The sequence below is a fragment of the Manis javanica genome, chromosome 3 (assembly GCF_040802235.1).
Source record: "Manis javanica isolate MJ-LG chromosome 3, MJ_LKY, whole genome shotgun sequence".
NCBI lineage: Eukaryota > Metazoa > Chordata > Mammalia > Pholidota > Manidae > Manis > Manis javanica.
Window position 1 is genome coordinate 87,662,185 of NC_133158.1, and position 576,716 is coordinate 88,238,900.

Sequence of the window (576,716 nt, forward strand, 5' to 3'; positions counted from 1 at the left end):
AGATTTTATTTATCTTATCTAGTTTATGCCTATTTTTGCTAAAATTATAAAACTTTTTCTCCATACTACCTAGACCCTAGGACTGAGCAGTGAACACAGATGAAGCCTTACACTTGAAATAATTGAATTTGATATTAGATTCCAGGAATTAGACTTTGGCGTGCAAGCTGACTTATACCATCCATTTGATTCTGTCAATATCTAACAATTTACATGAGTCCCTACTTCCCTATTAATAATCCCATTGCTTCAAATTCCATTTTATCCTTTCAAGCAACATTGCAAAGCCCCAACTAAGTATAGATGAACTTTATCATAGTAAAAGTTTAATGATAAGTGTCTTCAAATAAGTTTTTAAATATTGCAGAAATGCATTACTAAGTTTTCAGAGAATATTAACACAATATTGAAAAATTATATCTACATTGCTAAAGCATTGCAAAATTGCTGTTTGTATTAAAGGAGAGCGTTGTAGAATTGCCCCATTAGACAGAATCTCTTTGAATACACATATTCACACATACACACCCACTTTTGACTTGAGTTGAAAAAAGGCTGCAAGGATATTTTCTATATAAGTCACTTACTGAAATATATTGTTAACATGATTAACTATTCAAGTTACTCCTCTCCTACTTCCTTTACAGGTATGCTTTTGATTGTTTCCTCCACAGAAAAATAAAACACATACTTTTATATTTCCTGTTAGAAAATAATTCTAGAGTAAGTGCAATTGCAGTGTGCATGGAAATGGATTTAGATTGTTAAAAGATTGTTAAACCGAGGCTTAGTAAAAATATTTTGAGCAAAAAATCTGTTAGAATAAGGCAGCACCCAATTTAGCAGATAGAAGGGAGCTCTGGGGACTTTTATAGGCAAAAGGGAGTAGGAACAAGGAAGTTATACTAGACAGAAGTAGATTGATCGTTTAAGGGATGGCAGGGGTCTGTCAGATTACCTAGTTAGTACTATCAGGCAGTTCCTGACTGGTTTATGATTCTATTTCTGAGACTGCGAAGTTATAATTAAGTCTTAGTTTAGTTGTTATGGGGCTTTTCATTAGCAACCCCATTTTGGGCTTGTTTTTAATAAGATTTAGATCATCTCCAATTATCTTTCTACCTAATCTTACATTTGGGTGTATACACACAGACACACACACACACACACACACACACACACACACACACACACACACACATATATATATATGTATACATGATCCCACATTCCTATTTGAAAATATCAGGCTGTGGTAGATATTAAGTTTTTCTTTCACTAAACATTTTATGTACTCTTTCTTCAATTGCTCCTGGAAAGTAGGCATGACTACCTGAATTGCTTTGGCTAATGAAATGTCAGCAGAAGCATTTAAGGGACAGGATCAGTTTACCTTATTTCTTTCCCAGAAGTGCAGGCTCAGTCCCTGCATAGAGATAACATGGGAAGAGCCCTTTCTCAATTTGTAATGGACATTTGGTATTAACAATAAACAAACAAACCAACCTTTCTTGTTTAAACAAGTAAGATTTGTTCCCTCAGTGGCTTCTGGACTTTCTGTATTTTCTCACTTTATCCCTTTTTCTGTTTTTCTCTTCCTCATTTTTTCTCTTACAGAGCATAAGAAGTGTAGTCAATCTTCATTTCTAAATTAATGGTGTAAGATGGAATAAGAAAATAATGACTAACTAAATTCCAATTAGAAAGACTACAGTGGGCGCTTTTTTTCCCTCTCTATTTCTATACATAAAGTTCCATTTTTTTTCCCCATATTCTATGCTGCATAATTCTCTTCTCTCCCCTGTGATCAGCCCTTGATCAGTGCCTACTTCCTAATACCTTTTAAAGCAGGTCAAGGGGGGTTACAAAGAGAATGAGTAACAGAAAAACTCAGTGTAGAAAAAGACTGTAAAAATCTGAAAGGACTTTAGTCAGTATTGTTAGTCTGGTATCAGTTCTGTTACTAAATAATAAGATGAATTAATAAGTCATTTCTAATTTTTCACCATTTGTCAAAATCCATGGTCCAGTCTGTATTTTAATATTGGTGTTACTAGAGTTGCATTTCCAACTTCTAATGAGGCCCAGGCCACACCTAAAATCGTTGGAATCAGAATCTCTCAGAGGCATCCAAGCCGTTTTTGGGGGGACAGAGAGTAGAAGGGTGTCTGTTCAAATGGTCACCCTAAGAACTAAATACATATATTGACATGATTCCCAATTTATTAGCATCAGTAATGAAAGGGTCAGTGGCAAATATAAAATGTTTAAAGGATTACACATTATCTTAATATTTCTTCCAGGAGTTGTTTGGTTGTTTTTTTTTTTTTTAATTCCAAGTAGTTCTAGAAATGCTTAGTTCCCCCAGATGAGCTTGAGTCAAGGTGGATCATACAGAGGTGTCCATAAATTTCACTGTAGGTATGCTTTTGTCGGGTCCTATAATGATAATTGTGAAAAGTGTTCAAATGGCAGAGATAATTCTGTTTCTGTTCTGTTTTAAGGAAAGATCTTCTCCTCAACCCCTATCCTACTCTTGTCAGGCTTTTATTTTCTTTACTGGTCTTCATTTCTAACCCACTGACTTAAGCAATTTTAATTAGTTGGTTCTGAAAATGTTTTCTGAAGAGAAATTATTATCTTCTGTGTTGTAGCAAATTGCAGTTATTTAGGAACAGCTGCTGCCTGCTTTGAGCTTGCTGAGAGTGTCAAGGTAATACTAGCCCTTTGGATTTGAAGGTCGTGGACCACAGGTCATAGAGTTCCTGCCAGCAGAGTTTTTCTTTTGCTCGGCTCACATTATATCTTTACTCCTTTACTATTTTTCTTTGAAAGAGTGGAGATACATTATAGTTCCAATTTCTATTGGCAAAAATAACTTCCATTTTAGCTGAAATGTTTAACTTTTGTTGTATATTCACTGTGGGATTTTTCCCCCCATTTTATTCATTTCCAGACTTTGTTTTCATGAAGTTATTATCCTAAAATTGCTTTTATGTGTGGGTGAATTTCACAATGTTTGATGACTTTTTTTTACAAGGTATAAGAACATCTCCTTAATTACCTTGAATGATGTGGAGGCCACATAATTGCAACTAAGGGGAATTAAATTTTTAAAAAATAACATTTTAAAAATAATTTAGTCAAGTAATTTTAAATATAAAAGAAGAAAGGTATTAAGAAATTATTTATTGGTCTCTGTGGATAAAATGAAGGTTTCTGTGGCCAGGATTCTCACCTGGCCCTGTTTGGCTAGTTCACTACACATGTGTGGGCAATACGTTGCTATTGACTCTATATAAAGAGCTCCACCCAGTGCTCTGGGCAACACAGTGGCAGGGCTGCAAGACTACAAGAGAGCAGAGGAGAGGCTGAAGTGGTGGCAGCACTGAGGACAGAGGCCTGGAGGACAGCTGTGTGGGCAGAGAGGCCCAGAGGCAGGCACCGGCTTGCTGCATGCAGACTTGCTGAGTGGATGGGATTTTAGTTATTGACCTGCCACTGTGGAAATAAAATTGGGTATAACCCTTTCACCCCAAGAACATTCTACTGTCATTTCTTTGGTCACACTGAATCCATAGTGAACTTGCCAGAGGCTGAAACCCATTGGCAAGACAGTTTCCCAGGAAACAGACACTGAAAAGGTGTTCAGCATGCAGGATAGTTTGCCTCGGAGCAACCCTGGACCCACATGTATGGAAAGAACGGGATGGAGGCAGGATTGGATTGGGCAGAGGAGCAGCCAGGCTGCAGTGCAGACCTAACTCATCTCAGCTGACCCCACAAGTTGACTTGGAGCTTGAACACTGTAGAGAAAATTAAGTTCCCATGGCCAGGATTCTCACTTGACCCTGGTCGGCTTGCTCACTGCTCACTTGTGGACAATATGTTGTTATTGACTCTATAGAAAGAGCTCCACTCAGTGCCCTGGGCTGTGTGGCTGCAGGAGAGCAGAGCCTGGCAGGGTGGCAGTGCCGAGGACATAGGTTGAGACTGGCTTGCTGCGTGCAGACTTGCTCTGAGGCAGACAGGATTCTAGCTCTTGACCTGACACCATGGAAATGAAGTTCGGTATCCATTTTCATTTTTTCAGTCTCACTGAATCCATAGTGAACCTGCCTGGGGCTTAAACCCACTAGCAAGACAAATGTTTTGCAGAGTTGCCCTCATTTGGGTCAGGATGGCCAGATTCACATCTACCAGTCATTGTGTAAGGTAGGCCACTCCGGCATTGGAACATGGCCTTAGGGAAAGATGACTACAGACAGCTGGGCTCTGTCGGAGGTGACCCCTGAAGAGTGCTGTGAAGACTGTGTGACATATACCTCTAGCAGCTGGGTAAGTACGTGTTCATATAGCATGCAAATGTATGTATGAACACGTTTGTATTTCCAAATGAATGTGATTAAAGATTTCCTAATAAATGCTATTTAAACTTTTTCCAAGTTTAAATTATTCCCTTAATATCCAACTGAAACCTCAACATTCTACATTGTTAGGTTACTCTATTAATTTATCATTTTGTCCTTTTATCAGCTTCAGAAGTAACAACCATATGTGTAATGAAAAATATCAGAATAAAAAAATGAGAAAAACATTTTAAGTGAGAAAGACAAACTACAGCCTAAACCATTGGTATGCACAAATTACTTCATATAGGATGTACTTTATTGAATTAAAATGGTCTCATCTAGGCAAAACATTAGCTAACATTGTCATTTTGCTTGTCAATATAAACAGAAAGGCATTATAACTAAACTTTGAAAACAATATGAATTCTGTTTCAGTGGCAAATACAGGTTTTATTGTTCTATATCCAATATTTTTGGCAGGAAAATGTAGAAAATGAGGCAAGAAAGAGCTAAAATGGATTTTGTACTTGTTTTAACCTTTGAAGAAAGAACTTACACAGACGGGTCAAGTGATGGTAGGTGGAAAGATGAACAGAATGTCAAGGTGTATTTTTAAAAGCTTTTTCTGGTTCATCCATCCTTCTCCACTCTAAGCCCTGAGGGTAATTTCCTCTCCCTCCATGGCAGGGGTAGGTGCTGGGGTGGGGGACAGAGTCAACAAAATGAGTAGCCAAGGGAAAGCTTATGCGGAAGAAAAAAAGAAAAGGGAATAAGAGTAAAGGAAAAATGGAAATGTAAGAAGTGAGAAGAGAAAGAGAAGGACTTATTGACAAAAATATAAAGAAAGAAAGGAAAGAAAAGTGAAAGGAGAAAATGGAGAAGACATCTGAGAATGATCGTGTGGCTTTACCCCTTCTTCAAGGCAATCTTAATGCAGATGCAAATCCTTCCACCGAAAGCAGTCTGGCATCTGGCCCAATTCCTTCATTTGTTCTTTGCATGGTTTTTATGACCAGCTTTTCCACTGGGAAAAAAAATGAGATATCTATGGGTAGGGTAAGGTTTAAAAATTTTTGAAATAGGTATCGCTAGTTCTTAAGTTTTTCTGATCATTTAGCATAACACAAATCTCTGCTTCTAATTTCAATTCAGAAGTGAATTACAGGTGCAATAGTGGAAATGTCTATAGCTTAAAAATGTCAAAAAGTAAGTTTAATGATTGACTATAAACTTAAGCTAAGAAAGGACCCCAAGAGATTCATATTTCATGCTTAGCATCTTTCTTAGAAATAGTTAAGTGTACAATTACTGGACACTATTCCTAGGATAGAAACAAGCTTCTTAATGGCTGCATGAATCTTGAATCAGCTATTTCACATTAATTACCTAACCCTCAGTATCCTTATATATTTAATTGGAATAACAGTCTTTATTTATGTGGTTATTTTGAGATAAAATCAGATAATGTTTTTAAAGGGTTTAGCATAATGCCTGGCACATGGTACTTCAACAGTCCATTTTATGAGTTAAAATTACATTTTTAAAGAGAAGTGAAAATATAACATGAAACATTTGAATTTATTGACTCTAGCTACTGTCAGTACAATCTATTCATTCTCAATACTGGCCAATAAAATACTTCTCTCAAGATATATGTAGACTTGATATTGTACTAACAGCTTTAAAGGTGCTCGAAACATCTGAGACTTAGGAATACTGCCTGTAATAGCAAACTTCACAATTTCACACAAAATGGGAAAAGTTTAAGATGATCATATCCCAGTGACTTTGATTTTGTAAGCTAAGACCCCCCGGAAAAATGCATAGAGCACCAGTAGAAAAAAATGTATTGTCAATTTTAGTTCAATGAAAGTACAGCCCCAGTGGGTGGTAGAGAGTTCTTCCAGGGATACTGTAGCCCAGATAGAGAGTGGGCCCCAAGGCCTAGAGGCCAGGCACAGTACACACAAGACTGGTCTTGTCATTGCTTTAATATAATACTGTAGTAACAAGGGTATGTAAGAATTTCAGATTTCACTCAAAATATTACTTTTTCTCTGTAATGGGAAAAAGTGCTTATTTGAATTGCCTTGGCTTAAGGTAACACTTATGTAAAATATGTGTATATCTTAAATTCCCAGATGAACAGAAACTACATTTGCTTTAAAAATTTTCAAGGGTAACTTTTTCAAAATCTTTAATCTTTGTCAATATAACTTTTAAAGGGAAATATACATAGTTATTAAAATTCAACTCTTTCTAAGTTGTGAATCCACCTATCTTCATTATAATGATTAAAAGTTGTAATAAAAAAATGGTTGTGATGGTACTTTTAATTCTGAGTTTCTCTATGAAATCCTACCTTTTCCCTTTTGATTAATTAACTCTTAAGTATCACCTCCTGATGTTTCCATCCTGAGATGCCTGATACATTCTAGGCACTAAGAGGTATTGAATAATTAAATGAATAAAAATGCATGATAAAAATAAAAATCTTATTTTTAAGAAACTTACAGTCTTACATATGAATTTATTTTGCAATGAAGCACCTATTTTTATTATGTAAATTATATGTAACTTTTAAATAAATTTAAACTATTAAACCATTCAAACATTTTAACAATTTTTAGGTGTACAGTTCTGTGACATTAAGCACATTCTCTTTGTTATGTGCCTACCACCATCATCCATCACCAGAACTTAATTTTATCTTCTCCATCTGAAACTCTTTACCTATTAAACCCTAATTCCCTCTTCTCCCCTCCCTTGATGCCTGGCAACCACCATTCTACTTTCTGTCTCAATGGATTTAACTATTCTAGAACATCCTTTTGTGACTGGTTTATTTCACTTAGCATTATATCTTCGGTTTATACATGTTATAGCATGTGTCAAAATTTCCTTGCTGAATATTACAATCTGTGTATGACATTATCTATCTTTTGCATTCTTTATACTGGCTAAAGACTTCCTTTTAGAAAATTTTATCTATATTTTAAGGTCTCTGTCATGAAGTTTTATATTTAAAGAAATAAACCTTTTATTTTAGATTAGTTTCAGATGTACAGAAAAGTTGCAAAGATAGTAGAGTTTTGATACGCCCCCAGGCAATTTTCTCTATGGTTTTAGCATCTTACATTAGTATGGTTCATGTGTTTCGACTAATTAACTAACAGTGGTTTGTTATTAACTGAAGCCTATACTTTATTTAGATTTCCTTAGTGTTTACCTAATTCCCTTTTTCTATTCCCATCTAGGGTACTCAACCTAGGATATCCCAACTAGGACATCACAGTACAATTATTGTCATATCTCCTTAGGCTCTTACAGATTGTGACTCTTAGACTCTCTATGTTTAAAGACTTAGGCAGTTTTTATGAGCTCTGTTCAGGTATTTTGGATCTGTTTGACGTTTTTCTCATGATTAGACTAGGGTTATGGATTTTTTGAGGAAACAACAGAAGTAAAGCGTCAGTCTCATCACATCATCTAAAAGGTACAGACTGTCAACATATCTTATTGTTGATAATGTTAACCTTAATCATAGGTCTTGAAATAATATTTGACAGCTTTATTTTCCACTGTAAACACACTAATGGGTGTTTGTCAGGTTTCTCCAGTGTAAAGCTATTTTCCCCCTCTTTCCTTACTGCATTCTTTGGGAGCAAGTCCTTAAATGTAGTCAACAATTAACAAGTGGAGTGTGATGCTTCTGCTGGGAAGGAAGAAATTTCCTCTACCCCTCGAGGTTCTTCTAACTTGTTCAAGAATCAAATTGACAAGAGACAGATTAACAGGAGAAAAAAAATCCAGTTAATTATGTAATGGGAATCCATAGACATGAAATTCCAAAGATAGGGAGAATGAGATGTATATTTATATACACCAAGATGAAGTGGGTAGGAAAAGGGAAGCAATTCACAGGAATATGAAAGAGTAAATATTTGGTTAACAAATACTTGATGAGCCACACTGAAACAGTGGATACCAGAGAGGCATTTTAACAGGCCTAACTACATCCCTCCCTGCTCACCACACCTAGTTTACATCATGACATAGCTATCTAAGGTGATAGCTCTCCTCCTGCAGCAGCTCCTCCATTCATTTTACACAGTTGTGGGGCAGCGGTGGGGCGAGATGAGGGAGTGGGGATGAAGGGTTGGCAGGAGGGTGGCAAAGTGTCTCTGTAGCTTGGTCCTTGATTGTCTTCAGCTCACATGCCACAATGGCATAGTTTGGGGCAGTCTGCCCTTGGAAGAGTAATTATATAACTTATTTGGAATTCTTATAGACAAGACTTATCTGTTCTTCCACTTTCAGTTTTTGCAATCATTTACTTATATTAGTATGGATAAAGCCATTTTTAGTGAAGTCAATGACATCATTTAGGATTTGCTATGCCCTAGAACCTGTGTTAAGTATAGTACCTATTAATTCATATAACCCTAGTCATAATAATAATTGGGGTCTGTGTATGAGTGTGTGCATCTGTGTGTGTGTATATATATATATATATATATATATATATATATATACACATATATATATATACACAAATATTACTAAATATTTTTTCTTCACATTAATAAACTAAATTTCCACTTTAGTAACTTACAAAAGAAATATATTGTTACTAGGCAGTGGATTGTGGAATTCCTCCTTTCCTGTCTTCTAGAAGAAAACAATTCAGATGATAGACCCACTAATGAGTTAAAGGCACAGAAGGCTTTCATTTAGCACACCTTAATGGTGGGAGTAGCCTTCTCAGTCAGGCACCAGATATGTTACAGGAGGAGTTTGCACTCCTCAGTCCTTGTCTGCATGGAAACAAAAAATTGAAAATCAAAGATACAATAGTGAAGCTGAGCAGAGTTTTATTTGAATTTACTCCAAGGGAGAAATGGGCTAGAGTCAATGTGGATGAAGGCCCTGAATTTTTAGGGGAGGGTCTATTTATCATGTCCTAACTGGGAGATGCCTCTCTGATTGACGGCGTGAGGTCATTTGATTGACAGCTCTAGTTTTATACCCATTCCATTTGGTGCCCATGTCTTTCGACAAAATGTGCACAGGAAAGCCCAAGGGGAGGGGAGAGGGGTAGATAAGTGCTGTTTTATTTTGATAAGATTACAATGAGGTGTGGTTTGGGCAGCACTTAGTTTTGTTGGATTGCACCTGAATTATGATCTGTTTGGGACTGATCTGGCCTAGTCCCAGTAGGCACTCTGGGTCTCCCTGCAAAACCTTTGTGATCTTCCAGCTGGACCCCCTTGCCTGCATTGTTTTTCTCCTTGAACCTTATCTGCCCCTTCCCCAGCTGCTCATGACTATCTTTCTACCTGACAATATTATGCATATAACTATGTTGGCCATGTAACTAAAATTTTAATTTACGCTATGACTGCAAGAAATGGATGGGATTTTGGAATTTTTTTTTTCAGTAATTCCTATGCTGAGTTTTCAATATCAGCCTCATTGAATGCTTGAAAACAATATAACAAGGTAAAGATAATTGCAATTGTGGACATAATTTTCTAATTAGCACAACTAATTGTCGGTCCATGGTAAGAGCACAGGTCTATCTGATCCCAACTTTTGCCTTTTATGCCCAGCGTTTTCACTGATCTGTATGCTGTGAATCTATATAGTTTACAGTTCATTTAAGTACTGGATGTATAGTGAAGTAGTTGAAACTATAGGTTTGGATCTCGTCCCTGGCTGAGAACTTTGGGAAAATTACTTACCCATTCAAAACTTATGATTCTGTATGTATAAACTGGGGAAAGGAAACAGTGATAATAATAGCAACTGTGAGGATTCAATAAGTAATTGATGATTGATTAGAATATTTTGCATGGTACCTGGTGCAGGGTAGGTGCTCACTTTTTTATCTGTCATTATTAATATTATTGTGTTCTTTACTCATTTCAAATTTGTTTACATGAGATAGTTTCATATTTTTTGTTGAGTTTTCTAGAAGGCAAGCATGATACAGATTCATCTGCAAGTGGTTAGCACTTGAGACACTCAGAACAGGAAAGAGAAGAAAGTATGATCAGATGATGTCTATCCCATGGAGAGTTCTGGAGTGTAATTATTCTGCTAAGATTGCTTCACCTAATGTTTATAGAGTCGGGCTTGGTATGTTGCACCAGTCAGTCACTGGCTATGGGCTGTCGAGGGCAGTGTGGTGGGTGGTGGTGATGTGAAATCTCAAGCACAACCAGGAAGTCCATGGACCATCCTCAGGAGAAGCCTGTCCCAGGTGTGAGCATCACCAGTAATGCAATGCAGAATGAGTCAGAAGCATCAAAGGAGATCTGGGCTGGCCACCCAAACTGGCCAATACGTAGTTAGGAAGTCTTTTCTCTCCAACCACATAGTGAACTCCCTATAGACAAGAAATCTAGTAGACTTACAGAAATCTTTTAAACTCTGTGTATTAGAGCAATGAATTTGCAAAAGGAAAATTGGATACCATATGCCTGCTTGAAACCTTTTCCTTTACCAAAATAACCCAGTTTTTTATGGTTATTGTATTTTTTACATGATGGTTTTGTTTACATTCATCTGTGGTAGAGATGGCTTTGTTCTCTTCCTGGAAACTAAAGTATTTATGAAGAACTATTAATAGAAACATGTGGATGGAACTGCTACTTCCAATAAAATATCACAAAGTTTATATAGCTTATGGCTCACTACTGTAGCCCCCACCTTGTTTAGTATCTCTCCTTTGTCCCCACCCACAGATACTCTGATTTGCTTGGTGTGGGGTGAGGACTAGTTTTAATTTGCTTTCAAAGATCCCCAGCCAAGACTGAGAACAACCAGACTGCAGTAAAAATTAGCCAGTTGGAAAATTCCAAATTGCCTAATTCATACAAAATATAAGCAAAGGAATCTGCCTCATCTTGAAATTGTTGCATTAGAAAATGTCAAATAGGTGTACAATAAAAATTTTAAAGATAATGGTAAGAAAAAGATAGATTGTTTCAGTATGCAATAAAGTGTTCATTCAAGATGATCCTTTCCTACTCCCTTCCAAATAAGAGTCCTGTATCTCAAAAAAATATGCCATTTTGAGCCAACTGACAGGTTAACTTAGGCATGAAGATAATATAGTTAAAATAGTAAGCCAGATATACATGTAAATACAACCAAAAGGACTTTTTTGCATACATACATAAAAAATTAAGCAGAACTAAATACAAATGCCTGAGAGAGACTCAAGCTGGGAATATTTAGTTGGTAGAGTTAAACCAGCTCTAACATAATTCTAGTCAGATGGAAAGGCAGTAAAATGCATGTCATAATATTTTCCTTTCTCTGGAATTAGCATTTAAAGTTTCAATAGCACATTTTAAAAAATGAAAGCAAGTGATACAGTTTAGATTACTTTATTGGCTATTAAAGGCATGACAATGTTTTAATTAGTTTCTAAATTATCTGTAATTTTCTTCTAATGTATTCATCTATCAACAATATCTCTTGAGGAATAACTGCACATGTTAGAAATAAAATACATAGAATTATCAAAGAAAAAATACATGTTACATACTCTATAATTATTTTTTAAAAAACATTGAGCTCTAGCTTTTTCAGGGAATAAGAATATTGCTGATTGACAGTACTTGAAAAGAATAAAAATGTGTGAGGTTTAATTCTAAGATCCCTCAAGTATGTATAGTCCTCAGTTTTTAAATATTCTATTCTGTTGATTATCACCATAATTCTATGCAGATCACATTTTAAAAACACCAGTTTTGTTTTTCCTGGCCACAAAAAAAAAAAAAAAGCTACCATTAGTTTTGCTGGCTCTTCTAAGTTTGCCAGGTAAATGTCTCAGTTGAAAGCTGTAATTGTGATTTGTTGGGCTTGAAATATGAAGCATATCTTTCATGTTGGAATTTTAAATAACTTATTAAGCAACAGTAAGGTCTTTTCAGTACTTAATCAAAACAAACCACAAAACAAGTATGTGTGGTACTTAGCCCACTCTTAGGAACCACTGGCTAATGCAGAGGAAGGAAATATTCCTACATTCTCTAATTGCCTAATTTCACTTTACAGCACTGTTTCTAAAGCTATTGTCTCTCAGATTTACACAACTAGAAAACATTAAGATTTATATAAATATATTCATATTTACAATAGCAACTTTTGTGCACAGAATCTATATATAAAATGTCGGACAAAGTAGCCTATGATTGTCCTCATGGAAATCAAGAGAATGTGCCTCAGTTATTTGGGGGAGAATGTCAAAATGTAGGTGTCCTATGTTAACTATATTTTTATTAATGTTTCAAAATACATTTTCATATTTTATAAAAGGGAAAATTTGCACACTTCTGCAAAAATCTTTCATGGACATTTTAGACATTTGGAAAGTATTGCTTCTTCTTGTATTTCTAAAATCTAGTCACTTAAAAATGTATTCCATTCCTGACCATTCCTTTTTTATCTTTTTATTTGTGTGATGACAGTAGTGTTAAATGGTGTAAGGTGAAATGTATTTTGAAATGATGGTATTTGTACTTAATCTATAAGAAGCAAATGAATGACCAAGGAAACATGATAGAAACATCGTTCTAATATTGACGAGTAAAATAAAGTAAGAACTCTTTGCTTTGTAACATACTGAAATATGGACAGGACTGAATTATAATGAATGTTCTGTTCAAAAAAGCCATGAGCAACCCTGGAATGGTAAGTGCAGAATTACACTAACCTTTATGTGAATTAGAGAATTTAACTACAACTGGCTATTTAATTGGCCTGGTTGTAACACCACTGTTACCTCCCTATGAGTGCAGAATTGGGTAAATGGAAATTCAGAGCTTTTATTAAATTTTAATTGTGTTTTATTAAGGTACAGAAAAAAAAGACATTTTTGTGGTTTTATTATTATCATGATAATTTGCCAAGAGAAGGATTTTAATGTTTTAAATACTAATTATTCAAAGATAGATTAAGCTCTGCAAAAAGAAAAATGGTTGCTCAGAGAGTTAGACATGCTGAAGAACAAAAGATAACATTTGATACAGCTCATGCTGATCCTTTAAAAAGGAAAACAGATTAAGAAAAATCTGCATTGCGTGAAAAGCCAAAGGAATAAATGAAGCCATAACAAAGACAAATACATATTCATTCAACAAATGTTTATTAATTGCCTGCTTTGTATATCGTAACTTTTAATTACTGGACAAAGTCAAATTATACATGGTCCTGCCCTTGAGGGCTCAGGGGAGGTAGAGAGGTGTGGATCAACAATAATGCAGGACAGCGCTTTAAAGGATGGGGTTCTAAAGAAGTCAGGAGGACACATGGCAGTGCGGTGGGGGTGGGGAAGGTAGTTACTCCAGAGCTGTTATAGTAACACTGAATTTTGAGGCAATAGGCTGCAGTCCTATGTAAATGGGACAAGGGCATTCCATGTGCAATGTAGAAAAGCAGAGAAATAGCAAGAACTGGAGTAGAGGGTGCCAGATAACAAAAAAGTCCTATTTGTCATAAAAGGAGTTTGAAATTCATCCTAACATTTAGAAGGAGACATTGAAGAGGGATTATATTCACCCTAAATTGAGGTAAAATCTGCCTATAGTGAAATATACTCCCTGGAGCATTCTTAGCAGGCAAACGATATCATATCATGAGATTTACATTTTAGAAAGATGACTTTGCCAGCAGTATGGGGAACAAACCGTCTACCACCTGTCCCTATAGCTATCAGCTTCATATCTGGTGTCTCAGACATCTGTTGCTCGCCAAGTATCTGTATGCTCCCATAATTTTCCTATCCCCTTTTAGTTAGGCAAGGTCACGTAACTAGTTCTGTCCTGTGGACTGTGACAAAGATAGGAACACTGGGCAGGGCTCCTCCACCTTTCTTTCTCTCCTTTGGTGCAAACTTAGGACTCTGTGCTCTGCATGATGCAGCCTCAGCAAGGAGAGCCTCTGGCCTCTTGAGTCCAGGAATGACTGTGTGGCCCAGGGTCTGCTTAACCCCCTCCTCCATCTGCACTCACATACTGTGTCAGTTATGTGAGTTAGAAAAAATATCCTTTGTTCTTGTAACACAATCTAATGTAATGAATAATACATTCTAGTCCCTTAGTTTATTCTTTGAAGACTTTGGTTCCTATCACTTTACAACATTAGAGATATCATAATTTGGGGGAATTTTAATACCTATGCTGATGGCACTTCTGATATTTAGGCTTTCTGTTACTTGATTTTCTCCTCCCAAAATTATCTTGTCCCTCACCTTACCTTAGCCATTCACTCCCATGATTGTACACTAGTTCTTTACGACCACCAAAAATTTCAGTTTTGAGCATCTCCCTCTCTGGTTCTTATTTCCTGTCTTTCTAGCCAACTTCATTTAATATCCCATCTCTTCCTATTCTTCTGCTTCATTGGGATGCACAGTCTATCATCCAGCTTCTCACTCTCCCTGACCCTCATCATGCCCTTACTTTCTAATCTCTCTAGGTACTAAGGCCATCATTATGATGGAGCCCTTGCAAATTCCATTAACTCATTTGTCCTTTTTAAGTTTTTAACATACTGCTAGAAAGACCTCAGATGTAGCTGAATTCAACTCTGCTATCTCTGCTTCTGAATACTTGCATGTGAAAATGGCTAGAAAAAAACAGCCTAGCATACTGATTGCTCTCACTTTAAATTAACGACTTCTAAATATGTTTCCTTTGCCCATGAATTCTCCAACTTTTAATTAGTATTTTAAATCTCTCATCTTAAATTTCCACTACAACATCGCTAAATTCACCCTTAGCTGATTACTTTGCTTCCTATTTCTCTAGGAAAATTGATTTGCAATTAGAAAAGACCTTTATCAAGCTATGACCACATGAAACATTTACATGTGTGTCATATTACACTCTGCCTTCCATCCTCTAGCTGTAAGCCATCTGTGCTCCTTTCCCAGACTCACTTCTCTGTTTTTCACTTATTTCAATTTTCCTTGCCTGTTCATGGCTATGATTCCAGAAATTTTCCCAACTCTTTGGAATGATCAAACTTTCCTTACTGAATAATTCTTTCCAACATACTAAGATATTATATCAACTTTAAGCATTTTTTCTTGCCCCTTTATATCCTTATTGTTACTAGCCCACTTCTACTTCTTTTTTCAGCAAATCTCCTCAAAACTCTATACTATTTCTCTCCAATTCTCCTCTTCCTATTCTTTCTTGCTTCAGTCCAGTTAGCTCTAACTCATCACTCTGCTGAAACCCTCTTGTTAATGATATTCATTTTGCTACACACAAAGCAATTCTCAGGTCTCAGATTTCCCAACCACTTTCAATTCTCATTCAACTCTCATATTTATTTCTACAGCCTGGATTGATTCTCTCAACTCCAGATCTTAAAAATCAAGTTGTTCACACAGGTCATAAAAAAAAAAAATCCTTCTGCCTCTCCTCATCTGTACCATCATCTCCTTCTGAGTCGCCTAACGTTGCTCCCTGATTCAATCCACAGCCCTCTCTGGTTTATTCTCAAAATAGAAGTCAGAATGCTTCTTCTGAAACTTAAGCAGATCAGTCACTACTCTATTCAAAACCTTTCAATGCCTTTCTGTCTCAGTGTAGAGTCTTCAAAATCATCCCCCACTGTGTTTTCTGGGGGAAGCCAGGGTTTCTCTGATTGCCCACTCTCCCCCTCTTCACCCGCACTGCTCTCGCCATGCTGGTCTCCTGGCCCTCACTGTAACATTCCAGGAAAGCACCTGCTTCGGGTCTTTCACACTTGCTGCTGTTTGTGTCTTGAGTATTATTCCCCAGGATATCTCCAGGTCTGGTTCTTTCTCTATTTTTGGATATCTGCTTAAACATCACTGGATTGGTGATGTTTTTCTGGACTACTCTAAGTAAACATTTTTATGTCTTGGTAGTCTTGTGAATTAAATATTATTATTCTCTATTAAAATTGAGGGAAAAATGTTCACAAGATATCATCTCTATTTTGAAGGAGGAAACAAAGGCTCACAGAATAATGACTAATGTTACTTTGTATCAGAAATTCTAGATTCTTTATATTAGCTCATTTGTCATAACTCTATTATATAAGATACAATGTCCAGAATCAGTCAATAAGCCATATGGATAGCCGAGACAGCTTCTTTGACTCAGTACTCTTTCCATTGTAGCCTACAGACTTTTGATAGTCACTCAATCATGCAAAAATCACATTATTGGTTATGAAGAGATGTTCAGGGATAAGTTATACATATTTTCCAGTTTAATCTCTCATTCTATCGTCCTGTATTACTTTGAGTATAAGTTTTTTAAGGTAGTAAATATTACAACATAGAGTAATTAAAAATTTCAAGTTTTCATTTCCACATGCGCTGTTTTGCTGTACTTCAGTCTATGTTGTAAATTTTTAACATACTCCTGGATTCCTCAACAGATAGTCATTTCTTTTCTCAGTATAGTTGTTTGAAAAGTATTAAGACATGCCTTCTAGAAAATACTATTTTAGAATTTCACTCTAACGCCTTTCCATCTTCGGCTGTCTTTTGAAATATTGTTTGTGCATTTGGTTCATCATTGCAGTATAGTGGTGCCTAGCAAACAATATTTGGGGTTTTACAAAATCATAAAAATGTTTCATACTGAAGAAATGCAAAGATCCTGAAAGAGGGACTTGTGAATCTCTCTAATCTGATTGTAGGAATGATTATATAACAAAAAATTTGCATAAACAGGCATAAATATATATATTTTAAGATTTTGTCTCAAATTTGTAATAATGGGAAATATCATTTGATTGCTCAATTTAATTTTGTTTGTAAATTATTGCATGCTACTGCTCTTCCCTTACAAAAACATAATTTTATATCATATGCAGGAAATTAAATTACTTACATTGCTCACTAGTGTGTGTAAACCTCATCTTTTGTTCTATTTTCCCCTTCATTCCTGAGCTCTACTTTTCTTCCCATCTTGCATTTGAAATCCATTCTACTGTGCTTGATATATATCTTTAAATATTTATGTAATCTTGTAAGAGATATAGAACTAATGTATATGTGTGTCTTTAATTTTCACAAAGTATTGGGCTATAAATATCATTTCTGCATTTTTTTAAACTCAATGCTTCAATTTTTCATATGCATACTCATTTGTTTCTAATTGGTGTGTAATATTTCACAAGTTTATATACACCATGTTTTACTCACCACTTTTTCAGTTGCCCATGTCTTCCTGCCCTTACAAAAAAAGCCATAGAACACAGCCGCCCACTTCTCTCATACAGGCCATGTGAGAATTTCTTTGAGATTCGGAACTAGAACTGTGACTACTAGGTCAAAGGGCATATACTCTTACTTAATTTTAATAAGTACTGACAGTTCCTTCCAGAAAGCCTGTGCCAATTTATGTCCTCAACAACTCATATCTCTCTTTTTCAATCGGCTTTTTCCCTTTTTTTTTTTTTGCTTGACCATCCCTCCCTTTCCACATTTATATCTCATATCTTATTTGTGTTGTTCTATTAGCATTTAACAACAGAATGATAGAGATTTGATTTAGCTCAAAATGTCACTCATAATATTAGAGTAATATGGAATAAAAGCAATTTGTGAGATACGCCTGTACTTTAACCTGTGGTTATTAATCATTTTTTTCTTTGCCTTATAATTATTTGTACATTTTTGTTAGGTTCTGTAATTGCAAACTTCTTAAAGACAGGAGCTGTGTCTTCACTTTCCAATATCCATCTATGTGTTGAATTATGTATGGAAAAATATTTATTAAATACTTCTTTAATGCCAGGAGGTTTCTAGGTGCACAGAATAAATGAGTAATCCTATCCTAAGCAGTTCAAGTCACGAATGGAGAAAAACACAGAAATAAATTACAAGAATGAGAAACGGTAACTGCTGTCATAGTACATGCACATACATAAGGCATCTCTTATATTTTGTTTCTGCTTCTCTGGCCTTGGGACATGAGAAAGTAGGGCAAGCTGCAAGTTTTTATTTTCCTTTTCTTCTTTATCTATCTTTGTTGTTTCTGAGCAAGTACTGTGATAAGAAAACAAGCAAAACAACCTCTTAAATGTGAGTCAGAATTGAACTCAGGAATGTTTTCTCTGAACATGTACCTAAATACTGACTCTATATCCAAGCTAAAATAGTTAAATAATAATTAAATGCTTATGGGAGATCCTGAACATTAATAAGTCAATGGAAAAGTAAATTCACACCTTTGATTTAACAAATTTACTGGAAAGGACCTTTGTTAATTACATCTTGCTTCTGTTAGCGTTGGTGAGGAAACAGGACTGCCACAGCACATGACAGTTCATAAACAGAGTGTCTTAAGTCTTAGCTTCTTAGCTTTTGAAATCTCTTGGAATTAATTCTTTTGGCAGAGATCAAGTAGATTCAGGTCATGTTTAATAAAGGTCTCTACATGTGGGCCAACTCTATGCATTCCAAGGTGAAAATCCAGGAGAAGGAAATAAAGGAGGGTAGTGTTAGAGACCACTAACAACTTTTTCCAATGAATCTGATAAAGAGGACTTTCCACCCTTTTTTTCATGATGTCAATTTGATTAGCATATGTAGGTAGGAAAGGTGGCTAGAAATGAACAGTTTAAAATTCTAATAATAAAAAACAATGGATTCAAAGAAGATAGAGGGAAAAATATTGCCAGAATTCTGTTCTGGAATGTTTGTTAGGGGAAGAAATATTTGAGGGGAGTTTTAAAAGGTGACTCACCTGGTGAGCTCACCAGGTAAGTGAGGGAGAGAGAAACATTGCTGATAGAGGCTAATAGCTGCAAAGGTGCAGAGGCACGAAATGCATACTTTGTATAGGAAATTAAAAATGGTTCATTAATGCTGAAACACAGAGAAGGTTTAAGGGCTAGGGAGCAGAGTTGTGTGAAAGGAGTCTGGGCGATAGGTATGAAAAAAATATATAGTTTATTGTAGAGCAATGGGAATTCTCTGAAATTATTCTCATTTTGTTTTTGTTTTTGTTTTTAGATTGAAACACTATTTAAAAGTGTGGAAACACAGGAAAAGTAAACACAATTGAAACAAATTTATTCACTATCCTATCACCCTGAGATAACTTCTATTACTATTCTTTCTGAATCACTAGCTTCACCCATATATCCATCTATCTATATTTTTTGTGTATTACCATTAGCTCACTATTTAGTTTACTATCTTTTTAGTTTATATTTTTTATTTACTAAGTGAGGATTACAGTGTTTTGCAATCAGCATTTTTACTCCATATATTGTATTATCCCAGTTATTATATCCCTATAGCACATTATATTCAGATTAGATTAAATCTTTTTATGTAGAAGTTAAATTTTAGAAATGAAATGATAAAACTATGTCGATTAATCATTTTGACAGGAGAGTCACAATATGCCACACTGTGGTTATTTCTGGGTTGTAATAATATGAATACTTTCTATTTTGTTCTCTTATGCAATTTTCTCCCAATGAATTCATCATAGATTTTGCTGTAAACATTGTCTGTGTATGTGAAGTCTCGCTATCCTAGTTGCTGTGACTTTTTTTGTAGAGAGGTCTGAAATTATATTATTGCCAGTGACATTTTCCCCATTTTCTTTTGAAAGCACTCTAATTGTTACCCTCTCTCCAAAATGCATGTGGAATTGCACTCTTGTCAAGATTTCTAAGCACCTCCCTGTAGGTAAATGCAATATTAAATTATTAGTTGTGTCCGTCTTTGTCCTCTGGGTCCCTTGACCTGGTTAATCAATTTGTCCACCTTCAAACTGTTTTGGCAGAGCTGCCAGGACTATTACTCTTCTGATTTTCCTTCTATTTCATGGCTTATGCCTTTTGAGTCTACTTTGCTGGTTCTTCATCTCTTGGCTCCGGAACTTTGGGAAGAACCTGGGGTCCGTCCTGGATATTTATACATATATATTCTCTAGGTGATTTCACTGAGTCTTCAGATTTTATATATCAACTCTAAAGTGTATATGATATATAAACACCCAAGTTTGTTTTCCTAGCCTGGCCTTGTAGCGACTTGTTTACATGATATCTCTCATCATCTAATAGGCATTTCTAACATAACATGTTCAAAATCAATTTTTTCAACAAACCCATCAAACCTGCTCCTCACACAGTTGTCCAGTCATTATAATGACAGCTGCATCATTTCACCTGCTCAGGTAAAGAATCATGGGAGAAATACTTAGCTCCTCACATTCCATGTATAACCCATTAGCAAACCCTCTTAGCGTATATATATAATATATCTAGAATTAGAGTATTTCTCACTGCTTCCACTGCTATGACCTTCAAGCCACCACCATCTCAGCCTATAATATTGCAAAAGTCGACTAACTTGTCTCCCTGCTTCAGGCTTTGTACTAATCCTTCAGTTTGCTCACCACATATTGATAGGTTAAAAATGCATATTAGATCATTTCATTTCTCTGCTTAAAACTCTCTGATGGCTTTCCATGTCATTCAGAGTAATATTCAAAGCTTATAAATGTTCTACATACCCTGACATACCTGACCTCTTTTGTATCTCTCGCTGTATTCTCTACTCTCCATATCTTTGCTCTTGTTATTTCAGCTATATGCTCACTCTTCTGGAAATAAGCCAGATATACTCTTGTTTCAGGGACTTTTAAATGATCTCCCCTCTGCTGTATACTTCTCCTATCCAAGACCTACATGACTGAGTTTCTTATTTAATTTTTTTAATGCTACCTCCTTAGAGAAGGTAGTAAGCTTCTTAAGCTTTCTGATCACTCTACTTAAAATCATTGCCTGCTTTTATGCTTTGTTTTACCAAATATTATCAACTAATCTTACAACTTATTAATTGGTTAATTAATATTTCCTTGTACTGCAATGTAAGGAGGGTAGGAATGTTTGTCTTTGTTTTTTTCTATATCCCCAGTTATTTGCACAGGCCTGTCATTGTATTTTTGCTGAGAAAACAGATGATTGAATAAAAGATTTTGTAAACTTGACAGTCAATGTGTTGGAAATTACATACATGTGTGTGTGTATATATGCATACATACATTCGTGTATATATATATATATATAAAATATGAAGAATAGTTTCTGACATGTAACTTTAAAATTGCACTCAACTTGTGTTTTCTCTAAAATGACAATGTCAGATTCCATATTTAAGTCATAAATCTACTGCACTTATGGTGATAGATTCATGTAATTTTATAGCTTGTACCACACTAGAGATGATTCTTGTTTTATTATTTTTTTTAAAGCATTAAGGTTCTTACTGATAATGTTCAATAGATTATTATACTTATGTAATAAGATGACACTCCAGTCACATGGTTTTTTTGGAGTATTTTTTTATGTTAGTCACATATTTTGTTCCAAGTCATGTGGGATTGAGAGGTGAAAAGGAAGAAAGGAGAAAAATCAAAGTTGTTTAAAAATTCAAAATACTTCAAATTATTATACTGAAAGTGATGGAGTTTGGAACATGCTACCCTGAAATATGGCAACATGGCATACAGAATACTTTAAGCTGAAGGGATTGGAGAAATGGCAGGTGCAGGAAAACCTCTCTGACCTCCTCTTCTCCCCTGAAGCATGTGAGAGTGCCTCTCTGTACCTGGAGAAAAGGTGCCTCCTTATCTCCAAAGATGAAGGGATGCCAAGGAACAGGCATTACTGTTTACCCAGTTTTCTACCCTTAGCACAAACCCTTTTGTGTTATATTTTTCCATGACTTTCCATTCTTCCTCAAACCTAGTATAAAAATGCTCTAGCTTAATCATTTCTTCAGGTCTTCATTTCCTTATAAAAGCTTCATGCCACATAAAACTTCTCTTAATAAATTTGTAGGGTTTTCTCATTTTAATATGTCTTGTGACAGTCTAATGTGCCCCAGTCAGAAAACCTAGGAGGGCAGTAGAAAAAAAAAATTTTCCTTCCCTACAAAAATATTCAAAGATTTTTTTACCCTAAAGCAGAATAAGACATTTTAGATAATCTTATTGTGAAGTAACATAAAATAAATGTTTTGTTTACATATATCATGTATATAAATATATAGCGTAACATAAAAATGTATATTTAAAAAAATACATAGCTAGTTAGGAAAAATTGCAAATGTACTAAATATGAGATTCTTGATTTTTTTCAGCTGATTTCTATATTTCAAGATTTCATATTCACTCAGTCCATATTTCTGTGTCTGAAGATAGACTGATATTTTCCTGTAGCTCATATGTACATCAGTCTTTTTTTAAGTTAGGAAGTTCAGTTGTGCATTAGTCTTGGCTTTTAGTCTTAACTGTGAAGCACAGACTCTGGATCAAAGGGCTTAAAATCTCATCATCCTAAAGCTAGTAAGTGACAGAACAGCTTTTCAATAGCTCTGTAGAAAACACTTATGTTGAGTAAATTATATGCCACAGTAAAACATTGTTCAGAAAGTTTTAGACAACATAATAATGGGACCAGGAATTCCATCAATTTGGTTTCTTCATCAGGAAAGTTCTCTAATATAATTTCTATGCTGATGTTTTACATAAACCTCAGATTTTATTACACTATCAGATTTGAAGTAAAGCATAGATGATAGCCAAGCCACCATTGTGGAGTTCTAATCAGGGCAATTGTCTAGCAAATAAGTAAAAAAAAAATATTATTTGAAAATGTAAAACTATAGGTGAATCTGCCAGCTTATCACCAGAGAAGTCATAATTCTACACAGTTTATTAGTTATAATCAGAAATAAGACATGGTTGCAGTAATAAATCAAAAAAATTTAAAACAATTGAAACAGTTAAAATTTAACTTGGACCTCATTGTGGCAATATCATAGTGAAAATATACAGTATTTAAGCTTTTGGCTTCACACAAAGAACAATATGAGATAAAGTATCTTAAGAATGTTAGAAATGTTGATATTCTAATAGCCAGACTGTCTCAGCATGCTACTATCTGTGACTCTGATCCACTTCATCTGCAGTGATGGTCACTTCCTAGCTCTTCAGCTGCCTGGCTCTGGGGCATCTGCATTGGAAGGGTGGGAATTCTAGCTCTTCCGCGAATGACAATAGTCAATGTGGGAAGGAATGGGGAACCTTCAAGGCAATAAACATATGTAAAAATCTCCTTGTCCTGCTTCCCAACAGCTGTCAATCACAGGACATCCACAGTGAGACACTCCTGAGAACAGCAGTTAGACCATCTCTTCATGTTTGTCATCCTCACAGAGGACTCACAGCAGGCAGGAAAGCAAGACTGGGTACCTGGGAAATCAAAGCTTGGGGGAGATATAACAAGAAGGAAGCATTAAACAAATTGACAAGGATGGTAGGACACTCTCTCCATTGGGTTCCTGTTTAGCACACATTACCTCAGTGGCTAGGATAACAATGGAGATCCCAAGAGAATTAACAGCCAGCTTGTATCAGCCCTTCATTTGGGCTAAGGCATGTGCTCTTTGCTTTTCATTGTCAAAAACGTCCCAGGGCTGGGTGTTATGCTCCACAGATTAAGACAATGCCTTGTTCTTCTTTCTTTTCACAAATTGGATTATAGTCCTATTTGCTGTCTTGCTTTAAACACTTTTTTTGTTATTCTTGTTTTTACCCTCAAATGCTTGATTGACAATACCCTGGGAGATGTCATAGTTTCTGTAGCAATCATTGTAGTATCCTTGAACAGCAGAGATGCAGTGAAAACTCTTCCCCAGGTGTTTTGTCAATGAACCAGAAGGGTGGCCTCTTGTAGGGCTTACTTGTCCAATGCTTTAGCATCAACTGTTGTCTATTTGGAGAGCAGATAAGAAAGAAAACATTGAATGGTGTAAGGGGTAAAAAGAGAGAGTCTAAGTTCATTAAGGGCCTCCATCTGAAAACAGCATGTGCGGAATGTCAATTTAATAATAGAATTGACAGCTCTTCTCTGGTGTCATTCTGTCACAATGGCTTCTTTGACAACTTATAAAATGGACCCTTTGTAGATGTCAGTGAGTGGTACTGCATACATTTGTGAAAGCACTGCATAACTAGCATTCTCCCTTATGCCGCATTTCCAGGATGTTTCCCAAGAATCTCTCATACTGACCCAGGGAAAGAACTTGTGTATGAAGACCCAGTGAACCTACCCTATCCCCAATGAAGTATGTATGTATACATATAATGTTGGAAATCCATCATCACCAGACTATTAATCAAAATGTTAACTAGTTTGATAAATATTTTTGAACTATGTTACCCTACAAATGCTAATACAAAATACATCTAATCACTTAATAACTTTTTGATGAACTCAGTATAAACTGATTCCATTATTTCAGGCTAAATTTGGCCTTTTTATGTATATATTCTTATTAATTCAGTCAATGATTACTGTGTATACCTAGAGATGAGTTTTTTATGAATCTTGAATGGCACTGACCATAGAAAATAAAGAACAATATAGAAAGCAACAAAATTTAGTCAGCACTCAAGTTGATTATAAATTATATAATATGAATAGATTATATCACTTAGATGATTATTTTGTCATTTAAACATGTTATTTTCTGGCCAATTAGAATTTAATTATTCAGGAAACAAAAGTAAAAAAGAGTACAAAATGGATTTTCCAAATATCCAATGTAAAATTCCTATTTAAACTTCAGTCATTCACTCTACGGGTTGGTAAATTGTTTATTACAAAAATTACTACTTCTAATTGACCAAATACATACATAGTATTTGACTAAAGATGGCAAATATATGAATTTAACTTAGAGTTATCATGAAAAATTTATTTGACCAGATCAAAGACAATTTGTTCCCTGTGCTGAAACTAAAATTATAAATTATATAAACTGTATTTTCATGACAGGAATATCAAGCACTATTTTTCAGCAGCAGATGATAGAAAAACATGTATATTACTTTTTTCCAAAGGAATACTCATTGATTCATTGATCCTTTCAACCATGTTTGATTTCTTTAAAGAATAGTTCTATAGCATCTATATAATAATGGCAAAATATGAGTTTTACCAATAAATAATAGATACAAGTGAGAAAACATTGAAGTTGCTTATTTTATAACAAGTTACTTTTGGTGTGCTGGTATTACCTATTTAATCTGTCTATTCAATTCATTCAGTAATAGTCAATGTTATACTATGTGTATGACTAATTTTAATTTTGAGTGGAAAGCAGAGAGGTATAAAGTAATTCTGTACTAATTTATAAAGTTCTGAAGCTGGAAAGAAATTAAAAATCCATGAATCATCTTTAAGTTTGAGGAAACAATCCACAAGTCTTACAGACTTTCTGAATTTGGGAACAAAATTTTTGTGAGTGAACACAATACAAAACATGTTGATTAAAAACTGTCAAATAATTTTTTAAAAATTGAAATACAACATAGAAAGGCAGTTCAAGTTACTTGGCTGTGAAACGGCTCCATTCCATATTGGTTGTTTGTCCAGTATTGGACTACTGGGCAGCCTGCAACAAAATGGACATATACAAACCTGTCCTTTGGAGATATTCATTGTAAATCAAATGTAATACATTAAACTAACCATATTTAAACTGTTCTCAATGCCAATTCGTCATAGGTAATTAAACTATTTAAAACAAAGTATTACTAAGACATAAAGAGTTAAGAGTATCTTTTAATTTAGCTTAATACTTAAAGCAAGCTATGGCATGGGAAAGGGTATTGGCAAATCTGATAAGGGGTTAAAATCTAAAGCATAACTCATAGAACTGAATAGCAAAGAAAAAAAAAATCTGATTAAAAAATGGGCAGAGGAATTGAACATTCTTCCAGAGGAGACATACAAATGGCCAATGGGCACGTGAAAAGATGTTCAACATCACTAATCATTAAGTAATGGAAAATGAAGCCACAATGAAGTATCATTTCACATCTGTTTGAATGGCTGCCATCAAAAAGACAGAAGATAAAAAGTGTTGGCAAAGATGCAGAGAAAAGGGAACCCTTATTAAACCATTGTATGATATCACTTCTATGTGGAATCTAAAAAAAGCAAAACTCATAGAAACAAAGTAAAATGGCTGTTTCCGGGGACTGGAGGTGAAGGAAATGGGGAAAATTGATCAGAGTCCTAATTTCTGGTTTTAAGATGAATAAATTCTGGGAATCTAATGAACATCATGGTGACTATAGTTAACAGTACTGTGTTATAAACTTGAAAGCTGCTATGAGTATAGATCTTAAATGTTCTCACCACAAAAAAGAAGTGTGTGAGGTGATGAAGGTGTTACTAACACTCATGTGGTAGTCATTTAGCAATATATAGGTGTACCAAATCAACATGTTTTACTCCTTAAACTAACATAATGTTTTTTATGTCAATTATATCTTAATAAAGCTAGTTATCCAAACAAAGTCTTCCATTATCTTCAGGGTTTTAGAGAAAATTGTTGCAATATGCTATTACATTAATAGTTTTTCATACTGATAATGTTCCTGACAATATGTTAACTCAGGATTTTGTATAATGAATTATATGTCTGTGGAATATTCACAAAAATAAAACAATACAAAGCACATAACAGTGGGGATAGATCAAGTTTTTATTTTTGCTTCATAAAAATATTTTTAAGTACAGAATAAAATACTTCTATTATGAGAGTAGATATTGGCTCCACTAAGACACATTCGTTTTACTTAAAATTACTGCTAAACTTTTAAAAACAGTTGAATTCAGTGATACAGCCAATTAATATCTTAATTCTTTAAATCTATTTGACTATGTTTAAGTGCCTAATTTTTTTCAGATTAATTTGTGCATAAAGAACTATGTTAATGTCATTTTTATCATGAAAAAACTGAAACCTACAACTCTTAACTCTGTTAAAACAATTGCCAGATGCCTTTTGAGTCACATAAATATTAAATAAAGATCAAAACTAAGCAATTCTTATGGAATCATAAAGATTTTCCAGAGTGTGAGGTTAATATCTTACTAAACACCATCTCTTGAAAGGTTAATAGAATGAATTCAGTTTCAGTGAAAAAAATTTCAAAATTTATTTTAAAGTTCCTGAATTGGTATTTAGGGTTAACAGTCTTTGATGGAAGTCAACATCTTATTTATGGTACCTTTATAGTAGAGGACTTAATTTTCTCATGAGAAGTACATTTAATATGTTACATATATGTGATATATAATGTCACATATAGGTATGTGACATACATAGTTACCTCATAGGAAACTGCTGGGGTAGTATTTCCACATAGACATTCTCATCCTCAACACACTTTCAACCAAAGGGAGCCGGGGGATATTATGTTGCAATGAAAAGAGGTATGGGCCACAGGGCCATGCAGGATCACAGAGTCTATTAAGAATCATGCTGGACTGATGGACTGTAGTAGTACTTATTAAGAAAATGCGAATTCTCACTAGAAAAGCATTTTTATCATTCTTGAACAAACTTTGAATACACACAATAATAAATGTTTCAGAGGCATTTAACTCACTGAATAAAACCCAATTTCAGTTGTCTTCATTTATATTAGAAAGTGAATTTCTCCTGCCAGTAAAGTGCCATTTATGTGAATAACTCTATAAGATTCGGAAGTTTAATTTATAGTTTCTTGCCTTTGTTCAGAGGCCAATTTTACTTGAGTTTATTCAGGTGAAATTAGATTCCATCTCATTCCTGATGAGGCTGTCTCCATGACATAGAGTCATGGCACAATGTGGGAGAATTATCTGTTTCTGCTTTTGGAAAATAGATTAATATTAAAGTGGAGACTAATGCAGAAAAAAAAATCAAAAAGAATAGTATAGCAGCATCCGCTTTGATACCATTTTTTCCTTCCATTTAGCTACAAACTGAGAAAGGTGTTACAAAAATTTAACATTTAAAGATTAGGACCAAAGATAAACAAATGACAATTTGGAAGAGCTCTTTACAGAACCAAAGTAAATCACACAAAGATCTTACCCTGAAAAATTGCCAAGACAACCTGAATCCCAGCAATAATTTATTTACTACTTCCTACATATTTTTCATAGGCACAGATAGCAATGATACTTTAATGAAAGTGTTAGTGAAAGTAACTTAAATGTGTATAGATAAATAATGTATCTATCCTTATCTTTATGTTTTTACCTGTTCAAAAGGACTTACTCTAGCAATGTGTCAACCTTTGTCCTGAGTACTGACCCTTTTTGCACAAGTAACATTGTCATGGAAGAAATGAATTATTCTCTTCAATCAATTTACTTGATATATTAATTTTTTAAATATGAAACATTACCAAGGCAATGTATAGGTCAATAAACAGATCACCATATGACAGACCCAACAAAGTAGATTAACATATATTATTATTTTACAATACTTGCTCCATAAATTTTCACTTTAAATCAGAAACTCATTTAGCTCTATAAATTAAGACCAACTTGGTGATGGGCATTTCATGGGAAGTGTATAGATTAAGAATTCTAAGACTTTTCCTCAAAAGGACAATGTAGGTTTATGGTAATGAAAATGGTGACAATCAAAACAATATTTCCTGAGTCCCACTTGAATACCTTCTCCATTATTTCAAAGCCTTGATATTTGAAGAAAACAGGAGCTAATTGTCTGCCCTATTAAGAGTGATCACATTTTGAGAAATTAAATTTTCATTACCCAATAGATGTGTGTGCTTTTAAATCTTTGTATGAAAACTGTGCTTGCTCCACAGTTATGTTGGTGGCCACATTAAGACTGATAATCACATAGTGCATCCTTTGTATATTGCTTTGCCCAATTTCTTTGACTAGGTTTATTTACATATTAATTAATGAAGCTGAAACTGATGGCTAGAACATGCTTATAATCTTAGGATGGAAAAATAGCATAAATATAACTTGCAAACATTTTAGTACAAAGAAATATGAATCACTGATAATTGTTAATGGTCATACTTTTAATACATATTTATTAGTCTAGAATACTAAATTTTTAGAAGCAAGAAACAAACTGATTCTAGTTGATTTAAACTAAACAAAATATTTATTAAGAAGGCATGGAGTGGCCCCAGAAATCTCTGGGGAAACCAGAGAACAAGGCTGAAGGTTATCCACCCATCATTCAGAGATTACTGATGACACCAGTCACTGCCACAGGCATTCCCTACCTCATCAGCTCCAGACTCCGGTGCTGCCTGTTATTACTTCCGCCTTTGGAAATAATGTAACTTCTGTGGCTTCCACCTCTGCTTCCCATCTCCAAGCAGAATTCTCTGTGATCCCTGAATTTCCTTGTTACTGTTTAAATTCAAAGTCTAGGGTGGATGATTTGATTGGCAAAATCTAAATCATGTGTCCGTGTCTTCACAGCAGGATAGTCTTGAAATGGCTATTTTTTTTTTTGCATCTTCAAATTCTATTGTGAGAATTAACTACCCCAATACTAAAAATTGTTCAGAAGCTGTTATCATTATGCAAAAATAAATGAAATACTATGTAATAAAAGTAATCCTGAAAAAATTATGAATGAACCCATCTCAGAGAAAATATTTAACAACATTGATATTAACAGTGCCCAGAACTAGAAGCAATTCTTTTGACAGTATAATCACTCAAGTCATTTACTAGCAGCAAGCATTAAATAGGATTTAGAGAAGTATGCCATATTTTTGGTGTTAGTAGATAATATAAATCCTACATGGTGCCAAATAGCCTCACATTCAATCCTACAATTTACATAAAAAATAGTTACTATTTTTAGAAAAATAGGAGCTTTGAGTTTATTTGTAATGTATAAGTACAGTTCATCTTATATTCTCTTTATACAAGTTTTTATAGTTTTTTAATTTTTTACAGAATTCTTTCAACTTTTGGCAGAATTTTTTTGAAGCTGTCAAATACACTTATGTTGGCAACTGACTATGGTTAGGTTTAATCTGTGACTGTGGGATAGTACAGTCAGGTTTGTTTTTCATAATATTGGTGGAATCTATATATTCTTTCTTAATTTCTTTTAAATAAGTCACATTTAACCAAAAGAATAACAAGCAAATGTGGGGTAAATGGAAGTTTGCACCCAGAATTTCTTGCCTTGCCTTAGTCCATGTACATACCAATGGATGTTCACCACAGTAGAGCTTCTGTTTGATCTGGGGCAAGGGGTGAAGAGAAAAAGCCGTTCTCTCTTCCCGCTGTTCCTGGTACCTGATTGGTCTAGCTCTGGTCAGTCAGCAAGGACCCACACGTGGAGTTCCCACCAGAAGGGACAGCAGGGGAGAGGGAGTGTGCATCACAGGGAGGAGACGGGTGGTGCAGGGCATGGCTGCCAAACTTGAACAAACTGTGATAAATAAAACCACTTACCTCAATCTTTCCTTTCCCTTGTCCTTCAGTGTCAGCAGATTCATAAGGAAATTGCCCTGGGCCAGGGATACTCTTACCCCGAGAGCTACAGCAAGATTCACAAGATCTTGGCCCACAAAAAGTTAATGCAGAAACTCTTACTGCCCTTCTTACTTTCATCATGGAAAAGAAAATTAGATGACATCACTATATCTAATGATTCCTGAATGGTAAAATTATAGTAAAAAATGAATCTGTGTGAGGATATCTTTATGACATTGGAACAATGGTATAAATGAATGCTGCATAGTTCCTGACTACATTATGTGAAATCAGAAAGTATATGGAGCAAAGCCTCAGAGAGAATTATTCATTTACTTATTCATTCAACAAACACTTATTGAGTGCCTATTATGTATTTGAGGCATTTATTGTATACAGAAATAAACAAAACAGATTATCCTCAAGAAAAACAAAACAAAAAGCTTCCCTTATGGAGCTTTCTAATAGAGTAAGGTGGACTATAAAATGTAAATTTATATAGTTATAAGTGCTATGAATGAAAAATAGGGAAGGAAGGTACTGAGAGTGCCAAGGGCTGGTGTCCTGAGACCTTTAGGGAAGCCATTTCCCTAATTTAGCTGAGTTGATTGATAATGTACCTCTCTTGTGTTGAAGGAACAGCATGAAAGCCAGCACAGCTGGAGGGTAGTGAATAAAAGAGTGAAGTGTGGCAGGAGGAGAAGTCAGAGTGGTGAAGAGGCCAGATCACAGAGGACTTTGAAGGTAAGTACACATGAACAGGCCATCTCTGAGTGACCTGGGGAGTCATCGGAAGTTTTGGAGCAAAGGACTGATGCAGTCAGATTTGTTTTAAAAGGCTCTCCAGAAGTTGCAATATTGAGATTATATTATAGAAGGGTAGGGATACATTCCTGAGACCTTTTAGGAGGCCATTTCCCTAATTTAGCTGAGTTGATTGATAATGTACCTCTTTGTATCCTTTGCAGGGTCATCTGAGGGTGGTACTAGAGTAAACATTAGAGACCCAAACTGAAATCTGACCCCCTGACATCCAAACTGACTACTATATGTAGCTTGGGCATAATATTAACATCTCTAAAACTTGAAGTCATCATCTTTAAAATAAATAAAAATATGTGATGTTCATAAATAATATGATGCATAGTAGGAGCACTATAAATTTGAATTACCTATCACTAAGAGTGGAAACGTATTGCTAGGAGGACTAGAACACTACAAATTCCACCAGGAATTATAGTGATTCCACTGAGAGGAATGCTCCCTGTGGGTACAGGCAGAGGATGGAATATACATATGTGTGGTTTAATATTGTAATTTTATATTTACAAAAGAGTTATTTTGGAAATTCAATGACAGAAGAATTAAAGCTCAAAAACAGCTTTGTGACCATTGGGAGCCTGTTTTGTGAATAAAAGCATGGGATTAGAGATGGAATTTGGCCTATCAGGGCCTTGAAGACAATAAGAGCATGAGAATTTTATAATCACAAGGGGACATAACCACCGATAGCTTGTAAAAACAGGTTAAGCTTTTCTGGAAATCTCATCTCAGCAATAAAATAAAATTAACATAAGCTACATGAACTAATTGTAATACATTATATTTAAAAGTTAGTGTAGCAATGTAGATACATATTCTTGGAATCCAGGACATGGGAAAATAGAGTTAAGTTTTCACAGTGTAGTTTAAGAAAGTGCTTCAATTTACTTTTAGGATATTTTCTTGGTGGAGATAGACATGCCAAAGTATCAAGTATGCTGCGCTAGATATTAAGATAAAACAGTTTCATCTTATTTTATGTGTAGTTGAGAGAGAAAAAAACAGGATTAAATTAACTGGTTTGTGATCCTGCACAATTCAGCATATAAATGTAAATGTTTCTAATTATTTGTATCATTAACATGATCACAAGTCTGGATTTTAATAACTTTTTTCTCTGAGACAAGATTTTTAAAAAGAATAATAAATCCATGCTTTGCTCAGTGAATTACCCATTTAAAAGTCATTTAAATCAGTTTGATGTCAAGCTCTTACAATAGTTCATTCTCATTCAACTCTTAATTAACTCTGAATGGATTATTCACTTGGTTATTTGTAAAGAGTCAGCAACCACAAATATTTAATGCCATCATTGTTTACTCAGGCCTTCCTAGATACTCTGGGTTCAATATTTTGTGATTTTCTCTAAGTGGGGGGTGAGACCAGAAAAACCTCGAGGCCCTTGTCAGTGAAAAAGACTCAGCTGTGTTCAGTAAAATAGTCTCCTTATATTCACTTGCTTTCCCTTCCAAGCACTTCATCCTTTAGAAATCAGAACCCTCTAACTAGTCAATTTTGTTATTGCAGATCAGAATATAGCACATTTCTCAGTACACGTTAATTCGTTGACATCGTAATTTATATATGAGTATCCTGTTAATTTATTTATCATGAAAGAATTCCCAAAAGTATGGACACTTTAGGTAAACTGAAAAATGTTATGTTTTTGCAACACAAAAGACAAGTGTACCAATGGAATAAGTTAACTGTCTTTAAATCAAGGCTATAGACCCTATCGTGGGATTTCAAGTTTAAAAAAAAACAAAAGAATAATTCGCTAAATGATAATTTTCTGAATCCATATAAATTTGCCAGGAGCAGTTGGTTATTCTGCACATTTTTAAATTTCACCAGTGTAAGGGATAAGTAAAAGGAATATGAGTGGCATTTCAGTGTCCTGGAACAAACACTTCTATGTGTATATATTGCTAAAAATGTGACATAAAATATTTAAGTTCACTTCATTATAGTCTCAAAGCGGGATTGAAATGGATCAAGAACTATATATAACCAGTAAGCCAACCAAGTCAAGCATATGTGAAGATGGGAAATCCTCCATAAACACGATACACAACATTAACTATAAATGTAACTGTGGCCTCCCATTTCATTGATGGTTTTCAATATTCCTCTCAAGTGTTATGCAAGTATAATCCATCAAAAATTCAGACAGAAAAGCAAAATAACAAGTAAATCTTCTTTATTGAAATCTTCACATGAAATGTAGTGCTTTTCTAGAATTTAAAACCAGCAGTCCATTGTGCAGAGAAGGAAGATTGAACTCAAACAGACCAAGTGGCCAGACATACTGCTCCACACATCTTTATAGCATGTGATTGATTGTGAGAGATGATTCATCCTGGCCATAGACAAACCTTTCTATAGAAGCAGCATACATAATGTCAAAATCATTGCTTATTCAAGAAAAATATTCATTCAGTGGAAAGAAAAAATAATAGTCAAACTGATAGTCATGAAATGAATACAACACTCACTCAAATTTTTCAGTTTCCAGAGAAGTCATGATTAAAACTAGCCCATGAAATCACAACTCAACCTAGGATGATATAAAAAATTCAGTCAAAACAAGCATTTAAGAGAGTAAATTCAGTTTGAATCAATAACTGTTTACTACCTTGTAATTTTTTTTCTGCATGTCTACCATATAAATACTTTCTATATCACTTTTTTTTTGGTTCCACTCAAAATGACAAGATGTAACTTTGAACATTATAGTTTCAAAGAAGCGAAATCAGAGGTTTTTAAAAAAAGCATGTATTAGTGGTGTTCCTTTGTTGTTTTTATTGCTGCTGTAAACAATGAACCACAAATGTAACCTGCCATCCTTGGCTTATGGCCCCCTTCCTCTCTCTGAAAAGACTGAACTTCATATCTCTATGAGCCTTTTTTAGTTGTTGCATCTCTATCTCTGATCCAGCCTGGGAAAGTTCTCAGCTTTTAAGTATTCTTCTATTGGGCAACCAGGGTGATCCAGGATAGTGTTCCCATATGAGGATCTTTAAACTTAATAATGTCTGTTATGTAAAGTATATTCATTCACAGGTTCCAGGGCCTGGGGTATGGACATCTTTGAGAGATCATTATTCAGTGTATCACAGATCAGAACACAGCACAAGATTAAAGCAAATTTGACTGTACTTAAAACTGATTGTGATTGACATCCCTGCCCCAATGCTTGCCAGCATAACTTATTGGCTCTTTATTTTCATGTTCATTCCGTTTATTCAGAAAATTTTTAAATGATCTGGGACAAAAACCTGGCATTTGCAATAGGTTGTGGAAATTACCTGCTGTTGTTCAGTTCGGCAAAAAGTCTGCAGAATTCTCGGGTTTATTCGAGCAGTTCAGAGGATGCTCTCTGAAATCCTTGCCAATTCTTGCAGATAAGAATATTCAGAAAACATTTTGCACTTAGACCTTTTACTTTGCACATATACAAGCCTTTTTCCTTTTGAAATAACTTAAAAAATATTATATTGCACTATAAGTATATTGAAAAGAGTGGTGACTATTTAGGAAGAAAATCCAGTTGTGATGCTTTTATATATTTGTGACTAAGGAATTCACTAAATCTCTCTCATGCTGTTGTCTCATTTATCTCCAGTCTTCCCATATCTCATTATGTTGGTTTGAGATCAAGTATACTGATGTTAGATTTGTAAGCAATAAGATGCTATACAAATATTAATTATTAATAATAATTTATTCTCTTAGCACACATTTGGAGAGGGAATTACTATTTTCATTTTAATTAAAACAGTAAATCACATGTGCACAGAAAAAGATAAATGACCTGATTAACTAGGTGGTTTAAGAAATAGTTCTAGAACTTCCATATTTTCTCTTCCCCTCTAGTGTTTTTCTTTATGTGGAACCACTTTAAAAATTCCAAACACTCTCTTGAGATGGGACTTAGGTCTGGGGCAGAACCAGTCGTTAAAATGCCCTAGGGTTGCATAAATTAAATTCCTGAAACCCTCGAGGTTGATAAATTAAGGCCCTTCTTCCACTTTTACTTTGAAACAGCTATTTCAAAATAAAGGACCTCACAGCAAGTTACAGGCTCTCAAGGTGACACGTCTGTAGGCAAGAAAGTGAACTTGTCTTTCCAGTTTGCTTCCAAACAGGGATGTAAGTAGGGAAGTGGGGCCAGCTATCCATAGTGTGTTCTTGGTGTTGCTTATCTGAGGTCACTTTGGTTAGTATTTTAATTGGGTAAATTTGATAAGTATTGTAATATTTTAATCTGCAAGGTTTTGTGTGTAAAGGAAATACAACAGGAATTTGGATGAATTCTAAAAGAAATACCTTGTCATTAGATTCCCGTAGCACCTTTCCTTTGAGGCTCAGGGCACCTGCTCCATGTCAAGTTTATATGATCCACCCTCCAGAAGTGCATAATACTTTCCAAAGATCCCTTTGCCAGGGGGCTCACAATAAATCCCTCCTTAGCCAGACAAGTTGGCCTTTATTTTTTTGTATTGCTCTGGGCATCTCACATGACATTCCCAAATACGGTATTGTACTACAAGCCTGCTATGATTGCTAGGAATGATTTAACTGCAAAGGAATTATAACAGTATGAATAACAGTGGTTTGCACTGTGAATGTCCTAGCTACTCCAAAAATGCCAGAGCAACAAATGTGAAATGCTTCTCATTTGCTCCTTTGAAAGAAGTAAAAGTCAGAAGACTACAACTGCTACTGATCTGTAAACACTGATTGTTCATTCAACAGCAGGAAGCAAAACAAAAGTAAAGTAAAACAAGAGGTGGCATTAGCCATTCTGCTGTGTGCAAACCCAGTTACCTTAGGAGAATGAAAGAAAATAAAAATTATACTCAAATATAACACATTAGGGTAGAGAAAGGGTTTGGTCTCCAAACTTGTTAAACAGGAAATTCATGTGCATTTTGACTTGTTTCTGGAATGGTCACATTGCCATTGTTATGGGATATATGTCTTTTCCCATATATTCATGACATTATAGGTCAGTGATGTAGAAGGACAAAATTAAATTTATGTTCTTAATTCTATTGTTATCCTCTTGTTTTTCCAAGAGGGATACGAGTTAGTTTGCATCACTAACAAGTTAAGTGTAACATCACTTTTTAGGAAGTATAGAAAACTTATTTAAAAGATCACATATTAAAGGACATTACTTACTTACAGCATGGCATGTGAGTATAAACATTAATTAGTTTACCCTCTCAAGCTTCAGTAAATACTTCTGAACATATGGACACTCAAAAAGTCATTCATTTATTGAAATGATTTTTAAACTCTAGAACTGCAGTCTGTAGTTAAAGATTATACATTGGGTGCAAACTTTGTATAGCATTGTAAATTAGGGCAGTGAATTTAGCAGACATTCATTTCATAGGAGATGGAAAACTGAGAATGACTTCACAGTCTAGCAAATGAATTAATTCTTCTTAGCTCTTATAATTTTAAAATTGACAATATCATTAAGTACAGGACATTTCATGCTATAATGAGTAACTTTTACTTTATAACTGAATGAATGCTGCCTTCCCTTAATAAAAGGCAAACATCTCTTGCTCTGGTAGCTTATTTAAAAAAGTTTTTAGGGCGTAAAATAGAACAGATTTGTGTACTTCCTAATTATTTTATAAATCCACCTACTTGGACATTGCTTTTTCCCAGGTACCTCTCTACTATAAATCATCCTAGTCTGATTTAATTATTTCCTTTCCTGACCTCATAGGGGGTGCTCACTAGTCTAAATAGCTGAACTACTTCTCATGATAGCATTTGCTTTAGCCCTGGCATTGTGAGATCTTGGCCACATGCATGAAAGATGAATGAAAGTAGGAAAGTATCTCTAAATGATCTGGATATCTCTCACAATTGCAGTTGCCCTTAGAAATTATTATCAACTCATCTATTAGATGGGCTATTGGGTTCAGACGTTTACTTCAACAGTGAGAGCTGTACTTGACTCACTCTCCTTGCTCTGTAGGTTTGAATGCTCAGTTGTTCCCCATGGGACAAGAAATGGCTTAACTTGGGATTCTTGAAGGATTGCCAGAAAGGAATTGACTGAGAATTGCCATTTTCCAGGTTCCCATAGCATGCAGTAAACCCAATTATCCAAGCTGGGAGTGAGAGACTAGCCTGATATGAGCATAAGAATAAAGATCTAGATGATAGTCATAACTAATTACATAGTTAACTTTTAAGGGGTGGGGGTAGAAGCATCTATCATAGCCTATTTTGACACTTTTATAAAAGAATTAATATTAACATTCATATTAACAGCCCCAGACCACTGAAATTATATAAAGTCTGTGCCACAAAACTTACCACTCAATTTCATTGTTAGTCACAAAGTATTTCCTAAGTGTTCTCTCATTTTTTAACCTAGGTCAGGGCTTGGCAGACTACAGACAGCAGGCCAAAGGAGGCCTGCTATCTGTGTTTTGCAGGCCCACAGGCTACAGAATGATTTTAAGTCATTGAAAATAATTAGAAGAAGAAGAATATATCATGAAAATTATATGAAATTCAAATTTCAGTTTCCATAAATAAATATGCATTGGAACACAGCCCCACTCACTTATTTACATATTGCTCATGATCGCCTTTGCCTACACCTGCAGAGCTGACTTGTTGCAGCAGAGACTGTATGGCCCACAAAGCCTCAAATATTTACTACCTGGCCCTAGATAGAAAAAATGCTTGCCCACCCTTAAACTGGATTATTTCCTCTTTAGTGTCAGAGGTCATATTTTGTACATTTCTAAGATCCCTCAGATGAAGAAAACCCAGAAGGTTCTCAGTGGCAATGCACTCTTGCTTGCTTCAGTGTGACTGCCAATTCAAAACATGCACATGCTCTACTTGTTAACAGAGAAGATTGTGGCCTTGAGGGATTTTGCACCATTGTGAGCAGGATTCCTGGTGATCAGGGCCCAGTGGTTGCACATTGAACAAATGCTCTGTATTATTAATTATACTGCGCATTCTACCTTCATTCTTCACATGGAGAGAATTTAAATATTTTATTAAGGAGATAATGGGGGGAAAAGGAAACACACCACAGTAGAAAAAAAAAAAGAAAAAAAGAAAAAGAAGTGAGAACAGCCCTAATTAATCATATAAAATGATCACCTGTATGGTAAGTGAGTTATGGCCTATTAATGTGTTTCCTGTGTGACAAGCACATGTTATGATCTATTAATATTTTTCCTATAATGCTCATACTAATCCTTTGGGGTAGTTTTATTAGTTGCCATCTTAGTGATGAAGAAACATTTGTTGTAGTTAAGTAATTTCTACAAGGTTTGAAAAGTTGGGGAAGCTAGCATATGTAGATCTGACTTTTCCTTGATAGGTGTCTGGTATGTGCTGAATTGAGTCACCTCACAATTCAGATATTAAAGTTATCCTTCAGTATCTCAGAAGGTGACTATATTTGGAGATAGGATCTTTCAGGAGGTAATCAAGTTAAAATGAGGTCATGAGGATAGACCCTAATCCAATGTGACTGGAGTCCTTGTAAGAAGAGGAAATTTGGGCACAGAGATTTAAGGAGAAGACTATGAGAACATAGGAGAAGATGACTTTCTGCAAGCTGAAATGAGAGGCCTTGGAAGAAACCAGCTTGGCTGATGCTTGGTAATGGATCCCTCAGCTCCAGAACTGTGAGAAGATAAGGTTCTGTTGTTAAAGCCACCCAGTCTAAGGTGCTTTGTTGCGGCAGACCTAGCGAACTAATATACATTATCCTGAAAAGTTTAAGAAAAATGGGATTTCCATGAGACTGAATATCTGCCTTTAAGAATATTCATGAAATTAACTTGATTGCATAATGGGACACTCCTGCTCATAACTTACCTTTCAATTTTTATCTATGTACTTTGAGATCCTATTGGATGGACAGTATTGTTCAAGTTATTCTGCATGTATTGGTGAATAAGGGAGATTAAGTTCTTGTCTTCGTGAAGTGCACATTCCACTGGGGAGAGAGACAATAAATATGAGAAATATATAACTAATATATTTGAAGTAGAAACAGACACCTTATGGGAAGTAATTTAGCTATTGTAGTTATGAAGAAATCTGAAACATTTAAGCTGAACCTATTTGATGAGGAGACATTTCGTTCTGGACAAAGAGTATTGAGACCAGAGTTTCTAAGTAAGGGATGATTTTGGCCAGTGTGACTAAAGCCTAATGATAAAGGGGAGCAGTGTTGGGAATTGAAGTTGGAGAGTTAAGAGGAGGCAGGTCTTGGAGGCCTTTTACTCTCAGTGGGATAATTGGAGGAATTTTGTGCTGGAGAATTGCCTTGCCAATGGGTTTCAGCCCTGGGCAAGTTCACTATGGATTCAATGTGACCAAAGAAAGGACAGTAGAACGTTCTCAGGGTGAAAGGGTTTATACCCAACTTTATTTCCTGGGTGGCAGGTCAAGCAAAAGAATCCTGTCCACTCAGAGTGAGTCTGTACGCAGTAAGCCAGTCTCTGCCTCTGGGCTTCGCTGCCTGCACAGCCATCTCAGTCTGTCCTCAGCGCTGCCACTGCTCTAGCCTCTGCGCTGCTCTCCTGCAGCCTTGCAGCTGTGCCACCGTGTCACCCAGAGCACTGGGCAGAGCTCTTTATATAGAGTCAATAGCAACATATTGCCCACACGTGTGTAGTGAGCTAGCTGATGCCAGCCAGGTGAGAATCCTGGCAACAGGAACCTTCACTTTATCCACAAGACTAAAATGATGTGTTTTAAACTTGGGGAAGGTTGTTTCCCCAGTCTTTAAACCATGACCAGTGATGACTTGAAGTTGTTTTAGCTGAAAAGATGCTGGGGAGTGCAAAGAGTCAAGTTATATTGGAGGTGATGTCAGTGGGAGTGATGATGTGTTGGGTGGAGAATGTGGGGAAAATAGAGGAAACAAACGTGAGTCCTTCCAAGGTCCAAAGAATTATCTTTCATTTGCAGAGGGAAAAATTACTAAAACTTCTGCTTGATGCATTTTTTACAGTTTGTATTTTAACTATATGAGATATAAAGACAATAGGACATACATGTATAGAGATCCAAAGAGCAGATGGACACATAGATAACATGCAAGTGTATTTCTAGCCATAGGTCTGAATCAAATTATCCAAAGAGAATTTGTAGATTGAAGAGAAAAAAAAGATGGCTTAAGTGAAGCCTGGAGAAATCCAGCATTTAAAATCAGCAAAAACAGCTGAGCAATGGCCAGAGAGTTAAAACAACAATCAGAAGAGTGTGGTGTCACAGAAACTTAGAGAAAATGTCTAGCCAGGAGGAGGGAATAGACAACCTAAAAAGCATTTATCGAGATTAGATATGGTAACATGGAGATCCCTAGAGACATTTTAAAGAATAATTTCAGTCAACTGAACAGAGAATGGAAACCCATTTGGAGTAAGTTGAGGAGAGGAGTATGGGTGCAAGAGCAGGTTCAATAAATAGAGAAGAGATCTTTTTAGGTATTTTAACTAGAAAGGGAGCAGAGAAAATGAAAAATAACTGTTGGCTGGTGGAAAACGTGAGGTCATTTTTTTTAAGTTTGACATGGAGTAATATTAAGGCTTTTGACGTTTGTTTTGCTGTTGGAAATAATTTAGGAGTGAGAAAAAACTGGTAATGAAGAGAGAAAGAGGCTAATTGTTTATACAATTATAAAATGCAAATCCAATCAGTGAATGATTCTGAGTGAGGAACTTTAGACCACATATGAAGAAACTGGCCTTAGATAATAGCAAAAACATTTCTTTCTTTATAGCAGGAGGAGAAAGACTAACTGAGGACAAAAACAGGTAAATGAGAGAATTTGGTTAAGGGAAGATAAGATGCACTCTTACGAGCAAATACTGTTTTCAATGATATTTGATGTAATATCCTCAGTGTAGGGTGAAAGAGATTGACATGTTTGGAGAGGAAAGAAAAAGTGTGAATAGTAAACTTAAGAGCTTGGGGAAGTGCAGTGGAATTGTTATGTGTGCTGAGTGCCCATATAAGATTCGTCAACATACATTTAAAGTGATATCTGTCCACACAGTGCAAAGATGTTTTTTTTTTTCTCCAGCCACACACAGCTGCTGAGGGACAGGACCATGAATAGTTGGATTTCACTGTGGTTGGGTGTTTGCCAGCCAGTAGGTCAGAGAGAGAAAAGGACAAGGGTGTTAGCAAGGCCTGGGCCATAGTACTGCACAGTCATCTAAGGAATCTGAGGAATCACAGCTGGGAAGAGAGCAGTGAACATGGGGTGTGGAGGAAGGTAAAGAAAAAGACAGATTTGGAGAGTGAAGAAGTAGAGTCAACACTCAGAGGCTTATGAAAGCTTGAAACTAGCTGGAGTGCAGTGAACAAGAAAGTTAGAATGTGGTAGTGAAATGGTATATTCAAAATGCAAATTTTTTGAGGTGGAAGTGGTAGAGATGAAAACAAGATCCAGGAGGGAATAACCTTAGAAGTTGAAGAGATCAAAGATGTTGGATGGGTCAACATCCAAATTCCCAAGAACGATAACTGGAGTGGTAAAGAAAAAAAAATCAGTGAGCTGCATGGTAAGGATGATAATGAATGAGGAGAGTTGCTGTGCATTTTCACTCAAAATGTTAAAGGGGGAGAGATTCGTTATATTTTAATGAATATTCCCTGTCTTTCCAGAAACTGCAGGCTAATGACTTAGTTTTTAGGAATGAATTAATGCTCTGTTTATCACACCACTGAACAGTGCACATGACCTATTAATGTGGAATGATTTCATATTTGATACCAGAATTCCTGAAAGAACACTTCTGATAAAACCTGGGAATTAGAGGCACATATGTTCATGTGTGGATCATTCTGATCACTATAGTCTATTTAAAAAATTTTAGACTACTTCTCAGAAAAAAATATAGTATTTGCATGTTATTTGGAAGTTTTATTTTCTAAGTTATAACAAAAGTTCAAGTTTCAAAATTAGAATAATTTCAGTCTAGAGTACAATTTCCTAAATGGATATTTTTAAAAAGTGGACTAGAAGTTAAGAAATAGCTGTACAGTACAATCAAGTCAGTTATATCAGGAAAGTGAGAAAGCAGATTAGACTGCATCTTACATTAAGGAGTAAATTCTAATCACTTAAATTTTGTCAGGTTATCCTTTGCTCTAAACTGTATAGCAGAGTAGTATAAAGTAGGCCCAGAAATAAAGGAGGAGTAACATGCTGTATGTCATAGGTATACTATAAAGGATCAAATACGCATAGCTGTATTGTATATAAGCTGTTACATAGCATTCTCTCTCTAAAAGGATACAGAAGCCATGTGCAGAACATATTCAGAAGGAAATTTCACTACCTGAGTGGTATAAATATTGACTTGATTTATATTGCTATAATGATTGACAGGTGATTGGCTTTTTTAAACAACCAGTGAAGAACCTTACATAGTCCTTGTATAAAGCAGAGCTTGTTAAAAAATAAAAGCACGTTCTTAAGTCCTAATAAATGGAGCCTTTCTGTAGGTAGCGGAAGTCATAAAACTATAAGCAGTAAGTGCGCCATCTATTGGCGAAATAAGTACAGTGTAAGAACACCACTTTCATGGTTTAAGGGCAAGTTATGCAGGCATCTTTTTACATGTCATATAAAGTGATATTTTATTAAAATATCCTAATTTACCCACACAGAAAATGAACTCATTGCCACTATGCCATTAGCTAGGTAACAGGGAGGACTTCAGATCAGAAGTCAGGACCTCCTGGCTCTTGCCCCAGGTTTCTGAAGTGCAGTGTGACTTTGCTCATGTTGTTCCACTTCCCTAAGTGCCACTTCCTTCTATAAAAACTAAATTACAAGAGAGAGAGCAATGATACATCAGTTCCTTTAAGTTATAACATTTTGTAAGTGGTATAACTTGAACATATAGGCAGAGGCAGACATTGTCCCATACTTTTAATTTTATACTTAGGGACACAGAGATTCTTTCGATATAACTTGTAGTAGTTATTGCACATAACACCTTACCTTTAGGGGTATGGAAGTTTGTCAATACATTGTAATTGAATGCATAAATGAATAGGTAAACCAAAAAATGAAATATAATTTAAAAAAAGTATGATCCTATACCTCTGTAAGGTGTGTAATCGTTAAGTTTTATGAGCCTGTGGCACAGGGTTGGTGAATCTTTTTCTTTGAGAAAACTTTTCTCTTTGAAGCAGATGCTAAACTGAAAATGAATAATTTTTTTAAATGAAAGAAATTCAAGAAATAATTTATTTAATGTTTATTTAAATCAAAGAAATTCAAGTGGTTAAAAGGGTTTCTGGGTTTTGTTGCCATTTTTGTTTATTTTTAAGTGACATAAAGGTTTAGATTTCTCTTTGAACAACATTGTAAACAAAATGAACTACCATTTCCCCAATCCATCTAAAATTAACATCTTTAAGAAGTGATGATGTCTTGTAATGAGATTATCCTTATTATAGAGTTTTCCCCTAATGTTAGCACTAAAAGTTAATTATTTTAATATTTTAACCTTCAAAATTTTAACTGGTTAACAATGAGCATCAATACGGTACACTTTTCTTGAAGGGCAAGGAGATGGAGTTGATGAGGTGGAGGTGACAGCATTTACAAGATTCTTGAGTCTTCATACATGTTTCAGTCATCAAAATAATCCTGAGGCATAAACAAGTTTAATCTTTGTGTCTGCATTTCCTACTCATTCTTTTATGTTAGAAATCATTTCATTACAAATTTTGGACAGTTTATCATGATATAAAACTAGAATTTCAAGTATGTGTTTGCACTATCAGTTTGAGAGTCTATTTTGTAATGAGAAGGAAATAAGAAGTGAAAGAGAAATACAACCTTAGCAGTTGGGTTTTTCCCAAGACTCTACTTATTCTGTATAAGTATCTAACCTCAAGATCTGAGGTCTGGAAATTCACTTATTTCTTGAGCAAGAGAAATTTATTTGGCACCTGTTTGCAATGTTAAATTGATTGTTTTATTTTTCAGCCAGTTCACTGTGTGTATCATTTCAGCATATGTGAACATTTGAAGGAATAGATAACAAGTTGCAAAACAATATTTTCCACAATCAGTGGAAATATGAATATTTCCATGTATTTGCACAGGATATCAAATAAAGACATATGAATTCTCTGTGAAATTATACTATGCTGATTTTGTAATCTTTTGAAATTTTACATTATTAGCACAACCAGAAACTCTTACTTCTTCCAGAGTGGTAGCCACTCATGCCCATGTCTACTGAGGCAACAAATCTTCCTCAAAGTGGACCAAAATACAAAAAAATAATTATTTTCCAAAACACATCACATGCACTTAAAGTGTTTTCATTCGTGTCACCTGACAAGTACACTAGGAAGATTTTATCAAGGAGGTAATTGGAAAGAACATTTGCACAGATGACATATTTCAAAATGGTGTTTTGGAGGAATGAGAGTCTGAAACAGATACAAAGAGATAAGATAAATTTGTTTCCATATATCTCCTATCTGAACAGAATTATAATTTACTGCATATCTCTGTACTTTCTTATATGTTTCCTTATCAGTTTCACTTTTCTTGCAAGGATACCAGTGAATTTAAGAGGCATTCACTCTAACTTTCCTGATTTCAAGTGCTCTGCAACCTTTGGAATAAATTAACTTTAGATTATTTAGCTTGCTATTCTCAGTCTGATTTTTTTTTTAATGTTTGATTGAAGTAGTTTGGCTACTTTTCAGTTATTCGAGCATGAAAAAGCCTTATTTTTCATACTCTTGGACATATTTGGAAAGATTTTCCATCCTTAGTTAACTCAAGCTTATGTGCAGAATGACAAACTAATATCTGTCTACTGGCTCCGCCAACTGCCAGTCTGTTACTAGGGCCACAGTGATCTCAAGGGACAGGATTGAGGGTGGAAGGAGAGTAGTGTGAATGTGAATTAATCCTAGGAGGAAAAAATTAGCAGCGGGAATAAGAAAACTTGGAATGTAGTAGGGGAGAGTCCCAATCTCTCATTTTCCCTTCCACAGGAAAAATAGAAAAAGAGAGGTCCTATCACAAGTGAGGGACTCTGAGAGCAAGGTTATCTGGCTTATTTCCAAGTATGATTTGGAGGGAAGAAGTAGGACATAGTAGAAAGGGAGTGTGGCTAAAGTGGAAGCTGTAAAAGTTAAGATCCCTAGAGCCAGGATTTTGGTTCATCTCATTCCTGAATAGAAAAAGAAAAATTCACAAAACATAGAAAGTAGCATATGTAGCTTCTCTCTTCAATAAATGATGAAAAAAGAATATATGAGGGGGATCACGGGCAGATGGCAGCATGAGTAGTTCAGAGGAAATCTCCTCCCGAAAACATATATATTTATGAAAATACAATAAATGCAACTATTCCTAAAAGAGACACCAGTGGATGCAGTACAACAGCCAGGATACATCTACATCTGTGAGAACTCAGCATAACATGAAGGGGGTAAGATACAAGCCGTGGTCAGGCGGGACCCGAACACTCCCCACCCCATAACCCGGTGGGAAGAAAGGAGGCAGAACGGGAAGAGAGTGAAAGCCCAGGACTGCTAAACAACCAGCTCTAGAAATCCGCACCTGGAATGCAGACACAAGGAGCACGGGGTGCTGGATGTTAGAGAAATGGAAAAGCAAAACCTCTGGGCAGGTCCCTGCAACCAGTGCCCCTGAGACAAAAGAAAAGCGAGTGTTTTCTGCAAGTCTTAAAGAGACAGGGACCCCACAGCTGGACGAAGTTGTCCTGGCACACTTAGCCAGCAGCTGGGAATCCCAGGGAAACTTAGGCGCCCTAAACCCTGGGGAGGCAGTGCAGCTCTGAAGCCCCTCATGGCACTAAGCAGCCTGCCAGTCATTCCTCCAACTGGCGCAGACCCTGACACACCAGCCCAGTAGTGGGACAGTGGCAGTGCGTGCTGGGGCCGGTGGGGCCGGAAGGGACCGGGAGCAGATCTGTGAGCCAACAGCATCAGACAGGACCAGGAGAGGCTTGTGCGAGCGTGCAGCGGCATGACCAAACAGACTGGGCGTGGCTCGAGTGCAGTGAAGCCAGAGGAGCCTGGTATAGGCCCGTGTGGGAGAGCCCCACGCACACCTGAAGCAGAGCCAGAGGGAGCAGGCGCTTTCCCAGAAGCCAACCGGAATCCCAGCCCAATGCACAGCCGCCTGGGCCAGACCCAAAGGCTGCTGCTGCCACACAGCTGCCCAGCAGGCATGCTGGTAGCATGGAGGAGCACAAGTGGCATGCCTGCCACTCCCTGCAAGGCTCCATGCAGCTCTGATGGAGACCCCACCCACAGCAGCAGAGGGGACTAACCCGGTGGCTGTTCCAGGAGTGCAGGTAACCATCACAGGCAGTGGAGAAGGGCAAAGCATCACAAGCAGGAAAGGACTTTCTTCTCCCAGCTGACATACCCACAACCTGCCTACAGACACTGCTATCACCATGAAAAGGCAAAAAAATTTAGTCCAGTCCAAGATAGTTCAGACAACCCCTGAGAGAGGATCTGCAGAGACAGACCTAACCAGTCTCCCTGAAAAAGAATTCAAAATAAAAATCATAAACATGCTGACAGAGCTGCGGAGAAATATGCAAGAGCTAAGGGATGAAGTCTGGAGGGAGATTACAGATGTCCGGAAGGAGATTACAGAAGTGAAACAAACTCTGGAAGGATTTATAAGCAGAATGAATAAGATGCAAGAGGCCATTGATGGAATAGAAACCAGAGAACAGGAACACATAGAAGCTGACACAGAGAGAGATAAAAGGATCTCCAGGAATGAAACAATATTAAGAGAACTGTGTGACCAATCCAAAAGGAACAATATCTGCATTATAGGGGTACCAGAAGAAGAGAGAGAAAAAGGGATAGAAAGTGTCCTTGAAGAAATAATTGCTAAGAACTTCCCCAAACTGGGGGAGGAAATAGTTGCTCAGACTACAGAGGCAGACAGAACTCCCGAGAGATGGGACCCAAAGAGGACAACACCAAGACACATAATAATTAAAATGACAAAGATCAAGGACAAGGACAGAGTACTAAAGGCTGCCAGAGAGAGTAAAAAGGTCACCTACAAAGGAAAACCCATCAGGCTATCATCAGACTTCTCAACAGAAACCTTACAGGCCAGAAGAGAATGACATGATATATTTAATGCAATGAAACAGAAGGGCCTTGAACCAAGGATACTGTATCCAGCATGATTATCATTTAAATATGAAGGAGGGATTAAACAATTCCCAGACAAGCAAAAGTTGAGGGAATTTGCCTCGCACAAACTACCTCTACAGGCTATCTTAGAAGGAGTGCTCTAGATGGGAGCACTCCTAAAAAGAGCACAGAACAAAACACCGAACATATGAAGAAGGGATGAGGAGGAAAAAGAAGGGAAAGAAATAATCATCAGACTGTGTTTATAACAGCTCAATAAGTGAGTTAAGTCAGACAGTAAGGTAGTAAACAAGCTAAGCTTGAATGTTTCGTAACCACAAATCTAAAGCCTGCAATGGCAATAAGTACATATCTTTCAATAATCACCCTAAATGTAAATGGACTGAATGCACCGATCGAAAGACACAGAGTAATAGAATGGATAAAAAAGTAAGACCCATTTATATGCTGCTTACAAGAGACTCAACTCAAACCCAAAGACATGCACAGATTAAAAGTCAAGGGATGGAAAAAGATATTTCATGCAAACAACAAAGAGAAAAAAGCAGGTGTTGCAATACTAGTATCAGACAAAATAGACTTCAAAATAAAGAAAGTAACAAGAGATAAAGAAGGACATTACAAAATGATAAAGGGCTCAGTCCAACAAGAGGATATAACCATTATAAACATATGTGCACCCAATACAGGAGCACCAATATATGTGAAACAAATACTAACAGAATTAAAGCAGGAAAAAGAATGTAATGCATTCATTTTGGTAGACTTTAACACACCACGCACTCCAAAGGACAGATCTGCCAGACAGAAAATAAGTAAGGACACAGAGGCACTGAACAACACACTAGAACAGATGGACCTAATAGACATCTATAGAACTCTACATCCAAAAGCAACAGGATACACATTCTTCTCAAGTGCACATGGAACATTCCCCAGAATAGACCACATACTAGGCCACAAAAAGAGCCTCAGTAAATTCAAAAAGATTGAAATTCTACCAACCAACTTTTCAGACCACAAAGATATAAAACTAGAAACAAATTGTACAAAGAAAGCAAAAAGGCTCAGAAACACATGGAGGCTTAACAACATCCTCCTAAATAATCAATGGATCAATGATGAAATTAAAATGGAGATCAAGCAATATATGGAAACAAATGACAACACCACCACAAAGCCCCAACTTCTGTGGGATGCAGCAAAAGCAGTCTTAAGAGGAAAGTATACAGCAATCCAGGCATATTTAAAGAAGGAAGAACAATCCCAAATGAATAATCTAATGTCACAATTATTGAAATAGGGAAAAGAAGAACAAATGAGGCCTAAGGTCAGCAGACAGAGGGACATAATAAAGATCAGAGAAGAAATAAATAATATTGAGAAGAATAAAACAATAGAAAAAAACCAATGAAACCAAGAGCTGGTTCTTCAAGAAAATAAACAAAATAGATAAGCCTCTAGCCAGACTTATTAAGAGAAAAAGAGAGTCAACACATATCAACAGAATCAGAAATGAGAAAGGAAAAATCATGACAGACCCCACAGAAATACAAAGAGTTATTAGAGAATACTATGAAAATCTATATACTAACAAACTGGAAAACCTAGAAGAAATGGACCACTTCCTAGAAAAATACAACCTCACAAGACTGAACCAGAAAGAAACAGAAAATCTAAACAGACCAATTACCAGCAACAAAATTGAATTCGTATTCAAAAAACTACCCAAGAACTAAACCCCTGGGCCAGATGGATTTACCTTGGAATTTTATCAGACATACAGAGAAGACATAACACCCATTCTCCTTAAAGTTTTCCAAAAAATAGAAGAGGAGGGAATACTCCCAAACTCATGCTATGAAGCCAACATCACCCTAATACCAAAACCAGGCAAAGACCCCACCAAAAAAGAAAACTACAGACCAATATCCCTGATGAATGTAGATGCAAAAATACTCAACAAAATATTAGCAAACCGAATTCAAAACTACATCAAGAGGATCATACACCATGACCAAGTGGGATTCATCCCAGGGATGCAAGGATGGTACAACATTCAAAAATCCATCAACATCATCCACCACATCAGCAAAAAGAAGGACAAAAACCACATGATCATTCTCCATAGATGCTGAAAAAGCATTCGACAAAATTCAACATCCATTCATGATAAAAACTCTCAACAAAATGGGCATAGAGGGCAAGTACCTCAACATAATAAAGGCCATATATGATAAACCCACAGCTAACATCATACTGAACAGCGAGAGGCTGAAAGCTTTTCCTCTGAGATCGGGAACAAGACAGGGATGCCCACTCTCCCCACTGTTACTCAACGTAGTACTGGAGGTCCTAGCCATGGCAATCAGACAAAACAAAGAAATACAAGGAATCCAGATTGGTAAAGACGAAGTCAAACTGTCACTGTTTGCAAATGACATGATATTGTACATAAAAAACCCTAAAGACTCTACTGCAAAACTAGTAGAACTAATATCAGAATTCAGCAACATTGCAGATACAAAATTAACACACAGAAATCTCTAGCCTTCCTATACACTAACAATGAACTATTAGAAAGAGAAATCAGGAAAATAATTCCATTCACAATAGCATCAAAAAGAATAAAATACCTAGGAATAAACCTAACCAAGGAAGTGAAAGACCTATACCCTGAAAACTACAAGACACTCTTAAGAGAAATTAAAGAGGTAACTAACAAATGGAAACTCATCCCATGCTCCTGGCTAGGAAGAATTAATATCATCAAAATGGCCATCCTACCCAAAGCAATACACAGATTTGATGCAATCCCTATCAAATTACCAACAGCATTCTTCAATGAACTGGAACCAATAGCTCAAAAATTCATATGGAACCTCCAAAGATCCCGAATAGCCAAAGCAATCCTGAGAAGGAAGAATAAAGTAGGGGGATCTCGCCCCCCAACTTCAGGCTCTACTACAAAGCCACAGTAATCAAGACAATTTGGTACTGGCACAAGAACAGAGCCACAGACCAGTGGAACAGAACAGAGTCTCCAGACATTAACCCAAACATATATGGTCAATCAATATATGATAAAGGAGCCATGGACATACAATGGGGAAATGACAGTCTCTTCAACAACTGATGCTGGCAAAACTGGACAGCTACATTGTAAGAGAATGAACCTGGATCACTGTCTAACCCCATACACAAAAGTAAACTCCAAATGGATCAAAGACCTGAATGTAAGTTAAGAAACCATAAAACTCTTAGAAAAAAACATAGGCAAAAATCTCATGGACATAAACATGAGTGACTTCTTCATGAACATATCTCCCCAGGTAAGGGAAACAAAGGCAAAAATGAACAAGTGGGACTATATCAAGCTAAAAAGCTTCTGTACAGCAAAGGACACCATCAAAAGAACAAAAAGGTATCCTTCAGTATGGGAGAACATATTCATAAATGACAGATCTGATAAAGGATTGACATAAAAAATATATGAAGAGCTCACACACCTCAACAACAAAAAACAAATAATCCAATTAAAAAATGGGTAGAGGAGCTGAACAGACAGTTCTCTAAAGAAGAAATCCAGATGGCCAACAGGCATATGAAAAGATGCTCCACATCGCTTGTCATCAGAGAAATGCAAATTAAAACCGCAATGAGGTATCACCTCACACCAGTAAGGATCGCCATCATCGAAAAGACAAACAACAACAAATGTTGGCAAAGTTGTGGAGAAAGTGGAACCCTCCTACACTGCTGGTGGGAATGTAAATTAGTTCAACCATTGTGGAAAGCAGTATGGAGGTTCCTCAGAATGCTCAAAATAGAAATACCATTTGACCCAGGAATTCCACTTCTAGTAATTTACCCTAAGAATGAAGCACTCTAGTTTGAAAAAGACAGATGTACCCCTCTGTTTATCGCTGCACTATTTACAATAGCCAAGAAATGGAAGCAACCTAAGTGTCTATCAGTAGATGAATAGATAAAGAAGATGTGGTACATAAACACAATGGAATATTATTCAGCCATAAGAAGAAAACAAATCCTACCATTCGCAACAACATGGATGGAGGTAGAGGGTATTATGCTCAGTGAAATAATCCAGGCGGAGAAAGACAAGTACCAAATGATTTCACTCATATGTGGAGTATATGAACAAAGGAAAACTGAAGGAACAAAACAGCGGCAGAATCACAGAACCCAAGAATGGACTAATAGTTACCAAAGGTAAAGGGACTGGGGAGGACGTGTGGGAAGGGAGGGATAAGGGCGGGAAAAAAAGAAAGGTAGTATTATGATTAGCATGTAAAGTGCGTGGGGGGCACAGGGAGGGCTGTGCAACACAGAGAAGACAAGTAGTGATTTTACAGCATCTTACTATGCAGATGGACAGTGACTGTGAAGGGGTATGTGGGGGTCTTGGTGAAGGGGGGAGCCTAATAAACATAATGTTCTTTATGTAATTGTAGATTAGTGATACCAAAAAAAATACTGTGACCATTGAATGTATAGTATCAATTATTTACTACTTTTGAATATAGTTGTGAAAATTAATCAGGGATACTCTTGAAAGCTGTAATAAAATATATATGGCTGAATTCATATTGTTGCATTGATAATAGTAGCAGTATATAATCTAATAGCAGTAAATACAGATTTTTTGAAGTCTTTAACAGTAAAGGATAGTAGGTTGCTCATTAGAAGGTTGACAGCTGAATAGTAAACCTGCCTGAACAAAAATGAGACTGTTACAGTAGAATGTGTGATATTTTAGCATTTTCATTGGATATATAAACATTGTCTCATTATTGCTTTTATTGGTACAGCAGTAAGAAGGAATAAACTTATTTTTAAAAAAAAGAGATTATAATATCCTAGCTTGAACAGTTTAACTTTGATTCCTTGGACTCATTCAATAGTCAATTTGACGTTATCTAAAAAAAAAAGAGGAAACACTGAGAGAGTATAAAGAGTGAGGCTCTGTGAAGAATAAATTAGGCCCAACTAATTTTATTCCATGACAGGATGGCAAGTTTCAGGAGAAGAGCTGAAGTAACAGTAGTGATAATTGAATTTCAAAAGAGCTACTTTTCATCCAAGATTGTTTTCTATCACAAGTTAAGTCCTAAAAAGATCTTTTGGCTACATATGTCATGTTCCATGAGCCCAGCCTATTTAACCACAAGCAGTATGACTAAACTGCATGTATCTATTATTTTGTTTGTTTGTTTCTGTTTTTTATGACTGAATAGTATTCCATTATATATCTGTAAATATATGTTTCAATTGTGACACATATATAACATTCAATTATGCCATATATAATATAATATTCACATTTTCTTTACCATTCATTCATTCGTGGACACCTAGGGTTGTTTCCATGTCTTGGCTGTTGTAAGTAATGCTGCTGTGAACATGGAAGTGCATTATCTGATTCATTTCTTTTGAATAGATATCCAGAAGTGGAATTACTGTATCATATGGTAGCTTTATTTTTAATTTTAAAATAAATAAAAAATTAAATTAAATTTAAAAAATGGGCAAAGAACCTGAACAGACTTTTTTCCGAAGGAGATATTCAGGTACAGGAAAAGATGCCCAATATACTAATCAGCAGGGAAGTGTAAATCAAAACCACAGTGATATGTCACCTCATACAGGTTAGAATGGCTACTATCAGAAAGATAAAAGATAACAAGTGCTGGTGAGGATGTGGAGGAAAGAGCACCCTTGTGCATTGTTGATGGGAATGTAAATTGATTCAGCTATTATGGGGAACATATCTATTATTTTATGTTCAAATGTGTTTAAAGGAACTGATTGCCTTATTTAAGATCAGTGGGCCACTAGAAACAAAATTTGTAAAGGAATATTTACAACAGTTCAGAAAAACCACAGTTGGAAGACAGTGTCAGCAGCCAAAGAACTTTTGATTGCATCAATCACTGAAAGTAAGACTTCTGTGTGAAAGTCCTGTTTAGGCTTCATTTATTCTAAGTCTAATGGAAGGGAAGACAAAGGAATTTCTCTTCTCTGTGAAAATGAAGTTTGCCCCAAATGCTGTGCTAGACTGAGATCTGTTTGGAACATTAAAATTGTCCTACATGGAGTGCGATTTGGTTGGCAGCTGACTAAAGAACATTTAAGGCATGCCTACCTTTCACCTCTCACTGCTTAGAAAGGTTCACACCATGTCATGGATGTGAGCACGGGTTTAAGTTCCTCTGCCCTGGAGCTCAGGTTCCAAGTGGAGCCACATCTGAGTCCTGTGACTGTAAGATTTAGGAATTTATATTTGATTGAAACTTTCCTTGGCTTAATTTTGTCTACATGTTTCAAATGTAGGAATTTATAATGTACAGAGTATCATATTTTAATGTTGATGGAAAAAAAATCTCAAGTCTAACAGTCATTTCTTGCTGTCTGTAATGTCTCTTCCATCCCCTAGAGGCTTTAGAAGAATACTTGGCTGCTTTAGTACCAACAGTCCCTAGATGAGGGAGCTACTGGTGTTTGGTGCTTGGAGGACAGGAATGCTAAATAGCCTTGTAATGCATAGGACAGCCTCCCCAAAGGATTGCCCTTCCTCAAACCAATACTTCCCTTGTAAAACACTGAACAGCTGTCCTAATTTTCATACTCAAAAATTTGCAAGCTTCTCCTTTTACCTTATGGCAGATATCAGATGAATTACTACAAGGACCTGAAAGTTTTTAGAAGCTTAGTCTTTCATGGCCAATCCAATTAAGTAACAGCAAATGTCATGATATTCTGATGACCAGACATATTCAGTTCATGCTTAAGAATGATGCTCAGCTTGAGGTTGGCAACCTTTTCCATGTCCTGCCTGAAGAATTCTTCCCTGAAGGCAAAGGCAATCAAGAAACTGTTGCCCAATGCATCCAGGAGCTGTTCTCCTAGGTGTGTATATGGATCCTCTTCAGAAAACACTTTGCTCTGCTTGTGTAGCAAAACCTACTGGAACAGAAGCCATAGGAACTCTCAACAGCTGAGGAAAACTTGGCAAGAAATAAAAGAAAGGAGAAATAACTTTCCTCTGTTGGGATATCATAAGATGGTTGAACTCTAAAATCCTCGTGGATGAGGGCATTGTCCTAAAACTCCTTTATGTTCTCTCCAGCACTGGAAGAATTATAGTCAGATTGTTAATATTTCACAAGAGTTAAGTAAGTGCTAGACTGATGACTCTCAAAATAGAACTGGATAATTTAACCATTATGATACCTGCAGGTGCTCACATGTTTATGTGTGTGTGTTTTAATAAGCAGATGATACCATTTGGTTAGCATTACCCCTATCTTAGCTCTCTATGGAATTTGAGATTTCCTTGAAAGTCAAGATATATGAAATATTAGTAAACATAAAATGTAATAGAGAAATAAAAGACAAAATATTCAGGGACAGTATTTACCATATTTGCTCTATATAATGTGGGAGTAATGTAAGGAGCCACATATTAGACAATAAACTGGGAAAGACATTGAGAATATCCTGGGCCATATCAGTGCATTTCTTAGCAATGGTTTGTGTTGTATGGAAGCAAATATCTTAATAGGAAATGTAGGATGTGAAGGAAAAAAGAGCTTTTTTCCCTAACTATTGATTAGAGTCTTAGTAAATTGCATGCAGTTTCATTCTTATTATAAGCAGATGTGGAAGGTTCAGAGAATATCAAATACAACTTTACAGGTAGATCATAAGTTTAACTGTTGCTAATAATATCTTTTGAATTTGTTAGTCCTATCATAGCAAGAGAGAGTAGGATGTTTCTCAAATAGAAAATCTTTCAAAATGGTAAGCTTGTAGTTGCTGAGTTCCTTCTAACTTCAAGGACAAGAAGAAAGCAGGTCATCTTTGACGTTTAGCAGGACAGTAATATAATTAATGCCTTTAGTTGGTAAATATTCCTTTCTGCTTTCTTTAAGTCTCTCAAAATTCATTTTATCTAGGAAAAATATGAAACATGTCCATAGAGGGTTGTGGTCATTCTTCTCATTAAAGTGACACCACGGATAGATCTTTCAGGAAAAGATTAACTAGATTATATCTATGGTTTTTCCTTACTGAAAGTTCTTCCTTCAAGATTAAAGAATGTAGGGGGAATTTTTCCAGCTGTTGGCAAATCGATATGCAGGAAGGATTAATTTTCCCAGGATGATTATAGAAGTAATCTAAACACATGAATGAGCAAATGCAAAAAACAGTTTATGTATCAGCGGCTATTAAATCATGAAAAATATGTTCCCATTAAAATGTAAAGTTTTTTGTTTTTTTCTCTTCAATGAGACTGAGGTAGGGTCTGATGCTTTAGTGTCCAATATACATGAGAAAGATTTGTGCAGCAGAACTGCAGATGATTTCAGGCTACAGGTAACAGTGAGAAAAACTTCTGTCATTGAGTTTTTTGAGTTTGTTATCTTGGCAAAATCCAGCAAAAGCTATTACATTCCATAAAGATCCTAGGACAGTGTTTGGCATATTATGAAAGATAAATCGATGGTGGTGAAGTATTTGTCATCATCATTTTCATTGTTATTTACAATTGCTGGACTGTTACGTATTCCTGCATTCTAAGAAATGAAATTGTTGGACCCTAGAATTCCACTAACGAATTGAAGGTAGTAGTTACACAGAAACCTGTACTTGTATTGAATACCTCTAGGCAGCAAACAGTCCCCAAGGGGATGAACAAGTAGACTATCTAAAATGTAATCAGATGCAGTTTGTAGAGCATAAATAAATAATCTGGATCTTGCTTTTGGTTTTGGGGACTGGGTAAGGGAATTCCAATTAAGCCAGAAAATCAGAGGCTACTGAAACTACCTATAGGTGACCTTTTCTATTCAGCTGGTTTCTCATAGCCTAAGAATAATTGGTAGAAATTGCTGAAAGTCAAAATAGACACTCCAAGAATCTCTGGAAATCATGGAAAGAATTGAGGGTTCAAGTCAGTTGCCTCCAGTGGCCTTAAGTGTGACTGCGAGTTCACATACATGGTTATGCACTACATAACTTCAAGTCAGAATGTGAACTCTTGATATTTCTCAAATGCCATTTAAGCAAACTATACTTAAAAGGCCAAAATATAGCAATAAGATGCAAAATACTAAGAAAACAGAAGCTTCCAAGGTTAGAGGAAATAGTTGGAAAGTATAAATGGTATGGATCATTATACTTTCCAAAAAATTCTTCAGAAGGATTTGATTTTTGTGTGGTTATACATGAAAGTAATAGTCCATAAATATTTGTTAAATGCCTACTTGATAAGAATGTCTGGAAATTGAAAATGTCTGACACTGTTCCAGGCCACAAAGTGTTTGTATCTCATTGGATGAGAAAATTGCTTCTAAAATACTTATTTTTAATATATTACTAGCAATGTTGAAGGTATAGCAAAGACAAGACTTCAGAGTGTTGTGTATATATTGTGTGCTGTTATGAGTGAAAGAATGTTTCAGTGTTTTGTAAGCATAGGTATAAAAATGGCATATTTACTTGAAGTGAGTATATCATATACAGAATCAAGGAGTTAAAGAGTCCATTTTTTAAATTTATTTACCTTCACATTATAGGTATTTGAGCAAATAATAACCTGTTTTTTAAGAGAATTCTTAGAGATGACTTCCAAATTTCTGCTCAACAATTCAGTCAATAGAATGTTTTCATCTGCTCTGTAATTTATTTATGTTAAATTTTAAGTCTAAGAGCTCAATTTTTCCTAATTCCTAAAGAGTTCAGAGAAATAGAAAATCTTCCCCAACTAATTCTAAAATCATAACTTTCTGATTCCTTGATCTCATCCCTATATTCCAACAATAAAGGAAGAGAGATAAAGAGAGAATGAGGGATGATTAATAATAGGTGATAAGGTTGATAAGAAGTAAGAAAGGCAAGTACCAATCAGGCAAGACAGAAGTAAGAATTCTGTAAAAATTCAGTCTTAAAGTTAATAAACAAGCCAATGATAGTCTAAGAGTGATTCCATAATTTCCTCTAAACTTTTCTAAAAACTAGCAATTAAAAAATATCACTCATATGTTAATGAAGTCATTCTCCATTCTTCCATGAGAACTTCCAGTCACCAAGTTCTCTTCACCAATTTATTGGCATCTGCAGGTCGACCTCCTAAGCATCACAGAGCTGTCAGCTGTTAGACAAAACTGGATCCCATATTTACTAGCTCAGTTTGATGTTTATCCATAATTTCTCTTGAGACAAAAATTTGCCTCTCCTTGGTCAAGTAGAGTTGAAGATTTCAGAGAGAATATTCTATTCTTCTACCAAAATCTTCTAAAATGGAAGTAGAAACATTCCTTCAAATATCAGTAACCTTGGAACTTTTGATGAATCATTAACTCTATAAAAATAATGTAAATGCTGATCAAGAGAATTTGGAAGTCATCTATGAGTAGTAAACCTTATTAGTAATTAAAAATAATAAAATATAGGAGTTTAAATGCATTCATAAATATGTAACAATATGGCATAAAAGTAGTACATATGAATATAATAATAGTTAATACTGAATTATTCCTAGTTAAAAAGATAAAAGTTTAAATATAAGATTTAAGCACAGGAAAAAATGTGAATATGTGTAAGATGTCATAAGGTCTGCTTATAGTTAGCTTTTTTCTCAAGTATTGTCCTACATACACAACTTGCTAATACATGAGTAATACCCATAGTATATATGTATCAGAAATGTACTATATATATCATCTATGATATACATATACCAAATAAATTATAAAATTCTGCATATTAATATACATTTGATAAGACATTTATAAAGCATGTTTTGTTGATAATTAAAAGCATACTTAAATCATCATTTTGCTTACATATGTATTTTACCTAAGACTTTTAAGTACGCTATACACACTTTTTTTAATGTTGAGTGTGCAGTGGAAATTTTCTGATCTTTTTCTGCCATCTAGTGGTATACTCAATGGTTTGTCTTTCTTAAAAGGCCAATATAAAGCTTTTAGTGAATTGGAATTACAGATTTAGGCCATTTAATAAATATGTAGTTGGTACTTTTATATTACTTAGTCAATTGCAAGATTTTCAAGGTTTCTTTTGCTCTTACAAAATGTAAAACTTCAAGGTTAGAATGAACAAGGTATGACTATTGTCCTAAAGTCACAATCTCCCAAGTGAAGCACCAGATGCACTAAATGAAAAATACTGTGACATGAGGTCTTAATATTCTAACTGTCACATATTATTTCAGTATTTATGATTGTCACCATGTGACAGGTTTTTTTAAGCACTTGTGTATATGCTGGTTCTTTTATTTATGGTGCATATCTTGAGTAAAAATGTATATGATATTACTAAATTTTTGTAATCTTAACACTAAATTTAGAAAGTAATTGCCTCGAAAAGGAGAAAAAAATATTTGAAATGATTTAGAAGCCCACAGGTTAGAAGGATAGAATAATTATTGGCTGCACATTTAAATGTGCTCTTCTGTCTGACTGAGATAGAGTCTGTCTTCTACAGTGAAGGGGAAGTAGCAAATGAAAGCAGGTATAAATGTGTCAACATAAATGATATAAATAGAAAATGCCATACATTACTAAAATAAAACACATCAAAATGAAAAGTTCAGTAGTGAGTACTACTTAAAATGCTCCTCATAGGCAAGAATGGTATAAGTCAATATGCTTCCTTTGAAATGCTTGGCCAGTAAAAAGAGCTTGCTATTACTGAGAATCCCCCACGCAATATATACTTTATTTTGTGAACAAAGGGTGATATATATGAAAAATTTGCTGGTTCTACACTGTAATCTGTAGCTAAGAGAAAGAACTTTACTTATATAGTGAGAATTGACTCATACAAATGTTAAAATTTCTTGAAATATGGTGACAATATTCCTTATTATACAAGAGAAAGTAATTGGTTATAAAAAGAACATAAACCCATGGCTTCTTTGTCTTAATATTACTAGAAAAGAGAAGTAAACAAATAGATAATCATGCATTTCCTTGAGAATGTTCAGTTTACTCATTTGTGCCCATTAGTTTTTTTTGGAAAATGACTTTTGATTCGGAGAATGACTATTTTTATACATAATTAGCATTAATAATCTAATTTTTACACTGTCACATGATATCCTAAAAGCAAAGCACAATATTTATGAAACTATGCAAAAAATGGATGAAATACTGATTTTTATAGGAAATAATTTGTTCAACATTTTCTTTGGAAAGCTCTACTGGTACTTATGAGAATCCCAAAGGTGAAACTGCTGATGGGTTCTTAAAAATTGTTAAAATTGTTTCCTAAGAACATGGCAAGAATAGTTGTAATTACTAATTAGTTCAAAATGAGAAATGAAATGTTCCACTTCATACTTAAAGCATAGAATCTTATTCATAGGCTCTATGTCAGACTCATACTGATTTAAAGTAGATCTTGTATCAGCAGATTTTGTTATGTGTTTGAAAGTTTTAATATATATTAATAATTATGCATAGAAGTTAATACCATCTAATATACCATACCTTCATTTGAAATGATAACCATCTAAAATATAATAAGTATTTCCAAAAATATTTTGCAGGGTTGATTTTCAACATTGCATTCCTAATTTGTAATATGTACTTAGTATCTTATTTATTTTTATGGCAAATCATTTGCAAAGTAACAAAGCATTATTCTGCATATAGAATTGTTCTACATATTGCAAAATTCAGTTCCTATGAAATATGAGATTATTAGGTATATTGAAAGGAGAAGACAAGTGAGTTTTTCCCCTAAGAAAATTTATATCTATTTTCAAATCTAATGAAGCAAACCATCTCCTCAGACATCAGACTTAGTGAACATCAGGTTAGTTCACATCCCATCTGATACCATCTACTTCTCAGGAAGCCGCGCTAACGATTCCTGCAATAGCAGTAATTCTTATACATATGTTTTGCCAAGGCTAAGTCACCAATTTTGAATTTTTTGTATAAAGCTGTCAGATTCTTTCATGCAATTCATTTTCTAGAAAGCAAGATTTCTAAATTGAAAATATTTCTACATATCAATACTGCTCTTTTTCCTACAATTATTTAAAAGTACATTTAGCTCTAAAAATAGTGATGACTTGCAAAGCTAAGAAAAATGAAATTCTTACCCAAAGCTGGTGTCAGTGAAATTGTAACAACTTTATGCATTTGTATTTCTCTGATTGATGTCTGTTTTTGACATATAAATACATATACACAAATGCTAAAAATAGCATTAAAAAATATATGCATTCCTATTAGGCCTATGTGTTGTATATGTTTGTGTGTGTGTGTGTATATATATACATATACCAAGTTTTTTAATATAATACTCTATCAAAAACATTTCTTATATTATTTTTGCTTCAAGAATGTTTTATTGGTTATAAAATATATATAGTTTCATTTCTGATATTTAGGTAACTGACCCTTATTGTTAGATTTTTCCTATTAAAATAAATAAATTACTCCAAATATTTTAGACTGTCCATTATTATTTTTCTTACAAATGCCTTAGAGTCAAGTTAAATAACAAGGACATTTTAAAGATTTTGATGTGTATTTTCATATCATCATCCACATAGCCTGTAAAATCTCTGAGAAACAATTTCCAAGTAGATATCAAATGCCTTAATATTTTACTTTCATTGATGATAAATTTATACTTTTATAAATTTTCCCAAAGTAAACAATCCAAAATTTATCCTCTGTTTTAAGCCTAAAATTTATTTCAGTCATTTATTAATTTGAAATATTGGAAACCATGTAAATACTTAAAAATGCTATAATGCTTTAGCAAACTATGGTAAAGAACATTCTTTATGACTTATTATTTAGTCATTATCATTATATTATAATAATAAAGAGTCTAAAAATCTATAGTAATATGGAAAGTATGTATAATATAAAGTAAAAAAATAAATGCTAATAGAATGTTAATACTTTCACATAAAAAATTACAATAATATTAGAAAATGCACCCAAATAGCACTGGTCATTATTGAATGGTAAGGTAGAAATCACCTTTCATTTTTCTATGAAATTTTTTCGTACATATTGATATTATAAATAAGTATGTATTGATACATCAAGGAAAATATGTTATTAATTTTATTTTAAAACATGATCATGAAAGTCTGCCTTTCCCAGAACAGAATCACTTAACTCCAGAATTACATATTTAAGGTGACTTTCAGCAAAATAGAATCCTAAAAATTGGTGTTTACAATGGATAACCAATGATTTTGTTCTCCTGCTAATTTTTCCTAGATTTAGGAGAACTCACAGGTGACACATCCCAGAACATGTTTCTTTCTTTCTGTTATATGAACATTGCATAGTTATAACTGTTATAGATACTAGGAAAGGGTAGATAGTCTTTCATGTGTACATGAACTTCTATTTTTCAATTCCTGAAAATAAACTCTCTCTCCATTTTTAAAAATTAAAGTATAGTTGACATAATATTACAAGTAACTTCAGGTGTATGACAGTGATTTGGCATTTATATATGTTATAAAATTCTAACCATTGTAAGTGTAATTATCATAGACCAAACTGTAAGACCTGGAAACACAAAACTCCTAAATGAAAACATGGGCAGTAAACTCTCAGACATTGGCTTAACAATTTTTTCCTGGATACATCTCCCCAGGCAAGGGAAACAAAAGCAAAAGTAAACAAAAATAGTGGGACTTCATCAAACTAGAATGATTCTGCACAATGAAGGAAACCACAGTTTGAGAAGGCAACTTACTGCAGGGGCAAATATAATCACAAATGATACATCCAATAAGAGACTGATCCAAAATACATAAAGAATACAATGCAGTAAGAACAGTGTGAAAAATCTGATAAAAAATGGGCCAAGGACTTGAATAGAGATATTTTTTCAAAGAAGTCATACAGACAGACAATAGACACATGAAAAGATGTTCAACATCACTGATCATCACTGAAATGCAATCAAAACCACAATGAGATATCACCTCACACCATTCAGAATGGCTAGGATCAAAAAGACAAGAAATAACACGTGTTGTTGAGGATGTGTGGAAAAGGAAACCTTCTGCACTGTCGGTGGGAATGAAAACTGATGCAGCCAGTATGGAAAGCTGTATGGCAGTTCCTCAGAAAGTTAAAAACTTGTGCATAATCTTACTTGGTGAAGAACAGGCAAGGAAACTACATAAAATTTGCAAAAGTAGTTGGTATACTACACCTCGAACTCCAAAGGAGATAAATTATTTTTTTGGAGATTCATGGATTCATAATTGTGTCAAGTATCCATAGGTAAAAATATGTATTTCATACACTTATGCGATGTAATTGTAAACTCAGTAAAGCAACCAGTATCAGCATCATAGTAATATGAATACATAAAAGAATTAAAGTTTTGTGACAAATTAACATTAAAATTTTACTTGAAAGTGTATCACTGTTTTCTTTCATTATGTGCTTTTTTCAATGAATGATAGAATTACAGCTGTTATCACTTAGAGCCCTAATATTTATCTTTAATATTACAATGATTTTTTATAGTAAAAACCATGATTCTCAACCTACAGTGTCAATAGAGAGCACTTGGAGAGTTTACAATAATACTTTCACTGCCCAATCTAAGAAACTATGATATAGTAATTGGGGAAAATGCATTGATATTAAGCATTTCTGGAGGATTCTGATGCATGTGATCTTTGGATCTTGCTTTTGGAAGCACTACTTAAATTCTGGAAACAACTAGACAGGAGATATAATGAGGCTCTTGTCTAAAGAAGGAAAAACACCTTTTTAGCCCAACAATAGTATTTCCAGTCTATTATTAAGATGATGATCAAAACAGGAAAAAGTAACTAAAAATTCTAACAAAAAAAGTCTAATCTAGTTTAGCAATCAGAACTAGAATCCAGAGGGCTAATACCATTTATAGAAATAACTTCTGTGAGTATATTGTGTACATGCATGAATGTGTATGAATTCACATGCATCTGTAAGATATTACCCTCTGGGGCTCTTGAAAATAAATTACTTCAATTGTTTCTGTTTTCTCATGCTGAGTTATCAACAGGAGGGCACTATCCATTGTGTATTGCCCTGGGTGTCCCTATTCTTAATTTTCTGTGAGAGATAAATAAATATTGAAAGCTAAGTGATAAGTGTTTTAGAAAATTCTTGAAATTTGAAAATGCAGCCATTTCTATGAAACTGCTCAAATAAAATCTTAGACAAATAGATCAGGTTGTAATTGAAAGCCAGTAACCTCTCCAGCAAGGTGGAGATTTTTGTACTTTATTGTTTTTGGGATTCTCTTATGATTTATTTTCTCCTCTCATGTCTTCTCGATTTTCTTCTCCTATTGGCTTGCAGCTAGCCCATGGTGCTCTCCAGCAGTGATGTGGTTTGTCCTTGACCCTTGCTGTTACTGTACATTTTGTAATCCAAGTTAATTTCACTCACAACAGGGACCATTGGTAAACTCGATCAGTTCTGAGCAGCAACTTGGCTACACTCTTCAGTTTTGGGGGTCCAAGGGACATCCATGGGCAAATGATTTCCATAAATCCAAAGGACAGGCTTCTAAGTCCCAGTATGATAAATATATACTTTATACACTCAGCTGAGATATGATGATGCTTATAATCTGTAGAATCAAATATATTAACATCTAAGTTATCTGACCATTTTTTAATTATTTGCAATCTAAAAAATGTCTCAGAAGTATAGAAACTTCCTATTCTCAAAGAAGCTATTATAGCTTACCATAAAATAGGGGAAATGATATTTTACAAATTTCAATTTTGTGGCATTGTAAAGACTCAGGTAGGCAAATCAAGTATAATAATTCGGCTTATATCCAAATTAGACTCAGAATTCTAAGTTCTTGGATAAAAAGAACTTCTCAGATGTCATAGAACAATATGTCAACTAAGAGGTAGGATAGTTTATGTAAAGCATGGGCCAGAAACTCAAATACTTAGGCTGCTAGAGAACAAAACTGTATGAACTGGGCTATTTGTAAGATAGAAGGGAATGGTGGGGCCAGTGACAAATTGTTCAATGTATGACTCTCCTACAGGAGTTTTAATTTAACTCAAGAACAATGTACACACATATGCACACATAACCCTGGCCTATCTGTGGGCCTAATTTGGTCTATAAAATAGCTTATGTAATCCTTCATTAGAGTTAGATTCAGAAACTACTTCCCCCACCCCACCTTTCCCCCTTTCTGAGTGCCTTTGTTGACTATTCTGCCTTCCAACTCAAGGATACTGTGTAGCTTTATAACCATTTTCAGCTAAGTAAGTTATTCTAATTAGAAACATAAAATATTAAATTTGAGTGTTAACACGGGTTTCTCTTGGTGAGGACCTGATACTCTGAGTTCAAATGTCTGTGCATCCCAGTCTGTGAGGCTTATGCAGAATATTGCCAACCATGTTTTTGGAGTTCTTAAAAACTCTACACAAGAATATACTGTGTCATGAAACTAAAGTCTTATTGAACAAAATTAGAGACAAGGGTCCTGATGGAACTGAGCTTTAAAAGTGAGTTGCAGTGTATTTAGGTGGAACTTAGTCCATTCTTCAAATATGCCATGAAGTTCAGTAGTCTCCTGGAGTCTACATTTACTTCGTGATTATATAAGACAAGCTTCATACTTGAGAACTTGGGAGAAAAATTACATAACTCTCAAGTTAAAGTAGACTTAATAAGTAGAGTTTTTCAGCAAAGAAAGTATTTTGGCATTTCATTTGAATTTTGGTTAAAGTTCAAGTTCAGTGAAATGAATTGACTACAGAGAGGCAAACAACTTTTTGTTTGTTCAATCTACATCACTTAGTTTGTTATATCTATGGTGAAAAAACATACCTGTTGGTGCATTCAAACCATGTTCATATGTTTCAGAAACAGACATTTCAGTGGCCTTATAGACTGGAAGGGATTATCTGTAACTAGAACTAATAGTTCATTGTGACCAATCTATGAATTTGGAGGGTAAAAGAGCCCAATAGTACAAGCAAAAGTATGAATTTTTCCAAAAGGCTAAAAATATTTTTGGCTATTTACAATATGAGAAAAATTCTAGGCATAGAGGCTTCTTCCTGACTTGTGTATTTGAAACAGATATATTCAAAGAGATCCTTCCATCTCATCTCCTTCCCATCCAATTTCAATTTTCTCCCTTCTGTAGCTTTCAAATTATGAATTCCCAATCCAGGTAGAATAGTTTTGGCATCACGAATGTTATTTTCACCACTATCACTAGCACAGAGTGCCTGTCACATGGTTCTTGCTCAATGAATATGTGTTGAATGAGTAAGTTAGAAGAGAACATTCCCTCCATGCATGTACCCAAAGTAGAGGTAAAATGTTCAACAAGACTGGTCAAATGTGTTGACTTATTTTCCCTGAAGTTTTTGCATAAGATAGAATTAAAAATGTTTAATAATTGATCTAATATGGGTCTGCTTTTATAGCATGATTAGTAGGGACATGATTTATTTATTTATTTTTTACATAGAAACCATTTGCCACTTTGTGTGTAAACAAAAAGTGTTACTTTTGAAAAGTAGATCAGATACAGATTTTGGAATTATTCTCTGGCCTGCTGATAATTTCTCTACTTGAGATACTTAGAATAAATATATGAGTCATGTGTAAGTCTAGGAAAACTTTTATATTACATTTTAAATTCATTTAAAAGCGTACTTGCAAAAATTTTTGTAAGATATTAACTAAGCATTACAATGGCTAAATTAAAAGAATATTTTTAGGATAATTGCAAATTGTCTAGGGAGGGTAGAGAATTATTAGTTAATATATTTTTTTCAGTTTTCTGAGAGTTAAGAAAAGTTTATAATATTTTAGAAGGTTTTATCCATTTTGAATATGTGGTTGATTTCTTATTCACTATAAACCAGGGGAATGTAGAAAATGTGCTGATGGCTGTTCTTTGGATGTTCATGTTACTGAATATTAACTAAATTGTTTGATCTGGAGGTCAAAAATATTTTTTTATTTTCAAAACTTTCTAGAGCTGTCTGCATTTTTCATTTGGAAAAAGAAACAATATATGGAAAATATTTAGCTGTTTGGGAAAAACAATTGCCACATAATACATCAGTCACCACACAGCTGTCATAACATAAACTGAAGTGGTTACCAAAACAACATGGTTTAATGTTTTTGTTTGTTATTTGCACATACATATTTTCCACATGAATAATGTCAAAATATCTTCTGATTTAAGCAGAAATTCAGAAATACCATTTCTTTCTCTCCCATAAAAAATCTTAATATGTAAGATTTGCTTAGAAGTTCTTGCTAAAACATGAAAGTTAAAGGACAGTCTATTTAATCATTTGCTCAGATGAAATACTACAGTTCACAACACTGCATTTACAATATTCCCTTCTAGAATTTTTTTCCAAAAATTTGAATTGGCATATATGAGTATAAACTGAAGAGGGGTTATAGAATTGTAGAGTTCGCAAAAGCAACTGAGGAAGCTGTGGGTTCTCAATATAGGAATCTTAACTAAGAAACAAGATACAGGTATTTAAAAAAGTGTTTCTGCCCTCCTTATTCAAAGATAACTCACTGTCCATATATATGCTGAGATATTTCTTTTTTTATTGAATTATAATTGACATACAATGTTATATTAATTTCAAGTATATAAAGTAGTGATTTGATATTTTTATACATTATGAAATGATCACCATTATAGCTCCTAGTTACTACCTGTCACCATATAAAGTTATTACACTATTTTTGACTCTATTTCCTATGCTGTACATTACATTCCTGGGGCCTATTTGCTTGATAACTCAAGGTTTGTAGCTCTTAATCCACTTCACCTATTTCATCCTTCCTCCTAATACTGCTTTGGCAACCACCAGTTTGTTCTCTATATTTGTATCTGTGAGCCTATTCCTGTTTTGTTTTGTTTGCTCATTTATTTTGTTTTTTATACAGTCCATATATGAATGAAATCAAACTCTTCCTGATATATCTCATTAAGCATAATACCTTCTAGGTGTGTCCATATTGCTGCAAATTGCAAGATTTAATTATTTTTTTTAATGCTGAGTAATATTCCTGTGTGTATGTGCGTGTGTGTGTGTGTGTGTGTGGGGTGCATACTAGTCCTATTGCACTTTTCACTATTGTGCTTTTTACAAATTGATACTTTGTGGAAAACCACTTCTTGTGCATTTTTCAGTGCCATTTTACAACAACATTGCTTACTTCATGTTTCTATGTCACATTCTGGTAATTCTTGCAATGTTTCAAACTTTTTTATTATATTTATTATGGTGATCTGTTATCAGTGATGATGACTTGCTGAAAACTTAGATGGTAGCATTTCTTAGCAAAGTGTATTTTTTAATTATGGTATGTGCACTTTTTAGACAAAATGTTATTGCACATTTAGTACACTGTAGTGTGGACATAATTTTTCTATGTACTGAGAAACCAAAAAATTCATTTGACTCACTTTTTTTAATGATATTTGTTTTATTAATATAGTCTGGAACTAAATCTGTAATAGCTCCAAGGTATGTCTGTATGCCACATCTTCTTTATCTGTTCATCTATGGATGGTCACTTAGGTTGTTTCCATATCTTGGCTATGATTGAGATTGTATTTAATCTACAGACAGATTGAGGGAGAACTGACATATTAACAATATTGGGTCTTCCAAACCCAAGAACACAGAGAACATATCTTTTCTTTTTTTAAATTTTCTTCAATATCTCTATACAATGTTTTGTAGTTCTCAGTGTAGAAATCTTACACATCTTTTGTCAGGTTTATCTTAAAGTATTTCAAGAAAACATACATCTTTTTAAGTTAGTTTATTCTTTGGATAAATACCCGTAAGTGGAATTGCTGTATCATATGGTAGTTCTACTTTTAATTTTTAAGGAACCTCCATACTGTTTTCCATAGTGGCTACACCAATTTGCAATCTCACCAACAGTGCATAAGGATTCCCTTTTATCTGTATTCTTGCCAATTCTTGTTATTTCTTGTCTGTTTAATAATAACCATTCTAACAGATATGAGATGATATCTTTCTGGTTTTGATTTGCATTTCCTTGATGATTAGTGGTGTTGATATGCCTATTGATATTCTTGTTGGCCATCTGTATGTCCTCTTTGGAAAAATGTCTATCTCGTTCCTCTGCCTATTTTTGTTTCATTTAGCCATTTTAAAAATTAATGTATCATTAATATACAATCTTACAAAGGTTTCACATAAGAACATCGTGGTTTCAACATTCACCCATATTATCAAGTCCTCCCCACAACCCATTACAGTCACTGTCCATCAGTGTAGTGAGATGCTACAGTGTCAATACTTGTCTTCTCCGTGCTATACTGCCTTCCTCATGACCTACCTATATTATGTGTGCTAATTATAATGCCCCTAATTCCTTTCTCCATCCCTCCCTACCCATCCTCCCCAATCCCTCCCCTTGGTAAGTGCTAGTCCCTTCTTGGGTTCTGTGAGTCTGCTGCTGTTTTGTTCCTTCAGTTTTGCTTTGTTCTTATGCTCCACAGATGAATGAAATCATTTGGTACTTGTTTTTCTCTTCCTGGCTTATTTCACTGAGCATAATACCCTCCAGCTCCATCCATGTTGTTGCAAATGGTAGGATTTGTTTTCTTCTTATGGCTGAATAATATTCCATTGTGTATATGTACCACATCTTCTTTATCTATTCATCTATTGATGGACATTTAGCTTGCTTCCACGTCTTGGCTATTGTAAATGGTGCTGCGACAAACATAGGGGTGCATATGTCTTTTTAAATCAGGGATCTTGTTTTCTTTGGGTAAATTCCTGGAAGTAGAATGACAGGGTCAAATGGTATTTCTGTTTTTAGTTTTTGGAGAACCTCTAAATTGCTTTCCACAGTGGTTACAATAATTTACACTCCCACCAACAGTGTAGGAGGGTTCCTCTTTCTCTGCATCCTCGCCAGCATTTGTTGTTTCTTGTCTTTTGGATGTTGGCCATCCTAACTGGTGTGAGGTGATATCTCATTGTGGTTTTAATTTGCATTTCCCTGATAATTAGTGATGTGGAGCATCTTTGCATGTGACTGTTGACCATCTGAATTTCTTCTTTGGAGAAGTGTCTGTTCAGATCCTCGGCCCACTTTTTAATCAGGTTATTTGCATTTTGGGAGTTGATGTATGTGAACTCTTTATATATTTTGGATCTTAACTCCTTACAGATGTGTCATTTATAAATTTATTCTCCCATACTGTAGGATGCTATTTCGTTCTGCTGATGGTGTCCTTTGATGTAAAGAAGCTTTTTAGCTTGATGTAGTCCCATTTGTTCATTTTTTATTTTGTTTCCCTTGCCTAAGGAGATGTGTTCAGGAAAAAGTTGCTCATGCTTATATTCAGGAGATTTTTGCCTATGTTTTCTTCTAAGAGTTTTATGGTTTCATGACTTACATTCGGGTCTTTGATCCATTTAAAGTTTACTTTTGTGTATGGAGTTAGACAATAATCCAGTTTCATTCTCTTACATGTAATTGTCCAGTTTTGTTAACACAGCTTTTGAAGAGGCTGTCATTTCCCCATTGTATGTCCATGGCTCCTTTATCGTATATTAATTGGTCATGTATGTGTGGGTTTATATCTGGGCTCTCTGTTTTGTTCCATTGACCTATGGGTCTGTTCTTGTGCCAGTACCAAATTGTTTTCATTACTGTGGCTTTGTAGTAAGAGCTTGAAGGTGGGGACTATAATCCCCGCAGCTTTGTTCTTCCTTCTCAGGATTGCTTTAGCTATTTGGAGTCTTTTGTGGCTCCACTGCATTTTAGAACTATTTGCTCTAGTTCATTGAAGAATGCTGTTGGTATATTGAAAGGGATTGCACTGAATCTATAGATTGTTTAAGGCTGGATGGCCATTTTTGTCAATATTAATTCTTCCTATCCATGACACAGAATGTATTTCCATTTATTGTTGTCATTTTTAATTTCTCTCATTAGTGTCTTGTAGTATTCAGGGTATAGGTGTTTCACCTCCTTTGTTAGGTTTATTCCTAGGTATTTTATTCTTTTTAATGCAATTATAAATGAATTATTTTCCTGATTTCTCTTTCTGCTAGTTCATCGTTAGTATATAGGAATGCAACAGATTTCTGTGTACTGATTTTGTATCCTGCAATTTGCTGAATTCAGATATTAGTTCTAGTATTTTTGGGGTGGATTCTTTAGGGCTTTTATGTAAAATATCATGTCATCTGCAAACAGTGGCAGTTTAACTTCTTCCTTACCAGCCTGATGTCTTTTATTTCTTTGTGTTGTCTGATTGCTGTGGCTAGGCCCTGCAGTACTATGTTGAATAAAAGTGGTGAGTGGGCATCCTTGACTTGTTTCCAATCTTAGAGGAAAAGCTTTCAGCTTTTTGTTGTTGAGTATGATGTTCATTGTGGGTTTTCTGTATATGGACTTTATTATGTTAAGTACTTCCCCTCCACACCCATTTTGTTGAGAGTTTTTATTATGAATGGATGTTGAATTTTCTTAAATGTTTTTGCACCATCTGTGGAGATGATCATGTGATTTTTGTCCTTTTTTTTTGTTGATGTGGCATATGATCTTGATGGATTTTCAAATATTGTACCATGCTTGCATTGGCATAAATCCCACTTGATCATGATGTATAGTCTTTTTATTGTATATTTGAATTTGGTTTGCTAATATTTTGTTGGGCATTTTTGCATCTATGTTCATAGGGGATATTGGTCTGTAATTTTCTTTTGCTGTAGTGTCTTATTTGGTTTTGGTATTAGAGTAATGCTGGCCTAATAGAATGAGTTTGGGAGTATTCTCTCCTCTTTTATGTTTTGGAAAACTTTAAGGAGGATGGGTATTAGGTCTTCTCTACATGTTTTATAAAATTCAGTGGTGAAGCCATCTCGTCTAGTGTTTTTGTTTTTGGGTAGTTTTTTAATTACCAGTTCAATTTTATTGCTGGTAATTAGTCTGTTCAGATTTTCTGTTTCTTCCTGGGTCAGTCTTGGAAGGTTGTATTTTTCTAGAAAGTTGTCCATTTCTTCTAGGTTATATAATTTTTTAGCATATAATTTTTCATAGTATTCTCTAATAATTCTTTGTGTTTTCATGATGTCCATAGTGATTTTTTCTCTCATTTCTGATTCTGTTTATGTGTGTACACTCTCTTTCTTTCTTGATAAGTCTGGTGAGTGGTTTATCTATTTTGTTTATTTTCTTGAAGAACCACCTCCAGAATTCATTGATTCTTTCTATTGTTTTATTCTTCTCAATTTTATTTATTTCCGCTCTGATCTTTATTATGTCCCTCCTTCTACTGACTTTTGGCCTTATTTGTTCTTCTTCTAGCTTCATTAATTGTGACTTTAGACTGTTCATTTGGGATTTTTATTCTTTCTTGAGGTAAGCCTGTATTGCAGTACACTTCCTCTTAGAATTTCCTTCACTGCATCGCACAGGTTTTGGGGGTATTGTGTTATTGTTTTCATTTATCTCTATATATTGCTTGATCTCTGTTTTTATTTGGTCACTGATCCATTGATTATTTAGGAGCATGTAGTTAAGTGTCCATGTGTTTGTGGGCTTTTTAGTGTTCTTTGCATAATTTATTTCAAGTTTCATACCTTTGTGGTCTGAGAAGCTGGTTGGCACAATTTCAATCTTTCTGAATTGAAAGAGGTTTTTTTGTGTCCTAGAATGTGATCTGGAAAACATTCTAGAAAATGTTCCATGTGCACTTGAGAAGAATGTGTATTCTGTTGTTTTTGGGTGTAGAGTTCTGTAGATGTCTGTTAGGTCTGTCTGTTCTAATGTGTTGTTCAGTGCCTCTGTCTCCTTACTTTCTGTCTGTCAATCTGTGTTTTGGAGTGAGTGGCATGTTTAAGTCTCCTGAAATGAATGCATTACATTCTGTTCTCCCATTTAATTCTGTTACTGTTTGTTTCACATATTTAGATGCTCCTAAATTGGATACATAGGTATTTATAGTGATTGTATCCTCTAGGTCAGAATAAAACTGACCCCTTTATCACTGTTTAATTTTCTTCTTTGTCTCGTGTTACTTTCTTTGTTTTGAAATCTATTTTGTCTGATATAAGTACTCCTCCTCCTCCTTTTTTCTCCCTATTAGTTGCATTAAATATCTTTTTCTATCTCTTCACTTTCAGTCTGTGTATATCTTTGGGTTCAAAGTGAATCTCTGGTAGACAGCATATAGATGGGTCTTGTTTTTTCATATATTCTGCAATTCTGTCTTTTGATTAGTGCATTCAGTCCATTGACATTTACAATGATTATTGAAAGATATGTACTTATTGCCATTGCAGGCTTTAGATTCGTGGTTACCAAAAGTTCAAGGGTAGCTTCTTTACTATCTAATAGTCTAACTTAACTTGCCTATTATGTTATTTCAAACACAATCTAAAGTTCTTTTTTTTTGCTTGCTTCTTTATCTTCCTCCTCCACTCTTTATGTATTAGGTGTCATATACAGTACTCTTTGTGTATCCTTTGACTGACTTTGTGGGTAGTTGATTTAATTATGCATTTGCATAGTAATTAATTGGTGTGCTTCCTTTACTATGGTTTTATTTTCTCTGTTGGTAGCTATTTAGCTTTAAGAACACTTCCACCTATAGCAGTTCCTTTAAAATATACTGTAGAGAGAGTTTGTGGGAGTTAAATTCCCTCAACTTTTGCTTATCTTGAAATTGTTTAATCCCTCTTTCAAATTTAAATGATAAGCTTGTTGTGTTGAGTATTCTTGGTTCAAGGCTATTCTGTTTCATTGCATTAAATATATCATGGCACTCCTTTAGGCCTATAAGGTTTCTGCTGAGAAGTCTTCTGATAACCTGATGGGTTTTTCTTTGTATGTGATCTGTTTCTCTCTCTGGCTGCTTTTAATACTCTGTCCTTGTCCTTGATCTTTGCTTTTTAATTTATTATGTCTTGGTGTTGTTTTTCTTGGGTCCCTTGTTTTGGGAGATCTGTGAACTTCCATGGCCTAAGAGACTATCTCCTTCCCCAGATTGGGAAAAATTTCAGCAATTATTTCCTCAAAGAGATTTTCTATCCCCCTTTCTCTCTCTTCTTCTTCTGGTACCCCTATAATACAAATATTGTTCTGTTTGGATTAATGGCATAGTTCTCTTAATACTCTTATTTCTAGAGGTCCTTTTTTCTCTCTGTGCCTCAGTTTCTTTGCATTCCTGTTCTCTAGTTTCTATTTCATTTACTGTCTCCTCTACTTCATCTAATGTGCTTCTAAATCCCTCCATTTTATATTTCATGTCAGATACTGTATTTTTCAAAGGTTCTATCTCTTTCTTGAAGTCCTCCCTAGATCTTGAATATTTTTCTGTAGCTCCATGAGCATGTTTATGATTTTTATTTTGAAATCTTTATCAAGAAGATTGGTGATTTCAGTTTCACTTAGCCCTCATTCTGGTGTCTATTGGATTCTTGTTTGTACAAAATTTTTTTACTTTTCATATTTCTAATGATTACTATGAAATAATAACTTTGTGTAGGCAGTGCCCTTTAGTGCCCAGAAACTGTATTCTCTGGAACTGCTCAGCACCTGGAGCAATGGCAGGGGTTGCAGGTGGATGGCACCAGTGCTTGTTGGGAGGAAATAGCTCTTTCATGCTTCCTGGATGCAGTGCCTGCCTCCATGCAAGGTCCAGTTTGCCAAGCACAAAGAGAGGAGCCTCTGAACTATGCCCCTGTAGCTGCTGTTAGGTGGAGCCACCGTCCAGCTGGCCTATTGTGAAGGCAGTGGCAGCAGGTATGCAGACTGGTGCCTGACAGGAGGAAGGAGCTGCAGGCTGGGTATCACTTTGGGGGGCCTCAGTGCTGCATTGCCAGCCAGGGGGATGGAGCATCTGAAGCTCCTGAAAGTTCCCAATCTGCCTGGCTGAGTGTTCTGACATGATTTTGTCCACCTGTTCTTTCTCCTGACCAGCAAGCTCTGTGTAATCCTTGCCCCTTTAGCACCCCTCTCACTTTGGGGAACTCTTTCAAAGTGCCCATCTTTCTTTCCCAGAGTGGCCGGTTTTGGATACCTGTTCTCCAGGATTCTCAGTCTCTGTGAGTATTCTTCCTGTCTTTGCTTTCCAACTCCACTAATCTCTAGAGCACCATGTAATGTGTGTTTGTGCTCCCAGAAAAGACCTTCAGGGTTCTGTGTTTAGCAGTCCTGGGCTTCTACTCCCTCCCCACTCCATTTATCTTCCTCCTGCCTGTGAGCTGCCATGGGGGAGGGCTTGGGTCCTGCCGGATAGTGGCTTTGCTACTTTACCCTTTTCTGTGAGGCCTTCTCTTTTCCCCAGATATAGGCAGTTTGTTCTGCAATCTTTGGGTTGCTCTTTCAGGATTAATTGTATTTGCTATATTTTCTTGTTATATGTGGTTTGGGAGGAGGTTTCTGTCTCTCTTGGTGCCATCTTTTTTTCCTCTTCTTATCTGGAAAACTTTTTATCTCTCCTTCAAATCTGAATGATAACCTTGCTGAGTAGAGAAGTTTTGGTTGGCAGTTTTTTCCTTTCAGCATTTTGAATATGTCATGTCACTGGCTTCTGGCTTGCAATGTTTTTGATGAATAATCTGCAGAAAGTCTTGTGGGGTTCCCCTTATACAGAATATGTTTCTTTTCTATTGCTGCTTTTAAGATTATTTCTTCATCTTTAACTTTTACCATTTTAACTATAATGTAGCTCAGTGTGTTAGTCTTTGGGTTCATACTTTTTGGAAATCTCTGGGCTTCCTAGACCTTGATACCTGTTTTCTTTTCCCCCAGATTATGGAAATTTTTAGCCATTATATCTTTAAATAATTTTTCTTATCCTTTCTTTCTCTCATTTCCTTCTAGGACTCTTGTAATGTGAATGTTACTCTGCTGGATATTGTCATAGAGGTCCCTTAAGATACTCTTATTTCTCTTAATTATTTTCTTATTTTGCTGTTTAGTCAAGGTGTTTTCCATTGCTTTGTATTCCAGCTTGCTAATTCATGCTTCTATATCATTCATTCTGCTCTTTATCCCCTTTAGTGTATTCTTCAGTTTAGTTATAGTTTCTTTTTAGTATTGTTATTATTTCCTTATAATTTTTATCTCCTTGTTGAAGTTCTTGATGCATTCATCCATTTTTTTTTTTTTTAGGAGCCACGCTAATCTTCTCTGTATTGTTCCAATTTTAGTATATGTGCTGCCAAAGTGAGCACTGCATTTATCCATTTTTATCCTGAGATCAATGAGCATCTTTATGACCATTATTTTGAACTCTTTATCAGACAGGTTGCCTATCTCCATTTCATTAAGGTATCTTTCTAGGGACTCACCTTGTTGTTTCATTTGGATCATGTTCCTCTGTTTCCTCACTTTTCCTGACTGTCTGTGTTTGTATTTATGTATTAGATAACTTTCCATAGGTCTAGAAGGAGTGATCTTGTGTAGGAGCTGTTATGTATGGCCCAGAAGCACAGTCTTCCTTGGCCACCTGAGCCAGGCACTGTATGGTTGTCCCTTCATGTGGCTAAATGTGCCAAGTAGGTATAATAGGGCTGTGGTTGTTGCACAGGGAGAGCAGGACTCAGGGTACTCACCCTTTCCATTGTGGCTCAGCCTCTGGATGGGACAGGCAGGACTTAGGATGCTCACCCTTACAGTTGGGACTCAGCTTCTGCTGGGTGAGTGGAACTGAGGACATTTTTTGGGCTGTTTGCATCTCTGCTACTGAACAAGAATGATGTGGCTCAGAACACTCACCCCTCCTAGTTGGGGGTTACTCTCTGCATGGATTGGGTAGGATTCAGGGTGCTTGCATGGCTCAGGTGCTAGGCAGGGTGGGTGGTGCATGGGACATTAGTTCAGCCTGGTTATAGTGCAAGGTGGGCAGAACATGATGTCAGGTCAAGGGAGGGTACCAAAAGTGGTTCCTGTCAGCTCTGTCGCTAGCAAGTTAAATTCTCTGTAGGTTCCTGCCCTTCTAGTAGCTGCTTTAAAACTAGTAAGTGGATCTTTCTCACTTATGGTGTGAACACATTAAATCTGTTGTGGGGTTTTCTTGCTTGATTTCAGGGTGAGTGAGTTTGTACTTGATCCTTTAAAGAGTGAGATCTCTGTTCCCTATAGTTCTATGATTCTCCTGTTCATAATCCCCATTGATTTTTCAAAAACAGATGTTCTGGGCACTCAATTTTCTAGTATTAGCTCCCAGGGCCAAGGTTCTTAGTGTAGGACACAATCCCTTCACTCCTTTAGAGCATGTTCTGCATTTTGGGGATTCGACCTTCTTGTGGGGTCACTACATCTGGAGTAGCATTCTTGGTGGAGCTGTGTCTCTGCTTCTCCTATCCTTTTCAGTGCATCTCTTTTGCATTTTGTTGTGTGTTTACCTACTTTCCAGGTCCTTTTTAGAGGAAAATTATTCCAAATATATATGTAAATTTGTTGTGTCTTTGGGAGAAAGTGAGTTCAGGGCCCTCCTATATCTTCTTCTTGAATCTCCTCAGAAATTAGATGTTTCTGAGATGATTACCTCCTTGTAGATTTGCAAAGAGCTGATCACAATATGTTCTTTTCTTCAAATATCAACTTCCACCCCAACTTGTATCTGGTGAAAAGTTGTGTTTCACAGTATAATTTTTGAGATCAGTCTCATAGTTAATACTATTAGAATCATATTTTAGTAAATTGGAATGTAGCAAAGTTAAGTATCAATAAATTCTCTCAATGATTTTGAGACTAACTTCTTGTTTTATTTTTGTTAACTTGTGGTTCAATTTTGAAATTAAAGGATTACCCATCTATTGACAAAATAGAAATGAACTCATAAGCATCTCTCATTATATTTTGGCCTCATGTCAATTGTTTTTGTACATCAAGTACTCCTTTGGTTGCAATATCACTGGGATCTGAAGTGTTTATTTAGAATATATTCCCATTCATCCAATAACTTCTGCAAGAAAGCAATGGTTTATATGTTATAGACAATACTAAAGATAATAGAAAAGCTAGAGTAGTTTTTAAAATTCTTAGGAAAAAATGATTTAAGTGATCTTTAAATGGAGCCACTGAATTGTTTCACATTCAAAACTGGTATGGAAGACCCCTTAGCATCAAGAGGAATATAAAAGGTAATATTGGCAACAAAAACAAAAGTAATAATATTTAACCTAAGTTAGATTTGTAGCTCTGAGACTTTTCTAAGTATAGCCTCTATCACTTCATGAAATAACTTTTTGGGTTTGATGTAAACATTTTAAACTCCTATGCTTTTCCATTTGTAACTAAACATCAAAAGAAGATAAAAAAAATCATTTCTTATCAATGATTTTCCTGCTGATTTTTAAAGTATTTAACTTATTAACCTGTATAAATTTATAATATGTAAAATGAGAAACGTAGTGTATGTTCGTCTCTGTTCTGAGGGAGTTTTGTGAATAAATTTCTATTAATCTGATAGTAAATGCACCCTAAGGTTGTATAATTCATGCTCTCTCTGGATAAGCATAATAAGAAATAATCTACTATTTTTTATTCTCTTTCCTCTCCCTGCTCCAACTACAGTTCTGTAGACATCTTAAATGTTTATGCATGTATCTAGTTATGCATACTGGAGACATCTGTCGACTCAGTAAAACTCATTGCCGGGTAGTCATGATTTTGCAGGAAAACCTGAGCTCGTCTCAATGAAACTTAATCAAAAAATTGCTTCAATCCAAAATTAAAGAAATAACAAATCAGAAATTTGGTTTTTACTTCATTGATTTGACCAATATTTCACTAGAGAAAAATACTTTACATTATTTTACTTTTATAATTGTCTTTAAAAAAGAAACATGCTTTGTATATATGTTTCTAAGTATCTATGTATGTGTGTGTAAAAAGAATATCATAGATAAATGTCATACCTGGATTCAGGGGACAACTGGATGAGATGGAGGATATGTTCATGGTATTGAATGCCGAGTGAAGGAGTACTGTTTCCCTTTGAAAGTGAATGCAAATCACAACTGGGAGGCTGTTAAAAGAGGCATTGAACAGAACATGTTAGGCAAATATGATTGCAAAGTGTTTTCCAAAGGCCAGTTGAATGGAATTCATTATTCTAATAATGTGTGGAAATAAAGATGTATAGAATGGACCTATATGACAATTCATAGTCAGATACCATTCATTTTTATCTTCTCTTAGACCAATGGACACTAAAGGAGAAAACCACTGGACTAATTATTATTTCCTTTAGGAGGTTTTATAGCTTGGGTTATACTTTGTTACTTTTATTAGTTGATATTGTTGGGTTACTATGCTGAATATGAAGAGTTCTATTTGGTATGATAAATTCTTAGGGCTGAAAATTTAGTTATAGAAAATTTATTGTACCTTGCTTGAATGTTAGGTATAAAGCAAATTATTCTCCTTTTCCTTTATTATGGAATCTTTCCCAACTTTGAACTTCACCCAAGGATTTTTATTTGGCAGAACCAAAATTGGGTCATTATCACAATTTCTTTTTTTTTTTTTACTGTAGCAATTTTATCTATACTTTTGTAATTCTGTATATTTTAGGGAAATTTTGATTTTAATTTTTTCTTCTTTGGGGAACCCCAGTGTGTATCAAAATATTGTGAAATAAGGGAGGACAGCAACCCCACCATTTTACCTTGTTGGTCCATACCATTGGGATCTGAATGCCACAAAGTAACTACTGATTCCCTAGGGGATCCACTGTCCCTTAATGCACAGTGTTCTGGAAATATAGGAAGCAGTACCTGGTCAGATGCACCACAATGACACTATGCTTATTAAGCAACTCCGCCTCCATAACCTTTTTGCTCTTCCAACCCTACTGAATATTAGCCTCTTTGCCACCTTTACCCAGTCCTAGGGCCCACTTAGGTTGGATAAATTTAAAACCAGTAAAACTTCACCAACCCAGCATAAAGAGGTACAACCCAGAGCACCAGCACACAAGCTCAGCAGTTGACTGAACTCATTGCAGCCCACTGAACTGTGTGTAATGGGTCCAGTTAGTAAGAGGGAGAGGCTCTGAAGATACTTCAAACCTGTCATCATTGCCATGATGTCTGCTCATAGGGCCAGTGGTTTTATTAGGGCACTTAGCACCCTCTGCCCAGGTATTGGCAGCATCCCTTCCCAGAATTAATGGAAGCAGGATGAAAGATATACTGGCATCAAGAGAGAGAAAATAGAAAGAAATACAGTAAACAACCAAAGAATTCTTTAAGGAGAAGGGCTCAGATTTGGCCCAAAGTGAGAACAAAGGGGGCAGAGGGAGTGGATCTGAAGGCAGGTGGCTCTGGTTTTTACTGAGGTTTGAAGGTAGAGCCTAGAAAGCCAGGGTTTGCATGAGTTTGCACTTCCCCTGCATAGTTAAGTGAGGCTTTCTTATTGCCTTGCCCACATGTTGATGGGAAAAAGGAAAAACAGAGTGTGCACGAAAGATGTCAGATGTCAACTACAAAAAACTGATCAAATTCTTACTTACACTGTCTAGTCTTAAATTTGAAACTATATTGAAAAAATTGTGTCTATTAAAATTCATAAATTACCAAGGCAACACTGTAACTTTGAAATACTATAGAAAATTATGAAATAACCATTTATAATTGCTAATAGAATCTAATCTTCAGGAAGGGAATAAAATGATGTTTTTCCACCTATCATAGTGATTGACACACAGAGAGAGTAACTGCTATTTTTGAATAAATGAACAATAGTCTCTGAGAAAGTGATATTTCAACTGATGCTTGTAGTTATTTGAAGAGCAGGGCAGTGTTTAGGTAGAGGAAAGAGAAATATAAAGGCCTTTAGGCACGGAGGACTTGAAATAAAGATGACATTATGGTTGGAACTTCGTGACTAAGGGGTAGAGTCTAGTGAAATCGAATTGGAGAAGTAAACAGGAACCAGATCATGCAGTCATATAGGGCTTGACAAGCTGCTTACATTATATCCTAAGAGAAATGGAAAATCATTTAAAAAGTTTAAGCCAGAGAATAGCATAAGGTACTATAAAAACATATTGTCTTCCTTATGATGTGCAAAATGGAATGCAGGGAGTAAGATAGAAGTGTGAAAATGCTACATTAGTGGAGGAAAGAGGTATGTTCTGTTTGATAGTAGTGAAGATGGAGAGAGTGACAGTGATGGCGGTGGGGAGAAGTGGGAAGATACAATGTACGTTTTGAAGATAAACCATAAAATATTCAGTGATGGGCTGGTTTGGGGAAAAGAAAAAATGGCGTGATCCATAGATCTGTTGGCTTGAACTATTGGATATATGGAGTGCTGTTTACAGAAATGGGGAAAATGGGGCATGGTGGAGGACTACACTCAGTTGGGGTGGGGTAAACAGCTCCATTTATAAATATTTATATTTAAATGGCTATTGTGTGCATGTATTTAAAAGAAGTTGAATATATGAGCCTAGAGCTGTGTTTTGAAACATTAGCAGGTTGATGTTATTTAAAGTCTTATCAAAATTTAGGCAAAAATAAGCTAATAGAGAAGAGAAGCTAACAGAGAAGAGAAGCAAAGACTAAGTTCTGGATATCCAAAATTAAATTAGATGAAAGCCAGCAAAGGAGGATAAAGCAGATATTCTAGAAGAAGAGCCAGTGTGGTAGAATAACAGCTTGAAGAGTGTGGTTTAATAAAGGCCAAGACAGGAGAAGAAGATGGACACTAGAGGATTAAGAAAGGTAGTCAGAATATAATTCATATAATGTTAAAAGTATGAGGACAATCAAGCTGAAGAAACAGAGTGTGATGGAATGGAGGGTGGCTTTTAGATAGAGTTGTTCTGGAAAATCTCTCCAAGGAGATGAATTCAGCAGAGATCTTGATGATGCAAAAAAACATTAGTCATGTGAAGATCTAGAGGAAATTCTCTCTAGGTCAAGATGAAGGTGCCATGAATGCTGATAAAAGCACAGGCTAGAGCAGTTAAAGGAACAGCATATCTACTGTGTATGGAGCTGAAAGAAAGGTGTTCCCATAAGTGAATAGGGCCATGTCAATTGGGGCATTATGTACCATGGCAAAGAGTTAGCATTAAAGAATGGTGCTTTTTCTATGATAAAACAATGAATTAAATGGCATTAGCAAATTTTCCAAAAGTGTATAAAATTAAGAGAAATCCTTTTGATATTTTGAATAGATTTTGCCTTTAAGAGTTTTTAGAATGAAGCTCAATGCCTTAATTTTATTGTGTTTACGTCAAAAATAGAAGATTGAAAATCAGGTAAATGTATAGATATAGATATTTGAATTCATGTAAGTAACTGGAATATCCTAAGAAAAATGGTATTAATGTGATATATTTAAATACAAAAAGAAATTCTTTGCTATGAGGATAAAACAATATAAAGTATAGAAGGTGACTTGGGTAATTCAGACAGGGTATAATGGCAGCTAGCTTCTGGCTGCATTTTGAAAGTAGAACCCACAGGAAATACTGACGGACTGAATATGGAAGTTGAAAGAATTAAGTTAGTGGTTGAGAAGAGAAACCACTTTGGATAATATTCTTTGTATTAGATTTACTTACTAGTATATTTTCAGTTTTTTAATACCAAAACAAGTGCTTTGTTCATGGATGTAGTAAACAATTTATGTTTATTACATGCAGTGAAATACTGCAAAAGGGCTTGAAAATATTACTTTGCTTCTGATGCTAAAATTGTTTTTTTTTTGAGAGGGCATCTCTCATATTTATTGAGCAAATGGTTGTTAACAACAATAAAATTCAGTATAGGGGGGGTCAATGCTCAATGTACAATCATTAATCCATCTCAAGCCTAATTCTCATCAGTCTCCAATCTTCTGAAGCATAACGAACAAGTTCTTACATGGTGAACGAATTCTTACATAGTGAATAAATTCTTAAATGGTGAACAGTACAAGGGCATTCATCACAGAAACTTTCGGTTTTGATCACGCATTATGAACTATAAACAATCAGGTCAAATATGAATATTCATTTGATTATTATACTTGATTTATATGTTGATCCCACATTTCTCCCTTTATTATTATTATTATTTTTATTTTTAATAAAATGCTGAAGTGGTAGGTAGATGCAAGATAAAGGTAGAAAATATAGTTTAGTGCTGTAAGAGGGCAAATGTAGATGATCAGAGATCAGGTGTGTGCCCATGGACTAAGTATTAATCCAAGCTAGACAAGGGCAGGAAAACATCCACGGATGCAGAAGATTTCTCTCAAAACAGGGGGGGTGAGGTTCTGAGCCTCACCTCTGTTGATCCCCAATTTCTCACCTGATGGCCCCCCTGCGACTGTGCCTGTCTTAGCTTCTTCCTCCCTTGAGGAATCTTACCCGTCTCTGGCTAACCAGTCATCTTCCGGGGCCATACAGGGAAATGTAAAGTTGGTAAGTGAGAGAGAAGCCATATTGTTTGCAAAGGTTAGCTTTTTACTTCTTTGCAGATTTATGCCCTGTGGCTTCTATGCCCAGCACTTGTCTCGAGGTATCTTTACCACATGGAGGAATTATGATACTCGGTAAATTCGATATGAGGCACGAATTCTATTTAAGGGTTGTAATTAGGAAGGAAGAAGAAAAGCTATAGAGGTAGCATATGGAAGAAAACATGGGAGGATTGATTATTTCTTTGACATATCTTCTTGTAGACTACCTTAAGCATGTATAGGTTTTAAACTACCAACTAATTTGCGCTCACATATTAACATAATAGGAATACAGTGACATAAACAAAGCAAATCTATAATTACCATCCATCTCCAGTGAAGCCAAGAAAACCATTTAGGCACCCCAGGCATTTGTGAAAATTTGTCTATGATATGATGGATATTGTCCAACTGTACTTGAACAGTCTGAGAGAAATCAGACAAATTAAAGCAGCCCATTTCTGGGATCTGTTCACATCCCATATGTTCTTTTAACCGTAGATAGTCTGTAGTCATAAGATTTTGGAGTGCTACAACTTGCACCTCTCCCAACTCCTGGTTGAGTTCCAACAGTACAGATCCGGTCAAATTCCTTGTCTCACTGTATGCACATGCCAGCCTAGACATCTCCCTCCTTATTCCAATGGCAAGTCCAGGAAACGGTGGGGTGGATGCAGCCACAACCGCAGCATCGCCCAGATCCCTGTGGAGGCTTTTTGATGATCATCCCCCTGGCACAAGTCCTCCAGAGAGTGCTGATGCTGGAAGCTCCTTCTCATATCGTATCTTAATTCATTTTCTGGGTATCCAAGCTTGGCCTTGATCTTCTGCATAGAAACAAACAGACCCTTTGCCCACACTTTGACATGCCCTCTATACCACTGTGCAGAACTCATTGGAGGTCAGCACACAGGAACAGCTTTTTTTTTTTTATTAAGAGAAAGGAATATTATCAGAAAAGAGTACCTCCATAGCTGATCATCTGACACCCTTTAAGTGATCAACATTAAGGATATTTAAAGCATGCATTGATCTTTGATTTACCAATAGTTTTATCCTGTCAAGGAGTAATCCCCCTTTTCTTTCTTTCTTTCTTTTTTTTTTTTAATCTTTAATCTACACTTACATGAAGAATACTATATATACTATGCTCTCCCCTATATCAGGTCCCCCCTAACAACCACATTACGGTTACTGTCCATCAGCTTAGCAAAATGTTGTAGAATCACTACTTGTCCTCTCTGTGTTGTACAGCCCATCCTCCCCTTTCTCCCTCCCCCCCCATGCATGCTAATCTTAATACACCCCTTCTTCTTCCCCCCCCCCGTGATCCGTCCCTGCCCACCCATCCTCCCCAGTTCCTTTCCCTTTGGTACCTGTTAGTCCATTTTTGGGTTCTGTAATTCCGCTGCTGTTTCGTTCCTTCAGTTTTTCCTTTGTTCTTATACTCCTCAGATGAGTGAAATCATTTGGTATTTCTCTTTCTCCGCTTGGCTTATTTCACTGAACATAATACTCTCCAGCTCCATCCATGTTGCTGCAAATGGTTGGATTTTTCCACTTCTTATGGCTGAGTAGTATTCCATTGTGTATATGTACCACATCTTCTTTATCCATTCATCTATCAATGGACATTTAGGTTGCTTCCAATTCTTGGCTATTGTAAATAGTGCTGCAATAAACATAGGGGTGCATCTGTCTTTCTCAAACTTGATTGCTGTGTTCTTAGGGTAAATTCCTAGGAGTGGAATTCCTGGGTCAAATGGTAGGTCTGTTTTGAGCATTTTGATGAACCCCCATACTGCTTTCCACAATGGTTGAACTAATTTACATTTCCACCAGCAGTGTAGGAGGGTTCCCCTTTCTCCACAGCCTCGCCAACATTTGTTGTTGTTTGTCTTTTGGATGGCAGCTATCCTTACTGGTGTGAGGTGATACCTCATTGTAGTTTTAATTTGCATTTCTCTGATAATTAGCGATGTGGAGCATCTTTTCATGTGTCTGTGGCCATCTGTATTTCTTTTTTAGAGAACTGTCTGTTCAGTTCCTCTGCCCATTTTTTAATTGGGTTATTTGTTTTTTGTTTATTGAGGCATGTGAGCTCTTTATATATTCTGGACGTCAAGCCTTTATCGGATCTGTCATTTTCAAATATATTCTCCCATACTGTAGGGTTCCTTTTTGTTCTATTGATGGTGTCTTTCGCTGTACAAAAGCTTTTCAGCTTAATGTAGTCCCACTTGCTCATTTTTGCTGTTGTTTTCCTTGCCCGGGGAGGTATGTTCAAGAAGAGGTCACTCATGTTTATGTCTAAGAGGTTTTTGCCTATGTTTTTTTCCAAGAGTTTAATGGTTTCATGACTTACATTCAGGTCTTTGATCCATTTTGAGTTTACCTTTGTATATGGGGTTAGACAATGGTCCAGTTTCATTCTCCTACATGTAGCTGTCCAGTTTTGCCAGCACCATCTGTTGAAGAGACTGTCATTTTGCCATTGTATGTCCATGGCTCCTTTATCAAATATTAATTGACCATATATGTTTGGGTTAATTTCTGGAGTCTCTTATCTGTTCCATTGGTCTGTGGCTCTGTTCTTGTGCCAGTACCAAATTGTCTTGATTACTATGGCTTTGTAGTAGAGCTTGAAGTTGGGGAATGAGATCCCCCCTACTTACTTTATTCTTCTTTTTCAGGATTGCTTTGGCTATTCGGGGTCTTTGGGGTTTCCATATGAATTTTTGAATTATTTGTTCCAATTCATTGAAGAATGTTGCTGGTAATTTGAGAGGGATTGCATCAAATCTGTGTATTGCTTTGGGCAGGATGGCCATTTTGACGATATTAATTCTTCCTAGCCATGAGCATGGGATGAGTTTCCATTTATTAGTGTCCCCTTTAATTTCTCTTAAGAGTGACTTGTAGTTTTCAGAGTATAAGTCTTTCACTTCTTTGGTAAGGTTTATTCCTAGGTATTTTATTATTTTTGATGAAATGGTGAATGGAATTGTTTTCCTGATTTCTCTTTCTATTGATTCATTGTTAGAGTATAGGAAAGCTACAGTTTTCTGTGTGTTAATTTTGTATCCTGCAACTTTGCTGTATTCCGATATCAGTTCTACTAGTTTTGGAGTGGAGTCTTTAGGGTTTTTTTATGTACAGTATCATATCATCTGCAAATAGTGACAGTTTAACTTTTTCTTTACCAATCTGGATTCCTTGTATTTCTTTGTTTTGTCTGATTGCCGTGGCTAGGACCTCCAGTACTATGTTAAATAACAGTGGGGAGAGTGGGCATCCCTGTCTTGTTCCCGATCTCACAGGAAATGCTTTCAGCTTCTCACTGTTCAGTATAATGCTGGCTGTGGGTTTATCATATATGGCCTTTATTATGTTGCGGTACTTGCCTTCTATTCCCATTTTCCTGAGAGTTTTTATCATGAATGGATGTTGAATTTTGTCAAATGCTTTTTCAGCATCTATGGAGATGATCATGTGGTTTTTGTCTTTCTTTTTGTTGATGTGGTGGGTGATGTTGATGGATTTTCGAATGTTGTACCATCCTTGCATCCCTGGGATGAATCCCACTTGGTCATGGTATATGATCCTTTTGATATACTGTTGAATTCTGTTTGCTAATATTTTATTGAGTATTTTTGCCTCTACATTCATCAGGGATATTGGTGTGTAATTTTATTTTTTGGTGGGGTCTTTGCCTGCTTTTGGTATTAGGGTGATGTTGGCTTCATAGAATGAGTTTGGGAGTATTCCCTCTTCTTCTACTTTTTGGAACACTTTAAGGAGAATGGGTATTATGTCTTCTCTGTGTGTCTGATAAAATTCCGAGGTAAATCCGTCCGGCCCCGGGGTTTTGTTCTTGGGTAGTTTTTTGATTACTGTTTCAATTTCTTTGCTCGTTATTGGTTTGTTTAACTTTTGTGTTTCTTCCTTGGTCAGTCTTGGGAGGTTGTATTTTTCTAGGAAGTTGTCCATTTCTTCTAGGTTTTCCAGCTTGTTGGCATATAGGTTTTCATAGTAGTCTTTAATAATTCTTTGTATTTCTGTGGAGTCTGTCATGTCATGATTTTTCCATTCTCATTTCTGTTTCTGTTGATTTGTGTTGATGCTCTTTTTCTCTTACTAAGCTTGGCTAGAGGCTTATCTATTTTGTTTGTTTTCGCAAAGAACCAGCTCTTGGTTTCGTTGATTTTTGCTATTGTTTTTTTCTTCTCAATTTTGTTTATTTCTTCTCTGAACTTTATTATGTCCCTCCTTCTGCTGACTTTAGGCCTCATTTGTTCTACTTTTTCCAGTTACGATAATTGTGATGTTAGACTATTCATTTGGGATTGTTCTTCCTTCTTCAAGTGTGCCTGGATTGCTATATACTTTCCTCTTAAGACTGCTTTCGCTGCATCCCACAGAAGTTGGGGCTTAGTGTTGTTGTTGTCATTTGTTTCTATATATTCCTTGATCTCTACTTTGATTTGTTCATTGATCTATTGATTATTTAGTAGCATGTTGTTAAGCCTCCATGTGTTTGTGAGCCTTTTTGTTTTCTTTGTAGAATTTATTTCTACTTTTATACCTTTGTGATCTGAAAAATTGGTTGGTATAATTTCAATATTTTGGAATTTACTGAGGCTCTTTATGTGAGCTAGTATGTGGTCTATTCTGGAGAATGTTCCATGTGCACTTGAGAAGAATGTATATCCTGTTGCTTTTGGATGTAAAGTTCTATAGATGTCTATTAGGTCCATCTGTTCTAGTGTGTTGTTCAGTACCTGTGTGTCCTTACTTAATTTCTACCCCGTGGATCTATCCTTTGGGGTGAGTGGTGTGTTGAAGTCTCCTAAAATGAATGCATTGCAGTCTATTTCCCTCTTTAGTTCTGTTAGTATTTGCTTCACGTATGCTGGTGCTCCTGTATTGGGTGCATATATATTTAGAATGGTTATATCCTCTTGTTGGACTGAGCCCTTTATCATTATGTAGTGTCCTTCTTTATCTCTTGTTACTTTCTTTGTTTTGAAGTCTATTTTGTCTGATATTAGTACTACAACCCCTGCTTTCTTCTCTCTGTTGTTTGCCTGAAATATATTTTTCCATCCCTTGACTTTTAGTCTATGCTTGTCTTTGGGTTTAAGGTGAGTTTCTTGTAAGCAGCATATAGATGGGTCTTGCTTTTTTATCCATTCTGTTACTCTGTGTCTTTTGATTGGTGCATTAAGTTCATTTACATTTAGTGTGACTATTGAGAGATATGTACTTATTGTCATTGCAGGCTTTAGTTTCGTGGTTACCAAAGGTTCAAGGTTAGCTTCTTTAGTATCTTACTGCCTAACTTAGCTCACTTTTTGAGCTGTTATATACACTGTCTGGAGATTCTTTTCTTTTCTCCCTTCTTATTCCTCCTCCTCCATTCTTCATATGTTGTGTGTTTTGTTCTGTGCTCTTTTTAGGAGTGCTCCCATCTAGAGCAGTCCCTGTAGGATGCCCTGTAGAGGTGGTTTGTGAGAAGTAAATTCCCTCAGCTTTTTCTTGTCTGGGAATTGTTTAATCCCGCCATCATATTTAAATGATAATCGTGCTGGATACAGTATCCTTGGTTCAAGGCCCTTCTGTTTCATTGCATTAAGTATATCATGCCATTCTCTTCTGGCCTGTAGGGTTTCTGTCGAGAAGTCTGATGTTAGCCTGATGGGTTTTCCTTTATAGGTGACCTTTTTCTCTCTAGCTGCCTTTAAAACTCTTTCTTTGTCCTTGATCCTTGCCATTTTAATTACTATGTGTCTTGGTGTTGTCCTCCTTGGATCCTTTCTGTTGGGGGTTCTGTGTAATTCCATGGTCTGTTTGATTATTTCCTCCCCCAGTTTGGTGAAGTTTTCAGCAATTATTTCTTCAAGGGGACTTTCTATCCCTTTTCCTCTCTCTTCTTCTTCTGGTACCCCTATAATACAGATATTGTTCCTTTTGGATTGGTCACATAGTTCTCTTAGTATTGTTTCGTTCCTGGAGATCCTTTTATCTCTCTCTATGTCAGCTTCTATACGTTCCTGTTCTCTGGCTTCTATTCCTTCAATGGCCTCTTGCATCTTATCCATTCTGCTTATAAATCCTTCCAGGGATTGTTTCACTTCTGTGATCTCCTTCCTGACACCTGTGATCTCCCTCCGGACTTCATCCCATTGCTCTTGCATTTTTCTCTGCATCTCATCCCATTGCTCTTGCATTTTTCTCTGCATCTCTGTCAGCATGTTCATGATTTTTATTTTGAATTCTTTTTCAGAAGGACTGGTTAGGTCTGTCTCCTTCTCAGGTGTTGTCTCTGTGAACTTTGTCTGCCTGTAGTTTTGCCTTTTCATGGTGATAGAGATAGTTTGCAGAGCTGGTACGAGTGACCGCTGGAAGAGCTTTCCTTCTTGTTGTTTTGTGGCCTTCCTCTCCTGGGAGTATAGCGACCTCTAGTGGCTTATGCTTGTCAGCTGTGCGCAGACAGGGCTTCTGCTACATGCCCGTTTGCTATGGAGTTTATCTCCACTGTATCTGTGAGCGTGGCCTGGCTGGGGCTGCTCCTCCAAAATGGTGGAGCCCCGTTGGAGGGGGAGTGGCTGGGAGGCTATTTATCTCCATAAGGGGCCTCTGTCCTCCCTGTTGCCTATGGGGTTAGAGTGGCCAGAGATCCCCAGATTCCCTGCCTCTGGTCTAAGTGTCCTGTCCTGCCCCTTTAAGACTTCCAAAAAGTACTCTCCAAACAAAACAACAACAGCAACAATGAGAGAGGAATCAGAAAAAAAAAAAAAAAAAAGGAAAGAACACGTGATTTTTTTGTCCTCAGGCGCCTTTCCCAGGCACCCGCTCACTGGTCCTGTTGCCCTGCCTCCCTAGCACTGAGGTCCCCATCCCTCCAAGGCCTCCAAAAAACACTCTCCAAAAAAAAGGGGGAAGCGCGCAACCCTCTCCGTCCCCAGGCCCTGGTCCCAGGCACCTGCTCACCGGCCCTGCTGCCCTGCCACCCTGCCTCCCTGGCACTGGGCTCCCTGTCCCCCTAAAGCCTCCAAAAAGCACTTGCCAAAAAGAAATAAAATGGGAGAATTGCGCGATTTTCTTTGTCCTCAGGCACCGGTCCCAGGTACCCGCCCACCAGTCTTGCTGCTCTGCCTCCCTGGTATTGGGGTCCCCATCCCTCCAAGGCTTCCAAAAAGCACTCACCAAAAAAAAAAAAAAAAGGGAAAAATGCACGATTTTCTTTGTCCTCAGGTGCTGGCCCCAGGCCCCCGCCCACCGGTCCCGCTGCCCTGCCTCCCTAATATTGGGAAAAACATGCGATATTCTTTGTCCTCAGGCGCCGGTCCCAGGCACCTGCTCACCGGTCCTGCTGCTCTGCCTTCCTGGCACTGGGGTCCCTGTCCCTTTAAGGCTTCCAAAAAGCACTTGCCAAAAAGAGAAAAAAAAAGGGGGAAAAATGTGCGATTTCCTCCACCCTCAAGCGCCAGTCTCAGGCACCCACTCACCGGTCCTGCTGCCCTGCCTCCCTAGCACCGGGTCCCTGTCCCTTTAAGGCTTCCAAAAAGCACTCTCCAAAAAAAAAAACTGCTCCAGTTTCTTTCCACCCGCCGGGAGCCGGGGGGAGGGGCGCTTGGGTCCTGCCGGGCCGGGGCTTGTATCTTACCCCCTTCGCAAGGCACTGGTTTCTTGCAGGTGTGGATGTGGTCTGGATGTTTTCCTGTGTCCTCTGGTCTCTATTTTAGGAAGAGTTTTCTTTGTTATATTTTCATAGATCTATGTGTTTTTGGGAGGAGATTTCCACTGCTCTGCTCACGCCGCCATCCTGGCTCTGCCTAAAATATTTTTTTTAAAAAGCAGTAAATTTAAAACATGAAAGATCTTTAAGACAATTTCTTAGCTTCCATTCTTTTTTATTCTTTTTATAATAAATAAAAAACTAACAAAAATTGAAGCATTTATAGGTCCTAAACATAAATACATGCGGTCATATGCTAATGGTGGTTACAAAATAAAATTAGTATGCTATTTCTACCCTAAGGGTAAAGAGTAGAGCAAACTAATCATATAAAATATGTATGTAAGAAAATATAAAGTTAGGTGATATTTCCTGTGAACTACCATGTAAAAATGTTTCACATATCTGTATGGATGGATTTAAATCTCCTTGCTCTCTTTGAGGTAAACATGGTGAAATTAAGACATTGTGTTTTCTTCTAAAAAACTTTCAAGGGTCAAATGAAATACCAACAGGGTTTCTATTAACTTTATACACTTTTGGAAAATAACTCAAAGCTATTTAACTCATTGTTTTATCCAGTCTTAACAAAAATCACCATTTATTAATATGTCTTATTCATTGATCTAAAAACAAATGGTTTTCTTTGATCTTGGGTTACATAATTGGAATATCCTCTAAATCTTGTCCTGGCCAGAAAATGTAGAATTATGTGAAAGCGTAAACGTTTAAAAGGTCTGACCTATTAACAGTATGAAGGCTGACAATCTAGGAGAAGAGGTAGTGTCTCCTTGATGTTTATCACTGTACTCATGTCCAGTTATATAGCTGTTAGTAAACATTTATGAAACACACATTTCATGTTTTATGAAAACACATGGTTTCATGATAACAATACTTTTTTTCAAGATAAATAAGCACAAGTTTGTGTTAGAAATCCTTTCCTCCGTTTTTACTCTGGTTCTCTCTTTTCCAAATCTTTAAACCAATGAATGGACTCTGATACAATTTAAAGACTGCTCCAAGAGGCATTTTGATTGTCTCTTTCCAGGTACAAATGTAAGGTTTGGAATTGTCATGCTTCCTGATATGACCACTAGAGTCTCTTGTTTCACCTCCAGATTGTCTCAGCTGCCAATTACATCTGCAAATGATTAACTCAGGAGAAAATGCTATGCATTTAAGGAACCAATAATCATAAAAACTCTGTATTTCCTTCTCTGGTGTTGACCTAGACTATTTTATTTGTGTTTCTTTGTATTTTCTCATTTTTAATTCCTGCAGTGATTTTTAATTACTAAATGCAGTGAAATACTGCAAAAGATCTTGAAAATACTTTTTTGTTTGTTATGCTGAAACACTTTTTTTAAAAAGCAGTAAATTTAAAACGTGAAAGGTCTCTAAGACAAATTCTTAGCTTGATTTTACTATACGAGCAGTCTCTTCCTACCATCTCCAAAGAGAATCTCCCTGACTTGCTTTTGTTAGTCCCATTTGCTGTGTTTGTATATTGGAAGGGTCTGTTCACTTAATCTGAGCCATACATAATGGTGTGTAAACACTCACATACAAAATACTAATTTTATACATAAGTATATTAGTATGCACACAGTAGATATTGGTAAGAGAAAATGTGTAGGTAAGAGTACTCGAGAAAATTTTGATTAAGGTTTTAAGTCATGGAAGGAAAAATATTAAGAAATTAAAAATATTAAGTTATCTATAAATGGAATAGCTTCCTAGCATAGACTAACTCCCCTCACTCTATCATCAATCCTCAAAGGGATTCATTTTAATGTTTTCAATTTTGGTCAACAGCACCAGAAAATATTAGATTAAAGCAACTGGAGTTATATTTGCTTCTTTCTGTACCTTCATCCTTTATCCCTATCAGCCTCTACACAAGGACAATTTTTCACTTGGAATGGTTGTTTGACCCATTATTTCCCTACTATTGTGAGATAAAAAAAATCATTTGTTTTTGATCGATGTACAAGACATGTTAATAAATGGTGATTTTTTTAAAGACTGGATAAAATAAGGAGTTAAATAGCTTTGAGTTACTTTCCAAAAGTATATAAAGTTACCACCTTAACTATCACTGCCCTCTTCTTTTTGAAGAATATACACTCTGTCTCCTACGTTAAAACATATTCTGAGAGTAGATGTCACCGAACTTACTACCAACTAATTCTAAGCACATTAATTCTAAGATAAAATTGTAGGAAATATTGTTACTTTTTAAAAAATAACAACCTTATTATGGTGCAATTCACATACCATACTGAATTCTATGTACAATTCAATGGTTTTTAACATTACTAGAGCTGTGAAACCTCATCTCTACAATCAATATTAGAATATTTTTGTCATTCCAAAAAGAAACCCCATATCCACTGGGAGTCAACTGATTCCTCCAAACTTGCTCAGTCTTAGGCAACCACCTTATGCCTCTATAAATTTGCCTATTCTGAACGTTTCATATAATGGAATCATATAATATGTTCTTTTGTGTCTTCTTCTCACGTAGTGTATATTTTTATGGCTTTTCCATATTGTAACATGTATCACTACCTCATTTTTTATTACCAAAGAAGAGTCCATTGCATAGATACAGCACATTAATTTTCCATTCTTCAGTTGATGGATATTTGGGTTTTTCACTTTTTGGCAATTATGAATAATAATGAAATTTTGTGTTTGAGCTTTTATGTGGACATATATTTTCATTTTTCTGGGACATATATTCTAGGAGTGGAATCACTGGATCATGTGATAACTTCTTTAAGCTTTTGTGGAACTGCTATACTGTTTTCCAAAGCTCTGTATTATTTTTCTTTATGGGTAGAAAAGTGTTTTTGTTTATTTTTACATTCTTTGGTAGCACTTCCATGTTTATTAAACACTGTTGTATATATATTTTTATTGAAGTATTGTTAATATACAATCTTATGTTGGATTCAAATATACAGCACAGTGATTCCACATTCACCCAAATCCTCACTCCCTCTAGTGCAGTTACTATCTATCAATGTAGAAAGATGTTACAGGATCATTGACTGTGTTCTCTAAGCTATACTACCATCCCCATGACAAACTTATAATGTGATTGTGAATTATTGTGCCTCTTTATACCCTTCACCCTCCCCCAACCTGCACCTCAACCCCTTCCCCTTGGTAACCACTAGTTACTTCTCAGTGTCTATGAGTCTACTGCTATTTTGTTCTGTTTTGCTTTGTTTTTATATTCCACAAATAGGTGAAATTATTTGGTATGTGTCTTTCTCTGCCTGGCTTATTTCACTGAGCATAATACCCTCTAGATCAATCCATGTTGCTTTTCTTTTTATGGCTGAATAATATTCCATCGTGCATATGTACCACATCTTTATGCATTGACCTGCTGAGGGACACTTAGGTTGCTTCCATATCTTGGCTATAGCTCTGTACCGTTACGCATCTCCAATAGCATTGTGTGAGGGTTCCAAATTCTCCACACCCTCCTCAATGTTTGTTATTATTATCTGTCTTTTTTATTGTACCCATCTTATAATAAAACTCCTCTTTTATTTTACTCATCATGGGTGTGAAGCAGTTTTGATTTGCATTTCTGTGATGGCTATCTAATGTTTTTAAAGTTATATTACATACCTGGAAAAACTTACCAAGTGTCTTTTAAATGGGTGTTGAATTTATCTCAAACATCATTTAATATACTAAGCTTGAAGAATAATGGATGATACAAAAATGTAGATAAAAAAGTATCTATACATACAGGACACATTAGATGGCTTGTTACTACTTATTTCTCTGTAAGCCCTGTGCCTGCCAGTGTCTCCCAGTTGTAGTAGAATCGGATGTAACTGGAGGGGGCACTAAGTGTCATGTCATTTTATTCTAGTAAGGGGGTCCTTGTAATAACAGTGCAAGTGGTATTTCTAAATATTTATAATAGACCTTATCGTTCCTCCTGGATCATTTCAATGAAGTATTATAGATTTGTACAAAAGATCAACTTGAAATTACCAAAGTCAGAAACTTCTGTCATATCACTATATCCTATTCTCTCAGATGTTACTAAAACATCTTAAATAAATATATGTAACAGATGGTTGGCCCTCAAAGAAATATATAGCTGTTTTTGGGGAAGAATGCTTTTGATGTATTAATAACAATGGCAATTGATATAAGAAACAGGTGTTATCAAGGAAAAAAACACATGTATTTCATCACTTAAAGGAAATTCAAAAAGATTAATTTGGTTTTAGCTTTGTTTTGTTTTGCTTTTTTTGTTAGCACACTATTTTCTTTAAATGAGTCATTTTGCTTTTTATTTACCAAGTATGACATGATTCTTGAATAAGTAATATATACAAGGATATTATAAAAAGTCCAACATTCTGGTTTACAAATTTATAACTTTTTGCATTTTTATAAGCACAGATTTTTGGAAGTTAGTTATTCATTGAATAAGTAGATTTTTAAGTGTGCAATTCTATCAGAATTGCATTTCCATATGGCCACAACAATAATTCATAACTATGTAAATTTCAGAATTGTCCTACAATGCTAGAGGTTCTAAGTACAAGTAAGAATGATGGACTATAATTAAGCGTATTTGTCTATGCCATCTGGAAGCCTTTTACAGTCGATTAATTAAGTAGTAGGATTATTACAATGTTCTCAGCTAATGGATTCTGTCAGATTCGGGCTCTAGATTTGTTTATGGTTGAAGGGCTGTTTGTGTGTTTAAATTAAGTGCTTTTTTTTCCAGTGATGTATGTAACTATATTAAATACTACTTATCTATTCTTTATATCTAATTTTTTAAATAGCAGATGTTTTTGTGATTTTGGATCAGAAATAATGAAAAAGTACTTATTGTGCACATAATTGTGCATGGTCCGCAGAACAGTACTCACCTTTTCTTTAGGGCTACTATGGGCCAAATAGTTTATCTTAACACCATGGTAAGTTTTGGGGACAAGAAAAAACATACCCCCTTAATTCAATATGTACACCTTTGTAGAATAAAAGATTTGTCTGCTTTCTGTCCACCATTCCTGGGAGGGAACTTCTAAAACACTTGGAATTTCCTGAGAAATAGACGTGTTTTTGTTATTGATGGTAGGACACTAGGAGCACAACTGAACTTATATTAAGATGATTCAGGATGGAGACCTGCTGTGTCAGAAAGACTAATCACATGGCTAGAGGTTTGGGGCTTTGAGCCATGTATATCAGTCTAACTTCCTGACATCTGGAGAAGAGAAGAACAGGAGACTGAACTAAATTACATGGTCATTGACCCAATCAGTCATGCCTACATAATGAAACCTAAGTAAAAACCCTCAACTGAAGATCAGGTGTTTTTCTTATTAATGAAAACATTGATGTTTCAGGAAGGGGACATATCTGAATTCCACAGGGAAGGGACATGAAAGCTCTGTGCTCAGGACCCTTCCAGACCTCACCATATGTGTCTATTTGACTGTTTCAAATTTGTCTTTTACAATAAAATTATAATCACAAATATATACATATTTAAATCTGTGTGCCATTCTAGTGAATTATTAAACCTAAAGGGACCATGGGATTTATCAAATTTGTAGCCAATTATTCAGAAATGCAGGTGAACAGGAGATCCCCAACCTTGCTGCTGACATTGAAAGTAAGGGCAGTCTTGTTGGGGACTGTGCCCTTAACTTACGGAGTCTGTGCTGACTTTGGGTAATGTCAGAGTCACATCGCAGTAATATTGAAGCCTTTCCATTTCTTTCTACTTGGAGTTAGCCATTTCATTCTGGAAGTGTTGTCTATGAGCCTCTAGCTCACCATAGTTTTAACTTTGCTAAATGGTGTTGCTTGTTAGCCGAATGACCTGGTTCTATGGATTCTGATCATCTGTATTATTCTCTTCATTATTTAACCAACCACAGAGAGTGCTTTGTAGAAATTACAAGACTCTGTCCAGGTCAAATGGCTCCGTGAACAGGATGAAACTAGGTGCTGAGCTAGGCATTCTCATAATGACTCTTATCACTGATAAGAATTGTGACCTTGAAAATAATTGGTTAATCACTCTGGACCTGTTTCTTCATCCGAAAATAAGGTGGTCAACTAAGTAACCATTAGAGTCCCTTGGGGGCTATTAGGTAGTAAGATTAGAATTTCAGTGCTTCAGTTTTCTTTTTAGCAAATGGGAGTCATTCTGACTGGTTCTGATTCAACTACAATGAGAAACAGTTGAACATTTCCATGTGTAAGAAAGAAAAGGACTTTATTTTTTCTAAATATGTTATGATTCCGTTAAAATTTCCATGGGAAAATTAAAAAGCAAAAAGATAAGGGCCTAGTTTAATAGAAAGAAGTATCCATCAGAGAAGTAAGATGTAGAGGTTTATATGATGAAAAACACAGTTGGAAATGTCACTGTATTTGATTTGTACATGAATATGATGTTAAAATTAATACACAATGGTAATTTTGGTTAAAATATGTTTGCCATAAGTGACATGACAAGGTATCTGCTTACTGCCTCAATGTGTTCAATTTTTCCTTCTTCCTTCTTTCCTCTTTCCTGTTTCTTCTTTCTTCTTCTCCTGTTGGTTTGTTTGTTTACTATCTGCCACCTTAATCTGGCTTTTGAGGGAGATAACCATATTAGTGCAGAAACCGAAGTGTGAGTCAGAAGGCTCAGTCATACATTAACCCACGCGTGTCATTGAGCAATATGACAAAGGAGCTATGTGACTATAAGGCAACAGAAGTTCACATTATAACAAAATTATAAAAAAAGCATGGAATCTGGAGGCAAGCAGGGCCAGATTTGAGTCCTGACTTCATCATATGCCAGCTATGTGCCCTTGGACAGCTTGCATTGACTTTAATGAACCTCAGTTTTCTCTTCTGTAAAATATCCATTTAACAGGGCTGTGTTTAGTGTTTAGCACAGTGGCTAGTACATAAGAAATGATCAATAAAATTATAACTGTTCTTGAAGGGGTGATGAGATCCCATTTTCCTTTGTTGGCTTCAGATTCTGCATCTTTCAAATGAGGAGGTAGAACTAGATACTTGCTAAAAACACTCCCATCTTTAAATTTTGATTCTTAATTAATTTTTTTTCTTTTTTATTGACATTCTGTCACCATATCATCCCATCAGTGTACTTCAAAAGGTTGCATTGTGCAATATGTACTTCCATTATTTCATGAAGGCTAATATGTTCATTCAAACTATTTATACTGTTGCTGGTATGTACAATAACTCTCACAGAGTGTAGAATAGGTGCTTTGAGTTTAATCTTCTTATCCCTACTCTCTTCCACCATGGGTGTTTTAAGTCAGCACATTCTATGACTTTTCCTCTTTGAGAGTTGTTATCACATCTTGTGGCACTAGTTAAAGCCACAGGTACATTATATGATGGTGGAACAATGTTAATTTTGAGTGAAATATTCCAACCATTTCAGTGTGCACAAACTTCATTCAAGAATCCCTGTAGGAAGAGAAAAGTGCTTTATAGATCTCTTTGACACATCAATTAAATAGGCATTCCAAATTAAGGATCCACATTCAGCTGGCATGTAGCATTGCATTAAGTAAGTTTTCTATGTGAAAATTCATTACACCCCATAGACTAACAGGGACATAGTTACGAGTTTTACAAATGACAAATATGAAATTTATTTAAATCGGATTTGTCTTTTCTTGTGTTTTCAAAATTAGCAATTTTATCCTTTTGGATTCACCTTCAACAGCTTTTAGGGTCTATGTATTTTACAAATAGAACTTTAGCCTGTTTTGCAAATGTTGAACTTTGGATATTTTCACTCATAATGCACAGACAGTCACAAAATTGAAGGGCTGAAGAATAAGAGGGATTTTCTAATTAGCAGTTAATTTTATTACATACTGAGAAACTTGAGCTCTCACTAGAGTTGTTTTTTCAGGGAGAACTAGTATTTTTCCTTCCTTTAAATTCTGTGCTTCATAGCATGATCATTATGCAAGCAAAAATAAATATCGTTGTCTTTAAAATGGTTAAGGAGGGGAACAGTGTGGGGTAAAAATTGTTTATTTCAGAGGCGGAGCCAAGATGGCGGCGTGAGTAGAGCAGTGGAAATCTCCTCCCAAAAACACATAGAGCTATGAAAATATAACAAAGAAAAATCTTCCTAAAATAGAGACCACAGGACACAGGACAACATCCAGACTACATCCACACCTGCAAGAACCCAGCGCCTTGTGAAGGGGGTAAGATACAAGCCCCAGCCCGGCGGGACCCGAGCGCCCCTCCCCCCGGCTCCCGGCGGGTGGAGAGAAACCGGAGCGGTTTTTTTTTTTTTTTTTGGCGAGCGCTTTTTGGAAGCCTTAGAGGGACGGGCCCCCGTTGCTGGGGAGGCAGGGTGGCGGGACCGGTGAGGAGGTGCCTGGGAACGGCGCCGGAGGACAAAGAATATCCTGCGTTTCTCCCTGCGAGACCTGGGGGCGGGTGCCTGAGACCGGTGCCTGAGGACGGAGGAGGTCGCGCGTTTTTCCCCTTTTTTTTTTTTCTCTTTTTGGCGAGCGCTTTTTGGAAGCCTTGAAGGGACGGGGACCCCAGTGCTAGGGAGGCACGGTGGCGGGACTGGTGAGCGGGTGGCTGGGACCGGCGCCTGAGGACAAAGAATATCCCCCGTTTTTCCCTGCGGGACCGGTGGGCGGGTGCCTGAGACCGGCACTTGAGAACAGAGGAAATCGCGCGTTTTTCCCCTTTTTTTTTTCTCTTTTCTGTGAGTGCTTTTTGGAAGCCTAAAAGGGACAGGGACCCCGGTGCTAGGGAGGCAGGGTGGCGGGACTGGTGAGCGGGTGCCTGGGACCGGCACCTGAGGACAAAGAATATCCCGCATTTTTCCCTGTGGGACCGGTGGGTGGGTGCCTGAGACCAGCACCTGAGGACGGAAGAAATCGCGCGTTTTTCCCCTTTTTTTTCTCTCTTTTTGCCGAGTGCTTTTTGGAAGCCTTGAAGGGACAGGGACCCCGGTGCTAGGGAGGCAGGGCGGCGGGACTGGTGAGCGGGTGCGTGGGACCAGTGCCTGAGGACAAAGAATATTGAGCGTTCCTTCCCTGCGGGACCGGTGGGTGGGTGCTTTTTGGAAGCCTTGAAAGGACAGGGACCCTGGTGCTAGGGAGACAGGGCAGCAGGACCAGTGAGCGGGTGCCTGGGACCGGCACCTGAGGACAAAAAAAAAAAAAAAAAAAAAAAAAAAAAATCGCTTGTTTTTCCCCTTTTTTTCCTTTTTTTTTTCTCTTTCTTTCTGTTCCCTCTCTCATTGTTGCTGCTGTTGTTTTGGTTTGGAGAGTGCTTTTTGGAAATCTTAAAGGGGCAGGACAGGTCACTTAGACCAGAAGCAGGGAATCTGGGGATCTCTGGGCACTCTAACCCCCTGGGCAGCAGGGAGCACAGAGGCCCCTTACGGAGATAAATAGCCTCCTGGCCGCTCCCCCTCCAACGGGGCTCCACCATTTTGGAGGAACAGCCCCAGCCAGGCCAAGCCCACAGCAACAGCGGAGATAAACCCCAAAGCAACTGGGCAGGAAGCAGAAGCCCTGTCTGCGCACAGCTGCCCAGCACAAGCAACTAGAGGTCGCTATTCTCCCAGGAAAAGGCTACAAACCAACAAGAAGGGAAGCTCTTCCAGCGGTCACTTGTACCAGCTCTGCAAACTATCTCTATCACCATGAAAAGGCAAAACTACAGGCAGACAAAGATCACAGAGACAACACCTGAGAAGGAGACAGACCTAACTAGTCTTCCTGAAAAAGAATTCAAAATAAAAATCATGAACATGCTGACAGAGATGCAGAGAAAAATGCAAGAGCAATGGGATGAGATGCAGAGAAAAATGCAAGAGCAGTGGGATGAGATGCAGAGAAAAATGCAAGAGCAGTGGGATGAAGTCCGGAAGGAGATCACAGATGTCAGGAAAGAGATCACAGAAGTGAAACAATCCCTGGAAGGATTTATAAGCAGAATGGATAAGATGCAAGAGGCCATTGAAGGAATAGAAGCCAGAGAACAGGAACGTATAGAAGCTGACATAGAGAGAGATAAAAGGATCTCCAGGAATGAAACAACACTAAGAGAAATATGTGACCAATACAAAAGGAAAAACATTCGTATTATAGGGATACCAGAAGAGGAAGAAAGAGGAAAAGGGATAGAAAGTGTCTTTGAAGAAATAATTGCTGAAAACTTCCCCAAACTGGGGGAGGAAATAATCGAACAGACCATGGAATTATACAGAACCCCCAACAGAAAGGATCCAAGGAGGACAACACCAAGACACATAATAATTAAAATGGCAAGGATCAAGGACAAGGAAAGAGTTTTAAAGGCAGCTAGAGAGAAAAAGGTCACCTATAAAGGAAAACCAATCAGGCTAACATCAGACTTCTCAACAGAAACCCTACAGGCCAGAAGAGAATGGCATGATATACTTAATGCAATGAAACAGAAGGGCCTTGAACCAAGGATACTGTATCCAGCACGACTATCATTTAAATATGATGGTGGGATCAAACAATTCCCAGACAAGCAAAAGCTGAGGGAATTTGCTTCCCACAAACCACCTCTACAGGGCATCCTACAGGGACTGCTCTAGATGGGAGCACCCCTAAAAAGAGCACAGAACAAAACACACAACATATGAAGAATGGAGGAGGAGGAATAAGAAGGGAGAGAAGAAAAGACTCTCCAGACAGTGTATATAACAGCTCAATAAGCGAGCTAAGTTAGGCAGTAAGATACTAAAGAAGCTAACCTTGAACCTTTGGTAACCACGAATCTAAAGCCTGCAATGGCAATAAGTACATATCTTTCAATAGTCACCCTAAATGTAAATGGACTTAATGCACCAATCAAAAGACATAGAGTAATAGAATGGATAAAAAAGCAAGACCCATCTATATGCTGCTTACAAGAAACTCACCTTAAACCCAAAGATAAGCATAGACTAAAAGTCAAGGGATGGAAAAACATATTTCAGGCAAACAACAGTGAGAAGAAAGCAGGGGTTGCAGTACTAATATCAGACAAAATAGACTTCAAAACAAAGAAAGTAACAAGAGATAAAGAAGGCCACTACATAATGATAAAGGGCTTAGTCCAACAAGAGGATATAACCATTCTAAATATATATGCACCCAATACAGGAGCACCAGCATATGTGAAGCAAATACTAACAGAACTAAAGAGGGAAATAGACTGCAATGCATTCATTGTAGGAGACTTCAACACACCACTCACCCCAAAGGATAGATCCACCGGGCAGAAAATAAGTAAAGACACACAGGCACTGAACAACACACTAGAACAGATGGACCTAATAGACATCTATAGAACTTTACATCCAAAAGCAACAGGATATACATTCTTCTCAAGTGCACATGGAACATTCTCCAGAATAGACCACATACTAGCTCACAAAAAGAGCCTCAGTAAATTCCACAATATTGAAATTCTACCAACCAATTTTTCAGACCACAAAGGTATGAAAGTAGAAATAAATTCTACAAAGAAAACAAAAAGGCTCACAAACACATGGAGGCTTAACAACATGCTACTAAATAATCAATGGATCAATGAACAAATCAAAATAGAGATCAAGGAATATATAGAAACAAATGACAACAACAACACTAAGCCCCAACTTCTGTGGGATGCAGCGAAAGCAGTCTTAAGAGGAAAGTATATAGCAATCCAGGCACACTTGAAGAAGGAAGAACAATCCCAAATGAATAGTCTAACATCACAATTATTAAAACTGGAAAAAGAAGAACAAATGAGGCCTAAAGTCAGCAGAAGGAGGGACATAATAAAGATCAGAGAAGAAATAAACAAAATTGAGAAGAATAAAACAATAGCAAAAATCAACGAAACCAAGAGCTGGTTCTTTGAGAAAATAAACAAAATAGATAAGCCTCTAGCCCAACTTATTAAGAGAAAAAGAGAGTCAACACAAATCAACATAATCAGAAATGAGAATGGAAAAATCACGACAGACTCCACAGAAATACAAAGAATTATTAAAGACTACTATGAAAACCTATATGCCAACAAGCTGGAAAACCTAGAAGAAATGGACAACTTCCTAGAAAAATACAACCTTCCAAGACTGACCAAGGAAGAAACACAAAAGTTAAACAAACCAATTACAAGCAAAGAAATTGAAACAGTAATCAAAAAACTACCCAAGAACAAAACCCCGGGGCCGGACGGATTTACCTCGGAATTTTATCAGACACACAGAGAAGACATAATACCCATTCTCCTTAAAGTGTTCCACAAAATAGAAGAAGAGGGAATACTCCCAAACTCATTCTATGAAGCCAACATCACCCTAATACCAAAACCAGGAAAAGACCCCACCAAAAAAGAAAATTACAGACCAATATCCCTGATGAATGTAGATGCAAAAATACTCAATAAAATATTAGCAAACAGAATTCAACAGTATATCAAAAGGATCATACACCATGACCAAGTGGGGTTCATCCCAGGGATGCAAGGATGGTACAACATTCGAAAATCCATCAACATCATCCACCACATCAACAAAAAGAAAGACAAAAACCACATGATCATCTCCATAGATGCTGAAAAAGCATTTGACAAAATTCAACATCCATTCATGATAAAAACTCTCAGCAAAATGGGAATAGAGGGCAAGTACCTCAACATAATAAAGGCCATATATGATAAACCCACAGCCAGCATTATACTGAACAGCGAGAAGCTGAAAGCATTTCCACTGAGATCGGGAACCAGACAGGGATGCCCACTCTCCCCACTGTTATTTAACATAGTACTGGAGGTCCTAGCCACGGCAATCAGACAAAACAAAGAAATACAAGGAATCCAGATTGGTAAAGAAGAAGTTAAACTGTCACTATTTGCAGATGATATGATACTGTACATAAAAAACCCTAAAGACTCCACTCCAAAACTACTAGAACTGATATCGGAATACAGCAAAGTTGCAGGATACAAAATCAACACACAGAAATCTGTAGCTTTCCTATACACTAACAACGAATCAATAGAAAGAGAAATCAGGAAAACAATTCCATTCACCATTGCATCAAAAAGAATAAAATACCTAGGAATAAACCTAACCAAGGAAGTGAAAGACTTATACTCTGAAAACTACAAGTCACTCTTAAGAGAAATTAAAGGGGACACTAATAAATGGAAACTCATCCCATGCTCATGGCTAGGAAGAATTAATATCGTCAAAATGGCCATCCTGCCGAAAGCAATATACAAATTTGATGCAATCCCTCTCAAATTACCAGCAACATTCTTCAATGAATTGGAACAAATAATTCAAAAATTCATATGGAAACACCAAAGACCCCGAATAGCCAAAGCAATCCTGAAAAAGAAGAATAAAGTAGGGGGGATCTCACTCCCCAACTTCAAGCTCTACTACAAAGCCATAGTAATCAAGACAATTTGGTACTGGCACAAGAACAGAGCCACAGACCAGTGGAACAGATTAGAGACCCCAGAAATTAACCCAAACATATATGGTCAATTAATATTTGATAAAGGAGCCATGGACATACAATGGCAAAATGACAGTCTCTTCAACAGATGGTGCTGGCAAAACTGGACAGCTACATGTAGGAGAATGAAACTGGACCATTGTCTAACCCCATATACAAAGGTAAACTCAAAATGGATCAAAGACCTGAATGTAAGTCACGAAACCATTAAACTCTTGGAAAAAAACATAGGCAAAAACCTCTTAGACATAAACATGAGTGATCTCTTCTTGAACATATCTCCCCGGGCAAGGAAAACAACAGCAAAAATGAGCAAGTGGGACTACATTAAGCTGAAAAGCTTCTGTACAGCGAAAGACACCATCAATAGAACAAAAAGGAACCCTACAGTATGGGAGAATATATTTGAAAATGACAGATCTGATAAAGGCTTGACGTCCAGAATATATAAAGAGCTCACACGCCTCAACAAACAAAAAACAAATAACCCAATTAAAAAATGGGCAGAGGAACTGAACAGACAGTTCTCCAAAAAAGAAATACAGATGGCCAAGAGACACATGAAAAGATGCTCCACATCGCTAATTATCAGAGAAATGCAAATTAAAACTACAATGAGGTATCACCTCACACCAGTAAGGATAGCTGCCATCCAAAAGACAAACAACAACAAATGTTGGCGAGGCTGTGGAGAAAGGGGAACCCTCCTACACTGCTGGTGGGAATGTAAATTAGTTCAACCATTGTGGAAAGCAGTATGGAGGTGCATCAAAATGCTCAAAACAGACCTACCATTTGACCCAGGAATTCCACTCCTAGGAATTTACCCTAAGAACGCAGCAATCAAGTTTGAGAAAGACAGATGCACTCCTATGTTTATCGCAGCATTATTTACAATAGCCAAGAATTGGAAGCAACCTAAATGTCCATCGGTAGATGAATGGATAAAGAAGATGTGGTACATATACACAATGGAATACTACTCAGCCATAAGAAGTGGAAAAATCCAACCATTTGCAGCAACATGGATGGAGCTGGAGAGTATTATGCTCAGTGAAATAAGCCAAGCGGAGAAAGAGAAATACCAAATGATTTCACTCATCTGAGGAGTATAGGAACAAAGGAAAAACTGAAGGAACAAAACAGCAGCAGAATTACAGAACCCAAAAATGGACTAACAGGTACCAAAGGGAAAGGAACTGGGGAGGATGGGTGGGCAGGGAGGGATAAGGGGGGGGAAGAAGAAGGGGGGTATTAAGATTAGCATGCATGGGGGGGAGGGAGAAAGGGGAGGGTGGGCTGCACAACACAGAGAGGACAAGTAGTGACTCTACCACATTTTGCTAAGCTGATGGACAGTAACCGTAATGTGGTTGTTAGGGGGGACCTGATATAGGGGAGAGCATAGTAAACATAGTATTCTTCAGGTAAGTGTAGATTAAAAATTAAAAAAAAAAAAAAGAAAGAAAGAAAGAAAAGGGGGATTACTCCTTAACAGGATAAAACTATTGGTAAATCAAAGATCAACGCATGCTTTAAATATCCTTAATGTTGATCACTTAAAGGGTGTCAGATGATCAGCTATGGAGGTACTCTTTTCTGATAATATTCCTTTCTCTTAATTAAAAAAAAAAGCAGTTACTGTGTGCTGACCTCCAATGAGTCCTGCACAGTCGTATAGAAGGCATGTCAAAGTGTGGGCAAAGGGTCTGTTTGTTTCTACGCAGAAGATCAAGGCCTAGCTTGGATACCCAGAAAATGAACTAAGATACGATATGAGGAGGAGCTTCCGGCATCAGCACTCTCTGGAGGACTCGTGCCGGGGGATGATCATCAAAAAGCCTCCACAGGGATCCGGACGATGCTGCGGTTGTGGCTGCATCCAGCCCACCGTCTCCTGGACTTGCCATAAGAAGGAGGAGGGAGATGTCTAGGCTGGCATGTGCATACAGTGAGACAACGAATTTGACTGGATCTGTACTGTTGGAACTCTACCAGGAGTTGGGAGGGGTGCAAGTTGTAGCACCCCGAAATCTCATGACTATAGACTATCTATGGTTAAAAGAACATATGGGATGTGAACAGATCCCAGAAATGGGCTGCTTTAATTTGTCTGATGGTTCAAGTACAGTTCGAAAATATCCATCATATCATAGATAAATTTTCACAAATGCCTAGGGTGCCTAAATGGTTTTCTTGGCTTCACTGGAGATGGCTGGTAATTATAGATTTGCTTTGTTTATGTCACCGTATTCCTATTATGTTAATATGTGTGTGCAAATTAGTTAGTAGTTTAAAACCTATACATACTTAAGGTACTATACAAGAAGATATGTCAAAGAAATAATCAATCCTCCCAAGTTTCCTTCATATGCTACATCTATAGCTTTTCTTCTTCCTTCCTAATTACAAACCTTAAATAGAATTCGTGCCTCATATCGAATTTACCGAGTATCATAATTCCTCCAGGTGGTAAAGATACCTCGAGACAAGTGCTGGGCATAGAAGCCACAGGGCATAAATCTGCAAAGAAGTTAAAAGCTAACCTTTGCAAACAATATGGCTTCTCTCTCACTTACCAACTTTACATTTCCCTGTATGGCCCCGGAAGATGACTGGTTAGCCAGAGATGGGTAAGATTCCTCAAGGGAGGAACAACCTAAGACAGGCACAGTCGCAGGGGGGCCATCAGGTGAGAATTTGGGGATCAACAGAGGTGAGGCTCAGAACCTCACCCCCCCTGCTTTGAGAGAAATCTTCTGCATCCGTGGATGTCTTGCTGCCCTTGTCTAGCCTGGATTAATACTTAGTCCATAGGCACACACCTGATCATCTGATCATCTACATTTGCCTTCTTACAGCACTAAACTATGTTTTCTACCTTTATCTTGCATCTACCTACCACTTCAGCATTTTATTAAAAATAAAAACCTCACCCCCCCTGCTTTGAGAGAAATCTTCTGCATCCGTGGATGTCTTGCTGCCCTTGTCTAGCCTGGATTAATACTTAGTCCATAGGCACACACCTGATCATCTGATCATCTACATTTGCCTTCTTACAGCACTAAACTATGTTTTCTACCTTTATCTTGCATCTACCTACCACTTCAGCATTTTATTAAAAATAAAAATAATAATAATAATAGGAGAAATGTGGGATCAACATATAAATCAAGTACAAAAATCAAATGAATATTCATATTTGACCTGATGGTTTATAGGTCATATTGCATGATCAAAACCGAAAGTTTCTGTGATGAATGCCCTTGTACTGTTCACCATGTAAGAATTTATTCACTCTGTAAGAATTCGTTCACCATGTAAGAACTTGTTCGTTATGCTTCAGAAGATTGGAGACTGACGAGAATTAGGCTTGAGATGGATTAATGATTGTACATTGAGCATTGACCCCCCTATACTGAATTTTATTGTTGTTAACAACCATTTGATCAATAAATATGAGAGATGCCCTCTCAAAAAAAAAAAAAAAAAAAAAAAAAAAATTGTTTATTTCAACAGTCGCTTTTATATAGTGGAAAATAAAAACCCGTCCTTACCATAGCATTTCCTTTTTGCGGATGGAACTGTTAGGCAAGAATGTTACTTTTTAAAAAGTAAGTCAAAAGGCTGTCCAAGTGTTCCAACTCTACATTTTTTTGTGTACAGCCATTTACAAGGCCATCTTCATCTCTTCACTACAGATCTGATTTTTATGAGCCTCAAATTTTCTTTGTATTGAATTTCTGTCACATTATAATCACAAAATAAGATTTATTATAGTACAACTCTTTTGATGAGTAGAGGGCTGAGCCTGCAAAATGACTTCCAAGAGCACACATGAGGAATGGCAACATTTTAGACAGATAATTTTTTTTTTACATTAGTTTCTAAAAATCCTCATAGGGAAATTTCCTTTACAAATAAGTATCCAATAGCCAATAAGAACTGTATGGGGAAAGGATGAATTAATATAAAAAATGAGAAATTTGAGGAAAATGCTCTATATTTTGGTCTATTCCCAAAATATTATTATTTCAAATAAAAAATGTAAAATACATGTAACATCAGATTTATTTTTTATGTTATAATAAAAATCTTAAAAATGGGCTATATTTAATGTCATTTATAATGTACTGGGTATGTGTTACAAAGTCACAATTCAAAGGTGTAATGAATTCTAATTGATCAATATGCATGCCTTTTCCCAGATGGATTGTTGAACGATTTATCAACTGATACAGTATAGAGTTTTATTTTCCTGTTCTTATTCATTTCTTTTGCATGAATTATCCCTGATAACTGATTAGGTCTCCACTGCATATTCTTTGGGTGTAGAAACAGGCTATGAATCTTCCTAGAAGGCAGGTGATCTCATTTCTGGTCAATTTAAATCATATTTTTCTTACTGGCTTTCTCATAATCTCTGTTTCCTTAGGCGCTAACAAATCATACCAAATGTCTAGGTCTGACCCTCACTTATCTTTCTGGCCCTGGTGTTATTACTGAGGAGCCTTTCCAACTGTATGACAGTGTGAAGGGGTGAATCCAGGAGAAAAAAAATCTAACATTCTCTGGTCAAAGATGTAGGAGGAATTAATCCTGATTCTACAACTCTTACTCTAATAATTCTTACAAGTTCTATGCAGGCAGAGTCTTTGTTTTAAATGTTTTTTAATCATAGTAGATATTTAGTAAAATGGGGCTGCTATGTTAACCATGGGGGCTCAGACACAATGAATCAAATGTCCTAAGTTCTCAATTATAAAACACAGGGAGCAGGTGAGATAGCATTCAGGGGCATACAATTTCATATGAAATCACTCATTTTATGTGGAAGTATGTGGGAATAGATGAAAAATAAACAGCATATAATTTAATATCCATCATCCAGGAGATCTACCAAAAGCAGGCCACCAAAATGCAAAGGGATACGTCTTGGGTGCCATTATCCAAAGTATAACACCTTTATTTTATAGGAATTAGTAAATGGCCAGAGTACTCTCTTTAATCTAGCTCATAATATTCATCATTCATTGAAGTATTCTTTTTCCTTCATGTTTATTATCTGTATTTCTAGACCTTTTCCCATGAGGGTAAACTTCTTGATGGAAGGCTCTGCCTACCTTGGGCATCACTGTGTTCCCACTGCTTAGAAGGGCCTGGGCCACTCTAAGACGGCTTAATACTGGTGACTGACTGAGGGTGACTTCCTATTATAACCTATTTATAATCAAACACTGATGATGTGAATTTTATTTGTGTAGGACTTCACAAAAACTTTCCATACATTGTATTTTTAAAACTTCCAACAACAATAGAGGGCCTAAGATATGCATTATTTTTTTTCATTCCACAGTTAAAAAGACAGAGGTATAAAGATGCAAAATTAGATTGAATCTTAGTTGTCTGATTAAAATGCTGTGTTCTTTCACATATGATATGATTTTAGGAGGCTCCTAAAAGGTTTTATTTCTATTTTACGATGGACGAAGACTCAATGCAATAAACAGGATCAACTATTTCTGACAATAAAACCATCTAGTGATTAAATCATTGGTTTGCTAATTAATGTAGTATGTATTGTATCCCCAAACAAATAAAATGTGAAATTCTTCAGTGGAGTTATTAAAAACAGTATTTTGAAAGTACAACTTTGAACCAACACCAAGATATAGTCAAATAAAAATTCTCATTTATTACTAAATACTTTTTTATTCAAGACTAAGTCATTGTTTAGAACTCAAATAATTCAATCTGACATATTTTTTTCTCTTTTGGCAAAAACAAGTAACCTGAGGCTAGTAATAAACCAAATGTTCATTTGAACCTATAGGGAACTATTTTTAATTCCAATATTAAATAGAAATTCAAAGCAAATGATGATTCCAAATTGCAAATTTCCTTTTCTACATGTTAATTCAAGTGTGTTTTGCGTGGCAGGGCACTATGGGAAGATTTATAAATACAAAAACAAAGAAATTCAACTGTGGATTTCATGTGAGATACAATGATCTTGTTACAAAATTTATAAGTAATGTCAAGTGTTTGTTATTTCATATGTAATGAATTTTGTATCACTGGTCTGTGGAAGATTTACTAGTACAAAATTTTACTATTCCCTTGTACATATAATGTCACAACAGCTATAAAGTTAAATAGTAAGCTTATGAACAGCAATATTAGTGTTTTCTCCATGAATTTATCTATGACGGTTCCTGAGTATGAAAATCTTTCACTAATAAGAGTAAGCTATTAATCTTAGGTTAAACTAAAGACTCTCTAATCCTTGAACATAGTGTAAAACAATATGATAAATATGCTCTATTCACACTTTTGAGGAGCACTTATATATTTTGAGCAGAAATCATGTATTTGGAATCCAAATTTAGAGTCTAGATAAAATAAAGCTTTAGTAATTCAAGAATGGAATATCTTGTTTTTTTATGAGTACTATCTGTGAATGAAGTTTTACTAAGTTTTATTACTCACTTTCATTTTTGCAGTTCAGAATCTGACCACTTTCTTTTTTATATTTTATTGTTTATCCTCAAACACCAGGCAAGGATGGTTTCATGAGAAGACAGCTCAGTAGTTGTGTGAGTGTTGTAATGATGCTTGTTAAACTTTATCTGAATTTCTATCCAGATTATGTTCACAAACTCTAATAGCTCCTTTTAGGAGGAAAGGACATTACAAAGTAATTTAATTCAACTCTGTCAAAATAATTGTTACCCATACTGATGAGATATAAGTTGTGCAAAGAAAATATGTCCTGCATTTTTTAGAATCAAACACTTCAAGAAATTATTTATTCACTTTTTTTAATCCAATTACTTTTCTCCTGACTCACTGAAAAATATTTTGAGAACATAGACATTTCAACTGGAGTCATAAATAGCAAAAGGAAGGAGCAGTCCTCTTGGAAAATGGAGCACATCCTGGGAAATTAGACCTGGGTTTAGAGAAGCTAAGGGACTCTTCAAGGAAATGTATGACTAATTACTGAGGATAGAAGAAGATGAGAAAGGAGAGCAAGAGAAAAGCTTTAATGTATCAAACATTTTGTTGAAGGCCAGTCTGAGGTGATTTCCTTATTACAGGACTTAACCCAGTTCAAAGCTATTTTCAGATGTAGTTAGGAAAATCATATTTTTCTTTGAATTGATAAAATAGATGCTTTTTCATATTTTTGGACCAACCTTCCCATTTTGCATAATTTTTTGAAAGTGGATTTCTGCAGTTTAAATGGGAGTGGCAAAATGCTGTCATGTTCATTTTCTTGTTTCAATGTTGTTCTCTAAAACAGATGCTGCCAAGTAGGTTTTAATACAGTGTACCTGTTTTTCAATTAGTCATGTATCCTGTACCTTTCATAAGTGTTATTACTGTTACTATTAAAAAAGAAAGAAAGGAATGATGACAGAAATTATCATAAGGCACTCTGTTTGAAAGACCTGAGTATGTGTTTAGAGCTACCATCCATAGCTCCAAGCCCAAGCTTAGCTACACAACCATGATCAACTCTTTGCAAGTATGTTACAGATGTAGTGATTCAATCACACTGATTTTCATTTAAACTACTGAAGCCTCCTATGGTTCAAGTAGAAACTTCTGTGACATTAAAATAATATCCATTCAAAGACTGGATATTGTAGCTGCATGCTCTGGCTAGATTAATTGTAGCTAGTAATATCCTAGAGTAGAAATACCAAATTTGTGTTCCATAAATTTCCACTTCACAAGTCATACCTGTTCTGGAATATTTAAAGGATGAAGAGACTTTAAGTAAGACAGTACGCAGTAGTTACACAAATATTAAAAGGAGTATAGAGGCATGCAGAGCTTTCTTAATGTTTGTTGATGGGCTCTAAACCACTCGTAAAACATTGTCTGTTACAAATATGCAAAGCAGAAAGAATCAAGTAGAGTTCTATGAATTTTCTCTCTTTTTTTGATGTTTATAGAAACATCTGATAAAATATGACCTTATATTTGTTTTCTTAATTAACTCAACATGATGTTTGTAACATCTAGTAAAATATCCGCAATTTTGTTTCTAGACAGAAATCACCTCAAGTAAACTCTATACGTATTGATCAAATTCAGTAATTCTGAGGAAGGTACACTGGGCCTTGTAAAATGCTCATGCATTTATTAAACACTTAAGTCACACACTTCTATACCTATTAGTTTGGCCAGCTGTGTAGCTGTTTATCCTCTTGTACAGAATTCCTGAGAGAACAAGAGTATTCTTGTTGACATCTTTTAAACTGCTGCTGCCCCATAGGGGTTCAAAGCAATGAAGCGAGAAATTGAGTTGAGGGAGTGGAGAGGACTCTTGACAATATCAATGACAAACTGCTCTGTGCTAATCATCAGCGATGGCCTTGGAGGATTCTGGGTCCTAAGTATGCCTCTTTTGGTGGCTCTGTTAACTTGATAGGGTTGGTCAGATTGTGTCCACACAAATCCACACTTGTCAATTAAAAAGTAGTTGGGAAAATATTAAACATTTATTTCTGTTTTATGCACAACATAACAAACAAGTATTTTGATTCTTTTTCTGTAAACCAATTGACTGGAAATCAAGTAAACAGATATGTTCAGAATGGAAGTATCGCATTCAAAAACTAACATCCTAGAATGTAAAACCAAATAAATGAATAGTAGGGAGCCTCAGATATAAGCATATAAGTAAAAACATATGTACATCATTATAATGTGAAAGGACTTACTTATATTTATTTTGCTTTTCTGCTTATTTATGTCTTCTACTTAAAAAATGATGTAATAAATTCTTTGGTAAATTCTATAAGATACAATGGAGGGTAAATCAAGATTCCTGACTTCATGGAGCTTATAATTGAATGAAGTAATAAGGCACTGAATGCAATAAATGATGAAGGTACAGTGAAAATAATGAAGGCAAAGGGCTGATTTGTGGAGTTATCACAGAAGATAATCTCCTTGATTTAAATTGACAGGGTCTATACCTTTAAATTAAATCTGTCCCCACTGAAAGATACATAAAGAGGTATTTGTATTTTACTTAATAGCTTAAATTTAAAAAAAAATTAGTGTGTTAGTATCTGAATAGAAAGGTTGGCTCTTTTCCCAAGAAGGACCACCACTAAAAACAAACTGGGAAGCCTGTTTCAATGCTATCATCTCTCCTGATGTCATATCTTAAAATGGCCTGAAATTCATTGTTAAAAGAGTAGTAACTGATGACTTTATAAGAAATAATTTATAGGGTGTAGAAAGATGTCTTTTCAATGGTTATCTTTCTGAATGCATCTGTTCAGCATGTTTCTTACATTTCCCCCAGTAAAGGTGGCATTTTGGGTTGTAATTCTGTCATCTAATCCCATGGAAACCTACCAGTTCTTATTAGCATCTTTACATTTTATTGCCATAAATTTATCATAAGTTCTTGTAATGTAAGATGGATTTAAATTCATGGAGTTGAGCTTTTTGTTCTGTATCCATTAAATGCCTGATCCCTTGCTCCTTACATCAACAAAACTTTCAGTCAAGTAAATCAGCTGTTGGACAGAATACAAATTATAGATTAGGCCCTGAAAGGTTAACAGTTTGCTATTTAGGATACAATTGAAAAGCTAGAGAGAACCAAAAGAATAAATATGTGTTAAACTCTTTCATATTAACTTCTACCCCAGGTAACTGACATGTCACGCTCCTTATATTTAGACATTACCCACTGGAGGTGCAAAGGATTCTTATTACCACAATATAGTTCTCCTGTTGTTTAACAGAAGGTGTTAACCTTTCAATTGCTACAAAATTAAAGGTTTAGCCTGGAAACCTATCTCTAGACAAAAAGAAAAGCCATTATCTGAGGTTGTAACAAGGCTCATCAAAAGTCTGAAAATGCTCCAGAGCTACTCTCAGGTGCATCACGATATAGCTCAAGGAAAATGTCACCATGTTATTTTTGTCTGTGTTGCAAATGACTAGAGATCTATGAATTTAGTCCTAATCTAATATGTAGTAGACACATTGAATGCACATCAGTGAATGTGTTCACAAGATGCTCCCTACCTAAAGTTTTGTCAAAATCTTCTCTAGAAAGAATGATAACTTTTCAATAAGTTCTATTGATGTTAATTTGGATGATATGAGATAATCCATTAAAAACGCAATACAGCACACTTAGTTTTTCTTATTAGGTATTTGTATTGAAGACAAAAGTAAGTTTGGCACAAAATTAACAATTGCTGATTATTCAAATTTTATCAAGGGAAACTACTGGTGAAGGGGTTCAGAGATATGAGCGAGGAAAATAATTTATAAAGTAAAAAGATTGTAGCAATTGTATTAAGGCAGAATTTTGGAAGTGGGGAGGTTGGAAGGATTTCTCACTGGTCTTCAAGTGTATTCGACAGTCTTTGGTTCTGCGTAAGGGAGCAGTTTGGGAATATTTCAAAAGAGAAAGAATCAGAGGTGGACCCCAGATGGCAGCGTGAGTAGAGCAGCAGAAATCTCCTCCCTAAACCATATATATTTTTGAAAATACAACAAATACAACTATCCCTAAAAGAGAGACCAGAAGACAAAGGAAGACATCCAGGCTACATCCACACCTGTGAGAACCCAGTGGCTCGCAAAGGGGGTAAGATACAAGCCATGGCCCGGCGGGACCCGAGCGACCCTTACCCCAGCTCCTGGTGGGAGGAGAGGAGCCGGAGCGGGGAGGGAGAGGAAGCCCAGGTCTGCTAAATAGCCAGCCCTAGCCATCTGCACCAGAGTGCAGACACACAGTGCATGGTGCACTGAATCCTAGGGAAACGGGACAGTAAGACCTGTGAGTGGGTCCCCACAGCCAGAGCCCCTGGGACAAAGAAAAGCGAGTGCCCTTTGAAAATATTAAAGGGACAGGGGCCTCACAGCTGGACGGAAACATCCTGGTGCAATCAGCCAAGTAACTGGGAATCCCGGGGAACTCTGGGCACCCTAAATCCCTGGGCGGTAGCACAGCTTGGAGGCCCCTCACGGAGATAAACAGCCTCCCACCCATTTCCCCTCCTACGCCTGTCCACCATAGTGAAACAGCAGCCTGAAGCAGCAGGGCGAAGCTTCTTTCACAGCGGCCAGGCAATATTTAGAAACCCTGTCTGTGTGCAGCTGCCCAGCACAAGCCGCTAGGAGTCGCTATTCTCCCAGGAGAGGAAGGCCACAAACCAGCAAGAAGGGATGTTCTCCCAGCTGACACACGCACCAGCTTCCCACAATTACCTCTATTGCCATGAAAAGGCAGAAAAATTTGATACAGACCAGATTAACCCAGACAGTCTCCCCTGAGAAGTAATCCAGGGAGATAGAACTAAACAATCTCCCTAAAAACAAATTCAAAATAAAGGTCAGAATCATGCTTATGGAGCTGCAGAGAAATATGTAAGAGCTAAGGGATGATGTCCAGAGGGAGATTACGGAAATGAAACAATCTCTGGAAGGATTTATAAGCAGAATGGATAAGATGCAAGAGGCCACTGATGGAATAGAAACCAGAGAACAGGAACGTGTAGAAGCTGACACAGAGAGAGATAAAAGGATCTCCAGGAATGAATCAATATTAAGAGAATTGTGTGACCAATTCAAAAGGAACAATATTTGCATTATAGGGGTACCAGAAGAAGAAGAGAGAAAAAGAGGGATAGAAAGTGTATTTGAAGAAATAATTGCTGAAAACCTCCTCAAACTGGGGGAGGAAATAATCGTTCAGGCCATGGAAGTACACAGAACTCCCAACAGAAGGAACCCAAGGAGGACAACACCAAACACATAATAATTAAAATGGCAAAGATCAAGGACAAAGACAGAGTTATAAAGGCAGCCAGAGAGAGGAAAAAGGTCACCTACAAAGGAAAAGCCATCAGGTTATCATTAGATTTCTCAACAGAAACCTTACAGGCCAGAAGAGAATGGCATGATATATTTAATGCAATGAAACAGAAGTTAAAAGAACCAAGAATACTGTATTCAGCATGATTATCATTTAAATATGAAGGAGGGATTAAACAATTCCCAGAAAAGCAAAAGTTGAGGGAATTTGCCTCCCACAAACCAACTCTACCAAATATTTTAGAGGGACTGCTCTAGATGGAAACACTCCTAAGGCTAAACAGATGTCACCAGAGAAAATAAAATCAGAGCAAAGAAAGCAGACTAACCAAATACTAACTAAAGGCAAAAAATAAAAGCAACTAGCCACAAAGGCACTTAAAAGAAATACAAAAGAGCACAGAATAAAACACCCAACATATAAAGAATGGAGGAGGAGGAATAAGAAGGGAGAGAAATAAAGAATCACTAGACAGTGCCTATAATAGTTCAATAAGTGAGCTAAGTTAGGCAGTAATATACTAAAGAAGCTAACCTTGAACCTGTGGTAACCACGAATCTAAAGCCTGCAATGGCAATAAGTACATATCTTTCAATAATCAACCTAAATGTAATTGGACTGAATGCACCAATTGAAAGACACAGAGTAATAGAATGGATAAAAAAGCAAGACCCATCTATATGCTGTTTACAAGAGACCCACCTCAAACCCAAAGACATGTATAGACGAAAAGTCAAGAGATGGAAAAGATATTCCATGCAAACAACAGGGAGAAAAAAGCAGGTGTTACAGTACGAGTATCAGACAAAAAAGACTTCAAAACAAAGAAAGTAACAAGAGATAAAGACAGACATAATGACAAAGGGGTCAGTCCAACAAGAGGATATAACCATTATAAATATATATGCACCCAACACAGGAGCACCAGCATATGTGAAACAAATACTAACAGAACTAAAGGAGGAAATAGAATGCAATACATTCATTTTAGGAGACTTCAACACACTACTGACTCCTAAGGATAGATCCACCGGACAGAAAATAAGTAAGGACACAGAGGCACTGAACAACACACTAGAACAGATGGACCTAATAGACATCTACAGAACTCTACATCCAAAAACAACAGGATACACATTATTCTCAAGTGCACATGGAACATTTCCCAGAATAGACCACATAATAGGCCACAAAAAGAGCCTCAGTAAATTCCAAATGATTAAAATACTACCAACCAACTTTTCAGACCACAAAGGTATAAAACTAGAAATAAATTGTACAAAGAAAGCAAAAAGGCTCACAAACATATGGAGGCTTAACAATATGCTCCTAAATAATCAATGGATCAACAACCAAATTAAAATAGAGATCGAGGAATATATGGAAACAAATGACAACAAGAACACAAAGCCCCAACATCTGTGGGACGCAGCGAAAGCAGTCTTAAGAGGAAAGTATATAGCAATCCTGGCAAATTTAAAGAAGGAAGAACAATCTCAAATGAATAGTCTAATGTCACAGTTATTGAAATTGGAAAAGAAGAAAAATGAGGCCTAAAGTCAGCAGAAGGAGGGACATAATAAAGATCAGAGAAGAAATAAACAAAATTGAGAAGAATAAAACAATATAAAAAATCAATGAAACCAAGAGCTGGTTCTTCTAGGAAAAAAACAAAATAGATAAGCCTCTAGCCAAACTTATTAAGAGAAAAACAGAATCAACACACATCAACAGAATCAGAAACTAGAAAGGAAAAATCACGACAGACCCAACAGAAACACAAAGAATAATTAGAGAATACTATGAAAGTCTGTATGCTAACAAGCTGGAAAACCTAGAAGAAATGGACAACTTCTTAGAAAAATACAACCTTCCAAGACTGAGCAAGAAAGAAACACAAAATCTAGACAAGCCAATTACCAGCAAAGAAATTGAAGCAGTAATCAAAAAACTACCCAAAAACAAAACCCCTGAGCCAGATGGATTTAATTCGGAATTTTATCAGACATACAGAGAAGACATAATACCCATTCTCCTGAAAGTTTTCCAAAAAATAGAAGAGAAGGGAATACTCCCAAACTCATTCTATGAAGCCAACATTACCCTAATACCAAAACCAGGCAAAGACCCCAACAAAAAAGAAAATTACAGACCAATATACCTGATGAATGTAGATGCAAAAATACTCAACAAAATATAAGCAAACAGAATTCAACAGTATATCAAAAGGATCATACGCCATGACCAAGTGGGATTAATCCCAGGGATGCAAGGATGTTACAACATTTGGAAATCCATCAGCATCATCCACTACATAAATGAAAAGAAAGACAAAAACCACATGATCATCTCCATAGATGCTGAAAAAGCATTTGACAATATTCAACATCCATTCATGATAAAAACTCTCAGCAAAATGGGTATAGAGGGCAAGTACCTCAACATAATAAAGGACATATATGATAAGCCCACAGCCAACATCATACTGAGCAGTGAGAAGCTGTAAGCTTTTCCTCTGAGATCAGGAACAAGACAGGGATGCCCACTCTCCCCTATGTAATACAACATAGTACTGGTCCTAGTCATGGCAATTAGACAAAACAAAGAAATACAACCAATCTAAATTGGTAAAGAAGAAGTTAAACTGCCACTATTTGCAGATGACATGATATTATACATAAAAAACCCTAAAGACTCCACTCCAAAACTACTAGAACTGATATCGGAATGCAGCATAGTTGCAGATACAAAATTAACACACAGAAATCTGTGGCTTTCCTGTACACTAACAATGAACCAATAGAAAGAGAAATCAGGAAAACAATTCCATCCACAATTGCATCAAAAAGAATAAAATACCTAGGAATAAACCTATCCACAGAAGTGAAAGACCTATACCCTGAAAACTATAAGACACTCAAGAGAAATTAAAGAGGACACTAGCAAATGGAAACTCATCCCATGCTCTTGATTAGGAAGAATTAACATCATCAAATGGCCATCCTACCCAAAGCAATATACAGATTTGATGCAATCCCTATTAAATTACCAACAACATTCTTCAACAAACTTGAACAAATAGTTCAAAAATTTATATGGAAACACCAAAGACCCCGAATAGCCAAAGCAATCCTGAGAAGGAAGAATAAAGTGGGGGGGATATCGCTCCCCAACTTCAAGCTCTACTACAAAGCCACAGTAATGAAGACAATTTGGTACTGGCACAAGAACAGAACCACAGACCAGTGGAACAGAATAGATACTCCAGACATTAACCCAAACATATAGTCAATGAAAATATGATACAGAAGCCATGGGGAAATGACAGTCTCTTCAGCAGATGGTGCTGGCAAAACTGGACAGCTACATTGTAAGAGAATGAAACTGGATCACTGTCTAACCCCATACACAAAAGTAAACTCCAAATGGATCAAAGGCCTGAATGTAAGTCATGAAACCATAAAACTCCTAGAAAAAAACATAGGCAAAAATCTCTTGGACATAAACATGAGCGACTTCTTCATGAACATATCTCCCTGGGCAAGGGAATCAAAAGAAAAAATTAACAAGTGGTACTATATCAACTGAAAAGCTTCTGTACAGCAAAGGACACCATCAATAGAACAAAAAGGTACCCTACAGTATGGGAGAATATATTCATAAATGACAGATCGATAAAGGGTTTACATCCAAAATATATAAAGAGCTCATGCACCTCAACAAACAAAAAGCAAATAATCCAATTAAAAAATGGGCAGAGGAACTGAACGACAGTTCTCCAAAGAAGAAATTCAGATGGCCAACAGACACATGAAAAGATGCTCCACATTGCTGGTCATCAGACAAATGCAAATTAAAACCACAATGAGGTATCACGTCACACCAGTAAGGATAGCTGCCATCCAAAAGACAAACAACAACAAATGTTGGGGAGGCTGTGGAGAAAGGGGAACCCTCCTACACTGCTGGTGGGAATGTAAATTAGTTCATCCATTGTGGAAAGCAATATGGAGGTTCATCAAAATGCTCAAAACAGACCTACCATTTGACCCAGGAGTTCCACTCCTAGGAATTTACCCTAGGAACACAGCAATCAAGTATGAGAAAGACAGATGCACCCCTATGTTTATCGCAGCACTATTTACAATAGCCAAGAATTGGAAGCAACCTAAATGTCCATCGGTAGATGAATGGATAAAGAAGATGTGGTACATATACACAATGGAATACTACTCAGCCATAAGAAGTGGAAAAATCCAACCATTTGCAGCAACATGGATGGAGCTGGAGAGTATTATGCTCAGTGAAATAAGCCAAGCGAAGAAAGAGAAATACCAAAATATTTTCACTCATCTGAGGAGTATAAGAACAAAGGAAAAACTGAAGGAACAAAACAGCAGCGGAATTACAGAACCCAAAAATGGACTAACAGGTAACAAAGGGAAAGGAACTGGGGAGGACGGGTGGGCAGGGAGGGATAAGGTGGGGGAAGAAGAAGGGGGTATTAAGATTAGCATGCATGGGGGGGAGGTAGAAAGGGTACGGTGGGCTGCACAACACAGAGAGGACAAGTAGTGATTCTACATTTTGCTAAGCTGATGGACAGTAACCGTAATGTGGTTGTTAATGGGGACCTGATATAGGGGAGAGCATAGTAAACATGGTGTTCTTCATTTAAGTGTAGATTAAAGATTAAAAAAAAATAATGAAAGAAAAGGGGGATTACTCCTTGATAGGATAAAACTATTGGTAAATCAAAGATCAACGCATGCTTTAAATATCCTTAATGTTGATCACTTAAAGGGTGTCAGATGATCAGCTATGGAGGTACTCTTTTCTGATAATATTCCTTTCTCTTAATAAAAAAAAAAAAAAAAGCAGTTCCTTTGTGCTGACCTCCAATGAGTTCTGCACAGTGGTATAGAGGGCATGTCAAAGTGTGGGCAAAGGGTCTGTTTGTTTCTCTGCAGAAGATCAAGGCCTAGCTTGGATACCCAGAAAATGAACTAAGATTCGATTTGAGGAGGAGCTTCCGGCATCAGCACTCTCTGGAGGACTTGTGCCAGGGGGATGATCATCAAAAAGCCTCCACAGGGATCTGGGCGATGCTGCGGTTGTGGCTGCATCCACCCCACCATTTCCTGGACTTGCCATTGGAATGAGGAGGGAGATGTCTAGGCTGGCATGTGCATACAGTGAGACAACGAATTTGACCGGATCTGCACTGTTGGAGCTCAACCAGGAGTTGGGAGGGGTGCAAGTTGTAGCACTCCAAAATCTTATGACTATAGACTATCTACAGTTAAAAGAACATATGGGATGTGAACAGATCCCAGAAATGGGCTGCTTTAATTTGTCTGATTTCTCTCAGACTGTTCAAGTACAGTTGGACAATATCCATCATATCATAGACAAATTTTCACAAATGCTTAGGGTGCCTAAATGGTTTTCTTGGCTTCACTGGAGATGGATGGTAATTATAGATTTGCTTTGTTTATGTCACCGTATTCCTATTATGTTAATATGTGAGCGCAAATTAGTTGGTAGTTTAAAACCTATACATGCTACAAGAAGATATGTCAAAGAAATAATCAATCCTCCCATGTTTTCTTCCATATGCTACCTCTATAGCTTTTCTTCTTCCTTCCTAATTACAACCCTTAAATAGAATTCGTGCCTCATATCGAATTTACCAAGTATCATAATTCCTCCATGTGGTAAAGATACCTCGAGACAAGTGCTGGGCATAGAAGCTACAGGGCATAAATCTGCAAAGAAGTAAAAAGCTAACCTTTTCAAACAATATGGCTTCTCTCTCACTTACCAACTTTACATTTCCCTGTATGGCCCTGGAAGATGACTGGTTAGCCAGAGACGGGTAAGATTCCTCAAGGGAGGAACAACCTAAGACAGGCACAGTCGCAGGGGGGCCATCAGGTGAGAAATTGGGGATCAACAGAGGTGAGGCTCAGAACCTCACCCCCCCTGTTTTGAGAGAAATCTTCTGCATCCGTGGATGTTTTGCTGCCCTTGTCTAGCTTGGATTAATACTTAGTCCATGGGCACACACCTGATCATCTACATTTGCCCTCTTACAGCACTAAACTATGTTTTCTACCTTTATCTTGCATCTACCTACCACTTCAGCATTTTATTAAAAATAAAAATAATAATAATAAAAAGGGAGAAATGTGGGATCAACATATAAATCAAGTACAAAAATCAAACGAATATTCATATTTGACCTGATCAAAGATCAACGCATGCTTTAAATATCCTTAATGTTGATCACTTAAAGGGTGTCAGATGATCAGCTATGGAGGTACTCTTTTCTGATAATATTCCTTTCTCTTAATAAAAAAAAAAAAAAAAAAGCAGTTCCTTTGTGCTGACCTCCAATGAGTTCTGCACAGTGGTATAGAGGGCATGTCAAAGTGTGGGCAAAGGGTCTGTTGTATTATATAGGTCATAATGCGTGATCAAAACCGAAAGTTTCTATGATGAATGCCCTTGTACTGTTCACCATGTAAGAATTTATTCACTAAGTAAGAATTCGTTCACCATGTAAGAACTTCGTTCTTATGCTTCAGAAGATTGGAGACTGACGAGAATTAGGCTTGAGATGGATTAATGATTGTACATTGAGCATTGACCCCCTATATTGAATTTTATTGTTGTTAACAACCATTTGCTCAATAAATATGAGAGATGCCCTCTCAAAAAAAAAAAAAATAAAATAATAATAATAATAAAGGGAGAAATGTGGGATCAACATATAAATCAAGTATAAAAATCAAATGAATATTCATATTTTACCTGATTGTTTATAGTTCATAATGCGTGATCAAAACCGAAAGTTTCTGTGATGACTGCCCTTGCACTGTTCACCATGTAAGAATTTATTCACTATGTAAGAATTCGTTTACCATGTAAGAACTTGTTCATTATGCTTCAGAAGATTGGAGACTTACGAGAATTAGGCTTGAGGTGGATTAATGATTGTACATTGAGCATTGACCCCCCTATACTGAATTTTATTGTTGTTAACAACCATTTGATCAATAAATATGAGAGATGCCCTCTCAAAAAAAATAAAATGTGGGCAGAAGTAAAAAAAAAAACACAAATACTATTTTTATTAATCTTTAACATGTCTACTCAAGAATCACCATCTTGAATTACTATAGACAGACTGAAACACAGTAAACTTGTTTCTTTCAAATAGCTCTTTCTAACTAGTACATGCTGCTCCCTTTCCTCAGCAAATAAAAATTGTTGTTCTTAGGAAATTAATCCGTGAATCAACAAATATTTTGTGGCAAGACACTTAGCTAGGTGATGTGAAAAATGGGAGTGGTCCCAGGTACTTACAGTCCTTATTTTTGTTTGAGACAGATTAGTCTGGCTTATACTGCGTCTTTATATGAAAACTAGTGAGGTTGAAAAAGGTGACTGGGACAATACTGTGGATGCTAATTAGATAAGATTTTAACTAGAAATTAGGGCTTATCTATGGAATGAGCACCTCCCTCAGAGCCTGGCCTCTCATCTCTCACTCCTGCTGTCTCTTGATGCTCTTTCCCATTGCCCAAGGTTCAATCCGTTATTCAATATACTGGCTTCTGTGTGTACATCCCTGGCTGTTAACATTCTCATATTACTTAGATCTGTATGTAAAAGTACATATTCGATAGTTCCATCTGTATATCCTAACAACATTTAAAAACCAACGTATCTAAAGAATTCCTTTGTATTTCCTTGTATATTTGCTTCTCCTTTGTTTCTTACTTCAGTAAATGATACTACCTAGTAATTCTTCTGGGCTTTGCCTTTGTCCTTACTCTCCAATGCAGTGGATTACCAAGTCCTGTCAGTTCTGTCTCCAATACACATTTCAGATCCATTTATTTCTCCCCAATCTCTGCCACGAATTTCTGCAAGGCTACATTCCCTGCTTGTGTTGATGACACATTATAACAAAAGTACGTATTATCAATAACATTCTCATTCTACCTCTTTTGTGTATCAGTAAATCTCTGCCTTTGAATGTTGGATTGTTTTATATGTTTTTTTATTCCTCATAAACATTCTGGGTATACAGTAAGTATTGGATCACCTGTGAACATTTATTATTGTATGAAGAGATATAATTGGTGACACTGAGAAGAAATGAGACCCTTTGTGAACTTTTCTGCAATGAACTGAGTTAGGGATCCTATCAATTCATTCCTCAACAGTAAAGAGTAAACCAGTGGTTCTCAAACTTTAGAATGTGTTAGAACTATCTGAAAAGCTTAATAAAATAAAAATTGCTAGACCCTGCCTTCAGAGCATCTGGTTCAATAGGTTTTTGTGGGCCCTAAAATTTGTACTTCTAACAAGCCCCCAGGTGTACTGGTCTGCTAGGGCTGCCATAACAAAACACCATAGACTGTGTGTCTTCAGCACCACATTTATTTTCCCACATTTCTGGAGGCTGAAAGTCCATGGTCAAGGTGTTCGCAAGGTTATTTTCTTCTGAATCCTCTCTCTTTGGTTTAGATATCACCTTTTCACTGGTTCCCCTATAGTCTTCTGTATACACACTCGTCTGATATCTCTCATCTCCATTTCTCGTTGGGACATTGCTTAGATTGGAGTAGGGCCCACTCCAATGGTCTCATTTTAACTTAATCACCTCGTCAAAGGCCCTACCTCCAAATACAGTCACATTCTGAGGTATAAGGGGTTAGGGCTTCAATATATGAATTTGTGGGGGGACACAATCAGCACATGACACCAGATTATGCTGGTGCTCATATTGAGAATTATTGGCTTAAAGCATCAAGTAAAACCAAGGTTTTGCTTAAGAAAAGCTGGTGATGACCTGGATAAGTTGTGGTCACACCACCAGTAATCAGAAGACAGAAGATGGCCTCTGGATAGGAAGGCTCCTCTTTCCTGACTGAGAATGGCAATCACACAGCAGGAGGATTGGGAAAAAGAAGCTGGGTTGGTGTCAGAAGAACGCTTTTCCATCACCTACCATAGATTCCAAATCAATAGGAGAAACATATCCACGTGAGATGGTCAAAGGCACTGGAAACTCTTAGGCTCAGAAATAATTTGCCGATTCCCTGCTTAAAGTATTGTTTTCTGCTTTCTGCTTATTTTAGGATTTCTGTAGATTGCAGATAGATAATCTTAAAAGTGTTTATAAGCAGGGGACACTGGACTTTCCAGGCTTAATTCCTGTGGCATTTGAGTTGGCATGATCATAGGTATATGCCAAATAAGAGCACTTTATCCCAGAGTGTTTTCAGCATAACTGTGGCAGTTTCTCCAGAGAGGTGTGCAAGTATCTCCAACAATTCCTTGTGGTAAGGATTTTATTTCAGTTCACCCTCTGAAGTTATTGGCTCTTGAGAAGACACGCCAACTGCAGGGGTCTCCAGTTTAGTCTTCTTCCCTACTAAGGGTCCAAGTTTTGTAAACTTCAAATGAGCGAGGCCAGGTCCATTAAAAGGCAGGCTCTAGGTCATTCAGAATCAACATGTGCCACTGCTGCAAATTGTTTTTTGTTTTGACGCCTAAGGATTTCTCTTAATTTTTCAGATACTTCATTATATAATAAATAATATGTGAATATACTTCTTTGTTGGCTTTTCTATTTGAATTTGCTATTGATTTTATCCAGCAAACAGATACTCTTACTGGAAGCTTCTCTAGAGTTCTATTTTCCCAGATTACTGGAAATGTTATTTTCTTTATAGTACTTTTAGCATAGCCAAGTTTCTTGAAAGTAGTGTCTATGCTTGCTGCCTCATCTTTGTTTTCTTTAATTTGATTCAGTCTTAAGTAAGTGTGGACAGGACCTTGGTGGTGATATGTTTCAAACTATACCTATGGCAAAAGTCAGAGAATGACAGAAAACCAGTCTCACTGAAGCTAAGGCAGAAGAGAAGTATTCCAGAAAAATCAGTTGATAAACTTTTACAAATGTTGGAGAGAAATCAGAGAAAACTAATATTATTACCTCCTCAAATCTTCTATTTCAAACGTATGTACATGTACGTGTGTGAAAGTACATGCATGCCCATGGCAGGGAAAGGAGAAGAATGATGTATCACCTAAACAGGAAACCACAGGGACACTGCCAACTCTTCTTTCTTGCCCAAGTTCCATATCCAGGCAATCATAAAATGTTAAAATTCAAAGTTCAAATAGGTTCCAAATCCAATACTGATTTGCCACAATTATACCTACCTTACCAGCAACTATTGCCTTATTTCAGGCTTTTAGCCTTACCCCTTAGATCAAGGGTCAGTATAACATTTGGCATCTTTTCAACAAAGCTTAAAACATTTACTACCTGGCCCTGTCAAAAATGTTTGCAGACACTTGCCCTAGATTAATAAAGTGGTTCTTAAACTTTTGGCCTCTTGTCCTCTGAACTCCAGTCTACTACCTAAACATTGAGTTCTTAGCTCTTTATTAGCCCAAGACACCATCATTGCTAGCTACCCTCATTTTCTGTCACATTTTGTACTTCTGTTTTATGGGTATTTATCGCCTGGTAATCCTAAACAATATGGAGGTATGAGAATCTACCATGCTGTCCCATATACATGTTAATTCCTTAGCCTAGAATGTGCTTCATCTTTTGTTCAACCTAAAACATTCTTAACTGTCTTTCAACAATAGTCTCGAACATTGCGTCTTCTCTAAAGTCTTCAAATTTTTCTAGAAAGAATAAGGTGAAGTGGTCAATAGCATGGATTCAGGACCCACAGTGTCCAAGCTTGACTCCTGGCTTCACTATTCACTAGCTATGTTGTCATGGGCAAGTGATTTAAAACCTCTATTCTAAAGTCTGCTTTTCCATAAAATAAAGGTGCTCAATAATAGGCAAACCAGGAAGAAAGGCATTTGGTTTTAATTTGTCCTTCTCTGCTGTCAAATTAAACTCCAACAGATAAAATTAAATCATTTCATTGAGAAAACTACATGGAAAAATGAATGTATGTATTTTTGCAAAAATACAATCAAGATACAGATAAGGGAAAAAAACATAAAAACATATGAAAAAAGTGTTGAAATGTGACAACCTATCAGGTAGATTCAGGTCACATAGGGAGGTCTTCAATTATGTCAAGTGAAATATTTGTCTGAAGCCTTACTTCCTCCCACAGATACATTCTCAGTTTTCTGTTTGAATGGTTGACCTTTCATTAACTTTTAAGTCTCTGCTATTCATACAACTATGTTCTGATATCATTTCTGACTGCTTTTAGACTCTAAATATTCAGTCATATGATGGATTTAGGAGACAGTTGAATTGCTTTTATTCTGGTATCTTAACCATCATAAATCACTAAGTATATCTTTAATTATATTTACTCAAATAATTAAAAGGTTGTTCAAGAGTTGGGTCCAGGTGTGCAGATACCTCTGTCTTCTCTGTCTTCTCTTCACCTATCATCTGTCTATTATCATCATCATCATCATCATCATCATCATCTGTGTGTGTGCGTATTTTCTGTGTATTCTGCTATTAAGAACTTAGATTGTTGGTTTTGTTTATATTTTTTTGTCGGTTAATATTGATTACCTGGCTGTTTTTTGCATCCCACCTTTGCTCCAAAGAGATATTTTTTCCCCGAGTGTTAAAAAGACTGACATATACTTACAGATATACATAAAATAGCACCTCTTCACCTACACATGCATACAAATGTTGACATCCATCAGAAGGCATTACGTTTCTGCCTTTTTCATGCCAACTTAGTAATTCTGTTATTTAATATACTTGATCATGGGCAATCTGGCTGCTATGCATTCCTTTCCTTTAAAGGGGATAAAGAATTCTTTGTTCCTATTTAAACTTTATTTATGAACCGATGTGGCGTTATTAGTATTATAAAAATGATTTTTTCTGATGTATGTCTAAATCCTATTTTCTTTTCTATCGTCCTGTTTATGGGCTAGCACTAAAATCCATTAAAATTTATTGAAATACTTCTTTGATCCCAGAGCTTCAAATTCCTTCTTTTCAACTGTTGACAACCAAAGTTGGAACTTGGTTTCTTTCCCCTTAAACTGGTGGACAAGGATAAAAACAAAGCTTCAATTCAGAAACATGAAAATCAGAGAGAAAAAAATAGAGGATCTATTTTGGATATGGTGTTACAACCACATTCAGCAGAATCTTAAAGAATTATTTTGGTTTGTGGCTTAAAAACAGATTCCATTAATTTCTGTGGAAAACTAAAGGAATGAATCTATAAAGAAACAGACTGTATTCAAAGCTTTTCTTATTTTAAATAAAAATACAGTAAAATATGTCATACTAGGTAATGTAACTCATTATGTTCTTTCTTGCTGGTACAAAGAACTCTAGTGAAAATTGTCAATACTGCAATATAACATGGCAGCTTGTCACTGGGTGGGTACAAAGTGATCAGTTGTTTTCTTTTCACCACTGCTAGCTCTTTGTACTTCATTATGGATGGTCTATGAGAATGTGTAGCTAAATGAAACTTCTTGAGAGATTTGTACTCAGAACTTGAAATTACATGATGGTTTTTTGCTTCAGAGTGGGTTTAATAGGTCCATGTATGGACAAAGTTCTTTTTGACGAAACAGGCCCAAATTTGCATATTGTCAGCCAGAGAATAAACCTAGATTCTCCAGAAAACAAAACAAAATTTAGATAAAAAGAGGAGGGAAACTATTTTTACATACATATTATACATGTCTGAATCATATTAGCTCTTTGTAACTCCAGGGGGAATACGTGCTCCCAGCCCAGAGCAAATAACCTTTGAAGCCAAAATCAAAGGGAGAAATAAAGTGGGACAAACCAATTTATTGCCTACAAGCAGTTGTCTACTTTTGCTCGCCGGTGAGTCTTACAACCTGGCTGCAAAAAGACCCCCAAAATACCTCTCCAGCCTAGGAGTGCACTCGTTCCCCCTTATAATCACCTACTGATATGACTTTCCACACCTTGGAAACACCTGTTGATATGGAGATATACTAAGGCCAGGCAAGAGTTTCTGGAAATACTGTAATTTTATCCACAGTCCTTCTTATGTATTTGTCTGTTTTTAATAAACATTCTAGTAGAGTGAGAGCTTTGAGGCCACACTTGGTTCAAAATAGACTTTCTCCAACTGCATATTCTTGAAAAAACTTAACATTTTGAGCTTTAGTCTCCTCATCTGCCAATTTGGTTAATAATTAAAACATTACCATGATGTTTAGTAAAATGCCAAATACTCAGTGAATAGTCCATAGTTTGCCTTCCAAATGGTGGTTGTAATTAGGAAGACTACTGCAGATAATTAGAGGTAGTTGATAATGTAAACACATGATTTTGAAAATGTTAAAATAAGGAAAACATTTAGCAGAATTAGCTAAATTATCAACATTGTTCTTCCCCTAACTTCAGATGACCTTGACATCTCTTATGCATTATTCTAGCAGAGTCTGGCCTTTCTAAGTTCTTCCTGAGAAGCTTCACTCCCAATAAAGCTTATCTGGATAGTTGATCCCTGGGAAAAACTGGAAAAGCCTTCAATATCAGCTTTGCAAGCAGGTATATTAGCCTGTTCAGGTTGTCATAACAAAATACCACAGATGAAGTAGCTTAAACAACAGAATTTATTTTTCCACAGTTTGGAGGCTAAAAGTCCACAATCAAGTTCTTTTCAGGGTTGATTTCTGGTGAGGCATCTCTCACTGGATTGTAGGTGGCTGCCTTTTCCCTCTGTCCTCACATGCCTTGTTTCTGTGTCTGTTCTCTTGATGTGTACAAAGAGGAATCTTTGGTGTCTCTTCTTATTATTAGGAAATCAATCCTATCAAATAGGGTGCCACCGTGCTGTTCTTATTTAATCTTAATTACCTCCCTAAAGGTCCGATCTCCTAATACAGTCACATTGGGAGTTAGGGCTTCAACATATGAATTTGGTGAGGAAAATGCAATTCAGCCCATAACAGAAGGTACCTAAGAATATTTTAAGTTTGCAAGTCATCTACAACATTTCACAAAATGAAGAGATTATAAATACATACACATTTTAACATTTTTACATCATTTTTAACATTAAACTGCAATGATTTTACCAGTTTTTCTCTGTTCCTACAGAGCACATGCAAAAATTGCTGTGTATTTTATAAAATAAAATATTCTAGGACAATTATGAGACTTTCACAAAGTCTCTTAAAATAACTAGAGAAAAAAATTATTCTACAGTGTTTTGTATTTTTTTATGCTATGTTATGTTTGGTCCTGGGAACTAAATAGGAAGGTGTGCAGGGATAAAAAGCCCAGATTGATATTAGAGCTAAGATTTTATGCTAAGAATCAAGATACTTTCTTTTCCATAAAAGTGAAGAACTATTAAATAAACTTGAATTTTCTTTTTGAAGAAACAGTTTTGCTTATTTTTCCAAGTAATTTATCCAATCTGTATATCTATATCAAAGCATTCTAATCACTTACAGAAAAAGTGGAAAAATACCATTTTTACAAACATTTTCAATTTTTAATGTCAACTTCTAACAAAAATCATACTTGAAACTTCTGCAGCATTTGACATGCCAATATATGTGTGCTACAGCATTCAACACTTCTCAGAGATTTGAAAATAAGAAAGCCCTGGTAAAGAACTTGGAATTGATTTTCTTCTAAAGGTTGTGAAAAATAATGCTAAGGGCCAGAATTAGAATTTGGCAATTTTCATTCATAAATTCACTCAGCCATGTTTTCAAAGCCTGCCAGAAATATTAAACTCACCAAGTCAAGAAATGAAATGAATTGAATGAATACAACTGAAATGAACTTCTAACTAGAACACTGGGGAGTGGAAAGAAAATGTATTATTTATTGAATTCTTCTCATGTTAAAAAAATAAAAAATTTAACCTGGATGAATATCAGACACTAGTTTGGATAAAAATCATGTACATTCCTAAAATCCGTGCCAGCTCTGAATCTGGATTGTGATTCACAGAACAAGGGCCTGGATTGCCTCTTTGTTTATTCTGCCTCAGTCTACATCCTTTAAGAGAACAAATACAGTATTCAGATAACATGACCTATTTTTGCAGTTTTTCCCCTTTTAAAAATATTGTTTTCTTTAATTCTTGAAAAAGAACTAGTCCATGTTTAGTAGCACTTTATGTTAGATGGATCACTAGAACCTATAAAATGTATTCTGTAAAAAGCTGACACTCTTGTTAAAAAATAAATCACAGTCTTTTTGCTTCATTTCCATGAGAATACAGGTTTTATAATATTCTACAGGAAAATCCCAGTGAGCCAATAAAGGGAGGGGCATTATGCAAAGTATTATTTCAATATGGTTTCAAACTATTCTTATATATTGATAAGCACAGTGGTTCAAACTAATTCTTTTGGGGGATTATTTAAATTTCATGATAAATACATATTTTGTAACTGAAATGGAAAATATGACAGTGGATAGATGAATAATTTATTGTTACTATAGAATCAAATTCTTCATTTCTCAAACCAAAGATAATATGACCCAAGAAATACAAGTCCAAGAGTTTAGTCTTTCAAATTAGGGAAATACAGGAGAATAAAAACAATTAATAAAAGAGTTTGAAGACTGCAGCATGAATCTTGAGTTAGAAATTTCTAACCCAATTTCCTTCTGGAAGACAGAAAGATAACTGTAGTAAGAATGTGAGTTCCATTTCCATGTTAAACTCTATAATAAGTGGTAAATATAGCATCTGGATTGCCTAACTAGGTGGCTCAGAATTTAGAGGTCTTTAGCAAAACTTAATGACTAAATTCACAATTGGAATTAAAAAATTTTTTAATTTAGCTAGTTTTTGAGATTCATCCATTCATATAACCATCCACAAACGTTTATTCCCTGTTACTTTTTGAGATAGTGTACTTGATGTTTCATCAAATATTTAGCATAAGAGTTGCAAATCCCCCCTATCTACTCTGGTTGGACCATAATGTGAATGTGTGAAGTGGGCCTGTGTGGAATGAGCTTCCGGAAGTGCAAGTACACACCAAAAAGCACAGCCTCTCTTCAGCTCCACTATGGTTATATAGGCATAGCTTTTCTATATTTGCTATTTTTTTATGAAACTGGAAATGTGAAATTTTATTTTTAATTTTCCAATTTTAATTTTCACAATAATTCAGTTAAAATAAAGTCATTTACAAGCCAAACAAAATTTGTTATGTACCTGATGTAGTCTGTCTGCTTCTAGGTTTGCCCACTGATATAGAGATTTATAAATAGCACTGTGAACTTTGACTTTTTTCAGGTTTTTGGCAATCCATAAAGAGTTCTCAAGCTTTTCATTGGTTCTGTGGACAGTTGCACAATTTTCAGTTGTCTATTCTGATTCAATGACACTCAGTCTTTGTAACAATCCCTTGGACAATGTGATGTACATCAGATCATCTGTAAGGTTGCCTGATGACAGACATTTAGAAACGAAGAATAGTAAACTACCGAATATAGATCAGGCTGGAGAAAGAAAGTCTTCTGAGAAAAAAAGGGCTTATATTATTTGGATAAAACATTACTTTATGTAAAATTGCAGAAAAGTTCATGAGGATTAGACCACTGATGATCGAACTTTATGTTTACATCAATCATCTTGAATACTTACATAAACTTTGATATGTGGCTGTACTCTACAAGATGCAGATTCTGTCGTTTAGAGACAGAGCCCAGAGCCATACCTTTTAAACAAACCTTCATATGATTAGAGGCTCATTTTATAAGGTTGGCATTTTAAACTCTAAGGAGGACTGTAAAGCCGGTAAAGAATGAAACAATAATTTGTTACAAGGTTAGAAATATTTCGGATGACATAGTCAAGGTACTGTCCTTTATTGTTTTCTCTTCCAAAGGAATGGCTGTTGACTACTGCATTATCCCTTTGGAGGGAGTATTCTATACAGTGGAAGATTAAGTAAACAATTATTTCACATTTGTGAAGCAAGACTGTGCTCATTGGCTTTACAGGTTTAAATAATGATTAAAAAAACAGGAAAACTGGTATAGTTGACACTGGGAACAGCAACTCAAACATATAATTACTATTGCACTGATTTTACAGATAGAGAATGAGAGGGACTTGCCAGATATCTTACAGTGAGACAACCTGCCTAATATCATCCATCTATTAAGAGACTGACCCATAGAAAGAGACCATCGAAAAGGGAAAGGGGATGCTGCAGTCATTGCCCTAAGCACCCGTCTCGCAGGCCACATTTTGTTGGCATTTCAATCACAGGGCACCAGCATACACTAAGTGGAGTCCTCATCTGACAACTTCACCACATAGGATTGTTGTACATGCTCAATAATTATTTATTACTATATATTATCAACTATTAAATATTGTTGTGTTATGTATTATACACATCATATGTCATAACAATTATCAATAACATAGAAACAAAACCTGGGAGAATGTTTACTAATGCACACACAGGACTACAGAATGTAAAATTGTGAGATTCCTCACCCACTGCTATCACTTTATTCTTCTTATAGTCTCCTGGTTACAGTTGTGCGGGTGTAACATTTCCGTAAGCCACAAATAAGAATAAAGGAGGAGTTATAATTAAAGAAGATCTAGGAGAAGCCCTTAAGATGAATTTGGATGGGGATACTATGTTTTGAGATTTAAAAAGTAGGGGGAAAAAGAGAGGAGGAGGGAAATACGGTAGTAGATTTCATATACTGATGAATATTATAATTATTGAACAATCAATGTACAATATCAAGGTCCCATACCCAAGTATTCTGATTCAGATTTCTTCAGTTAAGCCCAGAAACATGCTTATAAGATTTTTCTTCTATATTCACATCATAAACAATTCATAAACAATTTTTCACAGAATAGGATCATCATTTTTCTCAATGTCTGTTGTAACTAAAGAAGAAGAAATAAAATTAAGTTACTTAAAATGTATTTGGTTTTAGCTAATAGGAGGAAAAAATACTGGACAGGAAAGGATTATAAATACTAAAATCGGATATTAGATACCTATGGCTATGGGTATCTTTCTTTAGCAGTCTTTTAAAACATTGAATAAATTTTATAATTTTACAGATTAGGAGTCAAAGTGTCAAGATCATTTTTTAGGAAAGAGAAATAATATTTAACAACTATCCTGCCATTCACACATTGATTTTTCCTCAGAAAATCCTCACAACAACCTTTTAGGTAGGTCCCATTCATTACCATTTCAAACATGCAGATGTAAGGTTCAGAAGCACTAAGGACTAGCCCAAGGTTACATTGCTAGTCAGCTATTAAACCAACTTGCAAACTGAGATTCCCACCTATGAACCCTGTCATTTTTTCTACACTGCCTCCCTCCAACCTGAAATATTGCACAATAAACATGCCTCTCTTCATCCAATTTCTTCCCATGGCATCACAATTATTTATCTAGAACTACAGATACAGGTGATTCACCAGCTCTAAAATCTCCAGTAACTTTCCACTTCTTACAGGATTAACTCAAAATCTCTTGGCAGAGCACAGAAGGTCTTATGCAACTTGTTGCCAATCTATTTCCTCAGCTTCGCCTTGATCCTTCCCCAGCCTCCTGTCATACAGATTTACCTTTCCTCCTAGAGTAACAAGATGCTTTCATCACAGAGTTCTCTCTGCCTGGCATACCTTTAACAGTCTTATCTCCCTAGCTCATTCTGATGCATTCTTTTTCGAGGCCTGCCATAAATACCCTCTTTCTGACACCAACAGCAGAACTAATTTTCCTTTCTTTGTGATCTCACACTATATTCTGCACATTCTCTCCCTTGTAAGGTAACCATTTGTCACAAGTCAGTGTCCATGTTTCAAAGATAAGGATCTTCAAGCAAGATCGTAGTTTTATTCATCTTTGTGTCCTCAGTTGAATCCCCAAAAGTTTCTTAGATAAACTGAAGTGTGATCATAGGATAATTAATACTTTTTTTTGCCTTCCTTGATAATAAATTTCAATCCACCATGAATGTGTCCTACAAGTAAAATATGAACTTTTAAATTAACTATATATTTATAAGGATGAAATTGTATTTCATTTTCATATTTCCCTTAGCATGTGAAGGTATTGATTAATGAATTAATTTTAAAGATTTAAAAAAATAAATCCTTCTCATCAAGGACCAAGAGATTATTTACTATCCGCCAGGTATGTCTTTAGCTGCTGTTTAAAATTAACAGTAGATCTACTGGCATAATTAATATGCAGGTATTTAAAAACCAAGAAATAGATGATATCACACATCTGTAAATTTAAGCCATAAAAATATATCTTCATAAATATAAAATATACTTATCATCTATTATTAGCAGAACATAGAGGACAGAAGAAAGTGTAACAGCTGAAAGAGGCCCAAGCACTAGTAGAATGTTCCCATGTGGCTCTGTGGAATCAATAGAAAGGTACTCTAAATAAATTTATATTTCTCTTTTATAATTGGATCTGGAGGCCCATTTAAAAATGCATGCTCCAAGCTATGTTATGCACATCTTCTGTGCTTGTGCATTTTTCTAGAGACAGAACAGGGACTAAAAAATCTTCAAAACTCCTAAGTCTACACTATTGTATGATATTTTGATGACTAAAGCTTGTTTAGACATGCTGGGAGACTTTGTACTATTCTATTTCCATTAACAGTAGACATGCCATTCATGAGCAGGCACTTTGGAACTTTAACACACTCTTAGTTACATTGATCTTTTTTTTTTTTTGGATTCTAAGTATGCCTATAACAAGATCATTCCTCTTTAACATACGTATTTTTAAAACTTTACTCCCAATTCTCTCCTCTGTTTTCTAGTCTTAACATAGTCCAACTGATATCATGCTAGTTAAACATTATTTTCCCATCCTAGTCTTTTTGGGTTTTACTTGTCTGTGTTATATTGGGAAATTGCCTTATAGAGGACTGTATCATTAATAAAACCAGATAGAGTGGTTTACTGCGGTGATGCATTATTTCTAATCTCTTACCATTATATGCCAAGACAAAATCTTGACTGATGTTGCTGAAATTGCTTCTACTAAGGCCATTTACAGCTGCAGCTTGGAAGGTAACTATTCCTTGAAGATCCTGATAATGCCAAGAGCAGAGGCTGGGTTTGCTTGGCTCTGATGAATGTTACCCAAACTTTGAGTTATTGAACTTCAGCAATACATCATTCTACAAAATCTTAGGAAACAAAATAATTTTAGAAGATAGCTATATGTATATTTAGGAAACATCAGACTTTCATAGGCCTTTTCAAATAGCAACTCAAAATAATTTAAAAATCTTAGCCCAAACACCACAAACACTGTACTGCTTTAAGTGCTGAATCATAGGAAAAGTCTAAAAATGCAGACTTAACTCTACAATGGTAGAAAGTAAATCTTTTAAATTGAAAATAAGAGAGTAAGAAATCTCAGATGGCTCTTTAATTTCATTTACAAATATAATAGTATGCTTCGATACTCAGGATTTTAGCACTTTAAAAAAGTAAATATATTTAATCTATTTCTTTCTATACTCTTTCAGTAAAAGTGGAAAAGTAAAAGCCTTTCTAACTCTTCCTTTGCGTATGTAGATTACAGAGCTGTCATCTATGGGCTAAAGATCCTAGTGTTCTGTGCTGTCTCTATCCATCTCATTGAATCTGGCACTGAGGCCATAGATACTGGTTCTTCTTTCTTCCTTATTGCTGGGCTTGCATGTATGCCTTGTCCTTGAGTGAAAATACCTCTGCATTTTCAGAGTTAGAAACACATCGACCCTCAACATAAAGTAGAGCCCATATTGCTTTGCCTTTATTTTGCCATAGCTCTGAGTTATCCCAAAGCTAAATTGTAATCTCCATTCTTTTCTGCTCCTGAATTTTTAAAACAATTTTCTTTTCTTCTTTATGCTTATTATATTTTAATCCAAATTTTAATACTGCTAAGCTTTAAGCCGTTTTGTGCAAACCATCTTAAATCATTTTTTAAAGTATGCTTGCCATAAATTATTTAATATCTTTGAATGAAATAGATTTAGGACAGCCTATATTGAAGATCTGGAGAGCTTTCAAATTCTCATTTGCTCCCAAATATTTTCCCTGGTAACAACCAAAATTCCACCATTGTGAAACAAACGGTCACCCAAAAAAAAATAAATAACACATTCTTTCCTCAGCTATTCTATGTACATGAGTTCATCAGATTAATCTCCCTAAGTGACTAAAGGGATCAGGCAGCTAAGGAGGTAAATGTTTTTGTGGAGTAGGATAAAGTACGGAACCAAACCAATCGAAACCAAATGAAATAAGAAAACATGGAATAGTATCTTCCAGAAAATACAGAAACAATGACTTACCAATGTAAGAAAAACTCATGCTCTATAGGACAAGTAGAAGGAAGACCACAATGTAGCATTATATTGAAACCTCTTCTTTTATATAATCATCATTTATTATCATGGAGGCAGACTCATTAACATTTGACCTCCACATTGCATTATGTGAAACTCTATTTCAGACCAGTAAATTAAGGTGCTAATAATTTTTACTGGTTGAACCAGCTTTTAATTTTTTAAAGAGACTTATATGCATATTTATTTTCCTATTCAGAAGTACTAGGTATGACAAAAGTTTTAAAATTTGGATGAATTAATCTACCATGAGCCTGAGATCATTTTTCCTAAATTTAAGAATTTTTTATACTTCATCTTTTATTCACTAGTCTCTATTATATTTTTACTAATGGCATTGGAGAATTTAATTTATTTAACAAAATTATTATCTCATGTGTATCAAGATGTTTTTCCAAGCCTGGCAGTTGACTATAGTCTGCTCTTTGTTTTGGAGCTGCTTTATCGCTACAATTATGTACACCAAGTTTATAGGTAAAACCTGAATACTTGTCCAATTTCCATTTCCCTCATAAAACTTGACAGTTACATGAATAGTGCACCAGGCTTTTCTTTGGGCTAGGCAGTCCTTGGAGCACTATTTCATGCAATGAAACACTCACTTTGTTTGATGCCTGAAAGAATTCATTAATTTCTTAAGTGACTGGAAGAATTAATGCATTTCTTAGGTGCCAAATTTAATCCCAGATGTTAAATCATGTTTTGGGAAATTGTACTTCAGTAAAAGTCTTAGTTTGGGACATAACAGGGAAATGCTAGGTTTATGAAAAGCAGAAAGAAATGTTTTTCTCTAAGCAAAGCATTTATTTTTTTGAAGGGGTATTTGTGAAATAATGACAACTTTATCAATTACGGTGTGCTTTAGGGCTAGTTCCATACTTACCATTAAAAATACCTTTTGTAAGCTGCAGTTGCAAAAAAGTAATATGCCATTATAGTTCTAAAGAGCATAGATAAAATAAGCGAGGTTTCCTATTACTTAAACCCTCCCTGCTGAACACCAACAGGTAGCTTGTAAGCATGTCTCCCTTTTCTTGGGGAACAAGCACAACATTCTACTGGGAAATCAGATAGTGAAGACCTTGAGCAATGTGAAGATGATCTTCAAACAAATTTTAGAAGAAAGGACTATAAATCTACACCAATTAAACAATTTCTCCTTAATATAAAATATCTGTCAAGGTTATCTATATTTAAAAACAATCTAAAACATGAAATATTGAAGCATGCAACAATAAAATGTGTCCATTAATACAAAATAATTGATAAAAATTTTTTTAAAACTGATTTCTATTAAGTACATAAACCTAGCTGGAAATTGAAAACTATACTCCAGATAATTCCATAGTCCATCGAACCTGCACCCTAATAATGACCTCCACCTATTTTTTTCTGTAGTATTCCATGTATTTAAAGGCAATCAAGATCATTGTTAATCCTGGAGTTTTTTATGCTATATGCAAAAAATTCCATCTGAATCTGCACGGTGGGAAATAATGAAATTTAAATGAATACAAACATGTACATATTTGCCAAATAAAAATAATGAACCTAAAGTTAATTAAGTCTACTTTTGTTTTTGAAAGCTGAAAGGAGTTGTGGGTATTAAAGGGGAAAACCTTATCTTGAGTGACACCTAGTGGACTACTACAGAATGCTATTTTTTTAAAAACAGCTATACAGATTAGGCAACATATCTTAGCTCTTATATGTTACATTTGCTTTACGAATCTACTGAAAAATAACTTTACATAAGCAGTAAAATTATTTGTTTTAAATAAAGTGGGAATTACAGAGAACGTAGAAAATTCTGTAAATGGTAAAACTATCTTAAAGTTTATAAATGTTGATGTAATAATATGTCATTATGGGAAAAGTGTTTTCAATACTCTTAAGAGCCGCTAATCATTGAGGTCCTCCTATTTTATGTAAATATAAAACGTATTTACTCTGTTTTTTAAATTAAATACCTCAGTGTTGGATCATCTAAACTTTTTTTTTTCACTAAAGTCAAATCATTTGTCAGAAACATTGATTCTCATTGTATATTTTAATTTTTTTGTGATTATTTGATGCACATGACATGTTGGTTTTTTGTTAATAGTAACTCAAGGAACACTGAAATATTTTCCAGTTTCTTGACTATCATTTTAAAATTATATGTAACTACATGTCTATTGTTTATGATTTTCCCATTGCTTTATTTCTTATTAGCTCCTTTGCTTTTGAGCGTGCAGTCATCTTGCAGTGTACTGTTGTTCCATCTCCTTTCAAATCATAGTCTATCATTTGTAAAACATTACTTGATGCTTCACCTTCAAATTGTCCTAGCCTCTTTGTATGAGTGTGTCCCAGTTCTGCTCTTTATAGGCCATCTGTAAGCATGTTCATCTCATCAGAATTTTCCTTTTTGGTGTCATCTATTTCATGTTCCTTTTCTGTATTGTAAATTGCCTTGCATTGTTCCTACCTCCTTAATGCTCTCTTTGTCTTTTTTAATATTTGCCACTAATCCCAAGCTTTCTTATGAGAGAGCAATTTTCTGATCTCTAATTATTTTCCTTAATAAATCCTTTGTCTTTCTATTCAAATACTGTTTACTCATTTTCCATATTCATTTTCCTGCTGTTCCTAAGGTTATACTTGAGTAATCCAAAAATGTAATTTTAATACCTTTTAGAATATTAATATTCACTTTTAAGGGAATTTACCTAATTAGCTTTTCAATAATTTTTGGAAATCAGCAAGCATCTACTGAACTCCTACTATTTGCTTGGTTTAGCTCAAGTTCTTTGGGGTTACTAAAGAAAAACAACTTATTTTCTCTGTCCTGAAATAGTAGTGAGATTATCACACACAAAATAACAAATAAGACAAAACATAATTAAGCACTAAATATAGTGGTATTGGCATAAGTGTGACAAATTCAGAGATTGAAGAGAAATGAATGTCATGAAGTGGGTAGCACTTATTTTAATCATTTAAAAATAAACTCAAAATGTGTTTGATAATTTTATTATCTATCATTACCTATATTTTCTTATATATAAATGTTTTCTCCAATAAATTGCCTCAGTGGCACTGATTTTTATGTTTTTGTATCAGTTAAATAAATAATAAACTTGTATCTAGAATTACTGTAAGTAAAATTGATTAAGGAATGATTAGGAAATGTCTATAGTTATTTTTCAGCATCTTTTAACATTTGGCATGATACTTTTAAGATTCCTTGCTTTAGAGCATATAAACCAATAATATACATTTTAGATTTGTTGATGATTAGGCTTCCACTTAAAAAAGTTGAATACATTTGAATGGTGAATGACTTGAATGGAGGAAATTAGTAAGCTCAGAACCCAAGGCAAGCATGAGACCAAGGGGAAAGAAAGTCAAACATGCCTTGAGGAATGGCACAGCAATAACTGGGTTTTTATTATTATTATTAAAATATCATTGATACATAATCTTATGTTGGTTAAAATTATACAACAGTGGTTCAACAGTTATCCATATTATTAAATCCTCACCCCTTCTAGTATGGTCACTATCAATGTAGTAAGATGTTACAGAATCATTAACTGTATTCTCTGTGCTAAACTTCTGTCCCTGTGACCAACTTATATTGTGATTGTGAATTATGGTGCCCCTTTATGCCCTTCCCCCTCCCCCCCACCCAAACACTTCCCCCTTGGTAATCACTAGTCCTTTCTCAGTGTCTGAGTCTAGTGCTATTTTGTTCCTACTGTTTGACCTTGTTTTTATATCACAAATAAGTGAGATTATTTGGTATTTGTTTTTCTCTACCCGGCTTATTTACTGAGCATAATACCCTCTAGATCCATCCATGTTGTTGCAAATAGGGGGATTTCTTTTCTTTTTATGGCTGAATTGTATTTCATTGTGTATATGTACCACCTCTTCTTTATCCATTCATCTACTGATAGTCATTAAGGTTGCTTTCATATCTTGGCTATTGCAAATACTGCAGCAATAAACATAGGGGTGCCCATGTCTTTTCAAACAGGGACTTTTTTTTTTTTTTTCAGGTAAATTCCTAGGAGTGGGATTAGTGGATCAAATGGTATTTCTATTTTTAGTTTTCTGAGAAACCTCCATATTGCTTTCCACAACAGTTGCACCAATTTACATTCCCACCAACAATGTAGGAAGGTTCCCCTTTCTCCACATCCTCACCAGTATTTGTTAATTTTTTGTCTTTTGGATAGTGGCCTTCCTAACTTGTGTGAAGTGATATCTCATTGTAGTTTTAATTTGCATTTCCCAGATGATTAGTGATGTGGAACATCTTTTCCTGTGCCTTTTGGCCATTCAAATTTCTTCTTTGTAGAAGTGTCTTTTCAGGTTTTTGCCATTTCTTAATGGGTTATTTATTTTTTGGGTGTCGACGAGGCTCATATGTCTTTTTATATTTTGGATACAATCCCTTATCAGATGAGTCATTTATGAATATATTCTCCCATACTATAGGTTGTCTTTTGTTCTGCTGATGGTGTCCTTTGCTGTACAGAAGCTTTTTAGTTCGATATAATCCATTTGTTGATTTTATATTTTGTTTCTCTTGCCTGAGGAGATAGGTCCAGGAAAAAGTTATTCATGCTTAAATTCAAGAGATTTTTGCCTACGTTTTCTTCTAAGAGTTTTATTGTTTCATGACTTACATTCAGGTCTTTTATCCATTTAAGTTTACTTTTGTATATGGAGTTAGACAATAATCCAGTTTCATTCTCTTACATGTAGTTGTCCAGTTCTCCAACATCAATTGTTGAAGAGGCTTTCTTTTCTCCATTGTATATTCACGGCTCCTTATTGTATATTAATTGACCATATATGCATTGGTTTATATCTATGCTTTCTATTCTGTTGCATTGACCTGTGGGTCTGTTCTTGTACCAGTACCAAATTGTCTTGATTACTGTGGCTTTGGAGTAGAGTTTGAAGTCAGGGAGCATAATCACCCCAGCTTTGTTCTTCTTTCTCAGGATTGATTTGACTATTTGGAGTCTTTTGTGGTTCCATATGAGTTTTAGAACTATTTGTTCATGTTCGTTGAAGAATACTGTTGGTATTTTGATAGGGGTTGCATTGAATACATAAATTGCTTTGGGCAGGATGGTCATTCTGACAATATTAATTCTTCCTATCCATTACCACAGGATAGATTTCCATTTATTGGTGTCTTCTTTCATTTCTCTCATGAATGTCTTGTACTTTTCAGAGTAAAGGTCTTTCACCTCCATTGTTAGGTTTATTCCTAGGTATTTTATTTTTTTGATACAATTGTAAATACAGTTGTTTTCCTGATTTCTTTTTCTGCTAGTTCACTGTTAGTATATAGGAATGTAACAAATTTCTGTGTATTAATTTTGTATCCTGCAACTTTGATGAATTCAGTTATTCTAATAGTTTTTTGGTGGAGTCTTTAGGGTTTTCTATGTATAATATCATGTCATCTGCAAAGAACGACAGTTTAACTTCTTCCTTACCAATTTGGATTCCTTTTATTTCTTTGTGTTGTCTGATTGCCGTGTCTCGTACCTCCAGTACTATGTTGAATAAAAGTGATGAATGGGCATCCTTATCTTGTTCCCAGTCTTAGAGGAAAAGCTTTCAACTTTTTGCTCTTAAGTATGATGTTGGTTGTGGGTTTGTCAGATATGGCTTTTATTATGTTGAGGTACATACCCTCTATGCCCATTTTGTTGAGAGGTTTTATCATGAATGGATGTTGAATTTTGTCAAATGTTTTCTCAGCATTTATTGAGACGATCATGTGATTTTTGTCCTTTTTGTTAATGTGATGTATGATGGATTGATTTAGGAATATTGTACCATCCTTGCATCCCTAGAATAAATCCTACTTGATCATGATGGGATGATCTTCTTGATGTATTTTTGAATTCAGTTTGCTAATATTTTGTTGAGGACTTTTGCTTCTATGTTCATCAGGGATACTGGTTCATAATTCTTTTTTGTTATGTCTTTGTCTAGTTTTGGTATTAGTATGAGTCTGGCCTCATAGAATGAGTTTAGGAGTTTTCCCTCCTCTTCTACTTTTTGGAATACTTTAAGAAGGGTGAGTATTAGCTCTTTAAATATTTGGTAAAATTCAGGTATGACGCCATCTGTACCTGAAGTTTTATTTTTAAGTAGCTTTTTGATTACCAGTTCAATGTCATTGCTGGTAATTGGTCTGTTCATATTTTGTTTCTTCCTAGGTTGGTCTTAGAAGGTTGTATTTTTCTAGGAAGTTGTCCATTTCTTCTAGGTTGTCCAGTTTATTGGCATATAATTTTTCATAGCACTCACTAATAATTCTTTGTATTTCTGTGGTGTTCATTGTGATTATTCCTTCTTCATTTCTGATTTGGCTTATGTTATACACTCTCTTTTTTTCTTGATGAGTCTTGCTAGGCATTTATCTTTTACTCAAAGAACCAACTCCTGGTGTCACTGATTTTTTCTATTGTTTTATTCTTCTCAATTTTATTTATTTCTGCTCTGATCTTTATTATGTCTCTCCAGGAAGAGCTTGTTTTAAATAAACTGAGTTTACTGTGATATCCTAGCATCCAAAAAGAAATGTTCTTTAGGCCAGTGGATCTTAATACTAAAATAATAATTGAAGCCTGCTTTCTGCATCAAGCAATGTAAAATACATAAATGAAAGTTAAGAAATTATTCTTTAGAGTCTGTCTTAGTCCATTTTGGCCACTATCATAGAATACCATAGATGGGATGACTTATAAAAAGAGAAATGTATTTCTCACAGTTCTGGAGGCTGGGAAGTCCAAGAATATGGTGATGGCAGATTTCAATATCTGGGGGAGGGCCCACTTCCTAGCTCATAGTCTTTGTACTCACATGGCAGAATAGCAAGGGAGCTCTCCGAGGTATTTTTAAAAAGGGCATTAATCTCATTCATGAGGGCTCCACCCTCATGAACTACTCACTTTCCAAAGACCTCACTTCTAAATGCCATCAACTTGGAGGATGCATAAAAGATTTTGCAAATGAAGTGGTGCCAAATCTTATATCAGGGACAGTAAGTGGTACAGTCTTACTAGTGAACACAGCTCATATTGAGAGCAGTGGGAAATTAAGTTTGCAAAGATTGTTGAAAACAGAAACTGGAGCATGCATTTTTTAGCAATTCTTTTTTACCTGTCTTATTTATTATTTTATTCAAAATCTCAACTACTCATTAAATGGTGGGCATGATGGAACCTAACTTTGCAAAAAGCTTTGTTTGTTTAATGTAAAGCAGAGATGTTATTTCATTTCATCACTTTCCCTTCTTATATCATGCCAGATACTATCTGTCTTCTCTCTAGACTCTCAGAGATCTTGTCTATCATCAGGGTACATTGGGGTGAATGGAATGGAAGAAACTAAGGGAAATAACAACCTTTCTTAATAAGTTTCATGCTGCCTGGACTAAAATCTCCTCTCTGTGGAAAGTCTGCTTTCATGAAGGGGATTAGAGTGAAACTTTCATCTTCCAGAGCTTCATGGGCTGCATCCTCTGCTTTCTGAGTCTTAATATTATTGGTATCTATTGTGTTCTGGTCACTTGTAATATTTGACCCAATCTTCACCAAGAGTCAGTAGTTTTTCAAGTGATTTTTCATTTTTTCTCAGCTGTACCCCCCTACCAATTTTTAAAAATCACTTATCAATATTATTTTTAAATACAGTCCTCCTTTTCTATTATCCCCGGACTTCAAGCTGAAAGATTACAGTACAAAATGGTCTTCATGCTTGTCTACACATTTTTCCCCAACTTTTCTCTGGAAACCCCTCCCACCTATGTGTGAAGATGATTGTCTAAAACCGTTTCAACAGATGGATCCTAAAAACCTTTGTAAGTTTAAAACAACAACAAATGTTGGTGAGGCTGTGGAGAAAGGGGAACCCTCCTACACTGCTGGTGGGAATGTAAATTAACTCAACCATTGTGGAAAGCAGTATGGAGGTACATTAAAATGCTCAAAATAGACTTACCATTTGACCCAGGAATTGCACTCCTAGGAATTTACCCTAAGAATGCAGCAATCAAGTATGAGAAAGACCAATGCACCCCTATGTTTATCGCAGCACTATTTACAATAGCCAAGAATTGGAAGCAACCTAAATGTTCATTGATAGATGAATGGATAAAGAAGATGTGGTACATATACACTGTGAGGGCCCGGCCTACAGCTGAGGCTGAGCCCCACTCTAGCTGGACAACGCCCTAAAGATGGCACCTGCTTCCTAGACACCATAGATGAATGGATAAAGAAGATGTGGTACATATACGCAATGGAATACTACTCGGCCGTAAGAAAAGGGCAAATCCTACCATTTGCAGCAACATGGATGGAGCTGGAGGGTATTATGCTCAGTGAAACAAGCCAAGTGGAGAAAGAGAAATACCAAATGATTTCACTTATCTGTGGAGTATAAGAACAAAGGAAAAACTGAAGGAACAAAATAGCAGCAGAATCACAGAACTCAAGAATGGACTAACAGGTACCAAAGGGAAAGGGACTGGGGAGGATGGGTGGGTAGGGAGGGATAAGGGAAGGGGAGAAAAAGGGCGGTATTAAGATTAGCATGCATGGGGAGGTGGGAGAAAGGGGAGGGCTGTACAACACAGAGAAGACAAGTAGTGATTCTACAACATTTTGCTACACTGATGGACAGTGACTGTAAATGGGTATAGGGGGGACCTGGTATAGGGAAAGCCTAGTAAACAAAATATTCCTCATGTAAGTGTAGATTAATGATAAAAAAAAAAAGCAGTTCCTGTGCGGTGACCTCCAGTGAGTTCTACACAATGATATGAAGGGCATATTAAAGTGTAGGCAAAGGGTCTGTTTGTGTTTATACAGAGGATCAAAGCCTAATTTGGCTACCCCGAAAATGAACTAAGATATGATATGAAAAAGAACTTCCAACATCAGCACCCTGGGGAAGACTCATGCCAGAAGATGACCATCAAAAAACCTCAACAAAGATCAATGCACTGCTACAGGTGTAGATGCACTCATCCCACTCATCCCACCAGTTCCTGGACTTGCCATGGGAATGAAGGAGATATCTAAGCTGGCCTGTGCATACAGCAAAACAACAAATTTGACTGGATCTAAACTGTTGGAACTCAACCAAGAATTAGGAGAAGTGCAAATTGTAGCGCTCCAAAATCTTACAACTACAGACTATTTACTGTTAAAAGAACATATGGGATGTTAACAGTCCCCAGGAATGGGTTGTTTTAACTTGTCTGATTTCTCTCAGACTGTTCAAGTTCAGTTGGACAATATTCACCATATTATAGATAAGTGTTCACAAATGCCTAAGGTGCCTAACTGGTTTTCTTGGTTTCACTGGAGATGGCTGGTAATTACAGGTATGCTTTGGTTATGTAACTGTACTCCTATTATGTTAATGTGTGTGTGCAATTTAATTAGTAGTTTAAAACCTATACATGCTGAAGTTACTCTACAAGAAGGTATGTCAAAGAAATAATCAATCTTCCCAGGTTTTCTTCCACCTGCTACTTCTATAGCTTTTCTTCTTCCTTCCTAATTATAACCCTTAAGTAGAATTCGTGCCTCATATCGAATTTACGGAGTATCGTAATTCTTCCAAGTGATAAAGACACCTCAAGACAAATGCTGGGCATAGAAGCCACAGGGCATAAAATATGCAAAGAAGTAAAAAGCTAACCTTTTCAAACAATAAGGCTTCTCTCTCACTTACCAACTTAACATTTCCCTGTATGGCCCCGGAAGATGACTGGTTAGCCAGAGACGGGTAAGATTTCTCAAGGGAGGAACAACCTAAGACAGGCACAGTCGCAGGGGGGCCATCAGGTGAGAAAATGGGGATCAATGGAGGTGAGGCTTAGAACCTCCGCCCCCCCCCCCTGTTCTGAGAGAAATCTTCTGCATACGTGGATGTTTTATTGCCCTTGTCTAGCTTGGATTAACACATAGTCTACAGGCACACACCTGATCATCTACATTTGCTCTCTTACAACACTAAACTATGTTTTCTACCTTTATCTTGTATCTACCTACCACTTCAGCATTTTATTTAAAGTAATAATAATAGAGAAATGTGGTATCCACATATAAATCAAGTATAAAAATCAAATGAATATTCATATTTGAACTGTTTATAGTTCATAATGCATGATCAAAACCAAAAGCCTCTGTGATGACTGCCCTTGTAATGTTCACCATGTAACTTATTCACTATGTAAGAATTTGTTCTCCATCTAAGAAACTGTTTGTTATGCTTCAGAAGATTGGAGACCAATGAAAATTAGGCTTGGTGTGGATTAATGATTGTGCATTGAGCATTGACTCCCCTATACAGAATTTTATTGTGGTTACCAACCATTTGAACAATAAATATGAGAGATGCCCTCACAAAAAAAAAAGTACACACTTCCAGTTATAAAATAAATAAGTAACCAGGATGTAATGTATAGCATAAGGAATATAGTCAAAATATTGTAACAATTTGGTATGGTGATAGGTGGTACCTAGAATTATCATGTATATAAATGTTAAATCAATGTGTTGTACACCTGAAACTAATGTAATACTGTGTGTCAACTACCCTTCAATAAAAAAAACCTTTGTAAGTTTAGATTTATTTGGTAATTTTATTTGCCATATAATAGAAGAAAGAAGAAAAGAATATCCTTCTGATTCTAACACCCACAATGGCCATTTTATTTCTAAAATGTGAAGGTCCACTTAATAAAACACATTCTATGGTATGACTGTAGAACCTTGCTAACATTGCAAAAATTGTTTGATATACAGCACACTTAATTCAATTCCAGAGCTGAGATCAAATAATAATTTAAGCTGCAACTTTCTTCATATGTATGTTGAACTGATCCAAATTGCAATAACATCCCTTATCCACACACAAGCCTGAATGCAGACATCAAACATGAGTCTGTTGCATCTATGAGCTCATCTTCATTGTTTAATACAGTCAACAGTGGTTCAGAAGAGGAGAAACATAACATTAAATTTTCAGATGATGCCATGTGTGGACAGGGAGAATGCAATAGAAGTTTCAACATCAGCAGCAACGATAAAATGTTATAATCAAAATTAAATTCAATGAAACGGAGATATACTTCAAAAATGTAAATGATATTTAATACATTCAGATCAGTGTACTTGAAAAGGAGAAGGAAACTGAAGATGAGACCCGGTAGATACCACAAGGAATGCTGCATGGCAGGTTCAGTATGGGTACTTGTTTTATCTTTTTTTCATTTCCTCAATTGTGTGTGTTGGATGGGGGTGGGGGTGGAGATCACACAAATAAGACCAAAGCTTGCTTCTTAAGAGTCAAACATTCAAGGTTCAACTGTATCATTTTCTAGCTTTTAACCTTTGGCCAGTTGCTTAGTAGTTCTCTGCTTAAGGTACTTCATCTATAAAATGGTACTAAAGGTTTTATATCATATGGTTATTGTAAAGATTAAATTAGGTATTGCATACAAATGTGCAGTAATCTCCAATTCCCAGTATTAGCTTTGTCTCCATTACCATGCTGGTATCAATGACTGTAAGGTCATCAATAGCATGCCCAAGGAAAAAAACCACAGGATGTTATTTTTAGTTGTTTGTTTCTGGAAATGCTGCTTATTGCATCCAACTTTTAGGTATTATAACATTGCAGATGACTGATTTTTCTCTTACAACTCTGTCTATTCCTTTATTTTGTCTCCTTCATAGGCTCTTGCCCCTTTGCTAAAACTGCATATACTTATTGTGTATTTATTCTGAGCTGGGTTCTCTGAAGAATACCTTGATCCCAGTCTCCACCCTAAAGAAGGTGCTTCTCTAGTGAAATAGATGGAGAAATGGACCAAGATGAGAAAGAGCACCTTGCAAGAACCAGGGAGAGACAAAGGAGAGAGGAAGGAATGGGTCCATGAGAAAGAGACAGAGACACCAAGATTAAAAATATCAGTGATTAACTAAGATGAGGAGGATGGCAAAGAGTTGTCCTGGTATTAAAAACAAAAAGAATGTGTAAAAACTTAGAGATGAAAAAATTATTGTGAGTTTGAGGGACTGAAAGTGATTCAACAGGACTAAATTTTTTAGTATCATACTATTATTAAATGGGCATGGTGGTAGCAAAAAGTGAGACAAATTGTACAAGTTAGGTACCCAGCCACTCAGAATTACTTTTCACTATTTTAAAGCATTTATATTTTATGCTGAAAACAATATGGAAAAACTTAAGGGTTTTCAGCATCATCACTGCCTCCTACTTGGATTTTTGAAATCATATTCTGACTCACTTCCCTGCTTCCTGTCAACCCAGAGTGATAAATTTAAAAATTCAATCTTGACCATGTTATTCTGCTGATAGGTCTTCAGTGTCTAAATCATCTGTGTATTCTATGAATACACTGCATAGTAATCTTAGCACATGTTTATCCCACTCAAGACCATGAACCTCTTAAAGGGGATTATTAACCGGTACATCACTAGCATCCAGCTCAATGTCTGACACATGGTGATTTGTTCCTATTTAACAATGAATTCACCATCAGAGATGCTTAAAATGTGAATTGGAGAAAGAGATTAAATACTTTTAAGATTGTCTCAAAGTCGCGACTGTACAACTCAAATTATTTATATCCAGACTATGGCTCCTGGAACAGCAGCATAAATATCATCTAAGAACTTGCTAGAAAGGCACATATAGGGTCCTTTTCCGACCGACTGAATTGGAAACTCTAGTGGCATGCACAGCAATCTGTTTTAATAAGCCCTCCAAGTGATTCTGTGCCCTGGAAGATTCAAGAACCACTGTGTGTATCATTGATGTATCCGTGGGAAGTGGGTTTGTTTTGTGGGATAAATGGTCCACAGCCATAACACTGCTGCACATTACTGATAGGATACTAACTTGATTTTCATTCTACTTCAAGGTATAGGGTATGATGCTTTCCTGTTGTGCTAACTGGGGTGTTTTCTGTGGGTTTAATAAAAAAAGTTCTTTTTTATATTTAAATTTGTAAGCTGAGTTAATTCATTTCCTTTCTTCCATTATTATTCTTACCAAATTTCAGGCTGAGTTCAACAGCTGATAAAGATTCAGAACCTGTCACCTTAACTCAGTAATTTATTGATGTATTTGTGCAAATGAATGAAGAAATTTTTTATAGAGCAGTTTAAAAACTATTAATTAGCAACAAAACTCAGATAAAGAGTCAGAAATGACAATTTGGGACCCTAAAAGTAGGAGAAAACAGTCTGTCTTACTGACTCATGCATTCCTTTGACATTTGGATCAGTGAGTCAGACATAACATAAGCCATAGCAATGATTTTTATATTTCCATAACTAGTTTGCAGTGTTTCTGGGTTTCATTTGCTGCCTTTGTTTGTTTTCTTCACTCATGAGCACACTATGACTTTTATCCTCTTGACTTCTTTATGAACATTGTTTGGAAGTTAAATACATCAAGATCAAATTGAAAGATCAATGTGATATTGAATATTATGGTCAATATCTGGTTACAAATTACTATTCCATAATAATCATTGCAATTGCATTGAAAATTCTTTTCAAAACACAACTAACAAAGTCCTTAAAGTTTGCATTCACAATGGTGAATATAGATCAAACCAAACAACCACAATAAAAATAGATTACTTTAGTCTGCATAATAGTATCTACTTGCCTAAAATATACTAAACTGTGGTGTTTTAGATTTTATTTTCTTGATCAAACATAAGGAATTATAAAATGCAGTCATTCATAAATCAACCAGATAGATTCATAGCATTTTGAACTGGAAGATAGCATAAATCAATCCTCTGTTTCTTCCATATTTTTTACATGAATCAGTAGAAACCCAGAGAGGTTAAGTCACTTGGTTGAGGATAGGTAACATGCAAAGTCATGAATAGAAAATAAATGTACTGACTCAAAGTTTAGTAGTTATAAATTTGAATATTCAAAAATACATATAATAAATATGTAAATATAACACTCTTGTAGTACCCTTAAAGTATATTACCAACTTGGGTTTATAAAAAGTATACATATAAACTTTTAGGTAACATTTAAGACATTGTAAGATAGCAGAAGTAAATTGGAAAGTCATTTTAGAAAGGCTGGATAATTTGATAATTTGTTGTAAACATTCCTAGGATTTTAATTGTCCATGAAATCTTCCATTTTAAAAATATCTGTATTTGAGGTACAAGTTAAGGAGAGCAAGAAGAAATAACTCAGTATGTTAACGTTTCACTTCTGTATGTAGCCAAGAGAGCCAGTTCATTAAATACGGTATCAACTTTTAGAAAAGAAAATAATGATCCATTCAAATTCTCTTCTCTATGATTAGAAAGGTAGTATCATTCACTCAATCTCTCAATAAATATTATTACAGTTTAAGAAGTTCCATAGGGTGATAAGGATAACTCAGGGAATAAAAATACTGCCCTAATGGAGTTTGCATTCTAGTGGAGGAAGTCAGATAATAAACAAATACATTAGGAAAATGTATGATGTATAACATAGGTATAGCTGGAAAATTAAGGCAGAAGAGAAAGAATAGGAAGCAGGGAATAATGTGGTTATATTTGAAATTGAATTGTCAAGGTGATATCTGAAAAATACATAAGAGATATGAGAGCCATATGTATTTCCGGGGTAAGTACACTTTAGAAAGCAAAGCCAGTACAAAGGCCCTAAGACAGGCATAGCCCCGTGTTCAAGGGGCAGAAAGTCTAGTATGGCTACAGGAGAGGAAGGTAAGGTAAAGTGTAAGACGAGGTCAAAGAGCTTTCAATCAGTTCCTGCCTTTCACGTGTTTCTCTTTTGGACTGTTCTTTTCTCTGAATTAAATTAATTGTTGGCTACAACTATTGCACCAACCAGCCACCTTCAGTGGCCATATTCCCCATTGATAAGGTAGGCATGGAAACCTGAGAAGGCAGCAAATAGGAGTGGGTATAGCTTCAGTAAATTCCCTGTTTTCCAGATTTTCAGAGTTGGCCTGCAAGAACCCCTAGGGTTATTTGCTTTCTGGACTAGATTATTTTATTCTTATCTAGTTTTATTCCAGTGTGTATTCTTTGGATCAATTTTTAGGATTCTATGGATTCCATGCATGAACCAAAAACTAAGATACAGATGGCACATTAAGTGAGAATAGCCTCCCAGGATAGACTGACTGGTTGCTAATTACATGGAAAAGAAAAGGGTTGGCAGCAAATTCGGTCTGGTTTTACATGTGCATATGGAATGAAGTTCCAGAAGACTTAGACTGTATAAAATTAGGGAATTGGAATTTTATTTGAGATGTAATAAATACATTGGAATCCCACTTTTATATTATTTCAGGCCTTTTCTTGCATGGTTATAAACATTGCTGAGAAGTTGAGTATAATAAAATTAGTCAGTATGAAAGTATCTTGAGAGAGTTGACCAACCAAATTTTAGATTTCTCTCTCATACGATACATGCTACATAATTACTTTCACGAAGGCAGATTTTTTTAAATTTGATTTTTTTTAGAACAGTTTAACTTTCTCAGCAAAATAGGGGAAACATATAGAAATTTCTCATATACTCTTTGCCCGCACATGTGTGTAGACTTCCCCATTACCAACTGTACATTTGCTACAGTTGATGAACCTACACTGTCATATCATAATCACCTAAAGTCAATAGTTTACATTGGGGTTCATGCTTGAATTGTGCATTTTACAGGTTTGAAAAAATGAATAATGACATGTATCCATCATACATAGTATTTTTACTGCCCTAAGAAATATTCTGTGCTCTGCCTATTCATTCGTTGGCACCTCTGACCCCCAACAACTGCTGATCTTTTTACTGTCTCCATAGTTTTGCCATTTCCAGAGTGTCGTCTGGTTGGAATCATATGATATGTAGTCTTTTCAGATTGGCTTCTTTCATTTAATATATGCATTTAAGTCTCTTTCATTCTCTTTCATGTCTTTTCATGATGTTATCATTCATTTCTTTCTACTGCTATATAATATCCCATTGTCTGGAGGTACCATGGTTTAGTTATCCATTTGCCTACTGATGAACATCTTGGTTGCTTCCAAATTTTGGAAAGTATGAATAAAGCTGCTAAAATATCCATGCTCAGATTTTTGTGTAGACATAAAAATTCAGCTTCTCTAGGTAAACACAGAGGAACATGATTGCTGGATCATATGGGAAGAGTAGATTTCATTTTACAAGAAATCACCAATCTGTCATCAAGAGCGGCTGCACCATTTTCCATTCCTACAAGCAATACCTGAGAGTTCCTATTGCTCCACATCCTCCCTAGCATTTGGTATTGTCATTGTTCCAGATTTTGGCCACTCTAATAGGTGTGTAGTGGTTGTTGCTTTAACTTGCATGTCCCTGATGATGTATGATATAGAGCATCTTTTCACGAGCTTACTTGCTATCTGTATATCTTTGATGAGGTGACTGTTATGGTATTTTGTCCATTTTTCAATCACGTTGCTTGTTTTCTTATTGGCGAGTTTTAAGAGTTTTTTGTGTGTTTTGGATAACAGTCCTTTATCAGATGTTGTTTTTGCAAATATTTCTCCCATTCTGTGACTTGTCTTCTCATTCTATTGATAGTGTCTTTCACAGAACAAAAGTTTTTAATTTTAATGAAGTCCAGCTTATCAATTATTTCTTTAATGAATCATGACTTCGGTGTTGCATTTCAAAAGTCATCACCATACCCAAAATCATATGGTTTTCTCCTGAGTTACCTTCTAAGAGTTTTATAAACTTACATTTTAGTTTTAGGTCTGTGTTCCATTTTGACTTAATTTTTATGATGCGAGGAAGTGTCTAGATTCATTTGTTTGTATATGGATATGCAGTTTCCCCAGCACCATTTGTGGAAAAGACTATTTCTGCTCCACTGTATTTCCTTTCTTCCTTTATCAAAATTATGTAGGCCTATTTTTGCTCATTCTATTCTGTTCTGTTAATCTGTCTACTCTTTTTCCATAACACAGTGTCTTGATTACACTAAAGCACTAAAAAAATATCTTTCAACATATTTAATGTTATTCCTATGTCATATGTCTCATTACTATTTTAGAATACTACAATTCTAGAAGGTTAAAAAAGAATATATTTTATCCTACCTCTTCCTATATACATTCTTAGGTTATTAAAGTCAACTGACACCCACCACATGGAGGTCTCAGAAAATAAAGTGAATTTTTTAAAATCCATGTAGGTTCTGTCCCAGGTTTTTCCTAACTTAAATCCAAACAATTTTTTTAAGACAAGTGTTCATGGCCTTAGTTCTGGAGATGATTTTAGATTTTTGTATCACATACCAACACTCAAAATGAACTTTTGCCTTATAACTTTGGGAAAGTTACTTACCTTCTTTAAATCATAGTCTCATGATCATTAAATTGGGACAATAATACCATCAAATTCTTAGAATTAATACAAATATTAAATGAGGTAACATAATGATATTGTAAATTTCCATGGGATATGATGAAGCTTAAATGAAAGAATGTACATAAAGTGAGTGTTGTATGTGTCCATTATTCAGTAAATGTAAGCTGTAATAATTCATAAATATCTTGTTAAACATTGAGTTTCTTTTAACACACTAGATATCATTCTTTTAATTATTGGATATATCCAAGCACTTCTTAGAAATACGATCTTCATTTTATATTTTTCTCCATTTAAACTTGGTAAATTTCTCAATTTTAACCAGGTATAGCGTAGTCACAGTTTAGTGGCACCAGGACTACACCTTAAGTTTGAAGAAAAGAACATGAGGCCAAGGCAGGGACAGTGTCTCAACCACAGACATATTGGAAGTCATGTCACTGTTTTAATCACATGTTCTATCTCAGAAATATCAAGATTTTTACTTTTCCCTATAAGTTATTACTAATATTGGTAACAGCAAACTAACATCATTTAATATGAATTTACATATTTTAAAGGTACTTTCACATATGATTTTGATCTTCATCAGAACTCTGAGATTCTCAGTATTCAGGTCCCTTTTTGGATAAGTGGCCCAGAGATGAATAGGTAATAACCAGAGCAGTTAACATGAGAATCCTTATCTTCTGATTCCCTGCCTGAATTTCTTTCTACTGTGTCACATTAATTTCACATTCCATGTAAAAAGAGAATATCGGCATCATTATAAGGACAGGTGGAATGGACTTTGTTATTTGGGTGGAAAAGAAATTTGAGGTGGATAATCTTACTGAAATCACAAACTTTATTAGTCTTCTTCAAAGGATATCTGCAGGACACACTGATATTCTCAGATTACCTTTGAATTAATACAAGGATAGTAGGAACATACAAATAGACTAAACTGTTGCAGTCATTTAAATCCTTAAAAAATGGTTAAGATGATTATATCTCTAATATTTAATTGGAAAAATATGTACATATATATGTGAATACATATTTTCTCTTAAATGAAAGCACATTGAAAGAGTAAATTATACATGTCTTTGGGTCTTCCTAAGAGATTTTTTAAAACTTCATTAATTTTACTATATTTATAACTAGAGAAATTTGGAACTTTGAATTTTTAGTATGTATTTGCTTCACAGAAATATGTTTAGAAATATTTATTGAGGGTAAAAGATCGTTTTAAGTGAAGCAATGTGTGCATTAATGTGTGTACGTGTGTGTGTGTGTATATGTGTCAGAAAGATTGGGACATATGTAAATAATTTAAGGTAACAACAAAGTAGTGTTTAAATAAATTAGGCATTATTAGTTCAAGGAAGGAGGGACCCAACCATATGTGCACTACTTGCTTAACAGTCAAGGACATGAGAATTCTTGGAAATAGACTAAGAAGAGAATTCTTCTGCTAGTGCAGGGAAGGTAGGAAGGAGAACCAAATAAGCAAACAAATTTAAAAAAAGAAAAAAGGAAAGGGAAGGATAAGGGGTTAGTTAGAAGCAGTGAGTTCTAACTGACTCGTCCCCTTCCATGCTGTAATTAGTGCGAGCACCTGGCTGCTCCTATAATTTATCCTCTTGCTGCTCTGATACAGAAGCTTTTTGCCCCTCCACAGATTCCTTTGCTAAAATAACAGTTGTTTCAAAACAGAAAGACAACGTCTGGGTGTGTGCGCATGTGAATTATTAAAGATAACACTTTTTATAATTCATTTTAAAGAACTGACAGTGAAAATGCAAACAGGAAAGGTACACCCAAATGTAGTTCGGGTTGAATATTACATGACACATAAGCAGTTCATTGAGTGATTCAATCACGAGTTAGCCTACTGAAATTCTTAATTACAATCACTTTTAATGAAACATGATCATTGGACCTTGCATGTATTCCATCAATTAGAAAGGAATGGAAGGAATATAAACACTATGTAGGTTATGTAAATTGTTCATTTTTCTGCGCTTATATTTTTGCACAAATCACATTGCAGACATCTGTAAATTGATCTGAAATAGGGCAAAGCCATTCAATAAACCAATTATTTAAGCAGCAAAGCTTTGGAGATACTCATCAACAAGAATTCCATCAAATAACCCTTGAGAGAACAAACTGCATAATGAGAATTAAAAGTTCCAACAATACCCATTAGGGTGTTCTACTGCATCATTGATTTCACTAGTATCAATTGCTTTCAGTTAGCTGAACTCTTGAGTGTTTATTGGAAAGGACTAATAAACCACAATCAATTTTCTTTTTAACCTCACAAGGGTTGCTTGAATAAATTAAATGTTTTCTCTCTCTTCACCTCTCTCTCCCTCTGCTTCCCATTTTGTACATATAACGAATAGGAATATCTCCAACATTTACTTGTATATTTCTTTTCTCCCAAAAATAAAAACTAGGAAAAGCATATAAATATATTATGTCTGTGGTGGAAATACTGACTTTCCCCATACTTTAGATCATTTTTTCACCGATAAAACTCGAAGATATTCATTCCTTTTTTTCAAAAGAAGGGACAAAAAAACCCAATAGGATTAGATTGTCAAATGCATTTGGTGTTTTCCATTAATGTATTTAATTGCCTTAATTTTATTTAGGTGCCATTTTGTACAGCTTTTTAAAATAGATATGGATAAATAGATAGATAAATGGCATAGGTACCCAAGATCAATTCTTTTAAGAGTCTGGTAAAGCAGAACTATATTGTTTTAAACCAATAGTCTTAATCCTTCTATCTTTTGTCCAAGGCTATTCTGTCATCATGTCTAAATATGAATTAATTTTCTCTGTATTTAAAGATAAAATTAAAATATGTTTAGTAAATGCAATAAAATAGCAGACTAAAAATTATGAAGAGAGGTATGTACCAAAAGAGCTATGTAGATATGATCAGAATTTGTTGATTATATTTTGAATTTCAATCCTAATTTATTCTAAAATAATAATGTAGCTTTTATGTATTAAACATAATGCTAAAACATACTTTTAGAAAACACTGAAGAGGTTTAGAACAAAATTAGATGGACATTTTTATTATGTCTTGAATGATTTACCTCGTTGAATAATGTAGCTGGTATTAGGACTTCAGTTGGTCTTTGCTGAAGTCTAAGTGATGCCATTTTGTTGAATTTGAGGTAGAGGTTTTCCAGATGTACATGGAAATCTTCCTATAAAAGACAATTAAAAAATATGTTAACATACTATTTCCGTATTGTATGTGTAATTTCTATTATTAATTAACAAATAGGAAATACTGACTTATAGACATCCAACAGTTTCAGGCTTTAGTCAAAATCCCAGCTACTAGCACATAACCCTTTCTCAAAAGGGCACCATCAGATTTACACATCATTGTTGGGATTTGGGTGGATTGATTTTCACTATGTGAAACTAACTCCTGAGCAACAACCTGAGTAACAACAAACTCCAAAGATGTCTTTGAGTTTAAAGATCTCACCCTTCCCCAAATATGCACCCACTTAATTTATTAGAATCCTGAAATAATTGGAGTTGATCAGTAAACTGTCAAGTCCTTACAAACAAGTACAAAATGATATATCCCTGAGGCCTAGATTGTGTGTAGTACAAAGTAAATTCTTGTTGGTTATTGTTGGCTCAAACAAATGAACAGTAATTATCAATAGCAAGTAAGATTTCTATGGGAGTAGACGTTTTGAAATGGTACATTTCAAATAATATGTGCCAAAACATGATAAAATATAATATGGAATGATTCTCAACTTGGGAAATCTTCTCAGTAGGACACATTCATTGGTATACTAGCTAATGTGTAACAACTGGTTCCCTGCTTACGTCTTTCATCTTCCCTCAGACCACATGCATTTGCGCTCAGAGTCCTGACCTGCTGATGATTTATATAAAAAATTTATATATATATATATATATATATATATACACACACACACACACACACACACACACACACACACACACACACAGAGAGAGAAAAAGAGAGAGCTATTGAAAAGTATAATATCAAATATAGGTATCAACATGAATCTAAATTTAACATGCCACACACACAAAAATTATTTTAGAGAATATGAATTTTTAAAATAATCTCTGAAGTACAATTACATGGAATTAATTTATCAAATATGTTAACATCTAACTCCAAAGACAATGTTCAAGGACTTCAAACACACAGGACAAGGTTTATCACTGAGAATTTACTCATTGAAATTGAGAAACTTCATCCACTTTCCATAAATAAATATCACTGTGGTGACAGACAGAAAAGTAAATTTCTACCCATACTGAATAATAAGTCTTTAGGAAAACTGTCCTTTCGTAAAATGTCAAGCAGTTCATTTAAGCCGAGCAGTCTAGGAGATGGTAATTTTAGAGAAGTCATCAACAATCTTTTCAAAGATGAATTCACCAGTCTTGGATCCTCCCTAAAGCTTCCTTGTCGTCCTCGGCTGCACGAGCTGCTTCTGCCCATAGGGAGGAATGTTAAGATGGCTGCACGTCTTGATCTTTTCCAGGAAGGGCCATTGTAACAAACCAATGCCTGTGGCTCACTCACCCCTCTCACACTGTCTGGACGGGAGGACTGAATCATAGCTGTTATAAGGTAATGATTTTACCTCGCTCAGTTTCAGGCCATGCCCTGTATATGCTCCCCTTTAATCTGTGGAAGTGAATGACCCATGAACCACTGTGGCATCAGATAATTTTGCTGAGTCTGTGTTGAGAAGGAGCAGATAGTAATAGTAACTAATGGTGCATTTGCTATCTCTAAAGGAAAGGATAGTAGAGCTGAATATTTAACCTACTCCCAAATCTATTTGACTGAAACTTGTATTCAGATAAACTATTTAACTCTTCTGTGTGTGTGTGTATGTGGGCATGTGCTATGTGCACGTATTTGTAGGCATCTTTTAAAACTTCAAATGTCTCAGAACAAGTATCTCACATCAAATACCTCTGCTTCCCTACTCGTTTACCTTTTTTCCCCACCCTACACACAATAGACCCATGAACATTTTACTTGCCTATTACTTGGAGTGGAAAATTAAAATCATAGATTTTCTCCCCTATTGCTTTCAAGACAGTAATACCTTTGGTCTTAAAAATTGTCTCAGAGGGCGTGCTGGAAATATTAGATTGGTAAGTTAAAGCAATCCTCAGCATGTAAACTTTTTGAAGCAAGGGACCTAGAATAATGCAATTTGCCTCATCAATCAGGAAGCAGGTGACTTTTCTTAGTCTCTTCTTTGTGCCTGGATTTAAACAAATTAACAAACTGTCACTACTATACCACTCAAGATGGCCTCATAAACACATCTATATTACATATAAATAATTCATTGTGTACTATAAATTCATTGTGTATATGTATGCAAACATAATATTCCCATGTATGTGCTATGTTTATTAATATACATCACAAAATATATGCATAGTTTCGCTTATTCCACAAATACGTGATATCTATAAGCTATAAGACCTGGTAAAAGACCATAAGGCTGCCCAGATGCCCCATCACACAGTCCGCTGCACAGAGGCATGGGTAAGTGAATGACACAGGGGACTGTGAGTTGTGCTAGCAGAGTATCTACAAGTATTTGAGAGTGTCAGAGGGAGTGACGGTCGGAGAAGACCTCACAGATGAGGTGGCATTAGAGCTGCGATGTTAAAGGGCGTCTAGTAGACCTTCATGTAGTCAACCAAAGAAAGATGAGGAATGTGCATGATACATTCAGAAGTTGTAATTGGTTATCTGTCATTAAAGCCTGGGTTGACAAAGGCAGGAGGGCAGTCTGGAAAGGGAGATTTCAATGTGATCTGCATGTCGAATCTACTATTGTGGTTATCAGAGAACCACAAACTATTTCTAATGAGCAAATTTGTATAATTAGACCTTTTATTTTAGAAAAATAAATTTTGACACGCAGAAGTAAGATTCTAAAGGCAGAAAGAGTCTTTAGGAAGCTAGTTTGATAGCTCTAAAGGGAGATGATGTAGACAGAATTCATGGAGGTAAACAAGTCTAGTGCAGGAAGTAAAAATACCAAAGATTTGGAAAGATGTGAGATTATAGCAAATGTCAGCTTGCTTTCACTAGTAAGTAGAAATTGAAAACCCTCCCTCCAAACACATGTGCACATACACTCACACACACATGTTCACACACATACACACACTCCACATGCCAAAGAGAGAATGAAGACATTTGAAATTTTGAACAACAAATTGATTGTTGTTTCATTATTCCCTTTATATAATACAGCTTTTTTTCTAAAGGTTTATTCAACTGTATAACAAGTATTTATTCTAAGTTATCTATGTGCACAGGTCTGTGCTTGGGGTTGGGATTTAGAAACTTAGAAATACAATTTTTGACCAGTGTAGAGTGTGTATTCTAGTAGGTGGTCACTGACATTGATTCATGTTAACCCCTAATGTGATAAATCAATGGAAGAAATTCAATTTAAGCTTTGCTCTGTAATAGCAAATAAAATCTATTTGAGACTTTTCCCCAAGAAAGTAGTGATTTCCTGGTAATCATAGAATAAAGAACCCCTAAATGTACTGCTTCACAGAAAAGACTTGGGGAAGCAAAATATTTAAAAGTTAGGCAAAATAAAGGCAGAAATAATATGCCATGGTATTATTTTATAACTCAAATTGTCTTTGAAAATTTCATTTGGTAGAAAGATAAAATTGTAAAGGAAACTATATTAAATTTATTTTTTCCTCACAACCTAGGTGGAAAGTCATCTAAAAAATAAATCAGCTGAATTCAATGATTCTGATGTAAATATTCTAATTAGGAGCACGTGCATTAAAAACATGTCAGCAAAATTCTAATTTCCCTATCCTATATGAATTAAATATATATAAAGCTACATTCATTTATATATATGTACTTTTATTAGCAATGTGTATATATTCACATTTAGATATATATGCTTTCTGTTTTCCTAGAAGCTTTCTGTCAGATTTTTTTTCAATTACATCAAATACAAAGAGAAGAAAATAATTTTTACAGACCTCAGGCCAGTGCTCCAGGTGAAAAGAGAAAGGAAACAAAGCTTCCTTGATGGAAGAATAAAAGCTTTCTCATCATTTTGGCCAAGCTTGAGCCATTTATCAAAAGTGATATATTTTCTGAGAAAAAAATACAAACTGCTCAGAGGAGAAAATATGATTGGGAAACTGGAATTTGGAGAGACAGACACCCAGAGGTCTTTTGAATCATTATGTATGATATGTCTAGATACTAAGAAATTGTAAGGAAATTTTAAAAGATATATAGAATTCCCAATGGTGGCCCTTATTTCTCAGTTATTTCACTGGTGAACTGTATCTTTTCAAACCATATTGTGGAGGCTTTTATATACCCTTGAAGATATATTTTTTTCTTACAAATAAACTGTCAATGAGTACTTTTGTAGACACACCAAATGCCTTATATATCTCAACCTGTTTATTTAACCTCTGAATTATTGAATCTTGAATAAGTAATGGGTTTGTTCATAGCTCTCTACTCATTCTCTTGTCTTCTGTACATGTTCAAAATTTGTACATTGTACTGAAGATTATCTAGTTGTCTGCCAATTCTGTTTCCATGTTTTCAGATGAGTCAGCTGCCAATACCTAATCTAAGAGGATTTACTCATGTCGAAATTGGGTAAACCCTGAACTGACCTCCTGGGGACCGGATGGTGCAGACTAATAAAACGTCACGATAGCAGAGTTTTAGAAATACTTGGGTTAAAAGAAAATCTTGAAATGGTGCTCTGTATATATTTTACACCTATTCGCTAAACAAAACAAAACAAAATTAAATTGAAAATTAAAGCATCATGTAACTGGTATATAGGGAAATGTTTTCAGAGTGCAGATACAGTGGAGAATGGAAGTCATGCTTCAAAATGAAAGATCCAATTTATGCTTACCCAGCTTTCTCCCCAGTTTTTCCTGATTCTAATACAGCTTAAATAAGTTTCCCCTAAGTGAGTTTCAAAGTAAAACAAGAAGAATGAGCAGAGACATTTTGTGAGCCATCGAATAGATTTTCATATTAGTTTTGGATGGATGCTTTTTAACATGAATACTATATTTAGGTGCTTAGTACAAAGGTCACTCTAAAGCACTGCCTGATACAGTGATTTGTGTCACTTTTAGAGAGTTCAGAATTATCTTGCTATCTCAAAAGACTTAATTCTGCCTGGCAAATTCTACTATAAAACAAAAGGAAATTATACCCTTCTCATTATATCTTTAAGAGGCTAAATTCATCACAGTCCCATTTTGTTCTATTTTATTTAAGGCCTGTGTAGAATAAATGTAACCATTGATTATAATTTTAGTCAGCATTTATGTAGAATCTCATGAATATTTTTATAATTCATGCAATAATAACCAATAAGAAACCTAAATGGGGATCAAAGTGTTCTCATTTTTTAAAAAAATTTGTTTTTAAGAAAAATAAAGAGAACAGTGACAACATAAGCTTTGAAATAAATTTTATATGGATCAGTCAAAGTAGAATAAAGTTAGCAAGAGTGTTTGAATGAATAAAAGATAGCACTTGAGTTTCTTTCATAAAAAGAGTTATGAGACCAGTATGTCACCATGTCATCTAAATCTTTTGTTTGAGCTTTTCCTGTGATTTTGAAGAGGCTGTAACAAACAGAAAGGGAAAAAGTTGAAATGCCTTTTAAGTCAAAGGAGGAGAAAAAGCAAGTTTCTTGAGTCTACAAGAAAAGAACTATAGAATTTGTAGCCAATATTGAATTAGCTTCTTGGAACTAGACTGCAATAGATCTACAATTCACACATATCAATGTCTCTGTCAAGTTTTACTGGATAATCTTCTCAACTGAGTAAATGAAATCAGTATAAGCTGGTTTGAATAGATAGTAATTGTTGTTCAGGTATGTGTTCTCCTTAGGTTTTCACAAAGCCCTACAGTTAGTTAATAGCCAATGAACTGCTGTTAATCAAATTATGAATCGATGCTTCTCTCCTATTATTAAATGCTGATCAAATCATGCACAGATTTTTATTTTGTTTGATAAATTCTCAGTTGTGGTAATGACCAGTGAACTCTTAGCTCTATAAGTAAGGTCTTTTACACTGTAGCTGTGTGTGCACATGTATATACAAAAACATATAACTACACAATTTTACTTATTATTGGTTAAATTATAGAAAAATCAAATATCTAAAATGATATCCTCATAACACATTATTTCATGAAATTATTTTAAGGAACCAAGTATAATACTTTAAAAAATAACATTTAGTGATCCTCATTATGTTAAAAAAATTAAGATTGAAAATTAAGGTACAACCAACTAGTCAATGGCAGTGACAGATATTCTGATTTACAGTATTGCTGATTACACCAAAATGTAAACCTATATAGTTATTTTAAATAATCAAGGATTTAATGCTTTACTTCCTCTTTCTAGCAATCTTCTTATCTACTTCTCCCAGGAGTCTGAGTAATTCTAACTGATTCTTTTCCCCATGATATATACTATGAATATTCATGCTAAAATGAGAACTATTAAAATAAAGCATGAATTATTTACTGCTGCCCAGAGCTGCATTAACTTCATGGAATATTTCTAATTCACAAAGGCGTTAAACATCTACCCGAGGTCAGTTAAGCATTCATAATACATGATTATAAAATAATGTTCTCCAAAGTGTGTGATTTTCACTTGAAAATATCAATATAAATCTGATTATAATGAACAGTATGATTGTATCCAGGTCAGAAAAATATATTTCTTTTCTCTCCACAGATTAGGAATAGAATGGTGACTTTGGACAACTCCTGTGGAAGGGAAACGAGGTATTGTTCCTGGGACACCATCTTAACATCTATGAGGTTGCATAGTAATTGTGATGCAGGGGTTATGTTTCATGCTGATAAAACAAGTAACATATTACAACACATGGGGAAACATCAGTGGGGCAGGGTTTGGCTTTGCAAATTAAAAATTTTGTTCTCCATTGCTGTCCAGCCAGGACACAAAGTTCCTGTGCCCACATTAGAAACCTTCTCTTTCTTTTAGAGTTAGTGTAGTGCAGTGGAAAGATCACAGATCTAAAGCAGACTCATTTATGTAATTTTGTACAAATTAATGAATGTCTCCAAGTTCTCTGTTTCATCTGTAATACACCTCCATCCTACAGGTGCTAGGTATATTAGATGAATTAATATGTTATTAATAACTTAATACAGTTCCTTATGAGCTAATATAAATTCAAGAAATAAGATATTTGGGTTAAAAGAATCAGTGTGCTTCCTGTGTATTTTGGTAATTTAGGGGAAATTACTTAATTTCTCTCAACTCCAGTTTCTTCAACTGTGAAATGGGGATAATAGCATCACCTAATGTGGGGTGTGTGTGTGTAATATTTAATAATATATATATATACTAAGTATGTATAAAGTATGTATATAAAATATATTTATGACTATATATTTAAATATATATGTATAAAACATATAAATATGTATATATAAAGTGTTCAGTGCAGTAAAGAGCATCCCATAACACTCAGTTCAGGTTAACTTTTATTCCATCATCATTAGTTGGTTATTTTCACTTCTGTAATTTATCTGATGATAATGAGATTGAATGACTGGATGGGCAGCTAATATTTCAGTTTTAGGAGGAAAAGAAAGCAATTGTTTTCTCTGATAATTTAATATATGAGTATTTGGGGGGAGGAACAGACAATGAATATGTAGGATGAATACTTGAAATTTAACACTAACATACTTTAAAGTACTAGTTTTTCTGGTTATTGAATAATCACCCAAATATGAGCTGTAGTCTTTAAGGAAAGAACAAAATATAGAAAATGTTTTAGAACTTTTATAGGATTAATGGTATAAGGAGAGCCTATGGAAGAAGGCATTCATTCCTAATTCTTTAGCTAATCTCAATTATACTAAAAAAAAGAGGGGGATATTTATACATCAGTTTTATGGCAATATTACCAAAGCTACTCCAGGTATGCATACAGAGGAGTAAGGCAGGAAATCCAGTTTATTCATTCATTCATTCATTCATTTCAAAACTATTTGTCAAGTGGCTACTATGTATATGGTACTTTTCTAAACTCTGAGCACATAGCACTGAGCAAAGTGGACAAAAATCTTTGTTCTTAGAGATTTCTCTTGAAGAAAGCAATAAACTAGACAAATAATTATATACAGTGTAGGACAGACAGCTTTAAGTGATTCGGAGACAGATACAGCAGAGGGGCGCTGAAATTTTAGATAGGTGTGCTGGGTAACGTCCTGAGAAGGTGACACCTGGAAACCTGGAGGTGAGGGAATGAATGATGTGAATCTCAGAAAAGTGTCCTCCAGGAAGAGACAGAAAATGCAAACGCTCAGGGAGACTGGGCCTGATGGGTTGGGACTGATGACCATTCCTGAGAATACACTTAAGTCTGCAGCCTTGGCAGGAGGAGCCCCTGCTGTCAACCTTTCCTGTCTGCCCAGCTTGATCAGTGGCTGGTCGCTGGTACAGGAAGCTTCAGGATGGACATTACAGTAAGCCACGAGGAGGTCCCGTGCCCAGACCTGAGCTCACAGAGGGGCCCGTGCCCTCAGAGGCTCCCAGGGGTGTCTGTTTCTATGTTCTTCCTTGTTGCTGTTCAGTTTCCACATAAACACACAGAGGTCCTATTACCCAAAACAGATGAGACATTTTGCTCGTGAGATTCTCATCTTGTTTATCGGATCCTCCGTTTCACACACAGAGAATATTGCCTTTTTATGGAAAAGAAGCAGAGAAAAGAAATAGAAATAGCTGGCAGGTATCAAGGGAGTGAGATTGTTTGAAGGCTATTGCAAATTGTTATTAATGTAGTGATATAAGGATTATTCAATATAGTCTTACATGGCCTTATCATAAAGAAGGAAAAAAGAGATGAACATTTTATCTTATATGCCATAAAATAACTCACGAAACTGCAAAGCAACAGAGAATTGTTATCAGTGCAAGGGGACTGCCTTATGGGTAAAATGCCTTATTAAGAAATTCTTCTGATATTATTATAATTAGCATCCCATTTAATATATTGCAAAATTCCCACTCTTTAGCAAATACACCAAGTGATCTGCATAATACAGAAGTTTCAAATATATTTTTTTAAATAAAGAAAAAAGTTCAAGTTATAAAGTAATATTTGTTTAAAAGATTAAAAAGAATAGATACAAAATATGAAGAGTTGTGGCTGTCTGTGGGTGGTGGGATTAGGAATGGTTTTCTTCCTCTGGGCTTTTCTGCTTGCCAAATTTCTCCATAATAAATGCTTTTTAAAAGCATAAAAACAAATAGTTCAAAAAGCTCATGTCTGAATGTGAATGCTTAGGCAAGGTTTAAATGTGATGGAAAAATTAAAGACTTCTGCATTATTTTAGTCCAGATGGCATTCAGCTTATGGTTTTTTTGTTCATAGCCTTTGAAAGATATGACTTTAACATAAAATAATGATAATGATAACTGTGATAACAATTGCAATCTCACAAGTTCCACCTGACTCCATCTGGGTTGCTTGAAAGCGAACGAAAGCAGTGCCAGGCTTGTGCAATTTAATTGATCAGTTCAGAAACCATTGTTACCACTATAGCAAGCAGATGTCACTGCGGACTGTGTGAAAATGTCAGAGAAAATGAAGCAAATACAAGTAGTAGTAGAAATGAAATCTCACCCTTTAAGTGTGTCCTTTCCCACCCTGAAGATTGTCAGTTTGAAGACTCTTTGTTCATTTGCAGTATTTATGCTGCCTGGAACTCATGGTCTGAAAACATTGCCGTTTACCTCCATCTGGTATGGCAGCTTCGCCTCCCAGGCTCATACGGCTCTGAGGGTCTCACCAAAGCACGGTAGCTGCAGGGTCCGATAAAAGGGAGCTCAAAACCTGCTCAGGTGCTGAGGGGGCCACAGAGGAGGGGAGTGGGAGTGTGGCAAAAGGAGGGGATGTTATTAAGTTGCAGAACTGAGTATGACATGCCATTTTCTGGATAGATGGGTAGAGTAATACATGTGCTGATCTCAACTCTGAAGGAATAAAGTACTTCGAGCCCAATCTGTCTCTCACTGCCACTATAAACAAGACTTCTAAGGGCTCTTTCATTAAAAGTAAAAGCCGACAATCTCTGAACTTACGCTTGGAATTTGAGAGTGCAATCCTCTAAAATCAGGACACTTTATAATAGAAGAATCCTCTTTCTGGGACTAATTTTCTATCCACTCAGGCTGGAGAGTATTTAAGTTTCTAGAGTGAAATGCTACTATCCAGAAACACAATCCTATTTCCTTCTTCAAGTAAAAAGAGCTTAATAAGAGATCCTTATGTTACACAGTCTTTAAATTATAATTTTGGAACAAAAACCAATGGATAATATATGCATGTACCATCTATGTTAATATATTTTATCAATAACTAGCTCTATCTCATAATATATAATTCAAGCATGATCATAATCAGAATACCTGCCTCACCATATCTGTGGATTTATCTTATTGTGAGAACTCTGATCAAATTTTGATGGTGCTATAAAATGTCATACACCATAACTCTGGAGTGGGAGTGAAATAAAACCTGAGGATAGGTGAGATATAAAACTACAGTAAATTGAGGCAATTACAGAGTTCATGGAAGGTGGAGATTTAGAAACCTGAAAGAAAATGATTCATCTCCTCCCCATGGAACCCCTCTTCATAATTGCATAAGAAATTGTAAACTATAGATATAGTTTTTGTAAAAGCATTTCTTTCACAGAATATTTCAGAGCAGTAAAAGTAGAGAGAAAAAAAACAGTGAAAAGCATTGGACTTGGACTGTCAGTTCAGTTCTCACTTGCACATTCTGGGGTCTTAGGCCCACCATCAGCCTCTCAGCATCCTCATTGGCCAACTGTACCATAGGACCACATGGGACGTCACCTCTGATCACAGGTGCACACAGTCTGGAAACTGTTGACTCTTTAAAAAATGTAAGATATGAGTTACCATATGTCAAGGCTTTCCTTCACTGAAAAAGAAAATGAATCTGTGTCTTAACAGTTGTGGGCTGGGTCAGAGAGCGTACAGCTTGGCCTACCTGCAGATCTCGGAGAGCCGACTGGGATTTCGTGGCTTTAAAGCTTTGGAGAAGCTGTGTACCCCCAGTATCATCTCCATAAGCTGGAGCAGCCTTCTTTTACCAGAGTTTGAACTCCCTGACTATAGAGTGAAAAATAAAGAAGAAAAAAATAAAGAAAGAAAAGACAAGGATTTTCTGTAGCAACGAAGAAAGATAGGTCTGGTTTTATAATTAAGGGCTTTGACTGGCTTAAGTTCACTAAAACAAAAAACTCGAGTTGGGAGGCAGGAATGATTTCTCTCTTTTAATTAGGAAACCTATTCCCCAGAAAGGAGGACAGGATGAGAATGAATATTTCTGATTCCTCAGTTTTTCCATTCTCCTTACCTCCTTTATGTTATAAATTAATCAGATTTGCATACATAAAATATACCTCAAAAAACTCAGTAAAAGTATGGTTTAAAAATATGCAGCTAATTATATGAGAATGTTCATTTCTTTTCCCTATAAGGCAAATGAATATTTATCAAGTTAAATTCCAAGATACTTATTATCTTGCTTGCATTTTGAATATAATTACATTGGAAGGCAATTGTTCTGATGGGTGTAGGCACAGATTAAAAGATTTGTATGCACTTTTTAAAAATGCGAAATAATCATTTTTTTATCATTAACAAAGTAGTGCAACCCTTCCCTTCAGCTGAAAAATAAATTAGCATTAAAGCAAGCAGTTCTAAAGATATTATGCAATAAATGAAAATGGCCAAATAAAAAGTAGGTTGTAATTATTTTTCGGAGCCTAAGTTTATAAACACTAGGAAAGATGGTTGAAATATTTAAAGGAACTATTTAATCTATTATTTTAAAGCTCAGATTTAAAAATAACTTCCCTCAAGTTATTCTACTACTGTATGAACTAAATAATATCAAATTGAAGAAAATGTATAAAATAGCAAATAAGCCATGATTATCTTTAAATTAATTACATTTAATAATGTTAAGGCAAATAAAACCAAGATTTCATGAATCTACAATGCATGTAACTTCTAAAACTATAGAAGGTTTTTACTCACACTGTACTTAATAAGAAAAAACAGCATCAGAATTAAGTTATCTACATACACGTCTTATTTTCCCATCTATATCTAAGCTTCCTGAAAACATGGATTTTGCATCATATTTCTTTTATTGATCCCAGTTATCAAAAGTGTCTTACAACTAATTGGCCACCAATAAATATGTTAAATGCTAGCAACAGAAAAACATAGGAGAGGACATTTGAAAAATTATAACACAAATTATGTAAATTAAATTTAATCACCCTAAAAAGCAAAAAGTTGATCTATTATGTATGCCTGGTTACACATAAAACCTATCTTGTCTGATTATATTTTTGTTCTCCCAAATACGTGCCTGCTATAACAAATATTGTTAGTGTCTTTACAGATTAAACATGGAACCTAAACAATAATGAAAACTGTTAAACTCCAAGCATCCTGATCGTACTTGCATGTTTGACCAAAACGCTTTAAGAATTCTAAGGAGCAAAGCAAAAATGTTAGGTGGTGAGACAGGACAAAAACTCATGCAGCAACTGCCACTGAAGTAGTGGAACATTCAAAGCCTGAAAGACTGAACAAATTTCAATGGAGATTAGCTCTGGAGAACATTCTGGCCAAATAGGAATAGAAGTATATTGCTGCTTAGAAAATGAGTTATGCATTTTTATAAAAAATAATATATGTACATGTAGTTTGGTTTGAACTAGGGGAAAAGAAATAATCTCTTAGACTCTGGAGCCCTTTTATAAAATTTCTAATTAATTTTGATAAATCCCTTTTAATATGGCAAGGAGTTCCACTTGGGCTTATCAGTTTAAGACCTATACTCGCACTCAGTAGACTACAATCTGCCCTAAGCTAGTTATGCATAACACCTGCTAAAGTTAATAGATGTTCCACATGAGTAGCTTATTTTTCCAGAGTCATATGGAATTAACTAATAATGAAATTTGACTGACAATATCTTTAATTTTTCCATTTAGAGACTATTTATTACCTTGCATGGCCTCCCTATATAATTAACTACTTTTGATGTGTACTCACCATATTTCAGATGTGTCATCATTGTTTTTCTCCGATGCTATATAATCAGGCAAAGAAAATATTTTTAAAGTTTATCTCCTAACATTCATTACAAATGATGCAGTGGCATATGAATACACACACACACACACACACACAGAAGTTATGTATAAGAAAACTTGTAAATGGATGATATATTACTTTTGAAAATCCCTATAGAACCTCATAAACCTGGTGATATACTCTTTAAAGGAAACAACATTATTGATTTAATGATGAAAGTACTAAAATCTTAGAACTACTATTCTTGGTTTAAAAAAAATGGTGCACAGAAGGGCAGGCATGAGTTTGCTCCATTAATTAATCACATTCCCCAGACTAGTTTCCTTTTGCATGGTTACATTCTCATTCACGTTGCTTTTCTCTATTGGAACTCTTTCCCTCATCCTTGTTACTTGGAATCTTTAGAATTTAGGTCCTGCGTCTCACATTTCCTGTACAGTTTCCTAACACACAGAAATATCTCTTACCATCAAACTGCTACCTTACTTATTATGTCCTTCTCTCATCACAAGATTACATTCCATGTCCATGTTTTCTTATTCAGACCGAAAACTCCTGAAGTAGTAGAGTTTTTATATGTCTGGTTTCTTCCTAGACCTTATGCAATGACTTACACATGTTCAGTACGTGGTTAGACATGGGATGATGAAAAGTGTTTTTTTTTTCATATTGATGCAAGATGAAACAGTATGAATGTGAATCCCTGATAAGGTCTTAGTGTGATGGACTTTCTGACCAACAATACCAGACACTATTTTACTAAATAAGTATAATTCCTATAAGATGCAGAATGCTACCGAGGATTTCCATAATGTGTCATAGATTTATTGAAACCCCAAACTAGTCACTGAGAGATATAGTTTATGTATTTTACCACCTAACGTCTAATGATTTCAAATTCAAATTTTTCAAATATTACTTTTTTGTACCACTTCTTAAGATCCCTGTTTGTGTCATTTTATTTTTAGTCATCAGCATTTATTTTGCATAGTATGCTATATATTCAGCACATTAAAAGCTAGAAAGAAATCAAAGATATAATTCTTTCCACAGGGGTTTTCAACTTGTTCGGTAAGAAGAAAAATGAGCATCTAAGAAAGCACAAAGATAGTGAAGATTGTTTGTGCGTCTACAAATAATTTAGGGAAATGATGTTATTATATGATGAGGTAGAAATGAAGAAAAATTTTAAAAAGGCATGTTAGATTACAAATACTGATGAGGGATCTGAATAGCAATATCCGAGGCAGATGTTACATAGTCTGTGAAGAGAGGGTTATAGCAGCAGGGATAGAAATCGGAGAGTCACGCATATTGGTAGTAGTTAAATCCACTTGCGTGTACACATTACCAGGATGAATGTAACTGAAGACGATTAGAGAGTCAAGCTCTGAAAGTTCCAGGACAGCCACTCTCCGTAAGCAAGACAGGATTTAAGAAAAAAAACTCTAAGCTTAGAGAACCAGCAGAGAACAGAGAGCTAGAAATGGATAGAAAATTTCAAATAAATTGGTCGATAGCCTGATTTTATCAGCAGCCTTTCCCACTTTTTCTTTGTGATCTCTTTAACTCCAATCCCTTCAACCACCATACACACACACATATGTATATCTGATATCTATGCTTTGCAGCTAAAGTGACTCTTTTATATGTTAAATGTCTTATCTTGCCACTCCTTTGTTTAAATTATTTTGTGGGTAATATATAAATCTCCATGTATTATTTATCAGCTTCTTCTTTCTCTGTCTCTTGCCTGCCTCTCGAGGCTCATTGTTCAGATTTCCAACCTGTTCCCTGTATTCCAACCATGTAGAATCTCTTATAGAAATTAATTTGGCTTTTCATACTTTCCTTGGAACTGTTTCCTGTGTATGAAACTCCCTTTCGGTTATTTAACAAACTTTTACTTGCCTTCAAGTTTGTGTTTAACAATCTCTTCCTCTTGGAGGTTTTGATGAAGATTGGCCCCTTGTGCCTCCCTGGTGCCCCAACAGTCTGGGTGAAGTTCTAGTTCACCATTATCTCATTCCTTTGTATATCTGCCATGGTAGGTACCATCATAGTGTGATTGATTGTTTGCTTTTCCACCTCCCCCATTCATTTTTAAATTTTTTTAGAGCAGGAACTTATCTTTCATTTTTGATGACCAGTATCTAACAGCACCTAACATGCATTCATTCACTTATTCAGCAAATATATATTAAACAAATCCATGAATATGTGAGAGATCATGGTAAGAATTTGGCAATTACTACCCAGTTTGAATATTAGAGCTACCATTGAATCTTAGAGAGCAAACATATTCATCATAAATGAAGTAGAAGCCAAACAGTAAGTTATCTAATTCTGCATGTAAAAGAAAAGTAACTGGATATAACTTTGTAAAAAAGAGAAGGCAGAGAATAGGAGATGGCATATAAGGGGAAAAACTAGATACAATAGTATGAAATGCAAGGTATTTTTTAATCCTTTGTTTATATGTGTGTCTTAGAAAACAGGAGATGAGTACAGTTGAAGAAAGATATATACTTAAGAGCATACCAAGTAAGCGTTAAAGAAGGTAAAACTGAACTTTGTCCATATACAGGCATTTTTAAGACCTAGTCCTTTTACGGATTTTGGAGTTAACAAAATATTACTCCATATTCTACCTCATTTCTATTTTCATACTAACCGTTTCATGCAGGTATTGCCATTTTTATTTTATAAATACAAAAAATAAGATTCAAAGAGGTCATGACCTGTTGAAGTTTATTAAATAGTAAGTTCATATGCACACATGAGATGCTGTAATATATACTTTTCAAGTTTCAGAATCCTGAAGACTAATAGATGTGAGTGAAAATTATCCGGGGTAACATGCAAATAATTATCCAATTAACCTTGCTAAAAGGCCACAGCATTCTTTTCATGACAGTTTTCTATATAAATAAAACTTAAATAGCATATCTCAGTGATAGTCTAATAACTATGTGTGAAACCATACATGATTAAACTGTGAATTCAAGAAATCCAAATAACTGTGAATTTAAGAAATCCAAATATTTAGGTTTATGCAAAAAGTGTGTCATGTGATATAGAAGGTTTTCTTGTGTGACAAGAAAATATTTTTGTTTTGGTCGTACATTCATATCTCCCACACATGGATGCCTTGGTCCTTGGGACTTGAGGGCATCCTGGTGTTAAGAGCCCTTCAAGATCCTTCTACTTAGCCTTTAATCTTTCCTATAGATGGAGGGATTTGACTACTTCTAACTTAATAAGAATGTTGGATTTGGTTTACTTTATAGTTCTTCCAATTAGCTTCTGAGTGCTTTTTTGGAAACTTTAATCTTGTCTATACTTGTGGGAAAGTAGAGAGAGGAAGAAAAAGAACACTCTTTCTTAAAAAAAATTACAATTAACTGTCAGTACACTTGACTTGGATCATCTCATACTCTATGTGGAACACAGTTTAATTACATGACAGTTTTCATTGCTTCTAAATGAGCACCATTTTATTAAAGATTGGATAGACTTTGAAATTGAAGGAATGTTCTATAATGAGACCAAAGGGAAGAAGATTCTAGTAGTCTCAATATCAAATACAATATTTCTTTAATATTTCTAAAGTCCCCCAAATTAATGTAGATTTAAGGCAATTTCTTTGTATAGGTATCCTCACATTCTGCCACTTTGCTTTTACGAAAGACCTACAATAGTAAGTCAATGGCTTTTAATGTAAAAGTAAAATTCTTTTTGGGTTTCTTTTGGTTAGTGAAAACAGGTACTGATGTAGTTACTTTATAAAAGGGAAATGGCATATCAAGAACTTTCAGAAAGCAGGTGATACTCTGCTTTATGCCAATTGGCTTACGAAAGTTCTCATAAGAATGTTTTACTTTCATATAGTGGGGAAACCTGTATTTCTTTTTAGCCTACATGTATATGTGTATACACACATTTATATACTCCTTTCTAAGGAATATGAGTTATAGTTGCAGTTCACATTTCTCTTTGTTAGTTAATCTCTGATGCTAGGGAGGCCTAATAGATTTTTGTACTTGAGTCTAGGCCCTGTTGGAACTAGCCCAAGATAGGGCATGCATCCTCAGCTTGCTAAGTGGTTGCCAGGTCTTATCAGTACGCTCTAAGGAGATGTCCCACCAATGAAAAGTGACTTGCAAAGCTCTGCCTGTAGGTTAGGTGAACAAGAACACTTAACATCTGTCACAGCCATGTATGCGGGAAATAAATCACGGGTAAGAAATTGTAGTCTAGTCTTGTGGTATGCAGAGTTGTTATTTCCAAATTAATACTACAGTATGGTACAGGAAACCAAGCCAAGAAATTAACATAAAACAGAACCATTTACATCTGTAGGGCTCCTGAGAAAGTAAACAAAATCATTTGTCCAAAACCTTTTACAACTCCTGTATTAACAGCCCTCCCCCAGGAATCACTGATGATGAGCTAACAATATCACGTAGGAAAAAAATGACAAAAACAAACAAATTAAAAAAACAAAACATGGAAGGAGAGGTGGTTAATAAAAATAGGAAAATCAATATTTGCCTCCACAGGAAATGTTGAAACCATTTGGAAAACACTATGTTTTAGATGGTTCAAAAGATAAAAGAAGATTAATGAGTCAAAAAGTAGAGAATAACATGAAATAAGAACAGGTAGCTTTGAAAAATAACTAAACAGAAGCTAAATTATAGTTTAGAAACAATGTTGTCATTGTAATTAAATACACAGTTATTTAATTACAGTGAAAAGATGAACCACTGTCCTCAATGGACATATCACGAGAATAAAATACAGGGAGCTATAGATGTGGAAAATGTTAAAGCATGATTAAGAACACAATGAGCAAAGAAGAAAAAAGGTCTAGTACTGGTTTATTAAAACTTTCAGGCAGAGGGAATGGGAGAAGAGAGAGAATGTATAAAGAGGTAATTAATGATGATTTTAAATGCTTGAAGAAAAAACATGGCTTCCAAAGTAGAACAGCCTGCCCCAAAAAGTTTAATTAAAAATCATTATACCTCTAATAACATACAGAAGAACTTCAAATATAAAAGAGCGCTCTGAAAAGTAACACTAGGAAAAAGATGGATTTTCTAAGAAGGGTTTGAGAATTTAACTTAAGTTAGATATCAAAAACAAATGGCAAAAGAAAATAGAATATTGTGCAAAGGAACATATGTGTCAGTCTACACTTGGAAATTCTATCAATCATTCAAGAATGAAGATAAAATAAAGGAATTTCAAAAAACACAGAGGTGATATAATTTGAATGTTAGGAGATCCCAAAGTGAGCAAATTGATTTTATAATCCAGTACAGTGTAAACTTTCTCTACCTGATTATGAAATATTTGAGTTTAGAGATTATTTCTTATTAATCTAAATACCTCCAGAGTACAAAAAAATATCCTGAGTGAAAGATATCCTGAGTGCTTAAAAAGTGAATGGAGAGATATTATGGTAAAATTATATGCCTAAAGGCTAACAGTATGATACTTATGATGGATTTTTGATGGACTTATCTTTAATCCATTTCATCACCAGTATTAACCTCTGGTTTATTTCTTGACGTTTCAAATTGGATTGACTTTTTAATTCACATGGAATTCTTAATTTCACTCATTAAATATTGCCCTTGGCTGTATTTCTGAGTTTATAGTTTAGCTTTTGACCCAGGCACCAATTTTATCCCATGACATGATTTTAAAATTATTTTTAAAATTTAAATCCATTCTTTAAAAGTATTAATAACTCTCAGTAAACAGATGTAGCGTGGTTCACCCACAGCAAATAGATGATCAAAACATTCAATTCTACTTTGCTGGGTACAATTTCCAGGTAAAATCATCATGTTTGTTCTCTTAAAACCCTCTAAAGTTAAAAAAGTTGAATCATAGCCAGGCCAAACATGTCACACTACCTTAACTCTCTAGGAGGCATGCCTATTCGCCAGAGATCCAGGGTCAGAAATTAAAAACTCTGTAAGAGACAAACAGGTGGTCTAAATGAGTGAAGCAGGTTGTAATCTGTAAATACGCTTTATTTGCTTATTATTCACTTTCATTATTAGAGAAACACACTCTACCATTTTTCTTGAGATGCATGGCCTTCTTGGTTTACCCTTTATTTCTTGGCTCTTGAAGATATATTTCACAGTATAAAATGTAAATAAATGTGAGAAGAGTGATCACAAATAGCAATTGACACAAAACCACTGTTTCAGGAAACAATGGGAGTAACAGGAACTTGGAGGAAGTACAAGCCCCATCTAAAGGAGGCAACTACTACTCAGCTCTAACAAGAACTGGAGGAATGCCGCACAGATCTGCCAATTACACCGAGAAGCCAGAAACCTGAATGTAGAAGGGTTGATAGGATCCAACTAAACATGTTTGTTGGCTTTTGGTTTGCATATCTTTCTTTAGGTCCTCAAACCACACTACAGTAACCCTAGCTCAGTAATTTACTCCAGCTGAAAGCTGAGGCACCCTTGGGATATCCTCTACTGGCTTGTGTGACATGGTTCACATGGCGAAATTCCAACCAACCTCAGTTTCCTTGTAGCTGCACCCTGACGACTCCTGTCCAGGGTGTTTTGTCTCTTCTTCGGTGTGGTAGTCAGATTAATGGCCTCCCAAAGGTGTCCACATCTGAATCCCTGGAATCTGTGAATATGTTTTACTACATGGAAAGGAAGATTAATGTAGCAGATGGAATCAAAATTGCTAGCCAGATGATGTCAAAATAGAGAGATTATCCTGGATTATCAAGATCAAATGTAATCTTAGTCTTTAAATGTAAGAGAAAGAAGAGAAAGAAGAGTTAGTGTGAGAGGATGAGACATGAGGCTCAGCTGGCCATCGGGGTCTGATGATGGAAGAGCACCATGATCCAGAGAATGCAGGCAACCTCTAGAAGCTGGAAATGCTGAGAAAACGAATTCTGTCTGAGAGCCTCTGGATCTTTGTTTTAAGACTGGTGAGACCCATTTTGGACTTCAGACATCTAGAATCGTAAGGCAATGAATGTGTACTGGTTTAAGTGACACAGTCATAGTAATTTTTTGCAGCAGCAATAGGAAACAGATATAGTCACTGACATAAATGTGGTTTTCCAGTTACTTATCATGATGATTGACCTTCCTTCCCATGTGTTCATCTGTTAGTCTGCATTATTGAAAACTGGCTTGTCCAATCAGACCTTCCTTTTACCTATGACTGTGATCTTGAATTATGTAAGATAGTATGGTGTTCAGTTTAAACTGGATTTTGATCTCACTTTTACCATTTATCCTCTCTGAAATTTGAGTTTTACCATCTATAAAAAGGTTATCTCATAGGCTTCCTGGAAAGATAAATGTAGATATTGCACAGCAAGCACTTAGCACAGTGACTAACTCATAGAGAGATACTGAAAATCAGGGTGATATTACTGTTTTTGTTATCTTATGCTTAAATTTCCACACTATTTAAGCTACAACTTTCCTGCCTCATTCTGTAAAAACCGCTGTGAATCCTTGACACAGGCTTCACTTTATTTAATGACATTCACATTCTCCCTTTTCCTTCATACTCACCTGTGCATATCGGCATACCTTCTGCATTTGCATGTCAGGTTTTTCCTCAGGTACTGGCATAGCTCTGTCTGCTCTATTCAGGAGTCCCACATCTGGCACGTTGAGACTTCCTGATATTAAAGATCAGAGCATTAAAAGTGGTCTCAGCAGGATGTAGAAATTCATGTTCTCAGAATGATACATAACAAAGTGTACATAATGTGAATTCAGAGAAACCTGGATATTTTACTGGATATTCAGAGGAACCAAAATACCCAGTTCACAACTTGTCCAGTTCATCACTGTGGACCAAAGTTTTTGACCACCATTGGTAACATTTTGGACAGAATCTTTAAGAAAATATCTAGTATTAGCACTAAGGCCAATTGCTTCCATATTTTTCTCCCTGGTTTTCCTTCAAGTGACTTTCAAGAAACTTACTCCAGTAGAAGTAATAACTAAGTAATAATAATAACAAGCATTTATTGTGTGCTTTTATTTTTCAAAATTACTGCTTTAAGAGTTTAATTTATAGTAGCTCACTTAATAATCATTTACTACTTCTTTCTTTTGCACAGGAGAAACTAAATCATAGAGAAGTTAAGATAGTAAAGACCATGAGAGTAAATCATAAATCCAACATTTGAACCCAGGTGAAAATTCCTGAGCTTGAACTTTTAAAGGCCACATGATTCTAATAATAACCTCAAAATGATATTTAGTACAAGTTGTTATAGACTGAATGTTTGTGTCCCCTGAAAAATCCCTATATTGAAATATTAGATCCCCATGTGATGGTTGGTATTAGATTTGGTAGGTAATTAGGTCAGGAAGGTGGAGCACTCATGAATGGGATTGATGACCTTATAAAAAGAGATCTGAGACAGCTTGCCTCTCTCTGCACTCTGCCAAGTGAGGACACGATGAACAGATGGCCATTTGCACCCCAGGAAGAAGGAGGTTCTCATCTTGGACTCCCCAGTGCCCAGAAACATGAAAGCTAAACATTTGTTGTTGAAGCCACACAGGCTCTGGTAATTTGTTAGAGCAGCCCAACCTGACTAAGACACAAGCATTGAAATGTTTTCATCGTACTATTTACTAAGTGGTTTGATTTTCATTTTGGGGATTTTTACAACAAATCGTCATTTCTTCAGGAAAGATAAGAGGATCTATATTACAGTTAAAGAACAACAGAAAATAAACTTGTGAATTTACTGAAATAGTATTATCATTATAAATAAGAAAAAAGATAAGCCTACAAAGCAGCACAACCATATGATACAGCAGAATCCTGACCTTTCATTAGTTTTATGGAAATATGTTTTAAATGTCAGCCTAGCAGCTATTAAAGAGGCTTAACACTACAGATGAACATAATAAAAAAAAACGGGAATCAAGGAGACATCATTGACTGACACCTTCTAATGTTTTTACTGACTACATAGAAAAGTTTTAAAAATCACTTTCTTTTTCTCTTTGAATAAGTCACTAACACAATTTGACTACAGATATTGTGATCAATAGGATTTATTCATCAATGACTCATTTCAGCACAGGATTTTCTAAATGTTCCATTATTCATGTTTTTCTATTAATTTCAATAAAGAAAAATGTTTAAAATCCAAGTTGAGCAGATCCTAGGCAGATTTCCTAGTCTAATCATATATAAGGTAAAATGTGTTTCCAATCTCTTTTATGTATGTTTAGTTATCAAGTAGTTGTCTGGCGAATTACCAAGGGCAGCTATGTATATGTATACAGACACACATACACATGTATTTATTTAAAGATGACAGTCATCAAGTTGAGTTATATAATCTTCCTAAACACCACTTTCCAGAGAACTAAGATTTACCTGTGATGCAATATTAACACCAATGACATATAATTTAGATAGCTATTTCCATGAAAAGAGACTTCTGATACGTGTATTTTGCTAACTATGAAATGTGTCATTCTTTGCCATATAAAATGGGTAATTGCGCAGTGGATGATTATAAACATGCAATAAAAGCTACAAAGTGATTTTATATTTTGCTAACTTCTATTTGAAAGTAGGCCATTTACAATGGATTTATTTAATATGCTATTTTAAACGTTTCCTACATATTAGCAGGCAATAGTGTAAAGGAGGCTTTAAAAAAATCAAGTAATATGTAATGCCTTAGATAACAGAATAAACAGAATATGTTTAGTTAGCATGGGAGATGTTTAGTTAATTTATGGGACACTTGCATTTCAAAAGTCCTTTGTTAATCAACACAAGACAGCACTGCATTTTGAAGAGCTGTGACAGCTCTTCCTTTAAGGAACGAAGACCAAGAAATGAAAGTTGGGTCCTAAAATACAAAACATTACTGCTCAACCCCAAATATTGACAACATTAAATCAACTACCTTTTACAAACAGGCTTTATATGTTAACATAGCACATTGAAAAGAGCAGACTTTGAAGTTAGGTCCGTTTAATCATGCATGGACTTGACAAGTGGACAGGCAAGCATATGATCTACTTCACCTCTTAGAAACTGATTTTCTTTTCATGAAGTGAGTATAATATCTACAACATCAGAAAATATGAGTATTAAGGTCTCCCATGCAAACTAATGCCTGGGATCTCATATGCAGTGAAGAAAAATGACCCTTTTTTTTTTAAAACAACAAAAATATATTTTCTCACAGTTCTGGAGGCCGGAAGTCCAAGATCAAGGTGGTAGCAGGGTTGATTTCATTTATTTTAAAAATTGAAATAAAGTCGATATACAGTATTATATCTGTTTCAAATGTACAACATAGTAACAAGATAATTATGTACATTATTAAATGTTTACCATAGTAAGTGTAATTATCCCCTGGTAACTATACCAAAATATTGCAATATTATTTGTTATTTTCGCTATGGTTGCAGTTCTATTTATGTGACTAATTTATTTTATAATTTGAAGTTTGTACCTCTTTATCCCCTTCACCTATTTGACCTGTCTCCCATCCCCTCCCTATGGTAACCAGCAGTATGCTGTTTTATGGGTCTGTTTCTTTTTTGTTTGTTTCATTTTTCTGGATTCAACATAAGTGAAATCATATGGTATTTGTCATTCTTTATCTGACTTATTTAATTACCATGATACCCTGTAGGTCCATCCACATTGTTGCAAATGGTAAGGTTTCCTTCTTTCCTATGGCTGAGTAATAATCCATTATGTACATGTACCACATCTTTATGCATCTATTGATGTGCACTTGGGTTGCTTCCATATCTTCGCTATTGTGAATAGTGCTGCAATGAACATAGGTGTGCATATATCTTTTCAAGTTAGTGACTTTGTTTTCTTTGGGTAAATTATCAGAATTGGAATTGCTGAGTTGTATAATATCTCTATTTTTAGTTTTTTGAGGAACCTCCATATTGTTTTCCACAGTGACTGGACCAATTTACATTAACACCTTTTCTTCACATCTTTGCCAACACTTGTTATTTCTTGTCTTTTGGATAATAGCTATTCTGACTGTGGTTGATTAGTGATGTGGAACATCTTTTCATATGTCTGTGGGCCATCTGTATGTCTTCTTTGGAAAAAGTCTATTCAGGTCCTCTGTCCATTTTTTAATTGTTGAGTTGTATAAGTTCTTTATATGTTTTGGGTATTAGCCAATTATTTGATATATTGTTTGCAAATATATTCTCCCATACAGTAGGTTGCCTTTTTGTTTTGTTGATGGACCTCTTTACCGACAATAAAGAAATAGTGTATAATATGTTCTTAAAGATATTCACTTAATCACAAAATGAGTCACAGGTAATACAAAATGTATTTTTATGGGAAATTTTATGTGTTAGTATTTAAAATGTTTTAAAAATTATTTGAAAATGTCATTTGTGCTTATCAGTATAGTTTATAGGAAGTATAATGTGCATACTTTATTTCACTGTGTCATATAAACCACTATAAGTGGACAAATGACAGTGAATGGCTACCTTGCAGTTCTCCAGAATTCACTATGTATGTGAGAGCTGGTCAATTTTTGAAAGATAGTCTGTCATGAACTCTACTAGAAGCATATTAGAACCAGGTTAATTCTCTTGCTGATTATCTTAAATCTTCTTTATATATGGTATAGAATCAAACATCATAAGCTAGACAGAAAGAAAATGTATTTGGTTTGATTTTAAATCCTTCCTTTATGAATAAAAAATAAAAGACACATTTTCTTCTGAGCAATGCCAGAGGCATTCTTAAGTTGCCTTTTCTTTGGGTAAATTATCAGAATTGGATATGATCAAAATTATCAGAATTGGTGGATATGATCATAATATGTAGAGTGGATAGCAAAGAAGCAAATTTCACTAAAACAAAAGAATAATATTGAAAATGTATTAGGACTAAGGTTAAAGACCAGGCAATAGGTCATGTTATGGAGAGCTTTGTGGGCTAAAGAGATGAGTTTATTTTGACAGTGCTGTAACTAGAGAAATACTGAAAAGCCATACTTCAAAGAACTTCATGGTGAAAAGAATATTTGAAGAACACTGATCCAGTTGTGAAGGACAGTATGGATTCTGAAAAACTATTTTCTCCATTCATCCTATTATTTAATTATAAGAGTCCTACAAATAATTGCAACTCTCTAAAAACAGACTTGCATTCTATCTTGAGTCAAGGCAAAATTTATTCTTCTACTGAAAGACACTTCCAGTGCAAACTGATGCATGTAAACAGACATTGAAAAAAAAAAGTCTTAGTATTTTAAAAAATAAACAGAAAGTGTGCCAGGTATAAATAAATTTTATGTTACTTAGGTATGGCTGCAAATTAGCTTGTAAACAATCATTCTAACCACCTCAGATAATTCAGTCTCAAATAAAATACGTAGATAAGGTATCTACTCCGAATAAATTTGCATTTCTTTTGCTTGGTTATCCACTCTTAGAGATTCAATTCTGATATCTGAAATGGATAATAATCATGCTGATTATCTCATTGCCAATTCATATTTGCATGAATGGTAGCCTATAAAAATGGACAATAGTTTGATTCAGGGGGACAAAGGGACCTGGCAAGTGAAGTCTCATGCTGGGATTACAGGAAGTCCTCTGTCTTTACAGGAAGGCTTGTAAGGGATTCTGTGCATCAAAAATCTATGAGTATCTATTTCCTACATAAAATGCTTCAAGCAGCTGCTTACTTTTCATCTGTAACTTTCCTTTCCCATGTTCTTTCATTTTTCTGATTACATTAAGGGAAATCCTTGATTAGGAGCCAGTGGTCTTTAACACCTGCTAATCTCCTTTTGAACAAGGAAAGTGTTTGCCAGGCCGGGCCATCTGCAGGCAACAGAGGGCTAGAGTGGTACCAGGGGGGCAGGATGCAGTGGGTATTCAAATCCGCGTATCCTGAATCTTTGAATCAAGAGGGTTTCCTTCATTGAACACTTGAGTGGGGTCGCCTAGCAGCTAAGGAAGCCCTGGCGATAAGTAATTAAAGGAGTCCATTATGCCTGAAACACAGCAAGACTGTAGCTACTCCTAATTCCCATAGAATGGAGCCAGCTCCGTGTGCCCACTGCATAGCTTGTGCTGATTCTTCAGGAAGTGCCTGGCCGCCCCTCCACTGTGGGAAGGCAACTGTGAAGGACTGTAGTATGTTTCCTTGCAGTAGAAAGTGGCTTATATATCATTGAAAAGGATATGGTGTTGAAGCCAGCACCTGGGCTCTCCTAGCATCCATGCCAGTCAAGTCTGGCTTAAAATTTAATGAGGTCTTTCGGGAGAGGACATTCTACATATTTTTAGTCCATTCCAATTCCGTACACCATGCACCGTGTCACCCAGAGCACTGGGTGGAGCTCTTTACATAGAGTCAATAACAATGTATTGCCCACGTGAGTGTAGTGAGCTACCCGACCAGGGCCAGGTGAGAATCCTGGCCATAGGACCCTTCACTTTCTCCACATTATAATAAGAGAAAAATGTAACTATGGAAACAATTCAAATAAAGAAGTGTGAGTAATATAGATTGGTATCAAAGTTAGGTTTTTATTATTGAAACAGTACATTTTAAAATTAAAAATATGGAGTTACTTTAAAATTTATTTATGAGGACATGCTGAGGATTTTGATTACTGAGGCATTGTGTATCTTCTTGAGAGAAGATTATAAAACTACAAAATATTTTCCCACCGCAGATTTTTCTGATTAAGGGGATATAGGTTTATTAAAAATGTATAAACGAATGCATTAATTCAAACAGGTTTTCCTAGGGCAATTAAAATACTTTCACACATTATAGAAACAAGTATTCTTGTTTTATTTGCTTTTAAAAAATTTATTCGATCTGGTGTTTCTTTTTTGTGAAGTATTTTCATATTAAGTATGGAATTTGCTTTCTGTGGTTAGTAAATGTAGTACTAAAATTATGCCTTAAAGGAAAGTTGTATTATACAAGATGATTGACATTTTGTTCAAGTACAGAGCCAATGTATTTTGACCTTATTGATTTATTTTTTGAATAATTGTTCTTAAATAGGTGAGGGGTGGAGTCTCAAGTGTCCATCTGAATATTCAATTGAAGCTCCAAATAACCTCCTTAAAAACACGAATGCACTGTTGTTCTTTCAGATTCCACACCCTTATCCAGAGAGATCTATAATTGTATAATTATATAGGGTCATTGTCACTGACCTTCCCTTACTTTTGTCAATATACTGGAATGAAATACAAAAAACTAATTACTCAAATTATAGGTAACACCTTCTGGACAGATTAAAGTATGATGTCTGGTCTTCTGAAATAATAGACTCCAAATAGTAGTATTGATATAGTAAAGGGGAAAAACATGTATTTAAGGTAAAATAATCAAAGTAATAAATAATTCCACTCATTTTTCACCACAGCATACTTAACTTGACTTCTAATATTAATTACTAGTTTCTGTATTTATGAAACAGGGGTGTCAAACCAGAAACATTAAGGGAGTGCAATAAGCATGATGGGATCTTGAAATAGTTGATTGAGCAACAGTTTAGAGGCCCACAGATTTATAGCTTTGAAGAGAGAAACTAAGGGGCACATATCTCTTCACTAAGGGGCACACATCTGTGTAGAGGTCAGAATTAGCAGCAGTTGGTACATTTTACCACTTGATTACAGGTTCTTAAGTGTAAGCTCTGTAATTATTTACCCCTGAAAGAGTGCTCTATAAATACTTGAGTAAATTAATATATTCTACATGGAAGAAAACTACACAATAAAGAGGTTCAAATTATTAGCTGATAGAGATTAGTGGACTGGTATCTCTGAAAAGGTTCCTAGAGACATGACATTGTCATTTATTAGGAATTTAAAGAAGAAATTACTTACTGAATTGAGAATGAGATGATGATAGATAATTTCTAAGTTCCTACTCTGTTTCAGTAGTTCATGATTCCTTTATAAAGGGGACATTCCCTTTTCTTCAGAGAATATGATGTGTTAACATACAAAAGGAATTTATTTTTCATCTAAAAATGGTGGTACTTTTAGTTTTTATAAATTTATCAACTCACTAACACAACAGTAATTTAAATTGCATCTTACCTTTTGATACAAAGTGGTAAAATACGATATTCTGTCCTTTGGAATTGTAATAGTAATCACTACAAATCCCTCCAACTGAGGGCTACAAAAAAACATACAATTTCACCTTCAGGTGAAGCCTCTCCAATCTTGACTCTGAAATTGTACAGAATCAACTCTGTAGAATCTGGAAGTGACTGAGCCCAAAAGAAGAGATTAAAAAAATTAAACAAATGAAACCAACACAAACATTGTATAATTGGTTCCTTCACTAGTGTGAATTAATGAAACAAGTGGTATTTCAAATACATCAGGTTGTTTCTGTCTGCATTTTCTACATTCAATAAGAATACAGTGCAAGTACATTCTTATACTGGAAATCAATAAAACATTACTATTTTATGCCTGATGATATAAAACATCAGGTTATTTGCAAACATATCAGCTTTCAATTCATGCAAATGTATTATTTCATTAGAAAGCATGATTTGGTCCCATAGCTTATCATAATTTGTATATGTCATTATGAGATGCTACTGAAAGCCTTCCAAGGAATGGTATTGATAAATTACAATGACAAAAAGACTTCATGGGGATCAGTTCTAAAGATATTAGAAGAGAGAAATAAAAAAATACATTAGAAATTAGAAGAGTCATCTTCATATAAAAACAACATATTACAAAGCAGAAAGTTAACCCAAATGATGATACATAACTTGTCTGTTTTTGAATATCAGCTATAAGCCTGTGTAAAAAATAATTTGTTTTTTTATAACTAATTTGTTAATTGATTATAATTAACATATTTATATTTAATATATACTATTAATTTATAATAATATAAATATAAATACATATTTGACATGTAAATATAAATACACATTTGACATAAAATGATAGGTAATAACATTAATTAATATGTTGATTATAATTAACACTAATTTTAATAATAAATTAATAATTTATTATGTTTTGTTATGGTTACTTTACTACTACCCAAAGAAGATGGAAAGTCCATATATCATCTTTAAGAATATTAATGGATGGAATGAGGGAAGATCACTAATGATGCCACCATATGCCTCTTAGTTTCCCACTTTTAACTACTGGACTTACTCATTATAGACTCTATAAGGAGCAACTGTATTATCTGTGCAAATTATATAGCACAAAAGTTCATTAGAAACTTACTAAGATTTACTAATGATTGTCAAAAAAGTTTTGACTACCATTTCATTTCAAGATGGCAGGTTGTAACTTGTGATACACAAATACCCTTTCAAAACTCTTAGTATTTTGTGTTTGTTGTTAAGTCAGCTGATTGCTTAGACAATCATTAGAGAACTTTTATGTAAACTATGAAAACTAAATAAATGTGGTTGGAAGTAAAAACAATGAAAGATATTTCCTAAACATCTGTTATATGCTTGCAGTTAACCATATAAATAAAACAAAAGAAATAAAAACCTCAATTTTATATGATAAATATTTACTGGCTTAACAGTTTTCTTAATTTGGGATTCCCATCAGATAGAAGTGTGTTAGCTAATGAGTTGATACAAATTTCTGGTCTACTTTGAAATTATAGTTTTCAAAATGAATGAATATATGATTCTTTTGGATAATTACCCAATCATTTATTTTTTGATTTGCATGAAACTATTCATCAAAATCTACTCTTAGTTGATAAACTGCAAATGTGAATTACAAATTTCTAAAACTGATTTATCATTAAAAAATAGATAAATAAAAATCCAAAGATAAGAAATATAAAATATAGTACAATGATATATTCTGGAATTCTTTTTCTTAATATCCATATGCTATTTAAAAATAGATTGATATACAAAGGATAATATGTCATAAGAAGAAATGATAATTTAAACAATGAATTCTGAAATGAAAGGAATATCATATAGTTTCCTTGGGAGATTATTTTCAGAAGAATGTATAAATTAAAAGAGGAACTATATAGAAAGAAGAAAACTTTGTGGACATTTGTGACCTTTGGTAATATTCACTTTTTATTTTCTTTCTAGTCATCTCTACTTCACTCTTAAGGAAGTATACACTTTTCATGTTAAGCTAATATTACGAATTCACAAAGAAATACCAAAACCCCTACTTAAATTTAGAGCAATGATGGATGAAATATATGTCAAAATACATTCAAAAGACATAACTATGATCCAAAACAAGATAAAATATATTTGTTTAGCTAACACAGAATGGTGAGTAGAAATAGAAGCCACAGACCTGCTGAACTTAAGACTAGAAAAAATGGTGCAAAAGTGTCTCCTAAATGATAAGGAAGAAAGCCAGGCTCACTGGGAAAATCTGGAGCTAGGGTAGGTTCTCTGTCTATGAAAGGAGGTTAAATACCTACAATTATTGCTTAGGCCTACATCTAGTTTTCAGCAGCTGGTCAGTCACGTAACAGGAAGACTGGGGAAAGCCACAGGATCAGGACCATGGTCAAGCCACACATGGGCTAAAAGGATAGAACTGGATCAGTAATATCTTCACAGAATGAGAGCCTTGCAGTACCAATATAGCTCATATTTTAAAATTGAAAACTTCATTTTTCAGGTGGAGGGATGCATATGCTTCTAGATATTCAAGGAATGGCATGATGTTGTGAGGTTGGAGGAAAAGGAAGTTGAGAAAAAGGGGGAGGAAGAAAGAAGTATGAAAAGAAACTCTTTCAAGATGAGCATGCAACCTAAATTTCACAACAGATCAGGAAAACAAACTTTGTGAACAATAGCCAACAATTAAATAAATGGGTTGTGTCATTCCAATAAGTTAACTTTCAATGAGTTAATTTATTTTAAATTCCAATAAACAATCTGAAAAGGACATAAGTGTATTAAAGAACCCAAAGATATAAAAGTAGAAATACACAAAAAGAACAGTTTATAAAATGATAAAAAGCAGACATAAATCAAGACCAGAAGGAACTGAAAAAAAAGAGAAGATATGGTATATACATATATTTAGAAGAAACAAAGATCAGGTTGGTCACAACTGAAAATAAATTCATTGCAAAGGTAAAGGAGAAAATTAACATATAAAAATGAATTTGGGAAATGTGTAGGAGATAAAGTACTCCAACAGATTTCTAGTAAAAGTTCCAGAGTGGTGGTGAAAAAAAACACAGAATGCAGAGATGCTTTTCAAAAGGACAATGCCTGAAATTTTGTAAGAATCGAAGGAAAATAGAAATCCTAAAAGAGAAAAATATCTAGTGTTGAAGAAGATAAATAAAATACAGCCAAAACCAGATATTTTGAATTGAAAGTAAAGTATGCCAGCAATAAAAAGAAATTAAAAGTTATTCAGGAGGTAAAATAAGTGATCTACAGATAGAAATCATTTATGCAATGGAATTTTTAGTAAAAACTGGTTATAGAAATAACTAGTATTTCCAAATTGATGGAAAAAATAACTGTCAATTTAGAATCCTAAATCTAGCTAAACTCTCATTACAAATTAAGAAAATAATAGCGATATTTTCAGGTATAGAGATAATTTACCACTTACAGATTCTAGGCAAAGAACTAGTAAGGTAACCTGAATCTGAAAATTTAATTCAGATATGATGCTAGCTAAAAATGTATCAAAATGTGCTGGAAAATATTAATCAAATGATGATAAAATAATTTAATAGATAATGTGTGAGAGTGAGTTCATAGAAAAGTTCAAGAGTAATGAGATTCACATCTTTTATGGGAGGGTGATTAATATACTAAGTAACATTAGACCCAGGAAATTATGAAGGTAAATTTGTTTGATAAAATATTGAATGTAATTGATAACATAATAGAAATAAAATCTATAATTTCCAAATCAGTAAGAAATAATCCAAGATAAGTCCAGAAATTACCTAAAATAAAAAAGAATAATAAAGTTAAAACATAGTAGGAGACAGCAGAAATTTGTTATAAAAATATTTATAAATATTTGTTATAAAAAATTATAAATGAATTTTAAGTTACTTCTTAAAGTAACAAATTACTGGCTTCACAGTTTTCTTAATTTGGATTTTCCATCAGAAAGAAGTGTGTTAGCTAATGAGTTGATACAAATTTCTGGTCTACTTTGCAATTATAGTTTTCAAAATAAATGAATATATGATTCTTTTGGATAATTACCCAATCATTTATTTTTTGATTTGCATGAAACTATTCATCAAAATCTACTCTTAGTTGATAAACTGCAAATGTGAATTTCAAATTTCTAAAACTGATTTATCATTAAAAAATAGGCAGATAAATAAAAATACAAATTATCAGAAACTATTTTTTAAAATCTCAACAATGTAATGCTTACTAAAGATATACATTAAATAAATATGCAATTAAATGACACAAAGTACAAAAGTGTAAAAATGAAAAATACTTCCATCAGTGAATGGTAGCCAATAAAAGCTCTCATAGCAATATTACTGTCTATGAAAATTGAATTTAATGTGAGAATCATAAAGTATACAGCCAAGAACATCATCATAAATTTATAAAGACTGATAGAAATAGCAGGAAAATTTGATAACTTTATTGAATATAGACAATTAAAGAAGTGTTATAGGCCACATATCCTAGAGGCATAAAATGGTAGCAAAGGAATATTTTAAATTACTGTATAACAAAAATGTAAATTTAGGTTAAATGTGCAAATTCATTGAAAATCAATATTTTAAAATCTGACTCAAGAAGAAATATAACATCCTAATAATGCTATGTCCATTAAAGTTATGAAATTCAGAATTAAATTTTTCTAATAAAGCTGTGGTCATCAGTGTCTAATCAGGAGGCAGAAACCTAGCAATTTGAACACAAAAAATAAAGTACGATTAACTGGTAAAAGAGGTTAATAACTATTAAAAGGGATAGATGAGGATTCTAAATTCTAAGGAGTGATAAACATAGGGAGCAGCTACTATCTCTGGGCAGAGGAAGTACCAAGGAAGGAATACCACTGGAAATGGAACTCCCGCAGATGAAATTCAGATGTATTTGGAGAAGGAATGGTTTCAGCTCACAGGATGATGAGTTTGCTGAGGTGCTTCAAGCAAAAGCTTGTCTAATATTAGCCATCACATGGGGTACAAGCAGAGTTCACTAGGTAGTCACGGGCCAAAGATAGTACACAGGAATTCAACCACTGTGGTGCCAGAAGGCTGAACTTGGTCCATAAGAAGCTATTCATTGCCATTCAGTAAAAGCTTACTAGAGAGTGAGTTCTCCTGGGTCTCCATCACACTGCTGACAACTAAGGCATTAGAGAAAGAAACGCACCCAAAACCAATATATGCCCCTCCCTGCTATGCCTATAGTGTCTCTCCAGAACCCTCTATAGGCAAAACATAATACTGGTCCACCAAACAAAGGATACATGTCCCCATGGTCCAGCTTCAGGATCACAAAGCAGTGTGAAGAAGGGTGGAGTTATGATGCAATATAGTGATAACTGGCCCTAAACTGTTGGCCTAGTAGCATCAATAGTGAATTCTATCAAGACCATTTAAAATAGCATCTGAAAAACAAATATACCTAGGAATAAATGTAACAAATAGTAAAAAAGACCTATACACTAAAAAAGTACAAAATCAACATACAGTGTAATAAGGTGTGGGGAAAATGGAAGTTCTATGTCCAGGATCCTCACCTGACCCTTGATGATGTAATTGGGCTACTGCTAGGCTAGTGCTTCCACATTAGGCAATAAGCTATTATCGATTGAGTCACCATATAAAGTGCTCTGCGCAGCCGAGGCAGAAATGGAGGTGGATTACAGACCTGCAGACTGTTGGATTGTAATTCTAGTGTGCAACCTACCTCTGTGAGAATAAAGCTGGGTATAAATGCTTTTACCCCAAGAATGTTCTGTTGTCATTTCTCAGTCTCACTGAATACATAGTGAACTTGCCCAGGGCTGAAACTCTCAGGCAAGACACCCTTATCAAATAAAAATGAAATTCAAAAACTGAGAGAAATTTTCACATTTATCTGACAAAGTCCTCCTTTCAGAATATATAAATAATTCTTATAATTAATTATAAAGACAAATGAGGCAACTAAAAAGAGGCCATGGACTAAGACCCAAAAGAGCAAATATAAATAGTTAATATGTACATAAATGTTGCTAGACACCATTAATCATCAAGAAAATGCAAATTAATTTCCTGAAACCACATAATGCAAAATAGATCAAATTATGAAGAACTAACTATGAAATATTGGAAATGATAAAGAACAATTTTTAAATTTCATTCATAACTGCTAAAAGTACAAAATGCAAACAACTCTTTTGGAAACTGCCAGCTTCTAATAAAATTAAACCTGTATATGATTCAGCAATTCCACATAAAAACATTTATTCTAAAGAAGTAAAAATAAATATCCACACTAAAAAATTTTTATAGGTATGCCCATCACTGCTTTATTCATAATGCTAAAAATTTTGGCACATTCATTTAATTGCATACTACTCAAGAGAAAAAAAGTTAAATACTGATATAAACAGCAACATCAAAGAAACTCAAAATACAAATGTGATTCCAAAAAGGATCCAGGCACAAAATATAAATATTTTGGATAATATGAGGCTCAAAATCAGATAAAGTCAATTTATAGTGATAGAAATAAGAACAGTGGATGCCTGTGTGGTAGTGGTGGGGAGATTGACTGGAAAGTGGTTTGGGAGAACTTCCTAAGATGATAACAATGTTCTACATGGATATGCATGTGTCACAATTCATCTAACTATACACTTAAAATCCATCTGTCTTACCATATTATAGGAAATATTATGAAAGAGGTAAAATAACATTTACAAAATTAATAAGATATTCCATCTTCATAAAGAAACTCATTATCCTAAAATATTAATTACTCCACTTTATATAACCATTTCATGTAATTTCAACAAGGACATTCCTGATTTATCCTGAAATTAACATCTTATTCTCCATTTCATATAGAGACCTGGCCGGTCCAGATGGCAACTTCCTTCTAAAAAACCTTCCATTATTAGGCAGATTAGAAAGATAAGACCTCTTTCCCCCCAAATTCCTAAAAGCTTAAGACCCATATATGGCCAAGCAGATAACGCAGCACAAAATATGAGAGATAACAATGTGTGATATCAACTCTTCACACAGAGTTCGTTCATGTGGAAAGCACAGTGGTAGAAGCATCAGTATTTCTGATAGTTCCCTTCCAGTTTTGGAGGAGCCTATTGTGTTTTTAGGTCAGAGCTTCTTTCCTCAGCTGTATCCAGCCTGCCAGTATGCTCATTACAGACTTTTGTCGTGCCTGTTTGTGGGGAAGTTGGGGTTCCTATGGTCAGGATCCTCACTGAACTTAAACAACCTGATGATGTAACTGGCCTGTTGCTAGGCTACCACTTCCACACCTTCAGGCAATAAGCTATTATTGCGCTATATAGAGAGCCTGGCCCAGTGCTCTGGATAGAGGCAAAGACGCTAGTGCTCAACCTACTGCCGGGAGAACAAGCTGGGTAATAAACCCTTTCACCCCAAAGAATGTTTTGCTGTTCGTTTCTTTGGTTACATTGAATCCATAGTGAACTTAGCCAGGGATGAAACCCATTGGCAAGACAATTGGTAAAGTCGGCAAGGTTCATTGTTCCAAGGAAAGAGGCTGCCCTTATGGGAGAGGTGCTTCAGTGGGTTGCCCTGTGAATAGGGAGACAGTGGATTGTCCCCCAGTGGGCATGTGCTCTGAGGTGGCTTCCCTTGTAAAGTACTGTGCCTCACCCCAGGACTGGAGGCAAGTGGAGGTGACACCTGAGGCTGTAGGGACAGCCCTTGGTATAGTAAGTAGGTCTTTTGAGAGACAGAGTGCCCATGAGGCAGCAGGGACTGTGCTTTGCCTGCTTCTCACAGAATTAAAAAAGTCTACAGGAGAAAAGGACATTCTCCTGAAAAATACCCAAGAAATGGCATCCTAAGAACATGAGCTTCAAACTTCTGTGGATTCCCTGAAGAAGGAAATAGCATTGACGTGAGAGGAGGCAGCACAAGAACGCTGGCAGCAAGGTGCCATTGAAGAAGTAAAATATTATTTACAGAATGAGATGGCAGCACTGCCAAGTGCTCTGAAATAGAAAAAGGCCATCAAGGAAAAAGATAAACTCCTGAGGGAGGCACAGGTGGAGGTGGCACTAGAACAACAGCTGAAAAGCATTGAGGTGAAGGTAAGAGAGCTTCTGAAGAGTGAGCTAGCATTGTTGCCAGGCACTGCAGAAAAGGTAAAGGTTGTAGCAGAGGAGGCACTTAGGGGAGAGGAGAGAAAGGTGCCATCAGCCCCAGAAATGGAGGAGCTGGGAAGTCTGAAGAGGTGGTGCCAGAGGCACTGGCCCCTCCTGTACTGAAAGTACGCCCAGTGGTTGTAAAGAAAATAAAGACCCAGCAGCTGAAAGATTCCCCAGGAGAGGAGCAGTCCCCTACTCAGGTCATGGAGCACTCTATGCTCTGCTCCTATACTCAGGCTGAGGTGGTGGATTTGGGCTCCCAGTTCAGGCAGAAGCCCTTGGAGTTAATATCAGCTTGGCTTCTGTGTCTGTGGGACTTAGGGGTGGAAGGAATTGTTCTGTCGGGATCAGAGAAGGGAAAGCTGGCTTTGCTGACAGTGCAGCTCACCTTGAGGCAGTGATTACAAATTGCATATCAGATTCCAGGGAGTCACTCCCTCCTCAATTGGCTTATGGCTGCACTTCATGCTGTGTGGCCCAATCCGGGTGATCTACCATCCTCTCCTGTTAGATGGCACATGTATGTTGAGCTCCAACAGGTGTTATGAGAGCTAGGCATAAGAAATGCCATCTATAGTCCAGAGAATTATGGCCCAGATGAAGAGATTTTCCATCACTACGGGGATGATAAATATTGGGCTTCAAATGACTCCCACATCCCTCTTTGGGTTTCTAGTGGCCATTCTTTTCCCTCACTTAGGGCATCCCATAAGTGAGGTGACACATACAGTAGCAGACATAGGAGAGGCTGAAGCAATGAGAGCCCAAAAAGAAATAAGATCTGCTACTCATATGAAGAATTTAAAGGGCCCCATGAAGGTTATGAGAACTGAAATGTGGGTTGATTTAACATGGTCAGGAGCAGATGGAAGGAAATTAGATTGGAAGTCAAATAGGATCTTACTAGAGCATGGCAACAACTGAAACTAGAGCAGCAGTTCCAGCCATTAAGACCAAAGAGGCAGAGGTCAGAGACAGAATCACGAGTCTGGCCTGTGTGTTTGCAAGACGTCTTGCTGGAGAGTTAGCCAATCTCGAACCCACACAGAAAGATGATTGGGAACATGGTTTGACTGAGAGGAAGGTCTAGGTATCTGCCCTGAGGGACCAGTTGGTGACCAGAGGCCACATGTTGAAATAGCTATCCATTGATCCCCAGTGAACATACAACATGTCCTGGCTATAGTTGACACTGGGACTGAATGTTCACTGATTCATGGTAACCCTGAGCAGTTCCCCAGGCCCCCCTCTATCATAGATGGATATAGGATAAGGCTATCAAAGTGAAAAAAGCCCAAATCCCTTTGGGAATAGGCATCTACTCCCAAAAGAGTATACTGTGTATATATCTCCAATCCCTGAGTATATTTTGGGGATTGATATCCTGCAGGGTCTATGGTTGCAGACCACTGCAGGTGAGTTCAATCTGAGAGTACGTGTGGTGAAGGCAGTTCTGAGGGGACATGCTAGGCACCTGCCAATAGCTTTGCCTGTGCCTCAGCAGGTGACTAATACCAAACAATACAAACTGCCTGGAGGGCATAAAGAGATTGGAGAAACTCTCCAGGAGCTGGAAAAGGTGGGTACTATAAAGCCCACCTATAGTCCTTTCAATTCCCCAGTGTGACCAGTAAAAAAGTCAGGTGGCTCCTAGCATATGATTGTGGATTACAGAGAACTGAATAAAGTCATACCTTCTATGCATGCTGCTATCCTCTCTATTGCAGGCTAGATGGATACACTCAGCCATGAACTAGGAACATACTATTATGGGGTAGATCTTGCTAATGCCTTCTTTTCCATTGACATTGAGCAGGAAGTTAGGAACAGTTTGCCTTTATGTGTGAAGGATGGCAATGGACTTTTACCATCCTTCTATAGGGATACCTCTACAGCTCCACCATTTGTCATGGACTTGTAGCCCAGAACTTGGCTACATGGGAGAAACCACCAATGGTGTGGCTATACCATTATATTGATGGACATGCTCATGTCTGATTCTCTTTCAGATCTAGAAGGTGCAGCACCTAGACTACTGCAACATTTACAGGAGAAAGGATGGGCTGTGAACACTATCAAGGTTCAGGGACATGGTTTATGTGTCAAACTCTTGGGGGTTGTCTGGTCGGTTAAGACCAAAGTTATACCAGAAGCAGTTATAGACAAAGTCCAGACCTTTCCTACCCCTACAACTGTAGTATTGCTACAGGAGTTTCTCGGTCTTCTAGAACACTGGAGAGTGTTTATCCTGCACTTGGCACAAATTCTGAAGCCATTATACTGGTTAGTACAAAAGGGCATGAGGTGAGACTGAGATGAGACATGTGCTTCTGCCTTTACTACAGCAAAACGGGCTGTGATAGACCCATCAAGGCCCTGTGAGCTGGATGTTCATGTGTCTGAAGACGGTTATGGCTGGGGTCTCTGGCAGCGGCTTGAATGAACTCACCAACCCATTGGATTCTGGTCACAACTCTGGAAAGTGGCAGAGGTATGATACACTTTGATAGAAAACAACTGGCTGCCATGTATCATGCCTTACTGGCTACCGAATCCATCACTGGAATGGCCCCGATAAAGGTAAGAACCACCTTTCCCATCTTGGGGTGGGTATGAGACTGGACCCAAAAGCCAAGGAGTCATGTGGCACAAATGCCCACACTAGCAAAGTTGGGTGCTTACCTACAGCAGCATAGTGCCCTCTCTAGTAGCTCCTTGAGTGAAGAACTCTAACACTTATTGGAGCCAGTGACATATACTAGTGAAAAGCAGGAAGAACTTGCTTTTGAACCATTAGTAGCAGAGAGTCCCCATTGTGAGGGAAGAACCCCTATACCCAAAGATGCATGGTACACAGATGGCTCCAGCCGTGGACAGCCCCCAAAATGGAGGGCCACAGCTTTCCATCCTAAGACTGAGACAATATGAATAGAAGATGGTGAGGGGAAGAGCAACCAATGGGCAGAGTTGAGGGCTGTGTGGCTTTTGATCAGCCAGGATCCCTGTCCTATATTTGTCTACAATGACAGCTGGGCTGTCTATCGGGGCTTGACCCTGTGGCTACCAACCTGGTACCATGCCAACTGGCTGGTTGGCCACTGACCCCTTTGGGGGCAAGAATTGTGGCAAGACTTATGGACCTCTGGTCAGACTAAAATAATTACAGCATACCATGTGACAGGTCATTTGCCACTGGCATCCCCAGGATGATGAGGCAATAAATTGGCCCAGATATGTTGGTTAGAAGGAAAGCCTGCCTCTGATGTAGACCAATGGTTATATCAGTGTTTGTTGCATGTGGGGCAAATGACAATGTGGGCTGTAGCCCATCAGTGGGGCTTGTCTTTAGCCTTTAAAGAAGTTATTAGAGCCTGGTAGGAGTGTGTCATGTTCTCCAAAGGGGACTTACACTGAGTTCCACAGCAACATGGGACAATAGCTAAGGGGTCTATACCCCTCTTCAGGTGGTAGATAGACTATATTGGCCTCTACCTGTGTCAGAAGGATATCAGTATGCTATGACTTGTGTGGACACAGCTACTGGAATTCTGGTTGCTTTTCCTACCCACTGTGCAAACAGTAGATGACCAAAAGAGGCCTGGAGCATCTCTTTGCTGCCTATGGCCAACCACAGGTGATTGAGAGTGATCAGGGCACCCATTTTACTGGACATATACTGCAAGAATGGGTGACAGCTGGGAATCAAATGAAAGTTTCATGTGCCAATACAATCCTACCACAGCAGGCATGATAGAGAGGCACAATGGATTGTTAAAATCTGGACTAAAATCAAATACCAATAGTCTGCGGAGATAGTCAGTCCACTTACAACCATGCTACAGCATTGGAACAAGAGACCTGAAAGGGAGCCCTGAGCCCTGTAGACATGTTAACACATGTGGCTGCCTCCCCTATATAACTGCAAGTACAAACCAAGGAAGAATCACTGAAGCTGAGGTTGGCCACCAGAATAACACCTTGCTGCCAGCACCAACTGCATTGAATCCCAGAGACTCCATTGAGTGGATGTGGCCTTGGACCTTTTGACACATGGACCAATGATGGCTGGCTCTCCTGGCACCTTGGGAACAAGGCCTGGAAGCTGGCCTCCTGTGTATTCCTGGAATAACAGCAGAGTGGCTCCCAAAGGTCACAGTAGTATATCCTAAACAGCTAGAAGGTAGGAGCATCTTACTGGGAAGTTTTGTTTTATCATTGTGGCCAGTGCATACATCTCCAGTAGCACTATACATAGACCCTTCAGTAACCCCCATGGGGAAAGGAATAAGAGTATGGTGTAATAGACCTGGAAGGGACCCCCTTCCTGCTATCACAGGACCACTCTCTTGCATGCATCTTACCTGAAGGACAAGATTTGCCTATGTTTGTGTCATTGAAACATGTGTCTCATCACCCCTAAAGTCTTTGATATTAGGAACCTCCTCTGGCTTGACAATTATTATGATTTTTGATACCTGTATCAAAATCTTATTGTATCTTAATTTTTGTTACTATCTCTAAGTTGTTATCCTCTGTTGCTATTGTGGAATCTGGTTACAGTGCTCCAGCTTTCTCGCGCAGGGACCATTGCGGAAGATTGAAAGCGTGTAGATTGTAAGGCGAGAATCCTGGAGTGTGGGGAAGTTGGGGTTCCTATGTCCAGGATCCTCACTGAACTTAAACCACCTGATGATGTAACTGGCCTGTTGCGAGGCTACCATTTCCACACCTTTAGGCTATAAACTATTATTGCACTATCGGGAGCTCAGCCCAGTGCTCTGGGAGGCAGGGACGCTAGTGCTCGACCTACTGCCGGAAGAACAAGCTGGATAATAAATGCTTTCACCCCAAAGAACGTTTTGCTGTCAATTTCTTTGGTCACATTGAATCCATAGTGAACTTGCCCCCAGCTGAAACCCATTAGCAAGACACTGTGGATAAAATGAAGGTTCCTTTGGCCAGAATTCTCACCTGACCCTAGTTGGCTAGCTCACTACACATGTGTGGGCAATCTGTTGCTACTGACTCTATTTAAAGGCCTCTGGCCTGTGCTCTGGGTGATACAGTGGCATGGCTCTAAGGCTGCAGGAGAGCAGAGCAGAGCAGAGGCTGGAGTGGTGGCAGCACTGAGGATAGAGGCCCAGAGGCAGAGAGGCTTGCTGCATGCACACTCACTTGCTCTGAGTGAATGGGATTTTAGTGACTGACCTGCCACCATGGAAATAAAGCTGAGTAAAACCCTTTCACCCCAAGAACATTCTACTGTCATTTCTTTCATCACATTGAATCCATAGTGAACTTGCGTGGGGCTGAAACCCATTGGCAAGACACTGTTCCAGTGGATTTGAGCTCTAGCATTTCTTTCTGGTTCTTTGCTTAGGATTTCCATCTCTGCTTACACTCTCCATCTGTTCTTGCTCACTGTCCACTTTACCTGTTAGAACCCTTAGCATATTCATCACAGTTGTTTTAAATTCCTGGTCTGATAACTCCAACATCCCTTCCATGTCTGGCTGATGCTGGCTTCATCTCTTCAGATTGTGTTTCTTGCCTTGGTCAGTCTTGTGATTTTTTCTTGGTGGCTGGCCACAATGAATCAGGTAAAGGAACTGCTATAAATAGGCCTTTAGTGACATGGTAATTCTACAGTCCTATGATTAGGTCTCAAATGTCAACTGAGCTTGTGCTTCTAGACTATACACGTCCCAAGCATTTCTCTTTTTTTCTCTCCACTAAGATGGGCAAAGAAAGCTACAGTGGGCTGGAGGTAGGTTTTTCCCTCTTCCACCTGAGAAGCTAGTGCCAGCTGGAGTTGGTCTATCCTTTCCCTAGGTCATTAGCCTCTGATCATGCCCAGCAGGTGAAACTCTAGCTAACTACTTTCCCTTGAGGGCAGGCCAAGTCAAGAAATAGATTGCTCTGGCATTATTCAAATGGTTCCTTTTCTCTAGCTCCTGCCAGAAACCCAAGGTGATTTTTTTATGAGATTTACTGTGGGAACCTGGTCAAACTCCTGGAGGTAAATCTCACTACATTGAGGTGGAGGAGGCCTGCATTACTTGGTCCCCCTGCAGTTTTTAAACCTCAGGCTAGTCCACACAAGTCTCTGGCAATTTGTCAAAGAAGTTCAGGTCTTCCTCTCCAGTATGGGTTGCCCCAGAGTGATTTCTGCTCATGGGTTCTGCTCCAGGTAAGCCGTGACTCCCTGTAGTTGTCTGTCTCTCTGATACTAGGGACAGTTGGCCTGTGGTTTGTCCTTTCTGTTATTGGTCCAAGAATTGTTCGCTCTTTAGTCTGCTCAGCTTTTTATTACTGTTAAGATGGATCGGTGACTTTCAAGCTCCTTACGTGTGCAACTGGAAAGCTAGGAATGAGCAGTATCTAGTTAAATTGAACAACAGAAAAACACTGTGTGTCTCTGATGACTCTTCAATTTAACTTATAGATTTACATCCTAGAGAAACCTGTCCTAATGTATACAAACATACATGCACAAAGCCATTCACTGTAGTATTGTTTGAAGTTCAAAAATGTGAAAATAAATGGTCATCAACAGGAAAATGGATATAATTTGTGCACACTTTGAATACTTAGCACATGAGTTAAACATAAATAAACTGGCTGTTCATGTATCAACCTGTCTGTACCTCAAGAAAATAAGTGAATAAGTCAACCTGCAGAAGTATTTCATGTAGCTTTTCAACAAAATATAAACAATTCTTTGTGTTTATAGAAATAATTGTATTTAGACAAAATATAAATGCAGGGATTTTAAAGTGTTATTTTAAATGATGACAGTCTACCTACCCCTTATCCGTGGAGAGATGGAATTAAAATCTTACTGGGGAAAACATACTTAAAGTTTATTTATAAGATTTTATTTTTAAGGAAAATTACATAAAGTCAAAATTGAAAGAACTAATCACTTTTAGTTATGAAGGATAGATATCCAAGATTTTAAAAATGGTTTCTACTGTACTTTTTAAAATAAAAATTGAAACATTTTATAAGTTAATATGACCTCATTATAGAAAATTTAAAGTTTGATAAGCCACAATGTTTGACTTTTGTCAGGTCTTCATAAATACTGGTTGAAATAAATTATATAGATATCATCCCAAACATATAATATTGTGTTCTGCATTTTTTACCACTTAATTCTATATTATGAAATGTATGAAGAGTGGATTTATGGAGTTAGATTACTGTCATTTAAACACATGGATGGGTAATTTATTTAACTGCTTTTTTGCCTCAGTTTCCTAAAAAGTATGAACAAGCTAGTGAAGTTGTGTAAAGATTAAATGAAATGATGCACGTAAAGTACTTGGAAAAGTATCCCGAACACAGGAAGTTTTTCATATCTGTTAGACTGTGTTATTATTTCTCAGGTCATTTAAAAGTCTTTCAGCATATCATACAAATGGCTGTATAATATTCTGATTTAATATTATCATAGACGATACTTCATATGTTACCACAGATTTTCCGATCCTAAGTTAATAGCTTTAAAATATGTTACAATTAAGTATATGTTTGTGTCATTTTACTTCCAAGGTGGGTTATAGGTAGTAGTAATTTTTGAATGATTAATATTTGAGAATATTTTTCTATTGCTCATAAAGAAAGCTATTGGATCAAAACATTTTTCTCAAATCTCAAAAAATATTGTGCCATTTTCCTTTGGTAATTACTGAGAAATTAAATGAAAATTAAAATGAGTCTCATTTTTGTTCTATTACATATGATTTGTCTAATTGAATATAAGACTTGGTTATGTATTACTAATTCAAATTTTTTGCCTTGTTTTGTGTCTGAGTGTGATGAATTTTTATTGATATTTTACTGACATTTATTAATATTTATTGACATTTATCTTCATTATTGATGAAGACTTTATACCAGTCTTTTTCTTTCCCTTTCTTCTTATTTTTTAAAATTTTAATTCAGTTATTTTGTTCTTTTTTTCCCTTAGGGATTTTTTTCCCCCACTGTGGGATTCCTAATACATTGTATACTCATAATTACTTCTTTTATAGTAATTTTCCTTGTGGACTAGAAGCTCCATGAGATCAGAACCCTTTCCCATTATTAATTCCAATGCTGAATACTGTTTGGAACAAACATATATATATATATATAGAGAGAGAGAGAGAGAGAGAGTACTGTCTAGAAGCCTGCCTGCCTTTCCTCTAAATCTTCCTTATATTCTTCCTTTCCTTTATTCCATTGAATGCTTATTTGACAGTCTCTGCCACGGAATGAATGACTGTGTCCTTCCTCCCACTGAGTTTGAAAATTGAGGTCCTAACTCCCAGTGTGATGGCATTAGGAAGTGTCATGAGGGTGGAGACTTCACACATGCGATTAGTGCCCTTATAGGAAGAGACACTGTGGAGGTGATCCCCCTTCTCCAGTATGTGAAGCTGTAACAGGAAGGTGTCTGTCTGCAAACCAGGAGGCAAGTTCTTATCAGGAAGTGAATCTTGATCTTAAATTTCTTGGAAGTTCTTTATATTGGGATCTCAGGGTAAATCCAGGGGGAAAATCCTGGGGCAAAATACCGTTGAAACCAAAATCAGTCAGAGGGAGAAATAAAGTGGGAGATACCTGTTTATTTCTTACAAGCAGTCCATTTATGCTCTCCAGTGTCTCTTGCAACCCAGCTGCAGAAGAAGAGACCCCACCCAACCTCTCTGGTCAAGATATGACCTCCTTGCCCTTATAATTAACTATTGATAAGGAGATGGAATACTTCTCTCCACCCCATGGAAATACCTACCGATATGGAGATGTGCCAAGAGTAGGAGAGATATTCTGGAAATATTGCAATTTTGCCCACACTCAGCCTGCAAAATTATGAGAAAAAAATTCTGTTCTTAAAGCCACCTGGTATGGCACTTTTGTTATGGCACCCTGAATATACTAAAACAGACTTCATTTCAACATTTTATTTGTACTATATTAATGTGCTTGGCCATGTATTCTTACACCATTCTGAATTCACTTTATTTCAGTGGACTTAATGAAAAAATACCATTCACGTACGGTATATAATTAGCTCATCTATTGTATGCAGTGAATCTATGTCAATCAACAGTTTTTCAATGACCTGTTTCAAAAAGTAAAGCACTCCTTGTTCTTACTAAACAAAATTAAAGCTATTTCCAGGCATGTATTCATCTTCAGTCCAACTACAAACCTGTATTAATGGATGTTGTCATCATACCTTCTTTTGATTGTTCATTCACAATTTCCTTTAGTTTTTTAAACATACTTAACAGTAGTGGTGGCCTAGAAGTCTTTGTCTTTGAAATGTAGCATCTGTGTGCTTTCACAGACAGTTTCTATGCCTGCTTTTCCCCTATATATTTACTTCCCTATTTCTTTGTATGTCTTGTGATTTTTTGTTGGAAACTGGACCTTTTAGATAATATGGTTGATCCTCATTATTCACAGATTTCTCATTTGTGGATTTATCTTATCACTAAAATTTATTGTAATCCCCAAGTTAATACTCACTGTGCTTTTGTGGACTTTCGTAGATTTGCATAGAGTTGTGAAAAATCTGAGTCACACGATGTGCATGTTTCCACTTGAGGTCAAACAAGGTGATGCTCTCCCTTTGCTATTTCCACTCTCATTAACAAGTGTCCTCTTCAGGATCTGCATAGAGCCACACTATTATGACTTATGATGGTCATTTTGCTGTTTAAAATGGACCTAACCACAGTGTTGAAGTGCAAAGAGGCTGTGATGTGCCTTAAGGAGAAAATATGTGATAGGTAGCTTTATTCAGGACTGAGTTTTAGTGCTCTTGGCTATGAGTTCAGTGTTCATGAATCAACAATGTATATTAAATAAGTGTCTTCAATAAAAACACAAATGCAATAAGGTTTGAATCAATCCATTGATAAAAATGTTGTGACCAGAGGTGGAAATTGCAGGAATTTACCCTTGTTTCCCCCTAGGAGAAAATTCTTCAGTATTCACTAATTTTGTGTTTGCAGTGAGTTTACAAGACATAACTATTATGAGCCCTGATAATCAACTGAATAACATAGCAACCCTGTGTTCTGATCCCCCCCTTCTCCATCTGCGGAACTTGGGTCACATCTCTTTTCCTGACTGCCTCTCCCCTGACCTACCTGCTATAAAACCCCACTAATTGTTCACTGATGGTTCTATTGTTTTCAAGAGCACCTTTAGGCATAAACTGATTCACAGACAGATCAGGCTTTGAAAGGATAGTTCCTGAGTTGGTGGTTCAGCTTTGTTAGGACCCAAAGAAGGTTCTTAACTGTATCTTGCCTTGTTTTTTTTCTCCCTGCAGGCTAGTAGACCTACAGTTTATTTCTAATGAGTTTATCAATCTCCTTCCAACTGCCTTTCACCACCACTTTCACTATTTTTGAAAGTGCCTTTAGGCTTGATATTCTCCATCTACTGTTGTAGATTAAGTCCACTTTCTTTGGAGAGGGATTGAAATTCTCTTCCAGTCTGCTTTTCTCTTGGGAAAAATCTTATGAGCCATTGACTTGGTGCTGGGAGTGAGGACCACTGCTCACTCTAACATTCACCCCTCCTCTAAGGAGCTGAGCGCTTGGTGGGTGGGTGGGCAGCAGCCTCAGGGCTGCTCAGCTGGCCTCTTTTGGTGTGTTGCCCCAACCCCACAAGCCAGGGCAAAGGCAGTTAGGATCCCACTATTCTCAGCAGTATTTTTTTCCCAAGTTAGAGATTCCATCCTACAAGGGAGCTGAGAAGATGAAGGAGCCGCGTCCCTCAGCCACATTGGCATTCAGTAACAGAGAGCTGGGACTATTTGAGAAATGCTGATACCCTGCACATCTCAGAAAGATTCCTCTCTGATGGGAGCTGGGAGGAGAGCCTCTGGGCCCTGTGACCTTTGCTGTATGAGCTGGAGGGCAGTTTCTGTCTCACTGCACTGAGAGGCTGGAGGGAGGGTATGGGACTTGCTTGAAATAACACAGACTTTTGTAGATCTTACCAAGTTTCATTTCTTGAATAAATGTTTTCATTTGTTGTATACCATTAGGGCTATTTACAGAGAGTTTAAATTGTAAGTTTCTTAAAAATAATTTCCACTAGTTTACCTGGAGTGGGTGTCCTCAGAGTGCCTCACACCGTCTTGCTAGAAGTAGAACAAATGCGTCATTTAGGTTCTGTAATATATTTAACAGTAATATACAATTGTATGCAATAAATCAAAGTCTATTTTCAATTTTTCTGTTTGTGCTATTTGAGAAATGATAGTGTGGTCACATGTCACATGACGTCTTGATGCTAGGGTTCTTGTTCCCGAAGCCAAAGAATGAGCTTCACAAACACTCAAGGTAGGAAAGCAAGGTACAGGCTTTTATTTCAAGATACAGTGAGAGGAAAGAGCTCCTGGCTCATGCCAGGAGGGGACAAGAGAGCCCGGGGTGGTGCGTTGTCTAGGGGATTTATAGGCAGTTGAGGATTTGGGGGAATTGAAGGCTTAGGGTGTGGACTTGTACCACCTGCCCTGCCCTCAAGGTGGGCTGGGTTGTTGTCTGTTTGCTAGGGCTGTTTACAGTGAAGTCATGGATTATGCTGAGATACCCTTGCGGAACACTCAACCATTCCAGGCCAAGTTGCTCCTGCCTTTTGACCTTTAACTGATCTCACTGAAGATGTCTATATTCTTAGTCTAGTACCTTTACCCTAGAGAATTAGTGTGACCTTGACTTTGCATAATACTCAATACAGAGTTTCAATAGGGACTTTACATTATTACATTGCTTTGACTGTAAATACCTTGCCTTGCTTTTTCTGGAGGCCCTCACCCAACTCTGTCTAAGCCCATGGTCCCTGTGTCAATCTTAATAAGCAACTTTATGGTAAAGATTAATTTCTTAATAAACTATTTAAACTAATGTATGCAAGTTACTAATGACTGCTGCCTGTAATTATTATCAGTGCTGTAAATTCTAAGTGTATTAATTTTGCTGGGTACCATGGACCAGGTTGCCTCAACATCAGACATTTATTTTCTCGCAGTTCTGGAGGCTCCAAGTCCAAAGTCAAGGTGTTGTCAGGCTTGGTTCCTCCTGAGGGCTATAAGAAAAGGACTTGCCACCAGCTTCTCTCCTTGGTTCACAGATGTTGTCTTCTCTCTGTGTCTTTGCATCATTCCCTTTGTTCATGTTTCTGTTCAAATTTCCTCTTCTTATAAGGACACCAATTATATTGGATTATGGCCCACCTTTACAATCCCATTTCAATGCAATTATCTCTTTAAAGACCTTATCTCTAAACAAGGTTACTTTTTGAGGTATGAAGTGTTAGGACTTCATATGAATTTTCAGGGGATATAATTCAGCACATAACACTAGGTAGCATAGGTTATGTTCAGCTGCTACTTAGCTTACTTTAAAATATTTTTTAAAAGCACATTGGAAATGAATCTTAGGAAAATATAAAAATATCAGGTAGCTCAATGTATTAGAACCAAACTAGCAATAAAACTATGTTAAGATTGCTAATAAAGCTTAAAAATCTCATTGTCTCCTTGCATTAAAAAGCACTAATTGACTTACAGTTTAGCGAAACACTTGAAAAAACATAATATTAAAATGTATTAACTATTTATTAAATCTACAAATTTTGCAACACAGATCAAAAGGAAAGTCCTAAAACAATCAGAAATTATGTTATTTAGTTTTTAAATAACAGGTTAAATTTTTGATACATAAGTAAATAAATATCTTCCAAATTGGAATTTCAGTATGTAATAAGCAGCTGTAATATGATAACATATGGTCTAAGACCTCTTAGGTAATAAGACAGTAAATGTGTGTCATAAATTTAAATATTGATAGTCTTCAAGATAGGTATTAATGATGATTTCCCCTTTGTTTGCCTTGTGTTATTCAGTATTTCAATGAAGATTAAAACTTCACTTGTCTCTATTACTTGAATGTATTTACAAATATCCAGAAAGTATATATATTTCTTTACTAAAAATCTAATCAATATTATTTTTGAATGATAAACTGTGTAACTGTATATTTGGTATGTTTTTTTCCAACATATCAAGTAATACTTGCAAAAATTGTCTAAAACTATTACAAAAAATACTACAGTGATCATGCAAGCCAATTATAACACACTTTGTGATTGAACTTATAAATTATACTTTATTAAAGAAATGAAATGAGCAACTGAACCCCATTATCAACTGCTACATTATTGATTTTCTGTCATCCTTTATTAGGATGGACTTTTAGCCTTCCTTTTCATTTATTTGTACCTCTTCCAAATTCTTTAGACCAAAAATAAGTCTACCAACTTTAGTTGACTCAGTCACTATAATGAAATTTGTATTATAGCAGGATCCTCATATGTTATCACTATGGTAGGAAGCCAAGGAGACAAAGTTTCTGTTGAGGCTTCAGGAATGTAGAGGAATCACAAGATGCTTGGGTGCTTGAGACTGAAACAATGTAACAATGTATCACCCCCACCGTGATGGTGGTATGGAACATCTTGTTGATTATAGTCAAGGAAGCCCATTAGTTTATAATATGGTATCCCTGTAACCTTTACAGTGATAGATTAAAATATAACTAGCATATTGAATACACCTATAGTGACCTAATAACGCCCACTGCAACGGTTCCTGGGTGCTGACTCCCCCACAACCTTGTAGCGAATGTATAAAAGGCACGGCCCTGCTGTGCTCGGGGCTCAGCCTGTGGATAGGAATCCGCTGAGCCAGGGCCGGCACTAATGAACACGGCTTCTCGTGAAACGTCTCAGCGACCAGACTTCTTGTTTGTAGTTCCTGCGGTTCCTGCAATATCACCAACATAGCTAACTTAAAATTAGCCAGCAATTGACTTGTATTGATTGTGGTCACCATTTTTATAGGACACAATTAGGGGTGAAAGCTGAGTATGAAGAGGGTCTTTGTCGTCCCTTTCCCAAATCATATTCAAAAGAATTATTTCTTTGCTCTTCTCCTCTTTCTCCTTTGTGGGTCCTCAAGAAACTACTGTCTACTTAGTGAGCTGATTCCCAGTTCGTTAATGGTTTAGACACAATTGGAAAACCCATATAGCTTCCCCTAGCCTATAAAGAGTCCACTTAATCTACAACTTTCAGGATTTCTCTAAGATTAAAATTATAATTTAGTGATCTAAAGCCACTCCAAAGATATCCTAAAGTTGTATTTTTTTGTTTATTTCTAACTTTGACAGATTACTTAATATTTTTTTAAGTGTTTTAATTCCCTTTTGGCCTTTGTCAGTAGTGATAAGGATCCTTTGGTTATAGAGTTAGGTATTTCTTTCATGATGATGTCTTCATTAACCAGCGTAGCAGTTTCCTGTATCCTAGCTTCTTTAAATTAAGCATAGATTACATGGTTTTTATATGGTAGGCAGGATGTGTTAGTCCTCAAAAGCCTCATTTGCTTTATTATTTTAGGTGATGCGGTGGCTATGCTGTCTCAGGAGAGACCACTGATCTCAAGCAAGCACCAGGAAGTGAATGACTGCACTGATGCAAACCCCTCTCAGTGCCTGCAAGACCCACTAACTTGAATGTTCTGCTAAAGATTTGATCATATCATCTGTAAGTACTTTTCAATTCATTAAAATGTAACCAATGGAAAAATTATTTAAATTATCATTTGATATTATTTGAAACTTTAAGAAATCTTGGCTGATGTGTCTACTGTAGTTTATAGTAACAAGGATTTATACAGACTGGACTTCAATTTATACAGACTGTCTATGGCACTTATCGTGTGACCGTGGAAAACTATTTAACCTCTCTAGCTTCAGGTTCCCAGTGATAAAATGGTAATAATTACATCCACTAGATTGAAGAACGTATCAAGAGATGCTGAGTGGGTGGGAGGCAGAAAGAGAGGACTTCCTGTATTTCTGACAATGCCCTGATTCTGCTTTCCTTCTTGAGGACCTGCTGCTTATGTTCCCTTTGATTTTTAGAAATGCCTTAACAACAATGATAGTAACTGATTATAAACAGTCACATGGTCCTAAACATATAAGCTATGTCCTAAATATGTTATTTAATAGTCACAATAACCTCATGGAATAGGTGATAAGATGATCACCATCCTACAGATGAAGAACTTGGAGCACAGAGTTGTTAAATAACTTGTCTGAAGTCATGTGGAAAGTAAACGGCAGAGTTGAGACTATTAACAACCATGTAAAGTTTTCTCAGTAATAATGTCCTTTCAGTATAATTCACCTGTGTTTAATCTTGCTTGAATTTGGTTTGTAACACTTGAAACCAAAATTCTCTTGACATATACCTCACTCCCAATACTTAAAATGCCTTCAGAAAGTAACAGGAATAATCATAGTAGTGGCAATTATTCTAGCACTGGTGATTATTATTATTTTTTATTAAAATTGAGCCATTTACTGTATGTCACGTGACTGTATGTCAACATGTAAGATACTCGGAATTTCTTATAAGCAAATTATGTAAGTTTAAAATAGGATTGGGTGATAAACCCAATACTACCATACAACAAAAAAGTTAACAGAAGAGACATAAACGAATTCAATAACTGGAGTTCAGTAATAAGCATATGGTGTAAACTAACATAAACCAAATAGTTTATGAAAAGCTGTCAACATGTAGTTAGTGTAAGAATTGAATCAACTACATTTAAAATTTAAAACTGTTTCAACCAGCAGTTTTGCTGTTTTTATTTTTCTTCATGTTTTCCTTAAATTGATGCAGAAGTTCTTATACTTAGGGAGAAATGTGCTATAAATTATTGCCCTAAATGTGACAACCCATTTGCAAGTTATTAATGTGCTTATTAGAGAAACATTCTGTAATTTCTTTGAAAATTTCATAGTGATATTTTCTTGTTAAGAAAATCTTCAACGTTTTGCCTTAAGCATTGTGTTTTCTGGGTGATATAATCCCAAAGAGCATTGGTGATGAACAATTTTAATAGAGTATAAAAATAGCTTTTTTAAGGATATACTTTCATAGAAATCATTTCTTCTCTAACAGACAATATTTTTTCTCAGCCCCCTTGGTTTTTGCTTCAAGATCAAGCCTGTAAGTCTCACTTTGCCTTTGATCCTCTGCATTTATAGTTACATAGAATTTTTGGTCAGTCCAGTCAGATTTCCAGATAGATTACTAGTTAAAAGCTGCAAAAAGATTGACACACACATGCACTTACACACACTAAAACACTGTAAAGTTAAAGATGTCTAGAAGATAAGGATTTTGAATCACTTTTTTTCTGTTTTATTCTCATTCCTCTTTCAAATATTAGATTATTAAAATTTCTGGGTATGTGAAGGTGGCTTATATATAGGGATATCAAAATATGAAACACTAATCAATATATGATATATTTCCCAGCATTATATAATCAGGCCAAGGTACATATTCTTCAGGAAGCTGAGAAAGAATGAAACAGTGTAATATATTTGTGAGCTGAAGTGTTTTGCACTAATGGACAATATTACAGCAATTCCTTATCAAAATCATGAGAATTTCCTATCCCTACCTTTACAATTTCATTTTCCCCTTGCCATCTGGATTCAATTTTCACTGTAATTCCTATCTATCATCTAATATTTTCCCTTTAATAGTACCCTATCTTTCTGACAGAATATGCAGAATTTTAAAGTCTTTAATGAATTCTTATAAAATTAAAATAGACTAAACAAATTGAAAAATTTCAGTCTATCTTAAACAAAGATCTAAACAAGCATTTTTTTTAACTTGACATTCTTTCCAGAGAAGTATTATTCAACCATTATTTCATTATTTACAACTTTATCCAGATTTTATCATACCCTTGGGACTTTTGCAAACACCAGAGTTTTAAGGGTGTGGGAGTCAAACCATTAAATAGTTGTAAAAATAAAAACATGACTGGTTTATATTTTCAAACCATCTCAGTACTTCAAGCATTATCAGTTAAAGTGGCAGAAGACACCAGTAAGATAATAATTACATTGATGTTTTCCAGTACACTAGAGACCTACATTTGGATAGAGATATTTATCTGATAAAGTGATAATATCAAATTTCATAATAGCTGGGGAGTGTGGAGGTTGAGCTAGATTCTGTGGTTTATGTAATTTAGTCACACAAACCTGGTGCAAAATACGTGCCACAGAGTGCCCATGTAGTTAAATTGTTCTCTAAGTCTTCTCCTTATTGCAAAACATAAAGACATTATGAATGCTCAGTATTCATTTGGTCTCGCCAAGTGTGTAATAATGAAATTTTAACTCCTTTTTATATACTATTCCTTTGAACAAGAGAAGGAAATAGGTCAAATTATGGAACTAACTCTGTTGTACCCCCTTGAAAGGATGTTAATAATGAATTCTATGTTTAAGGAAGAAAAAAAGCCTAGGGCAGAAAAATTCTGTGAATGGACTCCAGTCGAGTCACTATTTGAAAAATCTCACAGAGAGCAGTTGCAGTTCATGTGGAGGCCTGCAGATATAATTTATAGAATCCTTAGTGACTCAGAGCTACACAGGGAGCTTCATTAAGGATAGGGTTCAAAGTAAAGGTGATAAAGACAATCTAAATATGAGTGAACTTTATACATGTAAGAATCTAAAGCCAGTGGAACTAAGTAATGGGGACTGATTACTTGTGTATTTGTTTTGAGTCACACTACAGTGGAATTACTCTCATGTGTACATTTGATGATCTTGTAACAGGTGACTGATTTGCCTGTGCTGGCAAAGACACCATACACAGGGGATAAGAGTATTAAAAGTGATGTCAAGTGAAAGAAGGATGACCCCTGAGTAATGATAATGGAAAATTATTCAAGCAACAATTAAGCATTCAGGGATCCTCCTGTTTGCAAAACTGCCTTAGGCCACATTTAGTTCTATAGTCTGCAGTGGCAAATCAGTAGAGAACAAAGCCCCATTTATTCTACATTGCTGTGTGATGATGTGTTCCAGCAAAGGGAGTTTCCTAGTGAAGTTTACCCCTTCAGAAAAAAGGAAAATAAATGTTTTTATGAAAGTCATGTCACAACTTGTGGACCTCTTAAAGTTTGAAAAGTTCATTTCTAACTCCAAAGAAAATGGTTCTTTGAAATTTTATTTACATTTACCTTTCTCCTTAGACAGTTTCCATAGAGAGAATTCAAAAGTATTAATGTTATAGCTGTTCATGATTCTCTATTTTTAAAAAAATCTACATAACACTCAGACCCAAAGAAAAAAGTGCCTATATTTTCTCTTACTGAAATTTATTTATTTTTTTTTAAAGAAGGCACTGGAGAATTAGCTGCCTGACCCTAGAGCTATGCTTGGAAAGCGAGCTCTTGAAAGAGCTCCAAGAGATAGACAACTCTCTACACGAACTTAGAAACGCAAAGCTGGAGGGAGCTTTGGCTTCCTTAGCTTAACATCCTCCTTTTAGAATGAGGATGCTGAGCACCAGAAGGATGAAAGTCTTCCCACAGCGGTGTGAGTACCATTACCACATCCTACATCAAGGGTTGGAAAAGCACGGATCTCTGGCCAAATTCAGTCTTTCTTCCATTTTTGCAAATAAAGTTTCATTGGGGCATATAGCCATGCCCATTAATTTACATAGTATCAATGGCTGTTTTTGTGCTATAGCTGCAGAGTTAATTCATTGTGACGGAGACCACAGACCAAGACATCTGGTTCACAAAGCCTAAAATACTATTTGTCACTGTTCAGAGAACATGTGCTGACTCTGCCTTTTCTCCATTACCGTCCAACCCTTTCCCACTTTGGCCCAGTGCATAGCATTGGTTTGCTGGATTCACCTGATGCATGCATACAAATAACACTCAGGGACCTAAAGAACTCCATGAGGGGAATTTTGTATTAGTGTTTGGTCCAGCCAACATCTGTTGTTACAGGGCAAAAATCTGAGGGCCATACTGCTTTAAACCACACTACTTTTAGACCATGCTACTTCAAAAATGCACTGTGTCATATTGCTCTGCTGTGAATTAATGAAGTAGGAAGGATGCAGAAAAAATACATCTCCTTTTAATCTTTTCCCACAGTGCATGATTAGATCGTTTAGTCTTCTGAAGGAAAAAAATATATGGGTTACTTACTCATAAACCTTGTTACATTGCTATAACAATAAATTAGGTAATAATTTTGTTGTGTGGTATATATTTATGAGAGTAAATATAACTGTTACCTTCTTTAGAATTGAAAACTCAAAGAAATTAACTGATAACTAGGAGTTAAGAGGTTTCTTAACTCAATAAGTAAGTTTTCCTCTCTTCCACCTGTGGCACAAGCCATCTATATAGAAGCTTGGGTAAAAAGGAAACTCCTGCTGAAAAACACTTCAGACAAGCTTTCTCATGCACAAAATATTGCTTTTAATTGGTTCTTAACTAAATTAATTAAGCTACTATGATTCATTCTCCAGTCACAACTCAACTTGAAACACACAAAGGAATATGGCTGGGAAAACAAAAGTTAAGGGTCCTGAATTGCTCCTGATTTTCATATTAACAAGGGAGTTGAGCCTACAGAGAAAAGGTTAATTTGTTTTTTAATAGGCTTTTGAAAGATGTGATCAGGTCTAGTGTGATAATTTATGGTTAATCATATGTTTGGAAGCAAAAGGGATTAATCTTTAATATTAGAGCTATTTTTATGCAATGTAAAACAAAGTTCTCTTCATAGTAACTTTAAAAGTCAGGTCAGACTTCTTTTTTGAGCAAATATAGCAAACAGTCAACAAGGAAAGAGCAATTCTGTCTTAGTAGAAACATGGCAAGAACAGAATGACAGAAACACTCACTGAGAAAACCTCATTCTCCTTCATTTTGCTGTATCTTGTGACTGAAACATTTCTGCTACCAATTTATGAATCATGGCACTACACACTGAACAATTGTATTCTGGACCTTCATAACCAAATGAGAGACAAAATAATCCCTTAAATCCCTTTGGTCAGTCATTGACCCCCAAAAATGTAATTCCTGGAGCTGATGTTTGCTAGTTCAACCACAGTTATTTTACCACATTGGAATCTTGCCAAAAATCACCCACAAAGAGAGGCACCAATGCAGAAAGACAACATACAACAATATAAGTTTACAACCTGTGTTATGGGCTTTTATGGGTTGCCTTGTGTCCCCCAGAAAAGAAATACTTTAAAATATTCTAATTCTCAGTACCTCAGAATGTGAGGGTCTTTATAGAGGTAAAGTCAAAGTTAAAATGAGGACAGTAGGGTAAGCCCCAATCCAATATGGCTGATATTCTCAAGAAAGGGAAAATTTGGACACAGAGACATATACGCATGCAGAAGAGATGATACGTAGACACCCAAAGAGAAGACACCACATTACTGGAGTGATGCATGGATAAGCCAAAGAATGTCGCACACTGCTGGCAGACCACAGGATCTTTAAAAGGCAAGGAAGGATTCTCCCCTAGACAAGTAGAAAGAATATGGTCTTACTAACAATTTGGTTTCCGGCTTCTATCCTCCAGAGCTCTGAGGTCATACATTTCTGCTGTTTCTAAGCCACTCAGTTCTGATGTTTGTTCTAGCAGCCCTAGGACATTGGGCATAATAGTTTTCTTCCATGGTCTAGTGAAGAACTTCAGGAAAAAAGTAAGAAAGATAGAAGGAAATAAATAATGTTACGTTATGTTAGATACTTACATTTTTAGAATTTAAAAACCAATCTCATGGCTAGAGCAGAAATACAATTTCAGAAATGGGGGAATATCCTATTTTGTGCATCCCTTCACATCGATGAGACTTGATGAAACCTGACATTTCTGCCATAGAAATATGCATTCCTTGTGGGTAAATGGGATACAGGAAAGCTTAGACATAATGCTGTACTTTTTTCCATGTTGAATGACAATGCTTAACTGGGCTGGTACATGCACAGAAATAATATGAGAGTCTGATCAAAAAAGATCAAATTTAAAGATCTTCCAGATGTAAGTTATATCTTAGAGAAATGATATTAGGAGAAATTATTTATTGTTGATGAATAGATGGAAAAGGATCTTTAAACTTATCCTGTTCAACCCCTTGCTCAACACTACAAGGTTTTTATGCTGGGATCACAGTACTATACCTGTAGACTCAGCTCGATCCCAGGGTCTGAAGTTGTCTGATATTTTAGGTCTCACCCTTTCACACATCTGGACTCAGCTTCATGCATTGACCTAGTTTAGATTGCATCTTCTTGGCTCCATAAAATTTATTTTATTTTCTATTAATTTAATTGAGTCTGAGTCTTCAACCAAACCAAATAAGTTAAATAACAAATAGCAATCAGTGCCTTTTTATTTAGATGTTGTGTCATCTTATAACATCCTAATTATCCTGATCACTTACCAGCTTCAAGTTACCTCCACCTCCAAAAAGTGAAACACGAATTGTTCATCCTCATTGTTAAATCTATCCAATATCTGCTACAAATTTACTTCCTACATCTTGCTTCTTCTAAGAAAATTTACTAGATACCCCAGTTTTCTTATTTGCAATCTTATCATGTCTTTTTTCTGAAAACTTCCTGCCTCCTCTCTTTCAGTCCATACACTCCCTAATTAAATGAAAATTTAGGCTATCATGATAATAAAGGGAAGAGCACAAATTTCATCCCAGGGAGGCAAACTGCTAACTCTATCGCTTCCAAGGGCAGAGACTACACACATCAATTGCATTTGTACACAGGACGCAGCCAAACATCCACTATTGCTTTTATAATTCTAGTACCTAACCTAGAAAAAAGAATCTATCAGGGACATCTTTGGGAGAAAATTTGGTGCTCATTTCAAACACGGGAGAAGCTTTGGAGAGAAATACATGAAATTGAGAGGAAGGAGATATTAACTAAGGTATTACAATCTTGGAAACTGATGCTGGATGTCAACAAGATAACAAATAAGACTGCCAGGAACTTTGTATCTACTTTTTGAGACAAGGCAGTTATATTTAGGTACATTTAAAAATGTATGCAAGTGTCTGAAAGATACCATTATGAAAATAATTCAAATACAGATATACATAAGTTCATAGTTTTCAAAATAATGTGATAAATTTATTTATTCCTTCCATCTAATCTGAAGACTATCAAGTAGAAAAACTACTTTTTCTAATACATTCACAAAGTCACATAGACCCAGACTGATCAAATCAAGATTCAAAGGCAGAACATCTATTGACTGTATGAACATTAATTCAATACCTACTCTATGCTAGACTTATGTTCTGGGTAAGACTAAGAATGTTCTTGTATCACTATGGCTTTGAAACACATGCTCTAGACAGACTAGAAAGATGATAATTTAAAAAAGTTGTTGAATTATTTCTTTCAAAAAAGTCTCAAATTCTGGTTAAAGGAATAAAATTGCTTGAATCTTGAAATACATAATCCAATAACATTAAATGACCATTTCTGAACACCTCTGCACTGTCAGTATATCTATTTGAGGTTTGGAACTGTAGTATCTTCTCTAGACATAAACTCTAATTTATGTGTAAGTATCAGTAAACAATATGTTTAGAATCCTTTCTCATTGTCTATTTGGTATCTAATATAGATTTTTGCTTTGTGGTTACCATGAGATTCATATATAATATCCTATATATATAAAACAATCTGTTTAAGTTGTTAGTATCTTAAGTTTGAGTGCATTCTAAAACATCTGTGTTTCTACTCCCCTGCCAATGTGGCTTTTTTGATATCATATTTTACGTCTTTTTATTTTGTATATTCCTTATTTAATTTTTGAAGATACAGTCGATTTTTCTACTTTTTATTCTTCATACTAGCTTTATAAGTGATTAATATACTACTTTTCAAAATTATTTTTCTTTTCGTTGCTCTGATTAGGTGATTTCCACTATGCTGTCTTCCAGGTCATTGATCTATTCCTCTACTTCAGTCATCAGTTGAATCCCTCTAGCATATTTTTCAGTTCAGCTACTGTATTCTTCAGATCTGTGGCTTCTGTTTGGTTCTTTCTTGTATTTCTCTCTCTGTTGAAGTGTTCACTGTGTATTTCCACTCTTCTTCTAAGTTCAGTGAGCATCTTTATGACCATTACTTTATCTTGGTCATTAAGATCTTTCTCTGAGGTTTTATGTTGTTTTTGATTTCGAGCATATTCTTCTGTCTCTTATTTTGCTTGACTCTTTGTGTTTTTATGTATTAGTCAAAACATCTATCTTTCCAGGTCTTGAAGAAGTGGCCTTATGTAGGAGATGAAACTTACCATTCAACCTTGCCCTTGATTTTGGTCATTTCTCAGACTTTTGTGATTGTCTAAGTAGCTTGATTTGTTCTTGGTAGGTGCCAGTTGTTGAGGGTGTTGAAGACCTGTCAGTGTTCCAAGGGAGGCGTCTCAGAGGGTGCCTAGTTTCAAACTATTTATAAGCCAGATCCTCAGGTAGCAGCTTTTTGTTTATGGAAGTATATACAGCGTTGTGGGTCCACATTTGTAAACCCTGCTGACTTCCAAACCAGAAGATCTGAAGGTGTCACTAGGCAATTATTGAAAAAATCATGGCTTTATATATGTGTAAGCTCCTTTCTTGGATATCAGTGAACTGTGGTGAGGCAAGGGGTGGAAGCTGATATGGTGCCTCCCTGCCCATGCTCCCTAGGCGTACTTCTGCATCCTCTGATTGTACAGCAAATATGAAGCCTGCCCCTCAAGCTGAAGATCCAGGACAAGCAAATAGGAGTTTTTCACATGAAGGTGGGGGTATATTTTAGTCTTATATTTGTGCAGTGCCGTTTAGATGGTACCCTGCCAATGACTCTCCCTGTTTCAGACTGTGGAATCCAGACACTCAATAGCCTCTGGCCACCAGAGCCAGGTGCCCTGTGTGGTCTGTGCATGCATGTGACTGGGGCAGGATGGGTGACCCTTGGGCATCCCATTGGTAACAGAGTGGGCTGTGGCTGTGGCACAGAGCAGGGCTTCCTCCCAGAACCAGCTGGCTAGAGGATGGACAGCTACCACCAGTGTTGGCACAAACAAAGCAGAAGTTGAATGCCAAAATGGTGCCTGCCAGTGCTTGGGGCCCCAGAGATCCTGGAAGGCTCCTGCCTCTTTGGCAGACATTCTAAGGTTAACAAATGAGTCTCATTTGCATGGTTGAGGTGCCTTTCAACTGTTGTTTTTTTGTTGGCTTCTGGGACATGCGATTCCATGTGTGATCCCTTTTGGAGAGGATTTTCCATTCCCTATATCCCTGTGTTTCTCCTGGAAGTAAGCACTGTTGGATTTCAAGGCCAGATGCTTTGGGGACTCATCTCTACAGTACTGTTCCTCTAGGCCGGGGTGCCTGATGTGGGAAGCAAACTTCTCACTCTGGAGGGACAAGCTTAACTGTGTGTTGCCACATGTTGTGGTGGGATTTCTTGCAGGACCTTGTAACTGCCTCTCCTACTTGTCCTGAAGTAGCCCGTTCTTCCTTTGTTTTAGAGGTGCTGCTCAGCTTAGCTTTCAGGTTCTTTTCAGAGGGAATGTTCCCGTAGGTAACTATAGATTTGTTGTTTGTGGGACGAGGTAAGTTTAAGATAATTCTACATCACCATCTTCACTAAATCTCTCCAAAAACTTTTAATAATCTGTCAGTTGAAATCACCCATGGATATGTTTTTATTCATCCATCCATTCACTCCAATCTCCAGTTTGCTTACTAAATTGTTGGCCTTTTAATTCTAGAGTATACTGGCTCCATAATCTTCAGAGCATGTGAGAGCATTCAGTACTATTCTGCTATCCACGAGGGTTTGAAATTGAAGCCTCCCTGGACCTCTGGATATAACGATGTGTAGATCCAGCTGACTGTTTAGGCCAGGCCTTGAGGGGAATTACACCCTCATGCATTCACTGTGACCCAACTCTGCTGAATCAGATGCTCACTTTTGTTATAATATCCAAGGGTGATCCATCTCTGATTTTCAGTGATTATATTTAAAAGGGACTTATTTATAAGCTGTAATGCCAATAATTTACAACTGAGTAGGAGAATTTGGCACTTGCTCACCATAGTCCTTTCCAAATAAGTAGGTCTATTTAGATAAATAAGTAAAGTTTAGGAGGTTGCCTGGTGAATACTGTGTTATAGAAAAGAATATATATACACTACTTTAAAAAGATTTCTGTATTCTAACTAAAAACAACTTGCCTCCACTGCAAAAAAAATTTAAAGGCAAGGATCAGTCATTAGGGGTACCACCTTCCTCTAAAGATTCCAAAGAAACTAACAAAACTTAACTTATTGGAGTTCAATACCTCACCTTTTGGTTGCGTTTAAAACTATATCCTTCCATTTTCTTTCAAAGCATATGTAAAATTATTTTGTCATTGTCTTGCCAATGGGTTTCAGGCCCAGGAAGTTCACTATGGATTCAATGAGACCAAAAAATGACAGTAGAACATTCTTGGGGGGAAAGGAGTATACCCAACTTTATTCTCACGGTAGCAGGTCAGTCGCTAAATCCCATCCTCTCAGAGCGAGTCTGCATGCAGCAATCCAGTCTCTGCCTCTGGGCCTCTCTAGCCCCACAGCCATCTCAGTCTCTGTCTTCTGCACGGCCACCACTCCAGCCTCTGCTCTCCTGCAGCCTTACAGCTCTGCCACAATGTTGCCCAGACTACTGGGTGGAGCTCTTTATATAGAGTCAATAGCAATGTATTGAACACACATGCGTAGTGAGGTAGCCAACCAGGGCCAGGTGAGAATCCTGGCCACAGGCATTTTATCCACAGTCATCTTAGATTTTCAAAGTCACAATAGGAAAACTCAATAATTTTTTTAAGTTTTGTCCAAATTACAGCATGAATTTCTTCTGTTGTTTCTCCAACACCTGATTGTAAATATAGCTTCATTTGTTTATTCACCCTTTTATATTTATTCATTCAAAAATAGCATAAAAGGTCTGGTTAGCTTGAATCAAGGGGAATATATCTTCATTTCTCTTTGAACTTTCATTCAATTACTTTCTTCAGTAATTTCCTTAAATGATTATTAGACCTACTTTTGTAATTTAAGGTTGGATTTTCATTCTTTACAGCCTGTCTGGCCTGGGTCAATTTTAATATTTCAAAGAATACCTTAGTTGATTCTATCTCTGTCCTAGACTATTATATAATAGAGGATGTTTCTGGAAATCTGAGTGATCAGTTAACTGTCATTAACTACAGGAAAAATATAAATGCTTCAGTAAACTCTCAGATTACTGTTCTAATGTGGAATATGGAATTTTCTACTTGTTCTATTTCTACAGTTAGGCCAAAGGAGCCAAAAATATTATGGGGTTAATCAGTTTTGAAGCATGAACTAAATATTCCAAAACATGGAAGCTCACATCATATAAAAATCACAGAAAATTTAAATTTTCTCAAAGATACAAAATCTGGTTATTTTCCTAATCTGCCTAGTCTTTTATCATAATTGTGACTAGTTTTCAGTATTAGAAAAAGTAGGACAAATAAAACCTGAATTTTTCCCCCAGAGTCATATTGATTCTTCACAAATGTAGATAGATCCCCAAAGTCATATTTGGTCAGTTTTATACCACTGTTTCATACAAGATTGTCAAAAAATCACATAGCAATGCTCTCGACCTTGACTGGGGTGCAAGCAGATCATCTCTCTCTTCGGAAGTGTTGGAGTATGATTGCTTCATCTCCTCAGTCTGCAAGTTGAGTCACTGTATTTTCAAAGCCAGGAGAAAGAACAAGTCATGTTGCTGAACAGAAAATTAAAGTTGGCTTAAATATCAGATATGCATCTTCAAAGTATAGTATGTCACTCTGCACAATATGAGATCGAGACTTATGATGGTCCATCAACTTTAGAGATTGACATGGGGGTCAACTTTGAACTATGGGTTCCTAAGGAGGTTATTAATATAATGAGATTATGAGGAATATAACAACAAATAATTAATCTGATTATATTGAGATCATATTTTCTAAAAATAATTAATACAGGAAACAATTATGTTACATGGTAGGTACAAAACATAATAGGTGTTTTTGTCTTTTTAAATGAAACCTAGTACACAAATGCTTCACTTATTAATGAAGATAAATTAAGTAATAATCAGCCCTATAAAATATTCCTGGATAATGTTAGATAAGAACCTCAATCACATTAAAATGTGATTCAATTTAGAAAATTTTTATTCATGTATTTGTTTTTTTAGAAATACATCTATTTCACAAGTGTATTTACAAATAAATAGAAACCTGCTTACCTGTGACATTCCTGGTCTAGTTCTTCTTTGCACACCTCTGGTTCATACAGAGCAACTAATAATTTGTTTTGTTTGTTTGATATCTTTTGGGGGAAAACATTGCATTTGTAAATACAACTATCAAGATTATAAATAATAAATATTGCAAAATAAGAAACACCAGGTAGGCTTGTAAAATTATTGTGAAATATTTTTGTCCCAATTTTTCCTGGTCTAAAAGTTCATGTGTCTGGTAGAGAAAACCTGCTTACTGAACCCCCCTCAAAAGAGATAACAATTACAATTGTATTTCACTAGTGTCCATTACATATGCCCCAGAAAAATTAGCTGAAAAGATAAAGGTACTCCTTTTAAGCTGTCTCCAACCTGTGTTAGCAATGACTGGCAGACATCCCTCTGTGTGCGCCCACCAGAAGAAATAATGGTAGACTCCTTGGATGTTTACAGAAAGATGGACTTAGCAATAAGAAGGAAAAATTCAGTGAGTATATTGTCTTGTTTAGCATTGCCTGTAGACAGGTAATAGAGAGGATAACAGTTTCTATCTCTTGGTGTTTGAAACTTCTAATTGGTTTCAAAGGCTAATCCAAACCTTCAAAACCAAAGCATTCATTCATTCACTCTCTAGAAAGCATTCATGGAATGCCTACTGTGTCCCCAACACTGGCCTATGCAATGAGGATAAAATAGTGGGTAAAAACATCTATGCTTAAAATAAAATAATCAAAGCTTCTCAACATGCATTTCTCAATCAATTTTAGTATTTTTAGGGAATTACTTAGTTACTGAGCTTTCTAACTTCAAATTTTAGAAAGGCCCTTGTTCAGGATTTGTATTCTGAAATCTATGTGTAAAAATAAATACTAAATGTTCTACGTCCTTAGATAAAAAAAAATATACAAACATAAGGTTACCTGTATATATATATTGTATTTTTTTAATACAGTGCTGGGAAAAATGGACAGCATTTAATGAAACTTTAAAATGCATTTTTTGAGTGTTCACAAAATATAAGAAAACATGATAATGTGTCTAATTGTGACATTATTTTATAGTAAAGATTCCAAGGTCAAATTTAGCCATTTAGTTTACTAGATCACAGGTTTATTTCATTAACATAGAATTCAGGTAGAGGTTATGTGAAGGGGTATGCAATTACTCATTTACTAAATATTTATTGCACCTAGTAGACTCAACAGAGGCATTATTGTTGTTTATTTGTTTTTTAAAGAATGTGTGGTAGGAATCTTATAAAAGTGTATGAAAGTGAAGCTGACATAATTTGTGAGTATAAACTCATTAAACAGCCAAGTAGCCTATGTAATGGGGACACACAGGAAGCATGAGTCCGAGTTTCTGTTCAATGAAGGCAGCTTCACTCCAGAATCAGTCTGAAAAAAAGCACGTTGTATAAAAAGCTGGCCAGAGAGAACACCTCCCTTTCCAGTAGCGAAAGGAGACTTGAGGTAGTAAAAGGGACATACAGAGCAGAGCAGTAGGAAGATGAAAGTGGAAATACAAGCTCTTCTTCCATAAAGTAACTTGTATGTCTTTGCTGGCATATTAAAGTGAGACAAAATGCCAGCATAGAGCTAATAACGACCTGTGCCCAATATGAACATTGAACAATTATATAAACACAGCTGATGATTTTGAGCAAGGAATAAAGGAAAACATTGATGCAGATTATCCTGGAAGAATGGCAAAGGGATGCCACAAAAGCCTGCCAGCAGAATTTAGGTTACTTAGTACTCAGAGAGAAAGGTTTCTATACCCACAAAGCAAATGCATGGTTTTGTCTAGGTCTTTAGTGGGGAGAGTTAAAATTATTTCAGTATTTTCATGTTTGTTATTTATTTTCTAAACAGAGTGATGTTTATGTTACTCATATCCATTAAGCTGTATAGCATTCTCATTACATAGGACCATTTAATCACTTTCATAAATACTTGTATTCACAAATACTTTGCTTAAATAACTCTGGGTTAGTTTTCAGTGTCATCCTGGGATTCTGTGTTGTAGAAAACAAAACAACATCAAGTAAATGCAAGTATATGCATATGCGTTTGTAGGTAGTAACAAACAAACAAACCTGGAAACAGACTGAATAAGCATCCTCAAGAAAAGGTGAAATAATTCTGATATATTTACTGCATGACTATTATACATCCATTAAAAAGATAGGATTAAAGTAACAATACTCTAGAAGAGCTAACTAGGAATTACTCACAGGTGTAAAAGCAGGGTGCAGTAGAGTACAATAGGTACATTTTTGTTGGTCAGTGGAAACAAAATCCTTTGTATATACATGTGTGTGTATGTGCACATTTATAAAACACCTGTATAAAATGATATAAGCATAAAGAAAAAAGAGAGAAGGGTCCATACTAGCTGGTTAACAAGTTCCTGAGAGAGGCAGGGGTGAAGAATGATGCTGTTTTGAGGATGAAAGTAAACAGTATGAGAAAGCAAAGCCAAAAAGAGGGGAAAGTGTAGAAAAGTGTCTCTTTAGAAAAAAGTATTAATGTTATATTATATCTTTATGCATCATTATTTAGGTGTCCATGTGTATAAAGAACTTTCATTAAAATTTCAAAATGAAAGAAAAGATTCTGGTTCACAGAGTGATAAAAATAATAAGTTATAAAAAAAACACAGATCCTTTTCTGGTTCTTGAAATGAGCCTCATTACAAAATGAATATCCCTACAGTGTTCACAGTCAAATCCAAAACTATAAATTTAATTTGGGATTATTTCCAAAAACACATTTTACAGGTAGTATTATGATACTCCAAAGAAAAACAATAATAGTTTCAGGCAAATAAATAAAATCTCTTGATATTTTCTAAATTTAATTGTGATAGTTTCTGAGGTATAATTTAAAATTAATATATACTAATTTCAATGTCCAAATATTAAATGCTTATAAGGATGTTATCAGTATTACTATTAAGCACTGGCTATATTTGGTAACTTTTAAAATAATTTTGTTTAGCCACATAGTAATAAAGAATGTGGTAAGTATATATTTTTTTAAGTTGCTTATTTTCTGGTTAAAATTTTGTTTAAGTGAAGCAAAGATTCAATTTCATATACAATACAGAAAAATGCCTTCTTAATTATGAAAAAATGGGAAAGAAGTTATATTTTTTCTGGAAGTCCTTTGATATTTTGCTTTATAGAATAAAATAGATAAAGTATTTGTAATTGGCATAGTATTTTAAATAAAGACATTTTTTAAGAGCTTGAATCATGTTCTTCACTCCTGAAAAACTAAGTATTCTCCTGTGATATCTTGAATGATTAGCCTTTTTTTTCAGATTGTGAAAAATACATTTTGACTAAGCCTTAAAGACTCAAAATTTTCAGTGTTCGACTTAATTAGGTTCAAGTGTATTTGCAAATTTAAGCTACTATAAGAATAAAAATTGCAGCTTTCTCTATACCCAGTATATTCTAAGAAAAAAATAGGACTAAAAACAAAATGTAAACTTCAAATACAAGCAAATGCACTGGCCAGAACTCTGAAAAGAAAATAAAAAGCTGAATTGTCAATGGTACTACTTTACTTTTCATTCACCCTTCACCCAGTTTTGAAGATAGTCTCCTTCCCCAATTCGTAAAGAACATAATATCAGCTAATTTTTACAGAGCTCTTTATATACCTGTCACTGCTCTTGGTGACTTTTATGTGAACATTTTGAACCCTTAAAACAATTCTGTGAAACAAGATTTATTAATATAATTATTTCACAGATGAAGAAACTAGTATTACGGTAAAATATATTGTTAAGAAATTCAATGGGCATAAAATTTCAGTCATACTAGGTAAAAAGGTTGTAGACATCTGATGAATAACACAGTGCCTATTGTTAACAAGACAATATTATGTACTTACAGATTTGTTCAGAGGGAAGACTTCATGTGTTCTTACCACAAAAACAAAAACAAAAAAGAAGACAGAGAGACACAAGAAAACTCTGGGCAGTGTCAGATATGTTTACAACCTTGACGGGGTGATAGCGCCACTGGTGCTGCATAGGCTTGAACTCATCAAATTGGGCACATTAAGTATGTGCAGTTCTTTGCATATCAGTTACATTTTCATAAGGCAGTTTAAAAAAAAGAAAAGAAAAGGAACCTTAGCCAGGATATGTAGAGCGTAGTTCCAAACCAGACAGATCATGCTCTTAATAAATACGCCAGGCTTTCTCATCCTCAGCACCATGGACATATGGAGCAAATGATTCTTTGCTGCAGGGGAAGTTCCCACACATTGCAGGATATTCAGCAGCGTCTACACCTCACTCTCACTAGATGCCATCCATAAACTGTGACAACCAACAATGTCTCTAGAAATTGCCAGATGTCTTCTGGAGACAATCTACCTCAGCTGAGACTTGCTGAGTTAGAATGTTGAATGGATGAAAATTAGAATGGAATCATTTCTGACAATCACCGAGGGCCAATTATTGAATGATTTACTCCTCCAAGAAAATTTTTAAAATATAAGTTTAGGTTAGCAACTATCACATGACTTTTTAGGGCTACATTATTGTTGAGTCACTAGATGACTACACAACAACTGAGAACTCTGAAAACAGAGTTGACACACCCAGAAATGCTATGTAGCATAAGAGGAGGTTGAATGTCAAATCTCAACGCTGACATTTGTAGTTGCTGTGTGACCATTATTTACACCATTTAAAAATCTTTGAATATTATTCTCTTCCTATAACAACCATGGGGTTGCATTAGGAATTAAGTGATAGAATGTACACAAATAGCAAATGCAGTTCCTGGTCTATGGGCAAGGAGAACACATGGCAAATCAGGGTATATTTGAGAGTGAATGAGGCTGGGACAAAAAGAGAAATCTTCCACTGTCTGGGATATACCCAAGGCACACAATGCTCAATAAAAGGAGGTAATATTTGTGGCCCCAAAGAGATGCTGTTCATAGGGTTGTGAGTGCACTGCTTTGTGGTTATAGCTGGTAACAATATCCATTAACAGGAGTGTATTTTATGGCTCCTTATACCACACTTTGCCCATCTCATAATTTTTAAAGTTTTTTAACACAAATTTATCTGAAATAAAAATGAATTCTCAGCTATATCTTCTGTCATTTTGAAGATTATTACATTTGTTGATAATATAACTTTGTTTTCTTGAACATCTAGAAACATGTATAGATGAGCTCCACAGGTGTGTAAATACTTTGTATCCATGGAGATTCAGTAAGGAAAAACAGATAGCTGCCAGCCTACTGAGGCCGGGGTTCTCATTTGTGGAGTCAAAGAATGAACTTCACAAACACTCAAGGTAGAAGAGCAAGAGAGAGGCTTTTATTTAGAGATAAGGTGAGAGGACAGAGCTCCTGGTTCACGCCAGGAGGGAACAAAAGAGTCCATGTTTGGGCATTGTCTAGGAGCTTATATCTTTAGGTTTAACTGAGGGGTTTAATTATTATTGGTCCCAGCCTGAATGCTGCCTTTTTGTTTTAACCAATCCCACTGAGAATTGTCCATATTCCTAATTTGATATTTCTATCCTAAAGAATTTGTGTGACTCTGATTTTACTTAATGTTTAACACTAAGTTTAGGTAGGAGTTTCTCTGTAAATTGTTACGTTGTTCTGACAGTAATTACCCTGTTTTGCTTCTTCCAGAGACCCTCACCCTACTCTGTCTAAACCCAGGGTCCCTGTCGCACTACCTCTGCTTGAGTATGTGTTACATTGAGAAGGATGCCATACAACAATGCAACAATGCTCACAAAAACTCAGATTTTATGGGCAGATCTCTCTGTGAATAAAACATCTATATTAAAAGTGGAGATAATTACTTGATTATATACTGTATTAAGTGGACACCTTGGTTTGTACTCTACTAATAAATCAGTAACTACTCTTTAGAGAACTTACAGATATGGTTAAAAATGCCATCAACCAGGAGCTGAGAGCTCAACCTGGATTATCGCAACCTTACATTTAAAATAAAAAAAATTTTCCCATAGAAGAATATAACCAAATTTTCTAGCATTTCTTTTCAAAAGCACACTATCATACTTCTAATGTTTATGACTTTATGTAACCATCGATAGACACTTTCATCTGTGTGTAAGGTATGAATCTGTGGATCCATCTATGTATGTGTTAGGCATTACTGACTATGGTGGGCCAGACTCTAACTCTGATAGACCCACTGTGCATCTTTGTTATCTGCACTTCATGTAAATTCTTCTTAATAAGTCAAGTCTGTAGACACAGAGCTAGTCCATATGAATCACAGTCATAGAGCTTATATTAAGAACGTTTCTCTTTGATTCATTTATATGTATATGAATAATGTATTTGTGAATGTACAATAAATATATTCGCTATCATTTTCTAAATTATTTTAGTGATTTTGATTTTAAAAGAAAATTTAAAAATTTACTGCCTCCAAGAAAAGACATAGCCTCTACTAAAGGATATCAAACAGCTTTTGATTGGTTCAGTCTCCTTACAAACATAAGATTTCCTTCATAACTCTATTATCTGGGGACTATGTATAACAGCTGAGAGAAGATTCCTGATACCAGACTGTTTAAGGTATTAGATGGCGTTATTGTAGATGGACTCTAATCCTGTGCACTTAAGGGTGGGGACACAGATAGCTTCCATTTTACCTCTGCTTGAATATGTGTTATGTTGAGAAGGATGCTCAGAAAATCTTTGTTCAGAGAGGTATACTGACCACTAAACCTCCACTCGTTGGCCTGGCCAACCTGTGAAGACAGTGGTGCTTGTTCCTTTCTCTCATGTATCAGGCAAAACTTAAATGAAATTATTCTGTATATGGACATTTTCTTCTAAGAGAGCAGGTTGAAGACGGGAGAAAGAGGAGTGAATAGAAAAAATTATATACACAATTTGGAGATATTTCATGCATTCAAAGCTAATTTCATGGCAAACAGTACAAAAAGGACCCTGCTAATAGTTCAGTTTCAGTGTGAGCCTTTAACTCGGCAACAGAACTCAGATCCCACTTCTGCCCTTAGGTTACCATGTCCTAAATCTCTTTTATTTACCATATGTGAAACTGCCAAGTAGAGTGGCTCAAAAAAGTCACCTCTAACTTATTCATATCGTAAATAAAATGAAGATACACTCTATTACTTGAATCGGAGGTGGGTCTATGTTGACATGTAACTCTAAAATATAATTCTAGTTTCATAGACTTCTTTACTTATGAAGGAAATTTCTTAATTTCTACATATGGTAAGGGGAAGGATCTCAATAGTTGGTAAATGGATACCATGTTGTTAAAAATCACTTATGACGGAAGAGCCATAAGCAAAGGATGCCATTATATGGATAGCAATAAAAATAAACTAAATCACTTAGGGAAAATATCACATTAGTGATCAAATGAACAGAGGCAAATATAATTTGACATTATTTGTATTTTCACTAAATGATATCAAGACTTCATTGTTTTCCTGTCATTTAAAAATAGCAAACTTAATTCATTCAGTAGTTCCTCCTTATCCATGAGGGATATATTTCAAGACTGCTTGTGGATACTGGACCAGGGTTAGTACCAGACCCTAATACACTCTTTTTTTCCTATACACACATACCTATGATAAAGTTTAACTAATAAATTAGGCACAGTAAGAGATTAACAATAACTAATAAAACTGTAATAATTGTTAGATTGCGCATACAAGACACAAGAAGTGGACTGAAGTCATTGGATGGGGGCAGGTAAAGACCAGGGAGAAGTAGGAGATGGAGGATGGAGCTTCAGAGCTCACGTAAGGCAGGGAGCGGTGGACTGAGTCCCTTGTCTTCCATTTACAGTCTTCTGGGCTCCCTAATTCATCTATAGTGCCTTTTAAGAGTCACAGGGAGAGAATTCTGCTAAGTCAGTACTCATTTCACCAATGAAAGGGCTAGTGATTAAAATAAGTAATATGTATTTCCATAGTCAACATTCTCAGGTATGTCCCAGTTACTGCAAAATACTGATGAGTTTCCAATCATGAGGTATTAATTTTTGGAGAGAGGCTGGGGAATGACATCAGATTTCATGAGGAAATGAGCTAAAAAATTAAAGATCAGTACATGAAAACTTTCTCTCAATTTAGCACTGCGATGGCCTTTGATGATCATTGGAGTTGTGCTCATACAAAGTAATATCCAGAAACCAAGTTATCAGTATTGTGAGTGAGATGAGATAAGTCATTCAAAGATAAGCAATCTATAGGGTTATTACACTCTCCTGGTCCTAGCCTGGGTATCTAACCATGGATAATAACAATGATCATTTAATTAATAACATTGATAATTACCAGATATTGAAAAATCCCAACGAAAAAAGGTATTTTTCCTATTGTGTGGATATTCTTTATTGTCCTAAAAATTATCATTAGTTTTACAAAAGGGATAAGATGCTCATATGTGTCCCTAAAGGAACATAGAAGTAGATAATTCAGGAATTAGAGTTACAGTGTTTCATCATTTCAGAAATTTAATATAGTGTAGTTTCTGAGTTTTATAAGAAACCATTTGTTGTTACAAAACATTAGTCAAAGTATATCAGTTTTCTTATAATGTCTTGATTTGTCAATATTTAATCTTTACTACTATCTATAAAGAGAATAAAAGGAACTTTTGAGTCTTAGGGAAAATGGTAAATAGGAAAAATAAATTTTCAAAATAATGTAGATACTTATATTTAATCGAGTTTTAGACAAAACCCTTACCTTTCTTGTATAGTTTTCTTATTTTGAAATTTAAATGTGCTAAAGTTTTGTAACTAAATAACAGTTAGATTTTAGTGTCATACAGTATGTAGCCTTTTCACATTAGTTTATTTACTTATTAATATGCATTTAAGTTCCTCCACATCTTTTCATGACTTGATAGCTCACTTCTTTTTAACACTGAATAATATTCCATTGTCTGCATGTACCTGCTTATCGATTCATCTACTGACAGCCATCTTGATTGCTTCCAAGTTTTGGCAATTATTAACAAAGTTGCTACAAACATCTGTGTATAGGTTTTTGTATGAAGGTAAAATTTCAACTTCCAAGAGGCACAACTGCCAAATTGCACAATAAGAATATATTTCATTTTTCTAAGAAACCACCAAACTCTTTTCCAAAGTGACTGTGTATCATTTTCCATTTCCGTAGCAATGTATGAGAGTTACTGTTGCTCCACATGTTCTCCAGCATTTGGTATTGTCGTGTTTCATATTTTGAACATTCTAATAGATGTGTAGTCATATCTCATTGTTTTAATTTGCATTTCTCTAATGTGATGTGAAGGATCTTTTCATATACTTATTTGCCATCTGTGTATCTTCTTTGGCAAGGTGTCTGTTAGGGACTTTAACCCATTTTTTAATCAGATTGTTTTCTTATTGTTGAGTTCCAAGAGTTCCTTTTATGTATTGAATAGCAGTCCTTTATCGGATGTGTCTTTTGCAAATATTTACTCCCAATCTGTGGCTTTGTCTTCTCATTTTATGGACAGCATTTTTCACAAAGCAGAAGTTTTTAATTTTAATCAAGTCTAGCTTATCAGTTATTTCTTTCATGAGTCATGCCTTTTTGGTTTTATATCTAAAAAGTCATTATCATACTCAAAATTATCTAGGTTTTATTCTATATTATCTCAGAGTTTTGTAAGCTTGCATTTTACACTTAGGTCTATGATCCATTTTGAGAAACATTTTCTTTTCAAACATGTGTAAACCAAAATCAATGACAAGTCTTAAAAGTAATTGAAAGAAATGGAAAACATTAACTTACAAATCCCAAGAAAATAATCACCAATATGATATGAATATGTATTTATGTATTTCCAAAAGAGAACTCTAACAAGGTTTATATATATCACAGAGAAAGAAATATCTGGTAAGATAGTGTGACTTAATAGAAAATAAATCTTGACTACTAATGTCCAAAAAATCAGGAAAATGTTTTCATTTAGTGGCACATGTAAAGTTATACTCTGACATTTTACATCATAGCAATTACCTTTAGCTTCTTTTTAGATATAAAATAAGTAAAGACAAAAGAAAAAAACTAAGGATTAGATTTTGGCATTTGTTTACTCAAGAAGTTGTGTTCATCAGCAATTACTTAAGGATAAAATCAATTCAGCAAAGTACATTCCACAGTACATATAATCTTCTGCAGGCTCTAGTTTTAAGTCCATCCTCTCATTGTGAAGCTATTATCACTCTTTCTGAAATTTCTGCATCTCAGGGCATTTGTAATATCTATAAACAATCAGAGTAATAAGTAAAGTCAGTATAGCATTGACAATTTAGGTCTAAAAACCCATTTTTATAGAAAAAAGTGTAATCTCTAGCACATGATTAGTTTGTAAACCATCTCATACTATTTGAGAAAGAAATCTTCAGATTTGTTGACTATAACCATTTTGAAAACATTATAACTTCTTTGAAATTTTCCCAGCAGGAAATAGATTTATCCTTACCATCTTTGAAACTAAAAAGGCTGAAGGGTAAACATCCTATTTCATATGTACATGAAATTATTAAATGTCAAAGTGAAAGTAATTCCAATACCAACGGTAATTCTATTTCTTCCTTCCTCAACATGATACACCTGCCCATTATTTATTTACATGCAGAATTATATAAAACTTTTTCTTACAAGAGAAAACACTTTTATGGAGCAACAGTAACTACAATATTTATGTTTGGTGTACATAGACTGGTAAAAGTGACCGCTTCCAGGAGGGAGACTGCATGTGTGGAGCCTCGTTTTTAATTAAAGGAACCTATGAATCACTTTAATAATCCCACGCAATATTTTCATAATTAATTATCAATTTCTGCAGCTTTGTCCCAGCAGCCTACATTTCACATAATTTTTGTGAAATGTTATGAGCATGACCAGTAAGCTGTTCTAAGTATTGGTATTATTTATTTTTTCATTTATAAGAATGCTCTATTTGAGTACCTGGACATTATGCAAAATATACATATTAAAGATATTTATTTGTAATGATGAAGAATCCATTTCTCCTTTATTCTCTATTTTTATGGACTATATGTGAAAAACTGCCTAGTTCTTCTCTGTAGACTTTCAGGGAAACATTCAGAGAAAAACAACAAGAATAAAATATCTTGTGATTATGCCATATGCCAAATTGTTGAATGATTATGAAATAAAACCACCAGTTCTTTCCAAGGGGTAGAAATAGGACTGATAGGTAGAAGTTAAGATTTTTTTCATGTAACATAGATAAATTTTAAAAACATAAACTTTCTTAAAAATATTTCTCTTCACTTACATCTTAAAAAGTTGTACCCATTACTAAAAATGTTTGAGCACAAGCTAGATAACCACTTTTTTGTAATGGTATAGTTTAGTTCATTACAAAAGTATGTATTAGGTGACCTCTAGGATTCCTTGAAATACTAAGATTGAATCAATTAAATTATATATACTCTAAAGATATTTTTTGCAGTTCCATGAATATGTCCTAAACTGAAACACAAGATTCAGACAAGTATTAATGGGCTATTAAATTATGCCCTATGGTGTCTTTAAATCACATGTCTTTCAGGCTTACATTTAATTAAAAATTAAAGGCTATTTTTGGCTATTGCCTGCTCTTCTATCAGAAAAAGGTTAGGAAAAAGGAAGATTATTCTCTTCTCTTGTTAAATGTTCACCATTAACTGAAACTTTTTCATACTACTGTCCACTTGCTCCCAAAGTTCTAATTCTAGAGACCCATTTCATCTGCATACTTTCTTGCTTTGATAAGCTTAAAAGCCATTACACTTGAAATAGATTTATAATATATACACAGAAACAGGTTTGTTTCACATCCTCTTGTTAAACTGATATTCAAAAGAGCAAATCTTTATTATAAATGGAGGAGTTTGCAATTTTTATACATTTTTTAACAAGTTTGTCTTGTGTTCACACCAATGGTATATACTTGTGGTTAATGTAATGTGATCACCTGAACAGTTACCAATGTTTTATTTGCCAGAGAAGATGATGAACATTTCTGTAACAATATTTTTAAGAGATTAGAGGCAGAAGAAAACACTCTGAATCTACAAGATTCTAAGAAAAATGTATTGAAAATGCAATTTGACTGTAAATTACATGTATTAACCTTCTGGGATTTCAACTGTTGATGGATTGAGAAATAGCCAGAGTAAGAAGAATAAAAAATTAATGTAATTCAAAAAGAGAATTATTAGTTCCACAAAGATAGGCAGAATTCAAAATCTGAATTTGAGTGCAGAAATATCTTTTGTGGAGGGATGTTGAAGGATGCCAGGTGTAGGAAAAATGTGGTCCTATAAACCTTAAAAGGCATCACTGAGATGGTTCTATTTGAATGAGCTCTGATTTGACTTTCAAGAGGCAATCTACCAAGTAATCACTATGTGAATTTTGCTGGGACAATAACTTCACATGCTTGTGGTTGTGTTTTTTCTTTCTCTAACATAAAAGAATTTGATAACTGTTACAAGTAGAACAAAAGCTTGAAATTTCTCTCAAGTTGTAATATTGAAAAATAATTTTAAAAAATCCTTATTTTATGGCTAACCAGATTTAAAAAGGGAAAAATATATATAAATAGAAGAATATTAAACAAGAAAAAGATGATGTACTATGAGAGTAATTTAAAATAATTCCCTTTTGTATGCTTTATATAGGACCTAAAAGTAGTTACACATTGGCATTATAAGAAGAAGCTACTTTTTTCACTGGTTTAAAATTAATTTGTAGACAATTTGGAAATGTAAGAAAAAACTACAGTCAGTAGTACATTTTTAAGAAGTGTGAAAAATCATTTGGGTTTATTAAAATTTTGAGTATTAGGAATATAGAAGATATTCCTTTCAGGAAATGTGTAATATTACTGGAAAGATAAACTATGGGTCCATAAATATTACTCAGTTGCAGGCAATCTGGACAACAGCTGGAATTTCAGAAAAAAGAAAGCAGATATTCCATAGCTTTGAAAGGGGATACGATTGCTTAAAAATGCAGTACCTTTTTCTAATTAAATCAATGTTTTTGGATATCACCATATCTTTACTGTATTTATAAACATCTTTACTTTTCTAGTTAATTTACAATAGGAGATAATATAATAGATAAGAGAATTTGATCTTCATATAAATCAAGGAATCAAGGTATCATTATACACCTAATTCTTTTGTTTTCAGACCATTACAGTGTAGTTCTAATTAAGTCAACAGCTATTCTCATGAGTGCCAAATGTTTTTCATCTGCAGTGTTTTGGAATTGGGTCATTCACATACTTTACATGTACAGCACTAACAGAGTTTGACCAGTAGAGGGAGCCATTATCTATGTAGTATAAAATTTGAAATCTATTGCATTCTCGTAAAAGAAACTGTCATAGAATCGTAAAGTCTGTCAGTCCCTTTTTGTATTAAAAAGCAAACAAACACCTAAGTGGGTTTAAAGTACTTGTTTCAAAACAAATTAAAAATCAAGTTTATTGTAATTCCTTTTGGTGTAGTAAAGAAATGAATACCTTCGGAATGTGTATACTTTTTAAATCTTGCCTCAAATTTATCAAATGTTGATAATACCAAAAGAAGTAGCTGTATATACAGCTATTATACCCATATTTTCTTCTCTTGATATTACTGGTGTATCTATTTAGCTTCATTGTTTCCTGAAAAGTTCAAATACACTAACATGAGGGGCAGATTTATCTACATAGGTCTTTTATCTATTTAAATAAGAAGCCATGTCCTACCTTCGAAAGAGTTACGGATTTTCTTATTGGTAAATATGAGAATATAATGGAAATTCTCACTTGATAGGATATAATGTAGTTAATAAATGATTCCTTGTGTCTAAAAAAATAAAGAAATAGAATTAGGAAATCTGTGTTTGCCCATATACTGGCACACTAATAACACTAGTGTGGTATTTAAAGTTTATTTATTTATTTAAAATACATTTAAATATAATTATACATGAAGACACCTAAAGTGATTCACATAATTTTGTATAGCACAGCTTGACACAAACTTAAACTAAGTTTATGATTAAAATCTCCACACTCATACTCCAAAGTGCAATTTGCTTTTCATAATGATATATGAATTAACACCTGTATTAATCAAAGCAAAACATCTTGGGACTCTTTTAAATAGTACGTAATTAGAGATTGTAAATGATTCCTCACTTTTTTCATAATTCTTCCTATCCCTACTATGACATAGTTCTTTACTATCATTGTGATGAGATATACAAACATGGCCTTTGTTTGTGTCAGATTTTACAGTCTAGACTAGTAGTTCAGCAAATATATTAACAGCACAGACATATGCCAGGCACTGTGCTAGTAGATATAATCTCTTGATATAGCACCTGCTAAAGCAAGCCCCCACAACTCCATCTTTAATGTGGTTTATATAGTAAGAACTCAGTCCAGTTAGCACTCCCTGGAATGAAAATCAATATCCTGGCCACTCAGTGTACATTCTACTGTCCAGGAGAGGCTGGTGCTACTCTCCTGGGAGCCTGTTAGAAGTCTGGCCTCTCAGGCCCAACCTACAACTGCTGAGCTAGAATCTGCATCTTATTAAGATTTGCAAGTACTTGGAAAACATTCAATTTTGAGAAGCACAGGTACACACCATCTCTTTGCAGATTTCTCCAGGACCCAGGGGACCCCTAAACTTCTCGAGTCGCTCGTATTAATGAATATTGTGACTTTGAAACTGCTGGGCAGTTTGGGAAAATGGCAAGAAAGTTTTCTAGGTCTTAGTTGTCTCTTGCCTTCCTGGAATTCTATAAATCATAACTTGATGGTGTGACAGAGTCCTTGGGCAGTTTTACATGATGAGTTTAATTCTGAAATCACCGAACAGTTTTTCTCTAATTCTACTACTTTTTTCAGTAGAAAAATAATTTGTTAGAAATTAGACTACCACTTCCATATTTTTCATGCTTTTTTCTTATATATCTATAAAACCTTTGACCTAAAATAATCACTTTTCATAATTGAGATATAATACAAAGTGAAAAAAATAATGGTAAGGTTAAAAAACTCCATTGTATCCTTGAAAATATCTAGTGCATAAACTTTGACATAACAAATCTAGCAACGATTTAAATGTCTCTAGTTGCTCCTTAAGAATGGAGGAGGAGAGTCAGTCTGCAGGATACTGTGATGATTTCTTGTTCTCCCAAAACCTGCACTAATATCTCAGCTGACAAGGTAATCATCCTCATGTTCAGCAACTGTCTATACTTGGCCAAATTATATATTCAATGTCCCAAACAACCTTACCTTTATTATGATATAAAATGAACAGACAGAAGAGTAAAAATCATGATGCAGAACTAGCAAAGACAATGGAAGCTTACGTCTCTGGATAGAGCTGACCTGGTGGCACTTGCAGTGTGAGTGATAACCTCAGCCAAAGCACATGCCTCCTAAAGAAGCATGTCTTGTGTGGCAGAGCGAGGGGAGAAGCAGGAGAAAGAGGGATTCCATTGCCAAAGTGTCCTTGTTATATACACCTCTGTGTCATGGGTCTGCCCGCGTGTGTACACACAGAAAAATACTGTCCCCTGTTCTCCCATCCTTTGTCCATGATCACAAGTCTCAGGACATCAGTGTCATGTCAGTGAAAAGATGGGAGAAGCAGTCACTTTAGTTACAGATATGGACGCTGAGCTCAGCTAGGCTAAGGAACTTGCTTACGGCTTGCAGTTAGCTTACACAGCAGGGCAGATCATCAAATCAAGTTCACCAAGGCCCAGCTTGTATCCACACTCACCTCCAAGATGGCATTTAAAAAATATATGGATTTTATTTTCCCTTCTAGATATCCCCCTTAACATAACTTTGAGATTGGGAAGATAGAGAAAATGCACCATACATTAGCAGTCTGGGCATTTAGAGTAATTTGATTCAGTAAATAGTTATTACGTGTCTACCATATTCAAGATTGTGAAGTGGTAAGATAGATAATAAGAAGGCTTTTCCCTCTTTTCTCCCTGAGCTGATATATATGTGAAGGCTAAGGGTTGTCACCAGGCTTCACAAAGCAACCAATTCTCTCTAGTAGGAGGCTACAGCAACCTGTCATAAGCCTCAGTGGGAGAGTGCACCTCTCTCTCCCATATCCTTCACACCTGTACCTAGAGGGCTGTACACACCCCTAGGAATTACACGATTTCTGAGCACATAAACAAGCCTACCTGACTTAAACATGGTTCCCTGAAAAATAGCTTCTCATGTCCCTTGCTGACATGAGAATCTATTTGAATTTGAAAAGAACAGGCCAGAGAACTATTGAAATTCTGAGCATAGTATTGTGTTCTTGAAATTCCATCATAAAACAGACTGTCTCATCAAACATGACCATCACTTTATACCCTTTATTTTGCCAAGCATTGAATTTTGCAATGTTTTGTTTAAAGTGACCTCAGCAATCTAAGATGTACATATGCTTTTAAAAAAACTTGTCATAAAGCTGCAAATTTAAAAAAATCTAATGTTTGGTACTTTGATCTCATCTCTTTCCCTTTGATAAAATGATCAGTAGCAAGCATCAGCTCTCCCCTCAAATATACACATGCATCCTACTGTTTTTGCAAGAGCATAAAATTATAATTCTTACTGAGAAAAATCATAAGCCTCTTATTATGTTTTCTCTTCCTTCACCAAAATCAAACAGAAAGAGAAAATGAGGAAGATAGGCATTATTAATGATTTGTATCTCTAAAAAGTGCTTTAGCACATGCTGAAGAAATTCCAGTATCTCCAGCTAAAATTCTGTTGCTTTAAACTGTTCAGATGCATGCATAGATAGAGAATTAAGCATAGATCATTTTAACACGCTTACAGAATAAAGGATGAGTGTTAAACTGTACAGGGGAAGAAAAGAGAGGAATTAATAAAGACAAACAGTATAGAAGGATTGTAGGTATTATAAACATTTTTATGCAGTGCACCTAGTGAGATATGTTTTAAAAATCAACAGCACCTACACACATTGTGGTAATACAGAATTTCACTTGAGATGCCACTATTACCTGTGTGTAAGTCTAAGGGCTCATTTCTCACTTGAAATACTGCTTCAGCTTCCAGACTGGCCCCGCTCCTACCAGTCTTGCTAGTCAAATACATCTGATCAATTACCACAAAAGTGTCTCTAAAAACAATTCGTCATAACTTCCTAGTTTAAAAATAGCTCTTCCATGTGTCTTGTCTAGGGGATAAAATCCCACTTTGACCAAGGCTTTAAGGTCATTTGCAACCTTGCTGAAGCTTCTGTTCTTCATTTCTCCTTTGCATTTCCCCCAGCTCATCTACCTGCTTTCTACAAGGCATAACCTGAGCTCCAATACTCTGAGCTTTTCAACATTTCCCAAGCAAGTGAGGCATCACTTAATAATTTTTTTCTCTGCCTGAAATGCTTTTCCTCCCCTTCGCACATAGCAAGGTCATATCATAGTTTTCTGTACAAACTGGACTTGTGAGCAAGCTAGTGAGAAAGGATCTTTGGTAACTCTGGTTCTCTCTTTAAGTCATGTCTTAACTCAGTGTTATATAACCTGAAACATTTATTCATATATCTGCAACAGTGACGGCATGGTGGTATTAGAGCAATTTACCAATTGCCTCTTCTATTTCTTACATTGAATCATAGAGTCTGTGTCTTATCTGCTTTTTCTATTTCCAGTTTCCACGACCAAACACAGTACCAGGCATATGGTTATTTTTCAATAACTAATGGCTCAGGGGAAAATGAATGAATGGCCCCAATCAGATTGGGAAAACATACTCATAAAATTAAACAGTTCACTCTTTTTCCAATTGATTAGCACAATATTTTGTAGCTCAAATTATACTTCAAATTTTATTTACACGCATGACAATTAGTATTTATAGGCCATTTTTGCATATGATCTTTAGCCCTCCTTTTATCTTAGAAACAATGCTGTTAAAATGCCTTTTTTATTTAGATCACTACTAAAGTAGCAGTAGGAACTTTTGGTGCTATTATAAAATAAGTAAATGTCACATTGGTTCTTAGATTTCTATATATCTTCCTATAATATTTTGCAAATTTATGATTAATCGAATTCCATTAGTAGTATAAACTATCCTGTTATATATCCCCAAATTACTGTACTCTAAGCTCATGTTTTGAATTATCAACTCATACCAAATAGAAATTTCAAATCAAATTAATTGAGATTTTAAAGTTTCAGCTTACTTCCTTCGTGTGCTGTTATAGTTAATAAATAATCTCAAGGTGCTTTGTAAAGGCTTATTGATCTAGCCATGTAATAATAGGAAGTTTTAAACTTGTGGTTCATTTAACATCAATATGGATTTCAGAAAACCAGGGAACCTGAACTTTTTCATCAACAGATACCATGTTTCACTTGTATAAAATAAATCCAGGTTAAATTTTCTTGAAACTCTTTGAAAAAAATCATTCTCTTTCCTATAGATTTTGCAGCTACCAGTAATCACTCTGTGGCTGTCTGGTGAACACCACACCTTCAGTGAGGTTTGTACAGAGGTGATCCCACTTGTACTGGTGTATTACAAAGCTGAATAGAAATGTTAAAGGAAGACATTCTTTTCTTATTTCCAGTATTGAGGTGGAGGGAGTGTTCAATATTTCCCCGTTAGATGAAATGTTGTAGCTGCCCACTTTTAGACTGGGATGTCCTCAGTTTGCTGAAAGCTTTGATCATGAATCAGTGTTGAATTTTGTGATATGATGCTTTCTATATCATTTGATATCATTCCATGTTTTTTTAAAAATAAGTACTAGGTTATATTAATTAATTTTTGTATGTTAAACCATTTTACAATTCTGGGTTAAGGCCTGCTTTCTCATGACGTATTATCTTTTTTATGTATTCTTGGATGTTATTTATGTTCTGGATGGTTATGTGGATGAGGAAAATCAGTCTGCATTTTTCTTTGTTTTTAATTAAGTTTTATAATTAAAGGTTATATGGCTTTTAAAAGCAAGTTGGCATATGTTCCTTACTCCTCTAGTTTTTCAAAAACTTTGCATGAGATGGTATTATATCTTCCTTAAATGTGTTATAGAATTCATGAGTGAAGCTATCTGTGTCTGGATTATCTAGGTATTTTTTTAATTAAAAAATTCAATAACAGATATAAGGCTACTCAGATTTTTTATTTCTTAATTCAGATTTGGTAAATTATAATTTTCAAAGAATATGTCCATTTCTGTTAAGCTATCAATTTTATTGGCACAATGTTGATATAATCTTTTTAAATATCAGTATCATTTGTAATGATCTTACCTCTCTTACTATGATACTGACACTTGGCATGTTTTCCTCTCTCTTTTTTATTTATCATCATCAGTCTTCCTAGGGATTTAACAATTTTATTAACCTAATCAAAGAATCAACTTTTGGCTATTGATTTTAGCTGTTATTTATCTGTTGTGTATTTCACTGGTTTCCACTATTATTTTTACTTCTCTTATTCATGTCATTTATAGTTTGCTTTTTTATTTTAGAGCTTGTTAAAGTGGTAGCATAGATGACTGATTTTATATCTTTCCCTTTTTCTAATAGAAGCATTTGAAGATATATTATTTCCCTCTAAACATTGCCTAATTAGGATCTCATAAATTCTGAAACACTGTTTTTATTATCATTCTTTTGGATATATCATTTAAATATTCATTGGGATTTATTCTATAAACTTATTCTTTACTTGGAAGTAGATTTTTTAATTTCTGATATTTGGAAGTTTGTAGAATTTTTGGTAAGTGATTTCTAATTACATAGCATTATATCTAGAGAACATATTCTGTATGATTCTGCTTCTTTTAAACTCACTGACACCTCCTATAAAGCCCATTCATGGTTCATGTTCCATGTGCAATTGAGAAGAATGTTTTCAGCTGTTTGGGGATGTATAAGTATCAATTAGTTGGCTCAAACTTCTGTAACCTCCCTTTTTGTCCTACTGCAACATCAGTGGAGCTTTGAATTGTCTCAGAAATCTTGGTCCTGATTTGGATACTTTCCCAAGTGGAAAATCCATCAAGCCAGTCATACTTGGTCAGCCTAAGGAGAGGTCAGTGCCATCACTTGTACTGTTTCTGCAATAAAGGAACAAGGCCTATTGAGCCCCTTCAAGAAAAGGCATCTCTCTAGAAAGTTAGAACAGAGGGTTGTGGAAAGATGTGAGAAATCTACACCATTTCCTATTCTAATTGCTTCACATCAAATATGCTCTTCTGGTTTAAAAGCCTATATATCATGAGTGCTAAATTTAATCAGTCTCACAAAAGATAGGAAGGAAATCGGAAGTTACTTCAACTCTAAGAGCTGTGTGGTTTGATTAGTAATTCAGAACCAGCTGGGGAAAATGATAGAATAGTACTTCTAAGAAATATTTTGTATAAGTTACATTAGTCTATTACCCTCAACACACACATAGACACACACACACACACTCATTTCACTCACACTTCATATCTTCTTAACCTCCACATTTATAGCCCAGAAATCATTGTATTCTGAATATAGAATCATCACACATTTACAAAGATATTATTTATCCCTTTTAAAATTAGTCTTGCATCAAACGTTTTTTAAAAAATAATTTCAATCAAAATTTTTGATTCACTGGTTCCATGAAGACACATCTTATATTTTTTCCTTTAATTAAAATAAAGGATAAAAAAACACAAAGAAAACACTTAAGTTCCTATCAACCTGTTTTTTTTTTCTGTGCTGCTTGAAGGATCAACAAATGAAAAAGTGTTGAAATATTTCAATCTGTAACTAAATCAGAAGTTTTTCCACTTCTTTACAGAATAGATCTGTTGCTTCCTAAGCAGATAATTTGTCAAATTCTTTCTCTTATGAACTACTGCAGTGACCTTGAAACTGCGTTAGAACCCTGTAAGCAGAAGTGCTTTATTTTCTGCTGCAATATTTATACATTAAGATGCTTTGGAAATTGGGGTGTGGGTATCTTCATTAATTGCATATTCTTTGTGTAAATGAGTGTTTTTAAAAGGCCATTTTTTATGACAGAATAGCCATTAAAGTGAGGTGTTCCAAGTAGGACAAATTTAGCAGAAAACACTTATTGGATATACTTAGAATAACATGTACACACATGTTTTTGCTTTACCATTTTTCAATGATTTGTGAGATTTTACTGTCTCCTATACTCATATAATTAGGTAGATGGAAATCAAATCAGAGAAGCTGGGGAAATTCTGTACAAAGTCATTTAAATGTTCCAGTGCTGAGACTATAAAGGTGTATTCCTTTTTTCTTTTTAAATTGCTATTACATAATATCTTGATTAGTAAAGTGTTTTTTTTACAGTTTTGCGCTATAAAACTTGATGTAACATTGCGTAAGTTTAAGGTGTACAATGTAACAATCTGAGACATGACTATATTACCAAACATTTACCACAGTAAGGCTTGTGAATGAATCCTTTACCTCACATAATTACCATTTTGCTATTGTAGCATTATGGTGAGAATATTAAAGCTTTGTTCTCATAGCAGCTTTCAAGTATGCAGTACAGTGTTGCTTGCTATAGTCACAGCCCTGTTCACTAGCTCCCCAAACATATTTATCTTATAACCAGAAGTACGTATGCTTTGACCAACATCTCCCATTTCCCTGAACCTTCAGTCCCTGGCAAGCACCGTTCTATTGAGGTGCAAAGGTTTAAAGATACTTAGCTTTAGGTGCGTGTTTCTCCTGGTGCAAGCTTGCTGCTATCTTATGGGAAGGTTAGTGGTATTTTCCAAAGGTAGGTGGTCTCAAGAGCATTTGGAGACTGAGAGGCTAAAGTAGCCAAATTTCTGGAGTTAGCCTTGTAACTAAATGTTACAAAACATTTAGTAAATATTCCTGTTCAAAATATCTTCATTAGTGGAAAGCAAATTGCTTCTAATAATCATATAATGAGCGGGTTTGACCCTTTTATTTAAACTCTCCCAGAATATAACAATGTTAGACTAAGACTTGAGTGTTGGCTTACTGAATGTCACTGGCTTACTGAATTTAGGTGGTACTATCTTACCCACCTGAAATAGTTTGTTACTTAGGGTATCACTCCATGCATTTGAAATTAGATGATTAAAGGGAAGCAGATTGTATAAATGTGGTAATAATTGTTTACAAACATAGTATATGTATCAAGAGAAGACTTTTGTGCCTAGAAAAATACAAAGCCATTCTCATTTTTTTACCAAATAATCTTGAAAGTTATCATTTCCCTGAGAATATTGTCTGTAATGGAGTTAGCATACAGATACTCATTTGAAATGTTAATTATTTGTTCAGGTATGTGTACTTTTTGGCAACTGAAACCCAAATGAATAGTCACTATAATCATGCCCATTTTACATATAATGAAACTGAAGACTAATTTATTAAAAAACCTCAAATAAAACAAGTTAAAAATTAATACTTTTATCAGACATATACTTACATCAGTTTATATTATTTAGCACCTAGATTAATACTATCAGACATATACGCAAATATACATGTGTATGGGTGCAACATAGCCAGTTTGATTTGTCCAGGATAACTTAGATGAATCCAAATACAGAAATATGTATTACTTTATGACTATATCAGATGAACAGATCATATACAGTTTGGAAAAATGGAGTTTGATTTATAACCACAATGAAGTAAACCTTAAAGCCTACAACAAAATAGATCACTTAAATGATCAGATAATGGAGAGATGTCTAACACAAGTGTTATTCTGGTGTAAAAGTCATGGATGATAGTAAGGCTCCCTGAAGACTATCCCAAAGATACTTTTTTCTTCTGCAAGGAAAAGTTCATATTTGTGTAATTCAGCATTTATTCCTGTGGAAAGAGCAATGCACAGATGCATAAAGATAGTGCAAATTTAACTGGAAGGAATTTTTGTAATTAGGGTTAGTAGGGATAGGAAAACATAAGAAGTAGAAGCCATGCAATTTTCAAGCCTAGATTTGGAAGCACTAAGAAAGGACCACTACTCAAAAGCAACAATTTTGTTGCCATTTAGGTCCAAACACATTAACATTACAGTCAAATGTGATCTACTCTCATAGTTTTGAATTTTGCCTGAATGGAAGGGACAGCTTAGATTCATGGCGATAGGCTCCTGGCTGATTTGGGCCTGGAGACTTTCTAGTTCATTACCTTCCTTAGTCCAGGGAAAACCAATTTCCACTATATTAAAAGAATTCTTGCTGTATGCTTTTGTCTCTCATTTTTTAATTTAAGATTTTTTCTGCTGTCTTTTCCAAATATATTTCAAAAGACAACATTCCTTTTGCTTTATACTCTGCTGTTTTGAAATAGGTTGTGTTTATACTATTACACAATAAATTACTGCGAATTGTCCAAAATATATGGTGTTATTTACAATAAAACATTTACAACCAAAGCATTTCGATGAGTTGTTCCCATCCATATTTCATTGAAATATAAAGATGGTTGCAAAACAGTTTTTAGAATGTCAAAATCAATTACCTTGTATTTCTACTTCCCTCTTAAGTTATAGAAAATCAAAGTCAGACCATTTGCCCAGTAGTGTCAGCCACCAGTACTTTCTACATATCCTGAATCCTTGTCAGTTAATAATTCAGTGTGCTTCGTTTTCCCAGGGTAGCCTTATGCTACTGCAAAAGTGATGTGAACAGTTGAACCAACTGTTTGAATATTGCCAGAATTTCTCAAATAATCCAAGCAGAAATGGAAAGTTTGCTCGAAGCACTATTGTTATCCTTCTCTTCACAAGGAGAGTCAACCCCAAGCCTGTCCATCAAATGTCCTTTCTGTTAGATGGTTCCACTCTCTTAACCACTATTGCTCAAAATGTCTAGACCTCATACATTTTCTTGTTTTATTCTTGGAAACATTCTTTAAAAACACTGGCCTCACTTTAGATAGAGAATTTATATATACATAAGAAATGAGCTCTAACAGCATATTTTTGTAAATAAAATATTTTATTATGCATATCTATAAAAATTTTCCAGCCCATTAGACCCACATGATTACATTTTCTCCCTTACATAAGTCATATGAATATAAACACATCATCATGTGGCTATAAGGCATTGTAAATTTGTAAATAAACATTAGAATGAATACATCTAAAAGTTAATACCTTCAAAGTGATTGTTAATATTTTTAAAAGTTCTGTGTTTATTCAGAAGTAATGATTACTTTGCAAGAAAAGTATTTAGAAATTTTCTTGGAGAATTACTCTGAATATCTGTGATAGATTCATTGAATTTCTATAATCCTTTACCCACACAAAATATATTCATGTCATCACTATCCCACAATCTCATCACTTTTCCTTGTCAAAAATAGAACTTTAAGCCTGGCACCCCAGAAGGTCCTTATATTCTCCAGCCTGAGCACAATCTCTCACCTTCCAAAATAACCACTATCTAGATTTTTATCGTTCAAGGGTGCATTCTTAGTCATTATTATTTAGTCTTGCCCATTTTTTAAAAACTTGATATGTATTCTAAATATCTGTTAAGCTATAGGGTCACTTTCTATCCCTTAATTTTCCTTATATTTTAAAATGGTAATTATTAGGCGATTTGCCCTGTCGGGTTTCCCAGAGCTTAGATGTAGATTGTATGCCTCTTGTGTAGTCAAGAGCACTGCTTTGTCTCTGTTTTCCTGCAAATTGACTGCTGGACCCAGAGACTCAATCAGACAAGTCTGATCCCCTGGGAAAACCACAGGCGGTGGTGGTGTATGTATGTTTCTTTTCTTCAAGATACATGTCTTATCTGGTTTTGATTTTTTTGATGTTAATTATCAGTTGCTGACCAATAACTAGATCCTTTATTGGATTGAAGGTTGCAAGATGGTAGAAGTCTATCATTTTATTTTTAATTATTAGGAGGAATAATTTCATAAAAAAACACTTTCCCTCATCTGTTATTTGGTTGTATAATAGCAGGAGAGGCAGGACAAATATTGATTCTTTACTCCTATTTACCCAGAGACCTTGTGAATGCTTCTAACAGCCTCTTGCTGCCTAAAATTCCAGGGGAAAGAAGCTGGACTGGCCTCTCAGAGGTGAGAAACCCCATGGATAAAGGGGCCAGGTGAAGGCAGAATCAACTCCCAAACGTGAGTGAGGCCATCTTGGATCACAAGCCACTCACCCTCAGCTGTCACCTGACTTCCATTGTAAGAATGATTCCCCAAAAGACCATTAGTAAGAAACCACCTAGCTGAGCCCAAATTGCTAACCCAAAGAATAAAGAGCAAATAAAATGGTTCTTTTAAGCCATTAAGTGTTCAGGTGGCACTATGGACTTGATGCAATGATTTTAAATATAAAATGTCTTGGGAGCTCATACTGATATTTCCAATTCAAATCACACCATAGACTTCTTATATAACCTCTTTCCTAATATATCTGAATCTTCCTTCTACACTAAGAAGCCAGATTCTGAAGGACACAGGGAGTAATTACTCATTTGCTTTATTCCACATTATCCATACAATGGTCACAGAAAAACAATACTATTGTTATCAGTCATAATGACTAAAAAACATTAAAATGTTTCCGAATATGCTTCTCCTATTCTCCTTGCATATTTTAATGTTTTGTTACATCTGTGTATTTACTACAAGTCCTTATATCAATGTTTCTCTCATTTTTGCTGTTTTAAGATCTTTCTCTATAAGCCTTATCCTGTATATTAGGATAAAAACAAGGGAACTGTATTCTCTCAGTTTTGTGTGTTGATAACAGTTTGTGAGTTTCATAACTGAAGGTCAGTTTTAGTGGATAAATTGCTTATCACACTTTCTTTGAGAATCTTACATATTTACTCTAATTTCTTCTGAAGTAAAGCATTGCTATCTGAAAGTCTAATGCTAATCTAACTTCCTTTCCCAAAAAGGTCACATTTTTTCTCCATACTTATCCCAAAGACTTCTTTTTCCTTTTGTTTAAATTCCAGAATATGTGCTTGATTGTATGATGATGTCCCAGATATATATCATTGCATATGAAACCACCCCAAAACTTAATAGCCCAAACAACCCTGTTATTAGGCTGACAGATTTTGTAGAAAAGAAATGGAAAGGACACAGAGAAGACAGCTCTTCTGTACATCAGAATGTCTGGAGTTAGAAAATTGATCACTATGATAGCTTCCTCACTTACATCTATGGCTAGTCTTGGGTGACTGAGGGCCAGTATTGGCTAGGACAGGTGGCTGGAGCACCTACATGTCATCTCTGCAGGTGGAGGGCTTTATTGATATCTTACATGAGCATAGAGGGTTCTCTCATTCCCAGTAAATTAATGGGAAGCTGTAAGGTCTTTTATACTCTATGTCAAAGCAGCCACAGGCCTGTCCAAATTGAAGAAGGAGAGACATAGCTCCCCCACTTGATAGGAGTTGTCTTGTTCTGTTCAGGCTGCTAGAACAAGTCACCCCAGGTTGGATGGCTTTCAAACAATAGAAGTTTATTTCTCACAGTTCTTCAACCCAGAATGTCCAAGCTCAAGGCCAGACAGATTCTTTCTTGACTGCTAGCTCATTTCTTGTTCCACATTTGAAAAATGTAGTTCTTCCATGTATTGGGTCATTTTTCTTATGTATTTGAGCTCATTTGGAAATAGTACAATGCAGCTTTAATCTGTTCTTTTGTACTGAGCCTGACTTTCTGGTGGGCTTTCATTCCCTGTAGTGATGTTCTCCTCTTCCTTATTACTCTTCACCTTACAGTAACTTTGTATTTGATGAATTGACATTGATATTTTTTCTGTTGCTCATACTCATGTGATTTTGGTTTTTCTGAACTCTAAGAAGGGGGTTTGGACCAGATAGCTTTTCTAACTTCACAGAAGTTTTCGTAGTGTTAAAAAGATGATGGCTTACTTTATGAAATTTCCTGGCTCTGTTCCCAAGTCCAATTTCAATTAAATCGTATTTCTTCACATCTGTTCCTATTCTGATCAATTTATTTCTACCCTAAGCTGTTTCTGCTTAGCATGTAGCCCCCTCAGGGAAGAGAGTCTTCATTGGTCCATTTCAAGAGTTCAGAGAATATAGAATGCTCAGCTGGCTTCAAAACTTTCCATAGACTGCGTGCATGTAGTCGTTATCAGAGTGAACAAAACCCATCCCAATTTCAGCTGCCATTTTCCAGTTGGACTTCCATGCTTTCCAATGCACACCTGTTGCCTCTCTGGGGTTCCATGTTTTCACTTCCATCAGCCACCCTAGTGCTTCCCTCTGCTTTCTTCTGCATAGGTGGATACAACACACAGTTGCTGTGTATTACCAGTTTAATCCTACCTACTTATAATTTGTGGTTCTCAGGAATATCTTCTCATCTGGTTTTGTTATACATTTTAATACATGTGTTTAGTTGTATACTGTTACTTTGTTTATATTTGGAAATCAGGGAAGATGAAAAAATTTGCCCATCACTGTTGCCCTTTTCAAAAAAAAACCCTGAAGACAATTCAAAAGGAGTTTTCCAAACTATTTGAGAAATGGCAACATAATAGTGGCCATCTTTGAAAGATCCTATATCTATGATCTTATGTATCTAATATGTATCTAGTATGGTGAAGTTAAGCTTAATATTTTAGAGCCACAGATCACATTACATATATTTCTAATGGCAACAAGTAATATAGAGCTCAATGTCTTTTTAAATTGTAGCTTTTGAGAAAAAAACTACTTTCCTTATATACAATCTTACTGCTATCAGAAAGAGTCAGTATGATGAGTACCTTAATTTGCTCTATCTCCTTTTAATACCAGCTTTATATTAAATGCAATGCAAAAAAACATGTATCTTTAGATTAAACAAATATATAACAGCTTCTTATGCATAGGAAATAATGTACTTTGAGAGGGACTAAGACTAATAGAGTATAAAATTGAAAGAACTTTCATGTTATCTTAAGGAATAATGTAAGTCTTTTTCTCACAGCATAATTTTCTAACAAAACTAGAAAATTGCTTTGTAATCATGACATGTTCTTTGATCCATGAGGCCATACTCAGCATTTCCTCCATATTTCCAGATTCACTTCAGTGAAGATAAAGTTCCAATACCTCATGATTATTCTGGGGAGGCAGTATAATTATACTATTGATTGTCAATTCATTAATAGCCAACTCCCCCATAGCAAACATACTTTTCTTTTTGTATGTTAAGACAATGGCTACTTCTCAGAGTTCCTTTGCATTTCTGCAATTTACTAAAAATCTACACATGGATATTTGCTTTGCATGATAACAATGAGTAATGACAAAAACTAGTGTTTTCTAGGAAGGCAACTTAATGTGTCTTTAGAGAAGATATTATTTCTTAGAGTGAAGCATAATTTACCACAGATTTACAGATATAAGATGCATGTAAATATCCTATATACATGTATCATTGAAAAAAGCAATCAGAGGAGAAATTCTATATGCTCTCCCACCAAACTACAAACGTATGCACTCTGCCTTCCCTCTTTGTATAGGGGCTGTGTGCCCATCTAAGATGATCATCTACTGGCAGTGGATCACATCCACTTTTCATTCAAGGAAACCAGTTCTGAAATTGTTTCTTCCCCATTATCACCAATTTTCCCTTCTATTTTCTCAATCTTATCAGCATACAAATGTGGTATAATCATTCAAGCTTTCAAAAAAAGGTTTTGCTCTCCACATTCCCATAAGCAATTATCCCCATATCATTTCTCAGCTCTGTCTATAGCAAAACTCCACAAATTTCTTTATTCTCATTGTTCCTGATTCCTGACTTCCCATTTTCTCATGAAGCCATTTAGTTCCCATTACTCCACTGAAATAGTTCTTGCATTCATATCCATGTTGTCATATTTGATGCCACTTTCTCAGGACCCATATTAATCCATATATCAGTACCATTTTATAGTTTCTTTTTCTTTCTTCTTGAAATACTTTCTTCACTTGCTCTTTGAGATACTCTGCCTCTTGGGTGTCTTCCAAATTCCACAATCCACTTTACTGTGAAGTTCTAATTTTTCTAACCTCTAAATATTGAAGCAACCCAGGAATCAATTCATAGATACTTACCTTCTCTATTAATATGTGCTTTTAAAGGTTATCAAAACTAGTTTTGAGCTTGACATATTTTCTCTATGCAAAGACACCTAAGTTTATATCTCCAACACATTATTGCTGTTTCCTAACTATGAGACTCATATACACAACTGCCTACTGAACAATTGAGATTTTAGTGGACTCAAAATTTTTAATTCTTTGCATAACATACTCCCCAAATTTACCCATCTCTGGATCTTTCTTGACTTTGTATGTAGTGTTTTCTGTATCCTAACGTGAACTCAGGACAAAAACCTGTTCATCATTCTTGATCTTTCTACCTGTAAATCCAGAATCTAACCATATTTCTTCATCACCACTCATATCATCCTAGTCTAAATAATCATTATATTTTGCACCTGTTATTGTAATAGTGTCCTGCTTCCATTTTCACTCCCCCACCCTCTGTTCTCCCAAGGGAAAATAAAGTAAGCATCTTGTATTTATTCATTCTTTATTTAGCATATGTGTTGAATAAATAATTAATAAAGAAGGAAATGAAAAACAGGAACATAGATGGGAATAAAAAAATTAGGAAAAAGAGGAAAAAAATGTGTACACAAATAATTTCCATGAGTAGATGAAGAAGAGCAGCAGATGAAAGGGAGAGCCTACTGCAGTGAGGTTGCATTAGTAAAATTATATAGAATTGAACCCTGTCCTGGTTTTTAACTAATATGTGACCTTTAGTGCATCATTTTTCTCTGAGCCTGTTTTGTAACTGTGGAGGGTAGAATTCTAAGTTGCGCCCCATGAATCCCACACCTTGAGAGGCATGCACATTTTCCCTCTTCAATCAAACACTAATCTGGGTGCCGCTGTGAAAGGATTTTGCAGCTGTAATTAGGATCCCAAAACAGGGAACTTTAAATATAAGATCAGTTGGTAGGCCTAACCAAATTTTGTGAGCCCTTAACAATGGATAAGGCTCTTCCTGGCACTGAAGATTTGAATCCTAATGAAAATTTTCTATTGCTGGATTTGAAAATGGAGATACCATGTGCCAAGGAATGCAGGTGGCTTTTATAGAACTGAGAGTGACCCACAGTTGACAGTGAGCAAGGAAATGGGGACTTCAGGCCTACAATCACCTGTTTTCAAGAGTACTCTGAACTCCGGGTGAGAACGCAACCTGACCTAAACATTGGTTTTAGCCTTGCAAAGCCCAGAGGAGAAATATAGTTACGTTCGTTGTGCCGGAGTTTCTGACCTACAGATCTGTAGCCTGATAAGTATTGTTTTGAGTCATTAAGTCTGTAGTAATTTGCTATGCAGCAAGGGTAAATGATTACATTAATCTTTAAAATTAGGATTTTTAAGAGCATCTTTTTTTTATGAGAAAGGAGGTAGCAAATATTTTTTGAAGGAACATAAATAGTATTTCTAAATTTGAAGAAAGAAAATTGTTGAGAAAGATGTTGGTAAAACACTTAGCTGCTACAAGAAGCTTAAAATAGGAAAGAGGCACCAATAGCTATGTATTTTTACCATGTATTTTTAATTGACATCTATTAATATGTACCATGAATATGTAGCCATAATATAGTACATGAGTATGCAGAATTCCTGGACTATGAATATGGAACCACTATTTAAATCTTATTGTAGGATACATTTTATCTTATTGAATATGTCCTTGTATACTTAGTCTACTTCTTTGCAATATGTTTTGGATTTTGTTTACAAAATAAAACGAGCTGATGTATTACTGAATTCGGACTATGGGGGAGGCACTATACTAGATACTTTATTTAGAATGTCAAATTTAGTCCTCCAAACAAAAGCAAAGAATTAGTAATAACATCAAGGCAAAAATTTGTTGTTATAAACACCACCAAAAAGATGCTATATATTCTGGTGTTCAAAGGAAAAGTGTCCTCTAAAATCTAGAATTTTCACAGAAGGATATTTGAGCTTTCCTATATTATGTTATACTATAGGGGGAAATCTTGAGTTATTAGAAGTCATGTTTTAGGAGGACTACAGAGTTCAGTAAATTTGCCACTATTTGTTATTTTGGTTGACGTTTTATAACCAGAAAACTTCTTTTAAACTGTGACTGTTACGCTCAATTATACTCCTAATGTCATTTTGAGCTTTATACCTGGTAGACATTATATGCTCATTTAAGTCTATCTTCCGGTCTTAAGTCTCTCTTTATGTTATGCCTAATTTATTTATTGTTTCACTTTTATTATTACTCACATTTATTACTAGAAATTCTATTCAAAAAATTTATTTGTGATATTCCACATAATAGTCCTTTTTTATATGTAAACAGTTTTTTATATGTAAACAATCAAATAGTCTAATTTTTTATTTCTTATAGGTTGTTCTACTATCTTAACTTCTTAGAGTTTTAAATTCTATTCTTTGTTATGTCAGCTGACTCTTTAAGAGCATCATATTCCTTGTGAATTTTGAAATTTTTTATTGCTACCTCATCTTAAGAGTTTTAAATTTTTCCTGTGGAATCATATGTATACTAGGCCGAGAAATTGTTTTATAGAATTGTTTTTTGTCTGCTTTTGTCCGATATCCTTCTGTTATTACAGGTCCATAGTGAAATGATTAATTTATTAGTAGATCAGCAACATGCATATAAAAATATAAACTGGATTCAATGTTAGAGTGTATCTTTTCCTTTACCTAAAGATCTAGGCAGACATGTTTTTTGTTTTTGATTTTTTTTTCATGTTGCTTGGATAAGTGGATTACAAATTTACCTTCTGTGTTTGGACTGGTTAAAGCATATTTTTTCTTCTATGGGCTTTGAAAGTTGATTCTGTCATCCCTAGGACAATATCCAGCCCAAAATCATCATATGTCTTCTTCCATATCTATCAGGCTAAAGAATTGCTTATCAGTACTGTGCTGGAACTTGCACTAGTAGCTCACCCACTGTTAAATATTCTGGAATTTTGTAAGCCAGTTATTACTGTATTGGTAGCAGAAATGGACCATTGAAGAAATATTTATACCACAGAAATTGGCAAACACTACAAACAAGGACCTTAATTAATCAAGAACTGATTTACCAGCCAGCACAGCATATAATTAAAATGATAGTCATATAATTCCATTTGTTTTAAGTTTGTTCAATTTGACTTTTACTCTGATAAGGTTTTCTCATTTTAGTAATTTAAACTGTGTTTACAATTGCGGAGAAGAGATTTACACATCAAACTGGAACTACTATAGGAGAGCCCTCAAAGCCTAGGGTATGCTGAAAGCATTAGAATTAATTGCTCTAGTTCTCATCTCACCAGGCTAAACAGCAGTACTGTCTGACTGAATTTTGACTTCCCCTGTGTATAAGAGGGTTTTATTGTCCAAGCATGGTGTCCCTAAAGAGCTGTAACATCTCACATGGGCTTTGATGGTTTCAAAAAACATTTGTTGAGCATGCATATGAAAATGAATCCCATTATTAGATAAAACAAAATTGAGGTATGTGGCAAATACAATTTCCTGAAACATTTCTTCAGAGGAAACTACTTACACCATTATAAACACTCTTTCCCTATCATTTATTTTCTATCAATATTTTGGTTTCCAGTTATAAATGTAGTTAAAATATCCAGTGCATCCTGCTATCTGATTTCTGCCAGACTAAGGTTATGTTTGACTAATGACTACTTGTATAACTTCTTGTTTTACAATATCCTTCCTAATCCGAAATCATTCTCAAAGCCAGTAATAGGTTCTGATGTGTCATGTCACTCAGAATAAAACTCCTCATGTATTTTTGATATCACTCAGACTATGGCAAGATAACTCTCAACATAAAATTGTTCCTGTGAACTTTTCAAAGAAAGAACTTTTTCAACAATGTTTTCAAAAATCTTTTTTAACACATGCTGACTTTTGAGGAATAACAGCTCTTCTACCACCTGACAGCATGGCCATTCTATAAAGGTTGCCTAATACAATCCCACCTGAACAGCTTCTTAGTCTTTTGGATTTGCAGCATGCATGAGTTTTCACCTCCTTTAATTTGAGCACACATTTACATTTAACCGTTATATCTAACTCTGTATTTTCCATGTAAATTGAAGTTGTCCGATGGACCAATATGCATTTATGCTGTGACTTATCACTAAGTTTAAATACTTTTGAAGAGGCCATATGTATTTTACTATTTTATTTTTTGTTATTTGCACAAAATGTCTTATATGATCAATACTCAGTAGGAATGTGATATAAGTTGAAAGATCCATGTTTGTCAAAAACACATAATGGGTATAATAAATCTAGAATATATCATATGTAACTAGAAGAATCATCAATTTATAGTTATACAAATAGAATATTATAATATGGCTTTGTTTATTTAAAGAACCATATACTTTCAAAGGAGTCCATAATTTTATGTTAAGACATTTTAAATATTTTCAATAAATATGGCATGTCCAGACCTACCAGGCTGGTCAGGTTGTTCAAATTCTCTTATTCTGGTCTTATAATTACAGCTTTGTTTGGTATTAAGAATTATTGTGTCATGTAGAGGTTGAAGAAATTATGTGAGACTCAATAACAGATCATATGAAGATTTCCAGAAAATCTGAATATTGGAATTAAGGAACTGAGTTAATCACTAAGTGAGGCTAAGGTTGAGACATAGAAAGGTGAAATTAGGGAATCTGGCAGTGGATGTTAGCGTTTGGGAAATGGCCTCCAATTTCTGGAATGACAATGTTAAAGAACAAACAAGGATATTCATCCAGAAAAAATCATACTCAAAGAGAGAATCAGATCAGGTTTTATTTACTTCTTTATTAGAGAGAATATCAGGTTTAGGCACTGAGAACAAGGGTACGTGACCAATGTGTCTTTCTACCTCTCCCTTACCCATCACCAGTTCCCCCAGTTTGTTCAGAAGGCAGAGACAGAAATCCTGAAAAAAACAATATCAAGAGGCTGGTCATAAATGCGTTTTAGTTTTGAAACCATTTGAAGTTTAGCCTTGAAACCATATGAATTCTCTGCTAAATAAACTATCGTTTGATTCTTGTTTTTTGAGTATGATGTTTTTGAGTATGATAGATAGCTCTGTTTGGTACCTAACCTTGTCTTTCCAGAAATTAGAAGCCATTACCAAAATTTGAGACATTCTGAGTAAATAACTATTAAAATAGTGTTTCTGATCAAAAGCATTCACTTTCAGATATGCACAAACTCAATACACTTGCTTGAAGTTTCCTGAGAAAGTACAAATTTTATAGGTAAGCCTAAATATTAAGCTCTAAGTATTAAGTGCACTAAGAAGTTATTTGCACTGATCTACTCAAGTAAAAGTGGTTCTGCTAAACATTCATAAGTGTTGATAAAACCTCAACTGACTTACCTGTATATATTTTCTTAAAACTTACACTTTATTTGCTTAACTTAAATTTAACTATAAAGTTTTAAATAGAGGTAAAAAAATAAGACTTATTCAGAAATTGTAAAGAGCCAGTGCTTATAATTTTGATTTTCTTGTGTAGGAGTAACTGGTATGCAACGAGTAACCTAAAAATGTTCCCTTTTAATTCATCCAGGTTAGAAAACATTTGTACTGGAAGGGTGTAACTTAAACTATCCATTGATTATAATATTATTTCAATGTATTAACATAGGAGTTTTATTTTGATAAGAGATTTTTAAAAAATAGTCACATGATTCACTAATCAAAACAACATTTCAGTATACTTTTCTTTTTTATTTCACAAAAGATATTCAATCTCCAGGACAGGAAAAAATATTTAATATTATTTACATATAAAGTCTCTTATTAATAGTCCATAATATATAAGTACATATTTATACATATAAATATCCATTAATTTTAGTCAATTTAAATTTCAAAACAGATATAAGATTTAATCAAATAAAGTATAAAATTAGACTAATTATCTAAATAATACCTTTCCATTCCCAACTCATTCTCCTTCAAGTATCTTATTATTTCCTGAAATAGTGTGGTGTATTAATTTCATTGAATCATTCTCTTTAGATTTTTTTTAGTATAGATATTGTCTGCATTAAAAAAACAATTTGTGAGTGATTATATTTCTATTATTTTACTCAACTAATTAAAAAAGGGAAGACTTTTGAAAAATTTTGAACAAATAATTTCACTTGTTTAACTGAAAAAAGTAAAAACATTTACAAACAGAATGATTATAATTGTTCATCCAACAATCTTACAAATACCTTTATTTAAAAAGATAATGGACAAATGCAATAATGTTAGGAAAATTCAGTACTAAGGTATTCAATGACAAGATGTTTAAAATAATAACTGCCAACCTGATTACTGTAAATTGTTATGAAAATAATTAAAAAATCATATCAAGTTAACATATTAAAAATGTATTTAAAATTGTAGATTAGTTATTAAATACAAAGATAATCGTCAATAATAACAACTAATTTATGTTAATAAGTAGTTAAAAATAAACAAATCAGAAACAATACAGAGAGGTGACCTATAGAGATTTGTACATATAATCAGTAATTAAAATATTTTTATATTGAAGATATTAATGTGCAATAGCTGCTGCACTTTAATATGTTTTAAACTAAATAATTGGAATCTAGGATTTATCAACAAGACTTTTCCCTAAATCTGAGATTGTGTACATCTTAATCCTTTTGAAATCAGGGCAATGCTTAGGGGAACTTATTAAAGAGAATACAATTGCAAAAATAATTAGCCCACATTCACTTTATAAACCCAAATGCAAGGAAGTGGCCTTTAGCTAGAGGCTCCAACACTTTAAATGCAAAGTGAAGTATTTCTAAGTGGAGAGAAAGAATTTCTTAGTAAGTCTGGACTGAAGAAAGAACAAAACTGATAGCTGTTGAAAAGGAATAGGAGGCATTCAATGAAACATTCTCTGCAGAAATGAGATGAGCTGCTCGTGAGTCGTGATTACTCTTGACTTTGATACCCTTCTTGTCCTGGCTTAGCATGGTTGGAAAGGCAGAGAAACTTAAGTACATGTCAGAACTTTCCTCAACTATTCTACAGCATACTCCTGAGCCTTGTATCTCCTGCAGGTCCCCAAATATTCCTCTGTTTTAGTGAACACAGCCAATCCTGACCACGCCAATTAGCAGGTGAGAAGATGTGATGCATCATTACTGTAGTTATGGGGGATTTAGCACCATTACTACCACTCACAACGGCTGAGCAGTTAGTCCTTCTACCCTATCAACACCAAGGAGTAGCCCAGGCTAACGAAAATGAATTCACTATAAATTGAGAAGTACTCACAAATGCTACTTAAACCTTTTAAATGTCATTCATGTTGCAAATAATTCGACAACATGTTTCTTTTCTCTCCATCCTTTCTCTCTCCCTAATGCTTGTTTTATTTTCATTATGTGTATAAATCCCCCTCTGTTTTCTCTTCTTCCAGATCACCTCTGTCTGTGAGGTGGAAGTTATATAACTTCCTTCTACACACTCTCTGCGTGTGATATTTTCTTCTACATAAGAAAAAAGTAGTATCAAACATGGTCTATTGAACATCAATTTAAATTTCAGCCTTTACTTAATAGTTTAGTTTGGGCAGTTAACCTGCTGTACTTTCCAACAATGTGTTATGATTAAGTTTCATTTAGTTATTTAAGAAAAATGATATTAAGAGCAAGAGATATGTCAATTAAATTTTCTTTCAAGAAAAGGAAAGCAAAGAGGGAAATGCTACTATTGTCATGGAAATAAGTAAAATATAATTAATTCAAATTCTGTGAAGCCAAGTCTCAAAAACACCATCATTACAGGAAATAATCAAACTATTTTTAGGAATAGAGCACAAAAACTTTTGATAGAAAAAAATTAAGGTACAAAATATGTGATAAACACACTGTTGAATATGACTTAATAAGATGAAACAAATTGTTAACATAATTTTAAGCTACAGAAAAGTCTGATTTATAATGAAAAAAGGAAAGATGTATAGGTTGCCAGGAATAAAATATTTTGAGAAGTAAATGATTCTAGATCTTTGAATATTAAATATTTTAATACTTTCACCATCTGAGGATACAATTAACCTCTATGACATCAGTGGCAAAGCTTTTTAAGGGATCTGAGGCATGAAGATAGAAATTACAATTTAAATAAATTACACAGTTTATAATGACATTTTAAAAAATGTTACTTTCCTAGATATTTTCACTTATTTTAAAAAATATTCAAGTGTGTGGACTAGTTATCCAAATTACCATCTAAAGTATAGTCTAGAAGGTAATAAAGTGTTCTTTTTGTTTTTTTGTTTATTTGATTTCCTTCTTGATTCAAGCTAATGTTAGCAGTACACTTTAAAACTTATTAATTTAGATCTTTGAAGCCATCTTCTTACCTTGCTTTACATATTTAATATTCCATTCTTTTACTTTGCAATGATTTATTACAGTTATATAGTTAGATAATGTGGATTTAAGATATATCCTTTAGTCTATAGGGAAACCTATAGAGTTGAAATAAGTTGAATTTACTACTTACTATGTTGTCCCAAAAAATTCAAAACCAGATGTTTGAATAAGCCCTTAACTGTCTACACTAAAGCCACAAGAATAATCCTGAAGAAAAGCAATAGCCACAAAACAAAGATAAACTGAAAACAAGAACCTGAAGTATTCAATTCTCTCATCCATTTTCCACTCATTTCATTGTGGAAAATGTAAATTTGATTTGTATGGTCTAAACTGTGATTAATTAAGGAAAGTTTTTTCAACCAAATTATTTAATAAATACTTATGTAGACAGTATCTAAAAATGATCTCTTGGCTTGTTGGCAATCCTCTGTTTAATACATATTTTCTAAACTAGGACAGCTAAGAAAATCTCTCTTTTTCTAATCAGAAAGACATGATAAAGGTTATATATCCCACCTAATTTAGGGTTTATTTAGAGAAACTAAAGATCCAGGACGCTAAATAACATGCCCAAAAGGTGATACAAACTTGCTCTTTGATGTGTCATGTCTGAAACTCAAGGTTCTAGATCCCTAAGTGCCAAGTTGTCTCTTAATTCTTAAGATACAGTAACTTCTCAGTAATTTAAAAATTATTAGCAATGAACTATAAAAGCTGTATAAATGAAGTGTAGAGTGATAATCGAATAAAATGACAAAATACATTTAGTACATGCTTAATGGTATACATAATCCATATCCTACCACAATCTAATTGCATATAAATAGTAAGCAAAGATTAAAAGAGCACAATTAGTCATTTAAGTGGTTGATTGTATTGTTTTATCTCCATAATTCTTTAAGTCCTGGGTCATTGGTTCGCCCTGATTTTAGTTTATCTTTAGCTGTGTTCAAGCAAGCTATGCTTAGAAAGATTTCATGAGTTTTAAATACACATACCTTCACAGTAACATTTTGACGCTCCCATTTAGATAACTGGGTAAAGCAATCTGTGCGAAGCACCTTGTGGGTGGGAAAGGCCTCTGAAAAACCAAGACTAGAGACTATGTCTTAGGGATGTTAGAGCAGTTTCCAGCAGTGAACTATTTTCATCAGAAAAGTGGTATAAAAAGTTCTAACTTGAAAGAAAAAGTTACTCATTGCTTCAAGTTAACAGAGCTGTACCAACTGGGGCTGCTGAGCTCAAGGTTAATGTAAAAGTACAACAATAAGCAAGGTAGGAACAAGGAATTGAAATTGAAAAATGCTGGGGCACAAAGAGGTGGGAGAGGGAGAGGGAGGTTGAACCAGAGTGAATCACACTTGCCTTGACTGATGGGTCTTCAGGGGTTGGAGATCAGCAACGAAATGCATGCTTTCCTATCTTACACTTTGACCCCGCTTACGGTTAGAAATTCGGGAATTTGACAGATGACACGTTGTAGGAAGACCACTGCCTCACCCTTGCTCCCCATTAGTCTTGCCAGTTTTTAACATGAGCCAAGATGATGCTGCTTCATTAGAAGAAACATGATTTCCTGCAGTTTGTTTGCTGAAACTTATTTGCCTGCTTTTTTGCAAATATCCCCAGTTGAAAAGTTGATCTTACATAAACAAGGAGCAGAAACCTAAACCATAATAGTACGACTGAAGCATAGCAACTTTGATGTTCAATGAAAGGAAAAGGTTCTTTTAGGAATTTTTGACTGGTAATCAGAAATGCCTAAAAAGGGGAGGTAAGATACTGAAGATTAAGGATGAACATTTCAGCAAAATCATTTTAAACTTACCAGATTCTCTATGGCAATGCTTTTGTATTTGTAACTTATTAATGAGTCATAAAATCAATTGAATGGATCACAGCCAGCCTTTAAACAGTAACTAGAGTGGAATAAAAATATAACAGAAACTACCAGATTGCATGATTTATAGTAAGAGCAAGTATCATTTGATGTAACTCTTGTCCCTGTCTCTTTTGTGTGTGTGTGTGTATGTGTGTGTGTTCTGGCCCTTTATGCTACTAAAGCAGTTGTTTTTTGAGTCAAAGGAAAACCAACAAAAATCCAGCGCTCTCCAAAACAAAAACAAACTTTGAAAATCACCATCCCTCCCCCAAGGTGCAAACTGGGAAGGACTAATGGCTTTGAATGCACAAGTAATCCTTTATGTGGTAAAGTCATAGGAACCCACTAAATCTGTATTCCCCAAACCACTTCATTCTCCCTGTATAATACCTATTTTATTTTCCTGACCTAATTTCTATTTTATTTTCTCTCATAAACAATCACCATACACAAAGGCAGAGCTCTCACAAAGAGTACCCCATAGAACCTTGCACTGACAAATGCTAATTAGCTCAACATTTTTAACAGTTTGCTTTCTTTTTCCTAATAATTTAAAATTGATGCATCTTTTCTCATAGTTTTACAGAAGGAATCTGTAAAGATAATGACAAATTGCCTTCCATTAATTTTTCCTATTTTAACTTAATGTAGTTACATTGAAGACATACACACTTATACACACACTGACCACAGAAACCTCAGGAAATCTTTGGAAAATCATTATTATTAACAGGCTTCAAGACCATCCCCCTACCTATTTTCTATTCATAGATAAATGGAAAAAATAGCATTCCATCTGGTTTATCCCACTGGGTTTTATATATGCCATCTGGCCCATTTTCCATAATTCTATTCAATTCTTCCAACTACCTAAAATTGTGCACAAGAAATCATGAATCTACCTGATTCCATAAGCAATATTTATTGAGGACTTACTTATTAAGGTCATGCTTCTATGCAATCTTTTTCTTACTGAGGGTTATTTTACGATGTACTCACCTCTTAGTCAATTTATTTCATAGAATGTGAGTCACCACTGTCCAACACACACCACATGGAAGAGTAGCTGGCTCCCATCTCTGCGTAATGAAAGAATACCCAGAACTGCTGCCACCGGAGACTGGAAACTCTTATGTGAGTTTTAGGAGAAATAAATGGTACACACGTCCACCATATTATTTATGCAGCTGGCTGTATTTTACAATATAAAATTACTCTCAAACAGTAGTCAAAACCAGAACTTTTCTAAGATTTTCAATACAAAATTTCCAGTGTACAATGAATAATGGCTTTACAACATATAAACTATTCAGTTTTGTTATTGTTATTGGGTGTTTTTATTTTTCTACTGTCACAGCTTAATGAATAAAAGCAGTAGTGAAACTTAATAGGCTTTTTGCTAGAAGAGTTTTCTACCCAAATTACTTATAAAGAATCAAATATGCTATGTAAGGGAAGTATACAATGTTAAAAGTCAGAGAGTGTAGCTCAGAGAGGCTTATGTGATTCTGTGTGACTCAAGATTGATGCAAGTAATAATATGGATTAAGGGACAAGTGGAGGTAGCAGAGAGGGCAATGCATTCATTTAACAGAGTGTCTTTCTCTTACATTACTGATGGAAGAGAAGGCTCTTATCTGTTGTACACACTTAAACTTTATATTCTTTCTGTTTCTTTATTCACAGTATTATATAGTTTCTTAGAAAATCACTGAACCCTAATATCAATGTATTAGTCCAGTTTTTTCTAGGTGTTTAAGTACATTTTTTTTGAATGACCAGTATCATAACAATGCACTAAATATACATATCAGATTCCTGAACCATTGCATGTCATGAGTTAAGGATTTATTTAATAATTTGTTTTATGATGTAAAAATATACAAAACATGAAATTCACCATTTTAACCATTTTAAAATATACAGTTCAGTGGCATTAAGTGAACAAACATTGTTGTGCAACCATCAGCACCATCTGTCTTTAAAAAGTTTTCATCTTCTCACACTGAAACTCCATAGTCATTAAAAAATACCCACACCATCCTTTTCCTAGGTCCTGACAACCATTTTCTGTCACTATGAATTTGACTACTCTTGGTAACTTGTGTAAGTGGATCATACAGTATTTGTCCTTTAGTGACTGGCTTATTTCATATAGCATATTGTCTTCAAGGTCCAGCCCTATTGTAGCACGTGTCACAATTTTCTTCCATCTTAAGATCTAATAATATTCCATGGTATATATATATACCACATTTTGTTTATCCAGTGGACACTAGGATTGCTTCCAACTTTTGATTATTGTGAAAATAAAGTTATGAACATTGCTGTACAAACACCTGTTTGATCCTTGTTTTCAATTCTTTTCAGTATATATCCAGAAGTGGAATTGCTGGATCATATGATAATTATATTTCTCTAATTGAATTGAGCAACAGTAAGACTGACTCCAAACATATATATCATTGTTTGTTCAATTCTAGTGTACATACATAGTAGTTCCAGAATTGCTGACCAGTACCTTCATAGGAAACAAATTTATTCAACTAGAGTATAATACTTAGGTACAGTTCCTTTTGCTTTTATAGACTCCATCAATTTCCAAAGATACATAGGTAAGCATCTTTATCCCCCATCTCCTTCAGGAAGTAGTATATATCTGTAATAGAGTTAGAATCTTATATTATCTTCTGCATTCCATCGTGGGATCCTCAACCTTCTGAATGTTTTGTTTTAATTTGTGTACCTTAAGGTTTACTCTTTGTGAAGTTCTAAAAGTCTTGACAAATGCATAATTATATATATCCAACATTATAGTATTGCACAGAATGGTTTCACTGTCCTAAAATATCCCCTGTATTTCTACTTGGCTCTCCCCTCTCTCCATGAACAACTGACAACCAATGACCTGTTGACTATTTCTATAATTTTACATTTTTCAGAATGTCGTATGAGTGATATATACTGGATGTAGCCTTTTCAGATTGGTAGACTAGTTCCTTTTATTTAGCAATATGTATTTAAGATGAACCTATGTTTTTGTGTAGTTTGATAGCTTATTCCTTTTTATTGTTAAATAGTTTAATTGTTTAAATAGTTAAATTGTTTGTGTATCCACTTAGTCAAGGACATCTTGGTCACTTCCAGTTTGGGGAATTACAAAGAAAACTTCCATAATATCTGCACGCAGTTTGTGTGTGAACCCAAGTTTTCACATCTTTTAGGTAACTATCTATGAGCACAACAGGAGAATCATATGGTAAGACTACGTTTATCTTTGTAAAAAACTGCCAAACTGTCTTCCAAAATGGCTGCACTGCTTACATTCCCACAGCAGTGAATGAAAATTCCTGTCAAAGTTTGTTTTTAATAAGCAATTTGGCAGTTACAGAAATATAACTGGATAAAGTAATACAAATCTATTTTGCATTTAAACAATATATTGAACATCCTCAGTGATTTCTGGTATGACAAAGATTAGTAATGCTGCAGTAGCAACTCGGAGTGTTTCACAATCTTGGAAACGTCTCCCAATTCACAACACTGCCATTTACACGCTGTGTCACCTCAGGCAGAGGACTGTCCTCTCTGTGCATTTTGGCCTCATCCGTGAAAGGAAGATTGCAGCATCTGTCTTCCAAGTATTTTGGAACTTAAATGAAACAGTGGTAGCTGAAGACAGCAATGAAAGCATGGTTTTACATTAAAACTTAGGGCTAATCTCTCTTGATTTTTTTCTATTGCTCTGCGTTTCACTGACTTCCTAGTAGCACCATCCATAGTTGTTTTTCTCAAATAACTTTCATACTATTTTAGTTACAAACTGAACTCTACACTGCTAATTCTTGGAAAATTCTCTGTCTTCTTACTTAGCAAAGTAGACTGAAGAAATACAACAGCGGTTATACAGCGATTTAATATATCTATCACATATATTATTATATATTACATTGTATATTATTTATTAATATATTGCATGTTAATATAAATTAGTATATTATACAAAATATGTATTACATTTCATTATATAAACACATATATTGATGTTATTAATATGACATATTAATAATTAATATATATTATGTTTTATCTATATAATGTATATATATAAAACATTTTATATATATATATATATATATATATATATATATATATATATATATATATAAATGTAGTGAGACCAGTCTAAGCTGAATCTAGTAGAAACACTTGGGTTTCTCCTTATGCATATTCTCTCTTCACAACCGGAGAGAAGCTGGCCACCTTATGTGTACACAAACTGAGGGACCCTTACCCCTTCTCTGTTCCAACACTGTCCCTACCATTCTTGCACACACATTCATACACATAGTCTCTTTCCAAAGATTTCCTGAGGTTTCTGTGGTCAGTGTGTGTATAAGTGTGTATGTCTTCAATGTAACTACATTAAGTTAAAATAGGAAAAATTAATGGAAGGCAATTTGTCATTATCTTTACAGACACATTGCATACACACAATCCATACACACACATTGCATACACATAGTCTCTTTCATTGTGTTCTTAAAATCATTCTGGGTGTTTTTGAGTGTTCTGGGACTGGCACAAAGGAATTGAGAAGTGTTCTGGTCCTGCTGTTCCTCTTCCATACCCAAGGGAGTCTTGAGACAGCAGGAGTGGTGTGAAACAGGGGCCAGACCTCCTGATCTCTGACTTCCTGGCCCTCCCAGCCCGCTGGGAGACTCACGCCTTTGCAGGACTAGCAACTACTTTTTTCTCCCCTGTATACCTGTGCCTCAAAGCTATCTCCAGTATTCAGTCTCCTTGAGTAAAACCTTGAGCTAGCTATTACTTACTTATAATTAATGTATCTCTAAAAATTACTTTTATGTCTTATCCAGTGAAGTTTACTGAGCACTTAAGATATGCCAGAAAAACTGGTAGGTGTATTTTACCTCAATAAACTTCAATAGCATCAGCATCACATCGGCATCTTGTTATCCATCCACAAACATTTATTAAATCACACTATTGTAGGAATTGGAATACAGTGGTGAAAAAAACTAATATGGTCCCACATTAGGGTCTGGTGGAATTAATTATAAAGAAAAAAGAACAGGTACACTACAATTTGAAAATATGTTCAATTATGCCATGTATTTTGTTTCATGACAAAATTTTAAACTCTAAATTATGAAATAATTTAGTTTTCTCCTGTCTTCCTGTCTCATTAGAATAACAGTATAACAGTAATAAAACTGCTTTTGTGGTCCAGCTGTTTGTACAGTGATAGCTATCATTTAAAGGTATTACTCTAGCAATAATATTTTCAAGGAGGGAATGTGTAAGAAGGTCATTTCAGTTTTAAGCATGTTGCATTTGCAATGACACATTAAGTTATAAATATTCAGTGGATAGCCCGTTGGCCATAGTGGCCTGGAACTCAGGAGTGAGAAATGGGCTGGAGATTAGGGATCCACAAAATGTATTGTTGGTAGATAATGCCATGGTTGACAACACCCAAAGAGAAGGGTAAATGAGATGAGAACAGGCAAGAGAATTCTAAAGACATTCCTCTAAGAATGATGGGGTTAGTCAAAGGAGAAGTTGCCTAGGAGACTTATAAAGCCAGTCAAAGGTAAATGAGAAACTAGGAGATTAGGCATAAGAAGGACACTTCCAAGAAAAGGGAGTGGTCAAACATGATTGAGACACAGAACTGAAAATTGCAAAGCAGGTTCTGTAATTAGGATATTAACAAGCGGGTTTAGAGAGCAGGAATTGAGTTTTACATTTCAGTAGTGAGTGTGGAGAAGAACTAAAGACAGGATAGTTGGAGACTATGATTAAGAGTTTAAGAGTGTTTCGGGGTTTTTTTGTTTTTGTATCCACATGTCTAAAAACCAGATCTTCTCTTATGTTTTCTTATCTTATCCTCTCTCCACTCTTTATTTTTTTATTTTGGCATCATTAATCTACAATTACATGAAGGACATTATGTTTACTAGGCTCCCCCCTTTACCAAGTCCCCCCCACATCCCCATTCATAGTCACTGTCCATCAACATAGTAAGATGCTGTAAAATCACTACTTGTCTTCTCTGTGTTGCACAGCCCTCCCCGTGCCCCCCAACACTATACATGCTAATCGTAATGCTCCCTTTCTTTTCTTCCCGCCCTTATCTCTCCCTTCCCACCCATCCTCCCCAGTCCCTTTACCTTTGGTAACTATTAGTCCATTCTTGGGTTCTGTGCTTCTGCTGCTGTTTTGTTCCTTCAGTTTTCTTTTGTTCTATACTCCATATATGAGTGAGATCATTTGGTACTTGTCTTTCTCTGCCTGGCTTATTTCACTGAGCATAATACCCTCTAGCTCCATCCATGTTGTTGTGAATGGTAGGATTTGTTTTTTTCTTAGGGCTGCGTAATATTCCATTGTGTATATGTACCACATCTTCTGTATCCATTCATCTACCGATGGACATTTAGGTTGCTTCCATATCTTGGCTATTGTAAATAGTGCAGCGATAAACATAGGTGTGCATCTGTCTTTTTGAATCTGGAGTGCTGCATTCTTAGGGTAAATTCCTAGAAGTGGAATTCCTGGGTCAAATGGTATGTCTATTTTGAGCATTTTGAGGAACCTCCATACTGTTTTCCATAATGGTTGAACTAATTTACATTCCCACCAGCAGTGTAGGAGGGTTCCCCTTTCTCCACAGCCTTGCCAACATTTGTTGTTGTTTGTCTTTTGGATGGTAGCCATCCTTACTGGTGTGAGATGATATCTCATTGTGGTTTTAATTTGCATTTCTCTGATGACAAGCGATGTGGAGCATCTTTTCATGTGTCTGTTGGCCATCTGAATTTCTTCTTTAGAGAACTGTCTATTCAGCTCCTCTGCCCATTTTTTAATTGGATTATTTGCTTTTTGTTTGTTGAGGTGTGTGAGCTCTTTATATAGTTTGGATGTCAACCCTGTATCGGATCTGTCATTTTCAAATATATTCTCCCATACTGTAGGATACCTTCTTGTTCTATTGATGGTGTCCTTTGCTGTACAGAAGCTTTTCAGCTTGATATATTCCCATTTGTTCATTTTTGCATTTGTTTCCATTGCCCAGGGAGATATGTTCAAGAAGAGGTCACTCATGTTTATGTCTAAGAGATTTTTGCCTACGTTTTTTTCTAAGAGTTTAATGGTTTTATGACTTACATTCAAGTTTTTGATCCATTTCGAATTTACTTTTGTGTATGGTGTTAGACAGTGATCCAGTTTCATTCTCTTACATGTAGCTGTCCAGTTTTGCCAGCACCATCTGTTGAAGAGACTGTCATTTCCCCATTGTATGTCCATGGCCCCTTTATCGAATATTAGTCGACCATATATGTTTGGGTTAATGTTTGTAGTCTCTAGTCTGTTCCACTGGTCTGTGGCTCTGTTCTTGTGCCAGTACCAAATTGTCTTGATTACTCTGGCTTTGTAGTAGAGCTTGAAGTTGGGGAGTGAGATCCCCCCCCCACTTTATTCTTCCTTCTCAGGATTGTTTTAGCTATTCGGGGTCTTTGGTGTTTCCATATGAATTTTTGAACTATTTGTTCCACTTGATTGAAGAAAGCTGTTGGTAATTTGATAGGGATTGCATCAAATCTGTATATTGCTTTGGGCAGGATGGCCATTTTGATGATGTTAATTCTTCCTAGCCAGGAGCATGGGATGAGTTTCCATTTGTTAGTGTCCTCTTTAATTTCTCTTAAGAGTGTCTTATAGTTTTCAGGGTATAGGTTTTTCACTTCCTTGGTTAGGTTTATTCCTAGGTATTTTATTCTTTTTGATGCTATTGTGAATGGAATTGTCTTCCTGATTTCTCTTCCTATTAGTTTATTGTTAGTGTATAGGAAAGCCACAGATTTCTGTGTGTTTATTTTGTATCCTGCAACTTTGCTGAATTCCGGTATTAGCTCTAGTAGTTTCGGAAAGGAGTCTTTAGGGTTTTTTATTTACAATATCATGTCATCTGCAAATAGTGACAGTTTGACCTCTTCTTTACCAATCTGGATTCCTTGTATTTCTTTGTTTTGTCTGATTGCCGTGGCTAGGACCTCCAGTACTCTGTTAAATAACAGTGGGGAGAGTGGGCATCCCTGTCTTGTTCCCAATCTCAGAGGAAAAGCTTTCAGCTTCTCGCTGTTCAGTATGATGTTAGTTGTGGGTTTATCATATATGGCCTTTATTATGTTGAGGTGCTTGCCCTCTATACCCATTTTGCTGAGAGTTTTTATCATGAATGGATGTTGAATTTTGTCGAATGCTTTTTCAGCATCTATGGAAATGATCATGTGATTTTTGTCTTTCTTTTTGTTGATGTGGTGGACGATGTTGATGGATTTTTGAATGTTGTACCATCCTTGCATCCCTGGGATGAATCCCACTTGGTCATGGTGTACGATCCTTTTGATATATTTTTGAATACGGTTTGCTAATATTTTGTTGTGTAATTTTGCATCTATGTTCATCAGGGATATTGGTCTGTAGTTTTCTTTTTTTGGTGGGGTCTTTGCCTGGTTTTGGTATTAGGGTGATGTTGGCTTCATAGTATGAGTGTGGGAGTATTCACTTCTCTTCTATTTTTTGGAAAACTTTAAGGAGAATGGGTATTATGTCTTCTCTGTATGTCTGATAAAATTCCGAGGTAAATCCAACTGGACTGGGGGTTTTGTTCTTTGGTAGTTTTTTGATTACCGATTCAATTTCGTTGCTGGTAATTGGTCTGTTTAGATTTTCTGTTTCTTTCTGGGTCAGTCGTAGAAAGTTGTATTTTTCTAGGAAGTTGTCCATTTCTCCTAGGTTTCCCAGCTTGTTAGCATATAGGTTTTCATAGTACTCTGTAATAATTCTTTGTATTTCTGTGGGGTCCGTCGTGATTTTTCCTTTCTCAGTACTGATTCTGTAGATTTGTGTTGACTCTCTTTTCCTCTTAAGTCTGGCTAGAGGCTTATCTATTTTGTTTATTTTCTCGAAGAACCAGCTCTTGGTTTCATTGATTCTTGCTATTGTTTTATTCTTCTCAATTTTATTTATTTCTTCTCTGATCTTTATTATGTCCGTCCTTCTGCTGACCTTAGGCCTCATTTGTTCTTCTTTTTCCAGTTTTAATAATTGTGACATTAGACCATTCATTTGGGATTGTTCTTCCTTATTTAAATATGCCTGGTTTGCTATATACTTTCCTCTTAAGACTGATTTTGCTGTATCCCACAGTAGTTGGGGCTTAGTGTTGTTGTTGTCATTTGTTTACATATATTGCTGGATCTCCATTTTGATTTGGTCATTGATCCATTGATTATTTAGGAGCATGTTGTTAAGCCTCCATGTGTTTGTGAGCCTTTTTGCTTTCTTTGTACAGTTTATTTCTAGTTTTATGCCTTTGTGGTCTGAAAAGTTGGTTGGAAGGATTTCAATCTTTTGGAATTTACTGAGGCTCTTTTTGTGGCCTAGTATGTGGTCTATTCTGGAGAATGTTCCATGTGCACTTGAGAAGAATGTGTATCCAGTTGCTTTTGGATGTAGAGTTCTGTAGATGTCTATTAGGTCCATCTGTTCTAGTGTCTTGTTCAGTGCCTCTGTGTCCTTACTTATTTTCTGTCTGGTGGATCTGTCCTTTGGAGTGAGTGGTGTGTTGAAGTCTCACAGAATGAATGCATTGCATTCTATTTCCCCCTTTAGTTCTGTTAGTATTTGTTTCAGATATGTTGGTGCTCCTGTATTGGGTGCATATATATTTATAATGGTTATATCCTCTTGTTGGACTGAGCCCTTTATCATTATGTAATGTCCTTCTTTATCTTTTGTTACTTTCTTTATTTTGAGGTCTGTTTTGTCTGATAATAGTATTGCAACACCTGCTTTTTTCTCTCTGTTGTTTGCATGAAATATCTTTTTCCATCCCTTGACTTCAAGTCTGTGCATATCTTTGGGTTTGAGGTAAGTCTCTTGTAAGCAGCATATGGATGGATCTTGCTTTTTTATCCATTCTATTACTCTGTGTCTTTTGATTGGTGCATTCAGCCCATTTACATTTAGGGCGATTATTGAAAAGTATGTACTTATTGCCATTGCAGGCTTGAAGTTTGTGGTTACCAAAGGTTCAGGGTTAGCTTCTTTACTATCTTACTGTCTAACTTAACTCACTTATTGACCTATTATAAAGATGGTCTGATGATTCTTTATTTCTCTCCCTACTTATTCCTCCTCCTCCCTTCTTCATATGTTGTGTGTTTTGTTCTGTGCTTTTTTTAGCAGTGCTCCCATCTAGAACAGTCCCTGTAAGATGCCCTGTAGAGGTGGTTTGTGGGAGGCAAATTCCCTCAACTTTTGCTTGTCTTGGAATTGTTTAATCCCTCCTTCATATTTAAATGATAATCGTGCTGGATACAGTAGTCTTGGTTCAAGGCCCTTCTGTTTCATTGCATTAAGTATATCATGCCATTCTCTTCTGGCCTGTAGGGTTTCTGTTGAGAAGTCTGATGATAGCCTGATGGTTTTTCCTTTGTAGGTGACCTTTTTTTTCTCTCTGGCTATCTTTAATACTTTGTCCTTGTCTTTGATCTTTGCCATTTTAATTATTATGTGTCTTGGTGTTTCCCTCCTTGGATCCCTTGTCATGGGAGTTCTGTGTACCTCTGTGGTCTGAGAGGCCATTTCCTCCCCTAGTTTGGGGAAGTTTTCAGCAATTATTTCTTCAAAGACACTTTCTATCCCTTTTTCTCTCTCTTCTTCTTCTGGTACCCCTATAATGCGGATATTGTTCTGTTTCAATTGGTCACTCAGCTCTCTTAGATTTCTTTCATTCCTGGAGATCCTTTTATCTCTCTCTGCGTCAGCTTCTCTGCATTCCTGTTCTGTTTTCTAGTCCATTAATGGTCTCTTGCATCTCGTCCATTCTGTTTTGATGTCCTTCCAGAGCTTGTTTTATTTCTGTATTCTCCTTCCTTAGTTCTTGCATATTTCTCTGCAAGTCCATCAGCATGGTTATGACTTTTGTTTTGAATTCTTTTTCAGGAAGACTTGTTAAATCTATCTCCCCAGGTTCCTTCTCAGGGAAAGATGTAGCAGATGCCGAAGCTGTCTGGGTTAGTCTTGTCTGGATCAAATTTTTTTGCCTTTTCATGTTGATAGATGCAGTGGAGTGCTATTGACGTGTCTATCATCTTTCCACTTGGCTCCTGGCCTTTCTTTACTGGGACAACTGCGACCCCTAGTGGCTTGTGTTGGGCAATTGCATGTTGACTGGGTCTTTGTATTTTGCCTGGCTGGTATGGAGGATGCTCCCATGTTGAGGGTGTGGCTAGCCTCCAGCTGCTTCTCTGCTACGGCAGGGCCCCAGAGGGGTAATGGATGGGGGGCTGTTTGGCTGTTTACCTCCGTGAGGGGTCTCAAAGCTGTTGCCCAGGGTGTTAGTGCACCCAGAGTTCCCTGGAATTTCCAGCTGTTGGACTGTGACCTGGGATGTTTCCATCCAGCTGTGGCATCCCTGTCCCTTTAAGACTTGCAAAAAGCACTCGCTTTACTTTGTCATAGGGGCATCGGCTTCAGGACCCACTCAGAGGTCTTGCTCTCCTGTTTCCCTAATTTCCAGCCCTCCATGCATGCACTGTGTCTGCGCTCTGGTGCGGATGGCTGGGGCTGGGTGTTTAGCAGTCCTGTGCTCCCTCTCCCTCCCTGCTCTCCTGCTATGACTCCTCTCCTCCCACTGGGAGCTGGGGTGAGGGGTGATCGGGTCCTGCTGGGCCGGGGCTTGTATCTTACCCCTTTCACCAGGTGCTGTGCTCTCGCAGGTGTGGATGTAGTCTGGCTGTTCTCCTGTGTCTTCTGTTCTCTCTTTTAGGATTAGTTGTATTTGTTGTATTTTCAAAAATATATATGTTTTTGGGAAGAGATTCCCACTGTCCTACTCACGCTGCTATCTTGGCTCCGCCCCCCTGTCTCCACTCTTTCTTCCTCTCTCCTGCCCATTCCATCCACTCAAACTTTCTCAATATCCCTCTCAAAATCTTCGGTGTTCTAAGACTTCTTACCTATATTTTTCAAGAACTGAAATGTGAATTTGACTGAGACATAAAACTGGCAATATAAAATTCCCTATAAAAGTTAGATTGCACTTCTATAGCACTGGCTTCCTCATGCGGAGTGCATTGATGTGTGTGTGCTCTGCCTTGCTGATTCTCTCATAGTCAGCAGAGACTGTAGCTTTGTAAATGTCACTGCTTTCTGGGTTTGGAATGCCAGGATGCATTAGACTCTCTCTGAAATGACTGAGGAAAGAAAAATTTGACTCTCCATGAGATATTCTTCTGAAGATATCAACAAAATAGAAAATTCTGCACCAAAATATTATAGAACAAACCTCCCTGGAGCTTAATTTCGATATATTTGGACCAAGTTAGGGAGAATTTTATTTGTATTTTTACTCTAGGGAAACAGTTTCATAAACTTTTCCAAAACAACTTCCCCTATATTTACAACACTATTTAGAATGTGTTCTGGAATATGAGGTAAGTGGCTGCTTCATCCTTCTCCACATTATTTGATGTAGCTGCCTGAATCTCTCCTAGTTGAACAAATTCTCCACATTAAGAGACTAAACTCACAAATAGTGCCTAACAAAGAAGATGCAACCATTAACTATTAGATATTTTTGGTGAGACACAGAGCCTATCTCTCACTTGACGGTAAATACGATCTGTGATTGTTTTTCAATCTTCCTTCACATCTGGGATGTGGACACAATAACCTTGATTCATACATCAGAAACAATCTCTACAGTTTCTGAATTGCAGTATACTGACAGAAGGATATTAAAGAAACAGGGAGAGCACAGAATGAGTTCTGATACCAACGGTGGCTGTGGAGCAGACACATGCTGATCTTAGTAGCCATATTCCAGAAGCAGTCCATGCCTACTGTCCACAGATGCCTCCTCTTCTAGTGTGCAGAGCTAGAGGCTTGTTCCTCTTCAGGGACATGATTTCTGCTAAGTCCTGACTGTAGCTTAGCGTCCTTGTCCCTATTCTCCATATACCTGGTCCTTGAGGTTTCTAGTAGTCTGTGATCTGTTCATACTGTTATAAAAAATTTATTTTCTGCCTAAACAATAATCAAAATCAGATTCTGTTGCCTACAGCTAAGAACCTGATAGATACAATTGCCAAATACATCAAAACTTAGAAGCAACAACCAAGGATTTTATCAAATCTGATTGTACATTATTAATGCCTCAAAAAACTCAAATATGGGTTATCTATGTGAAAATACTCTGTTTATTCTCCAGATCTATTCATGAAATGACATACTAAGGTTTTGTTACTTAAGGCATGAATTTGGTGAGTGAGGTCCTGGGAGGTCATATCTGATGGTTGCCTTTAGAGATTGTTTTCCCAGTTTGACATAAAAGCCCAAGCTCCACAGGCCATTTTCTGAATGATAATTAGTAATGTGCCCTCAAGAAATAGTTGATGTTTAAAAGTCTACTCAATAATGTCCCTAATAATAACTTCTGTCTCCGAAGTCTTCAAGGGTTTTTTTGAGTGTTGAGCAACTAACTCCACTAATTTATTTACTTTTGTAACTCCAAGAATATGCTCCTTCTTGATGGAACATGGCTCCACTTCAATCCCTTGCCCTCAAAATAAAAATTTTCTAGCTAATTAGGCACTCCCTTGAAAATGTGTGTGAGTTTCTCCTTGTTTGAATCATAAGTCTGAGATTCTTCATACTTCTTTAGGAAGAAGGGCATTTTCAGTGTTTGATTCAAATTAAAACTTTGTGTTGGGATGATTATATAGATCATATGTCTTAATATATCAATATACATTCAGAACCAGAAGAATTATCTCTTGATGGATTTATCATGTGGACAAAACACAAAAATGTTCTGGGATCCTGTGATTTAAAAGTCTGTAATTGACACTTTGATTAATATCTTTGAATACGTGAAATGCATATTCCTCTTCAGGGAGGAAAAAAAGAAAAAGTTCCTCCTACTTCTATATGCAAATAAAATGGTCTTATTTTCTTGAACTAGAAGTAATCTTAGCACAGAAATGACCCTGATAACAGACTTGCTACCATGGAGAGTAATTATTTGAGTTAGAGAATTCCTAACAGGTTTGTAGGTAAACATATTCTTCGGAGGGTTGACTTATTCAAGAACCTATGGATGCTTTTGAAAACATCTTCTAATATCCGGCTGAATTTACAAAAGATACCATATTTTACCAATATTATTTAGTTGGCAATATGGATATTGACCAAAACCCAATATTATTCAGATAAAATCAGAACAAGCAAGACAAATGGCCTAGAATTTTGACCCTCAGAGTTGGCCTGAAATCAAACTTTATTTCTTTCTAAGAAAATTCTGTCCCTATTCATGGATGGTCTTTTCATTTTGAGTCTTATCCACTTTCATAAGGGAAAGTAAAGTTAACAGATGTGAAGATGGAAGGGTCTTGCTTGGAGTGCATGTGGAAAGCTCTGATGAGACCAGCCACTTGAGACCCTAGACTTAGAGAGCAGGTGTTGGAAAATATCACTCTGAATAATTTCATCTGGTTTGATATATTAAGGCATTCCACAAAAGAATGTATGCCAGGGCCATGCTGTTCCAAATCCCCGCCAGCTAGGATTTACCTTATTGAATTGCATGTGTTGCATGGCGCCAGCCATCAGAGGGCTTTATGAAAGATATGACCCTTTGAAACTCATCATTGCATTTATCATAATTATGATGTTAAAAATATTTGTCACTATTCATACAACTCCTCTTTTCTCACAGGAAAACTTTATTTCGTATGTCACAGCTAGGAATAATTGTACCCATGTGAAATCTGTTTGTTTTCATCTTTGGAACACTGAGACACATGTAATAGGTTCTTTGTATTTATTGGCTGGTAACAGCTCAAGGACAGGTTTGTGGCTTAAACCTAGTGTTCAGTGACTCCAGGCTGTTTGATTTCATGTGTTCTGGTTGTGTCTTTGCTTCTTTGTTATTTTTGCATTTGCTTTTTAGACTTAAATTTTCTCTTTAATCTGTTTCATTTCTCATCTGAAAGAATTAATTAATCTGATTATATTATTTGTACTTCTGAATGCTACCTGAAATCCACTTTTTGGAACAAGATAAGATATAAGTTTAATAGAATGATTTGAAACATACCATCTCTTTTTCCTCATCCATGTGAAGTCTTGAGTGTGTATATTTAGTATGAAACCTTCTAAAGCTTTCTTTTTCTTTTCTCACTATTTATGTTCAACAAATCTACTATGCCTAACTTGCCCTTTCACACACTCGTTATAAATAAAGTACTAAAAGTTTTCGAATATTTGATGTGCTCATGAACAATTAGTTGTGAACAGTCATTTTTCCTCAAAAACAATTTAGGCAGAAACATTTATCTCCTACTTTTAATTCAAATACCAGTACTTCCAAGGTTTCCAGTTTGGTAAGCTCAAAATGCTTCCAAAACCTTAACAACTAGACAAAGTAAATGGGTAATAAAGGCAGCCACGAGTGTCCTGTACTTCATTAGCAGAAAAGTAAATGGCAGAGCTTTTTGAAAATATTTTTAGAAGCTAGAGCTCTAATGTGCATACAGATATCAGATATGTAAATTGGGTTGAACTTTGTTTGCATTTGTCAATCTGTCCTCCATGAGGTTAATGAGGAATTTGTAAAGATTTGCTATAGGAATTGATACATTTAATATAACAACTAGTCTCTTAAATATGGTTTATTGGAAGTCACAGACTCAATATGGAGGAGAACAGATATTTAACTTTATCATTTCCAACCGTATTTCAGTGCAAAAGGGTACTTTCTGTGCCATCAATTGATAAACCAAATTAACAGATAGTGCTCAGGTGCCCTTAAACAGTTAAATAATTTTATTAGGAAATACTCTCCTTACAGTGCCAGGCTCAATATAACTACCCAGTTTAAAATAAATGTTTCCGAATGTTAAAAAATTATCTGCTTAATAGTCAGAGAGCCTAGCAGATCCCCAGGGATAATTAGACAGAATCACACTATGGAAACTGGGAGGCACATCAAGCAGATAATTTCTAATACATTTTAAGCAGTGGCTCTCCACTTTTGCCCTGTAATTATTTCTCACACAATATGATCCATCCCAGGGCAGAATTTTTGAATATAAACATAACTTTCAGTGGGAACTACTAATGAAGGAGCAATGCTTAGTGCCATCTAGCACAAGGACATGCATAAATCATACTCTCAAACTGCAAAAACAGAATGAACTGCTGTATTATTCAAGAGTTATAGTCCTCAATACATTACTATCCCCCAAACTAATGACATCAAGTAGACTTTTATTCCAAATAAAACTTTCTATCCCATGAAAGCAATATGAATACATTTATTATTTCCAAATTTCCTTGAGATATTTTCTAATTAACTGTATAATTTTGGGAAACATATTAATAACATTTCTTTCAAACCAAAGCCAGCATTTTAATCAAACCAAATTTTCCCCCAAAATGATTCTACATAGAATAGTTTTTATAAATTAGTCTAATATTTATATATAATGATTGTGTTCATCTCTAATTTACTTACAATTCTGCCAAAAGACAAAATCTGTAGACAGATTTCACAGACCAGCCTCAACCTAATGTTTGTAAATCAACTATTGATGAAAAAGAAAATTAATATTTTTTTTCTGTTCCATCTAGAGCCATGACCAAGACAGGAAATTAAGCGCCTTATTGCTTGCTAGTTTTTTCAAGGTTTACTCACTGAGGAGTAAACTCCCACACACAGGGAATGTGGGTGTGGGTGTGGGTGTGCGTGGGTGTGTTGATGGTAGGAGGATGTTTCTGATCTGCTATTCCCTCTCCCTGGGACCCATGATTTTGCCTTAGTTCCCACGTGCGTGTACATCCTGCTGGGTAATAAGCCACTCGGGTTTGGCAGATGCTAGCTGGGTAAATGCTGCTCAGGATCCTTCAATGTACAGGACTCTGCTCTGAACTTCAATAGTTTTCCTTACTTCTGTCCCTCCAGTTCATCCCTTTAAAACAAAAGCATGTTTTACCTTCATGTTTCATTTAATATTTTTGGTTGAACTGGGGGGACTTGCTCTCTACATCTTGCTAACGTAATTCCAAAAACTTCCTTTCAGTTATGTTTTCTGAACTGCAGTGAATTTTAATGTACCTTAGCCCTTACTCTCCATGGAAGCCTTGATCAGGTGCAATATAGATTATATCTATTTGCCCTTGCTAGTTAGACATGTCCAGAGTTGCAGTTACTCTATTTCTCAAAGAAGAGTTTGAACTAAATAATACTGAGAATTTTTAAAAATGTCTTTTATTTATTGCTGGATCCAGCTCTTTCAGTCAGAATGGAGAATAAACTGTAAGGCTATTCAATTATGGCCTTTGAATTGTGGAGCTCTATTCCAGTTTTTGTTGGCAGATACTTAACCCACCAGATCTCCTGCTTATATCTTTGTGAAGAGAAACAAAGCAATAGAAAACAAACTTAAAATGATGAGACTTTCTGTGAAGTTTATCCATAAGAATGGGATTACTTTGACAAAACAAATAGTGTTTGGTGCATAGTTCAATTTGGCACAGTAAAGGACAGCATTCACATATACATATACATATGGTCAATCAGTGAGGAAAATCTCACTTTGGAAATATAGACTATAGGAACACACTTCAGTAATATTTTGCAAACTCATCCAAAAAAAACTACTCTCTGCCCAGCACGATAACGGACCTATTGAGGAATAGATGTGTGAAAACAAATTCTCGCTCTTCATTCCTTTCTGAAACTAATCTTATCACACAAAGCATGTGTCTTCATATGTTTTGCTATGCTTCTCTATTCGATTTAAGAATGATATACAGAATACTAAGCTATCCACTTTCATTTTGTAAAATGATGAAACATTCGCACAACTGCTGTTGGTTCTGGTTGCTCTGAAGAATTGCTCTCCTAGGCACTTGGCCTTTCCTCAGCCCTGTTACCCTCCCTGCCCCTGGATATAGATTGAATGGTTTATCTGTAAAGAATAATCTGGGCAGGAATGGCATGGACAGCTTTCTTCTGTTTGGGGGAGGGTTTCTAAGCATCACAGACTTAAGTTTACAGTTCTGCTCTAGTGCTTCCTCTCTTTAATCTTTCCTTGGCACTTCTTGTTACCTTTCTTTAATCTGATGGGTTTAATGTCAGTCACCATTACCATAAAGCAAATCTAGTGTTGATTGATGATATCTTCTAATTAAAGCTCTTTCTAAAACAGTATATACAAGTATGGACAAGCAGAATGTGTTAGGCTGTCTTGTGTTATCTCTTGTATGTGGATAAGTCTGTAGATACCCTTTCAAGCTATGAATTTCAGTCTAGGTTTTTTAATAATACTATTATATTATAATAATTTTCTGTATTTAGATGTAAAAATATATATGCAGTACATTATTAAAACAATTATCTAATTTTACCCTTGTTTGAGCAAGGAGTTTAAATTTTTAATTTTTCTGACATATGTATATATATATAATTTTAATAAATTTAAATTTAAATAAAATAGTCCTATGTGGTTAGTAGCTGTCATATATATACATATACATATATATATATATATATAAATTAAGCTTATTATTAGATATGTAGGAAATCTAATCAATCTAATCTAAAGGTGGAGAACTGAAAGTCAAACCAACTATACACTTTTCAAAATCAGTGTTAATGCTTTATTTTCTTTTTCCCTTCTGAATTGTTTTTTAGCTTATCAAAACACTATTTCTTCTGTTTATTTATCTTCTCAACTTGACTGAAAAGTTGTCTGTATTTCCAAAGACTTAATCTTGAATTGTGTTCCAGATGCTTTGCCTGGCCCTGCATTCCAATTTCTAAGCAGTTTGTAGGAAGTTTTTATAAATTTATTTTACAGCCATCAATATTAGAGAAGATTAGCAAATTTACGTCAACTGTGTACAGGATGTTATTCCAGGTAAATATAGATGAAAATGGCTCATCCTCTATTAAGCTACTCATATTTTTTTTCATGAAAATGCTGTATTTTCAAAAATATTTATTAGGATTTTTTTCTGATTAAAATTTACTACAGGCTTATATTAGCCAGTACAGAGAGAATGTAGAATAAAAAGAGGACTTGATGGATTTAGGTCTCCCTGTGCATTTTCTCCATGTTTGCAAATTTAGTATATGTGCTGTGAAGTAAGCATCACATAGTTGTTTACAAGGTTTATAATTTCACACTTTCAAAACCAAATACCTTTAAGGTTAATTTTCTGTGGAGTCACGTGTTTGTAACAAACACAGCAAAGGTTATGTTTTGTTATTTACTGATTTTTTCACTGTTCATTCATTTTTTTGAATGATTTTCTTTAAGGGGAGGAGAAGGTATAGAACAGTGATACTTGATCGGGTGGTTTGTTCCTTCACCAAATCTATTTTGATTTCACTTATTGTGTATATTTTATGAAAATTTAGTGGTATAGAATAATATATATGTGTATATATGTATATATATGTTCAGGCATATATATATCCTAAAAATCGTACATGTGTGTGTGTATAATATATATGCATACACACACATAGCTCCTTAATATTGAAGTAGGATGCTTAGAAATTAAATTTTTCCAGAAAATAAATATTTGATTCTTTTTCCATTCTGTAGAAACCTTAACTAAACTTCCCAAAGACTAGAAGCATTTCAAGGAGTAGGAATATTAGAATATCACAAGGCAGGCCATTCAATTTTTGATAGGTTATAATTATTAAAAAGTAATTTCTCATATTGAGCCAAACTCTGTTCTACTATAATTTCCACAAGGTAATACTAATTATACTTCTAATACTATGATGAAAAAGAGTAAGTGGTCTTCAAAGTAACACATTTTGAACCATCACTTCCCAGAATTGAATGAACTTTACTGATTTTCATAATATATTGAATAAATTATATAAATTATATTATAAAGTATCTATAATTAATAAGTAACAGTGATGCAGAGGAAAAAAATGTTAATTTTTTAAATAATGTGTTAGCATTTTAATTCATATATATATCCATATCTTAAAATTAAAATTTTATTCTACATATCATTTTATACTTGCTTTTAGTTATTCAGCAATGCCTATATATGTCTATATATGTATATATTACATTACATTACATATATATGGACAAAGTTTTATTTGATTCATAATATTCTATTATTGAACGATTCAATGAGTTAATCAATTCTTTATTAATGAATCTATACATCATTTCTGCATTTTACTCCTCTAAATAATGTGGAATGAAACTCACTCTATTTACAAATTTATGTCTTTGTGAATATCATCCTATTTACAACATCTAAAAACTATTCATTCTGTAGACTTTACTTCAATAAGTGACTGCTGGGTTAAATCACTTTACATATTTTTAAGAATTTTTATACATATTGCTCTGGTTCCTGGATACATATAATGTCTGATTCTTGATAACAGAAGAATGGATATTTGGAACAAACTTCCCACTGAGATCAACCAGAAAACCTTGAACAAAGGGTCTTCTATCTCATATCACTGGAGAGCTAACAAAAAAGTGGATTTATACATTTTAAATGAAGAAATAATACCAAATTTATAATAAATTTTCTTTAAATCTAGCCCCTAGCTCATATTATTAAGTCAGAATTTGCCTAATACTAAAACTTGAAAAGGAATCACAAGAAAGGAAAATATGCAGGCCTATCTCACTTATGAGCATAAAAACAAAATTATAAATTATCACTAAATATTATAATTACATTAAAAGTTAATACACCTAGAAATGTAGTTGTTTTTAATGTTTGAAAATTGTGATTATCTCCATATCTGAAAAAATTATTTCTTAAAAAATTCAATCTATTTATTATCAAAACTAAGCATACTACAACTATGAGAATTTCTTAACCATATAAAGGATATTTATAAGACAGCAATAGCAAATATCAAATTTTTTTTTCTTTTTTTTCATTTTATTATCATTAAACTACAATTACATGAAGAACATTATGGTTACTAGATTCAACCCAGGGACATGGTTTTTTGAAAATTTAGTATCTGTGATCACAATCGCTTCATAATAGAGATTTTGAAGAAGAGCCATTTATTTTTTTTAAAGAGAAAGGAATATTATCAGAAAAGTGTACCTCCATAGCCAATCATCTGACATCCTTTAAGTGATCCAAATTGAGGATATTTAAAGCATACGTTAATCTTTGATTTACTATTAGTTTTATCCTATCAAGGACTGATCACCCTTTTCTTTCTTTCTTTTTTTAATTTTTAATCTACACTTACCTGAAGAATACTATGTTTACTGGGCTCTCCCCTATACCAGGCCCACCCTATAAACCACATTACAGTCACTGTCCATCAGCATAGCAAAATGTTGTAGAATCATCACTTGTCCTCTCTGTGTCGTACAGCCCTCCCTCCCCTTTCTTCCTCCCCACCCATGCATGCTAATCTTAATACCCCCTTTCTTCTTCCCCCACCCCTTAGCCCTCCCTGCCCACCCATGCTCCCCAGTTCCTTTCCCTTTGGTACCTGTTAGACCATTTATGGATTCTGTAATTCCGCTGCTGTTTTGTTCCTTCAGTTTTTCCTTTGTTCTTATACTCCTCAGATGAGTGAAATCATTTGGTATTTCCCTTTCTCCGCTTGGCTTATTTCACTGAGCATAATACTCTCCAGCTCCATCCATGTTGCTGCAAATGGTTGGATTTTCCCTCTTCTTATGGCTGAGTAGTATTCCATTGTGTATATGTACCACATCTTCTTTATCCACTCATCTACCGATGGACATTTAGGTTGCTTCCAATTCTTGGCTACTGTAAATAGTGCTGCGATAAACATAGGGATGCATCTGTCTTTCTCAAACTTGATTGCTGCATTCTTAGAGGAAATTCCTAGGAGTGGAATTCCTGGGTCAAATGGTAGGTATGTTTTGAGTGTTTTGATGAACCTCCATACTGCTTTCCACAATGGTTGAACTAATTTACATTCCCACCAGCAGTGTAGGAGGGTTCCCCTTTCTCCACAGCCTCACCGACATTTGTTGTTGTTTGTCTTTTGGATGACAGCTATCCTTACTGGTGTGAGGTGATACCTCATTGTAGTTTTAATTTGCATTTCTCTGATAATTAGTGATGTGGAGCATCTTTCATGTGTCTGTTGCCCATCTGTATTTCTTTCTTAGAGAACAGTCTGTTCAGTTCATTTGCACACTTTTTAATTGGGTTATTTGTTTTTTGTTGAGGTGTGTGAGCTCTTTATATATTCTGGACGTCAAGCCTTTATCGGATCTGTCATTTTCAAATATATTCTCCCATACTGTAGGGTTCCTTTTTGTTCTATTGATGGCGTCTTTTGCTGTACAGAAGCTTTTCAGCTTAATGTAGTCCCACTTGCTCATTTTTGCTGTTGTTTTCCTTGCCTGGGGAGATGTGTTCAAGAAGAGGTCATTCATGTTTATGTCTAAGAGGTTTTTGCCTATGTTTTTTTACAAGAGTTTAATGATTTCATGACTTACATTCAGGTCTTTGGTGCATTTTGAGTTTACGTTTGTATATGGGGTTAGACAATCGTCCAGTTTCATTCTCCTACATGTAGCAATCCAGTTTTGCCAGCACCATCTGTTGAAGAGACTGTCATTTCGCCATTGTATATCCATGGCTCCTTTATCAAATATTAATTGACCATATATATTTGGGTTAATTTCTGGAGTCTCTAATCTGTTCCACTGGTCTGTGGCTCTGCTCTTGTGACAGTACCAAATTGTCTTGAATACTATGACTTTTTAGTAGAGCTTGAAGTTGGGGAGTGAGATCCCCCCTACTTTATTCTTCTTTCTCAGGATTGCTTTGGCTATTCGGGGCCTTTGGTGTTTCCATACGTATTTTTGAATTATTTTCTCTAGTTCATTGAAGAATGTTGCTGATAATTAGAGAGGGATTGCATCAAATCTGTATATTGCTTTGGGCAGGATGGCCATTTTGATGACATTAATTCTTCCTAGCCATGAGCATGGGATGAGTTTCCATTTGTTAGTGTCCCCTTTAATTTCTCTTAAGAGTGACTTGTAGTTTTCAGGGTAAAGGTCTTTCACTTCTTTGGTTAGGTTTATTCCTAGGTATTTAATTCTTTTTGATGCAATTCCGAATGGAATTGTTTTCCTGATTTCTCTTTCTATTGGTTCATTGTTAGAGTATAGGAAAGCTACAGATTTCTGTGTGTTAATTTTGTATCCTGCAACTTTGCTGTATTCCGATATAAGTTCTAGTAGTTTTGGAGTGGAGTCTTTAGGGTTTTTTATGTATAGTATCATATCATCTGCAAATAGTGACAGTTTAACTCCTTCTTTAACAATCTGGATTCCTTGTATTTCTTTGTTTTGTCTGATTGCCATGGCTAGGACCTCCAGTACTATGTTAAATAACAGTGGGGAGAGTGGTAATCCCTGTCTGGTTCCTGATCTCAGGGGAAATGCTTTCAGCTTCTCGCTGTTCAGTATAATATTGGCTGTGGGTTTATCATATATGGCCATCCTATGTTGAGGTACTTGCCCTCCCTTCCCATTTTGCTGAGAGTTTTTATCATGAATGGATGTTGAATTTTGTCAAATGGTTTTTCAGCATCTATGGAGATGATCATGTGGTTTTTGTCTTTCTTTTTGTTGATGTGGTGGATGATGTTGATGGATTTTCGAATGTTGTACCATCCTTGCATCCCTGGGATGAATCCCACTTGGTCATGGTGTATGATCCTTTTGATATACTGATGAATTGTTTGCTAATATTTTATTGAGTATTTTTGCATCTACATTCATCAGGATATTGGTCTGTAATTTTCTTTTTTGGTGGGGTCTTTGCCTGGTTTTGGTATTAGGGTGATGTTGGCTTCATAGAATGAATGTGGGAGTATTCCCTCCTCTTCTATTTTTTGGAACACTTTAAGGAGAATGGGTATTATGTCTTCTCTGTGTGTCTGATAAAATTCTGAGGTAAATCCAGCCGGCCGCGGGGTTTTGTTCTTGGGTAGTTTTTTGATTACCATTTCAATTTCTTTGCTCATAATTGGTTTGTTTAACTATTGTCTTTCTTCCTTGGTCGGTCTTGGGAGGTTGTATTTTTCTAGGAAGTTGTCCATTTCTTCTAGGTTTTCCAGCTTGTTGGCATATAGGTTTTCATAGTAGGCTTTAATAATTCTTTGTATTTCTGTGGAGTCTGTCATGATTATTCCATTCTCATTTCTGATACTGTTGATTTGTGTTGATTCTCTTTTTCTCTTAATAAGTTGGGCTAGAGGCTTATCTGTTTTATTTATTTTCTCAAAGAACCAGCTCTTGGTTTCGTTGATTTTTGCTATTGTTTTATTCTTCTCAATTTTGTTTATTTCTTCTCTGATCTTTATTATGTCCCTCCTTCTGCTGACTTTAGGCCTCATTTGTTCTTCTTTTTCCAGTTTTGATAATTGTGATGTTAGACTATTCATTTGGGATTGTTCTTCCTTCACGTGTGCCTGGATCGCTATATTCTTTCCCCTTAAGACCGCTTTCGCTGCGTCCCACAGAAGTTGGGGCTTTGTGTTGTTGTCATTTGTTTCTATATATTCCTTGATCTCTATTTTGTTTTGTTCAGTGATCCATTGATTATTTAGTAGCATGTTGTTAAGCCTCCATGTGTTTGTGAGCCTTTTTGTTTTCTTTGTAGAATTTAGTTCTAGTTTTATACCTTTGTGGTCTGAAAAATTGGTTGGTACAATTTTGATATTTTGGAATTTACTGAGGCTCCTTTTGTGGACTAGTATGTGGTCTATTCTGGAGAATGTTCCATGTGCACTTGAGAAGAATGTATATCCTGTTGCTTTTGGATATAGATTTCTATAGATGTCTATTAGGTCCGTCTGTTCTAGTGTGTTGTTCAGTGCCTGTGTGTCCTTACTTATTTTCTGCCCGGTGGATCTATCCCTTGGGGTGAGTGGTGTGTTGAAGTCTCCTAAAATGAATGCATTGCAGTCTATTTCCCTCTTTAGTTCTGTTAGTATTTGTTTTACATATGCTGGTGCTCCTGTATTGGGTGCATATATATTTAGAATGGTTATATCCTCTTGTTGGACTGAGCCCCTTATCATTATGTAGTGTCCTTCTATATCTCTTGTTACTTTCTTTGTTTTGAAGTCTATTTTGTCTGATATTAGTACTGCAACCTCTGCTTTCTTCTCACTGTTGTTTGCCTGAAATATGTTTTAGTCTGTGCATGTCTTTGGGTTTGAGGTGAGTTTCTTGTAAGCAGGATATAGATTTGTCTTGCTTTTTTATCCATTCTATTACTCTGTGTCTTTCGATTGGTGCATTAAGTCCATTTACATTTAGGGTGACTATGGAGAGATACGTACTTATTGCCATTGCAGGCTTTGGATTCCTGGTTACCAAAGGTTCAAGGTTAGCCTCTTTAGTATCTTACTGCCTAACTTAGCTTGCTTATTAAGCTGTTATATACACTGTCTGGAGATTCTTTTCTTCTGTCCCTTCTTATTCCTCCTCCTCCATTATTCATATGTTGTGTGTTTTGTTCTGTGCTCTTTTTAGGAGTGCTCCCATCTAGAGCAGTCCCTGTAAGATGCCCTGTTGAGGTGGTTTGTGGGAAGCAAATTCCCTCAGCTTTTGCTTGTCTGGAAATTGTTTAATCCTGCCATCATATTTAAATGATAGTCGTGCTGGATACAGTATCCTTGGTTCAAGGCCCTTCTGTTTCATTGCATTAAATATATCATGCCATTCTCTTCTGGCCTGTAGGGTTTCTGTCAAGAAGTCTGATGTTAGCCTGATGGGTTTTCCTTTATAGGTGACCTTTTTCTCTCTAGCTGCCTTTAAAACTCTTTCCTTTCCTTGATCCTTGCCATTTTAATTATTATGTGTCTTGGTGTTGTCCTCCTTGGATCCTTTCTGTTGGGGGTTCTGTGTATTTCAGTGGTCTGTTCGATTATTTCCTCTCCCAGTTTGGGGAATTTTTCAGCAATTATTTCTTCAAGGAGACTTTCTATCCCTTTTCCTCTCTCTTCTTCTTCTGGTACCCCTATTATACAGATATTGTTCCTTTTGGATTGGTCACATAGTTCTCTTAGTATTGTTTTGTTCCTGGAGATCCTTTTATCTCTCGCTATGTCAGCTTCTATACGTTCCTGTTCTCTGGTTTCTATTCCTTCAATGGCCTCTTGCATCTTATCCATTCTGCTTATAAAGCCTTCCAGGGTTTGTTTACTTCTGTGATCTCCTTCCTGACATCTGTGATCTCCCTCCAGACTTCATCCCATTGCTCTTGCATTTTTCTCTGCATCTCTGTCAGCGTGTTCATGAATTTATTTTGAATTCTTTTCCAGGAAGACTCGTTAGGTCTGTCTCCTTCTCAGGTGTTGTCTCTGTGATCTTTGTCTGCCTGTAGTTTTGCCTTTTCATGGTGATAGAGATAGTTTGCAGAGCTGGTATGAGTGACAGCTGGAGGAGCTTTCCTTCTTGTTGGCTTGTGGCCTTCCTCTCCTGGGAGAAAAGCGACCTCTAGTGGCTTGTGCTTGGCAGCTGTGCTCAGACAGGGCTTCAGCTACCTGCCCGGTTGGTTTGGAGTTTATCTCTGCTGTTGCGGTGGCGTGGCCTGGCTCGGGCTGCTCCTCCAAAATGGTGGAGCTCCATTGGAGGGGGAGTGCCTGGGGGACTATTTATCTCCATAAGGGGCCTCTGTGCTCCCTGCTGCCCAAGGGTTAGAGTGCCCAGAGATCCCCAGATTACCTGCCTCTGGGTTAAGTGTCCTTCCCTTTAAGACTTCCAGAAAGCACTCTCCAAACCAAAACAACAACAGCAAGAACAAAAGAGGAAAAAAAAATTAAATAAACAATTAAAAAAAACCGGAAAATCGCGTGATTTTCTTTGTCCTCAGGCGGTGATCTCAGGCACCCAGTCACCGGTCTTGCTGCCCTGTTTCCCTAGTATTGGGGTCCCTGTCCCTTTATGGCGTCCAAAAAGCAGTCTCCAAAAAAAAAGAGAAAAACGTGCGATTTTCTTTGTCCTCAGGCACCGTTCTCAGGCACCCACTCTCCTGTCTTGCTGCCCTGTTTCCCTAGTATTGGGGTCCCTGTTCCTTTAAGGCTTCCAAAAAGCACTCACCAAAAAAAAAGGGAAAAATGCACGATTTTCTTTGTCCTCATGTACCGGTCTCAGGCACCCGCTGCCCAGTCTTGCTGCCCTGTTTCCCTAGTATTGGGGTCCCTGTCCCTTTAAGTCTTCCAAAAAGCACTCGCCGAAAAAAAAAACCACTCTCGTTTCTTTGTTCTCCAACGTCAGCCTCATGCACCGGCTCACAGCGGTCCTGCCGCCCTATTTCCCTAGTATCCAGGACCCCACGCATGCACTGTGTCTGCGCTCTGGTCCAGAATCCTGGGGCTGGGTGTTCTGTAGTCCTGGGCTCTCTCTCCCTCCCTGTTCACTCCTCTCCACCCACCAGGGGCCGGGGGGAGGGGTCCTCGGGTCCCACCGGGCCGGAGCTTGTATCTTACCCCCTTCACGAGGCGCTGGGTTCTTGCAGGTGTGGATGTGGTCTGGATGTTGTCCTGTGTCCTCTGGCCTCTATTTTAGGAAAAGTTGTCTTTGTTATATTTTCATAGATATATGTGGTTTTGGGAGGAGATTTCTGCTGCTCTACTCACACCGCCATCCTGGCTCCGCCCCCCCACTTGTAAATAATTTTAATTGTTAATTTTGGGGAGATTATGGGAGAATCTGTAAGATCTAAAATTATTTTAGGCAAGAATGAATAGACAACAATTTCAGTTTGAGGTTGAATAATGATTAAAAAACAAAGCTTACTGAGTTTATCTAGCTTGGAAATCAATTATGCAAACACAATGACAATTTATAGTCTGGGGTGTTTGTACAACTAACAACCAAGACAAAAGACTATTTTTCAACTTGTAATGAAATTTTGGATTAAAAAGTATTACTTTAAATGGTTGACAAGTACAAGATGGGAAGAGGGAATATAATCCAAAACTAATAAATTTTAAAATGCCAAAACCTGTGAAAAACAAGCCTGGGAGTTCTCCAGCCTGAAATGAAGCTGACAAAATCCTGAAATAAAGACAATGAATCCTGAGCTCTTATGGCTAGTTGGACAGGTTGCAGAATTTTCTTTTGACACCTCCAAGTGCTCAGAGCAATAAGACAAAAAGAAGGATGAGATCTGTAAATTAGAATCATCACCATGGAAAAGTTCTCAATAGTGAGATCTTGTTTCTGAAAAGAAGTAATTCATATTTATACTTTATGAATACCAATAAAATCCAAGATAATGACATAAATTTCCTGTGGTATTAGGGTAGAGGCAGCAGAGTGCAACCTGGCTTAGCATTTGGGATTTTAAAGTCTGAGTTTCAGTTATCTTATTATAAACATCAGGCTAATATAATTTTCATTGACATTTCATCATTGTTTGTAAAACATGAACAAATATCTGAAAACAATTTTAAAAATAATAATGTTTCATACTAATATCAACTAATACATTGTTTCACAGTTTTAGGTAGACCATTGCAAATGGGGATTCTGTTTTCAAGAGGCTAATTTTTATTTTAAGCTGTGGAACCACAGACTTAATGATTAAGTGACCGTAAAAACTATTGTCCAAGCCAGGACACTTTTGAGAAGAAAAAAAGAGTCACTAAAATCTTTAAATTATATAAATTTCAATTGAACACTGACTGGAAAATTCATTTTTTTAGGTTGAATGGACTACAAAATAGCTCCAATATAATCTAATTTAAAAATACTTTACATTTTTACTCTTCTCTGTCTATAGTACCAGTTCACTGATGATTTTTCTGAAGAATGAATTTTCTAAAGTTTCATTGAGATATAATTTAAATACTATAAAAGTCATCTGTTTTTAATGTACAGTTCAATGAGTTTTAGTATATTTACGAAGTTATGCTATAATCATCACAATGTAATTTTAGAATATTTTCATCACCTTAGGCTCTAGTTGATCTGTTTCTATTATTGGATAGTATTCCTTTGTAAAAACATGTCACACTTTATAAATGCATTCTGTTGCTGATGACCATTTAGATTATTTCTGGAGTTTGCATCTATGAATATAGCTGCCATGGATATTCTTGTACATATCTTCTGGTGAACCTGGGCACACATTTCTGTTTGATACATTCAAAGGAGTGGAATTTCTGGGTCATAGTACAAACATTCATTTTACTTAAGTAGATGATTCCAAATTACTCAGCAGAATGGTTGGCTAATTTACATTTCCTCCTGTAGTATATGAGAGACCCTGATACACTATATACATGTTAAAATGTTTAACTTATGGACACCCTGATATGTATGTAGTGATATTTCACTGAGTTTTAAATTATATTCCCTGATTCTTAATAATGTTAAACAAGTTTTCGTGTATATTTGCCCTTGAATATATTCTTTAGTGAAGTTTATTTCACATTTTTCTATAGGGTTATCTATCTACTTTTATTGACATATTAGAACTTTCATATATTTGAATAGAATATCTTTGTTGGATATATATATATATATCATCAGATCTACTCTGTGCCTTTTCATTGTATTTATAGCATCTTTTGAGAAATAAAAGTTCAAAACTCTAACATAGTCCAATTTACATATTTTCCTTTCCAGTTTAAATATTTTGTTTTCTGTTTAAGGAATACCTTCTTAACCCAAGGTCATTGGGATATTTTTAATATTATTTAAACATAGTAAAAATGAAAATAATAATATTCTTTGAACTTGAACATTTAGATCAATAGTCCACCAGTAATTTATTTATATATATTGTGAGTTAGTGGCTAGTTTCATTCTTTTATTTCTTCCAAATTATACAGACAGTCCAAGTCAATGTAATGACAAGATTCCCTTTCTCCCACTGCTCTACACTGACACCTTTGTAATATTGATTGGACTGTATACACACACACACACACACACACACACACACAGGTCTGATTTGAGCCTTCCTATTTTGTTCCACCAATCCATCTTTCTTAGAGTCAATACTTCGCAAATTTAATTACTGTGTTTTATAATAACTCATGGTATCTGGTAAAGTAACTTCTGATGCTTTGTTCTTCTTAAACATTTTCTTGCATATATTTTATCCTTTTTATATCCAGGTATCTTTTTACATCAGTCTCTCATTTTCAAAAGAAAAAAAGGGACATTTAGGTTGAGATCATATTAAATTATCATCTTTATAATATTATATCTTCTGATGCATGAACATTTTGTACTCCACCTTTATATAAATTTTCTTTAATTTATTTTAAAAACATTTAAATTTTTTCTATGTAGAGATCTAGGCATATTTGTTATATGTGTTCTTATATATTTAAAAAATTTCTGTTGCTGTTTTACATGGTAACTTTTATGTTTCATTTTCCAACATTTTTGCTGATATATAAGAATACAATTGCATTGTACTCAGAATTTTTGTTTAAATCTTGAATCTAATAATTTTTCTCATTTAAAATTGTTAATATTCTAGAATGAAGTCTATGCATCATAATTATAGTTCTTCCTTTCCAATCCTGTGAAAGTATAGTACCAAATAGAAGTTATAGTAATATAAATATATCTTGTTAAATGAAAGAGAAGTCTTTCAAAAGTTCTCCCTTAAATTTGATATTTGTGGAAGTTGGAGCCAAGATGGTGGCGTGAGTAGAGCAGCAGAAATCTCCCAAAACCACATTAATCTATGAAAATATAACCAAGACAACTCTTCCTAAAATAGAGACCAGAGGACACAGGACAACATCCAGACCACATCCACACCTGTGAGAACCCAGCACCTCACGAAGGGGGTAAGATACAAGCCCCGGTCTGGCGGGACCCGAGCGCCCCTCCTTCCAGCCCCCAGCAGGAGGAGAGGAGTCAGGAGGGAGGGAGCCCAGGACTGCTGAACACCCAGCCCCATGATTCCGGACAAGGCCGCAGACACAGTGCATGCGTGGGGTCCTGGATACTAGAGAAACAGGGCTGCAGGACCGGTGAGCGGGTACCTGAGGCTGACGCCAGAGAACAAAGAAACGGGAACAGCTTTTTTTTTTTTTTTTTTTTTGGCAAGTGCTTTTTGGAAGTCTTAAAAGGACAGGGACACCAATACTAGGGAAAGAGGGTAGCAAGACTGGTGAATGGGTGCCTGAGACCGGCGCCTGAGGACAAAGAAAATCGCTCAATTATCCCTTTTTAAAAAAAAATTATTTATTTAATTTTTTTTTCTCTTTTGTTGTTGCTGTTGTTGTTTTGGTTTGCAGACTGCTTTCTGGAAGTCTTAAAGGGCAGGACACAGCCTAGAGGCAGGTAATCTGGGGATCTCTGGGCACTCTAACCCTTGGGCAGCAGGGAGCACAGAGGCCCCTTATGGAGATAAATAGTCCCCCAGGCACTCCCCCTCCAATGGAGCTCCACCATTTTGGAGGAGCAGCCCGAGCCAGGCCACGCCACCGCAACAGCAGAGATAAACTCCAAACCAACCGGGCAGGTAGCTGAAGCCCTGTCTGAGCACAGCTGCCAAGCACAAGCCACTAGAGGTCGCTTTTCTCCCAGGAGAGGAAGGCCACAAGCCAACAAGAAGGAAAGCTCCTCCAGCTGTCACTCATACCAGCTCTGCAAACTATCTCTATCACCATGAAAAGGCAAAACTACAGGCAGACAAAGATCACAGAGACAACACCTGAGAAGGAGACAGACCTAACGAGTCTTCCTGGAAAAGAATTCAAAATAAATTCATGAACACGCTGACAGAGATGCAGAGAAAAATGCAAGAGCAATGGGATGAAGTCTGGAGGGAGATCACAGATGTCAGGAAGGAGATCACAGAAGTAAACAAACCCTGGAAGGCTTTATAAGCAGAATGGATAAGATGCAAGAGGCCATTGAAGGAATAGAAACCAGAGAACAGGAACGTATAGAAGCTGACATAGCGAGAGATAAAAGGATCTCCAGGAACAAAACAATACTAAGAGAACTATGTGACCAATCCAAAAGGAACAATATCTGTATAATAGGGGTACCAGAAGAAGAAGAGAGAGGAAAAGGGATAGAAAGTCTCCTTGAAGAAATAATTGCTGAAAAATTCCCCAAACTGGGGGAGGAAATAATCGAACAGACCACTGAAATACACAGAACCCCCAACAGAAAGGATCCAAGGAGGACAACACCAAGACACATAATAATTAAAATGGCAAGGATCAAGGACAAGGAAAGAGATTTAAAGGCAGCTAGAGAGAAAAAGGTCACCTATAAAGGAAAACCCATCAGGCTAACATCAGACTTCTTGACAGAAACCCTACAGGCCAGAAGAGAATGGCATGATATATTTAATGCAATGAAACAGAAGGGCCTTGAACAAAGGATACTGTATCCAGCACGACTATCATTTAAATATGATGGCGGGATTAAACAATTCCCAGACAAGCAAAAGCTGAGGGAATTTGCTTCCCACAAACCACCTCAACAGGGCATCTTACAGGGACTGCTCTAGATGGGAGCACTCCTAAAAAGAGCACAGAACAAAACACACAACATATGAATAATGGAGGAGGAGGAATAAGAAGGGAGAGAAGAAAAGAATCTCCAGACAGTGTATATAACAGCTCAATAAGCGAGTTAAGTTAGGCGGTAAGATACTAAAGAAGCTAACCTTGAACCTTTGGTAACCACGAATCTAAAGCCTGCAATGGCAGTAAGTACGTATCTCTCTATAGTCACCCTAAATGTAAATGGACTTAATGCACCAATCAAAAGACACAGAGTAATAGAGAGGATAGAAAAGCAAGACCCATCTATATGCTGCTTATAAGAAACTCACCTCAAGCCCAAAGACAGGCACAGACTAAAAGTCAAGGGATGGAAAAACATATTTCAGGTGAACAACAGTGAAAGGAAAGCAGAGGTTAAAGTACTAATATCTGACAAAATAGACTTCAAAACAAAGAAAGTAACAAGAGATATAGAAGGATACTACATAATGATAAAGGGCTCAGTCCAACAAGAGGATATAACCATTCTAAATGTATATGCACCCAATACAGGAGCACCAGCATATGTAAAACAAATACTAAGAGAACTAAAGAGGGAAATAGACTGCAATGCATTCATTTTAGGAGACTTCAACACACCACTCACCCCAAAGGATAGATCCACCGGGCAGAAAATAAGTAACGACACACAGGCAGTGAACAACACACTAGAACAGATGGACCTAATAGACATCTATAGAACTCTACATCCAAAAGCAACAGGATATACATTCTTCTCAAGTGCACATGGAACATTCTCCAGAATAGACCACATACTAGCCCACAAAAAGAGCCTCAGTAAATTCCAAAATATCGAAATTGTACCAACCAATTTTTCAGACCACAAAGGTATAAAACTTGAACTAAATTCTAAAAAGAAAACAAAGGCTCACAAACACATGGAGGCTTAACAACATGCTTCAATGAACAAATAAAAATAGAGATCAAGGAAAATATAGAAACAAATGACAACAACAATACTAAGCCCCAACTTCTGTGGGACGCAGCGAAAGCAGTCTTATGAGGAACGTATATAGTGATCCAGGCACACTTGAAGAAGGAAGAACAATCCCAAATGAATAGTCTAACATCACAATTATTGAAACTGGAAAAAGAAGAACAAATGAGGCCTAAAGTCAGCAGAAGGAGGTACATAATAAAGATCAGAGAAGAAATAAACAAAATTGAGAAGAATAAAACAATAGAAAAAATCAATGAAACAAAGAGCTGGTTCTTTGAGAAAATCAACAAAATAGATCAGCCTCTAGCCAGACTTATGAAGAGAAAAAAGAGAATCAACAAACATCAACAGAATCAGAAACGAGAAAGGAAAAATCACGATGGACGTCATAGAAATACAAAGAATTATTAAAGCCTTCTATGAAAATGTACATGCCAACAAGCAGGAAAACCTAGAAGAAATGGAAAACTTCCTAGAAAAATACAACCTCCCAAGACCGACCAAGGAAGAAAGACAAAAGTTAAACAAACCAATTATGAGTAAAGAAATTGAAATGGTAATCAAAAAACTACCCAAGAACAAAACCCTGGAGCCGGACGGATTTACCTCGGAATTTTATCAGACACACAGAGAAGACATAATACCCATTCTCCTTAAAGTGTTCCAAAAAATAGAAGAGGAGGGAATACTCCCACGCTCATTCTATGAAACCAACATCACCCTAATACCAAAACCAGGCAAAGACCCCACCAAAAAAGAAAATTACAGACCAATATCCTGATGAATGTAGATGCAAAAATACTCAATAAAATATTAGCAAACAGAATTCAACAGTATATCAAAAGGATCATACACCATGACCAAGTGGGATTCATCCCAGGGATGCAAGGATGGTACAACATTCGAAAATCCATCAACATCATCCACCACATCAACAAAAAGAAAGACAAAAACCACATGGTCATCTCCATAGATGCAGAAAAACCATCTGACAAAATTCAACATTCATTCATGATAAAAACTCTCACCAAAATGGGAAGGGAGGGCAAGAACCTCAACATAGGATGGCCATATATGATAAAACCACAGCCAATATTATACTGAACAGCGAGAAGCTGAAAGCATTTCTGCTGAGATCGGGAACCCGACAGGGATTACCACTCTCCCCACTGTTATTTAACATAGTACTGGAGGTCCTAGCCACGGTAATCAGACAAAACAAAGAAATACAAGGAATCCAGATTGGTAAAGAAGAAGTTAAACTGTCACTATTTGCAGATGATATGATACTATACATAAAAAACCCTAAAGACTCCACTCCAAAACTACTAGAACTTATATCGGAATACAGCAAAGTTGCAGGATACAAAATTAACACACAGAAATCTGTAGCTTTCCTATACTCTAAAAATGAACCAATAGAAAGAGAAATCAGGAAAACAATTCCATTCAGAATTGCATCAAAAAGAATTAAATACCTAGGAATAAACCTAACCAAAGAAGTGAAAGACCTATACCCTGAAAACTACAAGTCACTCTTAATAGAAATTAAAGGGATCACTAACAAATGGAAACTCATCTCATGCTCATGGCTAGGAAGAATTAATATTGTCAAAATGGCCATCCTGCCCAAAGCAATATACAGATTTGATGCAATCCCTCTCAAATTATCAGCAACATTCTTCAATGAACTGGAGCAAATAATTCAAAAATTCATATGGGAACACCAAAGATCCCGAATAGCCAAAGCAATCCTGAGAAAGAAGAATAAAGTAGGGAGGATCTCACTCCCCAACTTCAAGCTCTACTACAAAGCCATATTAATCAAGACAATTTGGTACTGGCACAAGAACAGAGCCACAGACCAGTGGAACAGATTAGAGACTCCAGAAATTAACCCAAACATATATGGTCAATTAATATTTGATAAAGGAGCCATGAACATACAATGGCAAAATGACAGTCTCCTCAACAGATGGTGCTGGCAAAACTGGACAGCTACATGTAGGAGAAGGAAACTGGACCATTGTCTAACCCCATATACAAAGGTAAACTCAAAATGGATCAATGACCTGGATGTAAGTCATGAAACCATTAAACTCTTGGAAAAAAACATAGGCAAATACCTCTTAGACATAAACATGAGTGACCTCTTCTTGAACATTTCTCCCCGGGCAAGGAAAACAACAACAAAAATGAGCAAGTGGGACTACATTAAGCTGAAAAGCTTCTGTACAGCGAAAGACACCTTCAATAGAACAAAAAGGAACCCTACAGTATGGGAGAATATATTTGAAAATGACAGATCCGATAAAGGCTTGACGTCCAGAATATATAAAGAGCTCACACACCTCAACAAAAAACAAATAACCCAATTAAAAAGTGTGCAAATGAACTGAACAGACTGTTCTCTAAGAAAGAAATACAGATGGGCAACAGACACATGAAAGATGCTCCACATCACTAATTATCAGAGAAATGCAAATTAAAACTACAATGAGGTATCACCTCACACCAGTAAGGATAGCTGTCATCCAAAAGACAAACAACAACAAATGTCGGTGAGGCTGTGGAGAAAGGGGAACCCTCCTACACTGCTGGTGGGAATGTAAATTAGTTCAACCATTGTGGAAAGCAGTATGGAGGTTCATCAAAACACTCAAAACATACCTACCATTTGACCCAGGAATTCCACTCCTAGGAATTTCCTCTAAGAATGCAGCAATCAAGTTTGAGAAAGACAGATGCATCCCTATGTTTATCGCAGCACTATTTACAGTAGCCAAGAATTGGAAGCAACCTAAATGTCCATCGGTAGATGAGTGGATAAAGAAGATGTGGTACATATACACAATGGAATACTACTCAGCCATAAGAAGAGGGAAAATCCTACCATTTGCAGCAACATGGATGAAGCTGGAGAGTATTATGCTCAGGGAAATAAGCCAAGCAGAGAAAGAGAAATACCAAATGATTTCACTCATCTGAGGAGTATAAGAACAAAGGAAAAACTGAAGGAACAAAACAGCAGCGGAATTACAGAATCCAAAAATGGACTAACAGGTACCAAAGGGAAAGAAACTGGGGAGGATGGGTGGTCAGGGAGGGATAAGGGGTGCGGGGAGAAGAAACGGGGTATTAAGATTAGCATGCATGGGTGGGGAGGAAGAAAGGGGAGGGAGGGCTGTACAACACAGAGAGAACAAGTAGTGATTCTACAACATTTTGCTATGCTAATGGACAGTGACAGTAATGTGGTTTTTAGGGGAGAGCATAGTAAACATAGTATTCTTCATGTAAGTGTAGATTAAAGATTAAAAAAAAAAGTACGAAAGAAAGAAAAGGGGGATTACTCCTTGATAGGATAAAACTATAGGTAAATCAAAGATCAACGCATGCTTTAAATATCCTTAATTTTGATCACTTAAAGGGCGTCAGATGATCGGCTATGCAGGTACTCTTTTCTGATAATATTCCTTTCTCTTAATAAAAATAATATAAAATAAAATAAAAAATAAAAAAAGCAGTTCCTGTGTGCTGACCTCCAATGAGTTCTACACAGTGGTATAGAGGGCATATCAAAGTGTGGGCAAAGGGTCTGTTTGTTTTTATGCAGAAGATTAAGGCCTAGCTTGGCTACCCAGAAAATGAACTAAGATACGATATGCGGAGGAGCTTCTGGCATCAGCACTCTCTGGAGTACTCGTGCCGGGGGATGATCATCAAAAAGCCTCCACAGGGATCCGGGCGATGCTGCGGTTGTGGCTGCATTTATCCCACTGTTTCCTGGACTTGCCACTGGAATGAGGAAGGAGATGTCTAGGCTGGCATGTGCATACAGTGAGACAATGAATTTCTGTGGATCTGTACTGTTGTAACTCAACCAGGAGTTGGGAGTGGTCCAAGTTGTAGCACTCCAAAATCTTACGACTATAGACTATCCATGGTTTAAAGAACATATGGGATGTGAACAGATCCCAGAAATGGGTTGCTTTAATTTGTCTGATTTCTCTCAGGCTGTTCAAGTACAGTTGGACAATATCCATCATATCATAGACTAATTTTCACAAATGCCTAGGGTGCCTAACTGGTTTTCTTGGCTTCACTGGAGATGGCTGGTAATTATAGATTTGCTTTATATATGTCACCGTATTCCTATTATGTTAATATGTGTGTGCAAGTTAGTTAGTAGTTTAAAACTTATACATGCTTAAGGTACTCTACAAGAAGATATGTCAAAGAAACCATCAATCCTCCCATGTTTTCTTCCATATGCTACCTCTATAGCTTTTCTTCTTCCTTCCTAATTACAACCCTTAAATAGAATTCGTGCCTCATATCGATTTTATCAAGCATCATAATTCCTCCAGGTGGTAAAGATACCTCGAGACAAGTGCTGGACATAGAAGCCACAGGGCATAAATCTGCAAAGAAGTAAAAAGCTAACCTTTTCAAACAATATTGCTTCTCTCTCACTTACCAACTTTACATTTCCCTGTATGGCCCCGGAAGATGACTGGTTAGCCAGAGACGGGTAAGATTCCTCAAGGGAGGAACAACCTAAGACAGGCACAGTCGCAGGGAGGCCATCAGGTGAGAAATCAGGGAACAACAGTGGTGAAGCTTAGAACTCACCACCCCCCCTGTTTTGAGAGAAAGCTTCTGCATCCATAGATGTTTTATTGCCCTTGTCTAGCTCGGATTAGCACATAGTCTGCAGGCACACACCTGATCATCTACAATTGCTCTCTTACAACACTAAACTATGTTTTCTACCTTTATTTTGCATCTACCTACCACTTCAGCATTTTATTAAAAATAAAAATAATAATAATAACAAAGGGAGAAATGTATGATCCACATATAAATCAAGTATAAAAATAAAACGAATATTCATATTTGACCTGATTGTTTATAGTTCATAATGCGTGATCAAAACCGAAAGTTTCTGTGATGACTGCCGTTGTACTGTTCACCATGTAAGAACTTATTCACTATGTAAGAATTTGTTCACCATGTAAGAACTTGTTCTTTATGCTTCAGAAGATTGGAGACTGACGAGAATTAGGCTTGAGATGGATTAATGATTGTGCATTGAGCATTGACCCCCCCTATACAGAATTTTATTGTTGTTAACAAACATTTGATCAATAAATATGAGAGATGCCCTCTCAAAAAAAATTATTTACAAGTAAACAGTTATTATTTATTGAAATGCCCTATGTAATCTGTAATTTCCATGTGTGAATATGACTAAAAATGTAAATGCAGCAATCCTTAATCAATTCTGCTTTGAATAAAATGCCTCAATGTCAATTTTTTACAAACGTGAGCATAATATAATGAAGGATTTGTTTTAATCTACATATAAGAGAGTCTACATTTTTTCACTATTGTTACAAGAGAAAAATCAAGACACTTCAAAACTCATTTATTATTTGACTTTAAGTTTACCATTAGCTTTTCTTTTTCTCCCAAGTGATTATAATGCCCCTCCTTCCTGTTAGTTAAATAATACTTTTTTTGCTAATATATGAAAACATAAACAATTAAAACTTAAGCTGTTTTGTGTATATTCTCACTTTTATTTTGCTTTTTAGCGTATTACAAAATATGAGCAAACCATCATTCACTTATCTATTATGAAAGTGAAAAAGTCTTCTATTATTAAGTGACAAAGCCAAAATTTCTTTAGATGGCTATTGTCCTTTGCTCCTTAAATTCTTATAAAGAATGTGAAATATATACTAACCTGCATCAGAAAACCAACTGCTACTTAAAAGATTATATAAAAGGCTCTCTTTCTACTGTATAAATATCAATTTATTTATTTTTGTTTCTAATGAGTTTGACCTTGATATAAATATGAACCCCCAAATCTATTTCCTTCCTGATTCTGCATCCTGGCAGAACTTATTCAAGCATAAGTCTTCATAAAGCAACTCTATGCTTGGGTCACCTCTGTGGAAATATAAAATAAAATGAGATAGTTTACCAATTTAAGGTACTCTATGACTTGTGCAGTGTGTTCAATATTTAGAGAGATGAGGAGAGTTAAAGAGAAGCTATTGGTTTCAAATGGTCTTCAGGGAGAAGAAATAGCTGTGGTACCCTTTGGCCTTGAGTCTGATTCTGAAAGTTTTATGATAATGTGCTGTCTGCCAAGTTGCCACATGTGACAGTTAATCAACTAGAAGAATTAAGGTGCCAGAGTAGACAGTTCCCATCAGGATGAATTCCTATGTGCAGTGACCCACTAGCATCGTATTTCATATTTTGAAGCTACCCTTATTATCATTTCATCTTTAATATTTCTACTCCATGGTTTCTGCCATGCCCTTGTTTTTACCACACATATTAATAAAAATTCTTGTAACCTCACATTTTAAAAAGTACCTCTGTCATAAAGAAAATCAAGTAAATATTATGACTTCTCTGAACTCTGGGCAAGAAGGGCATTTTAAGCATAAGTGTAAAAAGAAAAAAAGGATAAATAAGGGAAGCCAATTTTAGACAAAAGGTTAATTCCTTATCATATAAAAAGTTATAATCAAAGCTTGAAAATCCAATAGAAAAAATGGTACCATATATAAACACACAATTTGCTACAGAATACAAATGGCAAAGAAATTTTTAAAAATCACCTCACTAATTATTAATAAAATGCAAAGAAGAATAATTCAAGACTGTTATTTGACTTATCAAATTGTCAGGGATTCAAATACAGTTAGGGATAGGAAGGAGGGGAGAGAGAGAGAAAAGAGAGGGAGAGAAAGAGGGACAGAGAGAGGGAGACGGAGAGAGATGGGGACGGAGAGCCCTGTGGGTTGGAGAGGTGCAGGAAAAAAATTAAGACTACTAGTCTACTTATAGAAGTTCATCATGAAGTATTCAGTTTCAGAAAGTATTTGATAATGTACATAGATATTTAGCTTTATAATAGCTTTGCTTTTAAAAGCAAAAGAAACATTTAAAAAGAAGGCAGGTCCAAGAAAAGATTAAGCTAATTTGCATACATGAAGAAAAATTTCATTTAATACATTTTTCTGTGCCTACCGTATTCTAGGAATTGTGCATTAAAAACCATGATTCAAAACCATGAAAGGGGAATATGCTCATTATGTAGTATTAATGAAATAAAAAGTAATTTCAACTTTCTTTATATACATTATATGGTCCCATGGTTAATTAGTGAATTTCTGCATAACAGAACTATTAATGCTTTTCATGTTCTTAACATATTTCTACGTGCTTGAATATCTGCAATTTATATATTACTTTCCTAATTAGAAAACTCATTTAACATAACGTAACTTTGTTGACATATCATTCACTGATTAATTTGTTTAGCACTATGTACATTTTTCCTTTCTTTAACTACTTGCACTTATTTAGAAATGAATTCTTTGGAAAGGTAGGTTGTGATGCAAACTCATAAAGATTTACTTAATTAAGTAATGTGGAAATACCTCCCTTTAATTTATGAGTTAGTTTTCAGGTAATTTGTTGAAACTTAATTAGATTATATTAGCTTTATAAAACTTGTAAATCATCTATAAAAGTGGAGGCTAATTAAAATTTTGGAAATATTTTTCTTAATTCAATCAAATAAGTACTTTTATGCATCCTACCAAGTAGTTAATAAATGATCTGGATATTTAGTTCATTTAAATATGATTGAATCAGAATTGAGGATAATTGACTTCTCTAGTCCAAGCTTCCAAGCATAACATCCTAAGACCTTTTATCTTCCATTACACAATTTTCCTATGTGCACAAAATGGAAATAATGATTGACTTTTTAAAATTATTATTTGGTTGTCTTATATGAAGCATATTTCCCCATATTCCTACACATGCCTTATTCACTGCTTTTTCTAAATTAAGGGGAGTAATATGATTTTTCTTGAAAGACAACTTGCAACTATAAAGAAGCTGTTTTCAGATTCATCCCTAATAAGCTGGAAGAAAACCTTAGGAAAGACCATTCTAGAGAGCCAGACCCTAGTTACCCTGCCAGCTAACTGACCACGGTGCTTGAACAGACCTAGCTGGAATCCACAGATGAGGTCCCACCCCAGAGGAGCTGCCCGGGCACCTTGTAGACTCATGAGAAATAATAAATGTTTCTTTGTTTAAGCCATTACAGTTGTAGAGTGCATTGTTATAGAGCAGTAGCTAATTGATACAGCTATATTAAATAAAGCACGTGTTTCTAAATTCTTTAAATTATATTTAATTCTCTAATTTTAATCCAATACAGTTGTGAGCCAGTCTATAAACTCATGAGAATCTCTTCCCAGATTCTGCCTATAATAAACTATTTAAAATTTCCAAGTGACAGACCCTAACAATGTATTTGGGGCTAAATTTTACAATCATTTTTAGTTATAATAGCTACACAATCACAAATATAAAGTTAAAACAGAACACATTTGCTTTATGAGAAATATAATAAACTATAGGGAATTCTTCATTATCCAGAAACAAACCAAACAGTTTAACATTGAGTGTGTCCATCTCCCCACTAACATCAACTAGGACTTTGGGTAGGTGAGGGTGGAAAAAGCACCGACATTATCTTTCATATCCTCTTTTTTCCCCAACTCTTCCCAGATCAAGAGGATCTCTAAATAAGCACCGAGTCCCACATTATTGATTTCCATCTAGGAGATGAAGATGTCTCATGTCATTGCTGGGATTGTCCTGGTTTTTCTGACCCTGAAAAGCTTGACATTATAAATATAACAAATAGACTATTTGGAAAATGAAAGTTTTCTTTTGTTTAGAATAACAACAAAAAAGCATAGTTATGTATCTTCAATATTTTATCCACTGATATTTTAAAGCATCCTAATAAATACCTTAGCTACTTAAGTATTAGGTAAAATCCTATTAACTTTATTCACTGAGTGGAAGCATATGGCCCCCAATTAACTAGTGAGCAAGTTCACAAATCTTTTAATAATTATGTCAAGAAATGCTCTTAATGAGCATATGTGGAAATGTTTTAATCCCCAAGACTGCCTTCTGGAATTGTGAAGGTGGAGGCAGTAATCTATAGAAAGAGATGAGGCAGACCACTGCGCTAGACAACAAGGAGGCCCATGTTTGGGTGGAGACATGGCTTGTCCATACATTTCAGTATAATCAGTGCCTATCATAGCATTCAACTCTCATCGTGTATCATGTGGCTGGTATGGTGAGTATTAGAGCAATTTATCTGGGTCAAAATGTTTAGTAAAAACTCATTAAAATGCAAATATATTACTTGAGAGAGGTAACACTTCAAGTCACAGAACATATTAATAATGTAACATGTATTACACTATCCTAAGGTTCTCATAACTGAACTGTTGACACAGTACTCCGAAGATGTATTCATTTGTACTTTTAATAATAGGCTTCTCAAAATCAGGATTATTCTCACTCAATTCTTGATCTCCACCCTTTGCATAGTTTTCCCCTGTTAAGGACCAAATGTTTGTGTCCCCCAAATTCTAAGTTGAAATTTTTATCCCACTTTTGTAGTATTAGGAGGTGGGGCTTTGGGAGGTAATTTGGTTTATGAGGTTGTGAGGGTAGAGGGCCCATGATGGAATTAGGGCTCTTAGAAGAAGAGATACCAGCATATCCTCTTTCTACTGTGAGAGAACACAGCCATCAAGACTGTGAGGATCCTGAAGAAAGCCATTGCAAGCCCGGAAATGGGCATTCATCAGAACCCACCCATGCTGGCATTCTGATCTTAAATTTCCAACCTCAAGAACTGGGAAAAAAATAATTTCTGTTATTGAAGCCACCCAGCCTATGGTATTTGCTTATAGCAGTCTGACCTAAGACAACACCCACTTACCCAGCTTCTTAAACCAAGAACCTGGGAGTCATCTTTCATCCTTTATAGTTTTCCATATCTCACATCTAAACCAACAGCCAATTCTTTGGAGTCTTGCTATTTTCCTGATGAAAACTTTCCAGTGGCTTTTCCTGCAATAATAATGCAATCTAAACTATTCCTGTTAACCCTACCTCTCCAACCCTTCCCTTATCGCTCACCTTCTTATTCATGCACTCCAGTCAGACTAACCTTTGTGTTCCACACATCACAAAGCCCATTCATGACTAGTGCTGCTGTACTTGCTCTTTCTGTGCCTGGCAAGCTCTGTAACTGGCTATCTCATTTTACCATTCATGCCCCAAAGCTGTCTCACTGCCCAGAGAGGGCTTCTCTGACTATCCTCACTGAGAAAACTCCCAGTAACACACCTGTCATATTTTATGCCCTGTTTCCTACTGAAATTTTATCACTGTCCAAGTGCCTATTACTTTTTGTTTGCATGTATTTTTTCCATTTTACTTAACAAATATATTCAAAGGGGTGTGAATATTATTTACTTTATGTGTCGCTATAACCACAAAGTATAAACAACACCTTAATATATCATAAGTGACTAAGAAGGTACTTTAAGCAGCAAGCTAAATTAACATATTTTATATGGTTTTTTTTGAGAGGGCATCTCTCATATTTATTGATCAAATGGTTGTTAACAACAATAAAATTCAGTATAGGGGGGTCAATGCTCAATATACAATCATTAATCCATCTCAAGCCTAATTCTCGTCAGTCTCCAATCTTCTGAAGCATAACGAACAAGTTCTTACATGGTGAACGAATTCTTACATAGTGAATAAATTCTTACATGGTGAACAGTACAAGGGCATTCATAACAGAAACTTTCGGTTTTGATCACGCATTATGACCTATAAACACTCAGGTCAAATATGAATATTCGTTTGATTTTTGTACTAGATTTATATGTTGATCCCACATTTCTCCCTCTATTATTATTACTTTTTTATTTTTAATAAAATGCTGAAGTGGTAGGTAGATGCAAGATAAAGGTAGAAAACATAGTTTAGTGCTGTAAGAGGGCAAATGTAGATGATCAGATGATCAGGTGTGTGCCTATGGACTAAGTATTAATCCAGGCTAGACAAGGGCAGCAAGACATCCACGGATGCAGATGATTTCTCTCAAAGCAGGGGGGGTGAGGTTCTGAGCCTCACCTCTGTTGATCCCCAAATTCTCAACTGATGGCCCCCCTGCGACTGTACCTGTCTTAGGTTGTTCCTCCCTTGAGGAATCTTACCCGTCTCTGGCTAACCAGTCATCTTCCGGGGCCATACAGGGAAATGTAAAGGTGGTAAGTGAGAGAGAAGCCATATTGTTTGAAAAGGTTAGCTTTTTACTTTTTTTCAGATTTATGCCCTGTGGCTTCTATGCCCAGCACTTGTCTCGAGGTATCTTTACCACCTGGAGGAATTATGATACTCGGTAAATTCGATATGAGGCACGAATTCTATTTAAGGGTTGTAATTAGGAAGGAAGAAGAAAAGCTATAGATGTAGCATATGGAAGGAAACATGGGAGGATTGATTATTTCTTTGACATATCTTCTTGTAGAGTACCTTAAATATGTATAGGTCTTAAACTACTAATTAATTTGCACACACAAACTAACATAATAGGAATACGGTGACATAAACAAAGCAAATCTACAATTACCATCCATCTCCAGTGAAGCCAAGAAAACCATTTAGGCACCCTAGGCATTTGTGAAAATTTATCTATGATATGATGGATATTTTCCAACTGTACTTGAACAATCAGACAAATTAAAGCAGCCCATTTCTGGGATCTGTTCACATCCCATATGTTCTTTTAACCGTAGATAGTCTATAGTCATGAGATTTTGGAGTGCTACAACTTGCACCTCTCCCAACTCCTGGTTGAGCTCCAAAAGTACAGATCCAGTCAAATTCGTTGTCTCACTGTATGCACATGCCAGCCTAGACATCTCCCTCCTCATTCCTATGGCAAGTCCAGGAGACGGTGGGCTGGATGCAGCCACAACCGCAGCATCATCCGGATCCCTGTGGAGGCTTTTTGATGATCATCCCCCGACACAAGTCCTCCAGAGAGTGCTGATGCCGGAAGCTCCTCCTCATATCATATCTTACTTCATTTTCTGGGTATCCAAGCTAGGCCTTGATCTTCTGCATAGAAACAAACAGACCCTTTGCCCACACTTTGACATGTCCTCTATACCACTGTGCAGAACTCATTGGAGGTCAGCACACAGTAACTGCTTTTTTTTTTTTTTTTATTAAGAGAAAGGAATATTATCAGAAAAGAGTACCTCCATAGCTGATCATCTGACACCCTTTAAGTGATCAACATTAAGGATATTTAAAGCATGCGTTGATCTTTGATTTACCAATAGTTTTATCCTATCAAGGAGTAATCCCCCTTTTCTTTCTTTCTTTCTTTCTTTTTTTTTTTTTAATTTTTAATCTACACTTACATGAAGAATACTATGTTTACTATGCTCTCCCCTATATCAGGTCCCCCTAGCAACCACATTACGGTTACTGTCCATCAGCTTAGCAAAATGTTGTAGAGTCACTACTTGTCTTCTGTGTGTTGTGCAGCCCACCATCCCCTTTCTCCCTCCCCCCATGCATGCTAATCTTAATACCCCCTTCTTCTCCCCCCCCCCTTATCCCTCCCTGCCCACCCATCTTCCCCAGTTCCTTTCCCTTTGGTACCTGTTAGTCCATTTTTGGGTTCTGTAATTCCGCTGCTGTTTTGTTCCTTCAGTTTTTCCTTTGTTCCTATAATCCTCAGATGAGTGAAATCATTTGGTATTTCTCTTTCTCCCTGTTTGGCTTATTTCACAGAGCATAATACTCTCCAGCTCCATCCATGTTGCTGCAAATGGTTGGATTTTTCCATTTCTTATGGCTGAGTAGTATTCCATTGTGTACATGTACCACTTCTTCTTTATCCATTCATCTACCGATGGACACTTAGGTTGCTTCCAATTCTTGGCTATTGTAAATAGTGCTGCAATAAACATAGGCATGCATCTGTCTTTCTCAAACTGGATTGCTGCATTCTTAGGGTAAATTCCTAGAAGTGGAATTCCTGGATCAAATGGTAGGTCTGTTTTGAGCATTTTGATGAACCTCCATACGGCTTTCCACAATGGTTGAACTAATTTACATTCCCACCAGCAGTGTAGGAGGGTTCCCCTTTCTCCACAGCCTCACCAACATTTGTTGTTGTTTGTCTTTTGGATGGCAGCTATCCTTACTGGTGTGAGGTGATACCTCATTGTAGTTTTAATTTGCATTTCTCTGATAATTAGCGATGTGGAGCATCTTTTCATGTGTCTGTTGGCCATCTGTATTTCTTTTTTAGAGAACTGTCTGTTCAGTTCCTCTGCCCATTTTTTAATTGGGTTATTTGTTTTTTGTTGAAGCGTGTGAGCTCTTTATATATTCTGGACGTCAAGCCTTTATCAGATCTGTCATTTTCAAATATATTCTCCCATACTGTAGGGTTCCTTTTTGTTCTATTGATGGTGTCTTTTGCTATACAGAAGCTTTTCAGCTTAATGTAGTCCCACTTGCTCATTTTTGCTGTTGTTTTCCTTGCCTGGGGAAATATGTTCAAGAAGAGGTCACTCATGTTTATGTCTAAGAGGTTTTTGCCTATGTTTTTTCCAAGAGTTTAATGGTTTCATGACTTACATTCAGGACTTTGATCCATTTTGAGTTTACCTTTGTATATGGGGTTAGACAATGGTCCAGTTTCATTCTCCTACATGTAGCTGTCCAGTTTTGCCAGCACCATCTGTTGAAGAGACTGTCATTTTGCCATTGTATGTCCATCGCTCCTTTATCAAATATTAATTGACCATATATGTTTGGGTTAATTTCTGGAGTCTCTAATCTGTTCCACTGGTCTGTGGCTCTGTTCTTGTGCCAGTACCAAATTGTCTTGATTAATATGTCTTTGTAGTAGAGCTTGAAGTCGGGAAGTGAGATCCCCCCTACTTTATTCTTCTTTTTCAGGATTGCTTTGGCTATTTGGGGTCTTTGGTGTTTCCATATGAATTTTTGAATTATTTGCTCCAATTCATTGAAGAATGTTGCTGGTAATTTGAGAGGGATTGCATCAAATCTGTATATTGCTTTGGGCAGGATGGCCATTTTGACAATATTAATTCTTCCTAGCCATGAGCATGGGATGAGTTTCCATTTATTAGTGTCCCCTTTAATTTCTCTTAAGAGTGACTTGTAGTTTTCAGAGTATAAGTCTTTCACTTCTATGGTTAGGTTTATTCCTAGGTATTTTATTCTTTTTGATGCAATGGTGAATGGAATTATTTTCCTGATTTCTCTTTCTATTTATTCATTGTTAGTGTATAGGAAAGCTACAGATTTCTGTGTGTTAATTTTGTATCCTGCAACTTTGCTGTATTCCGATATCAGTTCTAGCAGTTTTGGAGTGGAGTCTTTAGGGTTTTTTATGTACAGTATCATATCATCTGCAAATAGTGACAGTTTAACTTCTTCTTTACCAATCTGGATTCCTTGTATTTCTTTGTTTTGTCTGATTGCCATGGCTAGGACCTCCAGTACTATGTTAAATAACAGTGGGGAGAGTGGTAATCCCTGTCGGGTTCCCGATCTCAGCAGAAATGCTTTCAGCTTCTCGCTGTTCAGTATAATATTGGCTGTGGTTTTATCATATATGGCCATCCTATGTTGAGGTTCTTGCCCTCCCTTCCCATTTTGGTGAGAGTTTTTATCATGAATGAATGTTGAATTTTGTCAGATGGTTTTTCAGCATCTATGGAGATGACCATGTGGTTTTTGTCTTTCTTTTTGTTGATGTGGTGGATGATGTTGATGGATTTTCGAATGTTGTACCATCCTTGCATCCCTGGGATGAACCCCACTTGGTCATGGTGTATGATCCTTTTGATATACTGTTGAATTCTGTTTGCTAATATTTTATTGAGTATTTTTGCATCTACATTCATCAGGGATATTGGTCTGTAATTTTCTTTATTGGTGTTGTCTTTGCCTGGTTTTGGTATTAGGGTGATGTTGGCTTCATAGAAAGAGTTTGGGAGTATTCCCTCTTCTTCTATTTTTTGGAACACTTTAAGGAGAATGGGTATTATGTCTTCTCTGTGTGTCTGATAAAATTTTGAGGTAAATCCGTCCGGCCCCGGGGTTTTGTTCTTGGGTAGTTTTTTGATTACTGTTTCAATTTCTTTGCTCGTAATTGGTTTCTTTAACTTTTGTCTTTCTTCCTTGGTCGGTCTTGGGAGGTTGTATTTTTCTAGGAAGTTGTCCATTTCTTCTAGGTTTTCCAGCTTGTTGGCATATAGGTTTTCATAGTAGTCTTTAATAATTCTTTGTATTTCTGTGGAGTCTGTCATGATTTTTCCATTCTCATTTCTGATTATGTTGATTTGTGTTGATTCTCTTTTTCTCTTAATAAGTTGGGCTAGAGGCTTATCTGTTTTATTTATTTTCTCGAATAACCAGCTCTTGGTTTCGTTGATTTTTGCTATTTTATTCTTCTCAATTTTGTTTATTTCTTCTCTGATCTTTATTATGTCCCTCCTTCTGCTGACTTTAGGCCTCATTTGTTCTTCTTTTTCCAATTTTGATAATTGTGATGTTAGACTATTCATTAGGGATTGTTCTTCCTTCTTCAAGTGTGCCTGGATTGCTATATACTTTCCTCTTAGGACTGCTTTCGCTGCATCCCACAGAAGTTGGGGCTTAGTGTTGTTGTTGTCATTTGTTTCTATATATTCCTTGATCTCTATTTTGATTTGTTCATTGATTCATTGATTATTTAGTAGCATGTTGTTAAGCCTCCATGTGTTTGTGAGCCTTTTTGTTTTCTTTGTAGAATTTATTTCTACTTTTATACCTTTGTGGTCTGAAAAATTGGTTGGTAGAATTTCAATATTTTGGAATTTACTGAGGCTCTTTTTGTGAGCTAGTATATGGTCTATTCTGGAGAATGTTCCATGTGCACTTGAGAAGAATGTATATCCTGTTGCTTTTGGATGTAGAGTTCTATAGATGTCTATTAGGTCCATCTGTTCTAGTGTGTTTTTCAGTGCCTGTGTGTCCTTACTTATTTTCTGCCCGGTGGATCTATCCTTTGGGGTGAGTGGTGTGTTGAAGTCTCCTACAATGAATGCATTGCAGTCTATTTCCCTCTTGAGTTCTGTTAGTATTTGCTTCACATATGCTGGTGCTCCTGTATTGGGTGCATATATATTTAGAATGGTTATATCCTCTTGTTGGACTGAGCCCTTTATCATTATGTAGTGTCCTTCTTTATCTCTTGTTACTTTCTTTGTTTTGAAGTCTATTTTGTCTGATATTAGTACTACAACCCCTGCTTTCTTCTCACTGTTGTTTACCTGAAATATGTTTTTCCATCCCTTGACTTTTAGTCTATGCTTATCTTTGGGTTTAAGGTGAGTTTCTTGTAAGCAGCATATAGATGGGTCTTGCTTTTTTATCCACTCTATTACTCTATGTCTTTTGATTGGTGCATTAAGTCCATTTACATTTAGGGTGACTATTGAGAGATATGTACTTATTGCCATTGCAGGCTTCAGATTCGTGGTTACCAAAGGTTCACGGTTAGCTTCCTTAGTATCTTACTGCCTAACTTAGCTCACTTATTGAGCTGTTATATACACTGTCTGGAGATTGTTTTCTTCTCTCCCTTCTTATTCCTCCTCCTCCATTCTTCATGTATTGTGTGTTTTGTTCTGTGCTCTTTTTAGGGGTGCTCCCATCTAGAGCTGTCCCTGTAGGATGCCCTGTAGAGGTGGTTTGTGGGAAGCAAATTCCCTCAGCTTTTGCTTGTCTGGGAATTGTTTAATCCCGCCATCATATTTAAATGATAGTCGTGCTGGATACAGTATCCTTGGTTCAAGGCCCTTCTGTTTCATTGCATTAAGTATATCATGCCATTCTCTTCTGGCCTGTAGGGTTTCTGTCGAGAATTCTGATGTTAGCCTGATGAGTTTTCCTTTATAGGTGACCTTTTTCTCTCTGGCTGCCTTTAAAACTCTTTCTTTGTCCTTGATCCTTGCCATTTTAATTACTATGTGTCTTGGTGTTGTCCTCCTTGGATCCTTTCTGTTGGGGGTTCTGTGTAATTCCATGGTCTGTTCGATTATTTCCTTCCCCAGTTTGCGGAAGTTTTCAGCCATTATTTCTTCAAAGAGACTTTCTATCCCTTTTCCTCTTTCTTCTTCTTCTGGTATCCCTATAATACGAATATTATTCCTTTTGGCTTGGTCACATAGTTCTCGTATTGTTGTTTCATTCCTGGAGATCCTTTTATCTCTCTCTATGTCAGCCTCTATACGTTCCTTTTCTCTGGCTTCTATTCCTTCAATGGCCTCTTGCATCTTATCCATTCTGCTTATAAATCCTTCCAGGGATTGTTTCACTTCTGTGATCTCCTTCCTGACATCTGTGATCTCCTTCCAGACTTCATCCCAGTGCTCTTGCATTTTTCTCTGCATCTTATCCCATTGCTCTTGCATTTTTATCTGCATCTCTGTGAGCATGTTCATGATTTTTATTTTGAATTCTTTTTCAGGAGGACTGGTTAGGTCTGTCACCTTCTCAGGTGTTGTCTCTGTGATCTTTGTCTGCCTGTAGTTTTGCCTTTTCATGGTGATAGAGATAGTTTGCAGAGCTGGTACAATTGACCGCTGGAAGAGCTTCCCTTCTTGTTGGTTTGTGGCCTTTCTCTCCTGGGAGAATTGCGACCTCTAGTGGCTTGTGCTGGGCAGCTGTGTGCAGACAGGGCCTCTGCTTCCTGCCCGGTTGGTATGGGGTTTATCTCCACTGTTGCCGTGGGCGTGGCCTGGCTGGGGCTGCTCCTCCAAAATGGTGGAGCCCCGCTGGAGGGGTAGCAGCCGGGAGGCTATTTATCTCCATAAGGGGACTCTGTGCTCCCTGCTGCCCAGGGGGTTAGAGTGCCCAGAGATCTCTAGATTCCCTGCCTCTGGTCTAAGTGACCTGTCCTGCCCGTTTAAGACTTCCAAAAAGCACTCTCCAAACCAAAACAACAACAGCAACAATGAGAGAGGGAACAGAAAATTTAAAAAAAAGGAAAAAACATGCAATTTTTTTTTTTGTCCTCAGGTGCCGGTCCCAGGCACCTGCTCACTGGTCCTGCTGCACTGTCTCCCTAGCACCAGGGTCCCTGTCCCTTCAAAGCTTCCAAAAAGCACCCGCCCACCGGTCCTGCAGGGAAAAACGCGCGATATTCTTTGTCCTCAGGCACCGGTGCCAGGCATCCCTTCACCAGTCCCGCTGCCCTGCCTCCCTAGCACCGGGGTCCCTGACCCTTTAAGGCTTCCAAAAAGCACTCACCAAAAAGAGAAAAAAAAAGGGGAAAAACGCTCGATTTCCTCCTTCCTCAGGTGCCCGTCTCAGGCACCCGCCCACCAGTCCCACAGGGAAAAACGCGCAATATTCTTTGTCCTCAGGCGCCGGTCCTAGGCACCCGCATATTTTATATGTTAACATACACATTTCATTCTATAACACAATCTAAATAAATTTAATAAAATATGTATGATATTCAATATAAAAATCATAATTTCAAACATATGAACCAGAAAATAAACTTGCAAATAAAGCATAACAAGATTATGTCAATATTTTTCCTTAAAGCATATTTGAAAATTGTCAACCTCTTTGGTATTTCCTGAACAGAAGCAATGGTAATATTTATAAAATATACCATAAATAAAAATTTCCAGTCAAATATATTTATATGTTTCAGTAAAATGCATTTATAAATATAATTGCAAAATACTTTAAAAGGGCGAAATTATATTTCTTGGTAACTCCCCCTCCTAAACACACATACAGATTTGGAAAATACAGTCACTATTCCATATTAGTTTACCAATCATGCATTCATTCCATAAGCATATTTTAGATAATATATGTGAGGGAAAAGAGTGGATTTCATATTAGGAAGCAAAGATATTTATATGCGATACAGACTTATCCTCAAGGAAATAGGTCTAGGTAAGGAGACAGACATGAGAATACATGAAATGGAGCTAAAATTCAATGAAACTATACACACAAAGACAGACTTACACATAGGCTAATATGAAATCCTATGGGAGGAGGTTCCCAGTAGTTGAAATGCTGTGGGGAGAGGGAGGAGGTGATTGCTGAGCTGAATTATAAAAGATGATTAGATGTTAGCAAGGCAAAGAAGAAAGGGGTGATTTCATGTAGTGGGCCAATGTCAGAGACAAAAATAGGCAACCAAAAGATAAGAGATAAGGAAGGAAAAGCAGAAAGGAATCTCACTTGGTAGTGCCTTGTCTTCACTTTATTCATTAATCTCTGATTTATTCCTTAAACAAATATTTGAGTGGCTCATATGTGCCGTGCAGGATGCTTCATAGTAAAGAGCTTGAACTCTGTATTGTAAGTGAAAATAACAGGTTTCATCATGGCTTGTGTTTTCAGACACGTTACTCTGACATTTCTGTGGAAGAATAAAGAGTTTAGGATTGCAGGTAGGGCTGTTGTAATAATCAACAAAAATGTTGATAATGTTCTGCATTAGGGTAGTGGTAGTAGAGTAGAGAGAATGAGACAAATTTAAGAAATATTTAAGAGAAAGTGTTAGCAGATTTTACAAGTGAGAGAGAAGAGTAATTGTCAGTCATATGCAGTGAGTAAGGAGTTTATTAACCTTTGTCTTATATCTGTTCCTTAATAGCTTGAGAGGCAAAGGTTCTGTAAAATGGCATGATCTGTCATGTTTAGATGCTTCAGCTGAACTCCCAAATGAGGAGGAAAGAAATCTGTTTCTCTTTTCCTTCTTTCCATGTGGTGTTCATACTGGTCTCAGAGCCCTACAGACTTCTCTCCTTGGAGGAGAGCTCCTCTGACCCTCTAGAGAACTTTTGGAGACGTATCTGTTAGGTACTGCAGATCAAAAGAGGAGAGACAAGAATTCCCACGCCAATCCTGTTACTGTCCTTTAGTTTGTTCTTCACTCAGTAGATAATGTTATGAGACAAAACAAAGAGAAATATGAATATTTTGCATCTGTACAGCTTGAATTTCTAGGCACTGCCTCTGATAAATATGGACCAAGCAGGGGCTAAATAATCTATCCTCTACTTTTGGGCTGAATTGCAACTAAAGATTCCAAGATAGCCTAGGCTTTTTGTCCATAATCACCAAGACAGAAAACTGTGTAATCAGTGTGTTACAATTTGAGTTTTATTTACAAGCATATTTTTAACATTTATATAGACAAACATTCTTTAGGAAGTAGGCTTGAAGTTTCAATGCATGACTTGGAATTTTAAAAACTAATTCGCTTTGCTTTTAAACAGAAAATTATAATGAAATTTTTCTATGGGTAAGATTTCACCAAACTGTTCTAACAGTTAGATTAATTTCTGATTAAAGAGTTATTTGAATTCAATTCTTCATGAGTCCAAGTAAGATTGTACCTAGAAGTTCAAAAATATCTTGCCTATTTTATCTATAAATATACTACTAGTCTTACACATATAAGTGCATTTGAATTCCTAATCAATATTCATTATTCATTTCTAATTATAATTTGAAGAAATCAAGTTAGAAAAATTCAAATTTGTGTAATGGGTATATTATATATTTATTTCTTTTATTCTGATAACATTGAGTGTAACTCATCATTTTGTTTTCATTTAAGAATATTCTGGAAAACAATCTTATTTAAATCTAATTTAACTCTATCCTTTCTGAAGGACATTAGGTTATGCAACTAGATAATTATGCAACCAGACAATCTGGAGTGTCTAATATAAATCTGTAGAGATCTCTAATAGTGAAATGTTATACCTCTCACAAAAAAGAGACCATTTTCAACTATTTAAATAAATATATTGTCAATGAATATTGGTACACACTTTTGTTAGCTTTCCAATTGCATTGCAATATATCATAATGTACTGAATTTCAGGAAATTGGGGATTTTATAGGTACTAAACTATATTCTTATTTTCCTCTGTTTTAAATGTAAATTAATACTAATAAGCTGAAATCTATGTGACATAGGTATATTCTTAATAATTAAAGGCATTCAACAACCATAAAATTTCAGTATGTAGCAGATTACTTTGCAACAAAGAACACCATGATCTTTTAGGCAGTCTTCCTGTATGGAGTTTCATTGATAATACATTTCAGAACACTGTAATACAGAAATGAACAAAGGAAATAATATCTTTTTCATCTCTTGGGTATTGTACAATGCAAATTTTATCAGTTCTTTTCTAAGGCAAAACACAAAACTCACCTATTAAGCATGATAAATTAACATAAAAGATACACTGGAGTCCAAAGACAAAATGGAAGAGATAGTATTACTCACTGCGAAGTCCAAACACAATGGAAGAACTTGAATTATTTTTACTCTGTTATTCTTGTTTTACAAAAGAGCATGAAAGACACTGCAAATTCATCAGGCATATTCCCTGTATTTGTACTTTCTTTATATTGGAGAAAATGTATTCTTTGATACATTGAGTAAGTGTATTCCCCCCAAAAAGGTAAAATTCTATATATTAAGTATATTTTTATATTAATATTTAATATGAATTTGAAAGTTATTTTGTTCAGGAAATTTCATTGCAGGATTTCCTATTTCTAATATCAATGGTCTAAATAATCAGAACAAACCTCAAACTGTAACAACTAGATATAATACTAACAATATATTTCCTTAAAATAATTGAAGAGTTGACAAGATCACAAAGAATTAGTGGGTCAAGTTGAAATCAAGTTCAAAATCCAGAGAGAGATACAAGAAAGAAAATTTCTCTCAGAATAATTGCTGAGACTGGAAAATTTGAAAAGGTGTTGAGGGAATAAAATGAAAGTCCACAGCCCACAGAATATGGGAATTCTTTGAAGAGAACCATCTAATTCTGTGTTATGGTCAACTGGAAGTTGACCATCCAAGAGGAACTGAGAGCAAAAATATAACTCAACTGAATCTTCTGAGAAATCTCAAGGCTCAAATTTAATTTAATTTAGTCTTATACTGTAGCGAGCACAGTCAACTGGAAGACAAGGACATCTTTTTCTTTAGCATTCAAATTATGCTTTCAATTTTTTTTTTTCACATACACTGACATGAACACAAAGCAATGTAGACACTCAAAGAAGTCAGAGTAAGTTTAACTAGAGAAACATGCAAAGAATAGACATGGAAAGATTTTGGATATTAAATTATCAGAAACAATATAAAGTGATCTTTAACATATATAAACATGTATAAAGTTCATATAAAGAATATATTAACATATATGAATATATCTGCAATGGATAAGAAACTATAGAAAAGATAATGAATTTAAAAGTCATATCAATAGGTCATCTAGAAGTGAAAACTACAATGAAAATACTAGAAGATTTTACAACAATTTAGCCAAAACCAAAAACATTATTAGTAACCTGGAAGAGAGGATCCAGTTTGAAACCTTATGAAAATTGTGAAAATGACAATTATCTATTCTTGAGAACACAGATTTGTACATATGAAAAATATAGTGGGGATAAAAGTTGAACTTCTGAGGTAAAATATTTATTTAAACAGAATCTGAGAATAGAATAAAGAATGAGAAAGAGACAATAGAATGTTAATGGCTAAGAGTTTCCAGAACTGATGAACACCATCATGCTATAGAATAAAAAATCTTTATTATAAAGAGGATAAATAAAAAGAAGTCCACATACAGACAGATGATAACAATACTGCAGAAAGCACAATACAATGGCAAATTCTTAAAAGAGCAGAGATAGGGTAGAAGACAGGTCATCCTAAAAGGAATCTTAAAAGGACTGAGACTGAGTGCTGAAGCCAGAAAATAGTCCAATGCTAAAAGAAAATAACTGCCATCCAAGAGGTACAAACTTCAGAAATTGAACTTGAGAAATTGCAATCAATTATGAACACTGAGATAAATCCTAGAAACCCTTTTAGACAATAAACATACGTAATCATCTCTGGAATATCCAGGCCAAAATAATGAGTCACTCAAAAGGAACAGAGAATTTGATTGGAATTATGCTTCTTAAAGCAATAGAGAACTTGAAAAAAATGACTTCAGAAGGAGAAGGTGTATAAAAGACAGGCTCTCGAGCCAGCCAAACTCTGCTTCAGGTGTATGGTCATGAAAAATTAGTTATGTAAATACAGAGCTCAAGGATTATAGTTCCTATGAGAACTCTTGAGAAACTACTAGAAAATGATTTTCAGACAACCAAAAAATGACTTGAGAAGCTTCAACATAAGGCCTGTGGTCAATCAAGTATATTTAATTGTTAGACTTGGATTAAAAAATGGGATAAAGTGCCAGAAGAGTATATAAATGTCACATTGAGCAATGTAGAAAAACCTGTAAAGGGAGAATAGACAATGCTTGTGATTGCCTCAAAATTTAAGTTGAACATAAAGGTATTATTTAAAAGTAGGTAGCAGGGAAAGAAGGGAAAGAAGAGGTGACTCACTCTATTATAGGCTGTAGTACAGCTGCAATATCTGATACTTATAAAAAGAGGAGATAAAGGTTTGCATAAAATAGTATAAACATAGTATAAAAATAAAAAAGAAAACATATTGTAAGTATTTAGTAAATACATTATAATATGGCAAAACTGAGGACAAGCTATTGGTCAAATCAATAAATAATTTTTGGGTATTTTTAACAAGTACTTTATATTGAGGAACATGCAATAAAAAGCACAAACCTTAGTGTACAGCTTAATGAATTTTGACATGTGTATAAAATCATGTAACCATTGCATAGATCAAAATATCAAACATTCTTAATAATTATTTTCCCTTTCACCCATTTCTCCCCTATTGTAACCACCTGTCTGTTCTCTGTATTTATGAATCTCTTTCAGTTTTTTTTGTTCATTTTTGTTTTTCAGATTCTTCCTATGGAGGAAAACATATGGTATTAATTTTTCTTCATTTCATTTATTTCACTTAGTATAATATCCTCTAGGTCATTCTATGTTGTTCCACATGGCAATATTTCATCTTTTTTATGATTGAATAATATTCCTGTATGTGTGTGTGTGTGTGTGTGTGTGTGTGTGTGTGTGTGTGTGTTTCTGTGTCTGTGTGTCTCTGTTTGTATACCACATCTTTTTTTCCATTGACCTATTGATGGGCATTTAGGTAGTTTCCATATTTTGGCTATTGTAAATAATGCTGTGATAACACAAGAGTGCATATATCTTTTCAGATTAGTGATTTTGTTTTCTTCAGGTAAATTACCACAAGTAGAATTGTTGGGTCCTATGGTATCACTATTTTTAGTTTTTTGAGAAACCTCCATACCATTTTCCACAGTACCTGCACCAATTTGCAATTCCACCAGTAGCGTGCGGGACTCCCTTTTCCCCACATCCTCACCAACATTTGTTATTTCTTGTATTGTTGCTATTAGCCATTCTGACTGGTGTGAGGTATATCTCATTGTTTTTGATTGGCATTTCCCTGATGATTAGTAATGTTGAGCACCTTTTAATGTGCCCCTTGGCCATCTGTATGATTTCTTTGGAAAAATGTCTATTCAAGGTATTCTGCACATTTTTTTATTTTTTTATTTTTTTTTTATTTTTGAGAGGGCACCTCTCATATTTATTGATCAAATGGTGGTTTACAACAATAAAATTCTGTATAGGAGACTCAATGCACAATCATTAATCAACCTCAAGCCTAATTTTCAACAGTCTCCAATCTTCTGAAGCATAATGAACAAGTTTTTACATGGTGAATAAGTTCTTACGTACTGAGTAAGTTCTTACATGGTGAACAGTGCAAGGGCAGTCATCACAGAAACTTTCGGTTTTGATCATGCAACTATTTGGGGATATTTTTTGGTCTTGAGTTGTATGACTTCTTTATATTTTGGACATTAATTCTCTGTCAGATTTATCATTTGCAAATATCTTCTCCCATGTAGTATGTTGCCTTTGCATTTTATTGATAGTTTCCTTTGCTGTGCAGAAGTTTTTGAGTTTCTTTATTTTATTTCTCTATTTTGTTTTTGTTTTCTTTGTGGAGAAATATCTAGAAAAAATTACTAATGCTGATATTCAAGAGTGTACTGCTTATGTTTCTTCTGGGAGTTTTACGGTTTAAGTCTTATATTTAGGACTTTAGTCCATTTTGAGTTTATTTCTGTGTATGAGATGAGACAATGATTCAGCTTTATTCTTTACATGTAGCTGTCCAGTTTTCCCAACACCATTTGTTGAAGAGACTATATCTTCCCCATTGGATAGTTTTCCCTCCCTTGTCATGTATTAATTACCATGTAAGGATGGGTTTGTTTCTGGGCTCTCTGTTCTCTTCCATTGGTCAGTGTATCTTTTCTTGTGTCATTTCTATACTAGTTTGATTACTGTCATTTTGCAGTATAGTTTGAAATCAGGGAGCATGATATCCCCCTTTGTTCTTTCTCAAGAATGCTTGGGCTTTTCAGGGCTTTCCATGATTCATAAATTTTTAGGATTCTTTGCTTTAATTCAGTGAAAATTGCCATTGATATTGTGACAGGGACTGCACTGAGTCTGTAGATTGCTTTGAGAAGTTGGCCATTTGACAATATTAGTTCTTATTCATGAGCAAAGAATAGCTTTCCATTTATTTGTGTCTTCTTACACTTCCTTTATCAACATCTTACAGTTTTCAGAGTATAGATCTTTTACCTCCTTGATTAATTTATTTACAGGTATTTTATTCTTTTTGATGCTATTGTAATAAATAATTTTAACTCACCTATTAAGCAAAAACGATGTTCACATTCAGTAACAAAGAAAAACAACACTACACTATAGACAAGTGACATACTTAAGATGAATGACTCAGAAAGGTTAAAAATAAAGTATGGGAAGTCTGTATACCAAACAGAGTTCTCCTTCCACTTAGAAGGTAGAAAGCTAAAAAGTATATTATTCCCATCCTAAGAAAAAAGCTACATTAACTATAAAGTCTTAACTTTTTCAAAAACCCCTTATGAGAGCTGACATCACAGAATAACAGTGAAGCCTGAAATCCAAGGAGGGACAGGTCTCCCCAAATAGAGACAGATGTGAGGAAGATGTGACCAGCATCAAATGGATAAAAATAAATCAACCAATATCTTAATGAATTGTTAGTAGAGGCTGAGTACAGGTTAGTGTGGCAATATAGAATCCCAAAGTGGGAAACTGGAGATAGCTTCCCTCTGTGGTACAGATAAGGAGAAGGGGATCAGAGAAAAGATATGAAAGGAAAGACATGAAAAAGTGAAAATAGAGAAGGATGAAAGAAAAGCAGGCTACCTTTTTCAGCAGATGAGATTATGGTCAATATAATTGCTTCTCAAATTATTTCTGGTAAAGAATCAGAATTTTTCCCAAAAAATATTTATGACCGTATTTTTTACAAAATGTAATAATCATGCACCCAGATACTATGACAACCCTAAATTACTATGAAAGTTTTAATATGCTTACTGTGAATTTCTGCACATACCTCTGCAGATCAGTAATGAATAGTGGGTGGACCGTCTGCGTACACTTTGAGTAGCACTGGAGTTCTAAATTAAAAATAATAAAACAACAACTGCATAATTTATTTATTTTTGCTTAATAAGATATTTAGCAACGTTTCTAGTTATAAAGTCAAAGAGCACAGCAAATTGTATTTATTTTTACCAATGAAAAATGAAAATCGAATTTAAAGTAAAACATTCTTTATAACACTTTAAAACATAAACAATGTTTAGAAATAAATTCAACAAAAGATATGTAAGAGATGTATTGTAAGGAATTAAAATTTATAGAAATGTATCCATCATTGGAAAACTTAGTGTTATAGAGGTATCTGTATTCCACAAATAATTAGTAGATTCAGTTCAATTTCAATCAAACCATGACCAGATACTTTGTGGAACAGCCAGATACTGTGTGTTCTAAATTTTAATATTAGGACAATGAGCCAAGTATAAACACAATTTTCATGTAGAAAAAGTGCAAGGAGGGAAAGAATGTATTATGAAATTTTATTAAATAAAACATTATGATATTGGTGCTTGAGGACAAATAAATGGACCAATTTATTTATGAAACTAAGTCAGAAATGACATTACAGATCGTAAAGAAGATGGACTAATCTAATATCTCTGCTTCTATCAAAGAGTCAGCTGTGGGTCTTACTTTTGCATTGTTATTCTTTGGCTGTTTTTAAGATTTTTTCACATTTTCTTTTTCAATAGACTTACTATGCCTCATCTAGGATTGGTTTGCTTTGCATTTAACAAGACTTGGGTTTGTAGGTTTGTAGTGCTGTTGCTTGGTATCTCTTGGAAAAGTCTGACAATTCTCAGCCATTATGTCTTCAAATAGTGCAACTGTTCCATTTTCTCTTTATCTCCTCTGAGACTCCAGTTATAGGTATGACAAACTTTTCACTGTATCTTCCATGTCTTTTGTACATTTTTTAGATTTTCTTTCTTTTTATCTCTCTGGGCTTCATTCTAAACAGCTTTTTTTATATTCCCATTTTCTAATTTTTCCAGTTGTGACTAATCTACTAATCCTATCCTTTGGATTCTTAATTTCTGTTAATTAAAATTTTCAGCTCTAAAATTTCTAACAGATTCTTTTTAAAAAGTCAAGACCTCTGACAGAATTTTCACTCACCTTGTATTTTCTTTAACATACTAAAAATGGTTTTATTTTCGAAATCTACATCTGATGCCTTCCTCATCTAGATTCCCTGAGTCTGTCTCCAATATCACATTGTCTTGCTCTGTATGCATGATTATTTTTGATTGCGTGCTGGACATTGTAGATAAAATGAGTAGAGATAAATTGAGCTCTGAAAGAATTTGAGCTCTTCACAGAGCCTTTATATTTACTTCTGCTTGCTAGCTAAATAAGGCCAATAACAACCTGAATCAACTTAGTCCAATCTGGTGTTGAAATGATTTGAAATCGCGCATGTTTCCCATGAACCTATGTACCTAAAAGGCCGCCCTCTGTTTCTTCTCCGGAGTGCTTGCTGGTTCATCAGTGCTCCTACAGTTTGGTAGATCCAGAGCTCCAGTTTTTGGACTCTCACCTTTCTCAATCTATCTAAAGTTTCTCTCAAATTCTAAGTGTGATAGGGCAAACAAGGCCCCAATTTAAGATAACTTTTTTTCTTTATTTTCTCTCTGATCCTCACTCTGCAATTCCTTATTACCTTGGGTCACTGTTTAAATTACAACATATATTTTCAATATATATTTTCCAGGTTTTCTATTTGTTCTCATTATGTGTGTTTGTTTGAGTTACCTAATTCATTGTTGTAGGAAAGAAAACCCCGGTAACTTATTTTTGGACCTGAAAATTACACACTACTAACATTTTATCACAGTTGAAGTCTGTTTTACCCAATTATATTTTAAGGCTATAGATGTCTATAGGCTGAAAAGTTATCCATATTTTTACTAGACGTTTATTTTGTTGCTACATGGTCATCCAACAATATTGTGACTAATGTAAATTGATGATTCAGTTGAAATGTGGACAAGTTCTGCTAACTTTAACCATTGACATTGTTGCTCAGGTCTGCTGATTGGTTTCAACAGAAAAATGTGTGCTCCAACATCTTCTGCTGACCTCTTCATTTTCTTAAAAACCAATTTACTTGCAGATAGGGACAGAAAGGCAGGGTGTACATACTGGTGAGAATTATGAAACAAAGATTAATGAATGGTGCTTGTCAAAGATTTGCTGAAGTCAAATATTTTGCACAGGCTGCCTGAGACAGCAGTCATGCATCCATTCAGTCTATAGAGTTTAGGGCGTAAAAATGGAATCATGCCAGACGAGTGAGCTAAGGAAATGTGAATGCTTCAGTGGTACCATTGTATCCCACAGACTTCACCTTAACAAAGCCTGGCAAGTCACCTTTCTTAGACCTCATTTTTCCCCTCTGTCAGGTGAATTTGGGTAACATTTCTAAGAGATAAAGGATAGGAATGTTATGCAAAATACTTCAGCCTTTAATTTACTTTTAACTCTCTGACTTCCCAAGCATGCTTGCCATGGACCAACAGAGAATTTAAGATAAATTAATTTGTGTTTAAAAGACTAACTATAGATACATTTAAAATGGTAACATAAGCTGTAGTTGAAATTCACAGCACCAGTAATAAATTTCTAGTGTTTGCTGACATCAGGTGAATCATTTTGAGAACTTTGGAAAGCAAAATTTTAAGTTTTCATTGTACCAGTCTGTTCTCTTTTACATATGTGAAGAGAACTATATCCTAATTTACTTCTAATTAAAATATTAGTGGATTAGTTTGAGTGTCAATCCACCCATACGTTGACAATTATTTCTCCAACATTCAAGCCCTAAAAGATTCATAATGCATCTTGCAATGCCATTTTTTTAACTGATCAAAAGGAATAGCAAGAATGTTGTGCAACAAAAATCTTTAGAGCAAGACACAGTTTATCTAGAGTAGAAAACAATTTCAAGATAAATCCAATTCTCCACCAAAGAATTATCTCTGCTTTAGGGTTATTCCATTTCAAAATATTTGCCATGTGTAGAGAAACATTCGATTCTGTTTTGATATTTTACTTAAATAAAAAAAACATATCATGTTCTGATGATAAATTGACATTTTGTTTGTTCAGTATTGGTTAGACTTTTAAAGATTCAAGTTAAATTTAAATCAAATTAGAAGTATTTGTGATGAGAGTAAAATTTTAACTGCCTCTGAGACAATTTTAAAACCACTATTTACATATTTTCAGAACAATTTTTAAATTTTATAATAGAGTTTGATGAGGTGATGACAAATTCAGTGAAGTTAGAAAACAAACCATAAAATTAAAAAATAAAAAATAGTAGCTATTTAAACAATAATGCTACTGAGCTATTGTGAGTTAGAGATGCTGAGAGACTGATAATGATAGTTGATAATGGTGAACAGGAAGTTTTCTGGCAATTACTTTTCTGCATGATGAGAAGAACCTTTCACCTTGGATTTTAAGAAATAACTAATTCAGTAATAGTGATAATGTAAAAATAATTAATTTAATTACTTCCCTTTTTCTCCAAACATGCTTACACCTTACTTCAGCAAGTAGGAAGATGACCTGGGGAAGGGAATGTAGCCTCCACTACCCAGAGGGTGATAGGAACATGTTACTAGGTAAATAGACAAAGGGGATGAAGGTCACAAAGAAATTTTAAGTAATTTATTTACTATGGTGCTTCTTGAAGTATGTATTGAACACGTGAGTGTAGATATGAATCTCAGAGAGGGTCTAGATCATGAACAACATTTAATAAGTTTTTACTACCACAATGTGGTGGGAGAGTTCTAAAATGGCCCCCAAAGATTCCATTGTACACATTGGTGGACACACATGTTCTCCCTGCTATTAAATCAAACACTAATTCAGGTTCTTCTGCAAGAGCCTTTTGCCATTGCAGTTAAAGTTCCAAGTCAGATGTCTGAAAAGTTAGGGAGATAATCCAACAGATCTGCACTAGTCAGGTTAGGCCTTTAAAAACAGTAATTTTTTCTCTAGCTCATTGCAGAAGAGGAAATCAGAGATTTGAAGCGCAAGAAGGATAGAATGTGCCATTGTCGGCTTGAAGACAGAGGTGGCCACATGGCAGGGAATGCATGTGGTCCCTCATTTCTGAGAGCGCCCTCAACGAATAAACAGCCAGCAAATAAACAGGGACCTCAGTTCTTCAAACACAGGGAACTGAATTCTGGCAACAAGAGTGATCTTGGAAGCAAATTTTTACTGAGTCTCCAGATGAGAATTCAGACTGACTATTCCTTTTATTCCAGTTTTATACTACCCTGAGCAGAGAACCCAGCCACACCTACTAGACTGCTGACGTACAGAACTGTGAATTCAGTCACATGACCACACCAAGGAAGCCAGGGAATGTAACCAAAAAGATGATTTGGAAGAGTACACAGTTTTGGGGATAAGATAGAAGTTTGTCTCTCAGTGTAAATTTCCATTTTTTGAATCCTTTATTAGGTTGTTAAATCTCTTAAGTTATTACTTTTCTTAATTCTGTTTATTTCATTAAGAATTACAGATGTATGTCACCTAAAACATTTTTAAAGAGTCTACATGTAATCTGATTTTTTTCTAAATGATTCCCAAGAGGTGTATGGAAAATACATAGAGAATTTAATTACTGGATTGATGATATAAAAAATTTTTAAATCTTCTTAGCAGTACATAGGAATGAATATCTCCACAATGATTTCTTCAGTTTACTAACTTTATCTATTATCAAAATTCTATTTTATAAACTGTACCATAGATTCCAGAATATTTGAAGGAATATGAATGATATCCTATTCTAACCATATATTTAAAATGAATAAAGTTATATCCAAAGATACAATATAAAGATCTTTTAGATAAACAGTTTTTAACATTTTTTAAAAATTAAAAAGTATATACAAATGTAGAAGGAATAGTACTGTGAACCATCACTTATTTGTCATCCATTTTCAATAATTATCAACCCATGGCCAATTAAAGAATTGTATATTGAGAAAATGATAACACTAGAAGATATTACAATTTGTAAATAGTATTTTATTTTGTCAAGGGACCTTACTCAAAAGTCACAAAGTGCTGTCATTAGCTGAAACTTTCAAAATTTTATGCTGTAGCATTTCAGTGTGGCAAATCATGAAATAGCATCATCATATATTACCTACTGATACTGTTGGTAATATATGAGGCATGTTGACTTCAGAATTCTGCTTTTTTGTAAACTTGTTATAATACTTTGAACTATATTATGATTTTCAATGCTCTTTGGCTTGCCTGGGACTTCTAATTATTATTATTTTTTGTTATCATTAATCTACAATTACATGAAGAACATCATGTTCACTAGGCTTCCCCCTTCACCAAGTCTCACCCCCAAACCCATTACAGTCACTGTCCATCAGTGTAGTAAGATGCTGCAGAATCACTACTTGTCTTCACTGTGTTGCACAGCCCTCCACATGCCCCCACCCTATATTATACATGCTAATCATAATGCCCCCTTTCTTTTTCCCCACCCTTATCCCTCCCTTCCCACCCATCCTCCCTAGTTCCTTACCCTTTGGTAGCTGTTAGTCCATTCTTGGGTTCTGTGATTCTGCTGCTGTTTTGTTCCTTCAGTTTTTCTTTGTTCTTATACTCCACATATGAGTGAAATCACTTGATACTTGTCTTTCTCTGCCTGGCTTATTTCACTGAGCATAACACCCTCTAGCTCCATCCATGTTGTCACAAAAGGTAGGATTTGTTTTCTTCTTATGAATATATTCTCTCATACTGTAGGGTACCTTTTGTTCTATTGATGGTGTCCTTTGCTGTACAGAAGCTTTTCAGCTTGATATAGTCCCACTTGTTCATTTCTGCTTTTGTTTCCCTTGCCCAGGGAGATATGTTTATGAAGAAGTCGCTCATGTTTATGTCCAATAGATTTTTGCCTATGTTTTTTTCTAGGAGTTTTATGGTTTCATGACTTACATTCAGGTCTTTGATCCACTTCGAATTTACATTTGTGTATGGGGTTAGACAGTGATCCAGTTTCATTCTCTTACATGTAGCTGTCCAGTTTTGCCAGCACCATCTGCTGAAGAGACTGTCATTTCCCCATTGTATGTCCATGGCTCCTTTATCATATATTGATTGACCATATATGTTTGGGTTAATGTTTGGAGTCTCTATTCTGTTTCACTGGTTTGTGGCTCTGTTCTTGTGCCAGTACCCAATTGTCTTGATTACTGTGGCTTTGTAGTAGAGCTTGAAGTTGGGGAGTGAGATCCCTCCCATTTTACTCTTCCTTCTCAGGACTGCTTTGGCTATTCGGGGTCTTTGGTGTTTCCATATGAATTTTTAAACTATTTGTTCCAGTTCGTTGAAGAATGTTATTGGTAATTTGAAAGGGATTGCATCAAATCTGTATATTGTTTTAGGCAGGATGACCATTTTGACTATATTAATTCTTCCTAGCCAAGAGCATGGGATAAGTTTCCATTTGTTAGTGTCCTCTTTAATTTCTCTTAAGAGTGTCTTATAGTTTTCAGGGTATAGGTCTTTCACTTCCTTGTTTAGGTTTATTCCTAGGTATTTTACTCTTTTTGATGCAATTGTGAATGGAATTGTTTTCCTGATTTCTCTTACTGCTAGTTCATTGTTAGTGTATAGGAATGCACCAGATTTCTGTGTACTAATTTTGTATCCTGCAACTTTGCTGAATTCAGATATTAGTTCTAGTAGTTTTGGAATGGAGTCTTTAGGGTTTTTTTTATGTACAATATCATGTCATCTGCAAATAGTGACAGTTTAACTTCTTCTTTACCAATTTGGATTGGTTGAATTTTTTTGTTTTGTCTAATTGCTGTGGCTAGAACCTCCAGTACTATGTTGAATAACAGTGGGAGAGTGAGCATCCCAGTCTTATTCCCAATCTCCAAGAAAAAGCTTTCAGCTTCTCGCTGTTCAGTATGATGTTGGCTGTGGGCTTATCATATATGGCCTTTATTATGTTGAGGTACTTGCCCTGTACATCCATTTTGCTGAGAGTTTTTATCATGAATGGTTGTTGAATTTTGTTGAATGCTTTTTCAGGATCTATGGAGATGATCATGTGGTTTATGTGGTGGATGATGTTGATGGATTTTTGAATGTTGTACCATCCTTGCATCCCTGGGATGAATCCCACTTGGTCATGGTGTATGATCCTTTTGATGTATTTTTGAATTCAGTTTGCTAATATTTTGTTGAGTATTTTTGCATCTACATTCATCAGGGATATTGGTCTGTAATTTTCTCTTTTGATGGGGTCTTTGCCTGGTTTTGGTATTAGGGAAATGTTGGCTTCATAGGATGAGTTTGGGAGTATTCCCTCCTCTTCTATTTTTTGGAAATCTTTAAGGAGAATGGGTATTATATCTTCCCTGTATGTCTGATAAAATTCCGCAGTAAATCCATCTGGCTGGGGGTTTTGTTCCTGGGTAGATTTTTGAATACCGCTTCAATTTCTTTGCTGGTAATTGGTTTGTTTAGATTTTTTCTTTCTTCCTTGGTCAGTCTTGGAAGGTTGTATTTTTCTAAGAAGTTGTCCATTTCTTCTAGGTTTTCCAGCTTGTTAGCATATAGGTTTTCATAGTATTCTCTAATAATTCTTTGTATTTCTATGACGTCCATCGAGATTTTTCCTTTCTCGTTTCTAATTCTGTTGATGTGTGTTGACTCTCTTTTTTCTCTTAAAAAGTCTGGCTAGAGGCTGATCTATTTTGTTGATTTTCTCAAAGAACCAGCTCTTTGTTTCATTGATTTTTTCTATTGTTTTATTCTTCTCAATTTTATTTATTTCTTCTCTGATCTTTATTATGTCCCTCCTTCTGCTGACTTTAGGCCTCATTTGTTCTTCTTTTTCCAATTTTGATAATTGTCACATTATACTACTCATTTGGGATTGTTCTTTCTTCTTTTAATATGCCTGGATTGCTATATACTTTCCTCTTAAGATGGCATTTGTTGCGTCCCACAGAAGTTGGGGCTTTGTGTTGTTGTTATCATTTGTTCCATATATTGCTTGATCTCTATTTTAATTTGGTCATTGATCCATTGATTATTTAGGAGCATGTTGTCAAGCCTCCATGTGTTTGTGGGCCTTTTTGCTTTCTTTGTACAATTTAGTTCTAGTTTTATTCCTTTATGGTCTGAAAAGTTTTTTGGTAGAATTTCAATCTTTTTGAATTTACTGAGACTCTTCTTGTGGCCTAGTATGTGGTCTATTCTGGAGAATGTTCCATGTGCACTGGAGAAGAATGTGTATCCTGTTGCTTTTGGATGTAGAGTTCTATAGATGTCTATTATGTCCACCTGTTCTAGTGTGTTACTCTGTGCCACTGTGTCCTTTCTCATTTTCTGTCAGGTGCATCTACCCTTTGGAGTGAGTAGTGTGTTGAAGTCTCCTGAAATGAATGCACTGCGTTTATTTACTCATTTAGTTCTGTTAGTATTTATTTCACATATACTGGTGCTCCTTTGTTGGGTGCATATATATTTATAATAGTTATATCCTCTTGTTGGACTGAGCCGTTTATCATTATGTAATGGCCTTCTTTATGTTTTGTTACTTTCTTTGTTTTGAAGTCTATTTTGTCTGATACTAGTACTGCAACACCTGGTTTTTTCTCCGTGTTGTTTGCATGGAATATCTTTATCCATCCCTTTACTTTTAATCTGTGCATGTCTTTGGGTTTGCGGTGGGTCTCTTGTAAGCAGCATATAAATGGGTTTTGCTTTTTTATCCATTCTATTACTCTGTGTCTTTTGATTGGTGCATTCAGTCCATTTACATTTAGGGTGATTATTGAAAGATACATACTTATTGCCTTTGCAGGCTTTAGATTCATGATTACCAAAGGTTCAAGGTTATCTTCTTTAGTATCTTACTGTCTAACTTAACTCGCTTATTGAGCTATTATAGACACTGTCTGGTGATTCTATATCTCTCCCTTCTTATTCCTCCTCCTCCATTCTTTATATGTTGACTGTTTTATTCTGTGCTCTTTTGTGTTTCCCTTAACTGTTTTTGTGTGTAGTTGATTTTATTTTTTGCCTTTAGTTAGTATTTGGTTTGTCTGCTTTCCTTACTGTGATTTTATTTTCTCTGGTGACATCTGTTTAGCCTTTGCAGTGCCACCATCTAGAGCAGTCCCTCTAAAATACCCTGTAGAGGTGGTTTGTGGGAGGCAAATTCCCTCAACTTTTGCCTATCTGGGAATTGTTTAATCCCCCTTTCAAATTTAAATGATAATTTTTCTGGATACAGTATTGTTGGTTCAAGACCCTTCTGTTTCATTGCATTAAATATATTATGACGTTCTCTTCTGGCCTGTAAGGTTTCTGTTAAGAAGTCTGATGATAGCCTGATGGGTTTTCCTTTGTAGATGACCATTTTTCTCTCTCTGGCTGCTTTTAAAACTCTGTCCTTGTCCTTGATCTTTGCCATTTTAATTTTTGTGTGTCTTGGTGTTTTCCTCCTTGGGTTCCTTCTGTTGGGAGTTCTGTGTACTTCTGTGGTCTGATCGATTATTTCCTCCCCCAATTTGGGAAGTTTTCAGCAGTTACTTCTTCAAAGACACTGTCTTTCCCTTTTTCTCGCTCTTCTTCTTCTGGTCCCCCTATAATGAGGATATTGTTCCTTTTGGATTGATCATACAGTTCTCTTAATATTGTTTCACTCCTGGAGATCCTTTTATCTCTCTCTTTGTCAACTTCTATGCATTCCTGTTCTCTGATTCCTGTTCCATCAATGGTCTCTTGCATCTCATCCATTCTGCTTATAAATCCTTCCCGAGATTGTTTCATTTCTGTAATCTCCTTCCGAACTTCATCCCTTAGCTGTTGCATATTTCTGTGCAGGTCCATCAGCATGGTTATGACCTTTATTTTGAATTATTTTTCAGGTAGATTGGTTAGGTCTGTCTCCCCAGATTCCCTCTCAGGGGAGGATGTCTGGGTTAGTCTGGTCTGTATCAAATTCTTCTGCTTTTTCATGGTGATAGAGGTAGTTGTGGGGAGCTGGCTGACATGTGTGTCAGCTGGGAGAATGTCCCTTCCTGCTGGTTTGTGGCCTTCCTCTCCTTGGAGAAGAGTGACCCCTAGCGGCTTGTGCTGGGTAGCTGCGTGCAGATGGGGTCTCTGATTCTTGCCCAGCCACTGTGGAGTTAAGCTCTGGAGTTGCTCTGGGCATGGCCAGCCTCAGGCTGCTGTTCCACTATAGTGGAGCTGCATTGGAGGTGAAACAAGCAGGAGGCTGTTTATCACCATGAGGGTCCTCTGAGCTGTGCTGCCGCCCAGGTGGTTAGTGCACCCAGAGTTCCCTGGGATTCCCAGCTGCTTGGCTAAGTGTCCCGGGACGTTTCCGTCCAGCTGTGGGGTCGCTGTCCCTTTAAGTCTTTCAAAAAGCACTCACTTTTCTTTGTCCCAGGGGTGCCTGCTGCAGGTACCCACTCGCAGGTTTTACTGTCCCATTTCCCTAGTATCCAGCACCCCACGCATTGTGTGTCTGTGCTCTGGTGCGGATGGCTAGGGTTGGGTATTTAGCAGTCCTGGGCTCCCTCTCCCTCCCCGCTCCGACTCCTCTCCTCCCTTCCAGGAGCTGGGGTGAGGGGCGCTTGGGTCCCACCGGGCTGCAGCTTGTATCTTACCCCCTTCATGAGGCACTGGGTTCTCCCAAGTATAGATATAACCTGGCTGTTGTCCTGTATCTTCTGGTCTCTCTTTTAGGGATAGTTGTATTTGTTGTATTTTCAAAAATATATATGGTTTTGGGAGGAGATTTCCCCTACTCTACTCATGCTTCCATCTTGGCTCCGCCGACTTCTAATTATTTTGAAAGCCAAAGTCCTCACCTTATTATCTCAAAGGAAAATGTATTTCTAGTATCTATACAAAAAAAAGTTGAATGTGATGTTGTCTTCATTCTCAAGGAGCTTGCTAGTGAGGCAGTGTAGTTAAATAAAACAGTAGAGATTATTGTAAATTAAATAGGAAAGGTACAAAGATTATGGAAATTCAGAGGAGTAACAGAGTATGTACATTTTCTTAAGTGAAGAAAAACTCTATAAAAAGGATCATTTGATATGGACTTGGAATAACCAGTAAGTATCCAACCACATGAAATGAGAAAATGTGCTAATCAGAAATATGCACAAATACACACACACACATACATATATATAATAAGGGAGCAGTTGGATGAACAACTCTAAAAGGATTTTCTGATGACCAATATTAGATTAACAATTTTTTTTTGACTTCATGAATATTTTGGAATATAAGAAGCATAAATTTACCAAATCCATTAATGATGCAGCATTTGCCATTTAGGAACATAACACAGAGGTGAAGAAACCTGAAGAAGACCTCAGAAAGATAGTAAAAAGCTATATCACGGTGATGAGACAAAAAATACTGGAGCTCAATATAGACAACCCAGCTAATGATAAAAGAGCCTCTATTCTAATCTGACAGGAAGCCAAGATATGTTGCCAAATGTTTTAACTAAAAACCTAGTTACCGAAATTTTAAATACAAAGTGCAAACATGCAAATATGTTCATATTGATTTATTCATTGATTCCATAATCAATCACTAATACTTACCATCTGGAAAAGGGTCTCACATAGCTTAGAAGGAAGAAGCAGCTAAATACTGTGTTTTAAATCCAAAGAATGGAGTTAAAAGTGATTTATTTGATCTTAAAAGATCTGAAAACAGGGAAGGGAATTGCTTTCATTCTTTATTTAACTTGATGGTAATACTGTTCATTGTCTTTCAACTATAACCCTGTCTAATGTTCTCTCAGATATATCTCTAACTCTGTTCCTCCTTTTTTCTCTCATTCTTGCTGTCTTACTTCAGTCCTTCATATTTGGCAGTTGAAATATTGTAAAACAACCTTCTAGCTGGTTTCCATACAACCAGTTTATCTAGGTCCATTTGACTTGTCATGCTGCCACTCCAGTTATCCCACTTAAAATGCAAATGAATCCTTATCAGTATTAAAGCTGCACTAGCACCCTGAGCACATAGAATAAAATGCAAACCCTTGGCAGCATAACCCTAATGTACATTTATCAACATCATTTGCTACCACATTCTCCAAACTTCCCGCCCCGTTCTCCTACCCTGTGGTCTGTGAAACTTTTAACCATACTCTAGGCACCTTAGTCTCTTTCACAAACAGCTTGATACAGTTCCCAGCCTCTTCCACTACCTATAATTGTCTCCCCTCAATTTTTTTGTATTAAAGTCCTACCATCATTGATGACCCAGCTCAGATATTCCCTCCCCATTATGACATTCTCTGTAATGCCCAGGAAGCACTGTTTTGTGCTCTGTGTCTCCCTTAGAACCATATATATCCAAATAAAAACTTTTTTTTTCATTATATTATAATTTGGTGACTTCTGGGTCTTGTCTTACTCCAACAGGTAAAATAAATTTAAGGGGCATTTCGATCTATCTTTTTCACCTTAACGCCTAGAATAGTGCCTGGCCTAATGAAAGTAATAAGAAATGTTTTTTACATAAATGAATACTCTGCTGAAAACGATGGTGTAGTGAAACTTAATATTCATCTGTAAATTGTAGATTTTATATTTGTTACTTTTTTAATTAATCGAGCTTACTTCGATATTCTAGTGTTAAGTAGAGCAGCAAGGAGAAAAAGACCAAATTCTGTGACTAAAATTCATTCAGTCATATATTTTATTAAGTATGGATGGAGTTTTGCCTGTTGAAGTAAAATACTCCCTCCTCTCCCACCAATTGTGATTTGTGCCTTCTTAGTATGCCAATATAAGGGAAAGGTTTAAATGTATGTTCTATATTTTTACTCTTGGAGACAGTAATTGAAAAAATCTATGGTATTCTTGTGGAAAAATCTCCACAAAGGTCAAAGTAAACTCAGAAATTGTTGAAATATGGGAATTTTAATGTATTTTATTTTCTGTAAAGTTGTTCAGACTTTAGAAACTTTTGTAATTATAAACTTTTTATAGTTTTTGCTATTTATTTTACATAATACATTTGAAGGCTTAGATTTCTCTGTCCTTAGGACAGCAAGAGAGCCTTATGATTGTTGCAAAAGTGAAGTATTTCTGAAGCATATTCTTATCAATACCTTTATTCCTTAACAAAGTTCCATAATAATTGGTGCCTCCCAGCCTCCCCCAGACCCATATAGTTTATTTACTTTTCAGTTCTTATAATTCATATAAGAAGGCTAAGAGTTCATAGTATGGATATAAAGTAACAATTGATAAAGTGGAGAAGAGAGGGGTAAATATCTTTGCCTGTCAAATTCTTACTTCTAAACCAAATCCTCTTAATTACAGAGTTAGGAAATAAAAGTTAGGAAAGACAAAACAGTGGTGAGGTGAGATAAATGGTATGAGAACTGGTATAATCTATTCTAGAGGGACTGTGTAATCTCAGATTTGGAATAAAAAGAAATCCTTCTAAAACTATCCCAAGCCCTCTTGAATGTCATTCCACTATAACTCAAGCATCTTTTTAGTTGTCTTTCTTTATTAATTTCAAAGTTTGTGATATTCATTATAGTTTCTTCAGTGAATATGGCATTAGGTATATTATTAGTCACTGTAAATATCAGTTTGAAATGTTTTTTTCTTATCTTTCTAAATGACAGTACATTTTTTCTTTTGAGTACTGACATAATGTGCAGAGTACAAAAGTATAACTATAAGACTAAACAGATTTTACATTATATAAATTCTCTCTGAAGTCAGATAGCTAAGTTGATAAAACTAATAACCTTTATGTGTTAATATATTTTTAGAAAAATTTACTGAAAAATAATAAAATAACATTAAAATTTTAAGAGAAAGCTGTAATTCAAAACTTTTAATGAAACAATGATTTTCAGCTATTGTTTTTTTAACAAAACAATGATTTTCAGCTTCTTTTCAGTTCTTACCCATATGTTCCTATACATTGTCATAAGTGTAATCATATAGCAGATTTGGGTTGCTTAATTTAGCTCTGTATTATATACATTTTCCATGTTGTCATACATATGAATCATTTAGTTGATATATCATAATTTACTGTAAGGATTCTTCTCAATTAAGGTTTTTTTTGTTTTAGTTTTCAAATATTATAGATAAAGATTCATAAATGAAGAATTGTTTTCTCTGAAATTATTTTAAAGTGAAGTTGGAAAGAAGTCAGAATTCCATTGGAGAAAGTAAATTTCAAATATGTGTGTCTGATTTCAAAAGGTTTCTTTTATATATGAACTGAAGGAAATCTATGAATAATAGGTATAGCTCTTGGCATATTAAATCAATACTAATTATATTAGTTTATTATGTGAACTAATACAGCTTATATTACATTATAATTATCCTATTATATTAGGCAATCAATTATGTTCATTTTAGAAGTAACAGATGAAAATATTTTTGTGGCTTTGTATTACTTTCTTTATGCTATTTTGGATAAGTGATTTTAACTCTGAAATACTGTGTTTTCCTTATACATGAGAATGACAATGTGTACTTTGCAGAGTTTTTGTTTGTTTTGAAAAAATATAAATAGAAACCGCTATACTGCCTAGAATGTAATAGTATCAAGACACATAAAAAATTAGGCACAATTGAAAGATGTATACATAAATCAATTGAGCCCTACTTTTTTCCAGATTTCAGTTAACTGGTAAACAATTATTCTGTCTCTTTATTCCTAGAACTTATTTTTTGTTTGTTTGCTTGCCTTTTAGAAATAAGATCGATGTTTCAGTTCAGAAATGGGTAGTTTGTACTTTTGCTTAAGCATGTACTTTAGATATTCATCAAGGCAGGAACAGTCCTATGTTCTTATCTCTAAAATAATGAGTAATTATTAATCCATAGTATTTTACCTTTTTATTTTGAAATAATTATAAATTAACAAAGATAGTACAGAGATGCAAAGATAGAAAAATCCCATGTATCCTTCACACAGTTTTCCTTCATTGGTTACATTGTATAAACCGTAGCACAAAATTAAAACTAGGAAATTGACTTTGCCATTACATGTCATTTTCTTATATATGTAGACTGGTGAAAGCACCCCTAGTCAAGGTACAGATCTTACATCACCTCAAAGATTTCCTTGGAGCTATATAGTCACATTTACCATCTTCCCACACACTATCCATAATTCCTGGTAACCAGTAATCTGCACTACATACTCATACTCTGTCATTCTGAAATGTTTTATAAATGGAATCATACAAGTTTTAGCTTTTGAGGTTGTGGCTTTTGACTCAGCATAATGCCTTTGAGATCTATCTATGCGGTTGCATGTTTTAATATTCTTTTTTATTCCGAAATTGTTTTCAGTTTTATGTATGTACCACAGTTTGTTTAAATGTTTACCTGTTAAAGGACATCTGTTATTTCCAGTTTGGGACTGTTACAAATATGAACAGTTGTGTACATTTTTGTGTGTACATAAGTTTTCATGTCTCTGGGATAAATATCCAGAAATATAATTGCTGAGTCATATGGTAAATGTATGCTTAGTTTTTCCAGAGTGGCTGTATAATTTTACATTCCCACCAGCAATGTGTGAAGGATGCAGTTCCTCCATATCCTCTGAAGTATTTGGCATAGTCACTACTTTTATTCCAGCTGTTCTAAATGGGTATGTAGTTGTGCAGTCTATCATAGTGACCTATGATTGCAGTCTCAGTTTGATCTTGGCTGTCATCTTGGGACTTGGATTTAGAGGGGCTTCCCATCATTCTCTGGTAAGAATGCCTCACTGTACCTAAATTCTTTATACAAACAATTTGGTTTATGTTCATCACATGCTTTCCTTCTGGGAGTTGAATTTGACCCATAGTGTGCAGAGGATGCTTCCCTGACCAGCTGCCAATTAACAACCCTGGACAATGAGTCTCAAATGAGCTTCCCTGATACACAACACTTGGCATGCGTTGTCACAACTCATTGCTGGAGGAAGTGTGTCCTGCATGGAGAGAGGAATGAGAGGGAGTTGGAGGCTTGTGCCTGATTTCCACAGGAATTCTTCCCACGCATTCACTGATGGAGATTCCCTTCACTGGTGTTGCTGTAATTTCATTGTAATCATAGCTGTAAGACTATGTGCTGAGCCCTTAAGTCCTCCTAGAGAATCAGCAACTGTGGGTGGTCTTTTGAACCCCAACACAGTAAATATCTCATGTTAGTCTTAATTTGCATTTCCCTACTGGCTAGTGATGTTGAACATCTTTTCATGAGCTTATTTGCCATTTATGTATCATCTTTGGTGAAATGTATTTCCTGTCTCTTCATTTATAAATGAGCTATTTGTTTTTACAGTTGAGTTTTGGGAGTTCTTAATATATCTTACTTATGGATCTCTTATCATATTTATGGTTTACAACTATTTTCTCCCAGGCTGAAGTTTTCATCCTTTTAATGTGGCAGAAGATTTAATTTTGATGAAATCGAGTTTACTGATTTTTATTATGGATCATGCCTTTGATGTTATGTCTAAGAATACTTCACCAAATCCTATGCACCAAGGATGCTCTGGTTTTCTTCTAAAAGTTTTGTAGTTTTACATTTTGTATTTAAATCTATGATCCATTTTAAGTTAATTTTTGTATAATGTATGAGGCTTAGGTCAAGGTTTTGGGTGAATGGATGTCTGATTGCTACATATCCCTTGTTGAAAATACTGCCTCTCATCTATTTAATTGTTTTTGCACCTTTTTCAAAAATCAGTTGCTATACCTGTATGGGGCTACTTCTGGATTTTCTATCCTGCTTCATTGATCTATGTATCTTTCCCTCCACTAATACCATGCAAATTTGATTACTATAACTATGTAAGTCTTGATATAAGACAGAGTGATTTCTCCCATTTTATTCTCCTTTTTCAAAACTATTTTAGTTTTTCTAGTCCCTTTGCCCTGAAACATAGTTTTTAGAATAACACTGCCAAATTTACAAAAATCTTGCTGAAGATTTTGATAAAAATTGTGTTAAACCTACATAACAATTTAAGAAGAATGGGCATCTTTCTACATCTAGTCTTCTAATAAATGGAGTCTGTCTCTCCATTTGTTCAGACCTTCTTCAATTTTCTTTTATCAGATGTTTTGAATCAACATACAAGTTATGTGTATACTTTGTTAGCTCTACATCTAAGTGTTTCACCTTTTTTGACTGACTGTAAATTGTGTTATATTTTTAGCTTTGATATCTAGTCATTGAGAGTATAGAGAAATATAATTGGCTTGTATGTATTTATCTTGTATCCTGTATACTTGCTGTACTCATTAATTGTAGGAATTCTTTTTGTAGTTTCCTTGGGATTTTCCACAAAGATCATCATGTCATCTATGAATACGGACAGCTTTATTTCTTCATTTCTGATCTGGATTCCTTTTATTTCCTTCACTTGAAGCTTTCAGCTTGCTTTCTTTGTCATTAGTTTACAGAAGTTTGAGCATGATATGACTTAGCATGGATTTTTGGGGTTTGCTCAGCTTCTTGAATCTGTTGATTTGTATCTTTTGTCAAATTTGGAAAATTGTCAGCCACTATTACCTTGAAAATATTTTCAGCTCTACCTTCTTTCCCTTCCTACAGGCCGTGATCACATTTCTCGTCCCACAGGTTCCTGAGGCTCTTTCATTTTAATTCCAGCCCATTTTCTGTCTGCAATTTCTGTTGTTCTAACCTTTAAGTTCACTGATTCTTTTCTCTGCCTTCTCTATCTAGTCTGCTGTTAAGCCCACCATTATTTTTTGTTGTTGTTATACTTTTAGTTTAAAAAATCTATATTTGATTATTACTTGTATATTCTATTTCCTTGAAGATATAATCTATTTAAGGACACATTCTATTTTTTATTAGCTTTAAACTTGTTCCTAATTACATGTTGAAATATTTTTATGATGGCTGTTTTACGATCCTTGCCAGATAATTCTACCCTCTCTGTCAAGCATGTCAGTGCTGTTATCTATTGACTGACATTTTACATCCAAGTTAACATTTTTCTGATTCTTTATATGACAAATGATTTTCAGTTGAAAGCTGAATATTTTGAGTATTATGGTATGAGTCTCTGGATCTTATTTACATTTTCTGTTTGTTTGTGTTAACTGCTATTTCCGTCATTGCTCCAGAAGGGGACAGGGATAGGGATTTCCCCCTTGCTTCCTGGTAGTTGTCGAAGTCTAGATTCCCCTCCTGGCCTCCAAGACCCCCTGTGGTTAGAGAGAGGGTTCCTCAGTATTGCAGAGCAGGGGTGGAATTTTCAGCTTCCAGATCTCCTCCAGGGAGACCAACCTGGCCAGGAAAGGGTGCGAGTGCCCTGTTACTCCTTCTCCCTCGACTCCACTGTCACTGCTCGAAGAGGGAGAGCTCATTAATGTTGGGTGGTGGCGCAACCTGTCTCTCCACTTGGCTCCTCTGATGCCAAAAAGGAAAGGGGCCTTATCTTCCCCAGTAAAAATAAGTGCAGACTCTACATCTGGTCTTCATTCACATTCAAAAGGGACCATAAAAGTTCTGGCTCCCTTCAGGGCTGTTGAGTGTCTCAGCAGGGACTGGCTCCCCTCTTTGCCTTTGCTGCTGAGGTAAGGAGGGGCCACAGACTTTTCCATGGTGTTTGGTAGAGAATTTTTGGTCTGAAATATCCCTGTTTCAGCAGGCTGCCCTCTTTCCTGGCCCTTTGTTTAAAGAGAGTAAGTTTTGTTCTTTGTTTTATTTGTGACTATTGGCATTTCTTGGGCTTCTGTAGCACCAAGTTGGGAAAGGTGGGGCATAAAAGAAAACCCAGTGATCTCACTACCATGTCTTTCCTTGGGTCTCCAGGCTCCTAGGTGGTCTGTCTTCTCTCCACATTTCAGAGTATGTTTGTAAGTTTTATACTATCCAGGGATTTCAGTTGTATCTAGTGGCAGGAGTAGGAATAGTATTTCTACATCTTTTTAGAAGTGGAAGCACCACATTGATATAGGATTTTAGTAAAGAATAATGAGATAAATTTTATCAAGAGTCTAGAAGAGTAACTATTATTTAAGAATATTTAATAATTATTAGTATCCTACTCTGACATCTGCATAAATATTCTGAAAATTAATTAAAAGAATAATTACATTAAGTGAAGAATTAAGTTTCCTCATTGATGGTATGATGTATATTAAATTCACACAGTTAATCATTTTCTATCAGGAACATGTATAGAGTTTGTTAGAAAGTGAAGATTTTTAGAATGCAATCTACTAAATGAAAGTCATATTTCTTCTGTATGGCACTTGCATGGATTTAATTATTTTGAAATCTTTGGTACAAGTTCCCAATTTATATTTCTTAAACATAATTACAAAAAAGGAATTGCATCAACTGGTCTCACTGCCCTATTGCTTTCCCATCTGTCCTTGACATTTAAATGGATTTTCTGAGGATGAAAGAACATAATAAAAAGAGAGAAAGTGATAAGAGCATAACTCGAAAGAGGTCAAATTACTGAATTCTCTCTTCCATTTAGCATCTTGGAACCTTAGAGAGTCTACTATTTGTAGATATACTTGCTAGTTATGCAGTCCCACATCAAGTTTTATTCATAATGGTGCAACATAAAAAAACAGATAGTGGATAAAGTATGATCAATTTAACAGATCAATTTCCCCTTTTTCTTTTTATGTGGAGGCTCACAGATTATTCTACTGTCTTTTAGGGACTTGGTACAGACCCTCTTGACTGAGAATTTGCAAATTTGTGTTACCTAGTTCTTCCACTGTTTCATTTCAACCCTCCTGCCTACACAGTGCCTTCTCATTATTTTTATGTGTGTCTTTTCACTTTTGTTATATTAAATGTTACTATTTCCAAAGCCTTTGCAGAGAGCTCTGTGTTCTTAGGAGGAAAAGCACTATATAAATCTAACAAGCAAAGCCAAGACTGAAATTCAATAAAGGAGGACCTCTAGAAATTATTAAAGACTTCACTGACAGAGAAATTAAACCTTGATATCCTATTTCCTTATCTTTTCACTGCAGTAGAATCAGTGAAATCAATATATCTGAAATGAACCGCACACAGTCCATTCATAAGAATGACTGGCACAAAAGTGAGCAGCTTCTAAAACTTGTCAAGACTGCCTCATCTTTGAAACAGTGTACAGAGTTTTAGCAAGGTTTTTAAAGAGTTATCTAAATTTGTAAACAGGAATGCCAGTGCTTTTGAAGAATGCACAGATAGATGCTAATGGGCCTCAATATTAATAATGAAATCTCATAGCATAGTCATAATCCTATAAAAATGTCGACTGTTTCACATTCAGAATACAGAAGCATAAGGATTAAACAAGTGTTTATGAATATGACAGATAATCAAATGTTTTCTTTGGAATTTAGCTAAAAGACAAGAGGTAGCCAGTCTCTCAGAAAGAGTAAAATCAACATCTATATCAACTTGGCACAGGACCTATAACCATCTAAGAGATAAGAGACAACAGTACACGCAGAAGGTTTGGAGTTTTTTTCATATTTCTTCTGTCCACAATGATCTAGGTATGTTTTTTTTTAAGTTTAAGGGATAACTACATGTAAATATGTATATATTCCTATTTATGAATGACAAACTGAAAGCTAGACAAAATAATTAAAGAGTGATACACTAAACACATGCCAGGCACTGTGTAAAGAATGTTTTATACATTTTCTCATTAAATACCACCAATTCCCCAGCAAGTTGTATGTAAGCTTATTGTTTTTCTTTTTTTTTTTTTGATTTTTTTTTTTGAGAGGGCATCTCTCATATTTATTGATCAAATGGTTGTTAACAACAATAAAATTCAGTACAGGGGGGTCAATGCTCAATGTACAATCATTAATCCATCTCAAGCCTAACTCTCGCCAGTCTCCAATCTTCTGAAGCATAACGAACAAGTTCTTACATGGTGAACGAATTCTTACATAGTGAATAAATTCTTACATGGTGAGCAGTACAAGGGCATTCATCACAGAAACTTTTGGTTTTGATCACGCATTATGAACTATAAACAATCAGGTCAAATATGAATATTCGTTTGATTTTTATACTTGATTTATATGTTGATCCCACATTTCTCCCTTTATTATTATTATTATTATTTTTATTTTTAATAAAATGCTGAAGTGGTAGGTAGATGCAAGAAAAGGTAGAAAACATAGTTTAGTGTTGTAAGAGAGCAAATATAGATGATCAGGTGTGTGCCTGTAGACTATGTGTTAATCCAACCTAGACAAGGCAATAAAACATCCACGGATGCAGAAGATTTCTCTCAAAGCACGGGGGATGAGGTTCTGAGCCTCACCTCTGTTGAAGCCATATTGTTTGAAAAGGTTAGCTTTTTACTTCTTTGCAGATTTATGCCCTGTGGCTTCTATGCCCAGCACTTGTCTTGAGGTATCTTTACCACCTGGAGGAATTATGATGCTTGGTAAATTCGATATGAGGCACGAATTCTATTTAAGGGTTGTAATTAGGAAGGAAGAAGAAAAGCTGTAGATGTAGCATATGGAAGGAAACATGGGAGGATTGATTATTTCTTTGACCTATCTTCTTGTAGAGTACCTTAAATATGTATAGGTTTAAACTACTAACTAATTTGCACACACATATTAACATAATAGGAATATGGTGACATAAACAAAGCAAATCTATAATTACCATCCATCTCCAGTGAAGCCAAGAAAACCATTTAGGCACCCTAGGCATTTGTGAAAATTTGTCTATGATATGATGGATATTGTCCAACTGTACTTGAACAGTCTGAGAGAAATCAGACAAATTAAAGCAGCCCATTTCTGGGATCTGTTCACATCCCATATGTTCTTTTAACCGTAGATAGTCTATAGTCATAAGATTTTGGAGTGCTACACCTTGCACCCCTCCCAACTCCTGGTTGAGTTCCAACAGTACAGATCTGGTCAAATTCATTGTCTCACTGTATGCACATGCCAGCCTAGACATCTCCCTCCTCATTCCAATGGCAAGTCCAGGAAATGGTGGGGTGGACGCAGCCACAACCACATCATCGCCCAGATCCCTGTGGAGGCTTTTTGATGATCATCCCCCGGCACGAGTCCTCCAAAGAGTGCTGATGCCGGAAGCTCCTCCTCATATTGTATCTTAGTTCATTTTCTGGGTATCCAAGCTAGGCCTTGATCTTCTGCCTAGAAACAGACCCTTTGCCCCCACTTTGACATGCCCTCTATACCACTGTGCAGAACTCATTGGAGGTCAGCACACAGGGACTGCTTTTTTTTTTTTTTTTTTATTAAGAGAAAGGAATATTATCAGAAAAGAGTACCTCCATAGCTGATCATCTGACACCCTTTAAGTGATCAACATTAAGGATATTTAAAGCATGCGTTGATCTTTGATTTACCAATAGTTTTATCCTATCAAAGAGTAATCCCCCTTTTCTTTCTTTCTTTCTTTTTTTTTTTTATTCTTTAATCTAGACTTACATGAAGAGTACTATGTTTACTATGCTCTCCCCTATATCAGGTCCCCCCTAACAACCACATTACAGTTACTGTCCATCAGCTTAGCAAAATGTTGTAGAATCCCTACTTTTCCTCTCTGTGTTGTGCAGCCCATCCTCCCCTTTCTCCCTCCCCCCCCATGCATGCTAATCTTAATACCCCCCTTCTTCTTCCCCCCCTTATCCCTCCCTGCCCACCCATCCTGTAAGCTTATTTTTATAAGTGACAATTCCTGATATGCTTCTGGCCTCATAAGAGATGTTCTATCTATAGGCCTCATTAAAAATATGGCCTTAGGTAGTCATGAGTTTTATTGGATTTTTTTACTGCATTACCCTCATTTATACATGATTTGTTCAGGAGTAGGCCTCTCATGCAAAATCAGTCAAAATCTGGGCTGCCAGAATAAAAAGATATTCCAGGCCAAACAAACTACATCTTACAGGAATTTCATCTTGACAAATGGAGATCAGCCACCAGTGTGTGGCTGTGCTAGTCAAGGTACAGTCAGAAGACAGAAATCACACCAGACATTTAATATAGAGAATTTTTATAAATGTTACTTGAAAGATGAGAAGAAACATTAAGTTTATCACCCTAAAGTGAAACATGTACCACCCCTAAAACTGAGGATTAAAGGAATAGGTGAAACTGGAGGAGATATTGGCCAATGGTGCTGATGCTTCTGACTTCAGAGGAGGATGCCAGGCCAGGTATTTAAGGAGGTGGCGCTAGCCTCCGGTATTGGTGTCTTGGAGCAGGTATGATCAGGCTGGGTCTGTGCATGTGGAAAAACCTACAAACTTGGTTCACCATCTCCTGTAGGAAGGACCTATTTCTCTTAGGTTAAGCATTGCTAAGGTGATGCTCATAGAAACAAGAAATACAAAGTTACTAAGAAGGAACAAGTCCCTTCTTTCTCCACTAGCCTCCCACTCTTCTTATAATGCTCCTTAATAGAGGCCAACAGGGAGGCAGCAAAACAGATACATGGTTTGCAGAATCCCAGTTCCAGTGTCACAAAGTAGATTATAGACAAATGGGTTTGCATCTGAGAAAGAAAACCTTAATAGCTATTATATTCTGCTCCTTTGGCTAATCATCTTTCATGTGTGTTCTTTTATGCATATTATAATTTTCATACAGCATTAAAACAACTTATGTTTCCACTCAATAAGATGCAACTATCTTTCATTCAAGGGAAGATGTTCTTATACTCCACTGAAATAAAAAGGTATAAAATTCCAATAGTTATTATATCTGAGAGTGGGAGACTGTCACATTATCCATCTCTGATCCATGTTAGTTTGTTCTCTAATTCAGTTACAGTTACATCTGAATATTTTGTTTCCTGAATTATAAATCCTGTTATCTGAGTGGTAAATTCCATTTCTGATTTATGAAGTTAAACCTCTACAAACTTTAGATAAAATAATAAGGGGGAGAAAGAGAGAGAAAAAGAAAATTATAAAGAAACAAAGGCCTCTATACATGTGCATAAACACATAAAAGGAAGAAAATTTATAAATATAAATATATAAATAAAGGAATTCCTCATTTCTGTAACTGATCTTGAGGGTATAGGTGATATTTACAACTTTAATATTACATCAATTATTCTATATTTCTTTTCCCCTCAAGTCATAGGTTTGAGGCCACAGTTGATATTTAAAACTTCCTTTTTCCAGAACTCTTTCCAAGCCTTCTTTGCCTTCAGTTGCTCAGGTGGTGCTTCTCTTCTTACTGTGGTGTCCTCCAACTTCATTCTTGAAAGGTCCTTATTTTTTGATTGCTGTTATTTTCCCATTAGCTTATATTATCAGACAAAGAAGTACTATGAGACATCTCAAAAAATTCTGTGGGTCCCTACTTAATCTTTTCTGCCTCCAATTATTTTTTAATTGTTTATTAAGGTATGATTGATATACACTTTTATGAAGGTTTCACATGAAAAAACAATGTGGTTACTACATTTACCCATATTATCAAGTCCCCACCCATACCCCAGTGCAGTCACTGTCCATCAGTGCAGCAAGATGCCAGAGATCCACTATGTGCCTTCTCTGTGATACACTGTTCTCCCTGTGATCCCCCACACCATGTGTACTAAACATAATACCCCTCAATTCCCTCCTCCCTCCCTTCCCACCCTCCCTCCCACACCTCTCCCCTTTGGTAACCACTAGTTCATTCTTGGAGTCTCTGATTCTGCTGCTGTTTTGTTCCTTCAGTTTTGCTTCATTGTTATACTCCACAAATGAGAGAAATCATTTTCTCATTTCTTTCTCCACCTGGCTTATTTCACTGAGCATAATGTCCTCCAGCTCCATCCATGTTGTTGCACATGGTAGGATTTGTTTCTTTCTTATGGCTGAATAGTATTCAATTGTATATATGTACCACATCTTCTTTATCCGTTCATTTACTGATGGACACTTAGGTTGCTTCCATATCTTGGCTATTGTAAAAAGTGCTGTGATAAACATAGGAGTGCATATGTCTTTTTGAATCTGAGAAGTTGTATTCTTTGGGTATATTCCAAGGAGTGGGACTGCGGGGTCAAACGGTATTTCTATTTTCAGTTTTTTGAGGAACCTCCATATTGCTTTCCACAATGGTTGACCTAGCTTACATTCCCACCAGCAGTTTAGGAGGGTTCCCCTTTCTCCACATCCTTGCCAGCATTTGTTGTTCTTAGTCTGTTCGATACTGGCCATCCTTAGTGGTGTGAGGTGATATCACTGTGGTTTTAACTTGCATTTCCTTGGTGGTTAGTGATGTGGAGCATCTTTTCATGTGTCTGTTGTCCTGCCTCCATTTTTATACCAGCCATATTTATATGGCTCCAAAATTTATACCATATTTAATTCCCTTTTGGTAATCTGTATAAATCTCCCCAATGAGCAGAGTAACCACCTTTTTAAACCTGTTGGTTCAGGGGCATGGAGAGCAGAAAAGGGCCAGATGATAGTCTCAAGTTGCAGTTGAATGAAACCATGGCTGTATCTCTGGTGGAAATCTTTCTCCCTTGCAAGCAGCACCTCCAACACAGGAGAGGTCATAGTTGAAGGGATGGAAAGCAAAAACTCTGTGATTCAACCTGTTTAATTAGTGAGAGAAGCCATTCCTACTTCCAATTTGATTCTCATGTATTCTAGATATAAGAGAGACAGCAAGTATGTTAGTCCATTATTAAAACATGTGTTATATCCTGAAAAATGAAACTCTACCCTTTCTAATGTTTGTGATTATTTCCCCCAAACTGGCACTCTGACAGTCTTCAGTAGGCCTTTCCATCAGTAGATTAGGACAGCTGCTAAGACCAATTAATTCTGTGAGCAAGAGCCCTTCGCTGCTCTTCTTTAGCTATAAGTTTCTTGACCAGAATCAATGTTGTTTAAAATGTAATGGTGATGAATAAGCCATACCATAAATCCATGAACGGTGGCATTGGCAGGAGCATTAAAGGCAGAGAAGGCAAATCCATATCCAGGATACATGTTTATTCCAGTGAAGACAAAACTCTGCCCTCACCTTCATGGAAGTGGCCTTATGTAATAAACCTGCCATAAGGTGGCCACCTCAGAGAATGGTTTTATACCAAGGTTCACATTGGTCTCTGCTGTTGACAGATTAAGACTCTCCAGGATAGCTCACCAGTTTAGCATTAGTGAAGGATATCCACGTGTATGATTCCTAAGGTGAGGATCCAGACTTTCCATTATGAGTACCATGGACATGTTGAGCAAAAATTTGGTGGCTGGATAAAGAGGTTGATTGAAATCCATAGGATGAGTCATTTTTGTCAGCCTAAGAACATCTCCTGCAGTGGATAACCTTTGGGAAACATTCAAATGGAACACAATTATTTCAGACTCTCAACCCATTCTTGACACATCTATCCACACACCTCTTACCCAGACCTCATGTCAACAGTTTTCCAATCCTGTTCTTTACAGCTTCCTAACTGTCCAGGAAAACCATTGGCAATTACCCCTGAATCAATGTAGATGTGTTCTTTTGGCTATCAGTTAATCTAGATAAAATGAAGAGTCAAATATAATGCATGAAGTTCTAAACACTGGAATATTTCCCTTCAAACTTTCCTTTAATAAATAAATAAACTTCCTAATTAAAGCTGAATGTCTTACTCCCTAGCCAATTAGTATAGGGAACTCCCTAAAGGGCCATAGGTATAGATAGAGAGATAGTAGAGAGAATCAATGTAACAGAAATTATTGTCAAAGAAGTGTGAGCCATATACTCATTTAGTTAACATGTGCCTTCCAGATCTCCTCAAGCCTGAAACATTACATTTCCTTTTTGCTGATTGATTGTTGCTGCAAATGTCCAAACTTAAGAATTGGTTAGAAAGATGACAGTATTTCATTATAAGCAGTGCAGGTCACCCAGTCATTTGTACTGAGTTAGGTGATGAGTGTCTTCCAGGCCTCATCAGCAAGCAGGGGACTATGTCTCAAAGAGGAGAAGAGTTATTTGCAGAAAAGAGCAAGGATGACTCAAAACTTCACTGGGTTTCACTGTGATTCTTCTGTTTAAGTCCTTACTAGAGACTCCGTATATCATCCCTATTTGCCACAGACACTGTGAACAATATTGGATCTTCTATTCATAAGGCAGCATGAGTGGAAAAATAGCTGAAACTTCAGTCTGAAATTGCTGCTAAACCATCTCTTGCTCTGGTCCCACTAAAGACTGGAAGACTTACAGGCTACTTGTTAAATGTTTTAAAGTATCACACCTAAATAAGGTGTATGACATTCCCTAATCCAGAAAAGGCCCATCAAGCATTGTGTTTCTTTTCTGCTGGTAGCAGTGCAAAGGATAGCAACTTGTCTTTCAGTGTGAAGGGAGTAAGTATGCCATACTCCAGATCTCTGTACTATCAGAAAATTCTGAGCCCCTAAATATTCTTGGGATGTATATCCACCCTCTGATTCACATAAGCTCTTACTAAGGAATCCAAAGTTTTGATAATTTCTATTCATAAAGTCCCATAAACCATAATGTTAGTGGAGCAATATGATATTGTATGAAATAATTAAAACTATTAAGATCTCTATGGACTATATTATTACAGAGGGCAGAAGGGCTGTTCTAGTCTTGAGGTAAGATTTCTGAAAGTGTCCTCTTTGTCTTGCTAGGTAAAAGCAACAGCTTTTGATAGCCTTTTCAAACTGATATGTAGAAAACTGTATTATTTAGGTCAATATTCAGCTACATATCAAGTACCCTGATGTATCAGTTTGGACCATAAAAGCTACAGGAGTCTCTACCTGATTCAGTTACAATAATTCATATTCTCTTAGATTCAACCACCCACACAAGTCTTTCAGGATGCAAACCTAAAAGAGGCATGTTACACAGTATTCTCATGGGAATAATGATCACATATCTTTCCAGATTTTGATGATTTTAATATCTACAATACCCTCAGAATATGATACTGCTTCCAGTCTACTATCATGGAAGAGAAAGAAATTTTAGGAGCTTCAACTTCACCTTTCCTATTGATGGCTCTATGCCATTGGTCAGATAGCAAATATGGGGCTTTTTTGCCAATTATAATTATATTATTTCTATTATATTTTCATATATATATATATATGTAAGACCTCAAACATTGGGTTTCATGTGATGTGAACTTAAGCCAAAATTCCATTTATCACCAGAATCAAATACAATCTCCTTTTGACTGGTGGACCATGAACAATTATGGCATTTTGAATTCTCATGACTTACCATCAATCCAGAGAAAATATCCCATAATTTCCAAAAGGTTTGGGAATTAAATTTTCCGCAGTGTGCAGTCATTCTAGTAATTGGCTGTAATTCCCTTTGGGGAATGCTTAACAGAAGTTTACAGTTGGAGTATATACATATGGTAGTGTTGCTGGGTCTTTCCTCAAGGTTATCTCCTTCAATCTATACTCTTTAGGTCTGTGAAATGGCTTAGTCCTAGAAACTGAATGAACAATAAGGATTTATTAATGTGGTGAATCAAAGTTAGGCTTTTGGCCACTAGATCTGGAGTTTATTTCTGTAATGAAGATCAAGTAAGCTTTTAGTAACTGGACCATAAATTCCTTCATAAAGATACCATGAACAATTAACTACCAACACAGATCCCTGTGGATCAAAATTTTCTAATTACAACTTTATTCCTGCTACTTCTTCCAATAAAAAAAGAAAAAAAAGTTAAGTATCCCCACCCAGCGTCTCTATTTCTCCCATCCAATTATCCCCATTAAAATTGAAGAGCTCATTTCTACTGCATCATCTCTACCATCATACCTGTTCTACAAAAGACAGCAACACAGAGCATTCCAAAGATGCTGATGCTCCACTCACTAATATATTTGTCTTAAACGGTGGAGAGTTCTCTGGGTTTTATGTACCAATTATTTTGGTACATGAGCTTTTTTCTCCAGGGACATTTTTTTGTACTAACCTGGCTGTAATATGCTGTAGTATGTCCATATTTATGGACCTCGTGATAATAAGGTATTTGGGGGGCTAGTTTTAAATAAAAATAGCATCTCTTCGCAACAAAACTGCTACAAATAATATTCTTGTAGAATATTCAAGCAGAGAAAAGACTCCTAACACTCGCAAAGAGACTGCTACCATCAGCAAGAGAAACTAAGAGTCACTTCAAAATCCTCAGTTTCGGATGGGTCCTATTAAGTTTTCTTGTTCCCAGTTTTAGGTGTTCAGTCCTTCACAGTCATTATCATAATATTTATACCATGAGAGGATGCAAGGCATGAATTTAACTCACATTCAATTCTGCACCCCAAACAATGACATTTTTGTGTTTAGTTTTTGCCATATTGGTTCTGATTGTATCACAGTAGTCATCATAGAAGTTCTCTGAGTTTTGTAATGACACAGACCTGAAAAATACTGTTTAGCATTTTAGAAAACTCAGAGAATTTGCATCACGGATGCTTTAGTTATCATTACCTCCACAATTGAAAAGTGCTGCAGCTATTTAGTCTACTAAGGCAAGACCTGCTGAGGTCTTGCTTCAGTAGGCATTTCAAGATAAGGTATGCGATAATTGGCTTGACTATGATGATAATGAATGTCAGGGATTACAGGTATTCTGCAAGCACACCTTGGAGATATCTTGGGTTCCCTTTCCAACCACTGCAATAAAGCAAATATCACAATAAAGTGAGTCAAATGAAAGTTTTGGTTTCCCAGTGCATATAAAAGTCTTGTTCATACTCTACCATAGCCTATTAAATGTGCAATTACACTGCATCTGAAAAAAGTTACATATTTTACTTTGAAAATACTTAATTGTTAAAAAATGATAACCATAATCTGAGCTTTCAGTAGGTTGTAATCTTTTGCTGGTAGAGGGTCTTGACTTAATGTAGATGACAGCTGACTGATCAGGGTGTTGTTCCTGAAGGCTGTGGCGATTTCTTAAAATAAAACAACAGTGAAATTTGCCACATGGATGGACTCTCCCTTTCACAAATGACTTCTCTGTAACATGCAATACTGTTCAATAGGATTTTACCCACAGTAGAACTTCTTTTTAAAATTGGAGAATATCCTCTGAAACCCTACTACTGCTTTATTAGCTAAGTTTATGTAATAGTCTAAATCCTTTGTTGTCATGTCAACTATCTTCATAACAGCTTCACCAGGAGCAGATTCCATCTCAAGAAACCACTATCTTTGCTCATCCATAAGAAGCAACTCCTCATTCATTCAAGTTTTATCGTGAGATTGCAACAATTCAGTCTCATATTCAGCCTCCACTTCTTAATCTGGTTCTCTTTCTAATTTTACACCTTCAGTTATTTACTCCACTGAAGTCTTCAGTGTCTCAAAGGTATCTATGAGGGTTGGAATCAACTTCTTCCATACTCCTGTTAATGGTGAGATTTCAATGCCTTCCCATGGGTCGCAAATGTTCTTAATGGGATCTGAAATAGAGAATTCTTTCCAGAACATTTACAATTTCCTCTGCTCAGATCCAGCAGAGAAATCACTGTCTATGGCAACTATAGCCTTGTGAAATGTATTTAAGAAGACTTAAAAATCAAAGTCATTCCTCATTCCATGGGCTCCAGGATAATTGTTGTGTTAACAGGCATGAAAACAACATTCATCTTATTGTACATCTCCATCAGAGCTCTTGGGTGACCAGATGCATTGTCACTAGCAGTAATATTTTGAAAGGAATCTTATTTTTTCTGAGCAATAGATCTTAACAATAGGCTGCATATATCCAGTAAACCATGTTGTAAACAGATGTGCTGTCATTCAGGCTTTGTTGTTCCATTTAGAGAACACAGGCAGAGTATATTTAGCATAATTTTTAAGGGCCTTAGGACTTTTCAACTGGTAAATGAGCTTTGGTTTCAACTTAAAGTCGCCAGCATCATCAGCCTCTATCAAGAGAGTCAGCCTATCCTTTGAAGCTTTGAAGCCAGGCATTGACTTCTCCTCTCTATGAAAGTCCTAGATGGCATCTTTTTCCAATAGAAAGCTGTTTCATCTACATTGAAAAATGTGTTGTTTCATGAAGAAATCCTCATTCATTATCTTAACTAGATCTTCTGGATAACTTACTGCAGCTTCTTCACCAGCATTTGCTGCTTCACCTTGCACTTTTATATTCTGGAGACAGCTTCTTTACTTAAACCTCATGAACCAACCTCTGCTAGCTTCCAACTTTTCTTCTGTAGCTTCCTCGCCTCTCTCAGGCTTCATAGAATTGAAGGAATTTAGGACCTTGCTCTGGATTAAGTTTTGGCATTAGGGAATGTTGTGGCTCATTTGGTCTTCTATCCAGACCACTAAAACTTTCTCCATACTAACAATAAAGCTATTTTACTTTCTTATCATTTGTGTGTCCACTGGAATAGCACTTTTCACTTCGTTCAAGAACTTTTCGTTTGCATTAACGACTTGGCTACTTCTTTGGTGCCAGAGGCCTGTTTTCAGCCCTTTGTAAGCTTTCAACATCTTTCCTCACTAAGCTTAATCATTTCTAGTTTTGATTTAAAGTGAGAGATATGTGACTATTCCTTTCACTTGAACACTTAGAGGCCCTTGTAGGCTAATTAATTCACTTAATTTCAATGTTATTGTGTCTCAGGAAATACGGAGGCCAGAGGAGAAACAGGGGAATAGCCAGTTTGTGGATCAGTCAGAACACACACAGCATTTATCAATTAAGATTGCCACCTATATGGGTACAATGTGTGACACCCCAAAATAAATACAATGGTAACATCACATATCATTAATAGATATAATAACAACAGAAAGGTTGAAATACTGTGAAAATTATCAAAATGTGAGACATGAAGTGAGCAAATGCTGTTGAAAAAATGGTACCAATAGACTTGCTCGACTAGGGGTTGCTACAAACCTTCAATGTGTAAAGAATGCAGTATCTGAAGTGCAATAAAGCAAAGAGCAATAAAATTGCCTGTATTTCCCATTGCCAAAAATAAACATGACACTGTATTAAAGACTAATAACATGACTAACATAATTGCCAAATAATATCCAATGGTTTCTTCATTGAAACAAATTTCTTATCAACCAGGGTCCAGTCAGGAGACAGAAACCATACCAGTTATTTGGATAGAGAGAATTTAGTATGAGGAATTTTTAACTAGGCATACATTTTTAATTGCTTAACTAAAAAGTAATAAAGAACATTAAGTTTTCACCATGATTACAATTGTAGGGAGTAACTACTACTTCTAGGACTATAAGAACAAGAGGAGGAGGTTGTAATTATTAATGTTAAAGGCTGCGGGGAGAGGCCTCATGGATTGGAGACACATATCTCAGGGAAGATAATGCCAGTCACTTGGGTACTATTGTTTTGATGGGGGATCACTTAAACCGTTATGCAAGTGTTGGAAAATCTGCATGCTGAATGCAGTAGGTGCTAAAGAAAAGAACTGCTGAGCTGGTGAACTAGGAGCGAGTCTCTTCCTCACCAGACCTTGTTATCTCTTTCTGTCTTCTACTGAAAGGGCCTCTGAGGGGCTAACTGGCAAAGAATAAATATGGTTTATAGGGTTTAAGCCTGAGGGTCACACAACAGAGAAAGAATTTGGGTATTTGGAGTTAATAATAAATTGAAAAGTGGCATAGTAGCTGAAGGAGGAGGAATCAGTTGGGAAAGCATTCAAATTATTGGTTGTACATTACAGAGATGTTAAGCTTTCTGTGCAATTGATCATTTCCCTGGGTCAACTCTCCATATTTTGCTAATTTAGTCAGCTTGTATGTCCTTATAATGATATCTGCTTCCATACTTAAGGGTATGTGAGCAAATCCATTCCTTCTAACTAAATAAAATATGCCCAAACAAGCCTTCAATTTAAGGGTGACAAGATAAGAAAGACTCAGTGAATTGCTTTCAACTAATTTGGCAAAATTCATAGTTTAATCCAGGTCTAGATATGTAATTCTAGAAACTGGACATTTACTTATTATCTTAAAATTTTTTTCAACCACTAAAATGGATTTTTTTTGGTAGTGCTGAAATTTTTGATGCAATAAATTTAACTGTGCACACATTTTATTTTCTGATAAAATTATTCATACATAGCAATTTCAAAACTTTTTAAAAAAATTTATTTCTAATATAAGGAATGGAGATTGTGAGACCAAAGCCTCCTAACTGATCCAGCAAAATTGTACTGGATTATTTCTTTGGGAAATATGGAAATATGGATGCCCAATCCACTTAGACTTAAATTTTACCTCAGGCAGGTACAACCCTCACTAGAAATTAATTGACTTTAGCTACAAAACTTTTTCTTGTAAATTTGGTTTCTTTAAGTGTGTTTTCCAGAAACTTATTATTTAAGGGTTTGTTGGTAAATACACTTTCTCAATCCTAGGGTGAGGAAACAAATCCTTAAAGAAGTGATCATCCTGAGGCAGGAGGTTATTCTCAACAACCCATCACTGTTCCTGACAAGCAACTATAACTTTACTCTATTTGCAACACAGTATTAATGTGGTGATAAGGCAGAATCCCAGATGCTTTAATTTTTAATGTTTAGCTATATTTTTTGTTTACTACAGTGAAATAATTATAGACTGTATACACCATTGTGTATTTAAATTTTTAACAGCCAGAATGCATTTAATTGCATACTGGCATTATATAATATAGTTGATCTTAATTTTGCTAAATAAATGTTTCTAGAGAAAAATTATGAAATAATTGTATAGTTTCTTTAGTATGCTTCTATAACATGTTTTGCTAGCGTGTCATTCTATTTTATTCCAAAATGCGACTTTACCATTATAAAGTTATAATAAAAGCACATCTAAGCAATGTATTTATTTTACTCTCCTGTCACACATTCTTGTTTTATCTAAATAGTACCATGAAATTTTCTGTAAGTTAGTACTTTATTAACTCTATTACTGCATAGACAGTTCAAATCTTCTTAAAGGATATGTGAATATTATAATGCAGCTATGTCTTCACAATTCCTTAATTTTTAGATTGACCTACTTAAAAGTAGCATCCTTTGTGACTGCAATATTATATATATGACATATATACACATATATGTGAAGTTACAAGCAATATATATATAGATAAGTGCTTAAAATTATAAAATAAAATAATCACAGGATGATATCCTCTAAACAGGATTAAGTAAAAAATTAAGTAGTATAAAGGAAAGAATATTTGTAATGTAGGTCTAAGGCCACTCTATGTTTTACATAGATAGAGCTAATTTGGCTGCTATTAGTTAATGTAACTAACTAGTTAGATTCTTGTGATGAGTTAAATACCATAATCTTAAATTTGTCATTCTAATACACATATATTTATAGTGATAATCCTATATCTGAGTATTTCAGAGAGGAAATAATTCCATTTTTCTAGAAGATTATTCCTTACCTTTATTAAAATCATTAAGAATTTCCATAAACATGACCAGCTCAATCATAGAGCAGCTAGAATTTTAACATGAGAACCAGGAAAGAGAAGCTAAGAGTCCTCCTGGGGTTGGAATAAGTCTCAATAGTCTGGCCTCAAAGACTACTTCTGCAAAGGGGCTAGGATTTAATTGGATCAAACTGTGGAACAATGTATGCCCAGAGTATAATGAAACATAATAGATAAACTAGCAGAGGCTAACAGCTGTGTGTGATGCAAATAGATACAGGTAATTTAAGAGAGACCAAATAAGAGATGGTCAAAGAAAGCTCTGCTAAAAACATTGTCATCCCAGGGTGACTGTGAGAATGGCCAAGACTGTGCCTTATGAGGAATGACATCACAAGCTGTGCACTACTTGGGAAATAAACTTCACTGAGATAGTCCAGCCAATTCACAAAACAAATAAGCAAACAGTAACAACAAATCCTGGTGAGAGAGGCTGTCTTGGCATCCAGATTACCACAATATATTATCTAAAAACTCCAACTTTCAACAATGACAAAAAAATATGATATGTGCCAAGAAATAGAAAAAGTATGACCCATACACTGGGGAATAAAAGAAACAATAGAAATTGCTTTCTGAGAGGCCCTGAATGTCGGACTTTGTAGAGTAAAACTTCAGTGCAACTATTACAAATATGCTTAGAAAACTAAAGTAAGTAATACTCCAAGAAATAAAGAGTTGGATGACAAGTTCTCATCAAAAAGATAATATAAAAAAGATAGAAGTATTAATATTACATCAAACAGAAAATCTGGGATTAAAAAAATACAATAACTGAAGTGAAAATTTTACTAAAGGATCTCAATGGTAGATTTAAGCTGGCAGAAGAAAAAACAAGCTACCTGAAGATAGGTTGATATATATTATGCAATGTGGAAAGCAGAAAATAAAAATTATAAAGAAAAATAAACAGGCTTAGAGAACTGTGGGATACCATTAAGAGTAGCAACATGTATATGAGAGCAAAAGATCTGAATAAACATTTCCCTAAAAATATGCAAATAATTTATAGGAACATGAAAAGTGCTATAAATCATTTTTCATTAGAAAAATACAATCAATACCATCATTAGATACACCACAGCAAATAGGGTGGCTATAAAATGGAAAAAAAACAGATAATGCCAAGTGTTGACAAGGATATAGAAAAATGAAATCCTTATACATTGCTGGTTGAAATGGAAAATGTATAGGTACTTTGGAAAAAGCATTCAAAATATGAAACACATGAGTTACTATATGACCTAGTAATTCCACTCCTAGGTATATACCCAAGAGAAATTAAAACATAAATCCACACAAAAATATGTATACAAATGTTCATAACAGCATAATTTATAATAACCAAAGAATGGAAATAATCCAAATGTTAATCAACTGATGAATGGATAAACAAAATGTGGTATATGATACAATAGGATATTATTTGGCAATAAAAAATAATAAAGTACAGATACATTCTACAACATTAGTGAATCTTGAAATTATGCTAAGTTAAAGAAGCCAGAGATAAAAGACCACATATTAAATAATTTCATGTATGTGAAATTTCCAGAATAGGCAGATCTATAGAGACTAAAGGTAATTACATGGTTAGGGCTGGAGAAATGGAGAAAATAGGGGGAGACTGCTAAAATATTCAAACTTACTTTTCTTGGTGTTGGTTGTCCGACTCTGTGAATTTCCAAAAAGCCATTAAGTTATACAGATTAAATAGGTGAAGTGTTTGACATATGAATTATATCTCAATTAAGCTGTTAGGAAAGCACATCCATTCAACCACATGGATGGACTTGAGGGTGTTATGCTAAATGAAGTCAGGCAGAGAAAGACAAATACTAAAAATGAAAAAACAAAAATAAAAACCAAACGTAGGAAAAGGGATCAGATTTGTGGTTACTAGGGGCAGAGAGAGGGGGAGGGGAAATAGAAAGGTGTCAAGAGGTACAAATTTGCAGTTAAAGATAAAGTGATAGGATGCAAAGAGCAGCATAGTGACTACAGTTAACACTGCTGTCTGTATGATATATATGAAAATCATTAGGAGAGTAAATCCTTAGAGTTCTCATCACAAGGAAAAAAATCATTTTTCCTTTTCTTTCTCTTTTCATTGCATCTCTATGAGATGAATGGTAACTAAACTTACAGTGTAATCATCTCACAATATATTTAAGTCAGACCATCATGCTGTATACCTTAAACATACAGTGATGTATGTCAATTATATGTCAATAAAACTCAGGTGAAAAGTACATTTACCCTAATTCTAGAATGACAAAAATATCACTGAATAAAAAAGTTCTCAGAATAACATAGATGTACAAAGTTTCTAGACGTTAATTAGAAAAATAATAATTGGTATTGTATGTATTTGGTTTTAGGTATTAGGTTTCTAAGAGAGCAGAACTATCTGCCTAAAACCAGAAAAAGAGATTCTCTCATGATCCTTTCTAGTCATTAATTTGCTTGTTCTTACATATATTTACATAATATAATGAAGGTGTTGATACTTTGATTCAATAGTCTTGAATCCCCAATATTTTGAAGTGTATTAGAATTAAAATTTAAATTTTTGCAGCATTTCAAAATTTATATTACTGTATGTACAAATATTAGAAATATTAATATTAGAAACAGATTATTAGTAGTAATGTTTTAAATCTGTAAAAATTAAAACTGTGACTACATTGAATCTATTTCAGAAGCTAATATATTAGGTATTTAAAATTGTATAATTTTATTCTGCTTTGAGAGGCATACTTGTAATCCTAGATGTTTCAATTGTTTTGTAACATCTGGAAGACAAAATAAATGTTGATAATTCTTGCTTAAAGGTTCAGAAACTATTAAATTAAGGAACTTTATTTTGTCATAAAAAGAAAAGAGTACTTTTGACTCTTTCATTAAGCTTGAAAACATCATATTCATATCTTTCACAAACAGCTAAAATTGGTTCACCTGGGAAATGCTAGATGATAAGATTATATTTCAGAAGTATTACTTTGTTTCTCATTAAAAGAAAAGTATGCAATAAACTGGTTAACAAATGATTATAAGGATCAATAAGAACAATTATCTTCTTCCACTGAATATGAAATTTGAAACTAAATATGTATTTGAGATACAGTCATTAAAGGAACTACAGAGGAAAAATCATTTTATTCTGCAAAAAAGGCAATATTCAGAAATAGAACTCCAATCATCATCTTACCAGAATTAACTTCTTTGAGTTATTTCGGTTATCCTAAAGGAGGATTAGAATAAGATTTAAATAAAAACTGATATGTTCTATTTTCTACAACCAGCAAAACAATTATCTACTGACAGTGACAGTTTTTAGAATTCAATGTAAATCAGTATAAAATTTTAAAAAGAGAGGATCTTTCAAATCTGTTTAATTAATCAAACTTTAGTGAATGATTAGTCCATTGTTAAAAGTAATGTTTCTTGAAAATTTTAAGATGCAGAATATGAAATTTATATGAATTGTCCAAACAGAAAACTACCTTTAAAATGTTCTACTAAAGTCAAAACTGTTCAAGGTCTAAATATGTGAGTAACTGGAAAACAATATCTATCACTGAGTAATTAATAGAAATGATCATGAAATTAAATATATAAACAAAATATTTTAAGTATGTATATTTGAAATGCAAAATGTACATATTAAAATGAAATAATGTCTGTCAAGATTGTTTAAAAAATAAAAATAAAGATGAACTTTGACTTTCAAAATCTTACTTTAGAATAACATGTATTTTATATGTTATAGATCCACATTCTAAATAACCTACTTAAAATGAAATGTGTCTTTCCTCAATGGGAAAATAAGTTAAACGATGTCAGGTTAATATTGCATATCAGTAACAGTTTCAAATATTGTTGCCTTTGTCTATAATAGTATTTATGCAATTGTATTCATATGTTGGTTTTTACCATAATTATTCTAGGATATTGATAATATTGATGCTGTGATAAAAAATATAGATCTGAATATATTAGCACACTGTAGATTACAACAATGTTAGTTTGAATAAAGTTGAATACTTAATATCATCAGTGAGCATTGATTTCCATGACTGCAATATCTAATATGTATATATATTTCTATTTCTATTAAGGTATCACTGATATACACTCTTATGAAGGTTTCACATGAAAAACAATGTTGTTACTACATTCACACATATTATCAAGTCCCTCACCCATACCCCAATGCAGTCACTCTCCATCAGTGTAGTAAGATGCCATAGAGTCACTACATGTCTTCCCCATGATCCCCACACACACCATGTATACTAATCATAATACCCCTCAATTCCCTTCTCCCTCCCTCTCCGCCCACCCCACCCCACCCCTTCCCCTTGGTAAACACTAGTCACTTCTTGGAGTTTGTAAGTCTGCTGCTGTTTTATTCCTTCAGATTTGCTTCTTTGTTATACTCCACAAATGAGGGAAATAGTTTGGTACTTATCTTTCCCTGACTGACTTATTTCACTAAGTATAATACCCTCTTAGCTCCATCCATATTGTTGCAAATAGTAGGACTGTTTCTTTCATATGGCTGAATAGTATTCTGTTGTGTATATGTACCACCTCTTCTTTATCCATTCATCTACTGATGGACACTTAGGTTGCTTTCCTATCTTGGCTATTGTAAAAAGTGCTGCGATAAACATAGGGGTGCATATGTCTTTTTGAATCTCAGAACTTGTTTTCTTTGGGTAAATTCCTATATGTGGAATTCCTGGGTCAAATGGTATTTCTATTTTCAGTTTTTTGAGGAACCTCCATATTGCTTTCCACAATGGTTGAACTAGTTTGCATTCCCACCAGCCATGTATGAGGGCTCCCCTTTCTCCACATCCTCGCCAACATTTGTTGTTCCTAGACTTTTCGATGTTGGCCATCCTAACTGGTATGAGGGGATATCTCATCGTGGTTTTAATTTGCATTTCCTTGATAATTAGTGATGTAGAGCATCTTTTCATGTGCCTGTTGGTGTTCTGAAATTCTTCTTTGGAAAATTGTCTGTTCATATCCTCTGGTTATTTTTTAATCAGGTTATTTGCTTTTTGGGTGTTGAGGCACTTGAGTTCTTTATATATTTTGGATGTTAACCCCTTGTCGGATATGTCATTTACAAATAAATTCTCCCATACTATAGGATGCCTTTTTGTTCTGCTGATGGTGTCCTTTGTTGTACAGAAGCTTTTTAGCTTGATGTAGTCCCATTTGTTCACTTTTTGCTTCTGTTTCCCTTGCCAGAGGAGATATGTTAGAGAAAAAGTTGCTCGTGTTTATATTCAAAAGATTTTTACCTATGTTTTCTTCTAATAGTTTTATGGTTTCATGACTGACATTCAGGTCTTTGATCCATTTTAAGTTTACTTTCGTGTATGGGGTTAGACAAAAATACAGTTTCATTCTTTTCCATGTGACTGTCCAGTTTTGCCAACATCAGTTCTTAAAGAGGCTGTCATTTCCCCATTGTATGTCCATGGCTCCTTTACAATATATTAATTGACCATAGGTGCATGGGTTTATATCTGGGCTCTCTAGTCAGTTCCATTGGTCTATGGGTCAGTTCTTGTGCCAGTACCAAATTATCTTGATTACTGTGGCTTTGTAGTAGAGCTTGAAGACGGGGAGTGAAATTCCCCCATTCTTCCTTCTCAGAATTGCTTTGGCTATACGGGGTCTTTGTGGTTCCATATGAATTTTAGAACTATTTGTTCCAGTTCATTGAAGAATGCTGTTGGTATTTTGATAGGGATTGCATTGAATCTCTAGGTTGTTTTAGGCAGGATGGCCATTTTGAGAATATTAATTCTTCCTTTCATTGGAAGAAAGGAAGGAAAAGCTTCTGTTGTGGTAATTGGTCTGTTCAAATTTTCTGTTTCTTTCTGGTTCAGCCTTGTAAGGTTGTATTTTTCTAGAAAGTTGTCCATTTCTTCTAGGTTATCCAGTTTGTTAGCATATGATTTTTCATAGTATTCTCTCATAATTTTTTGTATTTATGTGATATCCATAGTGATTTTTCCTATCTCATTTCTAATTCCATTTATGTGTATAGACTCTCTCTTTTTCTTGATAAATCTGGCTATGTATTTATCCATGACCCCAGGATGTATTTCCATTTATTGGTACCTTCTTTAATTTCACTCATGAGTGTCTTGTAGTTTTCAGAGTATAAGTCTTTCACTTCCTTCGTTGGGTTTATTCCTAGGTATTTTATTCTTTTTGATGCAATTGTGAAAGGAATTGATTTCCTCATTTCTCTTTGAGCTAGTTCATTGTTAATATATAGGAATGCAACAGATTTCTGTGTATTAATTTTGTATCCTCAGGTTTGCTGAATTCAGATATTAGCTCTAATAGTTTTGGAGTGGATTCTTTAGGGGATTTTTTGTGCACAATATCATGTCTTCTGCAAACAGTGACAGTTGCACTTCTTCCTTACCAATCTGGATGCCTTATATTTCTTTGTGTTGTCTGATTGCCATGACTAGGACCTCCAGAACTATGTTGAATAACAGTGGGAGAGTGGGCATCCTTGTCTTGTTCCTAATTTTAAAGGAAAAGCTTTCAGCTTCTCGCTGTTAAGTATGATGTTGTCTGTGGGTTTATCATATATGGCCTTTATTATGTTGAGGTACTTGCCCTCTACCCATTTTGTTGAGAGTTTTTATCATGAATGGATGCTGAATTTAGTCAAATGCTTTTTCACTATCTATAGAGATGATTATGTGGTTTTTTCCTTTTTGTTGATGTGGTGGATGATGTTGGTGGATTTTTGAATATTGAGCCATCCTTGTATCCCTGGAATAAATCCTACTTGATCATTATGGATGATATTTTTGATGTATTTTCTAATTCCGTTTGCTAATATTTTGTTGAGTATTTTTGCATCTATGTTCATCAGGGATATTGGTCTGCAATTTCCATTTTTTGTTGTGTCTCTTTGCCTGTTTTTGGTATTAGAGTGATGATGGCCTTATAGAATGAGTTTGGAAGTACTTCCTCCTCCTCTTCTACTTTTTGGAAATCTTTAAGGAGAATGGGTAATAGGTCTTCACTAAATGTTTGATAAAATTTAGTGGTGAAGGCATCAGGTCCAGTGGTTTTGTTCCTAGGTAGTTTTTTGATTATCAATTCAATTTCATTGTGGTAATTGGTCTGTTCATATTTTCTGTTTTTTTCTGGTTCAGCCTTGTAAGGTTGTATTTTTCTAGAAAGTTGTCCATTTCTTCTAGGTTATCCAGTTTGTTAGCATATAATTTTTCATAGTATTCTCTCATAATTCTTTGTATTTCTGTGGTGTCTGTAGTAATTTTTCCTATCTCATTTCTGATTCTGTTTACGTGTGTAGACTCTCTTTTTTTCTTGATAAATCTGGCTAGATGCTTATCTATTTTGTTTATTTTCTCAAAGACCAGCTCCTGCTTTTATTGATTCTTTTTACTGTTTTATTTTTCTCAAATATATTTATTTCTGCTCTAATCTTTATTATGTCCCTATTTCTACTGACTTTGGGACTCATTTGTTCTTCTTTTTCTAGTTACTTTCATTGTGAGTTTAGAATATTCATATAGGATTGTTCTTCTTTCCTGAGGTAGGCCTGTATCACAATATACTTTTCTCTTAGCATGGCCTTTGGTGCATCCCAAAGATTTTGCAGTGTTGAATTATTGTCATTTGTGTCCATATATTGCTTGATCTCTGTTTTTATTTGATCATTGATCCATTGATTATTTAGGAGCATGTTGTTAAGCTTCCATGTGTCCGTGGGGTTTTTCATTTTTTTTATGTAATTTATTTCTAGTTTCATATATTTGTGGTCTGAGAAGCTGGTTGGTAAATTTCAATCCTTTTGACTTTCCTGAGGCTCTTTTAGTCACCTAGTGTATGATCTATTCTTGAAAATGTTCTATGTGCACTTGAAAAGAATGTGTATCCTGATGCTTTTCAATGGAGTGTTCTATAGATGTCTTTTAGGTCCATCTCATCAAATGTGTTGTTCAGTGCCTCTCTCTCCTTACTTATTTTCTTTCTGATTGATCTGTCCTTTGGAGTGAGTGGTGTGTTGAAGTCTCCTAAAATGGATGCATTGCATTCTATTTCTGTGTTTAATTCTGTTAGTATTTCTTTCACATATGTAGGCTCTTGTTGGAGTGACCCCTTTATCATTATGTAATGTCTTTTTTTATCTTGTTACTTTCTTTGCTTTGAAGTCTATTTTGTCTGATATAGGTACTGCAACACCTGCTATTTTCTCCCTATTGTTTGCATGAAATATCTTTTTTCATCCCTTCACTTTTAGTCTGTGTGTGTCTTTGGGTTTGAAGTGAGTCTCCTGTAGGCAGCAGCACATAGACAGATCTTGTTTTTTTTGTCCATTCTGTGTCTCTATGTCTTTTGATTGGTGCATTCAGACCATTTACATTTAGGAGGATTATCAATAGGTATGTACTTATTGCCATTGCAGGCTTTAGATTCATGATTACCAAAGGTTCAACAGTAATTCCCTTACTATCTAACAGTCTATTATAACTCAGTTAGTATGCTATTACAAATACAATGTAAAGTTTCTCTTTTTATTCCTCCTTTTTCTTTGTCCTCCATTCATTGTATATTAGGTATCATATTCTATACTCTTTGTCTATCCCTTGACTGATGTTAGGGGTAGTTGATTTGATTTTGCATCTGCTTAGTAATTAATTGTTCTTCTTTCTTTACTATGGTTTTATTACCTCTGTTGACAGCTATTTAGCCTTAGGAGCATTTCCGTCCAGAGCAGTTCCTCCAAAATACACTGTAGAGATGGTTTATATTAGGCAAATTCTCTCAGCTTTTGCTTATCTATAAATTGTTTAATTCTTCAAATTTAAATGATAATCTTGCCAGCAGAGTATTCTTGGTTCAGGCCCTGATGCTTCATTGCATTAAATATATCATGCCACTTCCTTCTGGCCTGTAAGGTTTTTGTTGAGAAGTCTAATGTTAGCCTGGTCAGTTTTTCTTTGTATGAGATCTTTTTTCTCTCTTTAGATGCTTTTAGTAGTCTGTCCTTATCCTTTATCTTTGCCATTTTAATTAATATATATTTTGGTGTTGTCTTCCTTGGGTCTCTTGTGTTGGGAGATCTGTGCTCCTCCATGGCCTGAGAGACTATCTCCTTCCCTAGATTGGGGAAGTTCTCAGCAGTTACCTCCTCAAAGGCACTTTCTATCCCTTTTTCTCTCTCTTCTTCTGATTACCCTATAATGCCAATATTGTCCCATTTGGATTGGTCACACAGTTTTCTCAATAGTCTTTCATTCATAGAGATCTTTTTTTCTCTATGTGCCTCAGATTCTTTGTATTCCTCTTCTCTAATTTTTATTCCATTTACTGTCTCCTCTACTTCATCAAATATGCTTTTAAATCCCTCCTTTGTGTGTTTTATTTCGATATTGTATTCCTTAATGGTTCAATCTCAGTCCTGAATTCATCCCTGAGTTCTTGAATACTTTTCTGTACTTCCAAGAACATTATTTTTATTTTGAAATGTTTTTCAGGAAGATTGATGAGTTCAGTTTCAGTTGGCTCTCTTTCTGGTGTTTGTGGGATATTGTTTTGAACCAGGTTCCTTTGATGTTCCATATTTGTATGTGATGCCCTCTAGTTGTTGGCAGCTGCGCTCAGAAAATAGCGCCCAATGCAGAGCAGCCAGAAAGCCCCGAACTTCCTAATAACAAATCATCCCACACCACTAAACTACATGCTAATTGCACCTTAGCATAAAGACCAATGAGACCCACCAAATAGTTATGCTAATAAAGCATATAAAGCCGCACCAACCAAGTCAGAGCATGAGAACTATATAAGCAAGCCTCTCCTTCCCCTCTAAGTCCTGCCCAACTCATTTGTTTCACAAAGAGCTGAAGAATAAAGCTTTCTGCAGAAGAATCCTGCTGTTGTTGCATGCTGTTCTTGCCAGTGAAAACAAAGCACGCGACATCTAGTGCCCAGAAGCTCTACTCCCTGGAGCTGCTCAGCCCCTGGAGTGATGTCAGGGGTTGCAGGGGAGCACTCTGGTACATAGGGGGAGGAAAGAGCTGTTTCCTGTTCCTGGATGCTCTGCCTGTCCCCACTGCCAGAACCAGTGGGCTGAGCACACTGGTGTAAGCCTCTATGCTTTGCATTTGTAGCTGCTACAGGTGAGACCTCCCTCTGACTGGCCTGAAACAAGGGCAGGGACTGCCAGTTTGCGAGCTTGTGCCTACCTGCCAGGAGGAAGGTGCAGCAGGCTGCGTATCATGATGGTGAGCCTCAGAGCTGTGTAGCCAGCCAAGAGGATGGAGTGCCTGAAGTTCCTGAAAGTTCTTAACCTGCTGGGCATAGTGTGCCTGGACAATTTTGTCCGCCTGTCCTTTCTCCTGAGCAACAAGCTGTGTGCAATCCTTGCTTCTTTAGCATCCCTCTCACTGTTAGCAAATCTCTCAGACTGCCCGCCTTTCTTTTTTCCCAGAGCAATCGGATGTGGATACCTGTTCTCTACAAGCAGCTGGAATCTCTGTCTCTCCAAGTATTCTACCAGTCTTAACTTTCCATCTGCACTAATCTCCAGAGCACCATGCAATGTAGGTTTGTGCTCCCAGAGCAGATCTCCAGGACTGGGACTGTTATACAGCTAATCTTGAAAGTAAGGGTAACATGTGGATTGAGTTACAAATCACCCTGGCCTTATTCCAAGAGTCATTTTTTTAAATTAGTAAAACAATTTTTATTTTCCACTGCTCCCAGAGATCTCCAGGACTGTTCATCAGTCCCAGGCCTCCACCACCTCTCTGCTCCATTTTTCTTCCGTGGTGAGCAGGGGTGAGGGAAGCGTTGTTTGGGTCCCACTGGTTCACGGCTTTGGTACATCACCATGTTCCATGAGGTCTGCTCTTTTCTCCAGGTGTATGCAGTCTGGTGCAGCCCTCTTTCCTGTTCCTTTTTCAGGATTAGCTGTATAACTATATTTTCATATTATATGTGGTTTTGTCTCAACTCTCATACCACCATCTTTAATCCTCTCCAGTATCTAATATCTTTAAAAGAAAATATACAAAATCAACATATCAATTGGGGATAAGTCTAATATTTCCCCATTTTTAGATCTTTCTTTGCTACTACAACAATATCAATATCAAATGAAAAACACTACTTAGAAAATTAAAGTGTGTTATTAATTATTGTTATGGAAATACCATCCTTTTTAAAAGATCAATACATTTTAAAAAGTTTGGAGTTATCCCTAAAATAAGAATATATTTAGGACAGGTCACTTTCAAACCTGTAAAATGAAAAGAAGTACAACTGAAAAATAGAGGTGATTCCTTTAAAAACACTACGTATGTCTTCTCCCACTTTCATCTCTGCCAGAGTAACTAATACTAGAGTAATTTTCTCATTTGTAAACAGCTATAAGCTGAATAAGATATGCAGAGTATTTCTTTTATGATGTTGGATGACATGAAGTTCTGGACTATGATCCTTGAGGGAAGGGTAACATGTGGATTGAGTTTTAAATCACCCTGGCCTTATTCCAGAAGTCATTTTTTTAAATTAGTAAAACAATTTTTATTTTCCACTAAAGATCATTTTATAACATCTAAACACATCTTTGATAATATTCAGCAGATGGTGTTACCATTTGACTTTTAAAACTTTTCAAGCTTTATGAGGAATGATTGACAAATATAATTGTATTCAAAGTATACAATATGATGAGTTGACATACATATACATCATGAAATGATTACCAAAATCAAGATAACTAACATATCCATCAGCTCACATAGTTAATTTTTTCCCTGTGGTGAGAATGCATGACATCTACTTTCAGCAAATTTCAAGTATACAATATGGTATTATTAACTACAGTCACCATGCTGTATATTAGGTTCTCTGAATTTAGTCATCATACAACTAAAAGTTTGTATTTTTTGACCTACATCTTCCCATTTCTGACTCCACTCTACCTCTGGCAATCACCATTCTATTCTGTTTCTATGAAATCAGCTTTTTTTTGATGCCACGTATAAGTGGTACCATATAGTATTTGTCTTTCTCTCTCTGACTTATTTCACTAGTATAATGTCCTCCAGTTTCATCCATGTTATAGCAAATGGGCTGCAGAATAAGATGGTATCGGCTAAAGAGATAATAGTTGTTTCATTAAACAAAGAGGTGGCAAAAAGGATTGGAGCTACAGAGAAAAGGAACCCTGAAATTCTGACTTTATGAAACATTAAACTGCTTGTGGAAAGTGAGAAGATCTGAAGGAACAGCTATGAGAGAGCCCTGAGCTGAACCATAATTCTGGATGTCACACATCACTGGGTCATGCAGGAGTTCCAAACAGCAGAGCAGAGGGATTGTATTGAGTGCCGTAGACATTCAATTAAGACAACAGAAAAAAATATATTGAAGTGGTACCCTGAAGTCAGGGCTACCAGAGACATACTCTGAAAAAAACATTTAAAAATGTTAAAAACAAACCAAATTCACAAAAGGATCAAGATTTTCCACCTGCTTGATAAAACAAAAGTCAACATTTTTTAAAGGAAGACATCATTACAGAGACTATCAGCAGTCTAACATCCACAATACAATTATTAGAGTGTGAAAAAGCAAAATAACACAACCTGGGGTAAAGAAAGGCAGTTAGTAACAGTGCTAGTGATGACAGAGATATTGAAATGACTAAACAAGGAGTTTATATATTTAAGGCAGAAAAATAATTGTGGTTGATTTTCTTTTTCAAAATGAAAACATAACCCTCCATTCCAAACTTTAAGCATGATAAACACAAAGAAGAATCTTCACATAAAAAACATCCCAGTTAAATTTCCAAGAAGAGAAAAAAAAAGGCAGTGAGGGAAAGAGCTCCAAGGGATAGAGATAACAATTCAGGTTTAACCATGTTAATTGCTGACTGAGACAAAGATATTGACAACATTTAGAAGAATATAGCAGAATCTATAAATTAGCATCCGTAACGTTTAGGATAAAATATGAAATTATTCAATATACAAAGAATTAAGATATTTTGATTAATTCTCAAGGAAAAAAAAACGTCAACAGAATGCACAGGAAAAAAAATCTGTCAATTCTGAGATGGCCCAGATGTTATCCATAGCATGAGGTCATTAAAGCAGTGCACTATGTTCAAGGAACATTAGAAACATGCTCAGACTGAATGAAAACCAAGAAAAGTCAGCAGATAAATAGAAATAATAATGATGGAGGGCAGAGATGGGGAACAAGCATCAGGATTAGTTTTCCAAAAAATGCTGAGATATAAACAATATAGTAAGAACAAGAAGGATTCCATCTTTAGGCTAGGATTCCATTTTAAAAACCAGGAAGTTAGGATGTTAAAATATTCTTCAGCACGCACACAATAAATCAATCTACTTTGGGGGCAGGGAAGGCAGTCTTGATTGATATGTTCCCAGGGGGAAGCTGCTATCCTGGAGAGGAACTGACCAATTTCTTGTGTTAAATTAATTCTGCAGAATTACCTGGAGGACTGATAATAGAAGAGACTTAATGTCTCTCACTAGAGATAAGCATTTGAGACCACTTTACAAGTTAATACCCCCTGGCCCTTTGAAAAATGATTAAAAGACAGAAACCCCAGTCTTTCAGTGCCTCCTCTGTCAGAACATCTACATTTTTTCTCTCCTTAAGTATGTAACTTTAAAGAGAGCTTTCTCACTGCTCCACTTAATTGTGTTTTCTCTCTCTGCACTTTTCCAGTGGTAAGCATCTTTGTTTCTTTGCTATTTCATTTTAAGTCTTCACTTAGTCTCTACTTTACTCCTGATATGTCGGGGAGGGTCTACAGAGAGCTCAGATTTGGGCCTGCAAATTCCCGTTGCCTGGGTGACGTGTATGGAGCAGCAGCTGCAGGAGACTGATGAAAATCTCCCTTCTTTGGGAAGTTCTCAGAACACAATCTCACTCCATCCCATGACCTGTAGCTCCCCCAAATCCTGGGGTGGTAGAGGCTAACTAACCCCCATACAGTGCAGATTCAAGTGGTCACAGGATGCCAGGTGACCCTGGCTTTCAGAGATGGCAAGGGAATCTGCCCTATACCAAGAAAATGTTCAGTGAAATTTCCCTCTGCTCTTCTGTATTTTCCTGCTTTCAGCTGCTTATAAAGCTGCTGCCATTCATTTTTACCCTCACTCTAATGAATTCCTTCCTTATCTACACTCCTCCGACCTGCTGGAAAATTCTTTTGCACTCAGAGCCAAGAACAATCCCCTATCCAGGTTGAGGTTTCACCTTGTGCCCAGGGAGAGACCTCCCAGATGCAGCTGCCCAGCAACACTAAGAACAACCAAGGAAATTATAGAACTGAAGAAATATAATATGATATTAAACACTGTATAGAATTCATAGCAAAATGGAGCTGGCAGAGGACAGAGTCAGCAACTATCAAGATAGAGCAACAGAAATTATTCAGGAGAGAAAAAAATGGAAGATAAAAAATAGAATGAAAATAAACAGAATTTCTGGGACTTGGCAGTATCAAAAGGTCTATAAAACACTTAATTTACTTAAAAAGAAACAAAAGAACAGGGCTTAGAAAAATTTGAAAACAAATTTCAAACCAGAAGATTTCTCAATTTTGGTAAAAACAAATTTACAAATTCAAATCTTAGGCATTTATACAAAATAAATGGACACCTGTGCTCTCAAAAAGACTTTGGTACAAATGTTCACAGCAGCTTTATTCTTAATAGCCCCAAACTGGAAATACTCAGATGTATGCTATTAGGAAAAGAGATAAAAAAAAATGTGATATGTCCATACAGTGTAATATACTCAGCAACATGAACAAACTCCTATAAATGCAATATGTCTACATCTCACAGCCACTCTGATAAGCCAAAAAGGCAGACACAAATAATATGTTCTGTGTGTTTTCATTTATGTGACATTCTAGTCAGACAGAAATACTTTATCATTATGATAATAGAAATTAAAAGTGTTTGCTGCTGAGGAGAGGTGAGCATGAGAATGTTCTTCATCTTGGCATGGGTGTTCACTACATGGGTATATGTGTTTGTCAGAAGTCATCAGACTATAACAAATGTCACACTGATAATGTCTATGACTTCATAATCCACTAATTCCATTGTTTAAAAATATACCAATAGGCTGTAACATTTATAGTTGCTAAAATGACTCAGAAGTAGAGAAATTTCTTTGATAATCACTTGTGGCACTGATGATGCCATTTTTCATCTGCTTAGAGATGGCTGCAGAAACATGTTCAAACTGTCTGTGACATATAACAGGTACAAAACACTTCATTAATTTATTAAATAGGTATTATTAAGCAGCCATTAAATGCTTGACCAAAAACCAAGAATAAGAATACAAAGATCCATGAAGCATCTGGCCTCTAAGAATCTCCATCAATAATAAATGAAATAGAGCATGCAAACACTCATCAGTGCACTTAACACCCTGTAGGTCCTCAATAAATGCTAACTGCATGTAAAACAGAGGGTTTTTATTTTTCTTGTCATTTCAAGAATTTATTGAAAGATATAGATATAGATTAAGGACAAAATATATAAGTATAGAATATATTCCTTATAAGAAATTTTCCTTTAGGGAATTCATGGTCTCCTGAAGTTCTAAGAAATCTAAATTCACGGCTTAGAAACCCATGTATATGGAAGGCATGTAAACACATAATATATGTGCATAAACATTCTAAGCAAAGGGATGTGTTGATTGCCAAGTTAAGACTTTTTATGGAAGCACCTGATTAAAAGAAATACCTCCAAAAAGAGAAAAGTCACTCTTACGTGGATTAGAGGGTCAAAATCAGCTTCAACTTCCTTATTGCCAACCTGGATTGACTGATATGGATAGCATTTTCTTTGGCTTAAATATGTTAAGTGTGACTCTCGGGGGGGGGGAAGTCCCAGGGAAAAATACCTTTGAAACCAAAATCAGTCAAAGGGAGAAATAGAGTGGGAGAAATCTGTTTATTACTTACAAGCAGTCATCCACTTCTCACCTGTGTCTCTCATGACCCGGCTGCAAAAAAAAGGGGTCCCACCCAACCTCTCCAATCCAGATATACTCTCGCTCCCTCATGTAATTACCTATTGATATAGAGATGGACTACCTCTCTCCTACCCTTGAAAAACCCATTGATATGCAGATGCACTAAGGGCAATCTAGAGATTCTGGGAATATTGCAATTTTACCCACAGCCTATCCCCCCAGAATTCTTACCTGATAACCTATGTGTTCTCCATCTTCTGCAATGGCCCCTGTGCAAGAAAACTGGAGCATTGCAACCAGATAAATAACTTATAATAACAACAGCAATAAAATCTTTATAATCCTCAAGCCAGAAGATTCAGCTAAATTCAAAGTCCTATGCAGATTTAATCCATGTCTCACCCATTCCACAGGCAGACAGTAGCTGAAGGGGTAGGGAACTCAGATCAATCATCACATGGCAGCTGCAGCCAGGGGGTGCATCCAGGCCACAGGGACTATAGAAGAAAACAACCTTAAAGGTGATAAGATACATGTTTTGATGGCACCAGCATAGGCAAATCTTGTCCATCAGATAGGATGCATGCAAGACAGTGATCCTGTGATAGGACAGTGGCAGAAATGGGATCTTGTCCTGTTCTAGTATACTGGACTTTCACCCCCATCCCTGTGGAAATTAGAGATGGATCAATATAAAGGGCTATGGAATGTATATGCACTGGCCATAAAGATAAAACAAAACTTCTCTGTAAGATGCTCTTACCTCCTGGATGTTTGGGGTACACTACCATGATCTTTGGGGGCCACTCTGCTGTTACTCCAGGAAAACAAAGGAAGCCAGCTTCCAGGCTTTTTCCCCTGTAGAATGAAGAGGGGCCATTCGGAATAAATAGCATTTTCTTTGGCTTAAATATGTAAGTGTGACTCCAGGGGGGAAATCCTGGAGAAAAGTACCTTTGAAACCAAAATCAGGATGTTGCTTTGCTGGCCTGGAGCCTAGCTTTAATAACTCCTCTTTGGTTTGCACATACAATTGTATAGGAGAGGCAGCAATGTGTGTTAGCATATCCACAGGGATCAAGGTTCCTTTATGGGACTTCTCATTCAAATGTTGTAGCATTGTGAGTAAATGAACTGACCAGCCCTATAGACTATTAATGTCTGACTTCAGTTTAAATTTCAACAAACCATTGTACTTCTCTATCATTCCTTCCCCGGTAATGTTATACGGTACATGAAACTTCCACTTTATTCCTAATTGCTGTACCCATCCTTGTAATGCATGTCCAGTAAAGTGGGTGCCTTGATCACTCTCAATCACCTGCAGCTGGCCATAGGCTGCAAAGAAATGCTCTAGGCCCCTCTTAGTGGTTTGCTGATCTGCACAACATGCAGAAAAAGCAACCAATAGTTCAATACCTGTGTCAATGCAAGTCATGGCATACCAATACCCTTCTGATATGGGCAGATACCCAGTATAGTCTATCTGCCACCTGACAAGGGTTATCAGCCCCTTTCCTATTGTCCCATGTTGCTGTGGGACTCGGTGTAAATGTCTCTGAGAGCACACAGGGCACTCCTTCCAGGCTCTGCTGACTTCTTCAAAGTCAACAGCAGGCCCCACTGAAGGGCTACAGCCCACAATGTTTTTTGCCACAGGTGCAACAAACGCTGATATAACCATTGGGCTACATCAGAGACAGGCTTTCCTTCTAGCCAACGCACCTGGACCAGTGTGTCTGCTTCATCATTCCCTGGGGATGCCAAAGGCAAAGGGCCAGTCACATGATATATGGTAACAGTCTTAGTCTGACCAGAGGCCCATAGGTCTTGCCACAAAGGGGCTGGTGACCAACCATCCAGTAGGCATGGTACTATGTCAGTAGCTACAGGGTGAGGGCTTCTACGTGATCACAAGCCCACTGCCCACAACTCAGCCCATCGGCTGCTCTTCCGTTCTCCATCCTTCATCCATATTGTCTATCTTAGGATGGAAAGCCACAGCTCTTCTCTTCAGGGACTGCCCATGACTGGAGCCATCTGTATACCAAGCATCTTCAAGTATAGGGGCTTTTCCCTCCTGATAAGGACTCTCAGCTAACAATGGTTCAAAAGCAAGTTCTTCTTGCTTTCTACTGGCATAGGTCACTGGCCCCAATAAACACTGGAGTTCTCCACTTAAGGGGCTAGTAGACAGGTACTGTAAATATGCACCCCATTTGGCCAGCATAGTTGTCTGTGCCATGCCACTCTGTGGCCTTTGGGTCCAGTCTCATGCCTACCCTATGATAGGATAAGTGGTTATTACCTTGGTAGGAGCTGTTCCAGTGATAGGCTCCATAGCCAACAAGGCATGGAATACAGCAGCCAGTTGCTTCTCTCTCAACATGTACCAGACCTCTGCTTCTTTCCACAGTTGTGAACAGAATCCAATAGGTTGGCATCTCCATTCAAGCCACTGCCAAAGGCTCCATCCATAACTATGTTCAGTTACATGAACATCTGGCTCACAGGGCCTTGATGAGTCCATTATACTCAAGGCCTGTATGGCCTTGACTATTCACTTAGCAGCAGTAAAAGCAGCTGCATACATTTCATCCTAGTCCCACCAGATGCCCTTTCATACCAATCGGTTCAAGGGCCTCCAAATTTATGCCAGATTCTGTGTGGAATAAATACTCTCCAGGAGCCCAAAAGACCCCAAAGCATGTAATACTGCCACAGTGGTAGGGTGATAGGGAAAACCTAGACCTTGTCTGTGACTGCTTCTGGGATAACTTTAGTTTTATCTGATCAGACAACTCCAAGAACTTTACAGACAAACAAGGTCCCTGAAATGGTGCTGTTCACAACCCATTCTTTATCATGTAGATGTTGCAGCAGTCTAGAAATTGCCCCTTCTAAAACTTCAAGAGAATCAGACATGAGCGTGATATCATCAATGTTATGATACAGCCACACTGTTTGTGGTTTCTTCCATGTGGCCAAGTCCTGGGCTACAAGTCCGTGACAAATGGTGGAACTGTGGATATTTCCCTGTGGAAGGACAGGGAATGTCCACTGCCAGCCTCCCCACATGAATCAAACTATTCCTAACTATCCTGTGCTGTGTCAATAGAGAAGAAAGAATTAGCAAGTTCCACATATGCTACGTCCCTAGTTCAAGACTGAGGGTATCCTTAAGGGCTGCTATAGAGGGGACAGCAGCATGCTAAGAGGCTGTGACTTATTCAATTCCCAGTAATCCATGGTCACACCAGGAGCCATCTGGCTTTTTCACTGGCCACACCGATTTTGGGTTCAGAGGTCCTGCCAACTACAGCCAGATGTAACTCCAGGGGAAAAATCCAGGGCAAAATACCTTTGAAACTGAAATCAGTCAATAGGGAGAAACAGAGTGGGAGAAACCTATTTATTGCCTATAGGCAGTTGTCCACTTCAGCTCACCTGTGTCTCTCACAACTTGACTGCTGAAAAAAGGGGCCTCACCCAATCTCTCTGTTCCAGATATGCTTTTGCTTCCCCATATAATTACCTATTGATATGGAGATGAACTACATCTCTCCGCCTCTTGGAAACACCTACTAATATGGAGATGCACTAAGACCAGGTGAGAGATTCTGGAAATACTGCAATTTTACCCACAATAAGTTTTATTTCTGTGTTTTAACTTTAAATTTGCAGTTTACTTGAGAAACAGTATACCATATTGGATCTTAGAATCAAACTTCTTTGGCCTTATATCCTGGTTTTTAAAAATTACTAGTACTAAGTCCTGAATTATTATTTTTTCTCTGTAAAATGAAGCTAATAATAACACCTACTTCATTGTGATTTTTGAGGTTTAATTAGCTAAATTTGTAAAGAACTAAGGACACATGGAAATACTAAAGGGTATATAAATGAATGTTATACAGCATTTTACTGACCTTGAAACAAGGAAAGGAAATCCTGAGATGTAAAAATATCATTTGAGAGAGACTGAAAAGAGTTGGGTAAAATTATTGAGAAAGGCAAGAGAGTACATGACAAATTTATTTCCAGATACTATATTTACAGCCACAAAAAACTGTTCTAACAAGCTCTTGAAAGTAAAAGGAGGATTTTAGAAAATCTCTTTGTATTTAAATTCCTACACTTTTAGTTCCACAACTAATATCTGAACTACTAAAACACACATATTTTTAGACCAGCTTGCTTGATGCTTTTGTAAATGTGTAAGTTATGAAAAATACAAAGGGTACAGAGAACTTATATGTACCACTGCTAGGCTATGGTGAGGCTACACAGAAACAACAGAATGGGGGCTGAAAAAAAGTAAAGCAAAAGCAAACAAAAAATGAGAAAGAAACTAAAAGGAGCCAGTTGAGATTCTCTGTTGCTCAATACAAAGCTAAGTGAAGGAAGCACTAGGCCTGGGTAAGGCCAAATCAGAGTGCAAAAGATTTACTATTCACCAAAAGGTGAAGTTGTCAACTAGTCCCACTGCAATTAAATGTCTCTTCAATGTAGTCATTTTCTATCTCCTAGTAATTTGTTTTATCTATTTCTTTAATTTGTTCAGCCAGTATTTAATGAGTACATACTATCTACTAGACACTGTAGAAGAAATAAGTATATAAGGATGCCTTGTACTCTTCCCTTGAATTCAGGTTACCTGTAAGGTAAGATCAGAGAAGCTTTAAGTGTTAAGTTGCAAAGCTAGAAGTGCATTAGCAAGGACATGAACAAATGGCCAAGAAAGCAGAGAAGAAGGAATGATTAAGAGACAATCAAAAGCAGAATCAGATATAGGTTACTGCCATTTATCATTCTTTGTTGCATTCTTTTCTAGCTAGGCAGAGTCTACACTTCTCATTTTTACTTCAATGCTTTTATCCCTTTTATAGGAGTATTTCTTATATTTTTAAATCATTTTTGAGATTCTATTCCAGAAACTTTTTCACTATCCTCCTTTTAAAATTACTTAGTTATTAAATTTTCCTTTTATTTTAAAAGTGACTAAATATTTTTCCTAATTTCTACATGAAATTATTTTCAGCATTTGAAAGAATTGATTTGAGCAACATAAGTCACTGATCTACCTCCAATTAAAACATGAACAGGAATACTACAAATCTTAAAGTCACCTAAAGTAAAACATAATTATGTAAGATGAGCCTCTAAATAAACCAGATGTTTCAAATTGGCTTTCTTAAATTAACACATTTGGATGTATCCCTGTATGCATGACAAAAATTATAGCTGCAGTCTTCACTATTGCAGCATCACTGAATATGAGAAAAGGTAAATTCAGGTACTTACTAGTCCATAACGAAAGAGAAGATAATAATCTTTTTATATCTGAATTCTGCTGAAGCTATAAATCATTCTATGTACACATGCACAAACGTAAGAAAAAATTTAAAAATCTAAATAAAATAAAACACAATCAACCTGTCTCTGCTCAACCATGTTTTCTCTGTGAAGACATTCATTTGACAGAAAAGACTACTTTCTACAATAAGGACTACTTATCCATGTTAGTTGTTTCTTACTTTGCCCATTTCAGAGTATGGATAAGAATTCTTAACTACTTCATACATATCATGAGGATTAATGACTCTAAGAAGCTTTCAAGATGGAATTTCTTTCCAGTATGAAGCATCATTAATAATAAAGAAAAAGGAAATTAAACCTTCGCATAAATATCCTTATACATGATGACAAATTAATGTCCTGATGAACATAATTGACATTTCATATTCCTGGCTGTAAGGTATATTTTGTAGTGTACTAGTATACTATTCTAATTCTATTCAGGTACACAAAGGACATTCATAATAAAACATACGTCCCACACCTAAACATATGTGCATAGAACACAGACACACACACATCAAATCTCATGTGTTCTCCACAAATTTACCAAAGACAGAATTTAATCTCCTGAGTGGATTATAATTAATGAAATATGCATCCAGATCTTCAAAATCCAAAAGCAACTTGTTTACCACAAATAATATGCATGTATTTTTTTATTCTATCTCATACCTCAATGTCTCTTAGAAAACTTTGAGAGTTAACCTACCATAAAAAACTTTCTGTAAAACCATAAAATGTCACATTCTGATTTTATGGGGTATTAATTAAAATATGCATTAAAAATCAATATCCTCAGAAAATATGCAATAATAGTTTTGCAAATAAGAGTAATAGCTATAGTTTTCAAGTCAGGTCCAATTCCATGATTGTTATGGGTTGAGTTTTCTCCCCTCAGTTCCTGTCCCCTGCCACAACAAAGAATTGAAAGGCAGGGACACAATAACAGAGAAGAATGAAAGTTTCATTTGAATACACTCCAAGTGAGGTGAGGGCCAGAGTCAAGGCAGGCAAAGGCCCTGAACTTTTTGAGGAGGGTCTATTTATTATGGCTTAGTTGGGAATGCCCTTCCTTTGATTGACAGGTTGAGATCATTTGATTGGCAGCTCTAGTTATACACCCATCCCTCTCAATGCGCATGTCTTTTCTCAAAATGCACACAGAAGATCCGTGGAGAGCAAAGTCGCAATTTTATTTTAATGAGATTATGAGGTGGTGTGATTTGGGCAGTTCTTAGTTTTGTTGGATTGCGCCTGAGCTGGAACCTGGCTGGGACCGGTTTGGCCTGACCCCAATAGGCAAGAAGTTATCTCTCTGCAAAGCCTTTGTTGTCCTCATGTGGACCCCTACTTGGGCAGACTGGGCTGTTTTTCCTTGAACCTTATCTTCTCTTTCCCTGTCTGCTCATGTCTGTCTTTCTACCTAACATGATAGCTTAAATAACAAGTTTTAATTCTTGTCAATATATGAGAGGCAATCTCATGCAAAGGTACACACAAACAGCTGTATGAGAAGTGCAGTTACTTTTGATAGGTTTAAATAAGATGGTACTTCAATCGAAGCATATACTCCAAAACAATTCTCTGTGATGATTTTGATTCAGAAGTTTTGCAATGGTAACATTGAGGAGAATGTGGATAGTAAAATATCAAAACTGGCAGCACACAACTCCAATTTAGAAAAGAAATTAGATTTCCCTGCAAATAGATTAGGAGAGGAAGTGGAGACAACATGTGGTGGAACACAAAAACAATTCATTCAACCCTTTTGAAACTGGTCGAAAGAGTTGCCATTTCTGCTTAATAAAGTGGATGATTCAGAGACTAAATTCTCAGGTTTTAAAGGAGGGGAGGTGGGTGTAAAGCACTTACTGAGCAACCAGCTTTAAGATTTAAAGTATTCATGCTCAGCATCACACACTATACTCTTGCATTTCTGTAATTCTAGAGCTCTAAACATTTACTTGCCCTAAAATAAGGAGAATATTTTAATTTAAACATGCTTAAAGATACATAGTTAACAGATAACTATTCCAGTGCTAAAAATAAACAACATAGCATGGTAACTTAAGCTGAATAACAGATGCAAAGGCTAACTCATATTTGTAATCACCTAAAATATTCATAGAATTCCTATAGTTGCCAAACCTCTTTCTAGGCTGTGACAGTAACCTTCACAAGTGAGTGTGGCATTAATGGAAGATGATAGATGACAGAGAAAAAAGAAACAGTATGAAAAATAGGTAGAATATGAGTACACTGGAGAGAACAAAATAGGGGAGATACCTAGAAAGTGCCCAGGGGATCAGGGAAAGACTGAGAATGTGGCATGAGTTGCCAGGAGCCATGCTACTCAAGCTGTGTAGCAAAGCTCAGGCTGGAGGAAGACCCCCACAAAGCAGGGGCCTTCGCAGCTGGCTCCCTCTATTACCCACTTTGATTTTGTTATTCTCCGTTATATTATTGGCTTTGTTTTGCTTGCATTGTTGCCAAAGACTAAGCTAACCTTTGCTAAGCAGCACGGAAAAGATGAGAACTTAAACTTCCCAGAAGCTTTTCAGGACAGTGCTCTCGAAGAATGGAACACACAGGGGCCAAATGGTGATCTTGGCATAAAGTACTGAAACCTGCTGTTAGTCAAACATTGACCACCCCGTTTCCACTGAGAATGGCCCCCTTGTTTACAATGCTAGTGAAACTAGTGATGGAAAGTTTTCTAGAAATAGAGTTATGAGAGAATATTAAATAGAATAACCCTGTTGACAATTAATCATCTCATGTTTTCTTCCCTCTACTACTTCTATAGTTTGTTTTTCTTCTTTTCTAATCACAGACCTTTACTAGAATTTGTGCCTCATACATGAAATTACCAAGTACCATATTCCAGGAAGTAAAGATACCTCAGAAGCAAGTGCTGGGCATAGAAGCCACAGAGCATAAATCTGCAAAGAAGTAAAAAACGAACCTTTTCAAAGAATATTACTTCTCTCTCACTTACCAGCTTTACATGTCCCTGTATGGCCCCATAAGATGGCTGGTTAGCCAGAGACGGGTAAGATTCCTCAAGGGAGGAACAACCTAAGACAGGCACAATCGCAGGGGAACCATCAGGTGAGAAAAAGGGGGCCAACAGAGGTGAGGCTTAGAACCCCCCCCCCAAGTTTTGAGAGAAATCTTCTACACCTGTGGATGTTTTGTTGCCCTTGCTCAGCTTAGATTAAGACCTGGTCTGTAGGCACAAACCTGATCATCTACACCTGCCTTCTTACAGTTCTAAATCATGCTTTCTATCTATATCTTGCATTTACCTATTATATTAACATTTTATTAGATTCACATATAAAGTATAAAAATCAAATGAATAATCATACATTATATTTGACGTGATTGTTTATAGTTTAAGGTTTGTAGTTGAAACACAAACAGTTTCTATGATATGAATGCCCTTGCATTGTTCACCATGTAAGAACTTGTTTAGTCCCTGCAGTAGTGGAGTCATGGAGACCTGTGTAGCGTATGTCAGGGAGATTTTGGTATCCACACAGAAGAAAGAGAAATGTAGATAAAAAGGAGAAATTTAGTTTGCTGCCTACTGTGCCCTATAAAGGGGTATAAGGTGAAGATATGAGTTTATGATTTTAGATTGCTTATAAATTTATTAAAGCCTCTAAGAATATTTTTGTGGGAAAGAATCCTAGCTAACTGTGGCACTAGGTGATCTGTATTTCACCCTGAGCTGATAAGACTCCATAGTCGCTGCTACATACTGCACGCTCCTACGGTCACATGCACTACTTAAAAACTACGTTGCATAGAAACGTAAAACACAATAGAATACATGTTGATAGGAAAAGTTTCGGTCAAGGAACAGAAAGACAATCACCTGTCTAATGCTTGACCAACCATGAATAGATTAGAAAGGAGAAGAAAGAAAAAAGCTTGCGTATACTTATTAACCAACTGCCTATACTAATGAATCATCAGAATAATAAAAAATAATCATATCCTTGTGCAAAATGGTATAAATAAAGCTGTCATCGACACTTTGTCGAGAGACCACCTCCATCTGACTCCGTGTCCTATCTCTCCATACGCCCACTACGTCCTGCACCTTCGGGCATCCCACCCCTAGGCTGGAGCTGGACTCCCGCAATGAGTGAAGGAGGCTTGCAGGGGATGAGGGAGGAAGCAAGCCTCAGGGGTATCTGGGGAAATAGTTTCTGGCTGGAGCTTGCTAGCACAGATGTCCGGAGGCCAGAGTGTCTTAACTACTCTAGGAATGATAAAGAATGGTTGGATGGCACTGAGTGAGAGAGCAGTAGGTGATGAAGACAGAAAGGGAAAAAAATCAGATCTAGTAGAGCCTTGTAGCCCATGGGGAACCTTTTGCTTTCATTCTGAATGAAATAGGGAGCATCAGGTGCTTTCAAGCAGGAGACATATTTGGACTGGAACGGATCATGTAAGAATATGTGTATGTGTCAAAATTTCTCAATCAAAACATAAGTTGGTCACGGGAATGATAGTATATCAAGGAGAATATAGCCAATGATTCTGTAACATCTTCCTGTGTTGACAGATAGTAACTCCATTAGTGGGGGTGAGGATTTAATGATAAGGGTAACTGTTTCATAATGCTTGCATCACTCTTCAAGCTTGTTTATTTACTTTGTCTTTCTGGACACTTAAAAGTGTGATGATAGTATTGTGGTTAAGAATGTAGGCTCTAAGGCAAGAAAGCCCTAGTTCTAATCCCAGTTTTGCCATTGGCTTAGCTGTGTGAGCTTCAGCAAGCTAATTAACTTCTCTGTGCTTACACTTTATCATCTGTAAAATGGGGTGGTTCTGAGAATTAAATGACTTACTTCATGTAAAATGTGTAAGAGTACCTAACAATTGTGTTTCTCCAAGTGCCATTTTGTCTACTTTTATCATGTTTTAGCCACAAATCAACACTTTTATCCTGATATTATAAACTAGGCCCAAAATGTAAACACTTTGAAAAAACACAGTCATATTAGTTCATAATTTCCATTCTTAAGAAGAAAGGAGTTTTACCTAAAATAGTCTTTTTACTTGTTTTCAAATCCTGAATACCCAGACACAGCTGTTTTTCTATCATATTGAACCCAATTTCTACTTTACATCCAAGTTCCCAAACAGCTATAGTTTGCCCTTGCTGCCCAGCACATCAGTGCCAAGCATATAATAGTTGCTCAGTAAGTATTCATTGAGGAAATTGAATTATAGAGAAGTTAAAATCCTTGAGACCTCAAGAATTTAGTCTTTATCTCCAGTCTTTGTTTGCAGACCACTACCTAGAGCCTGTCCAAAGTCAAGCCTAGTAACATCTAGGGCAGCTACATCTGGGAGGTGTTGGTGTCAGTGTAGAGAGCCTTTTTCTGAAATAAACCTAACAAATAAATAAATCTGTACAAACAGAAAAACATGAAAGTTATTATATCTTTATCCCCAAAAAGCTCTTTACTACTGTTAGAATCCAAATTTCAGTTAAGGTGCCAAGACAATGTTACTGACGGGGAATGGCCAGCCTGGTGGAATAGAAACTAGAGGACTCGGTTTGAATGTGCACTTATCCTTTGAGCAAAATTAGAGGAAGAAAGTTTTAGTGCATAGGAGAATATGGTATCTGTTTATACACTGACCTTTTTAGACCAAGTGTGCATTCTTTGGAGGAAAAATTAAAGGAAACTTTGTTATAAAGAGCATAGAAACCTAAAATATAGACAATGCTGCATCTGGGTGTAAAGGTGTTATGCAGTCCTTTTTGTCTGTTATATCTTACAGTGAAATTAAGGGCAACTTTTCCTCTTTCCTTTTTTCAATTTCTCTGTACCTTTCAAGTTTTCTACACTTTTGTTTTACCAATCAAAAACAAATACCAAATGATAAAACATGCCAGAAGAAACTTAAAATATTCATTCCAGTAAATAAATTATTCAAAATTGGTATGAATGAGATGATAATTTTTTTAATATTTTAAGAACTAGTAATGATTTGTTAGAGAAATAAATGGATTAAGTGAACTAGTGAAAGACTGTGCTGATATTGTGAATATTACAAAAGTAAAAAAACCTAGAAGATACATGGGACAGAGCCAAGAACTAATAATGAAGGCACATCTTCATGGCAAAAAAAGTCAGGAAGAAACAGTGGAACCTGTGAAATAGGGTATGGAGGTATAAATCACTGGCTTTAAAATTGCACACAGAAGAGATACGGAAGGGCCAAAAGTGACAAGGCATGAACAAGCATTTTGGCCTTGGGCCAAGCACCCAATATCAGTTATCTCTTCTTTAAAGAAGAATGAAGTCCACCTGTGAGAGTGTTTACGATGCTTTATTTAGGTAACATTTAGGCCAAAAATCCTCATCAAATTTCTCCTGAAACTGGTGGTTCAGGAAGGGAAGGAGTACAACACAAACAAAAAGTTTTCAAATCTCTTCAAAAAAGGAATTCCAGAATTATTTGGTTAGCCCCAGAAAAAAAAAAATAGAGCAACTAAAAAAGTTAGATTTTAAAAGCTGCTTGATTTATTTCCAAAGATAGTCATAATATTTATCTTCTAACTTTAATGACTAACTTCTAATGAACTACATAGCTACAAAAAGTTAAAGAAATAAGGAATAACAAAAAAGTACAAAGGCTGACTGGGAGATTAAGCAGAAGAGTTTATTAAAAGAATATTGGGTAGCTCAAGAACTTAGAAAGTTATGTAACTGTTAATAGGTTCCCAATTGAGCTTTCAGTAACAATATGCTACACACCTGGCTACCAAATACACCCAAAGAGAAAACATTGCTCTTCCACGGAAGCCACTGATGGTAATGATATGCAGAAAACATTACTGTCATAAACTAGAGATCAATGCCACTGTTACTTCTTTTCCAGGATCTTGACCTTACAATCATTGCTAGGTACTGCAGGCATCATCCCTTACCAACACAGTGAATTCTATACAGAACTTCCTTCCTAAATTTGCTTACTTTTAAAATTTAGGATGCTGTACATATATACAATGGAATAGTATTATTCAGCCATAAAAATAAAAGAAATCCTGCATTTGCAGTAACATGGATGGATCTTGAGGGTATTATGCTCAATGAAATAAGCCAGGTGGAGAAAGACAAATACAATATGATTTTACTTATTTGTGGAATATAAAAATGGAAGGAGCAAAAAAGCATTAGACTCATAGACACTAAGAAATGACTAGTGGTTACCAAGGAGGAGGAGAGTAGGCTGGGAACGGGGTAAGAGGGATGGGGACTGTTGAATCATTGTGATGAACATTTGATAAAATAAAATTTAAAAATTTAAGCTGTTTTTTATACTGTGTTAACTATTTAGCAAAATAAAATATTGTTTAATTAAATAGGACACTGTCATAAAAGCAACATGAATTAACATTATCTGAAATCAATTAATGGTCCTGTAAGTACTATATGGCATGTAAAGGTTTTGTAGGTGAAAACTAGATACTTAAGCATTTTTTTACCTCAAGAAGTCAACATAGGCATTTGAGAAATTTTAGGTCAGAGTATTACACCAGTGTTTGTAATATATGCTGTTGACTATGGTTGGAAGTCTAGTAGTAGCCCAAGTGAGGGTGAAGATTTCTCACTGACTCTTCCTTTCCTGGGATGTGAAAGTATGCTTGGGGTCAACTGCATGTGCAAATGCATGATTGCTCTCAGTTTCTATGTACAGCTCCTTGAGAATGAAACCAATTAACCCTTCATTATAAATATTTCTAGAGGATTCACCATATACCAGGATTTGTGCAAGGAACAAAGGATACACACAAAAATAAAACAAGACCTCTGTCCTAGTGGAGCTTATAAGGTGGTGAATGTTATGAGAACAGTAAACATTGGTACTTTGAAAGCAAATAAAAATTTATCTAATACAAAATAGACTGTGAAAAACGAGCTCTCTGGGAAAAGTAATTCCTGAAGGACACTTCAAGAGAAGGGCATAAACTGAAGAACTTGAGAGAAGAGCCACCATTGGGGCCATACTTGCAGTTCCTACTGAATTTTTTCTTAATTAGCATTACCTCTTTTGAACATGGGGTTTTCTCCTAAAATAGGGAAAATAGTAATAGGTTTATAATGCATTTTTTAAAAATTTTTTATTAAAGTATGATTGATATATATTCTTATTAAGGATTCACATGAAAAAACAATGTGGTTATTACATTTACCCATATTATCAAGTCCCCACCCATACCCCAATGCAGTCACTGTCCATCAGTGCAGCAAGATGCCACAGATCCACTATGTCCCTTCTCTGTGATACACTGTTCTCCCCGTAATCCCCCACACCACGTGTACTAAACATAATACCCCTCAGTCCCCTTCTCCCTTCCTCCCCTCCCACCCTCCCACACCCCTCTCCTTTGGTAACCACTAGTTGATTCTTGGAGTCTGTGAGTCTGCTGCCATGTTGTTCCTTCAGTTTTGCTTCATTGTTATACTCCACAAATGAGGGAAATCATTTGGCATTTTTCTTTCTCCGCCTGGCTTATTTCACTGAGCATAATGTCCTCCAGCTATCCATGTTCTTTCAAATGGTAGGATTTGTTTCTTTCTTATGGCTGAACAGTATTCCATTGTATATATGTGCCACATCTTCTTTATCCATTCATCTACAGATGGACACTTTGGTTGCTTCCAAATCATGGCTATTGTAAAAGGTGGTTCGATAAATATAGGGGAGCATATGTCTTTTTGAATCTGAGAAGTTGTATTCTTTGGGTATATTCCAAGGAGTGGTATTCCAGAATCAAATGGTATTTCTATTTTTAGTTTTTTGAGGAACCTCCATATTGCTTTCCACAATGGTTGGACTAGTTTACATTCCCACCAGCAGTGTAGGAGGGTTCCCCTTTCTCCATATCCTCACCAGCATTTGTTGTTCTTAGTTTTTTGATGTTGGCCATCCTTACTGGTGTGAGGTGATATCTCATTGTGGTTTTAATTTGCATTTCCCTGATGATTAATGATGTGGAGCATGTTCTCATGTGTCTGTTGGCCATCTGAATTTCTTTTTTGGAGAACTGTCTCTTCATATCCTCTGGCCACTTGTTAATCAGGTTATTTGCTTTTGGATGTTGAGGTGTGTAAGTTCTTTATAATTTTGGATGCTAACCCCTTGTCAGATATGTCATTTAGAAATATATTCTGCCATACTGTAGGATACCTTTTTGTATTGTTAATGATGTTCTTTGCCGTAGATAAGCTTTTTAGTTTGATGTAGTCCCATGAGTTCATTTTTGTTTTTGTTTCCCTTTCTTGAGGAGATGGGTTCAGGAAGAAGTTGCTCATGCTTATATTCAGGAGATGTTTGCCTATGCTGTCTTTTAAGAGTTTTATGGTTTCATGACTTACGTTCAAGTCTTTAATCCATTTCGAGGTTACTTTTGTGTCTGGGGTTAAACAATAATCCAGTTTCATTCTCTTGAATGTAGCTGTCCAGTTTTGCCAACAACAGCTGTTGAAGAAACTGTCATTTCCCCATTGTATGTCCATGCCTCCTTTATCATATATATTAATTGACCATATATGGTTAGGTTTATATCAGGGCTCTCTAGTCTGTTCCATTGGTCTATGGGTCTGTTCTTGTGCCACTACCAAATTGTCTTGATTACTATGATTTTGTAGTAGAGCTTGAAGTTGGAGATCGTAATTCCCCCTGCTTTATTCTTCCTTCTCAGGATTGCTTTGGCTATTCGAGATCTTTTTTGGTTCCATATGAATTTTAGGATGATTTTCTCTAGTTTGTTGAAGAATGCTGTTGCTTTTGATAGGAATTGCATTGAATATATAGATTGCTTTAGGCAGGATGGCCATTTTGACAGTATTAATTCTTCCTATCCATGAGCATGGGATGTGTTTCCATTTATTGGTATATTCCTTAATATCTCTTATGAGGTGTCTTGTAGTTTTCAGAGTATAGGTCTTTCACTTCCTTGGTTAGGTTTATTCCTAGGTATATTATTCTTTTTGATGCAATTGTGAATGGAATTGTTTTCCTGATTTCTCTCTCTGCTAGTTCATTTTTAGTGTATAGGAATGCCACAGATTTATGTGTATTAATTTTGCATCCTGCAACTTTGTTGAATTCAGATATAGATCTAGTAGTTTTGGAGTGGATTCTTTATGGTTTTTTATGTACAATATCATGTCATCTGCAAACAGGGACAGTTTAACTTCTTCCTTGCCAATCTGGATGCTTTTTATTTCTTTGTGTTGTCTGATTGCCGTGGCTAGGACCTCCACTACTATGCTGAATAGAAGTGGGGAGAGTGGGCATCCATGTCTTGTTCCCAATCTTAAGGAAAAGCTTTCAGGTTCTCACTGTTAAATATAATGTTGGCTGTGGGTTTGTCATATATGGCCTTTATTATGTTGAGGTACTTGCCCTCTATACCCATTTTATTGAGATTTTTTATCATGAATAGATGTTGAATTTTGTTAAATGCTTGTTCAGCATCAATGGAGTTGACCATGTGGTTTTTGTTCTCCTTTTTGTTGCTTTTGATGGGAATGCTGTTGGATGATGTTGATGGATTTTTGAATGTTGTACCATCCTTGCATCACTGGAATAAATTCTACTTGATCATGATGGATTATCTTTTTGATGTATTTTTGAATTTGGTTTGCTAATATTTTGTTAAGTATTTTTGCATCTACGTTCATCAGGGATATTGGTCTGTAATTTTCTTTCTTTTTGGTGTCTTTGTGTGGTTTTGGTATTAGAGTGATGCTAGCCTCATAGAATGAGTTTGGATGTATTCCCTCCTCTTCTATTTTTTGAATAACTTTAAGGAGAATGGGTATTAGGTCTTCACTAAATGTTTGATAAAATTCAGTGGTGAAGCCATCTGGTAAAGGTATTTTGTTCTTAGGTAGGTTTTTGATTACCAGTTCAATTTCCTTGCTAGTAGTTGGTCTGTTCAGATTTTCTGTTTCTTTCTTGGTCAGCCTTGGAAGGTTGTATTTTTCTAGAAAGTTGTCCATTTCTCTAGGTTATCCAGTTTGTTAGCATATAATTTTTCATAGTATTCTCTAATAATTTTTTGTATTTCTGTGGTGTCTGTAGTGATTTTTCCTTTCTCATTTCTGATTCTGTTTATGTGTGTAGACTCTCTTTTTTTCTTGATAAGTCTGGCTAGGGGTTTATCTATATTGTTTATTTTCTCAAAGAACCAGCTCTTGCTTTCATTGATTTTTTTCTATTTTATTCTTCTCAGTTTTATTTATTTCTGCTCTAATCTTTACTATGTCCCTCTGTTTACTGACTTTGGGCCTCATTTGTTCTTCTTTATCTAGTTTCATTAATTGTCAGTTTAGACTGCTTATATGGGATTGTTCTTCTTTCTTGAGGTAGGTCTGTATTGCAATATACTTTCCTCTTAGCACAGCTTTGGCTGTGTCTCACAGATTTTGCGGTGTTGAATTATTTTTGTCATTTGTCTCCATATATTGCTTGATATCTGTTTTTATTTGGTCATTAATCCATTGGTTATTTAGGAGCATGTTGTGAAGCCTCCATGCGTTTGGGGGATTTTTCATTTTCTTTGCATAATTTATTTCTTGTTTCATACCTTTGTGATCTGAGAAACTGGTTGGTACAATTTCAATCTTCTTGAATTTACTGAGGCTCTTTTTGTGGCCTAGTATATGATCAATTCTTGAAAATGTTCCATGTATACTTGAGAAGAATGTGTATTCTGTTGCTTTTGAGTGTAGAGTTCTGTAGATGTCAGGTCCATCTGTTCTATTGTGTTTTCCAGTGCCTCTGTCTCCTTACTTATTTTCTGTCTGGTTGATCTGTCCTTCAGAGTGAGTTGAGCGTTGAAGTCTCCTAGAATGAGTGCATTGCATTCTATTTACCCTTTTAATTCTCTTAGTATTTATTTCACATATGTTTGTGCTCCTGTATTGGGTGCATATATATTTATAATGATTATATCTTCTTGTTGGATTGACCCCTTTATCATTATGTAATGTCCTTCTTTGTCTCTTGTTACTTTCTGTGTTTTGAAGTCTATTTTGTCTGACACAAGTACTGAAACTTCTGCTTTTTTCTCTCTGTTACTTGCATGAAATATCTTTTTCCATCCCTTGACTTTTAGTCTGTGTATGTCTTTTGGTTTAAAGTGAGTCCGTTGTAGGCAGCATATAGATGGGTCTTGCTTTTTTTTATCAATTCAGTGACTCTATGTCTTTTGATTGGTGCATTCAGTCCATTTACATTTAGGGTGATTATCAATAGGTATGTACTTATTGCCATTGCAGGCTTTAGATTCCTGGTTACCAAAGGTTCAAGGTTAATTTCCTTACTTTCTAAGAGTCTAACAACTCACTTAATATGCTGTTCCAAACACAATCTAAAGGTTCTTTTCTTTTTCTCCTCCTTTTCCTTCCTCCTCCATTCTTTATATATTAGTTATCATATTCTATATCCTTTGTCTATCCCTTGATTGACTTTGGGGATAGTTAATTTAATTTTGCATTTGCTTAGTAATTAGCTGCTCTACTTTCTTCACTGTGGTTTTATTTCCTGTGGTGACAGTTATTAAACCTTAGGAACACTTCCATCTATAGCAGTCCCTCCAAAATAGACTGTAGAGTTGGTTTGTGGGAGATAAATTCTCTCAGCTTTTGCTTATCTGGAAATTGTTTAATTCCTCCTTCAAATTTAAATGATAATCTTGCCGGATAAAGTAATCTTGGTTCCAGGCCCTTCTGCTTCATTGCATTAAAGACATCATGCCACTCTCTTCGGGCCTGTAAGGTTTCTGCTGAGTAATCTGATGTTAGCCTAATGGGCTTTCCTTTGTATATGATCTTATTTCTCTCTCTGGCTTCTTTTAATAGTCTGTCCTTATCCTTGATCTTTGCCAATTTTATTATTATATATCTTGTTGTCTTCCTTGGGTCCCTTGTGTTGGGAAATCTGCGCACCTCCATGACCTGAGAGATTATCTCCTCAGGTGAAGTTTTCAGCAATTATCTTCTCAAATACACTTTCTATTCCTTTCTCTCTCTCTTTTTTTTCCAGTATCCCTATAATGCGAATATTGTTCTGTTTGGATTGGTCACACAGTTCTCCCAATATTCTTTCATCCTTAGAGATCATTTTTCCTCTCTGTGCCTCAGCTTCTTTGTATTCCTCTTCTCTAGTTTCTATTTCATTTATCATCTCCTCCACCATATCCAACCTGCTTTTAATATCCTCCATTGTGTTCTTCAATGATTGGATCTCTGACCTGAATTCATTCCTGAGTTCTTGGATGTCTTTCTGTACCTCCATTAGCATGTTGATGATATTCATTTTGAACTCCCTTTCAGGAAGAGTCATGAGGTCCATGTCATTTAAATCTTTCTAGGGAGTTGTATTAATAATTTTACTCTGGACCAGGTTCCTTTGGTGTTTCATGTTTGTATATGGTGCCATCTAGTGTTCAGAAGCTCTATTCTGGAGATGCTCAGCCCCTGAAGCAATGTCGGGGGTCACAGGAGAACAGCCTTGGTGCCTGCAGGAAGGAAAGAGCTGTTTCCTGCTTCCCGGCTGCCATGCCTGCCTCCACTGCCTGAACCAGTGGTCCGGGCACACAGGTATAAACTTTTGTCCTAGAGCAGCCAGATATGGATCCCTGCTTTGCACAGCAGCTGGGATCTCAGTCTCTCCAGGAATTCTGCCTGTATTAACTTTCCAACCCCGTAATCATATGAGTTTCATGGAAGTACCATGAAATGCAGGTTTGTGCTCCCAGCGCAGGTCTCCGGAGCTAGGTATTCAGCAGTCCCAGGCCTTCCACTCCCTTCCTGTTCCGTTTCTTTTTCTCCTACCTGTGAGCTGGGGTGGGGGAAGGGCTTGGGTCCTGCCAGTCTCCAGCTCTGGTAGATTACCCTGTTCCATGAGGTCTGCTCTTTTCTGCATGTGTGTGCAGTCTGGTGCAGTCCTCTTTCCTGTTGTTCTCTCAGGATTAGTTGCACCAACTATATTTTCTAATTGTGTACAGTTTTAGGAGGAAGCCTCTGTCTCTCCTCTCCTGATGCCATCTTTAATCCTCTCTCCATAATGTATTTTTATCATAGCAACTACAAACATAGCTTTCTACCTGTAAACTTGTACAGAAAAGACAAAAATGAATAAATATTATAACCCAGTGCCCATAAAATCTTACATAATTAAGTCTATATGGAAACAAATTTAAATGCTGGGTGATGATTGAATAATGTTGATCACATCCAGGAATGTCTTCTCTTAAACAAAACAAGGAAAACATTGATGTAATCTTAGCCAGCAACATCCATTTATTAAAGTACAATTGTCCCCTGCTTTTTGAAAGTTTGAGTTACACTACTTCACTTATTCAAAAGACTTACATTCATACCTGTTTTTACTCACTGAAAATCTTAAAAGGATTTTCACTTTCATGAAAAAGCCAAGAAGGAAAATGGCATTCAGCATTTCCTTCACTCCTTACATCTGGACCCTTAATCATGATGATAACATGAGTCTTCCCTGTCTCCTAGTTGTCCTCATAGCCCTTCAAACTCTTCATAAACCAAGGTCTCTGCTGTCTGCCCAAAATTCCCCATAATCCTCAGAAATACTTATGTAAATCAATCCAGATTGGGACTTCAGATCACAAATGAATAAATTTTTAAGAATATCACTCTACCATGTGAACTACTGGTAACATAAGGTAATTGAAATGTAAGAACTCGTCCCTGAAAATCTTGGAATTTCAATGCTTAAGAATCACTTCTCTCAGTTCTACAGGTCAAAAATGGGCCACCAGCCCTTCAGTGCAGGGACCACAGTGCCCTAAGATGGTGGTGATTGTCTGGGAGTTAGAGACTGAAAGAAGTGGTTTTCAGTACAAGGCAATTCCAGGAGGAAGCCACGTGACTGATAGAGTTGATATCTTAAAAAAGATATATTGAAAAATTCTTCCATCTTAAAATTAAAAGAGAAATTTCCCATGCTATTAATGGCAGATGGAATATATGAAGTATTTTTAATTTAACTTAAAATGATTAAATAATCAAATGGTCTCATGAACTATTTTGCAACCGGGATGTTTGCAGCAGCTGCTGGAAAGCAGTGAGACCATTTTTAAAGTTCAGCTTAAAAGAAACAAAGAGAAAAAAAATTAAAAATACAAAACAGGTGTAGACATATTCAAATGCACTAGGCTAGACATAAACAGAAATAGAATGATCAAAAACCCAAATGCTATCTTCTCCACTAGAAGTGAAATCTAGTTTCTTAGATTTATTTTTTTAGGGTTTCTTATTATTTAACATTCAAAATTTCATACACTTAGAATTGCAAACTCAATATTATAAAGATAACTCCAGGGTTTCCTTCTGAGAGTGGACTGAATTTAACTGCTGAGTTCACTGCACAATTTTCAAAATAGAGTGCTTTTTCTTCCCACATTACTCTTCTAGGTTCCTTGTTCACTTCAAAATAGTTCACTCAAAAGAACTGCCTTGTGTTAACCTGCAAATGTGAGTGACAGCTTCAAGGTGCAACTCAAGAATTAGTACAATTAATTAATCACTGAAATAACGGGGGTCTCCATTGAACACCGATTAACCATTTTCGTTAAGAAATGTTCCATCTCCTCTAAAAAATGTCAATTTTAATGGGTGTATTTGTCACCTGTAATACACAATTCAAGTGATCATTAACTCAAAGAATAATATATATGAGTTCTTTCAGAGTGAGGAGGGGAAAGTAAGTTGATTTATCAAATGAAGTGCTGCAATTTCTGCCATAGTTTTGCTCCAGGAAACAAACCCTTTCTCCTGATTTAACTATTCTTATCTAGGTATTTTTAGAAGCATGGCAATCAGATTGAATGACTCTGAGAAGTAAATGGGTGAGATCTCCACATACTGCTCTCAGGGTTTTTTACATTTTTCAATGGAAAAATTTTTAAATAGTGATTCTTTAGGGAATATGACATAGAAAAATACAAAAAAAAATAGTCAAATCATGATAAGGAGACATTTTTTAATAGACTGTTAAATCTTACTTAATCATCTCAAAGTCTATATTAATCCACCTGGACTGCAGTAACAGAACACGATAGACTGGGTAGCTTATAAAACAGAAATTCATTTCTTACAGGCCTGGAGGCTGGGAAGTCCAAAATCAAGGCACCTGCAGATTATCTGGTGAAAACCTGCTTCCCAGTTCATTTTAAGGCAGTCTGCATCCTACAACCTCACATGGCAGATGGAGCAAGGTTGTTCCCTGGGATCTCTTTTATATGGATACTAGTGTCATTTATAAAGTTTCAGCCCTTATTTCCTAATGAGCTTTCAAAGGCTCCACCTCCTCATGCCATCTCATTGAGGAATAGGTTTCAACATACGAATTTTGAATAGTCACAAATATCTAGTCTATAATGTACTCTTTTCTCTGATTACTCCAGCCCTTGGTAGGGCTTCCTTTCTCACATGTTTGTAATAAATGTGTGGTGTGCTTATGGAAAAACTTGGTTTTAGAAAACTTTCTGAAACCACAGAGAATTTGGGAAAAGAAATGTCCTTCTACCATAAAAAAAGTCATAGACTATTATTTGGGACAATTTCTGCTATTAAAATGTAAAAAAATGAGAAAAGAAAATAATTAAATTTATTGAAGATTTGCATTTTAAATTGTTCATTTGAAAAAAGTTGTTCACATCTTATTGAACTTGACACTGTGATGACTAGGTAAATGGGAATGTTTCTTCTCTTTATCCCACACTCTCTCATTTCATTATGTGATACTGATGACAAGCTTTTCACCTAGATTACAGCTAGCAGGCTTGAGCATCTCCTGCCAGAAGTGATTAATACCAATCAAACAGAGTTTGTTCAGTTGGAAAGACTGGCAGAAAACATTTATCATCTTCTCAAGGAATTAGAGCTCCAGATTGGCTCTGTGCTTGAGATAAACAGGATACAAATGCATTTGCTCCAGTATTCACCTTGTTATCACATTTACTGAGCCTATTTTCCCAAGCAATGAAAGTAACTATGCCTACCCTTGTCAATGGCCTTCATGCTTAAATTGCAAATATTTAAAATCTTTCAGTAATAATTCTAATGCTCCAAATCAGGGAATATCCAAGTAACACCCAAAAGGACAAAATGTATCCCTCAAACTGTTTCTGAGATCTCTTCTTAGATGATGAAATATAAATCAGATGTCACCAGCTCACATATGAGGCATTCATTCATGTTTCCTTACTGTTGCACTTCAGCATTTAAAAAAAATGCACTTAACCATTTTTTCTCTCTTCCACTGTCAATACTACCACTGCTGTCCATTTCAGGGGGTGAAACTGGGTAGCTGAGACAGACCCAGGGAGGACAGAACAAAAGCAATAAGCAGGGCAGGAATGCATTTGCTAATCTCTTAGGGCTGCCTCCTGTCTCTCCAGGACTCTCTCCACTTAACCTGTTCCGAGCCGGATGCTTCAGTCCTAGCTCCAAGTTCCCCCAAGTTCATACACCATCTCCCTCGCTGTGCCCCTTCCAGCCCAAACCTTGGTTATCTGTATGTGGTCATCACAGGGCCGAGGGATGCTGTAGTTTATCTCCTCCCTAAATTTCTTTCCCATCTATGTTTTGCTGTAAATTCTGTCAGATTTTCCTCAAAACATTTCTCTTTTATTTTTAAGAGTCCATTGTTGTGGTTAAAAATGAACGTTAAAATAAGCATTTCTGGTAGAATAATTTTGAACCTCCTCAAGGTGATGTGGTGGCTTCCCACTGACTAGGCAAAGATCATAGAAAAGAAAAGAAAAGAAAAATATACACAGAGGGTACACAACCGTCACCTCGTGGTTTGTCCTTTCCTTCACCTAGCAAACATTTATCCAGCATTTGCTGTGCATGGCCAGGACCTCAGAAGGCTCACACACTTATGGGCTTGAAAGAACAAAAAAATTGGTCCTCACAAGACCTTACCTCAAAATAAGTGTGTGCACCCCGTGTATAGCTAAGATGCCCAGAGAGAGTATTTGGAAAGACACTTGATCTATTAGAGAAGAATAAGAGTTAGGAGAGTTGCATCTAGACCAATGGATCATGGGAGCAGACAGAGGCTATTTTGAACAGTAATCTTGGGGAGTGAAAAGTGGTCCAGTTTGCCCACTGATGATAGTTGGTGAGAGAGGAACAGGGAGCAGAGTTCAAATCAGGAGGTGTTTATCTGTTATGAAAAGCACTTCGAACATTAACAAAAGCAAGTGAAGCCATTATCAAATCTCAGAAAGATTTTAAATAGAGAGTAATACAATTAGATTTATAAATGATGAGGTTAATCATTGTAAGTTTAAAGAATAGTTTTGGGGAAAACAAACAGAAAATAGATTACTACAATTATCTGAAGAAGAAATTATGAGATCCTGAAGGCAACGGAAGCAGACATTTTTAAGTTTTCAATACAGACACCCAGTCAACCAATACTTATACATAATGCTGTTTCTTTTCTAATTAGATACTGCATAGATTTATGCCATGTAGTCATTATCAAGTAATGTTGCTCTTGGAATTCCTACTCTGAAATGCATAGTGGTTGTAATTTGGAGGGAATACCCTTTTCCCCATGGCAGAGGGGTGGTCATGTGCCACAGGAGTAAACCTGGCCATTAATTAATATATTTAAGCCAAATCTTGCTTTATCCTTGGATGACATTAGAATATAAAAATGCCTAAAAATTACTTTTACCTAAAATTTATCCTCTTGGTGTTGTAGAGGTAGCTTAAAAACAACAATGGACTAAAAAGTAGCAAGAAAGTGCTATGTAACATATTTTTTCAGCCTAGACACATAAGATAATCTTAAATTCCAGTTTATGCCCTTCCAATGAGTTTGAGATTCCTGCTTGTGACAGTAGCCATAAATAGTTTCTTGCTAATAAGATTTTAGTAAAAGCCGCAACCAGAACACTGTGAAGGTGGAAGGTCACAGTTAGTACTTCAAGTACTTAACTGAAAAGCATGTGTTTCCTGAAACTGTTTACTCAAGTCAGAACCTTTATTAACTGCATCCTTTTCTTCTGGAAGATAGGATTCAACTATAAATTATTTGGATAGGCTACAATTTCCACATTAATTTACCAAGGCTTTCATCCTCCTACACTGAAGTGTATTTCTTAATACAACTCAAAAGGCATCAAGTACCTCATCCACCCTATTCACCAGCTGTAAATGGGATTTGACATTACGAGGTCAGCATTGCTTTTCCTCATAGATGACTAACAAATTTACGGAGACATAAGTTCACTGTGCTCACATGGATCACCGCGCAACAGACCAGTGGCTTTTGATGGTAACATTTAGGTTTCAGTTATTAAATGAAAGAGGAAACTCAGGCTGTGACAAATTGCTTGGCACCTAAACAATGATCCGGAGAGATACCCAGAAGGAAAGCCTACGTGTCTTCAGATTTCAAGAAGGAAACTTGGCCAATAATGAAATTACATCTATTTGTGAAACTTTATGAAATTTGAAAATTAGAATAAATTAAACTATGATGCACAGTTTTAACATTTCATTGGTTTATGTGAAATGATTCTTTGAATTTATAATGCATCTCAATTTTTCTGAAAATTTCCACAAAGCTAGTATTCATAGCATAAAAGTAAAAAGTAAATATTTATACAATTAAAGTTTATTTGGTCCAGTACTAACCTTTAATTAAGTTCAATAATTTGAGAGCATAGGAAATTAATTGTCTTATTACTAGAGAAATCAAGCAAGTGAAGAGAAACATCCATGTGAATCTCCAGTGGAAAGTTGATTCATAGTTTAATGGCTATGTCTACATTAAGTCACATACTCAAATGAAGAACTACTCATACATTGCAACATGCCCAATGCAGGCAAGCTTTGACTAAGGACAAGTGATTTAAGAATGGCTCATTCATAGGAAAAATCAGTAGTGGCATATTATGTCACAAGCTACAATTTCAGCTTTTGCTTCATAATTCAGAGTAACTAGCTAGTGACTGGTCTAGACAGGTGCCCTCTCTTATTTATGCATCTATCGTGGTAATTACACTTCCTTTCTTCTCTTAGACAACAAGACTTCCATGCTTAAAATAGTAGCTTCACCTCTCCTTCACCCCTCACTTCTACTTCATTGCTCTATTTCATCTCCACAGTTGCAAAATGTTTTCAACATCTTTGGTTATAAACCTGAAAGCATTTTCACCATTGAAAGCATAGATAGTCATAGAATCAGGGTTATAATACTTGTTGAGTAGAGGTGAAAAAGCATTAAAGAAATCCTTTCCCCAATGTATAATTCATATATCAATTTAAGAAAAATGAATTAAGAATACAGTATATGCCAAGTACTAGGGATAAGAAAAGCAAGAAACAAAGCAAAACTTTCAGAAATGTCCTTTCTACTAGGGGACAAAGACAACTAAATAATTGAAATACAGATGGTGTATACTATACAATACTTAATCAGTATCCATTCTTCCCTTCCCCTTCTAAACAGAAATGTAATTTACTTGAATTATCTATAAATCCTCCATGAAGACAGAGATCCAGAGAATGCCTTTAGTCTAAGCTAGTGGTCCTCAATTGGGGGTGGTCTTGCCTTTCATGAGACATTTAGCAATGTCTGGAGATATTGTTCATTTTTACAACTTGAGGGTTAATCTAGTGTATACACTTAAAGGATATTTCTACTACCTTATAATGCACAAAGCAAAGAATTATCTAGTCCAAATGTCAATACTGTTTCATTGAGAAATGCTAGTCTAAACTGAGGTTACTAATCCTACCACTTCCTGATTTAGAAATTTAGGAATGAGATAAGAGTTTTCTTCTAACAACTACTATTGGGCTAGTTGGTCTAATCAGAATAATGGAAGAAAAGCTTCATCTTTCATTCTTCAGACTTGATTAAGAAGACATTTGCTCTATTATTTCCTGCAATTACTTGGATTCTTGAACAGTTAAATAGAAATAAAGCCAACACAAGGAAGCATACAAAAACCCAAGAAAGGACCAGATATTTAATAATAGTACATTTTGGGGGGGTTTTAATGTGAAGTAGCATATTTCCTCATTATTCAAGTTAGTTTGTGTCAAGTTTTCTGTTATCTGAAAGAGAAGTCTCCTAAGCAAAAATAATATTAAGATGTTCTTATGTATTGAGACCTAGAGGAGTACAAAGAAAAGATAATTACTGAAGCCTAGAAAAGTCTGGAATGACTTCTCCAAGAAGGAGGTGTCTGAGTTATGTCCCAGTCAGCCATATCTAGGAGGATATTACAGATTAAGTGAGCAGCATGTACCAAACCTAAATAAGAAAGGACATTGCATATTGGAAGAACTATAAGCAGTTCTTCCAATGTGGATGGAATGCATGGGTTATGGGCGAGAGAGAGTGACAAGAAAATAACCCTCAAGAGTTGGCTAGAAATTGATTCTGAAGGATGCTGTGTGCCAAGTCAAAGAGCTCAACCATTTTACTGAAGCCATCCTAGGAAACCACTGAAAGATTATAAGCCCTAGAATGACAGGATCATAGCTGCATGGTTGACGGATCGTTATAACTATGCTGTGAAGACTAGAATGGAGAGAGAAAATATTCAAAAGGAACCAATGCTACTGGGGGCCATTACCTAATAATAAGTAACCTAATAAAAGTGTAGCCTGGACCTAAGATGATGACAGGAGGAGAATCAAGGGGATGGATAACACTAAGCAATATGAAAGAGGTTAGATTTGACAGGATTCACTAGCTCACTGGAATTAAGGATGAGGGGAAGATAAAGATGATGAGAATCATGATCCAAGAAACTTAATAGAAGTGGTATAGTCACTCACTGGAGTACCAAAATGCCAAAAAGTGAGGGGAGGCAATGATTAAGTTGCTGATCTATTGAGGTCGAAGCAAAGGGAAACAGGTGTCTGTGGCAGGACCTTAGAGAAGTGTAGATTTGCAGAAAAAGTCCCACAGAAGCTGGAGGCTGAGAAATAACGACTGTATGTCCTAAAATCAGAAAAGTGTTGTAGCAGAGAAAGCAGTGGCCCTTTAGAGATGTCCATATCCTAATCCCTGGGATCTGTGAGTGCTACTTTATTAGTCAAATTTCTCTGGAGAAATAGAAATAATTGTATGGATATAGATGTAGGTGTAGATGTAGATGTAGACAGACAGATTGACTGACTATAAGGAGTATAAGGAATAGGTTCATGTAATTACAGAAGCTGCCAAGTCCCAAGACCCCCCAGAGTGAGTTGGCAAGCTGGAAATCCAGCAGAACCAGTGGTTTAGTTCCAGTCTGAGCTGAAGGTCTGAGAACCAGAAGAATTAATGATGTAGCCCCAGTTCAAAGGTTGGCTGGCTCGAGAACAAGGAAAAGCTGATGTTTCAGTTCAAGTATGAAGGCAGGAAAAAAGCTGACATTCCAATTTGAAAGCAATCAAACAAGAGAAATTTGTCCTTACTTAGGGCAGGGTCAGATTTTTTGTTCTATGCAAGCCTTCAACAGATTGGATTAGGCCCACCACAATTGGTGGGGGCTAATCTGCTATACTTAGTCTATAGATAATCTCATCTAAAAACACCTTCACAGAAATACCCAGAATAATTTTTGACCAAATATTTGAGCACCCATATCAACCCAGTCAAACTGACACATGAAATTAACCATCACAGGAACCTTACATGGCAAAAGGGGCTTTTCAGGTACAATTAAGTTAGGGTCTTAGGAGAGCAAGATTACCCTGGATCATATCGGTGGCCCAATATAATCACAAGGGTTCTTGTAAGAGGGAGGTGAAGGGGGCAAAGTCAGAGAGGAGCTGTGACCACAGAAGCAGAGTTTGGGGTGATGTACTTTGAAGGCACAGGAAGGGGTCATGAGCCATGGAAAGCAGGCAGACCATAGAGGCTGGAAAAGGCAAGGAAATGGATTCTTCCATATATACACAGGAGGATATGGGAGAAAGAAACCTATTGAACCTTGATTTTAGAGCTTCTGATCTTCAAAACTGTAAGAAACTTGTGTTGTTTTAAGCCACTAAATTTGTTACATTGGCAATAAGAAACTAATATATGTATTGAACATTTAGATGGAGTATAGTCAACAGGAAAAATGTCTATCAAATATTCCTGTCTCCATAACTACAACTAATTTGATCACACTTGCAGGTACCTTTGTTGAACTTAAGGGAAGGAGAGTTTATAAACACCTTGCCTGTATTCTCTCACTTCCAATAACAGCCTCCAGTTAGGACTGTACTTTGCTTTATTTCATGGGTGTTACATTGACACAGGGAGTTAAGGAGTTGACACAATGTGGCAGAAATGGAATTTTCAAGAAGAAAATGAAAAACTATTTGTCTTACAGTTTTTAGACTGTTGAGGTGAGGATAAGTTCAAGTGTTCCTCTGAGTTTCTGCCCTTGGCCTTTGCTAACCTACTATATTACAGCTGTGATGAAAGGGAAAGCAGCACCTGAGGGGTCCCCAGTGCACAGTCTAGGGTCAGCAAGGCTTAGGGGCAAGTCATATGGTATTAGGCAAGTTGCATTCATCCAAAGTTGCCTGACTGTTTTGCTATTGTAAGATTGATTCAAATGTCCTATTTTTTCAAAAAAATTTCTTCTTATTCATACATGTTTTGCTATGAACATCATGTTAATATATGACTTCAATTTATAAATTATAGATATTAAATTTTAATAATTTCATGTTTTTTAAGTAAATGTCAGCTACTACTGTGTTTATTTACTATATTTAGTTACTGAGTTCCAAAATAAATAATTTTGTGTGAGATTTTAGTGTAATCAGATTACTGTTGCACTCAGATTATTTATATTTACTTGTGTTATAATGCATTCAAACACCAGTCACTGATGTGTAGCCATAATTTTTCTGATTATGGAAGACCTCTAACCATAAAATATCATTCACATATCTTGCTTTACATAGTATACAGAATGCTTACATTTTCTGTCTTGTTCATTAAATTCTACAGATGAAATATCTCCCCAGTATCTCTGCCAGGGATTTTTGTACGTTGTGCTACATGTCTTTTAAGCCAAATGATTTTAAATAATTTAAATTGCGTGCATTATGTTCAAACGTAATAATCAATGACCTAGCAGGGTCTTAAAACCCTTTTGTGTAAAAGGCTAGATTAGTAAATTTTTTCTGGCTTTGCAGGCCTTAGGATCATAACACGACTACTCAGCTTTGCTATTTTTGCATGAAAGCAGCCATTGGCAGACAATACCTAAACCAGTGGGCCTGGTTACAATCCAATAAAACTTTATTTATAAAAATGGGCTGCAGGAAGTATTTGTTCTTGTCTTGCTAATGGGTTTCAGCCCAGGCAAGTTTGCTATGGATTCACTGTGACCAAAGAAATTGACCGCAAAATGCTTTTTGGGGTGAAAGTGTCTTACCAAACTGCCATACGGCCCATCTCTCTCTCCTGCTCCAGCAGCAACCACATGGCCCTCCGCCTCACCTCTCAGGTACAGATAAGCCCTCTGTTGCCCAGGTAATTACCCATTGCTTTGGAGATGAAAGATGCAAATGCACTAAAGCCTACTTCTTTTCACCTCTGAACACCTGTTGATATGCAGATGTACCAAAGCCAGGTGAGATATTCTGGAAATATTACAATTTTACCTACAGTCCTGCTGGCCATAGTCATCCGACATCAGTCTCTGTGTCTCAGAACCTCAGTAAAGTTGAGAGGGCAAATATTGTGTGTGTGTGTGTGTGTGTAGGGAGATGTAGGTTAGGTAGAGTAGTGGGAATTTTTTGCCCTGAGAGTTCCCTTGTTGTCTCCTTAAAGCCATTTTTGTTTCTGAGTGTTCCAGGTTGTTTCTCTCCCTAATCAGTAGAGGGCAATGAACATGAGTGAATGAAACATAGAAATCAAAAGTAAATTAATATATTTAAGAACTCTCAATAATCAGTGGTCTACTAAGAGTTTAAAAACTCCAAATTTGGACTAAGGAGACCTCTCTGCCCCCTCCAATCTTTCCTGAATGGTTCTGCTCTACATGCCAGATTGCAAATTAGAGTTCTTATTGCAGTAACTAGAACTTCGGAACGAATTTATGTTTGCCTTTCCTGCTAGGGAAAATGACTGACTACAACTATGTGGGCATTGGACTCTGACTTTTCAGGGAGAAAGAACAAGAGATCCACATTCCACTTCATTCATTAGCAGTAAAGCTCTGACTGTCCTGTTACACAGTCACTCTACAATTGAGTTCTCAGCTGAACAGAATAGAGAAAATGCTGTAAACAACAGAAAGAAAGGGCAGAAAGTAAAGTAATAACAAGATGATCACTGGAGTATATCATTCCTCCAGTTCTCCCAGACTGTCATCTTAAATTTGAAACATGCATGATTGTTGAAGACCATAGAAACAATCGCTAAAGGAGATGCAGTGTTCAGTCTCAGCACCATCACCTGAAAATGGTTTCAGAAAATAATTTTGTTCTCTATCTGTACATTTATTTGACTCAAAATTTGCAGCATTAGGCATCTTTCTAACTCTGATAAAAAAATATCATATCAAGTATGTTATAAATATAATTGAGGCTTATAAATTATAAAAAAATAGCAACTTTAAAGCTTCTGAAAGAAAATCCAATGTAGAATGGACCTGCTGTTCAAAAAGCAAAAAGAAGAAAAAAAGGAAAGATTAATAGATATGGGTTCTCATGGAATGAGGGCTCTCATGCATTTAGCGTGAAATTGGTATTCTGCCATTAAAAAAGGGAGACATTTTAGAGACCTTTTCAGTTAAAGGAGGTACTGAAAAAATTTTTAAGGGGAGTGAAGGAGAGGATAACTATAACAAACAGTTATTGTATATCTTGTTATCCTCATCTAATTTAAAAAACGTAATATCTGTCAATGAGTGTGTTATAGAAATTTTAATAGAGGCACCTTTCATATGTCTACTATTTTCACTTAAGAGGACCATCTCCCTTCTTGTAATACAACCTTGTTAAAAACCTTCCAGTAAATAATATTTTGGAAGAAAGCTTTTCATTAAATGGCATTTTTATAGAGTTAAAATGCTGCAAAAATGTGTGCCTTTATCTAATAGAAAATGTTTAATGTGGTGCCTAGTTCATGGGAGATACTCAACAAACCTAAACTTCAGTAAATAAGCAGTCCGCTTAAGTGAACACGTATTGGAGCTGTGAGTCAGGACATATTCCATCCCTGCTTTGGCAAGGATTTATTAAAATCTCTGTATCTGAGAGCTTTAGTTCTCTTCAAAAAAGAAAGTTTTCATTAGATTATCTTGGTACTAGACATTGTTGCATTCCTTTCTACTTCTCCTATTGTACTGGAACTTCTCTACATTTGGGGGATGCTATGAACTGAACTGTGGTCCCCCCCAAATTCATATATTGAATCCCTACCCACAGTGTGATGGTATTTTGAGATGGGGTCTTTGCTAGGTAACTAGGGCATGGATCTTAGATGATGTTTCATAAGACCTTATAAGAAGAGACCACAGAACTTGCTCTCTCCTCTCCTTGCCTTCTGAGGATGCAGCAAGAAGATGGCCATCTGCTAGCCAGGAAGAGGACCCTCACCAGAACTAATCAGCTGTCACCTTGATCTTGGACTTCTCAAGAACTGTGAGAAATAGATGTTGTTAAAATGTCCCATTCGTAGTATTTCATCACAGCAGGGTAAGCTCACTAAGATGGGGAAAACCATCCCACCCTGACCTTCAAGACAAATTGTAAATGTGCGTTTTGGCTCCAGCCTTTGGCATGAGCACAAGATTCAGTCCTAAGCCTGTCAGTAAATATATTGCTCCAGTGTAATCAGAGTTTGTTCTCTTGAGAAGTCAGTGACATTTCTCATGTTTTTTAACTTAAAAGAATGTGGCACCAAGGGTTATAAGACACCTTGATACCATAATGGGAAAGCTTGTTTAAAAATAGAATCAACACTGCAGAAGAATTTGCGGGGATGGGAGGAAACATCTTGACATCATTTGAACCTGTTTTTTAAACTGAAGTTAGAAATATGCTTGGGTCATTTTGTTTTATTCAGTTTTTCAGCTAAAGTCAGTTCAAAATGTAATATGTCATGTGTACCTAAAGGACTCTTAAATGTTTCAACTTCTAAAGATTAAATTCCAAACGTCCAAAATTGTGGGTAGAACTTCATATTAAAAGTATTACTTTCTTACCACTAGTTAGCTGAATAGGATAAAATCCCTTCCACATTAATTGAGCCCCAGTTTCCTCAGTGTAAAATGGTATACTCATATCTGTCTTTAATGAAGACATACTCTCTACCAATGTGACTCAGTCTACTTTTGAAGTTTAATCTCTTGAAAATCCATTCTCTGATAGAGAATAATCCATTATCTCCTAACATATTATATGCATTTACTCCTCATTTCATTCAATATGATACTTTTTTCCTTTGTCAAGTATGACAAACGTGTCCAAATTTCTTTTTTTTTATAAGGAGAGCAGATAAACTGGATGACGGCCCACCCATATGACTTCATTTAGCCTTAATTAGCCTTATCTCTAAGGACAGTCACAATCTGGGGGACTGTAAGTTAGGACTTCACCATGTGTATTGGGAGTAAGGGGTAGGGTACAGAGGGACACTTTTCTATACGTGACAAAGAACATTAAATTCTCTTAGACTTTGCTTAATTGTCAGTTGTCTGTAAAACCTTCTCACTCCTCCTGGAAAATTATTATATTTACTCATACTAATTTATGCATGCCTCTAGTATGTCTCTCATTATTTTGAACTGTAATGACTTGATGGTTTTCTTTTTATGAATGTAAGTGTTAGAAGTGTTGGGAGAATTTAGCATTTTCTTGGTATCCTTGGCAGGTACACAGACACACAAATGCTTGTTGAGGATGGAGTTTAGGGTAATTCACCCATTGAAAAAGTATTAATAGGTAGTATATGAAATAGCAAAAATTAGAGAGATAAGTTAGAAAATTATTCAGACCCTGTTGATTAAGATTTCAATCATGTAGCTTTGGCTTTGTGACTTCAGTGTGTGGCCTATAGTTAGAATTCAATGAATATTTGTGCTCTGCAAAAAATAATTATTGAACAGGAGGTTCAGTTCAGAGATCCAAGAATGATGCTGCATTTCCCTAATGAAATATCTCATTTATCAATATTGCTTAACAAACCACCCCAATATTTAAAACACCATCATTTTACTGGCTTATTATTCTGTATGTCAGCAATTTGTCCTGTATTCAGGTGGATAATTTTTCTGCAATCATCTGAAGTCTGGCTTGGAGTCCAGCTGTCTAAGGGGAACCAGCTGGAATAGTTTGTCTGCTATTTTCTCACATGATAGAGGCTAGACATCCAAGATCAAGGTGTTGGCAGGTTTGGTTTCTTTTGAGGATATTTCTTTCCTTGTCTAGCAGATAGCCATCTTTTTGCTGTGTTCTCACATAAACTTGCCCCTGTGCTTGTGCAACCTTTCTATCTGTTTTTAGGTGTCCAAATTTCTTTTTTTTATAAGGAGAGCAGATAAACTGGATGACGGCCCACCCATATGACTTCATTTAGCCTTAATTAGCCTTATCTCTAAGGACAGTCACAATCTGGGGGACTGTAAGTTAGGACTTCACCATGTGTATTGGGAGTAAAGGTGGGGTACAGAGGGACACAGTTCAACACATAACACTAGACAAAGCTTCCTCATGACGATACCATTTTCTAAGTGTTCAAGCTCTGCTACTTCTTTAGGCTTTGGTTTAAATTCAATGAACTTCTGCCACACTCTATGGTTCAAAGCAAAACACAAAACAAGTGTAGGTTCAAGGACAGGGAAATGGAAGTAATGACAAAAGGATGTGCTTTGGGGATACTCGTTCTGACCATCTTTGCAAATGATTAGTAATGAAAATAGTTATTGTTAAAGAGTCCTGGAGGAACTTCCATGTAACAGCCATGAAGAAAAATAAACTCTAGCAAATATAATAGTTAAAACTGAGCAAAAACAAGGAAAATACTTTTCTTAGGTGATTCAAACTTCTTATTCTACCTCATTAACTAATCTAAGTCCTTAACTTGCACCACTAGGCAGAATTCTCAAAACCATGCCTGGAAGTACATACCATTATTAAATTCATTTTATAAATAAAGAAACTAAGCCTTGCTATGATTAAGTAACTTGTTATTCATGTTTTTAGGATTATTAATTTATAAACTGGACTATTAGAAAATTGATCAACATCATTATATTTGGGAGCTATGTAGCATCAATTTCCAGGGTTCCAATAATAGATGAGTTAATTTATTTTTGGAATCTGTAAGGTTCATATAAAATATGTCAAAAAAGATTATACTATGATTAATAACACCTTATTTATTCTACCTTACATTGATCATCTATCTTATTTTAAGGAGAGAATTTATCTTCACGTACTAGGTTTTTGTTTTTTAAGAAGATAGTCAATTTTTAAGATCAATCTCCACTGAGCTTGCAATACCATATATCGTTGTTATTTCTTTTAGTACATAAGTGAACTTGAAATGTAACTTATTCTGAGCCACACAGTAATTATGTATGTTTAAAAGAAAACCTTCCTAAAGCATACTTTCAAATTTTTAACATAAAACTCTTTCTAAATAACTGGCATTGAAGAAATAATACTGCTGTAAAATTTTATTAGATACTAATATAAGTTCAAAGTAGAAAATTAAGTTACTTAAGGAAATGTGCATAAAAGCCATAAAACCATAGGATGATAAAGCTTAGAACAATCTTAAAAGAAAATCACGATTAAACAGTGAGCTAGCATTTCTCATGTATCAAACCGGCAAAATATTTGCAAAGGATATCACTAAATGCTGATGCATATAATATGATATTATAAATGCAAATCAATAAGTTGTTTTAGAAAAGTTTGCCAGTATGTATCAGAAAGTATGTGACCCAGTAATGACACAACTGGAAATAAGGAGATAAAAATATTACCAAAATAAAGAGCCACCCCCCCCCCCCCACACACACACACCTTTTTCACAAAGATGTTTATCAATTTATGATTTTTAATAGTAAAAAAATCTCTTATGTTTTCAATAATAAAATGTTTAAGTGAATTACATTAGAGCCAGTATTTTTCAATGGAGAGTTTAAATAACTGGTCCTGATGTTAAGAGAAAAAAATAGGAAGTCAGAGCAGACTGTTATGATCCTATAACAAACTATCTCCAAATCTTGCATTTTTAACACAACAAATATTAAATTTTCACTTACACTATAGGTACAATTGCAGGTCATCAAAGGGGCTCTAATTTTTTTCATAAGAGGCTCAGGCTAAGGGGCTTCATACAGATTCATTCCTCCACCAGGTCCACACCCTTAAGAAGGAAACTTGGTGATTGCACTATGGCTTTGAAAACCTGCAACAGAAAGTGACAGGCATTTCTCCTTGTACACCATTGGCTAATCACATGGCTCCCCCACTGCAAAGCAGGTAGGACGCTGTAAACATACCACGCGCCTCCAGAGTGCAGCAGAGAGATAGAAACACTATGTCTAGTGAACATACTGTCTACTAGTATGTTCTAGTAGTTTTTACTAGAACTACTATCTACTAAATACACTCATGTACATACAATGATCATGGCTAAGGAAAGAAAAAGAAAACAGTATCCACAGAAAACAAAGCTAGAAGTTATGCTGGTGAATGGAATTTAGATAATGTACTTAGAATCTATCTACCTTTCTGTATTTTCTATAATATATATTTCTTTCATAATTGGGAAAAATATATAATCAACAGTGTGGATTAATGGATTAAAAAAAGAACACTTACCCTCCTTTTTTTCTTATTACTTCTTCTCCAGTTTGAGTTATCAATTCTCTATTAAATGTGCTGTGTTCATTAAGAAAAAACATTATACATTTTTCCAAAGCATAGAAGTCTAGAAGAATGCCAGAGATTATAAATATTTTTATTATTATCAATATATTAAAACCTGGAAGTCTTATCAATTTTTCTCTGTATTTTACCAGGACAAATGTCAAATTGATAAATGTACTGAACATCTATTATAATTTATTGCAAAGCTCTGAAGAGGAGAGCTGAGTAAACTGACAGCTTAGGAATAAAGTTTCACAAGAAAACCAGTGGTATAAATTATACTGTTACCAGTCACTAGGCATCAATGCTTTAAGAAAAAAAAATAGTTATACTTTTTTGGGTAAAGTCTAAATAACTGTTTTATATAGTGATGGGTTGAAGACTATTCCTTCTTTGAAACAGAAAGAACATATAATAGCTTATAGATGTCATTAGTCAAAGGATTTACTTCCAAACTAAACTGGATATTTTACATATATATCCAGCTAAGATTTGCACCTAATTTCTAAACATGTATCCAGGAACATGTACATACTGGTACTTCAGAATCATGCTAACCTTATCAGTTTGCCTAAGATATAAAATCTTATATGTGAATACAGAAATAATAAAAATAACATGGTTCACCCCAAGAAACAATTCAGATTATTTTAGAGATTTATAGAATGATAGGAAGTTCATTTGGGAAGGAAGTTTGGAGGTAATGCAATTCAGTGTATTATTAGGCTTTTTCTCTGTAATTTCTTTGCTCAAAGGAAACTGTAACAAGAAGCCTAAACTATAAGAGATTGAATTACGGTAGAAGTGGAGTGGGAAATCTGTGCTTCTCCTTTTATCTCTCTGTTTCTGTCTCTGTCTCTCTCTTTCAGCATGGTTTTTAAAATACAGAAGTTTTAGTTCAACAGAAGAGTGACTTGACAGTGGAGGAAACTTTGCCCTTTTTCAATAACTTAAGATTTTCAAATAATTTTGTGATATTCAAAACAACTCCAAGTTTCTCTCTCTCCCTCTTTAAATATCATATGCCCATCTTTCAAGAAAGAAAATTTTGGTTTCCAAATAGGATGCCCTCATTATGTCAAATGACATCTGCCTTTAGCACTGTGTTGGATCTTATCAGAATTTTATGACTTTGTTGTTAGAGATCCTATATCCCAAGTCAATGCGGAAAATATTGCTATTTGCTTGCCCATATATATTCTCTTTTCCTGCTTGCACAAGCCCATTTATTACTATTGTGTCTATCCTCTGCAAGGCATAAGCTTGAGAATGGTGACCTTATTTCCAGCCCCAGGAATGACACATGATTGATTCAGTACAATCATCCTTAGTCTTGTCCCTTTTGGCAGTGGATATTTTATGTATTGTCAGATGACCAAGTACTGGTCAATGCAACTTGAAACTCTACTGGTAAACTTTCATGAGAAGTTTTCTTACTATAAGAGAGATGTGCAAGCACATATTCTGTCTTCTTTCCTGAATACTGTTATGTCTGATTCTGGAACTGCAGCAGCCATTTTGTCACCATGAGAAAAGACATATTATAAAATAGAGAAACTTTGCCTTTATTTCATATCATTGTAAGTAACAGAAACAGAGACTTAAACAAATGTTAAGTTTTACTTTTTTCACTCAGCAAAAAGTCTGAAAGGTAGTGTTTGCTGACTTTGTAACAGCACTTCTGAGTTATCAAGAGCAAGATTTCTTTTAGTTCCCATAGCCTTTCCCTATTAGTAGAGAATGGCTGTGAGTCACAAACAACAGGCCTACATCAAAACAGTCAGAGAGGAACAAGGAATGAAGAGGAGGTTCAGTGACTGCAGGAGAAGACAAAACACTTTTCCGTAGGGAAAAGAAAAATCTTCACGGAAAAAAAGTCTAGGAAAGTTACTCTATTCTTCTCAGCCTCTATAGTAAAGGATAGCAAGGAAATGTGCTTGAGATGGCTACTGAGTGAACCATCTTCTCCACCTGCCACAATCCCCTGTGGAAGACATAGGGAAAGAGAGAAAAACCTGAGTTCTTAGTGATGTTGTTGATCGACTGAATAAAAACACATAGGATTGCCATGCTCACACTTCATGTTATATGAAAAAAATCAAGGTCTTTACTCTTTAAAAATCCGTAGTTTGGAATTGTGTTTCTCTCACTTGGGAATATCTTAATTAATAGAACCACATCATATAAAAGGAATTTTAAAGTCACATATCAACAAAGGTCAACCTGACAAAATTTTTATAAGTCAGAAGACATAAATTAAATATACCTAAAAGTTTTATGTTGCAGTTTATAAACATTCTTATTCTTAATTTATAAGAAACAGATTAGTCATTACTTCATAGACATCCCTTACGGACTTTATTTAATGTCTGTCTTCCACAATTAGAAGGCAGTCTTTCTGAGAGCAGACTCATTTCTGCATTGTGTTTTTTTGCTGCGTACACAATGTCCTTCATAAAGGACATGCTAAATAAATGTCTCAAAAAAGAATACTCTTTTGCTACAGTTGTATTTTGTTGTATTTTTGGCAAATGCACTTAACAAATAACTCAAGTTTTCTTAAATTTAGTACAGCCTTTAATAACATGATTTCTGCTATTTCTGAACTCAGTGGTGTGGGAAAAAAAAGAAAAAAATATGTTTGCAGATGTTGAGTGGTTGAGATATTTGGTGAAATTTATTTTATTTAAATGAATATGCTCTGAATAGTTATGTAATCTTTATATGAAGGAGAATGAGTCATTCTCTTTCTTTTATATTTATCATTGATCTATGAGTTAATGAGAGCTTCAGATCAATGTTCTCTGTATTTATAAAAGAGGTCATAGAATCTTAGTACTGTAGTTTATTTAATCCAATATTTTTCTCTTAAGCAAGCTCTTATTAACATGAAGGGATTGAATATACCATCAGACAATGGACAAATCATATATAGAAAATATAACTTTGCCTAAGAAACAAATACCATTACCTACAATAAACGAAGACGTCAGCCTGCTGAGAATGCTATCTCTAATGACAATCCAGGAAGCTAAGCAGCAACTTCTGTAACAATTGTCCCAGAATAGGCATGACTTAATAATGGACAGCTTTCCCAATTTTTATCCATGCTTCCAATTTAAGACCAACCAGAGAATATGCCAAATATGCAACCCACACAAGGCACATAGGATGCTGCTTCTAACTGTTCCACTTACAGCTTCCCTAGGAAAACAGCTTCCAATCAGGGCATACCTGAAGGCTTTCTTTTTCTCACTGTAAAGCTTTCCTACTCCTCTCTTTGATTTCCTGCCAAATCCAAGTAATAGTGGTTGACTGCTTTGCTGCTGCAAGCTCAGAAAAATATGCTTTCCTTTTCTCATTCGTTTGTTTTGTTTGTTTATTTCTATAACATACATTGTCAAATATACTTCGACAATCATACTGTAGAGTCAAATGTGAAATTAAAGTACATAAAAATCTTTGTTGGGCTTTCTTAAAAGAAATTTATTAAAAGAAGCAATAAAGATAATCATTTGAAAATGATACATTGAGGAAATGGACCCCAGGAGTGTTAGTTTAATTAAAAAATGGAAGTAATCTTTACAAGATCTCCTGACATATTTTAAGCATATTTAGCAGTTAGAAAATAGATCATTTTAATTTTTTCCCAAAATAATTGATTAAATATAGATGTAGCCAAAATGGATTCAGGGTCAATATTAGTTAACCAATTTGAAGCATTCTGAATCACCCTTCAAAAACTATTTGTCTAAAATTTCAACATATGAAGGAACTTAAGAAATATTTGCTGTTGAACTTTTTTTCCAAACACAATGAAAGAAATGTAGCTGTTGTTCTAGATTTTTAAACCGCTTGTTGGAATTAAAATTTTCTAAGAAGAAAAAATGGACACCCATGTATCAAATTTTAAAACTCTCAGATATAATCTTCAGTTGTTCTCATGTTTGACTGTAAATACACAGAAAATCACAAAATTAAAGTATCATGAATGATTAAACATGACTAAACACACTTTAAAGAAGATTCCTAGGTGAACTAAATTGTTTACACTTGCTAATCTCTCAGTTGATCTTACCTTTAAGATCTAAATTCCACATAAAAATATGACATTTAGTAAGGAAATACAGATTTCATTTTTAATCTTATTTGGAGCCATAGTCATAAAATGATAATAATACATCAATTTATCTTGATAATTTTTGAAGAAAAAATATCATTTTCAAAAACAGAATTCAATAATAGAGACGTTGTTTCTCCAAAAATATTCCGATGGATTTTTCCTTCTCCTTAGCATTTGTCTTAGACCACAGACATTTCTTACTGCCACCAGAAAAGCTTGGAGACAAAGATGTCACTAATCCTTGATCCATGAAATAAAGACTCCCAGATGTAAAAATCAAAGTAGGGCCTTTTGAGTGAGGATAATAAATCCAACCAGCCCCAAGGGGAGAATGCTCAGACAAGTGCCTCACCCCTGCTGGGACTGCCTATAATTTCACTATTTGAGATACTCTCTTTGGACCGTGAGTATCCCTTAGAGGGTTACATATTCCTGCATTAATGTGATAGCATTTTAACAGCCTTAGAAAAAATTGAGGAGTTGCTGTTCAGTGTGTACAAAGTTTCAATTATGCAAGATGAATAAATTCTAGAAATCTGCTGTACAGCATTATGCTTACAGTTGACAATACTGCAGTATACATTTCAAACTTTGTTAAGAAGGGAGATCTCATGTAATCTTACCACAATCAAAATAACTGGAACGCTAATAAGAATATGTAAGCTAGAGCAGTCTTCCTGAATCTCTGACTTTCACCATCCCAACACACATGATATCTAATGCCACATAATATTTAGCAGCACGATAACATAGACACTTGCAAGGTACTGATTCTCAAACGGGAACTTTGTTTCCCCTTTGTTTTCCTATATCGTTCTTAAAGTATACTCTCAACACCTTTGAAAATAACTAGAATGCACTGTCTGGCACTGGGCAAAGGGAGACTGAGTGAAATTGGAAAAGGAGGGGAGCTATTTGACTACTACACAATTTGGCTCGAGTTAGCCCTCACTTTGCCTGTGACCCTTTACATCCCCAATTGGATGTAACATGTAACTGGGCATTATCAGTTTCAGTGCGTTAGAAACACAACGTTTTTCTATAGGAAAAATAACACTGCAGTGAATAATAAATATCCAGCTTCCTCTTAAAATTACACAAAATTTCAGTGGAAAAGTTCAGATCAATGAAATAAAAATACACTTAAATACAACAGCAGATAGCATTTAGAATATCAATTTTACCCAGATCCTAGATATTCTGATATCTCCAAAGAAAATTCGAATATTAGAAAGTATACTGCTGCTATTTTTAAAGTTCAAATTTATGAGACTGTCCACATATGAAATTTAGATTATAAATATATATATTTGAAAGTACTAAAAATAAGACTTTGTTAAATATATTGTCAGACATGGGTATTTTATCATATCACTACACTTCAGCTATTTGTCCTTTTGAGAAATGCTCACATTCAAATCATCTTACTTAAATGTTTCCTTCATTCTTCTCTAAAAGCTCATGTATTACTTATATAAATGGTCTTTTTTAAATTTTAAATGATAACAATGTTACATAGAGAATTGTAATCCTTTGATTTTATTTCAATAAATAAGTATAATCAGTTGATACCTTTGCAAAAATAAATAATTTCTTCTTTGCTATTTATATTGTTCCTTTTCCACCTAATTTATTAACAAGATGTTACCATACAGGTATTAAAAAATAGGCATTTAGGTGAAAAATTTCCAAAGAGTTTATGTCTTCATTCAGTAATCTAGTATACATTAGTAAAATTGAGAGAGAGAAAGGAAAAGAAAGGAAGGAAGAAAGAAGGAAGGAGCCAGCTGAGGTATTTCTCCAGAGGTGCTAGAGGAGAAAGAAGCCTAAGGAATTGGAAATGATGTTGGTAATGTAATGGTCTGTGTAACCTCATGAGCTGTCAAAGCCTAGACTGCACAAGACTAATAGCTCTTTTATAAAGAGTTTCTTTTTAGCACTGCTCCCCAAACCCAAAGGCACAGAACACTAGCTATTTAAGGGCAAAGTGATAAAAACTCACTTACTTAGGTTGATAAGCTTTCTCAGGAGCAGCATTTTGATTCTGAAACAAGTCACAGACCTCATTAGCAGAACCCGTGGCAATGATAATAGACTATGAGTATCTTTAATTGTCCTTCTGTTGTGTTACACAGGCTACATTTGAAATGAAAACTTTGTCCGTGATTCAATGGCAGGATTTGGGTTTTAAAGTAAGATAATCTCACAACTATAACAAGATCAGTTCTGCATTAGACACATGCCCTGGATCACCTTCAGAAATCTTTCTGGGCCACATAAAATGCAAACATTTTAAGGTACTGATTTTGCAAAATAATAGTTAAAAGTCTACCTATCATTTACTATTCAAAGATATGAACTTTATGTTTCATGAAATATGAAATAAATACACTAGCCACAAACATGGCACATACTTCAAATGGCGTTCCAGAGTTTAAAGCATGAAAAGGTCTTAAACAGGCAGTACCATTGTAAATCACAGAGATATTTAGGACTATGCACATAATGGAGATAAATATTTCAGCTTCCTTGGAAGGGTGTACAAAGTTTAAATAAGCATATTCAACATGACTATATAATTTTATATTTAGAAATGAAAAAATTACTATTTTGATACAAATTCCAGAAAGTAAACTCATAAAGAAAGCTTTGCTACTTTGCACATTATTGACTCTCAAAGCAGGAAGCGTTAACCTAGATATAGAATATGTTAATGAGATATTTGTTTTAATGGTGCAGAGTTTAGATTTCAAAAGCATGCACTTCCAGTAGAACAATAATATGCAATAGAGACTAACATGGGGTCTGGAGATCTGGATTCTATCCAGGGTTCTGTAAATGGCCACAGGGGTTTTAGACCATCCAACCTGGACTTGCACAAGCTTTGTGGGTCTATCTGAACCTGGCAAGCTGTGTGGTTCAATCCTTTACTTACAGAGTTCTATTGCTCATACCATAGATCCCATTTTGGTTTTAGTGTCCTCTGTTAACAAGTAACGGGTTTGGATTAATTATCAAATTATGTCAGATATGCACATATTTAAATTATTTTTTGAGAATATAGCGGATTAAATATCCTTACATTTTATCCATGTGGTTATTCTTAGCATTATAAATTATGTATATTAGAACACTAAAACAACAACAAAATCAGTGAAAAGGTGTCTACAGTTCATGTCCATGTAAAACAATGTGATTAGAAATAAAAGGCTTACAAAGATGCAGAAACCCTTACAAAGGTTTTATGTGTATTATTTCCCCTGTGTTGTCATATATCAAAAGGAGAAATCAAATAAACCAAAACAAAACTTGGTCGTAGTTAATTGTATGGAGTTCAGGCACTAGGACATTTGTTGCTTTTATTTTCTGTCATTTGTTTTTTATTTTCTTCTTTTCTTAAACTACCTTATTTAAGTATGATTGGCATACAAAAAGCTGTACATATTTAATGTACACAATATATTAAATACAAGTATAGATTCATGAAACCATTACCACAATCTATGTCATAAACATATCTATCACCTCCAAATACTAAATGATACCACTTATAGGAGGAATCTAAAATTGTCCTTTTTTCTTTTAACATCTTGTCCATACTTTTCATTTGGGGGAGTATGTTTTGGGAATGGAGAAGAACCACTGCTAATTGGTAGTGATAACAAAACCTCTCAATCATTTCTACCTACCCATACTATAGGTTATAAAAATAGTGAGAAAAATGTAAGCTGATTATAGGAACTTATGTAATCAGGATACTTGAATGTATCATAACATTTGGAGAGTTAAAGGAGCCACATGCATATAAAACATGTTGGCTTAAAAACTTATTATTGAGTAAACATTTACTGAGGCCTTAATAAGCATGAAGCATATTAAGAATGCAAAAATGAAAACACATGATCCTCAATCTGAAATATTTATCTCCTGCAAGTAGATAGATAGTGAAGTGATAATTAAAATGAGGTGTAATAAATGCTATGAGAAAAATGGACACAGTGAACTCAAGATTTTGTGGGAGCAAATATCATGGGGGATCAAACACAGAACTCAGATTAGGAAGGACACTTTGGAAGAGGTGATGCTGATTCCTAAAGTATCAGTAGGAGTTAAAAGAGTCACTAAAGTATGATCCAGGCAAAGAGCAAACACATGTGAAGATGTGCAAGCAAGCCTTATTTTTCTGCAGAATCCAAATTACAATGAGGATCAGGTATAGAGTGAAGATTTAAGTTGAGTTCTTATCATGAAGGGCTGTTACAGCTTGCTAAGAATTTGCACAGTAGCCTGAAAACTATTGGAAGCATTGAAGAATTTTAATAGAATGGTTTTTCAATTGCATTTTTAATTTGGAAAGACCTCTCTGGTGTTAAACAGGATGCTAACTTGGGCTGTCACAGTAGCCTTGGAGAGGAATGATGAAGGCCTGAACCAAGGTAAAGGCATCACTAGTGATGGTAAAAATATTTGAGCGGGTTCAAAAGATATTAATCAGTTAAATACGGGGGACTAAGTGATTGATTACAAGTAGGGTGCAAGGGAGAAGGAAAAGTTAATAACATCCAGATTTTTGGAGGCAGCTAGATAAATGATGGATCTATGAAGACAGTACTTTGTGTTCAGCTCATCATGTTCTTCACAGATACATAAATACATTTCCCAGCCTCCCTTGCAGTTAGTGTGTCATATGACTGACTTCTAGCCAGTTACATGAATGGTAGTGATAAAAGTCACTTCCAGACCTAGCTTTTTCCACTCAACCCACAAGTCATTCTTTTTCTCCCATGGCAGCATTGGAAGCCATCTATTCTAAATGGTTAAGCTACAGTCTGGTTCCCTGAGTCCCTGTGAGGAAACTTCTGAGGAGACATGCTTGATCCTCTCACAACATGGTGAGAAGAGTGAAAAATAAAACTCATTATATTAATTCACTGGAATATCAAGTATTACTTCTTCCGACAGCGTATCTAATCCTATTCTGATTAAAAGATAAATCATTTAATCAATAAAAACCTTTTCAGAAGAGCAGGTTTGGTAAAGAGGGTATGTTGGGGAAAACCCTAATCAGTTTGGTTTCAAACCACTAAATTTGTGGTCCTGTGTATAGTCAAGTGAAGATGATAAGAAGCTTTGGATATAGAAATCTGGACTCAATACCAGAGAGCTGGGCTAAAAATTCAGATTTAGAAGTCTTTAAGTTACAAATTGTAGTTAATGCCATGAAAATGGATAATATGACTCCATTCCATTATATCCTCTGCAACAACTTTCCTATAAGGGATTTTTTTCATGGCCATCTATTATCTCTAAATATTTAAAAGACTGTATCAAGTTAAACAAATTTAGTATGATTTTGCAATGTGTGTTATTCTTTGACTCATTAGGATGAAACAGCATAGTTGACAACCTGTATTTTAGTAAAGTAAGAAATATATTAAGAGCAAACATTTTTTTTTTAATGTTAACTTCTGTTGTAGGCTGTTTTTTCTTTTTAACATCCAGAATTAATTCATTCAACTTCTGGCACCAATTGTTCTTACTTTTCTTTGACTGCAAATAGTTTTTGCAGTTGGTAAATGAATGTTTCTTGTTCTTCCTTAACCAAAGTGTGGCTCATGATCTATGATAAGCCAATCCTAAAAACTTTTCTAATCAAGATACATGCATGGAATACTGCAATGATAGAGGAATGTTTAGAGCTCATTCATTTAGCAGTAGTTTCTGATGCAAAGCTCCAATAGCTAATGATGTCCGGACACCCAGAGTTTCCTTGGTTTCTCTTTGTTTTTGTCACAGTTTTTTAGTCTTCCTGTTGAGTATCTGAGCTAATCATTAGCATTTCAATAAATCCCCATGGTGTGCAAAAGAGTGCCTGCAGCCAAGCAACACTTAACTGCTGAACATACCTATGCAAATAAACAGAGGGAGTTAAAAGTAAAAATAATTCTCATAAATTGGTAGATAGTCATTTGTGAAAACAAAACCCCTGGCTTGAAAACACTACATGAATATATTATGCATTTAATAAAGTGTTTTATAATAAGTGAAAATAATTTCTTAACTTTTTCTAAGTTTAGAAATAACAGAAAATTCAAAACTAAATGAGCTCTTCTAAAAGAAACCCATCAAAGCAAGATTTCCAATACAGAGCCTACTTGGTAAAATCCGTTGACATTTTCTTTTCTGTTTCAAACATCTACTACATAATTTAAACATAAAATTGTCATAGTTAATCATCAAATATGGAGAAACTAGAAAAAATGAATAACTTAGGACAGAACAGGGAAGTGGTCCTAAAATGAAGTTTAAACCCAAAATAAAAATTGATAGTTCCAAATATTAAATATTTGATATTTGTCTTTGAGAGGTTAAAGAAGTAAAATCTGAACAAATCAACCATGTGAAATGGAATATTTTACATGGGAGAGATGGATACAAAACATCTTCTCTGAAGGAACCACTATCAACAGAGTAACAAAATTCAGTTAGATACTGTAATTAAAGTGTAAATAAGGTACATCTAAAAAGAAAAATGTTGGGCTCTGTAGAAAAAATGGAAATTTTATGGCCAGGATTCTCTCCTGATCTTAATATTGTCCATTGTACACATGTGATGAGGTAATACTTAGCCTGCTTGCATGTCCATTGGCAGTAAACTGTTTACAGCCCATATTGCTTCAAGAAGAGAATCTGGAGAGCCCTGTGCTAGGAAGAGAGAAGGGAGCCTAGAGAGAGGGAAGCAGGAGAGAGGGGAGAACAGAGCCTGATGCTAAGAGCAGGAGGGAGCAGAAATGCAGCCATGAGTGGAGGCAGCACTTGGGAAGCAGAGCCTGGAGTCCAGGCCAGAGACTGAGATGGGTGGACTACAGTGTAGCACTTGACCTATTGCTGTCATGAGAGTAAACCTTGGTAGGAGCCCCTTTTTATCTGCAACATTCTGTTGTCATTATTTGGTCCCACTGACTTCATAGTGAACTTGCCTGGACTAGGGAACCCCCTCCTGGTGAAACAACAGGATCTTCTATGAAAAAAAAAAAAGTCATCAATTAAGAATAAACTAGCCTACTAGATTTGAAGCTTTTTGAGAGCCAGAGCTGTACTCTCATTCAGTCAGTTAACAAACCATTAGTACACACTGGATAGCACTGTGTTGAACATTTTGAGGCTTTGAAGAAATAAGTGGCACATATGTGAAGTAAACATGACATGGCTCCTGTCCAGAAAGAAGAACAAGTCACAGAACGACCCATTACACCATGATCCATGCCATTACAGAGCTAGGGCCACTTGTAGTCACTAGTGTATAGGAGGTAATCAAGTTATTGAAGATTTGTGCTCTAGGAGATTGCATTTAGAATGAGAAGAGACGTGTAGTAAGGACAGAATACATGATCTAAGTGTCAGGGAACAGAAGAAGGGCACTGAGAAAGAATAAGCAAATGACCCAGATGAGGAACAAGAAAGAACAGATTCCCAAATCCGAGGGAGAAAAAAACACCAAGAGCGAAGAGGTGGCTGGCAGGAATAAATATTATGTTTTATTTTTTCTTCTTATTCCATTCTATACATTTAAATTATACCTGGTTTACTTATAATTCATATTCCCACATGATTGTTGTATTTTCTTCTCCTGGATACAGTTACTTCTAACAGGAATATAAGAATTACCTTCTTTGGTTTACCATTTTGGGAAGCAGAATCTTTTGTATTATATGTTTATCCTGCTTTTAATTCTGAATGTCAAAGGTAAAGCAGATATCACTGAAAGGAAAGGAGCGACACATAGCAGCAATTCACCGGAGAGTTCCGCTTTATTAGGGAAAGGTGCTGGGTTATATAGGAAGGGGCATGAATTGATTGAGGTGTCACTTCTATGGGGCTGGTGGCTGTTGGCTAGGTGCTGGGATTGGGAGGGGAGCGAGAGGTGATTGGGCTTCAGGTGGCGCCGGCGGGAACTGAGGACCCCAAAGAGAAGCCGGAAGTTTGCCATCTTACTGGTGGGGGCCCTTCATTCCCCCCTTTCTCCTCTATGGGGTTGTGGACGTTGCTATCTCTCTGGCTGCTTCCTGCTGAACAGGGGTGGAGAAGGGAGTAAGGGCTTGAGGATTGGGAGGAAAGGGTTGATAAAACTCCCCACAGTAAGGATGAGTAGATGTGGACTTATTCAGGTTGGAAATCAATGAAGGTTCACTGTAACCATAGGTTGGCCAACAGGATATGGGTGTTAGGAGCCAAGCGTCTGCAGCTATTGTTTCCAGGAACAGTTTCCAGTGGAGAGAGGGGGTCCATCTCAGCATGTGGTGAGGAGGTCACGTGAGGGTGAGGGATCTTCTGTGGCCAGAAGCTGGTAGTTCCTGAGTAAAAGCTGGTTGAAAGCTTGATTAGAGATTTTTCCGACTTGGGATTTGATGAACTTTATTATACAGGGTAAGAAGAGACAGGTGAGAAGAATGATTATTATGGGGCCTGCAATGGACCAGAGCTAGGTGAGGAGGGGGTTTGTTAGTATTGAAGAGAATGGGTTGGAATTGGAAGCAGAGTGGAGGCTGGAGGCAAGGTCGGTGAGTTTGGTAATGTCAGTTTCTACAATGCTGGATTCGTTGATGTAATAGCAGCACTATTCCCAGAGGAAGACGCAGGTGCCGCCCTTCTCGGCTATAAGCAGATCTAGGGCCCACCGGTTTTGAAGGGTGACTTTAGCTAGCGAAGTGACCTGTCTTTGGAGAGAGGCTAGGGAATCGGCAGTGGATGTCAGGGCTCCCTCAAGTTTGGCGTTGAGATCTCTAACTGCCTATAGAGAGTGACCCAAGGCTTCTCTCGAAAACCCTGCCCCAGTGGCTGAGGTGATCAAAGAGCTACTGACCATGATGGGAAGGAAAGCGGCTCTTTTTGTGCACGAGGGCAAGGGACGTTGGAGCTCAAGAAATTCTGCCATGCTGTAAAGTGTTAACTGTGGGATTAGGGTGACGAGAATGCAGGGTGTATCGGAGTTGAGAGGCAGTGAGTTGAAAAGACTGCCATTACACTAAAAGAAGTGTCCCGGTTGCGTAAAAGTCTTAGAGCCGGAGGTAGGGGTGTAGATAGAGAGGCAGTGAAGTGCGCTGGAGGGGGGTGGAGTTGGGCCTACACAGTGGTGGATGGTGAGATTATCTGCGTATTCTGGTTCCCATAGGGGTATGCCTGCCAGAGGGCAGAGGGGTTGTCTTTCTGCATGGAAGGAGTAGTTAGAAATATTAAGGGGCACGGCGGCCAGCAGTGGGCACTGTAGTGATGCACACAAGAAACAATTGGTGGTGTTAAGGGTGTGGTTGAGAAAGATGGTGGTGTCCTGAATGAGCTGTAACGAAGAGTAGGAGAAATGAGAAGAGGGGCGGGGATAAGAAGATGAAGAGGCACGGTCAAGAGTTTGGATAATGACTTTTTCAGAATGTCCGCTATCTGATGCAACTTGAGAGATCTGGGAATGAGAGGGAACATACTTTTGAGAGATATGAAGGGTACCGTGGGGGGTTGAGGAACCTCCTATAGTAAACTGAGGCTGTGACTCTGGCAGCCCATCGAGAGTCCCAGGGATCTGGGATTGATAAGGAGAATGAGCCTTTGGGATATTTCATGAAACGGTTGGAGGAGTAATACTGTAGGTACTGGAAGTTACCCATGTAGTGAATGGCATAAGACCAGTAGGGACATCCCCCATAGGTGTCTGGCCATCTCCTGCAATAGGCTTGTTTTTGGTCATAGAGGAAGCAGAGGTAGGGAGAATAAGGGTAGCTGCTAGTGAACACTTCAGTGGAGGGAGGAAAGTGCAGGTATAAAGGCTCAGAGCAGCTTTTCAGAGGGCAGTCTGGTGTGGCAATGAGGGCAGTAACTTTTGTTTGATGCTGTGTGTAAGTCTGTCTGACTTTGAATCGCCATACAAAGGAGGCTGGGGTGGCGGGGAAGACAATAAGAATGAGGAAAAAGGCAAGAGAGCAGTAAAGGAGGAAAAAGTCATGATTCGGGTATGGATGACAAAGGGGGTGAATGGGATTTTGGAGGAAAGAGGACAGTAAGGTCAGGAGTCTGGAGGGAGGGAGAGTCTATAAATTTTTGTAGGTTAAGAGATCTTTTAGGTGATGTGGGGACAGAATGGTAAGGGGCGCCCTGAATGTCAGTTTATGAGCTGCCTTCTGCAAGAGCTGTCTAGCGGCTAATGCTCGTAGGCAGGGGGCCCATCTCTGAACTGTGGGGTCTAATTGCTTGGAGAGATAAGCTACTGGGGCAAAGGATGGGCCATAATATTGGCCTAGGACTCTTAGAGCTTGACTGGACCTCTCATGAATGTATAATGAGAAGGGCTTCGACAAATCAGGAAGATGGAGAGCTGGGGCTTCTACAAGGGCTTGACGGAGCTTAATGAAGGAGTGTCAGGGTGAGGAGGATAATGGTTTTTTAGGGGGGGGGGGCTCTTGCTGAGGTCGTATAGGGGTCTTGCCAACAGGGAGCAGGGAGAAGTTAGGGATCTACGTTCTAAAATATCTAGCCAGGCTTAGAAAGGGCCTAGAAAAGAAAGGATTTCTGTCTTGGCTTTGAGAATGGGCAGGTCAGAGAGGAGCCATTTTCTGTCTAAGGTAATGGACTTTCTTTGTTGAGATAGAAGGAATCTGAGGTAAGTGACAGGAAGGGAAGAGATTTGAGCTTTGACGGGGGATACTCGGTAACTTCTGGAAGCTAGAAGGTTAAGTAGGGAGGCAGTGTCAAGTTGAGACTGTTCCCATGAGAGACTGCAGAGTAGAAGATTGTCTATGTATTATAATAAGGTGGACTTGGAGTGATCATGATGAAACTGTTTGAGGTCCTGAGCTAGGACCTGTCTAAAAATATGGGGACTATCTCGGAAGCTTTGTGACAAAACTGTCCAAGTGAGTTGTTCAGAATGTCTTGTGTATGGGTCCGTCCAGGTGAAGATGAAAAAATCTTGGGAGCAGGGGTCTAGAGGGATAGAAAAATGGGTCTTTGAGATCTAGGACTGAGAAGTGGGATGCTGAGGCAGGGATCTGCGATAAAAGGCTGTATGGATTTGGAACTAAGGGATGGATAGGGACAACGGCAATGTTGATGAGGCGAAGGTCTTGGACAAGGCGGAAAGATCCGTTGATTTTTTTAACAGCTAATATGGGGGTATTAAATGGGAGTGAGTGGGTCTGAGGTAATTTTTGTTTAAGAGATCTTGAATGATGGGTTGGAGGCCTATGAGGGCTGAAGTGGTTAGGGGGTATTGGGCCTGACAAATATACTGAGAGGGGTCACGTAATTTGATAGAGGCAGGGGGACATAGGGCCACGGAGGGGCTTGTAATGTCCCAAACTTTGGGATTTACAGGGTGTATAAGGGCGGAACCGGAGCTTTCATTGGGTAGAGGGGGGTTGTCGGCTATGAGGGCCATCAGAAAGGGAGTACTGGGGGCTGTGGGAGTGGATATAGTTATGGAAACGTGGAGGAGGGAAAGGATGTCCCGTCCTAGTAAAGGAATGGGACACTGGGGCATAACTAGGAAGGAGTGGGAGAAAGGTATGGGACTGTCTAGGATTGTGCATAAAAGGGGGGGGGTTTAATGGGAAAATCTGTTTACCTCTTACCCCGACTATAGGAGTAATGGCTGGCATGGTAGGGCCCCGATATTCTTGCAAGACCGAGAAGGTGGCTCCTGTATCTAGGAGGAAGGAGATGGGGCGACTGTCTACTGTTAAAGTAACCCTGGGCTCCTGTTTGGTGATGGAAATGGTCGGGCGAGAAGCCCCCAAGCCCTGTCAATCTTCTTCTGCCAGCCCCACTACGGCGGGCTTAGGATGGGGGTTGTTCATCCAGCCTCCCCTTCGGGTGGTTGGGCAATCAGACCGCCAGTGGCCCTTTTTGTGGCATCTGGGGCATGGGGTGGTAGGAGATCTGGGGGAGGGGCACGCCCTTGACCAATGTCCCTCTTTTCCGCACTTGAAACAAGCTCCTGGGGGGGGGGGGCTTGTCTGTAGAGGGGCGCCCAGGTTGTGGTTTTATCAGCTGGGCCAACATCTGGAAATTGGCCTGATCAGCTTTTTGTTTACGGTGTTCTTTCTCCTCCTCCCGGTTATGGAAGACTTTAAAGGCCACTGTTAGGATCTCAGTCTCTGGGGTAGCGGGGCCCTGTTCTAACTTTTTGAGTTTAGCTTTAATGTCGGGGTAGCTTTGAGCTAAGAAGTATGTCATAAGGACCTGTCTTCCTTCAGGTGTTTCTGGGTCCAGGCTGGTATACTGTAATAGGGCTTCAGTGAGTCTAAGAACTCGGAGGGGGTTTCGTCTCTCTTTTGAATTATGTCTTGGAGCTTTTGAAAATTGACTACTTTATGAGCTGCCTTTTTTAGACCTGCTATTAAGCAGGAGGCAAAAATATCTTGAGAGTGGATACTCACGGCGGTGTTATAATCCCAGTGTGGGTCTTGTTCGGGGACAGCGGTGGGACCAGGGGGACAGGTGGGGTCAGTCCTGTGGGTTTCAGTAGCATGCGTTTGGACGAAGTCCCAAGCTCGTCTATGCTCTTCAGGGAGGAGAATATTGGCCAGGAGCATGAAAATGTCATGATGCGTGAGGCTGTAAGACTGGAGGGTCCATTGAAACTCCCTGATGTATGTCATGGGATCAGTGGAAAAGGAACTTAGGCATTTCTCTAGTTGGGCTAAATCTCCTAAGGAGAAAGGGACGTGAATGTGCACGATGCCTTCGGATCCTGCTACTTCCCGGAGGGGGGAGATAATTTTGGGAGGCCCTTGGGACCGAGTCTGAGGGGGACTGAAGGGTTCTGGCTCAGTCTGTGCGGGGAGTGACGTGGTCTAGCTGCGCCTATTCAAGCAGGTCCTGAAGTGCGGAAGTGGGGCAAAGAAAATAAAGATAGAATCAGACCCACATGTTGCCAGCCTGCAGCCCAGCTGCTTGCCTCTGCTGCTTTAGTTAGGCTTGAACTCATGACTCTGAGGTTAAGAGTCCCATGCTCTACTAACTGAGCTACAGCAGGGCTCCAGTTAATTGCTTATGAAATGCATAAACAGAATGTTCTTTGTTCTCCATTCCTGCCACATCGGCAAGTGGGGGAAGGGCATAGCTAGAAGCAGGGGCGGTGTTTCTACACATCTTCAAGGTCTCCCTATTTTCAGAGTGAAGAGTCTTGGCTCATCTTCTACGACAAGATATGTTTTTGTGGACAGATAACTTCCAAGGACTGCACCGGTTGTTCTCTAGCTTGTGCTTTCCCATGCTGTGTTCAGACATGGGGGAAGGTGCTTTCCCATTCTCCCTACAAACATGTGAGAAGACAAAGGCCGTCCCTAACAGGGGAGAAATAGGTGATGAGGGCAAAGATGGAGGAGGCCCCCGGGACCTAGTTAAAGGGGGGGGCTGAAAGGCTCAGGCTTAATCTGCGGGGGACAAAGGCAGAGGAGGTGAGATGGGGGAGGAGATGGTGGGGAAGGAAGGGAGAAGGGCTGTTGTAGGAGAAGAAGGGGAAGGGAGTGAACGGGAGGCTTCTGTGGGGGCAGCGGCTTGCAGGCTAGGAGAACTTGGGAGGGGGCGGGGGGAGGAGGAGGCGGAAAGCTTTGATATAGGGAATCTCCTTCCATTTTTTCAGACGCTGGCAGTAGTTAAAAAGATCACGAGTGATGTTAGGATCAAGAGTTCCCCCTGCGGGCCATTGGTTGTTATTGTCTAGGGGGTATGTCGGCCAATCTTGGGAGCAATATTTATGGAGAAGTTTTGGTTTTATATCAGGCGTCAGGGAGAGGGTAGCCAGATGCTTAAGCAGGCATTCAAGAGGTGAACTTTCAGGGAGGGATGAGGAGGCTCCCATGGCTAAAGGACAGAGAAGGAGACAAACAGGGGAAGACGAATGGAGATCCTCGGACTGGAAGCAGACTGCAAGGAGACAAAGGGCGTCCCCGATGATCCTTGGTGGTCTGCGGAAACTCGTATATGAGTCGGAATTTCTTAGGAAGTGTGGGTCATCACACAGACTTCCCTAAGAAGGCAGAGTGCCGGAGTCTCAAGGTACCTAGCGCTAGGAGTTTTCGGCGGATGGAGCAGAAGGAGGAGGGGGGGGAAAGGGAGCGTTCTCATCTGCAAAGGAGTCACCTCGTTTATGGCTGTTGGAGGGGGGTGCCTGAGAGTCTGCTGCAGCCGTAAAGGCTTGAGGCAGGGATTTATGGCTGTAGGAGGAGGGGCCTGAGGGTCCACTGCAGCCATGAAGGCCTGAGGTGGGGAGAGTTCCCTCCTCGTCCCCGAGTATCAGGGCCTTGCTGGATGATCACGGTCAATGGCACTGCGATAGCTCGGAGAAGAGTGGCCCACCCCGGGGAAATTTTGCTTAAAAAGTTTCAGCACTGATGGAAGGGACAGTGAATGCGTTTATGACTGTCGGAGGAGGGGCCTGAGGGTCCACTGCAGCCGTGAAGGCCTGAGGCGGGGAGCGTTCCCTCCTCGTCCCTGAGCGTCAGGGCCTTGCCGGACGATCACGGTCAATGGCACTGTGATAGCTCGGGGAAGAGTGGCCCACTCCGGGGGGAAAACTTACCTAAAGGCCAGAGAGGAGTGGTGAGTGTGATGAGCCAGCGCCGGAAAAAGAGGACGAGGGCAAGCTGCTGCTGGTGTCGGGGGGAAGATGGGGCCCAGTTGGGGTGTCCCGTCTCCCAGGTTTCAGCACCAATGAAAGGAAAGGAGCGACACATAGCAGCAATTCACCGGAGAGTTCCGCTTTATTAGGGAAAGGTGCTGGGTTATATAGGAAGGGGCATGAATTGATTGAGGTGTCACTTCTACGGGGCTGGTGGCTGTTGGCTAGATGCTGGGATTGGGAGGGGAGCGAGAGGTGATTGGGCTTCAGGTGGCGCCGGCGGGAACTGAGGACCCCGAAGAGAAGCTGGAAGTTTGCCATCTTACTGGTGGGGGCCCTTCAATCACTATAACTGACAAATTATCTAATTTGTTAAGAATGAAATTCCATTTTCTATACATTTTTATAAGAACGCCCCAAAAATAATTTAATAAATAGATTGTCAACACTCTCAAAATTTTATTATAAAGTTAAATACTGCCCAAGATGGCCTTAGCACTTCTCTCAGCTTGACCAAACTTTGGACAGGGTTCTTCTTTCCTTGCAACAGCTGATCTCCCTTTCCATAGAACACTTTCAAATACTTGTAACTGCAAATTATTTCTCTGCCCTGTGGAGATGTAAATATTTTTAAAAGTCTTTTGCCAGTTTTACAACTCAGGACAGTCCCATTGAAATGTAATCATCAAGAATGGTAGGAGTTCAATACTGGTAGAGATTTTCCCCAAGTTGTAAAACAACCTCCTGTCCAAAAGACTGGAGAAATCTTACTTTTCCTTTGACTAAGTCCAATTAGCAAACACAAATGACCTACAATCCCCCTACCTCCATTTGAGCTCTTAAAACTCTCCAGCCATTTATTACAAAGGAGTTGAGCTCAGATTGAGTTCTGGCTTCTATCTCCTATTAAAATAGACTTGAATAAAGTCTTCTTTATCTGTTTAACTTTGGAGCAATTTTTACTTTAACAATAATTACTATGTAAAATCTACAACAATGAATAGTCCAATACATAGGATTACAATTTCAATGGGTTTATCTTTATATTTTCCCTTTGCTCAGTGGTGAAGTGTATTTTTTGAAGAACAAAATTAGAGATATGTCTTTGGCATTTCCAGTATGTGAGAAAAATCAGGTTGTTATGCATTGCTACTTGTTCTTCAGGCTGCTACAAATACATGTTATATGGGAACAATCTTCTTGATCTGCTCTTCCATCTGCAAAGTGAAAATTAAATGGAAATATCAGTAATTTATTTGCTATTATTCATTAAAAGCACTCATTGATTGTATTAGTGATGCATACTGAAGCACAATGAAATATACCCCCTACAGGTTTAATCATTCACTATATGAATCAGACAAAATAAAACTATAATAGGTAGATTTAAGTATGAGCTACACAAAATTTCTGTCATTTCAGTGACTAGCTTCACTTAGAAAGGGAAACTCAATATCACAGGTCAAAATCCTTGAACCTAACAGATTTGACTTCAAACATTTGAGAGACAAATATACCCAAACATGGCAAGTATACATATAATTAAGTATCATATAGCAAGAGATTCTTTCCTAGAGTGGTAAGAAAAGTAATTCTTAAAACTAGCAAGAGTCTAGAAGTTTAAGTTAGTGTGAAATATACTAGTTTTCTGTGCTGATATAAATAACATTTGGTTTCTCTCTTGCCAGAGAGTTTCAGCCCTGGCCAAGTTCACTCTGGATTCGGTGAGACTGAATAATGACAACAGAACATTGGAGGTAAAAGGGTTTTTGCCAAGCTTTATTCTCATGGTGGCAGGTTGAATGTTAGAATCATGCCTGCATCTGACAAGTTTGCAATCCTTCTCAGCCTCCACCAGCCAGGAGCCTGGTGAGAGCACTGGGCAGAGCTCTTTATATAGCAACACAGACAATAATGGCTCATAGTCAACAGGTGTATAAGCATTAGCCTATGCAGTAGGCCAATTAGATCACTGCACATGTGCAGCAGGCAAGTAGATTAGGGTCAGATGAGGGTGCTGGCTATAGGAACTTTCATTTTCCCTACAGCAGTACATATTCTTGGTATGTTATTTAATAAAACACTTTTTCTAGAAATGACTCTTAGGGCTAAGCCATCTCAGAAAATTAGTGCCCATGACTGTGAATAAAATGAGAGTTCCTGTGGCCAGGATTCTCACCTGGCTGTGGCTGACTAGCTCACTGCACACCTGTGGGCAATACATTGCCATTGGCTCTATATAAAGAGCTCCACTCAGTGCTCTGGGTACACCATGGTGGCAGGGCTTCAAGGCTGAAGGAGAACAGAGGACAGAGACCCAGAGGACGGCTGTGCAGGATGACTGTGCAAAGAGGCCCAGAGGAAGGCTGTGTGGGATGGGATGGCTGTGCAGACAGAGGGGCCCAGGGGACGGCTGTGTGGACAGAGAGGCCCAGAGGCAGAGACCAGCTTGCTGCATCAGACTCACTCTGAGTGAATGGGATTTTAGTGACTGACCTGCCACCTGGAAATGAGGCTGGGTATAACCCTTTCACCCCAAGAAGGCTTTGTTGTCAATTTCTTTGGTCACATTGAATCCATAGCAAACTTGCCTGGGGCTGAAACCCATTGGCAAGACAATGATGTGTCTGAATGTCTCCAAAGAATGGCACGTAATAAGCTATATATTAAAATGAAGACAAAGTTTTAAAATCTTTCCAATCAAAACATCCTGAATACATGTACCTCAAACATAGAAGGGGTCCTTCCATTGTCTGTGGTTTCACCCCAGGTGCACTTTGAAGTCCAGGTCAGAACAGTTGACCATCTCCCAAAAGATTGCCCCCGCAATTCATTAATAGCATTTTCATAATGTGACTAGCTTTATCTGCCTCCTATTCAACATCAACCTTCAACCCCTTCTTTCTAAGCTTAAGAAAAATACAGTTTTGACTGGAAGGGCAATCCCATACCCTCTTGGCACTCTACACTGCTTATACATGCTGCTTACTGCAGACACCTCAGACTCTGCCTATGGACTTTAGCCTATCCCTGCAAGCATGTTAGGCTCCCAAATGCAGAGAAATGCTTCCCATAGGCAGTTCTCAACCAGTGCAATATATCCCCCAGTGTCCTTATCATTCTGATATGTATTCTACACTGTCTCTCCTGGATCCCTGGCAGGAGTGAGCTTTAGTTGCTCACAGTGATAACTTGCCTGATAACTCCCCCTCAGCGATTTCTTTCTCTTCCCTGTCTCACCTCCTTTAGTTCCTATCAGTCTTTCTATGAATCAGCTCAGAAATATGCTATTTGCACTCAGATACTTTTCTGAAGACTTGTTGACTTTACCCAACCTTCTTTGTAGCTAGGCATGGCCAGGAGATCCTAATTATAACCACTGAGGCTTGAGCAAAAGCCTGATAGGTAAAAAAGGGAGGAGAGTGCTGAGAAAGGGTCTGTTCTCTTAATTAAGGGGAGATACAGGAGCATCTCCATTTACTCCCCTCCCTTCTCCACCTCCATCAAGTACCTCATGCTTTAAATACATGCTTAGAGCTGCAGCTGTCATCTTTAATCAAGCATGAAGATAACATGAAATGTACTCAGAATGGTGAAGGGGACAGAGGGAATAATCTGGGACTTTGAGCAGATGATTAATGTTAGTAGAACTTCCTGTTTTGTGAGAGAAATTAATATACTATACTTATTTAAGATCAAATATGTTGAATATAAATATATATTTTATAGAATATGTTATAATAAAAAGGGGAAGGTTCACATTGTAAAATATGTAGAAAATCCTCACAGAAATGTTCATTAAATCCTTTTTTGGTCTCTAGTACTATACTCTTTAGTTGTTTCACAGCATTCTCTCCCTCCTGTAATATTTAAAAAATTTTCTATTACAATGAGGAATTCAGTTTCTACCCTCAGCTTACATAATTGACACACACATAAAAAACCCCAACCAAATCTTCTCTATTTAAAATTACAATCAGCCTAACATATCTACATTCTTTGAATTTTTTTTTCCATTACATGTGTCACCCTTGTGAGGAAAATTGAAGTTTCTATTGTCAGGATCCTTATGTGAATCTAAACTACTTGATGATGTAACTGGCCTACTGCTAGGCTACTGCTTTCACACTCGTAGACAATAAGCTATTACTGACTGAGTCAGTATATAAAGAACTCTGCCTAGTACTCTGGGCAGAGGCAGAGATGAAGGAGGTTTGCAGACCTGCAGACTGTTGGGTGCAGATGTAATCTAGTGCTTTATCTACTGCGGGAGAACAAAGCCGGGTAATAAACCCTTTTACCCCAAGAACATTTCATTGTCATTCCTTGGTCTCACTGAATCCACAGTGAATTTGCCTAGGGCTGAAACCCATTGGCAAGACAAGCTTCTAATTGATTATATAATCTACTTTTTTTATATTACATCAGATGTTTTTTAAACATTGGTTTCCACAGTATAGGAACCTCAAGCAGGCAAGGATCTATATCTTTTGGGTACAGTGATACAGTCCAAATGCCTAGAATGGTGCTTGACATAGAATAAACATTAAATAAGTTGCTGTGCCTGGAAAAGAGTAGTGCTATTATTATTGCCTATCCAATCCACAGTATATCAACAATTACTGGATATTGCCCAGAGGTCAACATATTCTTATCCATTATATTTAATTTAATAGGTAATGAAATTGCACACAGATGATCCTTAAATAAAATGGTGCATAAAAATTTAATGCTATTCAAACAGAAACTCGGAAGTGTTATTGGGAAAGGAATTTTAGGACTAGGTACTGATGAGTAAAGAAGCTAGAGACATCTATGAGGAGAAGAAAAAAATAATAGTACAGGGGGCTGTGGTGAGTTAACCAGATCCTCTCTTCAGACCTGGCATTCATTTCCTTAGCTGCAAGGAATGTTGACTGCTGACAGCTCACAGGTGGGTTCTTCAGGCATCGTCTTCAGCTAGAGAGTGATGATTTGCCCAAAGAAATGGCTCCTGCTGTGGGCAGCTTATATCCATTGACTTAGTCAAGCAGGGTATAAAAACCCAGCCCCTGGCTTGATTTGGAGCTGTTCTTGAGAGACATCTTAACTCTGGAGTTGCCCACGGACTTGCCAGAGGCCAACTTTTAACTTAGTACTAACTTAAAAGGTACTAACTTTTAAACAGGCTAATCCTGTTTCTCTCATTCCCTTTGAATTTTTGCAACGAGACATGTTCCCCAGTAAATCTCCTGCACATAATCTTTATCTCAAAGGCTGCTTCTTAGGGAAATTCACCTAAGACAGTTTGTACCAGAAATGACCCAGAAAGTGCATGCTAAAAATGGGATTTTGGATTCACTTTCCACCTGTCTGGCTGACAATGAGGACCACATCACTGGAAGTAAGTAGACTCCTAACACCTGGAATGCCATCTCAGGGAAATTTTAAAATTTCTGTTAATGGTGGCAGGGGATGCACTGGCTGTGCAACATCCCAGGCATCTGAGAGTTCAGAGAAATAGTGTTAGAAGGTCCCTGAAATTAGTCAGTTTTGTTGGATACTACAGATGCACTGGGGAGAGAAAATAAAGTCTGGAGATGATTAATCACCACTTTAGGTGAAGTGTGAAAGCCGGATAACCTCCTAAGCAGCATAAAGTTATTTTCCTCTCTGTAAGGCAAAAGCAGCTATGCATAGGCCCAAAATTTAATTACAAGAATGGCGGCACTTCAGAAAACCTCAGATTCTCAGCTCTGCAAGTGCATTTATCCTGAGGTTAGAGCCCTAACTGGAAAAGACATGGGACCCTGTGGAGGTAACAAATGGATTGATGTACTTAAAATTCTTGAATTTTCAGATCCTGTAAATATAGTGAGGCCAGAAGTGGTGTTCCCTCTTAAAAGCTGGTGTTGCACTCTTACATGAAGTTGATGCAGCTGCTCTCTGCATGTGTTCCTACTTCTACCCTCAGTCACTGTACCAATAACCTGGGTTAGGTCACATCATAACCTGACTGAGGCAGTGTTGGGCCTACAAGGGAAAGAAAGGGAATACACACCAAAAAAAGCTGTAGGAGGTAGCCAGAAATTACTGGTAGGAGCCAGGAGGTGATACAGAGAGAGAGAGAGATCCTGAAAGGGCTGGATGAAGAAAGGTTAAAGGGAGAGGTTTTATGTGTGTGTTTTAATATGTTAGCAGTTGTGGTAGAAAGAACAAAGCCCCCACCTTACCCCCAAAGACGTCCACTGCCTAATCTCTAGTACCAGTGAATATTTTTTAACCTTATATGGTAAATGATAATTAAAGTAGAAAATAGAATTAATGTTGCTAATATGGGTGGAGAAAAATGGAAGTTCCTATGGCCAGGATCCTCACCAGACCCTAAACTATTTGATGATGTAACTGGCCTGCTGCTGGGCTACTGCTTCCACACCCATAGGCAATGAGCTATTATTGACTGAGTCACTAAATAAAGAGCTCTGCCCAGTGCTCTGGGCAGAGGCAGAGATGTGGTGGACTATGGACCTGAAGACTGCTGGATACAGATGTTATTCTAAGTGTTCAAACCTACCACCAGGAGAATAAAGCCAGGTATAAATCTTTTCATCCCAAGAACAGTCCACTATCATTTCTTGGTCTCACTGAATCCATACTGAACTTGCCCAGGGCTGAAATCCTCAGGCAAGACAATATGCTAACCTTAAAATAGGGAAGTTATTCTGAGTTATGTAGGTTGTTTCAATATAATTATAAGGGTTCTTAACACTGGATTAAGGAGAGAGAAAACGAGTCAGAAAAACTATGACTGTGAACCTGCAGTGATGCCATGTGGGTGTAACTACCGTTGCTCACCTTGAAAATAGACCAGAAGCCAAGGAATTTGGGCAGCCTCTAGAAGGTGGAAAAGGCAAGAAAGTGTGTTCTAAACCTCCAGAGGTAACTCATTCTGGTAACACCTTGATTTTTAGCCCAATGAGACACATTCTGACTTCTGCCCTCCATCACTATAAGATATAAATTTTCATTAAGGCACATAGGTTTTGGAGATTTGTTATTACAGCAATTTGAAAAGTAATGAAGCACTCCTTCATGACATGGGATTTATCACCTTGGCAAGGACTCCATGAGATTGTGCTGACTTGGTATGAGAAGCATGAATAAAACAATGACCTGCACTAAGTGAAATATTTATGCCTGAATTGCCATGACTTAGAGCACCTGGAAAAATGACTGCCTCAACCTGAAAGGAAGTGGGCAGCTACCTGAGTATCTAATAGTTTCCCCACCCCTCCCCGATAAACTTGTTTTGTATAGTATGTTTCCTGTATCTGGACAATCTTCCAGCATGATGCATGAGAGCATTAGCTGCTGATGCCACACTGTTAATTTCTCTTCCAGAATTACCCTTAGCAGAAGAGTGCTGCCTTTCCAGAAGTTACCATCTTACTCAGAGAAAGTCCCAAAACATGGAGCTATAAAACCTAGAGACTTTTCTTCCACTTGAGACCATTAGGAAGGATCAGCTCCAGAGCTTCCTGTGGAGATTAGCTGAGAAACCTGATAACACACCACATTTCAGCCTCTGCCCAGCACTGCTTCTCTCTCTTTTCCCAGTGGCAGTCTTTCAGCACTGCATGCAACTAACTTGCACATGCAACCTTCCATCTCAGATGTTTATCTAAAATAAATTCCTAAGGAAAGAAAACAACTATTCTCTCCCTATTGAAATAAGCAGTGACTTAGTGACGGGCTAAGAGAGATTATGTTCTGCAGTATGCCCTTAGGTTTCTAGAAAGTCCGATGTTGAGCTGATCTCAGTATTAGCTCAACCAATATTAGGTGTAAAGCTTTTAATAGTGACATAAGGCAAGCTCCTTTGCTGATGGATTGGAGAAGAATTTGTGTACTTTTTGACATGATTCAGGTGTAATGACTTATCCCAGGAATGAAATAAATAATATACCTCGTTAAACACTCAGAAGTATGAATTTGGGGCTAGACAGATGGGAATGTAATAAATGACATTCTAAGAATGTTGAGAGAGTCTAGGGAGGCAGTTACTTCATTAATTCAGTCACATATTGATATAATCCAGTGTTAAGAACTTTTTAAATGTTTAGCACTGTGCAAGATAGAGTGCTAGCATACCTGTGAAGAAAAGATTTTGCCCTGGTCTTCTCAGATGGGGTTCAGGCTTATAAATTTTTAATATTGGATGACGAGTGCTGTAATATAGAAATAGAACATAACTAGGCAAGGCTAGAAATAGAATAATACAGGGAAAGCAAACAGCAGATGCCAAGGGCCAAACTTCAGTAAAAGGATGACATGGTGTTGCTCAGTGATCTGAACGCTTTGAAGCACATCTGTAGGCTAGAATGGAAAGAAGGAGGAAGACGAGAGAAGAGGTGAGCAGCAGCCAAATGGTGAAATGTCATGCAGGCAGGTCATGTTAGAGGTTTAGACTTTCTCCTGAGCTATCGGGAGAATTGGAAAATTTTAAACAGGGTGTGATATGATCAGATTGCCTTTCAGAAATATCGGTGTGAAATTTACAGAGCAACGCTCAGAGGGCACATTCAGAGTGCTCTTGTTGCTAGCAAACTTGGTAACATCAAGTCTCCACAAACCTTGATCTCTCAGTGCCCCGAAGAGATTTAATTTACAGTCCTGGCTTGGCAACTTTTATTTATAGGATGCAAATAGATAAAGAGCCTAAAGAAACTCTTAACAAGAAGACGCATAGAACACCATAGAAATTACTGGGGTAGTCACTATAGTTTCTAAAATATACCAATCAAAAAGCAATTCTGCTCAGGGCATAGGCTATAAATTACTGAGCAATGAATCTTATCCTCATTTCCATCAGTATTTTCAAATAATTGTGTTCAAAGTCTTCAAAGATGAATAACTATGGATAATACTAACAGAATATAGTTGGGGTTTTTTTTTTGTGTTCTAGAGAATCCCATTTCCTTTAGATACCAGAGGGAAAAGCTACAAAGTTATAGACCTTAATTTCTATAAGCTTCAGTAAAAGTCTTAGAATCTTATGTGTTTTGGAGAAAAGGCGTTATTGACACTGGTGAAGGTTTGTTTAACCTTAGGCAGTAGGAAATCTTACAGCTTCTGATATCAGAAATAATCAGAAATGTTGTCTTATGTACAATTGAATGTTGTAGGACTCAAGAATTGAATTAACCTTATTAAGATCAGGTGGCAATAGTCTTTTCCCAAACTTTTAGTTTTTCAGACCTGCTCTCCTAGAGTCTTATTTTCCTGATTAGTTGCTTTTAATAAGAAGTCTTTCTCTATAGGCTCTATGTGCCCTGATAATGCCAAGGAGCAGGTGAAGCCTGGGTAAGAGAAAATGAGAAAGCATTTGCTCTATAAATCTAGAATATAAATCAAATGATGCAAACTTCCAAGAAGCAGAATCCTACAGAACACAGATTGATCAAAAAATTGTTAAGGAGCTAGAGAAATAAAACCTGGTGGAAATCCTAGAAAAATAGTTTTTTTTGGTATGGATATTAAAACATCTATTTTTCTATATATAAATACATATAATAATTTATATATATATATTCATTATTAGGCACTCATGGAAAATAAATGGATTTATAAAATCACTCATGCAAAATAATATAATAAAATCATCTGTACTGGAAAACTACAGGTATTTCCTAGGTTGGCCAGATTTTGAGCCATTTAGTTTAATGTTGTATGACCACCTAAGTTTTGTTGAATTTCCCATTGTTGAAACTAACTACTAATATGGATATAAATTGCCATTTCATATCCCATGAGCTTATTATTCTTGATTAAATATTCATTAAATAATTGGAACTTACTAAAATTGGAATCTCTTTATAATATCACCCTGATAGAACATCAGTTCTATGAAATCATTATTTCCATGTTTGATTAGCAAAGCATTTAGGTTTTATTATAGGCCTTTTTTATTAATTACACTCACCCTCTTTGGGTAATACCCTTCAGTTTGGGTTTGCCTTTTCTTCTGTGGTATCTTTGACATTTATTTGACATGTCATTCTTTCTAAATCCATCCTCTGACCTAATTTATAATCCTGCATTTTAAACATGCACATTGAACTGCTGCCCAGATATTTGCATTCTAATATTGCCCAGGAATACCAAAATGAATACTCAAAATTAAATTTCCCCTGAATCTGCATCTACTTTTGTAATCTTCCTTAACTCAGGTAAACATCCTCTGATATATATGATAATAAAAGGAATACTTTGCCAAGGGAGTATCTATACTGCTTATTACCAAGTCATGTGTGTAACAGATATTATCTGTGCTTCATTCCATCTTTAAAACACCTGGATTCTTAGAAACTTTCATATTTTACTTTTTTATACATTTGAATTTTTACTAGAATGTATTACATATATCATAAAAAACGTTGGTAAGAAAATTTAACGTGTTATATACCAGTGATGTCTTATGCATAGTACTGATATCACTACCATCACTGTTATGGATGTAATTCATAATTTCCTGTGCAGTCTGGGATGGGATGAAGTAATCCCATGGGACTCAAATACAGTCCCCTTTATCTCTCTCTTGGCCCTGTCAAACTAATTCATGACATAATTGAATGAGCAGGCACTTAACAAGCTTATTGGCCCCTTCTGAAAGAAGGAAAAATGATAAACAGAACAAAACCAACAGTAAAACCATCTTCAGAATGAACAAATGACACTTAGTTCAAGCATACTCTGTGTTAAGCACTGATCTAAGCCCTTTACCTATATTTAACCCTCTAACAACTAAGGTGGTAGTTACACTGATTATTCTCATTTTTTAGGTGTGAAAATGGAAACATGGGAAAGAGAAACTTACTAAAGATAAAAACAAAGTAGGTGGATACATGGAGCTTTGTTTACCTGTAGGGTCAAGAATCTTAACACCAAACTATTTCTCCTAGGTGTCATTTTTTCTTGCACATGGTATCCACTCTAATCTCTCATGACACTGCTAATCATACCCTGGGTTTCTGCCTTAAAAATAGGACTTAGCTTTGAGAAAGAGAGGGCTATCTGAGATGGAGTAAACATTTTGTCTCTAGATGGAAAGGGGATATGTGATTTAGTTTTGTTAAATTTTTTAAGAGTTGCTCCTTAAAGAATTGTTTTCAGCTCATATCAAAATACCTCATGCTTCTCGGGGGTATTACTCTCCCTAACTTCAAGTTTTACTACAAACTAGAGTAATCAAAACAGTATGGTACTGGCCTAAGAACAGACCAATAGATAAATGGAACAGAATAGAGAGCCCAGATATAAACCCATCCATATATGGCAAATTAATGTATGATAAAGGAGCCATAAAATACAATGGGGAAAAGACATCCTCTTCAATAACTGGTGTTTGGAAAACTGGACAGCTACATGCAAGAGAATTAAACTGGATTAGTCTAACTCCATATAAAAAGTAAACTCAGATGGATCAAAGACATGAATGTAAGACATGAAACCACACAACTCTTAGAAGAAAACATAGGCAAAATTCTTGAACATAAGCATGCACAGTTTTCTCCTGGACACATTTCAGAAAAAAGAAACAAAATGAAAACTAAACATGTGGGACTATATTAAACCAAAAAGCTCTGTACACCAAAGGACACTATCAACAGAACAAAAAAGCATCCCACAGGATGGGAGAATATCTTCATAAATGACTCATCTGATAAAGGGTCAACATCCAAAATACATAAAGCACTCACATGCCTCAACACCCAAAAAGCAAATATCCTATTTAAGAAATGGGCAGAAGACCTGTACAGACATTTCTCCAAAGAAGACATGCAGATGGCCAGCAAGCATATAAAAAAATGCTCCACATTACTAATCATCAAGGAAATGCAAATCAAAACCACAATGAGATATCACCTCATCACCTCACACCAGTTAGAATGGCCATTATCCAAAAGACAAGAAATAAGAGGAGTTGGCAAGGATGTCGAGCAATGGGAACCATCCTATACTGTTGTTGAGAATGTGAATTGGTGCAGCCACTGTAGAAAGTGGTATGGAGGTTCCTATTAAACTAAAAATTGAAATACCATTCAACCTAGTAATTCCACTTCTAGAAATTCACCTGAAGAAAACAAAATCCCTTATTCAAAATGATATATGTACCCCTATGTTTATTGCTACATTATATGCAATAGTCACGATATGGAAGCAACCCAATTGTTCATCAGTATATGAATAGATAAAGAAGATGTGGTACATATATACAATGGAATATTATTCAGCCATTAAGAAAAGAAATCCTTCCATTTACAACAACATAGATGGACCTAGAGTGTATTATGCTAATCGAAATAAGCCAGGTGGAGAAAGACAAATACCATATAATTTCACTTATTTGTGGAATATAAAAACAAAAGGAAAACAAAATGAGAAAAAGAGTACTAGATTCATACACACTGAGAAGTGACTGATGGTTACCATGGGGGAGGGAGAGAGGGATAAAGGGGCATAAAAATTCTCAATCATGATGTATGTTGGTCACAAGGATAGTAGTACAGCATGATTCTGTAATATCTTCCTTTGTTGACAGATAGTCACTGCACCAGTGGGGCTGAGACGATAATGCTGTGAGTAACTGTTGAACCACTGGGTTTATATTTGAAACCAATACAAGATTGTATATCAATGATACTTCAATAAAAAAAATACCTCATGCTTCTAAAGCAAAAACATTGGGTGTAATTTCAGACTTCATGAGTTCTCTTTTCCTTTCTCTCGACCACCAAATGGTTGGCTTTTTAAAAAATTTTACCTCCAAAATTGCCCTAAAATCCATCCTCTTCTCACCATCCAGACAATATCATCCCCTTCTCCCATGTAACCTTTCTTCCTATCTGGTTCTGTATCATCATGTTTGATTCTGTCTACATTATTGTCTAAATCTCAGTACATATACACTTTCCAAAATGCAAATATTATCATATTCCTTGCAAAAACTCCCTGAATATATCCTCATCTGTGAGGGCATCAAATATTTTTGTATAATCTTGTCTGCTTGACTCTTCAACTTCATCTCTTTCTACGTGCCAGCTCACTTCATAGTCCAACTATGTTAAACTTTACAGGTCTTTCACTGCACCTCATGCTCTCTTGCTTTTGGGCTTTTGATTATTTATGTTGAAATCATTTTAGAATTACAGAATATTTGCAAAAATAGTACAGAGTTTTTGTATACTGTTCACTCAGCTATCTCTAATGCTAACAACTTGCATAACTGTTATACCATCATTAAATCAATAAAACTGACTTTGATACAGTACTATTAAGGGAAATACAGTTTTTAATGTTGTTTTCACTGGTTTTCACACTAATGCCCTTTTTCTGTTCCAAGATCTGATCCAGGTTCCCACATTACATTTAGCTGTCATGTTTCCTTGGTTGTCTACTGTCTGTAACAGTTCCTCAGTCGTCTCATATCTTTCAACATTTTAATACCTTAAAGAGTATTGGTCAAATATTTTGTGGGCTTTCTTTCAATTTGAATTTCTTTGGTATGTCCTCATGGTAAGGTCAAGATTATATATTTCTGGCAAGGACACCAGAGAAGTGTGATGTGTCCATCTCATGTGGGGGAGTACATGATGTTGGTATGTACTTACTGGTGTCATTAACCTTGATTATGTTTAAGGATTTTTCCATGATAAAGTTTCTGTTTCCATTTGAATTCAACAAATGTCTGAGAGAGATGTTGTGAGACTGCAAATATATTGTTGCCCCTTTTGTCATCCATTGGTGGAAATAGCCTGAAAAAACAAATTCAGTTGTTCATATGGTGATTTTTCAATCTCCCTAAGCCTATGTTTTTCTTCTATAAGACTGGTCTCTTCCATTTATTCATTTATTTAATTATATGACTATAAATTCATGGATACTAATTTTATTCTAGGGGTTATATTCAGTATTGTTTTATTATGTGTTGCTCAAATTGTTGAACAATTGTTGAACATTAGTCACTAGGAACACTTAGAGATTGGCTTCTTTGTTTACTCCACATCCTCATCCTTTTTTTAACTCTTCCTTTTTTTCAAACAACAACACGATGTTGATCATTTTGTTTTTTCTCTACCCTAAAATCAATCACTTCTCCAAGCTGGCCTTGTAAATTTATTGAGAATAGCACTTAGAAACCAATATCTGACTTTTAGGTGTACTGATGGTTACAATGACACCTTCTATTATCTCTGATTAGACAGAGATAGGAAATATATATATATATATTGAAGCCTACTATATACATAAAGTAATTCCAGAATTGCTAACTCATGCCCTGTGAGCAAAAATGTTTACTAACTAGAGTACAATGTTTATGTACAGTTCTTTTATCTTTAGTCTTACAGCATCATATCAAATTACTGGTTTCCAAAGATAGGATAGTGATTTACATCCTCATTTACTTTATTGTTATTCAGTTAATACAAGTACGTTCATCTGTTATAGTTTGCTTTTCATTTATATCTCCACGTTGTTTTTGGTTTTTGTAAAACATAAATATTTGTGGTATACATTTCTATGGATTTTGACAAATGCGTAGAGTTGTGTATATAACAACACTAGTGTGAGTCCAAGCAGTTTCATCACTCCCAAAATTGTCCTGAACTACCTTTAAGTCAATTTCTCCTCCATCCTCAATGCTAGAAAGAACTGGTCTATTTTCAGTCTTATAGGTTTCTTTTTCAGAATATTATATTCAAGGAATCATGCAGTATATCACTCAATAATAATTCTTCCTATGTATTCTAGAATACTTATAGTTTTACATTTTATATTTAACTCCATCTTTTATTTTGAGCTAATTTTTGGTATAAGATGTAAGATATAGGCTAAGGGTTATTATTATTATTATTGCAATTATATAAATATTCCAGCATCACTTGTTAAAAATATGTAAATGTTCTAATGTTCTTTGTTAAAAAGATTTTTTTTTTGCATTGAATTACATTTACATCTTTCTCAGAAGTAGAACAGCATCTGTGTGGGTCTGATTCTTGATTCTCTATTCTGTTCTGTTGTTCTGTATATTATCCACTCACTCAGATTAGTGCAGAATTATAGTAAGCTTCGGCATCATAGCGTGACTCCTCCAACTTTGTTCTTTTTTTTTTCCCCAAATTGTTTTGGCTCTTCTGGTTCCTTTGCCTTTCTGTGAAAATTTTAGATCAGTTTGTCAAATCTGCAAATAGACTCCTGGAATCTTAGCTAGGATTATGCTGGATCTACAGATTAGTTTGGGGAAAATTTTTTTCTGTCTCTAGTTTGCTGAAAATTTTGATAATAAATAGATATTGAATTGTTAATGCTTTTTTCTTCATCTATTGAGATGAGAATCAATTTTTTAATTTTCAAAAATTCCGTTTATGTGATTAATTAAGATTGGAAAAGGGGTATTTGATGATGTCCTGGCAAGCCTAAGCTTTAAGTAGATACACTGTCCCTGTGTATGGAGCATGTGAGCTTCTCACTGTTCCTGACTCCTTCAGCTTTTAGTTTTGAGTCCAGTATCTACTCCTATCCTTCCTCCAAGTTAGAGGAATTGTTTGTTTTGTCTGTTCCTTACCCAGTTACATTGGATTTTCACCAGTGTCCAAGGATGACTGTTTGTGATGTGCTTCCTGCCAGAGAATAAGGCACTTTTCCACAGGAGAGATAGAGAGGATTCATACAGATTTTCACATTCCTCATATAACATTTCCTCTTTTCTCTCACCCAGGTGTATACTAATTCAGAAGCTTTCTCAGGATCCCCAGTCTTTTTTTGTGAATATTTTATGGGACTGATAGGAAAAAGAAATCTGCAAAAGTATGCCAAGTCCTCTTATATACCTGTGCTTCAGCAGCTCCACACTGTTTCCCCACACTGGGCCTCTACCAATTTGCTTACTCTTCTAGCTGAATTCTTCTGCTTGTGTCCACCAGCACCTGCTCTAGGTAAGCAAGTGCTTAAGTCCTGCCTTTCCTTGCTGATCCCGTTCCTTCATGGTAGCCGTAAATTACCTTGTGATCTCTGTTCCCTGACAGATATAAGAAATGTCATGAGTTTTCCATTTGTCCAAATTCTTGTTGTAAGAAGAGGCATGAGGCTCTTTCTTGCACTCTATATTCTTGAGTGAGAACTGGAAGTCCTATTGGGTTTTGAAAATGCTCCTCCCTCTTGTGGAACACTCTCTTATGTTCCCACCTTATACCCTTCAATCAACCACTTCATGGACTTCCCAAGTTATACACACTGTCTTATGTATACCTTCTTCCAAAAGGCCATCTCTCACTCCAAAAGGAGAAGTGAGTCCCTCCTGCATGATTCCTTATGTACTTCTCTCATTAATACACTCATTTAATTCTACTGTAATTTCATATTCTCCAGTCCATATCTTTATCCATTTTGTAGATTCCTGAAGGCAGGAGCCTGTTGCACACATGGTAGGCATTCAATAATCACTTGTGTATTGATACTTTCTATTATGGGTATTATGGACTGTTTGGACAAGAAGTACGGAATGAGGTAAAATTCTTCAGCATCAACCTACAACCCAATAAATCACAATGTTAAGTGCATCTTATTGCCAAATAAGACATCCATGCTCTTGAAAAATGAAAAAACTCATTCATATTACACAAAAGAATATAAAATTAATGGAGGCAGGATTGTAACCTTTTATAAATACACCCTCCCCAGTAGCACTTATTATACAGTTAATTGAAAATATTTAGAGATATGAAACAGCAAAGGAAAGAAAGGGAAGAATAATCCAGACATATATTCTTGTTTGGGGGGAGAAATTAACACTATTAGAAAATTTAAGTGTTTTTTTTATTATTGTCACTGATATCAGTGGGAAGCTCCTTCCTAAATCCTAATATGAATCCTAAGTAAACTTTATATTTTTGTTTCCCTGACTTTTTCTAAAGATCATAACATTTTAAGTAACCAAAAAGATTTTTAAAGTAACAGAAAAGATGTTAAGAAGAAATATAGGTGAACTTTAAAGAGAAAAGGAAAACACAGATTCTCATCTGTAGGTAACAATGCTAGTGATAGTGAGTGATTCCAGGGCTAATAACCAGGAAACAGCCATCTGGCCCAAGACACGCAGACAATAGGCAGCTTCTCAACACACTGAAGTATATGCCCTTAGGGAATATATTTAATTACTGTACTAGTAAAATCAATGGATGTTCAAGTTATTTCCCCCAAAGAATTCAACATTTATTCAACATTTACACAAGAAGTGAGAAATCCTTCACTGCCTTATGCCTGAGCCACAGTTAATTGCAGTTGAAACTTTATTTTTTAATATATATTTTTAATTATAATCACAAAAATGGACCTAAATAGTTTAACCTAACAATGCTAGACTCATAAAGCTGAAGCTTCTTATCTGTATTTAATTGTAGCTAAATTCTCATTTGGCTATGGAGAGGAATGTCAATAAATCTACAAATATTTCATAAATGCAAAACTTAACCTTGTCCTTTTCTTTGCAGTATATCACATTCCAAAGAAACTGGACAGGATCATTACCTTGTAAAATATAGGAAAAAATGAAAAGAGAAGAGATATGTAGTTTACTTCTAAGTTCTTGGCCATTTCTAATAGTATACAAATACCTCTGATTATTTTCACACTACACATTTGTAATCTTTGGTTACCTGGCTAACTGAAACTGGATTTCTGGAAGAAGAATTATTAAAGAGTAAAACATTTCAACACAGCACCATAAACCTTACATGGCTTTGTAAATATAAATAGTTGAATAACTGCTAGTACTGTTATCCCTGTATCTCTTTGCAGAGTCTTTCTCTTTGCATCTAACTGCACAGCTGCAAAAGGTGATACTGTGCATCATAGGGTTTCAGAGCAAAGGATTTGGAGTCTGACTACCTGTGATTAGAGGCCCTGCTATGCTTCTCAATAGATTTTTGGCTTTGAGTAGTTTCTAAGACCTCTTAAGACTCAGTTTACTCATTTTTAGATGGAAGTAATACTGGCATATATTATCAGGTGGTGTTTTCAAAATTAAATAATGCATCTACAGTTATAGACATGATGACTGATAACATAATACTCAATGAATGTTTGCTGCAACAATAATGATATGTATCATTGAAAGGCAGATTGTACCATTTGAAACATCCTGCTAAGCAGGTAACAAGTCATCCCTTTCTTCCTGTAAGAAAAGACAAACCAATTGTACTAGTATGTAAAGCTGTTCCTTCTTTTATAATGGGCTCATTGTTTCTTGAAAATCTAAAAGACTGTTCTATTACTTTTGTTTTCCACTCCAAATGCTTATGATTCACCATAGGGATCAATGGCCCTTGGTGCCCAATGGCAACCCATAGGGAAAAGCTTTTGGTTACTTAATTCTTGGTCTCATTGGTATTTTACCACTGGTGGGATGCTTAATTTATGAGGGAAGAGCAAAAATTTTGGAACCTAACAGACCTTTATTTGAATACTGGATCTATCAGTTATTACTTGTATAAACTTGAAAAATAAATCATTATCTACATAAGTCTTTTTCCTTTTGCAAAGCTAGGTTAATAACATCTAATTCACAGGGTTATTATAAGGATAAATGATTAATAAGAACTAGGCCTGGTTCATAATAAGATCTTAATAAATGGCAGCTATTATCATTTTCATTTAGTGTAGTTCATTCTCTTTACTAAGAAATAAAACATAAACTGAGAAAAAGCAAGGATTAAGTTTCACTCTTATTTATAATGTAAATTACTGTCCTTATGAAAAAGGAGCATTAGCGTTTCCTTTAAAACTACAGACAGAGAGGTTATATAATTTTTTCAAGTTGTTTATTAAGGGAAAAAGAAAAAACAAGGTTTTTAGACTCTCTTCAGTTATAACTGTTAAAGTTGCTTCTGTTTAGTCATTTTTAATAACCTCAATTCCAAACCTAAAGAAGCTTTATATTTGACAGAGTAGGACAGTTTAAAATGTTTTTCTTAAATTATGAAATATTTCAAATATACAAAGGAAAGTATGCTTGAACCCAGCAACCCAACTTTAAAAAAATAATCTCACTTAAGTAAATGAGGCCCCAGGATACTTCTGACTGGTGCGTTTGCCTTTGTTTTTCTGATACATGCCCTCAAAATTACCACTATCCTGAATTTGAGGAATCATTCATAGAATTTAACCCAAAACCACGGTGACATTAATGATTCATAAGAAACATTCATTCTTGTTTCTGCAGGTAAGTTTCAGGACAAAGATATGATTTGAAATTAGAGAGAATTTTCTACACTGCTTTGCATGTTTCTATTTCTCATTTTATAGTAATTAATAGCATGAATTCCTACCATTGCTAACAGTACCATGGCACCAGAAAGTATCAAGGTCATCTCTGAATCATTATGATAAACTGATATGCCTTTCCTTTTATTTAAAGAAAATATGGAAGGGTACGATTTAAAAAAACAATTCAAATACAAAGAAACATTATATGCAAGCCACCATACTAAGAATAAAAAAACAAAAATAATATTTAATTCTTGTGTTATATTATTTCAAGGTAGACTGCAAAATACCTGTTCTTCTCCTTCCCTTTTGTTAAATATTTTACATAAAGGTCTTGGTTTATATTCATCTATAGCTGTTTTAAAAGTTTGCCACTCTGAGCAAATTAGTAGTGACCTTGCATAGATCTATACCGAGTCTTGAAAGCTTAATGTCTTTTTTGACCTTCAAAGAATATTCTCAGGGTATTTAAAAAATAATTGTTTTAAAATATGCTTTTAAAAGTGGAAAGATTTTTAAATAGCCTCTAGGGAAAATAGTGTTACAATGGACTTTGTTACAAAATGATTTTTTTTTCTATTTATAAGACAGAATACACTGCCATAATCAAATAGACAAAACTAATATAGTTTGGCCTGTATCGTTTGTTTTAATGCTTTGATTTTATTCAGATGATGTCATGTTAAGAGAATGTGGGTATAAAGGAAAATGGGAAGACATACACATAATGGAGTTGGTCCCCTCTGAATGGCTGGCTGGAAATCTGTAATTCCATGAAAATTTAGAACATGAACACTTCTAAGACAGAACTGGTCACTGCTATTTTAAAATTCCTCATGGATCAGACCATTTTCATTTTATACATGTACACATGGGTGCACACACACACACACACACAAACACAGTATACTGACAAAGAAAATGAACACAGTGTCAAGTAAATACTTATTGGAGATCTCCATACTTCAGTGGCAAAAAGAAGAGTATTTTTTAAAATTAACTCCTAACATATTATTTTATGGGTAGTATTACAGCACCTTATCCTTTCATCCTCATTCTATCTCACCACTGGTCCAAAAACAGGCACAAGTGTCAGATTCATATAAGCTAAATAATCATCTCAGAATCAAAGGTGTTATTGCCAGTGTGTGCCTGACAGATGTGATCTATTTCACATGTGACATCCAGGGTGCTTGAGATAAGAAGCAGAATTAGTACCCTATTTTACTAACTTACAATTATATTTAATTAATGATTTTTCATAAAGGGTAGAAGTGTCCATCATAATCACATGGAAAAGTTCTTCAAAATTCCTATTCTGGAACTATATACTAGAGATTCTGGCCTAATGTCTACACTGGGGCATGGATATGAATATTTTAGGGAGATCTATACCTTGGTATAGTTGATACCTATGTGGAGTGTCTTCCAGGACTCTGATAAACTACTAACAGGCCATTCTTTAACCGCAGTTATAGCTCTCAGTCTGCAAACACTGTTGACCTAACCCTGTGGCCATAGTTTATTGGACTAGACTCAAGAGGCTCAGTTTGAGTTTCCTCCCCAGGGAAGTGTTTGGGGCATTGTAGAAAAGAAGGTAAATAAAGCACTGGAAATGGTGTAGCAGCTTCTTTGCTCCCTATGTGGACTAGACAAGTAGAGCAAGTCTGTGCATAGACATAGAGTAAAACAAGCACACAGGAGGAACTAAAGATAAAACAAACAGCAATTTTCAACTTTTGGTTCCAGTAATGTAGTAAGGTCCAGCTGATTTCCTGTCATTGGCTTTTATGACCTCTTTTTCATTATAATATATTTCTCCTTTCTACCTAAGATATTTCAAGTTAGTACTTTCCAAACACAAATCCTACATCAAATGTGTAAATTATCCTAATCTTTCGAATAAGAGGAACATAACAAAATGATACCCAATTTACAGTTAGGACTATTCTTTGGAGATTTAAAAATTGTCATTCCTTGGAGCATCTGAGAAGGAACCACTTGGCCACTCCTTCTCATTTGTGTTTGACTTAATACCCTTAAGCTATTAATTCACTTTGATAATTGAATGAAGATCACTTTCTTCCATACAATTGACAGAACACACATTAAGCTAAGTTTCCTGGCCAATACAAGAATTTGTGACATTCTCTGCAGGTGGCCAGCTTCTGAACACTTCTAGCAATTAGGATCTCTTTAATCTGTGAAGCAGTCAGTTGTATTATTGTTAGACAGTTGTGATGTTAGAAATTTCCTCTCAAAATAAAATTTTTTCCAAAAGTGAGAGACTGGAATTTCAAGGGAATTTTGCCAATGCCTTTTCAAAATGAAAAGTTGGCACTGCTATTATTATCAAGGTACTGCTTTCAGGATGCAGCCAAAAAATCTCAAGGGATTAGACGATAGTTATTATGTGCAATGTGACATGAATGATCTGGTGGTGCGTGAGACAGAAAACTAAGCTGTGAAATGCTGGAAATTCAAATGAAAATGAAAACAACGAGGATACCATGACATTGAGAACTGTACTTTAAGTGTTCTGCTCATCATCTTGACCCTAACTTGCTATTAATATTGGATAAGAAATCTAATTTTCTTTATATGTTTCTTCATCTTTAAGCAAATTATCTGAAAAAATAAATCTCTAATAACCCCTTCTAACTCTGACATCTTATGGGTAAATAAAAGAATGCATCACAGATAGCTAATGTAGATACTATACTAATCAACGAGGCATGCAGTGCTCATGGAACAATGAGCAGAGCCCAGCACTTCAGCACAGGACTTCATCAAATGCTGAGCTTTGACCTCTCTGTACGTTCAATGACCCCGGACACGTGGCTAACAGAGAGTTTCAGCATGCCATCTGTCACAGTTTGAGGACTGGACTATAGCCAAAGATCCATCAATTGATGTATCAGTCTTTCCATTCTTTAAGTCATACAGTTTTAAAAGTGATATCTTTGCCTTTATCTACATTTTACTTTTGATAAGTCATAACGCAGTGGTTGGTGATGAACTAGAAAAGTAAGTGAATAGGAAATCACTGGGACTGACTGTGACTTTTATCATCCAAGTGAAGATGGCCACTCAGTTGGGTCTGAGAGATTGTGAAGTAGAAAAGGCACATTGAGTGCTTCATTAGCTCCACTCCATCCTTCTCTGTGTGATTCTCTTCCTGTTCTTCTGTATCTTCTCTCTCCCTTATTCCTGTCTCCTGAGCTCTGACTACCAGAACCCTTCACTGCTGTGCTTTTCTTCATTCTGGCCTACACTTCCACATTCAGTAGCCTTTCTTCTTCATTCAAACTGTCCTGCACTGTGTCTCATACCCTTTCATCCTTGCTAAATAGCTGGCTGGTTACTGAAACAGCTATTTGGGGCTAAGCTGCTTATAGCTAACAAAGATTGTAGTATTTTACCCCTTAAATTTAAAACTAGAAAATATTTATTTTGTTCCTTCCGTGTGCTGGAAACAGTACCTTAATGGAAGATTCAGAAATTTAAACCTATGTTATACTTGGTCCCTTGTAGATCTCAGCCTAGAGAGATAAAACCTAAGTAAATAGCTAAAATATGTGGTCAATACTATAATAAATATATAAAATATATACATTGAACACACATAGAAAGAACTTAATGTGGAAGGAATGGATGGAAGGAAATAATTGGGGAAAGCTTTTACTCTCCCTTTGAGTAAAAGTAGGAACAACTCAAGAGACAAGGTAGAGTTTCTTTCAAGAAGAAAGAATGTAAGCAAAACGCCATGGTGAAGAGAAGGCTGGGTTACCTAGGGCATGTGAATGGAGGAGTGAAGAGAGGGATAGTCAGGAGTGACTCTCTTTAGAAATTATCTTTCATAACATAGTAAGGTATTTAGAGACACTATAATAATGAAGTTCAACAACAGAAATAGGAATAGAAAGAGACAGATCCCCTAGATGCTTACTACAGGAGTTGACAGGGTCTTATGATCCACTGAATATTTGTGTGGGAGAGAGTGGAAGGGAGCCAGGTGGTTTTGAGAGACGGGGGGCTGAGGATGACACCAAAGCATTAGGATCACATGCTTGGATAGTTGGTGGAACCATATGTGGAGATCAGAAGTGTACAAGTAAGTACTGAGGGAGGTAAGCAGTAAGAGAGTAGAAACAAAGTACAGCATTGGTTATAATAAATAAAGTATTTGTAGAATATTCAGAGAGCAAAATCTGTAAATATGTCTGGAAATCAGGAAATAGGGCTGTCCTGGATTTGTACAATCGAATTTATTAGCTAAAATGAAATAGTGGAATTATTCATGAAGGGTATATAGCAGGAGGGAGAAAGATGTAGGTGGAATTACCCCCTGGCAATTAAGGCTAAGAACAAAAGGCCAGAGAAGAGAAAGGAAAGAAAACATAAGTATTGTAGTAATGCACTAGAATAATCCAAGGAGAGGATTAGCAGAAAACATAATCTTGAAGGACATGTGGGATCATAATCCAGAGGAAAAGACAAAGAAAAAAAACATAAGATTTAAATAAAAGACTGGTTCCAATAGATTTTAGGAGTTCAAATGTGGCAAGAGACATTTGAGTGGAATAATGAATTTTATTGCATTGAAAACTAAGTAAGAGGTAAGGACATGTATATACAGTATACACAAGTATTTTGAGAGATGTATCCATTCATAATGTACAAAAAAAGAACTCAAATACTTTTAGTAAGTGAACAACATAAACCATTAAGATAATTTGGTAACAACTTGGCCAAAAAAAAAATCACTGGCCTGCTGTATAGAGAATATATGGAGAATCAACCATGAAAAGGAGATGAGGTGTCTTAATAATTGCTGCATAAATTATTAATACAAACTTGGTGGATTAAAACAATATTATTTCATAATTTGTGTGGGTCAAGAGCCAGGGCATAGTTAGCTGGGTCCTCTGCTTCAGGGTCTTATAAGGCTGCTATCAATGTTTTACCCCAGGTGGTTGTCTCACTAGAGATTTGACTAGGAAAGGATCTGCTTTCAAGCCTGGGTAGTTATTACCTATACTTAATGCCTTGTGCAATTTTGGACTGAGGCCTTCAGTTTCTTGCTAGCTGTTTACAGGAGTCTATCCTCAGTACCTTTCCATATGGGTTTTCACCAAGTAGCTGGTTCCTTCCTCAGAGCCAAGAAAGAGAGTCTCTTTGAGAGGCACACATTACAGTCTTTGTATGATAATTATAGAAGTGATATCCCATTACTACTTGAAATATGAGCTTGAGGGTTTTATTGATAGATTGTACCTAGTACATGAGAAAAAGAAAAAAATCAGTATAAATCCTTAATTTTTAGACTGAGCAGCTAGGTTAGTACTAGTGCCATTTCCTTACAGGTCAGACTGGAGGAGACCTAGAACTGGACCATGCTGCAGCTGTTTGCTATTAGATATGCTAAGTTAGAGAGTCCTATTACGTGTCAAAGTAGAGATGCCTATTAGGCAGACGTTAATAAATGAGTTCAATATACAAGGAAGAGAATAAGGTGAAGATAGAAATTCAGGTTACCTGGATATATGTAAAAAAGGACCACACAGTGAGTAAGGTTAGATGAAGAATGGAAGTGAGCCAAGATCCAGCTGTGGTAGAGGAGAAAGAGGAATGGCCACCTATAGCAGGAGAAGAATCAGAACAGTGAGGTATGCCAAAAGAAAAGGAAAGAAAATTGTTCAAGAAATTGGACGTGACCAACCGCACCAAATGTTAGAAGGTCAAGGAGGATAATGAATGAAAATTGACTATAGGATTTAGTAAAGTTGATTTTTCTAGTAATTCTGATAAGAACAATTTCATTTGGTTTGTGGGACAAAAATTTAATGAAGGAGGGTAAAAGAAGAGAAAGAAATCCTCAATGCGAGGAGGAGAAGTGTAGGTGCACAGAAGGCATGACAGAGGGGGAAGCTCAGGGAATTCTCACTTGACTTGAATTTTCTTTGCAAAATGATACTGATCAGGTATAGAGACTTCATGAAGTAGATAATGTTTGAATAGTTGCTGTGGGGAAAGGAAGCATAAACTCATTAGGGACACACACAATTGCTTTCAACTGGAAAACTCCTCCAGAAACTTAAATATCTCTTATTGACATGTCATCATCACCACCTTCCACGTGTTAACTCATGATGGTGAGCCATGACAACAGGGCCGACAGAGAAAGTTTGGGGGAAGAAGTTTTGCCCAAAGTACCTTAACTCACATCTGATACATGGTTGCCAAGTTTATTTACACTTTAAGATCAAACTGGATAACAAAATCCTGGTAAAACCACTAAAATAGAATGATAAATACCAAAAATATAGAAAGGAAGCAAACATCCTACTAATAGAGATATTAAGGCTGAATATTGTAGTAATGCAAAGTGGGAAAAAGACTAGGGTAAAGTTCTTAAATCCGTACTGTGCATTTGAGTTTGTCATTGTTACATTTATTTTGAAGTAAATGTATCAAAATCAAAAGACAAAATAGCTTATAAGCATAAATTCCAGGCTGTATTGTTTTATTCTGTATATATGTAAGCTTCTCCAAGGGTATGTTTACTGTAAAGATCTATGAGAATGTGCGCATTTTTGGAGACTGGTCTTAAAAGTATTTGTGGTAGTTCAAAAGTTAAAATGGTACTCTAAGGGATAAAGTATGATGTTCATCACAAACTCCAATTTCAAAGTGTCAGTGTTTATAATTCCTATTTGCTATGTACACTTGACATCGATTCAGTTGCTTTCATCTCTCCAGCTCCTTATATCTCTATAAGCAGCTTTTTTTCCAGCTTTAAGGTATAGTTTAACAAAATTTAAGGCATTTAAAGTATACAGTACAATGACTTCATATTCATATACATTGTGGAAGGATTACCCCCATCATTTTAATTAACATATCCATTACCTCACATATTTAATTTTTTCTTTTGTGGTGAGGACACTTAAATTCTGCTCTCTTAACACAGTATTGTATTATTAAAATTTGTTTTCAACTATAGCCACCATATTATACATTTAATCCTTAGACCCTTCTCATCTTAGAACTGACAATACTTTTACCAACCTCTCCCTATTTCTCCCAACCTCCAACCCCTGGCACCTGTTTCCTTTTTTTCTGTGAGCATTTTTCTTTTCTTTAGATTCCACATATAAGTGATACCATTCAGTATCTGTCTTTCTCCACCTGACTTTTAAAAGACATGGTAGATGGACTGGGCAGCAACTAGATGAGCCTTACCTTCAGGACCATTAGAGAAAGAATGGGAAATAGAGACTCAGTCAGGAGAGAAAGTGAGGTATTGTGGGAGGTATTTTGTGTTAAAGAAATACTGGAGGACTTGGATAGCATATTCCTTGTGTATAGAGAGCTGTCTGCATGTTTACATGAGAAATCAAAGGGAAATAATCTGTTATTACATGTTCCTCTGCCTCTTAAAGTAATGGAAAGGGCTTAAGGAGACTTAAGGAAAAGATGCAAGTAACTTAGTAAGGAGAGGAATAGTTCTTTATGGGGACATCAAAGATCATTAAACTTCTTTAATGACTAAAATAGAATCAAGTCACTGAAGACTTCCTCCTACTGTGAAAAATTTCAGTACTCAACATATATCCAGAAACTTTTAAGCCTGAAATAAATGAGAAGGAAGAAAATTAACATGAAACCTGGAAATATTTCAGTGATGCATGAATTTTCTGGGACTTAATTTTCTTATAACAAGAAACACTAACTTCTAAGTGCCCTAGTATTTGGCCAGACACTTGAAAATTTCCTTTTATCACCTCTGAACATACTGAAATGAGCATATTGTCTTACCAGAAAATCAGGTGTCAAAGCAACACAGCCTATACTATTCACAACAGATTATCTGAGACTAAGTATGTGTAGCCCAGGAGGTTGCCATCATGTTGTTCAGTTCATAAGACCACTCTCCAAAGCCATAGGAACCTCATGGGAATAAAAGTGAAAAATAACAAAACACTTAAACACTGATGACAAATTAATCCACTGCACTTGTCTATCATATAAACACATACCTATGCCCTTACGTGTTTATGAAGATGTATACATGTACATGTAAATTTTCCTACAGAAATAACTATTTTACTCAAACCAAAATAACCTGCAAATATATATCTGTACACCCAACCTACACATACACCCACATATGTTTGAGGCATTGGTCTCAGCTGCCCATCTGTGTCTTTATATTTAGCTATAACTATATAAACAGTCTGGGGTAAATATAATATCAAACTTGAATCAGAAAAAGAGAAGTTTTGTGAAATATGTAATTTTATTCTTAATATCCTTATTAGAACAAAAAGCTGCTGATTCAGTTCTTGTCATATCAAAAGAGAAAATATAAGAATCTGATTAGTCACATAGTTCATTTACAGTTCTTCAAAATTAAATAATATAAAGAATTGTGTTGGACTCAGAAATCAAAGCACTCCTATAGTTTCCTAAGTAGTGTGGAAAGAATCATGCCCCTGCAAGAATTTCACTGTATTTGAATCTTTAATTGCATACAAATTAATAAAGTGCTTAGTTGCATCTGGAAAGTCCACATGACTAATTTCAGGCACTAAGTAAACTTGTGGTGAATAAAAAAACAACTAAACTTATTACAGGTATTTATTAAAAGGGAAATGGACTTGTTAAACCATCAGATTGACAGTTACTCTGCAAATGATTCACAAACTGATAAACCTAATGTGATATATCAGAGAAAAGAAATACTTTTTTTATATCAACTGTATCAACCTACCTACTTGTCCTGAGACCTTGAGAAAAGATTAATTTAAGAACTACATTTTTGTTCTACATTTCATCTGAAAAAACGGGTTTAAGAGGAAATAACCATAGACGGTAATAAAAGGTAAATATGACTAAATACCATTATTACTGCCATTAGGCATAATCCCTAAAAATGTGATCATAACAAAATTTTGAGCTTGGTAAAAGTGATTTCTAGTGATTCTAAAAACAAAACATACACTAAATGAGTATCACTCATGAGAAATAAAAATCCTTTATTAACGATGTTCTTCTGGCCACCTCTAACCTGTTGATTGCAGTTTCAACATACATCAATGAACATCTTTGAAGGAAGAAGTCTTTCTAATGCAATAGGCATTTGATCCACAAATGTTTGATCTTTGCAGAAATAGTAGATTGAATGAAATCAAAACAATTATTAACAGAATAGAAACACAGGTTTCTAAACAGATTACCTGAGAGTTGTGTACCACTAGAAAACAGAAAAAGAGAAATTGCTCTTTTCAAAAAATTTTTAATAGAACTCATTTCTTGGATGGCACAACCACCTATTTCTAGGAAGCATTTTTTGTGTGCAAATAGAGATGTTTATAGAAGAGAAAAGCTCTGAAAAAATCTAAAACTCTAAGTGCCTATGTGAATAGGTTCAATGAATTCCTTTCCTGTTCATTCATCAAGCACTTCAAAATAAAGGCACATGGTCATCAATTTGTGCATCAGATATTGTCACCGTGCAATTGACTCTCAGTGTTCAGGTGGCAGAGAAAACAGCAACCAAGCTGTGCCAAACACATCCGTGGAAGGAGATGTGAAAGGAGAGAAGGCATTTTCCCAGTTGCCTGAGACTTCCACTCCACTATAGCCACTTGGTAATGTGTTCCTTGCTCAAGGAGTAAAAGAGTTCTACCACAAGACAGGTGACTTCTTACTGCTCTTTCCTTCCTATAAGAAAAGGAAGTGAGCACAATTAAGAATATGGCAACACAATCAATCTGTCTCTACATGTTGATGAATCTGGCATTGATGTCTTATCATCCGGCTAACGCTTAAAAGCAAACAATAGAAAGATGAAGAATATTAAAGTTACAGTGTGTTACCTCTCTAAATTATTTGTGAACTCTATTGTAACCATAATACTTAAGCATATTTAGGGCTTGATCATGAACTTTTGGTATTACTAGTGCATTTCCAATTTCTCAGAACCGTAGCAATTACCAAGAAAAAGACGGTCTGGGTGGTGGTAACACTACTCCAGGTCTAAAGAAAGTCAAGTCTTGTGAAGACAAGTCAAGATGTAAGGAACTCTTAAGTATAAAGTTATTTACTTCTTGCACTAAATTAGTTATCTTCATCTTGCAGTCTTTAAGAGTACAAGTTGAACTGTGTCCCCAGAAAGTCAGTTGAATTTTTTCATGAATAACCCCTAAATATCATTTTTTTCAAATATTTTATGAAAGTTTTATTTCTAATAAATTCCACTACTTTGCTCTAGTCACACTTTAAATAAATGTATAATCAAATTAAAGAGAATCAACTGTAGAAAGAAAAAACTCAAGTATTTCTTAAGAATTTTACATTAAATTTTTTTTCAGTTTTCCTGAAATAAGAACCTCTATCTTAATTGGAAATATTTTAACACTGAAAAAAAAAGATGGGAAATAGTACCACTACAAAAATACAGATTTATATATTTTCTTTTCAATTAGAGTTTTTATTCCAAAAAATAAATATAAGTAAGATAATTGAATGCTTTCTACCCCATTCCAGAAGTATATATTGGGGTCAATACTAGCAACTGCATATGGGTAAATCCTAAATAAATTGGAAAATAGCCGCTAAGTTTTTGTTCATCCCTACCATTATCACATTTTGTCCATTGTCTTATAGCATTCAGGGTCTTCAATGTCTTCTACCGAACCAAAATATATTCTTAAATATTTTTAACATTCATACTACAAAAGATGTAAAGAATCAACAGAATTTTCTGTATTTCCATCAAAGTGATTATCTTAAGCAAAAGGAATATTACTTACTTGTGAGATTAAGACTTTTAAAATATTTTTAGAGCTTAGGGTAGCTGTTGGGGGAACACCTGAAACTGGTATTTCCCCGCTTGCAGTGGACTCGAACTCCGCCCTTAAGGGAGGTACATTGGCACTGAAGAGAAAAGCCTAGATTTGAAACAATTAAGATTAAAACAATTAAAACAAAAACAAATAGTCATATTACATATGCTGATATTAAAATGAGATGTGCTTACTCTAGGGAATCCAGAGAAGAAAGTTTCAGAGTAAGAAAAGTTGATCTTAGAGCTAAAGATTGACTAGGGCCTGGGGAAGCATGACAGAGGAGGGGTGAGTGTGAAGGCAGGGGTGACATAAAGTAAAGTGACTATATACTAAAACACAGCATATTGTCACTTAAGAATAATAGTTTCATTATTTCCTTTTAATGAATTAGAAAACAATTCAGAGCCAAGAAGATTGAAATTCTTCCTCTTTTATGCTTCCTCAGCAAGAATATGTGTTTATTATCAGAAAGTTGCAAGGAATATTAAAAAACTAAACTTTCAACTATCTTAATATTAATTGAATCATTTTCTTATTGAGTTATCTTTTGCCCCAATGTCACATTTTACTCTTAGGAATCCAGCAGCTGGAACAGTGCAAATATAAAGAATGATATTCACAAGCAGAAGCTACCTGATGAGGGGAAAAAGGTAGGCCTTCTACTTTCTTGGATATAATACCTTTCTTCATCAAATGACTTCTGAAATACCAGTGTTCTTCTTGAACTCAAAAATATAAAACAGGATATAATGAAATTTATATAAGTAAATTTACAATAGCATTTACTATAATGGAATAATTTTGTAGACCCCAAGACACAGAAATTTTTATAGGAAACAACAATGAAAGCAAAAACCAAAAATATACAAAACAGTGTCTCTTCTCCTTGCCCTATCCTTTTCCACTTAACAGTTTATTCTTCACAACACAAATGGATTTCCACGTGCCTTCTTCCCTAATTAACCGTAGCATTAAAATTATTTAACAAAAATACTTTTTAACAAAGCTAGAGGTAAGAGCATTCACAGTATTCCTCTTAAAATTTAACTCCAAAAACATTTCACAAAACATGAAGAGTAAAATCCATAAAGCCATTTATCTTTTAGCAGTGGCATTTTCTCACTGAGACTTCTGAATTCTCAGACCTTTCTTTCATTTTGGTTTTCTGCTTCTTCAAGCAGGTCACAACTACAGACCTGACAGGAAAAGAAATGGTGCGCCTCAAATTTGTTGTGAGTACTTTCATTTCACCTTCTTCACATTCTGCCTTTTGTCAGACTCCATCTAAAATCAAATCACTACTGGCCAAGGCCATGTCCATAGAAAAATGGCAAAGTTAGATGTGTCCAAATAAGATCATAATTCTGCTTTGCTATAGCAGTTTACATTGCTATGTGAAATATCAACCCCATGGCTAGAAGAAATGTCTGCAATGAGTATACAGAAATTAGTCCTGCCAAATCTATTCCCTTCATTATACCATTAGTATCTGAAACCAGATCAATTCCTGTCCATAAAGAAATGAAAGAAAATGATAACCATTTAAAATACTTCTAGAACTTTCTAATTATGAAACAGTTGTACAGGAAAACACTTATAGGACTAACAGTATGTTTTATTACATCATTTAGATTAATTTGGATACTCATGTAAATAATTCTAACCATCAAGTAATTCTAGAGTAGATGCTATATGTATTTAATTGTTCATTATAATTTCTACAAAAGAATTGGTTAATATGTGAGTTTTCCAAAATATAGCCAAATAACTCTTCAGAGGTTTGTATATATAATAACTTCAAAGTTCTCCTTAGTCTACCAAGACAAACTGTATATCGGCATATAAGTAAACCATTCCACAGGGAGCACTATAAATCTTCCCTGCCTTTAGTCAGACTTACAAATTGTTACCGACACTCTCTCTGTAGCCAGAAACAAAGATGTGTATTGTAACAGAAACCTATAAATGTTAACCCAATATGTACAGATGACTAATACTACAAATGTGACCCAAACATGAAGTTACAGGAAGTAAAAATAGAGATTTCATAGAAAATATTCAGAATGATGTATATCTACTAGTTTTTGCCTTTGACTCTTCCCTCTTGCCTCCTTTGTTCTACTGCCAGAGAGAATATGTACTTTTGTATTTTCTGTATAGCATACACATTGATTTTTTTCAATAAGGCTGTGTGCTAAAATGTCAGTTCAGCTGTGTATGAATCCTTCTCTATGGTCCAAATAATACATCTGTACTACTTTTAGTATAAAGATAAATCCAGCTACTGGGTAGATCTGCTATTTCTGGGTGACTTTGGGGATAGTTGGTGCAGAGCTGGATTACCCAGATTTCCCATACTACTGCTTTGCACCAGCTGTGTATTCCTCCCAACAGCCTGGACTTAAACATTATCCTTTCTGCCTGGGCTGGTTCTTTCTGCAGTTGGCCCTGACCCTAATCGAGTGTCAATCCCAGCGGTTAGCTACCCTGCTTCTGTATTTATATGCTCTGTGGGTTAGGTAATAATAAACCTCTCTCTCTCTCTTAAGCAAACAAGAAAACTGCTACAATAAAGTTACTATTAATAAGTCAGTAAAAGACAGAGATATGTTCAAATGACAGCCTGGTACTTCTAAAATACTTGTTTTGGCAGCAGCTTCCACTGGAGTCCCTGAGCTAATAATTTTAGTTTTGGCTTGTAACATATACTGTTATCAAAGACACCATTTACTTAACCAGAAACAGGTTCAGGTCCTAAGAGTAATTAGGTGGTAATTTATTTGATCATTTATGCATTAAAGGAACCTTAAACTGGAGCCATAACTGTAACTCAGTTCAAAAAATTAAAACAACTAGAACCTGATTTCTGCTAGTCAGACTATCCTTTGATACACTCTTGCATCCTGTTGATGAAAAATTAAGCTGGTTTCTCCAAACTCATCTGGTTTGGAGCAAGGAAATAATCCAGCTAAGAGTAGAATTTAGTCTCCAGGTAACCATGATCCACAGGAGAGACAGTTAACTCTGCTAGCCTGTAGACCTTTCTTAAAAAGAGCAAAAATCAGTTAACCCTTCTAAAGCCAAAACAAGTCTTCCACATTGATATTTGAGAAGATTATCTAAAATAGGATAAACATAGATCAAAGACTTCCTTACTTTCTAAGAATTTGTTTTAGGTTTAAGTAATTTATAATATTATATTCATTTTAGGTATACAACATAATTCTTTGTATATATTGCAAAATATCCACCACAGTAAGTCTAGTTTACTCCATAATTGTACATAGTTACAATTCTTTTTTCTTATAAGAAATTTTAAGAGCTACTTTCTTTAGCAACTTTCAGATACACAATACAGTATTATCACCTGTGCATTACATTCCCAGGACTTATTCATTTTATAAGTGGAAATTTACACCTTTTGACCAACTCTGCCCATTTTGTTTACCCCCTACCTTCCACCTCTGGCAATCACCAATCTGTTTTCTTATCTGAATTCAGTTTCATTGTTTTTAGATCCCACACATAAATGAGATTATACAGTATTTGTCTTTCTCTGTCTGACTTCTATTCCTTAGCATAATGACCTCGAGGTCCACCCATGTTGTCACAAATGGAAAGATTTGCTTCATTTTTATGATAAACAATATTTCAGTGTGTGCATCACATGTTCTTTATCCATTCATTGACTCATGGATACTTAGGTTGCTTTTCATGTATTGGCTCTTGTAAATAATACTGCAATGAATAAAGGGGTGTATATATATTTTTTAAGTTAGTGTGTTTTTATTTCCTTCAGATAAATATCCAGAAATGGAATTGCCGGGTCATATGGTATTTCTACTTTGAATTTTTTGAGGAACATTCATAGTGTTTACTAGTGGCTGGACCAATTTACATTCCCATCAACAGTGCACAAGGGTTCCCTTTTCTCCACATCCTTGCAAACACTTGCTATCTCTTGTCTTTTTTATAATAACCAAGCTAACAGATGTGATGTAATAATATTTCACTATGATTTTGATTTAAAGTTTAATTATGATTAGTGATGTTGAACACCTTTTCATGGGTCTGTTGGTCATCTCTATGTCTTCTTTGGAAAAATGTCTTTTCAGATGCTCTTTCCATTTTTTTTAACTGAATTATTTTTATGCTATTGAGTTGTATGAGTTCTTTATATATTTTGGATATTAGCCCTTTATCAGATATATAATTTGCAAATATTTTCTCCCATTTAGCAGGCTGCTTTTTCATTTCATTGACTGAATTCCTTTACTGGGCAGAAGCATTTTAGTTTAATGTAGTTCCACTTGTTTATTTTTCTTTTGTTCTCTTTGCTTTTGGTATCAAAGTAAAAAAAAATCATCATGTAGACCATGTCAAGGAGCTTATTGCCTAGTTTTCTTCTAGTTTTATGATTTTGGGTCCTTCATTCAACTCTGTAATTGATTTTGAGTTAGTTTTTGTGTATAGTGTAAGGTAGTTGTTCAGTTTCATTCTTTTGCATGAAACTGTCCAGCTGTCCCAGTACCATTTGTTAAAGAGATTGCCTTTTACCCATTGGATATTCTGGGCTCCCTTGTCATAAGTTAATCAACCATATATACCTGGGTTTATTTCTGTCCTTTCTGTTCTGTTCCATTGAGCTCTCTCTTCCATGCATCTGTTCCGTTCCATGTATCTGTTTTTTCATGCCAATACTATTCTGTTTTGATTACTATAGCTTTATAATATAGTTTGAAGTCAGGACACATGATGCCTCCAGCTTTGTTCTTCTTTAGAATGATTGCTTGGGCTATTCAGGGTGTATGAAACCTTCTCTATGGCCTAAAGAATACATCTGTACTACTTTTAGTACAAAGATCAACAATATATACCTGGGTTTATTTCTGTGGTTCCATATACATTTGGGGATTGTTTTTTCTATTTATCTAACTTTTTAATGCATGCATTTGTTGTGTTCAAACTGTGTATAACCCTGTCTCATGTTCTGGGGCCACAATAACCTGTTGATTATAATCAGTGAGAAATCCTCCCATGACTTCTTTATGGGAATGTATTGAGCATCACAACACGTAGGTTAATCATTTCACAACATGGTACCAGGTAACCACTTCCTGTTTCTCCCAGTCCCTCAATCCTCACTTTACAGTCTTTGTTGTGCCACATCAAGGATAAGTTGTTAGTTGATACTCTTTCAGTATTATTACATTCAGTAAAGTACTTGTAGGGTCTGAAAATGGTTCCAAGGTTGAGTAAAAAAAAAAACCTTAAGATACTGAAAAGTGTAGGGACTACCATTTATTACCATTATAGACTTTCTTAGTGGTTATTTCATTCTCCACTAGGAGTTTCTTCGAGTTATATCTCAACTAATTCTCCTGGTCAGAGGGCCTTTGAAGGAGAAGATGCGAGGATAGTCAAGAAATTTCAAAGATAATTTAAATTTTATATATTGTAGTGTATACAGAAGGAAATAATAACTTTCTTATTATAGGCATGTGTGATATGAATTTTATAAAACATTTATATCTTCAATATTTTCATTGACTACTGTTGCTTTTTTTGTAACACAAAGGACATACTTTTTATTTACCATGATTATCAATATTATACACTATTAATTTAAAAATTACATACTGTACAATTAAAATAAGAGTTTCTAATCAATTTTATAGGTTGTATTGCTGAATTATTGCTGAATTTTACCTTAAATCGTTTTTTGCAAAATTTTCTTCCCTTTTTTGTTAAAGAGTATGATGACAATAAAAAGAATGTTCAAATGTCAATATGTAGTTCTAATACTTTAATCAGGAACTAAAAATCCTCTCAAGAATCCTTGACTTTCCTTTACATGGTCTGCAAGATAGTAAAAAAACCAAAGGTTATCTATAAACTTAGCTAAGGTAAGTAAGTCTTACTATTAATGAGGAAACCATTTGTTATAATTCCATAAAAATGTCAAAATTAAGTTAAAATGTTATAATTTTATAGATTTAAAATAAAGAGAAACTAAACTTTGGTATTGTTCAGGACTTTTGAATGCAAGTAATATGTGACTAGCTTTAGGGGAGGAAGGATTTGGAAATTTTGGGTCTAAAAAAATCAAAGAAATGAGATCTCAGAAATGCATTTGATTTCTTGCTTCTTGCTTATTTTCTCTCTCCTTCCTTCTGTGCTTAACTCTTCTGTTTCTTTCTACATGAAAATTCCATTTGTTCTTACTGCCTCCTCTTTGTTCTCCACAGAAAGCATGGTCACCAACATTTCCTGAATATCGTAACTGCCTCTACTGAAGACTTTCTTATGTCTAATTAAAAGAAAAAAAATCATGGGGAATTACTGTGATTGGTTCAGCTTAGTTTAGGTGCCCACCGCAGACAAAGCAATAGTAGCCAGAAGAAAATGACAGCTTCAAATGGAACCAGAAACGGTGGTGGTGGAGCAGGATAAGGTCTCAAACCCATAATGAGGTGCTATATTAATGAAGGGGAGAGATATACTTGTTTAAAAAATAACGTGCTTATAACAAATTAAGAAATTATAAATAAATTTTAAAATGCAAGCAGATTATGACAATGTATAAGACTTGACCTATACTTGAATACCATGTACAATACCTATGGAAAGTCTTTATTTCAGTCAAGTAATTTAGTTTTCAGTGTTTGGGAAAATGGTTCATAAATATGTAAATTTGTAGATTTTAGCATAAGCGTTTGCTATTTGCTCTCAAAAAGAATTTGTGATTAAGATCATATTTTTTTCACAATTGTATGAATAACTAACTCAAATTATAAGCAGGAGAAAAATGCTTCCGAAGGAAAAAAGTCTTACTCTCCAGAATGTAAAGGGAAATTTATTGTTCAAAACGTTCCATTACTTAGGCTGTTTACTACAGGGAGTATTAAATAACATGAGATGAAAGTGACAAAACAGATTTCTTGATAAGCACACTATTTTTAAGGACCTCCTCATAAAATGGTGTGAAATCTAAAACATCTTGAAAATGAAGTACACTATTTCAAGTAGCTAAGAGCAAAAATGAGACATCTTCCAAGAGAGTAGGCAAAAGAGAGAATGATAAGATCAACAGAAGTTGAGTGCCTGCAAGTTGTAAAACATTTTATAACATGATCTGGATGTTATTTCATTTTATTTTATTTTAGTGAAAGATTGAAGGTGATTCTAGCATAGAAAGATATTTCTGGCAAGAAAGAAATTTCTTGAGATAGTCCCAACATTAAAAGCCTTCAGAATGAGAGACTGCATATCTGTCATGGTATCTTCAAAAAGGGAATGGGCCATTTTTTTTTTAATTAAAGGCTACCTTATTTGAGAATGTAGAATAACAGATATGGAATAGAGAAAGGAGTCTTGCAGATAATACCCAATGTGAAGATGCAAAGGATGTAACATTCATAATCCTTTGAACTGTTCTATTTAATATGAATTGTATGTTTCAAAAGTTCTTGAATAGCTCACTGTGGTCAACAGTCAACTGCTGGATCCCAAAGAAGTAACTACAGTCAAGTTACTCTGAACAAATGAGGTGCAGGTATTATAAACTTCTTAGATTCCTCAGACACTAAGAGTATTCTAGAATACTCAAAGAGAAAATGCAACTGCAGAACTGTCTTCCAGATTTGTTCCTCTGCAAAATGACACCATCACTTATGATATCATGACTGCTATTTATAATAAAAAATATGTATATCACAGAAATTGAACTTTGGCTACCATTGGACTCATAATATGTTTCTTCTAAACCTTTGTCTTCAGATTTGATTTATAAAGATTTGGGATATTATCTTGCCACCATAAACCCACCATAAACCCCATATGTCTATGTTTAGACATAGAGGGGCTTGAAATCTCCAATGATGATATTGAGGTTTCTTGATTAGTCTTGTCTCAATATTCTGGGCTTGAAGCTTCTAAAACCTTTCCTTCCATAAGCATTAGCTGAGATGGATACTTTAGCTTTGTGCTTGCCCTCTTTCTAAAAGCCCAGCTCTTATTCTTAGCCCTCACTGTGGTTCTAACCCAGTGGATAGCAAATTGGATTATGTTTGTCCTGAATCCTTAACATATCTTTGTAATAGAAGGGTGTCCATTTATGGAAGTGATTATGTCTCTGGTTCCTAAGACTTTCTCAAGCAGTTTATGCATACTTTCCTAGCCATTATTGCAGTGTTTAAATCAAGGACCAGGAATCATGACTTCTCCATCCTTAGTCTTGTGTCTTAAGAGGTAGGAGGGTTCAGTATTCCTCACAGTGCCCTACCGTAATTCCATTTGTGGTGAATGACTATAAATTATTATACATCTTAAGAATAGAAAGGAAATGATAAATATTTTGTGCTCATAAGATACACAGCAAGATTCCAAAGAAAACTATACTTAATTCTAAAGATGGGCACCCAAAGGTGCAAAAAGATAAGGAGAGTTAAAAATATACATAGCTCAGATATCTCACAATCTTACCAGTATTTTATAGCCTGATACAGGATATTTTCAGTGAAAAATGAATAAACATTGGATAAAATCTTATAATACAACAACTTGCTAAGTTAATTTAACAGTTGAACAGATAACAAGATAACACTGAATAGAAAATATTGAATAAAAAATAGTTTGAGTTCCTCATGATTACATTCTTGGGATTAAAGATGGTGGCATGAGAGGAGAGACAGAGGCTTCCGCCTAAACCTGAATACAATTAGAAAATTTAATTGGCGCAACTAATCCTGAGAGAGCAACAGGAAAAAGGATGGTGTCAGACTGCACACACCTGGAGAACAGAGCAGACCTCAGCGAACGGGGTAACATACCAGAGCTGTAGCTCCACAGGACCCAAGCCCCTCCCCCACCCCAGCTCACAGGTGGGAGGAAGACAAATGGAGCAGGGAGGGAGTGGAAGGCTAGGGACTGCCGAATACCTAGCTCCGGAGATCTGCGCTGGGAACAGAAACCTACATTTCATGGTGCTTTCAGGAGACTCGAAGGACTATCGGGTTTGAAAGCTAATACAGACAGACTTCCTGGGGAGACCGGGATTCCGGCTGTTTGTGGAAAGCAGGAATCCATATCCGGCTGCTCTGGGACAAAAACTTATACATGTGTTACCGGCCCACTGGCTCAGGCAGTGGAGACAGGCACAGCAGCCAGGAGGTGGGGAACAACTCTTTCATTCCCCCAGGCACCAATACTGCTCCCCTGCAACCCCCGACATTGCTTCAGGGGCTGAGCAGCTCCAGAGACTACAGCTTCTGGACAAGAGAGGGTGCCATATACAAACATGAAAAGCCAAAGGAACCTTGTCCAGAGTAAAATTATTAATACAACTCCAGAGAAAGATTTAAATGATATGGACCTCGTGACTCTTCCTGAAAGGGAGTTCAAAATAAAAATCATCAACATTCTAATGGAGGTACAGAAAGACATCCAAGAACTCAGAAATGAATTCAGGTTGGAGGTCCAATCATTGAAGAGCATGATGGAGGGTATTAAAAGCAGGTTGGATACAGTGGAGGAGACAATAAATGAAATAGAAACTAGAGAAGAGGAATACAAAGAAGCTGAGGCACAGAGAGAAAAAAGGATCTCTAAAAATGAAAGAATATTGAGAGAACTGTGTGACCAATCCAAGCGAAACAATATTCACATTATAGGGATAACAGAAGAAGAAGAGAGAGAGAAAGGGACAGAAAGTGTCTTTGAAGATGTAGTTGCTGAAAACTTCCCCAATCTGGGGAAGGACATAGTCTCTAAGGCCATGAAGATCCACAGATCTCCCAACACAAGGAACCCAAGGAAGACAACAGCCAGACACATAGTAATTAAAACAGGAAAGATCAAGGATAAGGACAGACTGTTAAAAGCAGCGAGAGGCAGAAGTGAGATCACATACAAAGGAAGGCCCATCAGACTAACATAAGACTTCTCAGCAGAAACCTTATAGGCTAGAAGGGAGTGGCATGATGTATTAAATGCCATGAAGAAGAAGGGCCTGGAACCAAGATTACTTTATCCAGCAAGATTATCATTTAAATTTGAAGGAAGGATTAAACAATTTCCATATAAGCAAAAGCTGAGAGAGTTTACCTCCCAAAAACCATCACTGCAGTCTATTTTGGAGGGACTGCTATAGATGGAAGTGTTCCTAGGGTTGGATAGCCATAACCAGAGGTAGTTAAACCATGGTAGGGAGGATGAAGCAGCTGATTGCGAGGCAAATGCAAAATTAAATTGACTCTCCACAATGTCAATCAAGGGATAGATAAAAAGTACAGAATTTGATACCTTATATATAAAGAATGAAGGAGGAGAAATAGAAAAGAACTATCAGATTGTATTTGTAACAGCATACTAAGTGAGTTAAGTTAGACTCTTAGAGAGTAAGGAAAGTAACCTCAAACCTTTGGTAACCATGAATCTAAAGCCTGAAATGGCAATAAGTACATACCTATCGATAATCACCCTAAATGTAAATGGACTGAATACACCAATCAAAAGACATAGAGTCACTGAATGGATAAAAAAACAAGACCCATCTATATGCTGCTAATAAGAGACTCATCTCAAACCCAAAGACATGCACAGACTAAAAGTCAAGGGATGGAAAAAGATATTTCATGCAAACAATAGGGAGAAAAAAGCAGGTGATGCAGTACTAGTAATAGAGAAAATAGACTTCAAAACAAAGAAAGTAACAAGAGATAAAGAAGGACATTACATAATGATAAAGGGCTCAGTCCAACAAGAGGATATAACCATTATAAATACATATGCACCCAACACAGGAGCACCAACATATCTGAAACAAATACTAACAGAACTAAAGGAGGAAATAGAATGCAATGCATTCGTTCTGGGAGACTTCAACACACCACTCACTCCAAAGGACAGATCCACCAGACAGAAAATAAGTAAGGACACAGAGGCACTGAACAACACACTAGAACAGATGGACCTAATAGACATCTACAGAACTCTACATCCAAAAGCAACAGGATACACATTCTTCTCAAGTGCACATGGAACATTCTCCAGAATAGAACACATACTAGGCCACAAAAAGAGCCTCAGTAAATTCAAAAAGATTGAAATCCTACCAACCAACTTTTCAGACCAGAAAGGCATAAAATGAGAAATAAATTGTACAAAGAAAGCAAAAAGGCTCACAAAGACATGGAGGCTTAACAGCACGCTCCTAACTAATCAATGGATCAATGACCAAATCAAAATGGAGATCCAGCAATTTATGGAAACAAACGACAACAACAACACAAAGCCCCAAGTACTGTGGGATACAGCAAAAGCAGTCTTAAGAGGAAAGTATATAGCAATCCAGGCTTATTTAAAGAAGGAAGAACAATCCAAAATGAATGGTCTAATGTCACAATTATTAAAACTGGAAAAAGAAGAACAAATGAGGCCTAAGGTCAGCAGAAGGATGGACATAATAAAGATCAGAGAAGAAATAAATAAAATTGAGAAGAAAAAAACAATAGCAAAAATCAATGAAACCAAGAGCTTGTTCTTCCAGAAAGTAAACAAAATAGATAAGCCTCTAGCCAGACTTATTAAGAGGAAAAGAGAGTCAACACACATCAACAGAATCAGAAACGAGAAAGGAGAAATCACAGCGGACCCAAGAGAAATACAAAGAATTATTAGAAAGTACTATGAAAACCTGTATGCTAACAAGCTGGAAACCTAGGAGAAATGGATAACTTACTAGAAAAATACAACCTTCCAAGACTGACCCAGAAAGAAACAGAAAATCTAAACAGACCAATTTCCAGCAATGAAATTGAAGCTGTAATCAAAGAACTACCAAAGAACAAAACCCCCTGGCCAGATGGATTTACCTCAGAATTTTATCAGACATACAGGGAAGACATAAAACCCAGTCTCCTTAAAGTTTTCCAAAAAATAGAAGAGGAGGGAAAACTCCTAAACTCATTCTATGAAGCCAACATCACCCTAATTCCAAAACCAGGCAAAGACCCCACCAAAAAAGAAAATTACAGACCAATATTCCTGATGAACGTAGATGCAAAAATACTCAATAATATATTAGAAAACCGAATTCAATAATATATCAAAAGGATAATACACCATGACCAAGTGGGATTCATCCCAGGGATGCAAGGATGGTACAGCATTCAAAAATCCATCAACATCATCCACCACATCAACAAAAAGAAAGACAAAAATCACATGATCATTTCCATAGATGCTGAAAAAGCATTCGACAAAATTCAACATCCATTCATGATAAAAACTCTCAGCAAAATGGGTATAGAGGGCAATTACCTCAACATAATAAAGGCCATCTATGATAAACCCACAACTAACATCATACTGAACAGCGAGAAGCTGAAAGCTTTTGCTTTGAGATTGGGAACAAGACAGGGATGCCCACTATCACCACTGTTATTCAACATAGTACTGGAGGTCCTAGCCATGACAATTAGGCAAAACAAAGAAATACAAGGAATCCAGATTGGTAAAGAGGAAGTTAAACTGTCACTATTTGCAGATGACATGACATTGTACATAAAAATCCCTAAAGAGTCCATTCCAAAACTACTAGGACTAATATCGGAATTCAGCAAAGTTGCAGGATACAAAATTAACAGACAGAAATATGTGGCTTTCCTATACACTAACAATGAACCAATAGAAAGAGAAATCAGGAAAACAATTCTATTCACAATTGCATAAAAAAGAATAAAATACGTAGGAATAAACCTAACCAAAGAAGTGAAAGACCTATACCCTGAAAACTATAAGACACTCTTAAGAGAAATTAAAGAGGACACTAACTAATGCTCCTGGCTAGGAAGAATTAATATCATCAAAATGGCCATCCTGCTCAAAGCAATATACAGATTCGATGCAATCCCTATCATACTACCAACAGCATTCTTCAATGAACTGGAACAAATAGTTCAAAAATTCATATGGAATCATCAAAGACCCCGCATAGCCAAAGCAATCCTGAGAAGGAAGAGTAAAGTTGGGGGGATCTCGCTCCCCAACTTCAAGCTCTACTACAAAACCACAGTAATCAAGACAATCTGGTATTGGCACAAGAACAGATGCAAAGACCAGTGGAACAGAATAGAGACATCAAACATTAACCCAAACATATATGGCCAATTAATATATGATAAAGGAGCCATAACATATGATGGGGAAATGACAGTCTCTTCAACAGATGGTGCTGGCAAAACTGGACAGCTACATGTAAGAAAATGAAACTGGATCACTGTCTAATCCCATATATGAAAGTAAATTCAAAATGGATCAAAGACCTGAATGTCAGTCATGAAACCATAAAACTCTTAGGAAAAAGCATAGGCAAATATCTCATGGACATAAACATGAGTGACTTCTTCATCAACATATCTCCCCGGGGCAAGGGAAACAACAGCAAAAATGAACAAGTGAGACTATATCAAGCTAAAAAGCTTCTGTACAGCAAGGGACACCATCAATAGAACAAAAAGGTATCCTACAGTATGGGAGAATATATTCGTAAATGACAGATCTGATAAAGGCTTGACGTCCAAAATATATAAAGAGCTTACACACCTCAACAAACAAAAAGCAAATAATCCATTTAAAAAATGGACAGAGGAGCTGAACAGACAGTGTTCCAAAGAAGAAATTCAGATGGCCAAGAGACACATGAAAAGATGCTCCACATCACTAGTTATCAGAGAAATGCAAATTAAGACCACAATGAGATATCACCTCACACCAGTTAGGATGGCTACCATCCAAAAGACAAACAACAACAAATGTTGGCAAGGCTGTGAAGAAAGGAGAACCCTCCTAAACTGCTGGTGGGAATGTAAATTAGTTCAACCATTGTGGAAAGCAGTATGGAGGTTCATCAAAATGCTCAAAATAGACTTACCATTTGACCCAGGACTTACAATTCTAGGAATTTACCCTAAGAATGCAGCACTCCAGTTTGAAAAAGACAGATGCACCCCTATGTTTATCGCAGAACTATTTACAATAGCCAAGAAATGGAAGCAACCTAAGTGTCCATCAGTAGATGAATGTATAAAGAAGATGTGGTACATATACACAATGGAATATTATTCAGCCATAAGAAGAATACAAATCCTACAATTTGCAACAACATGGATGGAGCTAGAGGGTATTATGCTCAGTGAAATAAGCCAAGTGGAGAAAGACAAATAGAAACTGATTTCACTCATCTGTGGAGTATAAGAACAAAGGAAAAACTGAAGGAACAAAACAGCAGCAGAATCACAGAGCTCAAGAATGGACTAACAGTTACCAAAGGGAAAGAGACTGGGGAGAATGGGAAGGGAAGGAGGGATAAGGGCAGGGAAGAAGAAAGAGGGCATTACAATTAGCATGTATAGTGTGGGGAGTGGGGAAAAGGGGAGGGCTGTGCAACACAGAGAAGACAAGTAGTGATTCTACAACATCTTACTATGCTGATGGACAGTGACTGTAATGGGGTTTGTGGGGGGCACTTGGGGTAGGGGAGAGGCTAGTAAACATAATGTTCTTCATGTAGTTGTAGATTAATGATAACAAAATTTAAAAAAAGATGTGGTACATATACACAATTGAATATTATTCAGCCGTAAGAAGAAACAAATCCTACCTTTTGCAACAACATGGATGGAGCTAGAGGGTATTATGCTCGGTGAAATAAGCCAGGTGGAGAAAGACAAGTATCAAATGATTTCCCTCATCTGTGGAGTATAACAACAAAGCAAAAACTGAAGGAAAAAAAATGCCAGCAGACTCAATAGAACCCAAGAATGGACTAATGGTTACCAAAGGGTAAGGGACTAGGGAGGGTGGGAGGGAAGGTACGGATAAGGGAATTAAGGTGCATTATGATTTGCCCTCATAATGTAGGGGGTCCATGGGGAAGGCAGTATAGTACAGAGAAGACAAGTAGTGACTCTATAGCATCTTACTAAGCTGATGGACAGTTACTCTAATGGGGTATGTGGTGGGGAGCTGATAATGGGGAAAATCTAGTATCTACAGTTTTGCTCATGTGAGAGTATTTCAATGACACCTTAATAAAAAAAATAAAATAAGGAATAAAAAGAAAAAAAATTACATTCTGGGATTGAGGTTTGGGTAAAAGCAGTTTTCTGGGAGGTGATCCCAGGAAGCTTGATAAGGATGTGTGAGCATGAAACAGGAGAAAGGGGAAAACCAATTAAGAGTGTTATTGAACTAGAAACCTCCATTGGCAGTGGGGGCTAAATATGTGTGTGGAACACACCTTAAAATTTCCCCCATGTGCTGAGACAATGGATATTCCATAACCATTTTCATTCAATTAAGATTAGCTTCTAGCTCATTGGTCAAGAAACTTTCTCGGTAAAGGGCCAGACAGTAAATATCGTAGGCTATACAGGCTCTGTGATCTCTGTCACACTATGCAACTCTGCCACTGTAACATGAAAGCAGATGTAGAAAATCTGTTAGAAAATGGCTGTGGCTCTGTTCCTTTTATTTACAAAAACAGGTCGTGAGCTGATTTTGTCCTCAAAACTGATTTTGCCAGCTCCTGTTCTAACACAATCAATTTCCTTGCCCAGTACAGCTCAAAATGATCTTGGAGCCTGAGACTGCTCTTAGGCAAAAAGATGCAGAAAGCCATGGGCTGCTATAGAAATGTTTGAAGTGACCTCTTGGGAAGGTAAAGGTGTACAAGTGGTAAACAGATAAAATGACAAAATCAGAAGTCTGGAAAAGTTATTTAAAAGAAAAATAGCTATAGAGAAATGTTGGATTAAAGAATAACAAGACAGATGACATCTAAAATGTTACATCAGAAGTATCTCAAGGTAAGATAAGTCTCCTGGATTATACTGTAAGGAAGGATAGTCTTTAGGTCTTTTTTATCCTTAATGACGTAGTTATTCAAACCCCAAATTGAATCAGTTACTTGACTTGTATATTTATATAAATAGTACATAGGAAAAGGAAGTTTCCCAAGCCAAAACAAAGCACACAGTATTGCCTGCTTATCTATTCGGTATCTGTACCACATGTAACTGGAAAGACTGTATACTGTGGAGTTAGTATCTACTAATGTCTGCAGTACAATACATTCTTCCTTGTAAGTAACAAATCTTCAATAAATGTGTTGGCTTTTTAAAAAGTGTAAGTCAGATACATCGAAATTAGAGGAAAGAAGCTTGAGATCAGTCTATATTGACTTACTCTCAAATTTAAGCATCTGTAACAATATAGAAAGTTGAAGACAGAAAACTATGATTTGAAAAACAAAATAATGACTTTTTTAAAAAGTGGCTAAATAAATTAAGGATGATTTACTATTTTAAACCTAGCATTCACATTACAGATGTTTCACAAAATAATACTTAAAGACTAGGAAGCACACATATATTTCCAGTCAGCCAAATAAAGGCAAGTTTTAAAGACATCATTTAGGGAAATTTCAAGACACATAGATCAGAAAGAAGGTATTTTCATTTGTGACTTTTCTAATTTGATTTTCAGTTAGACTGTACCTGAAGAACTCTGACTTCTAACAATCTTTATTGGGCATAACTTAAAGATAGATAAACAGTCAACCAAAAATGTCCGTAAGGTAATAACATTTCTACTGTAGTTTTATAAGACTGTAATCGAGTTCACTCATAAGCAACAAGATTATTGTCTCATAAAATAGCCCCATATAGCTACAACATTATCCCAATTGTGATGCTGTAACAAGACTTGCTAAAAAATGTGTGCAATAACTATGAACATAAACATATAAATGTATTGGATTTTTCCTTTTGCCATCTCAAGGGATAGGAGTAGCCACACAAGAGAAAGGTTAAAACTTGCAGAAAGAATAAAAGAATCAGGCCAACCATAAAGATGTAGCCTAATGTCATAAATTAGGTTGTTAGTAAATATCTTAATAAGTAAAAATACCTGTGCTCATAATATACTCATGAATCAATGGTTCAAAAGCTCAAGTTGTTGAGTTTGGGGGATAGAGATGTTAGCATAACCATATGCTATACAAGTCAGATATGAAAATATGAGAATTGCATTAGGTTTTGAAGACCTTGTCCTTGTACATACCTAATTTTCATTGGCTGGTAACTGGAAAAGTTAATAGAGATATTGTGAAGGAGATGGTATGTGTATATAAGGCCTTCTAAAATAAACTCAGAGAAAAAGGAACGGAGGGGCAGGTATAGAGAATGAATATGCTGAATTTTGGGGTTAGACACATCAAAAGAATTCATTTGGTTTTCTTTGATTATTGTCTTTAGATTTATTTGTTTGCAGGTTTGCTTTCCCAGGGAAAAATGACATTTTAGACAAAAATGGGTCTCTGTGTCTGTAATGTGCCATGTATTTTTATATATATCATACCAGAAGCAGGGCAAAGAAAAACTAATGTGGAAGATTAGGAAGACCAGCTTTGCAGCTATTCCTTATTTTCCTAAGATATCTTATTGTTACAGGCACAATTCTGAAGTGACCCCTTGAGTGTGAGTACAACTATTGAATAAGATATGGTATCACTCCCATGATAGTTTTCTAATCACCTGACTTTGAGGTAGGAGAGGTTATCCTGACCTAATGCAGTTGGTCCTTAAAGGAAGGCAAAGCATCAGAGAAATTATCCCCCTGGCCTGAAAGGAAAAGTGAATTACCATGTTTGAGTGGGCCTATGAGGGAGGGGCTTCTAGGAGTTGAGACTGACCCCCAGCTGACAGCCAGTCAGAAAGACAGGGACTTCAGTAGCTGTAATCTCAGAGAACTGAATTCTGCTAGCCACCTGAAAGATCTTGAAAGAGAATGTCAGACTCTAGATGATCACAGTATGGCCAACTTGTGAGATCCACATCAGAACACCCAGATAACCCTTTTATTTCCAGAATCCTGTTCCAAAAAACCTGAGATAATAGGTCGGTATTGCTTTAAACCACAAATTCATAATAATGTTATGTAACAACAGAAAAGGATACTGTTAACCAAGAGAAGAACCATTAGAAGTCACTTCTCTAGACCACCTTGTTTGGTGTAATTTTTAACTATAATTATACATTTTTCACATATATTTATGATTACCACAGTGACATGTTCATTGAAAGATAAGTTAAATGAAACAGAAAACACATTATTAAAAAGAAAATGTACTTTGAAATGCAGGCATACATCCTCTTATTGCACTTTGCTTTCCTGCACTTTGCAGATACTGCATTTCTTACAAATTAAAGATTTGAGGCAAACCTACTTGAAACAAGTCTATCTGCACCATTTTTCCAACATTTGCTCATTCTGTATCTCTGTGTCACATTTTGGTGATTCTTGTGGTATTTCAAACATTTTCTTACTTTATTTGTTCTGGTGATCTGTGATCAGTGATCCTTGATGTTACTATTGTGATTGTTTTGGGACACCATGAACCAGACCCACATGAGATGGTGAAATTAATGAATAAATGTTGTGTGTACTGACTGCTCCACTGGTGGGCCATCCCCCTGCCTCTCTTCCTCTCCTCAGCCTCCCTATTCCCTGGGAATATTGGGAGTATTTTAATATTCCAATATTTCAATAGTCCACAGCAATATTGAAATTAGGTGAACTAATAAGCCTACAGTGACCTCTAAGTATTCAAGTGCAAGGAAGAGTTGTATGTCTCTCACTTTAAATCAAAGCTAGAAATAATTAAACTTAGTGATGAAGGTGTGTTGCAAGCTGAGTTAGGCCAAAAGCTAGGTCTGCAAACAGCCATAATGTGAATGCAAAGGAAAGCTGGAGAAAATTAAAAGTGCTACTCTAGTGAACACACATGGTAAGAAAGCAAAACAGCCTTACTGAAAATGTGGAGAAGGCTTCAGTGGTCTGGAGAGAAGATCAAACCAGCCAGAATATTCCCTTAAGCCAAAGCCTAATTCAGAGCAACGCCCAAAATTTCTTAAGTTATATGATGACTGAGAGAGATGAAGAAACTAAAGAAAAGTTGGAAGTTAGCAAAGTTGGTTCATGAAGTTGAAGGAGAGAAGCCATCTCCATAACATAAAAGTGCAGGTGAAGCAGCAAGTGCTGATGCAGAATCTGCATCAGGTTATCCAGAAAATGCAGCTAAGATAATGAATGAAGGTGGCTACACTGAACAGTGGATTTTTAATGTATATGAAACAGCCATCTATTGGAAGGATATGCCTTCTAGGGCTTTCATAACTGGAGAGGAGAAGTCAATGCTTGGCTTTGTGCTTCAAAGGACAGGCTGACTCTAGTTAGGGGCTAATGAAGCTGGGAATTTTAAGTTAACACCAATGCTCATTTAACAGTCTGAAAATCCTAGGACACTTAAGAATTAAGCTAAATCTCCACTACCTGTGTTCTCTAAATGGGACAACAAAGCCTACATGAGAGCTGTTTACAACATGGTTTGCTTAATATTTGGAGTCCACTGTTGAGAACTACTGCTAGAAAAAAGATTCCCTTCAAAATATGACTGTTGGTTGACAATACATCTGGTCATCTAAGAGCTCTGATGGAGATATCCCACAAGATTAATGTTGTGTTTGTGCCTGCCAACACAACATCCATTCTGCAACCCATTGGTCAAGAAGTAATTTTGACTTTCAGGTCTTATTAAGAAATACATCTCATCAGGCTATAGCTGCCACAGTGATTCCTCTGATAGATCTGGGCAAAGTAAATTGAAAATTGCTGGAAAGGATTCACCATTCTGAATGCCATTAAGAATACCTGTGATTCATGGGAAAAGGTCAAAATATCATTAACAGGAGTTTGAAAGAAGTTGATTCCAACCTTCATTGATGATTTTGAGGGGTGAAGATGTGAAGATGAAGATGTGAAATTGTTGAAATGAAAGGCTTTAGAATATTATATAAACTTAGTTGATAAAGAAGCAACAGGCGAGATTAACTCCAATTTTGAAAGATGTTCTATGGCTAAAATGGTATGCAACAGCATCACATGCTACAGAGAAATTGTGAAAGGAATAGGAAATTGGTGCCGCAAAATTCATTGTTGTTTTATTTTAAGAAATTACCACAATCATCCCAACATGAAGCAACTATCGCCTGATCGGTCAGTAGCCAGTGACATAAAGGTAAGACCCTGCACCCGCAAAAAGATTAAAACTCACTCATAGCTCAGATGGTGGTGAGTATTTTTTAGCAATAAGTATTTTTTTAATTAAGATATGTACCTGGTTTTTTCAGACACAATGCTATTGCTCACTTAATAGAATACAATACAGTGTAATAGAACTTTATATGCACTGATAAAAAAAATTCCATTTGATTCACGCATTTGGGGTATTGGCTTTATTGCTGTGGTCAGAAACAAGCCACAATGCCTGCAAAGTAGGCCTCCTCCTCCCTTCCCCCAGTACTTCCCAGAAAATAATTGTTAGCCAATGCTTACTGTTTTCTTAGGCTAACATTCTTTTTAAAAAATGTAAGTGGCACCAGAGTGTATATTCTGTTAATTCATTTTGTTTAAACAGTTACAGGCATTACTTAATTTTTGTTCATCTAGAGCATGTTATTTTTTTTTTGAGAGGGCATCTCTCATATTTATTGATCAAATGGTTGTTAACAAAAATAAAATTCTGTATAGGGGAGTCAATGCTCAATGCAAAATCATTAATCCACCCCAAGACTATTTCTCATCAGTCCCCAATCTTCTGAAGCATAACGAACAAGTTCTTAAATGGTGAACAAATTCTTACATAGTGAATAAGTTCTTACATGGTGAACAGTGCGAGGGCAGTCGTCACAGAAACTTTCGGTTTTGATCACGCATTATGAACTATAAACAATCAGGTCAAATATGAATATCCGTTTGATTTTTATACTTGATTAATATGTGAATCCCACATTTCTCCCTTTATTATTATTATTATTATTATTTTTAATAAAATGCGGAAGTGTAGGTAGATGCAAGATAAAGGTAGAAAACATAGTTTAGTGTTTGTAAGAGAGCAAAAGACGATCAGGTGTGTGCCTGTAGACTATGTGTTAATCCAAACTAGACAAGGGCAATAAAACATCCACGGATGCAGAATATTTCTCTCAAAACAGGGGGGGTGAGGTTCTAAGCCTCACCACTGTTGATCCCCAATTTCTCACCTGATGGCCCCCCTGTGACTGTGCCTGTCTTAGCTTGTTCCTCCCTTGAGGAATCTTACCCGTCTCTGGCTAACCAGTCATCTTCCGGGGTCATACAGGGAAATGTAAAGTTGGTAAGTGAAAGAGAAGCAATATTGTTTGAAAAGGTTAGCTTTCTACTTCTTTGCAGATTTATGCCCTGTGGCTTCTATGCCCAGCACTTGTCTTGAGGTATCTTTACCACCTGGAGGAATTATGATACTCGGTAAATTCGATATGAGGCACGAATTCTATTTAAGGGTTGTAATTAGGAAGGAAGAAGAAAAGCTATAGATGTAGCAGATGGAAGAAAACATGGGAAGATTGATTATTTCTTTGACATATCTTCTTGTAGAGTAACTTAAGCATGTATAAGTTTTAAGCTACTAATTAAATTGTGCACACACATTAACATAATAGGAATACAGTTACATAACCAAAGCAGACCTATAATTGCCAGCCATCTCCAGTGAAACCAAGAAAACCAGTTAGGCATCCTAGGCATTTGTGAAAATTTATCTATGATAAGATGGATATTGTCCAACTGAACTTGAAAAGTCTGAGAGAAATCAGACAAACTAAAACAACCCATTCCTGGGAACTGTTCACATCCCATATGTTCTTTTAACAGTAGATAGTCTGTAGTTGTAAGATTTTTGGAGCACTACAACTTGTACTTCTCCTAATTCTTGGTTGAGTTCCAACAATATAGATACAGTCAAATTTGTTGTTTTATTGTATGCACAGGCCAGTTTAGATATCTCCTTGTTCATTCCCATGGCAAGTCCAGGAACTGGTGGGATGAATGCAGCTACAACTGTAGCAGCGCCTAGATCTTTGTTGAGGTTTTTTGATGATCATCCTCTGGTATGACTCTTCCAGAGAGTGCTGATGTTGGAAGTTCTTCTTCATATCGTATCTTAGTTCATTTTCTGGGTAGCCAAATTAGGCTTTGATCCTCTGTATAAACACAAACAGACCCTTTGCCCACACTTTGATATGCCCTTTATACCATTGTGTAGAACTCATTGGAGGTCACCACAGAGGAACTGCTTTTTTTTTTTAAGAGAAAGGAATATTATCAGAAAAATGTACCTCCATAGCTGATCTTCTGACACCCTTTAAGTGATCAAAATTAAGGATATTTAAAGCATGCATTAATCGTTGATTTACAGTTAGTTTTATCCTATCAGGGAGTAATCCCCCTTTTCTTTCTTTCTTTCTTTTTTGTTATCATTAATCTCCACTTACATGAAGAACATTATGTCTACTAGGCTCTCCTCTATACCAGGTCACCCCCACAAACCCCCCTACAGTCACCATCCATCAGCATGGCAAAATGCCGCAGAATCACCACTTGTCCTCTCTGTGCTGAACAGCCCTCCCCTTTCTCCCATCCCCCATTATGCATGCTAATCTTAATACCTCCCTTCTTCTTCCCCCCGCTTATCCCTCCCTTCCTACCCATCCTCCCCAGTCCCTTTCCCTTTGGTACCTGTTAGTCGATTCTTGGGTTCTGTGATTCCGCTGCTGTTTTGTCCCTACAGTTTTTCCTTTGTTCTTATACTCCACAGATGAGTGAAATCATTTGGTATTTCTCTTTATCTGCTTGGCTTATTTCACTAAGCATAATACCCTCCAGCTCCATCCATGTTACTGCAAATGGTAGGATTTGCCCTCTTCTATGGCTGAGTAATATTCCATTTTGTACATGTACCACTTCTTCTTTATCCATTCATCTACTGATGGACACTTAGGTTGCTTCCATTTCTTGGCTATTGTAAATAGTGTTGTGATAAACATAGGGGTGCATCTATCTTTCTCAAACTTGATTGCTGCGTTCTTAGGGTAAATTCCTAGGAGTGGAATTCCTGTGTCAAATGGTAAGTCTGTTTTGAGCATTTTGAGGAACCTCCATACTGCTTTCCACAATGGTTGAACTAATTTACATTCCCACCAGCAGTGTAGGAGGGTTCCCCTTTCTCCACAGCCTCGCTAACATTTGTTGTTGTTTGTCTTTTGGATGGCAGCCATCCTTACTGGTGTGAGGTGATACCTCATTGTAGTTTTAATTTGCATTTCTCTGATAATTACTGATGTGGAGCATCTTTTCATGTGTCTGTTGGCCATCTGTATTTCTTTTTTGGAGAACTGTCTGTTAAGTTCCTCTGCCCGTTTTTTAATTGGATTATTTGTTTTTTGTTTGTTGAGGCATGTGAGCTCTTTATATATTTTGGACATCAAGCCTTTATCGGATCTGTCATTTACAAATATATTCTCCCATACTGTAGGGTTCCTTTTTGTTCTATTGATGGTATCTTTTGCTGTACAGAGCTTTTCAGCTTAATATAGTTCCACTTCATTTTTGCTGTTGTTTTCCTTGCTCGGGGAGATATGTTCAAGAAGAGGTCACTCGTGTTTATGTCTAAGAGGTTTTTGCCTATGTTTTTTTCCAAGAGTTTATGGTTTCATGACTTACATTCAGGTCTTTGATCCATTTTGAATTTACTTTTGTACATGCGGTTAGACAATGGTCCAGTTTCATTCTCCTACATGTAGCTGTCCAATTTTGCCAGCACCATCTGTTGAAGAGACTGTCATTTCACCATTGTATATCCATGGCTCCTTTATCAAATAGTAATTGACCATATATGTCTGGGTTAATGTCTGGATTCTCTAGTCTGTTCCATTGGTCTGTGGCTCTGTTCTTGTGCCAGTACCAAATTGTCTTGATTACTATGGCTTTATAGTAGAGCTTGAAGGTGGGGAGTGAGATCCCCCCCACTTTATTATTCTTTTTCAGGATTGCTTTGGCTATTCGGGGTCTTTGGTGTTTCCATATGAATTTTTGAATTATTTATTCCAGTTCATTGAAGAATGTTGCTGGTAATTTGATAGGGATTGCATCAAATCTGTATACTGCTTTGTGCAGGATGGCCATTTTGATGATATTCATTCTTCCTAGCCATGAGCATGGGATGAGTTTCCATTTGTTAGTGTACCCTTTAATTTCTCTTAAGAGTGACTTGTAGTTTTCAGGGTATAGGTCTTTCACTTCTTTGGTTAGGTTTATTCCTACGTATTTTATTCTTTTTTATGCAATTGTGAGTGGAATTGTTTTCCTGATTTCTCTTTCTATTGGTTCATTGTTAGTGTATAGGAAAGCTACTGATTTCTATGTGTTAATTTTGTATCCTGCAACTTTGCTGTATTCCGATATCAGTTCTAGTAGTTTTGGAGTGGAGTGTTTAGGGTTTTTTATGTATAATATCATATCATCTGCAAATAGTGACAGTTTAACTTCTTTACCAATCTGGATTCCTTGTATTTCTTTGTTTTGTCTGATTGCTGTGGCTAGGACATCCAGTACTATGTCAAATAACAGTGGGGAGAGTGGGCATCCCTGTCTGGTTCCTGATCTCAGAGGAAATGTTTTCAGCTTCTCGCTGTTCAGTATAATGTTGGCTGTGGGTTTATCATAGATGGCCTTTATTATGTTGAGGTACATGCCCTCTATACCCATTTTGCTGAGAGTTTTTATCATGAATGGATGTTGAATTTTGTCAAATACTTTTTCAGCATCTATGGATATGATCATGTGGTTTTTGTCTTTCTTTTTGTTGATGTGGTGGATGATGTTGATAGATTTTCGAATGTTGTACCATCCTTGCATCGCTGGGATTAATCCCACTTGGTCATGGTGTATGATCCTTTTCATATGCTGTTGAATTCTGTTTGCTAATATTTTTCTGAGTATTTTTGCATCTACATTCATCAGGGATATTGGTCTGTAATTTTCTTTTTTGGTGGGGTCTTTGCCTGGTTTTGGTATTGGGGTGATGTTGGCTTCATACAATGAGTTTGGGAGTATTCCCTCCTCTTCTAGTTTTTGGAAAACTTTAAGGAGACTGGGTATTATGTCTTCCCTGTATGTCTGATAAAATTCCGGGGTAAATCTGTCTGGCCAGGGGGTTTTGTTCTTTGGTAGGTCTTTGATTACAGCTTCAATTTCGTTGCTGGAAATTGGTCTGTTTAGATTTTTTGTTTCTTTCTGGGTCAGTCTTGGAAGGTTGTATTTTTCTAGTAAGTTGTCCATTTCTCCTAGGTTCCCCAGCTTGTTAGCATATAGGTTTTCATAGTACTCTCTAATAATTCTTTGCATTTCTCTTGGGTCCGTCGTGATTTCTCCTTTCTCGTTTCTGATTCTGTTGATTTGTGTTGACTCTCTTTTCCTCTTAATAAGTCAGGCTAGAGGCTTATCTATTTTGTTTATTTTCTTGAAGAACCAGCTCTTGGTTTCATTGATTTTTGCTATTGTTATTTTCTTCTCAATTTTATTTATTTCTTCTCTGATCTTTGTTATGTCCATCCTTCTGCTGACCTTAGGCCTCATTTGTTCTTCTTTTTCCAGTTTTGATAATTGTGACATTAGACCATTCATTTGGGATTGTTCTTCCTTCTTTAAATAAGCCTGGATTGCTATATACTTTCCTCTTAAGACTGCTTTTGCTGTGTCCCACAGTAGTTGGGGCTTTGTGTTGTTGTTGTCATTTGTTTCCATAAATTGCTGGATCTCCATTTTGATTTGGTCATTGATCCATTGATTAGTTAGGAGCGTGCTGTTAAGCCTCCATGTCTTTGTGAGCCTTTTTGCTTTCTTTGTACAATTTATTTCTCGTGTTATGCCTTTCTGGTCTGAAAAGTTGGTTAGTAGGATTTCAATCTCTTTGAATTTACTGAGGTTTTTTTTGTGGCCTAATATGTGGTCTATTCTGGAGAATGTTCCATGTGCACTTGAGAAGAATGTGTATCCTGTTGCTTTTGGATGTAGAGTTCTGTAGATGTCTAATAGGTCCATCTGTTCTAGTGTGTTGTTCAGTGCCTCTGTGTCCTTACTTATTTTCTGTCTGGTGGATCTGTCCTTTGGAGTGAGTGGTGTGTTGAAGTCTCCCAGAATGAATGCATTGCATTCTATTTCCTCCTTTAGTTCTGTTAGTATTTGTTTCAGATATGTTGGTGCTCCTGTGTTGGGTGCATATATATTTATAATGGTTATATCCTCTTGTTGGACTGAGCCCTTTATCATTATGTAATGCCCTTCTTTATCTTTTGTTACTTCCTTATTTTGAAGTCTGTTTTGTCTGATACTAGTATTGCAACACCTGCTTTTTTCTCTCTGTTGTTTGCATGAAATATCTTTTTCCATCCCTTGACTTTTACTCTGTGCATGTCTTTAGATTTGAGGTGAGTCTCTTGAAAGCAGCATGTGGATGAATCTTGCTTTTTTATCCATTCTATTACTCTGTGTCTTTTGATTGGTACATTCAGTCCATTTACATTTAGGGTGTTTATTGAAAGTTATATACTTATTTCCATTGCAGGCTTTAAGTTTGTGGTTACCAAAGGTCCAGTGTTAGCTTCTCTACTATCTTACTGTCTAACTTAACTTGCTTGTTTAGCTATTATAAACATGGTCTGATGATTCTTTATTTCTCTCCCTTCTTATTCCTCCTCCTCCCTTCTTCATATGTTGGGTGTTTTGTTCTGTGCTCTTTTTAGGAGTGCTCCCATCTAGAGCAGTCCCTGTAAAATGTCCTGTAGAGGTGGTTTGTGGAAGGCAAATTCCCTCAACTGTTGCTTGTCCAGGAATTGTTTAATCCCTCCTTCATATTTAAATGTTAATCGTGCTGGATACAGTAGTCTTGGTTCGAGGCCCTTCTGTTTCATTGCATTAAGTATATCATGCCATTTTCTTCTGGCCTGTAGGGTTTCTGTTGAGAAGTCTGATGATAGCCTGATGGGTTTTCCTTTATGGTGACCTTTTTTTTTTCTTTCTGGCTGCCTTTAATACTCTGTCCTTGTCTTTGATCTTTGCCATTTTAATTATTATGTGTCTTGGTGTTGCCCTCTTTGGATCCCTTTTCATGGGAGTTCTGTGTACCTCTGTGGTCTGAGAGGCCATTTCCTCCCCGAGTTTGGGGAAATTTTCAGCAATTATTTCTTCAAAGACACTTTCTATCTCTTTTTCTCTCTCTTCTTCTGGTACCCCTATAATGTGGATATTCTTCCATTTCAATTGGTCATTCAGATCTCTTAGAATTCTTTCATTCCTGGAGATCCTTTTATCTCTCTCTGCATCAGCTTCTCTGCATTCCTGTTCTCTGTTTTCTAGTCCATTAATGGTCTCTTGCATCTCATGCATTCTGTTTTGAAGTCCTTCCAGAGCTTGTTTTATTTCTGTATTCTCCTTCCTTAGTTCTTGCATATTTCTCTGCAAGTCCATCAGCATGGTTATGACTTTTGTTTTGAATTCTTTTTCAGAAAGACTGGTTAAATCTATCTCCCCAGGTTCCTTCTCAGGGGAAGATGTAGCAGATGCCGAAGCTGTCTGGGTTAGTCTTGTCTGGATCAAATTTTTTTGCCTTTTCATGTTGATATGTGCTATTGACTGTCAGCTGGGGGGGCCAAACTTTCCACTTGCTACTGGCCTTTCTTTACTGGGACAACTGCAACCCCTAGTGGATTGTGTTGGGCACTTGCATGTAGACTGGGTCTTTTGTGTCTTGCCTGGCTGGTATGGAGGAAGCTCCCTTGCTGAGGGCATGGCCAGCCTTAGGCTGCTTCTCTGCTATGGCGGGGCCCTGGAGGGGTAATGGATGGGGGGCTTTTTGGCTGTTTACCTCTGTGAGGAGTCTCAGAGCTGTTGCCCAGGGGGTTAGGGTGCCTGGGTTTTCTTGGAATTTCCAGCTGCTGGACTGTGACCTGGGTTGTTTCCATCCAGCTGTTGCTTCCCTGTCCCTTTAAGACTTTCAAAAAGCACTCGCTTTTCTTTGTCACAGGGCATCAGATTCAGGACCTGCTCAGAGGTCTTGTTGCCCTTTTTCCCTAGTTTCCAGCCCTCCACGCATGCACTGTGTCTGCGCTCTGGTACGGATGTCTACGACTGGGTGTTTAGCAGTCCTGGGATCCCTCTCCCTTCCCGCCCCAACTCCTCTCCTCTGCCAGGAGCTGGGGTGAGGGGCGCTCGGGTCCCATCAGGCTGGTGCTTATATCTTACCCCTTTCACCAGGCGCTGGGCTCTCGCATGTGTGGATGTAGTCTGGCTGTTTTCCTGTGTCTCCTGGTCTCTCTTTTAGGATTAGTTGTATTTGTTGTATTTTCAAAAATATATATGTTTTTGGGAGGAGATTCCCACTGTCCTACTCATGCCACCATCTTGGCTCCGCCCTCCTAGAGCATGTTATTTTTAATAGCTCATTATTGTATAAAAATGCTGCTTCTCTCACTATTTGCTCAATATACATGAGGTCCCAACTGAGCTACCCTAAAAAAGTATTGTTTGGATAATTTTAAGCATGCAGTTTCTTTGTTTCTGTTTTTGTTTTTTCACTTAAAAAAATTAAGGTATCATTGATATACACTCTTTTAAAGGTTTCACATGAGCAACATTGTGGTTACTACATTCACCCATATTATCAAGTCCTCCCCCACAACCCATTGTAGTCACTGTCCATCAGCGTAGTAAGAAGCATGCAGCTTTTTTTTTAAAGTAAAATTTCCAGCATTCCATGAACTCTCATATTCATTAGTTATTGCAGATTACTATTTCTTTATTCCACATTCTATGCTCTTAAAAAGGCACAATGGTGGCAAATTAGTCTTCAGATATGCAATAACTCCTTACCACAAGTGGAAATAATGGTTTCACAATTACAAAGTTGCTTCCAAAGTTGCTTAATTGTTGATAAAGTTGTCAGAAGTTGCAGAGGAAAGCACCCTGCACTATGAACTGGTTTACAAGCTAGGAAAACATTATATTTATTTTGGAAAATTCTATGAGACTGGTCTGTATATAGATTCAATTATGAAGGATTCAGGTAGGAAGCAGGGACAAAATTCTTTATAAAGAGGAGAGACTAGTAAATTGATACCCATTTTTCATTCTTTTAATTTGCCAAAATTAATGACAATGCAGGAATGGTGGCTTTGAAATGAATACTGATAAGCCCACCATGCCACACACAAAGCTGATTCATAACTGGCAATCAAATGAGAAAATAATTTTTAAAATATCCATCTTGATATTAAATCAGTTTAGGTCAACTATGCATTTTTGAAATATGAAAAGGTATAAGTCACACCTTCCAAACATATGAGGGCTTCAAATTGTGGACTATAGAAGTTAACTATCAGATCCTGTGCTACTCCTCCCAGGAAATCTTTTATGTGAAACAAAGTGAGGTCCTACTAAATATTCTACTTCACTGAAGACAATAAGGAAGAGTCTGATTCCCTTGGTTCGAATCCCAGAACAGACAATCACCAATGGTGTAATGTAAATTGGGGCAAGTTACATATACCATCTCTTAGAGCCCCAATTTTTCATCTATAAATTGAGGATAATAACAGTATGTATTTAGCCAAGCTTTTGTGAGAACTAAATGAAGTACTAGAGTCAAGCAGTTGGTGAGAAGTGTTAAGTACTCTTGTCTTTCTAGGGATTTGGGTATGAAGTGGATACTTCTATCTTTCCAAAATACACTTCAGTGTATACCTTCTATATGGAAAAGCTTCCCTAAACAATAGTAACTTTTTTAGTCATTCAAATCACTTTTCTCTCTCCCTTCTGCATGTATATGAGTGCTTTCTAGATGTGAAAAAAAAAGTGAATAAGAAATTTCATTGAACTACAGCTCTCCAAGTTAATTTCCCCTTTTTTGCTTTCAGCTGGTCATTAAAAGTTTTATTTACTCCTTCTGTTTAAGGTTTGAAACCAGCTGTTTCTTTAGGGACACTTCAGTGTACTCAGTGTTGGATCTGGAAACAAAATCAACTTAGATGGAGTTAAATAAGTGGTATCAAAAATATCTTCACAATCATATGGTGCAATAATCTCTTATAGTTTTAACAAAATTGGGATAGAGGATTGGAGTAATAGTGTTATAACTCTTAGTCCAAAGATAATACATTTGAATCCTAAATTCAAGTACTCAACTTGATGATTTACCTTCACAGACGTTTTCATTTCTGAAAGGTCCAGGTTCAGCTACTACATCATGCTTTCTAAAAGAAAAAAAATTGATATAATTTAGCTTACCTCTAAGAATAAATAGAAGAATAGATTCTATTCAGTAGTTGCAAGTAGGAATCATATTTACTCTTGCTAACAGAGAAAGGCTGTTAGTGATCATGTAGTACTGTATATAGCGTTGTCTTCACACAGGTGATGTATCACTGAAAAGTGACCTGCCCAGAAAGTGACAAGGGCCTAAATATGTAGCAATCTACACTCAATTGTCTAATCTAAATTTAAATTTAATATTAGTATATAATAAAACCTAGTGTTAGATAATAAGTGGTGTATATTTCCGGGTAAAATAAACTAAGTTTTGTTAGATGCTAGTAAGGTAGTCCTCAGTTTGCATGGTTCCATTATATACAAATTTTATTTCAGAGTTTAGTTAAACAATACCAATCCCACAACAATAGGGTTGAAATTTCAGTTATGAAGGTATTTTAACTATGAATATTTGCATGAAGTACAACCTTAGCTCTTTAGTTCACATACCACCAGATAAGAGATCATCACATAATCAGTGACCAACCAGGTCGCTCTATCAGTCTACCAGAGACTGGTCACTGCACATCAGGTAATTCGTGCAGTGATGGCAAAGTGTTTAGATGTGTTGCTTTGCTTCTTAGTGATAAACTAAAATTTTCCAGAAAGGAGAAATCAATAGAGGACATTAGTCAACAATGATGAAAGAGCTCAGAAAAAGTGATAGTACTGAAAGTGAAATTTACATCAAATGTAAATGGTGTTACAGAAGAAAAAGCTGATAGTGGGAATGCTGAATGGTTTCCAACAAGATATTCTAGATTTGTAACCAGAGGCACCTAGTGGAGGGAAATTTATTGACATAAATAAATTAACGTTTTATGGGGAAAATGGTTGTAACTGCCCTCCCTTCTCCAAAAAATGTGAAGATACCCACAGAAAGTAACATTAACAAAAAAACTTCACATTAAAGAGTATTTCACAAAATTTGGGCTAACAAAGGATAAAATGTTGGAATCTCATTAAAACATAGAAAGGAGTAAGACAATCTGCAGAAGTGTAGAGAAGTCACATGCCATATCATAAATTACACAATAAGCAAGCACTGTCCAACTAGTTTTGCTAAACTTTTTTACAAATAAAACACATTAATTCTCAGCATTCTTAGTGTTTTAAATTACAGTGTAATAAATAAATGTTAATATTATTATTTTCTTTTCCTTACACTTTTATACCTTATAGTAACAGACTTTTTAATATTTTGACAGATTTTTAAAAATCATAGAACAACCATAATTTTTCCGTTGATTATTAAAATCACCCTGCACAGTTTCACTGGTTTTCAGCTATTTGGTTATGATCTGGTTTCCAAGTGTGAGTGTGTCTGTGTGCCAGAGAAATTATCTTTTCTGGATTTTGTTGAGTCTCTGAATCTGGAAATTTAAACTTTTCATTAATTTAGAAAAGTTCTATTATAATTTCTTCAGATATTTTCATCTGCCTGAATATCTTTTTCTTCTTGTTATGGCATTCCAGTTGCTCATATCTTATATTATTTGTGTCCAGTGGATCCCTGGATTCGCTTTTTTTTTTTCAGCTTTTTCTTCCCCTTTGTGCTTCAATTTGAACAACTTTTATTGTAATATCTTAGAAACTGAATTGGTAATTTTGGAGATCTGAATATGCTATTATGCTATTCATTGAGATATTTGTTTTTTATAATGTTTCTTATGTTTCTGGAATTTCTACTTGGTTCTTGTTGGTTCTAATAGGAGATTTTCATTTCCTATTTACTCACTCATTGTATTAAGATTTTCTTTTATGTCCTTAAGTATATATCTAAGAGCTTTTAAATGAATATTTTGCTAAGTCTGCTATTTTTGTTACTTGTAATCTATTTTTATTGGCTTATTTTTATTCCTGGTAATGGGTCATATTTTCCTGCTTCTCTTTATGCTTAACAAGATGTTTTTATCATTATATGCTGGATTTATAAATGCTATATTGTTGAAAATACAGATTTTGTTTTCTTTAATACTTTTTATTTTAGAAAAATGCTTTTTCTAATACTGTATGAGGTTTAGCATCTCTTCAGCTCACTGAAACCTACTATTTATTTTTTCTACCAATAGTAGTACTTTACTAGGCCTTGTAGAGTTTCAACCTTTGGATATACAGCTTAGTTTTTGGCAGAAAGCTCAAGAGTGTCGCCATGAAGTCTCTGGAGTTCATTCTTCGTATAGCTCCCATTAGTGAGGTCCCTGCCCTCCTTCCCAGCACCTCAGGAACCCTAAATTCCAATTTGTATCTCCTCAGCTTAGTGAGACCTCCATGCCCTGCTGGGCCTCTACTTCCTTGACTGCAGTCAAGAAAATGCATCCAGACAGTTATCTTGTACATTTCTGGAACTTAAATCTCTTTACTCTGGTCTTTCAGGAGTCACAGTCTGATATATGACATCTAAAGAATTATTTCATACCTTTAATTCATTTTAAACTTACTTTCAGTGGGAGAGTTAGTCCAGTACTCTTTGGTGGGGGAGATAGTCCAAGTTATTCTATCATGACCAGAGATGGTTTTTACTTTTGAAATTTCTAATATCCATGTGAAACATTTCATCATACTTCACCCTCATCCTTTGAAATATTAGTCAGTTCTGCCACCATCCTCCTTATCCATTGACCAACTGTATAAGCCACCATCTGCTCAACCCAACACTCATTAATTGAAGTGAGGTTTTTGTTTTTGTTTTTCAAAAAAATGCTTTCCAAACTGGTTTCCTGCAACTGGGTGTTATGTTCACTTTGTTCAGAAGTTAAATTACTGCTATGTACCTTTTAGAAATTTTTCTTTATCAAAACTTACTTCTAAAACACTTTGGAGATATGCACACAGAAAGCATGTAAATCTTTTTTAGATACTTCATAATCTACAAAGAATTACCTTTTGACATTAAAATTTAGTATTGTAATGCACTGGGAGATTTTTAAGGATTTCTATTCAACTCAAGATTGACTGATACTCTATTTGCTTTAAAATACTGAATTGGAAAACAAATTATACTAAATTCTTTTTTAGAGGAAGAAACAATTAAAAGAATAGGAATGTGTTTTCCTTTTTGCTCAAGCTAGATAAAAACAATGAGACTGCTTTGAATTATGCTTTAAGTTTGCAGAGCATAAAAGACCAAATGATAGGTATGGGAATAAGATAATATATCAAGAAAAACTGAAGATATATATTAGACAGTCCTGAATTTGAAAAACACATAACTTTGGTGGTACTTTTCCTAAAATAATAAACTCCTACCAAAAATTGCAATATAATATCAGAATCTGATCTGTCACATGTTAAAACATTTTTAAAAGATATTATTGGACAATCTAGCACAGCTGATAGATCTCCACTGCTTTTGGCAACAGAAACTTTCTAGTACTTGCATCAATTATTTCTTTATGGGTATCTGGGAAGTTGATCAACATGAGCGACTCTAAGTGATGCAATAAAACCTTTGTGGTAGACCAGGGAGATAGGTGTATCCCAAGGACAGAGGGCAGTACTGGTGAAGACTTTCACATCAAATGTAGGAATACTACCTAGCCACCATAAATAAAAAGTAAAGATCACCCTCAAAGTCTCCATTTTCAATGGAAATCCTGGAAAATAAAAATCATAACATACTGTGGTAAAGCATCACTAGTCCGACAGTTGTTTGTAGCACTATGTTCAAGTTTCTTAAGGGACTTGGTGGTCAACATGTGACTATTTTTAAGAAATTGCTTCTGTAAAAATATCTTTTTCACAGAAAACAGTTGTGTGGCTTGGGGGCTAGGATCTCACTGAGTTGTTACTGTTTCAAACAGAAGAGATGTTGAAATAGTAACAGTTACTTGGATTTATTTTGTTTGTTCTATTGGTAATATATTTGGACCTATAATTCATTTTTTATTTACAAATGCCCATTAAAATAAAAGGCCCAAATATAATTTCTGGAAACACTTGATCAACCTAATAATAGAGGGACATTTTATAAGTTAAAACTTCCTAAAAAACTAAGTTAGACTACAAAGAACATGTCATGCTTTAAAGTTATTAAAAAAGAATTTTATGTTTCTGAATTATCAGTAAAAAGGTTTGTGAATAAAAGCCATCATATTCATCATAATATTATATAGAAAAGGCAATGATTTTTCAAAATTAAGCAACATTTCCTAACTTTCCAATTTATCAACAGTAGACATTACAAAGATAAAAGAAAAAAATGAAAAATTGTAGACTTTTCATGATGTACATGTATACGTATATGCACATAGATATATACACAAACACAAAGTCATGATATCTGAACTTTCGGAGATGTACAGAGTTAGTGCTCATAATTATATTGTCTATGTTGACTCAACACTGTGGGAGCTGAATATTTCATACTTATGAAAATGCCTAATGCAACTGCACTATTCTGTGTTATTAATGGGTGTATAAAAGAAGGGATGGTAAACAGAATTCGTGCCTCATATCGAATTCACCGAGTATCATAATTCCTCCAAGTGATAAAGATACCTCAAGACAAATGCTGGGCATAGAAGCCACAGAGCATAAATCTGCAAAGAAGTAAAAAGCTAACCTTTTCAAACAGTATTGCTTCTCTCACACTTACCAACTTTACATTTCCCTGTATGGCCCCGGAAGGTGACTGGTTAGCCAGAGACGGGTAAGATTCCTCAAGGGAGGAACAACCTCAGACAGGCACAGTCTCAGGGGGGCATCAGGTGAGAAATTGGGGATTAACAGAGGTGAGGCTTAGAACCTCACCCCCCCCTGTTTTGAGAGAAATCTTCTGCATCCGTGGATGTTTTATTGCCCTTGTCTAGCTCGGATTAACACTTAGTCTACAGGCACACACCTGATCGTCTTTTGCTCTCTTACAACACTAAACTATGTTTTCTACCTTTATCTTGCATCTACCTACCACTTCAGCATTTTATTAAAAATAATAATAATAATAATAACAAAGGGAGAAATGTGGGATTCACATATAAATCAAGTATAAAAATCAAACGAATATTCATATTTGACCTGATTGTTCATAGTTCATAATGCATGATCAAAACTGAAAGTTTTTGTGACGACTGCCCTCGTACTGTTCACCATGTAAGAATTTATTCACTATTGTAAGAATTTGTTCACCATTTAAGAACTTGTTCGTTATCCTTCAGAAGATTGGAGACTGATGAGAAATAGACTTGGGGTGTGCATTGAGCATTGACTCCCCTATACAGAATTTTATTGTTGTTAACAACCATTTGATCAATAAATAATGAGAGATGCCCTCTCAAAAAAAAAAGAAGGGATAGGAAAATATGAAACATCTCCATAAAGAATGCAGGGGCAGGTGGTTTATTTGTCTATAAAGTAAATCTTTAATTAGTGTTCTGGAATATGATTTTGCAAAACAGTATTTTTCTATCTTTCCTACCATTTTCTAAAAGAAAACATAGTAAAGATATCTGCCTTTTTCCTCTTAAAAAATAATTTCTTTATATGCTGATGAAACTATACATTAAGAAAATATTAGGTATGTTTCATCTGCAAATTGGACACACATGTTAAGCTCACAATAATAATCTTCTTGCTATTAAACATGTACTTTAGGTTGTTTTTTCCTATAATTTGAGAAACAGGCTAAGATAAGGATAAAAAATCCATCAGGTCTTATATACCACATTGCAACCGAGAACGTCAAGGAAAGAAAGATGTGGAAGAGACACAAAGTTACAGGTTAAGAAATTCAAACAAGTTAGATGCAGATTCTAGAAAATGAAATGATTTGACATTCTTGAAATGCAACAGCCAGTATAGGTGAAGTCCAAAAATCGAAGCGTATTTCAGAAGGTTAGAAAGACCTTTGTGTAATCTAAGAACAGACCAGGCAAAATACTGACCAGGCAGGTGCAGTAAGCAGCCAATATAATCAGTTGTAGAAAAAGTAGCAGGGACCCATTTGTGGCTTAGATATAGAAACAAGATTTTCAAGATTGGTTACAAATTTGCAGTAGGGTTTACAAGAAGATTGTCAAGTAGCTCCAGTTATGAGGTGGTAGAGATGTGGAATTGTCAGACAGTAATAGAAGTTAACTCTTTCCCACTGAGACTGAACTCAAACTCATATTAATAGAGTTAAACCACTGGTTTTGATTGTAGGATCTCTAAAAGAATCACAAGTTATTTGTTACAAATTGTTAGTAATTTGATAGAAAATTTTAAAAATTTAGAAACTGTTGATGAAAGTATTTCTGAACTTAGTGATATAAAAGTCTCAGTTTTTCTTACCCTCATTTTAACATGTTTTCTGCAATGGGAGAAATAGGATTGGAGTTGGTTAGAACTACCAGAAATGCTCGTGGCAAGTGACACACAGGTGAATCATTTGAGATGTAAGATGGAGCAGAAGAGATGCCATAGATCTCTGCTTTAAAGAACAGAAGAAGCCAAAGAAGTTATATTAATATCTAGTAAAAAATTGTGGTTTCAAACACTGAACAATCAATAGATTTTTTAAACATTTACTATGAACCAGAGGCTATTTTGTGTAACTAAGTGAATAACAACATTCTCTGCTCCAGGAGTTTATAATATATTAGAAAGTTAGGAGTCCAAGGAGATGTGACCAAATTTGCCTTGCTTCTTACTGCATTCCCATGTTCTTACAGCACCCTAAGGATATTGCAGACCTAGAAAGGCTTACTATTTATTGGTGCTGAGATAGAGAAGAAAAGCAAGTGGCTTAGATTCTGAAAATAAAAAGTACAGTCAGAATGTTCTGCTAATTCACTACTTTGAAGGTTTACCTAGAAAGGCAGGCAGAAGCATGAGGATAATCTGAGTGTTGTCCCTAATAGGCAATTAGATAAGAGTGTAACATTCATTTGAGTAGATAGCAATAATGTCATTAAGTAAAATATTGCAGAAATTTCAATAATAGAAAATTATAGTTAAGAAAAGGAGAACTATTTGACATATCTGGCAGGATATGTGTTAGGCATTTATTACTAAACTCACTGGTTTTTTTTCATGGTTTCTAGTAGGAAAGCCATAGCATTGAGATAATAAATTATTTCTATATAATTTGAAAGAAAATGTTTTGCTGTGTTTTGATAGTTACTTTCAAAGAGCATAGATCCTTCAATACTAGCTATTATTGAAGTTTATAAACTAAGGTGATATTAATCAGGTGAGTCCCCTAAGAGTATGATTTTATAAATAGCTACTATGTAATGGATTATTCGGCAGCAGAAGGCAACTAAAGTATAGTGGGATAATAGATTCTGAATTTGAGTTGCTTTCTACATTTCTCATTATTTTTGAGTCTTAATTTTCATTTCTTTAACAGAAGTGCAAGAACAGATAAAAATACATAATGAATTCCTTTCAATAGAAAAGCAGTTCCCCTAATTTACTAGAAAGAGTTTTAGAACTAGAAAGAACAACTTACTTATTGTACTGTTAGATGAATTGTAGCTCAGAGACATAAAGTGACATTTTCCAGATTACATATATTTTAATTGTTCTAGAAAGATTAAAAACCAGTTTTCCTTTTCAATCTTGTAGTCTTTTCAATGCTTACAAGATGACACTTAAGCTACGAAAGTGTTTTATAGGATAGTAGTACAGATTCCCTCATTACTCATATGTTTTGCAAAACAGTATTTTTCTATCTTTCCTACCATTTCCTAAAAGAAAACATAGTAAAGATATCTGCCTTTATTTCTCTTAAAAAAATAATTTCTTTATATACTGATGAAACTATACATTAAGAAAATATTAGGTATGTTTCATCTGCAAATTGGACACACATGCTAAGCTCACAATAATAATCTTCTTGCTATTAAACATGTACTTTTGGTACTTTCAAAATTTGAAAATGAATGATTCTATAGGAATTGTTTATACAAATTCAAATTCTGTTGGCAAAAAGATTACATGAACAAGCTACTTTTTTCGAATTTGATAGAATTAAAGTTCTTGTTTTGTTTATGATGGATTACATTAATTTTTTTAAAAATTTTCATATCTAAATCTAAAAGAAATTTAGACTGTCAATCTAACCACATGGGTAAACAGTAAAATATTAGGTTATGTTTTTCTATCATATCATCTCTCTATTCACCCATCCATCTACCCCAGTAATTTATAACTCTTTAGTTTGAGAGAAATTGATTTGTATCCATCATTAATTCATCACTAATACACAATTCACATAGGATAGTGTGTATTTGCTAGAGGTGACTGCTTAGGCCTCTTATAGCTTTCAAATGCCTTTCTTCTCACAAGATGGGAGTACTTTATTGATATTAGCTCATTAATCTTCACGGCAGCCTTGTGAAGAAGATAGCAGGTATATCATTGCTCTACACATGGAGCAACAAATAATGACAAGGTCAACTGCCTTGTGCCGGGTTTATGGTGAGGCAGGGGTGAAGCCTAGCCCATCTACAGATGCAGAGAGCACACGCACACCCCCTGAGCTCAATTCCCTGCTCCGAGCGTCCCCGGCTTCTTTGGTCAGAATCACAGGGCGCTCTCCTTAAAACACAGAATCATCTTCAACAAGCACATTGTAAGGGAAAAAGGGAGGCTGTAAGGAAATCCATAGATTAGAAGACTTAAAAGATCTATTGGGGAGGCTGACTGGGGAGGGAGAAGGGGATTAAGGGGCACTATCATTAGCACTCACAGTAAGGTAGGTCATGGGGAAGGCAGTAGAGCATGGAAAAGACAAGTGATGACTCTGTGACATCTTACTATGCTGATGGACAGTGACTGCAATGGTGGGGGGGACTTTATTTGAAACCACAGTGTTGTTCATATGAAACTTTCACTAAGATTGTATATCAATGATACTTTAAAAAAAACTTAAAAGATATATAAACCAAGTGAATTATATGATCTTTGGATTGTGATTAACCAAACTGGGAAAAAATGCTTTTATGAAATGATGGGAAATTTGAACAATGACTTAATATTTAATGATATTTGGTAATTACTGGTGGAGCTTTCGGTGTGGTAATGTTATGCTTATGTCACAAGAAGAGTCTTGTTTATGAGATACATTCTGAATTATGTATGAATGAACTGACATGATATTTGGGATTTGCTTCAAAATCGTGCAGGATAGGGGAAAACATGGTGTATTAAACACTGTCTTTGTTTAATCATGAGTTGATAATTAAATATAATTACCATTTTATGTTGGGGGGGGTTAAAGTTTTTCTCTCATAAACACTTGTTTGTTGTTTTGTTTTCTTTTTGTCTTTTACATTTTTTATAAGGGGAAAAACATCTTTCCCTGATGAAATTCTGGTTTAATAGGATTGTTGTGGGGCCCAAAAATCTTTATTTTTCACAAGCCCCCAAGTGATTCTTATGATGAGGAAACTCTTGGGAATACTGACCCTAGTGACCCATTCTCAAACTCCAAAGACATTGACATGAAAACCAAATATGTTAGCATTTGTTATTTATTTACATGTAATTTTACTGTGTGGAATTTTGGGTAATACCCAATTGTTGGGACAAAACAATTTAAGTTTCCTTTCAAAAGCAAAAGACTGATTCATTATTTAAAAATATATATTTTAGTACAAACCTATTCAATTGGGCTATACAGATCTATCAGCAAATTTACTGAAAATTAAAGGAGCATAGTTCATTCTTCACTAAAAAATTTTCTACATCAGATCAATTAGTTCTGCTCTGACATCAAATAGTGTCAAAGTGTAGCTATTAGACAAGCTATTACTGGATTTTGAATAAAGTTTTAATAGTTAAGAATAGAAAAATAATTTGAAGGTAAAGGTCTATATTTGCCTTTTCAAAGAATCATCTAACTTTTTATTCATATCTGATATCAGTAATTAGACATAAATTTTTTTTTTGTAAAATAACCAGCCGCTTATGTTTGTAAAACAGAAGCACCATCACATTGTAGGTTGCATGCAATTTAACTTAGATTTTTATGAGCCTTTAAGCATTAAACTGACATTAACAGATTGAATTATTATTTAACTGATGCTAACATGGTGGCAAAATTATGCCATGGGTGGAACAAATGGAAGAAACTTAGAGATAATACTGCATTTTTTTCCTATTAAAGTAACTTTTCAAAGAAATATTGTCAAATTTCTTTAGTTTTATGACATAACATTTTTACTTTAAATTTTTCATAGTATGTTTTTAACTTGGATACAAATTTAAAATCTGTAGGAATACCATATTTGATTATCAAAATTGACTTAAAATTTATTAAAATTCTTTTATTAATAAGAGGCTAGTAAAGGGCAGCAATCAACATCTATTTCCACTAGTCATTTCAATTTAATTAGGACCAATTATATGACCTACACTTAAAAAATATTAAGCACAGACTTTCTGGGCACTAATAGATACTAACTATAAGATTATTGTAGACATACTTCATATAAAAATTGTTTCTATTTTTATTTTAAATAACATTAATTTTTATTATTAAAAATAACACATTGCTATTTCAATGATCTTTTCATCTCCAGAACAGCCTGATTCTATTCACATGCAGTGATGTTCATTTCCAAGATTTCCTACCCATTGCCTTAACTCTTAATTGCCAGTTTACATTTTTAAATCAGTGAGAACTCAGCATAGTGGGTAAACTACTCAGCAGATGGTGGGGAGAGCTAAGAAAGTGCTTTCTGTATTTCTGAAGCCATCAACATGAAAAACTGTTATAGTGTAACTCAAATATGTTTTCAAAAACTAAATTTGCACTATTAAGTAAGTCTTTAAAAAACTTGTTTTTACCTACTTAGGGTTATTTAAAGCTCTGCAAGTCTGTTATTCATGTTCTCTGAGAGGGAAATTTTCTGAACGCATATGGATTCTCTTACTTAAAACTACAAAGCATATTCACCTCTCACAAGTCATCTGAGGTGACTCAATGAGGGGAGAGTTAACAGAGCTGGAAGATCCATAAATCTGGTAAGGAAATAATGTCTGCAAGGGAAGTTTTGGCTACAGTGATTGTCGACGTTTTTCTTTCTTTTTCAGATATAGTAAAACAAATTGCAGCATTTGACTTTATCTTTATCTGCCTAGGCTGCCATAACAAAATACCATAGACCTGGTGACTTCAACAACAGAAATCTATTTTCTCACAGTTGGGAAAGCTGTAAGTCTGAGATCTGCATGCCAGCCTGGTGGGGTTCTAGTGACAAGTGTCTTCTGGCTTGCAGACTGCTGCCTTCTTGCTGTCTTCTCATGGCAGAAAAAAGGGAAAATATTTTTCTGTCTTCCTCTTCTAACAGGGCTATCAATCCTATCAGACTAGAAGCCCATCCTTCTGACCTTATTTAGCCTTAATTACCTCCTAAAAGCCTTCCCTCCAAATACATTTGAGAGGGAGATTACTGCAACATATGAATCTTGGAAGAACACAATTTAGCCTATAGCAACTTCTTACTCTTTACCTTATGGAATTTTCAATCAAGTATCTGTCTTCCCTTGTGGTGATATGGTATAACTGTATATAGTTGGTGGAGTAAGATTTCCAAATTAGAAGTCAGAAAGAACTGGTTGCAAATTCCAGCTTCACTACATAATAGCTGTGTGACTTTATGCAAGTTAAATTCTAGGCTGTTTCCTCTTCTCTAAATTGGGAAGATTAATGTATAGATGTAAATTCATAGAAATAATTTTATAGATGTAGATGTTATAATAATATGTAGATGTAGGTTTAGTTACTTCAGGTAATGTGCTTAGTACAGTTCCTAGTACTTTCTAAGTACTTTAATTTTTATTTAAATTGCAGTATAATTGGTATTATGTCAACTTCAGATGTACCATGTAATGAATTGATATTTGTAGACATTGTGAAATGATCACCTCAATAAGTCTGGTTAACATCCATGACCATAGTTGAAAATATTTTTGTGATAAGAACTCTTAAGATCCACTGTCTTAGCAATTTTCAAATATGCAATACAATATTATTAGGTGTAGTCACTGTGCTGTACATTTTATCTCCAAGACTTATTTATTTTATAACTGTAAGTTTGAACCTTTTGACCCCCTTCACTCTTTCACCCCTCCTTTACCCCTGCCTCTAGCAACCACCAAACTTTTCTCTGTGAGTTTGTTTGCCTTTTAAAATGCCACATTGAGATCATATATTTTGTCTTTCTCAGTCTGACTTATTTCACTTAACATAATGCCTTCAAATGGATCCCTGTTGCAAATGAAAATATTTCCTTTTTTTAAATGGCTGAATAATATTCCATTGTGTGTGTGTGTGTGTGTGTGTGTGTGTGTGTGTGTGTGTGTACTACATTTACTTTATCCATTCATCCATCAATGGACACTTAGTGACTGGCTTCCATGATTCATAATATGTATTGTAAACAATGCTACAATGAACCTATATCTTTCCAAATCATTTCACTTTCTTTGGATAAAGGTTTCATTTTCTTTAGATAAATACCAAAAAGTGAAATTCCTGTTGATGTGATAGATCTATTTTTAATTTTTTGAGGAGCCTCCACAATGCTTTCCATAATGGCTGCACAAATTTATAATTTACATTCTCATCAACAGGGTGCAAGGGTTCTCTTTTCTCCACATCCTCACCATCACTTACTTCTTCTCTTTTTGATAAAAGCCATTATAACAGGTTTGAGCTTATCTCTTTATGGTTCGGTTTGCATTTCCCTGATGATCGGTAATGTGGAGCACCTTTTCACTTACCTGTTGGCCATCTGTATGTCTTTTTTTGGGAAAATGTTATTTAGATCTTCTGCCCATTTTTTAATTGTATTGGAGTGTTTCTGGCCTTGAGTCATAAGAGTTCTTTTATGTATTTTGGATATTAACTACTCATAGATTTATAATTTGCAAATATTTCCTCCCATTCAGCAGGTTGCTTTTTCATTTTGTTGATGGTTTCCTTTCTTTCACTTTTCATTTTGTTAATGGTTTCCTTTGGCTTCGATATAGTCTCACTTGTTCATTTTTGCTTTTGCTGCCTTTACTTTTGGTGTCAAGTGTGAAAAATGATCACCAGTACTGATGTATGGAGCTTACTGCCTCTGTTTTCTTCTGGGAGTTCTATGGTTTCAGGTCTTACATTCAAGTCTTTTAGCCATTTTGAGTCAGTTTTCAGTATGGTGTAAGTTAGTGAATGGTAAGTTTCATTCTCTTACATGGTGCTGTCTAGCTTTTCCAGCACCACTTATTGAAGAGACTGTCTTTTCCTCATTTTGTATCCTTGCTCCTTTGTTAGTAACTAACTGACCATATATGCCTGGTTTTTTTCTGGGCCCTATTCTTTTCCATTGATCTATTTATCTCTTTCTATTCCAGTATCTACTGTTTTATTATAACTTTATAATGTAGTTTGAAATCAGGCAGTGTGATGCCTACAGCTTTGTTCTGCTTTTTTCAGATTGCTTTCACGATTTGGGATTTTTGTGGTTCCATACAAGTTTTAGGATTATTCTATTTCTATGATGAACACCATTGGAATTTGAGTAGGGTTTGCACTGAATCTCTAGATTGCTTTAGGTAGAATGGACATTTTGACAATATTCTTCTAATCCACAAGCACAAAGACAGGTCTTTTATCTCCTTGGTTAAATACTCCTAGGTATTTTTTTTAATGCAATTGTGAATGGGATTGTTTTCTTAATTTCTCTTTCTGAGAGTTCATCATTAATGTATTGAAATGCAGCAGATATCTGTATATTGATATTGTATCCTATAACTTTACTTAATTTTTATATTACTTTTAATAGTTTTTGATGAAGTTTTTAGTGCTTTTTACTATACATCTTTTGCACATAGTGACACTTTTATTTCTTCCTTTCCAATTTGGATGACTTTCTTCCTTTTTCTTGCTTAACTGTTCAGCCTAGAACTTCCAATAATATGCTGAGTAAAAGTAGCAAGAGTGGACATCACTGTCATGTTTCTGGTCTTAGAGAAAAGCTTTTAGCTTTTCACCATTGAGTATGATGACACCTGTGGGTTTGTCAGATATGGCCTTTATTACACTGAAGTTCATTCCCTCTATAACCACTTTATTGAGTATTAGAAAAGGATGTTGAATTTTGTTATATCTTTTTCTGCATCTCTTGAGATTAAATGATTTTTATTCTTCATTTCCTCAAGGTGGTTTATCACAATAATTGATTAGCAGATGTTGAGCCATTTTAGCATTCTTGGAATAAACCCGCTTGATCTTGGTATATGATTCTTTTAATGTATTGTTGAATTTGAATTGTTAATATTTTGCTGTGGATTTTTACATCTTTGTTCATTTAAGATATTGGCCTGCAATTTCTGGTGTCCTTGTCTGGTTTGATATGAGGGTAATGTTGGCCTCACAAAATGCGTTTAGAAGTGTTTCCTCCTCTTCTGTTTGTTGGGAGAGCTGGAGTAAGATTGATATTCTTTTAAATGTTTGGTGGGAATTCACCACAAAGCTGTCTGATCATGGAGTTTTGTTTGTGGGAAGGGTTTTGATTACTGATTCGATGTTATTACTAGTAATCAGTCTGTTCAGATATTCTAGCTCTTCATGATTCAGTCTTAGTAGATTGTATATTTCTAGAATTTCATTCATTTCTTCTAGGGTGTCCAGTTTGTTGGTGTGTAACTATTCATAGTAGGCACTTTTGATCCTGTATTTCTGTGGCATCAGTTGTAATAGTTCCTCTTATTTTTTATTTTATTTATTTGAGTTCCTTCTTTCTTTCTTGGTGAGTCTTGCTAAAGGCTTGTCAATTTTATTTTTCTCAAAAAAAAAACAGTTCTTAGTTTCATTGATCTTCTTTAGCTTCTATTTCCACTCTAATCTTTATTTCCTTCCTTCTACTAATTTTCTGATTAATTTATTCTTTTATTACTTCACTGAGGTATAAAGGTAGGTTATTTGAGATAATTCATTGCACCTATAGGTAGGCATATATTGTTGTGAACTTCCTCTTAGAATTGCTTTGCTGCAGGCCATAGGTTTTGTTATGTTATATTTCTATTTTCATTTATTTCAAAATGTTTTTTAATTTCTCTTTTTATTTCTTCTTTGACCCATTGGCTATTTAGGAATGTGTTGTTTAATCTCCACATATTTGTGAACTTTCCAGTTTTCTTCTTGTAATTGATTTCTATTTTCATATCATGGTGGTCTGCAAAGATGCTGATATGACCTGTTTTCTTAAATTTAAGACTTGTTTTGTGATTTAATATATAATCTATCCTGGAGAATGTCAGTCATGTGCACTGTAGAACAGTAAGTATTGGATGGAATTTTCTGTAGTTGTCTATGAAGTCCATCTGGTGTAATGTGTCATTTAAGGCTTTTCTGTGTGGATGATCAGTCCATTGGTGAAAATGGGGTGTTACAGTCCCCAGTTGTACTGCTATCTATTTCTTCCTTTAGGTCAGTTAATATTTCCTTTATATATTAGGTACTCCTATGTTGGCTACATAAATATTTATAAATGTTACATCCTCTTGTTGGATTGACCCTTTATCAATCAATAATATAATGACTTTCTTTGTCTCTTATTTCAGCTTTTCTTTTAGTCTATTTTGTCAGATAGAAGTATAACTACTCCAGCTTTCTTTTGGTTTTCATTTGCAAGGAATATCTTTTTCTACCCCTTCACTTTCAGTCTGTGTGTGTCCTGACATCAGAAATGAGTCTCTTGTAGGCAGCATATAGATGGATCATATATTTGAATCCATTCAGCCACCCTATGCCTTTTCATTGGAGAATGTTTTCCATTTACATTTAAGGTAATTATTGATAGGTATATATTGTCATTTTGTTGATTGTTTTCTAGCTGTTGAGTAGTTCTCTGTTCTGTTCTTCTTCTCTTGCTTTCTTCCTTTGTGGTTTGATGACTTTATTTAGTGGTTTACTTAGACTCAATTCTCTTTACGTTTTGTGTATCTACTGTAGGTTTTGCTTTAAAATTTCCATGAGGCTTACAGAAAGCAATTTATATTTAGTATCAGTTCATTTTAAGTTGATAATCACTTAAGTCTGAATGCATTCTATAGTTCTACATATTTACTTAACCCCATCTTCTGTTTTTGATGGCATAATTTACATGTTTTTATCTTCTTTATCCACTAATAAATAATTATAGTTACAGTATTTTTTTGCTACATTTGTCTCTCACCCTTCATACTAGCTCTCTACATGATTAACCTACCACCTTTACATTATTCTGAATTTTGCTATATATTACCTTTACTGGTACTATTTATGCCCTCATACATGTTCCTGCTGTTTCTTAGTGCTCTTTTGTCATTAAAGAAGTCCCTTTAACATTTCTTGTAAAGCCAGTCTAGTGGATGAACTCCTTTAGCTTTTACGTGTGGAATTCCTTATCTCTCCTTCAATTCTGAATGACACCTTTGCTGAATATAGTTTTGGTTGGCAAGTTATTGTTTTGTTTTGTTTTTTTTTCAGTACCCAGTCTCTGAGATCTCTGGGGAGGATTACACTGGGTACTTAGATGTATATTTAATTAGAAGTCTTCCCCTCAGGCCACAGCCATGAAGATAAGCTAATAGGCCTTTCCACCAGGATACTGGGTGCTTTAGTCTGCTTTGTTCTGAGGGAAGTAACCAGTTAAGAACTTTCTCTGTTGTATAATCATGTGTGACTGACAAGCAGAAGCCACCAGAGTGGCAATCTAGAAATACTCCCTGGGCAGCAGCCACAAAATTGAAACACCAGATGATGCTACAAGCTCCTTTCCACGAGATGCTGTCATGCTGGAACTAGGTAGAGGGAGAGCATGAAGATGGTACCAACCACCCTCTATCCCCAGACATTATTTCAGTAGACCCCCAATGTGTGTTACATTAGATGCCTATCCCTCAGGCTGAAGTTATAAGATAAGCAAATAAACCCTTCCCAGAAAATCTGGGTGCTTTTCAATTAGCTACTCTGTAATGGCCCATTGGTGGTGAGTTGCAGTGGGTGAGTCTTCACACACAAGCCCCTTTAAGAAATGTTTTTCAGTTACTATAGCCTTATGGGATCTCCTGGACACAAGCCCCTTTGGCTTTGCAACCTAGATTGTTTTGGGAGTTCATCTGGTAGCGCAGGTCATAAAAGTTGGGATGCTCAGTGTGAGGTTCAAACATTTTGCTCCTCAGGGAGAAGCTTGAGTACGTGAGTTCCCTCCTAATTGTGGGCTTATGGCAAAATTGTGTCTCAGCTTCTCTTATCTGCTTCAAAGTGTCTTGTTTTTTTTCCTCATCTGGCTGATATATGGGAGTTGCTTAGCTAGTTTTGGGGTTTTTGTCCAGAGGAGATTGTTCCATATGTAGATTTTGAGTGTCCATCAGAGGAGATGAGTTAAGGAATTCCTCTGTCACCACTTAAAACAGGACTTTGAACACTTTTATTAATTTGCTAAACTGTCCCATTGTCAAAGTGTGAGTGAATTATACATCAGCATTCCTTCTCTCTATGTATCTTTTTGATGCCCACTCTGTGGGCATTATTCTCATTGAAGATGTATCAATGAACAAGTTAAATGAAGTTTCTATTATCATGGGGTGCTCTGTGGGTTAAAAACACACAATAAACACAAAAGACCATCATCTAGTAGAGAGAACTTAGCAGATAATTACAAAAAATGGTGGAACAGTGCAACTGCTTTGGATTGGGTGGTGGAGGCTTTCTCTAACATCAATACTAAGAATAAAGCAGTTTTGCAAGTATTAGGATACAGCATTTAAGAAAGGGAGCAAGAATTTAGTAAATTCCAGTACTGAAAAATAATCAGTTGAAATCAGTCTGAAGTAGGTTGAGAGTAACAGTGACCAAGTCAGCAGAGGGAGTCTAAGCACAGAGCATCAGGGCTTTATGAGACAGGGAAGCACGGCATTTTCCTCTGTGTGAGATTCTAAGGGTTTTAATAGTTTTACACAGGGAATCATGTCATGGGAAATATGTTTAAAACAAAACGCTCTGGCTTCAATAAAGACAATGAATTGTAGGATAAGAATGCAAGCAGAAAGTGTAGATGAGAGGCTCCTACAGTGTCCAGAAACATTGGAGTATATCAAAGAGCAGCCTGTTCCCATCTACTCTAGTTAGGTTTCATCATTGCTATAAGAATCCTGGCTGTCAATGAATGTGTCCTTTTAAGATTATTGTGTATAGTACCTTGCGCAAATAGATGATCTAAACCTCTTCCCACATATGATTTAAATAGATGGGTCTTGGTATAGATCATGCATTACATACAGTTGGTGTTCAATTGTGTCTATTGCCAGACTACTGTGACCATCTTTTTGTTGGTGGTATTTGGGAATGCTGTCATTTCTTTTGCCTCCTCCTCTTCTTTCTTCATATGGTCACAGAAGAAAAAGAAATGTGTATGTACATATTAGTAAAATAGATATACCTCAGTCAGGATTTCAAAGTTTCAGTTTCAGTCCAGTTGTAAAATAATGGAAATTTACCTGATAAGAAGCTATGATTGAGCTAGAGAAGCACAGTCAGTTGGTCAGATTGAGGCCATATATCAAAATAATTCATAAGTTTGAGTACAGAGGTTGTAGCAGGCATCTAGTATAATGTGAAAAAGATAACGATTCAAAACTTTTAAAACTTATGTTTCACTATAGACAAATGTTTTTTTGTATGTGATGTTGCCAACCATGGGGGGAAAGCAAGTAGGGCCATTTTTATTATCTTTATGGGTTATTTTTTTTTAAGTTAATGAAAAGAGAAGAAACAAAAATATTCCTAGGAGACTTAAGAAACATAAATAGGCTTACAACGGTTAATACAACTTAATCCTCAGTTTTATTAAAAGAAAAAAAAGACATCACAAACTAAAAGGTAATTAGGGGCATTTAATCATCCCTGTAACTGATATGAAACTGATCCTCATATAAATAATTTGTCATCTGTGTACCTCTTTTTCTTAATATTCACAGAAAATCCAGCAAAGTATGACTGAATACTCACTATAAAGAAAGTACAAAAATAATGTCATACTTCTGCTTTTGAAAAGCTGGCAGTGAAGAAATTAGAAACCTCAACAAATTATTTCAAATTAATATGGTTAGAAACCTATTTCTACATTAAAAAACAAAAAACAAAAAAACAGAACTTTGCCTTCCATTTCTTTTTTCAATAACGCATAACAAACTGGCCTCTGGTTCCCTTGAATACATTTACTTTTCTAAGGTCATTAGTACATTTCCTTTCGCAAAGGTCCTTCTAAGTGACCTTCTACATGCTAAGAGAAATAAAGGAGAGATTTTAGTCTTTATGTGATGGGCCCTCTCTGCTGTATTTGACTTAATGTTTCCTCCTTTAAGATCCATTTCCTTGGTGTTTCTGTCAATGCATATTCTTGAGTTTTGGAAGGATTTTTTTGGCATGTAATTGCTCTGTATTTTCTTCTTGGTTAATTTTTGGGCTTCTTTTTCTCTCCCCTTTTCATCCTTGGACTTGGGATTTGACACTGTCCTCATTTGACTCTATTTTCTATTTCTAGGTGACCTAATTCATGAAGACTTGCCTGCTGAGATCTCCAACATCCTCATCTCCAGCATCTTCAAATAAAATAAACGCCATAATATTAGTGAGTAAAATAAGAATTTTTAAAAAGTTTTTAGCTAAAAGTGACATAATATAAAATATAAGAATAATTAATATCAGGTATATTATTTAAAATTTTCACTTTACTTTTTTCAAGAGGTAGGGTCATATATTGAATTTGGTATAGATTTCTCTTAGTACACTGCTCATAATATGATAAAATTAATATTGAGTCTGGGCCTATGATATGACTGTATTAGGAAAATATGCTTAGAAGTAAATCTCTCATCTTAGTAAATTAACACTGCCTGGGACCTTAGAGTATAAAATTATGGTCAGCTTTCTTATTTCCTGGATTGAGTAATTTGCTTTAAGTGAACAAGAATTTACTTTCAAAATAGAACTTTGTTTTTATGACTATTACTCTGCTTCATATCAACTAGTGAGAGTTGGCAAAAAGACATTCTCTTTGGGAAAATCCTGTATATTTGTTTAAAAGATGATAGCATATAAATTTTAAAGAAAAAGAATATAATAAAAAAGCTCTGAAGAGAAAGCAAAGAAATAGGAATTCTGATGATTATTTTGTCTGTGTTTCACATGGACATCATTCCATATTCAGAACTGGGTGAACCATTTAGAAAGTCTTTAAGTGATTTCATTTCATTCTGACTATTGCTCACTTAATTTAGTCACTAAGTTTGCAAACATTATTTGATCCCTGCCATAACAAGAGTTAAACATCAAATACTGTGACAAGGTGCCAGATGTCCAGCACTGAAAATGCTGTTAGCACAGAGGCTGAAAAGTGGCTGTCAGTAAGCAACATCTCACAGACAGATGTGGTTTGCTGAGGTCACCACAATTCCCATCACTCTTTATTGTTTCTCATCCCCAACTGGGCCATGTACCATTGTGTTTACAATCTCTAATCATGGTTGTTCAGCCTGTATAACCTGCAGGAAAAATGGGGAGAAAGAAACTGTCATGGAATCGCTACCAGCCCAAATACTAATATGAGAGAACACACTGAACTTGGATTTGATGTAATAAGCTTGTAATGACTTATCTAATGGGTAAACCAACAGAGAAGTTACGGGCTTTTCAGTGGGTGCATTTGAAACAATGAAATGAAATCATATGGACAGTGGTGTATTTGCTTATTTTCTTTTCCTTTTTCTAATCAACAAACATGTGTTTTAAATAGTACTTAGAAATAGACCATGTAATGCGATAAAAGTGGAGTTACTATGACTGAGGTTTTCATAGAAGTATGTGGATTCTATGTGTAGACCCTACAAATCACAGGAAGATAAAAAGGTCAAGAATGGAACTCTAAGGGATACCTACGTTTGAGTGTAAAACTAAAGAACCAAAAGGGGAAAGTGAATAGTCACTGTAATAGAAGGAAAACCAAAAATCAACATAGGAGGAAGTTTTAAAAAAAAGCCATTTGACCTGGCAAGGACATTTAGAATAAAAATTAGAAAAAAAACCCTTACATTTAGCTTTCTTCACATGAGAAATTTATGTGAGATGGAGAGAAGTCAGATTACAATGCGTCCAGGACTAAAGGGAGCTGGGAAAGTAGAATCATACTAGAATATGAAAATAACGTGATGAGTAGCAACTTGAAGGAAAACTAGAGTCAAAGGAACATTTGTTGTTGTTTAACTTCAGCCCATTTACAGCTTGAAGGAGGGGAAAATATCTGGAGGATTAACACAACAGAAGAAAGAGTGACAATATGCACAGCAAGATCCTGCATTAGTTGAGAAGCTGTGGGATAAAGAAAGCAGAAGGTAGGATTGATACGTAAAAAGGACAGATACCATACATTAATGAAAGAAGAAAACAATGGATTGTTTGAAGATTGAAGGAGTTGACATAGGATGGCCTTTATTTTCTCCGTAATATAGATAATAAAGTGTTTGCTGGAATGAATTAGATATAGAAGAGTAGAAAAAATGAAAAGAGTAGTTGAACTATTGAAGAGCAATTTGAGAAAAGTCTAAAAGCAAATTAGCCAGGATCAAGTCAAAAACAAAGTTGCTATAATGTGCTGAGGGTCTAATGATACCATTTTTACTGGTATCAACTTGAACCATTAGCATCCTTCCCCTGATTGTATGTTTTTCTCACTGAGAAAGTAGTAATAACTACTCTGATTTTTAAATTAGAGAACCTTTGCCCTACAATATTTCATGTGACTTGGGGTGATGTATCAGTGCAGAACTTATAGTTCTATTCAGATCTGAATCACAGCCTGTAATTAAATGTTTCAAGATCAATTTTAGGCCATTTTTATCAGCACTTCATATTTAGAATACAGAACTAAAATATAGTCATATCCTGGGTCAGATATGTGATGACTTCAGATCAATTTCATTTGACAGTTGCAATATATCTACCTTGAAAAAATTGCTGTACAGAGATTTGGACTTACATGGAAATGGTCCATTATCTGCTTTGAATTTTATGGTCAATACCTTCTTAATGTGTACCTAATACACACTCCAAGATTGTCACTCTTTTAAGATACTGAGTTTCAAATGAAAGTAAGTCCAATACATCTTTCCATTCATGATGCCAGCCATTCTGAGATCATTACTTAAAATCCTGCAAATACCTATTTTAGGTATTTTAGCAAATTATAATTATACACTGCAAGGTTAAAAATGATTATACATATTCCCCATAGTTATCAGAGAGCTCACTTTCATATAAATTGATGCTACTGCAGATCTATTATTGAATCTGTTATTGGCAGTACATGTACTTTAAATTACATTCCTAGATCCATATATGCATTCTCTGAGCTGTTTTGGTCTCTTTCCTGTTTCTAATGAGTGTATAGCACATATTTGTGAAAGACCTAGATTTTAAGAAGCATCATTATCATGAGAAGGATTTTTTTAATTCAAAGTTAACTGATTCTTATATGGATCTATGACTTTGTCTTCATTAGAACAGTCTTTAACCTCCTGAGCATATTGCTTTAGGCTACAATTATTAATGTCTTTCTTGCAGGAAACTCCTCAATTTCTATTTTAAATGTTCTGAATTTCATAAGGTAACTTTAATGGCTTTTCTGATTTATTCTTTTTATGTTCCTCAAGCCAGAATAGCTGAAATTATTTAACCTCCACCCTTAGCCTAGTCTTATAGCAGCTAGATATTGGAGCATATCCAGGGAAAAAATTAAGCTTACCCTTAGTCTCCCATTAGATCAATCAAGCCCCAAATCATACTTCAGTTTTCTGCCAGGTACCATTCTCATGGAAACACCTAATCATCCGGAACTCAGTCCTCTCAGAGGCTGAATTACTGGCTTGACCATATTCACAATACCATCATTACTAGTAAAACAAGAGAAAGTCAAATAAGGACATTAAATAACCAAAGGTAGGGTTTTGCCAAAGTTTCAGGCTAGAGTTCTGAAGCTTTGGGTTGGTGGGTTATTAATAGAAATAAAGATTAATGTAATTCTATACATTAATGTATAATGTAATGTAAGTGAAATAAGAGTGATAGAAGGAAGAGAAGATCATAGGATGGAAGAATGTCTAAAGATGTATGTGCATAAAATTTTCAGTTTTATTGACACATAACACCATTTAAGGTTTAAGGTGTAGAAAACAATAATTAGATGTATATATATATATTATAAAAGGTTGCCACAATGTTTACTTAACATTCATCCCACATAGATTTAAAAAAAAAGGAAAAGATGTTTTCTTCCTTGTGATGAGAACTTAGTATCTTCTCTCTTTACTTTCCCTTTAATTGAAATACACACAATAAAATGCACAAATCTTAGTGCACACCTTAATGAATTTTAACATTGTATGCAATCATGTAACCATTGCCCAGATCAAAATATCAAATATTCTAATTTTTTTTTCCTGCTTCACCTATTTTACCCATCCTCTCATTCCCTTCCCCCATGGCAACTACCAGTGCGTTCTCTGTGTATGCATCTATTCTTGTTTTGTTTGTTCATTTTCTTTTTTAGATTCCACATATAAATATTTCATGTAGCATAATATACTCTAGATCCATCCACATTGTCAAAAAAGACAAGATTTCTTTCTATTTTATGGCTGAGTAATGTTCCATTTATATATGTACCATATCTTCTTTACCCATTCATCTATTGATGGACATTTAGGTTGTATCCACATTTTGGTTATTGTAAATAACTGTAATTAACATAGAAGTGCATATCTCTTTTCAAATTAGTGATTTTGTTTTCTTTGGGTATATTACCAAAAGTGGAATTGCTGGATTGTATGATATTTCTATTTTGAGCTTTTTGAGAAATCCCAACAGCAGTGTTTGAGGGTTTGCTTTTCTCCCTATCCTCACCTATATTTGTTATTTCTTGTCTTGTATTAGTCATTCTGACTGGTGTGAGGTGATATTTCATTGTGGTCTTAATTTACATATTCCAGATGATTAGCGATGTTGAGGATGTCTCTGTTGGCTGTTGGTATGTCTCTGGAAAAATGTCTATTTCGGTCATATGCCCATTTTTTAATAGGATTCATTCTTTTTGTCACTGTTGTTGAATTGTATGAGTTTTTAAAAATATATTTTGGATTTATCCTCTTGTCGGATACATCATGTGCAAATATCTTCTCCCATTCAGTGGGCCGTCTTTTTGCTTTGTTGACAGTTTTCTTTGCAATGCAGAAGCTTTTTAGTTTGATGTAGTCCAACTTGTTTATTCTGGCTTTTGTTTATATTGCCTGGGAAGACATAATCAGAAAAAAAATCACTGTTTTTTTAAAAATTGCCAATTTTTATGGTTTCATATATTATACTTAGGTTTTTAATCCCTTTTGTGCTTGTTTTTGTTTATGGTATGAGACAGTAATCCAGTTTATTCCTTCCCATGTAGCTGTCCAGTTTCCCGAACACTATTTATTGAAGAGATAATTTTTTCCCCATTGTATATTCTTGCCTCCTTTGTCATGTATTAATTGACCATATAGATGTGGGTTTATTTCTGATATTTCTATTCTGTTACACTGGTCTATTTATCTGTTGTTGTGCTAGTACCATACTGTTTTGATTACTGTAACTTTGTAGTGCAGTTCGAAGTCAGGCAGCATAATACCTCAAGTTTCATTCTTTCTCAAGATGCTTTGTCTATTTGGGATCTTTTGTGGTTCTGTACAAGCTTTAGAATAATTTGCTCTAGTTCTGTGAAAAATTCCATTGATATTTCAATAGTGATTGTATTGAATCTATAGATGGTTTTGAGTATTATGGCCTTTTAACAATGTAATTCTTCCTATCCATGAGAACGGAGTCTTTCCATTCATTTGTGTCTTCAACTTCTTTCAACAATACTGTGTAGTTTTCAGGATACAAATCTCCTACCTCTTTTGTTAGATTTATTGCTAGGTATTTTATTATTTTTGATACAATTGTAAATGAGAATTCTTAATTTCTCTGTTAGTTATTATTTGTACAAAGAAACACAATAGGTTTCTGTATATTGATTTGTATCTTGTGACTTTATTGAATTCATTTATGCTGATAAGTTTTTGGTGGAGTTGTTAAGCAGAAAGACAGATATGAGCAGGATGAAAAGAGGGTGGGGCCCACCAAGAACTCAGGGAGTTAATCAGATAAGGCCAGAGCACCGCAATAACTCAGACTCTAATTAATTAAATAACTCACTAACAGGGACTAAGAGTGACTTGAAGGGCACAGGCACTCCCAGATGACAAAAATCCTCCAGATAACAATGTCAGAGCACAGCCCATGCTTCAATCCTCCAATCAGATCAAGGCCCCAGGGCCAAAGAATGTCTATCAAGGATTTCTCTGCCCTGCCAAAAACCCCATAAAAGAAACCTCAATTTTAGCATCCTGCCTTTGTCTACCTTGACTCTGGCCAGCTCTTCCCTTGGAGTATAATCAGATAAACCTGCCATTATCTACCTTAACTCTAGCCCACTTCTCCTTTGGGGTGTATTTGAATAAAACTTATTCTGCTTCACTGCAGTGTCTCTGCCTCTCAATTCTTTGTTGTGGCAGGGACAAGAATTGAGGAGAACAAACTCAACCCCCAAAAGAGTCTTTAGGGTTCTCTATGTATAGTATTATGTCATTATAGTTCTACAATTTGATTTCTTCCTTACCAATTTGGATGCTTTTTATTTCTTTTTCTTTTCTGATTGCTGTGGCTAGGACTTCTAGTAGCATGTTGAGTAAAACAGTTGAGAGTAGACATCCTTGTCTTGTTCTCTTGTGCCTGATCTTAGAGGAAAATCTTTAAGCTTTTTGCCATTGAGTATGATATTAGCTGTGGGTATGTCACATATGTCCTTTATTATATTGAGATATGTTCCCTCTATACCCACTCTGCCAAGTTTTTATCATGAGTGGATGCTGAATTTTGTCAAATGCTTTTTCAACATTTAGCAAGAATGTCAAATGGTTTTTAATCCTTCTTTTTGTTAATGTGGTGTATCATGTTGATTCATTTGCATATTTTGTACCATCCTTTTATCCCTGGAATAAATCTCACTTTTAATGTATTTTTAAATTTGGTTTGCTAATATTTTGTTGGAGTTTTGCATCTTTGTTCATCAGGAATATTGGTCTGTAATTTTATTTTGTTGACGTGTCTTTGGTTTTGGTATCAAGGTGACACTGGCTTCATAGAATGAATTTTGAAGTTTTTCTTCCTCTTCAATTTGTTTTTGAGTAGTTTGAGAAGAATGGGTATTAAATATTCTTTAAATGCTTAGTAGAATTCACCTGTGAAGCTATCTGGCACTGGAATTTCATTTATTGGGAGTTATTTTATTACCACTTAAATTTCATTATAAGTAACTGTTCAATTCAATTTTCTGTTTCTTCCTGATTCAATCTGAGAAGATAGCATGTTTCTAGGAATTTATCTATTTCTTCTAGGTTTTCCAATTTGTTGGCATATGATTTTTCAGAGTAATCTATAAAAATTACATTTCTGTGATATCATCTGTAACTTCTCTTTCATTTCTGATTTTGAGTTCTCTTTTTTTCTTGATGAAACTAGACAACAGTTTATCAATATTGTTTTTCTTTCAAAGAAGCAACTCTTAGTTTCATTTATCTTTGTATTTTTTTAGTCTCTACTTCATTTATTTTCATTTTTATCTTTTTATTTCTTTTCTTCTATTAACTTTGGTCTTTGCTTTTTCTATTTACTTTAGATGTAGGGTTAGATTATTTATTTGAGATTTTTCTTATTTCTTGAGGTAGGCCTGTATCACCATAAACTTCTCTTAGAAATGACTTTGCTGCATCCCAAAGATTTTGCACTGTTGTGTTTCTATCACTATTCTCCCAGTATTGTTTGATTTCCTCTTTGACCCATTGGTTGTTCAGACGCATGCTGCTCAATTTCCATGTGTTTGTGTGTTTTTTTATCATGTAATGGATTTCTAGTCTCTTACTCTCATGGTCAGAAAAGATGTTTGATATGATTTCAATCTTCTTAAATGTATTGAGACTTATTTCATAACCTAACATGTAATCTAGAATGGATAATGTTCCAGGTGCATTTGAAAAGAATGTGTATTCTACTTTTTTTGGATATAATCTTACATATATATATTTATATCTATTAAATCCATCCAGTCTAAAGCCTCATTCAAAACCATTCTTTCCTTATTGATTTTCTGTCTGGATGTTCCATCCATTGATATAGTGGCATGTTAAAGTCTCCTACTATTATTATTGTATCACTGTCAATTTCTCCTTTATGTTTGTTAATATTTGCTTTAAATATTTAGGTGCTTCTCTGTTGGTTGCAAAGATATTTACAATTGTTATATCTTCTTGCTGGATTGAGCTTTTAATCACTATATAATGTCCTTCTCTGTTTTAAAGTCTATTTTGTCTGATATAAATACTGCTACTCCAGCTTATTTTTCTTTCTCCTATTTGCATGGAATATATTTTTCCATCCCTGCAGTTTCACTTTGTGTGTATCTTCAGGTCTGATGTGAGTTTCCTGTAGGCAGCAAATGGATGGGTCTTGTTTTTTTTATCTATTCAGTCACCTTACATGTTTTGATTGGAGCATTTACTTGATTTACACTTAAAGTAATTATTGATAGATATGTACTGATTGCCATTTTGTTAAAAGATTTCTGTTTGTTTTTGTCATTCTTCCTGATCCTTTCATCTTCTCTTGTTCTCTTCCTTTGTGCATGATGACTTTCTTTAATGTTATGGTTGACTCCCTTTCTCTTTTTGTGTATCTATGATAGGTTTTTTGTTTACAGTTACCAGAAGTTTTTATATGGTATCTTGTATATATAGTAGTCAGTTGATGGTTGCTAAGTTTGAATGCATTCTAAGAGCATCACCTTTTTGCTCCTCCTACCCCATATTTCATATATACAATGTCTTCTTTTACTCCTTTTTCTTTAGTGATTCACATAATTTTTGGGAGTGATTGATTTGCTGCTTTTATTAAATTTAACCTTCAAACTAGCTTTTCAGTGAACTATCTTTGCTAATTGTTTGCTTTTACTAGTGAAATTTTTTCTTTTCATAATTTTCTAGTTATGGCCTTTTCCTCTTAAAGATGTCTAACATTTCTTAAAAGGCTGTGTTAGTGGTGGTGAGCTCCTTTAACTTGTTTCTATCTGGGAAGTTCTTTTTCTGTCCTTCAATTATAGAAAATAACCTTTTCTGGTAGCATATTCTTGGTCCTAGTTTTTTTTTCTTTTCAGAACCTTGAGTCTATCATTCCATTCCCTTCTGGTCTGTAGAGTTTCTGCTGAAAAATCAACTGATAGCCTTTTGGGGTTTCCCTTGTAGGTAACTTAGTGCTTTTCTCTCACTGCTTTTAAGATTCTCTTTGTCTTTGATATTTGAAATTTTAATTATGATGTGTCTTGGGGTGGACCTCCTTGGGCTCATCTTATTTAGGGCTCTCTGTGATTCCTAGACCTGAATGTCAGTTTCCTTCCCCAGGTTAGGGAAGTTTTCAGCTATTACTTCTTCAAATATATTTTCCACCCTTTTCTCTCTCCTCCTTGAGGGTCATATAATGAGAATGTTAGGGCATTTGGTATTGTCCTAGAGGTCACTTAACCTATCCTCATTTTTGTCTTTTTTCTTCTATTCAGCTTGAGTGCTGATCCATTCTTGTGCATCCTTTAATCTGCTGTTGATTCCCTCATATATGTTTAATTTAATTTATTGTATTCTACACTCTGATTAGTTCTTTTTTGTATTTTCTCTCTCTTTGTTGAGGTTCTCACTGAGGGCATCCACTATTCTCTCAAGTCTGGTGAGCATCTTTATAAACATTACTTTAAATGGTTTATCAGGTAGATTGCTAAATTGTTTATTCATTAATTTTTTCTGAAGTTTTGTCTTGTTCTTTTGTTTCAAAGATATTTCTGATTTTTATTTTGTTTGACTTTCTCTGTTTGTTTTTATAAGTTAAAAAAGGGCTCCTTACCTCTCCCAGCTTTGAAGGTATGGCTGTATGTTGGAATGTCCCCTGATAGACTACATGAGCCTGGCAATTTTTTCTGGCTGGGTGGAGGCTGGATGGATATGGACTGGGATGCCTCAGGATCAGGGCTTCCAGAGTGTGGGCCAGAGATCTCCCATCCCCAGCCAGGGATGCACCTGTGGAGTGGCTGGTATCAGACAGAAGTCCAGGGGGCTCTTGGGTGGGCAGTAGGTTGGGGCCCCTCTGATGGGTCAACTAGTGGCAGAGGGGTATGGTCTGAGGTTCTCCCAAGTGTATGTCATCTAGGGCCATGTTATCAGGTGGTCAATTAGAGAGGATTGCAGTCCAGGGGTCTTCCAGGTAGATGCTGGATGGGGCTGCACAGATGTGGCAGCCAGGTTGGGGGGGCACAGTCTGCAGTTCTCTGGGGGACACTGGTCAGTGCTGTGCACAGAGTGAATCTGCCTGGGTCCTGCACTTGTGCCACCTTGGTTGGACTACTGGATCTCTGGCAGGTGTGTTTGTGCACAGGCAGGGTCCAGGAGACTACCTTGGTTGAATCTGGAGCTGGTATGTATATGTGTGTGCCCTGACCCTGCTCCCTTCCACCCTTCCAATGTGCATTGGGTGGGGAGGCACAAACACTGGCATTCACCAGCACCTCCTGTCCGAGAGACAGTTCTCTAACAGTTCCCCCACCATTTGGTGGTTACTTTAGTTCTAAAAATCAGTTTTATTTAAACCTTTTTAAACTCCCCTACCTAGGAGACCCCTGGACTGCAACCCTCTGCACCTTACCACCTGTTACCATGGTGCAATACACCATACAGCAGTGTTAACTGTAGTTATCATGTTGTAGATTACATGCCTACTACTAATTTATCTTAAAACTGGAAATTTTTCTCTTTGACCAAGCTCATTCCCTCCCCTGACTACACACCTCTGTTAACCACAAATCTGATCTCTTTTTCTATGAATTTGTTTCTTTTGGGTTGTTTTAAGCTTTTTTAGATTCCACATATAAGTGAGATAATAGTGTTTGTCTTTCTTTGCTTGACCTATTTCATTTAGCATAATGCCTCTGAGGTCCATCTAATGTTGTTACAAATGTCAAAGTTTCCTTCTTTTTTTGTGGCTGAATAATATATAGTATGTATGTGTATGTACATATATATATATATACACACTTATACATATACGTATGTACATACACACACACACACATATGTGTGTGTGTGTGTGTGTGTGTGTGTGTGTGTGTGTGTGTGTGTGTGTGTGTGTATATCCCCAGGGTCTGCATGGCTCATTGTTTGGGAACTTGAATTCCCTGGCCAGACAAGGCCTCTGGTTTTACTCTGCAGAGAGGGAAACCCATGGATTATGCTCTCTAGTTAAGTAACACTGAAAGCAGAGGTGTTGAATGGGTTATGCAGCTTCCTTTGTGCTCTGGTTAGGTTCACTGGTTGGGAGAGTGAAAGATTATCTTCGGCAATGGGCTGAAATAGCTTCCCTGCCCAGGTGGAGAGAGAACCATCTCTATGGCCACAAAGCCTCCAATATGTTTAAGATCTTCACTCAAGCCAACTGATATCCTAAGTTCCCTGGCTGAACAGTGCCACTGTTTTTCTCTGAAGATGGTCAACTTTGTCTGCTATACTCTCTGCTTAAGTACTGGTGGGCTGCACAGCTTCCAGGTGTTGTGGCCAAGAATCCTAGTGGGAGGGTATGGGAGCTATACTCAGCAGTGGCACTGGCTATGACTCAGGTCCCTTGCCTTGGTGGGGGCAGACAAGGCTCATGTCTGGCAAAGCTCCTCATTTGAAGATCCCAATCACATAGACCTGAACTGTGCTGAGTTCCCTGGTCAGACTGGGCTACCATCTGGCTCTCCAGATAGCAACGCTGCTAGTTGGGACTATTATGTGGGTGTTCCAGGTAGGAACTTGGTCTGCCACGTTGTGTGTTCTGGTTGTTGCAAGACTCTTCCCCCTGCTCTGTCACAATCTAATTCCCAGTGGTATAGATCTGCAGATTCCTCCACAGTTCCTGTTCAGGAAGACAAGAGGGGAGTTTTCAAGAAGTGACACAGAATGCTGGGGGAACTGGACATCCCTCGTGGACTCTCTTTTCTTACTGGAGAAACCAGAGTCTCAAGAGGGGCCTCTCAGTGTGGTGCTGTGTCAGCACAGGGAAGGGGCAATGTGGATAGCATGTAGCTATTCCTCTTACTAGACTAATGCAGTCTGTCTTGGTTTCTGTGGTGTTAGGGGGTATCTCAGCCTCTCATGCATGTTCTAGGAATCTCTGAGTGGTGTCTTGTTCTCAAAGAGTTGTTCTTGTGAAGGGGAGCAAAATCAGAAACAACCTGTTGCCATCTTGGTGACATCATTCTTATAAACTTAGAATTTTTTAGGCAAAATTTTGGCTTTAAATATAATCCACAAATATAATATGTGTTATATATTCTCCCCTTTAATAAATTTAATTAATCCCATCTCTATAAATATATATTAAAAGAACTTATAAATCAATGCTTAGGGACTTGCTTGTTCTGTTCAGCTATGTGTTCTACAGGTTTTGGGAGATTGATTTTCACATTTTCACTCTTCTGTTCAGGAATTTTTATTAAGTGCCTAGTATGAAGCCTACAATTACGTATAAGTGTGTAATACTGAATTATACACAATGACTACCACCATGGGAATTACAGTCTGAACAGTCAATAAGCATTCTCACCTCACATTAAAGATTAGAAGCAAACAAGATAACTAATGTTTATAAATTATGGTGAGTTCTGTGAAGATAGTAAAAATTCTGGGGAAAGTATTTTAGGTGGCAGGAAGCTGAAGAAAATCTGTAGGAATATCCTAGGTGAAAAATTAGGGTTAGGATAGGGAATGTATTCTTAGCAAAGGAAACAAACCATTGATGCAATTACCTGAGGTGGAAAAGGATTTGTTATATTGAATCTAGAATAGTCATAGGACAGAATTTCATGTCCAGATACTGACAGGAAAAAAGCAGGCTGTGGCCAGAATCTTATAGATTATGTTAGTGGGTTTGTGAAGTAGTCAAAGAACAGAAATCAGAAATCTACTTTCTATGAGATTGTTAAATTTTGTATAAATCGTGGATTGGAATCCATAAATCTTGGAAATAACATGTTGAGTGGTAAAAAAATTCCCAGAAATCAATACATAGTATAACACTCTACTTATAAAACTAAACAGGCAAACAAAAACCAGTTATGATTAAAAGAATTATTTTCAGAGATATACAAATATACAACTCATGTAGAAAATTATTTTGAAAATAAAAGTAAATTAAGGATATACCCAATATTCAGGACTGAAATATTCAGTATTCAAATATTTTGAGTTCAAAGTTTCTAAATTACTATTAGCTGTTATACCATGTCAAAACATTTTTATATAGAATGAATTGGTGGCAGGGAGGGAAGGCCAAAGTGGAGACTAAGTAATTGGTTAGGAGGCCCATTAACTTGGTCTTGACTGAGCAGAATAAGTGAGGGGGAGAAATGGATAAAAGATGGCTCTTAGGTTTCTGGCTCTATCAATAGGAGGAAGGATGTTGTCTGTTCCTAAGAGATGAGAGGATGGCTAGGAAGGAGAAGACAGTTTTGAATGTATTAAACTTGAGATTCTAAAGAGACATCTGAAAGGAAGTTGCCTTAGAAATCTGTCACTCAGAAACAGGTGTGAAATACATGCTTGGAAGCCTCAGTGTATAGAATACATTTGAGGCACAGGAATGAATGTGAGAGGGAGAAAGGAAGGAGGGGAAAAAGCTGGAGAAGATAATTCCAGTTTTAGAATTCCTTTAGGGAGGCGAATTTGGAAAAAGAGACTGAAGAGGTGATCTTAATTGTAAAAGGGATTATCAGTGTCAAGTATTCCAAGGGAAAGTACTGTCTTAAAGAGGAAGTGATTAGCTTTGTTGAATGCTCGTGATAAGCCTCATAATGTGACAAAAGTTTCTACTTAATTTTGCAATACTGAAATAAAGACTTCAAAATGACCAGGTTTTGAGGTGTTTTTGTTTGTTTGTGTTTTTGGTACAAGGAGAATGGATTCCAGATTAGAGATGAATAATAAATGGGACATAAGGATATGGAAGCTGAGCTGTGCAATGATCTGGAGAGACACGATAGCAAAGGGAACTATTTTCTTATAGTAATTTTTAGTGTCTGAAGATCAAAAATTCTAAATCTGTAATGATGATGCAAACCCCAAATGATAGGATACCAATGAGGGATAAGCAAGGGTGGTAGTTTTCAAAGAAGTTTATAGGGGGTAGGATACAAATCGTACTGACCTTTGAAAGAAAGAGGAAATGTTTATTCAAAGTACAAAGAAAAATGAAGGACAATTGGGATTTATGGTAATGTGACTAAATTTGGAGTTGTGGAAACAAATTTATGATTTTGGGGAGACTCTCTTTTCAGCCAAGTAAAAGGTAAAATTTGCTGAGAGTGAGGGAGAAAAAGCAGTACAGAGGCTTTAATGAGTAGATAAGGCACTTGTGGGCTAGAAGGGAAGAATAAGCTAAACACTGAACCAGTTAACATGGCTTCACTGCCCAAAGTGATTACGGAGATGGTGATCATTCTCGGTCCATCGGCTGTGACTCTTCCCCAGGAACCTCGAAGAATAAAACCTCACTCCTCACCCCATTATAAATTCCTCTTCCTCATCTGTCAGTCTGTTAGTATTGTCTTCAGTATCCAAGTCACACAAATTCCAAACCCAAAGATATGGACATTTTAATTTACTGACAAATAGCCAGTTACCATCTTTAACTGTATCTCAATAATGTGCGTGCTTTTTTATCCATTTTTTTCCTACATGGCTCCCATTCTAGCTTTAAATCTTATTACTTCTTATCTAATCTCTCAAATTCGTTTTAATCCATTCAGATACTGTATTTATACTTTCTAAAATCAGGCTGAGTAAAGTTTGTTTATTTACTTAAGTCTTCAAGATTCCCATAGTCTCCATCACCTATAACCCTTCAATCTTACATACCTAGCTAGATCTTTGTGATGTAACTCATGTTTTCCAGTCTAGTCTCTTACTTCTTCAGTATTTATAATCCGTAATTCTGCCAAATGAATGTATCTCTTGCTACCTATTGCATCATATATTTTATTAGGCTATTATTCATTATGCTCCAGATTTTATAATTTTAATATTCCCACCTTCTAAGCTAATTTTATACACTTATACTTTAAGCCAATTTCAAATCCCATCTTTTTCATGATATATTTTCTCATCTGTCTAGACAGCTAAGATTTCCTTCTCTACTTTCCTCCCCAGTTTCCTATAGCCTTCATTTGTGCTTTTACATGCATGTAGTCATTCACACATCTCTGCTCCATAAAAGCAGAGGACATGGATGCAAATGTGTATTTTTTTTTGAAAAAGTAATCATAGGTGAGTAATTCAAGACTTTGACCTTCACTTCTTCATTTTAAAAAAGAACATAGAAATTATGTTACATTACTGTGAATATGAATTGAAGCAATACATGAAAACAAAAAAATACTGGATTCTAGCCCTTTCTCTTCTGTTTCTACCATTCTAGCACCTAAAACAGTGCCTTTCAAAAAATATCCATTCTATTAATATTTTCCAACCTAAACTCAGTATTTTAAAAGTTGTCTTTAATAAACTTCAAGCATGTTAATGCACAGTTAATATATATAGTATCAGTTATGAACACCTTATTGGAATTATTTTTAGGAAATTTTTTCATAATAACCAACTGAAATCTAGAGAAAGTGATGAATGTATATTTGCTTATTTCCATTTGTTTGTGTTATGAGATTGGAAGTTGAGGCACTATACACAAAAATATATGCCAAATTGGAATAAATATACACCAACATGAGAGTAAAGAAAGGGAATGGATGAAAGGAAGGTGGGAGGAGGGCCAAGTAAAACCAATTTTGTCTTAAAACTTTAGCTTTGGGCTAATCCTGGAAAACAAATTCATGGAAAAAACACCATGACTCAAGAACTTGTTATAAAATAAAACCATCTTTTATTAGGTCCCATTACTTCCCCTTAGATGTAATTGACTGAGATCAGCCCTCTAAGCAGTAAAATATGTATATATTGAAAACTGAACCCACACATATATTATATTCAATTCCTATCTCATAGTTTTTACATTTGGAGTACTTAAAAAATATTTCCTAACTACCAATTGCAAAATAAACGTTATTTATTTATTTATTTATTTATTTTGTAAATCACAAAGGCATTTCCAAATCAGCAGGAACCTCTTGATGGCAACAAAGCTTTGAAATTCATAGATGCCTATTTTTAATCTGCATTTTAGCATAGTTACCAGAAATGTTTCTAATTCCTGATTAAGTAAGAAGCTAGTATATAATCACTTTGTTACCTGAAGGTTGGATTATGGCTTTGCATTTTTGTGAAGATTTAAACTCATGCTTCAAATGAAATATTTATGCTTAATGGATATAATACTTAACTCTGTTGTTTACCATTTCAGAACACTGCAAAAAGTACAGTGTTTTAAATCTGCCATAAAAATTAAAGGCAACTTGCCAGAGATCCAAGATGCTGTAAATATAGGAGCAGGAAGAATAATACAGTGAATGTGCCCTGGACACTATGTGATTATCTCACAGAGTTATTAGGTGGTTTCTAAACTACACAAATTAATGAAGGCAGTACTCAATTTAGGCTCAACAAACCTCAAAGGTTTGGAAATCACATACTGGAACATGGGATAGGGATAGTTTTTTTTTTTTCCCCATAAAACAATGTTACAAGTGGTAGTAAGTAACTTATGGTACCCCACTGTTGAGCTAAATGAAACCAATCTCTCTCTCTCCATATATATATATGTATATATATATACACACACACACACACATATATATGTGTGTGTGTACATATGTTATATAAAATACATTTTATGTATTATACCCATATACTATACCATTATGTTATACCATTGTATATACAACATATATCATCATATATAACATGATATATATTACATATAATAATTATAGTTTTTGACAGCTTCCCCTTTTTTTTGATCTATCTGTGTCTAGAATTAGCACCATTATGTTCCAAATTTCCCCCAGGTTTCCTCTTTCTCATGAATGGAGCAGTTAGCTAAGTCCTTGTCACTTAGCCAGGGACTAGATGTGCAATAAATTTGCATTTAACATTCACAGAATTATTGGTATGCCCTGGCATTTATATTCAGTTACATAGCTAACATACATTGATATTTTTAAAGTGGTATATCAGCTTAAGAAAGAACAAACAGAAGAAACATATCAATATCACTATTAGATCTTTCTTTAAACAATGAAGAACATAATGTCTGTCTGTGAGCCTGACCCTTCCTCAGGATGAGGGAAGGATGTTTCTGTGAATCCCTGCATTACCAAAATCATACCCTCTTCTTGACCGCCTTAATCTTGATTTCCTCATTCAATATCTTACTTACTAAATACTCTCTTATCTCCAGATGCTTCCTCAGGATTCAGAGATTGATACTGTACTGCTCTTTCTTCTTAAGCATTATTGTGGAGGAATCTTATATACTTTAAGTAGTTCTCATATTATGCAGCAGATAGATATATAGATTCTAGATTATCACATCTGATGTCAAGGATTTATGAAAGCCTAGACTTTTCATGTTATAATTTTACATACTGGTGTTACTTCCCAGTTTTATACCCTCTGTTCTGGCTTAGGCATAAATTTTTACCCTATAATTACTTAGTTTTCCCTATATTCCTTGTGATAATTTCCATGAAGGTAGGAACTTAATACCATTTGCTTTGACTCTCTAGTGTCTAACACTGTATCTGGCACCAAGTGATTGTTTCAAGAATAATATCCATAAGAAAATACTTTTTTAAAACAAAAATACTCATGCAATAAATACTTAAACTCAAGGTCACAAAAATTGTCCTTAGGTAAAATCTGTGCTTTGTATTTCTGATGAATTTGGATTTTGATTGAAATCAGTAAGAAAAAACAGCAAGAAATTATAAAGTTAGAAATATTTTTAATTGCTACTTTGGATTTGAAAGTGGTAAAATAAACCATCAAGAGTATCCTTTATGATTATTAAAATGTAGAAAACTGGAATTGAAATTGCAAGTGATAAAAATTAATGAAAAATGTAACACAAACCATGTAGATATATTAGGCATAAACACCTCCTTGCTCAAGTATTCTTACATGACCAGAGTTTGCCTCAATACTTAATAGGCCCACTGTTAGTTACCCTGTTTAGGGATCACAGAATAGGCAGTGGGAAAAAATAGGGAATCTTCATATTTGCAATACTACCCAAAAGGCCTTAATCAACAACTATTGATTTTAAGTGTAGAGGGAGGTCAGCCACAGTCATGTACATTAATATTTATTAGAAGTTGTAGGTGAGATGTAATAAAAATTAGACTTTTTATTTATCTGCATTTAGATGGCAAGAAAATTAGGCTGTAAAAGTACCAATAATTAATTTTAGTTATTTTCCTTACTTCAGCTTGGCAGGCTTCAAGTTCTGACCTGTGTGTAAATTCAGAGGTGATGTTCACATGAATCAAACCTGAGAACAGAGGGCTCCAATACTTTTATCAGGAAATCAGAGTTAAGGGACAAGTAGTTATCTACGTAGTAGTAGCAATGCAATCTTAAATTATGTGTAATGTTTTGTTTTATGTTTTTTCCTTCTTCTATTGATAATATTGAACTTACATAAGACCAGCAAGGGTGATAAGAGGGAACTTGGTATGACGCCATGCATTGAGGAATCTTAAGTAATTCAAAGATGGAGAAGTCACCTACAAGCAATCCATTCAAATTCAACAAAGGCTGATTTTGTCATTGAATTAGATATTTGTAAAATGATATAAAGGGCAAGAAGGTAGGAAGAAAAGAAAGAATAATGAAATCTATTTATATATTTTTTTGTATTTCAGTTTTTATATTTGTTATTCTCTCCTACATTTTTAACATCTCAATATTGATGAACTTGGTTACTGCCGAGGTAGAGGTAGGTGGTGGTGTGCAAACAATGCTGTGGAGAAACTACTATCATTTGCTGTATGGGCCAATCCCATAATGATATTCCATGGATATTGTGGCAATACTGGGGCAATCTGCAAAGCCATGCATTTGAGAGTTCTGCTTATTCTTATATTTCAGAGACTCAGTGGAAATTCACACTTTGTCCCTGTCATCTGTACCTTTCACCCACAGTGGTCATTGCAGAGTTATTCTCCCACAAAGTACAAAGCAATAGTACCTAGAGTGCATGGCAGCACAAGAAAGTATGGCAGAAAGGAGACATCATGCATGGTTTATATGGCTACTCATGCTGTTTCAAAGCATTTTTACACATTATTAGAAATGCACAACAATCATCTCCAAGTTGTAGGTTGCTGAATTATGTCATGTTTATCATGTTAGCCTCTCTAACACAGTGGTAAGTTGTATTTCAAACAACTATTTGATCTTCAGGGAACCTGCAGATAATAGAGAAAGGATTTCAGGATTGGGAAGTTATAGATATAGGGGACCAGACTTACTCTTGAGAAATCTTGAGAAATAATGGACAGCCAATTCCAACTACAGAATATGACAAATTTGACCTGATCAAGATCATCAACAGAAGAGGTGCAGAATGACCCCAGATGTATCAGTACTAATTAGGCATCTTTAAACAACCATGTGCTAAGAGTCTGGCCAGCTACTTAACCACACTCATGTTTTTCTGACTACTAGGGAAAAAACAAGACCACAATTTTTGAATCACTCCTAGATAAAGTGCTATAAGGCACAAATATCAGTTTTTGGAATACAAGAAGTAGTGTCAGTCATGACTGAGCCATTACATACTTCCCTTTGTTCTGCATGATTAATTAGAATAACCATGACCTGTGCCATATCCAAACTACATAGTCATTCAAAGGTCAACTAATGACCTCAATCTAGTCCCCTTTCTGAAAAGTAATCTTATCATTTGTTTTTCTCCCCCTCCTCCTCCCTGTTATTGGCTTCATTTCAATGACTTCAGTTTCTTTAGTCCCTTGAAATTAACAGAAGAGTTTACATTCCCCAGCCTAAGCCCTGGTGTACTATAAGACAAGTCATGCACATAAGTTCATCTCCAATGCTTGCCATTTCTAGACCCTTAGTATAATGTTCTTACCTCATCCAGTTCTGGGGCCTGGGCCATACCAAGCATTGGCCCCTTCACTAATAAGTGCTCTGATCATTTCTGCATCATGAAGTTATTATAGATTCTGATGTTGGGAAGTTAGAACAGTTGTTGTGGTTCCTCATTAATGAGTCACTGTGCAGAAAGACACTGAGAACCAAAAGTCAATAGCCAGAATTAGGAAATCCCAACCAAGGTAAACCCCTGCTAGGAAGAAAGGGAATGCACTGGTGTTTGTCACTACCCAGGTCAGAAAGCCCAGGGTTTAGAAGTTCAGAAAATAAAATATATTGAAAACACGGTGGTAAAACTATGTATAGGAAAATGTTACTTAAAATATTTAAAAATTATAGTATATCTGTACATATTTGTGTTTATTTATGTTGAGAAGTTACTAGCCCAGATCAGACCAAAACACCCTACTTAAGCTGCAAGACTAATTCCAGACTTTTAACAAGTAGATACAAGTCTGTGAAAGCCTTCGTTAGTAGTTACTCAGGAAGTGAGCGTACCTTGTCACACAGATGAGATCTGTAGGTGAAAAGGGCTGGGGCTGACAATGATTTGAGCTAAATAGCAAGTTCAAAAAATGCTGTTGTTTGCATGAACAACCAAATCTTAGGTCCATAGTGCCATGATTATCATCTATAGTAGGTGAGCTGAAAAGAAGAGGAAAAATCCTATTTAAATAATAAGTATATTTATCAGTTTTTTTTTAAAGTTTATTGTGTACAGCCAAGCATTTTGGGTCTCTTCAGTGCATTATACAGATTCAAGAACTGCAGTACTCTCAGATGATTTTGTTTTTTTTAGCTAACTTCAGAGGTCATGTTAAGTTCTCTCTTATCACTCTTTTCTCATTCAATAACCCTCCAGGGAAGAAGATAGCAAGACTTCAGACTTCATTTCTAATACCACATAGACAACACTCATCTTCACATTTTCTTCTTTCAAATACCAATTTCACAAGGTTTTAATTTTCTTGGAACTGTTAAGAACATTTAAATGCAGAAACAGTATTAGAATTATCATAGTCTCAAATCAGTGTTATTCATTAACAAATAATATTTACTAAGGCTCTTTAAAATAGTTTATACTGGCCATGGTCTTTTATGTTTTCCTTCTAAATTACTTCTTCCAATCGTTTCTGTTTATTGCCATAGCTTCAGAATTAAAAAAAAACTCAACATTAAAAATAATGTTCTAAATATATATATGATAGATACCCAAGTAAAAGCATACAAAATGTGAAATGTATTTTGTTAACATAATCTAAAACGTGTTATGCTTTAATGTCTTTTCATGGGCACTTTAAAAATTGCCACTGGAAAAAATATAACTAGGAAATGTTCAATTAAAACTATTATAACAAGCTGGTCAAAAATGTGTTAACACTTTAGAAAAAAATTGAACTTCTGCATGCAAACCATGATAATTTACAGTACACATATTGAGTGAACTGACATACTCAAAGGGAATATTAAATAACTGATACTCAATAAGAACATTGTAGTAAAATAGGAAAACAATAATTTTTTTTATTTTGCTATCATTAATGTACAATTACATAAACAACATTATGGTTACTAGACTCCCCCTATTATCAAGTTCCCACCACATACCCCATTATAGTCACTGTCCATCAGCATAGTAAGATGCTATAGAATCACTACTTGTCTTATCTGTATATACTGCCTTCCCCTTCCCCTCCCCCTACATTATACATGCTAATCATAATGCCCCCTTTTCCCCCTTATCCCTCCCTTCCCACTCATCTTCCCCAATTCTTGGGTTAGTCCATTCTTGGGTTCTGTGATTCTGCTGCTGTTTTGTTCCTTCAGTTTTTGCTTTGTTCTTATACTCCACATATGAGTGAAATCATTTGGTACTTGTCTTTCTCTGCCTGGATTATTTCACTGAGCATAATACCCTCTAGCTCCATCCATCTTGTTGCAAATTGTAGGATTTGTTTTCTTCTTATGGCTAAATAATATTCCATTGTATATGTGTACCACATCTTCTTTATCCATTCATCTACTTATGGACACTTAGGTTGTTTCCATTTCTTGGCTATTGTAAATAGTGCTGCGATAAACATAGGGGTGCATCTGTCTTTTTCAAACTGGGCTGCTCCATTCTTATGGTAAATTCCTAGGAGTGGAATTCCTGGGTCAAATGGCATTTCTATTTTTAGTTTTATGAGGAACCTCCATACTGCTTTCCACAATGGTTGAACAATTTTACATTCCCACCAGCAGTATAGGAAGGTTCCCCTTTCTCCACAACCTCACCAACATTTGTTGTTGTTTCTTTTGGATGGTGGTGATTCTTACTGGTGTGAGGTGATATCTCATTGTGGTTTTAATTTGCATTTCTCTAATGATTAGCAATGTGGAGCATCTTTTCATGTACCTGTTGGCCAACTGAATTTCTTCTTTGGAGAAGTGTCTGTTAGGCTCCACTGCCCATTTTTTAATTGGCTTATTTGGTTTTTCTTTGTTAAGGTGCATCAGCTCTTTATATAATTTGGATGTCAACCCCTTATCGGATATGTCATTTATGAATATATTCTCCCATAATGTAGGATGTCTTTTTGTTCTACTGATGGTATCCTTTGCAGTAAAGAAGCTTTATAGTTTTATATAGTCCCAGTTGTTCATTTTTGCTTTAGTTTCCCTTGCCTGGGGAGATATGTTCATGAAAGTTGCTCATGTTTATGTCCAAGAGATTTATGCCTATGTTTTTTTCTAAGAGTTTTATGGTTTCATGACTTACATTTAGTTCTTTGATCCATTTGAGTTTACTTTTGTGTATAGGGTTGGACAATGATCCAGTTTTATTCTCTTACATGTAGCTGTCCAGTTTTGCCAACACCAGATGTTGAAGAGGCTATAATTTTCCCTTTGTATATACATGGCTCCTTTATCATATATTAATTGACCATATATACTTGGGTTTATATCTGGGCTCTCTAGTCTGTTCCATTGGTCTATGGGTCTGTACTAGTGCCAGTACCAAATTGTCTTGATTACTGTGGCTTTGTAGTATTGCTTAAAGTTGGGGAGCATGATTCCCAAAATTTATTCTTTCTTCTCAGAATTGCTTTGGTTTTTGGGGTCTTTTGTGGTTCCATATGAATTATAGAACTATTTGCTCTGTAGGTATTTTGATAGGGATTGCATTGAATCTGTATATTGCTTTAGGCAGGATGACCATTTTGACAATATTAATTCTTCCTATCCATGAGCACAGGATGTGTTTCCATTTATTGGTATCTTCTTTAATTTCTATCATGAGTGTCTTGTAGTTTTCAGAGTATAAGTCTTTCACTTCCTTGGTTAGGTTTATTCCTAGATATTTTATTCTTTTTGATGCAATTGTGAATGGAATTGTTTTCCTGATTTCTGCTAGTTCATTGTCAGTGTATAGGAATGCAACAGATTTCTGTGTATTAATTTTGTATCCCACAACTTTGCTGAATTCACATATTAGATCTAGTAGTTTTGGAGTGAATTCTTTAGGGTTTTTTATATACAATATCATGTCATCTGCAAACAGGGACAGTTTGACTTCTTCCTTACCAATCTGGATGCCTTTTATTTCTTTGTGTTTTCAGATTGCTGTGCCTAGGACCTCCAGAACCATGTTGAATAAAAGTAGGGAGAGTGGGCATTCTTGTCTTGTTCCTGATCTTAAAGGAAATCTTTCAGCTTCTCCCTGTTAAGTATAATGTTGGCTGTGGGTTTGTCATATATGGCCTTTATTATGTTGAGGCACTTGCCCTCTATACCCATTTTGTTGAGAGTTTTTATCATGAATGGATATTGAATTTTGTCAAATGCTTTTTCAGCATCTATGGAGATGATCATGTGGTTTTTGTCCTTCTTTTTGTTGATATCGTGGATGATGTTGATGGATTTTCAAATGTTGTACCATCCTTGCATCCCTGAGATGAATCCCACTTGATCATGATAGATGATCTTTTTGATGTATTTTTTAATTCGGTTTGCTAATAATTTATTGAGTATTTTTGCATCTATGTTCATCAGGGATATTGGTCTATAATTTTCTTTTTTTTGTGGTGTCTTTGCCTGGTTTTGGTATTAGAGTGATGTTGGCCTCCTACAATGAGTTTGGGAGTATTCCCTCCTCCTCTATTTTTTGGAAAACTTTAAGGAGGATGGGTATTAGGTCTTCACTAAATGTTTGATAGAATTCAGCAGTGAAACCATTTGGTTCAAGCATTTTGTTCTTAGGTAGTTTTTTGATTACCAATTCAATTTCCTTGCTGGTAATTGGTCTATTCAGATTTTCTGTTTCTTCCTGGGTCAGCCTTGGAAGGTTTTATTTTTCTAGAAAGTTGTCCATTTCTTCTAGGTTATCCAGTTTGTTACCATTATAATTTTTCATAGTATTCTCTCATAATTATTTGTATTTCTGTGGTGTCTGTAGTGATTGTACCTTTCTCATTTCTGAATCTGTTTATGTTTGTAGACTCACTTTTCTTTGATAAGTCAGCCTAAGGGTTTATCTATTTTGTTTATTTTCTCAAAGAACCAGCTCCTGCTTTCATTGATTCTTTCTATTGTTTTATTCTTCTCGATCTCATTTATTTCTGCTCTAATCTTTATTATGTCCCTCCTTCTACTGACTTGGCTTCATTTGTTCTTCCTTTTCTAGTTTCATTAATTTTAAGTTTAAACTGTTCATTTGGGATTGATCTTCTTTCCTGAGGTAGGCCTGTATTGCAATATACTTCCCTCTTAGCATGGCCTTCGCTGCATTACCCAGATTTTGTGGTGTTGAATTATTGTTGTTTATTTGTCTCTGTATATTGCTTGATCTCTGTTTTTATTTGGTCATTGACACAATGATTATATAGGATCATGTTATTAAGCCTCCATGTGTTTGTGGGCTTTTTCATTTTCTTTGTGTAATTTATTTCTAGTTTCATACCTTTGTAACATAAGAAGCTGGTTAGTACAATTTCAATCATTTTGAACTTACTGAGGCTCTTTTTGTGGACTAGTATATGATCTATTCTTGAAAATGTTCCATATGCACTTTAGAAGAATGTGTAGCCTGTTGCTTTTGGATGAAGTGTTCTGTACATGTCCTTTAGGTACATCTGTTCTAATATGTTGTTCAGTGCGTCTGTGTCCTTACTTATTTTCTGTCTGGTTGATTTGTTGTTTGGAGTGAGTGGTGGGTTGGAGTCTCCTAAAATGAATGCTTTGCATTCTATTTCCACCTTTAATTCTTTAGTATATGTTTCACATATGTAGGTGATCCTGTGTTGGGTGCATAGATATTTATAATAGTTATATCCTCTTGTTGGCCTGACCCCCTTATCGTTATGTAATGTCCTTCTTTGTCTCTTGTTACTTTCTTTGTTTTGATGTCTAATTCATCTGATATAAGTACAGAACTCCTGCTTTTTTCTCCCTGTTAGTTGCATGAAGTATCTTTCCTCATCCCTTTACTTTCAGTCTGTGTATGTCTTTGGTTCTGAAGTGAGTTTCTTGTAGGCAGCGTATAGATGGGTCTTGTTTTTTAATCCATTCAGTGACTCTGTCTTTTGATTAGTGCATTCAGACCATTTACATTCAGGGTAATTATTGATAGTTATGTACTTATTGCCATTGCAGGGTTTAGATTTGTTAGGTATCATATTCTGTACTCTTTGTCTATCTCTTGATTTACTTTGGGAGTAGTTGATTTGATTTTGCATCTGCTTAGTAATTAATTATTCTACTTTGCTGTGGTTTTATTTCTCCTGGTGACATCTATTTAGCCTTAGGAATACTTCCAACTATAACAGTCCTTCCTTAATGCACTGTAGAGATGTTTTGTGGGAGGTAAATTCTCTCCAGTTTTGCTTATCGTAAAATTGTTTAATCCCTCATTCAAATTTAAGTGATAACCTTACTGGGTAGAATATTCTTGGTTAGTGGCCCTTTTGCTTCATAGCATTAAATATATCATGCCACTCCCTTCTGGCCTGTAAGGTTTCTGTTGAGAAGTCTGATGATATTCTGATGGGTTTCCCTTCTTATGTGATCTTTTTGCTCTCTCTAGCTGCTTTTAAAGTCTGTCCTTATCCTTGATCTTTGCCATTTTAATTATTATATATCCTGATTTTGTCTTCCTTTGGTCCCTTGTGTTGGGAGATCTGTGTACCTCCATGGCTTGAGAGACTATATCCTTCCCCAGATTGGGGAAGTTCTCATCCATTACCTCCTCAGTGACAATTTATATCCCTTTTTCTCTCTCTTCTTCTTGCAGTACCTGTATAATAAAGATAATCATCCTGGTTGAACTGGTCACACAGTTCTCTCAATATTCTTTCATTCTTAGATATCCTTTTTTCTCTCTGTGTCTCAGCTTCTTTGTATTCCTCTTCTCTAATTTCTATTCCATTTCCCATCTCTTCTACTACATCTAATCTGCTTTTAAATCCCTCCATTGTATGTTTCATTTCAGATATTGTATTCCTTAATGATTGAATCTCATTCCTGAATTTGTCCCTGAGTTCTTGAATATTTTTCTGTACCTTCATGAGCATGTTTATGATTTCTATTTTAAACTCTCTTCCAGGAAGACTGGTGAGTTCAGTTTCATTTGACCCTTTTTCTGGGGTTTGTGAGATTTTGGTCTGAACCAGGTTCCTTTGACATTTCATACTTCTGTGTGGTGCCCTCTAGTCTATGGAGCTGCTCAGCCCCTAGAGTGAGGTTGGGGGTCATAGGGGAGAGGTGCTGCTGAAGCTCTAGTCTATGGAGCTGCTCAGCCCCTAGAGTGAGGTTGGGGGTCATAGGGGAGAGGTGCTGCTGCCTGGGGGGAGGAAAGAGCTGTTTCCTGATTCCCAGCTGCAGTGCCTGTCTCCAGTATCAGAGGCCAGTGGGCTGAGCACACAGGTTTAAGCCTCTGTTCTTGGCGTCTCTAGCTGTAGTAGGCGGGGCCTCCCTCTGGCTGGCCTGACAGCAGTTTAGTGACTGCAGGTTTGCAAGTGGGTGCTGGACGGCCAGGAGGAAGATGCAGCAGGCTGCGTGTCAGTGGTGGTCTCAGAGCTGAGTAGGCAGCCAGGGGAATAGAGTGCCTGAAGCTCTTCAAAGTTCTTACATAACCTGAGTTGTCTGGGCTGAGTATGCCCAGACAACCTTTTCCACCTATCCCTTCTCCTGCATAGCAAGCTCCGTGCAAACCCTTCCCCTTCAGCAGTCCTCTAGTTGCTAGGAAGTCTCTCAAACCACCTGCCTTTCCTTTGTCCCAGAGTGGCCAGATGTGGATCCACTCCTCCACAAACAGCCAGAATCTCAGTCTCTCAAGCACTTCACCTGCTCCAGCTCCCCAACCCCACCAACCTCCAGAGCACCACACAATGTAGATTTGTGTTCCAAAGCAGACCTCCAGGGCTGGGTGTTCAGCAGTTTTAGGCTTCCATCCCCTCCCTGCTCCATTTCTCCTCCTTCCGGCAGTGAGCTGGGGTGGGGGAAGGGCTTGGGTCCTGCCAGAACAAGGCTTTTGTACATTACCCTGTTTTGTGAGGTCTGTTCTGTTTATCAGGTCTGTATGCAGTCTGGTGTAGTCTTTCCTGTTGCTGTTTTGGGGCTAGTTGCATTAACTATATTTTCTCACTATACGTGGTTTTGGGGAAAATTTTCTGTCTCACCTCTCACACCGCCATCCTGAATTTATCTGCAATGCTGTATAATGCTTGTTAATCAGTATTATGATCTATTATCTTTAATTTTTCCATAATGATAGAAGGATCTTTGCACATATATTCTATTTTTAAAATGCTTCCTTTTTAAAATTGCCAAAGAAATGCATTCTGATGGAATATATATTTTTTAAAATATGGAAGAGGGTAAATTTCTCTATCATACTAAAATTCACTCTCTCCAAAAAAGGAAAAAAGTGGATGTAGATTCCTATATTACTCACAAATGTTAGTTGTGGGTGTGTCATATATAGCTTTTATTATGTTGAAGTATATTCCTTTTATACCCAAACTGTTAAGGGTTTTTAATCATGAAAGGATGTTATTTTGCAAATGCTTTTCCTACATCTATTGCAATGATCATTTGATTTTTTTTCTTTCACTCTATTTCATGTGAGTAAACTCAATGTAATGTATTAGATTAACTTATTTGGATACATTGAACCATCCTTCCTTCCCAGAAGTAAATCCCACATGGTCATGCTGTATAATACTTTCAATGTGTTTTTGAATTTGGTGTGCTAGTATTTTGTTGAAAACTTTTTCAGTTTATGGATATTGGCCTATAGTTTTCTTGTTGTATTATATGGCTTTGTTATCAGGGTAATTCTGAATTCAAAAAGTTAATTTGGAAGTATTCCCTCCTCTTCAATATTTTAGAAGAGTTTGAGAAGGACTGTGTTAACTTTTCTTAAATGCTTAGTAGAATTCACCAGTGAAACTTTCTGGTTCTGGATTTTTCTGTGTTGGAAGGTTTTTGATCACTGATTCAATCTCTTTACTTGTTGGGTTATTCACATTCTGTCTTCCTGATTCAGTCTTGGTAAGTCTAGGAATGCATCCATTTCTCTAGGTTATGTAATTTGTTGGCATTTAGTTCATAGTAGTCTCTTATGATCCTATGTATTTCTGAGTAAACAGATGTAATATTTTCTTTTTCATTTCTAGTTTTATCTTAGTGTTCTTTTACCCTGAGTCTAATTAAAATTAGCTAGTTTTGTTTCTTTTTGGAAAACCAGCATTTAGTTTGTTTCTGGTTTTTATTTATTTCTTCTCTGATCTTTATTATTTCCTTCCTCCTGCTAACTTTGAGATTTATTTATTCTTTATTTACAGTTCTTTGACAAGTAAAGTTAGGTTATTATTTGAGATCATTATAACTTTTTAACAGATATACTTACTATTATAAACTTTCCTCTTAGAACTGCTTTGGCAGCACCCCATAGGATTTGATATATTTCCATTTCATTTGTTTTGAGGTAAATTTTTTAGTTACTTTTTGATTTATTCTTTGATCTAATGGTTGTTCAGAAGCATGTTGTTTAGTTTCTACCTATTTGTAGATTTTTCAGCTTTCCTTTTATTGAATTCTAGTTTCATACTATTGTGATCAGAAAAGAGAGCTGGCATGATTTCAATCTTCTTATATTTGCTAAGATTTCTTGTATGTCCTGTCATATGACCTATCCTGGAGAATGTTCCCTGTGCACTTGAGAAAAATATGTCTTCTGCTGGAAAAATATGTCCATCTGTTGGATGGGATGTTCTAGATTTATTCATTTAGTACATTTGGTCTAAAGTATAGTTAAATTCCAATGTTTCCTTGTTGATTTTCTGTCTGGATGATCTATCTATTGCTGACAACAGGGTTGTAACTCCAGGGGGAAAATCCTGGGGCAAAATACCTTCGAAACCAAAATCAGTCAAAGGAAGAAATAAAGTAGGAGAAACCCATTTATTGCTTACAAGCAGTCATCCACTTCTGCTCCCACATGTCTCTCATCAAAACCTGGCTGCAGAAAGAACCCCACCCAAACTCTCTGGTCAGATATACCCTCGCTTGCCCTTGTAATTACCTTCTGACATGAAAATGAACTACTTCTCTTCACCCCTTTGAAACACCTACTGATATGGAGATGCACTAAGGCCAGGTGAGAGATTCTGGAAATATTGCAAATTTAGCCACAGAGATATTGAAGTCCCCTCCACCTATTATCTTTTTTCCCCTTCATATCTGTTAGTTTTGCTTAATATATTTAGGTGTTCCATTGTTGGGTGCATATATATTTTAAATTGTTATATATTCTTATTTATTGTCCCCTTTTTCATTTTATAAGGACCTCTTTTGTCTCTTTTTACTGTTTTGGCTTGAAGTCTATTTTTTTATGGTAAAAGTAAGCCTATACCCATTTTCTTTTGATTTCCATTTGCATAGAGTATCTTCTTCCACCCTTTCACTTTGATCCTAAGTGTCTCTTTAGAGCTGAAATTATAATCCCTTTAGGAGACTATAGTTGGATCTTGCTTTAATCTATCTAGCCACTCTGTGCCTTGTAATTGGTAAATTTAATCCATTTACATTTAAAATGATTATTGATATAAATGTCTTACCACTTCCATCTTGTTTTGCTTCGTGTTGTTTTATATCTACATTGTTTCTTTTTCCCTATTTCTGCCTGCATTTGCAAATTGATGGTTTTCCATGGTGGTATGCTCAGTTGCCACCACCCACACACACCCTATTTTTTATATTATGTGAATTTTTATGGTTGTGACAAAAAATTTTTCTTGATTTTTGTTTTGTGGTTACATGAGGCTTACATAAAACATCTTATAGATAAAACAGTCTATTTTATGCTGATGGCAATGTATCTTCATTTGTCTATAAAGGTTCCACTCTTTTACTCCTCCTCATTTTTAATTTTGATGTCACAATTTGTCTTTATGCTGTGTATTAATTAACAAATTATAATAGCTACCATTATTTTTAATACTTTTTCTTCATTAGTGTTAACCACTTTAGTATATAGAGTCATAGTTTTCTAATCATATTTTTCACTTGAATCAGAGTGTTGTATACATTCATATGACTCTGTGTCACTGATTAAATGTCTTTTCATTTCAGCTTGAAGAAACCCTTTCAGTATTCTTGTAGGGCAGGTCTAGTGGTAGTGAATTCCCTTAGCTTTTGTTTATTTGAGAAAGTCTTTATTTTTCTTTTATAGATGCAGGATAACTTTGCTGGATAAAGTATTCTTGGCTGGCAATTTTTAACAATTTGAATATGTCATTCCATTAATTCCATTTACTTCTTCGTAGGTTATTTTCATTTTTCCTCTGCTGCCTTTTATTCAGATGGTTTGATCATAATATGTCTTGGAGAAGGTCTTTTTGCATTAATATAGGACATTCTATTAGCTTTGTGAACTTGAATGTCCAGTTCCTTCCCCAGGTTTGGAAGTTCTTAGTTATTATTTATTTAAATAAAACTTGCTGCCCCTTTCTTCCACTCTTCCCCTTCTGGTACACCAGTTAGTCTTATATTTGCATTTCTAATTGAATCCTATAGCTCTTGTAGGGTTTCTTCACTTTTTAAAAACTTACTTTTTGTCTTCTCTCCTGACTGAATTATTTCTGTATTCCTATTCACCAAGCCACTTACTCTTTCTTCCATCTGGCTGGCCCTGTTACTGATGCTTTGTATTGCATTTTTCACCACATTCACTGAATTCTGAATTTCTGTTTGATCATTTTTTAGAATTTCAGTCTCCTAGATAAAGAACTCTTTATGTTCATTAATTTTATTTCTGAGTTCACTGAACTTCCTTTCTGAGTTTTCTTGTAGCCTGTTGAATTTCTTCATAATATCTACGTTTAATTCTCTATCAGATTTCAATATGCCATGCTTTGAGTTGGGTTGCTGGAGAACGATTTCTTTTTGTCAAATCATATTTCCTTGATATTCTGTGGATTTGAAGATATATATTTCTACTTTCAGATTTGAATTAGGTTTTATTTTTTATTTGAATCTTATAATTTAACAGACTGGCTATTAGAAAAATTTCTTTTGTATTCCAGAAGTTGCTGCTATAACTCAAATTTGTGGTTTCTTCTACCAGAGCTGGCTCTGATGGGAGCAGAGCTGGCAGTAGAGTCAGGGGAGGTGTGAGCTTAGAGTTGGGGCTTTGTTGGTACCCATGACCTGGTGGGGGAATCTCAAGTGGTCACATCCAGGGGTCTGTGGGTGGACCTCCTTCTGAAATCACAAGGCATATAGCAGGAAACATTCCTTCAATGCCTTTTGATATTCTTATCTGCTTCCTTCTCTTTGCTTTCCCTCTTCCCAAAGAGGTCTTCTCTTAGACGTTTTCATGCTGCTAAAAAGAAACAGGTACTTCCAGCTACAACCTGCACACCTGGGTCAAGTAGTCACATACTACTTTAGCTTTCTACCTCCTCCATAGCACAGGTTGCCACTATTTCCATCAAAAGGCCAGTGCCTTGTAGTGTTTCCCTGGGGAAGGGAGCCACCTTGGTGAGTTCCTCCAAAAGTATCTCTATCCCACTCTGATGGTATCAAATTCTCCCATCAGGCAACATAGACCCCCACAAATTCTCTATTGCCTGTGATTATCCACCTAGTTTTGTACTCTCCAATTTCCTTTACCCAGTGAGTGGGAATGGGGTAGTCTTACCAAATCGCTTAGAACCTCAGTGGTGGCTACAGATCTACCTGCCAACCGTTGGGTCAGTGGGTAGGTAGAAACATGTCAGGTGTCCTGTTATAATGTGCAAAAGCATTGTAGTTATGATTATGGGCATCCAATTAGTTGTTTACCAAAGAGGAGAGATAAAAGGAAGAACTCATTCTGCCACGATGCTGATGACACTCTCTAACAGTATACACATTTCAAATTGCAGTACACTTCCAAGTTGACTTCCCAAGTCTGAAATCAATTGAAAACAGTGTATAGCATCTCCTTCCTTGTCACTACTAATGATAAGTATTATATAATTTAAACTGTTAAATGGTATTGATTTAACAAATTTAAAATCTTTCCTGTGTTTATTAGACATTTGTACTGTTTCCTCTTTAATTTGCTTGTTGTTCTTAATGGTATGTTTGAAGCATTAGTTCTATGTCACGAATATTTTATCCTACTTTATTAATTATAATTTAACTTTGCAAATTGCATATTTTACATTAGACATTTACCTTTTTATATGCTTACTTTTTAATAAATGTTTTTCTACAAGACTTTTGAGTTTTAAACTTTGCTTGAGAAGTTCTTTCCTCTTGAAAAAAGTCATCTAAAATTGTCTCCATTATTATCCTCTAGCACACACATATGTTTAGCTCCTCATTGAATCTTATCTCCTAATTTTCTGAATATATACCATCTCAAAGTCTTATGGCTTCAATTCAAACAACAGGCAAATGCACCATTTATATATTGTCTTTAGTATTCTCACTGGGCTTCAGTTTCCTCAGCTGGAAAGGAAATGATTAATAATTGATGATCTAAATGTTCTTTCCACTTCTTATATGTTAGCCATTTAAACATAAGGAATATGTTCTGTTAAGAAAAATAACATAAGTAGCTGTAAATATAGTAGACAATCTTAGTGGTTGAAAAGACTTTAAAAAAAAGCAAAATAAAGTGAATCTGTGATCCTAAAGAGAATTTTCCACCTCTGTAACTAAATGTGGCCCCATAGCAGTAGCTTCTTCTTACAGGGCTAAATAATGTGCCAAATATTTTTGACTTTTCAAGTAAGATAAACAAATGTGACAAAGGTCACGTGTGACTTTGAAAAGAACCATTTTAAGTCCTAGCCTTTTACTTGGTCCAGATGTTGTAATTGCTTTAACGAATAGAATGTGGAGGAAGTGATGCTACATGTTTTCCAAAGATAAGTTACAATAGAAAAAATGGTTTATTCATGGCTCTCTTTCTCTCTCAGGACATTCATTCATGCTGTAGGGAATCCCAACCATCCTACATTTAAGGATTACACAGAAAAGGCCATGTGGAGAGAAATAAGACTCTGCAAGTAGTCATCAGTTGCCAGATATGTAAGTGAACAAGCCTTCAGATGCTTCTTCTGAGACCCTTAATATCTTCTAATGAAGCCCTATACATATGGATGAGTAGAAAGCCATTCTTGCAGTGCTCTTTCTAAATTAATGACCATCAGAATCTGTGACTGTAATAAATAGTACCACAATACTTAATGTAGTAAAACAACTATGTTTTGCAGCCATAGTATGGTACAGGAATGAATGCAAAATAACTAAGAGCTAAGTGTGACTAGGAAGAGGAGATAGAGATCTTGCTAAGGGACAGAAGTGAGTAAAGCATAAAGGGTTTTGAAAGCCTTTGTAAGGAGATTGGCTTTTACTCTGAATGAGATGGGAGCCTTTGGAGGCTTCTGAACAGAGAAGTAACATATGATTTGTGGCAAAATACATACTTGCTGCTCCTTGAGAAGTCAAATTCTGATATTTGTTTTTTAATTATTAACAAATACAGCACTATAGCACTAACTTTTTGCCTAGTAGTAAACTTCTTCAATTTTCCTGTTTGGTTGCAGAGTTGGGTTGTAAAGAAGCCATAAAATAAAGTAGGGAATTCCATATTATTTTCCTCTTTGAAGGAAGTTACTTACAGAAAACTATTAAAGGAGACATTCATCTAATGGTATTCCTTATTATCACCTCTGCTTCTAATTATGCCAAACAATAATACATTTTGAGTGAAGAATTCTTTGGCTGTATGGCAGATTCTTTCTAATTAAATACTGAAGAAGGGGGAAAAAAATCTTTTGCAATTTCTTAGGTGTTTTAAACTCAGGCTCAAATGTTTTGCTCCAACTCTGTATGCCTGTTTGAACAATGTCCAAGCAATTGGTTAAAAATTGAAAATATCAGGAGACTGGTACTCTGAAATAGGGTTTAGAAATGATCCTAGTTGATAATGCTTTGTTGGCCACATGCTATCCATTTTTTTTATGTAAGATATAGTACACTATCATATTTCTAGTTTTGCCAAGTAATTATTTACCAATCACATACTATTTTTTCAGAGATGAGAAAAATCTAAAGTTGCCATAACTACAGATACTGAGTGCAATGATATTTTCTAAATTACTTGTTTTGTTTTTCTTATAAATGAAAGATGGCAATCCTAGTACAGTTAAGTGGTGAACAATCCCCATAGAAGACATATTTTTCATAAAGTATAAAATATGTTTAATGAAAAAGGAAGATACCAATACAATGTAGTCTACCTATGATATCTAGGAGTACTTAAATTTGCAAAACATTAAATCAAAAGCTTAATAATATTTGAATTCCAGAAGACCATTTTTTGTCCTTTTGATAACACTGCCATATCAAGGAGAACTGGGGGTGAAAAAAACACTCTAACAATCAAACTGCAAAAATAAATAAACACATTTTAAAACACATGATAGTATATTTGATTTGTGTTTAAACAAGCATCTGTATTTTTAAATGACATAATTTTTTTCAATACCATAAATTACTTTGATGCTTATTATACTTAGTAAGGCTGATAATGTTTCTCCAAATAATTTCAATTCATTCAAATAAAAATATATAAGATTATTTTCACATTGAATTTTTGTTTCATATTTATATCAAAGGATTGAGAATCATTAATACATTAAATCTGTAGCTGTGAAAAATCTATTTTATCAACACAGTTCAGAATATGAAATCACAACTCATAATTCCCATCTCTAAATGACACCAAGGAAGCTCTAAAATTGTATCAACTGTCTCATCTTTACCATTTATTTCATCTAAGCTTTGATTGCCATAGCACTTATATTAAATGAATGTTTTGGAAAACATCAGATAATACATTATAAATCAGGTCTTCCCATCAGATGAAAAGCATCAGGGTGGAAATAAATTCAATTATTTCTCATATAGACAGAGAATTTCATTGTCTAATATATATATTTTTCTTTTTTTGTTTTCATGTTGACCTTAGAAACTTCCAGCCAAAACCTGTGTTCTGATATTTCTTGGTAACATTTGTTATTCAAATTCACTGTTGGTTAAATTCTTCTGAGGTAATTATATGCTTTATATATGGGGACTATAGAGTATTTTGAAATAATCTCTTGAAGCCCTTTCTTAATATGAGCAAAGTTAATTTCAGAAATGACCTTGGCAAAATTATTACAAAATACTGATTTAATCCAAATAAAAATAAATTGTACCATACCAGATTAGCTGAGATAGATTTGAATCACTCAAAGATATGACTAAGGATTTCCCTAAAACTTGAAGAGTTGAGTCATAACAGAAAGAGTTGAATAAAATATGGGACTTCTGTGAGACACACAAGGCTTTAGTTTTCTACCTTTGACAATTTATGAAGTAACTACATTTGTGTGAAGTTATTTAAAATACCTTTTGTTATACAATGGTTATTTAGGTGGTTTTATGAAAACAACTATTCTGCCTCTTTTTCCTCCAAAGAGGTTTTAGAGCACATAGCTACTATTAAAAATATGTATGATGCATATATATTTATATATAAAATGATATATAAAATGTATACTGTGTGTATAGTTACATTTCAATACTGTCATGCTAGATAAGAGAAACAATACCAATATTATACAATTGTGGCTGAAATATTATCTGATGATGTGAGCAGCAGAAGGGAGAAAGTGTGGTGTCACATTGAGAATGATAAAAAAATTTGCACCAGAAATGAGGAAGATTGTCATTGGACATAGAACCATAAGGGCCAAAAATACTTAGTTTCTGTGCTTAGTGAGGAATTGATTTTCTACTCCAGCACTGCATTTCCAGCATGAGCATATTCCCTTGCATTAAATGATGTTCAGTCAATGTTCTTTAAATGATTGATTTTACTTTTCTATGTCCATTTCTGAAAGTCATAGACCATAATAATAGCTTTAGGAAGGTTTGAGCTTAATATAATCAGCTCTAAGTGGAAGCTCAATTCTTTATCTCATACTTTGAGTCTACCCTGTTGTAGTTTATTCCTATTTATTATTGTAGCTCTTCAAATTCAGATTTTCAAGATTTGAGGAGACTACTGAACATAGGGTTTTTCACTTTAGATAAATGGATATTGGAAAATGAGTATCAGGAAATATTAAGATAAACAGGAAGAAGCCAAAGGAGGTGGAGGTAGAGAGGAGGGGAAGATTGCTATAGCTCTTAGCTAAAAATAATAATTAGAAAGTGGGTAATTGGTGAAGGCAAAAAGAGAGGAGACCTTAGGTATGGATTTACTATTACTACTATTAGCAATAGTAAGATGGCGGAAAATGATGAGTATGCGAGAACAAAGAATAATAATAATGGAGTATTCTGTGCCATAATGATTGTTTTGGACAAAGGGTTTGCAAAGGCCAGAGGAAAACAGTTGAGATAGAATGGTAGAGGAAAAGTGGAGAGAACAAAGATGAAAATAGCTTAATTCTGTCTTTCTTAATGTCTACTTTAAGAATGTCCTTTTTTCAAAATAATATCAAAAAAATGAATGATTGTTTATCTTAATAACAGAAAGGTTTAGGTTTCACGATTTGTTACTTCTTGAGGGCAAAGATCTTAACAAACCTTTTAACCCACATGAAATGTACTAATATTCACCTTGTGAACGATTGGGAATATGAAATATTTGTTAAGGTAACCTAGATTATTTAGCAGGAGAAGATTGATGGCTATCATAAACAAGGAAGAAATATCAATTAATGACTTTTTAATAAGACAGAGTACTATAACCATTAGTACCTCCATTTGGTTTATTGAAAGTATGCTCAGTCACTTCCATACTGTCTTTATACAGTACAATGTACAGTATAAATCTTGCTTATGTAAACTTATATCCGTATAATCTATGCAAAAAAATAATGTAAAAACCAAATCTAGTCACCATTTACTGAAAATTCAAATGTAAAAAGAACCATTATGGTGATTTCATTTAATAAGAATATAATTTTAGTCATGCTTACAAGTAGAAAATAATACTCTGCTTTAAAATCCAGAGATATTAGGAGGAATTGCGTTTTAATTAAATTATATAGGTGAATATTTATTTTAGTTGCTTAACTATCCGTATAAATCTCCTAATGTAAAAAACCAAAAGACATTGCAACCAGCTCAACAGTGGTCATTTGAATGACATCACAGGCTGGTAGATATTAAGAAGAATTAAGGGGAATAAAGAGAAATGGTGGGGTCTAAGAAGGAAATGGCATCACTAATAAGCAGGCTTGGGCCATGAAAACCAGTATGGTGGCATGAGTAAGAATGTGGAAAATATATTCAGATACATGTACATAAGACACAAAGGATATGCTATTGTCAATTTGATCTACAATCATAATCTATGTGAAGAAACTTTTCAAATGACTCCTATTCACTCTCAATATATAAAAGTCTTCTATAAAAAATGTCAATTATCGGGCAGTCCCAACATTATGGAGCTTTTTTAAGTTTAAGCTAAAAGTACTGTTTTCTTAATTTGTCTTTGGTTATTCCATTTAATAGTTCATATAAAATTTATTTCTTGTCCAAATAGCAGAAATTTATAATTCTGATGAGAGTTATATTTCACTAAGTTATGTAATTTCCCAGCAAATTATCCCTAGTTATACACCACATTCCATTGCTTTGCTTCCTTTATCATAGAATTGGCATGCTTAAGTTTGAAAACTTTTTCTAAAGATATGTATTAAGGTGAAATTCCTTCTAGAAAACACCATTTTTTTATGCACTATGCAAGAAAAAAGAAAAATAATATAAATTTCATTTCCTCAGAAAGTTTAGGCATTGCTCCTTAATTGATGTTGAGTATTAGTCAGGGCACATGTTCAATTGGGGCAGCAGCTTTCTGACAGAGGTTTGGCAAATGGCTGAATTAAAAAGCAGCATAATTTTCCATTTTCACTAATTTCAATTTGAATTTACAGACTATCAGACTCAAGCTTGAGTTTAAGTTCAAAATATAAATAATATTAATATTTTTTACTCTTTATATAAGTATGTATATTTATGTTTAATTTCCTTAATATCCACATTGAGAATTAACTGTGTATGCTGATGTATTCATATAGACTTATCTACTTCATTGTACCATAAAATTAAATAACAAAAGTTGTGAGCAAAATCATATATTCATAAGCATAAGTGGTACACTTATATGGTAACAAGAATTGGGATAATGGTAGTTACATACTTCTGTGACAAAGAAAACAAAACCATTTTAACATGTAAGTCAGAGAAACTGACAAACTAGGAAAGGTTATAAAGTATTCAAAGGAGAGTTAGTTCAGCTTAATTACTTTGTAGCATTCTGTTAAAAAATTGTCTTCAATGACTGACTTCACTTAATCATCTTGTCACTTACTGCTGAATGACCTTGGGAAAGTTATGAAACCTCTTTGGATGTCAGCTCCTATCTCTAAAAGTTTGACAAATTCTAGTGTCTTTCACTGTCCCCAAACTGTCTGCATTTTATGGTCTGAAAATGTACTGATAAATTTATTATCTATAGACTAATAAAAAACTAGAAGAAAGGAGAAAAACATCTTATTTACAATTGCATCAAAACAGTAAAATACGTAGTAATAAACCTAACCAAGGAGGGGAAAGACCTACATTCTGAAAACTATAAGATACTCATAAAAGAAATTAAAGACTCAGAGAAATGGAAATCTATCCTGTGCTCATTTATAGGAAGAATTCATGTTGTCAATATGACCACACTGCCCAAAGCAATTCACGGATTAAATGTAATCCCTATCAAAATACCAATAATTTTTAAATTAACTAGAGCAAATAATCCTAAAATTCATATGGAACCATAAAAGACCCCAAATAGCCAAATTCTGAGAAAGAAGAACAAAGCTGGGAGTATTACTCTCCCTGATTTCAAGCTATACTGCAAAGCTACAGTAATCAAAACACTATGGTACTGGCACAAAAACAGACCCATAGTCAAGGGGACATAATAGACAGCCCTGATATAAACCCACACATACATAGTCAATTAATATATGATAAAGGAGCCATGAATATACCATGGGGAAAAGAAAGTCTCTTTGATAAATGATGTTGGGAAAACTGGACAGGTACATGAATTAAACTGGATTACTGTCTAATTCCATTCACAACATTAACTTGAAATGGATCCAAGACCATAATGTAAGATATCAAGCCATAAAACTCTTAGAAGAAAATATAGACAAAAATCTCTTGAACGTAAGTATGAATAGTGTTTTTCTGGATATGTCTTCCCAGGCAAGGGAAACAAAAGCAAAAATAAACAAGTGGGACTATGTTATACTAAAAAAAAGGTTTGTTACAGCAAAGGAAACCCTCAATAGTATGGAAGAATATATTTGCAAATGGTATATCAGACAAGGGGACAATATCCAAAATATATGAAGAACTTGTAGGATTCAACACCAAAAAACAACCCAATTAAAAAACGGGCAGAGGACCTGAATAGACATTTTTCCAAAGAAGACATACACATGGTCAACAGGCACATGAAAAGATGTTCCACATCGCTAGTCATCAGGGAAATGCAAATCAAAACCACAGTGAGATATCACCTCACACCAGTCAGAAGGGCCACTAGCCAAAGACAAGAAGTAACAAGTGTTGGTGAGGATGTGGAGGAAAGGGAATGCTTCTACACTGTTGGGAATGTAAATGGGTGCAGCCAACCATGGAAAGTAGTATGAAGCATCCTCAAAAAACTAAAACTATACCATCCAACCCAGCAATTCTACTTCTGGAAATTTACCCAAAGAAAACAACATTCAAAAAGATATATGCTCCACTCTATTTATCACAGCATTATTTACATTATTTACATTATATAGCCAAGATATGGAAGCCACTGAAGTGTCCATCAATAGATGAATGGATAAAGGTGTGGTACATAGATACAATGGTATATTATTCAGCTGTAAAAAAGAAAGAAATCTTGCCATTTGCTGGACGTAAAGGGTATTATACTAAGTGAAATAAGCCAGGCAGAGAAAAACAAATAGTGTGTAATTCCCCTTGTATATGAAATCTAAAAATAAAACAAATGAAGGAAACAGCAATAAACACTGAGAAGTAACTGGCAGTTACCAGCTGGGAAAAGTTGGGGTAGGTGAGTAAAATAGGTGAAGGGCTAAAGAGGACAAAATCTCAATCATGATGTAAATTGGTCACAGGCATGAAAGTATAGCATAGAGAATACAGACAGTAATTCTGTAACATCTTTCTATGTTGACAGATAGTAACTACACTAGTTGGGGTGGGCATTTCATCACATAGATAACTGGAGAAAAAATGTTTGACAGATTCCAGTGTCTTTCACTGTCCTCAAAGTGTCTGCATTTTATGGTCTGAATATGTACTGATCAATTTATTACCATTTTATGAGATTTTCATATGAATATGTATATATATATAGTATTCCACAAGGACATGAAAATGCCTTTTGAATAATAAACATTTCAATGATAGATACTATATTCTGAAACTTTATTACAAGGGACATTCAAAGTGATGGAGAAACAAGGATAAGATTCAGGATGAAAGAGAAAGGGACTATTAAGAAAATATTAGTAAACCTTGGCTAAAATATTTTATAAAATATTTGTATCTCTATAAAAGATGTATAAAAATTTTATATAGTCATCTTAACTTTTATTTTATAATCACTAAACTTTAATAAAAGCAAACTTTGAATTCTTCAAAAATAGACATAACTTAGCTTTATCTGGATTACATATTATAATGGTAGTACTTACCAAAAGCTCAATTTTTAAATGTACTGTGCATATTTTACAGGGACTTTATTATGTTCCCTTGCTTACCATTAGGAAGCACTATAACCTGATGCTTGAAAGTATGGACGTTGGAACCACATTAGCTAGGTCCAGACCCTGGTTCTTATACTTGCTAGGTGTATGACCTTAGGGTTGAAACATGAGATTTTTGTGATTCAGTTTCTTCACACAGCTTTTTTGAGGATAAATGGGTTTCATATGCATCGAGCATAGAACCACGTCTGGCCCAATATAAGTGCTGTAAAAAGGACTAGCTGTTATGATATAATTAGTTGTTGTTTTTTTTCTGATTATATGAATCTAGAGGAAATTAGAATTTTTCATGCCTAGTATCCTTATATGTTTAGGCATGATTTTCACTAGTTATACTGATGAGTTTTGCTTTGTTTAACAAGGATGGCTTGGCTAAAAGGAAATTTATATTTAACCAAGCATGTATTATTAAAATATGCCTATTACCTCATTTCAGATAGAATGAGAAAAAAGAGCAAAGTACATCCCTTAAGACTCAGTTTATAATTAAGAGGCTTTGTAATACATAAAACCTCCATGCTCCAGATCTGGAATAAGGTTATTTCATCCATTCATTCATTCATTGAACACATATGCACATGACACTGAATATCCTGTCCTCAGCTGTACCTATATAAATATGAAACTGTCCCTGCCTTCAAGGACTTTACAGTCTATAGAAGAGATATTCTAAGGCTAAAAGAAACTCAATGATAAATTGCGTTGAAGAAGAAAGGACTACATCATATTGAAGAGAGGTTATGAGGAGTGGTCTCAAGAAAAACACCGCACATAAAAGTGGTGGCATTTGGAGTAGGGCAATGAAAGATGATGAATGGGATAGATGGGGATGAACATTTCATACAGGAGTAATCTAAAGAAAGGCAGAGAAAACAATGGGTGATGTGAAGAGCAATTAGATGGTTCTGAATTCTCATGAGTGACATTAAATTCACAAATTTTCCTTGAAAATAGAAACATCTAAACATAACTACAATTAATGAATTTCTGTTTTATCTTGAAAATACTCATACTACATTTTAATAGAATTACTTCATTTTAAGTGCTGATTAATACAGAGAGGAAAATCGTGAAATGGAACCCTTTGCGTTAGACCCTTTCCAGTTTAAAATGAATTGATATCCTTTGAGCTCATGGTCTCATAAAAATTAAAAAAAAAAACTTTTCAGCAAGAGAAAAGAAAGCTTTCTAGGTAAAAGTAAAGGAGAGATTAAAAAGTGTAAAGAAGACTAAGTTTAAAAGCCATTTCCAAACTATGAAACACAGTGCAGTATTTTATAGTAATATGGGATTATTTTTGAAAAATACAGTTTTGTTTTGTTTTATGTTTAAAACCTTTTGTTACAGTAAAAGGCAAAGAATCCAGGTAAATAAGACAGTGTGCCTCAAATTTAAAGGGGTGTTTTTTGTTTTTTTAAAGGATGTTCTTTTATCACTAGGCAATTTCTAATAAAAGCACCTGGAAAAATATGTTAGGGGTAAAATACTAGTGAAGTACTTCAAAATATTTGTAGGGAAAGAAAACACTGAGAGAGAGTAGAAAAGAATGAGAGGGGGCAGAGGGAAGGAAGAGAAAAGAGAGGGTAAGGAGAGGTGGAGGTGAGAGAGAGAGAAGAATTTTCATAATGGTAATTAAACATTTCTACTTCTGTAATGAAAATATTCTCCTTGAAAGAGTATTTGCTCCAGTGGTTTTAATGGGCATTTAAAAAGAAAGTAGTGGCATTTGTTCTCCTACTAAAATTCAAGGCTACTGAGAAAAGCATATCTTTTTCCATGGAAATGAGCAATTTCATAAACCTTCAAGAGCGCATACGGTCACCACTAATCTAGTAACTTAATCCTCTCCTTTGCGTCTCTTACTCTATTTCAGGTTATCTATCCTTTGCCTCCAGGCAGGATTGTAACTAAGCCATGTAAGACAGATGGGTTTCTAGCCTGGTCAAGATTCTAGGGAAGTCATTTCATCAGCTTCTCAATATTAATCAAAATAACCAGCCCTAGAATTTAGAACAATAGCAAAATATCCCAAATAAGCAAAATTTTTGATCCACTTTTCTTTTTCGTTCCATGTCTGACAATACTTTCTTTCTTTTTCTAACACATATGTGTGTTTGAAAGTTTTAAATACATAGCATGTGATTTGATTCCAAACAACCTATTAAATCTCTGAAATACATTTTTTTCTTGCTGCAATGTTGAATCTGATAAAGAAACAAGTACTTTTCATACTATATAAGGCTCTGTAAGGTATAGTCCTAAGCTTTCTTTGGTTTTTCGCTGTGTTTTTCGTTATAATCTTTTAAAGCTTTAAAATCATCATGCTGATTTTCTGTTCAATCAGTTCAATCCTCAAAACATTTGAAACTTTCATTTTCTAAATAACCATGTGAAATTTTACAAAGGAAAAAGGCACCTCCCACAAAATAAATAAAATACGGAAAAATCCAAGCTGCTTAACTGACTTTGGAGACTTCCCATCATTTTGCCTTATCATATCAGGTTTTACAGCTATTATTTGTGTTCTTCACAATTCCATCATTATTGACAACTTCAAACACCTGTCCCAAGCTCTGTAGGCATGTACCTCCACATTACACACTATCCCCATTCATTGTCATCATGCTCAAATCCAACACATCTGTAAGAATCTCACTAAAAACCACTCATGCCAATTGATGCCTCCTTTTATCCAGAGAGAAACCAACAGCAGGTTTTAATCAAACTATATCTTATTATTTACTAGTTAACGTAATTCAAGAAGTATGAGAATAGAAATACATGCATTAACTTATTTGTTCCAAAAGACATCCAATGAGCTATGTATTCAGATCCCTAATTTTAAAATGGAGAAAAAAAACTAAGTTGAAAAGGAATAATAACATTTGTCAACAATTTATTTGACTCTATGTCCTACACACTGTTCTAAAATAATTCATCTTCCTCGTTCTATTATAGGAAACTGTTATCCAGTGAAATAGATTAGTGATGGACAAGTGTTTTCACGGTAGTGTTAGGCTTTCATTTTTTAGTTTGACATTGTTAAAATCGCTCTAATTTCGGGGCACTTAACAGATCATGATAACAATGAAATTTCCTTCTCAGAGTGAAACAGTGCTGTATGAAAAATGAACAATATGGAATAATGATTCATATTTAGAACTAGTTATTGAATTATTAATAAAATATTGGTATTACATTGAATTTCTAAGTAATGAAAGGAAGATGTGATCTTGTTGCTAAACAACGTCATGATTCAAGATAGTTATTGAGGAAAGAACCTTATAAAGAGGGTGGGAGGAAACGTTTAGAGGCAATGAATATGTTTCAGGCATAAACTGATATCATGCATGTATATTTCTCTCCAAATTCATAAAACTGTGTACATTAAATATGCACATTCTTTTGTGTATCAATCATACCTCAATAAAGTTGCTTAAAAATAGCTATTGAAGTGTCTCTGTACCTGCTTACATTACATCTAGTCAGTATTACATGTTTATAGTATATTCACACAGTACACAATTACTACATGTGGAGTTACTATTTAAAATAGTTAATCTAGATAAATGAGTGATCAATCCAGTTTTTTCAGTTATACATTGATTATAATAAATACAATTAAACTAATGGACTCGGCATTACACAGACTTTCACCAGCTTCAGAGTAATATTAATCCACTACAGTTTAGTGGTTACCAATTATATTAATGCTTCCACAGCCCTTATAATAAAACTGAAATTATTGATAATACAATAAACACAGAACAAGTACTTCCCTCTATGAAGAGAATCCTTGTCTATATACAAAAGTTGATATGTATTTAATTTCCAATATTTCCTACCTTGAATTTCATCTAAAAAGTAAATCTATAAGTCTGTAATAAATTTCTCTAAAAGACAGATAACAACAAAAAGCTGACAGACATCTGACCATATCAGAATTTTTAACAATAGGTTAAAGGTTCATATTCTTGCTACTGCTCTGGAATTTTCTACAGATTTCAGAATAGGTAGCATTTTAGATAGAGGAAAATTTGTTCAAATGTCAGTTTAACTTAATGTACATTTGGAAAAAAAAGTATAAGAATTCTTCATATTCTAGTTTGTTCAAATAGATTAACAACTTACATTTTAAAGGACTGTTAACTATCTTTGTAAAGGAAACAACATATATTATACAAAGTAAGTTCGACATTATTTTGAAGTTTTTATGTTAGTAAAATGTTTTGCAAATTAAAAATGATCTTTTTCCTCACACTTGCTGACACTTAAATGCATGTTACCTGATTTTACCTCATCACTAATTGACTTCTTAGTAAACTCTATTGGTAAGATAGACATCTGCTTCAGTTTAATTGGGAAACATTTTTTAAATGATTTTATATAGGCAATTTTTTCTTTCCACAAAATATCTTAGCAAAATCAAAAAGGAATTCTTTTATTTAAGTTTGATAATGCAATGTAAACTAACCTTCTGCCAAAGAAAAACTTTTTCTCTCTTATTTGTCTCTGCTAAAAATTCTGTATTAAATACAAATGCCTTATTCTAGGGATGAGTGGATTTCTGCTGAATATGATGGATTTTCTTCCTTGGAAGCTGTTTTGGAATTCCTTAAGATAAAAGATCTATATAGAAGTTGTTATTACTGGTTACCTGTCTTGGTTCCTTGATTCCTATATTGGTTATTTCCCAAAGGTAGTTTTCATTAATCTTTACACTGCTACACTGCTAGACCTTCACCTTTCTGTATTTGCTCCAGTCGGTACTCTCAGACTCTGAAATTATGGGGAAACAGTGATCTCCCTTTGATTTACTTAGGGAAGCAGGTGAAAAAGTTTGTGACCTGACTTTTTTTCTCCCACAAGTCTTCTCTTTCAAGTCCTTAATCTGATACAAAGGACAAGGTAGTCTCTAATCACACTCTAATCTCTATTGGTCTAAATCCAAATAATTTCCTTCCATACCCTGCTTGGTTGAGACTTAAATCCCTTATTATTCAATGATCCTATTTTTAAGCTCTGTTTGGGAAAGCGGTGGTGACTTTTGATGCTAATCCTATTCAGTCCACTGACTCTATCCCCTTCAGGGAAGTGGCTAAGGATTTTTACGGGGGTAAATATATAGCTAGCTGCCTAACAAGAAAGGAGGAAAGTTAAGTTAGGATTTTCAAAACTACAGAGGATAATAAAAATAAAACCTTTATAAAAAAACCCAAGTATATTTATTCTGATGAGCTATCTATTCATTCCATTGAAAAGAGCTAGTTAAATCCTTTAGTCACAGTTTTTTCATTGCCTAGGAGTCTTAGCTATAGAATTGTAGGACAAGCATTTGATTTTATATTCAGCACAACAGCAATGGCAAGTCCTCAGTCATACCCTTTAAAGGAAAATTGAACCTGACCATATTCCATATTCAAATTGGAAGTAAATATGTTAATTAATATGGTAATAATCCTTATGTTGTTCTTTCTTGACTTCCTGTTTGGAAGTTAAAAATGACCAAGAATAAAAGAACATGCAACGGAAAAAAACTCTGGACTGGTCGTCAGGACACCTGGTTTCTGCATTTGAGACTTCCATGATGGTCAAGCAAGTATAAAAAGTTCATATACTCAACCAATTTTTTAATTTAAAAAAAAAAGCTAAATAAATTATTATAAAGACATTTTAGCCTTAAAAGGCTATGAAATGGTTGGAAAAGGCATCCTCATACTACAGTCTTTCCAGGCCCCCTCTTGCTGGGATTAGAATGGACTGGGGCTTGGAACTCTTCCTTATCAAGAGAGAAAGAGCCCTCACATACTGTGCTGACCTTATCACTTTGTGTGGGAATATCTTCCTGTTTCAGACTCAGTGTTACTATTAGTTCTGCTTAAGTGTGTGTGTCATATGGCACCTGGTCAACATCACTGCTATGTTTGTCCCCTGTGAAGGGAGGATGGAGTCTTATGGCACAAGACTGCATGCAAGCCAACTGCCTGTGTTGGTCTCCAAGGGGGATCCAGTGGCCATGGGAGAACGATGCCCACTACAGAAGCTGATCCTGCTCTGTTTCTTCTCTGAGTAAAGTGTTGCTCCATCCAGTACCTGACTACATTGTGTGTCCCTTGCACACTCCAGTGCCAACATGCAGTGGGAAGAAGTGTTTGGATTTCAACCTCTGGTAATAGGTAACAGATGCCACTTGCTCAACAGAAATTTATTGTAAAATAATGCCTTTGTGAACTTAACACTGATAATCTAGTAACAATCAATTTAGCTGATATAACACTGGTCACTCATCTCTTCTTGCCATGACAGTAGTGATAATGTTGGTCCTTTATTCCCTCTTGTCCTGATACTTTACTGCTAGTCTTTCTACATGGCATCATGTCCCCTCTCATATCACCTTGTTTCTCATTCTTTAGGCCCCAGATCTTAAGAAAAGCATCACTTTCTCTCCCTTTCCAGAGAGAGGTAACATCTGCCATTCTGACCTAATTCTTAACCTTAGCATAATTTGTGCTCTGGCAAAGTTAGTGTATCTTCTAATTATGTATATGTTTACAAATTCACCTTTCCTATTACAATATGAAGTTCATTAGGACAGATTCATGACTGTAATACACATTATATTAACATGTATATCTTACATGTACTGCTCAAAAAGTGTTTGCAAACAAATGCCTAACTGGATATCCTGACATTTCCTCCTTTTTCAGCTCTTCTCTTAAAGAACCATAAATTCTTACATCATGTTATCATCACAGGACCCATTAAATATTACATTAAAGTTGTAAGAGAAAAAATTATTTCTTAACATACACAGTATAGTGTTTATGAGCCCAGATTTGTAAACAGAAAAGACCTAGGATTGAATCTTGTTCTCTTTCTAGCCATGTGACATTAACAAGGACTTTCTTCTGCTCATGATATTCATCTTACATTGGGACACCATTATTCCCAATATTCACACTTACCACACATCTAACATTATTTAATAGATTCTACTACACAGCTAATATATCACATGTACACTTAATTTTTTTTACATTTAAAAATATTATAATGGGTTCTATCTTTGACAAGTGAAATTTATGTGACTGGACTCCACTTGGGTTATCAAATAAAAACCTGGATATCAGAGAGGTAAACCTGAATTTTATGACTCCTGGGGCTGGTTAAGATGGATCAAACTTACTACATCCTGGTTCCTACTACCTACCCCTCACCTCCCAACTGATTACAACGAAAAATATTGAAGCAAACACACAAGTATTTAAAAGTAACAGACAAAATGAGTGAAAAGTCGGTACTTGAAGAATGACCAGTAGGATGGTCCATTTTCTATTGCCTTTCCTTCTTTCCTGTCTTTCCTTTCTTAACTGGCTTTAACCTGAGTGTGGTCGACATCACAGACTGCTGTTTTCACAGCAGACAGAAGACAAAATCCCTAGGGAAAGCTCCTCTGTCCTGCCAGAAGACCAGGGAAAGGGGATTTTGAGATCCCAGGGATGAGAGAAAAGTCTTTCTTTTTTCTCCTCTCACCTCTGTTCCCAGGCCAACCCCAGTAATGGAGCCACACTGCTCTGCTGCTGACAATGACATGGCCTCCTAAAAATCCCTAAAGAGAGAAAATAATAAAATATTTTCCTTTAATGAGAGGCACCCCTAAGGTCTGAAATGTGTGTGAGGAATTACCATTATTTTATTATCTCTCTTATTTGATATTTAGCCTCAATGATGGACACAGTCATGGATAATTCTGTGATGGCACAGAGGCTTAAATTCTGAAAGAACCTTTCCATCCAGAAGAGCTGGGTAAAGAGGCCCCTGGGTACTACAAATTGTAGAGAAAATATTGGAGACACAGCTACAGAAGCAGATTCATTAATCTTGTATATGAACCAATATAAAGGTTTGATCTTATCCCAAAGGTCAACACCCAAGAACACAGAACAAAACCTGTACAGCAAAGGACACCATCAATAGAACAAAAAGGTACCCTGCAGTATGGGAGAATATATTCATAATGATAGATCCGATAAAGGGTTGACATCCAAAATATATAAAGAGCTCACCCACCTCAACAAACAAAAAGCAAATAATCCGATTAAAAAATGGGCAGAGGAACTGAACAGACAGTTCTCCATAGAAGAAATTCAGGTGGCCAACAGACACATGAAAAGATGCCCCACATCGCTAGTCATAAGAGAAATGTAAATTAAAACCACAATGAGATATCACCTCACACCAGTAAGGATTACCATGATCCAAAACACAAACAACAACAAATGTTGGCGAGGTTGTGGAGAAAGGAGAACCCTCCTACACTGTGGGTGGGAATGTAAATTAGTTCAACCATTGTGAAAAGCAGTATGGAGGTTCCTCAAAATGCTCAAAATACTTACCATTTGACCCAGGAATTCCACTCCTAGGAATTTACCCTAAGAATGCAGCACTCCAGTTTGAAAAAGACAGATGCACGCCTATGTTTATCGCTGCACTATTTACAATAACCAAGATATGGAAGCAACCTAAATGTCCATCAGTAGATGATTGGATAAAGACGATGTGGTACATATACACAATGGAATATTACGCAGCCCTAAGAAAAAAACAAATCCTACCATTCGCAACAACATGGATGAAGCTAGAGGGTATTATGCTCAGTGAAATAAGTCAAGTGGAGAAAAACAAATACCAAATGATTTCACCCATCTGTGGAGTATAAGAACAAAGGAAAAACTGAAGGAACAAAACAGCAGCAGAAACACAGAATCCAAGAATGGACTAACAGGTACCAAATGGAAAGGGACTGGGGAGGATGGGTGGGTAGGGAGGGATAAGGGAGGGGGAGAAGAAAGAGGGTATTAAGATTAGCATGCATAATGTGGGGGTGGGAGAAAGGGGAGGGCTGTGCAACACAGAGAAGACAAGTAGTGATTCTACAATATTTTGCTATGCTGATGGACAGTGACTGTAAAGGGGTTTGTGGGGGGAACTTGGGGTAGGGGAGAGCCTAGTAAACATAATATTCTTCATGTAATTGTAGATTAATGATAACAAAAAAAAAGGGAGAAAGAAAAGGGGGATTACTCCCTTATAGGATAAAACTAACTGCAAATCAATGATTAATGCATGTTTTACATATCCTTAATTTTGATCTTTTAAGAGGTGTCAGATTATCAGCTATGGAAGTACATTTTTCAGATAATATTCCTTTCTTTTAAAAAAAAAGCAGTTCCTGTGTGGTGATCTCCAATAGGTTCTTCACAATGGTATAAGGGTCATATCAAAGTGTGGGCAAAGGGTTTGTTTGTGTTTATACAGAGGATCAAAGCGTAATTTGGCTACCCAGAAAACGAATTAAGATACGATATGAAGAAGAACTTCCAACATCTACATCCTCTGGAAGAGTCATTCCAGAAGATGATCATCAAGAAACTTCAACAGAGATCCTGGCACTGTTGCAGTTGTAGCTGCATTCATCCCACCAGTTCCTGAACTTGCCATTGGAATGAAGGAGATATCTAAGCTGGCCTGTGCATACAGTAAAACAACAAATTTCACTGGATCTATACTGTTGGAACTCAACCAAGAATCAGGAGAAGTGCAAGTTCCAGTGCTCCAAAACTGTGCAACTATAGACTATCTACTGTTAAAAGAACATATGGGATGTGAACAGTTCCCAGGAATGTGTTGCTTTAATTTGTCTGATTTTTCTCAAACTATTCAAATCCAGTTAGACAATATCCATCATATCATTGATAAGTTTTCACAAATGCCTAGGGTACCTAACTGGTTTTCTTGGTTTCACTGGATATGGCTGGTAATTGTAGGTCTGCTTTTGTTAAGTAGCTGTATTCCTATTATGTTAATGTGTATATGCAATTTAATTAGTAGTTTGTTAAAACCTATACATGCTTATGCTACTCTATAAGAAGATATGTCAAAGAAATAATCAATCTTCCCATTTTCTTCCATCTGCTACTTCTATAGCTTTTCTTCTTCCTTCCTAATTACAACCCTTTAGTAGAATTCGTGCCTCATATCGAAAATTACTAAGTATCATAATTCTTCCAAGTGGTAAAGATACCTCAAGACAAATGCTGGGCATAGAAGCCACAGGGCATAAATCTGCAAAGAAGTAAAAAGCTAACCTTTTCAAAAAATATTGCTTCTCTCTTACTTACCAACTTTACATTTCCCTGTATGGCCCCGGAAGATGACTGGTTAGCCAGAGACGGGTAAGATTCCTTAAGGAAGGAACAACCTAAGACAGGCACAGTCACAGGAGGGCCATCAGGTGAGAAATTAGGGATCAACAGAGGTGAGGCTTAGAACCTCACCCCCCCCCTCCGTTTTGAGAAAAATCTTCTGCATCCGTGGATGTTTTGTTGCCCTTGTCTAGCTCGGATTAATACTTCGTCTATAGGCACAGGACCTGATCATCTACATTTGCCCTCTTACAGCACTAAATTATGTTTTCTACCTTTATCTTGCATCTACCTCCCACTTCAGCATTTTATTGAAATAATAATAATAATAATAATAATAATAATAATAATAATAATAATAATAATAGAGAAATTTGGGATTCACATATAAATCAAGTATAAAAATCAAATGAATAATCATATCTGACTTGATTGTTTATAGTTCATGATGTGTGATCAAAACTGAAAGTTTCTGTGATATGACTGCCGTTGCACTGTTCACCATGTAAGAACTTATTCACTATGTAAGAACTTGTTCACCATGTAAGAACTTGTTTATTTTGCTTCAGAAGATTGGAGACTGTTCAGAATTAGGCTTGGGGTTGATTAATGATTGTGCATTGAGACCCCTATACAGAATTTTACTGTTGTTAACAACCATTTGATCAATACATGTCAGAGATGCCCTCTCAAAAAAAAAAAGACTACAACATGGACAATTCAATGTTTATGCCATCATGAACATCATAAGAATGGAAAACAGCTCTCCGGTTGCTAGGAATAAAGAGTAGGGGAATTGATGTACTACAAAGTAGCAAAACTAGCCAATGTTTTGGGTTGAAGAAACAGTTCTATATCTTTATTATGGTGGTTGTTAAATGACTATGTATTTGTCAAAATTCATACAACTGTAACCAAAAATGAACTTTACAGTAGGTAAATATTAAAAATTATATTTTAATGTTAGTATCTGTTCTTAATACAAGACTAAACATGAACATTAAAACACAAAAAATATTTTTGCCTACATGAAGTTTACTTAGTAGTGGGAGAAAACAATGAACATGGTTATTAAGCAAAATGTAAAATATGTTATTTGTGTTCAAGCATTATGGTGAAAAATAATACATTGGAAGGAATTAACAATTATTCATGCAGTTATACTATTACAAAGGATGATCATGGAAGAACTTACTCAGAGAAAACTTCACTGAAAAGGTAACATTTTAATTAATATTGGATCACCATGTATTCTGTATCAGATGCTTTCTATAGACAACTGAGGAATGGTTAGAAAATTATGTTTACATGTACCATCCATGATACTAATATAGAAAAATTCAGGAAAAGGAGTCACTATACTTTTATTCCTCAGACTTATTACATTTTTAAAGAATCAGCCTAAAAATACCTTTAATATTCATAGCCACACTTTGGGCTAAGTTACTTTGAAAATCCTCAGATGTCACATCTCTTGTTATTAAGAAGTAATGATATAGAAAGAAACAAGGTATTTCAATAAAATATATGGACACTGTGATTGCTGATGTGACATTTACAAGTATGGGGAATAATGTGATACATTTATAATATTAAATGATAATTTTGGCAGCACCAGTGATATTCCACAGTCATTCTAAATATATACGGGTAAAAAAAGCAAAAATTCAAAAGACAAAATCAGGTCTTATTTTGAAGCAGCAGATGTCTTATTTAAAGTGTCACTGAGGAACCAAGGGGTAGATGGTAGAGTAGGATGATCTTGAGTTCACACCAAGGCTGAAACTACATGTACAGTTAACTCTCTCTCAGGATGATCTGCAGGCTAAGAGAACAGTTTCTCCATAGCTAAAGATACAAGGAAAAAGCCACATCAAGAAGGATAGGAGGGGCAGACTCATGGGCTGGTTGGGAACCAGTCCTGCTACAGTGACCCACAAAATGGGAACAGTATCGCAGATGTGGATGTCCTCCCTGAAGAGTAAGGAGGCTCAAGCCCCTCCTCCAGGTTCATTCCTCTGCCCTGGGAGTCTGCACTGGGAAGACAAGCCTCTATAATGTATGGCTTTGAAAATCAGCAGGGCTTAACTCTGGAAGCTTTGAAAATCAGTGGGGCTTAACTCCAGGAGAACCAGAGGGCTATAGAAAACTGACACTGCTCTTAAGGTGTCCATGAGCAGTCACATTTGTCCCAAGACCCAACACAAAGTCAGCAGAAGCATATATAAAGGAGATTTATTAACTAATTTTAGGGCATTTGCCAGAGAAACAGTTACTTGCAGGAAATTTCTCTGGAAATGGAAGTGATGGCAGACACATTTCTCTTGCCCTCCTTCAGCCTAGCTGGCCCATTGGTGCAGATGCCAGTTCTGACATTCTCCATCATACTTTGCTAGCAACACTCACCCTGCACTGGCACTCCCCTGCATGCAGACCTGCTCCACCCAATTGTCAGGCACCCCTCCAAAGAAGCTCCCACCCTGCCACATCTAGCAAGAAGCCTTGGCTGGGATCAGTACCCACCAAAGTGGCCACTTCCCCACCACAAACAGTTGGCAGTCACAGCCAGGTCTAGTGGCCCCTCCAAAGCAACTTCTGCAGTTGGGGAAGGGCCAGTTCCACCCACAGGCACACCAACAGTTGAAGCCAGTCCTTCCAGCTGGCCATATGGAAGGCTGACCCCTCCTACCAGCACACCCACACCCACAGTAGCCAGAGCCAGGCTCTTCAGCCAGCCATTGTGGAGGCCAGCTCCACCCACCAGTGTGCCCATACTAGTCATGGCAGGGCACTGCAGCCAGCTGGACTAGGAGCCAACCCCACCCACCAGTGTTCCACAGTGGTCATGACCAAAAATTGCAGCTAGCTGGGCAGCAGCCAGGCTTATCAGCTAACTGCACAGGGGGCTACCCTACCCACCAATGAACCTGCAGTAGTCATGGCTTGGCATTGCTGCTGCTCGGACCATGTCCAGCCTTGTGCATCGATGCACCTGCAACAGTTGTGACCCAGTCACAACAGGAGGACACATGTAGCCCACACACAGGGACACCCCCAGATTACCTGGTTTTGGTCACCAGAGGATTATGTTTCTGGGCCCCACAAGATGCTGTCTACATAAGCACCACCTTCAAGACCAGGAAACACAGCTGATCTACCTAATACACAAAAACAAATACACAGAGTCAGGCAAATTAAGGAGACAAGGGAATCTTTTCCAAAGGAGAGAGCAAGACAAAATCTCAGAGAAAGAACCAAATAAAATGGTTAGATAAATACTCTACCTGATAAAGAGTTGAAAAAAATGGTGATAAAGATGCTCACTGAACTTGGGAGAAGAGTGGATGAACTTAATAAGAATTCCAATAGAGAGAAAATATAAAAAAGAATGGATCAGAGCAGAAGAATGCAATAATTGAAATGGAAAAATACACTAAAGGGAATCAATAGTAGATTAGAGGATGCAGAAAACTGGATTGGCAATCTGGAAGGATAATGGAAATCGTTCAAGCTGAACTGCAAAATGATAAAAAAGAAAAAAGGAAAAAAAATGAGGGATAGGTTAAAGGACCTGTGAGACATCATCAAGCTACTAATATTTACATTAGAGGGATCCCAGAAGGGGGAGAGAGAGAGAAAGGGGCAGAAAATCATTTGAAGAGATACCAGATGAAAACTTTCCTACCCTGGGGAAGAAAACAGAAGTCTAGAAAGCACAGATAACCCTAAACAAGATGAATCTGAAGAGGTCCACACCAAGACAAATAATTAAAATGTCAAAAATTAAAGATAGAGAACCTTAAAATCAGCAAGAGAAAACCAGCTAGTTATATACAAGGGGCAACCAATAAAACTATCAGCTGAATTTTCAGCAGAAACTTTTCAGGACAGAAGAGTGTGGTGTGTATATATATATAGTCAAAGTGCTGAAAGGAAAAAAAAGAACCCCACAACCAAAAATACTCTACTTAGGAAGATTATCATTCAAAATTGGAGAAATAGTTTTCCAGACCACCAAAGTTAATTAATCACTATTAAGCTGGGCATACAAGAAATATTAAAGGGTCTTCTGAAAGTTAAAAAGACAAGGTCATAACTAGAAATAAGAAAATTATGAAAGGAAAAAACATTCACTGCTAAAATCAGACATATAATAAAGGTAGTAGATCAGCCACTTATAAAGCTAGTGTGAACTTTAAAAGATAAAAGTGAAATCAACTATGTCAAAAATAATTAGTTAAAGGATACACAGAATAAAAAGATGAAAAATATGACATCAAATATATTTAACATTGATGGGGGTAGTAAAAATACAGTGCTTTTAACATGCATTAAAAATTAAGTGATCAACATTAAACAGACTGTTATATACAAAGTGTTATACATGGACATCATGGTAACCACAAACAAAATGGATACTAGACACATCAAGTAAAGAGGAAAGAATCTAAGCATAACACTGAAAAGAGTCATTAAATCACAAAGGAAGAAAGAAGAGAGCAAGAGAAGAAACACTCAAGAACTACAGAAAAAAACAGAGAACAATTCACAAAATGGAAAACACATACCCACCAATAGTTACTTTAAATGTAAATAAACTAAATGCTCCATTCAAGAGACATGGAGTAATTGAGCAGATGAAAAATTGGAGCTATCAATCTGCTGTCAACAGGAACTCATTTCAGAACTAAAGACAAATAGACAGAAAGTGAAGAGATGGAAAAAGATATTCTATGCAAATGAAAGCAAAAAAAAAAGCTGGAGTAGCAATACTTATATCAGACAAAATAGACTTTAAAACAAAGACTGTAACAAAGGAAAAAGGACATTACTTAGTAAGAAATTAATCAATCTAAGAATATATAACAGTTGTACATACCTATTTATCCAACATAGGATCATCTAAATATGTAAAGCAAATATTAACACACATAAAGGGAGAAATTGACAGTAACACAATAATAGTAGGGCACTTTATGTTCCACTTACATCACAGATAGATCATCCAGACAGAATATCAATAAGGAAACTGCAGCTCTAAATGATACATTAGAACAGATGGACTTAACAGATATATACAGAATATTCCATCCCATACAGCAGAATACACACTTTTAAAGTGAACATAGAATTTTCTCCATGATAGATTACATATTAGACCATAATATGAGTCTCAATAAATTTAAGAAGAGTAAAAATATATCAAGCATCTTTTCCAACCACAATGGTATGAAACTAGAAATCAATTAAAAGAAAATACTGGAAAAAACACACACACGTGGTGACTAAGCAACAGACTTTTGAACAACAAATGGGTCAGTGAAGAAATCAGAAAATCAAGAAATACCTTGAGACAAATAAAAATTCAAAAGAAAGATAATTCAAAGTCTTTGGGACAGCAAAAACAATTATAAGAGGGAAGTTTATAGTGATACACGCCTACCTCAAGAAACAAAAAATCTCAAATCTAACCTTACACCTAAAGGAACCTGGAAACTATAACATATTGATGAAAGAAACTGATGACAAAAATAAATAAAAAAGCATACCATGTTCATCGACTGCAAGAGTTAATACTGTTAAAATGTCCACACTACCCAGAGTATTCTATAGATTTAATACAATCGCTATCAGAATACCGAAACATTTTTCCCAGAACTGGAATAAATAATCCTAAAATTTTTATATAACAACAAATACCCTGAATAGCCACAGCAATCTTGAGAAAGAAGAACAAAGTTGGAGGTATAAGACTCCCAGATTTCAAATTACACAAAGCTATATGAATCAAATAGTATGGCACTGGCATAAAAATAGACAAACAAATAAATGGAACAGAAAACAGAGCCCAGATATAAACCCAGGCCTACATTGTCAATTAATCTACAACAAAGGAGGCAAGAAAATACAATAGAGAAAAGAGAGTCTCTTCAACAAATGGTGTTGGGCAACCTGGACAACTTCATGCAAAAGAATGAAATTCGTCCACTTTCTTATACCATATACAAAAACAAATTTAAATGGATTAAATGTAAGACCTGAAACTATAAAATTCCTGGAAGAAAATATGGGCAGTAAACTCTGACATTGGTCTTTGCAGTATTTTTTTGGATCATCTTTTCAGTCAAGGGCCACAAAAGAAAAAATAAACTACTAGGGCTATAATAAAACTAAAAACTTATGCACAATAAAGGCAACCATCAACAAAATTAAAACAATCTACTATATGGGAGAAGATACTAGTAAATAATGTATTCAATAGGGGGTTAATATGCAAAATATATATAAGAACTCATACAACTCAACACCTCAAAAACAAACAACCATATTAAAAAATTTGGAGATGATCCAAATAGACATTTTTCCAAAGAAGACATACAGATGGCTAATGACACGCAAAATGATGCTTAACACCACTAATCATTAGGTAAAGGCAAATCAAAACTACAATGAGACATCACTTCACACCTGTCAGATTGGCTAGTATCAAAAAGATAAGAAATAACAAGTGTTGGAGATAATGTGGAGAAAAGGGACCCTAGTACACTCACTGTTGGTGAGAATATAACCTAAGTTGATGCAATCACTATGGAAAACAGTACAGAGGTTCCTAAAAATACTAAAAGTGGAACTACCATATAATCTAGAAATTCCACTTGTGGGTATTTAATCAAGGAAAATTAAAACACTAATTTGAAAAGACAAATAATGTATAAGTTTATTTATATGTGGAATCTGAAAAACAAAACAGACTCCTAGAGAACAAATTGGTCATGGCCAGATGGTAAGTGCATGGGGAGATGGGTGGAACAGGTGAAGGTGATTAAGAAGTACAAATTTCCAATTATAAAATAAATAAGTCACAGGGATGTTAACTCCACCATAGGGAATACAGTTAATAATATTGTAATAACTTTGTAGGTAATAAATCATCAATACATTTATTGTGGTGAGCATTTTAAAATGTATATAAATGTTAAATAACTATGTTGTACACCTGAAATTAATACAGTATTGTTTGTCATCTATACTTCAGTGAAAAACAACTTTTTAAATAAAATAAAGGTGTTACTGAAAAAATGGAAGGTGTTATCAAGGCACAAAAACATTGGAAACATGAATCCCAGCCCTAACAACAACATAAAAACACATATAAATTAATCATTAATATTTTTAATTAATGTAATTCGATGGTGATAGTTTCAAGCAGTTATTTAAGCTATAGATTATAAAACTATTTTTAATACTCTATCATAGTAATTTCCATTATAGATAAAGTATGTTATTGAATGTTCATATATTTTACTGAGTTTTTAAATGTTCTTGCATTTCAAAACATAAAATCCTTTTGGCTTGTGTATTGTAGTATTCCAGGAAATCTGGGCAGGATAGATACTTCATAAAGTATTTTGCACCTGTTCTTATTTTCAAATTATAAAACATACTTTCATTAAGTGTATATCCTATGAATTTATATTCTTCAGATTAAAGTGTGTTACAATTGTTCAACCCCTTGCCTTAAAAAAAATATAGAGGTTTCTCGTCTTCTCTGTATGGAAAATGTATATTGCACTGAGGCTTGTGTCACAATAGCAGTTAAGTAATAGGTACTTTACAGTTTGAGTGCCTTGAGAATGCTTCTGGCTTTTCCATTTCTATTCAGCTCTGAATTTTGACTCATTTTAATTTTTCATCTTTTTCCATGGAGATAAATTTAACCTTTTATGTTTTGCCAGTCTGTGCATCAATGGAGACCCATAAACTCTGCCCTTTTTCGCTGTTGTTTCCTTTACAAACTATTACTGATAATTCTAGGATTGTTTTCCTACCCCACCCCATCCCTTCACAATTGTAACATCAAAAGGAAAAGAGTTTGAGACATAGCCTTGAACACTGAATCTGAACTTGAATATTAGGTCTTTGTTCACCATGACCCCAAACAATACCTAGGCTTCATCTAGCGCAGCATATAAAATCCCAAGACCCAGGGCCTCTGATCCTCAAGAGGCTGAACTGCTTCTTAGTATCTAATGATGCTGAGGCAGTGCAAAGGAAACATTAAGGTTGGTGATACCCTGTTTGTATATTACACATTTGTAAATTTTTTTACAAATTCTAAACTGATTCCCATAAAAACCCAGCAATTAGGTATTATGGACATTGTCATTTTGCTTATATTATAATTTAGTGTTCTAAAGCTCAGAGAATTTAGGTAGTATGTCAGAAATCACTCAGCAAAAACATTAACATCCTGGAACTGAAACCTGGGCCTTTAGCCCCAACCTCACAATCTTATGCCTTTTTTTTAAGCAACACTACATTATACCTTTTCTTCATTTAAAATATACTGAAAGAGACTCTACCAGACACCACCATCAAAGAATTTTTGCTCTGGTGCTCATGGCAAGAGCTATAAACTTGATTATTAATCATATCGGAACTTATCAATGCATATGTATAATCTGACAATTAAGATGGATGAAATAACTGGACTGCCAGTGGTTGTTCTTGGTCAAAATAATAAGCAAATCACACACACTAAAGCTAATTTATTCTTTTATTTAATAGGGTGGAATTTGACCGCTATACTTGTAACTTTATAAGTTTGTATGTATCCCTTAATTAATTTAAAACACCACATTTATTTTCCCAAATCATGCATCAACTTGGATATTAAGCTATTTAAAAGGGCACAAAAAAATCCATCCAGATGTGAATCTTACTTTATCCTTTTTTGACTGCACTACTTTATCATCTCTAATAGCTAGCTATAGCTTCATTTTCTTTACATTGGGTTCATAATATATACTTGTATTACTGATACCTATATATCAATACATTACATTCTCCAACAAGTATTAAATTATTTAAGAATAGAGACAATGTTGTATACTTACTTACAGATACCTCATATACATCCTAACTGATTTAAAATAGATATGGCAGCATACTAATTTCCAATTATAAAATAAATTGAAGTCTGTACCTATACAGACTTCAAGGACTTAATTCAGTAAGCATTTATTGAGCATAGCTTCTCTTGTTCACGTTCACATATCTGAATATTTCCTGCTTTTATTTTTCAAGGGTGTTATCAGAACTTCAAATAATCAATTAATAGAAAAAGAAAAAGGGTAACAGATTCTTTATATTTAATCAGGATGAACTCATATTTGAGTATATACAGTAATATCATTAGTTTAATTTTTACATCATATTACTGTAAATTCCAATTTTTAAGTGCTACTTCTCTATATAAAGTTCATGTCAGGAACAAATAAACACCAATTAAATTTCCCTCATGTGTGTTTCTCATCTTTTGAATGAAGTTTGCTTTATTACAGTCTGTACTAGTTGTTATTGTGTCCATTACCTGGCTGCTACTCAATAAAGGTGTTTCTATTAATTTTATATTTTTCATTTGGAGAATTAATTTACAAACACATGTAAATGCACACAAACATTCTGCACCAGTACTGGCATTTAACAGAAGAAACCAGAATGCCTTTAACAAAAAAATTATTTGGTTTATCAAGAGTGCTATGGATAATAAATTTTACTATGTTAACAGGAATCACAAAAGAGTTAAGTAGAAGGCCAAATTTTGTGTGGAGATCTCAATTTTAGTCCCATTTAAATTATTAATTACCTGTAATATTAAGTAAGTCATAATCTGGCTGAGCTCCTTCATCTGGAGAATGAATATGTTGAGTTGGGAAAAGATCACTTAAAATTAGTGTGGGAATAACTGTCTAACTATTTGTGAGATAATAAACCTGGATAACAAACTTATTCCTTAAGCTAAAATAAATTCCACCAGGTTAAAGATTAAAATATAAATAAAAAACCATGAAATAAATAAAATCACAGATGATTTTATTTTGGTTGTTATTTTAGAATTGGGGAAGTTATAATCATGACAGAGAACTCAAAACTATATAGAAAAAATGTAGTTGATAAATTAGACTATATCACTTAAAATATAATTTTAAGAGACAACTAATAAATTGGAAATATATATACAGAAAACAATATGAAAGATAAATGGCTTATGTCCTTAATATTCCAAAAGCTCTTAAAATCAATAAAATTTTTAAAATTCAATCAAAATGAGCACAGGATTAATAGAGTTATAGAAGTTTAGAGAAAGAGCAAAATTATTTATATGCACTTTTCGGACTTCTGGATGAGTCAGTTGGCAAAAGTTTTGCTTACTAAAAACAGAAATTCAGATAAAATTATAGAATTGTAACAGTTCATAAGAAAAGGAGGGGGAGAAAGGGAGGAGGAGGAAAAAAGAAAGAAGAAAGGAAACAGAACAAGAGAATGGTAAGGATGTAAGCAGATGCTGTCATTACCCAGGAAAGCAGAAGGTGATGTAGGTAACACAGAGGCTTAGCTTGAATTTCCCAGGGATAGATGAATGGACTATAAGCTTGTGAAAGGTCAAGAATTAGAAATATGACCAGCCTTTGAAGAACTTCCAAGTTAGTGAATGGCTGGACTAGAAAAAATATATATATAAATAAATATACCCTAAGGAGAAGGGAGAAACCAAGGACACTTTCATTTTTGCTGCTGTTAATGGCAATTTAAAGACCTGTGGACTCTACCAGTGTCACTCATAGTTGGTGGATAAACCTTTATAATAATTTGCATTGTCTGGAAATTCTAAGCTAAAAGTCAATGTAAAATTCTGTCCTAAGCAGATATGACAATTATTATATAAGTGAACTTGGTTGAGCCACAGTAACCAGACTTCTGATCAAATTTCACAGATGTCTCTGTGAAGGTATTTTTTGAATGGGATTAACATTTAAATCAGTGCCTTCTGAGTAAAACAAATTGCCCTCCTTACTGTGGGTGGGACTCAACCAAACAGTTGCAGGCCTTAAGAAAAAGACTAGCCTCCCTTAGAGAAGGAATTCTGCCAACACACTGCCTTAGAACTTGAACCTTATCTCCTCCTTGGGTCTCCAGCCTGCTGGCCTTCTTCCCTGCATATTTTGGACTTGCCAGTCTCCACGATGTCATGAAACAATTCCTTAAAATAAAACTCTATATGCACATCTTAGTTCTATTTCTCTGGAGAATCCTGACTAATACAGCAGGAGATACATTTGGAAATACTAGGGGAAAAACTTGGAAAACTACTCTGAAAGGACGCACAATAATCCAGGCCAGGGAAATTCACAAGAAAACAAAACAGCAGAACCACCACCAAGAAGTCCTCTAAAAATTAAGCTTTCATGCAAAGGGGAAAAAAATAGTTGAAAGAAGAGAAAGCAAACCACTATGAGGCACAAAATAATGTTAGCTACAGAGTAGTATATTCTACATGGCATTATAGTAATCCAAAATAGAATATAAAACAGGTATATTTAATATTAAAATATGAGTATTTATTATTACAATCATAGAACAACAACTGAATATTTAGGAGAGTAAAAAACTACATGTGGATCTGAGACAGACTCAAATAGAGCAAATGAAAATAAAAATATATGGATAGTGAAATTAAAAAATAACTAAAATGTGGTGTACTGTAAATTGGAAATTGTTGAAGGGAGAGTTGGAGAACTGTGTCACTGCACTAATTAGTTAGAATGCAACACAAAGAGATGAAAAATATAACAGAGTAGTGAAAAGACACTAAGGCTAAAATGTGATAATCTAACATACACTCGAGATCACAAAGGAAAGTGTGAAAGGCAAAATATGAAGGTACCATGATGCACACATTCCTCATTCACACCCTAGGTTCCTTGTCACATCATAGAGAAACTACATAATAGTAAAACATAGAAAATAGTATTGAAGCCACTAGGGAGCACAGCTGCTTATTTGCAAAGAAACCTTACTTAGACTCAAACTTGAATTTTCAATCATGGCATCCACAATGAGACAAAGACGTTTTCAACATGCTGAATGAAAAGCATATATAAATCTATAATTCAATACTCTGGTAAATTACTACTCAAAACTGAAATTGAAAATGGAGTTTCTAATGGAAACTGTATAATATTTACTCCTTCTGGGCCCTGGACTCTTACTCAGCTAGTATTTACCAGAACAGCCATGTTAGTTGTTAAAATACTGAAATTATTCCATATCAGTTTGAAAACAGCTGATGCTTTAACTCTTATGACTGCCTCTCTCTGAATGGCATAAGAGAAACAATGCTAGTTACATGAATTATTAAGTATTTGGTTAAAAATGAGTCAAAAATTGCATAAAATGGGAATAATTATACCAGCTAGTATTTAAATTATAAAAATAAAATGGAATTGAAATTCTGAACAAAAGTAAAACATAAGACAGAAGGAATTATACTTTCAGTAATAGAATTTTAATATCCTTGCATTTTTTAAATTTAGATACATTTATTTTAAATCATATATATACATTAAATCCATCTTATGGATTAAATATCAAACTAAATAAAACATATGCATTAAAATTAATAAAAATTGACCATCAAAAGCAAGTCTCAACAACTTGCAAAGAATTATTAGCAAACAGGCCACATTATTTGGCCACAGAATAATTAAGAAATTAATAATAAAACAAATAATAAACATGTCTTTGGGAATTTGCAAAACACACAAGAATTATTCATCAGAAAATGGACCTTAAAATGCAGTAAAAACTATTCAAACTCATCCATGAAATCCTGACTTACCAAGACCTGTGAAATGCAACTAGACAATACATAGAAAGTCTCTGGTAAGAATGGTCAAGAAATAAAATGGGCAAAGAGCAAAGTCTTTTAGAAACAGATATTTGTCTTATTCAAACTGTTTCAGACATTAGGGGAGAAAAAAGGAAATAAATCCAAATAATTGTAGCCTTCATATCAAAACTAGGTAAGGACACTATGAGAAAAAATACAGGTGAATTAGACTTAAAAATACATGTAAATTCTTAAGAAATAACATTTTTAAATAAATAAAATAACAAATCATCACTAAGTCAAAATTACTTAAGGAATACCAGATTTAATATTTAAAATATTTAAGAAAAAAGAAAACTATCATTTCAACAGATGAAGGAAAACTGTTTTATAATAGTGTGCTTTCTTTACTGAAGAAAAACATATTATTAAAGTAAATGTGGTAGGTTGAAAAATGGCTGCAAAGATATCAAGTCCTAACCCTTACCCCTAAGAATGTTATCTTTATAAGGAAAAAAGATCTTAATATGGGGGTGACAATACTGGATTAGGGATCAGGGCCCCAGGTGCAACTACAAGTGTCCTTATAAGAGGGCGGTAGAGGGACACTTAACTGCAAGATAGAAAGCGGTATGATGATGGAAGTAGAGAATGCTTTGAAGATGGAGAAAGAGGCCTCAAGACAAGGGATACAGGGAGTCACAAGAACTGACAAAGGCTAGGAGATACTCTCCCATCAGAGCCTCCAGAAGAAATCAGCCAGCTGTTACCTTGACTTGAGCACGATGAAAATGATCTTCAACTTCTGACCTTCAGAACTGTGAGGGAAATTTCTTTCATTGTATTATTTTAAACCAGTAAATCTGTGGTAATCTGTTACTGTGGCAATAGGTAATTTATATAGTAATATGTGGCTGCTTTGTGTATGATTTCATTAGTGTTAACAAATCTAATAAGAAAGAATGGACCCATCAGTGAATATTCTGAGACAATTGGCTAACTATATGGGAAAGGATCAAGTTAGATTCCTGGTTCATTCTGCTTATAAATATTACAGAAGATTTATTTTTACCAGAACTAAATGGGTACCAATACAACCACATGAAATTTTTAGATGAATACAAAGCAGAATAACTTTATGTCTTGATGTAAGAAAATATTATTTTAAAAAAGAAAGGATACAACTGGTATGGAAAAGAGTGATAATTTTGCACCAAAAATGGTGTCACCAATGTATGTGTATATTTACTGTATGTGATATATTTACAAACAAGGAAAAGGAAACAATTTGGAGGCAGCGGGAGGACAAACAGTATAAGCATTTCTCTAAAACGAAGGCTGGAGGGTATCCGAAAGACTAACAGAAATTTGTAAGACTCTATGTTACTGTTAACCAGGCAAATGTGTAATAAAATAATAATTATGTACTACTTCACTCTCACCAGTTTTGCATAATTTGAATAAGAGTTAATGACTTTAAAAAAATATATATATTTTTTAAAAAGTTAATAACTTTAAAATACACACACACAAACACACATCCATACCTACATACATACATCCTTTGGGTTCACAATTTCTCTTTTTTATGGTGTTCAGTTATAAGTGAAAAAGTGAGAACCTAACTGTACTTTAGGGATAGAATAAATCATTCTAATGATACTGGCCAATGTAATAAAAATATTTATACAAATGAACTAGATCAAAAAGTATTTACATGACTCAGTCTCAAAAACAAAATATTGAGTCAGAAAATCAATTTGTAAAAGGACACATACAGTATGATTTCATTTATATAAAATTTAAAATATGTATTTTTTCATGGATCATTGTACTTACAGTAAAAGTAGAATAATGTAAGAATACATATCCGTATTAATTTATTCATCATTCATTTGACAACTATCTATTGAAAGGCTACTTGGGATTCAAAATGGACCAAATAAATATGAATTCTTCCTTTTATATATTAGTGCTTATCTACTGGTGGTCATGGAAAACAATAAGATAACTGTAAAATATATAATATGTTAAACAAAAGAGTTATTCAGAGTAATGTTTTCCTGTGGTGTGGAAAAGAAAGAAGAGAATACAGGGTGACAATTAAGATCCACATAGAAATTCTATTTCTCCAATGAAATAAAATAAATATAAGACCTGAAACAACAGTGTCCAAAATGTTAAAACGGTTTCAATCTCATTAGTACTTACATGTTTATTATATGGTTTTTTGTGCATTTAACATGCTTCAGATTTTAAAATCTTAAATGAAAAGTACTCAAACCTTCATAAGTTAACAAATACATGCTTAACTGAAGTACCATTTTTCGTTATCTAGTGTTGATGAGAAGTTGGAAAAGGAATAAATTGCTTTGTTCTTTGTGCTATCATTCAGTAAAAACTATGAAATAGTACATACTCTTTGACTAAGCAGTCCTTCCTCTAATAATCTACATTAGAGGAATAATTCAAGGACTAATAAACTGTGGATAAGGATGTTCATTTTTGCATTATCCATAACAGCAAAAACTGGAAACAACCTAAATCAAAAAGTGGTTATCTAAATAAATTATGTATGCTCAGCAATACAATAGCATATTATGTAGCTGTGGAATAAGATAGATCTCTAAGTACCAGCACGGAAGTGTGCCTGTGACGTATTGTTGAGTGAAAAAAGGTAAGTACCAGAACCACATAAATAGTGTGAAGTAAAATTTGGCTTAAAAAAATCTGTTTATGTATTCATAGAAAATGTCTAGAAGGATAGACATGAAACTATTTATAGTGGCTACCTCTGGAGCATGGAATTGGAGTGAATTTTAATATGAATTTGTTTATTCTACCTTAGATACCTTTACATTGTTGCATTTTAACCACTAATAATATTTAAAGAATAATAGTATTAGAATAAACATTCACTAAATGAATAACTTCTGTATGTCAAAAAAATTGATCACCAACCTTTAACTTCCTGCTGCTTATTAGTTATCACACTCACGTATCTAAACTTCACCTCTAGTTAACTCCCTGCTTATTCTACAACTTGTACCCATATAGCTGCATTTGGCTGGAGAAAAACAGCCATGGTGACTGGCCTCTGTTTAAGCTCATAATCACTCACATCAATTGTGCTTTTTAGTGGTATCAAAAATCAAAATGCATTTCCCTAAGTGCAGACCCAGAGAGCAGTTTTTTCCCTTTCTCTTCAGATTTTTAATTTTACCTCCTAGCTGTCACTCCCAGCTAAAAATCTTTCCTTTTTGAAAGAAAAGAGGAGCTTATGGAAAGAGTTTCCACCAGTTGAAACCTGTCTACCTGCCCATGTTCCTTCCCTCCTGTTACCATGGATGCATTATGTTCTAACATCAATCCCCCTCATATGCAATGCATTCTACTGGATCTCATCCTCACAAGGACACAGCTTCAGCAATTCTTTTTTCTGCTGTATCATAACTGATTAGTCTCTACTAAATTATTTCCAGTAGCATAGCAATGGCCTGCAATTCCTCCCATCTTTAAAAATAAAGATACAAAGTTCTGGGCTCGATATCTTTATCTAATGTTACCTCACTTCCCTGCCACTTTTACAACAAACATTTCAATGTTCAGTTCCCTGTACTACTTCTCTATTTCCCTACTTCCATTGGCTCTTGAACTCATTGCACTCTAACTGCTACTCCTACCACTTCACTCGGTTACTCAAAACAGAGTCAGCTACCAATGGTGAAATTCTGTTCTCATCTGACTTGGCCTAACTTGACATACTCTTGACTCTGCTCCAGATCATTCTCCTAATTTCTTCCAGTCTTACTGGCTCTGTCGTGCCATTCTTAATAGCCCTCTCCATTCTCTTGTCTTGCCAATTCAGAGGATCTTAGGGGCCAGTCCTTGCTTTGCTTTTCTTCTCCTGTCTTCACTGACCTCATTAATCTCATTTAGTCCCATGACTAGCAATTTAAGACTCATCTCCATGTTGACAACCCCCAGACATGTGTCACTAGTTCAGACCTCTCTTCTGAACTCCATATCCAATGCTCCAGTTATCAGCTCAGTATTTCCACTAGAAGTCTGTCTTCTCACATCTTGTCTTATACCTTCTCCTCCTCCATTTTTTATTTCAGTAAATGCAACTAGATCTTTCTAAGTGATTCAGCTAAAACTTGTCACATCCCACAGCCAATCTGTCAGTAAATACTATTCTATCTTTAAATATGCTCAGAAATGATTTCAGATTATCTCCACCATGAATATCCTGGTTCACACTGTTATTATTGCTTATTTGGATTATTAGAATAGCTTCCAATTTATCTTCTCCTGTTTTCTCCCTTGCTACCTATTCTCAGTGTTCTTTAAAAATAGGTCAGAATATTATTTCTCTACCCAAAACCCTCCAATGGTTTCCCATCTCACTTAAAGCAAAGGTTCTTAAATGACCCAGTGAGCCCTAATTGATCTTTCTTTCTTACTACTTTTCTGACCTCATCACCTTCTATTCTCCCCCTTATTCAGTTTGTGCCCTCCTACTTATTGAACACATTAGACAAATTCCCTCCTGAGTGCCTTTGTTGCTTTTTCATCTGTCTAGAATATTCTTCCACTATACAGACACATGAATGCTTATTTTCTTATCTCTTACAGCACTTTGTTCAAATTCTACCTTCTAACTGACAACTTCTTTGGCATCCCTATTTAACATTGTAAATCTGTCCCCTATCCTGGCACTGCCTAGTCCTCTTTATCTTGCTCCAAAATACATCTCACTATCACAAATATCCCATTTACTTACTTGACTATAATCTGCAAAAAAATGAAAACGTTCACAATATCAGGATTCTGTTTTATTTATCATTCCATGCTCAGCATCTAGAACATGCTTGGAAGTAGTAGGTTTCAAGAAATATTTTTTGAATGAATGGATGAATGGACCAATTCATTCAGACTCAAGAAATTCATTAAAGGACAAAGAAAGTAGGTGATTCAGAGAACCAACCATTTACTCATTTAACATGCAATAAAATAATCTTAATTATTATAGAAAGTTCTATTTACCTATTAAAATCAATCATTTAAAGTACAAAGCATTAATTTTCTCAATCAGTGACAAATAGATTAATTTTATCATTAAAAAGA

The 576,716-nt window shown here is 35.7% G+C and overlaps 1 long non-coding RNA gene and 1 pseudogene across 1 annotated transcript; one reads left to right on the plus strand and one right to left on the minus strand.

Moving 5' to 3' along the window:
• Positions 1-75,971: 75,971 nt before the first annotated feature.
• On the minus strand, positions 75,972-76,071 carry LOC118968987 (U6 spliceosomal RNA; annotated as a pseudogene).
• Positions 76,072-209,530: 133,459 nt separating this feature from the next.
• LOC140848176 (uncharacterized) lies at positions 209,531-464,662 on the plus strand. Its single transcript, XR_012128728.1, has 4 exons — positions 209,531-209,673; positions 458,310-458,384; positions 458,916-458,966; positions 463,983-464,662. It is a non-coding gene; the product is annotated as an uncharacterized lncRNA (long non-coding RNA).
• Positions 464,663-576,716: the final 112,054 nt, after the last annotated feature.